The sequence below is a fragment of the Nipponia nippon genome, unplaced genomic scaffold (genome assembly GCF_047370975.1).
Source record: "Nipponia nippon isolate SJK-2023a ecotype South Korea unplaced genomic scaffold, ASM4737097v1 scaffold_6, whole genome shotgun sequence".
NCBI classification, from domain to species: Eukaryota; Metazoa; Chordata; class Aves; order Pelecaniformes; family Threskiornithidae; genus Nipponia; species Nipponia nippon.
The window spans coordinates 51853141-52280071 of NW_028262380.1; the positions used below are offsets into that span (position 1 = coordinate 51853141).

Sequence of the window (426931 nt, forward strand, 5' to 3'; positions counted from 1 at the left end):
CTACCCATTTTTTCCCATTTTCTGGACAGGATTTTTCCCTCCTGCTGAAGAAAAGATTTTTATCTCTGCTCTTCCGCTCTACTGTTGTGAGGTAACAGCCTCTCTACTGGAAAGGAATTGGTGCTCCTTGGTAGGTTCTTGATGTCTGGGCAAGTCCATTTTTTATTTTTTTTTGCTCTGCCTTTTTGCACAGCAAATGTTGGGAAGGCTGAGTAATCCTCATGGGTTGCTTGTCAACAGGTGATCTAGCAGCAGGTGCTAGGTGAGAAGGATAGTAATAATGATTACGCAGTTTACATTGGTTTTATATTAGAAAGATGTACTGCCGAGCTCTTGAACATGTGTAAGGGCCTTACTGATAGGAACCATAGGACACCAAAAATGCAGAACAGCAGCAACAGGGACAAGGAATAATAGGCTCTCATCTAGCTGTTTTCCTTCTAGGCTATTCAGTACCTCTTCTTAAGCCACAGTCCCTACAGTCGTAGTCACTGATCACAAAAAGTAAGCTTGAGTTTGTTTACCCTCCCGTGTGTACTTTTTTGAATTTTTCTATGTTAAGTTTAGCTCATGGTATTTCACATATTCTCCCTGTATCTGAACTCTGATTGTTCTGAATAGTAATTTCTCCAATTACCTGGGTTAAATTCAGATCAAGCTGATGTGACATACTGTAGGAAGAAGATTGTTTCTCTTTGACCTCCTGCTCTCAGTGCAATGAACAATACTTGCTTACAGGGCAAATTCCTGAACTGCATGCACATTGACACCAGGAGCAGACATACAATAAAATCTGACCTGACCTATACTACATTTGGCAAAAGTCCCAGGTCAATCAACTTTTTTATGTGATCTCCCCTCATCTCCCCTCCTCCCCCCAATATATATGTGAAAATTTTTGTATGCAGATTTCAACATCACTACCACTGCTGATTCTTTAATATTGCTTCTGGATTATTCTTAATGCAGCATTTATCTTAGACTCTAACCAGACTGCTTTTCTTCCTCCTTTTATTCTCTTCTTATCACAACTCCTAAGTTATTCAGGAAATTGTCGAGTATTATCCCTAATCCTTTTGTTTTTATTAGCTCAAACTTATTTTTTTTTTCCAACTGGGGCTATACAATTCAAAGTTCACCTTCCCCATCAGAATGCTGCAGGTATACATCTTTACACACACGCTCACTAATTCTTAAAACTTGGGGGGGGGGGGGGAAGTGCTTTGTCAATCTGTCCTATTCATGCAGAAAAATATCTCCCACCAGCAACACAGGAGGACTGGTACCTAGTGAAACCCTAGCATGTGTTTTGTCTTCAGAGATGACAATGGTAATATTATAAAGCAGAGATTTTTGTAACTGAAGTTCCTTGATGGTATTTTTCACTGGGGGATTCAGATACTAAGTGAAATCAGTTTATTCAAAACATAGTCCTGGAACATGAGAACAAAATATATCTGTTCCTTTTTACTGTAAACTCCTTTTCATTGTACTGTTAGGTCCTGGCCTAGATTAGTATTCTCTATCAGCAGTTAATTATGTCCTTAATATGAACTTCAGAATAAACCAGAATCTGTAGCTACTTAGCTCAATGAGGAAAAAGACCTAGTGACTTCAGTGAATATCATACCTGAGGCAGAATTTATTTTACACTTGTTATGAATTGTTTGATTCATGAGACAAATACAAAATAAATTTTAAAGTAGAAGACTGCTAAAAGGTAATCTACATGAAAAATAAGGGATGAAAGTTGGGAAGCTGTTATCAAATTCAAGTCTCAAATGCAGGAAATTCTACTGAAGATGGATATGCAGGATGTGTAGGGGAAGCTGCAGTTGATGAAAGTGAGAAAGGAAAAAAACAAAGGTATGCAATTTACCTTTCCAATTCTGTGTTTGGGTCACAGTTTTGTGGACCACTGAAGTCAGTGGCACTTCATAGTTGATTCTGAACTATTTGTAATTGTTATAGTTGTACTTTGAACTGCTTTTAGGTTATGGTTTTTATTTTTGCCTAGATTGGTTTTAATCTACATCGTTGCCTGATGCAATTTGCAGTTTGGTTGCACAAATATTTGGACCAAGGTGAGAGTGGAAGTGGACTGGAGGTGAGTGGAACAGTGTTTCTACATATGCCCTTTTGATCAGCGGTATTAGCTGAGATGTGAATCCCCTGCTGACATGAGTTATGCCAACTCTGGTCCCTGCAAAAATTGCAATTGCGCAAAACTAAAGGTTTGTCACTCTGATGTCAATTCCCCTCTGACATATGTACTTTCTGAAATCTCTCCCATGTGCGCTAATGTAGTGTCGTGGTTTAACCCCAGTTGGCAACTAAGCACCACAGAGCCACTCGCCCACTCTCCTTGCCCCACCCCGTAGTGGGATGGGGGATAGAATTGGGGGGAAAAAAAAAAGTAAAACCCATGCTTTGAGATATAGACAGTTTAATAGGACAGCAGAGGAAGAGAAAAAAATAATGATAAAAGAATATACAAAACAAGTGATGCACAGTGCAATTGCTCACCACCCACTGATCTATACCCAGCCCATCCCCGAGCAGCGATTGCTGCCCCCCGGCAAACTCCCCCCAGTTTATGTACTGAACATGATGTCATATGGTATGGAACAGCCCCTTGGCCAGTCTGGGGCAGCTGTCCTGACTGTGCCCCCTCCCAGCTTCTTGTGCACTGGGCAGAGCATGGGAAGCTGAAAAGTCCTTGTCTGGTGTAAGCCCTACTTAGCAACAAGTAAAACCTCAGTGTGTTATCAACATTATTCTCATCCTAAATCCAAAACACAGCACTATACCAGCTACTAGGAAGAAAATTAACTCTATGCCAGCTGAAACTGAGACACCTAGAGCTCCTTTGAGATACGTAACCTTCAAATAAGTGAATACAGATCTACTGAGATCCCAATGCTCTCATATTGTGTGTGAACACAATGGGTCTCTTCAGGTGCAATGTATCATCCTAATAACGTGCTTTAGTCTCTCTTCTTATGAGAATAAATTTTCGCAAGTCTGCTTGGCTTCTAATAAGCTACTGTTGTTATGCTGCTTCACCCATGTGCTTGTCCATAATAACAATGAAAAGCTAGCATTGTCTGTTCCATTAGTAGCAACAGTCTCACAGACAATAGGATATTTCACAATATAAATTTGGATAGCAACAAAATTACATTCAACAAGAAATAGTTAAATCCCCATTTGTAAATTGTAGAATAATTCTCTCTCAATTTCAAGTATAGAAAAGACATGATAGGCCTCATTAAATGATCCAACAACTGCAAAGTATGTTACTCGCAAACTATCCAGCTTACTGTCTTGATTCATTATAATAGCAGTTGCTGTTCACACTACTAAGACTGAGATTCATTTCTACTGTGGTAGCGTTACTGCTCTAAATCACATTGCTCAGAGGTTTATAGCTTAGTAACTTATAAATGGCCTTCAACCAAAAAATGTCTTATAGAGATTGTTTGCCTTTGTGTAGAGGTATAGACATAGGTTTATGTTTTCTGCTTTTTCAGTTATAGAGGGAAATGACAAGAGTATAGGTGTGTGTTCAGGAGCAGTGTAACAATAGCTCTACATAAGTGGCGTCAGCACTAAAATATCTGAGGCATTGTCGTTTGAGGAAAAACTTTACAATAAACTGTTGTGGGATTGGAGATTAAAATGGTCTTCAGTAGAGTATTCTTCATGTTGCCATTAGGAATGCGTTGTTTGATTCATTGTGCATCAGGGTTAACTAGGCCAACCTTCCTGCAGAAAATTAAAAATCACCACGTTGTTGTAGGTCAAGGGATGGATTCTTGGGAAAAGGGAAGAAGAGTAATTGACACTGAGGAGACGATGTGTAAAATGGACATTGAAAAGATTTTGTTTTATATGATTCTGAACCTGTTCAGTATTGACATGCTAAGAAAGCCTGGATCCTTCTTCCCTCTCTTGCTCAGTTTCTGAGTGTTCATTTCTGTTTATATGCTTGTCTTTTAATTATCCCTTTAAGGTGGAGCATATCTTTGCGGTGCGTCTAGGAAATATTGAATGCAATGAGGCTCTGTTCTCGCATTCAACTGGTGTTGATATGGTAATGTAGTTCTTGGGGAAAAAAAACCACACAACATCTGTGTTGCTCTAGTTGTGTTGCTTAGAACAGCAATATGCTGACAGCATGAAATAGAAACCATTAGCCATAAGCTCCTCAGAGATCCCCTTGTACATAGATGTTGCAGGTTGAGCCAGTTTTTGGGCAGGCAGGACAATGGGATTTCTTTCTTGGTTTTGTATCTTCATGTAGGTGATGAGCATGTGCTATGTATAATCTGAAGCATTTCACACTACTTGGCTATCTGACAGAATAGCATAGTTTATTGTCAGCAACCCACATTCACTAGTCAGGAGTAAGAGTTGGGGAGGAATTGTTCATGCCTGTAATATTCAACCAGGTTTCTGCTGTGTTTGTATACAAGTTTGTCAACAATCTGTCACATTGGATCCTAAATGACCAGTTTTGTTTGGAATTGTACATTCTATTTTAACTTCTTAATGGGCAAAGTAGGACTTTTCAAAAAGCACAATAGAAAACAGACAATATACTCCTTATTCTCAGGTGAATCAAACAGCTGGCTGGCATTTGTGCATTTGAAACCTCCCTTTATTCAAATGGTTTAACAAGCGGATGAGGGATTGGTTATATCCATATTTTGCCAAAGGTTATGTACAGAAAATATGATTATTTTTTTTTCCAGTCTACAAAAGGTGTCTCAGAACCACTCTGTAGAAGCCTACTAAATGATATTTTTTTTTCTGAAAGCCTTTTCTTTTCTAGCTGAATCCCAATATTACTATTAACCAGCTATTAAGTGCTGTGCGACATGAAATATAACTCATTGTAGACTATTTATGCCAGTATGATATAATACTCTGGTCAGCTCATGTTACAGTTTAATAAAAAAGCCACCTAGATATTTATATGGAACTGATTTTAATAAATATAGTATAGCGTAACACATATTTTACCTTATTAGTCTCAAGGTGAGCTGAAACTGTATTGGCAGTACAATTTAGCATTTATAATATGCTTTTATTAAGACACGCTCAGTAATGCAACTTTCTGAAATTAATCACTTTTATTTGTATGTTTTTAAACATCTTCGGGGGAGTTGATACCATTCATCACTGAAATACTGAAGCCTGTTACATGTTATTCTGCTGGATGCTATTCAACCATACTGTACATGGCATGCCTTTTATTATCTTCTGATCTTAAAGACAGAGGAGACTATATTATAATACAACCTTTCTCCAAATAAAGTTTTCCCATGACTTTTTGTTACTCTGGGACACAGAGTTGAAGTTATGACTGGGTGCATATGCAAATACCTGATATTGAAACTTCTATGGCTGAGTCAGCTATTTGCTGTGCTGTCACTGCCCAGGTCAGCAGAGCTTCCAAACTGAGCTTTCCTCCTGTCTTATGGAGAAAGAGATGCTGGCAGGATTATCTTTACCATCTGCAGTAGCGTGACTTTGTTCACCTTAGGTGTGTAGGCACAGGCCTTCCACTGGGATGCTAGCAGTGAGGTGTCCACTGGTGCTTGGGAGAAAGGTATCAGTGATATAATTCCTAGCAGGCGTGTCAAGGAAAAACATTGTGTTTTAATTTCATGATACAAGCTTGATTCACAACAAGCAGACCAAACTTGGGAGAATTCCGTTTGCAGGATCAGTGCAGCTTTCCCTCTCTAGTTTCCTGTCTTCTTATGTAGCACCAGAGAATTATAAGGGTTATATAATTACAGTAAGTAGGATGGTATCTCTTTAGTAGCTTTTGTCTTCTTTCAGAAGGCTACCACAGTAGTGACAGAGAAGATGGCTTTGCTTGTTTTCTGTCTAACAGAAATCACTCAGTCCAGCATGCCCAAATGATCTTTTCAAACAATCTGTGCTTAAGAGCAAAAAAGACAAAGTTACTTGTGATTCTACGGAAATGCGAAGTATGGACTGTTAGTGATACTGCTGCAGCTGAATGCAGGCTTCTGGCTTCATAAAACCAAACTGTTGCTATAAACATTCAAAAGCAAGCAACAATTTACGGCTAACAGGAAATAAGTAAGGGTTGGAATATAACAGCGTAGCAGGATTTTCCTGGATTTAAAGATCTTGGTTAAAATTTCCCGACTCAGCACCAAGGAGAGATGTATGCCCATTAAATACCAGGGTCTGCATGCCAGATTTGTCCTGTGTGCTCTGAAAAAAAGATGCATGTGGCAGCAGCAGTGCTGTACAGGAGGGTGAGGGTGGGAGCAATAATAATATTATTGTGCAAAAATTAGAAGTGAACTGAAACCGTAAGTGTCCAATGTGGGGGTCTGGCTTTGTCCCTGTTGAGCAAACAACTACCCATCCAGAAGACAGATGCTGCTTCCCCTGAAGTCAGAGTAGTACCAGTGAATTTACTAGCAAGAAAACCAAGAAAGAAAACACCAAAGCAAACTATTTACTAGTGTAAATTTGTGATTATAATGAGGTGGGTGAAAGATCTGTGCTTCAGTCTTGATCAAATTGTTTGTTATGTAATTAATGTAAGCATCAGATATTTTTTCTTTCCCCACAACTTTAGAATGAAGTTTTAACATACACACAAAAAGAAATTGTTCTGAGTGAAGTACTTTACTAACTGAAATTGTGAAACATGTCTGCAGGCAGTTCTCTCTGCTGTTCAGGCCTTGGCAGAAGATCAGTCATATTCAATTATATGGTGAGATTTTGGCATGCAATATAGGGGATTTTTAAAAAGTCAGAAATATTTTCACTCGAGACTTAAAAAGGCCAGACTTTTTCATTGTAAAGGGCAAATTAGAAAATCCTAGATATAGATGTCTAGGCATTCCAAATCTGCATAGGAAGATTTGATCACTGAGGCTAGAGGCTGAAGCAGTTGTGAGAAATCTTAGCTCTTTTGAAGTATCACAGACCTAACAGTTGGCATGGTAGACAGCGTATATTCAAAATCTGGAAGGCATCTGATGGCACATCACGTAAACTATAACAGCTAAACTGAGAATAAGTGATATTCACATAGTTTACAGTGTGCCCATGTAAAATAAGACTATACCATTCTGAGACTGTGAATAAGTCAGATATTTTTAAATATTAAGGCACCACTAACCAATACAACCGAACCGGATTTAAATGCAGTGTTGCTGGCTTTGCCTAAAAAGGTAGGCCAAAAAAGTGATGATAATGGCCATAGTAAAGATTGCATCCATGAGCTTACATCAAACTCTTGGCCTTTCAAGGAGCTATTCTTGCTTATACTTTGTTTTGATCTGGCTAGCATGAGTTAAAGACCTGTGACTTCAACTGTGAAATTTTTTCCTTACCTTTTTCCCTCTTAGAAGACTTGACAAAGTCTAGGCCTTCTTCCTTGACCCGTTTTATTATCTCAGGTATTAAAACAGTTATTCACAATTGCCATTTGTATCATGCAGATCTCTAAATGTGCTGGATACAATTCACCTATCACTTACCTGGGAAGTACATAAAGTGGAAAAAAGTTGTGGAAGAAAATTTGGCTTAAGCAGAATCTCTGCAAGGTTGCTTATTGCTCAGAGTCAGAGAAAACAGGAAAATATAATATACAGGGCTCATTAATCAGCATTTGGGGGTCAGGCTGAGGTAAGAATCCTGAAGTGCGATGTCATTTGTGCTAAAATCAACATTTTAACTATTGATGCTACTCCTTAGTAGGGGAAGAAGTTAAGAGGAGACAAAAGTTAGTGTGTTCCTTCTAACATTGGTAAAAAGAAAACTCTATAAGGAATTATATATAGAAAACTGTGATGTAGCTGCATTATTGATGATTCTTTGATCTATGAACAATTTTTATAGCATACTGTTGACCTGTACTACCCTATTTCGTGTTGCATGCAATAATTGAGAGCTACAGTATCTGAGAAAGCCTTACCCTTGGTTATTCTCTGCCCTTTCTTTTCTTATGCTGGACCTGTTCTCTTTGTTAGGTTTTTCTTAAAAGCTTGTTTTCTGTGTGGGAGTTCTGTACTGGTTATTTCTAATATTTTAAGTCAGATTATAAATGAATGATTAACACCAAAGGAGTACAAGTTTCAATTAGAGTAGAGCCAGGGAGCTCGGCAGCAGGACTTCTTTTTATTCAGTAGGTTGTGAAGGGAACAAAAAACCCCAAAAGTTGTATCGTATTCTCTTCCCTGCTATTTTTTTTTTTTTCTCCAGCCTCCCATTTAATGAAATGTATTAGCTTGAGCTTGAAAGAAAACAAAGAAAAGAAAAGGAGGGAGGAAGACAACAACTTAAATTTCTTTATATCCCCCTTAGTATTGGGGAGTGTAGAGGAAAAAGAATGCAACCTGCCTATCTTTCAGTGGTGTATGGTCTAGGGGCCGCATTTAGCCCTTTCTTCTATTTTAAAAGCAAAGTCTTTATCACCTTCCTTTGCGTCTTTCTCCAAATATGCATACAGGCTGAAATCTGAGGGCAAATTACATGTTCCCTAGGAAATAATACAATAGGAAGGTATTTGTTTCTGCAGCCCTAATAACTAAGGAAAAGGGTTGCCTGAATTAGAAATGCAAAAGTTGGAGAATTTGCAGATACGTTCTTATTAAGATTTTGGATGGATGAAACAAAAATTCTAAGCAGAAAATTGAAATGCTTATGATGGCATCTTTTCATAATTAAAGTCTTTTGCAGTGTGATATCTGGAAGTAGTCCTGGTATACATATATGAATCCAGAGAGAAATACATAAATGAGTTGTGATAATTTGAATTATTAGGCTGGCTTTTAGGCTGAGAAATGTAGCAGATGCTTATTCTTAATGGCTTGAACACAGAAGTGAATGGCTGATGCATGGATAAGTGGGGTACACCTGCATAAACTAGCAGCAGAGTGGGAAAACTGAAGATAATGCCTCTTTCCAAGTCTACTGTCTTTCATACTTACTTGTGCCACTTCAGTGAAGCTTCTCCTCAGAAAAGCCCAAATAAATCTCTGCTCCTCAGTTCAGTTAGGTATACATAAATATTTGTACGACTGAGTGCCTAAATTACAGGGAGAACTAAAGAAAGACCCACTTTTCTGGGAATGAGTGTTTTATCTTCCTGTTTCTCTCTGTTATGGTTTTTTTTTTTTTCATTTTGCACAAATGCAGCAACTGTTCAATAACTGAACATTAAGACGCTCTATTTCCCTCTTTAGTGGAAGGAAAGAGCTGCCCTATTTTGTAATGTAAATAAGCTGGAAATCATAATCCTGCCCTGCTCTCATAAGTGCAAATACACTCAAATATTCTTTTTCAATATCAAGTAGTATCAAGAAAAATGCCACATAATTTGTTTCATCACAATAATTAAGTTACTCTTTTTACTACCTGTATTTTATATTTTCTGAAATTGTATCTATTCCCCCCTTTTAAAAAAAAATACTCAAACCTGGATCTCAAAATGTGTAATTTGTCCAATATGTTCTCCACATACTGTTACTGCATTCATCATTGTTGTTATGTGCATTAAAAAGCCCTTGTAAACCCGCATTTCTATGCTTCCATCTTGGGCTGCATGTTGCACGTAGATAGAATAATTCCAGTAACTGCAAGCATAGCGACATTATTGGCAAACTGTGGTTTTGTCTTCCCTTTCAGGTGGTATTGCTCTTAAATGCTGCTTTTGATATCAGTGTTCTTCTTTATAGAGGAATGGGTTCCGCTAGCCTTTACTCATTCTTTCATTCAAAGGCAGACCAAGGCTTTGTAACACTCTGAGACAAATCTTAAATAAAACTTGACTATTTTTTAAATCTGCCATTTTAAAAAGCAGTAACTCTGCCAAGTTAAGAGGGCTGCAGAAGACTGTGAAACCACATGCCAGAGGTGAGAGCTCTTTAAAGACCATTGTTTCTAGGGTTGACTAATTCAAGAACAACAGAACAATAAAAGGACAAATGCAGATCTGTAATACTGCTGTGATCCTTGACTGTAACTGCATGTCTAATAACTCTTTGCAGTCACAAGATCTTCAGACAGTGATGCTAGGTGAAATAGTGTTGAAAACGTGCATAACATTTCAGCATCCAAAGTCCTCGGGTATCCTAAAAAATCTAAATACAAAACCACATTACTGATTTTCTCCATATGCATTGAGAATTGTATAAAGCATATTTTCCATGAGCTCTCAGGAGCAAATTTTAAAGATGAAAATTGATTAATGTTTATTTTACATACAGGCATGGTAAAAAGGGAGCAACATGCTTACTTCTCAGGTGAAAATATCGATTTTACTTTGTTTGCATTTAACCCTTGTTAATGCTTATTTCTTGTAATAAAAAGACTTCTCACTGTGCCTTGAGAATAGTGATCTCTCTTCTAAAGCTGGCTAGTCATTGTTCTATCACTTTCCAGATCTGACTAACTGCCAGGATATTTTCTTGTTTTTCTCCTTTCCCCCAGCTAGGATCTGTTATGTGCTGGTTATAGGGGAAAACAGAAAAATCGCTAGTATTTTTTCTATCTGGATATTTAACTAACCTGTATTGGGAAAATGATACTTCTGCTTTTGAGAGTTAGGAGGAAATGAAATTTAAACCTCACATCCGGTAACAGAAATTTGGGACCCTATTTATCATATTTGTGCTCAGGACAACAGCAGTGCAACACGACAGTTTGCAAGGAGACTAATAGACTGCATGGAAGTGTAGCCCTAGGCAAGAATGGATGGATAGGAGCTCATCTCCCGTGCAATTCTTTTTGCTGGTCTCATTAGTAAGCATCGTTATCTTCTATGGTTCTTCTGGGAAGACAGCAGAATTATCGATAATATGTTAACATAATTCCCCAAAGAATCATGGACTGGAGGGACAGAACTGCCCATCCATTGATTTGTTGTTATGCCTTGTGTTCACCTACAGTACAGATATTTAGGACATGTAAGTTCTAAAGATTTCATTCATATCCACACTTAACCTACAATCCTTTTGATTCATCAGTCACTTCTTAAAATGCTGTAAGCTGTGAATCTTTTGAATCTATTTATCCCACTATTTCTAACTTACTTCTCTCTTTAGCAGAAGATGCACTGTTCCCTGAAGTTCTGAAAAAAATAAATACTTTCCCGAAAGCTGCACCCCAAACACATTTTCCCTACTTCCTATAGAAATGAGGTTATAATAGTATAAAGCCTACACTTCAGCAGAGATCCCCTGGACTATGATGTTAGAAGCAGAAGCCACAATTTTTTCCAGCTCTTAATGCGTATGTGTATATATATACACACACACATATTTGTACACAGGTATATATAATATATATATTTATATGCACACCTCTCCATGCACTGTATCTCCCTGGCCCTTCAGCTGGAAAAGTTTGTTTCCTGTCAAAATACTTGAAAAGATTCATTATTTACTTTCTAAAGATTACTGCGATTTGACCTTGGCCTATCAGTTCTTAGACAGATTTGACTGCAATGCTCAGAAAATAAATGTCTCTGCCAAAAACACATTCTAAAATGTAACTGACAGCTGCTTTCTTTCCAAACCTTGTCTATTAAAGAACTCTTGAGAAAAACAAACAAATTTAAACCTAAAACATGAGAGAAATTAACTTATCTTGGCAGAAACTTGGAGATTATTAACAAACCGTAAAGTGAAGAGATTGACTCGACTCTGCAGGGACACCAGGAATAGTGATCTCTCTTGAAGAGCGTTACTAATAAAAGGGATTGATGGTTTGAAAAGTTTCGCTTAATTTTTTGCATACAAGGTGTTAATAACTAACTTTATTATCTCATCTGACTTCAGAGTAGTGGTCCAGCTGTGATGAGTCCTTGTCCTGGGAGAGGCAAGCTAGTTGTATTTGTCTAGTATGTCTAGCTGGTTTTGAATGGCAATATTTAAAAGGTTTTTTTGATCATATGGTATAGCTAAAAGTTGCATAACATGGGGGTTTTTTGCATTTCATTAAGGCAAGGTTTTTGTTTTTCCTTGGTTCAGAGCTTCTATACTGTCCTAAAGAAGTCTGCAAGTCTCGGGACTGTCTACGAAATGTCCCAAACTTTGTCTGGCAAAAAGAATAAATGGCCTGCATCACCTTCCCCACCCCCAACATCCGCACACTTTACATAAGAAGAATCAACTTTTTTTTCTTACTTGGACACTTTCAATTTTTTCTGGAGTCCTTCCCCATCCAGAACCAGGGATTACCATGTAGATAAGCATAAGAAAAATACCCAGAGCAGTGAGGGAAAATAGCCTTCTGGCATGACTGAGTGTAACTGCAGAAGCATGACCTTGTTTACTCCCACTCATTCTTGCTTTCCCTCCATTTTTTGAGAGAGCAATACCTTTACCCACCCATTACATGATTTTAGTTTATCTGGTACTTCATAATGGAGGTAGAGGCTCAGGAATTAAACTGATTTTAAAAATGAGATCAAAGACCTCATGAGATGATACGAGACCTCTCAATGAGACCATGAGATTGCTGAGTCTAGCACCAACCATGCTGCTTCTAGGTCTGAGAAGCAGTTTGGGCGCAGGGAAAGTGATTCCAGGACGTGATATTTTCTCCAGACACAGTATGACGGAGATATCTCCACAGTATCATGTGGATATAACAGCTGAGTAAGTGGAGAGGTAGAGGTCTTCAAACAGTAGTCCCTTGCACGGCACAGTAGAATAAAGCTACATGCTGTTTCGAAGTAGGACTTAAGTTCTCATTTTTATAGTTACTTTAGGTTAATATTATCTAGGGCTCAGTAACAAACTTTAGAATCAAAACTTGATGCAAACACTAATCTCTAAAAGTTTGGAAGACCTCTGAACCAAAACTTGGAAGCTAGAGTCAGTACATTTAAAGCACATCGCATATTTCAAACCCTTTAAAGCCAGAGATAAAAAAAATAATAAATCCTAAATTGCAACCCTACACATTTTCAAACAGCTCCAGCCTTACTCTTCTAATACTGTCATACTTTTTTATCTCAATTTTCCACAAGAACATAGAAGACTGCTTCTGTTCCTGCCTAAAAAGGCTTCAGTTTTGATAGGATTGAGTATTCTAGTTCACCCTTAAAAAGAGTCGCTATCCAGAAACAGGTTATTTTCTTCCCTTGCTGCTTTCTGCCTCGTGGATCTTAACACAGTAGTCATTACTAGAGGATACAGGCCATTTAAAAGAGAAAGAGGAATATTTCTCACTGCTTTCGCTGCTCATGCAATAGCCACGCTTAATGTCTTTGTACATGACTGTTAAGAGACCCCTTTCAGTTTTGTTCTCTACCTGAGGCAATTCTCATGCTCATGTTGGGTGGATTGTAGCTATTTTTATGTAAGATGTTTTCCATAATTTCTTTAATATTAAGAGAAAAGGGGAAAACTATGAATAGAAAAGCGGGACATTATGATATCATAGTCTCAGGCACGTCACTGGGCAGGAGAATCCTATCTTCCATTTACTACTCCAAGGCTTATTCAGAAATTTTACTCTAAAAAAATAATTTCACCCGCAACTCTCCTCTTGCACTAATTTGAGCTCTTTTCTCTTTTTCCCTCTAGCAATAAAGCATTTAATCACAAAATACATTATGTGAGATCTTCTTTCATACAGCCAAGGTAAGAGATTCATTATCATTACTACTTCCCTCTTTTTCTCTTCTCCTGCCCCTGTGCTTTTTTAACGGGCTTTTAGCCCCACTATAAAACATATGATATTGCTCTGTTTTGTGCTTATGACTTATGAATTTTCTTTTGATGCTTTTATCAGTGTTGCTAGCAAATTTTTTACTTATCTCCTTTAGTCCAACTTGAAATTAATGAGTGGTTCCAGAGCAAAAAAACATTTACTCTGTGCTGAAGCAGACTACCAATCTCAGGAAGAATTTCTCTGAGAAAACAAAACAGAGCTGTTTTCCTCCTCTGTCTGTAAAGGAACACCACTGGTGTATGTGTACTCAAATAAAGAGCAGTTCTTTCATCTCTTTCCAAGGACCAAATAGCATCACCCCCAGAGCAGCGTGCTTAGGGTTGTAGGTTTTGAGTTGTTTTTTTTTTTCCGCTTTTGGTTTATTTTTTAAGACCACCAGCAGGATTTAGATGGCTGTTCTAGTGCTTTTTGTAGTCCCATTTCTCACAAGAAGAAGCCCTAGCTGATTCAGGACCAACAGCAAAGGCTGAGAGGTAAGGTAATGCCCTGGGTCTGACAGCAGATGCAGCTGAGGCTGTGTGGTCAACTGGTCTCAGCTGTGCATCAAATGCTGCCACAACCCCGAAGTGAGGCCCAGTAACGTCTCTTTGGGCAATATTTACTGGGAAAGGAAAGCGCTTAATTTGTTACTTTATGTTTAAGGGAAAAGGACAGTTTGTATCATCTATGTAAACAACAGCATTTCTCCAAATACAGGGCTTTTATCAGTGATGTTTTCTGTGAATAGAAAGAATGTAAAGCACTTTTACACAGGCCAAGAAGGGTCAACAATATATCTGTAGGCTGACAAGGTAATTAGCTATTTTTAAAAAGAAAAACTGATTCATCTGCCAGAAGCTGTAAGAGACCAGCAGCATTTTAAAGGTAAGCAATGCAGGTTGGAAGGAAGATCTGAGATGAGGCATTTTGATAATGGGATACACTTTGCAGTTGGGTGTCCGCGGAAATTTGGAAATCTGTAGAATTGATCATAACTAAGTTTCCTTGCTTCTTGGATGTCCTTAACATATCAACTTCAATTATACAAATCTTTTAAAGGATATCACAGGAGGCAGAAAAGTTGCTTTTGCATTTCAGCCCCTGACTGTGTTTTCACAGAGGCCACCCCTGCTGCCCCATCCCCCAACCTTGCCATGTATAGACAATTCAGTGATTTTTGGTTTTGCTTGGTGCTTGAGTAACTCCTAATGGCCTTTTTTTGCAATAGCAATCACCAGGGGCATGAAGGAGAGGGGCAGATCAGAGACAGAGTGCTTTACTTGCAGGTACTGCTGGAAATTCAGGAGCATCCTGGGGCAGGCCTCAAGGGATGGTGGTAGGATGACATGCAGCCATGATCCGTTTTACCATATAGAAATGTGCTAGCATTTAAACATTTACGTTTGGGAGAAATCTACTTTGGGCAGTAGTAGTACTGATGTTCCTGCAGTAGTAATTGTCATTATCTCAAGAAAAAAGCTAAAAAGGAGATGAATTGGAGGGACAAAATATATTCAAATGTTATTGCCACTTCTCTGCACCTCTATACTGAGATGGGTTAAAGTAATGGAAAGGAAAGGTAATAATAAAAGTTGAGCCTTGCAAAGCTGAGATGAGATCCTTGAGTATGGTAACAGATATTTTTTTAGTCCTTGCTTCTTTACTGAGACTCAGGGTTAAACAGCATCTTAGCTATCCTAATGGTCTGGGAATATGGGGCAGGAAAATGGCTGTATTGTTTAAATATTGCACTGCTGAAAGAAATTTTTCTGGCTGCTTGTAGATACCTGCTACTGCAAAACAACGAGATGTCTCAAAGAGCCTGGGTGCCAAGACCACAACGCAGAGCGACGGTCGCTAGGACCCAGGACTGGACGGTACCTGGAGCGAGGGTGAGGGAGGGAGCCCTGTGGAGACAGGGGGGCCTGGCCTCAGCCCCATCCCCGTGCGGGCTGTGAAGCTTCTTATTCCCCCACACACCTACTGCCTGGGGGAGGGTCCTGGTATTGCTCCTCTTGGTTTGACTGGTCATGCCTCTTAATTCGACTGGTATCTCTACCACTCCTGAAACTGGGATGAGAGAAGGTTCCAGAAGTCCAGAGATGGAAATTATAAATAGGGACTCTCGCTTTCTCTCGAGGGCTCTCTCCACCAAATACCCCCGTTGGCAGGTCCAACGCTGGATCCAGGACTGCTGATTCTCCTCTTTTTCCCTCTTTCTTTCTCTCCCTCTCTCTTTTTCACTTCTCCTAAGGTAATTAAGTCATCAAAGTTGATAAATTTTGTAGTTAAGAGTACTGCATGGCCTACCTCGATTTTCCATAAAGCTGCATAGCCGGCGCGGATATAATCGTGAGAGGGTTGGCGGGTATCGAGTATTCGTACTCCACCTCTGTCTCTATAAAAGTTTTCTACTGAAGCTGATGTTTGTGTATGGACCTTGAGTGTTGGCCCACCTTAATCCACACTGAGAGGATTTGCGAACCTTAGTCACTCCTCCCCGCTCCTCCCCAGGTGGGACATGACGCTGCTTTTCCAGGCTGGCACAGGAGAGCTGATGGAGGAGGAGATCAAATTCCCAGTCTGGTAACTTTTAAGCATCTCCTTTCAGCTGAAAGGGCCTAAATACAAGATTGTCTTTCCCCCATGAACGTTGGGCCCTGCTCCTGCCGTTACTTGTTCCTTTCAGTGTTTATAATAATATTTAACAGTTGCTGCAATTTACCAACATCTGTTTAATGTTTTTATTCATGTTTGGGTGGTAAACAGATTCACAAGCCTATCTTGTGGATTAGTTAATTTCTAAACATCCCTGATGAACTCTCTTTAGAATTCCATTTAACAGAGCCATAATTACTCGGCTTCTGTGTGCACCTACAGCACCTCGCAGGCTGCTGAGGCCCTGACATAAGCCAAGGACACAGGAAGAGCTAGGAGGTTTAAATTCCTCTGAAAGTATTACTATACAGTTTTCCAATGAGGTAATTTCTGAGCAGAAAAAAATTTATTATAGTAGCCGTGGCTTACTGCTGTAAAAGAGGAATATGGTGGGTAGCTTAAACGAAGGCAAGGCCCCATCACTTGAATAGAAAATGAAATAAATGTTATACTCGCCTTGCTTTATTACTATTCTGTGGCAAAACTCACCAGTTTTCTCATTTGGAAGATGGAGATAGCAATACTTCCCTTCTTTAATGATGTTTTGAGAGCTATAGACAAGCAACCTGAATGTAGACTCTTTAGTTGGTAAGGTTTTCTTCTGAGCACATGCTTGTTTTGCTAAAGCTCTTGGTCACAACACATGAGAAAACGAGCTTCTAATTTATCACCACCAAACCCTCCAGAAGGGGAAGTCATAATCAGCTGGGACATTTTTATGTAGGATGCTATCTCTCTTAGGTTGGATATTAGGAAAATCTTCACTGAAAGAGTAGTCAGGCACTGGACCAGGCTGCCCAGGGAAGTGGTAGAGTTTCCATCCCTGGAGGTATTTAAAAGACAGGTAGACATGGTGCTTAGGGACATGATTTAGTGGTGGACTTGGCAGTGACAGGTTAACGGTTGGACTCGATGATCTTAAGGGTCTTTTCCAACCTTAACGATTCTATGATTCTGTGATTCTCTCCTTCAAGAATTTGAAGCTGTTAATAGAGCATAGTCATCCAGAATGCAAGTCAGGGCTTTTGCTGGTGGTGATACTAGATCTTGGGAAAGAAGTTGGCATTTCATGTGATTTCAATGGTCATGAGGCAAGCACATACTTTCAAAAACACACTCAAGCATCTAATTATATTTTAGACAATGAAATACTTAAAAAAACCCATATCAATAAATCCTACTTGAACCTGTACAGGTTAGATCATCACAATGTTTTAAAATGGAGGCGGTTGCTTTCATTGACTTTCTATCACTTGTAGAATTTACCGTTGAAAGTGTTTTAAATTTTCACATTTTATTTTCATTTTTACTTAGAGAAACCCAAGAAAACTACAAAAGTGCCCCTGAAAGGGCCACATAACCTGTTTTATTTCTTGTAATCAGTAACTATTCATGTATCTAAAAGAATGACCATAGAAAACCCCCAAGGAGTCAATTATAGCTCCCAAAATTTTAAATAGATCAACTACTGGCTCATTGACTTAATGGACCTGATTCACTTTTGCACTAATGTTACTTCAGAAAGCAGGAGTTGTGTGAAGTGGTCTTAGTGTAAATGGCAATCATATTTGAAAAGAGTCAGCACTTGGGTTTAGTCTTGTTTGTGGTAGTAGAAATTTAAAGCATCCTTGTGAAATTGAATATGCCTGATTCTCTGTTACATTAAGGCTATATCAGTGACATTTTATCAGTTTCTAAAGAAGTTTAATTGGGATTGGTCACTGTCAGAACTGATAGATTTCTAAAGAAGGTAATTGCAAACATAGGAAAGCACAGAATTCTTGTGTCTTCTGCTACATGATGACAAAATATTTTACTATCATTTTAAAAAATGGGATTATTAGAACCACCAACTACATTACGTTAAAAAACCAGATTAAAGCAAGGCACTATAAGAGCAGTACACTATAAGAGCATGTTTGCCATGCAAATATAAACAATAAGTCACTAATGTGTACATTTACACGGAAATCTTATAACTGGAAACCTGTCAAATATGACATCTGTATACAATTTGAAAAGAACCAGAAAAAGTATTTTTTCTTTGAAATGGTTACAAAAATTTTTCACTTCCAAAATTTCTTATTTTGAATATAATTTTTAATACAATGCATTTGAATATAATACGTGGTACATAATATATTATGTTTATAATTCTTTAGTTTATAATTCTTTGGAAAGAAGGCATTTGCCTTCTTTCCTTTGTGTATAAAAGGGAATGGAAAGGGAAGACAAGGATGCAGCAGAATTACTGTCTGGAGAGGAAAATGAAACACAAACCAAAAATCATTCTTTTTATTGTATATCATCTAATTCACAGCATCTTCACAGCAAGAAAAAGGTGGGGGGGACTTATTTCAAATAATTTTGACCAGCTCAAGCTCTTACAAAGCAACCCATAAACTATGCCTTTATGCACATGCTTTGTCATTACGTATTTTGTTATGAACATGTCATCATTCCTTTGCCAGACATGAAAAATAGAAAGCCAAAAAGGAAAGTGCACTTGTACCTTGAATTATAAAGTATTATCTTGATTCTCACTTCTACCTTTACAATAGGAATACAAACCTATGAGGAATCTTCATTTACACAAAAGATCTTGTGCGTATCTTAATGAATACATTTCTTGTGAACTATGGAGAGCTAGATCTTCCCCTTGAAAAACATACCCATACATATGACTGCATGTCAGAATAACAATTTGAAGGTGCGCTTCCATAATATCTCCTTAATTGGCAATATCTCAGTGGACAGTTTTGGTCCAGCTCAACAGCTTTCCCAAAACAGTAGGAGATCATTTTTCCTTTAAGTGTTAAAAGACTAAATGACATAAAATACTCCACTGTGTAAAGATGCAAGAATAAAAATGAGATTCAGTCTGTTTCATCTGTATTTGATCTTTGCTTCTTTAAATTTTTAGTCAGCAACTTCATTATTAATAGACTAGCTCAGAGTTTCACACCTAATTAATGCCTGGTTAAACACCATTTAAAATGTGATTCTTGTTTCCTTGAAAGGCAATTCTAAGGCCATAGTTTTGTGTACATTTAAATTGGCATAAACTACCCCTCTGTCTAAAAGAAGCAGTTTCTGTTTGGAGGTTAGGTCTGCATAAATAAATAAGTAAATAAATCTGACTGGTGTAGCTTTGAGCAAAGATTTTTTCTCTGCCCCATTTCATTGGGTAGGCACAGCAATATTCATGTCAGCATCCAGCAACGGATGGTGCAGAGGCAGGGCAGGGCTGCTTCTTTAGGAGGTAGTGTCATGGGCGACACCTCTCAGGGAAGTGGGGAAATTTTACTTGAACTATCACCTATTAACACAAATTTCTGATCACTGACCTGAATATTGGTGAAAAGGACACAAACTCTTAGACAAACCACTTGAGTGAAGACTTATCCTCCCCAGGCTCTTGCCATATTTTTGCCACAGAAATGTCAGAACTAGGATATTTTTTGCCTCCCACACATGTGTGTTGTCCTGCCCCAGGCTCCACATTGAGAAGCTCAATAAGCTGAGCGGACAAACAGAAAGTATTGTTGCCCTGCCACATTTTTTTTTGTTTGTTTGGATTTTCATAGGAATTGCAAAAGGCACATTTTTGACACCCAGACATTTCACATTCTAATTTCAAGCCTTCACTTCAAAGCACGTAAGCTTTCCAGCATAGAGTAAAGCAGTGTATTTTTGTCCCCTAAAAGCAGGCTGAACTATTTTAAATGAAACTTGAAGGAAAAAGAAATCAGTCCAAGGTAGACATGCAAGATAGAAAATTTCAGTCTGAGCAGCTTAATTTTGTCTGGTGTTGTTTCTGGGCTAATTTAGGCCACAAAGGATGCAAACTGTGTATGGAAAATTAATTTAGGAGGAAAACACCAGGCTCTTATAAACTCTATGTGTTCCTACATATCTCAAATTTAATTTACTGAACTGAAATTCTTATTGTGGGAAGTTTCAAGCAACATTAGCTAGGGGTGTTGCTCTAGGTAGATCCTATAATGATTACACAAAGTGTAATCTCAGTTTATAATGCACACAAACATGTGGCTTGATAGCTGGATGAGCCAGGGTTTGAAGTACTTAGCAGACACAGCTGAAGTCAAACTTTCAGCAAAACTCAACTCAGGTGCTGAAATGTTTCAAAAATCTGGTAGCAGTTATCAAAATACAGGTTCATAATACATTTGGAATTTTAAATTTCACATCTTATTTTAATTCCAATTTCCTATGTTTATGTAAGGACAGAAAACTTTTTTTTTTTACTATGAAAAGGTTTTATTCACCATCAGTGGTACAGCATTCACAACAATAGCTTCATTATGTGGAATTAGAAAGAAACATGACCTGTAAAAATACTATTCATTCCATATGAGTATATTAAAAAGTGCAAAACAATTATCAAAACTTCAGCCTCTTTCTTTGTACCACAAAATTTACAAAATCTAACTGAAAAAAGAACCATGGAAATGCTTTAGCCAAAGTAACAGAAGGAAATTTAGTGTTAAATATTCAGCATCAAATACTTAAAGGGACTACTTAACATTATCATACTGCACAATGTTTAATAAAAGTTATAGTTCCCAGGGCAATTTTAATTAACTTTTCTTGTACACTGGTAACATTTCTGAACTACTGTGCTTGTCATTGTTATGTCTTCATATGACCAAGCAAGGCAATATTGAAGACTACTTGAAAATCAGTGTGAAACAGAGGACTAAATGAGGGGCTGGAACTAGCATTATCTATTTATGCAATTATTACTATACATTTGGTAATACTAAATTGGCAGCTCCTGAAGTAACACGAGCCTATGATAATCTCATGTTTTTTCCCCATTACTTCTTTTTACATGGTATTGCATTTAATAAAGATATGGTATAGTATGAACTATACATTTTATAGATTTTATTTTTTTTTTTTTAGGATCTATGGAAATATTGAAAAAATAACCCAGCCCAAAAGACAAGCATTAATCAAAGGAGCAGTCAGAATCCTTATCCTCCTGTTTAATGAAAGACACTTTGATTCTTCTCGTTTTTCAACCATTTCAACCTGATATCTAGTTAAAGGAGAAGAAACTCATTAAAGTTCTGGGCCTCAAGGTTCTAAAGAAAGCTTGGAAGTTTGAACCTTAAAAGCTCATGAAACTGTAGATGCATGATAGGTAAGTAGTATATATATGTGGTTATATAAATATATATAGATAGATAATGAAAATTGTGAGCAAATACCTTTTCTAATATTTGAATGTTCATGGTACTGCAGAGTGATTAACAACGACTGGATTCTGCATAGTGCATAGCAGGTGTAGAAAATGAAAAATGAAAATAAGAACTAATATTCTCTTCATATTCCACTTCTCTGGTAATTGGCAATTCTATTCTCGCTGACTTCCTCATGATTTACTTCTTAACAGCTTAACTGTTTAATTTGAAATCAACAGTCTTTTAAAGACTATCTTAAATTTCATTCTGTGCACTATGTTCCTGAAAATGTGTTAAATAAAAATCATCTTCTGTGCGCAAGGCTCTGACTCTCTTTTTCACTTGGTGTTTTGTGGCCCTTCTCCCTACTAAATACAGCTTTTAAATTTATTTTTAAAGCATCAAGAAGGGCAGGTATTGAATATTTGCTAATTTCTTGCTACAGTCTTAGGGGAGGTGGACTTTTCTGAGGCATCACTGCAATATGTCGATGTTCCTAGTAGACCTGTTCAAAAAGAGTCTAACTTCAAAACGTTTTGATGGGAAACAGAGGAAAAGAATTCATGAGATCTCCCCCTGTCCTGATAAAAGGTTAATTCTACAGCAATTTTTTGGTTTTCCCAGTCTGCAGCTGACAGGATATGTGGATTATGGAGTTGGCCAATACCGAACATACTGCTTGTGGTTTATTAGTGTCCCTAAGGTCACAAAGGGATAAGCTGTCCCACTGAAGTTCTCTTTGGAAGGAAAGAGGAGCAGGAATTAACATGTTCAGGGTAGGTGATACTATTTCTACCTTTTTTCATGTTTGTTGTCAATGAATAGCTGGCAGCTATGTTGTGGTGGGTTTCTCCTGTCTGTACTTCTGAGGAAGAACCTTACCTTTATCTGATATTCACAGTAAGGCAAGCTGCAGTTATTCCATTGTAGATTGCTTTGGAAAGCTGCTAACTTTAACTGCTTATTTTCAGAGATAACACGAGAGGTTTCCTGTTCATTAAACTGTGGAAGAATTACTCAAGTTAATAGTTGTAGTTACCTATGCTGAAGTCATTATGTAAAATTCAGTGCCAGGGATGCAATTTACTGATTATGACAAACTGATATTGTCCTAGGGCTTGTTAAAAACTCTTATTTCTATTAAAAATACACTAAATCTGTAAGAGGCAATTTCCGGTTGCCTACTGGAATAACAATACTTGCAAATTGGTTTTATTGTAGCTTAACTGTGTATATTATTTAAAGAGCTAAATAGTTAGCTGCTGGTAAGGTGATGAAAATCTAAGCTGCAGAGCTAGGCAGAGTGCAGTTGACATGAGGTTAAGAGACCGAGATTTTCTGTTATAAATAATAATAAGGCTAACATCACAATATTAAGGTTTGCTCTCTATTGCTATTAGACTGGAGATAGATAGAGATCAGGGGATTAGTTTATCCTTATGGTATTTGGTTTGGACCTTAAAAGATTATTCTTCAGATGACATTAACTGGAGTGAAAGCTGAGCCCTCATCAGCAGGGGCTGTGCAGGAATCATCTAAAGCGGGAGTCAGTTCACCACTGCTGTGAATCTCCTGAATCAGGAGAAGAATTCAGTCCTTGGCTCATGCTTTGGTACCCCCTAAATGGTGTTTTGACTCCATTTATATCCTTTTCTGTTCCCATCCACAAACCTTTTCAGACCTACGCGATCACTAACCAGACACTGTCCATCTTTATCATCTCTTCAACATTACTTCTCATAGTCCATACACATCGAACTCTGTATCTCTTGGCTTGGAAAGAACAGAGCAGCTTCATAACCCCATGATGATGGGTGGCGGTTGTGGAAAACTGGAGAGAGTGACTTCTCAGCAGGACTGCCCAGTGGAACTTTTAGTTGGTGGTAGCTGAGATTTCAGTATGCTTTTAGGATCACAGCTTTTGCCCTGCAGTCAGCCTGAACACTGTGAGAGTGTCCAGTGGGGCTGTTGCTGGTTTTACTGCCAGTAAGCTCACTGTGGTGATGGAGAAGTGAACCAGATTTATGCTCAATGTCTTTTTTTTTTTAGGTGCCATGCTTATGTCTAAATTTCGGAAGTGCGTCCCCTCCCTCTCTTTGAATTTCTTTGCTTTTCCGCTTATCTCCAAATGTGTGCTACTGTTTGCATGCACCTCCTCTCCTCTATGTCTTTGATCCTTTTATATTTGCTCCATTAAAGTTATCTTTAGATTTGTTTGTTTGTCTTTGACTCAGACATCAGTCAGCAGCATTGCCTTTGATGGCTGGATCAGTCTGACATTTGTCTGTGAAAATACAGTAATATTTCCACCGGGAGGCACCAATCTTCTGATTTGCTTCTCTAAATTATACAGCCCCTTGCTGGGTGATGTTACAGAGGACATGCAGCAATCGCTGGCTGCAGCACTGGTTTCTGGGCTTATGAAAAACCAGAATCCACACTGGTTTAGAAACTCTGGACTTGATAGAAAAATGCATCCAAATTTTATTAGATGATTTTTTTTTTCCTTCTCTGATTTTCTTGAAAGGTGAAGTCTTCTTATGTTAGTAGCTAAGATGTAATGACTTCCGACAAATATTTCTTGCAGATTTATCATAACTATTCTCAGTGAATATTATTGCCTACTCCAAAGCAGTGAGTTAATTGAAGACTAAGCAAATAATTTGAATATTTTGTTATTCAAAATGGAGAGGAACCTACTTTCAAGTGTGCATGTATACCCACTTGCATAGGCATAACCCACAGATGTATCGAAAAGACGTATTAGGATTCGAAACAAAACCAACACAAAGCATTTCCTAGATGCTTTTTAAAAAATAATTGTATCTCAGCAACAGTCTTCGTATTCATGCTTCACTAACAGAGTAAGTGCTGTACACAATAATCTTACCTACTTAAAATCATAACAAGAACATTAGAAAGACTGTCCTATTGTAGTGTAACAACATCCCATGGCACTGCTCACTTTTAAAAAATCATCTGCATTTTTGTGATATGCAGATAAGTATTTTAAACAGCCAAAAAATTCTTCAATATCTTCTGCTATTTTAGCCTGCTCTTTAGGGTCCAGAAAAAAAAAGGGGGGGCCAGGGAAGGATACAATCAACTTTGGAGAATAAAATGATATCTTCTTGTTAGGTTTCAGGAACAGATAATTTCTCATTTACAAATCTATGCTTCAGGCAGAATTCAATAAAATATATAAAGCTTTTTTGGCCTTGTGAGATTCTGCAGTGCAGAAACTGGATATATTTTTATTGAACCTATCTTTTAGAAATTTATTGAGTAACAGCCATGAGGTTCTGTTTCAGCTTCAGAGCAGTGTTGCAGTTTTATTATAGTAACATCCAATTGTAATGCTCTGTTTAAAGCTGTTCAGACATTTGTGCTATATCCCCTCTTTTCAGAAGCTTTGTTACCAAGTCAAACGGAAGTCTGCAGTTTGTGATAAAATGGGCTTTAAAAAAAAAAAAATCTCTGATCATGAGCAAATGTTGATGTATTATGAAAATGACAGATTATCCATCTTTCTCCCCTCTCTTCTAATTTTAACATTTTAATTCATCCATCAATTTATATACACCTTGGTTTTGTGTCTTCATGCATTAGTCTATGTCATTTACTTTTCCTTCCCAACAGTTAATGCACCATTTTAAATTTTCTCCATCTTCTCAAGTATCTTCGATTTTTAGGGTTGTGGGTTTTGGGGTGGTTTTTTGCTATCCATACTGAGTTACCAGTGAATAGGCAGTAAGAGCTGTCAAGAGAGAGAGGACACAAGTAAGACCAGAAATTTTTAGGTTTCTGAAAAACATTCCTTAGGGGTCTGAAGTTGGAATTGTGGGCGACAGAACCACAGTTGCTTCTGCTGGCATTTCTTTTTGGAGATGGGAAATGAGGAAATGATTTGCTCCTGGAAATTCATGCCACTGATAATAACTGATTTCTTTCAATCAGATTTATTCTGAAGAATATATCCAAAATGTGTTGTCAGGTTGTTCTGGGGTTTTTTCTTCTGTAAAATCCTTTTTTCATTCTGGTACATAGAAAGCTTGGCATGTTATAAAAATGATGCAAAATACTTTTAGATAAGACCAATATTCCTTTGGGTATATTTACATCTTGGAAAAAAATGCACTATAAAAGCATTCGTAGCAAGTCTACTTGTAAGAAAATTATACTCCTGGAATATATTTGCAAGGGAAAAAAAAAAAAAAGCCAGAGATTTTGTTTTTAGTTTAGCAATACCATGCAGGAATGGATGCACCGGGATTTGAGAAGGAAATAAAATGAGAAGATAAGGCTATTCCTGTAGTTTTAACATAGGATAATTTTATAATATTTTGAATTCAAAATTTATTTGATTTTTTATTCATAGCAAATTATTTTTCTTAAGGCAAATACTATGCCAATATTAGTCCTAGGAACTCATTTAAAAATAACATCTCTTTCAGTTATAATTATGTTAATTTAATACACATTTAATGGACAACAGTAGGTTATTAAAAAGCCACATTTTAAGCTGTTGCTACTTGTCTCATACTTTATTAAAAGGCAACATTGCTATTGTTATTTCTCAAAATCTCCATGTAGTGAATGGTGTCTTAGGTACCTCAGTGCAAGCTGACATTTTACTGTTATGTTTAAGATTAGGTCTTCTTCCCAGAAGAACACTAAAACAGAAGAAATACAGTGAAAATTAATGGTTACATAAAGATATTCCATAAAACTGTGAAGAAAACCTGTCATATACCTGGCTAGTCTAATTGCATAGCTATTAAAAAATAACTAGTCTAAATCATGTACATTGGCCAGTTATCCTATCTAGAGGCAACCTTATACACAAAGCAGTTCCAGATGAATATAGCTATGATCTCTCTGCTGAAAACAAAATTCTTGAACCAGTTCTCTTGTCCAGCTGGACAGGAATGTGTAATTTGCCCACATAAGTAGGCACACATGTTGATTTTGAAAACCTGCCTCTAATTAGCAGGTGTTTAATATTCCAAATGTATTTGTTCAGGTATCCACAAGCAAGAAAGCTTCCACTGCTACTCTGTATGCAAGGAAATTCTCATCCATAGGTTAGTAATGGAAAGTGAATTGAGTTACAAACAGATGCTAAAAGAGCAGCTAATGTCCTGAAAAGAAATTCTTATGGCTATTCCGCAGTCCTATTAATTAAAGAAAAAAATGTAGTAAAGAATTAAAGATGCAGAATAAACTGGGTCTTCTCCTAGGACAGAGGAAAACATATCTAATTATAGCGGCAGTCCCTGATGGTATAACCTGAGGGCTACTCTTAGCTGTCCAGACTACAAGTGGAACAAAAGGAGAACAGTGAAACTATGGATCAGTATTACATAGGCTGAGGTATTACCGTGCCTCTTCCCATGGTGGCATAGTGTGTCATATCAAAGGCATTCTACATTTACTGTACTAGACAACCTGCCAGCAGTGGGGATGGGTATGCTTGCTCTTCATCTGTATTCCAGCGGAGGATTAATGCAAAGTATTTAAAAGAATATAATCTATGCTTTATGAACCACACTTCAGTAGCTAAAAGCCATGTTATATAGTTGCCAAAAAAAAAAAAAAAAAAAAAAAAAAAGAAAAAATGCACCCAAACGGCGGATGTATCATCATATGACTGTGGCACAGCATGTCGCTTCACTATTTCATTGTAATTCTCCAGTTTAGAGAGATCACTGCACCACTGTGCCAACCACTTGCGAAAAGAAGGAAGGAGGAGAACACAACCTTAAAGTGACACTATTTTGAGCACCAAAACAATAATTGTTAATCACTGTATTTGCATTAATACTTTGGTGGAAGAAAGTTACAATCCAGCCTTCGCGTATACTAATTATTTTAAATAACAAAGTCCTGCGAAAAATCTTAGAAAGGACTTTCAAATAAATTCGGTACAGGTAAGATCTTCTGGTTTTGGTGACTTGTTTGATGCTGCCTTATCTGAGTCTTCAGTGGCTCATTTAATTGGTTTTTTCTAGGCTTTTACCTGATATTACAGATCAATATGATTGATTAGACATGTTTAACATATATTACCAAAACCCACACTGAGCTTAGTTTTAATATTAGTTGTCCATACCATTTTCCTGGTTTTGGCTGGGATAGAGTTATTTTTCTTCCTACTAGCTGGTATAGTGTTGTGTTTTGGATTTAGTACGAGAATAATGTTGATAACACGCTGATGTTTCAGTTGTTGCTAAGTAGGGCTTACACCAGTCAAGGACTTTTCAGCTTCCCATGCTCTGCCTGGTGCACAAGAAGCTGGGAGGGGGCACAGCCAGGACAGCTGCCCCAGACCGGCCCAAGGGCTGTTCCATACCATGTGGCGTCGTGCTCAGCATATAAACTGGGGGGAATTTCTAGGACAACCTTTTAACAGGCATAACTTAATTATGGGCATAAATTAATGAAGAGAGGAGATTATTATAACAGATGAAAAGTCAGCAGTAAGCTACATAAGTCTGGAAAATAAGTGTTTGCTCCTATTTCTATGTCACAAATAAAAGATGTGTCTTCTGCACTCATGTTTGATCCAGTGTCCTTTTGCTGAGATAAGATCCTCTGCATCTTATGTGAAGGATCTGAAATTCAGGCCGTGTTAGTCATGTTAGTTGAGATTTGTTAAAAGTTTGAGTTTTGTGAGAAGTGGGCAAACTTCATACGTGAACTGCCACCACCAAGCAGAGGTTTCAACAGAAAAGGCTCCATTCATCTAGTTCCATTCCCAAATATCTCCTCAAGTAACTCTGTAATCTTTTCTTTAAATGGAAGTCAACCATGTGTAAAATCCTCCATAATATTGACACCTATGACTTACAACTAAATAAGTAAATGTAGTATTGTGCATCTTCTCCATGTTGCTAATGTACCAGAGATCTTCTGCAAAGTACAAAGAGCTTATTATCATGCAAACAATCTTCTTCTCATCTTGAAGCAGATGGATCCTGTCTTAGTAAAATTGCCACACTTTCTGCAAATGACAGAGCCCTCATGTTTCCACATGTTGGATTGCTCCCAAAGGAGGAAGGCAAACAGATTCTGTTGCTGCTGATGCTGGCACTATTTCTGCTCCCTTTTGCATGGAACATAACAACAGATATGTTGTACTCAAAAGTATCACGACCCTTCCCACATATCCCTCTTCTAAAATGATGTTGTGTTTAGAGGAGAGAAACAGGTTTCAAGTAATAACTATTAATTTAGATTTAGAAAGCTGAAGGTGCTGGGTTTGCCTTATTGATACAAGAAAGTATTGATAGGGAAACAGAAAATCTTCCAGACCATCAAAATCGTTATCAGGAATTTGTGTCATTTCTGCACATGGGATAAAATGTAGTAATCTTAATCTGTAGACAGAGGATTTAGGTAAGGAGGTAAATCCGGAGTTTTTAAGAACAGGCCATGCAAATATCTGCCTGGGATGTCCTAGGTATGCACTTCGTATTGCCCCAAAGGAGGAAGATGAATGAGGTAATCCCATTGGATGCCTTTCAACCCAGCACATCTTTGATTTTCACATCGATAGGTACTTTTGCTGTTTGAAAGAATTAGTGTGGTGAAACACAAACGAAGGTGTTACCCTTTAAATGCTAGATATGTTTGAAGGACAGCCTGATTCATTGGAAAAGATTTTGGGAGGCCTCCAGTTCTTTACTTTTGCCCATCACTGAACTGCTCTGCTAATTTGGACAAGTCGTTTTCAACGTAATTTTTTCCTAAGTGCCACATAAACAGAAACCCAGCTCTAATCTCAGTCAGATGTGTGGTTGCTACTGCAAAAAGAACAGTCTATTTCTCTATAGGCATTAGGTGACTGTTCAATACCGAATTGTCTCTTGGGATGGTCATACTGATAATTTTATTTTTTAAAATTCAGTGACTGTCTTCTTTCATAGACAAGTATTTTGGTTTGTTTAGGAAACTGCAGTTTTCATAAAAGTCAGCGGGAAATGGCCCTTTGATTTTAATCCTGTTGGGTAACATTTTTCAGTTTATTTTCTGTCTTCTGAAAGGAACTGGGCCTTAGCTCAGAAGAACTTTCTTGGCCATGACGTTGTAAGTCTATGATCTACTCATACAAGTTTGAAACAGTTAGAAAAGTAGCTTTGAATCTGATACTATTTTTTAAGTAAGGACAAAAAGAAGTCTCTATTTTACGAATCTTTAGGACAGCATCATTTTTCTTTCTATTAAAACAGTTTTTTCAATAATTCCACAGGTCTGACAACATTCAGAATGTCTGATATTTATTTCATTACATCATAACAAAGTGAGTATTTTCAGATAGTTAGCTCCAGCCTTTGTGTCAGAAGAAGATTGCAACTGTGCTGGGAAATAACCAGGCCCTTCATCATCTTTTAGTTTGACTTGGCTCATTTGGCATGAATCTTGCAAATTTTGATAAGATAATGGATTTTCTTTTAATTATTCTGTTGAAGAACTCATCTCTTCACCTAGGCCTCCTTTTATTTTTATTTTTTTTTAATTTTTAATTTCTTTCCCATTCCTAACGAAGATCTGCAGATGCTAGGTCCAATACACAGCAACTGGTATTGAAAAGTGTTGCTGTATTTCCAATTGTAAAAACTGATGTAGCATAATATGAAGAAAGTGTCTCAGGAGACTGCCTCTGTCCAAGCTCTGCTCAGCAGAAAAGCAGTGCTGAAGTTAAGTATTTTTAAGCCACCTGTATCTTTTCTAGATTTCAGGCCATTTGTAAGCAGCCTGTAAGGCATGATTTCAGCAAACACGGATTAGACTCTCCCAGCTGTCTTGCATCAGTGTGCAAGAGGAATGATAATACAAGAGATGATACAAAGGCCACCATAATTAGAATATTCAGGAGTAATCCTTGTCAGGCTTCTTAGCCAGGTTTATTGATGCTTATAGAGAAGAAATTAAAGCTTCACCAAAACCTTACAGAGTATGGCACAGTTCAGCAAGGGAAGAGTTCATGTGAGGTGATGAAAACAAGTTGTGGTACCTGGATTTCTTTCTTGAAACTTATCAGATGGTCAAGCTCAGCAATGAAACCTGAACTTCTTTACCTCCCCCATGGTTGCTCTTTTCATTTTTACAGCGCCCTTTTTGTGGCTGATACTTTGCAAACAAATAAGGGAACATAAGGGAACCGTCTCTTGCTGCAGAGGCAGTGTATATTAATAGTTAAAAGCCATACCAACATAGTGGGTTTCATTTCCACTTTCTGTGCAAAGGCAATGCATGTCCTGGTACATCACATCCTTGTATTCTCAAACTAAAACCATCCATGTTGTGTTATCTTTATCTATGTCTGTAATAATTATCTTTTGGGATTGTGACATGTATTGTGATATTCCATTCTTTCCCCACATTTTGGTAATTATTAAATTCCTAACAAACAGTTTTATCACTGAGCTGAGACTCCCAAAGGCATAATTTCTCCAGTGCTGTGACAAGAGCAAATAAAGCCAAAGGCTCAGTCTTATATTTATTTTTATTGTCTCGGAAATGGTGCTACTCTAGAATATGCAAGATTTAAACTGTTATTACTGAGGTGAAAGGTTGAACATAGTCTCTCTAACTGCTCATTGCTTTCTTTTTATGTATCTCACCATCTGCTTGCAATTGTTTATTTTTTCCCCTTCCCTGCATACTTAGTATTCTGTCTCTGAGAATCATTTGAAGATTGTACTCCTGTCTTCCTTCATTAACATGTCAGAGGGTGCAACTGCCAGGACTAAACAGGCATTCTGTATGGTTCAATGGAAACTGTAATTAATGAGAGCGTAAGCACCCTGTAGTCCTGACGTGCCTTTTGCAGACTGTCACTCTGGGTGCCATCTCGTGGCTGCACAGGCTTGTAATGGTTGCAGGTTTGACTCTACCTTGGCATGATGGGTAGCGTTGGACAAAATTTTTTCCTAGATCGATAATTTACACAGGAATGTGAAAGCCATGGATTTTGGAGAGCTTGTTACCCCTGTTCTTTGCATAATGTTCATGCACAAATGCTACTATGGTAATAATGATAATGCTTTCTCATTTCAGATGTTGATAACTTGCCAATGTTTTATCTAAAGCAAATATCGCTCTCACACCATGGCTTTTTGGTAATGACAGATAGATTATGACAATGAAAAGTTTCTTCCCTCCCCTTGTGCATTTTCTGTATTCCTAGTATTTCTCAATAGTAGTTTTTTTAGAAAGATAGTTGTTTTGAGCTTCTTTCTTAAACTTTTTTTTTTGTTACACTTTAGATTCATTTTCACCAGGTGCCAAGAAATAGCTAGGGTTGGTTAAGAACAGAAAATCTGGGTTGTGTTTTTGGGGCGGTTTTTTGGGTTTTGGGGTTTTTTTCCAAAAGCAAAAGAAACTTTGTAGTAAAATGGTCAGAATTCTAATGCTCTTTGTCTTAAACATGCTTTGTGACCCACTAACAATTTTTAGCTGCTTTGTTCCTTTGTTTTTATACTTCATCACCATTGTCATTTTATCTCTCTGTGAGGCTCCACTGACACTTTAAGCCTGAGTCATACTTGGTCTCCCTGACTTCTCTGTGTGCTCTGGAGCCCTGTTTGAGTCATACAGTAAAGACTTTGTTACACTAGTAACACAGCTCTAGCAATACAGAGTGTTGCCGGACTTCAGTTCCTTTGAGGAGAAAAGGCTTCTGCGGTTTTGCCCTTGGTTACCTCATAGTAAAAGCAAAGTTTGTATAAAACTACGTGCTTTGGCAGAAGTAATTTCCATTCTTTTCTTATCAGTCACAAATCTTTTGGAGATGTGAAATAAGTACATATATGGTTCAGGAGAAAATTGGCCTTAACAAAAATGCCTGCTGCATAGTCTAATGCCACCAAAGATCTTCCAGGCTATTAGATGACATACAATGTGAGGAATACAAGGTTGTGATATAATGCATGTTGTTTCAAATATCTTTTCAGAACCATTTATTGGTATGTGAAAACAGAATCCAAGAAGAACAGATGTTTTAGATGTTTATTTCGTACTGAGTTTTCCAGACTTCTTGAATATCCGAATTTGCAGATACTAGCCCATCCAGACACCTGAGGGAATATGAAGCTTAGTTTTGGTTTATTATATCTATCAAATACATATAATCTGGGATAACATGTCCAATTGTCATTCCATTTCTTACACATGGGGTGGCTAATTGTGGAAAAGACTTTATAGAAATGCATTTCAAGGAACATAATTTAAACTGCTGCCATGTATAGGTGTTTTCAGAAAAGAGATACTATTCAATGCTGTACATAGCTAGTATATGTCTCATTAAACTGCTAATACATTTGTAGCTTGGCTGTCTTTATTATTTTAAGATCACGTGAATGTAGCCTTATTTAGCTGAAAGAGTTTTCAGACCAGATCCATATTCCTATGGACATAAAGATGTACATTGAATTATCTTCTTATGTTGTCAAAAATTAGGTTTTGTTTGAAGTTACCAATTCTTTTGCCAGTTTACAAAATTAATTTACCAGCAGAATTCTTTTCAAGCTAAGACAGAAGTGTCATTCTTTTCTTCTGAGTAAGACTAAAAACAGATCTATAGTAATAGACATAGTTTAAAAAACTTTTTGGTTTTATAGTGTATAAGTATACTAACATGCAGAGGAGCCTCATTTTCTCAAATAAATTGTCATCAATGATTCAGAGGGATACATGAATAAATTATGCCTAATTAGCATCACATTTATGGTTATTAAGCATGTTTCTTAACATTAAACATTAGAACTAAGTAATTTTAAATAACCATCTGCTTTCTTCCATTAAATCACAGTATTCTTTCTGTAACTAATATTATTCTGTTAGTCTTCCAGGCAAGATAATAAAGCAAAAAAAAGATGTCTATATATGAATCCATCACCAAAGAAAAACAAAATGCTAACAAGTATCAAGGAAATAAGTAATTAATTAGTATTGTGAGTGAGCAATATGGTATTCAGCCTTTGAAAGGCTGAACAAACAAAAGAGTGAGAATATACAAACATTAACATAAGCTTGCTCCTGTTGGTATGTAACCTTCCATGTCTGAGTTATGCCAGATGTTTGCTATGTGGCATTTTAATAACGTATAAATGACATTCAGTTCCCAGTCAGGTTGTAAGTTATCCTGAATATGATATATCGTACCAGACTTCTAAATATCAGCTGTTGGTGCTGTATCTCAAAAGGGTCCATTTCATTGCCTGTGTGGTGCAATGTATCCAGCTGGGGACACGGCCACAAAACTTGTAGATCATTGACGTACTGAGCATGCCTGGTTTGCAGTTTGCAATACAAAAATCTTGTGGTGATTGGATTTGGCTCCATGGGAATACCTGAGTAATGTTGCTACCAGATGCTTCAGAGCTGCTCTCCCAGTTCTGAGAACAGATGGAATTGACGGTACTGAACAGGAATTTTTTCTTGTTAGGGGAATAATTTGTCCAACATGTAGATGGAGGGCTTTCTTCAAGGCTGCCAGTCCAGTTAAAAGACTTCAGTGTAATTTTTTATTAAAATGTCCATAGAAAGGTATTTGTCTTAGGTTACATCTTTAAGTAAATAATTTGAATGCATTTTGTATTTATGTATGACTTTAAGACCTTGCAGATCATTTCTTCCAACTTCAAACTTTGACTGCTACGTACCCCTTATATTAGTCTTTTGCTTATTCAGAATACAGTGGAATGGTCACTTCTGAGCTTGAATGTTTTGATCATGTTTGTCTTGTTTTTCTTTCTTTGCAGTCGTTAAGTAGTTTAACTTGATAAGTTTATAAACTTTTGAATAGGATAGGTTATATTTAAGATTGTCTCTTTAATCGAAATACCTATGGACAGTCTTTTGGTGCAGAGAACGCATTGGCAGTAGAAACCTAAACTGAAAAGATGTCGTTCCCCGCATGCCCACTCTTCCCTCAAAATCCAGCTCATTTCACCTCTCAGTACAACCAGTATTAAGTAACATGTAAAGGAAAACTTGCAATGTATATAAATAATCACTGCTTTTCTTATTAAAAGATGAGAAACATTTTTTCAGCATACATAGAACCTAATTGATGTTCCTCTCTATAAGGCAGTTCAGCTGAAGCTGTACTGAAGGGGCATACCTCACCTATAAAAGCATACAATAAAAAAAAAAAAAATCTCTTAAGATTTTTGAAAAGTAACACAAGACCTTTTGACATCATTGCTGGGAACTTATGGTTCTGTTGGAGGGAAGTCTAATTTCACAGTGGACTTCAGTGAGCAGAATTTTACCCTGTACATTTTCTTGCCCTAGTAAAAGAAGGAGGAGTTATTTTAGTCAGAAAAGAACAAATTTAGAATTGGAAACTGGTATAATGATTAGCTTAAACAGTTGCAACAGTGAAATACTTTTGTGACTCTAGCTTATCACACCTTGAAGACCAGTGATTTTTTTAAGGAGTCTGATATTCAGCAACATCCACAGGGTGGCAAGTTCATTGGGTTTCTCGCCATTCCCTACTGATACACCATAAGATAACAACGTAAAAGCTGAAAAGACATGTCAGCTCATGTCGTCCATCTCTCTGGTCATTCAACAGTCCTCCTTACTGTGCATTTTTAGCACTTTACAAAGGCCAGGTTTCACCATATGTCTCACCAAACCCTACTGAAAAAATATTGCAGAGTCTAATACATATAATCAGTTGTATGGCTGTGGAGCATAGCGACAAGGGTCTGATTCTGGCCTGTCTCTAGTTTTACAATGAATGACTTGTTTTGAATTATTTTTATGGATGTTCATGAGAGCAGAGCCAGAACAATTCAAATGCATCATATTTTTAAATAAGATTTAATTGTATTTAATTAAATAATACTGTTGTATTTATTCATTCCAAAAGTTGGTTTGAATGCAGCATTCTTAGGCAAATACTTCATAGTACAATTAACTCTTCTGTTTACTTCTTGTCTGTTGCTTTTTTGAGGAATATGGATTTAAAGAAAAAAAATCAGTTTCAATTTTATTGATTGTATACTAGAGGGATCCTGTGACGATTAACAGCTCATTTTTACTTATAAGTCAGGATTAAGGACATGTTTTTCCTCATTATTCTGAGTAGCTCAAATCAGCAAGCGTTGTCATCGTTGCCATCATTATCGTTATTATTTCACAGTAAAGATCATATTGAACAACATAAGAAAGGTCAACTACTTCGTTTCCTCTACACTGAGATTCCAAGTGCCTCCATAATTTTCCTTCAAAACAAAGTGGGCGTTAGTTTAAAACCTCCATGCTCTGCAGGTCATTCTGTATAAACATTAATCCTTAAGTCTCAGAAGAAAATACTGTTTATGTCTGTGATGCTTTGACGGCAAGTTTAAACGGATAAACATTGTAAAATGCCTTTACATTGCCTGTATCTTCAATAAAAAGTCAGATCTGATAGGAGACGACCCCACATGAATACACAGATGGTTAAAGAAACTGGCTTCATGAAAACAAAATAAGGCACTGGATTCTCTCCTGCTAGGATATTGAGTAAATAACAAGTTGAAATGTTTTTTTAAAAACTTAAAATACTTCCTGACTAGTCTGAGAGTAAAAGATGAGGTTAAATAAAGTTATTTTAGCAGAATTCTTCAGAGAAGTAAGATGCTCACAGAGCCAAGAAGATCCAGAAAGATTAAAGAAAAAAAAAAAAGTTTTCATACTGCCAGTCTGTCAGCCTTGAAATCTGCTTGAGACAGTTTGAGAGACTCAAGCAGCCTTTCTGCATTTGGATTTGGTTTAGCAGGGAAGCCAACAAGGAGGTGAGCTCTCCTTGCTCTGTCCACTGAGGGCCACTAGGGGATCCTACTGACAACAAATACTCTTGTGAGACATTTATTGCACGCCAAGTCTTGCCTCGGATGTTGCACTGGAAGTGGGATTGGTTATAGTTCAGCATGCTATTCTGCACACGTTGCTGCTTCGTCCTGATTCCTCTGTAACCTACTGTTTCCTCGTTGCTTTTTAATGTCAACAAAAAAACCCCACAAAATAAAACTCAATAATATCTGTTTATATATGTTTGTAGCAAAAGCAAGAGAGTCACACAATCTGCAATGCTGTGAATAATACAGCTAGCTGGGGAAATTACTGTCCTTGACACTCACTCATGCTCCATTTTTGAAGATGGGGTGTTTAAAAGGCCAACAGAAGAATTAAGATGCAGCAGGACTTTTTATTTCTATTTACTTTTTTTCCCTCTACATGCTATCCCTAGTAGGGCTGTAAAGGTCATACAGCTCATTTCACAGCAGGGTGAAGGAGAGAGAGTCTCTTTATTGAAGATATTTGGCCTAGTGTAGCACACAAAAGAAAATGAAGATGAATAGGGTATTTGTGGTGGGTGGTGGACGTCATAGATTGCTCTGGTTTTGACCTTATCATTACTTCACTGATAGCTTTAGTTAAATTCAGACAATAGTATGTCAAGCTATAGGCAAATATTAAACCAAAAGAGGTCTAGAAAATGATATTTGAGGTAAACAGTTACATAAAAGAAGAAGGGGTTTAATTACAAAGCAGGTGCTGTAATTGACGTTATTTTTTATTTCACAGTTTATAAATATCTTCATAAAACCCTCAAAGTCTCCAAAAGGTATAAGGAACATTTGCATTTATGATAAACTTCAGAACGTGTCAGAGTTTCAATACAAGTCAAGGACAGGACATTTATATTTCAAGTCAGTCCTTTTAGAGAATACTGAGCATAACCACCTTGCAGAGACAAGCCTTTGTTAAAGACCTGAGACTTTCCCATGCAACGTTTGCCCACCTTTTCAAAGCAAATTCTTCCAGAAGACTTGCACTTTATGGTGGCAAGTCAACAAGTCCTAATTTCAAGCTGTTTTGCTTTTACTTATTAAAATTCAGGCTTTTTGTGTAGTTTGGGTAATAAAAAAAATAACATAACCTATTATATACATAGGATTTCTCTCCTTGTTTTTTCTTCACAAATCCAGTTATTTGTTATAAAAGTTATTTGTTATACACAACCTGATATCCCTGAAAAAAATAATTTGAAATCCTCAGCTAGAGATAACTAAACAGATTTTTAACCTTGGAGTCCTTTTACAAGTCACAGGCTGTAAAATGAAAAAAAAAAAAAATAGGCCAGAACTTTAGTACAATCTTTCCCTTGTGTTTTTGATTTATACAAAAAGACCTATTTCTTTTGTTCTCTACTCCTCAAATTGTGTTTGTCCTGCACACGTGTTGCACAGACACAGTCATACACACAGTTTTAATGCTTAGATTGCAGTTTCCACATGTTGGTGTCTACATTTAGTACATGCCATTATGTACCCAGGGGCAAGACCCTCAGAGGTATTAAAAGTCAGTTTGAATTATACAGAAATGCATTTAAGGATCTGTGTCAAGGTGCCTTGAAATACCGAGACCTAAACACCATCTGGTTCTATCAAAAGCTAATGTGTTAGATGAGTCAAGCAGTTCTGAAAAATCAGGCCACTTAGAGCTTCAATATGTAACATGCTGAGCAACTCCTGCCCTTCAGGATCAAGGTGCTTTTTAAAAACTTAAGTTTGAAATGTTGGACATAATTAATTTTCTGCTACAATTAGTTTGAGGCCAAACAATAGAATACAGTTGCAGATCCAGGCTTCAACTGGATCCTAAGGACATCCTTGCTTTGAAATGTAATATGCCTGAAGAGAGAGTTAGTCCCACACTCTTTGTTCCTTATGAGAATTTAAATATTTAATGTGGGAGAATGTAGAATTACATTTTAAGTCTATGTACTGAATATAGCTAAGGCACTCTTATTACATATTTCTCTGTTAAATTTGTTCTTCAGAAATCCTTTTGATGATTTATTTCCCATGTCAACAGCCATTACAGGGAATATTACTGAAACATTTCATGTTATTGTTAATTTTTCATTAGGTTTTATTATTTTAAATTGGTACACTGTTGCTAAAAACCCCACACACTTTATTAACCAAAACTCCTACTGTAGTAAATCACACGGTATAATTTCTTCTGAGCTTTTTGTTTGTTTGTCAGTGTTTTGTTTATGTTTATCCTTATCCAAGGTCATAAATAATGAATCTTTCTCTCAGTAGGCCTTTGCAGCCTAGTCCTGAAATCCCTGAGGTTTGTGGTGAAAGACTGTTGAGATCCTAAACCTGATATCACCCAGCCTAGTGTTTCTTTTGAAAGATTTTGTTTATACTGTGTACATCTTCAGCATCACTGTTTGTGACTTTCACTGGGCTGCAAGACTTATGCCTGTATATACTGTCTAAAAGAAAGTAAGAGGGAAATGAAAAAGGTGCTTTGCTGGCAGACACCTATTCTTTCATCACACACATAATGTTTCTGCGTTACGCTCATTTTTGTTCCTCCTGGTCTCATCTACAAAAAGAGATTTCTTGATAGGAATCTAAACACAAAGAGGATGATGATTTTCAGCTGTGCTTAATACTGGTTTGTATTGCTTGGAAAACAGTTAGTGAGGTTATTCATAGCTTTGATAACACTTACCTGCTTGCCAGAAACGGCTGTTTCCCACAGCTTTGCTGGGGGCTGTGCAAATACCCCAGAAACTTTTCAAACCATAATTTATGAAAGCACTTCTAAAAGCTTAAAAAAGTAGGAGAAAGAAAAGAATGAAACCCCCACAGACACCACGACCACCACCACCGCCACCCCTTGTGTCTGCCAGGTTAGCCAAGAGCATAGATGTTTGCTGTTGGGGGTATTTCCCTGTTTATAGGCAAGCGTTCCTTACGCATAAAACTAATGAAACAGGTTCCCTTTGTCTGACCAGACAAGCTATGTGTGAAATGCTCAACACCTGCTCCAAACGCATTCATCCCTACCATGATCAGCCAGGCTGGAATAGCTGCAGAGATCAATTACTGTAATTTCTTACTGTTCAGGAAGAGTATTAACTCCAGCTAGCCTAGGTTCTGATACAGGAGTGCAGTAAGAACTGGCAACGAGTGACATTCATAATGGTCATCAACAGTGTTGTTATTAATGTGAGTACTAAATAGTAAAGACTTTCAAGGATTTAATTTACCTTTTTTGCCACTTGAGAGTTATTTGGGTTTGCATTTCACGTGAGTAAGATGATAACGTTGATACATGTAATTTTCTAATGCGCTCTTTCCTTGTAACACTTGGTTCAAAATTACCAGGAAAAAAATTGAATAGAAAGTAGAATTGAAGAGTGGACATGTTCTCTACTAGTTTCAAGTATATTACATGTCCTCTTGGTGTCTGAAACTGATGACATCATCTTAGTTACCAATGGCATGAAAAATCTAACTACTAAAATGTTTTAAAACTAATTGTTCCATCAGAGAGACATACTTGGTGAAGTACCATACCTTATGCATTAATATCATCCGCTCTAGCTGCCCGCAACAAAAAAAAAAAAAGGAAAGAGACCCTCCTCAAAATAAAAATAAGTTCCTGAAAAGTCTCCATTGGAAAAGCTAAGATTTCACCAGAAAGTTTGCAGTAGCTTCACAAGCTAGAACTTATAGCCTGGCTTTAGTTCTTCCTCTAAGATTTTTCTCCCATGCCTTCACTAGTTCAGCTGCAGTCTCATGCCATTGAGCGACACAACTACAAAGAAGCTATCCTGAGGACTGTGCCAGGATCCAGCATTCATTGTACAGCCTGGTACAACTGGAACTCATCACCATTAATTAATACTACCAGAGCAATAACCTGGCCCAATCTTCAGTGGTCAAACGAGCAGCACTCTCATCCTAGCAACAGCAGCTCAGCTCTGTGTCAGATGATGATGGTCAGGATGCATACAGCATAAGTAGGAAAAAAAAAAGTATTCAAATATGTTATAGCTGATAAGAGAAGCACCCCTTTTTCTTCAGTGTTGGCTTTGAAAATATCCACTTCCCAAACACTGAGATGCTTGAAAAATGTACTGATTATTAGAGTGGAATTTCTAATTACAACATAGTTGACTGAAACATGTTTCAGATTCCAGGAGTAGCAAGAAAATCTCCTAAAACACAAAATAACTGAAATAAGGAATGCCTTGGAATTGCTGCTCGGGCATACAGGTGAATAAACTCATCATTAGCTCTGGCACAGCACAGTTACACAGAAACACTGGCTGTTGCTGTGTACTGATCCCAAGTGGTATGTTGAAAGTGAAACACAGATGAAAAGGAGTGTGGGGTGGATGGAGAAGAAAAAGAGAGACAAATACCAAAGAACTTAGCTTGGAGGGACAGGACGGCTTGACTAGAATTTTTCTCTAGATGTCTTGTTTACTGAATGTAAATGCTTAAAGTTGTTCAAAGGAGCTAAGCAAACTTCCCTCCTTTTCAAAGGATTTTAATGTATCTCACATGGTGCTTTTAAAAAAAAATTTGAACATAGTTTGTTTTCTCTGTATGTTTTAGGAAGCGATTGATGCTGCTTACAGAACTTCATTAACCTCTTCCCAGTTTCTGCACCTGTTTTGTGTTTTCTTCAGTTTTGTTATAAATGTTTGGACTTTAAGCAACCTGCTCCAGGTTATTTTGAAATGTTGCTCCATGCCAACGGCACCTTCATTCTGTTGCCTCCTAGCAGGTTCATTAAAATCTCTGTGGAGTAGCATGCATTTTATTTGGCCTTAATTCTAGCACAGCTCCTGAAACAGCAGTTTCTGATTGATCTTGAAAGCTACTTTGGTTTTGGCTTTACTGCAAACCCCTCTGGTGCACCTTGTGCACAGTGTTCACTACAGCCAGCTTTTCAAACAGTTTAAACACTTGGAAAGCTATTGCTACTTTAAGCTTCAGTGAGAGTTCTTGTTTTTTTTTTTTTAAATCTGAGGGTAGCATGGTATAAAACACTAGTAAGCAGCTATTTTTCCTTCTGCTATTCACCTCTTTTCACCAGAACATCTTTCACATTCTTCTAGCTGTAATACCTTTTTCCTGCACATTGACATGATTTGGCATTCATTTAAGCTATGCCAGTTTGCACAACTTTTTTTACTTTCCATGTTAATGGCCAACACCTTACACAGTTGTAAATTAGGGGGGGAAAAAATCAGTTTACACTTTTTAAACCAAGTATAATTGCAGTTATTTTTATCTCCATCCCCTTCCCCAGCTTTGGAAATTTGTTAAAACAACTGCAAGTAATATCTCTAAATCTTGAGTATCTTCTTACATTTGCAGAGAAATGAGTGTTCGTATTTCTGTCTGGAATAAGTAAGTCTTAAATTATAACTATTTTCCAGCAATGAGATGCTTCATCTCTTTTACAGCCTGTCTCAAGGACTGTATTAGTATGTAAAGTACTGCATGGTTCTGTGTTCTTTCTACTGATAAAGTGGAAATTATTCAGAAAACCCAATTACTGCTTTGCTAATGTCTTCTCTGAGTGACATGGCTTTATTAGAGAACAGCTTCTTTATTCCGGCCACTTTCATTCTTACTATTAATTATGGCCATATCTAAAATCCTTACTCTGGGGTAGGACTAAATTGTACTAGGTTTGTAGAAGTATTTACAAAACAGGGAATTCCTGCCCAAATGGCTTCTGACCTAAACATTAAGTAGAGGACAACAGAGGAATATTTGCAGAGTCAGGCATACAGAGCCAGTATTGATTAGTTTGGCAGGAAAGAGGCCTCAGTACAATGGAACTTACAGAGCTTCAGCCTTCCAAAGATTTTAAAGCTTATAAAGGTGTTCTTAAAGTTTTTTGAAGAAGGATAACAAGAGGGCGAGAGGGTTTTTAAGATGGGAATTCAGTTCAGCCTGACCATCTTCCCCCTCCAGTAGGATAAGGCAGTGGCTGGAACTTTCAGACGGATAAAAATGTTAAACGAATTCCACAGCTATACTTTACCAGACCATCAGTCTGAAGCTACAAGGACTTTCCATGTGAATGTGTGTTTGTCTCCACATGGAAGGGCACCATAAGTTAGACTTCATTGCTTATTGCATGTGTTTGATATGATAGATTTTTATCTGTTAGGGAATCCACTGTATCTGCCTATGTTTTTCCACCTGGTGGATGTCCACTTTAAAGAACTCAGATGAAGACATTTTCTCTCTGCCCCATCTCAACGATTTCCACAGATGAATAAAAGTTGGTGGGAAATATTTTCTGCTGCCCAGGATTTTTCTGTGTTCAGTTTCACTTCATGACTTTTAATATAAGATAGCCTCAAACCAACCTTTGTAATAACATTACCCTCCTTTTTTTCCTTTGATGTCACACTAAGACATTCACCATGTTTTTGAGTAGAAATATGGCATAATATCAGGTTTTTTAAATGTTTGATGTTGCATTTGCAGTGCCTCCTTTTCTGCCGCTTTGGAATGGCACTCAGCTTTCAGCGACAAGGGAATTATTTCCCGTTTCTCAATTCCCAATGCCCGTCTTTAAATTCTTCAGACTGCCATGTGTGTCAGTGCTCTATTTCGCTTCTGAGTTTGCACTCTGTAAGTTTTTAAGCTGTGAAACACAATACTAATGTGATCAAAGATCATCTTAATGCTGTTCTCTTTCCCCTTTTCTCTTTCCTTTGCACCTTTCCATTTGATGACTATTCTGGGGCCTCTTTCTCTGAGTATGGACCTGGGCTCATACTGAAAACCATTCTGAGCCCCGAATAACCCCAGTGAAGTCACTAACAGTCTTGCAGAGCAGATTGCCAATCATGGTGTTCCAAGACCAGCTGAGCTCAGCTCCCGTTCTCCATGGCTATAAAGTAGTTATGTACTTCAATTTTACCAGGCGTCTGATTGCATTAAGGATTACTGATATTCTCTGAAACTATGTCCTCTGTTGACACCCTTTTCAGTTTTCTCCCCTTCTCCTTGCCTTAAGGCTCTTCCCTTTTCGATTTCCCTATGTGCTCCACTGTGAGCCGCACAGGGACGGCTATTTCCTGGTACCTCGCAGCCTGACTGAAGCCATCGCTCTACCTACATAGCACGTAAGTGAGAATAATGTCATAGCTTAAGCTTAAGCATGCTCATGCATGTGGAATAAGGGTTGCTTTACATTTCTTCCTTTCCTGATGATGTTTTCTCCCACATTAGGTCACTCTCCCTTGCTCTACTCCCATAGTTCTTTACTTTTCTGTGATGTTGCTTTTGGTATTAGACAAAAATAAAACTTTCAAAAGTCCTGAAAGAGTGGAAATATTACAACACTGAGGAAGCTATGATAGCGTAATTAATCCTTTAAAAAGTCTTATTTCCATAGTTAAATGATGAATGTTCAAAGGCTGCCCCTATAGTGCTGCATAATGTCATTTGTTTGTTATATTTTACTCTTTTATAACAGAAACTTAGGGCTTTACCTACTGTATATCTGCACATAAATACATATACTATACATAGTAATATAAACACATATCATGATATTTACGGAATGACACATCTATCAAAGGGTGAAAATCCAACCAAAGTATCCCTGCAGCTCAGAAAAAAAGAGATCAGATCCAAACTCTCTTTACAGGCTCTTCAAAGTGTAACAGAATTATAAGTGAAGAAACATCTTTTTTAATCAATAACTTGACAAAGACCAGCAATTGCAGCAGAAATGACAGAATAAATTCTCTTTCCTCCAATTGCTTGAATTGTTTCTAACGATAAAAAGCCAAACAACGCACATTCACTAAATTACCTTATTTAACGAGAAAACTATAACACATTCAGGCACAACATGGAGAATAAGGAAAATGGAATAAAGCCAAAGTAAAATTAAGAAACATTCATTTCTTTTTTTTTTTTTTTGTGGCAAAACATACCCCCTTTCTGAAAAAAAGAGCCTTATTCTGATGCCTTTACAGTGATACAGTAAAGAACTGCTCTATATCTAGCTGCAGAGGCTACAAGTGGTAGCAATGCGTTTTCTGAATGAGCGTAGCAATGGAAGGAAACTGGAAGGAAGGTGAAACTCCTCCTGGTTTGCTCTTGGTACAACATAGGCCCACTTGGCAAAATATCTGATAAACATGAACGAAAGCAAAATAGCATATAATCTTTTCAAATGTGTTTCATTGGCTACGATATGCATTCAGCTACAGTATCCATTTTTGAGCAGACATTTCAAAAAGCTCATTGCTGCTTCTGAATGTCAGCACATTTATATATTCTAATGTACATGTGCACTATGAAAACAGAGATGCAAAAGGTTATGGATTTTTATAGCATGCTATGACTTTTTGGCAGTAGCAAGACCATTTGCACATACTATTGAAATTAGAAAATTAGATTTTAACCTCTAATGTCTTTTTAAACATAGCTAGCACATAAGTAAACAGCTGTGCTTATTATAGATCCAGAATGTAACAATAATAAAAAAATAATCTAATTTGAAGCTCGCCCTTCCAAAGCATTCCTCTGAGATGAATTCTCTTGGCTCCCAGCAAAGGGAGTGGGAGCCAGAGCTTCTCATTTTCCCGAATCGGGCCCTATGAGAACAGTATGTTTGTTCTGTAATATTGTTCAGTAATATTTAATACCCGGAAAATGCAGATTGCCAGCTGTTACACATCATCTCACAGCAATAACACACTGTGATATTTAAATCTTATAGTTATTTTTGTATGAGCGATACTCAGGAAATTTGAAACTTGTCAGTAAATAAATATTTGAGTGTTCCGCTTAACTTGTTTATTGGTACATCTGCTTGGAAACTTGATAATACTAATCAATATTTCAGAAAATTAAGCTAGCAAAGGTGATTGGAAGGGTTTTTCTTGTATGTTTGTGCAAGTACATAAGCACGGTCTATTCTGTTCTGCTTGAGCTGTAATAGCAAATTAGGAGGAATCCTCAACTTGGGAAGCAAGTTGGTGGAGCAGGCTGAACCGGAGGGCTGGATGCTTCCCTGCGGTCCTGCCTGCACTGCGCCAGGCTGAACTGCGATGAATCGTTGGTTTGCCACTCCTGATTTTCTCTTTTTTTTTTTCCTCTTTGTGTAGTTTGCTTCTGTTTGTGTGTGTGCTTAGGGGTTTTTTTTCTGGTTTTGTCCTGAATGGAAATAAGGCGGCAAGAAAGACTATTCCAGCAGGCAGTGCACAGGCAAGAACCAGTGGAGCTTCTGTCGCTTTTTTTTTTCCCTCTCCACACCTGCCAGAGAGACAAAAAAAAAAAAATGGAGCAGTTACAAATGCAGTTGTCTATCCCCATAAATGCAATGAGCTTCTAGTGGGACAACTGCTGAATGGCTCAGGCGCAGGAACTGCCTGACAGCCGTGCTTTCCTCAGGCAGCACTCATGACTTCAGCGAGGCTGAATAAAGCACTCCACTTTGCAGACTCACAGGATGCCATTTGGAGACTACGTTTTCAACTGATGTTATTATACGGTATTTAAAGGGAAACAGTAAGACTCCCATGCAGGATGGGACTCCATCTGGACTATGAAAAGTGTATTGCTTAGCAACTAACATTTACGGTTCTTCTCAATTTTTTTTTTTTTTGTTGTTGCAAGTATATCTCCAAACAAGTCTGTCTGGATTTTTTTTTTTTACCCATTTAAAATACAAACAAAAGGGAAAGTCTCCAAAACCCAGAGCTGCCTTGTTATAGCATGCGTGGCAATTCCTATGGGTCCATGCCCAAAATCAAGACTACAACCTTGCATACACCACTATGCATTACCATATAAAAAGACAGACTTTTCTGTAAGGCCCGGCTATCCATGCCTAACTGAATATTCTCTCTTCTTATATTCATTCACTGGTTGTGATTTTACGTCTCTTAAAATAAGTGATTCAGCTCGTTCTCTTGTTGGATAACCAAGAATCAGCATACACAGGTGGTAGGGTGTCCACCAAAAGACTGAGCAACTTCTTAAAACCATATAGTAACTCAGGGTAACCCGCTTGTGACTCCTGACTTTGAAACAGTTCTTTTGCACCCTCAGAGCAGTTATTTTTGCAGAGCTGGCTTGTAGGAAACAGTTGGCTCTTATACTGTGACTAGGTTTTCTTGCTAGAAAGGCTATTATGGGGAGGTAAATTGATGTAAAATCATAATAGTACAAAAAAACTTTCAAGAAGCTGTAGGTTATTTTCTTCATTTTCAAAGAGTTTATAAATCATGTTTTCTTCATAATGGAAATGTTCACAGATTATTGGAAGCATTTTTCACTTCCTTTGATAGAGTACAGGGTGAGGATCCACTGTGCATGAAGCACCTGCTGCACACACTGCATTCTTCTGAAACAACCCTCATACTTGAGCCTTTATGAAAATATTTATTATCTTTAACACACATTTCAGAAGATGCCCTATTAATATTTGAACTGCCCTCGCTGGAACTGAACCTGGCTTTTCACTCAGTGTTTGCAGAGCATCAAGTGGAATAAGGGTTTGATTCCATGACCAATTCTGCTATTCATTAAAAAGAAAATAAAATCATTGTGATGTGAGGGGGGTTTTCTTTCTTTCTTTTTTTTTTTTTATATATATATATTATGTGTTCCTCATGTATTTGTGTGTTTTGGGAACCATTTATTTTCTGTATGCCTCAGGATACAGGGTGACACTAGTCGTGATTTGTCATTTGAAACAAAGTAAGATTTATTGGTGTGAAAAGATGCAGTATGCACACGAGACCCACAGTCAAGTTATTGTGGGTTAATGAGCTACTGTCTGTCAGCTGGGGTGCATTGAATGACCATAGTATCTGCTTAGCCTGCAGTAAATAGAAAGTAAAATATATTAACATAAGGCTCCGTGAAAAGAATCTAACTTTCTTAGACATGAATAAAAGAAGTATGAATGTTTATTTTATGTGCACCATGATTTTTCTTCTCATACTGTTTTTGACAATGCTGAATTATTTTTATTCTTAATATTTTTTCTTTATGAAATAGATTTCTGGGATATACATTCCTTTTTATTTGGATGGGCTTTTTGATTTTTGATTTTTTTTTTTTCTAGAATCTGAGGCTATGTGGTACTTCCCTTCTTACCATTGTAGTCTTTTTATTTTTAACATGCAAGACAGCTATTCCAGCACAGACATAAAATTAGTTTTGCTTAATGGATTTCTTGTCATGCATGTGCAAAAAGCTTCATTTGCCTCCAATTTAAATTTTTGTTTTCCTCTGGTGACTCATTTTGCTGCATCTGTGTTTATTCTATAACCTGTGGATAAGGCATGTTTTCCTAGCTGGGAGCTGGCTGGGCTTTTGCTGATGACTGCCATGTGTTGGTTTAGTCTTGCATGCAATTCTGTCTTGATTTCTGTAAAGCTCTCACTGTCAGCATTTCCCCAAGGTGCTCCACACAGTTCTTTTGGGAAGCCCTTCAGGTAGAGTTCCTCTTCAGGCTTATGGAAGACATCACAGATGCTTTGTCCTTTGTAACAAAGTTTTTTTCCCTCCACTAAATATGCATACTTCACTGGTCTCAGTGATAGATGATTTATTATTATAGTTCATCTGTTGCTTTATAGATGTTATTTTGGTCACAGTAACTTGATCTGTTTTGGTTTTTTTGTCTTTTACAGTTCCTACTTGGTATCATTTCATTCTGTACCTTTTCAATGAGCTTCAGCCTGCATCACTGCAGTTTCTGGCTGATAGGAAGAGGCTTATACACCAACAGGACTAATGACAACAAAGAAGTTGAGTGATCGTTTTCTAAAGTAAATTTCTAGACAGGCAACAGTGTGAGTTTGAGAACAGTTTTTTGTCTATGAAAGACTAAACTTTGTTCAAGTATGTCTGTATGTATTGATATTGTACTTCTACTTACACTGTAAACGTTGTCAATATATTTTATTTGTTCTTAACTTTCACTGTAGAAAGGGTAATGTAAGTTGCTTTAATATAGTTTAGGCTTTCTGTGGTATCCTCTTCTGCCTCTCCCTAAGTGTCCCCTTATCTATGCTAGTATTCAGGTACTTGCATAAAGAGCTATCAGATGTGCACAAGGCTTGCTGCTTTTCAGAAGGCATCCCGCTGGTGAAGCTTGTAGTGGCTTTATTTATAAAGGTACATAAAGGTTTACAACGTACATAAAATGCAGGAAAATCTTTTGAGGTTACTGAACAAGTGTAGTTTAGCTTCAGAACGGCAGCTGTGGCTACCTCTTTGTCAGAAAGATGGGAGACACCTGTGTGCCAGGGAAGCAGGTGGAGAGCATTATGTGGCAGGAACTCCCCCCAGAACGAAAGCAGGGGACTCTGAAGGGAGGGCGCTGTTGATATTAGGTTATGAGTATCTCCAGTGGATGAAACCTAATGCATGAAAAAGAAATACCTGAAAAGCAAGAGACGACTAGGTCAGATTCCTAAGATGGGTAAGTGTTGCTGTGCTCTGATTGGTGCACCCATGAATCAGATCTTGATGAAGCACAGCTGATCAGTGTTTGTCAGACCTTCTTAACCTATAAGTAAACAAGAAGAAGAATTTGTTACTTCTTTGGACCAGGAGCTGATGGTAGTAGGAGAACAGAGAAATCCTGCTGTTGGCTAAAGTGAGTTTGGTTTTAAGTGCTGTGATCTGTCCTTTTGCTCTGTTTTTTCCCTTGCCTTCACCCATCTTCCCTTCACTCTCATCTGTTTCTCAACAACTAATATCTGGAGTTGAGCTGTTTAAAAGAATTTCTCCTGTATGTCTTGTTAGTACTGAAGGCATTTATTTCTGGTTGTGACAATGCTGACTCCTTTTCTGTGTGTTTCCCTGGGCAAATAGTGGGCCTGACCTTTCCTGAGAAGGTGAAACCACCTAAGAAATTAATGGGAGCTTTACCTAAAGACTCTAAAGTTGACCCTATGTCTTGCATTGGGTTATATCAAGTTGTAAGTAAGTAGGTTGGGCTTGAGCTTGCTGATATCTAGACTTGTGGTTTTCAACGTTAGGTGGCTGTTGGGTGATGCTTAGCAGAGTGCAACCTGTGTTGTGTTGGGCAGTGTTGTATTTGTGGTGTTTAAGATAAAATGGTTCTTGTATCAAGCACCAAATGACTTGTGGGATGCAAAAATCTTCACCCTTTAACATTTGCTTAGCAGTAGTTAGTATGCTTCTGTCCTCTCAGAATACTGCAATGGCAGAATTATCCTGAAAATTATTTTAATGTAGTTTTGTTCATAAAAATAAATATAAACATTAGAGGAAATAGTCTTGTACTTTTTTCTTTTTGTTTTTTTTTTCCCTCCTTTATGTGGCTGTCTGTGTCATTCAGAGGCTGCTTTTGTGCAGCAGAACCTTCTTATTTAGGCTGAAAAAGCAGGTATTTTATTAACTTTTTGAGTCAAGATATTACAGGCTTAATGTCATGGTAGACTGGCTTATGTACCTCTTCTTACTTGGTACTTGCTACTTTATTAGAGGCTGCTTGTGGCTTTGTCTCCTCTGTTGTTACTAATGTGCTTCAGTGTGAAGTGTTTGTTGTGTGTAAAAAACAAGTCACTCCATGCTGTTATGACTCAATGGGATGATAGATTTCTTGTTGAAATGAAAAATTAGTTTTATTTACAATCTTCCCCCAAAGGTTCTGATGAAGATGCTTGAGTACGCAGCCATTCCTTCAGAATCTTTATGTTCCTCCATTTAAAACTGACTTGATAACTCTGTGTGCAAAAAGAACTTATGTCTGCTGCTGCAAATTTTTGGTTTAATGGGCTGTATGCATGCATGGACTCCATAAGCACACTCAGATCACTTAAGTTTGTGGAACAAGAGGAATACTCTGTATATCTTTTTCACTGCAGCGTACGTAAGAAAAATTATTTGGAAATCCAATACAGAAAGGCACAATGTAGTTTTGGCTCTCCATGCCTGCAGGAGACTAACTGTAAGCAACTGTGACCATGGATGCAATGCTGCCAGATAGTTCTCCGTGGGTTTATAAATGTGCATATCAGCCCTCTCACATGACTATGTGCACAGATCCTATTACTGCTGTATATTGGCTACCTCTAACAACGGAATGAGCTCTTAAATGATAGCAACTACTTTAAAATGCCTGCTGTTTAAAATGCCTCCTACCAAATTGCTTGTCAGTCACTGTAAAAAAGAGCAGTTATTTCAGCTACTACCAAACCCTTTCCACATACAAAGACTGCTGCTTCTCCTATTCTGCACATGCCTTTGCAGTGTACAGAACCAGTCAGGCAGGCTAATTCCAAAAATGAGAGTAAAAAGGCAATCCTGGTTACTCTTTTCTTTGGCATTTCCCATCCAGTCTTTCTTATAGGTTTTGAGGCTGGAAATATACAGGAATAAGTGGGTTCTACTGCATACAGCATCAACTCTGAGTGTTGTGGACAGGGATATATTCTAAAAAGGGAATCGGTCAGCTAGTACTGAGTAAAGGGTGCAAGAGTGAACCTTGTGGCTGGAGTGTACTCTCGTCAACTGCAGCTACTGAAGAGAAATATCTGTGTTGGAAGCAGGCATAGCATTTAAAAGAGATTTACCATGGAACTCCTTTATTTTTGTTATAAAAGCTTGAGGACACTGTTGAACTTTGCTACAGAGTAGGACATCTTCTGTTGGGCAAAAAGTCTAAGCAAGTGGTATGAAACACAGTTCTCTGAGTCTTCTTGTAGCTCTTTTTGCTGTCACTGCCACTTTACTGTCAATGAAAAATTTTTGTCAAAGACCTTGCCAAGTAACTGATCAGAAAAGATCATCTGCAGACCCAGAGTCTGTTCTTGAGGGTGGTAGAGAGGTGGAGTAAAACACAAAGTATTCATATGCTTGGCATCTAAATCCAAGTTGTGTTGACTGCCAAAGGTATAGCTACAGCTGCTGGCTTAGCTTGGTAAGCAGATACCACTCAAGGGTAAAGAAGAGATAGGTCAAGAACAAAAAAAAGAGCCAGTGCCAAATAGTTCTGTAACTCACAAAATAATTTGCTTTACAACAGTCTTAATATTCTAGCATTTTTACAGCAAGAGTATGAGAACCATTCTGAATAATCATATATTATAATATATCCCTGTCCAGGCACTTTCCAGCAGATGATATAACATTGGGTCAGATTGGTTTTATATACTGTATTTTCCCTATGAAGTAGGAAGAGTTGGGGAATAAAAAGAAACCCAAACCCATAAGCTTGAGCCCTAGTGAATTCTCATATTGCTGTCTACAGGTCATATCCCGGGCTTGTCATAATCCGTAACACAAAGCCTTTCAGAGCTGTACAGCTTGGCCACAGCAGGCAGTTCATAACCTGAAAGACAAGAATATTCCCAGTGAGAGCTGTGTAGCTGCACTGTGAAACTCTTGAGAGTTTATAGAGATGCACTTATGTGTTGCCATATTTAAAGTCTTAAATTTTGCTGCTGTTCCTGGGATAAATAGGATGATTTTGCAGAAACTGTGCATTAGGAGGTTATCTATTACTTGCAGGAAAAGCAAGCTATGTTCCTATATAGCAGAGTCCCCAAAGAATGCCCCAGAAAAGGCAATGTCAAATGCTGCTGGCATGAAAATTGAGGACTTGGAACATTTGGGAAGGGTAAACCTGCTGAGTTTTTTCTTCTCAGCGTTACCTGAAATATGAAGATCTGTTGAGAGACTCTTTTGCCTACTCAGACATGTGAAGATCCTACAGATGCTTGGAAATGGAGAAAATCTGACATCTGCAATATGACAGCACCCAGCAAAAGAAACTTTTAAATTTAAAGCTAGAGAGTGGAAAATACTTGTATGAAAAAGTGCCTTTTTTCAATATGAGAAATACTATGTGCAGTTGTGAATGGTTATGCAAACTCCATGAACTTGGAAAGCAGTTAATTCTCAGTGACTATTTTGGGCACAGGATTGCTTACCATAGTGAAAAAGGTTCAGGTGCACTTTCCTGCAGTTTTAAACAGCCTGAACAACCTATATAACTTTCAAAATTTGTCCTTTTTTTCTTTTTTTTTAGGCAGCTGTCTTCTGACTAGTAGTGTATGGAAAAAAAGTTAAGGCAAAACAAAAAAATTCCAAGTCTTTAATCAAGTTTTGTTGATATCATGGACTAATTCAGTGCCACAGATTTGCACTTTGCAACAGCTGGCTCTAAATAGCCTTGCCAGCAGCTGGAAATCATTATAACCTTGAATCCAGGACCAACATGCCCCCACCCCTATTAAAGTTACAGTATTGCTATATGGCTATAGGAACCCTTGCATTGAAGACACAATGGTCTAAACTTTAGTAAGGCAAAATGTCTAGGATCTGTAGGTATGGGAAATAGCACGCTTTGATAAATAAGCACTGACTGGGGACCTATCTAAGCTCTTTCATGGGGTTGCAAGCTCAACTCTGGAGCTGTAATTCTGAATCTCCTTTGCAAGTGAGTGCCTACACCCTCTTTCCGAACAGGGCGAACTCGAGGGGTGTGATGTATATCTTCAAAGTCCTCAGCTGTAAAGTTATGTTGCTGGAGTTGCTCCACAAGCTGCAGGACTTTCATAGAGACTTGCTCTGAAATAAGCAAGGTTGGATTTGGGTAAAGCTAAGCTAAATGTTGATCAGACTGCTGATAACTGCTCAAAGGGAGCATAAGGCACTGAGCAGCGGAAAAGGAGAATGGGATGGATTGTCTGTGTTCCCTTCACCTTTATTTTCTGTGCCTCGTGACTGTAAGCAGCCTTAACGTTATTGGGTGCATTTCATTAATTTTAACTTTGTTTTTAGAATGTCAAAGCTTTTTTTTCTCCCTTTCCTGATGAAAAGCCTTTCAAGGATCTCATAACTAGATGCTGAGTAATCAGGCCATAGGCATTTGTGTGTATGCCTAGAAAACAAATCGTGATGTTGAGGTGACTAGTGGAAATGTTGATACTTGGCAGGATTGGGGTATTTTTGAGCTGTTTGTCTCTAGCTGCTTAACTTCAAAAGGTTAGACTGAGTTAATTTTGGCTTTTTGCAGTGCTGCTGAGGAGAAAACAGTGGTCCCCACTGGGGTATTATACTGCTGTAAAGATTAGAATTCATAGTCTGTATTTTCTTGTCAGCCACTGATATCCTTACAGAGCTTTTTTTTTTTTTTTTTTTTGTAAGGTGCTATTTGTGTTGTTCTGACATTTTATATATGTATAAATAATAAAAAAAAAACAAACACCAAAACACTCAAAAACAACAACCCACAAAACCTCATGAAAGTAGGCAGGCAAGCTTTTGATGTTACTTTATGACTCAGATAAATTGAGGTATCAGTAGTTGATGATAATTATAAATGATACTTTACATAATATGATCTCCATGTACTATCAATAACACCTGAAACTTAGAGGAATAAGTTTTAGCAAGACACAGTGTAATTTTTCTAAACTTGATATCAAGAAAAAAGTTAGAGGAAAAAAAAAATAAACGCTGTAAAGTTTTCCTTTGCATTTAGGGTGTATAGCAAGCAGGTGCTAGTATAACAGTTTAAGGGCAATCCATAGTCCATACTGTAGAAGCCTTAGCACCACGTGGTCCTGGCTGAAAACTACTGGACACATTCCTATCATCAGGAATGATTAGTAAAAGGAGGGGGCTTTTCACAGTACAGTTTTTCTCTTTTAATTATGACTGCTTTATTGATTCAGGCTGTAAATATCATAAAATACAGTTTAACAGGACATGCTATGTGGTTTTGGTCACAATGTTACTTTTTTTAGTTTTGCTCATGTGATTTACAAGGCTTTTGCAGAAAGAAATGAGTATGCCAGTCTTAACACAAGAATTTGCATGCCAAATGTCTGTTCAGACACTTTTCCACAAATCTTTACTCATTTGAGAACTAGAAAGAGGATAAAGGTTTACAAAGAAACTGAAGACCTAAAAGTAACACTAAGAAGCTGCTTGGTGGCAGGTTTATTTCCCAGTGAGGTACATCTGTCTTACCTCTCTGATTTTCTTCCCTTCTGTGGCCCCTCTACAGTTTATGAATAAAATCAAGGTTAATGGTCCGCTGATAAAAGACATGCTAAAGGCTTATTAGAAAGCAGATGCCTGCATTTAAGTCTCCTTACTGTACAGTAACTCTTCTCTAAGTCTAAGAAACCAAAGTGCCCTTTAGCTGTTACGGTTCTTTCCAGGAGTGCAGATTTGTTTGTGGTGGCTCTGGCCATTCTGGCTGTGTATGTTTCTACTTTAGAAAGAATAAACTAGCTTCAAATCTTTAATAATTTACTTTTGCTGTAGCAATATTCTGCTTTTGTCAAAATCTTCAAACAGCATTTCAGCAAGGAAAAGATATTTATTGGAAATGGGGTTAATATTGTATTTGGATGCTGCAAAGTGAGGGGGTTTTTTCCTCATTTTAACCATTTGTCTGGTTAAAATCATTTTAAAAATCTGGTGACTTCTATTTATTATTTATTCTATCAATATGGAATATGATGAGGAAGCTTGAAGAAAAATGGTCTCCAGGTTATGTGCTGTCATGCAGTAGAGATGGGAATCATGGATTAGGCAATACTACTGCTCTATTTTTTAATTTGTCCTTTTTGTTTAAATTGAAGTAACTAAATGCAGCTATCTGATTTGACCAAATAACATGAAATAATGCTTTATCAGTATTTCCTAGTATGATGAACTGGTCTATTTTAATTAGCAGTTGCTGTTCTAGCTGGGATGAGACTTTAGCTCAAGCAGCTCTAAATCAAGCAGTGCCTGTGCTGATGATGGCCCCTGGCCTGTCTAAACTAGCACTCTCTCTGCTGCTGCATGTAGAAGTACTATGACAATATCAAATTGGGGAAAAGGCTTGCCATGGATTGCTAAGGAGCCTTGAATTGTTTTTTTTATCTAAAGCTTTGTATCTTTTAAAATCAGATTATTTAGTACATGGTGAAATAAATACTTGAGAGGGTTTATTATCCAGAATATCTATTATTATGAAACAGAATTTAAAATCAAGGAGGGGTGAGGGAATAATACCTTCCAAAAGTCTGAAGGCATAAGACAAAACAAAAAATGTGGAGCTTTTCTACCCAGTTCATTATAAAACAATGCGAGATCAGTATCGGGACAGAGCATCACATAATGTTTCTAAATGCAGAGGATAACAGAAGCATTACATTCAGAAATGAAGTTTATAAGAAGAAAATACTTTCCACTGCCCTCTGCTGACTGCAGGCTATGTAGTGATCTGGTTCTGCTTAGCTGCGTGCAGCTATGTGTGCTTTTCTCAAAGCCGTGCACTTGAGAAGTAGGTGCTAGCTGACTTATGAATGGAACTGTGAAGGTGAGTCATACTTTGAGGATAACTTTTTGCTGCAGGTGCTACTATAATATCTAAAAGCTTTTCTTTATGCTCACCTGCAATGAGCCATGATATATTGGCAGATGTAAAAGCTTTTTCAAGTCAACTTTGACTGCCAGGTTATACCTGGTACTTAATTTTGGTGTACTGTCTTTGTACCTCCACTGCTTGGAGCCATGTGAATTTTGGGCTCCTAGAAAAGTACAAAACACCGTTCTGGCCTATTTGTATTGCACAATGTCAGTTTTATCCCAGTCACTGAAGAAAAAAAGAAAACAAAACCAAAAAAAAACCCCTTAGAACAGAAGTTTGCCCTGCTTTTTCCAGAACAGCATTATGTAACTTTGGAGAGTAGAGGGCAAAGTAAGCTTTAGCATTACAGCATCTTCATGCCTTCTCAGCCCTAGGCTGTTTTGGGATCAAAACTGTCTTTAGGGCAGTTTAGTATGAAGGCGTTATAACTTTCCTTTACAGGCGATGCTATTGCTAACCAGGCTTAGGATGCAATGTGAGAGTAATGCAGCTCCTGCTTGCTGACTGTGCTGTGGATTGTTGGGGAGCCTTGATTTATCCACCTAAAGATTAAATCTTTCCCCTGTAACTGTTTGTAGTCTGGATCTAGTACCAGGTTAGGAGATACAGTGTTATTGAAGCAGAAGGTAGGGGCTGACTCCTGTACTATGAAACAGAGCAAGAAAAATGAGGTAATTGTCAGTATTATAAGAATTATAGCCCTATATATTATTTCTATACATTGATTATAATCTAACATTATTCTAGTATCTTTCTTCCCCAACTTCTGTAGTGTCTCTGTGCTTTAATTTAAACCAGAAATGTCAACATTCTGCACTAGTTTCTCTGAAGCAACTTATTTGGATGCTATGTGCAGATAGAGTGGTGTGGTCAAGCACCAGACACATTCCTCATTTTCTAAACATAAAAGCCGGCAGCACTTGAAAGCTAGGCTAATGTTACAGGCCAAGTAATGACTCTGGGTCAGTAGACATATTTCAGTAAATATCACTTGCTTAGGTCAGGTCCCAGAAGTAGATTAATCACAGGAAGATGCTTCCCAGGTTAGTCTTTTGTCCTGAGCTCTGTGCAATGTGGCTGAATGTTACCTTGTAGCTCAGGTTAGCTGCAGTCAAGCTATATAGATGAATTCACGGTATGTGGCTATGGTCGGGTCTGAGGATCATGTAGATGTTAGACATGCTTATTACCACAAGGAAAGCAAAATGCAAGGTAGTCTCAATTTTGTAATTAAGTATTTTCCTCAAGCTATTTTTCATGATTGCGCTGCCATTCAGAGTGCTTGCAGGCAGCAGCCTCCTTCTGTTTTGTGTTCGGTATCACAAGTGGTCTTCAGGGTTTCTTGGATGCTGCTGCAATGCAACCTGTCTCACTGGCAGCCAGAGCTGCTTCTGAATCCTGCATCTTCCTCTCCTGTAGATTTGAAGTACTCTTGGCACTTATGCATGAGCACGTGGGACCTGCTGTAAGAAAGCATGTGCCTCTCATCTGCCGAGTTCAGAGGCCTCTACATCAGAGAGACAATTTGGAAGGTTATATGACTACACAGTGTGAATGCACCTGAGGGTGAGGACGTGGGTGGATAATGTAGGTACCCAGCTTATCACACCTGTGGTGTCCAGTATGTTCAGTTTACTGGCTGCAGGCATAATTCTGTATGAAATGGTTGTCTAGCCTCTGCATCCTTAAATCAGGTCAATGATCACAGTTAAATGTAGCTTGGAGGAAGGCAGCATATGAAAGTCTGTCTTTTTCTCTAGTAAGAAACTTGGTAGCAAAAGCTGTGCCAAGAGTAAAGCCTGTACAGTTATGAATACTTCTATAGATGGAGCACTTGCAAAATTGCAATTATCACTAATTATAAAAGGTGACCTTGTAAAGGAAGGTAAACCCTAAGAATGGTCCTGCAGAATAATGTTTTGCTGGCCTATCCTAAAGGGAAAAAAAACCCTTTGTATGGTTATGTCTTGTGTGGTCAAAACGCTTCTGTTCAATCAGTTCCAGCATGTTTTCTAAATGAAATAAACTGTTGCTTTTTCTTGCAAGAAAAACACTTTAGAGGAAGGTTCATGGGATTTTACCAATTTGAACTTTGGCTTCTGCTTCGCTCTTCTGTGTGTTGCAGCCGTCTGATGCAAAATTTTTCAGAAATCTTGTGATCTACAGAATGAACCTCAAACCATGAGGCATGTTTGCTTATATATCATTGGCTGTTCCTTTATTTTGCTCTAACACCTTTAATTCCTCCTGGAATTGGGACTGTGCAGTACCTTTCAGGATCAATGGCTACAGAATTGCATTTTAAGGCTGTTTCATTCAGCACCTAAATATAGACAATGGTGACAAGGGGGAGTTTTATTCTGAAAGCAAACTTATAGTTAAAATATCATTGTCATTGGCTGCTTTGATAGAAAGATATCTATTCTAGAGGCATCTGTCTATTGACTGAGTTAATTAGCTATTAACTGACTTAAATAACTATCAACTATGTCTATTTCTATTAAATGAGTACAGTTAATTTAGAAATTATTCATCTTGCAAACTAACTGCCAGCTCTGTAAACAGTTATGGGGACAATTATGATTACGTCTTTCTAGCATCCATTTGATCAGTGGAAATGGAGCTCTGCAAGCCAATTTAAATCCACTTCACAATACATTTGCAAAGTGTAATTGATTAGTACTTAGTGACTGTTTTGTTCAGTCAGGTATAGAAATAGCATGCAGATCATTCAATGTATCCCAATCCTCCAAAGAGGTGTAAAATGTACCACCTTTTATTTGACCTGAAGTCAGATGATATGAGACTAGCTGCTTGTGAAGAGAGTTGAAAATTGTCATTTTCATATTGTCCTTTTTTCTGAAGAGGATTGCAAATTAACAGTTCCTTTTCAAAGGAGAATTCTTTTCCTATTAGACTGGTATAAAGTTTTTAAAAGATATTCTTAATCAAATTTGAACTATTAGTTTGGGTTTAGACTAAATACACTACTCTTCAATGGGAATTAATATATCTTCCTTCTAGTTCTGATATCAGGCCAAGGTTGTGTGTTGCCTTTGTAGACAGAGAACTCCACAAAGATCACTATTAGAAAAATCATATTTTGTCCAAGCACCACAAATTAATGTTTTCCATTTCTGAGTCACTAATATAATAGGATAAGAAATGTTTTTTAGTTTCCAGTTATCTTTTGTGAAAAATTACTACAGATATGAGTCTCCAAAGAATATTACTAGGAGCTTTCATACGACCTAGCCCCAAAGACTTGTTTTGAGAAGAGTATCTTCTCCCTCTCATGAAAGATTGATGAGGGATTGCCTTTAAATAGAATGGGTTTTCTCACTCTTCTGATAATCCTTTCTGTCTGTATAGCTGCAAGGTGCTTCTTCCATGCAATGACAGCTATGGCCTTTTGGTCAATCAGAGGTTTCCCCAGCCTTTTGACAGAACCTGTGAAAAGTATTTGAGGGGATCTGCAGTTATTTCAATGTGTCCCAATTAAATTTCCATGCAGAAGCGTGTAGGTCCTTGAAGCTGCATTTCACTATGTGTGTTTCTCCAGCCCTTCTCCTCAGTTCTGCAGGGCTCTAACTCTGCTCAGATTCAGTGGACAAGCTTCTTCAACTGAAGAGTCATGAAAAAAAAAAAAAAATTCAAAGGTTTAAGCCTTTAGAAAGTGATCTGTTGGATCCCAAGCACTTTTATTCAGAAAATCAGAGACTGTTGCAATTGTGCAGTTCTCCTACCTGAGAACTAAACCCCAAATCTTCTTTATAAAATAGCCTGAAATTGCTTATTTACTCTAGTGGACACTTTGAGGCTGTGCTTTTTCTTTGTTTGTTATAATTTTATTTCTCTTTTTACCTAGTTGTAAGGTAGCTACATGCTCCAAGTCCCTAGATATCGTTTGAGGCTCACTAACTAATGCACTCAGGCAGGACTAGGGAAGCTGCCGTTAATAGAAGTAAGAGCTAGTTACTCACTTTTATAATTTGATAATTGTTTTGGGAATCACAGAGTCACAGAATGGTTGGGGTTGGAAAGGACCTCTGGAGATCACCTAGTCCAACCCCCCTGCTAAAGCAGGTTCACCTAGAGCAGGTTGCACAGGATCGTGTCCAGGTGGGTTTTGAAAACCTCCAGAGGAGACTTCACAACCTCTCTGGGCAGCCTGTTCCAGTGCTCTGTCGCACTCAAGGTAAAGAAGTTTTTCCTCATATTCAGATGGGATTTCCTGTGTTTCAGTTTGCACCTGTTGCCCCTTATGCTGTTGCTGGGCACCACTGAAAATAGTCTGGCCCCATCCTCCTGACACCTGCTCTTAAGATATTTATAAGCATTGATAAGATCCCCTCTGTCTCCTCTTCTCCAGGCTAAACAGACCCAGCTCTCTCAGACTTTCCTTATAAGAGAGATGTTTCAGTCCCCTAATCATCTTCATAGCCCTCCACTGTACTCTCTCCAGTAGTTCCTTGTCTGTCTTGAACTGGGGAGTCCAGAACTGGACACAGTACTCCAGAGGTGGCTTCAACAGGGTAGAGTAGAGGGGGAGGATAACCTCTCTTGACTTGCTGGCCACACTTTTCCTAATGCACCATAGAATACCGTTGGCCTTCTTGGCTGCAAGGACACTTTGGTGGCTCATGGTTAACTTGTCCGCCACGACTCCTGGGTCCTTCTCAGCAGAGCTGCTTTCCAGCAAGTCAACCCCTAACCTGTACTGGTGCATGGCGTTATTCCTCCCTAGGTGCAGGACCCTACACTGGCCTTCGTTGAACTTCATTAGGTTCTTCTCCGCTCAGGTGTCTAGCCTGTCCAGGTCTTCCTGAAAGGCAGCACGGCCTTCTGGTGTATCAGCTGCACCTCCCAGTTTTGCATCATCAGCAAATTGCTGAGGGTACATTCTGTCCCTTCACCCAGGTCATTGATGAAGTTGAACAAGACTGGACCCAGTACTGACCCTTGGGGAACACCGCTAGCTGCAGGCATCCAATAAGACTCTGTGCTGCTGATCACAACCCTCTGAGCTCTGCCATTCAGCCAGTTCTCAATCCATCTAGCTGTCCACTCCTCTAACTCGCAATTCCTGAACTTACCTGTGAGGATGTTATGGGAGACAGTGTCAAAAGACTTGCTAAAGTCAAGGTCGACAACATCCACTGCTCTTCCCTCATCTACACAGCCAGTCATGCCATCATAGAAAGCTATCAGATTGGGCAAGTATGATTTCCCCTTGGTGAATCCACATGCTTAGAGATGACATCCAGAATGAGCTGTAGTGTCACCTTTCCAGGGATGGAGGTGAGGCTGACTGGCCTGTAGTTTCCTGGGTTCTCCTCCTTGCCCTTTTTGAAGATTGGAGTGATACTGGCTTTCCTCCAGTCCTCAGGCACCTCTTCTGTTCTCCATGACCTTTCAAAGATGATGGAGAGTGGCTTAGCAATAACATCTGCCAGCTCCCTCAGCACTTGTGGGTGCATCCCATTGGGGCCCATGGATTTGTGGGTGTCCAGTTTGCCTAAATGATCTCTAACTCAATCCTCCTCGATCAAGGGAAAGTCTGTCTTTCTCCAGACTTTCCTACCTCTGGGGTCTGGGATTCCTGAGGGCCAGCCTAGCTGACCAGTCCTTCTTTGTTTGTTAGTACAAGGTCCAGCAGCACACCACTCCTTGTTGGCTCCTCCACCACCTGCGTCAAAAAGTTATCATTAATGCTTTGTAGGAGCCTCCTGGACTGTGTGTGCCTACCTGTGTTGCCTTTCCAGCAGATATCAGGGTGGTTGAAGTCCCCCATGCTTACCAGGGCTTGTGATCGTGACAACTTTCAGCTGTCTGTAGAATGCCTCATCGACTTCCTCTTCCTGATCAGGTGGCCTGTAGTAAACACCCACAACGGTGTCACCCATGTTAGCCTGCCCTTAATTCTTACCCATAAGCTCTCAACTTACTCTTCATCCACCCCTAGGCAGAGCTTGATACATTCCAGTTGCTGTCTCACATAAAGAGCAACTCTGCCATCTCGCCTTGCTGGACTGTCTTTCCTAAAAAGTACGTGGCCATCCATGACAGCATTCCAGTCACGTGAGCCATCCTACCATGTCTCCATAATTGCAATGAGATCACGGCCCCGCAACTGCACGCAGATCTCGAATTATTCCTGCTTATTCCCATGCTGTGTGCATTGGTGTACAGGCATTTCAGAGAGGTAATCAAGCATGCATGTTTCCCAGGAGGGGTGCAAGAGGATCCACCACAGCCATACACACCCTTGGGGTGGCTGGCCTTCTGGTTTTCATCTTTGGAGGCAGCTAAGGAACATTTGTCACTGCTCTGCTTGGCCTGGCTTAGTCCCCAGTTAGATGCTATGTTGCGAGCATTGCCACTTTGGACCCTGCCCACTGAGTCCTTCAGTTTAAAACCTGCCTTACCAGGTTGGCCAGCCTGCTGCCAAAGGAACTTGCTGCCCCTTTCTATATTTACATATATTTCTACTTGCTGCCAAAGCTGCGTTGTTTTTCTAGTTTGTCATTATCATCAATGTCTTTACTACAGTCTACTTGCAGATATTTGGTATACAGAAAGACAGCAGCATGTATTGAAACAAAAATGTAGGGGCAAATTGCTGGTTTAGATCTCTTTCTTGGTAGTCAAAAAAGATATTGAGGGATAGTTAAGTAACAGAATTGGAAATGATGTCTTAATACTTATTAAGGAATGTATAATATTTCTCCTGGTGCTTACAGCACCCTCTGGAAGGTACAGTGATAGAGATCAGTAAGTGAAAAATACTTTGTTTGCTAGCCAGATACAAAAACATCTTAAATGCTTCCTGACAGGAAAAAGTTGTACAGCTAATACAGAACTGTACCATGTGCTATCTACTGCACAGCTGCATGCTAAGCCGTTCAGGAAGAAGCAATAAGGGGTGTGCAGGCTAGTGACAAAGGCACTCAGGTGGGAGGTGAGGAGCTCCGGACACTGCTCTGTAAACTGTTTTTACTCTTTACCAAACATTCAGTGTTGACAATACATATAGAGTGTGTGTGTGTGTATATGTATATATATAAAAGTATAAATACATGTGTGTAAATTGTACAAAGTATTTTGGAAAGAGAACAGAATGTTCCCCCTCCCTCAAGCTGAGCACACTATTTGGTATGGCAGAGCATCAATAGCATCGTGCTCTTTCTGGCTCTAGAAGAGAAACCGAACTTGGTCTCCAGTTTCCTGAATTGAGGGAACTAATAACTTGTCCTTAACATAATAAGAGAACCACTGTTGGCATTACCAGAACTGGCACCCAGTTAAGAGGCAAAATTGATTGGTCCTTGTGAAGACTTCTGCCTCTTGACTCCTGGGAAGGATTTGGGGCTGTAGCAGCTCAGAGGCAGGCACAGTGTGAGCTCAGTTCGGAGTTAAGTGGCCCAGGGAAAGGGAAGCAGTTCAGACATTGTTAGCATAGTATTGTACATTGACTAGTTTGAAGTCCTTGCCACATTTTGTACAGGTTTTTGTATGGGGAAGAGCTGAGCACCTCATAGCATATAAAACCTTGGCCCCTAATGCTGACTTTGATACCACTATAGAGGCCAGATCCCTTAAAAACTTAGGCATTTCTGTATCTAACTTGTACTAATGCAAGGCTCCTTACTTAACACTTTTGATAAACAAGAAGTTATTCAGCAGGTGCTATTCATTTTGTAAATCACTTTACCTTCAGCACTGTGTCAGGAAAATTAAAGCCAGATCCATTACATCAAACCATATTCCAACCTATTAGATCGTATCACCAGGCTTTTTTCCCTTGTGGGTAAATCATGACAATCTAGTGCTGTCCCTAGTGCAGGGTTGTAATTAAGGTCTTTCGTAGGCAGGTATACAGTTTATCTATTGTTTAGAGCCATGCTAATATGCTGTGGTGAATCTGCTCTCTGGCAGGAGTCCCAAATAGAGGGGTGTGACATTTATCAGAATGCTGATTAGTGAATGCTATTGTGTATGTAAAGAATATAGTAATACAGAGTGCAGATATCCTTATTTTTGTTCCAGTGCCCTGTTACAACTTCTAGCACTAAATCTGAAGTGTGGTGTCCTGGGGTCCCCCCCACCCCACCAGGATTTTCAGAGCTGTTGGTGTCTTCCCATTTCAGACTGAAATCTTCTGTGCTTCCTTCTTGTTTAAAAATGATTAGTTTTCTCTTCCTTCTCTTAAGAGACTGGATTACACTGGCTGTCATTTTACTTGACCACTATTAATGTGGCAGTAGGAATAAATTTTTTTTTGCCAGAAATTCTTTCAAGTTTTAAGCTTACATAGCAAATTTGAAAGACGACAATCTGTTTAGAAATTTGGCTTTATGATCAGCGCTTTGATTCCCATTAGCCTGTGAACACTTCCTATAGGATATCAACAGCAGATTTCAACACAAATGCCCAAACTATTCCAAGTTATTACTTGTATATTTAAGTATATGAATACCAACTTTGTAATTACCCAGTAAATACCTGGTTTTCATATTTTTCAGGTAAAATATGTAGTTTTCCCAAATATAAAAGTCATAATTTTGGAAAGAGCAATAAAATATTTTTAAAGTTAGAATCAGGACATTGAGACCTTTTTTCTCCTGAGCTGTTCTAACAACTGTTACAGGATGCTCAGTATCAAATATGTGTGCACTTCTACACAAAGATTTTTGTTCTGATTGACTCCTCCTGTTATAAAACTCAGAAGAACTTGGAAAGAAGGATCGCTCCATGGAAATCGGCTCTACTTTGTCATCATGTGAGAAGATGCAAGGTTCTTCTTCTCTTCAGTGGTAAAGCTATATAGCTATACAACCATTTCCTTGAGGTCTTCAGGAAGTCAGGGTTGTCTATGAAAAATAACCACTTCAGGTCTCGCAGTTCTTTCGGCCAGAATTTTTGGCAGCGGAACTCTGCTAGCATTGTTGTCACTATGTACAGGAGCCTTGGGAATGCCAGGCAAGGATGTGTATGTAGCATAGTGCCTTCTATAATTTTCTAATTTTTAAAAGAGAAAAAAAAAATGCAACCCACAAAACAACCCCACCCCTTTTTTTATGGAGCTCGCAGGTAAATGTGGATTCTTGGCATTATCCACACCTTGTTCGTGTCAGACTGCTGTGCACCAGCCCATGAGGTGGACTGTGGCATTCATTTCAGTGTAGTCCAAAATTAACACCTGAATTATTTATATGAATTATTTATATATAGTATTATTTAAAATGCAGATGAGCCCTTTTCTCTTTAAGGTCGTACATTGAAGCAGCATGTTAGTGTAAAATATTTTCCTTGTAAACTCACACCTGGAATTTATTATGATGTGTTTAAAAAGATCAACAGATTAACCACTGCTTGATTTCTTTAGGCTTATATATGTTTTTGAGGACTTTTTGTATTTGTAGCTACCATAATAAAGACAGCCTTCTGCAGATACACTGCTCTCGGAAAGCAAATGCTGTACCTAGATAAGTAACTTTTTCAGGCACTGCCTTTAGGGGGAGAAAAAAATCCAAACTTCTTAAAGGTCACTTTGTAAACCAATAGTTTGTGTTAAATGCTTCTGCAGCTCTGGACACTCTCTAGTGGTCACCTATAATTGAACATAGTAAGAAAATGTCATATCTTGTCTTTTTGTCACTTGTTCTTTATCTCTCTGAGGACCAACTTCCTTCCTCCCCCACTCCCCCACTAGCTTTTGCATTTAAGTAGTTCCATTTCAGTGTATCTCATTAAACGATGTTGCAGATGGCCCTATAGATATTTTTTTCCTCCACAGCAGAGAAATTTATCAAAATTATTTCTTTTCTTAAAGAAAATATTAGAAAATAATAGTTTTATGTTTCCATCTTCCATTTTTTTAAAGCAATGAAATGTGAAACTTGATTCTGAAAAATGTTTCTTTCTATGTTTGTCGATCCATCACATAAGAAGTGTGTCAAATTACCTGTGCATTTGTCCTCATTTCCCTGGTTTGTACCGCATTTAGCATAAAAAAAGGAAGTGCTTGGTTTATTTCAAGAAGAGTTTGAGATACATGGTTTTGTCTTGATCCCAGCAGAACACAGTTTGACTATAGAGACACCTTTGGTGATATTTTTCCCACTCTGTGCCAGCACCTTCCAGCCTTTCCACCTGCTTCTCTGGCAGCTGGATGGCATGCCCTGTCACCTTGTTCAGTACCGTTTTCCTTGCAGGTGATGCTAGACTGCAGGTGTTATTTCTGTCACCCTGGGTTTTGAGATGACTTCTACCATGCCAAACTGCAGAGGTACTCATGATGTGCAATTTGTTAGCTGGCTTAAGGAGTGCCCACAAACTTTAGTCATTATCTGGAGGACAGTGACAACTGGAAATACCTGCTGGGCAGCTGGTGGTTGGCAGAGCCCTGGAGTGGCCCATGCTGCTGCTCGAGGATCTCTGCCCCCATAAGGCTCTCTGCCAGCCTTGCTCTAGGCTGCAGATAGTGCGGGGTCTAAGACATTGGTGACTGCAGGGCGCATATGGAGACAGACAATCCTTCCACCTTCTTGCAGCACATGTGAAGGAGGAAATAGGAGAAGGGAAGGCAGACTGTTGTCACCAGATTAGAAATACAAAGTTGCTGAGATTAAAGTTGCCTGTAGCCATTCTTATTATATGAAATTTTGTTTGGATGTTCATCTTAAATGATTATTATTATGAGACAGTACTATTATCACTAGTGATAAGCTGGTCTGTCTGGAACTTCCTTTTCTGTGATATTTTAATATATAAAGTCAAGGGCTTAGTTTTGCTTTTATTAGCTGGCTGTGTGTAGCATATCTATGAGGAAATTCACAGATGTGGTTAAGCCAAAAGCTTTTAGTAAAGTTTTGGGAGAATATTAAATTACCTGTAGAAATTAATTTTATGAGAAGTCTGCTGTAACACTTGCTAAACAGCACATCTATACTTGCCTGAAGCCTATTAAGCTTTACAGGCACAACGCGCTCTGCAAATACTACACTTCACAGCATCCCAGAAATTTAAAATAAGTGTGTCCTTAAAGTCTTGTACTATGCAGATATAGTATATCCCATGGTAATGCACAAGATGTACTTATAAGATGCAAATTCTGTTATTGGAAATGTGCATATATGGTATCCATCACTGACTACCTCTCTTGCAGCTGGGCTGGTACTGCTAGTTGTGTTGATTTCCAGTTGGACAAATCAGTAAAGAACATAATCAGTGTGCAGGGTACTTGCCTTATGAAAACATCCACTTTTAGCTCTGCTAACAATAGGTAGCCAGTGAGAGTTATAAATAACATTTTGAGCCATTGCATCCAAACTGGGAGCTAGTGCCATCTTGCCTTCAGCCTTTCAAGTGCTCATCTCACTGCTTAGCATATAACTGTATTTTGTACTTGGCCCAACTGTCGTATGAGTGCAGCTTCATCATCTACAACAGCAGAAAATAAGTGGTGTCCTTGAAAGAATGATAGGCAAATGAATCTCATTGATGATAGCATCAATTAACGTAGTAATGTATTACTGTTGCTGTCAGTAAAGAATACAAGCCTCAGCAATCTTGAGGATCCTGGCCTTGCCAGTGCAGAACTGCTAAAGGATAAAAACAGCCAAATAATCCTTGCGGAACTAATGAGTAACACTTCAAGTGATACTGGTGGGTCCAGTTCAGCATGCCTGCTCCTCCCTCTCCTCATGCACGCATAGTTTGAGACCACCCTCCACCCGAGCATGGTCTACATACTCGTAATTGATCGGTAAAGAGCTTTCAGAATAACACTGCAAATGCACACCACCAGCAAGCTGGCGTTGGTGTTGCTGGAACCATGCTGGTTAATTAGGGCTCTGTGGACTTACAAAGCGGCCTGTAAGTACACCATGGCTTTGGTGTGCTGCTTCTATCCTTTGGTTCTCTGTTGCTTGCTTTAGCTGCAGAAAGATGGGGCAAGTGTGTTAAACAGGTCCTGGAGGCATTACTGTGGAGGCATAACTGGTCAGTCAAGGTCTGCAGAGAGGTATTGCAGGCAATGATGCTTGTTCCCCTACCTCTGTGAACCCCAGAATATGTACAGGGCAAGGTAGTAACCATGGTAGTTTACATTTTTGCTACAATGCATGTGACTGGCATGGTACCTGCATTTGCAAGACTTAGTTGCAACTTCATAGTGAAGTAACCCCCATGAAGAGCTAGTTTAGTTTTCACCCACCCAAAGATGCTCCAGTAAAAAGCCTTCTTTGGTAACTGTGTCCTTATACCAGTCTTTGGTTAGATAAAGGATTTCTTGAGGGAAGATGACTGTTTAAAGTTGATGTTATCAATTCTAAGCCCTTAAAGCGAGTCCTTGGTGGATTTCCTGGTTAAAAAGCTTAATGTCCTGAGTCATCTTCAAAATATGTATTGAAAGTCAAGTATTTAAAAGTAAGAAAATGCAAGAGTACTAACTGCAAGAACACTAACTATACATGTTGACTTTTTTCTCCCTGTTTCTGTGTGCATTCCAAAGGTAGGACAGCTTTTGTAAGAGAAAAAGAGGACGTGACTGACTCATGAGTGTCTGCATCATAATACCTACTTAAAAGGGGTAGGATTAAGATGGAATTTATTTTAGTGCTTGGTTTTCTAATTTAATGTCCTCTTGTTACAATTTTCATTGTTTCCGTTTCTTTTGGAAAGATGGTAGTAAAGATTAGCACTTTCTTCAACTCTTAAAATATAAATATATATATATATTTTGCATGTTGGTATTTTCAGTTTTTCCTTTTGCCTCCATTTTCTGAATGCAATGAGAACATGCAATGTGAGGGAATTATTTAATGTTGGTTTTTTTCCCCACCTTTTTAAAAAAACTTTTGTAAATGATAGCTTTCCTAGATTTAAAAATTTTAAAATTCTCATTGGTATAAGGAAAAACATATTTTTTCAGTTTTGTTTCTTGAGGGTGGCAAGGCACCTCCATTTTCTGAAGGTTTTTCTGTTTACTATTTAGTTACTTGCATAAAACTGGAGGATTTTAAACTTTTCCAGCATAATCAGAAAGAATTGTAGGCCTGCTGATAGTTATAAATTTATGGAACTTTAGATATGGATGATAACATATTTTGAAAATTGTAATTTGCAGTAAATAATGTACTTGCAAGCTATAAGTTCCTCTAATTATTGAAACTTTCTGTTTTGACATAGCTGACTACCCTTTTTTGATAATATTTTTTAATGATAATGACACATTTATGTTCACAAATTTGACTGTCTCAATTGCTATGAAAATGATGCATACTGTTCAACAGAAGTCTTAAGGATCATTGCAGGGCACTCAGCTAATGATACGAGATTTCATTATGCCCTTATCAAGGAATGTACTATGTAATGTGATTATAAGTGATTTTTTTCAATTAAGGTGTACTAGTTTCCAGTTATAACTGTCTTCCTAGTTAATAATATTTCTTCAGTCTCATTAAGGTATGTTATGGAAGTAACCATTAAGAACTATCATTTAGTTCTTCTGCAAGTAACAAAGGCAAAGAACTGAGGGAGGAGACCCAGCTAGTTTGACAATTCAACCTTACATAAACCAGAGCCTGAAAAATAAAGCATACAGTTTAAACTTTATTCAACCTCCTACATTGAACCTATTCCTGCTGCCCTTATTGCAGTGAAAATACTGTTTCACCTCTGGTGGTAACTTTACATCTAGGCTTACAGGACACAACTTCTCTTTTTAAGGACTTGGTCTTGTTGTGGGAAACAAATATCTGTAATTTCTCAGCAATAAAGGTTTAACAAATTCCATTGGAGCTCAGTGCAAATGTAACAATCCTGTGCATGTTGAATTGCTGCTAACAAAAGTATAAGGGATACTATTACCATTTTATTATTTTAGTATTCCTAATAGTAAGCACACTATATAACTTTCTTCTCTCCTTTAAAAAAAAAAAAAATTTGGATTTTATTAAAATTCAGATCTGAATTCTGCCATTCCTTCTGCTGTTGGCTAGTAATTTTCTCTGCAAATAGTAACTCAGGCTACTGGCAACACAAAATGTTGTTCAACAGGATTAAGGGTATTGGAATCACCTTAAATTGTTACTCTTGTTCAAATATTATTGTATTTGAAGCTCTTGCTTTCTGGAAATGGGGGAAATTGATCTCTTAAAGTGAGTTAGAAATGCAGTATTAATGAATTGAGATTTATGCATTGAAACACCTTCAATGTAATTTATTTTGTCCAGATTATAAAGTATAAGGGTCATTTTTTTCTCTGTATGTCAACAGGCATTCAGTAGTCTAACAGATGTGCAAAGGATGTAAATGAGTTTGAACTTCCCCTCCTATGATTTAATGTATTCACATATAGTAATCAAGGCACAGAAATTTTCCCTAAGTTACTACATTAAAACATAAGCAATAATACCACAGTTTAAAAACTTTATGGTTGGATTGTCAAGCAGAATATGTTTTTGTCTAGTTCTTATCAGGATGGTTAGCTGGAACATCCACAATGGGAGGGAATGAAGATTTGGGGTCTGCCACCACCACCACTTCCCCATTTCTTATAGTTCAGGGTGTGCATAATTAAATTCACGTGTTTGTTTAGGTGGAGTAGAAATCAGAGTTTGTATATGCATGGAAAATATGGGCTGACAGCAATTCCTGCCCTGGGCACCTCTAGATGTCTCAGTGATTTGGCGGTGAAGGTGATTACCTGCTCTTAGTTACAACAATGGGCTTCTGGGCATAACAAGTTGAACTAGACAAAAGGCTTAAAATGCCAGAGAATTAGCAATGACAGGACCCAGGTGGGTGAAAGAAAAGAGCAACTTTGCTGCTGAACTTAAAAGGTAATTCTCTTTCTCCTCTCCCACTTTAAACTTAGCGAAAAGAAAAAGAAAGCAATGGCGGAGCAGTGAGAGAGAGACAGTTTCAGACAGTCTATTCAAACTATGAGGAAAGATATTATAAGGCAAAATAGTAGTTTTTGTAACGCAGGTTAGGCATATATATATATATGGGGATAGTTTATCTGTGCACAGCAGTGCGCCAGTTTCAGGGTCACAACTACACCAGCTGATAAAGTTGCTCCTTCCTTGGGTTCCCATTCACTTCTGAGAGGATGCAGCGTTATCATGTAAATAGGCACTTCAGGGAAGCTAGTTAGTCGTGAAAACTTGCCTGATACTTTAAAGTTTTAAATGGACTTTCACCCTTTGACACGCCCATTAAGGCAATGAAGGTCCCTTGTAATTGCAGAGCAGAAGCATCACTTGTGTCATGTAAACAAGCTGTAACTACTTTAACGTGAAAAGAAAAGCATGATGTGATTATAACTAATATTAGGCATAGCATTGTAATCCTACACTAGCAGGATGTTTAATATTCCTTATATGTAGTTCCTTATACTGTGTTTAGATGCAAGTGGAGGCAGTGACAGGCTGCAGCTAAGGAACACGATGGAAGAGAATAGACGATAGTCTTAGACTTGCAAATATTTACTGAACAAAATATTAAGGCAATGCAACTCTAGAGCAGAAGGGCAACCCATAGAAGTGCATGCTGTCAAGGACAAGACAAAAGAAGAGACTGGCTAGAGGAGAAAACAATATAGTTATCAAATAAGATTCCTGCACTGAGGAACAAATAGAAGTAAAGGCTTGACAGAAGATCTCACAACGTAGAACTTAATACCAGAAAAACAAAGGACTTGAAGATGACTTAGACAAAGACTAAGGACAGTAGATGAAGAGAGAAGAGGAGTGAAAGGGTTGAGGAAAGACAAACAAAAATACATGTGAGAAGACAGGAGATTCACACCAGTATGAAGATGAGGTGTCATAAATAACTTCGAAGGATGAAGGGGTCTGTCACCAGAACACAATGAGGAGGAGTGCTGTCTGCTGAGAATGAGGACTGATACAAACATGAAAAATCCACTATCAGATAAGTAAGAATTTTAGAACGGCTGTCCAGTGTGTGTGGTAAAGGTCAAATTCTAGCTGATTTTGAAATTAATCTTGTTTAGTATCTGAAAATACGTTATTTGGCATGGCTGTCTGACCAAGACTGTTCCTTTTGCTCTTATACACATAAAAATTACTGGTACCTAAAAGGAATGGTTTTGACATGTATTCAGCACAACAGTGGGATTTCATGGTTGTTTTTTCTTATTAGATCATCTTTGAATTAGTTTACTTCATAAATGTCACAGAACCTCAATAGCGCGCACACACCTACAGGACAAGCAGTTGTTTATAGGGAATCCATTGCAGCTCATATGGTGTGATAGGAGATGAATGGAGGCTTCCTGACACTCAAATTAAGGGAACAAAATGGAAATAGAGCATGAAAAGTGCTTAACAGTGCAACAAAAGATAGGGTTGCTAAAGAAAATAAATCTATTTTGTTACAAAATTGTAGCTTAGAATTGTAAGGTTTAAAAATGGTCACAGCTCTCTAATTATATCCTATTGTCCCTAATGCGTGAATGAGAAGAATGAGTATAATGTTTTGCTCTGAAACAGTTGTTTTAAAGTAGTGTTCAGATGAAGAAATAAAAAATAACTGCATATTATAATTTCTTTAATCATTTTAATTTGTTATGTACATAGTTTATTATAAATTTATACAGTCTACAGAGTATATCAGTATAATTACATGATTTCTTTCTTAATCTAACGGCTGGTAATAAAAATAGAGTTCAAAAACACTAAGCAGGCTTTGCTGGGGAAAAAAACGTTAGTGTTTGTTTTGTATGTTGATTAGTTTTGCTATGCTGAGGGTTATCGGACATTTTGTTTCAAGCCACAGCAGTGATTTTTAAATTTTTCTTCTCTGAATTTTTGACTGAAACAAAGCCAAATTTTAAAGGAACTCAGTCAATACTATTTAATCTAGCTATATAGTACTACATTTTAAAATAAGAATTCTTCACGTTTATTGAAAATTTCATAAAGTTAAACAGATCAGAGCAAAAGGAGATGAAATAGAGAAAATGGACTGTGCAGCATTTGATCTTGCTCTCCTACACACACACACACATATATATATATATAAAATGTTTGACCTTCAATGATTTGTGTGATCTGTACTTACTTTTTCACTCTATCTTATTGTACTATTTTTCTGGACACACATGCACTACTAGAAACCTCTGTGGCTGATTCTTTAAGATGACAGACACTATCATATTCAGGTCAACAAATTGATATTCTTTTTTGTGGATAAGTGTTACTCTTTAGCAGAAGGTTTAAAATGCTTTCCAGAAGAATATTTTATTATTGGGGGCTGTACAGTACCAGCACATAGTGAAATCTTTTACTTATCCAAAATGGAACCTGCAGACTGAACTCCAGATGGATTAAAGCTCAAAATCTCAAGAAAAAAAAAAATGACAAAAGGACTTCTTATTTTCATGTGAACAGATTAAAAAAAAAAAAAAAAAGAGAAAACATGGCATTATCAAAAAGAGCAAAGTCCCCTCAGACTTCCAGTACTTATTCCTGCTTTACAGACAGCATGTAGCTTTTCCTATACACTATATTCAAAGCGATGTGAAGACAGATCAGTATGGGTAAGAGCATGACTTAGGATGCTTAGAAATACCTTTTAGGATGGGTGATCTGTTAAAGAGAAAACAAGTGAGAGGTGCTGGTAGCTTGATTTGAAGTGCTTTTATTTATACTGGAGATGCCAGTATCAATTAACCCTAGGACAGAGGGCTGCCATCGTAATAGTTTCTCCCTGAGTAGTTAGCATAACAGCTTCCCCTGCCTTCTGTTTTAAGTTTCTTAACCTAGGCCCCACAAATAATTACTTCTCCATTTTTATTCAGTATTATGTTAAGGATTCTGTTCCTGTACAGAGGTTAATGGGAGGGAACAGTGACTATCAGAAGCAAGACTATACATCTGGAAAACTTTGAGTTGCCTAAGTGATTAGGAACCACTTCTTTGATGGTTTTTTCTTTTTTTTTTTTTTTTTTTATGCTGCATATCTTTAAGTCACCATTCTGAAGCAAAAGAGAGAGAGAGATGAATCTTGAGTAGAAAAATCATGGGTGGGTGAGGATGAGATAACAGATGTGAATATAAGACGACATTTTCGGCTAAGCTGGTGAATTTCCTACATCAAAATATGACTAACTTACATGAGTACAATATGTGCACCGTGACTACCACAAAACTGAAAATCTGGGTAAAGCAGGTGTCACTTTCCTCCTGTTTTTCCCTTTATTTTTGAAGACACTTAACATGAGGAGGGAAAAAAAAAAAAAAAGAAAAAAGAATCCCAATACAGATGCCAAATCTTGAAAAGCACAGTGGATATAGCCCAAACATATTGAGAAGAGATTAATGTGTTATTCCTACAAGACAGATTGGAAGACTATTAGAAAACAGAGGGAGGGAAGGACTTAGAGGAGTCCTTCCATGCAGGGACCCTTAAGGATAAGGAGGAATATAATGATGATAATTAGAGTATGATCCTAGAGCAGAATGTAAAGGTTAGGTGTCATATACAGTATCTGCTAGTAAATTATTATGTTTCTCTTCTGTGATGGAAAGGCGCTGACATAAAATTGATTAGGTCCAGGTCAACTTTATCAGTTCTGAGAACGTAAGTGAATAGATTTCCTTTTGAACAGATACTGTTGACTCGCCTGACTTGGACTGATTATGTCAAGTAAAACTGTCCTATACCGCATGTGTTTTATCCCAGTTATTTCTGTGACCTAGAAATACTTTGCTCACATGGAACTTTGACTTTGAAGAATATAACTTATAATATGCGAGGAGGAAGTGCAATGTAGAGCAAGTCACAGATCCATTGAGACTGAAACCTCGATAACTGAGAGAAGAGAGAAAGTACTTTGATACTCATATGATGCCCTGTAATTGAAACATTGGCTTACTTGAGTTACTGCTTCTATAAATTCAGGTGCACAATAGGAAGTGACAATTTCTGCATGGGAAGGAGGCAAGACCTTGGCCCTTTAACAAGATATGCTCAAAATAATGAGGCGCTGTTCTATGCGTTAGCTTCAGAAATATTTGCAATTTAAGAGGTACCAATCAATAAATCACAAATGTCTTAATTTGCTGTTCTCAGTATGAGAAGCTACCTTGTTAAGTCAGACTGACATTAAAAGTAATAAATTGCATATAACAAGTTTATTTTTCATAATGGAGCAAAAAAGATAATTTTCAAGGCTGTAAAAATATAAGGGTTTGGATAGATAAGTTATCTTTCAGGAGAGTGGTGTGGAGTTTGTTCTTTTAAAAACTTGATGTGCAAAATGCAAGTGCTTTGCAGAATTTCCCTCATCTCTGACAATAAGCTCTAGTCCTGCACTATAAATGTTCCTTAGCTGTCCTTGCACACGTCAGCCTCTCCTTCAGCAACCTTAATCATAAATTGCTATGATCGTATATAATGTTCTGGGCTATACTATAAGCAATTGCGGAGTAAGGCCCTCACTAACTGGGACTTGCTGCTCCGTATTGTAGTGTTCTTACTCCAGTGAATGGAGTACTCTCTCCCTGCTCCCCCTCCAAAGGACATGTCTAAACATTAGAGAATAGAAAACAACTAGAAACTGTAGGAAAATTTATGTGTTAATGGCTGTTAAAATAATTAAATTATTGCAACAAAAATACTCTGCTGTTTTATATAATAGAGATTTTACCCTAATAATTTTCATGATATAGGAACCTTCCAGGTTAAACAAATTAAAACATGTGATTAAGCTCATGTGTGTGTTGTGAAGCTGAGAGGTTTATAATAATAACCTGGTCACTGTCTGCTGTAACAGAAATACGAGAGTCTTTTCAATGAAGCAGGCAGTTATTTACAAGCACTCCAGGCTACTCAGCATTGGAACTGTCTAGGAAAGAGAAATTAAAATTTTAATTACTGTTTTAAGTAACTTAATCTCAGAACTGGCAAATTTTTTTTTCTCAAGTATTCATGCGCAATTTTTTTTCATCAGCATGATCTCCATTACTGAATGCAAGAGCATTTTAAGCCATTGCAACTTAAGGCATTATAGGTTATAAGAACACACCATTTGGCTTTCTGTCCTGAACGGTAAGTAATGTCCTGCATGAAATTACTTCATATTACTATTTGTAATGCAGCAGCATGTAAGCATCTCAGCTACCACTGATGAGCTTGAGACTGCCCCTGTAAAATGATAATCTATATAGTCCACAATGGAGGAGGAAGCGGTGTTCTCCTGCCAGGTCTCGGACTGCCCTCAGTTATACGGGTGCTCTTAGACAAAGCTGCAGCTTGAACACTGTCAAAGGGCAGTAACCACACCAGTGCCCTTCTTCCAGGCAGCTGGAGTAACAGCAGTCAAAATTGTGGACGCTTGTAAAGTTCAGCCAATGCAACTCAAAACTGTAGGAATGAAAGTAGGTGTTAGTCTAGATAGTTAATTTACAACTTTAGAGGCATGCACTGGGATCCTAAAACTGGTCTTCTCTACCTGACTTCTCTGAAGTATTTAATAGTGCTGCAAAGGTAAATGTGATTTTTCAATGGTCTACTTTGTTATGTTTGGGCAACAGGCAGAAGGTGATTTTGTAACGATCAGCTGTAATGCCATTGTGTCTTCACTGTTCAGTTGATGAAAGTTGTGGCTTTTCTTGTTCTCTTTAATATACTACATAATATTAAAATGACTGGAATATATACTTTATTCACGTTATCTAAGGCTTTATCCACTGCTTCTCTTACCTTCTGTGTTTCTCATTCTTCTTTATGGCTACATAAGGGTTGTATTAATTCTCTAAAGCTAATTTTCCTCTGATAAAATAGTTGACAACAAAAAAGGGTTTTTTCCATCCATCATATAAATCAGCTTTGTGTTTTCCTCATCTTTGTATCCATCATGAGTTGTTTTCACAATATGTACTTCTGTTGAAATCTCAAAACCATGGACTTCTAAATGACTGCATTAGCACTCTAGTCTAAATTGAATCCATGTGTGCTATTAAAGCCCCATGATGCAAAAGAACTGCCAACAACCTGCAAACAGTTTGGTTTTATTAATGTAATATCACAAAAGTAGTCCAATGACTGCAATGGGAAAAATTATTTGAAAAATGAAAAATATTAGATTCAAAAAATTTTATAATTTTTCTGCAATGTTCACTTGTAACTTGCTGTCTATGTTAAGTGTGCTTCTTGGCAATCCACTATGCTAAAATATTCTTTCTACCACACCTCAAAATGTGAGAAGGGTATGATTATGATTGAATCGCTTGCATTTAACACATCAATTCCTCATTTAAAAGGTCTGGCTACCTTGCTGATGTTGCAAATAAAGAAAGAAAATTCTAGCTGTCTAACCCTTATGGTTTTATTAAAAAAAAAAAAAAAGGAACTGAATTACTTTTTTTAGCATTAATTTAGCTATGATTTGCACAGGTCACTTTCCTAGCAGGCAAAAGGGCTACAGAAAATCTACTCATCACTGGTTCTTCTTGGCTTTGCCTCAGTGTGACACTGAAAGCCAGCAATTGTTGCTAGGAGAAATTCTTCTTTCCAATTCTCTGCCCCCCGAAATCATGAGCACTTCCTTTTGTTTCATAACATGGATTTGTCTATGTGAATGGAAAAGTGTTTATTCTACACAAACTTGATTATAAAGCATCACCATGCAGAGGAGAATTGGGCGACTTTTGTCTTCTGAAGTGGAAAATAGAATATAAATATGTCTGTTTATATACTTTTTATATCTGGTTACTCACTTTTTCTTTCATAATGCATATTTCATTCTATTTGAAGTGACTTTGTGGTACCTTTCCTTCATGATAGCAGGAATGTAAGTCAATAAATCGGAGACTAATAAAGATGTACTATTCATTAGACATTACAGCATTGGAGGATCTTTCTATAAGCTGAAATCAAATACGCCAGTAGCGTCAATGCATTTTTACCAGGAAAAACTGCTATCCCAGATCACGGTTTCAAAGAAAATTATTGATTCATAATTAGGCAGTTGATATGTGGAGTTTTTAGATGTTGAACATGGTTCAAAGTTTGTGTTTCCAGCATGTTAAAATGCCTATGTACATACATATACCAGGGTACATGTGACAACAGGAGATAGATTACTAGAAAGATGGCTTTGTTTTAAGTGGTAATTTTCTCAGTATTCAGCGTGACAACCTTTTTTTAAGTATCTGGACATTTGTGCATTAGAATTTGCTGCAAGAATAAATCCCACAATAACCATTGACCCGCTACAGCAGTCATATGTGAGGCCTTTACCTGAATCATTGGGCTCAGAGCATTTAATGTGACCTCTGTACAACTGAGTATATGAAATTTTTGAGTGGATGGTATTGTCTCCTCACTTGCAGCTACAGTACTTGAGTTTTATTTAGTTTTCTGTATTTATAGCTTAGCATCATGGAAACTGTAGATAGTTATATAGGCTTCTTAGGCTTATCAACAAGAGATATCTGAAAGGTGATGGAATTAGATGGCCCAGGAAAGAGATTAGACCTTTCTGCAGAAAATAGCTGTAATATGTGGTGCAGACTAAAGAAAGCTTACTGTTTTTATTCACTGTAAATTTACAGAGCATGTTTTTGTCATCTTTCTTCAAAGATACATAAAGGCATGGGTCTGTGAGCAGAAAAAAGCGCTGTACTCTTAAAGAGTGGATTCAAACAGAAACCAAGTCCTGATTGGACTATGGAACTATTAGTGCAGGGCTGTGTCTTTTCCTGGTTTGTTGTTGTTGTTTTTTTTCTTTCCTCGCCCCCTCCCCCGCCCCCCCCCCATTAGGTACGAAGGAACAAACCCAGAACTCAGGCAGACTTAAAAAGTCAAAGGCAAAACATAAAATGGCCAAAATGGTGTAGAATGTGACATTTTAGTTAATGAAAACTAAGTAAAACCTATTTTTTTTTACTGCTCAGGTGTGTCGATTGACTTTAACGGAGAGATAGATCCTAAAGCCAGCTTACACTTCAATTTGAATAGTATCTTGGTCACTGTTTGCACATTTTTACCCTAAGTTTTAACCACATAAGGACAAGACTAATGCATTAATGCCAGGACCAATTATTAAGAGCTTGCTTAGTATAGCTAGTTGTTGCTAGAATGTGAAACTTCATGTGTGTATCAAACTTTGATTTGTGTTTTGCTCCTTCAAACATTGCTAAGCACCATTTAAATAGTGTATGTGTCTTAAAAGGAGTGAATTTGAAAGTCTTGAAGCTGAAAATTTGAACTGAAGTTGGAAAGAGGTGCCAAAGCTGAGATGGACTGAACATGTTAGTAAACATGTTCAAATAGTATTAAATATCTCATTTCTGTATCCATTTCAGCAAGAATTTGAAGATTAAATTGACTTTTGAAGTACATGTTAAGTGTAGCAACTGAACTACAGCAAGGAGTAAGACACCTCTGTACTACTTACTCTACTGAAAATGCTAATATAGTTGTTCTCCCGATGAGACAAAAGGACACATCAGGACAGCATAGATAAATCACATAAACAGAGCAAACCCTACAAAACATAGGGCTTGCCAGAAAAATGGAATAATGGATTCCATTTAAATAAAGTGTTTTATTTAACTATAAATAAAAGTCAGAGAGGAATAATTCCTAGGCATCATGACCGCAATAAAGTTAGGATTTAAGGTAAGATCAAAAAGGAGAGTTTTTCTGAATACATGTCTTCCATAGGAGTGTTTTCTCATGTACAGAAGACATACTGTGGAGGGAGGGGAAAGCCTGAAGGTGGTATTGCTATCAGGTTGTGGTCAATAGAAGTAAATTAAAAGACCCAATAGAAAGGACAGAGAACCACTGAAGGCAGTCAAAGCAAAACTGTCTATTCGGGTGCTGTGCAACGGTACTCTAGAGATGCTTTGTTCAGCTTCCTTGTTAGCAGCAGCCTTTTCCTCCTGGACAGAACTGCAGGTGTAACTTGACTTTCCTGTCATTAGTGAGAGTAATATTTCACTGAGGGCCTGATCCAGCTCCTGTTATTGATTGACATGAACCTCACTGAGAGCAAGAGTGAGCTATGCCAGAGTAGTGTTTCTTGGGAGTTTGTGGGAGTCTGGTAGACGTACTCTTTAGGTAGCATACTGTGAAAACCTGTCAGGCTCTCATATTCACAGATAAGTAGTCTCTAAGAAAATTCAGAAATGTAATTAAAATATACTAATCATTTGTAAAACGTCATTCAAGAAAGTACATTTCACTTGCAGATCAAAGTTGAGACAAGATTTAGTTGTTTTCATTTAAAGTGAGCAAGTGAAGGGGAATGCAGAAAGATTCATGAGCAAAATTCAGGTTAAAACGCTGGAAGTCAATGGTTTAGCTAAGGACAAAGGAAGGTAATATAATGAAATGGTTGTACTGGGATAGGTTGAACATTTATCTAGCCTGTTATCTTGTCTCTGATAGTGTCGGGGGGGGGGGGGGGGGAAATGCAAATGCTTGAGGGAGAGTATAAGACTGAGGCAAGCGTGTAGTAATACTTCATTACTTTTCCAGCCTCAAACCATTTAGAACTTGAGAAGTTACTGAGCTAGAAGGGCTTTCTGTGTATTTTTTAACCCTCAAAGGATTTCTTTTCCATGAAGTTACCAAGGCTCTCCTTGAACTTGTACTAACTTGCCGCATCCTGCAGTCAGGAATTCCACAGCCTTGTACAAGCTATGTGATGAATCACCTCCTTTTGGTTATTTTAAAATTGCCACCTAGTAATTTTAATTTAGGACACCCTAGCTCTTGTATCAGAAGAGGTGGTGATCATTCTATACCTTTTTCCTCCATGCCATTCATGATTTAGTAGACAGCTGGTGCATATCCTTCTCTTTATCCAGACTAATAAGCCTGTACCTGTTCATTCATAGAATAATTCAGGTTGGGAAGATTTCAGGAGGTCTTCAAGTCTAACCCCACTTCTTTGTACAGAATCCATCTAATCCTTTCGTCTTCCTTTTTTGAAGACTTTCCAGTTTTACTAGAGCCTGTGTAGACAGAGGATCGTTCTGCATAGTCCTTGAGATGCAAGTTCACTATGAGTTTGTAGAGTGTTATAATGGTGTTTTCTTCTTTGTTCTTTATTCCTTTCCTAGATATTTTATTTATCTGTCTGTTGTTTTGGTTTGTTGGGGTTTTGGATGTTTGTTTGTTTGTTTTTTTTAACTAGCCTCTTTAAACTGCAGGACATGTAAGAAAAGATTTTATACATTATATCTTGTTTGTGAAGACAAGTCATGTGTGCAAACTTCTTCCAGTTGAAGTACAAGCACTCGCTGAAAATCTGAACATACAAAATATGTTATGCTTCAGTTGAGAGCTCGTTATGTCAATGGAGTTTTATAAGAAAAGTAGTAACTGTCTTTCTACTATTAATATTCATAATAATGACATAAGATTAAAAGACCTTGTACTTAACATGGTATTAAAGATAGAAAATGATAGAGGAAATATATCACAGAAAAACTCTCCTTCAATTACTTTTAAAACTGGGGGAAAGAGTAAAATTACATCATTTTGCAATGAATAGCACAGCACATGTTTAAATTGTGGAATTCGTTATCCCCAGAAGACTTCTGTTGTATGTATTGTAAATAGCAAATCTATAATCAGGCTTTAGAAAAATCTGAAATTTTATCATAAAAACTGTAAATTTATCTTTAATGTAGATCTGTTACAGTGGAATTTTGATAACATTGCATTTCATTTGGATGTGCTTCTGTTGACATAGATCATACACTTTCATGGGTATGTCACTTTGGATCATATTGGTAGTAATATGAAGATGGCCCAGACATGGACAAGGACCCAAGTCTAACATTACTGAAGGGAATAAACTACATAAAGGTACATCCTTCATCAAAGAGTATGTAAAGCAAAGGTAGTATATCACACAAAGAGTAAGGTTGTATCAGGGTGAACTTTCCCCTTGCTTCGGGCAAATAAAGCTTTCATGCCAGGTGAGATGTGACAATAGCAGGTATAAAGCCTGTTACCCATTCATCCTTTCACATCTGCCATCACTTCTTCAACGAATGTAAAAAAAATACAGTTCTACAGACTGGTGAAAAGGTGTCTGAATGGAATTTTCATGTTGGTCATAGATATTGCTGAATGCTGTCTAACTCTTATATAAACCTTATTTACATATGTGCAACACGTTTGGGCTTATCTTTAATGTCATATACACAGCCCTCTGAGGAATAACATGGTATTATTGGTGATTGTGCTTAAAGGTAGGCAGACTATACAGATGCTGATCATCAGCAAAATGAGGAAACAACACTTGCCTTACTGCTTTATCAGTAGTGGTGAAACCTTAACTTAATTACCATTTATAAATTTTGCACCATGCTTCATGGAATTTGTGACTAAGGGAATAAAGTCTAGAAAATTTCACAGACAAAATGATATGAAGATTAGGAAACTAGGTTTGGAGAAGTCTTGAAGGCAATGGATTCTGGGATATGAAGAAGACAGGAGACAAGGTGACAATTTTCAAGCATATGAGAATTAGCTGCAGTGAGAGAATTAAGTATTTTTCCATATTCTCCTATGCATCAAACATGATATAATGTGCATAAAATACATTAAAGATGTTTTTTGTCATGTTAAGAGAAGTTTTGAAGCAGATGGAAGGAAGGCTTGAGGAATCTATATTGCTACAGGTTTTAGAAAGGGGTTGCAGAAACGATATGGGAGTGGTAGCTACTGCCTTGCTACCAGGAGATGGTCTTTTGCAGGTGTTTTCAGTATGTCTTTTGTGCAGCATAGAAGATCTGCAGTAAAGAAGTGATTTTTACCTCCATTATTCTGTAATAAAAGTAATGTTGAGGCTGATTCTGCTGCACTGCACATTCTGATGTTGGTATTTAATGGAACAACAACCTGAAGATAATGTGGAAAAGAGCCATAGAAAATGATGGACAGGCTTGAGAAAATGTACTAATGGGCTATTTTAATCTGATAGAAGAATCATAACAAGAACTAATGGCTAGAAGCAGAAGATGCATAAACTCAAATTAGAAATAAGACACAGATTTTTATGCTGAGAGTGATTAACTTTTGAAACAAACTGCCAAGAGGAAGTGTGGATTGTGTATTTCCTGAAGATTTCAAATTAATGCCAAATGTTCTTTCTGCCAGTTAGGCTCCAGTTAGGCTTGGTAACAGTCCACGAATAGTCTAGTCTTTATTACGAGTGGAATTGATGTTTGTTTTGGGTTGGGTTTTGGGGGTTGGTTTGTTTGTTTTGGTTTATTTTCATTATCAACAGCTATCCTGATCAATTTTGGCTTCTTCCACTCACCGTGCTACAACCACAACATCACCTACTGACCTTCCTTTTGGATTCTAGTTGGTATCAGCCCCTGGTTTAAGTAGAAGGTGTAACCAGTGGGTCACAGGAAGCAGTAGCGCTGGTTCAGAGTTTGGACATGGGAGGGCCAAAATAAGCATTAGATCATTATTTCTTTCTTGTTCTGTTGACTATAGTCAAATCTTGGTTATTGGCATGCTATAGGGAAAATGGACAAAATTTTAATTGGTGAAATACTGGAAATCAGACTAAATGATGTAATGATGTTTTAAAGACTATGAATGTATTAACTCATATCTAGCTACTACTAGGAGATGGCAATGGTGTGATTACATGTGTTTAGTAATTTGCACCTTGTCTGACTTAATGCTATTATAGGTCAATTTCTTAAGTAATAAAAGGTGATAAAACAAGTATTTTTTTTCTTTTATGATATCTTGATTTTGGTCTTTAAAGTTCACCTGTAAATTGCACTATAAATTTTATGTGCAGTGTCATTATTCAGTATTAAGTTCAATGTTCTGTGCAGTGCTAAATTCAGTGCTTTAACCACAACTGTAGTTTACAGAGCATTGTAATCAACCCAATGGGATTATACAACATTCATGTTGCCAGGCTTCTGTAAACTGTTTGACTGTCATTAAGACTGTAGCCATGATAACAAAGGTCTCTTTACGACTGTCCTATGTCTTTTTGCATGTATAAGAATATAGCAGCATTTTTGAAGTGTAAAAGTTTACTAGTAAGAAAACAAAAAAACTTGGGCAGGGAGGGAAATCTCTTTCCTTACTCGACGTTTTGTCAATAGGAGAACTCAGCAATAAATATTAGACTCGGGATTCTTTGCTTGCTTAGACCGCTTATTTACTTCCTAGTTAATATTTGTATATTCAGTAGTGCCTAACAGCACAATCAAAGCTTGTTCTGCATACAATAAAAGCTAGTCCCTGGCTCCAGAGTTATATAGTTTAAGTGTCAGCTTGTAATACTCTTGCTCATTTTGCAAAGATATATACTTTGCAAATAGTCATTTTGGATTAAGCAATGTACTACTCAGAAGGAAGAAAGGATGTGAAATGTGGCCCTAAGGATAAGATTTATCTCCCTTAAATTAGCTATTCAAAGTGCAGTTAGACATTTCCTACTTGATCTCTTTTAATATTGATTCAGCTCCCTGGCCCAGGCAGACATTTCCCTTGTATATCTAATGTACTGTACTTCGAACAGTTAGGAGCTTGACTTATGCAGTGCGCTTCTGGACTCCTACACTCCTGCTATGATTCTTAGAGCTCCCAGCCTTTCCCTGCATTGGTTTCTTCATAGATGTCCACTGTTTGCTGTACCTGTCCCACTTCCTTTTTATAGAATCATCGATTCATTTAGGTTGGAAAAGACCTTTAAAATCATCAGGTCCAACTGTTAACCTAACACTGCGAAGTCCACCATTAAACCATGTCCCTATGTGCCACATCTACATATCTTTTAAATACCTCCAGAGATGGTGACTCGACCACTTCCCTGGGCAGCTTGTTCCTTTCTGTTTTTTTGCAGAAAGACATTTGAGGTATTCTGTTTCCAATAACCTCATATAAGATGAGGCCCGGGGAGCAAGAGAGTTGCAGGGAAGACAGTAGCCAAGCTGAAAGCCATGACAGTGCTTATGTTTCCTGGTGGTGTGTATCAGGATCATCTGGATGCAATAGATTATTTCTCTCCTGCACACCTCATCATTTCAGACTTGGTACCTGAGGTAGAGGTTGCTTGCTACCTGGTGCAGAGTAGAGGCCTGAGGCAGCAGGGTAGCTATTCTGGATAATTGGAGGGTTTGATAGTGGGATGCCATCAGTAAGAATTGGTGGGAGCAACAGGAAAAGCTCTTTATCATGAAATGGCGTGTGGGGAAGGAGGGAAGGGAATGTGCCAGAGAAGACTGCTCCACAAAGACTCATGCTTCTCTGTCCTTTATGAGAAAACTCCTGGAGAAGGTGAACTTCAGAAACCATTTCAGAAGCCTTCAACAACATTTCAGAACACAAGTTGTGTGTCACTGTTCCCCCCCCCCCCCCCCCAACTCGCAGATGGGGAAAACCCCCAAATTTATGTAGATGTGCTCTACAAGCATCTAATAATTCAAAAGATGCTTACAGACATTTGATCTGATGAGCTAAGCATGGGTCTGATCGCTGCTCCTGCTCCCAACTCTGCATGAACCAGCTGTGTAATCTTGAACAGGTGTCTTTGCTTTCTCTCACTGCTGGTTTCCCTATGCATGATATGAAGACTGTAATACCTAGCCAATTAGCTTCTGAATTTCACTGCATGGATGTCACTAAATTTTGTCCACTGTACTAAAGAAGTAAAATTATCCAGAGGATATGCTAATCAGCACTGCTTACTAACACCCATCTACTTGTGAAGTGCTCAGGCTTTATGTCAACTGCTGTATGCTTGGATTCATTATGCTAGAGTGGGCCCACATCTATCTCTACAAAGATAGATTATGCAATGCTTAGGTTATTCTCTCTCTCTCTCAGACCTTGGCTAACAATCTGGTACTGTTAAAACTGGGATTGTTATAAATCTCTGTTGTAATATCTATTATACCAGACTGGGAATTGAGGTTTTTCTCTTGTGTGCTTATGGTAATGAATTGCAGGTTACCAAAATTACCACTTATTGTATCCACCAAATGCAAGCCACTAACTGACAAAATTACCAATTACTATAATGCAGGTAATTGTTTTCCTTGAGGTTTTAACTCTTCTTTTATGGGATTCTTAATTCCTTTAGATGTTGTTGGTCTCCATCTAGCCAGCAAAACAAATAGATCTGCTGCTGCTTCTTTACTTTTAATGATTTTTTTTAATAGGTGTTTCTTATTTATCTTGGGGTTTTATGTGTTTTCTGAGAAAGTTTAAATGGAGTTTTCTACCTTGGAATAAATGTACTTATAGAATAAGTATCTATTTTCCTGGAGGGTTTTCATTGAGCAGAGTGTGTATGCAGAAGAGCTTATGCAAAAAAAAAAAAAAAAAAAAAAGGGCAGTGGGAAGGATTAAAACAAGTAGTGTATAAATAGTTTATCAAAACATTAAGTATTATGTCTAGATATAACTTGATACTTCTGTCTGTCCTTGTAACTACACTCCTGCAGAAATGCTATTCTATGCTTCCCAGATAACTTTTAGCAAGCTATTTAAGTATTTAACTAAGGGTTTTTTTTGGTGTAGGGTGAATAACGTAGACAGAAATCTCTCCCTCACAGATAAGTGCTTAGGGATAATTAGCTGGAGAGCCTAATCTTGTGTTTCTTATCCATAGTATGAAAGTTTGGAAGGCAGATGTGCATGCCCAGTGAGACTGGTATTTGTATTTGAACCATTCATTTTGGAGAGAGCCAGCTCTGTTTACTAGTGAAGGAGGAGAGAAGGCACTCACTCTCTTCTTTAATTTGTCCCACCTTGGTTTCCATGTCCTTTGAGATACCCCCAAAGAATACAGTATGTTCAGGAAACTGGTAGAGAGACAAAGCTTTAGTTTTGCAAGTGGTGATAGGAAACTCTCTTGCAGAAACTCAATTTAAAGTTTGGAGAAGATTTCTTTTAAAACACTTCGCTTGACCCACAGTATCCCATCCCTCTGTTTAAATAGGCATTTTAGTGGTAAAGGCCTGGCATCTGTCCTGTGTGTGACTTGCAAGCTGAAGTTCTCCAAAGGTGCTACCGCCAATATTGCTAGCGGGATATTGGAGAGAAGCAATAATTTCTAGAGATCCATAATGCAAACTCTTAAATGTGTTTGTAAGGACTATAATGAAGTCCGATTATATTGTTTCTCAAGAGCTAAAAGCAATCTTTGTCTATATTGAATGAAATATTAAGTGTTTTCCCACTGAATGAAATGTTCTGTCTCATCTGTAAATGTCAGTTGGCAGATTTTATTTGCTTATCCTGTCTTTGAGGAATGTATAGACAAGTTGGTCTTTCTTGCAAAATCTGATAAAAAGCTTGTCTCTTCTTTTGCCCTAGAATTTTAATCAAATAAACTGCTCCCTACTTGTAATAGGGTTTACTAGGGAGAAGCCTGCTGCCATTCACTTGTGTGGTATGGACGCATAGTTAATCTCTTGGAATGAGACACACTTGAAGGATTATAGGGCAGTGAAATGGTCAGCAGGATCCCCTCCCTGTTCACTTCCAGATTTTCTTACTTTTATGTGATCTTTTTTTTTTTGTTGCGCAGGTAAAAATGGTTTTAAATTAGAAAGTGCTGCTGGTGCACTACAGTAGGTATATTCTCTCAAGCTTAAATTGTACTTAATAAAAACAAGTTCACAAACATTTAGACATAATATCTATGTCCTGACCATAGCAAGTAAAAAGATAAAAACCGAATCTCTTCCAATTCCTAACGGAAAGAAACTCTACTCGTTTTTAAGGTTCCACTATGTTTCTAACCTCTCTCTTCAAAAGAACACTTTCTCACACTCTATCACATATTGCCTTTTGTTCCCATCTTTTTCCAGCATATCCTAAATTCACAATTACATGAATCCATAATTGTCTGTTGCATTTCAGTTCAGGCTTACAAACCCTGTCTAGATACATTTCTTTACTAAATTAGACAAGGTAGCTGAATCTTTAGTCAAATGTGAAGGGTTAAATTCATGCTGTTGATTTGAATTTCTGTCACCTGCCTTCCAGCACTTACCTCTACACTATTTTATGTAGTTTCATAAAATGTTTAACAGGTGCTAGAAAAGAAAAGCTGGTTCAGAAAAAATAAAGGTCACTCAAAGACACAAAAATACCAAATGCAGCTAAAAAAGGCTCAACCATTTAAAAGGTCAGATTAAATAAGACACACTGTGGGCTAATTTGCCCCCCAGTTGCTTAACTTTTATGAAAGTTGATGAAAGCTCAAAGGTGAATGAGCTGTGTTTTTTAGAAACAGTTTCTGAAGCAAAATTTGATGAAGATAGATGTCCCTTCTGTAAGTTGTCCTTCAAAGATACCTATCCACTTAATAGGTGAATATCTTTGTGCAATGATCACAATACAGTTGTATCAGCTCTCAGGTCTCATAAAGCAAGTACTCTCAGTTAGAATTATAAAGGGACAAAGACGGAAGGAAGTTTAAGAGCTGTCTTGGTCTTTGGTGCATCTGCCCTTGAATTTTTATGTGATGCCTCTGAGTGCTGACAGATTGAAAGCTGGATTATGTGCTATATGTTTGCAACCGATAATTTTTTTATTAAATGTTTCAATTTTTTTCTGTATTCCCCTTTGAGAAAAGTAATGTATTGCTGTCATTTGTAGTGTATGTCAGTGAATGCTTTAAGAAGGTCACGTTGTCAAAGAGCTTTCCTGTGTGCTTGTGGTAAACTATCTGTTTTACATCCATCTTTTCCCTTTTACGTTATAGAGAAAGGTTCAATGATATGTATGCAGAGCAATTCTGTTTCAAGTATAATACTTATTACCTTAGCACAACTCTTTGGGAGAGGCTCAGAAACTGGTAGGTAACACTCTACTTGCAATGAAAAGAGGTCATATGTTTGTGTAAATACGTGCATCAGGTGCTATCTTATATGTGTTGATCATAAAGAGAATTAACTTATCGGTGAAAGGAAGGAGGAGGAGATAACACTGGTTATCAAAGATGTTTTTGTCTCAGAGTCTGGGAAAATTGGGCAAAACTTTGGGAAAATTGTTTTCTGTTGTAAGAAATTTCTTATATTTGGTTAGCTGGTGTTCTCCCTGGTTTTCTTCCCTGTTTCTGTAGAACAACTGGAAGGGTTAATGAGGAACTGTAGGTCACAGTAGGATAGTCACGTGCTTTATTTGAATTATCATTTAGTTATCACTGAGGAGCATCTTCTGCTGATGCTTTTGTATCTACAGTGATTGTTATTCACACAAAAAAGGGGGTTTGACGTGTGGTGTTTGGTTGTGCGTGTGTTTTGGGAGGGATTGTTTGTTTAATTTTTTTACTTTTCTAACTTTCATCCAACTTCCATCTGGAGAGTGCTGTTTCAGACCATATGTAAACCATGCTGGTAATCCTGAACCTGCACTGAGTAGGCATTGAACTACAAGCAGAATTCACTAGGAATTTACAGACCCTTAAATGGTATTGAATTTCCCTCTTTCAGAGGCTGTTTTTCTTGCAAAGCCATTGTGTCAATAGCGGAGTTGGTAAAGAACTGAGACTGCTGCCCCCTTCCTTTGAAGGCCAGGGAGCCTGGCCACATGCTCTCTCGTGCAGATAGTTCTCACAGTTCTCTCCTTGGTACAAGGAATTAATCTGCAGGGCACAAGAAAAAGCGTCTCTTCTGGTTTTGGGAATTATTGAAAACAGATAAATAGAAAATATTGTTCCCTGGTGTGAAGCTTGCGTCTCATAAGTGACTGAATTTTGAGGATTTTGTTTATTGGTCGTATTTTAAGCAGAGTGTCCGATTGCCTTTTATTCTGCACTAGTTTTATTGTATTATACATAAAGCAAGAGTACTGAGAGCTTAGCTCCACACCTTCTCCTGTGTCATGTTAACATGAAATAAGAGGTATATTTACTCACTTGGATAATATTGTCACCTGAAATATTTTTAGCAGTCTTTGCCTCTTTTTTGTTTTTAAATAGACCGTTAAGTTGAAATATTGTGGTTTTTCCACATTTCTGTCCCATATTTGTTCTTAGGGTTCCATTTGCTTCATCAGTTTTGACATTTAATCTTTGTTAAATATGCTTTCTGATTTTCTGGACAGAATAAATTGCTGCTACCCATTAAGTTTGATGCAACTACAAACTTAGTGTTAAATCGGGAACTGATGGTTGTCATAGCAGGAAGGAATGTCCCAGTTGAATTGCAATATGTATTTTATTACAGTACATGCTTTCTGACATAATCAAACACCCCACTTCTGAAGAAAATTCAGTGCAGGACTCTCTAGTACCTATGAAATTCACCAGTGTTGGGGGCCTATACTTGAAGGTTAAAGTATGTGTTAATTAATAGGACCTTTAGCATACATTTTAATGGGGACTGGTAAATCTCATCTCCCTTCCATGCTATTCAGAGTGCTCCTTTTAAAACAGCTTGAGACAAGAAGGGATACCTATAGGTACAGGCATTGGAACAGACTGCCCAGGGAAATGGTGCAATCACAGTCCCTGGAAAGTGTTCAAAAAACATGTGGATGTGGTGCTTAGGGATATGGTTTAGAGGTGGACCAGGCATTTAGGTTAATGGTTGGACTTGATGATCTCAGAGGTCCTTTCCAACCTTAATGATTCTATGATTCTATATGTTCATAAATATTCTATTTCTGTTTTTGTTTTAAAATTTACCTTTTTAGCTATAGGATATACTATGTTATACTGTACTTGGTGGCAATCTTGAAAAACATTTTTGTAAGCTTTTCAGCCTTCTCCAGAAAGCATAAACAATACCCAATGTATTGTTGGAGACCATGTAGCAGATATGTAGGTGTAGGAGACCATGTAATACAATCAATAAATACTTGAAGCAATAGCTCCAATAGTTTCTTTGTATACATGATTGCTTTATAGTTCCAAAAATAGATGGTTTTGTTCCTGTAACACTACACTAACACTTCACTACAGTAGCATTCCAGTTGTATTTACTTTAAGTGTTTTTCTTTGTCTCAGTCTAGTTGGGTATAGTTCTATGAATCATTTTGGTATTTTTAGAAGGCAATACACTGTGCACTTTTGTGCAAATCTAAAGTTCCTATACCTTGTCTGATAAAACTAAGCAAAGCAGAGTAGTTTAATGCTTGCATTAAAAAAAAAAAATAAATTACCACAACAAATCTGCGGCTAAAGGTGCATTTTTCTGACCATGTGCTATGGGATAAAATTCCCCAAATAATGTGCAGCTTTCTGAAACTGACTTTCTACTGAGAGGTAATCTTGAGGTATTTACTGCTTCTAAAAACAGAAGGAATCAAGAATTTTTCATCAAAATGGTCTAGTCATGGGAGATTTCGGATACCTTCCTTAGAATCTAACTGCTTACAACTTCTTTTGTGATTTCCGTTGGATGCGCTATTCATTATCACTACATCTCAATGGTAAATGTGCAGTATGCTGGGTGAGCAATTATACTTTCCCAGTGACTAAAGCCATTTCTGTACATGGCAGCATGTAAAATTCAGAATGAAAAATTGTCTAAAAGATAAACAACGTGAGTTATGACATTTCTGCTGAGCCATGCCAAATGAACTTCTGTGTTTTACATCCAGTAGTTAGTTGATTATGCAGATAAGAGAAGGTAGTAGATGCAGTAAGTGTGGATTTTGTTAGGGCATTTTTAAACTTTGCCAAAATAACATTTATTTGTTGTTTTGCTGTTTTGTTTTTTTAGCATGTATTGCTCATTGAAATGTATGCAGTGCTACACAATGGTTAGAGCATGTTACATTGTGTTACACTTGAATTCCATTGTGCGTGCCATAAGGTATGTCACTATGATACGGTACTATATTGTTACCCTGTAATGCTCTCATGGTCCAATCCAAACCCAACTCAGTTTTCAGTATCTACTGCTCCTGTTTTAAAGTAAAATCAGAAATAAACATATGCACAAGCCAGCTATTAGATTTTTTTTTTTTTTTTTGGCATGACCTACTAGGTTTTCAACAAACCCACGCTGTTTATCGGTTTTCACACGTTTACTCCCACATCTTCATATACTGTCTTCCTTATACATGCCTGATTACTCTTGCCAAAACATAGAGCTCTGTGTCCTGTTTCCATGTTTCGATCATCAATTAGCGCATCTTCTTTTTGCCAGTCCTGCATTATTTCTCCCGTTGCCCGATTTCCTGAAAACCATTTTTATGCCAGTGGGACTTGTTTGGGTTACTTGTTTAAGGAGCAGCCGGTCCCCCCCAGCTGAAGAGAGGCGCTCGTCTTGCAGACTTAGGCTGTGCAAACTCCTGATTCAGCACAGTGGAGGAGGCAGTGCTCAGAGGTGATGGGTTGAATGGGCTGACTGGAAGCCTGAGCAGGATGGGAAAAACTGGAACTGAAGATACTGATAACACAATAGCAACATGGTGTGTTTCAATTCGGAAGCTGCAATTAGGTTTTAGCTCTTGTATTACAGGCCACTTCCTCATTTTGCCCTGTTACAACTGCTTAACACTGAATATTTTTTTTTTTTTTTTTAATTTGAATCATACCTAACTTAGGCATCCAGTTTCATTCTGAAAAATCAAACACTCCTCTTTTTCCTTTTGTTGCACAGGAGTTGTGAATTCCTTTCAAACCTAAAAAACCTTCTATCTGATTTACAGCTTCACCCTGCTTAAGTCTAAAAACCACTGGGCACAATAATCCTGACTCAGCATTTTAAGTCACTAGTGACCAATACAAACTGAAATACAGCTGAAATAGTCTTAGTGGCTGTTTAAAAATTTGGATCAGGCCTTCAGCTGAATGAGCAGCACTGAACTGAATTTTTAGCTGGAATGTGAGAAATAGCAAAAGAAAAAACACCTTTATTTTTGGATGTTTGAATCGCTTCCAAATATTTTGCTTCCTGTCCATGCATTGTGGCCATTTGCTTTTAACTATAAGTGAGGATAAAGTTTTGCAAGGGAGACTGCTTCTAAAAGGTGAAAATTGAGGCTGTGGGTAGAATACCTTTAATGGTTAAGGACAGGCTATCTCTGCTCCTGTTCAGCGGTAAAGAACAGTATGAAAGAGTAGGCACTTGGCTTATCCCAGCCACCTCTGTGATTCCAGCCAAACTGTAGAAAGCCTCTTCTAATTTTCCAGTTTCCTGACTGAGAGTAAATAGGTTGAGGGGGGAACGGAAAGCAGAAGAACATCTGACTTCAGTCCCTGCTCACAGCAGGAGGTAGGTAGGTGTTTCCATGGATGAGAAGAAATTATTTCTGCTCTGTCCCTCTTGGGCACACATGGAGTTAGAGAAACTGAGGCATTCTAATATTTCTCTATTCACAGGGCAGTTTGCATTAAAACAGTAGTCCCAGCCCCTTGTGTGAAGTTACGTCAGCCTTTCGAAATACAGGAATAGTGTATGATTACGATGACACATCCAATACGTTAATAATAGATCCCAAATAGTTGGAGGGCAAAGGAATAAGTGAATAAATTACCAGTTCTTACTGATTAATGGAATGGAACTGTTATTTTTGTAGATTTTTTTTGTTTGTGTATTTGGAAATAATAAATCACTGTATACCATGGTCTTTTCGTAGCCTGTTTAGGTGTAGAAAATGTTAATTTCACTGCATAGAAGAAAAATTCATAGCAGCAATTAACTCCAGGGGTTACAAAAGCATATGTTAGTTTCTGAATCTTTAAGACACTTGCTCTTGTCAAAATACATTTTGAGAGGGAAAGCCCTAAACATAAATTAGAGATATACTTTGTAGAAAAGGATCTGCATAGATAAGTGAACATGATGAATGTATATGAAAGAAACTACTGACTATTTGGAAAGGTAATAGTAGAAAAAAAAAAAATGTTGCTAGATTAGGACAACATGCAGTACTGTTCTAGCCAAAGTGCAAAAGAAGAATTTTTTTGTCACTTCCAATGCAATGTATAATAAAAATATTCATATAAATATATGCTCTTTTCATGTACCAGAAAGTGAAAGATATTTATATTCCAAGTCCTAATGTTAAAAAGTTTTAGGATTGATCTCTGCTGGCAGATATAATTCTTATTTTTTAAGACTCTTGTCATTTATTATACCTGTCAAGCTAATGCTCCTGTTTGTTGTTTATTCCCTCTCTTTCTTTGTACTAATCATTGAAACAAGAGCCTACTTGTGATAATGGGTTTGTATGTGGATCGCTGGTGTCACCATGAAAGGGTGACATTGAAGTTAAAAGAAACTACTAAAGAAGGACTCAGGGGAAGTGAAGTTAATTAGTCAAGTTAAAAAGGGATAATTCATTGCAGCCTTTGTCTTAGAAATACATTTCAAAGTTTCATTTCCATTTCAAAGTTGCAGACTGTAACTTGCAGAATTATCATGATGTATGTAGCTGAAAAATAACAATCTGGTTCTTTCTGATTGGTAGCTGAACAATACTCTTAGTGGCATGTGAGTCCCATGTCATCATTATTTTAAAAAATTTAGAAGAGCTCATTTCAGGATGATCCCTCCCAGTTACTTTGAACATGCTTTCCTTCTTAGCTTTTTTTTCTTTTTCTTACAAAGCTTAAAAAATAATATGCACAGACATATAAAAATCTCTGCCTTTGAAAATCTTGGCAGTTGAAGTTCTGCACAGGATTGTCCAGCAGTAGGTTAGTTGTCTCTATATGTTACAGAATATAGAAGGTACGTGAGCAATCAAACTGTCTTCCAGTTATCTTTACCAAAGAGTGAGATGGTGAGGGCTGTGGCAATCAGAATAATTGAGGTTTTGTTTTAATTCCCTCTAATCGGAACTGAAAACTTTCTGAAGAGTTTCACTTTGGGTAGGTAACTTTTGGGTAGATCACCTCTTTCAAGCGAAGTTGCTTTAGAATACAAGGAAACTAATGAAATATTATTTCTCTACTTCAAAACAAAAGAAAATACTTTAAAACTTTTCCAGTAATTATAGCTCTGAAACAACATAATTTAAAATGAGCAGTAGTTTATAATCTGTGAAGTGAATGCCCCAGTGACCATACATTTAATTGCAATGTGTCAAAAAATCTTGTTTCCAAAACATAAACAATGCTAATTTTATGCCATTGTCTTAAGCTAAAAATTATATGTTGAAGGAAAGTATCTAGATGGCAGGGAATGATCAAGTTAATATTCCATGCTCCGCGTTAACTTTACCTATTGCCTGTGTATATCAGGACGTGTATGTTTTTTCAAATTATGTTTGTAGTACCGTGCAATTATTTCTAATATAGACACTCATCTTTTCCTGTGGTTAACTACAGTTTATGGCAACAGGGTATCTTCATATTGTTTATAGTATAAAAAGCCATTCCTATTCAACAAGCCAAAAGTTAGTTATAACAGTGTAAAGTAAGAGAGAGAAATGTCTGACATATGATACCTGAATCTGCAGTTGAGCTAGCTTCACAATTTAAAAGATATTTGGCAATACATATATTTTGAAAGCTGAAGAGAACAGGTATACCAATGATGGCTGACTAAATTGGAATATATCGTCTAGCCAGAAGATAGCTTACCACATTTGCCTATCCATAAAGGCCTACTGGAGAATTAGGAGGAAGCACCTAAAGCAGAAAAGAATGAAAATAATAGCTGAAATACTACAGAGGATGCTTAATCATGTAACTTAAGTATTATTATTACTGATAGAGAACAAAAGTAAAAATAAGATTTCTCCCCTTGCAAGCGTACTGAATAAAATAATTTCTCAAGAAAGGAAGCACTGAAAAATACAGTAAATAGAGTAACTTAATATAGAATATAATTTAATACCTGTAACCTACATAAACTAATTTACTAGTGTTTTGCATTAAATGACAATTTTAATACATAATGTAATTAAAATATTGTAGTATGAGGAGTAGACATGACCCTTGTGTTTAAAGACCTGATTACACAAATAGATAAGCAGCCACGAATCTCACTGGACTCAACATGTAGCCTTAAAACACAATGGATTTGAGTGTGTCTGATGCTTGCAATTCTAATTCTAAGTAATGTGGTCTGGAAAAAATCCTCCAAGGGAAGCAAATCCTATAGAAGGAAGATGTAGTACAATTTCCGTAGCAGTCAGGTATTCAGAAACTTGAAGAGGGTCTAGATGGAAATACAGATTCTGATTTGGCAGGTATAACTATTTCCTTAGTGAGGCTGCAGCAGTTAACAATGCAGGCCTTTGATATACAGAATTTTCTTGAAAACATGAATAATCTTTCAGTTTGTTCAGAGCTTTTTAATATCTTTCTTGGTGCTCTGTGACATATTGAAATAAACACAGAGCTATTTTTTATTCAAGTAGTATAGCAGGCCAGTATACTCAACAAACAATTACCTCCATTTCTTACTACTTTTTTTTAACAATACTGAGTGAGAGAAATCATTGGGAATAATTTTGTTTGTGAAACACTTAAACTGATAGCATCTGCCAACAACCTAGCCACAGAATACAACAGTAACAAATTTCCCTGTAGCATGTGGGGGTTGCTGTCCCCTCCCCTTTGCACTTTAGAGGAGCACTTACTCAATTTTCTTTACATAGATAGGTATATTACAAAGAGACCATGTTAGCTTAGGCTTTCTTCATTTTAAGTTTTTAGCATTTACACTGATGGGAGACAGGGTGGTTCTTGACCTTTTGAAGTCATTTTGCTTTGGCCATTACTCACTTGCAAGCTCATTTGAAAAGCACCTCAGTATCATCCTTAAGGCAAGAACTTCACTTATATAATTATTTCACTATACAAAGGGAAAAAAATCTCTACTTGGTAGTAGAGTCTGATAGTTTAGATGTTTTTTTTTTCTCCTCATTCCAGTGGAATCGTAATTATGTCAGCCAGCCTTTTATGTCAGCAGACAGTCTTTTTCTCAAAAGACTATTTATTCTATTATGTAAGTCTGTGAAGTAATCTTTGCTCCATTATGACCAACAAAACCCCGTGGCATTGTAACTTCATTTTTGTTTAACTCCCTTGTGAGAAAAATTCCCTCTACCGAAGTTCTGCAGAAAGCAGCTCTTAGCTTTTCTCACTGCCTGTGTAGAATTCCAGAGTAACCAGTGACGGAACAAATTTGTGTGGTGTATTTTGTCCTCCCTTCTTCTTTTTGTGTCTGGGTGTTTGTGTATGTGGTGTGTGTTTCTTGATTTTGTTGTTGTTTTTAAAATAGTGGAAGGCAGTATGTAACATGGTGTACCGTTGAGTGGGTAGCTAGTTGTGTCTTTTAAATTATGTCAATTCTCCATCTGAAATGCCTTTAAAATAAAGTGTTTGAACTGAAGCCTACTGTAGGCAAAAGCAAGATTCTCATTTACTTGCATGTGCAAGTCAAAGGGCTCAGACCTGCCAAAGGGTAAGCAGTACTCTCTCTGCCTGAATAAACAGTGCCATTCCTCCAGTTAATAGGACAGCGAACAGGAAAATTGAGATATAAGCTGTTGGTAAATGTTGTTTTCTAATAAAATGATAATTAAAAAAAAAATCTTTTAATACTAAAACTACTAATGTTCTTTCCACAGTTACCCAGGGTAATCACCATATTAACCTAAAATATCAATGGTAACTTCCTCTCCATCATTTACAAAAAGAATGAGCCACAGAGTGACTTTCTAAGAAAATTTATCAAACTGGAGAGAAATGTTTACCTTTTTTTTTTTTTTTGTGATAGGTCATTCAGCCCCATCAGCTGAGGGTGAAACTTCTAATTACCTAGGCCATCATCATAGTATGAGTAGATGTGAGTAGAGCTGTTTAAGACACTGTCATATATCAAACACAAGACCCTATTTTCCTATACAGTTGAAGATAAATTCAGATATTCCACTGTGTCAAGAAGCATAAGATGAAGCAGATCTTGGTTTCTTTTCTTTAAATGACAGAAAAATAAAGGAAGATTGAGATTAAAATATATTGGACTGCAAACTAAAAATGGAATCCCCATTGCACAAGGGTATGGTTACAAGTAGAGGCCACCTTTCTTCTGTGTGGAGATCACCTTACTTTCACATTGGCCTGTATCCGTTCTCATATGTAAAGCAGGACGTAAAGATTGCTTTTAATTTCAATGGGAGTAAAGAGAAATGTGTATTTCTCTGAAATAGAAACGCTGTGTCTCCATGGTCTGTTGTTCCAGTTCAGTAGAATATTTCATCTATGAATACTGATAAAATGAGGAATGTGTTTCTTAAGAAAAGGCAGGTCTCTAAGACTGCCTTCTACTGACACTTGCTTAAAGCCTAAGTAACACTTAAAATATATAGAAATAATAAGCCATTGGCCTAGTTTCAAGAGGCAGGTTGGAGCAGATGACCTCCAGAGGTCCTGTCCAACCTAAACTGTTCTTAGTTACTGCAAGAGACAAAACAAGCAACAGTGTAAGTACAATCTTTATACTGAAGTGCAACAGTATATTATCAAAAAACACCTTCCCCCCCCTCTCTATTTTAGGTTGAACTCTAACAAATCTTAACTGGATTTTCAGCTTACAGTTCTTCAGCTAAATTATTCAGATCATGACCTATTTAGGCTTCTAGCAAATTCTAGAAATCACCAGACTCTTCATAAATCATCTCTACAGAATAGCTGAAAACTACCTGTTCCAGAAGCATAAAGCATTTTCCTGCAGCTGTTGTAATTGCACAAGTCTGGGTGCTTTATCTGAGGACAGAAACACATTCTCTCTTGTGACTGCAGAACTGGGATATTAGCTGTATTTCTGGTTCTTCTGTTGGAAGAGTCATTGAACAACTGATTCTCATCCTTCCTCTCCCCTTTACTCAAGATTTCAGACTCCTAAATACCTAGTTTGGGCTTTTTTTGACAGCTGTTGAGTGCTGCCCTGTGCAAGACACAGGCTACTGTTCAGACCATCCCATGGCTTCCATGGAGCATGTTCGGTGGTGGGAATGGCTGATCCAGAGGTTTGAGGCTAGAAGAATACAGATTTGTTAATTTAAACCAGGTATCCCTGTGAAGCTTATGAAACATTTGTTCAGGGTGTAGAGCAAATTTTTGATCATTTATGCCACCTGTTTGAACATGGTGATTACACTCAGCTCCATCTTGAAACTGTCAGCTTGCTTATATTCTCCCGCTATTAATTTAATCATTATGAATGTGTTGAAATTTTTAGACTGGGTCAGTACTCTCCTACAAAGTAAGAGAACTATGCTTTGATAGGAATTTCTGCTTGGCTATTGTTACTATAAAGGCCGCTGGGGGCAGGGTGTGAAGAACACTACAGACTATCCCCCATCCCAAAATCACAGACAAAAATTTAATTGATCAAAATAGCAGTGACAGTCTCTGTTTTGTTGGGAGTCTTGCAAGGCTTACAGCACTGAGAGATCTCTCAGATGCAGAGCAAAAGAGCTATGTGACAAACAAGTCTGATCTGTGCACAGGAAGGTCACGTTGAGTGACATTCCCTTGTCTGAGGATCTGCTACATGTTAATATATGTATCATCTTTGTATTTGAGGGGCAAAAAAGGGTTGGGGGATTTTCAAGCCCAAGAACAGTCTTAGATATTCCAAGCACTGTTTCTTCCTTTTACATGATTAACATTATTATGGTGTTAAGGATGCCAGGAAGGTATTTGCTGGCTCTGCTTGTCTCATGGCTGTGCAGTTAACTTGGGGACAAGGATAAGGTGCCCCAGCTGAAGGCTGCTGTGCATGTCTGGGGAGTGTTTACAGAGGCGCAAGAGCCTAGGTGTTAAAAAAAGAAATTGATTGTTTGACTGTGATTATCTGTGAAAAGCCTAGCACCTATGTAGAAAAAAATGAATGTGAAAGCTGGATGTGCAGATGTGCTATGAACAGAACTGTAATGTAAACCAGCACCAGTGGTTCATGCTTGTGGTCTAAAATCCAGAAGAAGGGCAGGACTATATCTGTGATGTGGAATGTATGCAGGAAACCAGGATGTGTATCCCAAACTACATTTTTGCCATGGAGTTGTTACTGGATGCCCCTTGGGAAGAAGAGACAGGAGGGAAAACTGAATGAGAATGGGAGTTTAAAGGGGACACAACAGGTATTGTGGACTTTATTCAGTTGTTTATGGCCACAAAGTTTTGGGGCTACACTTTCCTGGCATATAATGCAAAAGCTATGATGGCTGCTTTTATAGAATCACAGAATACTTTGGGTTGGAAAGGACCTTTAAAGGTCACCTAGTCCAACCCCCCTGCAATGAGCAGGGACATCTTTGACTAGATCAGGTTGCTCAGAGCCCCCATGCTTTGTTGTTAGTCAGCTTCTGAAGGAAAAATTGGGTGTGCAAATAATCACAGAAGGTGGTGAATTCATGTGCATGGAAGTACCCAACCTGAGTATGTGTTTCGCAGACTCCTCAAAATTTTTACCTATGAAACTAAGCAGCTTCCTTCACGCTTTGGGCATTGAGGGCTGCAAAGGTTATTTCCCCCAATTCTTTCAGCACTGATGACTTGCAAAAAAACCCCTGAGTTACTATTGCCAACAAGATGTTAAAATTTTGAGGGAGGCCTCCAAATCATGCAGGTACGGGAGTATGGTGATAACCCAGCGCATATCCTGTGAGAAAGAGGGCGGTGGAATGGTGAAGGCTTATTGCTGTATAAATCCCTTTCAGGATACTACTCTGGCCTCTACTTGCATGTTCATGTACTTGTTTATGTTCCTTAAGCCTAACATGGTTGCACTCCTTTCCCTCCTCTAGATGGTTATCATCTGTTCAATGGTCTATATACATGGCCGAAAAGTAAAATATTGAAATCTGTCATGAGTTACAAAGTGATGAATATCAAGTAGAATGCTACTCCTTGCATGGCTATGCAGTCATTGATTGGATGCTAAAGCTTTTGAATTTAATGGATGTTTTTCCCATGGTGGTATTAAATGCTACCATGAAAATGACTGGAATCCTCTGGCAGGTGCCACCTTTGGATATTTGTTTTGCACAACACTACAAAAGGTGGGCCACCCCAGAGATGCACTTTTCAGCAGCAGGACAAATGCCATTGCTCTAATTGCAGGGATCCGATTTTGTATAAATACTTCTATTTTTATGGAGGCATAGGTTTTTGTCTCTGGCTTTGACACTTCAGCTGAATGCCTCAAATGCAAATAATCAAATAAGAAACACTGGAGGCAGTATCTGCTTAAAAATTTTGTAGGCCCCAATATTTTTCTGAGATATATACACAAGGAATAAAAGCCCCTGTGTTGATTTGGGAACACTGAGGTGTCCTTTTTCCAAGGTCTACCCTAACTGTCAGATGATGTCTCTCTTGATGTAGCTCTGTTTATGGGATTTTCTGCACAGCTGGGGAAAAATAGAGTAATGCCAAGAAGGGATTCGCTGCACAGGATTATTAGCAGATCTTGTAAGGCTGACACAAAATCAATCATGATAGCCACCAAGAAATTGAAGCCATGTGCTTTCTTGAGGTTTTGAAATTCAATACTGATGAATGCTGCATGCCTCATGGTAAGAGACTCTTTCAGCTTTGGAGTAAATGGGCTGATAGTCTGTTGCTTGACCACCTTTTTTGTTTGGTTGGTTTTAGTTTTGTTTGTTTGTTGTTGTTTTTTTTTTATACTTTGAGGCAGAGAATTCACCTGCAAGGCTCTTCACAGGATTTTTTTTTTTAATGTCGTGCTGATTTAGGAGCACAAATCCCAGTGAAAATCCCTGTCTCTGTTACCAATACAGAATGATGTATATGAAAATGCCAGTAGCTTGAATAAAGAGTAGAACCCAGATTTTTTTCACATGGTTTCCCACTAAGCTGATATTAAGCAGAATCTGTTACTGAAATGCACAGAGCAAAATAATCTTCAAATATCTCTTCACAAACCATGAAAATAAATAAAAGCCTTTGGACTTGGTGACCTGTCATTTTATTGTTGAAAGATACAACTGCTGGATGAACTTGCATAGTCTTCAGCTTACTGTAGATAAAATCCTACAGGCGTTTTAACGTTAGATTTATACAGTGAGGTCTTGCCAGAAGATGAGAAAGATATCAGAAGTATGTCTTTTTAAATTGTCACTCCAGGTAAAATACAGACTATTTGTATATTTTTTGGTAGGATTCTGTGTTCATTATATTTCACTTGTTTTGTTTATTCTCCCTGTTTAATGTATACTCATTTGTAACATAAAATTTGTCTTGCAGCCCTGCAAGCATAGCTTAGATTTAGCAGTCAGGCTGACTTCTTTCCTTTTCATGTATTGTCTGTAGTCAGAGAAAGCCCGCAGGCCTGTCGCTTCCCCTAACTTTTCCTGTGCAACCCAAATCTTTTTGGATTATTCCCCTGGGCTGCTGATCCAAACCCATTTAAGACTAATAGGTATGTACACGTGTAACTGAGTGAATGAGCTGAAGTCAGATAGGGTTTCACAGGTGTATGTCTGGGTCTGCAGTCCCTCTTTTACTTTGGTTAGTGTGGTCTATGAGAAGAAGCTGATAGAAAGGAGCATCTGATCCCAGGGAGTTCATAGTGCTAGTGTTTTTATAGATAATAAATATTTTCTAGAGAAGTCAGTGGAAAAACACTGCCTGTGGAATTCCCAGTATTGTTTCCACAAAGGCGTTTTCTTCAGAACCATACATAAGATCAGACACTGGTGCTATTCCTGGAAGATCTGTGACAAGTAGATTGGCGAGATCTGAAATTTTCTAATTTCCATGTAAATTGATGTTCCTGCCATAGGAAGTGAAACAAGAATAATTAAACACCACCCCACCCCCATTTTCTAGAATTTCTATGTCCCAGTGATTAGAGCAAAGCCTGACTGGATACTCTGGTGATTGAAACATTAGTGAAATAATTTCATACAGCATCAGTGGACCTAACTGTTCGTGGGTCCCATGAACATGGATCATACTGTCATCTATTTAGATAGAGCTAAGTACTAGGCTGAAATACTACTTTGTAACACAAAGTAAGTATACCAGAGAACTGAGATTCAAGGTACTAAGATGCACCTGTTTATAAATGCAAGTCTTACTGTTTTAATGTGAATTGCAGAACTGATTGTATCTGTATTGCCTTAAGCTAATTATGTAGTTAATCATTGTGGTAGAGGCTATCTGTCAGTGGGCGGTTCCTCTATGCCCTGGTCTAAAGTGGATAAACTGAAGCAAGTTCTTTGGAGTACTTATTTTTCCCATTTTTATGAATCTGGTCAGATTAGTTTCAGTGTTTGCTTCTTTCTTTCTTTCTTTTTCCCTGGAAAGTTTTATAGTTTCATAGGAACAGTGGTTTTGGTTGGGGATTTCTTGTTTGTTTGCTTCTAATGTGAAATAAATAAACACAGAGTGCTGAAAATATCTTGGTCACATTCTAACTTAGTTTGAATCTAGTTGATAAAGATGTAAGTGATATTTCCAAAACCATCAACCATGGGTAATGATCCCTTGAAAAGTGATATATATCTTGAACTGCTGGTAATGGTCACTGTTCACACTTAAAGTGCAACTGTGTGTGTGTATATATGCACACACAGTGTGGGGAAGGAGAAAAAATATTCATATTTTGGAGAGAAAAATAATTTGAAGACTGACTTTTTAAGAAAGGAAAATGTGTGGAATTTGCATATATTTATTACTTGTAAAATGTGCTTTCTTTGACATCATTGTCATGTGATGGGTGGAAGTAAAAAGTAGGGAAAAGTGTAGCTGATTAGAAGAGTTCTCAGCTTTCAGGTATATGTGAGAAGAGAGCATATAGTTCAGACTCCTACCCTGGTGTCATGGCAATCTGATATGTGACATGCTGCACAATTAGAAGTACTCAATCTTGCTCTGATACTAGATGACAAAAAATTGACTGTAGACAGAGACACAAATTGGAGAAATCGGTGGAGTTCATGAGAAACAAGCAACTGTCAGTACCTGGCCAAAGAAGTGAGAGCTGTAAAATTTGCTTGCAGTAAATTTTGACTAAGCAAAGCTCTCTATATAGAAAATTATTAAAAATTCAATATTTTTTTACATAATGGAGTGCAAATTACAAAGAGTAGCCAAATTTATTGCATAAAAGTTGGAAAAACTGCTAAACCCATGTTTTATTTAAAACTTTATTTTTGAACTGAGTAGTTGTACAGGGAGGTAAGGAAAGGCATAGGAAATCTCTCGACCTTAGATTTTTGGAGGTTCAGAGACAATCTTCTGAAAATATTAGTTGCCTCATTTCTTGTATTTTCTACTTCTTACACTATTTAAAGAAAGTGGACATATGCTTTTGGCCACAGTTAAGAGAGGTTAGTGGTTAGAAACCAGTCCTAACCAGTTTTACTTTACATTCTAATTTATAATGTGTGTCAAAAATGTGCTGATTTACCACGCTTTATACTGTTGTTTCCCATGTTGATTAACTGTATAGCATCAATGAAAGTGATATCTAGATCCATGACGTGCGCTCACTGCTGCAATAACAATGATAGTGCATAATATATGCATGAGCTCATTGGGTTGATCCTATGTTATTGGAGTTCGGAATCAGTAATTTTAACAGATCTTTCCCAGAAATCTCGTTAATCTTAGAATGGCCAACACAAACCATATTTTTGTAATGCATCTTCAAATAGGCTCTTCAAAGCCTTTTATGTAATATAAGAAATCGTATGTAGAAATTAGTTTCACACATTTAGTCTACAGTTTGCCCTAGGTAATAGAAGTCACATCTTCACGTATGCCAAAACCAGTATTCGCATGTAATTTTCAAAGCATTTAGAAATGTTTAAGTGTGTATGTGTAGTCAGAGACAGACACAAAAAAACAAGACCAAAAAAAGAAGTCATCTTTTTTTTTTTTTTCCTAAAAGAATAGTGGGGAACAATTAAAAAATTGATATAACCACATAGAAGAAGGGCCAATATGGGATATCTGAGGATTAGAGAAAGGAAACTATAACTGAGAGGATGAGGAAGCAGTAAGAGAAGCTGGTGAAGCTATCTGAGCTCTTGTGAATGCTGTTTGGCTTTCTGAACCATCAGTGGGACGTTTAGGAGAGACTCTGCAAAGACATTTCGGACAAAAATTAAGATGAGCTTGGGCCCTATGTACATAAACGAAAACTGCTTGGGATATCATAGAAGTACTGTCTCTTTAAAGCAAAACCCTGCTCTGCTTCCCTAGCAAGAGTTTCACAACCATCAGTTCTCCTGGAGAACATCATGAACCTACAATAAGTGACTCTGTATGTCAACACTTTAGATTATTCAGATCTGTCTAAAAAAATCAGGTATTTTCCAAACTCTGCAGGAATGAGGCAGTTAAGCGGGAAATTCATTTGCTGGCAAATCTATTGAAAATGTTGACTAACTGTGGCAACTTGAGAAGTTTTAATTAGGCATGGAATTAGTATTTGGAGAAAGCACAAAGTTTAGACATACCTTTCTGAGATGAAGTGAATGCCAGGTGAGAAGGAGTAAGTTTTCAAAGTATGCGTTTAAAAAATGGAAAGTAAAAATACATGATCCGATTACTAAAGAAATTTTATGCACTCAAGGAACACCACAAATTGACAGCTTTGAGTGAAATGAATACATCAGCTGAAAGAAAGTGGAATGTCTGAAAGCGAACAAATTATGTGGAAACAGTCTGATGTATCTAGATAAGTTATTAAAATGTCAGCGGAGTATTACATTAGCAAAATATGGATCCTCATAATTGTCAGGGTCCCACACCTACTTATAAGTATTCTTGGTGATCAAAGTAGCATTGCTAGACATAAAAGAAAAATCTAAAGAATATATAAAAATAAATTTGTTGGATCTCATTGAGCAGATTTTATTTATGATAAGGGATGATCAATACATACCCGTCATCATTAAATTTGCAAGGAAAAAATAAACTGATACATAACTATTTTTTTCATAAAATTAGCTTGTTCTTTTTCCCAACTGTCTCTCTTAAAAGTGATCTCAAAGATTTGTGGACCTATGATTCATCTATATTCTTGATGTTCATTTGCTGTTGACCAAAGTATATTTGTGTTTCAGCCAAAATTATAAATACTGAAGTAAGTATAAGATGAACTCAGCAGATTTTAATCTAATGAGAGCAAAAGCCTTCAGGAAAATTCCTGGGCTGAAAAAAAAAAAAAATACCAGGAGCAGAAGTCATACTTTTTCTAAATGCTGTTTGATTGATGTTGTACATTTATTATCTCCATGATCATTAACTTCCATGATATGGAAGAACAACTGAGATAAGACATTTCTCTTAGAGAAATGAACTACTTCAGGGGTATCCCCTTGCCTTGCAGTATATACTATACACCTTTCCAGAATACAGAGATGGAATTCTGGATTTTTAACTACTGCTGATTAATGAAAATAGTTGGTTGATGCTCTGAAGAGGAGTAGTTTAAGTCCACAGCTCAAATAAGAACCCTAACGTTTCTAGGAATTCATGAATGTTTAAAGTAAAACTTTGAATCTTGCCTTGCATGGCAGGTCACATTAAGACACGTTTCATACAGAGAAAACAAACCAGACTTCGATGATTATGTTTGGTTGCTGAAATATGTGTGCATATATATGTGTGTGTATATATATATTTTATATATTATATATATAAATATTTGCGTGTGTGTGTATATATATATATATCTAAAGTTAAAATTTAAAAATTGTTTATTGACTTGTGAAATATTAATGCTCCTAGCTTTATCTGAGATTTTTCTTTACTTTGTTCCTTTACTGTTTTGGGGGATATGTAAGACATGCAATAAAACTAATATTTACATGCCTTATTGAAAGTAAATGGAAATCATTGAAATGTTGAGAGGGAGGACTTTACTGCTGGTGTAACAGGCTGTGACTTTGTTCTTCTATTTTTTTGTAGCTGCTTCAGTTCAAAATAATATAAGCACATGTTTGGATTTTAGAAGTTTCGTTTGGGAGATTTTGATGGAGTCTCAAAAATATTGCATCTTTCAAGCAGCTTACAGGTTTTCCCCTATAAAGGCAACGGGCTTTGCTCGGTTCCCTAGCCAGAGAGTATAATATTTTGTCATGTAAAAATCCAAAGCATCAAGCATATAAAGAAAAGAAATATTAAAGGAACTTTTTAGCAAGAACTGAAAGCTACCTCAATGTAAACAGAACTACCCCAGGTAAATTCAAAGCCAGTAATAATTGTGTTTATATTATAGACGGTATATGAAAACAATGCAGGTAAAGTTGTCTTGACTTCAGAAGTTTTCTAAGGTTCAGTGTTAGTACTCTAAACTGGAAGAGTTTTATACTTTAGGAATAGGTTTTCTTTTTAAAGAAACCTCAGATCTACTCTCGAAAGTGCAGTATCAGTATATATGTAAATTTAAATTCAAAGTGCACATAAATACTAATTTGGAGGTAAATATATGCGGATATTTGCTTATCGACTGCAGGCAGTTTTTTGCCTTCGTTTTAACTCTGCTCCACAATCGAATTATGAAACACATGACATACTTGGAAAGCAAATTATCTGAACGTATGTGAACATTTGAAGTTTCCTAATCACACAGACAAAACCTAATGAAGTAACTTACCTTGTCTTTTACATCACTGTGTTGTCTGTTATGTAACATTATGATAAAAAGATGGCGTACCATGCTGAGCAGGCGCTGTTAAAATTAGCATGGAAACTTATTTGACACAGATAGTTTTCACATACAGTATATGTCAGTAGCTGTGAGATGATGTGGACTAGAACTGCCCATTAGAAATCATCAAGCAGTGTGTTTCCCTGAAAACTGGAGAGCTAAAAGTCTCTTGTGTGATAGTCTAAGTGGTATCATAAATGTCACTAACCAGATGAAATGTTTTGGAGGGTTTTTTTTGCCCCCCCTTCTTATTTGAGGCTAAGATGCATGTTTTGGAAATGTGTGTGGGGAGGTTCAGTTGCATGAGGATGCGTATACAAAAAACTATTTTGGTTAAAAATCGAACAACCAAAAGTTGCCTGACAGCTATTGTGTGTCATTAGCACTTAACCTTTATTATTGTATTGGGTTTGCGTGGCAAGGTTTTGGTAGCAGGGGGGCTACAGTGGTGGTTTCTGTAAGAAGCTGCTAGAAGCTTCCCCCATGTCCAATAGAGCCAATGCCAGCCGGCTCCAGGACGGACCTGCAGCTGGCCAAAGCTGAGCCCATCAGCAACAGTGGTTGCGCCTATGGGATAACATATTTAAGAAAGGGGGGGGGGGGGGCGAAACCTGTGCAACTGCAGCCAGAAAAGAGGAGTGAGAATATGTGAGAGGAACAACTCTGCAGACACCAAGGTCAGTGAAGAAGGAGGGGGAGGAGGTGCTCCAGGTGCCAGAGCAGAGATTCCCCTGCAGCCCCTGATGAAGACCATGGTGAGGCAGGCTGTCCCCCTGCAGCCCATGGAATTCCATGGTGGAGCGGATATCCACCTGCAGCCCATGGAAGACCCCACACCAGAGCAGGTGGATGCGCCTGAAGGAGGCCGCGATTCCATGGTAAGCCCGTGCTGGAGCAGGGTCCTGGCAGGACCTGTGGCCCTGGGGAGAGAGGAGCCCAGGCAGGAGCAGGTTTGCTGGCAGGACTTGTGACCCCATGGGGGACCCATGCTGGAGCAGACTGTTCCTGAAGGACTGCACCCTGTGGAAAGGACCCACACTGGAGCAGTTCATGAAGAACTGCAGCCGGTGGGAAGGACTCACGCTGGAGCAGTTTGTGGAGGACTGTCTGCTGTGGGAGGGACCCCACGCTGGAGCAGGGGAAGAGTGTGAGGAGCCCTCCCCCTGAGGAGGAAGGAGCGGCAGAAACAAATGTGGGATGAACTGACTGGAACCCCCATTCCCTGTCCCGCTGCGCTGCTGGTGGGGAGGAGGTAGAGAAATTGGGAGTAAAGTTAAGCCCGGGTAGAAGGGAGGGTTGGGGGGAAGGTGTTCTAAGATTTAGTTTTTATTTCTCACTCCACTACTATAATTGGTAATAAATTAAGCTGATTTCCCCAACTTGAGTCTGTTTTGCCCATGACAGTAATTGGTGAACGATCTCTCCCTGCCCTTATCTCAACCCATGAGCCTTTCATTATATTTTCTCTCCCCTGTCCAGCTGAGGAGGGGAGTGGTAGAGCAGCTTTGGTGGGCACCTGGCATCCAGCCAGGGTCAACCCACCACAATAGTTTTTAACAGCATAGCATTAGCTCTGCCTATGGCACTATTCTTTAGCTTTTTCTCTCTAAAGATTTTTCAGACTGACTTCTACCAAGGGGTGGAAATTGTACAAAAGGCCAAGAGCAATGGGGAGTGTTACCTGTTGCTGAACACTGACCCTGTTTCTCTGTCTCCCTGGCAATTTCTCTCTCATAAAGCGTTCTTGTCCCTCCTCTAGAGGTACTAAAAGGAGCTGAAACAAAGGGTAGCTACTTTGATATTAGGCTGGAGTTCAGGAATAAGTCTGTGTGTTATATATTGGCTTTCCTTTGAATGGTTATGACCTGCTGGGGATGTGTCAAGTTGGGGATGGGCTCTTCTACTTGTGCTCACTTTTACAGCAAACTCTTATAAAGACCAGGTGAAGATACCTTTGATGCTTTTATCTCATCTTCTTTCATTTCCTTTTTAATTATTTTTTTAAATGAAGATGGGTGCACATCTTTGTCTTTTCCCTCATGTCCCTCAGCACTTTTAAAGCCAAAGTTGAAAACACAAAATAGTTTCAGTGCCACTGGCTCACTCTGCTATGGCAACTTCAGTGTAACACCTTAAAATTGTGGATCCATTTATATTATACCATGGATTTGGTATGTAATACAAGCCATCTATTTCACAGATGTTTTCAAAGTTTTTAAATCTGTGTCCTTCCTGTAATTAATCTTAAATCTTACCAAGTGCATCCTCAACAAAAAAAGGAAGGAAAAAAAAAAAAGAAAAAACTCTCAGAATAACTGCTGCTTCTGTGGATAGGGCCATTCACTGCAAACGTAGAAGGTCCAAATTAAATCATATGCGAGAATAGCCATGTTTAGAGAGTCCATCTCCCTTAGCTAGAGCATTATGTCCTGGTTTCAGCTGGGATAGAGTTAATTTTCTTCTTAGTAGCTGGTAGAGTGCTGTATTTTGGATTTAGGATGAGAATAATGTTGATAACACACTGATGCTTTGGTTCTTGCTGAGCAGAGTTTACACTAGTCAAGGACTTTTCAGCTTCTCGTGCTCTGCCAGGTGCACAAGAAGCTGGGAGGGACAACAGCCAGGACAGCTGACCCAGAGTGGCCAAAGGGCTATTCCATACCATACGACATCATGCTCAGTATATAAGCTGGGGGAAGAAGGAGGGGGGGGGGGATGTTTGGAGTGATGGCGTTTGTCTTCCCAAGTAACCATTACGCGTGATGGAGCCCTGCTTTCCTGAGGATGGCTGAACACCTGCCTGCCAATGGGAAGGAGTGAATGAATTCCTTGCTTTGCTTTGCTTCAATGCATGGCTTTTGCTTTACCCATTAAACTGTCTTTATCTCAACCCATGAGTTTTCTCACTTTTACCCTTCCGATTCTCTCCCCCATCCCAACCAGGGGGGAGTGAGCGAGTGGCTGTGTGGTGCTTAGTTGCTGGCTGGGGTTAAACCATGACAATTATTTATAGAAAGCAGGACAGCTCTGTCAGGAGAAGCTCAGGTGCATTGTTTAAATTGCTGAGCTCCTAGCACTGCATTTTCACCCTTGCTGTGTCAGGCTCTGGTCCTAGGTGTGTACGAGAGCCTCTGTCCTGCCAGTGATTTGGTTATCTAGGGAAGGTAAATGTTTCTGTTCTGGTCAGGTCCCCTCCTATGGAACCATGACCTGAGAGCTGCAAGCACCATTCAGCCAGGCCTTATTTATAACCTAATAATTCAAGGACTCACCTGAAGTACACAGATTCAGGTTCCAACCACTGTGTTGCCTTAGAGCTTAATCTGTGATGATACTGCTGCCTCTGGGTTTTTTTGTTTGGAAGATTTTTTTGGATAGCAATGTATCATGTAAAGGTTTTGTTTCAACTTGCAGGTTTTGCATTATTTTTCTTTTTTTTAAAGGAAAATTAAATTGATGGCAAAACTCAACCATCTATTCAAATGTACACCATTCTTGGATGAGTCCCTTTGTATTGCTTTGTATACCACAGAAAAGTGAGATTGGGATTCAAAATTCACATCCATCAGTTGGTTTAGTGTTGTTTCCCATAGGGTTTATAAAAAGTCCCCTCCTGCTTCAGTCTTTATCTACAGCCTTGTGTTGTTTTATACACGGGTCTGGATAACAAAAGGTCATCCAGAAGAAGGAGGACATGTTGTGTGTGGGGTTTTTTTTGTTTGTGATTTTCCCTTCATCAAAAATGCTGGAAAAATATGATATTGCTACATATGAAACTAGTTTTTCTGCCTCTGGATGCTTTCATGATAAGTCCTTAGAGACTTCTTTTTCTTTTTTTCTGTAAAGGTGGCTTTCTAGCAAATAGGGGAGGTCATTCCCTTATTTCTGCTCCCCTGAGTAGACCCAAAAATTCAGTTCTCACTTAATTCTACTAAAGGTCTGATTTTTATATTGAAATAATTCTCATTTTATACCTTGCTTGATAGAAGACAGAGCTAATTAGTCTAAAGTGCTTAATTCATTACTTGATTTTTTTTTTTTTTTTTTTAAATTCAGTTTTGCCTTCTGGACTTCATCTGTGTAACCCTTTTAATGACTATATTCAAGTTCAAGTCCAAGTTTGATAGCCTTTTGCAAAATTGCTTTCCTTTGCAAACAAGCAGCTGCTTGCTTTCTATTCGTAGTGAGATTGAAATCGGATTTCTACTTTGTATTATGCCTGCTAGTTTCATCCAAAGTTGGGGGTAGAAGAATCTCTCTGACAATGTGTTTATTAAAATTTCTTATGCTCTATCATCTACTATTTTTTTTTTCTATTTAACTTGGACAGCCAAAAAGGAGACATGGCAGTTCCTACAGATTATTGATTTTTATGCTTCATTTTGTTAAGAGCAGTGGTAAAAAAAATGCTACGGAGAACTGATAGAGAAATCATATGCCATTAAACTCCAGTCCTTCAAACTTGTATTTGTGTGTTCAGCTTTCGGTACATGGGAAAAGCCTCTGATTTCACTGAAACTCTCTGAAGCAGAGAGTTGAGCAGCTGTGTTTAGCCTCGACCTAGTTTGAGACTTTAACTGATCCGAAAGGGAGTCAGATAATCAAGTCTTGATGCCAACACAAGTTTCTGGATATGTTCAGAGTTTTAAACCCCTGAGGTGATTTCCTGCTTTCCAGTTTGTGCCAAGATTCACCTGTCAAAAATGTTTTAAATGTGATTTAATGCAATTATTTTTCCCCCCTCACTGGGTACTTCCTGTGTCAGTATGAAAATCACTTTCCAAGAGCGGCAGTTTAAAATCTGGAACTGCAGCTCATCAATTAACTTGGACAAGCCAAAGGCCACAGTCTGATGTGCGTGCTGCTATCAGCTGTCCTTTGCTCCTTAAGCAATTCCGCTATGCTTCCCTGCAATTACTTGAGCAGTAATGTATATTAAAGGACCAAAATGCGATGTACTTGTGTAAACGTGTCACCGTGTCTGTATACATGAAAAAGAGCAAAAGTGGGAAATAATAACACAGTATTTATAGCAGACCTTCAGTGAAGCAGAACTTACTGAACCTGAATAACTTTTTTGATACCCAAGAGAAGTATGCAATCAGGCCACAGATATTCAGGCTAAATGGTTTACAGCTTTTGAAATAAGTAGCTCATGTGTCAGTAGAAATCCATTCAGATTTGTGCATGTAAGGAGGGTCATAAAACATGTAACTGCTTATATACAAGGATAATTTATATGCCTTTGCAGGGTTACACTACTTGGACAATTGTCTAATAAAGTAATTAGAAAGTGTTTTTTTTTTTTTAAAGGTGCATAAACTGCTCAGCTTTTTCTTTCAGACCTCGCTAAGCATTTAAAATATGCTGCTGTTATAGTGTAACATACACAAGCATTCTGTTTATTGAACACTTCCCCCTTTTTCCATAGCCAAATGACCAACAGAAGTACTGAATGTTATTGAGCCATTCACCACACTTTGACGACATTACTGTCAATATCTTCTTTTCTGAAGATTAAAATGAGGCTTTATGGAGTAACCTGGGGGGGGGCGGGGAGGGTGGTTATGTTCTTAATTACTGGGATGTAGAAAGTATTCAGTGCAAGTAATACTTAAAAGACCTAAATTGTTGTTAACACTTGCCTTTTCAGAATAGACCACAAACCTGAAAGGCAAAGGACAACAGAATGGGGCACTTTGTCATCATCCCTGGTGGTGAAATTGTTCTCAGCATTTCACCCAACAGGTAGGTGCTCAGAAGTATCTTATACTTCACTGGTCATCTAAATGTATACTGACCATCCACTTATTTTTTGTGACTTAAGCTGTTGAAAAAGAGACAGACCAGAAAAGTAAACGTTAAAGAGGAAAAGTGAAAAGAGATTAAAGAACATGAAGAACAGTAACTGTTGGAAAGCTTGTAATATAAATAGATAGCGTAGAATTTTTGTGTGTGTGTGTGACGGGTATGATGCAGGAACATTCAATATCTGGAGTCATCTAAAACACGTTTTATAGTCATGGTAATAGGAATTGTTTCAGTTTATCAGCATGACTTCACTAATATGAAGAAAATGTTTAACCTAGTCAAAATAGAAAATGCATCCTTTTCTTTTCAAAATTCACTTGTTAGTAATTCTAAGCAAATGAAGTAGACATCAACAAAAAGTAAGTCATAATAGGAAGATAATTTTACTTTGTGTTTCCTTCTTTCCATCCATTGTAGGGTTTTATTAGAATTGTATGTTTTCAAGAGGCTCTTTGAAATGAAATCTTTCTGACTGGCTTTCGTTAAAACAGTAGCGTTTCAGAGTTGTGTGGCCTTTCCAGTCCTATTGGGATGGTTATATAGGGTAAATATTATGTGAACAGTACTTGCAGAAGCCAGGTCCAACTAAGAAAAATAGGTTGTTTATTTTAATTTTAGGTACTGTACAGAAAAAATTGAATTATCTTAAAAATCACCACAAATAATTTATCATGTTAGTTAGGTACTTTCTTCCTTGCCATGTCATCAGATCTAATGGTTCTTTCTTAATTTATGACAGAAATACTGTGGAATAAGGTAAATGTCAACTATAATGATGCTGTTTGTTATGATGAAAACACAGAGAGAAGGAAATTATGTTTAATGCATCAAAGCAAGAAATTTCAAATAGGTTATTTCAGCTACCTTGATTTAATATTTCTTTTGGGGAGAAAGGAATGAAGGAAAGGTGAGGAATTATTACTGAAAATAACAGTGTGAAAACGTGCATCATAAAGAACGGTTAAAGACTCTAATATATGGAAACATATTTCTCTCATAGACGAAGGACAAATGAACTCTTTCAGAGACTACTAGACATACTAATATCCAACTGTGTAATGACCAATTAGCGCCTATTGGCATGGAGAATTATTTGACTCGTCACATAAAGACTAGTGATTTATGCAGTTCTCAAATTCAGCAGTCATCTTCCTCTACCTGGGTTTTCATTTGGTTCAGTTAATTTCTTGTTTGTTGGAAAAACCTTGCACCAATAATCGTATTGGACAGCAAATCTTAGGCAAGACATGAGATTTATTTTGTACTGAGAACTATTTTTTAAAAGCCAGCACGTAGAAAGTAGCACACACCATAGTTCAAATCTTGTGTTACGACAACTTATAAAATGTTTCTGGGATCCTGATACTAAAAACATGTGCAAGTTCACAGGTAAAAGTAATTTTTCTCATGTTGCTGCTTCTGCTTGAAAGAGACCAGATGGTGTTCAAATGCACCCAGGAAAGAGAGTGGATAGTTTTGGTGAGGAGTTTCCTGTACTGCAACTTGGGAGTCTGCTCAGATTTTATGACATATGACCTTGGAAATACGCTTGACTTTCTTGTTTCCCTTCCTGACTCTTGTTTTTCTTGTGTAATCAGTGTGTACTGTATTTGTGGTGAGGACTATTTTGCTATACATTTTGTCCTGTATCTGCCACAATGAAATCTTAGTCTTGCTAGAAGTCCCAATGTAACACTAATGATTACTACTAAACACAGATGCAGTAGAAAAATATGTACAGCTTTGCAGGTGCCAGCTTAACTACAGTATTAAAAAAACTAGCAATGCCTGCACTATTCATCTTTCACAAATAATTGAGTCATATTTTTGTTAAACCACCAAATTTAACAGGTTTCCTGCTAACTTTTCCAAATAGGTAAAAGAATCTAATGTGCTGGGTTTTCCCCTTCTTGAACCATGGGCTCGCAGAGCAACAATAATTCTGTTTTCCAATACTAAGCCTTTCTGACTATCTCTTCCACTGCCCGCAGTAGTGAAGAGTGAGCTGATTCTGGTGTTGCATGATATGAAGCAAACAGACAGCATGTGGCGTTTCTGGTTCAGTGATGACTTCTGACTGGCCTTTCTTTTACTGTCACAGTTGAAACTCCCTCCTCTTTTCTCAGCAGCAGTGAAGATACAGAATGAGATCAGTTAAAATGTTTTGCTCTTGGTTGGCTCTTTCACTCCATATACTACCTAGAATAGTCCGAGTCCTTCAGCTGTGTGACACTAAAAGCCTACATGAAGAGCTACTCAGATCTGAACTGTGACTTCACCGTGCTCTGCCATTGCTCTGCTGTCTGTCTTTCATCAAAGCTTTTCCACAGATTCCTCTCCACTATAACGCGTCATGTTCTCAGAGCTAGTTTTCCAGTGTTCCTGATGGCTTCTCCTCTCCTGTGCACACCTTCCCCAGTGACTGGTGTATTTAGCTTGGTGGCCTCTCCACAGAATATAAGCAGCCCTTGTTCTGGTTATATTATAGCCTGAACTTGGGGCTAGAATGAGCCAAGAGTCACTAATGTTGTCGGGAGAGGAGCTAGGGGTGAGATGGACAGACATCAGAAAGAAAACTAGTGTGTCTTTTACCAGTTGCTAAGAGTGCTGTCTCTACATTTGTCATTCATGCCCTACCCAAGCTCTTAGACCTGACTGAGCACTTGCTGAAGTGACTCCTCTCCTGCTTCCATTAGAAGGTCCACAGGTAGATACTGTAGCTGTAGGTGTCAGCATATCTCTTGCTTCCTCTACTGGCTTTCTCTACCATTTGTGACTTGCTTTTCACTGGCATAATTGTGAGGTGGCTTTGGCAGAAAGCACCTTGCATCTCTTTCACCCTTCTACAGCTCTTGAAGCGAAAGGAAAGAAGGGGTAAAGGGAAGATAGCAGCACGAGCCATGATTGTGAAATGTGGTGAATAATAGGAGGAGGAATATTAGAAAGATGCAAAGTGCCAGCGAGAGAGAACAGTGAAACTGTGTGTGTGTGTGTGTGTGTATATATATATACACACACACAGTGTTGAGGTATAGTAAAGAATCTTCAGGAGGAACCAGGAAAGTCCTGGAGGAGAAAACTCTGCAAAGTGGTGAATAAGAGGGAGTTTGAGAGAGGTTCTCAGAGATGAAGGTGGGTGAGTAGCTGGGTGCTTACAGAGACAGAGAAAGATTTGGCACTAGAAGAATTTGGCTTGCTATTTAGTACTCACTGGGCAGATGAAGCAAGAGAAGGGAAAATTTATTCTCTGGTTTCCTTTTAACCTAGGTAAGATTGAAAAGGTGTTACATATCTATATATCTCGGAGCATGGTATTCTCTTCTGTGCCAATGAAATGAATGACTTGACATCATTTTTCCTTCTGTTTTGGTTTCTCAGGTTTTTTTCTCTTCAGATCAAGAAGTCTTACTGCTATTAGGCACTGTGTCCTTCCTCCAGTAATGTAACAGCTTCTAAGTGAGGTACATAACAGGATGGCTCAGGCAACACAGGAGATCTATAGCATGAGTTTAAAGGGAGGCAAAATAAATCTACCTCAGTAGCAGTTCCCACTCTGATAACACTGGTTGCTCTAATGGTTGACTTTACTTCATAACCACATTCTGAGTTCTGTGTAGTGAGGCTAAAGGATAAGACACAAACTCTCTACTAAACTAAACAATGTAGTTCTAAAAAAGCAAAAAGCTTTGAAATCCTTGTTACGTACTGCACAATTTTTTTTTTTTTTATTTCTTCTGCCCAACAGAATAACTCTTGATTCTGGTTTGGTATTTGTTCCTTTGTGATAAGATATTCAAGGCCATAACATGCACTGTCTGTTGAAATGCAGTAAATATTTAATGTTCTGTTTATTTGCATAATGGCCAAATGAAATTACTTTCTATCTATTTATCTATCTGCATGTGCACATACACACACATTCTTGCAGATATACACGCATTCACGTTTAAGCTGTGCAGAAACAGAATGAAGGAAATTGGAAAAAAGATATAATACTTTGCATTTGAAAAAGCGAACTAATTTAGTCCTCAAACTATTCCATTAAGTAACGGCAAGATTGTCACCACTTCTGAATAATGGGGATAGAGGCCCAAGAGTGCATGTTTCACTCAAAGTGTGACAGGACAGATGGAGTCAATGTCTGGGCCACTACTTAGAATTCAAATGGTCCTATTAACCTGGACCTCTTTCATAATACCGAGAACAACCTTAAAGTCGGCAGTAGGCTAAAGCTTTCATTTAAAGGTTATTTGGCGGTCACTGAAGCAAGTCTATTTCCTAATGGACAGATGTCCTCTTAACTAAAGCCCTCCCAGATGACTTCTTCTTTGAAGCTATGCCAGGTAAAGCACAGACTGAGTAGACACGTCAACTGAAGTAACCTCTTGGAGCTAGCAGCTTTCCCTGAGAGTCTGGGTGCCAACTCAGTGGCAGAGGAACGTTTGCTTGTGGCACATGGTCTCTTGATAGGTCTGTCAGTCAGTTGCTTTATATCAGCACTTTAAGAATGCGTTTATTTTTTTTTAAATATTGCAATGCTAGGTGAGGGATATTTATCAGTTTGTGTTTTTAAAACAGGGGAAACTCAGTGTTTAGATTGAAATAGCATTGTCAAATAGAACAAGCTGCCCTATGTGAATTAGGGGTTGGAGGCCCATGGCTGGTTGCCTTACTATCATGAAATATTTATCTGGCCAGCCTTAAGTACACCAAGTTTTAAAGTTAGGCAGATCTCACAGCCTACATCATAATAATCATAAGTAACAAGAATTAATATTAACAATAACTTTTTTGCCTCATCAGATACAAATTAAGATATGATCTGGGAGTGGCATCCTTATGGGGATGCCCACTGAAATGGCTCTCTGCAGGGAGCTGCCTATGCTGATCTAGTTGCTGAATCTGCTTTTTATCTTTCGAGAGTTGTAGTACTGAGGGTAATACAGGGTCCTGCGTTTCATCTATAATGTTACTATTTGGTGACAAATCAGAACTTCCAAATATTATCTGAAGAGAGAAAAAAAGCACATGCTTCTGTATAGCCATCAAAGAAATATGGAGATTCACAGAATTACTGTTAATTTTCCCCTATCGGGAGCATTCATGTAAAAAATGACCCACAAAGACTGAAAGAAGCAGCTTCAGTGAAAATGAAAACAAACGATATTAAAAGTCCAGAAATAGCAGCCAATCTTAGAAATAGTAGGTGGGCCTTCCTGGCCTTTCTCCTATGTTCAGATGGCATCAATAACAGTTTGGTTATGACTTATGTATTTGTGATTGATGGTTCTCTCCTGTAACAGATGATCAGTTCTTTTTAATCCCACCCCTTAATGCAATAATATTGAACGATCTTATGAAAGAGAGGGGGAGTAAATTAGAACCAAGTAAAAGAAATGTTATATTTCACAGCCAGTTGGCACTGCTTGAATTCACTGTTACAGAAGGTCACAGAGTTTAATGCTGCTGTTTTGTTTTGGTGTTTTTTTTTCCCTTTTTTTATTTATTTTATTTTTAGGATAACTCTGTATCTGTTAACAAGACTTATAGCTATGCAAGCTAAGATGAAAAGGTTAATTGAATATCAAACTTCAACATAGGAGGCTTAGTAGGGGTCAGGAAGGACCCTACTCCCTTTCCCACTGTGCACAGCACAGAACAGTGGGATGGATGCATACTGGTTTTTTTCCTCTGAAGTAATGACTTACGGTCCTTCATGAAAAAGATGTTGGAGCAAATGGACCAGTGGACTAACCTAAGGTGTAATCCAATTTCATCTCATCTAAACTTTTTGTAAGTTTAAGCAATACACTTGAATATAAAATATTGAATCCTAATGTGCAAAAGGCGTGTTCAATGCTCATGTGTGGGAATGGTAAATACTTGCTATGTAATTTAGGACTGTCATTGTAAGGCGTAGCTATTCTGTTTACCTCTTAACACTGAAGGTTGTAAGTGAGCTTTATCACTATGTTAATTTCTTCAAATAGCTGAAGGATCTCCTGGGACTTAGAATTAAGCAAATCAAAAGTTGACCTCTGCATGGCCAGATCTGTTTGTATGGCCAACCAGATGGGAAAAGGGGCAAAACACTTTCAAAATTAAGGCTTTAGATGAGTGAAAAGCATGCGAGATTTCTGTATTTAGTTCTCTTTCATCTGTAGATAGAAGCTTAGGTCCCAAGCTGACTTGGTTAGGGTAGCAGAGTGTTATGTGTGGGTGTGAGGAAATAAATGTTAGATGGACACTTTTTTTCCCTCTGCTGCATCTGTTTTACAAGAACATCCTTTCGTTGCTGCTCCTCTAGGGGTTGCATTAATGTGCAACACTGTAGTAGCTGATCAGTGGAAACATAAGGTACATCAACAATTAACCACATTTTAGCTAGACTACTAGAAAGAAGACAGCTACTCCCCGTTGTTAGAAACATTGGTTGGTCGATGGTGGTGCTTCTCCCATGGATGCTAATGGTGGAGCTGAAGTGATGTTGATGTAACTGAGGACATTTTAGGAGGGAAATTGTAGTGAAGGAAGAGCAGCGTGGCTGAAACCTGTGGGAGTTAAGTTTCCAAAGTGCCTGAGGCAGCAATCACTGAAGTCCTGTAAATGGTGCTCATGGCTTATCAGAGGCCTACATTCATAGGGTTTTCACAGTATCAGTAGCTCCTGTTCTGGAACTCTGCTCCCCCCCCCCGGCCCCCCCAACCTGAACTTTTTGCAAATGCTTAGCATATATTGAATAAAAGAGACTTATCCTTTTCCAACATTTTTCTCTGAAACCTTCAGCTACCCACATAGCATAAGATTTTTTTTTTTTGGTCTATTTAAATGGATGACACCAGGTTTTGTTTTTAATTAATAAGAATTGAAGAAAGTGAAAGTGAGGAAGTACAAATGATTTTCTCTCTGTGGTGGATGCATATGAAGTCAATGTGCTTATTATTTAAAGTAAGTTTGTTTGAATTTACTTTTTATCTTTACTTCAGTCTCGTCCCTCTCAAATTTTCAGGTAGTGTTCTTTACCACTGGAATTGTTACTCAGAGATACACTCCAAAAGCATTTTTTTATTAGTTAGAGGGTATTTGTGAGCTACAAACTCTTGGCTGTGCCTCCTGTCCTGTTAAGTATGTCTACAGACTTAAGCAAAAATTTCCATTTAGTGTGGCCAAGTCAGGGTACTGGATGCTTTAAAGAGTCAGTAAGGATAGCTGGTTTCTAGATAAGGCCTCAGAATTCTTAGTATTATCTAAACGGAGGATTAAAAAGTTATAATTTTCCAAAGGTTTCAATTACATTTCCTATTCAGCCTACTGTGCATTGTGCATTATTAAAGAGTACTGCTCTGACATGCCCCCCAAAGAAGTGAATTAACATTTCTTGTGAACTCTCTTCTTTTGTGGAGAAGTAATAATGACTCAAGCAGCTCCAAAAGTTTCTCAGATGAATCAGAATTTATTACTTGTAAAATTAATGCCCATTACACTCATTGATACTGTGCATAAACTGTCATTTATAGGAAAAAAGCCTTTTTTACTGTTTGCTGTTATCGATAACAGATCTGTGACTTGCACAGAGGATATGGACAAATGCAGCACGTGCGTGCCATAATTTGTGAGACTTCTGCTTCACGCTGCTCATCATCTTTTGTTCTCTTTATGTACCTTTTCTTTTGTCTCTTAAAGTCAATTTTAGTTATGATTTGTTATGGCTCTTAGAAGAGAGAAAGCCTGTTCTAGCCAGTGAAAAGATGCCTTGTGCTTTGGATCTGGCTTGAAGCCTTTTGCGTGTTTACCATTTTTAGGGAAGTACTCACCTGCCAATGTGGACCTAAGCAAAATAGAAATTGCTGCTGGTATTTTTTTAATAGATTCGATTATCTTGCTCCTTAACACTGATTCAGTTTGTCTTTTCTTAAAAATCTTTTTTTTTTTCCTCTTGAACTAAATCCTTAAATTTTGTAGGTATACAAGTGTGCTTGCTAACTAGTCCCATGGCTGCAAGAAGACACATGCAAGTCAGGAGAAATATGCAAGTCAGATATGATGAACTTAATCTAAGTGCTGTAACTAAGGAGATGCCTTCAGAAAAGGTTCTTTCCAAAGAAAAGGGGTTGATCAACCTCTATTTAGACTTCTAAAAGGACTACCAGTCTTATCAATGGCTTATGTGAGTTTAGGATGTAACTAATTGCTATGTTGGAGCAATTCTTTGACATCTGCATCCTGTCTCTAGTGTGACTAGAAAAATCAAAGTCAGAAGAAAGTTGTAATAAGACATAAAGTGGGGATTTAGGCTAGTCTATAGGAACATACTTAACTTCTCTCTGCAATTCTCTGCCTGTGTGATGGGGATAATGTATTTAACTACAGCAAGAGAAGTCTGCAGATTAATCGGTTAATGAATTCATTGTACCCTGAGCAAGAAAAGTGTACTCTAAATGTTTTCCCATAGAAATTTCTCCACTACCTAAAGAGAGAGAAAGGAAAGAGCCAATTCATTGTTTTAAAGAATTGTGAGAATTCCATCAAGAACGCAGATAATTAAAGTCATATTAATAGATTTTTAGGTCTTTGTTTTCCCCTTGAGGCCAGGTGTCCCTGATTTTTTTCTTCTTTATTTTTTTTTCCTTTTCCCCTTCAAGCAATGTCCCTGACTCAGTTGTCAAAGACCGAGAAGCAAAAGTGCCCATCTAGCTTTGAACTTGATACCTGCGGTGGAGTTACAAGGTTAAATAAATGGGGTGCTTTTTTTTTTCTTAAGCTGAGCATAACACTTAAAAAAAAAAAAAACCCAAACCTCTTCCCCCCCCCCCCCCCTTTCCCTCCCCCAGTGTATTTTTAGTCTGTATGCGCTCCTGCCTATGCCTCTTCCTTAGTCCCAGCTGAAGATTTCAAGGGAGATGAGAGCTCTATTTTGTTTCTCCCTTGTATTGCAGATAGGGGGAGGAGGTGGTTATTAGAGAGAAGCGCTCTCGCTCGCTCGCTCTCTCTGTTTCTCCCTCTCTGGCTGATAGCACTTATCTCTCGCTCTCTCTCCTTCTCCTAGGTGATCCATTTCTAGGCAACGTGCTGGCTGGTGCTGGAGCTGCCAGCTCTTTCTGCATCCCACCAGCAAAGCAAGCTCCAAAAGCAACCTGCAGACCATCATCTGCTTTCCTCTGCCTTGCTCCGGGCACTCCTCCTCTCGCTCCTGCCCTGTCCAACCACTACCTTGCGCGACAGAGACAGCACGCCGGGCTTGATTTGCAGATTTCTTTTTTTTTTTTTTTTTCCTCCAGTTGTGGGAATCAATTTTTTTAAGCGAAGGGTGGGGGGAAATCTCTGCATTACTATCTGCATTACCTTGAAGTTCACTTTGTTTTTTGGCCTCCGGGGGGGCTTTTCCTGCAGGAATCTGGCTGCTGGAAGCGGGATCGCCTGCTCTGCCGGTTGCCCGCTCCTCCTCCCTCGCTGAAGGCGAGCTATTTGCTGCGGGCTCCTGGGGCTTCTCTGGCCAAGAGGGTTTGTGCGTGTGCTTGTGTGTGTGCGTGTCGGCGTGTGTGTATGTGAGCGTGTGCGTGGTGTGGGCTGGAAGTTGCTGTGCAGCAGCCGGGACCGAGCGATCCCTGGACCCGGCGGAAGGATGGGGATTGTCTGACCAGCAGAGGCGTCTGCTGCCCGCGGCGGCGCCCGGGCTGGATGGATTTGCTGCCGGCGCTCCCAGCAACTCTGGTGCTGCCCAGGAGCCCCCCGAAGTGACGCGGGGTTTCGCCGAGGGGAGAGGCGCTCGGAGCCCCGGGCTCGCCCCCTGCCCAGCCGCGGCTGTGCGCCAGCCACCGGGATTTACACGCTCCGCCGGTGGCACCTCAAACTCTTGGCTTTCCTGCGCCGCGCTGTCCTCCGCGGTGGCACCGTTTGGCGAAGAGATCTGTTGTTACAAAGCCTGGACCTCCGGAGGAGATGGAAGTTTTCTCCCTCATCCTGGTCGTGTCCGTCTGTTGGACTCGAACCTGGAAAGCGGCGATTGCAGATTCTATCATTCATATCGGTAAGGGGGTGCTGCGTCTGCTGGTGCTGCTGGACACTTTTCCAGCTCTCCTTTGCAACCTTCCCTCTCTTGGCAGGCTTCCTCCCCCCGCAGCCTCCGCTCTCTTTTAGCCCTTGCTCGCTTGCCTTTTTTTTTTTTTTTTTTATTCCCCTTTTATAATTGCTTTCCACCAGCATCTTGGGCGTCCTCTTTTCCCCCTACCGCTCTGTGTAAAGGTTCTTGCCGGCGGGGTATGTGCGTGCTTTAGACCTTGAGGTTTTGCGTGGCTGCTGATCTGGGGGGCCCGGGGCTCGGGCACTTCCCCGGTCCCTCCCCGCATCCCCTCAGCTCCAGCCTGCCTTCCTCCTGCCCTGGCTCGCCCTCGGGCGGGGGGGACCGTAAGCCTTCCCCTATTTCCCACACCACCATGACAGCCACGCAAAGCGCCCCCCTCCTTCCTGCCCGCATCCCCCCATCCCGCCTTCCTCTCCCGCGGCGGAACAGGTGGTTTGGCAACGTGAGCTGCCCCCGGGGCCGCGGCGCTGCCGACGGTAGCGGCCTCCCCCGCCGGCGGCGGGGGCAGGGGGGCAGCTGGCAGCGGCGGCGGGCCCCCCCTCCCGGCCGCGGCGGGGCAGCTCGGGTGATGCCCATGCACGGCGCTGCCCGCACTCCCAGCCCAGGGAGAGAGTGCCGGGGCTTCCCCCCCTGCCGCCCGTCCTCTCTCTCTCTCCCCGTTATCCGGAGCCATCCCCGGCCCGGCAGCCCTCCCTCCGGGAAGCGCCGAGCCCCGCTGCCGAGCGGCGTTTTGTTCCCGCGGCTGGCGAGAGCGGGTCGCCCCCCTGCGCCGGCCGGGGATGCGCGGGGAGAGGAGGGCGCTTCCCCCGCGGCCGCTCGCCCATCTGCAGGCACGGCACGCAGGGAGGCTGGAAACGCGGGGGCGGGCGGGCGGCCTGCGCCGCGCTGCCCCGGGGAAGGTGCATTTGGGGGCAGGGCCCCGCCGGGGTTTTGGGGAGGTCCCCGGGGTGGTGCCGGCCCCAGCCGTGGGGCAGCCGCCGCTCTCCGTGGGGTTGGCTTTATAAACATGTCTGCCGGTGCCTGTCGTGGGGATCAGTAGCGGGTTTCAGCGAAAGGGGAAGCGGGAAGAGCGTTTGGAAAGCCCGGCCGTCAAGAGCTTTCCTGCAGGACACCGATATTTGGGCAGCGATGCGCCAGCCCTTCGTGTAGCCCCCCCCACCCCGGAGTCCACGGGTACCGCTTGCCTTAGGTACCGCAACTTTACAGGGGTCAGTCCTTACAGCTCCGTGCGACTGGAGCATCCAGTATTGCACAGGGGAGGCAGCGCTTTATCCCCTCCTTTTAAAGGGAGAATGACTTTTTTTTTTTAAATTCTTCCCAGTTGTAGACTGTTAAAGCGACACCAGGAGACGGTTACGTCTTACGATTTCTTTTTCAGGAGCTTGTAACAAGCCGATCAAATCTTAGGATTTGGGGGGAAATTTTGACTGTGTAGCAGACGAGGAGTTTCTTTGCAATCCCTTGTCTCCCACCCTCCTGGCTGAGGGAGCGTTGCCGAGTGAGCTGTGTGCCTTTCCACTAGCATCAAGGGAGAGATGATAGCTTTTCTCTCTTCGTCTTAATGACAGTTGTGTTTGTTTCACTTGTTTATATCTGATGAATGCAAGACATTTTACCACTGATGTTTTTTATAATGCAGTTAGTGATTAGATGCATCAACACAGTAAATCCTCATTGAAAGCAAAGAAAAAAAATACCAAAGTAGTTGCTTCTCACACGATTAATTTGTCCTGAGAGACAATTAGTACAGTTGACAAAGGGATTACCTCTTTTTATAGACTGGTTTACGTTGCCATGAAAATGGCAAACTGATAATTGTTACACAGAGCTTTAAATCTATTAGAATGAATACACTGAAAATAAATGACCTGAAATTAGAACTAATTTAACACTAAATGGGTAGACAGCTAACTATTCCAACTTGGTACAGCTCACAGATGAAAATTTGGCCCCTAGTAACACCACTGTATTTTGTGACCTGGATGTTCTGACCCCCTTTTGTTTTCTTCCACTTGTACTGAGTAAACTTACGTATAAAATATTTAGACGTAAATAATAAAGTGTATTTATTTGTATGGGTTATGAAAAGCAGTAGCGGGGTACCCTGTGAACAAATTAACTACAGAAGAATTCATAAAGCCAAAGAAGAAAACAAAATGCTCAGTTCAGGGGAAAAGAAATACTACTAGAAGTAGTACTGATGCCTTAGGCAAGAAACAAAATAAATGCATTATCTTTTTCTCATTTTACAGTGTGAAGATATTCAAATGGAAAATATTTTCCCATGTTTGGGAGGGGCAGATGGTCATAAGAAATAATACGTTACCTGTTCATACCCTTTTTCTGATAGCACTTACTTTTTCAGTATAATGCACTGTCTTGCTTGCCTACGTATTATTTGATGTATTCCCTGTAAAGGGATGTTTTCTGTATTGAATTATGTTATCAGCCATTTCTTAGACAATGACAGAAAATGTTACAATTTAGCGGGTAGAGATTAATGACTTGGTGATGGCAGTGGGAGGGGTATGGTGACTGGTATTTGTGATAAGCTTTTTCATATTTCTGTCTTCTGAATGATTATAGCTGCTTTTTTTGATCATTAGAGCAGGTCTGTGTGTATGTAAATGCCCACATTTCAAAATAAACATTTCCCTATATCATATTTTAAATGTTGGTAGGGCTGCTTATAGTCTGTAAGTTTCTGCTGCCCTGCTATTATAAATAGGAACCGGCCGTTCAGAAAGACTACATTAAGCACTCTTGTGAAAATGTTGAAATGAATTGACTCCACTGTAATTTTCCTTACCCCTATATAAAAAAAAAAAGGGGGCAGGGTTACCATGTCAAAACTGTGCAATTCTGTATTATGCTGCTTCTCTCAGCCCATGCATTGATTGAGTAATTTCATCAGCCCCACATTACTTGATTGCTTAGAAGTTTCCTAATGATCTGTATGCTGTAGGAAGAATCAAAGTCGTGAGTAGAATGGCAATGATTTTGTGTTTTATGAGGCTATTCAAAAAGTCGCTCTGATTTATGTAGCTCGAAAGCTCCAAAGTCTTTGAGATTAGCCACGCTGCCTGGTATTTTCTTCATACATCAGTCGTCCCACACTTCTCACTCCCTAAACAGGAGTTTAGAACAGTGCTTTAATTAAGCAGGGATTAGGTGGCATTTCTTGTCAACTGCACAATTTGTGTATGCTTTGTATCTTCTGTAGTTGGTCTTATGCTTTTATATTTTGTACTTTGTGCTCTTTTTTTTCCCCTTGACATGTACATAGTAATACATTTGTATGTGCATGTGGATCTCCTATTGTGCCTATAGAAATATATATGCAAATATGCCTGTATTAGGTGCAGTAAAATCACCTAGGGCAGTGGTCACATAGTATGATACAGAAGTTTATACTGGAAAAATACACCAAAGTTATTTTTAAAGGCTAATTCATCACAGCAGTGTGCAGCAATAGTTCAGGCACCCCGATTACTGCAAGTTGGTTTTTTTTGTTTATTAGTGGCTTCGGTCATATGCAGTCAGTTGTGTACTGCCCTTAGCTTTTTTTATTTTCAATGGCAAGTTCAGAAATATATATATGTGCTTTTAACATATTTATATGTATACTTTTAAAAAATATTTTTTATGTATATTTTTTTCCTAAGAGAGAAAAGTAGACCTGCTCTTCCTTTACTCCTCTCAGCTTTTAGACTCTGCAGGCCAGAACTGCTGCATTCCCTGTGTTAGAGAAGTTCCCAGCATTGCTGGGTCCTGAGTTTTGGTTCATACTTTTAAGCTCTTCTGTACCACGGATAATAATATCAGGGCAATTCCAACATGGGGTCTGTTGCTTACTTCTGCTGTTGATATGGTAGTGCCCTTAAAATGTAAAATTTTTTTGTAAGGGAAAGGGAGTCATCTAGCTTCGTGGTATGCATGCCCATGTTTCATCTTGTAAGCTGTTGTACTACAACGTAGCTTGGCTTGTATTGTGTTGTGCATTGGTAATAGGAATTTAATTTGCTGTGCTATTGGTAAAGCCTCATTAGAAGGTATGTAGTGTATGTTAGTAACTGCTCATTACAGTATTCTCGCATACATTTTGTAAAGCGCAAGACAAGCAAGCAAAACAGATTTATTAAAAACAGATAAACCTCTGTGTGCCTATAGTGTCTACAGATGAGCGTTAAGGTCTCTGTTTTCCCGGCTCTAGAATGTGCCAAGGTTACTTGCTTATTTTAAACATACATACAGATGAAGATCTGGAATACAGTGTGCTGTGGCTTAGCAGCCAGGAGGTTTTATTAGTAACTATGTTCTACTTAAATGCACAGCATGCGTGACATAATCTGTGTTTCTGTGTGCACTATTTCTTAAACTCTCTCCCAGGTGCTTAGATTTGTGATAGTATTTCAGTCCCTGTAATGTGTTTTAGTGCTAGTTACTCTGCAGCTAAAGAGGGATAATTTTCCATGCCACAGATTATGGCTTGTTATCCTCCAAAGGCATGCTTGCCATTAGGTGTCACTGCTTTCTGGAGTGTTTCTTAGTGATCACCAGGGCCTGATCCAGAGTCTGTCATAATCCAGGTGAGTCGCTTAGTTGACCTCAGAAGATTTTAAACTGAGCCTGTGGATTGCTGACTACAGCAGGTGGCTCCTTTTCATGTTCTTAAATAATTGTTAGTGCTATTTCAAGTTCTTTGTCCTTGATAAAGACGGAGAAAAAAACCCAACCATCCATTTTCAAGTGGTGTCCTAACAAATGCCTGACATGGCAATCACTGCTGCTGCTGTGTGCTTTCGGATGACTACTTATGGATGCACAGAGTCTTTATTCTCACAATGCAATCTTTGAAAAAACACACTGGAGAAAAATCTTTTAAGACTGTGACTACATAAACCTACCAACTAAGGTTCATTTAACTTAATGAACAAAGGCATTAAGTATGGTTCTCTTCCACTCCCTGGCCCTGTAAAGCAAGTGGTATTGGCAGGAGATGACTTTTGTAAGCCATTAGGTTACTCCCTAGATATAGACTTGAACTGACATCATTTTCTTCCATTTGATATATAGCTATCTATAATTTGCCATGACAGTCTGTTTTTTGCTGAAATTTATTGGAGGCTTTTGCCTTTTGAGGTTTGTATTTTTACTCTTTGTCACTGCTACTCCATTGCTTGATTCCACACACACACACACCCACACACCCCCACCCACCCACCCACCCACCCCGCTAACAATGGTTTTAAAAACAGTTTATATGAAATAGTTGTTTTATTTGGCTATCAGTTACTGGTTAATTTCCCTAATTACCTGAAATACATATGACAGCATGGTAAAACTCTCTTCATCTACACGCTCTCCAAACATAGTTTGTGTTTTATATCTTGAGTGTTTAAAAACTTATTAGGCATAGACAATTACTGTTGCTGTTTGGAGTTACGAGGGACCAACAGGAAAAGGAACCAGTATTCATAAAATTATCTATATTTTGAGCAAATAGGAGAAAATAATCAAACTCTGAAAACATGTTATGTAAGTATATATTACGATATATGGTAGCTTGGTATGTGCAAAATGTTGACTTTAGATGATATGCTGGTAATGAGGCAAACTAGGATACCTTTCTGCATCTGCAAACTCAGATGTCACTTTTTGGGTGTGTGGTGTTTCTTTTAATTATATTTGGATTCCAGAAGGAATAAGTTCTTCCAATTTCACCAGCTTAGATAATAAAACTTTGATTTCAGAGGTGGGCTTGGCATGCCTGTTAAAACCTGGATGGCTCCACACCTGTGCATCCTATAGGCCTTACAGTCCAGTTCATGGCTCTGGTCATGCTGCCACTCATCTCTGAGAGCCCCAGACATACTCATTTGTTTGTGCTATCTAGAAGTGCCAGGAGGCAAGTATGAGAGTCACAGCCCAACAGTAAAGCATAACACACAGTTTGCCGGCAAACTGTCCTAGTGGCTGGGGAATGGGCATGAAAGCTCATGTTTCTCTGGGGCATTTTGTACCCTAGATTGACTGGCTGTCTAGCAACTAGCTTCCTACTGGGCTTCTTGGATACAGATGTCCTTTCTTTCCTTCTGTGATGTTATTTTATTCTCTCGCACTATCTACTATGTCTGTTAGCAAGTAGGACCTGACCTGTTGCTTGCAGTAGTTACAAAAATGAGCTGTATTGGCCTTTTTTAGAGTAATGTTGACCATGGCTTTGCTGCTTGTCTAGGCTAGTAGACTGTATTGGAGAAGGTGCAATACTGAGCTGGTGCAGTGTGATACTTGGTACGGAATATGTGCTAAATGCATGTTAAGTAAGTGCGGTGGAGCGGTAGTTAAACCATCCTCAACACCAGGTAAGGAAGGCCTGGACAAAACCTTCTGGGCACAGATTTTAGCTCGCTCATGCATTTGAAGCAACACAGGGAGAAGAGGAAGTGCTGTTGTCTCTCGCTACAAAGTCGAATTTAATTGTGTAGTCTTGCCATAGAAGTAGTAATCTAAATGTAGAGACTAAAATGGAAGTACCTAGTGGAAGAAATGGGTGAGGAAAAGGTGTATGTCTTGTCCTATCTTTCTGTACTTCAGTATCTTCCCATGAGCACCAGCAGGGCAGTTTCCTGTGCTATTCTTCATTACAGGAGTCAGGCTTTGTTTTCTCATTATTGTTGGCCAAACAGTTATATGGGAGATGATGGAGTAAGGGAAAGATTCTCTTCTGTCTGCAATGACTATAATTAATAATGGTTTATGTGACTTGGAGAGTTATAACTGATCTGTGTAACAGGGAGGACACAGGCTGAAATTGAAGGTTAGTAGATGAAATGTACTGGCGTTTGGATGACAGTTATGAAACTTGGCAAGGGAATGGGCTTGAAATTGTGCAATGCTGTAATTTTGTACGGTTCAAAATTTATATCCTAGTTTCAGTGATAATATACTTAACTCAGAGAAGGAGGTATTTTGTATTCTATATTGTACCACAGAGCGCACTTCAGCTTGGAGAGTCTTGTTCCTGCTTTGGTCTGGGGTAACCTCATCAGCTCAAGGAAGGAATATTCTGTGAGCTCTAAGTGTTGCATTAAAAAAAAAAAAAACAAAACCAAAAAACAAAACACCAAAAAAACCCAAACCCACATAAAAAGTGACACTTACTGTATTATCCTTTCTCATTAAGCAAGTACTGTATTCCTCTGTAGCATTAAAATTGTAATGGGAGAGGTGGTATAGAGACAAATACTGTAGTTTTAGTCAACTGTAAACTAGTGGATTTGTAAGTGCAGAATTAGATTTAAAGTAGGTTTCATTGCACATGTTAGTGCTGGAATGAGAGGGGAGTAGGGTGGGGTAAAAAAAGATGAAAGGGAAAAAGTTTCCTGAAAGTTATGCTGAGTTTATCTGATAAGCTATGCTCAAGAGGAAATTGAAGAAGAAAATGAGTAAAAATGCAAGGAGTGGAGGAAAATAAGATATCAAAGGCGAGGGCCACTAGTTCTCTATGTTTCTGTTTCTTTGGGAGCTGTATAATGTTCTTGTAAGTGCTATGCTAAATGGAAAAGTTCTGAACCAGAAAGGGGAAAATGTGAAGATACAGAATTTAAATGAAGAATTATATGTGTATTTTAACCTATTAGATAACACTCTGTGCTGAAATGCTAATTATTCCTAATTGTTATATTTGCTTTACCCATGAATAAAATATCACATATCTAATAAAATATGCAGTGAAAATCACTGTAAAATTCCTCTTGGAGTCTTTCATGCAGATTTAAAGGATTTAATCTCTTATTTCTTCATTGCTTTTTAAATCATTAACTTTCTATAATCAGTTGGATTGCTAAGGCCAATATCCACTGAACCTAACAATAATTGCTTGTTTTGCAGAACAATTTTTTGTTAGTCCAACCATATCTTTCTCAGAGGCTTAAATTGAGTTGGTGATTTCATTATAATAATTTACTTGTAATAAATCAAAACCAAATAGCACCGCTCTGGTGCTGTGGAAAGTAGCTCTGGATGAGAGCTCTGGAGAGAGTAGAGGATGGCGTAGCAGCAGACCTGAATGTCAGGCCTGGATTTGCTGTGCCTCATTTTAATGTATACAGATATAACAATGACCACTTTTGCAAATCCATTTTAAATAGAGAGATGAAAATGTGCACAGGGCAGGCTTCCTCAGTTGGAACTCCAACTCAAAACCTGTGTTCAGGACCCAGACCTGATGACAAGACAGTAACTTGATTTGTTTTTAAAGCATGCAGGAACTCAAGTCTGACTGACTGCCAGCCGAGCTTAGGCTCCTGAGCCATTGAGATGTTTTGAAGATGTCAGTTGTCTTCTCAGGAGACAAGAGACTACTGCAGAGTTACCTCACTGATTGCAACCAGTATTAAAAGTTTCTGGCAGTGTACCATGGGCTGAATGCACACAGCGGGGACATCTCTGGACCAAACACTGTTAAGCAAGGACATTTGTTGTTGTAGACCCATTGCCTTCTTGCAGTCTTTATAGTGTTCAGCTTAAAATATTTGAGAATGTTTTACAATCATTTTATGTACTGGAGAGTTGTTAAAGGGAAAAAGACAGTAGAAAAGATCCGGTTCTTTCAGTGAAGCCAGTGTAGAGTACTGGCAGTGTACAGCCAGTGTACAGTATGGGCTGTGTGTTAAGTGGCAAGTGAACAGTGATAGCTATTATTGGTTGTATTAAAATGCCTATACTTCTCCCTTTCACTATTTATTTCTTTCTCTCTTGTATTCCAAGTTCATGGCAAGCACTTATGATGGTTGCTACATTCTATGCTCTTAAATATGTTTTTTTCTGTCCAAGACGACCAAAGTTAAACATACTGTAACACAAATATCTGTTATTTGGACAGGTAAAGCTGCTTTTTAGTTCTCTGGAATTCCACTTATTTGCCCTCTTTTGAGACAAATATACTCCCAAAAGTTGATTATCCTACTTAAGGCTAGTCTTTCCGCAGCTTTCCCCTTTGTGAACATATAGACCCAAGCCAGTATTGCAGTATATCCACTAATATATTTGCTATAAATATCTTTTAAAATGTACTACTCGGGTACTACTTAAATTTCCAGCTCCATGATACAGGCTAATAACCAGCAATGGGGTATGTATTTATGTAAGCATGTACAATGTATAAACGCATACTTTTCCAGTAATCGGATGGATTATTCTTTTTGAAAATATTTGACTGGATTTTTCTTTAATTTGGGATGACATTAGTTTCTGCCTTAAGTAACAACACAAAGATATGGGAGCCTTTTTACTTGCAGGAAGTCATAACATAAATACAGATTGTGAAATGGCACCCCACTGTGCTAGAAGCTGCACAAATATGAAACAAAATGTTGGCTGTCAGATTTCAAGATGAAGTAAAAGAGAGGGCTTGGATCTTTCTGCGACTCAGAGTTTGTATACCAGGAGACAAAGTTGCAAATCTTTTGGCATCTTCTGAGATTCATTCATTCGTGTTCGTGAATGATCGCTCTGGGTAGAAAGGAATGAAAGCACATAGATATGTCTACAGGGATGTACTGACAGGGCAGATGCGTTGTGGCTCATGTCAATACTTCCCTGGTTTGGGGCACGTAATAACAAAAGTTACAGTGCTGTGAGGTAAGAGAGTTAATGGGAAATGAAGGCTAGCAATGTGTATATAATCATTACCTACAATGCTTTATTGCCAATAACATTGGTTAAATTGGCAAAATAAAAACAGTTATTATCTCATCAGCTGCCACCATATCACTTTCTGGCTTTACCTAGTACAGGAACGAATGCCTGGTTATGCACATGCATGCTCACTCTCTGTCTCTTTTGTTTGGACAAATATTTCATGGTACGTTTTTGGAAGATGTCTAGGTAGAAAGGAAAGAGCCCTTTCTGGGAAGGTGGAACAATCTATGTTGCAAAATACCCTAGTTTGTTTAAAAGAGATCTTTAAATATAACCAGTGATTCTAAAAGCATCTGTAGCCTTGTTAGCTAGCCTTGTGGAGTTTCTAGAATGTTACTGAAATATTATTGAAACAATCTAGAGAAATGATTTTCCAACTCCTTGGAGTAGCTCTCCTGTTATGGAATTGGACTGCCTCCTGGAGATACCTGAGGACCACCCATCTACTTGAAAAGGTTCTCTCATCCAGTGCTGCAAAGAGTGTAGGAACTACTTCAAATAAAATGGCTGTGGGGACCGGGCAGGAGAAAATCGTGTGCTGTATGTAATGTATATGCTAGACAGGGGATGATCAGCAGCGCTTGGTGTTGCCATCACGGAGGGTGATGTCTTAGGGACATCATCAATGCTGTGTCTAGCTGCAAGGAGAGGAGGAGTTTGCAGGTAAAGGACAGCATGAGTTGACATGAAACAAAGCGTTATTGGGGTTTTTCTGCAGCAGAGAGGCTCTGGGAGCAGGAGTACTGTGGGGAAGGTTCTGGTGGTACCTTCTACGTGGGAGTTTTGGAAGGGGGTGGAGGGTTGTGGTTAGCAGTGGTGGGAGGGAGTTGATTGGGTGGTGAAGGGGTGCAGGAAACATTTGGAGGGGGCTAGCCTGAGTGATGGGCCAGGCTAGTTTTGTAAGAGTACAGGATACTTCTACGGAATAGCAGGTAATGTTACACTTAAGTGGACTGGAGACTGGGCTTTAAACATCTGGGACAGGCCTTATAGAGGAGGTATATGTGTATGCATACGAGGGAAGTTGGAAAATCCAAAGGAGTGAGGCACTGGAATGGCCCAAATATTACTGAAAAGAATAATAATATAATGCAAACAATGCTTTGAGAACAATATATCTAGAAGATAATATTAAGTTTTAAAGAAACTAAATTATAGATTAGAAAATGGGATTGTTTCTCCCCATCCAACTTTCTATAGTTTTACTGTAAAGCATTTGATTTCTGTGGTACCTTATTTTTTTTTTTTTTTAGCTGATAATTGTACCTGGTTACTTTGCAGAAAATCGAGATCCATTTTATCTTTGTATCGCCTAGTACTATTGTACAGAGATACAAACAATGAGTACTGAAGTGTCATCTTCCACCCTTCTGCTCCCAGGATAACTCCGAGAGTATTGTACCTCCCTGTGCCTTAGCATTATCGCTCTGATTAAATAATCTTCCTTTGCTTCCTCTGTGCAGCAGTTTATCGCCGGTCTGTACCATGCCTCCATGTAAGCTCAGCTTCTGTGGCTCGTGAGTGGGAGGAAGGGGTGCACAAAGCCACAGCTTCTGCTCCATTGACTTCTGACCTAATTTAGGAAGGAAGGAAAGGGGAAATAATACAGCGTGCTTCTGGATTCAAAGCCTGTGGTGTCTTTTGTGGAATTGAGAGGGAGAGCTTGTAGCTTCCTCCTCCTCTCTTGAATAGCTGCAGAGCTTACATTAAAAGTTAGACCTCTCTTCAGTGAAGCTCCAGAGTGGTGAGTGAATCTGCTTTCATGCTTATCTTGTGGCCTATGTCCTCATTTGGGCTGTTCAGGCTAAAGTCTGGTTTTCTGTCAACATTAGCCTTGTCCAACCCCCATTCAGAGCAGCAAAGGGACAGCCACTGACTTGTATTTCCTCTAAATGAGACACAATAAGAGTTGGGGATAATAGGTTTTTAAATGTTTTTCTGTTTGAGATCAGTGATCTCTAATAACAGGGCTGAACGATGTATGGGAGGAGGAGGTAAATACTTCCTCAGGGAAAGGTAGATAATGATAACATTTGGAAACTGCTATTCCTGAAAATCATCTTCTGCATGATTTAGGAGTTAAAAAAAAAAAAAAAAAAGCAACAAAAACCCAACCTGTTCATTAAAATACCATAGGGTTTTTTTTTAGCTTTTTTTTTAAAGGGATGCATTTTTTTCCCCCACTTTTTGTAAGCCTGCCAAATGTCCCTGAGGCTAGAATTAATTGGCTCTTTGTGTTGTGTCAAGTAAGGAGTACAAATGTTTTCAGAAAATACTAGGTTTACAGACTCCCATCCAGGACATGAAAGGGAGAGAGAGGCTAACTTTATATAAACAAGGTCCTTGCATCGTTTTGTACCACTAGCTTGGAGTAACAAATAGAATATTGAAATTGTCGGTGCTTTGGAAGCTGTTAAAGTCATCCCTGTAACCCCCATCCCTTCCCTCTCACTGATCCTCCCTGTAGAACGAGCACGTGCCATTTTCTTTTTCTCTTGCCTCCAGGCACCTGCAATGAATAATCAAATGTCTGCTACTTAGGAATAACCAGTGTTTGGTTTTTGAGGCAGGTTCAGGAGTAAGTGCCATGGAGAGGTATTTTTTGTGAGGGGTGCTTTAGCAATACAGCAGAGGTTACCGGTTGCAGTTTGTTTCACAAACTCCCCCTGACCATTTTGGCTTCTCAGGTATTTTAGCATTTTTAATACTGCTGTTTCCAAGGCTACTTCTTATGATGGTAAGAAGTCAGTGGACAGCAGCAGATGTAGATGTAAGCTTTGAAATGGCTCTTTTATGGAGGGGTTTGAGGAGTATGTCTTGGAGCTGTTGCATTAAAATTCCAAAGTGTTAAGTGTAATAATGCTCTGACAAAGTGCTACTACCATCTGCTAGTGAGGATTAGTACTATTTAAATATCTCCATAATTCCCAGAAAGAGCAGAGGAGTCATGGTGTGAAGAAAGGTCTAACTCAAATTTAGTATTTTAGTTCAAGGAGTCGCAAACTCTTTGTCGGGACCACTGCCTACTAGAGATTTTGTCACATTCTCAGCTCGCATAAAGGAGTAAATATTTGTGGTATGTGACTAGTGATGCCTGTTTCTAACAGTTTCCAGCTTGGCCCCCAGTTTTGCAGCAGAATACTTTCTGTTTACAGCCGCTTCTCATTCATGTCACAGTAACAATTCAGTGGTAACTACAAATAGAGGTTGTATGGCAAAATAACAAGGGAATGTGCTCACCGTGGGTAATTAGAAAGCTTCATTCCTTATCATTTAGCTCTTGTGGACTGAGAAACAGTTCTTTGCGTGGTGTTTCTATGGGGTTTTGAACACCACCTAAACGCTTGGCCCATTCTGTACATGAAAGCTGGTCTACACTTAGAGGATGATCTGCTGCTGGAAATGTTCTCAGTAGCAGAACATGTCCATCCCCAGACTCCTCTCAGCTGAACATGCAGCAATAATGCAATGTCTAGTAAGAAGAGGGTCAGACCAGTTTCCAACCTATGCCAAAAGTCAGCGTAACTTACTGGTATCTGTTAGGAAATGCTTTCTGTGACAGTATTAAGGCTCCTGTACTCATATTAACGAACACCTATATCTTGCACAATATTTAAAGAAGGGAGCAAGAAGAAAAATCTAGTAATGACAGACTACATGTAGCTGTTGATCACCTAGATTAGGAAGGATTTTGGAGATCCATATTAAAAGATGCATTTTATAAAAATTCCAGTTGAGAAGAAAAGGGAAAACATGGCTAACCAGAAGCATTTTTGGTGTCTTCCTTTTCCCTCTCCTAAAAAGGATTCACTGAGTTTTATTTATTCAGTCTTGCACAGACTATAACTAATGCTCTTAACTAGCTCTCCAGAGAAGTAGATCATATCTCTCATATGCCTTTAGCCGAAATGATTTTTGTCAATATTTCTTGCTGAGGTACAGGTGGTGTGTATGTGTGTACATATGCCTGTTGGTACAATGGCTATGTGGTCCCTGTAGCTAAGACATACTAAGACCAGCTCTCCTGGAGGATATACCAGTTCTACTTTCTACTATACTTTTTTGTTATTTTTCCATGCTGTACAACAGGAACTGATTGTATGTTTGAAGAGTCAGATCTCTTTCACTTGTTACTTTTGGTGTAAGGATCTTCACCTTTTCCAAACTGCCCCTCAGGAACCCCTACATTCAAAGCATATAAGAGCAGAAACTGAACTTTATTAAGAGGCAACTTGTGATAGGGCTAGGGAGGGCAACTTCTCTCGCGTGAATCCCTTATTTTTTTGGATGGACTCACAGCTATTCCTAGCACCTACCTTTTCACTGACCCCTCTCATTCCCAGCATCTTGACAAAGAATGGGATGGATTTCACCAGGAGAAAGGGAAGGAAGTGCTTGTTCTAGTAGCACCAAAGAGGAAGGGACAGGGAAGGGAGGAGGTGGTTTTGTTGCAGGTCATCATGGAGTTCTTGCCTCCAGTTTAAAAACGATGAAATGCTGTACAGTGCACGTGTTCATTACCTGTTTCTTCCTTTAGAATTATGGGGTCTAAACTAAAACTGTACAGAAAGGTGCTTTGTGAAATTTAAAGAAAATTTTTTAGAAGTGCTCAGAAACAGTCTTTATGGTGACTCCTCCTCAGTACCTACCTCTATTTATAAGTAAGCAAATGTCTTTTAAAAAGCATGATTGCCAAAAGGTAGAGCCACCTGGCTGAAAGTGAGTAATGTCAGGGGCCTAAATGAGACAAAACTGAGAGTCAGTTAGCCCAGGAATATCCTGGTATAGTTTTGCTGAGGAGCCACTCATGGTTGCTAAGCCAGCTTATAGGTTTATATCAGGCTGGTTGTAATACGGGGCTGGTGTAATTTCACCCTCCTTTAGTTACCTTCTTACCAAATAACCTAGGACATGCTCCTGGCCACCCGACCCTCCTGCCTTATGTGTATGCCTACCTTTCTCATTCCCAGCAAGCTGCTTTTATCTCATCCCATCCCAAGTTTGCCCTTATCCTCCTACCACAGAAGCTACCTCCAGGAGAGAGTCAAGGTTTTACCTGCCTGCCAGCGGTTTCTTGCACTCATAAAATGTCAAGGGGTGAAGCCAAGCAAGTGGAGAGTTTTCTGCCAGTTGGCTGGTGCTTATTGCAAGCAGTTGTCTGTCTCTCTCACCATGTCTTGGGCCAGTCCCTCCAGACTGAATTTGATACCTGTAATGACATTTATCATCACAGTACCTATGTTGCAAACAATACCCTTGACTTCTTGGAGATCAGACCTTTTAAGATAATGCGACTGTATGTTTGTTGATTGGTGTGTAAGTATTTATGTTGGGATCTGGCATAATGGTAGGAAGGAAATGGAGAAGTTTCTGAGGCAACAGCTTTTCAGGCAACAGCTGTCACTGAAATTTGTAGCGAAATGGCAAGAAAAGTGTACCTTGTGTTCCCTGGTGCTGTTCATCTAATAGCATTGCTTAGTATCCATGTTGTGGTAATAGTACCTGAGATCATGGCCCTGTTTTACGTGCTGTCTGTGTACATAGTAAAAAGCAGTCCGTGGTGAAGTTTCTGTAATCTTGCTGTCTTGTTTTTTCTTGTCAGCTTCATTTACTTGGTCTCATGCCCCAGGACAATGCTCTTGTATTCACCTTACCAGAAAGGAAAGGGAAAGCTTCAATAATAGTTTTAGCCTGCAACTATGTGGGAAATGTTTTTCCTTCTATTACCACTTATTTTTCCCCGTCTGTGCTGACAGATTATATTTATTAGCACAACATAATTTTTGGAGCCAAAATACTCATTAAAATCCTCTTTAAATTGCTTATTTATCAGTCTGCTCCTTGTAAAATAGGATTTTTAGGTTATTGCTGGTGTCATTTCCATAGTATACTACAATACCTTTAAATGGCGTTGGTCTGGGTCCTAGGGCTAACTCACTTGGGCAAAGCACCAAACTCACTTTTCCTTGGTCTTCTATTCAATGTACAGTCTGTATTCAACTGCTTTTATACACAATCAAAACCAAAGAGCAGATAGAGAAATTGTATTTTTTTTTCTAACTGATAATCGTAAATTGTGCAGCCAAGAAGTTTACGTAGTGGCACAATAAAGGATTTTGCATGCATTTGTTTTTATGTCATGCAAAACAATATTTTTGCCTTCGGCTGTTGACCACTGAGGCCACTGACTGAATACAGCCTTGAAATATTCTCAGACTTTAAGTTTTTCCTATTCTGTAAAGATCTGAAAGAACTTGTCATCGTCTCATCTCACCTGCTGAGCAACCCAGACCATAGTGTGCATTTGAATGTGTTGCTGGATTTGGATGGAACTTTATTCCTGTATTTATTTATTTTCTAGGTAATAGCTCCTACTGGAATGGTCATCAGGATAAAGACTCCTAGCCATGCTCCTTTTTCTCATTTCTAACTGGAATGTGACAAAGGGCTAACAGCATTTTCAAAGTAGTCACTGACTGCCACTTTTTCAAGCAGGGCATGTAATTCATAGCTCATGTTATTTTCATAATCCCTGAGGGCTGTGGTTGTGTGGCCACTAACACAGTCTGATAGACATGAGTGTGTGTGGATAGTATCTTTTTTAGGAGATATGATGGGGAAAAAAAGAAAAGATTTCCCATATCACATGTTAGAAAAAGCTGCCAGAGCCATTTAAAAGGAAACAAAATGGGCTATAACTCTCTTCTTACAGATGATTATTTTAGAGTAAACATCACGTACTCTGTTTTAGAACATTTGGAGAAATAACGTATCTACCATTAGGCCTAAAATCTGTTCTCTGCCTTTTCACACTCCATCTTGCATGACTTCTGAAGTCAGTATGAATCATTCCATTGGCTTTATTGGACTTTAGATCACATATATGTCTACCCGATTCCTTCTTGTCCTTTTATCCTTCCCTTCTCCCTCCCATCAACTATTTTCTTGACTTTTTTTTTTTACTCAAAGTCATTAGTAGCTGCCAATACTCATAAGCAGCCTTTCAGTAATGCATGTGGAGTATTCATGCACGTGTGAACTGAGGGAGACCGATTAGGGAAATTGTCACATTTCCAGATTTAAACATAGGTGGAAATCTCACTGACATGTTATTCCTATTATTGTTATAATCTTCTGTATTGCTTTAAGTATTTTTGTCTCAAGGTGCAAAAACCTTATTCAGAAGCTAGTTAATTTACAGTGAGCTTAATGCCTTTCTGAAGCATTGATCACTGTCAGCTACTACAGGCAGGACAAGATGGACCATTGGTCTACAGTGATCTCTGTCTAGGGCAAGCCTCATATATCTCCTACTCCATGCTTTGTTCTTATTTCCACTAATAGGAAAGGAGAAAAAAAGCAGTTTTATACTTAAAGAATAAGTCTAAAATTTGTGAAAGGTGGATTAAATTTTGGACTCTTTTCTGACCTTGAGGAAGACGTACCATGATTGAAGCATATGAGCTGTCAAAATGAAACCATCAGGGCTCCTTAGGAGCTAGGGTTGCATAGGCTGGGTTGTACCCTGTTCAGCTGTTGTCTTGACTTGTTGAACCTCTGTTTTCCATGTGGATAGTTATATCCCCTTGCTGAACACCTTTTGTCTTGTCTGCGAAGTTTGCACTCTTCAGGTAGAGCTCTATCTCATGCTGTGTTGTATCTGTGTGGCAAATCACAGTGACACCGTTTCAGCTGAGAGCTTTGAAGTTTACAACTGTTAGTTGTGAAAATGTATTTTTTGCATCAGTGACTAGAACAAGCTATTCTGTTTCAGGAATGCAAAATTTGGATGCAAGCAATGAGCTTATTCTCTGATATGTTTCCAAGAAGATTGTTCGTGGGTCATGGAGCAGGACTGTTTGCTCAGTTATACTGGAGAGTGGAAATCCACATGCTGATGTGGATTGCTGTTGTTGTGGGCAGAAACTGGGACTTTAGGTGCAAGTTACAAATAGATATGTATATTTATGAAAGCAGTCAAGCTCTAGCTTGTGTAAAGGTAGCCATGACAGTGTCTCAAATGGCACTGTAAATGCATCTCCACAGGTATATGAAGCTACCTGTGTCCTTTTTTTACATATTCTTATCTGCTGTTGCAGAAAAACTTGCGTTACCTGAAGGATACGCTCTATTTGGTATTTGCTGCAATATTTTCAAAATATGCAGCTTGAAAACCTAAAACTGGAAATTGTAAGTGATTTTCTGAATTACCAGAGGGCTATGTTTGTTGGGTTTTTTTTCTCTGACATATAGTAAATTGTAAATCCATTGTATCGTATTACAAATCTGCCAAATAGTGGGCTAATTAAAACCCTGTCATATATTCTACAACACAAAGAAAGTATTAATGCAGAGAAGTGCGCGTCTGTTTTTGAACTTCTGGTTATATTTCAGCAGGTGGGCTTTACAAGCTTCTTTTGTTTCACACCTTTCTTTCTTCTTATCAAGGTGCTGAATTTAAATGCAAAAGTATTTTTGAGAACTACACGCCCATTGGAAATATTAAGAGAAGACACTGTAATAGCAGTTACCAGGAATAGCCTGCTGCAGACATTGTGTGTTTTTGAAAGAAGGGCACCACTAAATTGATGTGTGCCCAGCAAAATGTATACCATGTATAAAACGGTCCTAGTGATCAGCTGACTTTCAGAGTAATATACATCTAAAAATGGTCCACAAGCAGGCACTAAAAATCGTCTGTAGGGTCATTGCTTATGTTCATCTTTCAAATATATATATTTTTTTTGAATTAGTTCAAAGTTGGCATAGGTATCAAAAAAAGAGGTGAGCCATGTCACCTGAGCAAAGCAAAAATTATTTATTCTTCCACTGAACAGGGCACATTCAAGATAAATGTGTTTTCTCTGTGTCCTTACTTGTATGCTGATACATGATCAGCTTTACCTTTTTGGTGATTCAGATAATGTCCACTGTTATGTTCTGAATGATGTCCTACTGTCCTGTTTTGTGCCTGGAGTTTCTACAATTTGGGATTAATCCTCCTCATCTGGCTGTCCAAGCGTGCATGTGTCGGTCTCTCCAGTTGTGTCTCTTAAGGGCAGCTTTCTTTCCCTGTTCTGTCCGTACAGGTAGCCGAGGTGTAAAGCATATCGTAAACGTGTTCCTTTATTTGTTACCTCATGGGGATGTCTGTACACTGAAGTCCATGGGTTTGCAGCATTGTATACTTAAAATATTTGAAGGGATTAAGTTTGAATAAGCTTTCAAAAGTTCATGTACTTCACAGCTTATTTTAAAGTAGTTCAGAGTCTTCATCTGGAAGTCTCATCAAATTAATGAATATTTTTATGGTATTTCATGTCAGGCCAAGCATTGTAAAAGTAGGATTTCTTGAAGTTACCCAACAATTGTAAGTCTTAAATGTTAAGCATGAATTCACATTTTAGGAAGATTTGGATTGTTTATTATGCTGGCTGGATTAGTCAAATCCTATTTAAAATACTCATACGAAGAAATGTCAGCACTTGGTGTAGAACTTTAGCTTTAGTAATATCTTCTGAGCAAACAAGGTCAGATTAGTAGCACACTTCAGAAGTGAAGAATAGTGCCATGGTTAAAGCACTTGACTTGCACTTGGGAGATTCCAGTGTTTTTTTGACATTTCCACAAATTCTTGGGTGACATTGGGCACAGCAGTCATCCTGTTTTATTGTGTGAATAACTGAGCAGCACTGGCTCCGTCACTATCTTCAGAATATTATTTTGCAATTATTAGGATTTATAAGGGAACATGGAAAAGTTGTGGCAACCTGAACAGATAAGCAGTATCCAGAGCTTCAAAACAAACAAACAAACAAAAGCCCCTGCCTTGAGCTTTTCCATGTCACTTTGAGGCACACTCAGAATGTTCTGTTCCCTCTGAATGATATGATCTGTAATATCTAACTAACGTTGTATTGCCAGATTTTGACAAGGTGATGACAGCATATATATAAAATGTTTTAGTGTGGCAGTGGGAATACTTCCTAGACTGTTCATACACATATTTACTTATAGTCACATGCAACTGCATACTTTTACTATTTTGTTCCCCCAACAATACTCAGAGAGACAATTTACTTGCACCATTACCGAAAATGGAATATTGCTTCTATTTCAACAACGGATTGAAAATAGTTGTTTGAAGAATTTCCCCATTTCTGATTGAAGGTTTGTTACAGAACCATGGCTGACCCACTTACTAATATCAAAAGTGAGGGCAGTTATATGTATAGAAAAAAAATCCCATACCTTACTCTTTATTAAAGACAAAGAAATTACATTGGTGGGCATTGGTTATTTTTATAGCTTAATTAAAACTTCCTTGTAAGATTTTTTCTTTTTTTTAATGTTGTGCTGTTTAAAAATGATGCCTCAACTCAGAGTGAGACTTGGGTACTTTGGCAATATGGGTATCTGCTATCCAAATTGGTAATGTTAAGACTTGTTATTGTAGAGGGCAAACAATTCTTTCTGGTTACTAATGTTTATTTTTCGTGCATACCAAGTATTTTTCCTTCTGTTTCAATATGCATATGTAGCTTTTCTTCTATGGGTAGTTCTGCATTTGTTTGTATAATCCTACAGTGTTTTCTGATAGATTAAGGAATTAATTTGTCTTCTAATTTTTCTCTTCCTTATTCATCGTTTGTAACTATGTAGAACAATGATTACAACAAGAGGGAAGAAATGTAGTGTGTTGATTGTTCTTTAAACCCATAGCTGCCTATTAAAAGAGACAGTCAGCTATAAGCTCTGTTTAACTGATAAACAGAGTGTTTATTTTTGGAGGGGGGTGTGCGAGTGTGTATGCAATACTAGCAGGTAGGTGGTAGCATTAGCAGGTAACTTAGCCTTCCGTATGTAAATATTGCTATTTTTGTGTACCCTACTGGCTCTATTAAAGTTTCGCTGATATTCTTGAACTAGACCTAATGCAATATCCTGTTATGTAGGAAGCAAGTAATTTGGTTTCTGGACCACAACAGTTCTTAAAACTTCCTACAAGGCTCTGTGTCAACTTTGCCCATTGACTTTGCTCTGAATGGAGGAAAAAAAAAAAGTATTTTTTGCTACATAAAAAGGCAGGCATAAAAATACATTCCTTGAACTCTGAAGAGGAAGCAAATGAGTGTTCTAGATGAGATTAGCCTATATATTTTAACATTTTAAGCCATTCTGGAATTATACTGTGAGTTGTTAGATTAGCTGGTCAGAGTTGTGCTGGAGGATGATCCGTTTTAGCCATTAGCGCATTAGCAATGTGAAAAAGAGAAACGCACTTCTATTAACAGGGCTGATGGACCAGTCAAAGTAGCTGGAAACTCATTAGGTGATGTGTTCCCAGCATCGCATACGTCTGTACCGATTGAAAAACACTTAAGGAGCTGGAGACTTCAGATTATGATTCAGACACTTGCCTTCAGTAAGGCATTTGTTTTTGTGCTAGCTGTTGTACTTGGAAACATTTCTTAAAATGCTACAGAGAACTACTCTGCAGTTTCCTAATCCCCATACCGCTGTGCAGCTGATGTCTGCAAAAGAATTTAAGGTTATGAAGAGTAAAAAGACAAATACAATTTGCAAAATTGTTTGCTTGATTTGTGTATTTTACCACACATGAGATTGATGTGGAAAATGAACGATGAATACATGACAAGTAATACATTTATTTAATCTGTACTTTCAAAATATGAATGTAATTGCATTCTAGTACTTGTTTGCAGCAGCGTTTGCTGCCTGTGATAGCTTCTGGGCTGCTTGCAGTCAAATATGAGCAAAATCTGGCTTTCACAGCATCTAATTCAGACTCCATGGCCCCTTGACTTCCAACTGGTGGCTTGAACAACTTCTGCCCTTCTGCCCATCTGGGTTTTTTGTTTTCTAGTAGGAAAACTGGTTGTGTGTTTTTTGTGTGGGTGTTTTTGTTTGTTTGTTTTTTTTTTTTCCTTTTCTCTCCTGTCTGGCAAGTGACAGCCTTCAAAAGATTTCTCTGCAGCAGAAACAAAGAAAAGTCATACGGGCTCCAGTTGTTCTCTCCCTCCTATGTACAGCCCTCTGTAAAATATCTCATTCTTTTTAATCACAGGTGCCAGGCCACTGCTGCCTTTTCACTCTGTTGTGATGTTTTCCAAGGGGAATTGTTGCTCTTGGAGTAAATGGCAGCTGAGGACAGAGGGAGCAGGTTACCTCAGTGTGTTCCTGGACTAAAGAAAGTCTGCGGTTTCTGCAGAATCGTTTCTTGGCTCAGTTAGTTCCTCTGAGGACAACGGCTTTGCGGTAACTTGCTAGAAAATCAGTGGAATCTTGGACTTTTTGAAAATTAAGTTAAACTCTTCATGCATATTTCATGAATGCTTCTGTAAAGAAACCGCTTCAGTGTCCACAGCATGTGCCAAATTACAAAGTCTCTTTCTCTCTCTATGTATATGTACAAAGTCACTGAATAATTACTGGATTAGTCACTGAACAGTTATGGTGCTTTAGGATGAAGACACCTGGCTCAGCTGCGCAGCACAGTTTTATCCCATTAGCCTCCAAGTATCTGAGGTGAATCTGGGTTGCCTATCATCTTATTTCCTGTTGCTCCTGTTACTGTTAATCTTTATGCAAGAATTTGTGGTGGTATCACTGGCATATAGGGAAGGAATATGTGTTAATTCAGCTTGGATGACCAGCTAGCCCAGTCCCTCCGTTTAGCAGAGACAGAAGTGAATACAGCTCCAGTAAAATTAAGTGACAGGAAGTTAATTGAAATATAAGGAATGCTATTAACTTTATTGTTAAAAAAACCCAATAACTTTAGTAACCTAATATATTTACTAACCCAAGAAATACAGGGGAACCACACAGAAAAGGACTTTGCTTAAATTACCTGGTGGTGATGAACATTCTTGGTCAGGTTGGTCCTTTTCCACTGGTGTCTTATTGACTGAGCTGGTGTTGATCTAATGGCCTGGGAACTAAATTTAGTTTGTGGCAAGAAGGTTGGGGCTGATGCCTTGTGATCATTTCTGGCCTTGGAAAAGATTATTCAAGCTCTACCTTTCACAGTAATCGTGGAAAACAATCTGTAAGTGAGAATTTTTCCTGTGGTTCCAATAACAAAAAAACTGTAAGAAATGTCATTATTCACATAAAAGTAATTTGGGTTAATTAAAAGAGAATGAATATTTACTTTCAGTTATCAGAATTTTATTTGGGTTTGTTTCTGTTCTGCTGTAATTTTAATTGCAAGTATATATTTTACCTATAGCAGTCTTTGGATAAAAAGAAATACATGTCCATCCGGGGGGGGGGTGGGGGGGTGGAATCTCTTTATTCCACTTTCTCAAACCTCTCCTCCTAACAGTATTCTCTCATCATTACTGATGTTATTTAGAAAGGTCTCCTACCACTAATGTGGCTAAGTTAGACAAACAAAAGTCACTACAGCATAGGAAATATGCAGACTGTCCTGTGTTTGGCTTTAGACACTAGATTTTGTCAGAGGTTCTCAAAAAGGTTATGGATTATTTCTTCTTGAACAGTGCCTTTCTGTGTAATTTTCATTGGTTTAAAAAATATGGTCTCTTTTGTCTCTCAACTTAATGTTCAGCTGTATTGATTTTGGAACAGACTGGGGCATGCGTACCTACGCAAAATACTTTTCAGAGAACTTCAAAGATTTGTCAGCAAATTGAATTTAATGTGATTATAAATTTAAACACAAACCCAAATTAAATAACTTTTCTGTAATTGTGTACGTATTTTGTAAAAAACAACAAAAAAGGCGGCTTTATATGGGTTATGTTATTTTTTGTCTTTAAACTGCAGGCTCTAGTTCTAGGTGCATTGCTAGTGTAATGAATTGACCAACTGGTTGAGAAGAAAGCAAACAGATTCTGCTGAATTAAACAGGAAATTAAATGTACTATGTATAAAAAGCATACAGTATATGAAGATGATTGATTTTTTTTTTTTTTTTTTTTTTTTTTTTTAGGCGTCATGGCTGCGTTTTGCTTTGTTTCTGTACAGGGCTGTTTGCTTGCAGGTGGGAAATATACTCCACCTGAGAGGAGGAAAAGTATCATGCAGCTGTTTTATCTTTTTGTGCCACATTTGCTGATGTAGAGTAAAAACAAAATAATCTCAGCAGGCTAAAATTCCTGGCAGAGGAAAGTGTTAGATCTGGGGAAATGGTTTGGAAAAGACAGACAACTTTAAACTGCTTTTTCAGAATTTTGCTGGTCAAGGATTGCTTAAGAACTTCTCACATGTCTGAAGTGAATAAACCATGGTCTATGAATTTCAGTAAGCAGTTGGTGTAAATGAAGCTTCAGAGGAATGATGACGGTAATGTTTGCAGTTGCCACACTGGTAGCTTACCCCACAAATATGACCACTTTCCAGAGGATGGTCCCACACTATGGGTGAAACTAGCTCTCCAGAGAATTGAAACTGTCTGAACCCTACAAAGTTATTTAGAAAGTGTGCTGAATCTCACCAGTGCTGCTTAGTGTAAGAATGACAAGGCTCCGAGTGACTTGTTGTCATGCCCCCTTTAATGATTTGTGACTTGGGTTCCTGGATTCCCCAGTGAAAGATCTCTCACACACACGTGCTTGCTTGGGATTAACAATAACCTGTAATCAGCAAGTAAGAGCTGTTTCATACCAAGTAGTAACAAATTCCTGAGGTTCCAGTCTCAATCACCACCCTCTCAATGCTGCAGAAAGAAGTAGGTTTTTCCAGAAACAGGAGGTGACCCTGCCTGTTGGGGTAATGGGAGCCCCTCCGGCACAGCCACCAGCAGCCTCTTCCCAGCCTGAAGGGTTAGCAGCACAAGCTCATATTTATAGCTGGTTTCTTGGCAGGCAGTTCAGGGTCATACCATGAGCCGGTGTTCTTCGTCTAGCGAGTGGCAATTTCTTACAGGGTTTGGTGTTTCAGCTTGTCCTGTTTGAGGAGAGGAGCTTTCAGGGTTGCTGACTTCGGGCAGCGTTCAAGGCCAGGGGCACACGCTTGAGCTTTGATAAGACTCAAGGCCAGGGATGAATGCACGGTCACACTTGTACAATTTTGCCTTGTTATTTTATTGTATTGCATGTACTTCTCTGTGTGACAGCTTGAAGCAAGTGTGATTAAAGCTTAAATATTTCGTTAAGCATCCTGTCTCTTTATACAGGGTTTTGCTGTCCCCACTGGAACACCATAGTAAATTGCTACTTAGGATTCTCTGTGTGAACGAAGAGCTGGTGAAGGGCTGGTTACATGTAATCAATTGATAGCTAAGGAAATAAAATGCTATTATAACATTTATTTGATGCTGCTTAAAACAAGACTCTCTATAGATTAGGAAGTATAAAGCGTATAACTTTCCTGCATGCCATATTGATTTATATCAAACCAAAGTAATGCATATTGATTCGTATATGCAATTCTGTTGGTGCGTAACAGTCCCTTCAACAGCATCTCCTGGTTTGGTTGGATTTTGTTGTAATGATACTAAACGGCCCACAATAAATCCATCTTAACGGGTCTCCAAAGCCTAGCAGCGTTTCCCCAGGACTTGGCTACAGGGCAGTTTGCAAAACAACAGGGTAAAGATGTTTTACTGTTATGTTTTGCCCTCTGAGTTGGTGAGGGACTCAGGGTAAGCGCACAGTTGCAGATATTTCTAGTATTAGTAGCATTAGTATTAGGAATATTGAGAAATACTCATGTAAATATGCAGTTTTATTGTTTCTGTTGAACAGGAGTAGAATAGTCTACATGTGAACTTCAAATCAGGTGCCATGCGGGTTTGTGCAGAAATTATCATTTACCTGTTATGAGAGTCAGAATCCTCTGCTTTCTGGTGGGTACTCATGTAGTATCTGCTTAAAAACATATCATCCAGCTTTATTTTAGAGCTCTGAATTTAGCTTTAACTAGAGGTTACTTGCATGTCAGTGGACAATAAAATGGATAAAGTTGTCTTTACTAAAGGTATTTATAAGAACTAGCATGTTCTCTAGTTTCATCTTAACAAGCCTTTTCACTTATAAACCTTATATGCACACTATTCTGTTCTTTTCATCTAATTTGTTTATGTGGCTATCTTCCTTATGCCAAAATTCCCTCCTTTTGAACATCACACCTTTGACCTTTATATTGGAGTTTCAAAGACACATGCACAACTTAACAGAAATCTTAACTTCTATTCTTCTTTCTTTCTTGCTTGCATAGATGATCTCATGAAGGAAGAAACTTTTCCAACCATTTGGAAGAATATATTCAAAATAGTGATTGTGGGTGGGAACCTAGGGATAGGATGCAATCCAAACACCTTTTTTGAGCTTAAAGGAGTAGATGAAGATGAGCTTATGGGTCTGAATTGAAACCAAGGAGGCTGCTACCTTGAGAACAGTGTTGTCTAATGCCACCAGAGCTTTATAACCCTGTATAATTTTTCTGAGCCTTATTTCCCTGTGTTGTTAACTGTGGATGGTGCACATTCTAGCACTAAACTTGGCACGTCAAACCATCAGAAGGCGTCAGTGAGGCCTTCCCTGGTTATTCCCACAGTCTTGGAGACTGGCATGCCACAAGTCAGCCTGAGCAGACAACATGATGCATGGGGGTATGTTACAAGGCCTCAGCACCCTGGCTGAGCTATGCTTTCATTTCTGGGGTGAGTGGTAGTGGTGGTGATTTATTTTCTAAATGTGTTTCAACTCTCCTTTTTATGATGAAGCTGAATGGGATAGAGGGTTTTTTTTTTTTTTTTTTTTCTTCTTGAGATCCTTACTGGCTAAAAAACATTAGAGTCATTACTGATACAAGCCTCATATTTACAGAAGTTTATATTTGCAACACAAGACTAAATGATTTAGGAAAGCATATAACGTACTTGCTGTCAGTCTTGCTTATTTTTATTTTAAATTAGGCAAACTTTTAGCTTTCAGAGAACTTAATTACAAGTAAGAAACCTATGATGATTGTAGGAATGATAAAAGCTTTCAGACAGCTGTACAGAGGAGGACTACTCCAAAGATGGACCTTTCAAAGAAACAGATTTAGTGTGGTTTTTTAGTATTACATGTACATGTTTGTGTGAAATCTCAGACCTATTGCTGTCTTGACAGATGGATTTTGGGTTTTATGTTGAAATAGTTTTATGGATAGTCAAAGCCAGTCTTTGAAAAAGTTGAGCTTATTATCTGTACAGCAAAAGTTATTCACTGTATTTTTGGAAAGAAAAGAGATAGGATTATGAGAGGGTATCTGCCAGTTAAGAAGAAAATCAAGGAATATAAATCATGCATGAAAAAGAAAAAAGTTAAGAAGAAGAATTAAGAATATAAATCATAGATTTAAAGGAGGAAGATTATGGATTCTGTAATAAGAAAGAATGGGGGTCTAGCATAAACAAACACCCCTATGAATTGATAGAGTTTTAGGGATTTGAGGAGAAAAATCAGTGCACTGTGTTCATTAGCTACAAAGTCCTTCTTCAGTAATAATCTTCATCAATAGACATGTTTTGTCCTGTAAGATCTTACCTCTTCATTGAAAACTGAGGTAATGACTATTGATGTTTCCAGGGACTTCTGAAAGTGCGACTGCCTTTAATATGCTAGTGTGATCTTAGCTGTTGTTATTATTTTGCCTCTAATGAATATCTGGACGTACAATCTTTTTTTTAGTATTCTCAAATACTTCAAGTATTGTGCTTATGAGTGACTGTATGCCTTATGAAATACTCCAGCAAAAGTTATGGAGAGACAAAATTAGCATTTCTGTATGCTCACACTTTATAACATCATCTCCAGAATGCCCCTAGGCTTCTGAATTCAGAGAGCATGACCATGGCGCCTTAAGCCTATCCTAGTTAGTTGTTGTTCTTTTTGACTGGTATGTGTGACCTTCTCCTGCAGCAGTGGCTAGCTATTAAAGGACATTCAAGCAAGTACTTTGAACTAATTTGTACAAGCTGTAGTCACTGAAATTTAGGACAGTTGAGAGTTTTCAGCTAGTCTTACTAGTATCTCATCATGTTTTGTTCTGCTTTTGACAGATGTGGAGTGAGCTTAAAGTGACTTTCTATAGTTTATGCTACCACTGTGCTCACACTTAGATGAACAGTTTATTCTTAAATCGGGATACCCACGTGCAGACAGTGGAACCTAAACCATAGCTGAGTAGACTTGCATGGGACCCAGGCTTGGTCTGACAATATGGATATTGGGCTTGTTAGGTGTCTACTCAGTTTGCAACCTGGCTCATAGGAGGAGGAACGAGGCTAGGTATGACAGGCTTTCAGGAGCCAAAGTCTGGCTTATGCACGGGCAGGATGTTCAGGTCTCCATTCCAGCATTCAGAGCTCTCCTGCCTGGATGACCCAAGTCATGAGGAAATACTCTAGGAAATGAGAGGGCTCACCCTTGCCTTGGACTTGGCATAAGCCATGGATTTACAGCAACGTTTATGGTGCTGGCAAAAATGGAGTTGGGCTTGTTCTGGTTTGTAACCCAGACACATACATTCTCAGCACTAATAGTGCCTTATATACTCTCAGGAGGTTTCAAAGGTTTAATTTTGTTCTGACTGAAATTAGTAATTAAACTCTCCTTCAGTTGTAAGGTAGAGTGGGAAGCGAACTGGAGGATATACATTTTCATATTCGATTCTAAATGCTGTTTGGATGTTTCTGTTACCAGTAGCTTTACCATTCTTAGTTGCATGTTACAAATAAGAATAACATATTCACATTCTGTAGAATAGACCTCAAAATATTTGTTTCTTTCTAGTCACTAGTCGTCTTTGTCAAAGTCTCTGTGAGGTGATTATATTGTTCAGTGGAAACAGGAGAATTTTTAAAGCTTAATTTGAAAAGGTCATTTCTGCTGGCTTGTTTGAGGTGAATCTGGCTAGAAGCTAATCTACAAATGACTTGTTTTTCAGAGTAGCACAGACAACAGGATTTAACTATTGTATTTATATAGAGTATACCTGATTACTTACTCTTGTGATATTAGAAATCTGGACTAACTCTATAGAATGCTGTTAAACCAGTGAACAGTTGTAGGTACTGGAATTTGTAGTAGTACTGTAGCACTTAGACTCTGGTCTTTACCACGGATTCTACTGTGTTACTACTAAACTGATAAAGAACAAAGATAACTTGAAATTCTAAAGCGCCTACAGTATGAATACAAGATGAGACAACAGCTGGATGTAGGCAGTTACATCCAGACAGATACTGTGGGACTGGATTAGTCAGCTTTGTAGGCAGTCCCAGAAACATTACTGTAAGAAGCGAGAGGAGTCCAGACTTTGGGGGGGGGAGGAAATGTGGGTGTTTTTATTAGTTGAGCATCAATGAAGCATCAGAACTGACATTAGTTGCTAGTATCGCTTGAATTATTGGTAACAAAGGATGAGTAAGTAGGAAAGATTACACCAAAATGCTGTCTTCTAATCTGACAGAGAAAATGGAGGTATGCGTTTCATTGCAAATGACCTTATGACCCTTTATAATCAGCGATCATCAATATCAAGTAAGCGCCATTGATGTGGGCATTGCTTCTTCCTGCTGTTATCTGGGTTGTCAGAGGTGAAAGAAAGGCAATGTTGCAGTGTACCCTGAACTGACATTGGTGTGAACAGAGATGTTCACACATGGAGGACTGGACACTTGCTCTTTGAGAGATGCTGTTTTCCCAACAACTTATTTTTTTCCATTAAAACTCTCAAAAATAATTTTAAACCATATATCAGCGCTCCCCAAATGAAACTGAAGCAGTTTTATAATTGTGCTGACCCTCGACTCCTCTGAAATTCATTGCTGTGGAAGGTTATTGTGTTCTTTTGGTTTCGTCAGATATGCCCACCCACCCAGATCTCCCAAGCATGTGTACATGTGTGTGTGTTTGCCTTCTATTCTCAAGTAATGTTTTCCAGAATGTCAGTACCAAATAATAAAGAGATTATTTTGACAGAAGCTCGGGGATGCTGTGACTGGAAGGGGCATGTCCTTCACAGTCAAATCATGGAAACTTTACCTTCAAACTGATGTTCTCCTGGAGGCAGGCCAAGAAGAGTTGCAGTGCTTTACAAGCCAGTATGACAAAGGAATAAAGTAGTGGGGAAGAAGGGATTTAGGAAATAGAGGTTGTGTGACTATCTAGATGTGATTTTTTTTTTTTAATCTGATTTTGCTATTTTAGTTTCTAAACCATTTGCCAGCGAAAAGCTGGGAAGGTAACTACTGTTAACAGTGTTGTGTTTTGTTTTTTTTTTTTTTGTTTTAATTTGATAAACCTAGGTTGGCTGAGTGACTGATTTTAAGCAATTCTTTAAGCTTTGAGTCTGTTAGTTTACTGCATTACGTTCTGGGAAACAAAAAAAAGAATGCTAATACTGCAGCCTGTGTCAGTAACCTTCCTTTCCATACAGCTGCCGAGTTCAAATGAAACACCAACATGGAGAATGGAGGGTGGATTTAACACTGCATGATGATTTTTTCATGTAGAAAGAAGGAAGGGACAAGCATGGGAACTTCAGATGGTGGAGTAGCGTATTTTCTTCAGTGTTCATTAGTCTGACGGTCCTTGTGGAGTCTGTCAATATGTAGTACTGAAGCATTTATTTGGATATTTTGTCCTACTTCCCTTCACCAAAGTTGCCTACAAGTTCTGAGCAAAACAAAAAGCCATTATAGTAGAATCTTGGAGCACAATTGCTAATGTCCTGCAATCTGAAACACCTTTTCCTAATTAGATGCCGGTGACATTTCCACAGACATCTAGTCCTTTGCAGTGCCAAAATTTCTACCACTTGTCACGGGCAAATCTGCCTTGGCTTGCACAGTCCCCTGAGGCTGATGAGCCTTTCAAACCTACTCAGATGGAGACCCTGGAGTCTGTAAAGTTGAGTCCTCAAACTGAATTCTCCTTCCCAGTGGCATTTGGTATCATATTGGCTTTTCTTTATTATCAGTTAGTAACCTAACTCCACTCTACAAGGTAGGGTGAAGAAGTTACTGGCCTTGAAAGAGTTCAGAAGTTTAAAGATGAGCAAAGCTGTATTCATACCTGTTTTAAAGGTCTGGACTATGGTGCCTACTCAGCTCAGTGGACTTGGCAGGTGGGAATTCACGTTCTTACTTTTAGGTATATTCCTGCTGATATATATTATACGTGTTCTGGTGCTGCAGAATGATTTTTTTTTTTTTTTTTTCATGCCACCAATGAATTCCTGCACTGTTTGGATCTGTGATATGCAAGAAAGGTCTGAGTTCCTTTATTAAATTTTTCTCTTTTTTTTTTTTTTTTAATTAAAAATTCAGACCTTGATTGACTGTGGAACTCTGAGATACCAGTTTTGTTTTTGTACTTTAATTATACGCAGCTGTTATCTATAGTTTTATCCTTCATAAGCTTCGAGTAAAGGTCTTTGTTACATATTTGCACTGTAAGTAGTACAATTGGCTAACAAAGCACTGACATAAAGATTGTTATTCAAGCAACACTTGAATAACTGTGAAAGGAAACAAATTTTAATCTTTTGAAATTTTTGTTATTGTTTAATTAAAGCGTGAGAGTTGGGGAAAAACAAAAGACGCTGCCTCTGTTATGAATTCACTACTTTGTCTCCATTTGGAGGAATGAAACAGTGTTTTGGTCACATCTCTGAAATATCCAGCAAATTAAATAAAACCAAATCATAAAGATTTGTGTAATCAGGAAAATCTAAGTCTCTACGTAACCAAAACCATTTGCTGTTCGAGAATAAATCAGTGTCTCAGGCCACCTTTGCAGGCAGTGAAACAAAAACATTAAGTCATCGATCTGTTTCTTCCTCTTTGCTCTTAGCTATAATTTTCCTCTCTTCGTTCTAGTTGTCTTCCTCCTCACAAGCTGCTAATGCAGGTGCGGTCAGGTGATGATTTCTATTAGAAATGTTATTCAGCACTGCTCTGCTTCTTTTTGGAACAAACGAAAGGCTCCACTTGGTCTCAAATGTTTAACTCTGTGATCCTGTCATAGCAGTGTCCTCAACTGCTGCAGCGAGGTTGGCATCTAAAAGAAAATTTTACCAACTTCAAAGCAAACGATACCAAAGTACTTTCAATCAGAGCTGATGTAAGAGGTAGACACTGACACTAGAGAGTTCTGGCTTGAACACTGAAGCAACAAGAATTCCACGTAGCTCCCTAATTGAAAGAACTGTACAAGGAACAGAGGACACGCTATTCAGGTAGTTTTCTAGGCTCAGTGCTGATTTATTTTATCTAACTAAAACTTTCTAGTAGGAGTCTGAGTAAACTGGCTATCCAAATAGGATGACTAGACCTATGCCTGGGATTTTTTTCTGCCTGTGTCCTCTCATTTGCTCTAAAGGAAAATACTAACGGATAGTTATCAGGTTTTATAACCATGGGACTCTTCCTAGGGCTGCTTGGAAGAGACAGGATCCACCTGACAAAGCTGGGAAAAAGCATCTCTGCCAGAAGGCTGGCCAACCTGGTAAGGAGTGCCTTAAACTAGGGGCATGGTCCTGTGCAGCCAGCTCTAGGTGGCCATGCTTGAGCAGGGGGGTTGGACCAAACGATCTCCAGAGGTACCTTCCAACCTCAGTCATTCTGTGATCTTAATTAATCTATATATTCAAGTTGCTTCTATTAAAAATTAGCAACTTTAAAACAGTCATGTGTGAGGTGATTATGTCATGTAGATCAACAGAAAATAACTGTGGTAGTTGTGTGAGGTTTTAGGAGCGACTGGTGCGTACGCATACAAAGTATTTCTGTTCTGCAGGATATATATAATGGTCTGAACACTAGGGTTGTTAATCTAGGTGTGATTGCTGGTTCTGTGGACTGCTGCAGGTCTTCTAAACCATTCTCTTTGGAGTTTAGATTTTTTGGGGGGGTGTTGGTTTTTTGGTGTGTGTGGTTTTTTTTTTTTGGTGTATTTCTTTTTTCTTTCTGTCTCTTTTTTTTTTTTTTTTTTTCCTGCCCTGTGTGTAACTTGGGGGGTAACGCTTCAGTACTGGAAAGAAGCTGTGAGGAGATTAAGTAGATAACCTTAGAAAACCACTTTGGTTTTAGCAAATAGCTGTCCGTGAATACGATAAGCAAAACTTTCTGAGAGGGCATTTAAAGAAGGTATGGAAAACCTCTGTATTTTGGTGAATTCAAAATTTGCAAGAAAAGCAAAAGTGAGAGGAAGATACAGAGACTGACCAGACTGGTTTAGTGTGGGGGAGAAAACAAATAGGAAAACAGAGGTGTATAGGAAAGCAGGAAAGCATACAAAGAAATTTTCATCTCTACTGTACAAAGGACAGTCAATAGAGGGAGTAGATAAGAGCCATGGTCACATCAGCAGAATTAAGAAGATTGTATCTGTCGGTGCAGGAGTTTGTGTGGAGGCAAATGATTACACACAGAATAATCATGTTTTCTTCTTAATAAACAAAGTTAACAGGAACTTTCTAAAAGCAGCATGTAGAAAGTGGCTGACTTTTTTTCTTCTTTTAAACTTATCTGCATAACCTGTGCCATGAATCCCTTTTCCTTCAAGCAATAGGTCTGCCTTTCCTGAAGGAGCAGCAGGATTTGAAACTCAATCTGTCAAATGCAGATAGATGATTAGTAATTTATTTTGTGTGGTGACTCGCTAGGTGACCCAGTCTTACCTTTTCATGCTCATCTTGCACAATAAATTAAAACTGAGTCTGTTACCCAGAAGCAAAATGAGACTGAAAGCTATTGACAGGCTTTCCTTTCAATTAAGACTTAAAGTTTATCAGCTGACTTTAGTCCTGGCTTTCTGAAGGCAGATTTGAAGATGCAAATCTGGAATGTTTCTCCTTCTGATAGCTGCAAATCAGAGCTATAGTGAGCTTTCAGGTGTAAAAAAAACCAAACCAAAACACAAACAAACAAACAAACAAAAAACCCCCCAAAACCCAACAGAAAACCAAAAAAACCCAACCAAAAACCAACCAACCAAACAAAAAGAAGTTGTTGGTTTTTTTTTCATACCTGTTGAAATGCTTTGTAGTTCTGACATAGAAATGTTTTTGAATTACTGTGCACCACACTCCTAACAAACTTAATTAGAATAGCCGCAGTACTGGGATGTCTCTCTGAGGGTAACCTAATGATATGGAGATGCAATGGCTGCTGCTTGATCAGGGTGGAATTAGTCGATGTTCTGCTCAGTGGCACAGCAGCTCCCTGGTGCTGTGCTGCTAAATGTTGTTTAACCAGGTGATAAATAAGTGTGAAATTCTGAATCCTGATCTCTTTTAATGCAACAGATTAAAATGGGAAGTAAACAAATTGTGGTAAATCTTGTTGTTTTTAAATTTTAATTTATTTTAAGCTTTTTCTTGCCATTTAGTCAGGGCCTCCTTCCTCCACCAGGAGCAAAAATATATTTATTTTTAATTTTACAAATGTTTTCTATTCTGTCATAATCCTTTTGTGATTTGAGGGGTGACCTTAGACCTTTTCTTTTCAAGCATTTCTCCATTGTTTGCTTCCATTTTGAATTTCCAGTGGGGGCTTAAGAAAATCTTTGAGGACATGGTTAGCTATAACTTGAGAGAATGTGTTTCAGCTGTTCTTTCCAGCTCTCAACAGATAGGGTAAAACTGCAGGTAAGATGCAAATAACATGACACTGCTGTTTAGATCTGCTAAATATCTTCAGAACAGCGGCTCTTTTACCCACTTCATCCTGTCCGTTCTTATCTTGGTCTAAACAAGGTGAAAAACCCAATCAGCTTAGAGGATTGGACTAAAGTCTCAAAAATGAGAACATTTATGATGTATGTGTGTCACAGATGACAGGGAACTGATGGGCGAGTATATTGCTTGTGGCTGCCGAGGCTACTGATCTCTCTGTTGAGCTCTGTGTACATTTAAGACATGGATTGCTAGGAGACATTTCTGATAGATAAGTATATATTTTATTAAATGAAATTTAAAAGTTCTGAAGTAATATTGATGTCAATTTGGGTCCTGGCCCACATCAAGAGTCACTGGGCGCTACTGCAATGCGAACAGAAATGTTGTTGGGGAGAATCAGGAACCGTGGAAAAAACGGAATTTCCAAAAGCTTTCAGCTGGAGTTTCTTTCATATCTTGAACTTGCTCACACATCCAGAGTGAAAATTACTGCATAGAACATTTCCATGAGAGCCTTCATCTTTGTTGTACTTAAAGAAAAAAAACCCAAACAAACCATAAAGTATGGATGTAATGACTGCTTTGTTAGGGAACAGCACACTTTAAAGTTGTGAACAAAAGCTTTTATCTAGTAGCAGGAAATTTTGCTTCTTGGAAGTAGCAGGAAGACACTTGTCTTGTAGGTCTGTGTTTGCCCATACACAGATGCTACATAAGCATTTAGGAGAATTGCATTTGTTCAGTGTTGTTGATAATCACAGGAGTTCAAATTGTTTTCTAAGGTGTCCCCAGTATGTAAGTACAACATTCCAGTGCTGTACAAGTAGCATGGGACTTATTGCTTTTACAGGAATATTTGATGTAAGCAGTCTTGCCAAACAGATAAAAAAATTATCCAATAATGTGAAAAACTAATAGGCCTTGACTGTAGCTTGAAAAAATGCTGATCCTCATAAGGATCTAAATCATTCATGATTCAGTCAGATCAGCAGTGAATGATTCTGTGCATCTTTGGCTCCATTCCAAAACAAAGGGCTGGGTTTTTGAAAGTGAAGGAATTGGATTTACATGTGACTTACATTCCAGCTTATTTTGTATTTGAGCAATCAGATGGAGACTTTTCCTAACCTGGTAAATGTTTGTGTTGCCTAACTCAATACATCCTGCTTTTCAGGAGTGCTAACCATCTGCCTTCTGGGTTTGAATCATTAGTCCCTTCCAGAAATGTTGACTTTAATCTTTTACTTAGTTCTTAAGCCAGCTAGATTTTTATTTACTGGAAAACTGTCACGTAACAGTAATTGTACCAGGATTTGAAAACCAGAATGGCAAACTGACTGTAATACAGAAAGAAAATAAACATAGCAATGAAGAAGGTCAAAATTTAAACTGACGTGAGCCCCAGTCTAACAAATGAATAGAGGAGAAACTGTATGAATTTGAGCAGCCTCAGGAAGTGTGGGTATGATGCTGGCCTTGTTAGTTAGCCAAACTGAAAACAGTGAAAAGAGGAATCAGGTAGTACTAAGCAGAATAAAACCCCTCCAACACTGTTAAAACTATTACGTCATTATTTTAGGATGATATAATAATTGTTTACTTCATTTCTTTTAATGTGTATTAGGTTGTAGTGGGCCAATAAACACTCCTTTTTCAGGGTATTTACAAATTTGAGGAAAGCATTTTGTATTACTACTTTAAGTGGAACTAAGCATGGAATTGAAGTCACGTTGATGGAAGTCATCACCAAACCACCCATTGACTTTAGTGTGTATGACCCATACTACTAAGCCTGCAAGACAGGAACTGCGTTTTAGATATAGCTTGTATGTTGAGGTCATATCAGTTGCTTGTCAATGCAAGTGGAATATGTAGATAACATTCACACAAATAACACCAATCAGCTAATATAGCTTCAAAAATCAAGCATTCACAATGCTAGACAAATATTCTCCTTGTGTACCTACATCAATAGTCTTTATATTATATTTTATTTTTGTTCTACACAGCTTCTACCTCACAGTGCCCTGGATAGACTGAACAGATTCCCTCTGTGAGCAACTTTCATACTTTGCTTTTACCTTGATGTTCAATGTGTATCCCTAGATCTTATTTACTGCACTCCATTTAAATTCTTTCTAAAGTCAGAATTACTCATTTTCTTGTGAGCTTTTCCATGGCAGTCATTGCCATAGTATCTGAGCGCATCACAAACATTAATGAATTTATTTTCACAACAGTGACTTCCGTTGACTTCAGTCACAGTTGCAAGTGCTCAGCACTTCTGCAAATCAGACCCTAGGGTCTCTAGGCAGGCAACCAGAAAATGAGAGCACGCAATTGCTGACTATCTGTGAAAGCCCACTATATGTGGGTTTTTCTCAGATGGGATTCATAGATGCTTGCTGACAGCAGTGTTGGTGAGACTGGGGATTCTCTGGTTGCATTCCAGGCCCTGGTGTGGAATATACTCCATTTACTCCAAATTATCCCATGTCTGATTCCACTTTTCTCCTTTCCTTGTTCGAGGCTCTTTACTTACTGAGACCTTGTTTTCACTACTTAGGCTTCTTGCCAGTGAGTCTCTCTCCTCCTCCTGCCATTTTATGAGTCAGTCTTTTTCTTCTTTTTTTTTTTTTCCCCCACCTCTTCTTCTGATTCTCACTATGAGATTCCTGTTCCATTCTCCCTGTCCTCTGGATCCAAATCTAGACTTCATTGTTTCCTTCCTGTTCCATTGTCCCTTTCCATCACCACCCCAGCTCCCCGACAGTCCTAGCTTTAGGTTTAGTTCAGATCTTTGTTGTTTTCCTTTGTAGCAATTCCATTTCTTCTCCTTAGCTCTTCCTCCTCAGATTTCTTGCAAAGCAAATCCAGACTCCTGCTCTCCAAATTTTCTACATTTTCTTATATCCTACCGTTCATATTCCTGTTTGTCTCAATCCTTATCCAAAGTGTTATTTCATTCCTGCTTACTCTGCTTCTAATGAAGTCTCGGTTTCCCTTCAGGACCATTCTGGATGCCTTTCCTAAGCATGTTTTCCTTGAATTTTAGACACATCCCCCCTCCCCACCCCCCACCCCCCCCCTTATTTCCCTTCAACCTCCCACTGCCAGTTTCCTCCTTTAGTCACTTTTCTTACCTACCTATGACTGTCACTCACCTTCTCCCCCCCCTCCATTTTTCCCCTTATTCTCCCATACCCCTCCTGATGTCTTTCTTGTCCTCTTTTTGTATTCCTGTCATGAAGGTTCCTTTGCTGTGGTCTGTCTTCCTCTTCCGATAAATCTGGGAAAAGTACTGGAGAAACGAGCTGCCTGTTCTGCGCTCCAGTTCCTGGGACGATTTGACTGCAGTCTACTAGAGCTGCAGCGTCAGGGACAGTCTCAGTCAATCTTGCGCTGGAGCTCACCAGTGTGGAGTTGGTAGGGAATTCAGATCAGAAGAGACCTTGTGAATCAGGTGTCAGTGTACATTTGAACCCCCTTGTGTCAGTGGTCCATGAGGGCGGCTGCAGCATACCTTTGAAATGAAACCTGGGGGGACTGAGAAAGGAGGCTGAAATGGTAACATGAGGAGCACTCTCTCTTCTGCAACACCAGTTTAATTGCCTTTGTTTAAAAAAAAGATAAATTAGACTCAGATTCTAGAGGGGAAAAAAAGTGCTCAGGTGGTTATAACAGTGATAAGGAATTTATAATTGTCATATCAGAATACATTTGTCTGAGTGAAAAATTGGCACTGTTACTTACAGATTCCCCCTTGCCCCCCCCTTCTTTTTTTTTTTTTTTTTAACAGCCAAAGGCAGATGAGGCATATTTGCATCAGGTAATCAACTTTTAGATAAATGCTGTTGTGACACTGCACTTTGACTTAGCATGTCATCATTTTGTATATATGCAGCTACCCAACTTCTGTGTGCACAGAGAGCTATTCCATTTGTTGGCACAAATACAAGTGGAAGCATTTCCTAGGTTCTCAGTATATCAGTTGATATAAACAAGTGTAAGGAAACATGAAATGTTCATTGTTTTTTCCTTTTCTGTTGAATAGTCACAGCAATTTTATACTGGCTACTGGGAGAGGTGAGTTCTTTTAAATATACAGTGCTTACAGAGGACATTTTAGGGGAATCGTTTTAATTTTGATATGTTGTTACAGAGTATAAAGAGAAGTGGAAAACTAGGACTTCAATGGGCCTCAAGAGGTAATCCTTTTGCCCCGAGTCATTTTATGTGTGTTGTTCCAAGCAGATATCTGTCTTGCCGGTTGTAATTACAGTCTTTTCACATCCTCGCCAGGCAATTTGTCACAGTCTGTTACTCTTTTCACTGTTTGAAAGTTTCCATTATGTTTAATATGCATTGTTCTTGCTGCAAGTTGAATCCATTAATGAACATGGAAAACAGGCTATTCCCATCCTCTTTGTTAGAAGCCTTTTATGTACCTGTGGATTATCATCCTGCATCTCCTCTAGCTTATCTATAGCCTGTCCTCAATGCCACTGCGCATTATTTTGCTAATCGCTGAGATCTCAGATGAGAGAATTTTATCCTGGCTTCTTAAGTACTATTTGTTGGAGCTTATCTGAAATTCTGAAAAGGCAGATACTATATCCAGGCAGGCAGATGGGTAGATTTAAAGGGCTGAAGAAAGCCCTCCTTGTTTACCTGGAAGAAAATTTCACTACTACATTTCTTTCAGATCTGTGTGGACTATTTTCATACCTAACTTGTTGTCCTTAACAGACTTTTTATTGCTGCTGTGTGTTGTAGATTTTGCAGTGTTACTTTTTGTCTGCCTTAAATTCAGACTGTCAAGGTGCGCCTGCTCCTGTAACTGCATAATGAGTTCAATGCATTTTAGAAGAAACTGGGAACTAAGTTAAATGAAGAACTTTTTGTTTAGATAAAACACTTTTACATCTTTCTCCAAAAAACCAACAAGTTAAAGCAATTGTTAAGAAAATGTCTGTCTATATGTGTGAAATTTAGACAAATTTGTTATGGTTTGGCAAACAAACCACAGAGGATATAACCTGTTTAGCCCCTTTACCATTTTTCAAGCAATGTGAGGGAACACTAAGAACATAATTAAATTTTAACATGTGGCTTTGTTGTCTAAGCACAACTGTCTATTCAGTCCCTTTGCCCAGCAGCATGGACCTGCTGCACTTGTTTTCAGTGCCTCATCCTGTGAGCGGAGCGAAACCTTTTGTTGCCCTGTTTGCATGGCAAGAGGATTGTTCGGATTTGGTTTCTTTCTTCCTCATCTCCATTTTTCTCAGGTTCCCTGTCTTGGTTTTCAGTAGTTGGTAGCCTTGGACTTCACGCCCCTGGTGAAGCACACAGTAAAAAAGCATGAGCTTGGGTGTAAGCAGGTGTATGCAAGAGAGGAGGACAGGAATAAGCTTGGGGTGCAATGGGAGAGCAATTGAGCTTGTACGTATTACTCGCCAGAGCCTGCACTCGAACTCGTTCACAGTTGATGATTAGGATCAGTGAGACGTGATTGTAAGGTAGACATCTAATGTTCTTCTACAGACTGTCTACACAGAGGATCACAGTATGCTTATAACAGTTATTTTATAAGCTTATTGTATTAATCTAATTATACGATCACGTGTTTTTTAGGTTTTTTTTTTTAAGGCTGTATATTTACATGACAACCTGTGCTACGGGAATGAAGCAAAGTTGCATAGATTGTCCTTTGCTTTCTTTACTTGATGCAAGGCACATGGAAAAAGAGGCAGTGGAATAGAAAGCAAAATAGCCTGGAAAACTTTGCTATGGAGAACCAGCATCTGCTGAATACGCACCGAGTCATGCGAACTTTCATGTTTGTTCTTTCCTGGCTCCCCCACTTGATACACGTGATATTTCATTTGAGGAAGTTCTGAGTGGTTATAGTGTTAATCATATCACTGGAAATGTGTTTTAGAGAGATATATAGTGGGTTCTAAGATATTGTTTCCGAATTAGCCAGCTACAATTAATTGACTCATGGACAATTATACCTTTAATTGCTGCCCCTCTGTTCCTTGTGTATAATATGGACCACCTAGTTTTACAGGAGAGCTATGATGCTAGATTAATTATGTTTGTTTAAAAGAGGAGCACACTGAGATAATACAATAAGAAAACCATAGAAAGCCCATGAGGAAAGTAATTCTGTATTCAGCGCAGGCTTTGGATCGTGTCCAGTAAATACACTGTGGGATTATGCTCCAGGTAGTGAATGTGGAAACAAAAGGTGAATAACTATCAATTGAGTACTATCCATACCCTGCCTTGAACAAAATGTATGTCCTGTAGAAAGACAGCATTTGAATGTAAATAGAGAATATGCCATATGCATACAAGGATGTCGGGGAGAGTTTGTTTAGACACGCTTATTTCTGGAATCATCCAATATCTGAGGTATTGAATTTGCCACTGCTGTATTCTTTTAATGCTATAAAAAGCATACTGGGAATTTTCTGGAAGGAGAACAAGTACTAGGATAATAACAAGCTAATATATGAAAGAGTAGGTCATGCACATGGAGAAATAGTGCTATGGAGTGAATGAAATGCAAGGTTATATCAGATAAATTAACTATGTCAGGGAGTAATTAAGAATCCGTATTGCGTTTCCAGGCCTAAATTTAGTATAAGTAATAAGACTATGTTGGTAAGTGCTTGATCAGTGGAGACAATGAATGTGGCCTATCAGGAGAGGTCAGAGACACTTGTCAGGAAACACAAGAGAAATGTGTTATTTCAGCTCACCGTGATTGTTGCCTTCCCATGTGAATTGGGTAGTAGATGTCAAGTCATTTCAGACTAAACTTTTACACACCATAAATGACTTTTCATTGAGGAAGCTAATCAGAGAATCAATGGAGGGGCAGTTTATTGACACAATGTTATTATCAAAGTACGTTCTGTAACAACGTGCTTAAATTCAATATCCTTTCAGAAGCAACAGAAGTCAGAAGAACCAGTACAGCAGTACTTAATTCCACAAACGGGAGTTTTAGAAAAATGAGGATGTTTGTTAAAAAGAAACTATGAGAGGCAGTTAAAAAAAACCAACCAAACAAAACCAACCAAACAAAAAAAACCCCAAACAAACCAAACCAAAAAAACCCAAAACCAAACATCTTCACAGATGACATGGGTATTGTTTCAAGCCACTGTACTGGAAGCTAAAAAGAAATGCATTAAAGCATTTTAGAAAGACAAAATTCAAAAAGCATCATTGTTAAACACCAAGATTAGAGAGATTACTATATACGCAAATGTTCTTCACAAAATTGAATCCCCATTCCAATATGAAAAATAAAAAAGAATGTAAAATCTGTTATGTTAAATGTAAAAAATGCAGTAAGGCAGAGCAAACAAGACTGAGGAGGAACTTCCAAAGACTTTTTTGTAACTCGTCAGGCGTGGGTTGCCTGTCAGGTAGTGTGTAAGGCCAGTGGAGGATCAGAGTATAAGTTGAAGGACGGTGCGCGCGCACACGCACAAAGGATTTGTTGTAGTAACAGTAAATGCAAAATAAATTGGGCAGATTCCCCCATGGTGACATCTTTTTTTTTTGCAGGAGTTGATTAGAGAATGTAATTCAGTAGAAGAGGAAGCAGAGCAAACTGATAAAATAAGCAGTACCTATTGGTTAAAAATATCTGAACCTAGCGGCATTTGCCCAAGAGATCTAGAAGACCTTTAAGGGTGAAAGAGTTAAACGGAACTGTATTTCCTATGTTGTTGCCTCTTGCCTAACACTTCCTTGATACCAAAGAGTTGGAATAAGATTAATGTGATGTCAAGCTATAAAACGATTTCTTGAGAGTATCCAGGGAACTACTAACCAGTAAGCCTGCGTTCAATAAACTGATAGAAACTATAACAAGGAATAGTTATTGGACATATAAATAAGTATGATACGCTGGGGAAGGCTCAACATGGCTTATTTAGTCATTCCTCACTGTTAGAATTCACTTCAGGGGCTAGAGTAGTCCTGTTGATACAATCTGCTTAGGTTTCGGGAAAGTGTTTGAGAAGGTTTCTCACCAAAAAGACTATTGAAAAAACTAACTAGCTATGAGAGAAAATGAGAGGTACTCAACATGGATAAATATGCTAAAAAAACCCCAAACAAACAAAAAAACAAACACGTGCGTGCACACACACGCACCCCCCCAACCAAAACACCAGCGTGAGAAATAGTGTTTTCATAATGGAGAGGATGTCACAGGATTTTGTATAGGGGTCTGAATATTCTGGAGAAGTGGGTTTATAGTGACTAATGATGAAATTCTTGTGAGATTGCCAAACTAGTCAAGATAATGGAGAGAAGGAGCAAATTCTAAGAGCAGCAAAAAAGCAGATGAAATTCAGTCTAAGTAAATGTGAGAACATGCACATGGAGGTAAAAAAAAAAAAAAATCCCAGTTGCAATCATACACAGTGATGGGTAACCGATTAATTACTGCTTTTTAACAGTGAGATGTAGGTGCTGCAATGAATAATTCTAGGTAGATGTCCTCTCAGCTGTCTATGGCAATCAAAAAAAAAAAAAAGTGACAGTAGAAATTATTGGGAAAAGAGTGGAAAACCCTCAGAAACATTTTTTGTGGCTTTGTATAAATTCACAGTATGCCTATGTCTTGAAGACAATCTTAGAAGGGTGTGTTAGAACTTGCAAAGGTAAGAAGAATGACAAAGTTTAATAAAGAATTGCTTTCTCCTAAACAGCAATCGAATAATCAAGGACTCTTCAGTCTGGAAAGATATGACTAAAGGGTATATGACAAGAATCCAGAAATCATTGTTAGGCTGAGGGAAGATGAATGGAGAATTATTATTTACAGTTTCTTTCCCTACAAGAACAATAGGGCATCAAATGAAGCTGGCAGAAGGCAGTCTCAAAATGAGCAAGAGAAGATGCTCCTCAAAAGACATAATTAAGCTGTGCAAAACTGTGCTGTTGGGTGTTAGGAATGCTAAGTGGTTTTTATGGATTTAAAAAAGCAAGTGCACAAAAGCAGGGAAAGAGATTTCAGATGACTGTTAAATATAAATATACCACCACTGATTGAGAAAGCTCCTAAGCAGCAAATTGCTGGAGGTAAGGAGCTTTAGAATGATGGCACAAGTATGGGAAAGGAGAGACAAAGTGTGGATTTATGATGAGAGGAGGCAAATAATAACAGTGGTAGGAATGGGAAGGTGTGGATGTGCTATCTGAGAAAGGGTGGAGACAGAGAAGAAGAGCGAGCAGAGCTGGTAGAAACTGCAGGTGGTTGAAAGCAGCAATGGGAATTTGGCACCAAATGGTGCGTAGTACTGATGTAATTTAGAAAAGGAGTGGTATGAAAACCACAAGAGACTAGCAAAGGAAGGGAGTTGAAAGTGCATATATTTTGTGTGTATAACAATATTTCTTTCTTGGATTGAGTGTTAGAAAGCCTATTGATTCTGATCTAATAGTACACTGTAGGTTAGTTGATTTGAAATATTAGACTGACTGAATATTTTTAAAGTACAAGAATTATATATAAGATATGTTTGCAGGCTATTGTGTTTAAAGAAAGTAACATAAAGTTTAAGAATCAGAGCTGTGTTGAGGTGTAAATTCAAGTACAGTGAAAGTTTCCTAAGTATGTGTTTTCTCACAAGTATGATAATGAAACAGGGATCATCAGCTAGCTTAGTAGATTCATGGAGCTTACACTGTAATTTAATTCCTGGTCTTGTCATAGATCTCTCTTATATCAGTAGTATATGTATTATTTTGTTTTTATGTTGTTTTGTTCTCTTATTCATTAGTTCTTTATTTCATCAGAGCACAGTCAGTTTAGCTTGTTAGCATAGCAAGGACCAACAGAAACATCAAAATCTTCCAGGTATCCAAGCAAAAGAAAGTAGAAATGAATCTCTCTGAACTCCGCTGCTGCACATTCTTTAAAAAAAATTCCCCAGTGAATGAAATGATATTATAAGCTTCCCAAAGACTTGATTCCAGAGAGGCTCAGGAAAGGCCACTGAGTATGAGGTAAGGGGCTATGTTTTACATTAGGCTGAGACATAGATTGAAGGCTGATAAACACAGTGCTTTCAAAGGCATGCTGAAGTTGAGCTCAAAGTCATAGCTAATAAAAGAAGCAGGGAAGAGAATGTTTTGCTTACCGAGTAACTTCTTTGCCCAGATCACTGGTTAATCCTTAATATAGTTATTTCCAACATCTAGTTAATTCAGACATGCAAAATACTTCCCAAGTACATATTTCATACAAAACAGAAATTATCCAGTAGAACGTCAGTTCCAGGAACTCTGCTAAATCATGGTGATTGCTCTCTAACATCTGCTAGTGAAAGACAAAGATTTTGTGGGGTACAGGTTTGCTAGATTTGTCTCGTTCAGATTTACAAGAGGATTAGCTTCCCTTTGAAAGCCGATTCCTTTGATTACTAGCATGCATGGTTTCATTTCCAACCTAATATTCTATGTAGCATACATTGCACATGACTCCAAAGTAGTTCTGTTATTTATTTGTCCCGCTGCAGTGGGAGCTGGTTCAGAATGAAAATCCTGTATTATGTGTTGGACAGGTATTAAAGGCAAAGTGTGAAACCACAGAAACCACAAGGTTTACCTGATGATTGTTTTTTACTGCAATTAGCTTAGTCTCAATGTTGCTAATTGGATTATGTGTGAAAATGCAAATAACCCTGGGTTTTCAAGGTTTGAATGAGGAATAACCATTTTTCAACTGTTTTTCACACTAAAGGGAGATCTCTCTGAGGCTTAGGTCTTACCTGCCATTCAAATGGACTGTGATCCTGATTTCGGGCCAACTTGACAAAGTTGCCTGGTAGTTGGTAGTTATCTGCCTATATAAACGCCAGCAGCTATTCTGGGATCTGGGGAGGTTCAATGAGTTTGAGTTTTCCCTGAGAGATGCAAAAACATCTCTCTCTTCTCTTTCACTGGTTGTCCAAAGATTGTTTCGGAGCTGGCATGTGATACAGAGACAATCTGTCCCTTTTTTAGGGATGAGATTAGGAGAATCCTCCTATTGACTTTAAGGTGTTTCTGAGGTTGTCCATGAAAGCTGATGCCATGTCATTTGGTTTGCAGGCATCCAGTTTCTGTGTCATACAGAACCTTTCACAAGACCATTTGGTGACTGTTACTTCCTCAGATAGGCCTTCATAATAGTCCCAGTTTTTTAGGTCTGATTTTGTGGCCAAATTTGGTGAGTTATGTGATTTGACTCTGGTATATGTAGAGCTTAGGTCTTTGCCTGACTGAATTTTCTTACATTGTGTTTTCAAAGTAGAATGCTGTTTTTCTGCAGATGGAGCCTTTTCTGTCTGTCATATTTATTTGTATTTTTCACATTTTCTGTGTAAAGTGAAGGCAATTACTCTACCCCTCATTGTGTTTAGAGGTTTTTCACTGGGCTTTCAGTGTTACTTCTGTTATCATTCATTTCTAGAAACCTTTTGATTTGTAGTTCTATGAAATGCTCAAACTGGATATCTGCATCAGTTTTATCTGTCTGGCATAGTCTGTCTGTCTAGGAGTACTTATCAGTGGTGAAAGAACATTGCCTGTCTAGGAGCAGTTATCTGTGATAAAAGGACTTCTGCAGAAAAGAAAGGAAAGGGATATTTTACAATGAGTTGTAGAGATATTCAGGAGAATGTTTTGGATTTGCGATTCTGGGGTCCTGATGCAATTTTTATTGAAATAGTGACTTCAGATGGATAGTGTTTGGTTTCAGGCATAAAGGGTTTGTCAGGAAATAGCGAACTGAGTTGCATTTTAGGTAGGAATTGTAAGATTCCTTGGAGACTGATCTGCCATTTCTAGTACATGCTGGACTGCCATTTAAGTCACTCTGAGTCTGGGATGCCTGAAGAATAATCAGGTTGTTTTATCCACTTTACGTATTTTTTTTCTTTAAGCAATTTGTTGTAGTGAACTGTCACTGGGTAAAGGCAGAGGTATATTTTGGGTCCCCACACCTGTTTGCAGAATCTATACCAGTATTGCTGAGCATTGACTAATCTAGTGTTTTATTGCTCTGAATCACTGACTGGGAATGCTACTATACATGCTCACACCCTGTCATCCTTCATTTGATGAATACTAACAAAACATAAAAAAGTGCTGATATTATACAATGGAGAGAAATGTATAGACCTCTTGATTGACTGATAGTTTCACTTAAACAATATTGTGACAAAATAGTGTAAACCATATTTCTTAATCCTTTCAGTATGTAATTATACAGGGTGCCCCCCCCCCCCCCCGGCCCCGCCGATCTCAAATGCACTTGAGTCGTCAGGGGAAAGCTCAGTGAAGTCATCAGAACACAAATATTGGGAGGGGAATATTATTTTCCAGAATCATTTGAAATGATGTGGCTGGAGATGTTACTGTTAGCAGGTAACCTGAATATTTGAGTGCTTCAAGTGTGTTTTGAGCGACTTCACGGCAATCTTTGTTACCAGTACGATGAGACAAATGCACTTCAAGACACATTAAGACAAATGATACCCATGTGAATGGTACTATTCAAAATGACTCTACCAAAAGCTCTGGTAGTGCTCTTTTATACTGCCCAAAATTCTACTACTAGTAAGGCAACTTTTAACCAGGGGGGCCACAGTGAGAGCCTGGTGTGGTATTTACGTAGATATGTATTTTGCAAATTAATTCATTGGTGTTTTTTTCTATCTTTATAGGTCTTATGATTCTTTCTTTCAGCTGTAAATGACATGGAAATGATTTCTTTGACATCAATTAATGGATCTTTCTTCAACCGCTTCTGAAATGTAGAGGGTTTCACTTTCATTTCAGCCCATTTAATTTTTTTCCATTTCATAAACACAGTATACATACACACCCACACATTACAAAGGTTCTTGTGCATGCATGTTCTGGTGTCAAGTGACAGTTTCATGAAGACTTCCGTGAATGCTATTACACTAAAGATAAGTTCCTAAACATACCTATCTTTATAAATGTAAAATGTTAGACTAATCATAGATTTAGATATAGATATCTTTATTTACATAAGGTTTGTTATGGGATGTTAAAGTATGGCAAGTAACAATAAACACTTCACTGATATTTCCAGTGGAAATCTTAATTCCCTTTGAGATCTATAGACACCATGCTAAAAAAGACTGACGAGACCTCATTATACTTGCTTCATAGTTAAACTTTCAGCTGTGCACTGAATAATAAAATCATTTTTTCTGTATTTTATTCATCATCCCTTCTTACTGAAGACCTAAGTTTGAAAGATTCATTACTGTTTTCCATAATTATATGTGCTTTCAATAAAAATTTGGTTTTACTTGATATAATTACCATTTGCATGTAGTAATTGAAATAAATTTGCGTATGTAAATCAGAATACTTCTTAGCATATAAGCTACTTTTAATAGCCATGTAATTTTATGAAGTTCTTTATTCCTTTAAACCAGCTCTTGTTTTCTAATTTGCATATGCCTAACATGCAAATTAGTCATGTTTCCCATATCTCACTAATGTTTTACTTAGTTTTAATTGCTAAACTTCTTTTCAAGTACTTTGAATGGGAGAGTTACACTCTTTCACACTTCTGGCAAATAAGATTTTATTTTATGAGCCTCCACATAATAAAGAGACTTCCATTGAGTCATGATTTGAAAAGCAGATTAAATAGCAAACCCTGCGCTACTCCTCTTCTTTCCTGCCAGAGTACATGCAGTAGCAGAGACAACGAATTTAGGTGTATTCCACACGCCTGCTCCCTCCAGTGGTCCTTCAAATTACACCAAGGAAGATTTAAAAAAAAAAAAAAAATTAAAAAAAAGTTGCTTCTTTGTTTCCTATGTCTTCTACAGTCCCGTGGCTGTGTGTATGGCAGTGCACTAAAACTGATGCAGTCAACTGCTTGTTGCTTTTTCTTTTTACTTGCAAGTATCTAGTGCTACTAATATAGATACCCAGTGTAGTTGTTTGTAGATGGAATTTGTTGCTTACCGGTGCTGTAGGAAGTGAAACTGGGAGAAGACATTTGCTGAAGAGGAATTTTGAATATTTCATCATTACCACTGCCTTGCTAATTCTTTCTTGCTCAATTCTATTTTTTATGGTCTTGTTTGACGTTTTTGGCAGCTCTGTTAATTAAGCAGAAGTTATCCCTGATTAATGTACTGTAAGCTGCTTCTGAAGTGCTATAAATAATGTGGTGATTAATTGCTCTATCCAAACGCAGTCATCCCTTAGCATACTTCACAGATGGATTATTTTGGTGAAATGATGTCCCATTCTCATACATGTTAGAGACAATGATTGCAGAAAAACTTATCACTCAGTTTTTCTGTTTTCTTCCAAATAATTTATGTTTCTCGATCATTAGGACAATCGATATAGAGAAGCCATTTTGAAAATACAATTATAATATTCCTGTGGATTCAGTACAAAACCATGCATTGCAATTGAAAGAGAATAACACAAAATGTCTGAGCTCTGGAATTTTCAACTTTGTTCAGCTCTTAAAAGAAAGTTTTACAAACCATGCACAAAGAAAATACACACCTTGGAGGACAAGGAAAATATTTTAATCTGATCACAGCAAAACAACTGTGGTTTTCATGTTTTTTCTTGCAAGTAAGGCACAAAATATGCTGACAGAAGTGTGATTTTTTTTTTTTAAAGTTGGTAATGTCCAATTTATGTCAGAGAAAAGGCAGAGTATAATGAACCAAAAGTTTATATTAGTATTTCTGAATAAATCATCTTTATTTGAAATTCTGATTTTAAACATATTAACTGGAAGGAGACTAGTAGTACTAAAATCAGCAAAGCTTTTCAGAATTTGTCCCTTTCAGAAAAAGAATTCTCTGTACCACAACAGCTGAACTGTTCTACTTGCTTTTTAGATCTGCGTAACTATTTTGCTTCTACTAACATTGACAGAGAGCCAATTATCTTTTCCCACACCTGTGAATAGAGTATTTTAAATTGTGTGTGTATGCATGCACAAAGAAATCTGTGGGAAGGGGTGGCACTTGGCAATGTAGACAAAGCCTTGGCTTGAAGTCAAAGATCTAACAGGATAGTTGAACACTTTCACGCAGCTAGCCAATTAGAGTAACCTGCTACAATGACTTTTGTACAGGAGTGGACCCTTTATTGGTCATGGTTCTGTATTGGCCATGAAGGCCTGCCTATTTGCTTCACAGTCCACTGGATCAGATGCTGGCTGTGTTTCAAGGACTGCAGCGGTGAAACAATGTGGTTCAGAAATTCTGGACTGTTACTCTGTGTGAAAAATGGTGTTTGTCCAGATAGGATCTCACTGAAGGACAAGTCTATGGGTTTATTATAGAGGAGAGGGTAGGGATGACTGTTATTTATAGGAAATTTCTAGTCTCAAATGCTTTGAATATCACCTTGCAATTGATCTTACTTCCCACTTCTCAGGACTGAGTCATGAGCAGCTTGTATTAATATAATAGTAATATAATAAAATCAAACTTGCATTATGACCCCATGCAATAAATCTTTCATTTAGTTTGTTTAGTAATAATTTAGGGTTATTATATTAGTTTATTGTATAAACATTAGGATTATCCCATCGTTTTAGAGAAGACGTTTTTGAAAATTCTTCATCTCCTAACTGCAATTTCCTCAATTTTTCCAGAAACCGAGGTAGTAAAACTAAGTGCTACTTCTGTTAAGAGCCTTGCTTATTCGGCAAGAAATATCACCATCCCTGGGCCAGACTGGGCTTCTTTGTTTCTACATGGTCTTAATTGTGACAGTGGGATTCTTTGCCGATAGGAAGAAATGGCTGACAGTCTCAGCCCATTACCTTTAAGCAGGTGTTTAAGTAGTATGGTTTGTTTTTACCTGTTAATAAAGTTGTCTTGATTCTAACATAAAAACTGTATTGAACTCTTTCTCTCAAATAAAAACCCAACAAAAAAAGACCCAAAACAAAACCAAAAAAACCCAAAACAAACCCAAAAAAACCCAACCAAAAACCAAACCCCAAACCTGACGTCCCTTTATGACTCAATAGCAACAATCTTAAAGACGATTGTCTCTCAATTCGCAGACTGTCTTCACAGTCCAAACTTGTACCATAATCATCTTTTCCAGTAAGAGAGGAGAAATGTATTTCTGTAATTGGCCTGGGTAACTGAGAGAGCAGAGGAAAATGAACTGCTGACATGTCCTTTTTTATAAGTGGTGAGGTTTTTTCTCTTCTTTACTCTCTTGGTATTGTGTTTGTATTGATGTGCAAAATGCATTACTTGAATATGGAGAAGTTAAATCTTCTGGCATTTGCAAGCTCAAAAACCAGCAAGAAAAGGTAACATGGAAAGCTAGGGAATTCTCAATTTAATGATTTGTAGGAAAATGTAGGTGGTGTGGCATTTGAAATAGCGTCAATTGTTATTGATACTTCTAGTTGATCTATTCTTATCTTTTGGCTAATTATTAATTAAGTCTGTGTACTGATCTTAACTTTTCACTTCTTTCTGTGCATTTGAGAAGAAGGTATGCTAGCACTGCTTCAACAGTCGTCCGTCCCCCCCCCATTTGAATAGATTTTACAACAGATAGAGTAAATGCATAATTATATAGAGAATCAAGATGACAACAAAATATTCTATCAAGTATTTTCTGAATTTATGCCACCTATGTGTAGAGCTCTTTGTACATTTTAGAATCTGTCCTACGTTTGAAAGTACTCTCATACGATATTTATTGTAGATGCTTATAGCGGACTAATGTACTTCTGTTCATAAAGTGCAAACAGATAACGGTGAGAGTACTATGAACAAAATATTTAAGAAAAATAATGTGTATATTATAGCACATTTATTTATATGCCTTTTTTTTAAGCCAGGAATATTTTCCCATGTGTTTTACATGCACCATTTAGATCAGTAATTTATGAAAACATCAAGTATAGCATACATTCGAACTGCAAGCACAGCTGTTAATAAGAAGGGCAGTATATTTGCAAACAGGCATTGCGCTCTTCCTGTTTTCACAGATGCCCTGCTCCTTCTAATAGGAACTAAAAAACAGCTTAACTGGAGTTCAGCTGGCAGGTATTTTTCACCAGTTGTCTGTTGCTATTGACTGTTTTTCCAATTAGCGCTGCTCTTGTGACCATAGGACAAAATGCCATTGCTTTGTCAGCCTATATATAAGAAAGCAGAGAAAAATCCTAAATCTTAAGGAGAGCGCTTCTCTTCCCCTTCCCAAGAGAGATATATTGTCAGATACATCCTAGAAGTGAGCCATAGAAACTGAAGTCTAAAATCACTTCCATCATTTCACAAGCTCTGGTTCTCATAAGTAATGTCATGTGCTACCAAAAGTTTGAGAGAACTGAAATGTGAAAAACTTACTGAGAAGATGTCTTTCAGCTGAGGACAAAGCCATGAGAGCAATTACTAAACTAAGGGTATAAAGCATCACATTTAGTGGGTAGGGAGATAACAGATTAAGTATGAAGAATAACTTAGTGATCTGTAAGACTGTATCAAGGAGAAAAGGGCATGCAAGGGCTTGTGATACATTATATATAATTTTTGTACTGAAGTGTACAAAAAGAAATTATGTGAATGCAGCTGATAGCTGCTGACTGTGAAATAACATAGGTAAGGCTAGATGTCTGAGTAGAGAGAAACACTTCAGAGTGCAAATCTGGTGATCCTTGAAGAAAAGATGTTGGCCCATAATACAAGTACCAGTAAGAAATGAACAATATTACATTACTGCAGGAGGCAGGCTATACATGAAAACAACTTGTCTTGTGGTGACTTACGCCTTAGCAAGAGGTATTGTGTTTCACTGCACCTATATTGGACATTAAGTTTTTTGGGGTTGGTTGGTTGTTTTGTTTTTTAATCTAGTATTTGACCATTTTGGCTTTGCTACTCTATGTTGATGTGTACCTTATGCATTTCCTTGCAAAATCAGGGTTAAACTCCTCCTGTTGAAGGGATTCAAATCCTTCCCCTTATTGACAGAAGACAAACCAATTATTTTATACAATTATGCCATCTTGGAAAGTCAGATATGCAAGTCGTCTATTAAGCTTTTTAATTAACTCTTAAAAAAAATGTAGTTGTTTTAAGTGAACCGATGTAGTACACTCCAAACTATAGCATATACTTTCCTAAAAGCTAGGATGGAACATATCTTTCGTTGCCAAATGTCCTAATTTGTGGTCTAAAATGTGGTAGGTATACTGTCAAGTATCTATATATTTTTTAAAATGGTCATCCAGAAAGAAGTGTTATATACTCACCTTTCTGAAATTTAGAATTCAAGGTCAAATTACTTTTAAAATATAGTGTGGAAGTAAAGTTTTATTGAAACAGCTTTTATAAAGGTGACACCTTTTACAGTGGCCTTTTTAAATTGAAAGAATGTAAATTACGCATTTCTTAGGGCATAAAAGTTACAGCCAAACTGCATTTCCTGGAATAAGGACACTTAGTTTCTCTTGCAAATGGGAATTTATATTTTGCAGTACACTGTCAGGATTCGGTAGAACTCAGTTTCAAGTCATATTTAACACTCTCTCTTTCAGTTTTTTCTACGTAATGGGCAGGTTAGTAGAGGAAAACTAAAATCCAATGACAATTGGTAAGACACATGTAGAATCATTCTGTTGTGGTGGAAGACATTTACTTTCCATAGTCAGCAAAGAAAATAGACCTACAACTGGAATAGGATGTGTGCTTTTAAATACCTGGTTAAAACAGTTAAGTTCTGTATCTTATTTTTACTTTTGGGTAAACCACTCCCCAAATATTCTCCAGGTGTCTCTGTAAGAAATAAAGAATCAAATCATAATCATCTGCCTTACTTTAAATTTTGAGTAGCTAACTTGAATCATTGAGTTGTTCTTTTGAGGTAAGTGGGATTATGTGCTTAAAATTAATCGTGTTTATGTACTTTGTAATGGAGTGATCTTAATTTGCAAGAACACTGTGAAGTCTTCTGACTTTTAAAGGCAAAGTTCATAGCCATTATGTATGTCTGTTATATGAGTATGAAAAAATTTACCATAGCTGCAACGTTAGGTAACACTTTCAAATTTACACAGGAAATCTGTAGTCTGATATTGAGTTTTATGCGTATGGTGCTCACACTAGGCAGCGTATGAGGAGAAAAAAGTATCAGCAGTTGTGTGAGGAGAAATGTTCTAACTCAAGAGTATTGCTGTCAATGAGAATTTGTCTTTCTGTATCTGCAGCGTACAGCCTTCATGTTACTACACTGTCTGCGGTGGGTTGGCCAGCTGCCGGATGCCCACCCAGCTGCTGTCTCACTCCCCTGCCTCAACAGGACGGGGAGAAAACAAGATGAGAAAGCTCTCGGGTCAAGATGAAGTGAGGGACATTGCGTACCTATTACGTCATGGGCAAAACAGACATGACTTGGGGAAAATTAATTTAATGTTCTGCCAGTTAACAATACAGCAGGATGGTGAGAAACAAAAACAAAAATTAAAACACTTCCCCCTCTCCCCAGTTTCTTCCTTGGCTCAACTTCACTCCTTCATTCCTGGCTCCTTTATCTGCCTCTGCCTGTGTGGTGCATGGAGTGGGGGTTGCAGTTAGTCCATAACAGCTCCTCTCTTCTGTTCCTTCCTCCTCACACTGTTCCCCTGCTCCAGCGTGGGTCCCCCATGGGCCTCAGCATGGATATCTGCTCAGGTGCCTGGAGCACCTCCTCCATTTCCTCCTTCACTGACCTTGGTGTTTGCAGGGCTTTCTCACACGTTTTTTTGGTTTTTTTTTTTTTTTTTTTTTTTTTTCTAACTCTGCTCTACTAGCTGCTATGCAGCTTTTTTTTTTTTTTAATCTTTTCTTAAGCACACTTCCCCTGAGGCGCCGCCATCTTGGCTGAGGGGCTCAGCCCTGCCCTGCGGTGGGCGGGTTGGAACCGGCTGTGTCCAGCCTGGGGCAGCCCCGGCCTCCCCTCACAGAGACCGCCCTGTAGCTAGCCCATTGCCCGCGCCTGGGCCCTGCACCTGGTACAGCGTCCTGCACCTGGTACAGCGTCCAGCCCCTTCTGCCATCTGCTGGTAGCTAATTGTGTTTTGTAGGTTTTGTTATGGAGCTTTTCATGAAATGTTCCTCATTTTAAGCATCCATGTACAGTGGGAAACAAAATCAAATCTTTCTTTCAGAGCATGACTTGACAACAGCAAAAGGAAGCTGATAGTGTGTAAAAAAATAAATATACTCTGCATTTATTTGTTTTTGCATAATTGCATATTGACAAAGGTAGGGAGCATTTTTTTTGAGGTGTTTTGGACATCGGGAAGGCAACTAGAGAATATTTTTGAGAGAGGGTAGAAAGATTTTCCTCATTTTTGGAAGGGAAAGAACAGTATTAAATTGTGTCGTTTGGGTGTCACTGGCTTGTCAAAGTAATGGAAGCTATGGTACGGAAGAAAGCATCACCAGTGAATTGACGAAAGCAATAATAATCACGCATGTATATTTGAGGTAACTATTAAGATTTCCATATTCAACAAAGGAAATACTGTTGTGGAGCTCTACTTTTATCTTAGGGTGATGCAAAAAATTGTGAAGATTTCCTCCAAGTCTTTTTGCCTGTTCGGTGCTTTGCCCAGGAAAGACTGAGATGAGATATTATGTTGATATTTATTTACAGATAAAAATCAAGCCCACCACTACAACAACTGCTTTATGACTAGCAGATTAATAGCTGTAGACGGATATTGTCGATAGGACACAATCAAATTTTGAAGATGAATGCCTAAATGCCAGAGATCATGCTACTTCTGGGCCTCAGCAGGGCTGTGGCAATATTGTCTATTTCTCCAGAAGAAAAGGATATTGGGGGGTTTATGAGAGGGGGGAAAAAAAAAAACAACCAACCAACCAAAACCCCAAAACCCAACAAAAAAACCCAACCCAAAACAAAACACCTTTATATTTTGCAAATATTGACTACCTAGAGTTATGACTGCAGTGAATTATTGTTAGTTGTAGAAATGGACTTCCCCCACCCCCCAAAAGCACTGATAGCACTGACTGAAACACAGTAAACTTCAAAAAGTTTTACCTTAACATAATGGCAGTTATCAAAATATAACATTATTTCTAATATCCTAAATGCAATACAAAATTAAGAGTTATAGTCTGTCATTTCTTCTTTGAGTAGTCCTTAATATGGATTTATTATGGAAGGTAGCAAAATTTCTCTCCCCAGCTTTGGACAGTTGGACCTAGAATGGATAGAAGTTTCTGTGCTCAAATGTATAGCAAGGTACAGGTCAGGGCACTGCCTGATATCCCAGTCTTAGGTGGGAAGGGCTGAAGAATAACAGAAAACAAGACGATGCTTTTAGCCAGATGGACAGGGTGCAATGGAAAAGCATGTGCAAAAATGTGTTGGCATTCCAAAATGTGCGTGAAGTTGTTAACATTCTCCTATCTCCATCAGAGAGCTCTAGCATGTTTTTCTTCTAGACAGAAGACAAAATGGTTCTGTTTTAATTCTGAAATTCATAATTCTTCCATGTTATGTCTGAAGGCAAAAAATGAGAACTGAGCCCCGACCATGTTAATTTGTTTGTGAAATTGTGCAGTAGATTAATACCTCTGTTTACTATATTGGAATATTTAAGAAAATATTACTATGAAAAAGTAATCCTATATAACAAACCAGACTATCAGTAATCATTTTTCTCTCTGATATAAAGCAGACTATAAACAACATAAATTTTATGTGCATGTTTTTATGTGCACATTCTATATTAATCTTTATGCTGATCAGAACTCATCTGCATTACATGTTTCAAATTAATATGTACATTAAATGCACTTTAGTCATGCATTTCTAGATGTATTTGCATATAAGTTATAAATAACAGTAGGGGAGGTGACAATTTTGAGATTAAAAAGATATCTGGAGAAGTATGGTTATTTGCTTACTGTTATCAGAACATGTAATTAACATAAAGCATTGACATTTATGTTTCCCTTATTAACAGGAAAAAAAAAAAAGATTTCAAAACAATTTAAACAACATAGTTTTTTAAAATTTATGGGTAAATCACTAAAAGCATTTGGTGGTATGTCCATGATGTGAGGCTGCTTTCATGGTTAAGACTTTATCCAACATGTTGGAGGCTGTGTTAGAATTTTTTTTTTTCCTATTCAAATGAAGATATAAAATTGATGACTGAAACTTTGAATTCTTTCCATTAGTTATGGCTTTCTAGTGATGGCTTTCTACACTTTCTTTTTTTGAACTGGAAGCCCTTCCCCACAATATGGAGAGAAAAAATAGGTGAAACTCAACAGAGCAATTCTTGAAAAGTTTTTCATCTGTTGAGGCAAGAATTCAGCCAGAATTTCTAGCACTTGTGACACTACTGCCAAGTAGCATTGACTGATATGTATAGGGTCTACTTAAATGATTGAGGCTGTGGGATGTCTTTGGGTACGGGATCTTCTGTATCAGCAAAAAAATCTTGAAAAAGTGAATGTCTCCCAAATATAATATTTCTTTACCTGTGTTCAGTTGTAGCTTATCATTTGCATCACTCAAGATACAGCCACTGAATATATGCAATATCTATGTAAATATGTAATACTTATGTAATAAGTTGGATTACCCAACTTATTTTAACATTTTTTGTGTGTTTTGATACAGAACAGGAAATGCTTCTCTGTAGCTTTTGTCCTTAGCTTCCTCTCATTCAATTGATCTATTTCTGTATATTTCTGCATATGAACTGTTTTAAAAGGCATTGTTAGCATAATGAGGTAAATGTAATCCGTTGGTGGAAGAGCATTCTTCGAAATTCCCTCCTGCGCACTTCCACCCCACCCCCTTTGCCCAGTAGTAGCTTTAGGGAAAGTTGTGGGTTTCTCTTGTGTGGTTTTTTTGTTTGTTTGTTTGTTTTTCCTCACCTGGACCAACACAGCATCTCACTATGAGTTAAATCATACTTCAAAATGCCTAAAAAACGATTTCAGAGGCAAAATTACCTCAGATATTATTACCATATAATTTAATTCAGGAAACTGGTTATCTGGTTAGAAAAATATGTGATGACTTGGGAAGGACAGAATGTACTAAAGATGTTGAAATACTCATAAATAAGCTGTTTCTTTCATGATGCTAGTTTTATACTGAAGATAACAGAATGAGATCTGTGATGATCATATATTAATAATGAAGAGTAAACAGATGTTCTGCAAATGGATTTCATGTGAAGCGTTGGATTTGTTTAAGGAAAGAAAACAGGGTCAGATCCTTATCTGATATAAATTGTTATAGCTCCATGGAGAACAGTAATATAGATGCTGAAAAATAATTCTGTACCTGTGGAGGTATTTTTAGCATACAGCAGAATAGCAATAGCATTAAATGGTCAAAATCTAACATTGTTTAATACAACCAGACTTATTTTTACAAAATGAAATTGCGAAGTATTTAGTTATGTGCCTTATTATTATTTGCTGTGCAGTTGTCTTTACTTTTTAAGTCATTTATTTTGGCATGGGTGGAAAGAAGAGCAGGGAATTTAATTCTGAAGTCAAGACTATTTGTTACTTCTAAGTGATTGTTCAGCATTTGGTACGGTACTGGCTTGTTTTCACTTATTTATTCCCTTTTAGATATTTGCCTGATTAGTATATCTAAAGCTTACATGGTGTGACCCTTATATATTGTGCTGAGTGATCCTTTCCTTTCTGGCAGTAAGAGACAACTTGGAAGTCTTTGGTTTGGCCCTAGTTAATGAAAGGTTGAATTTTTTAATGGTACTTTTAGACTGGAAGTTTGTATTTCTGCCACTCTTAAGTGATTTTCTTACTTTTATCTGGAAATGTTTTTCAATAGTTTGGCATCATTGACACTGTATTGTCCTCTAGCTGTATGGGCTACTATTTATTAGTTGTTGGAAACAGATGTGATTCCTGTAATAACTGAATAAAGCAAGCCCTACAGCTACTTTCAGCCCATCTCAGTATAATAATTTTGGCTAAAACACAAGATAAATTAGTGCTGTTTGAATTTAATTATGACTGTCCAAGACCCAATCTGCAAGGGCAGAATGACTATGTAAGGAAGCATAGTACCTCTGCTGCTGTGGCTGGCTTTATGGGGATATTTTGTGTGGTGCATAAAGCTGCAAGTATATTTACATTAATGGAGCCGGGCATGACCTAAAATATGCTTTGATTTATTGTGTTAGATGGGAAAGAGCAAATTTTGGTCAAAGCGCCCAGTCAGTCAAAGCACTGCTTAATTGTTTGCCTGGTGGAATTCTACAGACCCAGAAAGTGATATTTTTGCTGTGTCCCCACTCTTCAACTGTTTTGGATATGCATGAAATAGATAGCATTTACCTGCTTAGAGTGTTAAGAAGATTGCTTCCTTTGTAGAACAAATGAAAAATACTGCTTTTTCTTGATAGTGTGTGATAAGTTCTGTGATGGGGAAGAGAAATGGTATCATTTCTACCCAAATGATTTCAGCACAGCTTATGAACTTATAGACTTTAAACACAGCCATTTAATCATGTTAGTATTACAGAGGATTTCGAATGTAGCCGCCTTAAACTTGGGGCTTGGGGAGCACATAATACATGTATTGGAGTGTACTGTGTATTCCTGTCTGCTCTTTTCACACACCCTTGAATTTAGGAGTGGGATGACATTATAGCATTATGTTTTAGTTAATTGTAAACATCCTAGGAGCAGAAGCCAAACAGCAGGTTGCTGTGGCTTTATTTTGAAGTGCAATATAATTTAAAACGTTATTTAAATAAAGATACTTTAGATTCAGTGTGTTGTCGCTGAAGTCCAGACACCCAGAGAGGCTACCTTCAGTACAAGCACAGACTTGGAACTGGAGGAGAGTTAAAGTAGGGGGGGTTGTGTGAGAGAAAGAAAGGGAGAGAGAAATCAACAGACATAACAATGAAAAAAAAATTCTCTGGAGAGATCTATGGTAACAGTTTTAAAAGTAGCCTTTATCTAGATGTGCTGCAGACCTGTATGGTTTTGGGAAGAATTCTCAGGCTAAACAGCTGAAGGGTATGGTGTGCCTCTGCTAGTCTTTCTTTTCTGCCTTTCTGTTTGTACCTCAGGTCAGGTAATGTATTTTCTGCTAACACACACAAATCTCTATCTTGCATCCACATGCAGTAGGTTCATTTTTAGCTTGCTTCTCTGTCACCTGCTCTGTATCTTAGCTAGTATGCATTAAACTTTCCACCCATATGTAACTGTAGATTAAATCAAACCTTACAACTCTTTATCTTATTTTAAAATTGGGGTCTTTGTCATGTTTTTGGTAAATAAAATTTAACCAATGTCTCAGTTCCTATCTGTACCAAAAAAACCAGTTGTTATGAAACATGCGTGGTAAATATGTGTACTTCTGCTAGGTGTATTCCTGTTAGACTGAGATCCATATATTCATGGTTGCTTGTTGTGATCAGGTCACAATTGTTTAGATCCCCAATGGTTGCAGGATTAGAGAATAAATTTAAATGCCAATTCAAATAAGCAGTTTTTCATTATCCATTAGTTTGTGTGTCGTCTTTTTCTTTTCTTTTGAAGGACAAAAGCAGTTTTGTATAAACAGGACATAAAAATATTGGTCAAAATATGACTTTAGATTCTGGTGGACCGAATCATTTAAAATGTAGAAATCAGCAGTAGGGCAGTGGCGACTTATGCCAGCTGAATGGTCTTGTCAGAGGAATCTGACTAGGCAAAGATTTAGCATATGCTAACTTGCAAGTAGATGCAAAAACTCTTTACAGAAGCTGTGTCTTCATAACTTCTCTCTGCTAATAATATTAGTTGTCTTCCTGAAGCACCAGAATAGTACTGATCTTATGGGATATATGACATGTTGAAGTAAAGAAGAAGGTTTGCATGGATTGAATTCTGTGATCAATCAGGCAAGATGATAGTTCCAGTTTTCTTGCTGTTGTTGCTCTCCTCCCCCCAAATAAATATGCACATTAGTTCAAATGAAAGAGATGGTCATTCACAGCCATTCCTAAAGTGCACAGAGGGAATATATTCCAAGTGATTCACCGTAATTTCAGGGCAAGGCTGCTCTCTATCAGCTCTGTGTTAAAAGGCAGTTGTGTCCAGTTCTGCTGTTCGTGACTCATGTGCCCCAGTGTATAAATTATGAGCCACTGCTAGTGAAGTGCACCCTCGCTCTCAGACCCGTAGTAATGTTCCCCCTTCCTGATGGCTGCTTGTGATCTGGCTCCCCATCCATAGAAAGCCGGCTGTAAGCATTCTCTCCCATTATACACACTTAACACCCAGTGTTAAAACCTTTGGCTCTTTAACAGAGAATGCCTATGTCTACACTCTCTTAGCAGAGTCAGTGCTAAATAAACCACACTGTCTTTATCTTCAAAATGTTATGAATTGCCCTGTATCACTAGTAACTGCATTGTGCATCCAAACATGTGTTGAGTTCTTTGAGGGTACTGTAATTGGATTAGCAAAATTCAGGCTTGATTAATTCGTGACTGTAATCAGGTTACAGAACAATTCACGATGCTCCTGATAACTTAACTCTGAGGGAGTGATAAATGGCTTTTTATGAAAGACTAAAGAATAGCTGACCCTGCTTTGGGCAGGAGGTTGGACCACATGACCTGCTGAGGTCCCTTTGAACCTGAATTATTCTGATTCTATGAAAAACTATTAGCATACATTTCCAAATGCCACGGGCAGATCTTCAGCTGGCATGATTCAGAAGACTTCCTTCAGAAACAATAAGCCCAGGTCACGTCACACTTACCCTGAATTTTTATGTCACTAATGAACTAGCAAATTTTAATTGTCATACTATGTTCTGATGAATATGCCTTTCACCTGGGGCCTTAAATTATGCTATAAATATTAGTTATGCCTCAGGTTTCTTTGTGATATTATAAAATACTATAGGCTCCAGTTGTAAAATAATCAGCGGCACAGCTAGAAAAAGAATCCAGGAGTCCTAAACCTTAATTTTCAGCTATAATCAGTTAACTGCACTGTCTCAACACCAACCATCATGCCGTTTTGCTGTGCATCAGGATATGTATGCTGCTCACAGCATTCCGTGTAAATAACGGAATAAATAATCTTTATTCAAAATTTGTATTAGATGTATACTGATTAAAATAAAAGAAGCCTTCATGCCACAGGCACAGCAACTTTTCCAAATGTGAAAGTTATATAACTCTGTCATGCACTATGACATTCAATATAGTACTTCATGACATGCAACACTGGCATCCGTGAAAGCTCTGGGAAAAATATGCAGGAGAAGGCAAAGGCATACTCCTTACATTCTGCTTGTGCTAGTTTTGTATTTTCTGTCTCAAAATTGTCATTGCAGGCCTAGAAAGAATCTTTGTTTTAAACACACAGTGTGTCACAAGAACAGCCTGAGGAAGGAGATGCAAAGGCAAAGGAAGAAGGATCGTTCTCTATTTGCCCTTTGCATTCATCAGCACCTGCCAGCAGAAGTTATGGGTAAAATAGTGTCAAGATGAAACAAAGCTTTTGTGAGTCCAACTGTCATCCAAAACCAGTATCACCTCCTGCAAATTACTGTGAGTTTTAGATAACCCAGTTATTGGAATACCTTGTTAGGAGCAGCTGAGTGATCCAGACAGCTTTTATGTTGCCTTATAACTACTCACATTTCAGCCTTAATTTCTGCCCCTTTGAGTCTGAAAAAGTTAAAGTTCACTAGCTGTGGGAAACGGAGTAGGGATTTTCTAGTCTGCTAGTAATTTGTTACCTTCGTTCTTAATGAAATGCACTTTCAGCTTTTACTGTCATCTTTGACTAAGTCCACATTATGGCTGACTCCCAAACCAGACACAAAGTTGCCTTTGTCCTCATTGGTCCTACAGTGAAGTGAACACTACAGAGTGCTTGTCCTTGGTAATCTCTACATCCCTTTATCATCATGATTATTTCTGGTCTTTTTTGGGTGGTTTTTTGTTTGGTTGGTTTTGGTACAGACTAACTGAAATAATGTGAAGCCTGTGTTGCAATCTGCTAAAGTTGTATTTTTGAAGGGAGAGAACAAGGGTAGGTGTTACGTGCCATGGGACTTGGTATAAGGAGGCATGGGAGCGTTTGAAGGCGCAGAGCCCACTCGGAAAGTGTTGGAAAAAATGTTCCAGGTGTGCATGGGGCGGGTCAAATGAAGTGTAATCTTGCCCATACTGCATATGAGAAATAGTATCCAGAGAAAAATCATCTTGGAGTGAGCTGGTTGACTTGCTTGTAAAGATGGTTTGTAACTGTGGAAAATTAGAGACCCAGGACTCGGGAGCTCTCAGTTCCATGATAACATAGTCATGATTGATAATGTAAGCTTGATAACAGACTGAAAAACTCAATGAGTTTTCCAAGCTCTGTTGAATGTGTCTTGAAAATTTAAATGGGGTAAATGTGTAGGATGGTGTGGTGCTTTAACCCCAGCCAGCAACTAAGCCCCACACAGCCACTCGCTCGCTTCCCCCCCAGTGGGATGGGGGAGAGAACCAGAAAAGTAAAAGTAAGAAAACTCATGGGTTCAGATAAAGACAGTTTAATAGGTAAAGCAAAAGCCACGCATGCCAGCAAAGCAAAACAAGGAATTCATTCACTCCTTCCCATCAGCAGGCAGGTGTTCAGCCACCTCCAGGAAAGCAGGGCTCTATCACGCATAATGGGTACTTGGGTGGACAGATGCCATCGCTCCAAACATCGTCCCCCTCCTTCTTCCCCCAGCTTTATATACTGAGCATGATGTCATATGGTATGGAATAGCCCTTTTGTCAGTTGGGGTCAGCTGTCCCGGCTGTGTCCCCTCCCACCTTCTTGTGCACCCCCAGCCTACTCGCTGGTGGGGTGGGGTGAGAAGCAGAAAAGGCCTTGACTCTGGGTAAGCACTGCTCAGCAATACCTAAAACATCCCTGCGTTATCAACACTGTTCTCGGCACAAATCCAAAACATAGCCCCATACTGGCTACTATGAAGAAAATGAACTCTATCCCAGCCAAAACCAGCACAGATGGAAATAGATGGCCTCTTCCACCCAATGTGGTGAGGCTCCTAAAAAGTCAGGCTCTTTTCTGAAGATGTTGGAGAAGAGAAAGAAATAGGAGCTTTTTTAAACTCTATTTGCCAATATGGTATATTATAGAGTAGGAGAAAAAGATTAGAGAAGGGGTAGAAAAACTGACAGTACATTTTTCTTCCTATATAAAGCATGAAGTATATTCTTCTGTCACACCTTTCTATATAGAAAGTTAAAACTGACCCTTTTTCCTGATTTGTCTTTAAAAAATATACACTTGCAAACAATGAGACTTGCTTCTTCTATAGGAAACTTAGCCCTTAATAGTTTACTTAAAACACTGTATTATTCTTCAAATGTTCATTTGCTGTTTAAAAGAAAATACTGTCACTAGTTTGCTAACAGCAAACATTGCCTTCTGTTTTTCTCACAGCAACTCTAAAAATACTGCTGCTTTAATTAATTCCATTTCCACTAACTTCTTTATGCTACATTGTTGGGTTTTGTTGCTTACAAATCTTGGACAAAACCAAAAAATAGTAAAAATAATGGATTTTAATGTTTTTCTCACCTAAAGCTAAAAGCCATGGGAGGATATGTGGTACACCTAGAAGATCCTGTTTCGTTGGTTTTCCTTTTCTGTTTTGTTCTGGTTTTTAGTAGTTCATAAAGACTAACTATTTAGTAGTAATAGAAATTGGTCTCACTTTAATGAAATATACTCTTTATTTCAACAATAGTTACAGACCTTTCCCTATAATAACGTTTTTCTTAGTTCTAAATATTGTTTCATACTTCATATGTGCTGTTGTTGAAGTCTTGGAAAGTTAACTTTTACGTTTATTTCCACTGTTAAAATGTTATAACTCTCACAGGTGTTTTCTGTTCTGTGAGGGGATGGGAAGGAAGAGGTAGAAATTTGAAAAACATCATTTGCATTGTTACACAGAAGTATGCATTTTTTAAAAAGTTGTTTATTTTTCCTTCCTAGGGAATTAATTGTGTCTGTTCCATTGAGAACACTCATCAACTTAAAGCTCTTAAAGTTTTACAGTCAAGTAATTAACAAGAGACTTGGAGACTGTCATCTATGTTAACAGATTCATGATGAATGTTACCTAGTGTAAAATTACCTTGCACCATTCCTATCTGCTTCGCTGCTGCAAGAATTTATCCACTTTACAAAGAAACTAAGCATGACTTGCTCCTTCTAGAACAGAACAGTATTTGTAATGTGCAAATTTTCAATAACTGTTAAAATCACAGCAGCTGAGCTTCATCTTCTACCCGATGGATGGCATGTGGTAGAAGGGCTTCTCTGAGGGTACTTCCCTGCTATAACTTATTTCCAACTCCTGTTCAGAAAGTAAGAGATCATCTAAAAAGTGGGTGTTGCTGCATGAAGAGAGAATGTCATAGATACCACTGGTCAAATGGTACACATCAGTTTTTCATTAAGTCCCTGTAAAGCAATTTCTGCTTTGTAGAAACAGTGGAGTAGGATCCTTTGGGATGAGGCTTAGGGGTTTTTTTGTGATGACTTCTCTGTGAGGACACAGTTTCTGCTGGTACTGAAGGGAGGAAGGTGTAATGTGAGTACATCTCTGAGTCAGCTCATTTATATGAGCGTTGTCACAACTTATGGTAAGTGAATTTCATTCCCAGATGCTATTTATTTCACTGTCTGAGAGATAAGTCCTTTGGTGATGGCTGCAGATGGAGGCAAGTCCTGGGGAAAAACAATCTGATATCTCGGAGCCCCAGTTCAGTATGTGAAATGCCCTTTTTTTCTAGTAAAAGACCTTTTACTGCCTATGTTGTGTACATATGAATAAAAATGAAAGTTAGCCCTGCCAAAAGTGCTAACAATTATGTTGGTATGTATCAAGCAGATGCTTGACTCTTGTACGTGTTTAGAGGTATTCAGGTCTGACTCCAGACTGTTTCTTGACATGAGCTTATTGATATCTATCTTACTGACCTCTTTGCTGCCGAACGTGAACTTAGTTATTATATAATTTCATCTCTAGTTGTAGCATTATTTGTGAAGGCAGAATAAGAGTTGGTGGGACAGTGGCTTTTGACTTTATGCCAAGGGCATGTACAGCACTCCAGCCATCACTCTGTAATCTGCATGACCAAAATACAGTATTGACTGAATTTGAGCATTTTGGTAAATGGCGCAACTGGTGTTTAAATTAATAGGAGTAGGGAGGCACTTTCACAAAAGATGTATTTGGCCTTGGCATGTTGGAATGGTTTGTAAGCCAAGTTTATTTGCTTTTTCCTGCTACTACTTCCCCTGTCTGTGCCAGAAACATTGTTCAGTTGCCAAATTTGCCATTTGTGCCCATCCTCTGACTGCTTTGCCTCAGCTGTATAATTAACATCACTACCTAGATTACAGTGGAATAAAGTTCTTACAGGAGTTTAAATCACTTACTCAAGGCTATTTTGGCTCAATTTTGTTCTTTGCCTTTTTTAAGTGACCTCAAAAAGAACCTCTCCTGTCTTCATCCAGGCATTCAAATTGGGTCTACACACTTTAACTGCATTTTTTTCAAGATTTTTTTTCTCAAGGCAAGAATGACTTCTCTGTTGCTTTTTTTATATAAGCCACAGTCACCCAACGAGTCCGTTTGGTACTGCTTTCAATCCCTGGGCCAAAGTTTCAAGTTTCTGAGTTAGTTGTCTTACCTGGACCTGGTCTTATATCTTGCATGGGCAGGCAGTGCAATGCTAGGAACATGCTTTGGAGTTCAAACCAACACCCTTTCTGCCTAGCTCTTCTGATTCGTCACATAGTGATTACAGTTCCCTAAAGACATGGAGAAGAAAACCTAGTCTCCTTCCAATGGTAGTTTTAAATAGTGTGATATAATGCTTCATTTTTTCTAAAGGGGATCTAAAAAACCAAGTAGATAGTGTTTGCTATCAAATACCTGTTCCTAGAGCTGTTCAGCTAGCATACTGCCCCAGCTTAATGAAACAGTTTTGTTAGGAGAAATGTTGGCCACAAATTCAATTCTGCTCTGCTACAACCTGTCCTCAGAAAATGCTTTGCTCAAACCTCTTCCTTCGCCTTCAGTTTTGTATATGAAATTTGAAAAAATAAAGAAATTTGCCAGCAGAGTTCCAGTTGGATTAAGGACAGAGTTAAACTAAATTAAATGAGATTTTATATACTGTCATTGTTGATCTTAATACAGTGAGGTTAGTTTTACTTGGTGGTACCTTGAACATAATGCCTACCATCTTCTGAGAATGAAAAATGTGTTCTGATCTGACTGGGACTTTCAAAAGCCACTTTCAGAACTAAATTGTAGTTTTGCCTATATTTGCTACAATATCTTGTTTTTCTCTTGTTACCAGATCTTCTTTGTCTTTTTTTTTTTTCACTGCTTTGTACAGAAGAAAAGTCATAATTAAGTGTGTATCAGGTTATTATTAGAATGATTTTTCTCTTTAATCGATACAATTTTGTTCTTGGAAGTAGTGCTGGGCTTTGGATTGCTTTTTGATGAAGCTTACTGGAAATCAGTTTTCTTCATTACTTGCCCAGCAGAAGCGTGGGAAATAAATACTGTGTAGGAAAAGGTGGCTCTCGTAGTTGCTGCAAGAGATCTGTGGGGAAACTTTCCTCTGAGTAACACCCCAGCCTAGAAAACAAGTGGGCCTAACTAATATATAACCAAGCATGTTGTCCTAGAGTGAACGTGAGACTTTTGTTCTCACTTTTCCTTCTTTTTGTGTCTAATTTGGCAGTATTTAAGCAACTATCTAATTTTAAGTGCATGAACAGCCCAATTGATTTCACATACTGAAATGCCTTAAACTTTAGGGCAATGCGCTTGGTGTTTTATTCCTTTTGAGAAAAGGAACATTGGTGTTTGTGGCAGCACAAGAATTATATTTTTCTTCTGAGGAATTGGAGGCATTCCTTCCATAATAATATTTGTAAGAATTACATTTATTGCCTAGAAGTGAGAGTTGTTATCAGCAAGTAGTTTTTGATGTTAGAAATAGTAATATTTTATGGAAGTAATTCAAGAATGATTGTTTATATCTTTCTTTTTTTTTTTTAATGTTCCTTTTCACCAAGCCAGCATGATGATATTGTGACATCTTTTAGTGACTGCACTTCAGTCTTCTTATAATGCAAGGGTTCTGCTGGGTAAATGCTGTCTTTTGATTTCTGATAGGAATAGTCTTCATCAAATGTCAGAGAAGATCGTTTTGGGTTTTAGTTGGGTTTTTTTTTTTTTTTTTCTGGGATGCGAAGCTACCTTGGATGATTCCTTGAAAAATGTGAGACTTTCAGGAAAATAGGAATAAGGAGGATATTTGAAGTCAATAGGACTATCAGAGCATATGAAATCAGTACATTTGTGTGTTTGTGGAGGGGCCTGTTCTGCGTTTTGCTGCGGGGAAGCCAGTGTCAGGACAAGGCATTCATTTATACTTCTGTGAACTGTGTTGTTTTGTTTTCAGTGACAAATTACTGGTTGCATATAGAATATTTTTTTCCTTTGTTTGTCATTGTGTGAATTAATGTATATCATATGTAACTAACCTTAAAGCACTGGAAAAAAAAAAAAAGTGATTTGGTACATTTCAGGAATAACTCATGTCAGTGCTGATTAAAGTTTGAGAACAACCTTAGTATTTGCATTTGAATAATGGGGGTGTATTATCTTCCTTCGGAATATCCGCATACATTCTCTGGGGAATTCAAACAATGATTTGTGCAGTATTGGAAGCAGTTCTAGAAAAATCACTGTTGTAGCAGTTGGAGCTAAATATTAGAAAGAGGTGAAAACCAGTTTTAGTTAAAATGAACATGTCAAAGTTCACTTCCTGTCTTTTCATTCTTATCTATTCCTTTCTGCATCCCACAAGAAAAAAAAAAAATATCCTAGTTTGGGGTGAAATAAAGAGTACATATTTTTTTTTCTTATTTAGTTTACTTATTGTTTTACTGGGCTTTCAAGTAAGGGGATGTATTTGTGTGTTAGACTGTTTATTTCCAGAGAGTGACCAAGCTACATAGCATGTGAGAGTTAGCAGGAAATTTAACCTGCTGCTTGTATTTGCTGGTCATTTAGATGTTTCTATTCTTCATACAACATTAATGATGCTTTTTGCTAAATTGCCTCTCCAAACTAAATAATGCTAGAGAAATGAGCAACTTTATTCTCCTATTTTGATGGTAGTGTAGTCAAATACATTAGTCCCTGAATCGGTTGTTCAGACATTTGAAAAGACAGCTTCATTAGCAGTACAAGGGTTATCTAAATAATCATGCAGAAAGGATTTTCTTGCTGTGCTTTCTAAGGAGCTTCTGTGTATCTCTTTGGTTTCATGATGTAGAATTACAAAATCACTCAGGTCAGAAGAGATCTCAAGACGTCCCTAGTCTAAGGTCCTGCTCAAAGCACAGTCAGCATTAAATTCAGACCATATTGTCCATGGCTGTAAAGTCTCTGAGGAGAGACCTTCCACAACCTCTCTGGGTTCTGATGCTTCATTATCCTCATGGTGAAACCCTTTTTTATCCCACTTTTATCCAGTTGGAACCACACGTTTCTAGTTGCTGTCTCTCAACCTTCCACTGTGCACCGCCATTAATAATCTGGCTCTGTTTTCTCAATAGCCTCCTTGTAGGTACTGGGGGTCTGCCTTTAAGCCCCCTGGAGCCTTTTCTCTTCAAGGCTGAACAAATCCTCTTTTCTCCAGCAGGAGAGAGAGATAAGCCTCAGGGCGACATGCCAGTGTTTGAGAGACAGTGTGCTAGTAAGGTCCTTCGGTCTGCCATCTCTGTGGAGGTAGGGGATGGAGATCCATGCGGCAGCAAAGACACAAGGGTTATTAATGTATTAGAAACCACAGAAGTGCCTGAGAATAGTCACATAGGAATTAGGGCTTCTCCCCCCCAAAAAGGTGGTGGGATCAATAGCCCAACTGAAGTGCATCTACACCAATGCACGTAGCATGGGCAACAAACAGGAGGAGCTGGAAGCCATTGTGCAGCAGGTAAACTATGACATAGTTGCCATCACGGAAGCACGGTGGGATGACTCGCACAATTGAAGTGCTGCAGTGGATGGTTAGAAACTCTTCAGAAAGGATAGGCAAGGAAGGGGGAGGCAGTGGGGTAGCCCTGCGTGTTAGGGAGTATTTTGGTTGTCTAGATGGCGGTGATAGGGTTGAGTGTTTATAGGTAAGACTCAGGGGGAAGGCCAACAAGGCAGATATCATGGTGGGAGTCTGTTATAGACCACCCAACCAGGATGAAGAGGCAGACAAAATATTCAATAAGCAGCTGGGAGAAGTCTTGCAATCGCTAGCCCTTGTTCTTGTGGGGGACGTCAACTTACCAAATGTCTGCTGGAAATAAAACACAGCAGAGAGGAAACAGTCTAGGAGGTTCCTGGCATGTGTGGAAGATAACTTCCTGACACAGCTGATGAGGGAGCCAGCTAGGGAAGGCTCCCTGCTGGACCTCTTGTTTGTGAACAGAGAAGGACTGGTGGGTGATGTGATGGTTGGAGGCTGTCTTGGGCACAGCGATCATGAAATGATAGAATTTTTGATTCTCAGAGAAGTAAGGAGGGGGGTCAGCAGAACTGCTGCTACCTTGGCCTTGCAGAGGGCAGACGTTGGCCTGTTTAGGGGCCTGGTTGACAGAGTCCCTTGGGAGGCAGGCCTGAAGGGCAAAGGAGTCCAGGAAGGCTGGACATGCTTCAAGAAGGAAATCTTAAAGGTGCAGGAGCAGGCTGTGCCCATGTGCTGAAAGATGAGCTGATGGGGAAGAAGGCCAGCCTGGCTGAACAGGGAGCTTTGGCTGGAACTCAGGAAAAAAAGGAGAGTTTACAACCTTTGGAAGAAGGGGTAGGCCACTCAGGAGGACTGCAAGGATGTCATGAGGGACACACAGGGAGAAAATTAGAAGGGTCAGAGCTCAGCTGGAAATTAATCTGGCTACTGCCCTAAAATACAATAAAAAAATGTTTCTATAAATCCATTAGCAACAAAAGGAGGGTCAAGGAGAATCTCCGTCCTTTATTGAGTGCGGGGGAAAAACATAGTGGCAAAGGATGAGGAAAAGGCTGAATGCCTTCTTTGCCTCAGTCTTTAGCAGTCAGACCAGCTGTTCTCGGGGTACCCAGCCCCCTGAGCTGGAAGACAGGGACGGGGAGCAGAATGAGGCACCCATAATCCAAGGGGAAATGGTCAGCAACCTGCTACACCATGTAGACACACACAAGTCTATGGGGCTGGATGGGATCCATCCAAGGGTACCGAGGGAGTTGGTGGAAGTGCTCACCAAGCCACCTCCCATCATCTGCCAGCACTCCTGGCTAACTGGGGAGGTCCCAGTTGACTGGAGGTTAGGAAATGTGATGTCCATCTACAGGAAGGGCTGGAAGGAGGACCCGGGGAACTCCAGGCCTGTCAGTCTGACCTCTGTGCTGGGGAAGGTTAGGAGGCAGATCATCTTGAGTGCTGTCACACAGCACGTACGGGACAACCAGGTGATCAGGCCCAGTCAGCGTGGGTTTATGAAAGGCAGGTCCTGCTTGACTAACGTGATCTCTTTCTAGGACAAGGTGACGTGCTTAGTGGATGAGGGAAAGGCTGTGGATGTTGTCTACTTGGGCTTTAGTAAGGCCTTTGACACAGTTTCCCACAGCATTCTCCTGGAGAAAGTGGCTGGGTAAAAAACTGGCTGGATGGCCAGGCCCAAGAGTTGTGAACGGAGTCAAAACCAGTTGGTGGCCGGTGACAAGTAGGGCTCAGTATTGGGGCCACTTCTGTTTAATACCTCTATCAATGATCTGGATGAGGGGATCGAGCGCACCCTCAGTAAGTTTGCAGATGACACCAAGTTGGGCGGGAGTGTTGATCTGCTGGAGGGTGGGAAGGCCCTACAGAGGGACCTGGACAGGCTGGATCGATGGGCTGAGGACAAATGTATGAGATTCAACAAGGCTCTGTGCCGGGTCCTGTGCTTGGCTCACAACAAGCCCATGCAACGCTACAGGCTTGGGGAAGAGTGGCTGGAGAGCTGCCTGGTGGAAAAGGACTTGGGGGTGTTGGTTGACAGCTGGCTGAACATGAGCCAGCAGTGTGCCCAGGTGGCCAAGAAGGCCAATGGTATCCTGGCTTGTATCAAGAATAGCGTGGCCAGCAGGACCAGGGAGGTGATATTGTGCCCTGTACTCTGTACTGGTGAGGCTGTACCGTGAATACTGTGTTCAGGTTTGGGCCCCTCACTACAAGAAAGACATCGAGGTTCTGGATTGTGTCCAAAGAAGGGCAACGAAGTTGGTGAAGGGTCTAGAGCACAAGCCTTATGAGGAGTGGCTCAGGGAACTGAGGTTGTTTAGCCTGGAGAGAAGGAGGCTGAGGGGAGACCTTATTGCTCTCTACAGCTACCTGAAAGGAGGTTGTAGCGAGGTGGAGGTCGGTCTCTTCTTGCAAGTAACAAGCAACAGGACATGAGGAAATGGCTTCGAGTTGTGCCAGGGAAGGTGTAGATTGGATATTTGGAAACATTTTTTTCACTGAAAGGGTTGTCAAGCATTGGACCAGGCTGCCCAGGGAAGTGGTCGAGTCTCCATCCCTGGAGGTATTTAAAAGATGGGTAGATGTGGTGCTTAGGGACATGGTTTAATGGTGGACTTGGGAGTGCTAGGTTAATGGTTGGACTTGATAGTCTTAAGGGTCTTTTCCAACCTGAATGATTCTATGATTCTGTGAATCTTGGTGGCCCTCCAGTGGATTTGCTTAAGTTTACCATAATCTATCTTGTTATAGCCCAATAGGCTATCGGCCTTCATTTATTCCAGAGTCCATTGCTGACTCATCTTTAGCCAAACATCCATAAGGACCTCTGGATCCTTCTCTGCAGAGCTCCGAACCAGGCACTTAGGCCCAGCAGTACCAGTGGAAAGGGTCAGTCCATCTTAGGTGCAGAACTTTGCCCCTGTTGAATTTCATGAGGTTTCTCATGCAATATGTATTTATATAACAATAATGTATTGTTTAATTAATTTGTACTTTGTTGTACAATGTGTCTTGCAACCGATTTTCACAAAAAAACATAAAGGGCAGACCAGGAAAAATTTCAGGAAGTTATCCAATTCGTTCTGTCTGCTTGGGGCAGGATTATGATGCTGTTGTACGATGATGCTGAGACATACCACACATGTATTTTTTTTTTTTTTAAATTTCATGTAGTATTATGCATTAACTGTGAAAGCATTTTTATTTTTTACAACACTGCATATTAAGTATTATCACTATGGGGGGAGAGAAACAATGGCTTAGTAGATAAGACATTCACTTGCAAATTGAGACTCCTACTTTGTCAATGACCTATTATCTACCTTTAACAAAGATTCTGCTTGTATTTCTTGCTCTTTTTTTTTTTTTAATCTAATTGTCAAGGCATGACATTCCTCCTGCCACCTCCAGTGAACAAGTAGCAGAACTATGGCATCTTCTTGCTTTAAAACTTTTGAGTATTGAACCTTGATTCTCAATGTAATGTTTATGTTCTTCAAGGGCTTACAAGTTGGGGTATGGGGTAACACAGAAAAATAAATAATGGCTTTAATTCAGATGAAAGAACACACCTTTAAGCAGATCATGGTTATATTGAAATTTAGAAAACCAACAGAAAAATCAGCAATTACTTTTTCTAGTTGGCACTATGGGACACTCTCTTAGGCAACATTTAGAGAAGATGGTTGCCACTGCAAATAAAAACTTAACTTCTTGTAGAGCCTGAGCTTTTAGGTCATTCATACTGAGTACCATTTTTAACCAGGTTCTACAAATGACACAGTTTTTCTCAATTTTCCACTTGACCTCAGCAGTCATTAGCATAATCAATTGTTTTTTGTTTGACTTTTTTTCCACTTCAAATAATGACAGAGGTGCTATATCATCCCTATAGGGATTAATATCCCTTGAAGTGCTAGATTTTTTACAGAAATATGTAAATAGGTTTCCTTGCACACTTGGAAATCTTAGTACTACTATGTATAACTACTCTTGTTTACCTTCTCTCTCTTTTGTTTTTATTGGAGACTGTACAGACGTGGTACAATGTACTTGTGACAGATTCGGTCCTATTGTAAGGCTTATTGTAACTGATCTGCCTTGCAAAACATCGTCAGTGAGTCTTAGTTGAGTCACCTTTTAGTTTATAGAGGTGGCAAAGGTTATAAGAATACCCTTCAGGAATAGGTTAGTTCATGCAGAACTTAGTCTGAGTGTTAGCCTTGCTTTAACTCCAGGTATGGCCTATTCATCCAGGAGTTCCTCTGATGGAGAGGAGGAGGATATTTTGAAAGGAAGATGTTCAGTTGCATATGTTTGCTGTCATTGAACAGGAGAGAGGTAAAAAGGGCAGGGGGTAAGCGAGGAAAACTGAACTGAGTGGATGTTTGGTAGGCAGAAGTCTTCCACAGAAGTGGCCATATCATCCTGAAGGCCCTGATGGTCACAGAACTACTCACTGGTAGCAGTGACTCTCTGAAAGTGGAACAGAGTCTCTTAGAAAATGAGTGCTACTCTTTTTGAAAGAGAAAATCCTACCTGTAATGGCTGTAGTGCTTGATTTTCTTACTGTGTCCTGATTTCTGATTATTTGTTCTTGATCTAAAGTTGTGGGGTTTTTTTTATCATTTTATAAGGCACTTTTAAACCCACTCAGGAGGAGGGGAGGTGCTTTCAAATGGACTCATAAAGGATTATGGTTTGAATCAATTCTGAGGTCAGGAGTTAATTCGGAAGCCTTAGACAGAGCTCACAGTAGCCATCACCTGTAAGCCAGTATGTCTAAATTGACTTTCTTTGGTTTACAGGGCAGTCTTTTTCTGAGATCTTTAAAATGATGAGAAAGTGAGGAGGATGTGTTATTCACTCTACCAATGCTGTATTGACTCAGCAGTATTGCCCTATTTACACAGTGGGCAATTTCAGTTCATTATTCATAACAAGCTTGTGTTTATGCTCTTCTTCCTGGTTAGATATTTTTGTACATATTGGCGTTTACAAATTAAAAGGTCTATTTTTGACAGATTGGAAAATGTGTGTAATTTCTTACCACTTTTGTCCCCCACTACTTCTCCTCTGACTCTGCATATTATTTTTTTTAAAAGGAGGTAGTCCTCTTTGTGTTGAAAAGGGAAACAAATAGCAATATGCATTACAGCAACTGATCACTAAAACAAAATATAATTCATTTCAGTATGTGGGAGCTCAGGAAGGGAGAAATGCTGTCTCTCTATTCCATTCCAGCAGGGGGGAATTGCAGTTCAGGGAGTGTAAAGCTAAAAATATCAATGCTGGGTACACTTTTTTCCCCATATACCACAATTCCCCTCCTACCCCTGCCCCCGTATTCCAGGGTTTGTCCTGGTTATGGGACGTTTAAATGATTGATTATATCCCTGTATACATGTATTTAATTAATCTTGTGCTTTGAACCAGTTTCTGGCTTGTAGAAGAATCAGCTGTTTTCTGAGACAAAACTGTCAGTGTCACTGTTGACAGTAAAAAAGGCCAACAGCCAAATGACTAAAAGCCAGGCTTGCCTTTTGAAGTCCAACAAAGTAATTTGTGTCAAAGGTAAAATGGGCTGATGTACTTTCTCCTGTTAGCACTTGCTGTTTCTCTTTTGATAGAAATAGGAGTGATTGATTAACATAATATATTTCCCTATTGAGGCAAGAAAGGAATGGCATCTTAGTTCTGTGAACATCGAGACCTTAAAATGGTGGTGTTTAGTACTTTAGATGCATGTGAGAGTATGGAGGAATATCACAAGGTATCCTAAGAAAATGAAGAGCATGCAAAAATCTGCAGGCAAGGTTTGTAGACTATTAATCCTGTAGGCTTTGATTTTTAAAATTACTCTTCTAATGCCTAGTCCAGAAATGTGACAATACAAGGTTGTAAAGAATAGTATCTGAAGTCCCTAAATTTTTTTTTTTTTATTGCTTTCAAAGTATCACATGCAGAGTCAAAGAATGGTTGGGGTTAGAGACTGGAGCTCATCCAGTCCAACCCCCTGCTCAGAGCAGGGTCAGCTAGAGCTGGTTGCTCAGGACCGTGTCCAGTTGGGTTTTGAATATCGCCAAGGATGGAGACTCTACTACCTCTCTGGACAACCTGTGCCCAGAGGTTTCAACCACCCTCACAGTGAATAAGTGTTTTCTTATGTTTAAATGAGGTTTCCTGTAGTTCAATTTGTTCGTGTTGCTTTTGGTCCTTTCTCTGGGTACCACTGAGAAGAGTTTGGCTCCATCCTTTTACTGCCCAGCATCAGGTATTTATACACATCCAGAAGATGCCTGTGAGCCTTCTCCTGAGGTTCTTCACTGGACTGTCTCCAGTATGTCCACATCTGTGTTGTACTCAGGAGTGCAGAACTGGACTGAACACTCCAGGTGTGGCTTCACCAGTGCTGAGCAGAGGGGAAAGCTCTGACTTCCCTTGTCCCTGCTGGCAATGTCCTACCTAATGCAGCCCAGGACTCTTTGCTGCAAGGACACATTGCTGGCTTGTGTTCATCTTTTTGTCCACCAGGACTCCCAAGTCTTTCTCCTTGGGTTCTTACACGTTTCATATGCTATTCTGGTACACTGCTCTTGCACAGCCACTTATTTCTGAATCAGGCAGAGAGCAGCATTGCAGTTAAGAGGCCTAAATCCAAACAGGAACTGAGGTTACTCAGCCCTGCAGGATGCACTTGACAATTAGCATGATTGGATCCTTAGAAATGGACTGGAATGCCAAACAAAAACGCCTCAATAGCCTACTGCTAGCAGTTACTGCCTGATTTTCTTTTTATGCTCTGCTCTGGATTCTTTGTTGAGGAATTTTTTCTGTTTGTGCTTACGGTATGCTAGAGGTTCTCCTTATGGCAGTAGAGAGGTTAAGGGCAGTGATTTTTTTTTTTTTTTTTTCCTTTCCTCTCCAAGCAGACTTTAACAGAGAAGTGATAATAGGAAAGAAGCTTCAATGTTTTTACCAGTGATGGCTTAATAAAAGCTTGGGTTGTTTCAGGAATTATCTAGCTGTTCAAGGTGTCCTTTTTACTTAATTCTTCCAAAGCATGAAAGTACTTTTTTGATTCTTTTTGAACTGGAAGATGATCAGCTTTAGGTTAATTGAATCTTTTAAGAATCTTCAAAATGTATTCCTGTCAAGTATGTATATGTAGTTCACAGAGCATTGTACTTGTATTTGACATGTAGTTCCACTTTGTCGTGGTTCTAAATTGGCTGCTGCTGTTATAAATAATGAGCTTGGGAAAAGCTAATACAGAGGTTCGCCCAATTTAGTACTATTTTACACTAATGTGAAAAGCTCTAATTTTATTTGCATGGGTCTTGATTTATAGATCTACTTAGTTTGCTACACAAAATGGGAAATTTCATTGTTTGACATCAATTGTGAAGTGAGAGGGCTTATGAAGGAAGACTCAGTGGGAAACCAAAATACTTTAGAACAAGAAAATCGATTAACATTGAAATGAAGAAATAATTATAGAACTTCCTGTCGTAGAAGTCACAATATTTTTCACTGGTCTTTATTCTACCATGGAAGTACCTCTTTTTGCTTGAGTATATATAATGTATACTTACCCCTACAGAAAAATATATTGTTTTTTCACTGGGAAGGAAAGTATAAGAAGGAAAATGTGGAACATGGTTACAACACTGGACAAAATTGTCTTCTGTTTTTCCCCGATTTTATTTAATCATTTTCATTTTTATAAAACTTTGTTTTAATGTTTGATTTTTAAACTTATTTTATTATTTTATCACATAATCATTGTTTCAATGCTGCATGTAACTTCCATAAATGTTTCTAAATTCCATCTACAAAATGTCTATAGACTTTATGTTAACAATAGGCCCTAAATATAGTAACCTGAAGATTTTACAGGAAGTGCAATAGGATAGTAAAGCTTTCAAGCACCAGTAAGAGTTTGGGGCAGTTGCTGTTTTGCAGAACAGTTTTTGTCATGATTAGGTCTTTGAAAGAATAATTAACCTAAGTGATTTCTTCGCTTTTCCTCTTTTCTCAAACTGTCTTATGCAGATATTTATCGAGTTAGCAATGAGACTTAGATATGCTTAATGTAATGTGAAGTTACAGTATTTTTTTACTCAAGCAAAATAAATTCTTTTTAAGTCAAGTTGGATTTTGCTCTGGGTTACTCAAGCACTTCATATTACAAGGTATTGGGGAGTACATCATGAAATTGTTGCATGTGTGTAAGCTATGCAGTTGTCCCCACTCTTCCCCCATGCAGAGGCGGTGTTGGGTTCTGCAAGGAAGACTGCCTATAAGATGACACTATTTTCTCGAAGTCTAATACTTTCTGTATTCAAGCTATATTTCATTTAGAAGTTTGTTTCTGTTTTAATCTGGAATCCTGGGGATAATGTGTTCGGTGTCTGTCCAGTAAAAAGGGAAGAAGTCTCCTTTTTTGCCTTACTGTAAATAAACCTTCCTTTGTCTCTTATTGGGTTAGTGTTATTTCCATGCAAGAGAATAACTTTGGCATTTAACCAACATTTTCTGTGGAGTTCAGTCATCTGACCTCTGTGCTTTTAGGACAGCTTACATATATTGAAACACAGTGATTGTAACTTCTGGAAGTTCAAAATTATTGGGAACCAGGTAATCAAATTGAATATTCTGAAACTGAAATTTGGATTAAGTTTCACGCCCTATGCTGCCTTACATTCTTTAGTGTTCTCTCATTGTAGCTGGCAAGAGGAAAGAAAGGAACATGATAAGTATGTTCTCATTCACATGGCATTAATTGAAATTCAAGCATATGGTGTCAAAAAGGTAACATCTTGCTGAAAGTTCAGGTTTACTTACTAATGTAAATGAAAATACTGGTATGAAAAGGGGCTGTAAAACTAGAACTTTATAAATGATCTCATTATACATAGTGTATCCAAAGAAATGGCACAGATAAAAGGTTGCTTCTGACATTATATTTTACAAGACTGTATTCTGAAGCTGGATTGTATATTTAAATTGCTTTGGTAAATTACATTTCCATTAATATAGTACTGATAACACTGGAAGTACATCTGACTATCTTAATCATAAATCAAGAAAACAGTATTATTAAATGCAGGTGCTTAAAAATTGCAATGGAACTATTTACTTATTGAATATTTTATGGTTCATATTTGACTGGCTATTAGGTTACATTACAGCAATTGGAGGATATCTTCTGTTTGCATAAATGTACAGCTTTCATTAAAGGAAGAAAATGGTTGTGTTTTTAATACAGAGCTACTGCTTTCTAGGGTTAGCCGTATGTTTGTTTTTTGGTGGTTTTTTTTTTTTTTAAATATCTGTGATTCTTTGCGTATTTCCACTTAAATTTTATCAGGTGTATGGCTATGATTGGATATCTAACATACTGAGATTGTGCAACTTGATGAATTTTTCCATTTCCCATCTCACTCCACATTTATGTTCCTATTCTCAGCCTCCATTATGGTAGTCTGACAAACCATTCTTCCTCCTAAACAGCCAGTATATAGCTTTAACTTGGGCTATAAATATATACATAGCTGTGCAGATTTTAGTCTAAGCCTTCATAAAGCACGTTCACCACTGCAGGAGGAGGTAAGAGTGGAAATATATAGATGAGGGTGGGGGAGTGAGAAAAGATATAGGTGAGATTGGAAAGAGGAACTGATGGGTGGAAAGTGGAGTATTCGGTGATTTAGCTACTTATCTCTTTTCTTTCTTTAATCTCTTGAAGGCATGGTGGCTATATAGTAAATCAAGACTTTTTGTATAGGAAGCAGGTTTTCTACTTAGATGTAATTTTATGACTTTATATAGCCCATGGATTTAACAGACTGTTAAGTCTGCAGATAAGCAAGACAGTGTAGGTAAACGAGACACAGGTACAAAATGAGATTGTCACAAATGTGCCAATGATCATAACTGTGAAAATAAAGGGAAGTCACCATGACTCAGTTAAATGACAAACATATTAAACCACATAATTTTCAATATTGCATGTTCATTTTTCGCTTGTATACATTGTTATGCATTTTAGTTTGCTGTGTTAGCTACAAGATATTCCTTGAAGAACTCCTTGTATAGGTCATGACAGACTGAAAGAGATGAATGTGACAGATGGAGAATGAAAGTTTGAGGTGACAATACAGCAATGAATGTAGATCTTAGCTCAGCATCATGTTAATGCAGATTTAGAAAACAAATAAGGCTTTAAAATAATTGCAGGTGATGCATTTTTGTAATATATGCTACTTGTCAAATGGTCTTTGAGCTATTTCAAAAGCATATTTTTTTCCATAATTCAATAAAGCATTAGGTAATGATTTTAAACCTCGCTGCCAAAATACGAAAGCAGCCTATCATAGTTTTAAGTTAAAAGAATCTTTTCCGTATTTGTTTAAATTTAATCTCATCTAATAACGTGAACAATAGAATATATGAAGCATCAGTTCTGCCTATATTATAGCATGCCTATATTATTATAGCATACCTGAATGTGAAGTTCTGGGTACTCAGTTGTAGCAGATTGTTTGAATGTATCATTAGATAGTAATAAAATCTGCAGCTTCTGAAGTGCAACTGATATGTTCATCCTGACTAACAGGCTAACAAACAGAGAGTGTAATGATTCATATAGGAAAGGATAAACCGACATTTTAATATGCAAAGAATTCTAATTTAGAAGAGCTTGCACAAGTTGTCAAAACCCCCACAATGAAGAGTTAACAGTTCCTACTCATCTGCAATGAAGTCTATTCTAAAGACTTCATTAAAGAAGGAAACTACAGATGGCAAATTATGGTAACTGTGAAATAAGTTTCCTCAGGGGCACTTGGAAAACTTGTAGTTTTCATTTTTTATCAGGGAAAGTGATGGTCAGTGTCAACAAAATGCAATTTGGTAGTTTTTGCCTTTCTCTACAATTGCCTAGGCTTGGTTGTGGGATTTTTTTTTAGGTGTGGAGTGGGTTGGGTTTTGTTTGGTTGTTTTTTTAACAGGTATGTCCTATAAAATTGGATCCTTTCCCCAATAAAATTATTATCTTTTTACAGCTGTTGATATTTCAAAGGAAAATGATTTTCCAAATTGTTTACTGAAGCTCATCAGGAGAGGAAAAAAGGGCGAAAGAAAAGAAAAAAGTTATGTACCAAAGCACTATATTTTTATTAGATGAGAAGGCAGATTTTTTTAATTTATTCTTTCTGGAATTTGAGTAGTTTATTTCCCAATAATTCCTTATATTAGTCTGTAATTTTACCTGTATGGAAATTGTGGTATGCCAAATCAGAAGTATTACTTCGTAGTGTAGTAGCTAGTCAACAGGATTGTGTATAAGAATAGGGTGTTCATTTTGATCTCTAAGATCTTTGTTGAGACATCAATATATGAATTACAGTCTCTGTATATGATGCCATAAGGCTTTTAAGCTGGATTATTACCAGTTTAACATGAAACTGGCTTGCAGACCTGCTACTCTGGAACAGGTTTATGTGCTGCTGTGGAGTGACCATCAGGGTGTGCACAGGCAGCTGTAGAAACTCATGGGATTTGTGTAGGGGTTCTGGTTGGGATGCCAGTGGGTCTTAGCTGCAGCCCTCCATATTCATAATTTAGAATACTTGACTGATTTTGTTATTCATACTGCTTTCCTAGTTTACCCAGTTCTCTCCACTCTGAGCCCTTTTGAGGGTATTATGCTACATACTGAAAGTATTTGAGAAGGGAGGAAAAGAGATCTGACTGATCCTTCTGCGCTTGATGAAGGATGGTACCTTTTCACCTGTTGCAGGGCCTGAAGGTGGCAGGACAATCTTGTTGTGTTCATGCTAAGTATTTCTCTTGGGGGGGGAAAGAAGAATTTTGAAATGAAATAATATTTTAAGATATTTTAATTAAGGCTGATTTTTTTCTTTTTAATTATCATTTGCTGCTGAAGTATTTCCTAATGTGGATTAGAAAAGGGAAACTTGCAGATTGTATTGGAAACTTGGATATATAGCAGGAAGCAGAGTAGAAGCAGGAAAACAAAAGTGGAGAACGCCAATGAACAGAGAGGAACTCTTGTATCTTGGGGGCGTGATGTGACGTGTGGTGACTAACATCGTACAAAGTCAGCAGGGCTGTGTTAGAAACACTGTGCTTAAATGAAGTCTTTTAACTTATAAAAGGCTGAACTCAGAATGTTGTATCAGCAATGAAGAGATGCTTTAGATCTCTTCATCTCGTGCGTTAAAGATGTGAGGCATTTACCCTGTTATTAATGCAGACAGGCAACTTGTAAGTATGTGGAGAATAATAACTTAAAAAAAAAGAGAAAAATTACCTTCAGATTATACTTTTATAGACCATTTTGTAATGGAGAAGAAATGAAATAACTGGAAGGAGTGAAATAAAATAGTACAAGTCCACATAAGTGAAACTGACAATTTAGAAAATTGTCTTCAGTACTCATTTGTCCTTAATTTAATACTTATTTGCAAGTATGCTGCCACGATATTTTTGTCACAGCTTACAACTGAAACAAGAAAAATTTGAAGAGAGACTGGAAGCTATTAGACACTTCAAAAATCTTTTGTCGAGTACTGTAATATTAGTTGTAATGGAAATGATAACTGAGAGATTGCTGTAGGTTGTTTGGATCTACAATCTGTTATTGTCTTAAGTCTTAAATTGTGGAAAATATCTATAAATTCCAGTTATAATTCATTAATTAGTAGCCATCTTATTTCAGTTTTTCCCTGGGAATAGATTAACTGTCTATAGGTTTTTCTTAAATCACTGCATGGTCATGACATCACTTTAAAATGCCCACAGTTTTCAGGCAGTGAGAAATTTAAAGTCAGGTGGAAAATTACTGAGAGGAGGATTCTTGTAGTTTTTCTAGATGGGCTGTCAGAAGAAAGGGCCAAATGTTATGTGGCACTGGCTCTTCATGCAATTCCCAGAGCAACCACAGAGTTTAAATTTAAAATCTGACGACCTTGTCCACCTGAGTTCTGTGAGGCATTTTCCATGGGTGAAACTAGGTTTTAAGATTTCAGTTTAGTTCACTAATACTAGTTAATGTTTGCACATTTAGCATTGTAGTATAAACTTACAAAAGAACAAGTCTCCAGTCTGAATGACACTGAAGTCTGAGTTGAGGCAACGCTTCCCTAAGAGTTGCTTTAAATTGACGTGTCTGGTACACTTCAGTATTTCAGCGATAAGCACTACAAGCATTGCCAAGAGTGAAAATTACTTTTATTTCCAAGTACAAGGTACACTTATACCTGATTTTGCTATTTTCTAACCTCTCTACTTTTCAAACAAAGCGCGTTATGACTACCTATTCATATAGAAAGCTTTCCATGTTTTGTTTATGTATAAATACAAATTTCGTATTTAAAAAAAAAAAGTGACTATATAGATATGTGTGCAAAATGTGCAAGTGCATGCAGTACTTGCAGGTATGTTAAAAGAAAATACCATACAAGGGAGTGCATATTGGTGGTGCATGGTACAAAGTTTCATTAATGAAACTCATCTGTTCATTCTTATTGTCACTTTGCAGATTTCTATTTAACAGCAAGTAAGCAATCATAGTAGTTCAGTCATGAAAATTATATAGGAGCCATTTGGGAGTTTAGTGATTCAGAGGAGTGACGTTGCTTCTTTCCATTGTTGTGTTTTTAGTGTTGTGGTGGGTTGATCCTGGCTAGACTCCAGGTGCCCATGAAAGCTGCTCTGTCACTCCCCTCCTCAGCTGGACAGGGGAGAGAAAATAAAATGAAAGGCTCGTGGGTTGAGATAAGAACAGGGAGAGATCACTCACCAATTACTGTCATGGGCAAAACAGACTTGACTTGGGGAAATTAGCTTAATTTATTACCAATTAAATCAGACTATGGTAATGAGAAAAACTAAATCTTAAAACACCTTCCTTCCCACCCCTCCCTTCTGCCCAGGCTTAACTTTACTCCTGAGTTCTCTACCTTCTCCCCCCTCTGGTGGCTCAGGGGGACCGGGAATGGGCGTTGTGGTCAGTTCATTACACGTCGTTTCTGCCGCTCCTTCCTCCTCAGGGGGAGGACTCCTCACACTCTTCCCCTGCTCCACTGTGGGGTCCCTCCCACAGGAGACAGTCCTCCACAAACTGCTCCAAGGTGGGCCTTTCCTAAGGCCTGCAGTTCTTCGTGAACTGCTCCAATGTGGGTCCTTACCACAGGGTGCAGTCCTTCAGGAACAGTCTACTCCAGTGTGGGTCCCCCATGGGGTCACAAGTCCTGCCAGCAAACCTGCTCCAGCCTGGGCTCTTCTCTCCACAAGTCCACAGGTCCTGCCAGGACCCTGCTCCAGCACGGGCTTCCCATGGAATCGCGGCCTCCTTCAGGCGCATCCACCTGCTCTGGTGTGGGGTCTTCCATGGGCTGCAGGTGGATATCCGCTCCACCATGGAATTCCATGGGCTGCAGGGGGACAGCCTGCCTCACCATGGTCTTCACCAGGGGCTGCAGGGGAATCTCTGCTCTGGCACCTGGAGCACCTCCTCCCCCTCCTTCTTCACTGACCTTGATGTCTGCAGAGTTGTTCCTCTCACATATTCTCACTCCTCTCTTCTGGCTGCAGTTGCGCAGGTTTCCCCGCCCCCCTTCTTAAATATGTTATCCCATAGGCACAACCACTGTTGCTGGTGGGCTTGGCCTCGGCTAGCGGTGGGTCCGTCTTGGAGCTGACTGGCATTGGCTCTATTGGACATGGGGGAAGCTTCTAGCAGCTTCTTACAGAAGCCACTGCTGTAGCCCCCCTGCTACCAAAACCTTGCCACGCAAACCCAATACAAATATGAATGTTATTGGCACAATAATAACAGTGATGGGTATTCTTTCCTAAAAGAGAGAATCTCTTAGCAGTGAGTATCTGAAGTCATTCTTACAAACCTCTTCAGCCATCTGTCTTTGGAGCTTAGCAAACAACTTGAGATGGTGTTGTTGACCCCGTGGTGGGAATTTGTCAGTGTTCACAGTTTGTTTTGGGTTTTTTTTGGTGTGTGATTTCTTTTGGGTTTTGTGGGTTTTGTGTTTTTGTTGTTGTTGTTGTTGTTTTTTTTAATAATAATTAAAAAAAAAAAAGCATTCTGATCAAGAACAAACAATGTTCTGTGATGTGGTTATTGTTGGGTGACTGCTTTTCCCATTCTGGTAGTAGAAAATCAAAGCAAGCTAATGGATTCATTTCTTAGCGTAGGTTAGCTCAACATAGTTACTTCATAGATCAGATCTCAGCATTACTGATGTTTATATAAAACTAGCATTTTACTGATACGTTAAATGTGTACAGAAACAGTAGCTTGTAGTAGTTTTCAGCTTATTCTTCAAGAAGTGGGGTGGAATAGAGGAAGTGAAAATTATTTGAAAGTTTTCACAGGCAATTTCATAAAGGTGGGCTTACTTTCAAATTGCAACTGAATGAGAATCTCAGTTATTTCCTCTTTTCACACTGAATATTTTTTAATAATAAATTAATTAAAAATATTATATTTTCAGTTATATCTAGCTGTCTTAGTCAAAATCTGTTTTTCCTCCCTTCAGGCTAAATGGCACTGAATAGAGACCTGATCACTTGTTAATGTTTTGAGTATATCAGAAAATTTTGCTTGTCTTTCAGCCAACAGCTCTCATACATATTTTTGCTTTGGTGGATCACCTTTGGGGTGGAGCATTGGAAATTTTTCTGAGGATGACTAATCCCAAAATTCCATTTAAAAACCTCCAAATAATCTTGCATTCTTTTGCTCTTAGGATGTTTGAACTTCTGCAGCTGTGAAAAATAATAAAACTAACTTGTAAAGGAAGCTGATTGCATGAACCAGAAGGGAACAATACAGGTGTCTTTCCACCTATTCTGTGTGTAGGCTGAGACTGGAGTTAAACATACAGTCCAATTTTACCAGTCTTTTCTGCTGCTTCTGTTCTGCCACCTCGTTATTTTGTGGTTGGGAGTTACAAATTAATACATCCTGTATGGAGGAAAAGATACTCTCTCCCAGTAACACAAAAAGATATTATATAGTTGAGACATGAATTTATGATCACAGCTTAAATACATGTCCTTCTTTCACTTTAAAGCCCAGCTTGCAAGGCCATTGGAATGATATTTGTTTCCCTGTCAGAAAATAAAAAGTTGCGTAGAATGTGAAGACTTTTTTTAATAAAATGCTTTAAATCCTTACTCTAAAAATGTGAATGCATCATACTTTAAATAAAGACGTTAAATAAGGGCAGTGTTCCTATCTGAAGAATCAGTATTCAATACATTTTTCTAAGTAATTTAAGGAAGTTTGAGATAGCTACAATACAGGTTTTTCAGGTATGTGTTTATTACCCTCTTCCTTTATGTTTTTTTTTCCCCTCTAGTTACTTTTGATCTGAACCTGTGCGCTCTTCGTCTGCTGGATTGCTTTTTCTTTCCGGTAAAGGCCATTGTTATGCTTGGAAATCTACAGGGTGATGCTGCTGTTCTAATCTTTGGCATTGGGTGGGTGTAGCAATGGCAGGGTAAAAGTTTCCATGGTTTTTTCATAGCAGGCACTTGACACCTAGAACTGATTCAGACTTTCAAACAGAATAGTTTATTTTCAGAGATACTTCATCTAAAAAATTGCATGATTTGTGTGAACGTAATTTTGACAATTTTCAATAGCAAAAAAAAATCCAAATTAATTGAGAAGCTGTATTGAGAGAAAAAGGTTAGTTTCCTTTGATAAAACATTTCATATTTTAATGCCAGTAAATGTAGAATATCCAGATTCAAATGAAATCATATTCTAGTAAAAATGTTAGAATGAAATGAATTGTAAATATACAGAAGGACAGCAGGTTTACTTACTGAAATATAACATTTTAATCTGAATTGAATGATTCAACAATACTAACTTTACATTCACATTTCAGTAGTCAAACAATACAAATATTTTCAAAATAAAATTTCATGGGAAATTTTTACTTTTGTTGGAGTCAAAACAAAAAAACAACTGAAATGGGATATTCTATGAAACGCAGCTTTCTAACAAAGCTACTGTTGGATTCTTGCTTTAGTCTTTCTACTGATGGGTCGGAATAGGATTTCGCTCTAAAATAAACAGAAGGGACTAGTCTCCCACTGTGATTATTGGCCTATCCCAATTTTAAAGGTTTTGCAAATGAATTTATGGTAACACCGATGATTTTCTGGATACATGTATGGCTGCAAAACTAACACACGCTGACTTTCCAAATGTACAGTCTGAATAATTGCTTTTTTAATTCATTGGTGGTTTTTTTTTTTTCTCCCCATCAGGATGGTCTCTGTGTTCATGTTTCTCTCAAATGTAAATTGCTGTATGTATGAGAAGCTTCCATAATGGCTTCCATTAACCTCCATCTTTTCCAAATTAAGAAATCATATAGAAAGCCCCCAGCTCTGGGGTTTAAAGAAATTAAACACCATCAATAAGAAACAGAATTACCTGTTATTGGCAAACTGAAAATATGGCAGCAGCATCCAGCTTCTAGTAGGCAGATATCTGCCTGCAGGAGGGAAGACCTGTTCATTTACACACATACTATCACAACTCTTGAAGAATGCTGGTCCTCTTAGCGAATCTAGATATACAGTCTGTTCCTTCTTTGAAACAGCCTTAAATTAATTAGTGCTTATACACCATCCAAGATACCTTTATGATGAGTTTTTAATGACATGACCTGTTTACCCATTCCCCCTTTGCATACAGTGGAAATGGGGTGATTCATTCCTTTTCAAAAAGACAAAGAAAATGAAAAATGCATTTACTTTCATTCTCTTCAGAGTATCAACACTATAAATCTATGTCGAGTTTATGTAAGGAAAATGTATCAAGGAAATTCCTGGAACAGTATATGGAACTTCTTATTCTTCTGCATTAGCAGAGTACTTTTTGGTCCAATGCCAAATCAGATTTTAAGTAACATCTCAAGGGTAAAGCTTCATTAAAATAGAAGGATTAAACCATCAAAAGTTCTTCCAAATTATGTAAGTCTCTATGACGCTTTGGTTAACTGGAGCAAATTCATGTCAGAGGCTAGCTTTCTGTCCTTCATTCTTTATATATATTAACATTACAGAGTCATATTATGGAAACAGCAGGACTGTGTCTCATTTCTAAATAACAGAAAGGATGAACATAACATGGAAAATTATTCTTCTTGGCTATAACCTTCATTTATTCAAGGCTTTGAAGTTGCGTTTGGACTGCAGGTTGGAGCAGGGTAATGAAAGAGTAAAGTTTATTATGAATGTATTTTTAAAAAGAAAGAAAAATCCAGGCCTTCAAGTTTTGATTATTTTTTTTTTTTTTTTAAATAAAAAAGTAACTTTAGTAAGGTTTGGTTGTTACTTATTGCTCAGTATTCTGTGGCTGCATTGAGACATCCAGCATTCCGGTGTGATGAGTTTATTGTAAAATGTTGTTAAACTAAATGGTGTATAAAGCTGGTATATCACTGCAGTATTTATTTACAAAATCATGAGGGGAGGGGGGAATCTCTTCTTTTAATTATGCACCTCTCAGTCTCACTGGGAGAAGTATAGGCTTGTATTTTGTTTCTTATGAAAATTATTTGAATGCTATGTGTACGTGATAATGAATTATTGAGTTGTTTTTGAAATACAATTCTGAATGTGAGAATACTGAGAGGTGGAGGTCTCTCTGTTTCTTCCTTTTTGATAATAAAATCCTTGATTTAGTTTTTACAAAAGTGTTTGACTTGCACTTTTTCACATCACAATTTTATAACTAGTTAAATGAAGCAAAATACTTTCTTACACAATATTTTTTATTGTGAAAACTTGAGTTATCTAAAATTAATATTATGTGAATGTGGAGAAAGCTGATGACCCCAAGCTGTGGTCTGTCCAACCACTTTTGAAGGTACTGCTAAAAAAAACCCCAAACATTGAAAAAGCAGCTGATGAAATAATGCATGAAAATTTAGAGTGCCAGAGTCTTGGCTTTGAATGCTGATGTTTGCTTCGTCACAGAATAAGGTAACATTAAGGGTGATGATGTGAACCAGCAGGCAGCATAAAGTGTAGTGCAGATCCTTGTGGTCTGCCTGCTGATTTCGGCATCATTTTTGCCAAGAGAAGCACAATACCACATTCTCCTGCATTGAAATGGAGCTTCTCACTCTGCTTCACTACTAATGTAGTCAGTGGAAGCTGCAGAACAAACTTTTCCAATCATAGGTCTCTGGTACCCGAGATAACTAGGAATGCATGTAATAGTATACATATTAGTAAAATATGTTAGCAATTTTGTAAATGCATTTTTCCAGCTGTGATTCCAGGGATACTGGCTTGTGTATGTGTGTGTGGTACAGCCTTTCATCTGAGGATATCAGTGATGTTTATCATTATACTTGCAGCACCAGTAAGAGACAGTTTTTGTGTTGTATATTATCTACATTTTTAAAAATGGCTAAAGTACCTAGAAGTGATATGATTCTCATTATCATTGCTGAAGATATATTCCAGGAAATACATATATATTTATAGTAAGGTTCAGTGACAAGTGCTATTCCTTTTTCTCAGTAGAAATAACAGTTTGGAAGACAACAGCACCAGTGTGATGGAAATCTGGTGGTTTGTCAAAATGGCAGTCCAGGATGGAAAAAGTAATTTAGAACTTGCATTCCATGGAGATATCTATGACATATATATAGGGATGTAAATAGATTATGGATGACTAGGCATCAGAATTTGGCAATATTGAGAAAGAAAAAGAGAGATTTGTAAAGAATTGACTTCCTCGGGATTGTTTCTTATATTATCTAATATCAGTTCAGGTTTGCAGCCTTTTGGGGTTTATAAGACCTTGATAGAATTGAAAGAAAGTGTGTGGGGAGGAGAGATAGCATGTTTTTTGTGGGATGAATTCTATATCTAAATGTATAAAAGAACTGGTATTTATGATCCTGTCTGTATTAGTAAGTGGGCCATAATAAAATGCTATTTTAAAAAGACTAATCTTATGAAAAGCTCTCAAATTGCATATTTAAGCTGTTGGCTCCTTCATTTATTTGTGGATAGAGAGAATTCCTCTTTCTTTAGCTGAAAGTAACAATGCCAAGACCCATTTTTTTCCTATCTTTCAAAGATTGTGGGTTTTTTTTGGTTTAAAGTTTTCACTTTGGTCAATAAAACCCGCATAAATACATTACTGGGAATGGCTTCTAAAATTATCTTTGTTTAACCTTGCAAGAGAGCAGTTTGCCTTTGCATACAAACCGTATTGCTCTTCTGTCTGCAATTCTTGCCTCTTTCATGACCCAAAATGAATACCAATGAAACTGTGGTGACTGACAACAGTTCCTAAGTGGAGGATGCAGTAGTTTTTTTGCTTTTAAATAGTAACTTAAATATAAACTTTTAAAGACTTCTGGGCTTTCTTACTCTCTGTTATTTCTCTATATTCTGTTATTTTTAAAAGTATGTCAAATTATAAACGTAACCAATGAAATAATGAATTGTAATCCGTATGAAATTAAAATACATTGTTGCTGTTGTATTAACTCAGCTGCACAGCAAAAAAATGTAGGGTTCTGTGAGAAAGTGTTGCAGCAAGGGATCTTTTCATGCATGAAGAATGTGATAGAGCCAGGTAGAGGATAAAAAGATAATACACCAAGATCTGAAATAAAAAAAGTGATAGTTTTAATGGAGTTTGGACAGAACTTGAAATCTGAAAAACGTGCTAATAGTTTGCAGTTGTGCAGAGATTATGGTGACTTAAAAAGCAAGACGAACTTGAATAAAATCAAAAGAAAAATCCTTGCAGAATACAAAGTGAACCACTGTGTTCTAAGGATTATGAAATTACTGTTGTTGTCTTGGTAAATGAAAAAATTCAGCCCGATACCAAATGTCACTTCAGAAAGAAACATCTATATGTATTAGATTAAAGGTATATCTTAGAAGTTATGGCTCTACTATGTTAAGGGAAAAGCAAGTGCATGGAGACATTTTTGCTCCAAAAGTGACAATGGGTGGGTCAATCACAATGTCTTTTTTTTTTCTCCAAGGAAACAGTACTGGGGCTACTTACAGAAAAATGCGTAAGTTAAATATTGAAGAGAAAAAACACAAGCGAGATACATGTAAATCATCAGGATTTTGGTAGTTATTTTTTAAAATCAATAGTAAAAAAAAAAAGGTTACTTTTGACTAGAGTTGAAACTAGGAGACGGAGAAACATTTTGAGGCAATAGTAAGTCTTATATTTTCTTCTGGAACTTTGAATTTTGGGTAAATCCCACAAGTGAGAACCTGAAAGTGAGACCCCTATGAAATGTTTGTATGCAGACGTGAGCAAACATTTCTCCCCCACTCTCAAATGTGCATGTATTTTCTTCCGTTCTTTTTTCTGAAAGATATTTAGACCCTAAACTCACCTAGGTAAAATTTACATATGGATAACAGGTGTGCATTCACATATGCACCTGCATGTACTCTGTGCCTGGTGAGATATCGATTGTAAATACATGGGCATGTGTGTGGATTTTTTTTTTTTCTTAAGCTCGATCTATTTGAGGAAGATTTAACACCTTCATTTGAAATATGGAAACCTCAGTGGAAACTGCAGCTGCTTCTAAAACCGCTCCCTATAACTCTGTGGGACCAGAGAAGGTGATGGACCAAATGGAGTTCAAAGTTCACACACTGCTGCACACTATACCACCAGAGCTGTGTTTGGTGACCTCTGTCCAAATCTCCTCTTTCCATTTTAGGGTCAGTTTTTGTAGTCTTGTCTCTGACAACTATACTTATGATGTCATTGGCTTTTTCACTAAAACTGTGTCCTGCTGTAAGGGGAAAAAAAGAAAAAGGGGATGCTTGATCATGCGTGGGTACAGGTCATTGTCTCTTAGGCTTGCATCAGTCTTGATAGCAATCCTCAGACTGAAATTATGAAAGTAGACTTAGCTGACGAGCCGATGGGGTAGTTCCTACCAGCTGAGTTTCCCGAGGTAACATTAACCTGTTTTTTGGATAATAGCTGTCCAGCAAAAATCATTTCATGCATCTGGTATGTTTTTTATATTACACAGTAAATCCTAAAACACATTGTCATGCCATCTGTCAGAAGCTCTTCACAATATTGGGCTGAAAGTATAAGCTTTTCCAGTAGATAACTGAAATTCAATTCTTCTAGAACTGGAAATATAACTGAACATAACTTGGAAAATAACTGGAAAATTCTGCTTCCAGTACCAGACATCATGGTTATACAAATTGAAGCTTTCATTATTTCACTGTGTTACAGTTCTGAGAGAAGGCAGCTGAACTTCTGGGGTGTCTGAAACAGTCTTAGAGTACAAAGGTGTCCTTTAATTACAAAGGACACCTTTAAGATGCTATTTTTTTACATGGAGAACAATGCCCCATCCTAGAACATAAGACTTTCCTATCTCCTCTGATTGCTTATTTCAGGTACCAAAGCAAGAATGAGGGGCCTCAGCATCAGTGCAATCTAACAAAGGGGAGATTGTGTCCCCTTACATGATTGTTTTCTATGTCCATTAAAAAAAAAAGAAAGCCTGATCCCATTATCTGTGGATTGTTTCAGTGAGGAGATATTGTTGATGAAAGCCGATATCTGATGCAATCCTAGTTAAGTACAAAGGATGTATTAGGTCCAATCTCTCCATGCATTACTGAAATCAAATAAGAGGGAGCTTCTTTGCTGACATCAGTCAGCATTTTTCAGGAAGGATTTGTCTTGAAATACCCCAACAGCCTCTTCCTAGACTTTTTCCTAGTTTTTTCTGTTACTACTTCATTTTGTTTTCTTTCTGCTGAGATCCCTTTCTCTCCCGCTCAATTTCACATATGCCTCATGCTTTAGGTCTCTGAGCAGTTTCACATTTGCCTTAGTTTGTGGTACCAATAGTTGTCTAGCTCTACATGGTCTTAGAGTTGTTAGAGTCTTAAGAGCTGTTAGAGCTCTACATAGTCTCAGGCATCTCCTTCCATAGTAAGTCTTACTGCTATTTTAAATGAGGTTGAAAATTAGTCTTCTGTCATGGTGCACAATATTATGCTTTTGGTTCTTTGAGCTTTTTTCAGTCCTTTATTTGTGCTGGACTTCCTGGTACACTGCTTGGGTTATGCCACAGTGCAAGTACAGCTTTATAACTTCAAGTAAGGAATTAGAAGTAGTTAAGATAATAGGGAACAGTATTTCTACTGTATGTTTTTTCCCCTCTTTTTTTAAATTTCTTTTAATCCTGCAGGTTTTATCCTGTTTATCCCATGATTCAGGGTCATTCGACTTGGTCTGTCCACAGTTCTGCTATGGGCTCTATGTTTAACCATAAATAATACAAATACATATATAGTCTGTCCAGGTCCCCTTATATAAATAGGATCAGTCCTAATCATTTCATACAAAATGGCTGTTTTGGACAGAAACAAACCTCAGAATAAAAATATAGGGCTTGATTTCAGTGTCTGACATCTAGGTAATGATCTCACAGAAATCTATTGAACTACTAGTGACAAATGTAGCGTCTTGCAGAAATACACTCTAAACAACAGAGCACTTTTGAGTTTTACAGAAACATCATCATTGATTTCTAGTAGTACCTAAAATGTGCTAGATTCAAATCTGTTTACACAAAAGACGAGTCTATAGCAGGAAGAATTCAAATCTTAAAGGAGGGGAACAAAAAAAAAAAAGGTACAGCACAATTGTGCTGTAAAGATAGATGACTTACTGATAGTGAGGCCTGGTAAGAATATAAAGGTTTTACTCTCACATGCTCCACAGTGCTACCCCTTGCATTATTAGTTTACCTGGGGTTTGTGGGTGGGTTGGGGTTTTTTTGAAGATAGAATGGATATTGTGATAAAGTTAACTGTTGTTGATGGGAATCCTTCCTGTGAAGGACAGGGAGTCATCATAAATAGCCACATGAATAGTCTTCCTCCTTTACCAGGGACCTGGATTGCTTATGGTTCACAGACTGGAATTCTAATCTAGTTGAAAAGATTAGAATGATCATACTTACCAAATGAAAAGAAAGAATGATGTTAACACACAAAGCTTGAATATCAATGGATTACTCCTTCTGTACAATGTGCACTTAAGTATGAATAGAAATGAATCATTCATACAAATACATAGTTGTTCCAATTAGGTGTCTGTGTATGGTTATGCTTGCCTGCTTGCATCCCTTAAATGATGGATTTCCTGAACAGAAAGGCGTTTTGTTAATTTGATGACTATACTTACAAACCAACTGTTGTCAGTTTTTTATTGAGCTGTTTTCGGTGAAGGATAAGGTATTGTGCTTAGTGGTTTGTCAAGTACTTAAAGAATAATGGCCGCATGCAGTGAGGTATGTAAAGGATGCACGTTAGCAGTAAAACAGAGTGAAGAGTTCCGTGTTTGTTCTTTCTACATACAGATTAATTCTGGAAGCGAACATCTACTCAGGATTCCCTGCAGCTGCAGTGCTCTCTGAGGAATAAATAAAAGCAGCATGTGAATAATTTTGTCTTTCTCCTCCCCACCTGGCTATTCCTATTCTGTGTGTTAGTTTTGCTGCAGAAACAATGATTGTCTATGACTTTCATTTTCTTTTTTTCTTAGAAAAGCCTAGCAGAGACTGAAATGGATTGGAATTTCAAAATTCTCAGCTTTGTCTAAGTTTGATTATGGTTTGGTTATCCTGTTTTTTGACCCTAGTCTGTGGCAGGAACTGTTACTGCTTACGTTAATACAGTTCACCCTTGATGTTAACTTGGTCAAAATGACACAAAAATAAATGTAAAGTCAGAATTCTGATCCCCCCCCTGCTACTAGCCACTTCTCTTGCAAAGAGATTAAATTTCTGTCCCGTGTCTTTTTTTTTTTTTTTTCCTTCTAGAGCGTTAACTGTTTATCCATTTAAGAATCCATACTTATCAATATTATTTTACAGAGATAACCACAGAACAATCCTATGGGAGGGGATCCTGATTTACTGAAGTGTCCTTATAAAATACACAACAGGATATGTACAGGATAGAATCTGACAATATATGATGGTACATGTTTTTGGATATAACTGAAAATAGAAGAGTAGCTATGATGTTGAAGCCTGTTTTGTTCATCTTCATTCATTTACAACTGGTCTGTGCCATGGAAATAAAAAGGAAAAAGAATGGGGGTAAGAATGAGCTGCAGCCAGTTGGGGGAGTACTTCAAAACAGATGTATCTGTTCTTAGAGAGGCTGCATCCCTTGCATTCCTCTTCCATTTGTTTCTTGTTCATCAGGATGTGGGCCCTGTGCAGTCAATTCTCTATTAGAGGACCTTCCTAAAAATAAAGAACTGGTTCTAAAAGCATTTTATGTGATGCTGTGTTGTTGTCAGCTACTACAGGTATGATAGTAAACTTTGTAAAAATGACCAATAATAATAAAAAATATTTTCCATTGGGAAAACAAATAATCAAGGATGTGAGAGTATTTTTATTCTCTGACAGGAAATCAGCTAATTTTTCATCCCAAACTGGTTATTTCATTGTGAGTTACAGACTCAGATTTCTGAGGCCTGCTGAGATCCTGTTGCATGAAGTTGCTGAATTTTTTTTTTTATATTACTTTGTATGTGCTGTAGGCTGCCTAAAATCACTTTGCTTTGATAAAGAAAATTAATTCTAATAGTGACTTCATCTGTCTTTCTGGTCCTGAATTTGGTCTTACTGTACTATTTTGTAGAATGCTTTCAGAAGGAGTTAAATTATTCTAAAAACTTTTTACCATTGTGGGTTGATCCAGACAACTTTATTGCCAAGGTAAAAATACTAAACACAATTTTTTAATCTGTGCCTTATGTAACTACTGGCTCCTCTTCGATACCTTTCATCAAAGCACAAAGATCTCAAAGCAGTTTTAAAGTCAGTGTAATTCCTCCAACACTCTCAACTTTATCACTGGTATCAACTGGCAGGGCCCATGGCCAAACTAGGAAAAGAACTTGCTAGCATCCCATCTGCTGGCAATTATTATAAGTAATGCAAACAGACAGGAAGGCAAGTTTACTAGACTTATTTTCATGCTGCTGGGCTCTTTAGTGATAGTAGCCATGTAGCATAAATGACACGTGGAAGTTCTGTTAAGAAGCTTAATTTTTGTACTTGGCTTCATACTTAAGACATGGAAGGAACTGAAAGGATAGGTCCCTATCATTTTACCTTAATGTTTCTCCTCTGATGGAAATGTTGCTGGTGGGATAATTCCTATATCATGCGTTGCTATTGGTATGCTTAGCTACTTACGGATGCTGGGCAAGGCCAATAGAAGTGCGTTACAGTGAAAGCTGAGATCTAGAGAAAGCAAGTACAAAAGCCCTTCGTAGTGAAAAAACTAGAAGCAGCTTGGTCTTGGAGACATGGCTAAGAAAGCCGTAGTGGTTCAGAAAGGACTTGGGCTGATTTTCTACCATGGCATATGTGTGCAAAGGGACTGCAGATCATTCAACGTGAGGACAGAGGACCTCACAAGCAGTGCAAAGTTAGATTCTGTATATTCAGCTCTCCCTGGAGTTATTTGGAATCTCAGAAAGGTATTGGTATACCTTTTGGTGTAAAATTGACTGTGTAATTATTATATTTGGTAATGGTAATTCCAAGTAGGAAGCTCTGATTGGATTTCCTTTGCATATCACCCACCTGGGAGAGGAACATTCATTATAAATGTGGTTAAGTAGGAGAGTTCTGGTAGCCAGCTGAAAGAGCAACTTGTGTGTTTAAGCCTAAGGGAACTTAAACCTCAGTCTTTCTGTTGATGATCTAGAAGAGCAACAGCAGCAAAACAGCTTGTCATCTTGGCAATGAGAGAACTTGACACATGAGTTGAGAAGCTCCTACTGTAAGAAGAACAGTTTAAAGGTTCTTAGACATCAATATTGTACTTGACTCAATGCTTTTGATTTTTTTTTTTTTAGTGGTAATTGGTTGTGTCATTTGCATGTAAAGGATTCCTAGTGTGGGAGTCAGTAGTTCTCTCAGAGCTTAGAACCAGAGGGAGGAGAAAGCTGGTTTTCCTTAAATCTTGGTATAGATAATTTACCATAAGTGTATCCAACAGTATGGTTTTAGTCACTTTAATTGAAGCCGTTTCCTAGAAGAAGTGGCCTGTTGTGTCCCAGGCCTTCTACTGGAAGTGAATGGAAGTGTTATAACTGCTTTCAGTCCTCGGGCCAGGCTCTACAGTCATGGTGGGATTCCAAATGGAAGTTGTCCGTCTAAGTGTGCAGATATGCTGCCATTGGCTCTCATCCCTTGGTTTGTCCATTCAGGTTTCTGAGGTGGAAGAACAATTGAAATATGTATTTCTAACGGGTGTCTTCCAAACGTGGCATGTGTTTGAACAGAGTTGCCTCTCTGATGTCAAAGCAGCTGGAAGAGGCAAGAAGGGAAGTAAAACAAAGTGAGTTAAAGACTGGCTGCCCAGGCACTTTTTAGTAAGAATAAAGTGCAGCTTTGTGCCACAGTTGGGGGGCAGCGTCAATACTGGAGAACTGCTAAATCTTACCAAACATTTTAGTGGTCTCCAGAGTTCCCAAAGCTGTGAAAGCGATCTGGTAAGGTAATGAAGAATGCTTTTTACTAGATATCCAGTACAATTTTCTTCTTATCAGGCTTCCACTGTGGGAAGTGTCAGCCTTTCTTAGTGTTGCATTTAGTCTTGTCGAGAACACAGTCACAAAACTGTAAAAATGAAGACGATCAATATTTTTATTAACCTATTTTGACTCCAGAGCCTCAAGATTGAGTTAAGTTTAGGTATCCAGTATAATAATGGATCCAGAAAGTTTCTCCTTACCTTAACCTCAGCACAGAAAAAAAAACAGTAAGCCATGTCATGCTTGGCAGTTTATTTTCAGTAATGGAGGTCCTGCCAGTTTGAAACAATCCGAGGCAGATGAGTTAAAGGCATTTGCCTGCCTGTAGAAATTGGAAAGAAGTGACCAAGTAGTTGATGCACATTAATTTAATATATGCTAATTCTACACAGGGCATGTAGAGATGGCTCTGCCTCATTGCACATGCCTAGCTTTTCTTTAGTGGCTGGCTTTTAGTTTACTTGCTAATCTAATTCTCTAATTCTCAAAAAAAAAAAAAAAAAGGAAGGGAAAAAACCTTACAAATTTCAAAGTAGATATTTTGGTGCAGTGCTTGTACCTGTCACCAAAGCTCTTACACAACTAGACTCATTCATTTTTTGTTATTGATGTGGGTTTTTCTCTTCTCATTAGATGAAACATAAGTGTTACACCTTGCTTAGATCTCATTAGTTTGCAGTGGAAATGTTCAAGAACATTGCCAAGAACAGCTTATGTCCTCAACCTATTATTTCCTTCTTATTTTTTAAAAAAGGAAAGTTAGATGGCAAATTGGTGGCGAATAGTTCCCTGAATGAGCACTGAAGACCTGTCAACATATCAAATATAATTGAGTCTGTGAATACAGATCCAACATAGGTACACTTCATAGCCTGTTTGTAGTAGTGTAGCAACGACTAAAAAGCAGAGACAACATCCTGGAAAAAAAAAAAATATATACTTGTTGCAGTGTAGGTCTGTGGTTCATTAATGCATGCTGCAGACTCCTAATTTCAGTGATCTCACAGCTGATTCTAGACATCTGCCTGAATCTAATTCTGTGTGGTGGTGTTTTTGTTGTTTGTTTTTTGTTTTTTTTTTTTTTTTCCCCCTTTCATGTCTCTGCTCTTAGGGTGTTTTTCTGTAATGTGAAAAAAACTTCTATGTTCTATGCTAGGAACACGTTAGGTTAAGTGTCAATGGAAATGGTGTGACTTTTTTTCCTGAGAATGAATTAAAAAAACCTAAGAGCAAAGTGAAGAGAGGACTTAATAAAAATGCATATTTAATTGTAGTTCTTGCTTTGCTTTCTAAGCACATTTTCTATTTCATGGCAAAAGGAATATGTGTATTTGAGCAAGTGCACCTCTGTGTGTGTGTATACATGTCTGTATAAGTCAAATATACGTATATATAATCCAAAACCTTTTTATTGATTGGTGTATGCCTTTAGCCAAGTCATACTGGCTAAGGGGTAGATAAAAATATAATCTGAATAGATGTCGTGTGCTACTCACAAGAGCTCAGAAGGGCTAAGTATATGTGCTGTGTAGGATACCTGTTTAGGAAATAATTAGTCCCTTTATCAGATAATATATTAGATTCTTATCTTTCACTTCAGCAAAGTGGGATAAAATTGTGCTTCATCGCTATTAATGCATTCTGGCATCTAGGCCCCAAATCCCAGGGAAGAACAGCGAGGCCAGTAATATCTATCTCAAATACAGCTATAGATAATTGATTAATTCAATTGATTGAAAAAAGAGTTAAAAGGTATTATTCCCACATTATTATTATTATTATTATTATTAAGAAAGTAGCAGGCAGTATAGCTAATGTCAAAGATTTAGGGGATTTTGGGCTATGTACATCTGAGGCACTTCTGAACAGTCTCATAAAACACAATGTCATTGCTATTCCTCTCACAATATTTGGATTCTCCTTTCAGTGTGCAGATCATTAGGAAACTGTGAAGCAATCAAGTAATGTAAGCCCAATGAAATGACTCATTCCATTCCTGGGCTTATAGGGTATAGTGGATGTGTGAAAGTTGGGCTGCTAAGTAGAGCCTGCACTGCATAGCAAGTAGTCTTCATGTGAAGACTACAAGGTACTGAAAACTAGACATGTGTCATCTGACCATGGAAAAACAAGTGCAACCTCATTTAGCTTTGCATTTTTTCATGCAAATGTAATCACAAAACAATCTGTAGCTTTAGGACTAGATGTCGCTGTGTGGAAAGAGGCCAAAATAGCAAAGAAATTTAGAAATGTAGTCATCCATAGTTAATAAGGCTGCCCTCTGCCTTCTTTCTTTTTTCTTAGAGCTGTGTCTACTCTTTCCTCCTCTACCTTGTAGGCCTTTCCAGTCTGCACCTGAATATTTAATTCAATATTAATCTGTGCATTGAGAATGCTATGCTCCATGCTGACAAGGAGAAAGGGATACTGAAAGAAGTGACTACTAACTTAGGTCTTGAGGTGAAAAGAGTGATTTTTGTACTGTGAATAGGAAGCAATGTTTCCAAGAATGACAGGGTTATGATGGAGGTGGATTGCTTTAGTTTAGGGGAGCAGAAGTGTTGTGCAGTTAGGGTTCCTGAGACCAGGAACTAATTTAAGCATAAGAGAAGGAAATTTATCTTTCTGATGTCTGTATAGGTGAGACTATGACAGCGGAGCTAAAAATGAAGTAGCCACCTCAAAGACTTGACTAAAAATGGGAATTCTGGAGGTTAGGCGTTGTCCAAGAGAAGGCAAGACTTTTACTATCTTATCTGTGATCAGCTCACCATGGAAGAGATAAAATGAAATAGATCATCTTTGAAAACAGATTTCTCCAGAACAACTTTTCTGGCATGATGAAGTTCCCAACAATTCTTTGAAACCATTTAATTTTTTTATTCCAAAGAAGGGACTAACAGTGGCAGTCATCAGCTTATTTTCTTTGATTGTATTGAATTTTGTATTTCTCTCTAAAGGATTAAAAATAAATCTGTGGAACATTAACAACTCCACCTAATTTTCCAAACAACCAGCCTAACCTCCCCTACAACTTTATAGTTATTAAAACCCAGCAAGTTATATGAAGGAGTTATAAAGTTATAAGGCAAATATAACCTTAGCATATATTTAGTTTAGCAGAAGGAGGCTAAGATTGTCAGAGGTGAGACACATGCCAGACAGTTTTAGCAACTACTCAATAGTTTCTTGTAACACTGGACACACTTTCAGCATCAGTCTGCTTATTGTTGAGGTAATTTTTGACTTACATTTACTGGAGTACTGAAGAGCTTTAGAAAATTATCACTGGAGCAGTGTCTCATGCTGATGCCTGTCCTTTTTTTCCTCATTCAAAGCATATTCTTTTTATTCTCTTGAGGATAGTACTACACACCAAAAGTCATATCTGGCTTTTTAATTCTAACTCTTGCACTTAAACAGGGCTGTATTTGCTTAACTCTATAAGTGGTCATTAAGTGTAACCACTTATCTTGAGGACTCTGTTTCACCATTTATCCTTCCTACAGTGGCTCCTTGCAGTTTTGACTAGTCGCCTTGGTGTCGTGGCCATCCACGGAGCTGTATCTTTGACGTGATTCTGAATTGCTAACAAGTTAATTTTTGTTCATGCGTAAGTGCTGAGCACTTAAATGGACAAGTCTCAAGATATGCATGAAAAACAATAATAGCAGCAGGGGAGAATTATTGCTATACTGACAACAGAAAATCATTGACATGAAGTTGGTTCCTAGGTGTTCAGTGGTGCTTGGATGGATGTCCTGTTTGTTTTAGACGAGTAGTGAGAGGCATTAAGATTCTGAGTGGAAGTTGCTAATCAAACAAATGTGTCTGCAGAGCAAGCAAGAAAACTGTGTCTTAGTATTTCTTGTGTAGGGGCTGCTATGGTCAGATTTTTCCTGAAATGTAGGTTATGTAAAATTGAAATAACACAATATTAAGCCAAGTACTGTACTGACTTCTTAGAGGCAAACAACCCCTACTACAGATTCCTATGCAGAATCACTGTTCAGCTTTTTAAAATACTTCCCCTAGAGTGTTTGAGATCCAGACGATACAGGAGTGTCCAGCTGCTTGAGAACCTGAAGATAAAATTAATGGATATATTGATCAATCTATTTTTATCATTCATGAACTTCAAAAAATTAAAGCAGAATGTGGAAAATCTGATTGATCTGATTTTCTGTTTTTGAAGCATTTTATAAATGCTTATTAATCTACCTATTGAATCATTTCTAGCCAAATGGAAGGGTGGTAGGAGGCAGTTTTGTAGGTTCATCTGGAAATAGTGGGCTTTAGGCTGGGGTCAAGTACAGGTTTGTAACTTCCTATGATATTTTATGCCTGGGTTAGTCACTCTCTGCACCTCCTCCCTATAAATTTTTTCAGTTGCAGCATATATTTTTAAAAAAATCTCACTTCCTCACTACTTGATACAACCAGCCTTTTATATGGGGAAAGCTAATGTGGGACTGGGGAATGGGCAAAGTCAGGGCTCAAAGCCATTTAAAAAAAGCCCCGTGGGTGGGTGAAATGTGATGTGTAGATATCACTGAAACATCAGAGGAGAGATTAAGGCACCCAGTTATTGAAGGTGGTGGCAGGGTGACTAAGGCTTTTCTGTAGTTTTGAAGACAGAAGAGGAAATTATAGAAGAGCCTAGTCTGTAAAAGAGGTTGTAGCAATTGCTTTGATTAAAAGAGGAGCTGGAGATTACTCTGTGCACAACTTTCATATAGTTAAATAGGATTTATACTATTCATCAATGATGGTGTTACAGTTAAACCACAAGGGTATTTTCTGTAGTTCTTTTCTCATCATTAGTAATTAGAATGATATTTGCCTGTCAATATAAGTCATCTCCTCACTAATTAGCACACTACTCCGGTGCAATTTGTTCACCGAAGCTAAAGAATAAGAACTGCGTCCATGACTCATCCAAAAATGCAACTTGGCTCAGAAAGCAGGAGGGCTACACCATAGTTCAATCTGTTAGCAGAAGAAGTAGGTTAGTTCAGAAAGAAAAAAGTTTTAGTGACTAAGACTCCAACAGTTCAGTCTAGTCTAATGGAAATCAGAGGCGAGGCTCTACTGATTTCAGTGTCACTGGGTAACCTTTGAAAATCAGTTGAGTGGTTAGAAAACTTAACTTCAAGCATTAGGATTTTTTTTTTCTTTTTTGCCAATAATTGACTATAGTAATGACTTCGCAGTTGGAGTATCTATTTTAAGTGTGCATTATGTTAATATGCGTATTCATATTCATGGGATATCATAGGCAGCAGAAAGGGGACTGGTCTATTTGCTCTTCTGGTTTGAAATTTCCTTGAGATACGGAAATTTCATTGTTGTATATTTTCAATTCAGTTTTATGACAAGCATATACTGTGTCCTCTAACAAAAACCATTTGTAACCCAATTCTTCCCATGCTTTGAATTTCCTTCAGCATAAACAATCTTCTTCACAGTGATGTGGAGTAAACTGTTTTTAAGAAATGAGGTTTTGTTCTGTCCTTTTTCTTCATATTTTAACTTTTCTTCTCCCTGGAAGGCTTCTTCTCTGAGAGTTGTGAGATGCACATTATTTGTTACACTGGTGCATATGCTGCTACGTTATATGTTGCTATGTTCTTCGGTGAAATGGCTGAGAGCACAGACTTGGTAATGAGCCCTGAAGATGGCAGGAGAAATGACAGTGGAGTTAAACAAATGTCAAAAATTGTACTTAAACTATAAATTTTTCAGCTTCTTAATTGTTGAGATCTTAGTCTCTTACCCTTTGGGAGCAAGTGCTTTCACTTGTTATCCTGTTGTCACAAAATCTTCTGGCTACTGATGTAGTGTCTGAGTGTGCAGCAAAGCCTGTGAGACCCAGGTGCCAGACTAAAAGAAAAAGCAAGGGAGGGAGCTAAGTCTTTTTGATTGTCTGATTGCGGGGTCTCATTTTTGTATCTCATACCATGATCTGTGCCTGTGGAAGACAAATGTGACTTAAAAATTTGGAAGGAATAAGTATTTCAAAACTAAAAGGCTTCTTAGCAGCAACAATTAGCTTTTTTTCTCTGAAAAATCTGGGGGAAGGGAGGGTGAGAGTAACCAGCAATGCCCATGTGCCTGTACCCATTTTGTGGGTGTGTTACCTTCAGTTTCTATCCCAATCTTTTTTTTTTTTTAATACCTCTAAATGAAATGAAATCTCAAGTTCTGCATGATTAGAAAAGCTCCGCGTTGGCCGTTGGGTCAGAAGGCTACTGACCAGAAAGGAAATGAGTAATTGATGTTATCTGTGGCATTAAGGAAGGCTCTGAAAAAAAAGAGGTTTAATGGGATGTTGGCTTGAACATAGTAAGAGTGACGAATTTCACTTGTCCTATAGAAATCTCTAACCCTTGTTTCTGTATTCCAATTAAAGCAAGAGGGGAGAATTTTTGTAATGCAAATAGAGGTAGTGTGGCATTTTTGGCAAAAAGGAGTATTTTCCTTGGACTGTGGCCAGATTGCTCAGTGTACTAATGGAACTGGGTAAAAAGTTAGTACAAAATTACTTGTGCTGCAAAAATGCCGATTTGGGGTTTTTTTTAAACAAACCAGAAAATCAATTCCTATTAAATTAATTCAGCAAATTGTTCACCCCAAATGCTTTGTTCCATTTTTGTATTGTTTATTTATGATATAGAGCTATGTAATTTCCAAATTCCATTATTTTATTTAACAAATCTTTTTACAATTTCTGAAAGCAAAACAAACCAGATTAACATAAACCAGTTGTTTTTGAGCTGTCAAAATGGTCATCTTTAGCCCAATGCTAAATGATTTCTATTTACTCAACTTTTCAAAATTGCTAATGAACTCCAAAATTATTAACCATGCACTTTTAACAGACCAATTGTGTTTGAAACCTAGAATTTCAAAATAAGGAATGTAAGAGATGTTGAAGTTGGTTAGTGATGAGGTTGTTTATGGTGTCTGTAGGAATTAAGTGTCATTTACTTGTCTTTGGAATTATTGTGTTGAACTTTGCCTTCTCTCATTAAAATATCTGGGGGGAGAAAGAAGAAATATATTCCAAGGATGGAGTAGGAAATGGAACAGTTAAAAATATAAGGTCCCGAGGTGTTTCTTTTGCTTTCTTAATTTTCCTCTTGAAGGTGGAAAGGGTAGGGAAGATTATAATACAAAAGTTAATATTCATAGAAAGATATCTAAAGCTAAAACAGAGGAATTTTATACAGTATGTGAAACAATATATCAGTTGCTAGTAGCAACTGCTGTAAAATACTTTCCCTTGTAACTCCCACTTTTCACATATCTATAGTTTTCCTTAATGTTCCCTCTCAAAAATAAAATTTTCTGAGTTTTTTTCCTTTCAATCATTACTCAATCAAAAGAAAAAGGTGAGAAATATTGTCTAGGTTATTTTTTCTACCAAGTTTTTTTAATAGAGACATGACAAAATTATTTACCATTTGAACTAGATGTATTACTAATTGAAGGTATTTGATTTTTCCAATATAAACCCTAGATGTGGTAATTGCAAGCTTTGAATGGTTGTATGAAAATTAAGATTAGTTATTTTCTTGCTTTGATATCTTTTCATGGTATTGAGACCATTATCGTATGACTATTGTGGAAGCTTTTTCATCTGTAATCAGATGAAATGTTAGTCTTAGATGTTTTAAGGATTTCTAAAGCTTTTGGATTGTGTGAATAAATTAATCTCTGACGGTTTTTCCCTGGGGGTGATTTCAGGGTAAGGGAGGCAGGCTATAAGGCATTCTGTTTCTGGAGTACTATGTGGTTATTGTCAGTCTTAGAGTCCTGGGCCATTCTGTCAATGCCCAGCAAATGACTGTTTCATGATCACTCTGTATCCTTGCCCCAAAGCAGATTTTGTTTTGTAAAATCATAATTAATAGGATTGGAAGGGACCTGAAGAGGTCAGACACTCATCCCTCCTGAATCTTCACACAAATGTTGTTACATTTTTACGTTGGCTAGTTAAAGCAAGTTGAAAATATAAAAATAAAAAATAGAATGAGGGGAATTCCATATGAATTTTCTTAAAACCCAATGAAAACCTCTTCCTGTTCTGTCTTCAGAAGTCAGGGAAGCCAGAATCGTTTTCCTTCACACATAATGGCCATTTTTGCTTCTCCAGGATTAATACTGTTGTTGGAGAATCTGGGTACTTCAAGTGCATAATAACACAAGTACAAATTAGGACAGGTCAGACAGAAGCTTTATTAGCTGTGGTCATAGTGAGAGAACATTGGGACGGTGTCTTCCCCTCTGAGCCCCTGTCCTCTGCCAAGTGATTGCGGAGACCCAACCTATAGACTGTTTCAGAAAAAAAGAAAGAGGTGAGGAAACCAACCATTTCAACTTTAACAAAGCCAGGTACCCATCCCTGGGAAGGATGGGCTCAAGTAGCTTGCTAACTGCCACAGTTCAAAGAAAGAATCAAACAGTAAATAAGGTGACAGTGTGGGGAGAGGGCTCTTGGTGGAGCCTATAGGAGTGGCACACCTGGTATTACCTTAGCTCAGAAGTGGGGAGTTGGAAACAATCACAGCTTCTTAGCTTTTAGTTAAAAGAAATGTTATTTTAGTAAAGATCACTTCTTAGCCAGACATCTCAAATATTAAATATTAATAATTTTACCACCACACTGTCTTTCCTTAGACCTTTCCTCACAGATCAGGTTTTCTAGGTTTCATTGTCATCACTGATGTCCTGGTTTTGTGTTGTGTTGGGTTTATTTTTGTTGTTGTTGTTGGTGGTGGTGTGTTTTTTTTGGAGGACCATCTTATGGTCCACCACCGGACTTATATTTTTCTTTAAGTAATGTGTGCAAAGTGGAATGCACTCCTGCAGCTTCCTTGAGAGCACTCTGCACAGAGTGAAAGAATTAACTGGTGTCTTCTATAGGCTAAACACCACTTTGTACATCTTGGTGCAATGTTTATCTTTCCCTGTAAAAACATAAGCATTTACTTATGTTCCTTGTGATCCATTATAATATGTAAATTGTGTTCTGCAAAAATATTGCCTAACTTGCCATTTTCCTCTTCTATTATAGAAAATAGGCTGCACCCAATGGGGCAATAGTCTTTTAAGAATTCATATGTTTATAATTGTGCTAAACAATTAAGAGCTCATATGACACTTCTGCTTTCAAGATTAGAGGCTTGCTTTCTGTGTGTTTCCCTCTTCTTTTATCATAGGAAATTATGTTGTGTTTCTGTAGTGGCTACTATCCCAGACCTCAACACATTTTACAAGCATTAACTAGGAAACCTCAGCACTGAATTTTTTGTAGATATTTTAGGTCCTTAGGAGAAATGATTTCTTTATTATGATTGCAAGCAGGTCAAATAATTGCCCGTATGTTGTCTAGCATTAGTCAGTGATCTATAAAGTTTAGCATCATTTTTATTCCCAGTGAAGCTAATGAGATTACTCACAGAAAACCATCTTTCTTAGCTGAAAGGATCATACCTCTATAAAGGCTTGTCTAGCAGTTGAAATCCAACTACAGAGGATTGTGTGATTATTATCTTGGTATTGTTAATCACATCAATCATTAGTAACATCTGGTTTTCAGAATCCACCTTCTGAACATCTTGGATTAGCAAAGAAAATATGGGATTAACAAATAAAAACCCCAACCCTCTCAAAAACTGTCTTGGGGGGTTGGTTGGTTTGGGTTTTTTTGACTGGTTGGGTGTTTTTTTTTGTTTGGGGTTTTTTTGAGAACTGCAGAGGGGTTTTTGTTTCTGCTGTATTTTTGGTTTTCTGTTTTGGTGGTTTTTTCCTAAAAGTTCTTTCAGTTTCAAAGCATGAAGGGCCACCATAATGTCACAGCTAATGTGCCAAATAACTTACATGGACTGGGCTTCATCTACAAAAACTAACACGTTGTTATTCTGTCAGAGATATAAAATTTCTTGTAATGTTTTTCCATCATTATTTACTATAATCTCTCCTTCTACCCCAAAAATGTTCTGGAATTTATAGCGGGTCTGTTGTGTCCTTATCTGGTATTTGTGTCATCAGACTTTCTTCACTAATGACAGAAGTTTCAACTGCTCGAGTACTGCAAAAGGCAATAAATACTGAACCTGCATTAAGTTTTACTTTTTTGTTGGCATTGTGCATTACTTCTAGCCAAAGAAGATGCAAAAGACTGGACGTGTTGCAAACTCTTCTGTAGACAGTTGAGAACAGTCTATTTGATACCGAGAGTGAAATCTCCTAGATGTCATCTTAGGAGTCATCACTGCATTTCTTCAAGTGCATTTTCTTATCAACGTAACAGGGCTTCATGCAATGAAAGGAATGTTGAATTGAAATAATAGATTACATTTTAATAATACTTGACCCAGAATGCACCAGAGATGTTTCTTGCTCAGTGAAGTATGGCACTCTGATTCTAGTCTTTTCCCTAATTTAGAAAGCTGTGGCACTGACATGGCAGGACTGTAATTTAAACACTTACAATGCAAGTTCTGGTGATATAAATCCAGCAGAATATAGGTGGTAGGAAAAGCATGCCTGTTCAGACTGCCATCTACTTACTTCTAATCAAGGTTTCCCATGAGGTGTATTTTAACTTTCTCAGTTTTCTTTATGTAATGTTTAATTCAGGCCTTAATCTTTGTTAATGTTGAATATTTATTTTTACTATTTTATGGCATAAATCCTGCATGCAGACTGTGTTTTTGTTACGCTAGCCCCGGTTCAAGTTGCTAGGGAAATGCTGCCCTGTGCTATTCACGGTCTAGGCAAATTTAGAAAAAAAAACATTCAAGACTTGGCTGGAAAGAATATAGTGTTACCTGGTGCCTCAGTCCATGAGTACAGCAAAATATCTCATAGTTGCTCATTATTATCCAGTTGCAAGGGGACTAATCTATTGTTTGCTCAAACATTATCAGTCAAGCAGTGAAATGCTTAGGAACATTTCAAAAAGTAAATATTATATATTTGAACTTTGAGAATGCACTCATACTTGCAGCTGATAATGCACAGATTAATTCTGAAAGATACCACTCTGTCTACAGTGTCATAGGAAAAAAAAAAAGTTTGTTTCTAGATAAATGCCTTTTTCATATACTACATGCTGTGACAAAATTACTCAAACAAGAAGTCATTTTAAATCCCGAATACCACGTATCAGAAACTTTCTTTCCTTGGGAATTCTTTGGGAAGTTGCCAAAAGAGTTTCCAAATATCAGGAGACGCTTCATTTTATTGGCCTTCAATGTAAGGCAGTGTTGAAGCAAGGTATAGCAAGGTGGGTTACCTTTGTGCAGTTACAATTGGGGCCTTACAGCATTTTTCAGCTAATACAAAAAAAAAAAAATACAAGAGCAGTAATACCATTTTTATACATTAGCTGAAGAGTTCCCATTTCCCCCTTAGGGATGATGCAAATTGTAATGATAAAGATATACTTCCTAGTTGAACACTTTATTTTTCCAGTATTCTGAAATACTTTTTTAATGCTATGCTTCTTAAAAATATGACCATTTTCTGTAATATATACAGAAGTTTGTGATTTTAAAAAAGCACTGAAGGAAGGATTAGATCAGAGACTTCATTGCAGATTCTTTGGTCGTCTTTAACTGTTATCTACATGTGCATCATTTCAACTTAAAAAAAAACCAACACAAAAAACAAACAACTGAGAGATTTTATGTAGCTGTGTATAGTAGTTATCAAATGTTTGGTTTTGCATTTTTATTTCAGTGAACATGTCACCTGATCTGCTACCTCCACTTGTTCTTACCTCCTCTTCCCCAATTAACTCTTCATGATATAAGAATCTTTCTTTTTTCAGTTCTAGGATAGGCTTTTTGAGATACTGTGATCACAGCTGCATGCAGTATTCATTAAGTGGCTACACCAAGGATTTGCAGAATATGAAAATAATTCCTGTTTTATTCCCTCTTCCTGTCTGAAGAATTTATTGAGATGATGTATTCATAGAACTTGCCACAATATTGTGTGCTGGGAGGTTTCACACAGTTTTCAGTAGAAAGTTATACAGCTTTCCCCCAAACATTTTTCTATGATTTCCATAAATACAAGGAATTTACTATCTCAATCTCTACCTGAAAGGCAGGAGCAGAAAAAATTAATTCATTGTGTAAACATATTTGCAGAAGTGTACTAAATACTGTGAAGGCAGAGTTTCACTCCAAAGCTGGCTCGACATCAAACAGTTTTAGAGATTGATTTTAAAACTGAAGATATATTGAAATAAGTGGAAACTTATCATAATAGATTTGTACATGGGAGGATAGTTGATGCGTAGAGCTGAGATCAAAGTACCTGATTTGCTAAAAGAATCAGTGTTTGCTAAAACATCTTGAAATAAATTTCATTTTCTCCGTATTTCCAGCAAACAAAGGTGACCTGCTAAGGTGGAGAAAATAACCAAGGGAGCAACTATTTCAGACTTGATTCTAACAAATAGCGAGGATAGAGCTCTGTCTGAAAGTAGAAGGCCATTAGGATGAAAGTGTTCTGAAAACACCTTAGAAACATAATACTTCAAAGGACCACTTGGATCACTGAGTACCATCTCTCCGACTATAAGAAAAAGAAGGAATGATAGTAGCAAATCAGCAGCAGTGTGCATTGAAAGGTAGACTTCAGCCAACTTATAAAATAATTACATAGAAGAAGTCATTTAAGGGATAAAGGTCTTGGGAAAGGTTCCTTAAAGAGGCAATATCAAAAGCACAACACAAAATGATTTTGATGTAGAACACAGATAGGAAGTATATTAAGAGAAAAATATAGTTTAATCAGAGCTTTCTAAGACCAGAACAAACTATATTGTAAGTGGTAATAGCACCATCTTGCTAATGGCACATATAAAAGGGTGACACACACGTAGGGAAAAAATTAAAAAGATGTAGAAAGTTCCAGTGACTAAAAGACATTAAAAAGCCATAAAAGTGTTCTATTTGCCATGTTAGTTGTTAAAAGAAAACAAAGGAAAACCATAAATCCATTGCTTAAGTGGGAGGAAGAAAAAATAATGGATAGCTCGAAGCTAAAATGCTCCGTTTTCTTCTGTTTCAGGCCTTTTAAAAAAAGTTACTTATAACATTTTAACATAATTAAAATCAACAGTAGGATGAGAGTATAGGCCAGAATAAGAAAAGCACAAGTCAAAGAATATTTATCCCAGCTTGGTGTATTTAAGTCAGCTAGGTCTGATGAGGTTTACATACAATCCCTCAGGAACTAACGGAATCAATGGCTCAGAAACCAGCGCTGTTTATCTTTGAGAGCTCATAGAGGATGGGTTGGCCCCAGAGGGCTGAAGAAGGGCAAACAGAGTAATTAATCTTTCAAAAGAGGAAAAGCATGACTGATCTAACAGTCTGTCTTTCCCAACTTTGAGAGTTGAAGAGAGTCTAGAGCAAATTAACAAACAACCAGTTCTTAAGAACCTAGAGAACAAGAATAAGCTAATATGATTTTACAAAGAAAAAATAATGTCAAACCAATGTGACTTCCTTCTGTGTAGGAAAGTTTGCCTAGCACGTGTGATACGGTGAGTTCTTTGGTAGTCTCACAAATGACTTTAAAGAAAAGAAAATTGTAAATAATGCAAATACAAGATGATTCTAAGATATTTATGCCTCATTGGTAACTGTGTTTATAGTAATCATTAGTTCTCTGTCATTTCATTAAGAAACAGGAATCACAGTCCCAAAGGATGTGAAATTATATTGTTATAAATTTTCAGAGATTATCCGAGATCAGTAAGGTGAAATCGAATAAGAGGAAATATGAAAGGTTTATTTATATTCCTACTTAGGAATAAATAAAAAAAAAAAAAAAGGATTCAAGACTGGAAAATGGAATAGCTGAGTTGAAATCAGTATGATAGAAAATCATCTGGGACCTGGTGTTGAAAAGGAAATAATGGAGCAGAAACTGCATGACAAGTCAACAGGGTAAGGAAAAAAAAAACCCCAAAACAAAAAGCAAGCAAACAAACAAAAATAAAGCAACCAAAAAAGGATTTAAGGACTCCAGTGTCAAATATAAGGCTGCAAACATTTATTTTACTCTTTTCATCAGCAGTGGAAAACGTCATGCAGAGTTCTCTGTTTCATTCTGGCCTCTGGACTTCAAGAAAAAGTTGGACAAAGTCTATAAGCAGTTGACAAAAGTAGGAATGCTAGAAAATGTGAGTTTTGTGGATTTTTGGAATATCTGCATTTGACGAGTTTGGAGTAAAAAATGTTGGGATTAGGTGTGATTGTCTTACTTGTAAAAACCTTTTATGGAAATAGAACTATTCAAATTTGTATTCGAGGAATCAGCTGCCTTAGCCAAAGTGAGATTTAGTTAAGGCATACAGAGGAAAACTTCTAGTTTGGAGAAACTGGACATAAAGAGGAGACTTTCTTGGTGCAAGAATGGCTAAGTACTGGACTAGGCTGTGAATTCTCTCTGCTAGGAGGGGGTGTTAAAACAGGTAAAACAAGCACAGGATTGTCTGACTTCTTTTGGTGAGGGAGGTAGGTGAAGTGAGTTATTTGAGGTATTTTCTAGCAGTATGTTTGTCTCTTGTTTCTAACTTAGAAAAAACAAGGTAGAAGGTACAATTTAGTAATATCTTATTCTAAGGGTAATGCATTTTTCTGAATTTTTAAATTTTTATTCCTACTCCCTGATGATGTGAGTTGATCCTTGAGTGCAGATCGTTGTAGCTGGAATTGGCATGGGGGCAGGAACATGCTGTTGCTGAGAGCTTTTGCCATGAGCAGTTTTCCAGGTAGATTTTTTTTTTTCTTTTAAACAGCTGATGGTCAGCACTCCCTATTTTAATATACCTGCTGAGTACATGTAGGCAGAGCTGATGGAGATCTTAACTTTGACCTGCTCTCTTCTGTAAAGGCACCTCCACAGCTTTCAACTGTGCTGTACCTCAGAAGGATCGCTATGAAGGTGCAGCAGAAGAAAACCATATGCAGTCTGCTTTAGGTTCAGTTAAAACATGGCTTTTTGTACTAAAATAACTTCCTGTTGTAACAACGATTCTGTTGACCCCTGCAGCAATCATGGAGGCAGAATCTGAAGGCCTTCCCAAGGAAGAGAAACCTGCTTTTTTCCTGTAATTTGTGGAAGAGCACATTTTTCTAACTGCAGCTTATATTTTAGTTTTCTCTGCGTTCTTGTTTTGGCATTATACTTCAATTTCTTTCTCTTAACAGAGTGGCAGTGGGAAGTAGCAAGGATCGTTGTATGTAAAGTTAGAAAGCAACATTTTGCTGATGGTTTTTGAGGACCTGCATAACTTCCCCCCTACACCAACAGCCAAGGCACTGGATCTGTGAGCAGGGAAGGAGCTAGAAAAAATGAATATTTATGGGATGTGATAAAAATGAAAGAGGAAAGATCTCTTCCAGAGATGCAAAAAATTTACTATAAACCACCAAATCAGGAAGCCAAAGTCTGACCGAGACCTGAATCTAGGCAGCCAGGCAAATAAGTCATCATCACTGCTACTTACAGTTCGGTTTAGATGCCACTGCTACTCACAGACCAGTTTAGATGCAGCCTCTCTGTTTTGGTTTTATGAAAGTGGATAATGGCATTTATCTCATCTCTGAGGGGAGGTGTAAAGATTAATATGCTAAAGGAGGTATTGTGGCTAAGAAGCTTCAGTAAAAGGAGTTTTTGCTAGATCATGGGAACCTGCCAGCACATCTTCATAAGCTGTCAAGTATATCTGGTCTAAAGAGTAAAATTAGGAAACACAAAACATGGAAATTACTTAGGTGTTTTTTCACACTACTTCAGAAATTTGTTTACTACAATCAAATATGTATGTGTATACACACACGCATGCACAGGTGCATGTATGTATACATACACGTTTATATATAGACACGTTTTTTGTGTGTATATATATCTACACACACACACAGAGGGTGAGAGAGAAAAAGAGAAAATACATATTTAATGGTGGTTCAACACCAGTTTCCTGTAGGTAACAATAAAGCATCCAGAAAGAGCTTAAGGCTTCAGTAAAGGACTCGATTAGAAAGGTAGAAAAGGTTACATGAAATTAAAATAAATCCAAGAAATGACAGAATAATTGCAAAGAAATATCAGAAACGTTGTTAGATTTAATGAGCAAAGTGTAATAGAAATATTTATGGACCACATGGATAACATATGGGTACTGAAGTTTCCTGAACTCCCCGCTCAGTGTTGGAAAGTAGGAGGTCAGGAAGCAACCAAGTTAGAATGCTACAAATTACAGCACAGGCTCTAGTCCCCCAAAATACCAAGACAGCAGAGTCATGATATTATTTTGATTAAAATTTGAAAGAGATGTATTAATGACTATGCTCCCTAAGTAAGTATCACTGAGGCAGAAGCAATGAAGAAGTTGGAATAATCCTTTACAATTATGCTTATCTACATGATTGGCACAGCAAGCAAACAAAAATAACAAATAACCGATTTGTATAAGGGGCCAGGGGAATATACATACTTTGACACTGCTGAAAAAGTACTGAGTCTAACCCAGAACATTGTAAATATGGAAAAGTGGGAAGAAAGTGCTTACTACTGTTGCCTTTCTCTGTTTGAGTTGAGACAAATGTCCTAATAGCAGAAGATATATTGCTGTAAGTCATTTGGATAGCTTTACATGCACCTTTATAAAAAGAAAAAAAAAATTCCTTATAGATTTTTCTTTTTTTTTTTATGTCAGTTCAGTGGTTTGTAAGGATCTAACTCTATAAATCAAATAAAACTACCATGGAGGCTTTTTGGAAAAGTTATGAAGAACAAGAAAGTTGTGTTGCCTTCTGGTAGCATTTAAGTACGAAACACATTTACGCTACAGAAATAACATATCCTTTGGTAAATTAATTTGTTTTAGTTTGGCAGTTGTCCCGCTAATCTGCTTCTGAAAGGGTTACTTGAAACATGGCAAACTCTGTTTTAACGACAACCTTCATTCACGTGGTCATTCAAGCACTCCTTTTCTCCTGTTCCCTCTCAAGGACTTATGTTTTGTTTTGCAATTAAATACTTCACCTTCTGGATACTTAAATACTTTTAGTAACCTTTGGCTGTGTTTAAGGCTGTGGTAACCTTTTGCTGTAGTTAGCCATAGACCAATGTTGGATAGTTGTGATATCATTCGTATAGTGGATGTCTATCTTTCTCTGTTACATTGTTTATATTTAAATTTTTTGCAGTAAAGATAACAGATTTTTTTTTGTTTTTTGTGCTGATGTTTATGAGTGTTACAAGACAAATATTTCCCCTTGGCAGAGCATTTCTCAAGCAGTGCCATAGGTTTGACAGTTACAAAGGAGATTGGTACTGAGATTGGCAGTCACTGTGCAAGGAAGACTGACCTCAGGAGGCTGAAAACCCAATAGCTATTTTTAAAATTTTCAGAAGCTCCTTTTGCACTAAGGAAAGTCTGCCTGAATGTTTGTTTAAATGGATTTTCAAGTAGGAATAAACGTTTAAAGCTTTCAAATGACTGTGAGGGCTTTCTCCTTTGGAAGACAGAATTCAAGATAGCTCTTGCTGGCAAACCCATTTTTAAGATTAGGATTTTTCATCTGAAAAGTCGAAATAAGGCTCTTACAATTAAATGACCACAGGGAATTTCCTCTTCCTACGCTTTTGCTCTCAGCCAAGATAGCACGCAGAAGAACTATTGTGTAAATGAGTAGGGGATCTAGATTATTAGTCAGTATTTCACATATGTGAGTAGCTGGGGTTTTTTATTTTATTTTGGGTTTTGCTTTAAGAACGATTGCTGGGTAACTCAATTCAATCAACATGGTTAAAAAAAAAAAAAGGAATATCAACTGTCTTCCTGCTCCTCTCCCATAGCTGGTAACTTTACCACCAATAACTCACTCACTAGAGGATGAGCAGGAATATGAGAAATATTGGGATCCTCTCTTCCTTGAAATTAAATACACCATCATTTCTTGTTTTATATCACTGCAACTTTTTAAAACAAAAGGAATCTCTAGAAAGTAGAGAAATAAATACAGGGATGCATTATTTATTTACAGGGCCTGATACTCTTACTGAGCTACCTTGAAGGATTCAAAAGTAGAAACTGATAACTTGAAAGACCAAGAAGGTATCGAGAGCAATAAAATATTAAAAGAATTAACACTGAAGTAACACTCACAGCCTGAATTAGAACTATTACTTCCTTCTTCGTAGCCTTTGGTTACCTTGGCCCTTGAATTCAAAGTGACACTGATGATGCCAGCTTGATGCTACTTGAGTTCTGCTTTGCTCTGTGGAAGAGGTATCTCCACCTACTGTATAAATTTAGCATGCTTCACTAAGATACAATCTGCCAGGCTTTACTTAATTTACTTTTGTTCTCCTTCAGAGAGTTCACATTCTTTGCATTTTAAGTTTCCTTAATAATAGGATGCTTCTGGCTTAAAGTTGCGTGGCACCTTTCCATATCATTTTCTGCCAGTGCAATTCTGTGTTCTTAGCTGCTCAGTCAAGATTGCAGCATCCTGATACTTCTGTCACAAAAAACCTGGACCAGAAAAGTTTTTTTCTTATATAATGCAAATGCTTTAAGGAATCAATCTTACCTGCACTTAATAATCATCTGCCATTGGGGATCATTTGAATTTAAATCTGCATTAGATTGCGGTATAGTTATTCTTTTTTTAGTTAACAAAGTGAACTACGTGTATATGTGTAGCATACTCTCAGTAGTAGGGACAAACTATGCTGGCTCTTGAAGAAAGCAAGTAATCAAGTACTCAAATTATGTATTTCTTTTTTTGTGCACCACACACTCCCTTGTGAACACGTACCCAGAAGGCACTGTTGACTCATGGTTTTAGAATGACATTGGAGCTCCTTAAATCTATTCCCTACTGAGCCACTTATATGTTTTATGACCTTTGGCAAATCACATAATTTTTCTCACTTTCTTCTTTTTTTAATTTATCTCCTCTGATGGAAAGAGAGGTTAGCAGGGATATCCAGGCAAGTGTAATGTTTTTCAACCTCAGGATTGTGCCATCTGATTTTTCTCAAGCCAATATTGCAGCTGATCAATTTCTGTTTGTTTTCTGGTGATTCTTTAAGTCACAACTGCATAGCATGCACATAAAATTAACTGATTTGTAATTTTAATGCATCAGGGACAGTGTACTCAACTCTATGCTGTCATGCTTAGGGCTAAGTCTGCGTTTTCAAGATACAAAACTAAAATGTCTGAGACAAGACCAACGTAAGGAAGGGGGGAAAAAAATCAAAAAATAACTGCTGATACGTAGTCTGTCATCCAAACCTAATGGATATTTTCAGTCTCGTGAATATATTCTTTGTAACTCTTAAATAGTACTAAATCAGTTATGAAGATTATAAATTATGAAAATGAAATGCAGTAATGTAGTGTTTTAAATTTTTCATACTAGTTTGAGTACTTGCGTGACCTTTACAAGATAAAATAAGCTTTCTAGGTTTAGTATGCACAATTCAACACACAGGTCAACTTCCAGGTCTAATGAGAGGGAGAGAAAGAGAAATCTATCAATCTGTTGAAGGCAGTTAACTGGTAACTTGGCACTTGTGTGCCACCTTATGCATTCAGATATTGATAGGTGAACTCTGTAGATGCATAGTCATGTCTACCACTGAGTTTCTAGTAGAACACCGTGGGGTTTTTTCTGCAGATAAAATGGTTATGGCTCAGAGGAGACTTTATAGGTAGAAGCTGTTTTGATATTACACTGAACTTTCCTGTACTCACTTGGTACAAAGGGAAAAAACTGTGTTTTTTAAATCAAGGGAGGTGACCTGTAGTTCACTTGATGAAGTTCTGCTGATGGAAAAGAGGTTTCAATTTTAACATGAATCAGGTGGTCTAGGTAACTAACCAATATCTGTGAATCATGCAAGTACTTAATACCTATGGTTAAATTTATGATCTCGCTGGGACTGTGGAAACTTCTAGAAACAGCAAAGTGACAGGTTAACAGTCATTGTAACTTTCACAAGAACAGTTTATCAACCTAATAGGACAGTGTCTGCAAAAAAGTCATAGTACTTACCCTTATGTATTGTGAGATGTTATTGGTTTTCATTACGTCTTTACTGTTTACATACTCTCAATTTTAGTTGTTTTTGTGACCTTCATTATCTTTTTGCATTGCATTAAGCCTCCTGATAATTAAAATTCTGTCAAGATTTTGTGATGGGTTTTCTTATGAACGGTCACACATGCAGTTCATTAATTGTTTCTGTTTCTCTTCTTAATTAAGATCATAACTAAATGATATATACATAAAGTTATAATGTCCAGTTTTTTTAGCTGTGCGCGCAGAAGCGATAGCCATGAGCCTCTCAATTTATCTGGCATGCATGCATTTATACAACTATGTTAGTCTGTATTGTCTTCACATTTTATGTCCTTTTACATGTTAGAATATACATGTGATTAAAAATCCAAACAACAGTGGACCTTCTTAGTATTGTGACAGAAAAATGTGGAGTACATCTTTGTTTTGTATCACCCAGAGTTACAAATTTAGATATGGACCAGCACAGATGTCACAGTATCATAGAAAGTTAAAATCTGGTGATGATGAATGCGGCCTGTTTTGCAGTATTATTGAACTCTTGAGAGAGTAAAGTGCTACTTAAGTATCTCTAATTGCCAAGACTTCTGGTTTGATGAAAAGTGCTGTGTGCTTTGAGGCATGGATAGCCTAATATTTGCCGTTCTGGATGATGTTTTGTGGAGAGGGCTCTAGCAATGCTGCATAACATCTCTCTCGCTGCTTAGGCACCATACACTCAGCTGTGTGTTTATCTCCTGCTTTTTCAGCTTCAGATTTTCAACCCTGGTAGATTTGGGGATTTTAAAACTGCATTTTATTAAAATGATGCACAGATGTAAATATCTTCCTGACTTTCTGCACAGAATAATATTCCTTTCCCAGTGCACTCTAAAAAGAGGAAGCAAGTCAAAATTTTGGCCCAAATTCTGCTTTAGTTGAGCAGTACAAGATGTTGTCAACAAACTTTGAGTCATTAAATTTACTTACCAGTTTCAGGACAGCACAAGGAGTAAATCTAAGGACTATAAATAATCTACAAATAGTTTACAGTAGTGTTTTCCCCATTCTTCTTAATGCTACAATCCCTCCAGAGCAAACATACTTTAGTATGTGAGTGAATTCCATTTAGTATTAATTGCTCAGAAGATGGTTGTCTTACTGGTAGTGTGCTTTGCCTTTTCTTCATTAACATCCCGAAAAGCTTCTGGTTACTAGATACTTGCCAAATAAACCCACATGTTAAATAATGTTGGGATTTTCTGGTGTTTTGTTGATTTTTTGGGGGGTGTATTTTTGGGGTGGTGGGCTTTTTTTAGCTAGTGAAGTAGCTGGCCTACAGAGCTTATAGGTTTCAATTAAGATTTTCTGATATGTTATATTCTGGCCCTGGAGTCAGCCAGGCACAAAGGGAAGGGAGCCTTGTATAGAGAAAAGAAACAGAAACTTTTGCAGACTGTTCTTTGAACAAGTATTGTAAAACTGTTAGGGGAACCATCTAATAGAGAAATTAAAATGTCAAAATTAAGATACAGCTTTATAGGAGAAGAATCTTGGCTTAAACTTGAGAGCTATTTTCAATCCCCAGGCAAATCGGCTTTTTTATTTTATTTTATTTTATTTTATTTTATTTTATTTTATTTTATTTTATTTTATTTTATTTTATTTTATTTTATTTTATTTTATTTTATTTTATTTTATTTTATTTTATTTTATTTTATTTTATATTTTAATGGTACCCCTTGGGTTGTATTTCTTAGTAGCACTTTATCTGCAGAAGTTGGTTTTTAATGCCACTGCAAATGCAATGATAAAAAATAGGATGAGGGTCTTTAGCAACAATATATAAGGTATATTATGTATTCTGATCTTTTTTTTTCATTCTCTATATAAGTTTTCTTTAGATATTGTTTCTCATTGCTCTCTAGGTGCTCTGAAGAGCCCAGAGGCCTGAGAAATACTATGTTTTGGACTAAAGTTGAAAAATGGTCCTAATTGTTGCAAAATTTTGTGCTAATTTCCTAACATTGGCAGAAATTACAATTGAAAGTATAAAAGTGAAACAAATTAGTAAGTATGGATTTTTATAAGGTCATCTTGAGAGAGAAACCAGAAATTAGAAAAGGCCCTTTCATGCAGTCACGTACTAAATCTGAGGAGCTAGGAGTAAGGAGCTAGTTCCATTTGGGCAAACCACACTGAAGGAAAAGCTCAGTATTTGTATGATTCCTGTATAGCGTAGCTCACAGTAAATGTTTTACTGTGCTTTTAAAATACTGAATAAAATGTACCTATTTAAAATCTACAGAGGAAATAATTGTAGCTAAGCTAATGATCAATGTTTATTGCTATACTGCTTATTAATGTTGAATTTATTCAAATTAAATTTTGCTGACAGTCTTCTCAGACGATTTCCCTGGAGTTTCATATGAAAGTATCTATAAGCTCTCAATACACTTTTATGGGAAGAAGTGCATATAAATATTAGTGTAAATTTGAGAAACTGTTGGGAAACTATTGTCTAAAGGAGTGAGATGTTGGGTCACAGACCTTTCTTGTTTCCCAGACACAGTTGCGTCCATTTCTTCCCTTAGAATTTTTTTTTCTCTTCTACCTATCAAAATCTCGTGTTCTCTATTTTCGCTCCTTGTTGACCAGGCATTAGGGATGGTTAGTTTCTCGTTTGTAGCATGAAGGATGACTTAGTGCTTGAAAAGTTTGTGTTGTCAACTCTGTTTCTCTGTCTCCAGCCTCATTCTCTGAAGTTGCTTCGGTCCCTTCAAATATCTGGGAACCGAACTAATTAATGGTGTATCACTTTTCCATAGGGTGACCACCAGGAGCTCAAGCATCTCAGATTATATGACATTACATAATCTGGTCCAAATTAACTGACATTAATGTCATTAATGTCATTTTCCTTCATAGCTGCTTTGGGCTGAGTATTGAGACAACAGAGAGATGTCTGAGCTAAAAGTGCAGAGGAAAGTCGTCTTGCTTCAGGGCCTTCAAGCATATCCAGACCTGAAACCTCAAAGCAAGTGCTGTGGCTTTTTGATCCTGTGATTATGTATATTGCATTATGGGCAAAACTTCTCAGTCAAGCCTGTTCCCTTGCTTAAAGTCTGTTGGAATAGTTGACTGATATGTTGCTTGGCTCTTTGTTTCCCTTCTCACATAACCAGCCTCCATCTCTGCACTCAGACACAGATTTTACTTATCGTTATATGAACATATATATGTATGTTGTGGTAATTACTGTTTATAGGAAGCAGTTCTTTAAATTTAAAAAATAACATGAGGGCTCATCTAGAACATGGGACGTTAGTCCAGTAATTAAGAAAAAAAAAAAAAACAACAGATAAATGAGTAAATGTTTCCTTTCTGCTTCTACCCTGTGCCATTATCCTTTCAGAACAGAAAAACAGACCAGGACAAAGATGAGCTTTTCAACATGGTAACATAGGCAACATGACATCTGGAATAGATTTCCAAAGCCCCCTTATGAAACATGCACTGGTCGCAGTTTCTCCTAGCTGCAAGTAGTTACTGCTCTGAGTTCTTTTCCCCTAATTTAAATAGAAGAAAGAAGAAATTACTGTAAGCAAAATACAGTGAGAAATATGGCATGCAGGAAAAAACGTTGAGAAAGAACCTGATGAGCTTGATCTATAACTTTCAAAGTTTCTCCAGAAAGAACTATTTTCTCAAGTATTAGTGGATTTGAGTCTCTCAAAGATATCTCTTGGTTTCCCTCAAGCAACCACATTGTAGCATGCTCTTTTAGTTTTGTTGTTGCCTATAGCCATCCTGTTTTAATGAACAGTTTGAATCTTGGGGATGAGTTGAACAGTTAGCTCTTAGAACCCTATCAAGTCTAGATCTCATCTGTCGAAGAGTTTTAAAGCCAGCTCTAGAAGGTGAAATATAACTGGGGGAGTGAACAGTTAAAAGCAGTTCCCTGCTGCTTTCTTACAGCTATTTGGAATTGGTTTTCATTATTTTTTTTTTTATTAATATAAGTAACTAAGAATTAAATTGAACAAGAGATAGTCAGGAGGTTTTGCTAAGTGTAATTCAACTAAGTTGCTGCAGCATTCTCTTCATGGTCTGAAATACAGCTGGGTTGAAGAGTTCAGGTTCACATTTACATACAGCGTGTTTGACTGTTGACTGAATTTAATTTCTGACAGCCCTAAATGCCTTAATGGAATACAGACGTAAGAGCAGAGACTATTTGCTTTTAACAGCTCATCCTATGAGGCACACAACCCTTGGGTGATGCATGTAGGAAAACACTCAAAGGCTGTGCCAGTTTTGTTTCCTGCCGTTCTTTTGAAGGGAAAGGAAAAGTGTGTTACCATGTACTACTGTGTCCGTAGGGCGGGCTGCACCATTCTGTGATGGTATTAAGCCTGATCTGAATCCAAAGACTGGTGAAAAAAATGGTAAAAAAAAAAAAAAATAAAAAAATAAAAAAAAAAATTAGATGGTCAGACTGAGAGAAAGAGCTGAAAATATCTTGAAACAAAAGGAGGGGAATGTAGATTTTCTGTGCTGTATTCTTGTTTTTATTATTATTATTCTGCTTCTTTATGAAGTAGGCCTAGAAGGTTTAGCTTCTTTTTTTTTTTTTTTTTTTTTTTTTTTTCTTACCAGTTTTACCAATTCTTTTGCTGGAGATCTTCCCAGTGCTCATAGCTCCTTTGGCCCTTAATCACAAGGATTTCCTTCCAACTGCTTTGCCAGATGTCTGAGTTAAATATGTGTTCACCAAAACAGAATATTTAAGAAATCTGAACAAAAGTCACTTTCTTGCTTATTATGTCAAATATCACTTCTTCATGGCTCTGAAGACACAATTCTTACAAGATTTCCAATGCATATTCATTTGAGGACAAGAAAATCCTACAGAATTTTTTTTTTTTTTTGCGAGGCCTTTCTGTGTCTTACCAGAGACAGTCACTATTGACTTACTTTAAAATACAGAAAGATATAAATCATCTACTACTTACTACTTCTGCATATCGCTCAGATATCCATGGAAAAAATTGGAGAGATCTTTGCCAAGGGATTTTCTCAGCTTGCAAGAACCATCAAGGTTAAACCTGCACTAAGCAGACATGGTCCCCAGAGTTCTTGAAGACAGGGTGGATAGAATCAGGCATTTAAATTCATTAAAAACTTTCTTATTTTAGTATTTCTTTTCAGTCCATGTTGGAAGAAAATCATAAATGAAAGGGAAAAGCATTTTGAGGTAACCAGTAGGGAAGAATATCATGTTCACTTGAAATTTGAAGGATCCAGCTCCAAATCAGGACTGAGTCTTTAACTCTGCCTCAACCAGAATTTTCATCCTGGGCTTCAGAAGCTTTCTTGACTGATCATTGTCCAAACAAGGGCATTAAATCTGAAGGACTGGGGAAAACATGTTCTTGAAAAACTTTGAGACACAGTGGGAGAGTACAATAGATACAACTAAGCTAATAAAAGCAGATGATAGTATTTGTATGTCGTTGCTTCTCATGTAAAGTATTAAATTGAGGGAATTGTTGCTTTCGGGTGCACTTAGATTAAATCTGGTTAGTGTTTCAAAGTATTTGTTGGATTTCCAGGTTAGAGTGCAGCCTGGGTCATTAAAAATCATCGAGCACTTGTATCTTCGCTTGCAGGAAGGCAGGGTGCTTTGCTGTCAGACTCTGAATGTTAATCCAGGTCCCTCCTGGCCTCTTGTCATGGAAGAGAGCATCTGGGCCATTGAGGTGGGCATATTGCTGGCATAAAATTTTGGCGGAAGCCAGGCTCCCGTCAGTAGTGTCTGTGAAGACAGCTAGAGGAGGTGTTAATGCTGTTCAGGTTTGGATCCAGACAAACTAAAGTTTGTCTCCTGGGTGTGGAAGCTGCAAGTGCCAGTTGTCCTGTATGCCCACCTTCTGCAGTGCTCTGCCAGCTGCAGAAGCTTCTCATCAGCACTGGGATGGTTATGGGCTTTCTAGTCTGATGCTCAGAAAGTTACCTGAACACCAGCTTTCTGAAGGTTTCAAATGTTTTTCGTGGTCTTCCAGAAAATTGTGTGTTTCCCTGTCCATTCTTACAAGTGAATAGCAGATCATCTCCCAGCTGTGCTGGGATCAGGAAGAAATGAGCTTCAAGACACAGCTCTATGAAGATACTGTTTTATTTATTCTGTTGGTATTTTTCGAAAGCTCTCAGAAATATTCTCACTGTTTTTCTCAACCTAAAATTTAGCCCATCAGTGTGGCTGTACTGAAAATGAATGGAAGAAAAAAAACCAAACACACCAAAACATAAGAGAACAAAAAAACCGTACAGTAGAAAGGCAATGATCATCAGTGTAGAAAACACAAGAGTCCTGTTTGTTTCACACTGACAGTTTGAACTACTCCTTGAAGAAAGGTTTAGCAACTGTCACTGTCATTTGAGTCAGTTTGCTGACATTTTGCTGGAGGAGCTAAGAAAATAGAACTCAGTTATAACTCTGACTTTTATTTCCTTCTGTGGTAGTAGAATCAGTATCATCAAGGTCTCTGGTATTTAAGGTTTCTGGCCCCCACCAGCAGCACCTTTTTTCCTGCTCGAAAGTTTGTATTTTTTATTTGTTGTTGTTGTAATATACTGGTGCCCAAGCATGCTAATGATTCTTCAGAAATAAGCAAGTCACCTCACCTGCAAAGTCCCGTGCACGATAAGATTTTTTTTTTTTTTCCCCAACAGTCTTCCTCATCCCCATGAAACACTGTTGACATCAGAAAGCCAGCTAAATAGAAAACGTACCTTTGGCTTTACAGTTCCAATTATGACAGGGGCAAGCATCATCTTGTTTGGATTAGGAAGCAAGTACAAGGGCCACTGCTTACCACTGAACAGTAGAGAAAAGCATTTTTCTATTCCTAGTCCCCATGGATGGCTTTGGTCTTTTAGCACTTTCATGCTATGCAGAGTTTCAGCTATCCTTTTATAACTCATGCTTTTGGCACAAGGTCATCCCACAGAAGACAGCCGCAGGGAAAGATTTCACAATATTAATGCAGAATTAATGCAGATCTATACAACAATTTCTATGTATAGGAGAGCCTTGTTCTAATTTTTCATTTTTATTTTGGGTCATTTATTTCTGGTTAGAAGGTAATGTTCAGGCACTGAGACCAAATTTTGCCTGCCGTTCAGGTGTCAGTTATTTGTCTTGCTGCCTAAGACTGTAAACTGTAGTTTTGAGCTTTGTGGGTGAGAATTCATTATAGTAATATTTACTATCAGTTAGACATGTTAATTGCAAAAACACGTATGTTTAGATAGGATACAGGTGTCTCTGCTTTATGCTGCATATCCTCACACCAAATGAGTTTTGATTTATTTTAATATCATTAATAAGATAGGAATTAAATACATGCAGACTATTGTTTCTATGTTGTTAAGTATTTGTGTTTGGTGTTACAGAATCTACTGTCATTTAAAGTCTATATTGCTCTTTCTTTTTTCTTTTCTTGTTTATCTTCATTTCAGGCTTCTCAGACAAAAATCATTAGCTAATTCTCAAACTGAGTTGCTCCAATTTCCCTCTATAATTTATGCATGCAAACCACCCTTTCAACAAATTTCTTCGTGACCCATTCAACCCAACTGACTGTTAACCTGAACAGATGTCCAAAATTTTACCTATTATAGCAGATGGCTATCATCCTTAATCACTTACTGGTGTCAACGATGAGCCATTTTTGTTGAGGAAGAGAGAAAAGGGACAAGAGATTTGTCTGCTGTTTGTTAGGCTGACCTTTAAGATGATCTTTATTATTGGAATTTTCCACCTTTTGAGTTGTTTGTTCAGACCATATGATCCGGTACCATTAGCTACAAGCTCGTAGAGCCAGTTGAAGATTGGGCTTTCCTAAAATAAGATTTCTGTTTCCACATGAAGACAGTTTTGAGAGACACGCATTCTTAACTTTAAGAAGGTATGTGCTAATATGTACTTACAATACAATGGTCTTCTCTCAATGCCGCATCTATTTTGTTAGTTGGCAAAAATGTAGAATCAGACAGAGATGGGTGGGTTAGGGTCAAGCTGACCATGGCTGTACATTACCTGAAGATGTACATGCCCCAGACATAAGTACTTTTATATTCAATGCAGTTGTAAGGGCTTCTGGTTCTAACACCCCATGGCAGGCAATTAGAAGAGAGAGCTGACAGCAGGACTGCTTGTGCACACAATGAAATAGCTCTTTTTGTTCTAAAAAAGGCACGTTTGCCCTTCAGGATCATCTTTAGAGGTCAGTGTTGTTGGCTAACAGCTGTAATATTACATGCAGTACCCATGCAGGGTTGCATTCTTGATCTGTTCTTGGACCAACTGAGTGACAAAAGCATTCAGGAGACATAGCACTGAGAAGAAACATTTTCTCAAACCATTAGCAGTCATGGCAGTGCTCAGGTAAGCTGAGAACCCAAGTTCTTTCTGGTTTGACTGACAGCTTTTTTTTTTTTTTTTTAATATGACAAGAAACCAAAATTGGCTTGCTAGTGAAGCGAATGTAGGAGTATTTCTAGGGAGAAGACTATTCATGATCTGAATAACCCAACCATAGCCATTCTTAAACTGTTTTTATATGTTATGGTGAGGAATTACACATTCATTAGGCTGTAGGGTGAGAGAAAATACATCCTTATGACATTTGGAACTGAATTCTAGAAACATTATTTTGTAAGGTTTTTCTATAAAACTCTTTTTTTATTAATATACACCCTTTGAAGAGCTAATTATATCTGAGTGACTCCTGCAGTTTTCCCCTCCTAGCGTTTGCACACATTCTGCAATGCAGAAAGGAATGTTAGCTGAGTTTTATGCTGGTTATTTTGTGTTTGGCAGGTAGCAGGTGTTTGCTTTACTCTTGTCTGAATTATATTTTAATGGGAAAGACACATGCCACAACAGCACAGTTAACTGGAAAATAAAGGCCTTTTTACTTCATTAATAAAGTTTATGAGAGAAAACTGAAGCACTGTGAATTTTTTCATGCTGGAAACTGTTGGCAAACCTCTTCTTTATCAGTGGGCAAACTACCCTGAAATGCTGTGAGTTGATTAACGTCTGAATGAGAAGTGCAGGTCTTCTGGCCGCACTTTCCCTTTTTGAGGGTTATTTTATTCTTTCAAATAGAAGCTGATATCCTATATGGTTAGATATCATAAATGGAGTGCTTAGTTTATTGTAAGTGAATGAAGATAACTTGATATTTTAGAAACATTCTGCAGGAGAAGGTAGCCATAAGTTTTGTGTGGTTGAAGAACAGAAAAATTGGATTGTATATTCTTTTCAGTTTATTATACAGAACCAGTATAAGCAACTGAATACAAAGGACAGATCTTTAGCTACTCTTCCCCGTTTGTGGTGGTAAAAAAAAAAAGCTACCAGGGCTTCATAAATCATGTTAAGTCCCTCAAAATTTGACCACGATCAGGCCTGAATAATTGACATCAATTTGTGTATTTCGTTTTTATTTGGATTAAAATAAACCATCAATAATATATCCCAGGTCGTTGCATGAGTTATAATTTAAGATCCTCAAGTATACAGACATCTAGATGGCTCAACAGTAGACTAATTATGTCTGACTATATTTTAATTTTTTTTTATACTGTTAAAACAGCAATGAAGGATTACATAATTTGGTAAAATTACCATCTCTGAAGGTTGTGAAAAACCACATTCTACGATGTGGCAAAGCTTCTCCTGTCTCGGACATAAATTATGCAGTTTGCTGGTCTAATGAAAGTAGCACTATGGAAGCATTCGCCATTTTTCTTTACTGGGGCTGGCTAACATTGAATATCTGATTACTTGTGCTCTGTTTTTTTTTTTTCTTTTACTTTTAGCTTTGATTCCCCTTTTAACCTTACCATGACATTAATTTACAATGTAATTCTTTCTTTGTGCCTTTGTAGCAGGTGTTTATAAGTGCTGGTGGAAAGCAGTACTTCAAAGGGATGCTGACAATTCAAAATCTTGTCATTTTCAAAAAGATCAATTTCACAGTGGTTTCAGAAACTGCATCTGATTCTGGGTCACCCTGCCAATTTTGTTGTGTTCTTATAAATGGAATTTCATGTGTTTTATCATCCTTGCTGTATTGTTTAAAATAGTAATATACCAATGAAAATGAAAGCTGACTTCCTGACTATAAAAAGAGGTGTGACAATTACTGTATAGGGAACTCCATGTAGTTCATAAAGTTTATGTAAGGAATAAAAGAATACCTGATTTTTTTTTTCCCCATCAGTATTTTTAGATACAGTTAATACGGTGTGTTTGTAACACCGCTAAAGTGGCACTCACCTGTTCAAATGAACATCAACCTTTTTTAACTGAAGAAAATTCATTCAATACAGTGTGTTTGTAAATCAGTAACTGTGACTAAATGTTAATACATCTTCAAACTGTAATCATGTTCCTTGGACTGGTCATCTGAAGAGAGAGAACTGTTGGCCCCTTTGTCTGGAAACATGAACCTTTATTTCTTGAGCTAGAAGGCAAGCCTGGTAATTTAGACGCTGCAGTTTCAGAATCATAAAACGTCTTTGGGGTTTACTGAATAGACAATGGTGTGCTGTGTCAGTTGAAGTTGTACTTGTTCACCTTAATGCAGAAGCCTTTCAAGTCTCAGTCTGGTTCTGTTCTGTACAAAGGGAAAATAGTTTTGCAGTGAGGGCAGAAAGATATTTCTAACCCGGAGCAATTCGCAGTTTGAGTCATTTGAGGCTTGGTAAACTACAGTCAGCATCAGGCTGGCTTTCACTTAGAGTAAACAAACAAACAAACAAAAAAGCAGCGTTAGTATTTTCTACAGAAACGAGCCAATTGCAAGGTGTTTCAGTTTTGAAAAGAAACTGGTGGTGATGAAAACCACATAGAAGCCAGACAGGGTTCCAACAGAAACATTCCTATTGGAGAGGAGTTACCATCAGAAACTTGGCTAGTTTCTTGCCAATTCTTTTTCTGCATGCTTGGCAACTGGCCTGAATGATTGCAGAGTTTATTCTTTGTCACCATCCAAATCTACTCCTGGCCAATCTCCTTCATGTATATGTTCCTCTAATCTATGAGCCCTTTTCTGGAACTAGTGGGTGTCTGCTTTTCATTGCCTTGACCCCTCATTCTTCTCAGTGGAGTAACCTTGCTTTCAGTTCCTTGAAACCTCTCCATGCCCTACTGATGCAGAGCACAGATCTTGCAATTGTTAGGCTGCTTCTCAGACACAATAAAAGTTCCCTGAAGGTGCCATAGCTCTCTAGTCTTTATGTTCAGTAACATTTTTACCCAAGGTCTTCCCATCTGAAGACCTACCAGTTTGTTTCAGACGTTCTGTGTTTCCTCTGTAAGACAAACTAAATCTTTAAGAAAGAGGTGCATGAGGTGGTCTTAGGACTGCCACACCTACTCTGGATAATGATGCAAGAAGGATAAAAATAGAAACCCAAAGGAATCTAGCACTGTGGAGGTATTCCCCAGAATCTGTCTTTGAAGACTTGACTTAGGGGAATCAAAGCAGCCGTGAGCTAGCTCTGCTGTGGAACAGAAATACATCTCTTGCAGCTACTCAGTCTTGGGTGGAAACAGAATTAAGGTGAATCAAAGCAAGAGGAGACTGAAAAATGAGCCTAAATCAAATGAAAGAGACTAAATTTCTGTGGTTCGGGCCTTACTGGAAGATAGCTGTGTAGAAGAAGAAAGTTTCTAAAAAGTATACTCTGCAATAAATCTTTCACAATAGAATTACTTATGTTGATCTTAACTTTCTTGAGTGTGCTAGCACAGAAGAGCCTTTGACAAAGAAACTGTTTAGCATGCAATATTGATCTGATGGTTAGAGGTGCTGAGTACCCAGAATCTCACACAGAAAAGGTGAATGGAGAGCATCTCAAATGCCATCTAAAAACACTGCTTGCATACAAGTGTATGCCTCACTTTAGAAATCAGAGCGATACTGATTTTACGAAGACCATTACATGAAGTTAAGTACATGTTATCCTTTCTTATTAGGAAATAAAATGCTGAGGCTGTGTTCACACCTGTCGGACACGGGGCAGAGCAAGGGAAGTGTTTCAGGTTCCAAGCATGAGGGATTTCAGAGAACAGCGACAAAAATGTTTGTAGATGAAGGTATTTTATAAGGAAAAATGCAGTGTGTCCAGACAGCATGGTGCAGTGCTCCAAAGATTATTGGGTATCTAAATGAGGTAATTTGAATACTAGAAGCCTTATACCTGTTTTAATATTTCACTTGGGTTAATCTGACTGGGGAAGTATATACTCTGAGTTAGTACCCTGTACTGATGCTATAGGCTGACTGTCTTGCAGTTAATTTCCATCTGTGTTAGTACATTATCAGTAGACCAGAAGACCCTAGGTTCTTGAATGCAAATGTTAATATTACTAGGCTTTCAATAAAGTTAGTAGTTATTGAGTTAGAGGGAAATCTAAAAGCTTGTCTTCAAAGCCAAGCTCACGTTTGTAAGGTTAATGGTACCTGGGTTTTCAACAAAATCATCTGTTCCTAAATGAGTGGAAGTGAAATTCATGCAATGCAGGGTGTCCAAGCTGATGACATAAATTCTATTAGAGCAGCATGCCCCCAGGAGGAAAGACAGACGTGAATTTTTAATCTGTTCTTTCTGCTGGAGGGGTGAGTTGGGAGGTGGTAGAGATCTATCCTGTTGTTAGCTTGATTTTGTAGACAGCAGCAAATGAAACTTTTCATAAGCTTGGGCTGAAAAATTCCCATTTGACATCAATGTTTGTAAAGCAGTGCCAGAATGCTGCCTCTTAGTAACCAGAAATAACAGTGCGTACTAATCTTTAATGGATTAAGAAAAGTCACTGAGTATGCTTCTAATGACAGCAATGGAATATTGTCTGGAGTCTGAAAGCTTTTTCAGAAGGTTATGAAATTGTGCCTGATGGGCAGGCTGCAGCAGTAGGTGAGTGCTTTGGGCAATTTTGTCATCAGCTGTGTGCTGTTCTTTCCCATGTTAACTTCATTAATGTCTGACACATCGAGGAGAATTACATTGACCGATCTGCAGTAACAGCCTGATTCAATGCCCAGTGAAGCTAATGGATGTCTTTACACAGGCATAAGTTGATTTTTAGATTCCAGATGCTCTTCATTGCATATTTTAATTAGCACCATTGTTCTCAGAAAAGAGAAATGACATCTCTGAAATTGGAAACAGCATATCGGCAAAATGATAGAAATTTTTGCTCTTGCATTGGGACTGATTGATTTCAGTCTTAATGTAGTATTTCTATTTAAATTAAATAAAGCCAGACTAAGTCTCATGATGTAAAATGTTATTTTGAAGTCCTTCTAGAATAAGTAAAAACATATACTCCACATTACTAAGCCTTTATATAAAAATCCTTACAATTTATTTCATTATTATTACCTAATATTGGAATCATTGAGCTAATCTGTAACATCAGATTAGCAATGCTGCAGGATGTCTTAACAGTGATTATTACAGGTAAAAATATTCTCCTGATAAAATGGCAAGTATGCAATCACTAGAAGTTCATATATGGGGGAAGTCTGGCCTAGTGCACTTCCGAAAAAGAAAACTGATAACTATGCTAAAGCTTTTCTGATTTTAGCTATTGGATGATAACAGCAAGGAAATTGTCCAGAGAGGAATCCAGACTAAGGTTTCCTGACTTCCTGAATTCTCACTTTGATGGATTCATTTGCATTCCCTTAGAATATGGACATTTACTGATTATCTTTGAGTCGCTAGAAAAATCTGAGGTAAAGACAAATTCCACCTGAGGGCTCCAATGGTGACGGATGATACTTAGCTGAAACTACTGTAGTATCAAAAGATTGCACAGTTCTTCATGTACTTATCTTAATAAAATTTTTGTAAGATTGGAAAGTGACTATTATCAGAAGCCTTTGGAAAAATGTTATTTTTCTTTCAAAAAATATGGCCAAAATATGAATGATGACCTATTCAGCTCTTATTTCCATTTGCAAACAGCCAATGATAATTTAATTATGTTGATTTAAATCTGATGTAGGCTTCTGAATTGAGTTGATTCATAAAAATGGAGATATTTTTCTCTTAACATTTGCGCTTCTTTCTTGTAATCTCCATTTACTTCTACTTATTTGTGTTTAGGTGCAAGAAAGCGGATGTAGGAGGAGTGCAGCAATTAGGGTTTGTCATGGGAAACAGATAGATATGTGATTCTAAGGTAATACTACAGCTGGAAACGAGGGAAATGGAAGTCACAATTTCTTTTAAATAGCTTTGTTTTGAAGAAGTCACTGTAAATGTCTAACTGAGAGTAGAAGTTTGGGATGGAAAATAGAAAACAGAGAGAAGTGATTAGACTTATTTTGTTACCTTTTCCTATTTCATTTTTAAGCATTGTGTTTATATTCTAAAGGCAGACTAGGATTTATAGGTGTGATTGAAAAACATGTTCCTGAAAGAGACGGCAAGGGAATAGAAAAGCTTAGCGGATGAAGTTAGGAATAGATGGGAGATAGTGTGGTGAATGGAGCAGAGAAAAAAAATTGGAGCTAAGGCTTGAAAGGGAAAGAGAGGAGGTGAGAAGAGAGAATGCAAAAAAGGATTCAGGTGTTAGTGAACAGAACACTGAAAACCAAGACTAAAGAAGAAATTAATGAGACTTTTTAAGAGGACCCTCGCTTGGTTGTGTCATAGGCTGAGGTCACTTAACATGTTTCTTTCAGGGACATTTCCCACAGGATGAAAATGGTATTATTTGGTAATCAATCCTATTACCCAGTTAGCAAGTTAAAGTTGAAGCATGTAGGTGTGGAAAAATTGCCATGGGGAATTTGTTCGTTTGTTTCCAAACTCTGCAGATGGTGCCTCCCAGAAATTTCAGGATATCTTGCTCAATAATCCCTTAAAAATACAGGGAGTTTTTGTTGTTATTTGCTTGTTGTTTTCTTTGTTTGTTTGTTTTTAAATCATTTGCAGTGGGTCATGATCAGTGCAGAACACACTGTCCAGTCTTTTAATGCCACTCAAAACATTTGTCAAAGAACTCAGCTTTGGCAAGCCATTTAATTTTTCCCTATTTCTTCATAAATTTATAGAGTTTGAAGTAAGGAGACTACTCTGTAATCTGGCAAATCTTTCGTGCTTCAATGGTGTCATCAGAAGCAGAAAAAGGTTGGGAAGCAGTAGTAAAGTTTAAAAATCTCTGTGTGTAACCTGCCGATCAGGGGTAGCCTGTTAAGTCCTGTAACCTTAAGTGAACATCTCCTTCCCTCACTCCTCCTAGGAGTAGCTATGCAGTTTATTCAACTTCTGGATGTCACTTTTAGGATATCTTGCAGCTTAGAAAATATTCTCCTTTTTTTGCAGGTGCCCAAACTTTCCTGAAACAGACTGATAGACCTCTGCTTTTTTTCATCCCACTCTCCCTAACATCATTCATTTCTCATTTTATTCCCTGCCATTGCAATGACCTAGGGGTCCTTAGAAGCCTGTCTTCCTTCCTGAAGCTTGAGGGTTAAAAAGAGTAATGCGATGCAGTCTGTGTGATTGATAAAGAATAGATATCGCAGTCTTTCCTATTTTGTCTAGCAGGGTGACTTTCTGCCATCCATTGCTTTGACAGCCTCTCCCTGTAGGTTGTAATTTTGGTCTTCCTTCAAATATGTGTAGGCCAGAACCCTGGCAACTTATCTTTTTATCATCTTTTGATATCATTCATAGTGGCTGTGGTATAAGCATCTCTTTAGGCAGTTCCTTTATTGGCCACAGGGAAGGCAAGAGATGGCATTCCCTACGCTGACAAACGTGTTGCTTTCCCTAAGGGGAAACCTGAAATGAACCAGTTTACAGTGTGCGTACATTTTGTTGTTGTTGTTCTTTAAGCTCAAGGCTAGTTGCCAGTTTAATCTGTTTTGAAAATGAAACAAAACTAAAACTGCCTTCTGGCTTGTCATTGACTTTTAAGGTCTTGCAAGTCACTGTCCTTGGTACAGAAGTTCTGAGCTTGAATCTGTGTTAGGCTTCGTGCTTTCTTGAGGGATAGTTCACTCACATGTTCGTTTACCAGTACAAAAAAACATCTGAATAAGGTCCAGACCTTACTGAAGTCCTGGACAGTGTTTTTTCAGGAAATGTGTCCGTTTGTGACACTACAAGTAAAATATTTTCCTAGAGAATAACACCTTTTATTTTTTCTTGCTTTCACCTCATCATTTATAAATCTCTTGAAAATTGTTTTGTAAAATTGTAATTAGCATTTACTAAGTTTCATTTCATTTTTTAACATTTTATTTTGGCTTAAAGAATTATTTCTTTACCTGCATGTGAAAAAAATGTAGAAAAGCTGCAGTTTTTCATTAAAAGTGGTAGAACAGCAATTGTCTCAAATACCTGTAGAGCATTCAGACTTGCCCACATTTGAATCCCAACTTGCATGTCCCATGTTGAGGTTTCTAATTCAATATGAGCTCTTTCTGCCCACAAGCGCAGAGCTGGCTTAGGCTGACTTAATGATCAAATGACTGGTCAGGCTGCCAGTCATGATTAAAAGCATGATTAAATTTTGGGAGACTGCTCCCTTCAGAACCTAGTCATTGTAAAGCAATAATAATAAATGCACACCTACATGTATACGTGTATATGTGTGTGTATGGCAGCACACATGCATGCACTGGAGAGGTGTGTCCCCCGAGCCAGCACCTTCTTTTGAATCTCTCTCAACTTTGTAGTGAGGAGGGAATGCAGTGAATTTCCCCAAGAGATTGGTTTCATTTCAAAAAAGGAAAAACACTTCCTGCTTCCTAAAGGGTTATTTTTGGAGTCCTTTTGAAAAAAAAATTAAATTAAACCTTCATGTGTTTCTTTAAAAGAGCAGCTCCGGCAGATGCAGCATCGTTCGCAGCATATTCTTCTTGAATCCAATGGGATGAGTGTAAGTTGCCAACAACAGCAACAAAAGATGGTGGTGGGGGGAGGCAGAGGGAGAAACAGAAAATGTGTTGACAGTGGATCTGACCAACACAGCCCAAAACAATAGGATGCATGTTTAGCATGACTGGCTCTATTCATTCTCCTGTCAGCACTTGGCGTGCCTGCCTCTCAAAGGCAGCAAAGCTGCAGGAAGTGTCTCTTCCTCACACAATATATAGAGAATTTTCCTTGACACTATATTCTTCAGCTGCTAACGGATGGTCCTGGTGGGTTTTTGGTTAACGAGCAGCTTTAAAAGATCTGGTAACTCAATAGTAATGATGCTAAAGAATAATATACATGCATGAGAAAGGCCTATTATATAAAGCAGCCTGGTGAATGTTGACTGGGTAAGCTTTTCTCTTGTGCTACACAGCACAGTATTTGAGCCTGCCGAAATGTGTAGGAAAAACACTGTCTGCACCCTATAAATGCTGTTTTTCTGGTTCAGATTACCTCAACTGCATTGAGTCCTAAGGTGGCACATGATCAGCTGCTCTGCAAGAATGTGTTTGCCTCGCAGCTGACAGGCAGCCCATGCCACATTTTCCTTTAAGTAGAACCTCAGGCCACTATTTAATCACCTACCAAGCCCTTTAATTTGGCAAGAGAGATGCTTGAAAATAACATCTAAAAAGTGAACCTCCAGTTACTCTATATTTGCAGTACTTCAGCACAGTACTTCACTTGCACAATAGCATTCTGTTGCAAAACAACTGTGGCCGCTTCAGATTGCCTGCATAATGCCTCCAACCCCACTGCAAATCCATGGGAAGTAATGCAAAGCTAGAAACTCTTTTTTAGTAACTTGCTTGCCATTTCTGTCTCTGTTTTTTTGATCTCATCTTAAGCTTCCGGAGCTGCTTTTTTTCACACTGACTCCTGTTTGTAGGATTTGCAATTAAAAAAGCAAATATATTCAGTATATATTTAAATATACATATAAAATATATATAATCAAATGTATTAAAATCATTTATAGTGTAACTTAAACTGATGGATGTATGAGGATTCCTGATGAAGGGCTTCAGTCTGTATCTTCTGGTGATTTGTTACTCCCTGGAGTAAGAGCTAAGCTTTTAGCATTGGTTTCCCATGGTTGATAAAAACCTTTGTCTGTTTAATTTCCATGCCCTACCAGCGTTGAGTCTCCGCTTGGTGAGAATCTGGTTTTGAATGGTTTTGTTTTAAAGATGATGATATGTGCTCGAGCAGTGCAGAGATGTTGAGCAGTCCTGCGTGCGCTGATAATCTATTGAAGAATGTAGGCTGAGTGTCAAGCTCTTCCTGAAACACACAGAGTTTTTCAGGTTTCTCAGGAAATGTGTCACAAACAATCTGTCTGAAAATTAGTTCTAGTTTCTCAAAGAAGCACTTGATTATAACCCTACCAAGACTGTTTCAGTACATGAACAGCGTAAGTAGGTGAAAGGCGGGTTAGCCTCTCTGCAGTGATTATCATGATTGCTTTCCTGCTTGCTGCTTAAAAAAAACCCCCTATTTTATAGGCTCTCTTTTTACTGAAATGGTAATAAATATTTTTTTAAAAATACAGATACTATTTCCAGTATATGAGGGTAACCTGGTACTTGTGTGCTTTGCAGTGGAGCCACCACACACTTGTTGAAACTTGGTTCTGCACCCCTTTACTTTCAGATGATACCAAGATTTTGGTATGGTTGATAAAAACTGAATATAGTGTTCAATAGTGAAAAAGCTGCAAAAAGCAGCCTAGGAGATACTGGAAGATATTTTCAAAAACAGATTTATTTATTAATTAAACAAGAGTAGAACTGCAGGTTGCAATTGATTCTTCAAATGTTTTTGGAAACACAGGCTACAAAATAAAGATACTGCCAATGACAGATGCATGGATAGCTATTTACTGCTGGATTCTTAGAAAAAATAATCTCATAATGGGAGTTTATTAGAAAATATTTTTCCTTTTGCATTTAAGAAGTGATTATGGCTGCTAAATCACTCTTAATCATTATTTGATGATCTTATTGTACATAACTTTTCCCATCTCAATATGAATTTCAGGTATTATTTTTGTTCCTGGAATTCTCTCTACCTCTTCTGCATATTTCTGAGAATAAAGTAACCTAAAATAAAAAGAAAAAGTGAAAAAAAGGCAGGTAATATGCAAATCTATATTTGTAGTATGGTAAACAGTCGTATGGAAGAGGAAGTTGGATGATGTTATTTATGGAAATTCAGGTGAAAATTATACGGTTTTATAATGACTCAGTAGCATAAGTATTTACTTAAAGGAAGAACAACTGACCCCACAAGCTTGCTTTTTTTTTTTCTTTCAGATTCACTGCTTTTTCACTTTTGGGTGAATGGTTATAACTTTGTCGTGGTTTAACCCCAGCCAGCAACTAAACCCCACACAGCCGCTTGCTCACTCCCCCCTGGTGGGATGGGGGAGAGAATCAGAAGGGTAAAAGTGAGAAAACTCCTGGGTTGAGATAAAGACAGTTTAATGGGTAAAGCAAAAGCCATGCATTGAAGCAAAGCAAAGCAAGGAATTCATTCACTCCTTCCCATCGGCAGGCAGGTGTTCAGCCATCCTCAGGAAAGCAGGGCTCCATCACGCGTAATGGTTACTTGGGAAGACAAACGCCATCACTCCAAACATCCCCCCCCCTCCTCCTTCTTCCCCCAGCTTATATACTGAGCATGATGTCGTATGGTATGGAATAGCCCTTTGGCCAGTCTGCGTCAGCTGTCCTAGCTGTTGTCCCTCCCAGCTTCTTGTGCACCTGGCAGAGCACGAGAAGCTGAAAAGTCCTTGACTAGTGTAAACTCTGCTCAGCAAGAACCAAAGCATCAGTGTGTTATCAACATTATTCTCATCCTAAATCCAAAATACAGCACTCTACCAGCTACTAAGAAGAAAACTAACTCTATCTCAGCTGAAACCAGGACAAACTTCTTTAGGGTTATAAACCCAACGTCTTTGGGCTTATAACCATCTCTGAAAAATGAAGCTTGAGACATGGACTCATATATGATGGACTATATATGCTAACACTGAAGAATTGTAATGGAATAATTAGTCTTTGTTAGCTTTGTTGTTCTTACATGGTCTAGGATAGCGCTTATAAATCCCAAATGACCTCTACTTGACCAATTTTTATTATACTTTTAGAAGGCTCTGCCTTCGCTTTGAAAATATGAAGTGCTATTTCTCTTTGAGGAAACATATTATTTTGCTTCTTCGCTCTCTTTAAGAGAGTGTGTATGCATGAGTATGCACAGATGATAATTCTAGATGGTATTCTCCTTCTGTGAGCTGGTACATGCATTTTCATTTTTTTAATCTAAGTTTCCATGAATTTCATATTACAGGCTGGCTTATTGCAGACTGTAAATATAACAATGTGACCTTTTAGAGTGATGTTTTTATTTATATACCCTGCATAGATAGGAAAGGGAACTTCCTTGCCACCTTACATAAAGAAATATTGAGGGATTTTCTAAAGTAATTGGAGAAGCAAAATATGGTAAGTCATTCATCTTCGACCCTGAGTAATAGTTTTCTTCCTGGTTTTCTGCACATATGTATTCAGACACAGAGAAATAAGATAAGCAGAAATAGAGACTAAAAGCTTCTGAGGATAACTAAGTATTCTAACGCCAGTCTATATGAGGTGGAATAGTCAGCTTTATGTGTTCAACAGGGTAAAAAGTTACCCAGGCATCAAACTTGTATCAGCTACTGGGCCTTAGATCAGAAACACTCACGGTCTGCATGTGTGTATTGTGGTTATGCTTGTTCTGAGATGACCAAAGAGGAAAGCTGAAGTTTCAGCCAGAATACCTCTTGGTTTCTGCAAGCATAGCTGATGACAAAGGTGTGCTTTCAAACCTGGCTCTTTCCTGAGTTGTGAGAAGCAGAGAAGTATAGTATGAAAGTCCTTTGGGATTTACAACGTTGAATCTTCTACAGGAGTCGGATGCATGAACTCGTTTGCCTATGAAACACAGTGGGATGTGGGAGAGTCCTGCAATTTCCTCATATCGAAGAACTCGTAAAAAGCGCTCAAGATCTCTCCTCATTTTTTTCTGTCTCAGGAGTTTAAGCTATGTCCCATGAAAATGTCCCAGCCACCATCACAGCGTCCTGGTACTCTGCAGCAGGCATATTTTCAGCACTGGTGAAGATGTTCTACTGTCCAGAAAATAATTGGAAGTTTATTAATGCAAAGCCCATGAAAGTGAAGGAGGGATGGGTACAGAAATGTGGGAAGATTCTATAGGGTAATGACTCATCTGGCAGGGCTCTGCGTTCTCGTTCCCTTCTTCAGTGCCTTGTGTAAATTTTACCTTATGCTTCAGGGACTTTTGTTCTGACATTCTATTTCTAAAACCCCGGAGGAAAATAAAGTTATCTCTGTGTGGAAAAAAAAAAAAAGGGCGGGGGGGAAGAGAAAAGGGGAAAAGCTTATGTATGAATGGTGTGTAAGATGTTTTGTGAGGCTTATTTTTCTTCAACCTGTTAATAGGAACCATCAGGAGATGTTTCACTAGGATGACTAGAGGCTGGAAGAGTAATACTGAAAGAAAATCTTCCACAATCTGAGAATCAGGGAAATACTTTTTGCTTGCCCTGTCAATCCAATGAATAATATTTTTTTCTGTAGAGTATTAGCTATTTTTGAGGTTTGATTCCCCGCCCCCCCCACCCCCCCCCACCCCAAGAGGAAGGAAGTGGAATTTTGCTCATGACACTGTGGATTGCAACCTACAATTTGATTTTAGAGCTGCATATCTGAATACAGGCTTTCATTGCATTGTATCTGGAACACAGGATATGGAAGAGGAGATCTGGATGTGAATACTTGCTGTAGTCCTATTTCTCCAGTAAATATTCCTCTTCATTAAGGGCCAGTTTAGTGTACATACTCTGTTGTTATGCAGCATGTACGTAGCTCTCAAATCCTGCGCAGTATAGTTTTCCTGTTCCTCAGGAATTTTCTCTTACAGTAAACTTTGCTTTGTTAACAGTAAATGTTTGTACAGTTATAATCTAGCATGGGAAACTGTGACTTCCGTAAAGAAATACCCACTTTTAAAAATAGGGGATTTGGAGTCATGTCGTCAAGCTGCAATCTAATTCCTAGAAATGCCTTTTCTGTTACTGTTAAATAAAGGATATTTAGATATCCTCTTTTTGCTTGGAAACAGGCCAACAAGAGAAATATGTTAAAAAAAAAATCTTCTAAGAAACTAGTTGTGTTTGGAACAGTCTGCTGGGGAATCCCTGTAGCAGTGCTTAATTTTGCAGAGTTTTTACTAACCTCTGGTAAGGAGATCAAGTACCAGGAGTTACGCGTGCACGAAGCATTTATGTTAGGTAGAATTCTGGTGTAGCCTTGTGGAGTCATTTGGCAAATTAATTCTCCATTCTCCCAGATAAAATGTGCCACAATATACTGAAGGTATTATGTATTAATTGCCAATAATAAAGTAATAATTAATAATGTGCAGTAATAATTAAGTGATACAGTAATAATGAGATTCAAAATCTGTAGACAAATTTTAAAGCTTTATGTCTAATCATGTGACAGGCCTGCAGGCAAAGTCAGTGTGAGCTAAGTATACTCATCTTTTCCCAAACCATAAAAGAACTTGATTAAGCCAGAAGTAACTGGAAAATGGAGCTAAATGTATCCGCTGACTTATTTAAGTGCAAAGGAGGGCAGAATTTGGATTCTAGGGTTGAACATAACATGTGTCCTTCTGCTTTGTAAAACAATTTCCTAATTTCCTTTAAAGTTCATATTTCCCATTTACAGTGATTACTGGGGTTGTTTTCTCAAAGTTGCAGAAGCAGTTTATAATAAATGTCTTTTCTTAAACTAGTGAGCTGGGAGAGTTGCTAATAATAAAAGTGACTACAAGAACAGTATGAAGGTTATGCTTCTCACATGGGTTTCCCTGTGCATTCATCACTTGGGGACTTATCAAATGTGACAGAAAATAAAATGCACATTTTTTACAGGTGCTTTTCTGCTGACTCGAAAACAAAACCTTGATCTGTTCCCAGGATGTTGGTCACGAGAACTATTTTAGGTTATATTAGTGTTTTGCTCAAAAGAAAATCTATTATTTTTTTTTATCCTAGTGGGGGTTTTGCTCGTTCTTTATTATCACTTCTGTAAATTAATAAGAAGATTTTCTCAAAATGATCTGTTGGCTACAACTGGCTGCTGCCAAAGTGCTTCTTTCTCACTTTAGTTGGCTCCTCACAAACTTGAATTGATCAGTAGAGTTCATGCAATAATAACAACAATTTTTATCCCTCCACACATATCACTTCCGGATTTTTTTTTTATTCGTTTTCCAGTTTCTACATTGCATCTTTAAATTGGAATATGGTTAATAACACAATATTTTTTCTTGTTTTTCCAGTATAAGTTTAACTTTTATTTTCTTTAGCTACCTTCTAGCTTGCAATTTTTTTTCCTAATTTCAATAAGATGTTAAAATTTAAAAAAGATCTTTACATAAGTTACTGGATATCAAGTCTATTCAAGTTAGAATGATTTTTCAAGACATTACACACAAGATTTTTGTCACTTTCAGTTTACAGTCACTTCACTTAAACAAACGAACCCCCCAAAAAACAAACCAAGAAAGCAAACTGAAACCAAAACCCACAGCCAAAACCTCTCAAAAAAAACCCACCCAAGCCCTTTTCCTATGAAATTTTCAGATAAGGTGGGATCTATAATAATAGTGTACTTACTGTCATTTTATTATCAGTGTTCCAAGATTATATGCGTTAAGTGATAGAAATAAAGACAGGTACCTTGAATAATCAGTTTTTATTAGGTTCCAGTTTTGACAGGCGACTACTGAGTGTCTGAGCAAGTCACTGTACATCTGCTTAAGATTCCTTAATCTCTAAAACGGGAATGTAATTATTCACTTTCATATGGCTTTTTATAAGTGGTTCTTGACAGGCGATAACTTAAAACAAATGTGTGGTTCTAGGTTTCATTAAAAAAAAATCAAAGGTCAGACTAGTTTCTCAAAAATATTTGTGAAGTTGGGGTGATTTGAGTTTATAGCAACTGTGGACCTGGAGCTGGAGGTTGAAACTATGCTTCATTTATTTCTTCCATGGTTATTTCTTGTTAGAGCAATAGGTTCTCAGCCTCAGGTTTGTAAGTAGCCTATTGCATAGCACTATCTTAGGAAGTCTTCTACAAATGTGGGAAAGAGGAAGGGAATATTTGCATTGAAAGAGGTGTCTGACACATCCATAGTTTATGGTAATAGCTTGGCTGCTGCCTCACTCTTACCTTTTAAGTTTGCCTTCTAAGAGCACAAAAATAATAGAAGCCAATGGAAGAAACAGCTGTTCTTCATTCCTCACGCAGTTTCTGTCTTAAAATCAGAAATTATGACTTGATTTAAAAAAACCCATTTTTTATAGACATATATTGCACCCTGGAAACTACTCTTTAGCAGAACTTGACTACATTTAATTGACTTGCAGTGAGGCTTTGGGAAATGTAAATTCACAGGCATTTCATAGGACAGCGTTATAATTTTAAAAGAGCTTTATATTGCTGAAGAACTGTAGGGTTATTAAAAACAAAGCATGAAGTCAAATTGCAGCAGAGAATTGAAGGAATTTAAAGCAGACGTTTTTGGTCATATTTGGTGTGTCTCATGTTAGAATGACATTAAGCTTTCCTTAGTCTCCACTTCTTCTTTTGCCCTTTCTGAAATAGAAGCATCATTACCAGAATTTATTGGGTGAAATTTCTGAAATAAAAAGTCTAACTCAGCTTATCTGCAAGTTATACTCCAAGAGTCTATTTTTTTATACACGTGTAAATTATGAGTTGTGAAAGTAGAAATTATTTTCTCTAACATGAGTAAGAACTACAAAGGTGATATGGCACTATCTTCTATAAAAAATGGCAGGGAATTTAAGTATTCAACATCCATGATTATGCCGTCAGTTTGAGCCCATAGGCCTGAATATTTGGAGAGCAAATTTTAGAGCAGCGTGCATTGTCCTTTTACCAACATGATAAAATACAAAGTTTACAATTAAGGGGAGTAACACTAGTTCAGCAAATTCTGTACTGAGAAGTAAATAAGACACACCTTAGTAGAAACAGGGTCATTTGTACTCTTTTTGGAAAATGGCTATTTCTTAGGGCATTTTTGTATGTATTTTTTGTGTTGAAATTGGAAACTGATTGCTTCCAGATTTGTTACCCTCTGTGATATAAGAATGAAAGAGGTTACATATGTTAATTTTCAGCTTGGAATGTAAATTGCATTCTACAGGACAGTCCACCCTTGGAACGAAAATCGGCTAGATGACCATGAGACTAATTTGTTTGGTTTCTTCCATTACCATTCGAAGAGTGTGTTTGTGTGTAGATTTGCTGAATGCATCTCCTCCAGCAGAATAAAAACCTGCTCTAAAGAATAGAAAAGAAAAGCTGTTTAAGAAAAGGATTAATTTCAGAGTCAGCCTTTGCATTTTTAGACAGCCACAAAGAAGTTTTTCACTGTTGCTTTCCTCCCTGTTGTTATTTAATTCTTGACTGTGGCATTCATAACACTACACCTGGGATCAGATAGATTTTTAAAAGTAATGTATTTAACAGGTATCTGTCTGTACTTCTCTGATACCCAGAGAAGGTGTGGATGCCCCATCACTGGAGGTGTTCAAGGTCAGGTTGGACGGGGCTTTGAGCAACCTGATCTAGTGAAAGATGTCTGTGCCCATGGCAGGGGGTTGGACTAGATGACCTTTAAAGGTCCCTTCCAACCCAAATGATTCTGTGAGTCTATGGTACACTCACTCAGCACCTCTCCGTCTTATTTTTTACAATGAATAGAAGGCTGGATTTATATACTGTGGTGCTCAAGAAATAACCTCTTATTCCTGTAATAAATACCCTCCCAACAGCAATCTTTAGTGTCAACACCCGTATTTCAGTGTTGTAAGCCAGGCTGCTCTACTGCATGAAATGGTTAAAGTATTTGGAGCAAAAGGCTTGTGTAAATTTTAAAGTGAATCAGGAAGGAAAAAGCAGAAAAATGCCCTCTAGAAAAATCTCACACTGTAATCTTGGCACTTTTACATCTGTGTGTGTGTATGCAGGCATATCTTTGTGTATTAACATCTCTAACATAATGGTAATCTCGTTCTCCACAAAGTTCAGCTGCTAGTGGAGTAAGGTGCTGCAGCTGCTCCATGTCATAAAGAAATGAATTGGCAGCAGTCTTCCCTCCATCTCTCCCTAGCAGTCTGCATCATTTGATGAATTAAAGCATTAGTTTGTCTTTCAAAAATTAGAAAGCAGAATTGCACATAGAGCCGGAGCAACAAGTACGAGAGCGGAAGACAGTAAGCAATGATAAACGCTTACAAAAAATTTAGGTTGTTTTTATGATGCAGTCATCCGTGTTGACATTGCTTTGTGAGGTGTTCTTGCATTGACAAGTAGGGGCTAATAAAAATGATGAAATAGTAGATCAAATCAGTGTTTGCTCTGGTTCTAAAACAACATAAAAGCAAGCTCTGAATGTACATTATAAGGTTTCTTTTTATTTTTTTTTTTTCAAGAATGCAGATACTATTCAGCAAATTTATGATCATCACACTAACTTTCTGTATGGAATATTAATAATGTGGCAATAATATCTACCAAACCAGATGCTTTTCACAGCTAGACCCCAACTTGATAGTTATGGATATGATAGAAAACATGAAAAGCTTCTCATTATTATCAGCTCATTTGTTGCATAATGAATGTGAAGCTATTATCACTGTAGTTAATCACCACATCAAGTTTATAGTGGAACAGTGCACAGAAGATATCTTAATTCTTATCCTGTGAAAGGTACATTGTGTATAAAATGTATTGTTTATATGATGATAATATTGTGCCCTGCTGCATCTACAGAAGTAGATAGCAGTCTCCAATGACACAACAGGCATTTGTGCAGTACTTTTCAATTTGCAGGAACAAATTCTTTGTGGCTCTTCAATTTGTGCAATCAGTTAGTTGGCTATAAAAAAATGCAAGATGTACGTCAATTGTTATTCCTTTGATATAGTAGTTTTTACACTCATTTTCTAATGAAGGATCACTTAAGTTAATGAGAATGTAGAGCAATTGAGAAGGGATTTCATTATTTACCAGGAGATTTTCTAGAATTGCCTTTCTAAGATGCCTTTGATTATGTGTTGCATACAAAAAAAATGCACCTGAATAAATGTGTTTTTCAGTAGGACCCTGATGTTTTGCCTTCCTCTCCCTCTGTCCTCTTCCTCTTTGTACTCTCTTTACAACAATAACCCTTTCCAAAAAGGGACTGGCAAATGAGAGGTGTTTTTATTAATGAGATTAACAAGACTCAGCAGGCAATTTTGACAAATTGTACTGTTTGTTGTATTAAATATAAGTGTAAAATGGTGGTTTAGAACTTGAGAACAATTAGAAATGCCTGTCAAGATGAGCTTAAAATAGCTCAACAGTGATTGGAAGTTGTTCGTGCTTGTGCGTACATGCCTGACGGACAGTGTAAATAAGGAGGATAAGATCTTAGATTCTGTTCTTTCCAAATGTGGACATAATTCCCAATGACACTGATGTGCATCCACAATGTTGCAATAGAATTAGGCAGAAAAAAAATCCAAGGTGCGTACTAGCACTGCAAACTGTGAGAGCAGTGATTCTCAAAATTTCCTAAGAGCGCCACAGATCTCCAGCACTTGTTGTGGCCAAATGAATTGACCCCAGACTATCTCTAACTGTATTAAAATTAAATTTTGTAAAGGTAACGCAAAGACAATTGATTCCATACCTTTAAGCTCGTGTTTCATCTTTCCTAGAAATTCTACATTGCTTTGTAATTAATAGGTTTGACATACAATACCTGAAGCATTGGCTCTTACTCTACGTAAATCTGTTCAGAAAAGCTCATAAAAAGCTGAGTCTTTGTTTTCTTTGTGAACCTGTCAAGCCACCCCAATACTTCCAAAACTGGGTAGTATATTCTAGAGAGAAAAAAAAAGAAAATTGAAAAAAAGAAAAGGTGTAATACAGTGGAATACCCTACCGTAGTCAAATCATTTAAAACAAATAACATCCTTCAGAAACAAGCAGAGCTATATTGGTTGTTTTACTGTGAGACTGGGACATTAAAAAACAACCGTGCTTCAGTAGAAGAATGGAGAGACTTTTCTGCGTTTAGACGATAACTGCACTTTTCTTACTTTCACTGTATTGGAAACAGACTTTGCCCCTAGCAGTTTGCCAAATTGAAAAACTTATAAAATTTCTCATTCACCTCTTTGTTTCAAATATTTAAAGTTAGAAAACAAAAAGCAACAAAGAGAAGGAATTGCTGCATTGTTTACATGATGTTCCAGCCATGTAGCTGCACTGAGAACAGGGGAAACTCAGGGAAACTGGCATTGCTTATGGCGTGGCCTGGAAAAATATCAACTGTTCCCTATCAGAAGTAGACCTTTACAAAAGTCCGTTGAAAAGAAAATGATAGTAGGTCTGATGCTTCTTTTGCTTGAGCATTCTTGCATCGGTGGTAATCCAGAAACTTCACTATGGATTCTCTGGTCTCACATGTGCCACTTAGTCACAAGTGGACCTTCCATACGTATGTGTATTTCCATATGATTTAGTGTTGGCAAATACATTCTGTTAAACTGATTATTTTAATTTTCTTTTACATGTCTGATGATAACTAGTGGAAGATATGTGATGATGTATTGTTCAATTTCTTGAGCCGTGCTTCTAAAAATATGAAATATATAAAGTAGACAGAGAAATCATGCCTTTACAGTTTGGCAGGCAGGGGGACATTACTTTCTCCACAGAAGCAGCTGGCACAGGTGCTCCTAGGGCTACCCTGCTGTCTCTTTCACCATCATCAGGGGAGCTGTGAAAGTCTTGAAAAATTAAAATGAACAAACAAGTAGTGTTTCAGCTTGGCCTAGATGCACTCTGGTGCTAAGATCCCTGTGGTGCAGAGCAGGGAGCCTCTGGGGAGAAAACGCATGGGGCTGATGATTTAAGATGCAAGGGACTGGCTCTGCCCTGAGCTAGAGCCCCAGGTTGGCCCCGTATGAGCCAGCCATGGTCCCCGAGGGCTTGGGGGCTTGATGGCCAAGCCCTGTGCCACACCTGGCATCTGCAGTGTGACATGCAAGGTAGCTGAGGACACATCTGCTGTAAACTCTGTCTTGATACAGAGGAGACAGAGGATTTCCACTCCCTTTGTGCTGCAATGACAAAATCAAGCTTACTGTGCCCTTTCTAAAGGGTTTCTAAAACTTAGTTCTAACTTAAAAGAGAAAGGCGAAGCATGCTGATGTTTTCCCTTCACTGACAAAATCAAGATGTGATTGCACGTACTCAACTGCCTATCAGTCAACAGAGAAATTTAACAGCAGCTCTAAATGTGTCACAAGTGAAATTTAGGGTCCAGCTGTATTAGTGCATGCTGAATATCATGATAATGGGAGCTGCATATGCAAGGGAAGGCCTCTGTATGTGACCTTCTAAATTCCTACATGAGCTCAGGCAGGCTCTCAAACGCATCAAGTCCCTCTTGTTCTTGTTGACAATAATTCCATTATAATATAATTGGCCTTCTAAAGCTCTATGTAATTTATTCATTCAATCAGACATTTACCATTATAGTTTAAAATGAATAGATTCTATAAAAGTTTTCCCAACCAGACACTCATATGGCCTAGAAATAACATGGGATTTTATTCTACAGTGTATCTCAGGATCTCAAATATCAGTGTCATTGATTTAAGCCCCAAGAAATTAATGTCTCCTAACCCAATTTCTTATGAGGGAGCTAGACCTGTGGTGATGCGCTCATAGCCCTGCAGGACATCTCAGATGAGGTTTGCCACGAGGACCCAAAACCCCTAGCTTCCAGTTCTGAGTGTTAACAGCATGGCCATCCTTCTCCCAGCAGCTGCATTAGGTTTCTCATTCATAATAATAATGTAATAGCAGCAGTTGAGAAAATACAGTGGAATTGGATTCAGATACTGGAACAGGCTGGCAATATCCATGGGACAACGAATTTTTATAGAATAGCAGCTGCTGAGAACATCAGATAGTCACCTAAAAAGTTACTGTGTTCTACATTTCCCCTTTTTATTCCTTTTCTCTCCAAACATTCCTGGACTTGTGAACAAGTAAATTATTGGGCAAAGTGTATATTGCTTCTGTTGGTGAGGTATGTGTGTGCAGCATTGTAAAGTGAAGATCAAACTTATGTGCTGAAATTGAACTGTGACCTCAATTCACCATGGCATTTAATCTATGTGCTCCCCCTCCTCTTTGAAACGAGGTACTTAATTTCCTGAGACTAATATGGGGCACCGAGGTCCAGAAATGTCATACTTTCATAGATAATAAAATTATAATACTTGAAAACACTGCAAGCAGTAGACTTTGTCCTTTCTTAGTCAATAGAAAGATGAACATTAGTTTAATTCTTTTTGCTTTTCATCCTTGCAGTCATGACACCTTTCTCTCCCATTTTTATGTTTTCTGGGCTGATTCCAGTAGACTGCGCAAATTACTGTAGAAATAGCTGATAATATCTAATTTGGATTATGTTTTTGTATGTATGGGTCAGTAGGACAAGTGATCTTTGAAAAGCCTTTCTAATGATGTCATTGGTATTTGGTGAACTTATTGAGCATTTGTATGATTTGATCTATATTCATTTAAATTGATAGATTTCTGGTGACATGGTAGAGTGTGAATGAGATAGTTAAACACAAAGAATTCTCTGCTAAGCTACAGGACATTATTGATGTGCTGAGGGTTTTTAAAAAGCCAGTAGAGAATTATATTTGTGCTGTCCTCATCCAGATTCTGAAATAAAGCTGAAAGTAATGACATGCTAATAAAACAGGAGGGGGAAACTGGTGCAAAGTAGTTGCTGTGTCAGCATGTCAGCTCCTGATGCAATCGTGGGAATACTCCTTGAGTATAGTTAGAAATGACATGTTTAGTGTGAGGCCTGTTTCAGCTGAGGTGAGCGGTGCAGGGTGGAAGAAAAACAATAGGATCTACTTTTGTATAATTTTGAAGACTTTTTCCCTTTGTAAATAGTTTTGTTGCATCATTTTGTAGAGAGCGAGTGTCTTACAGTATCTGCAGGAATAATTTGCTTTTTCTCCTCAGCTGTTCATTACTTTCTGTAACAACTTTTCCTATAGCCAAAAGGGTTCATTTTGGACACGTACTCCAAATAAGTTTGTGATCATTCCAGTTCTCTTATTTTGCAGCTCTACATGAGGAAATGAGAGAGTATGTAGCTCTCACTATAGAAGTAATTTTAAAGTGTGATACCCTTTATTTGTTCATTTGGATTTTTTGTTTGTTTGTTTGACTTGGTTAAAAGACTATGTTAGAAAGAATAAGCATCAAAACTTCGGTGTGATTTCAGGCCTCAGCAAGGAAAGAAAATCATACCGAATACAAAAGTAGTTAGGGCTGCATTTCAAGCTAGCTGTAAACATTTCGATAGACCTGTTTCACATCAGAAAATTCACTCCTGTCAACCAGAGGATGATTCCTGAAACCACAGGAAAAGGAAAATGTTCCAGCAATGTTAGCACAATCCAAAAAATGCCTTTTACCTTTTCATTGAAAAGGCTTTTCTTTGAGAAAACAAACAAAAGTAATAATAATCCCCTCACCTGTATAATGCAGAGACATATATAGACACATGGAATATAGTTGAAAGGGACCTAAAAATGTATATATGAGAGTAGGAACAATTTCAAAATGATTCAGGGTTTTTGTGTTGGTGGGGTTTTTTTTGTTTTAGTTTTCCAATTGTATTTGAGAACTGTAATTAAACTTTGAGAATCAATTATGAAATAAAAATGAAAAAACATTTCTCTTATTACTGTTTAAAGTGTAACGCATGTGCTGCTGTGCACTGCCATCTCCTGAAAGGAGTAGTGTCATCTTTATTATATCTTAAAAGGCTTTTTGTGGAGCTAAGTTAGATACTCTAATGAATAAGGCCTTAGTTTCCGAAGGAAGACAATCTAATTCCTGCTGGGATGCTCAGGCAGGAACTATGGTTACAACTTTTTTTGCAATTCACCTATATATTTATTTGTTTTACCTATGGAGATACTCACACTAGAGCATGGATAACGTCTCGTTTCTGTGAGGCAGCTTGTTTAAAATGTCAAATGTAGTATTGGTTAGAGGAGAAATTTTGAAACTTGTGTCTGATACATGGAGCTGTAAATGAAATAAGCGGCAGTCAGTCCAAAACTGGAGCAATTGTACTACAGTGAGAAAGAGCGTCATTTGTGAAGGCTGCATGGAGTTTCATCTAATCTGGTTCCTTATACGTCCGGATGCCGTCAGAGGTAGGATTTGTGTTAGGCTGAGAAATGGGAGAAAAAGCATAGGAGTTTACTAGGGATATCTGTGTGTGAAAGAAACAAGAAAGATTCTCAAGAAGGTTCATTTGTTGAGAAACTTGATGCTGGACTGGCGAATGCACTGCCTTGGGAGCAGTTCTCTGCTGCCTAGTGCAAGGGCTGTGGATTTTTGTGATGGCACATGCAAAAAAACCCACTAGATAACTTGGACTTTTCTGTATCCTCTACTCAATAAATGACCTGGATTATTTTGGGAACAAATCCAGTCTTAAGATGCTGTTTCCCAGCTGTAGAGTGAGAAGCTGTACTCCTCAGTGTTGGCTGGAAGGTCTTTGTTTTGCCATGCTGTTCTGCAACTCAGTCAACAGCTGCCCTGTGTGTGTGCATGAAACCTGTGCATGTTCACTTCCTTCCAGTGTGGCATTTGTTACAGAATTACTCTACGGGGATAGAATTTGACTAATTATTATCATTATTTTCCAACTTTTTTTTTCCTTCTTAATTTTAACCTTGTTACTTAGTAGCCATGTAAAATTGTTCCTTCAAATGTTTGTTAACAATGTTTGCTGGGCTATGTCATCATCATCAGTATAGGTGTATTCCCAAAATGAAGCATGTGTGGTTTTGAACTGTTCCGTGATGTTAGAAACAGACATATTTTAAGGGATATCATTGAGCAAAGTCCTTTGTACCCTTAAATGCTAGCTGGATACACGAATAGCCGTTTTTGTGGAGAAGACATGGTTTGCAGCATCTTGTATACCAAGCATGTTCTTGGCCATGTGCAGCTTTGCTTTATGGAGCTAAATAAAACAAGGGAAATAGAAATGAAGGCAAGGGAGAAAATGAATGTTTTTCAGCTGAGATTTGCACGGAGATGACAGGTGAATGAGGTGGAGAGGTAAAGAACAGCTGTTCCAGATGGCAGCAGCTTCAGGACGGAAAATGCTGGAGTCAAAACGGTCAGATTGTAGGGAGAGATGACGCTTATGTAGGATGAGTGGTGCTGGCAGGGACATGAGTGTTGGAGGTCAGCGGGAAAAACATGATAAACACTGTGTATGAGGTTTATTTCTCTTAAAGTAGCCATTTCCTGTAAATGAATCTTTTTCAGTTCTTTTCAGCACTGATTGCAGGTATTTACCTGAAATCATCAGTGATCAGTGCTTTCTATTATCTTTGGCTGCCTCACCACATACGCTGCCTTAGTTGAGTTTTGTATTGACAACAGACACTCAAGAATAAATAAACCTGAAAACTGAAGAAATTTCGTAATGATTAAATACGGTTTTCAACAGTCTGTTTTTGAAGCATCCCTTCTGTCTCTTTAATCTACTGCCTGGAAATGAAAACTTTAAAGGTGCTTGAAAATCTAACAGCCCTGATTTGAGGGTTTTAAACAATATAGCATTCTTTATAGGACTGTAACAGTGTAATTTGAGACATCTCTGCATAAATAGTTCATACAAGAAGCAAATAAAATAATAGGAAATTAGTGATGCTTAAAGTGACACTATAGTTTAAAGAAAGCAAAAAAAGCTAAAACCTCTGGGTTAGCCTTGGAGTTATTTTTCAATACACCTGAAGAATTGGCTGTGCGAGGGTTGGACAACCTCACTCTGCCAACTCCTACTGAGTTTAATGGTTTCCTGTTTATGATGCTCTGCTTGAATGTTTTGGGGAAAAAGGCAGAACAGTCACTTTCTGTCAGATTTATAAAGGGAGAAATTATTTTAATTAACCGCTTAAACTTAATTTACTCACTTCGAGATAGACAGTTAGCTGGAGTGGTTGTTTTACAAATCCAATAGGGATTAGACCTGAAATAGTTTATATCAGCTGCTGACCTGTCTATTGACCATGGTTGTCAATTCTAACTCATTTTCCCAGTGCTGCTACCATTTTAGGCTTATTCTCACTTCATGTGAACTTTATATTTTTTAATTGTCTCTAGACATGATATTAAATGCATATCCTAGCCCATTGCAGTCATTCAATGCATTAAATGGCACCTTTGGAAATGTAACTAGTTCTCATTTCTTAGCCATGTTCTTATACAGATAATTTGTTTTGTTCTTAATTAGATTTCCCCAATATTTCTAGCTGGAATTAATGCTTCTCTTCAATTTATGTCTTAAATTATGTCAAAGTGTAGCAATTCTGTATATTGTGAAGTAGCTTCTGGGCTCTGTGTTGAGAGAACGGCCCTTCAGGAGTGAGTGAAGGGATGATGTTATAGTGTAAAATGTCTTAAGTGCTTATGATTAATGCTTTGGGATACTGCAGGCGAGAGGTGCAACATGATTTTTGTTCTTTATTTTTTCCCCCAGGGGCGATTTTTGATGAATCTGCCAAAAAAGATGAGGAGGTTTTTCGAATGGCAGTTGCTGACCTCAACCAGAATGATGAAATCTTACAAACGGAGAAAATCACGTGTTCAGTGACATTTGTGGATGGCAACAATCCGTTTCAGGCGGTTCAAGAAGGTAGGACATCTAAATAGATTTCCTGCTGTTGTTACTGCAGAGACATGCAAAATACTAGCCTGATAGCTTCCTTGGTTTATGAGAAATTTGTAATTTGCAGGCTGTTTTGAAGTTATTGTCAAATCGATAGTACTTACTTTATGACTTTTTAATACTACTTTTTGGTTTAATTTCGTGCAACTAACAGCACTTAGTTGGAAAACATAGGCTGTTGTGTGGATAACCTTTTCAGCACATACACCTGAAAAAGTTACCTATTTTATAGGAGGGATTAGAGATAACGTGAAGACTCAGCCATCTGTGTCCAATATGATTTTGTACTCAGTCCATCCTTTGTCATTCCCCAGTTACTGGACAAGATATGAGGATGTTGCTTTGGGCTCCTGTGATAGCAATAGGATGATAACAGGACTCAATATTTGAAATCCCTCTGAGCTGGATTAGTAAACTGCTGGTGTGACTGAGCAGCTGTCTGGAAAGACAGCTGTATGAAGTCTTTAGAAATATGGATTCAAATTTGTTTCCTAAGCATTCGTTATTTCTTTGCCGTTCTGGCACACTAACTTTTGTCTGAGATGCAGAAGGTATTTATTGTAGGTGTATTGTTAAACTTTTCTTAACAAGAAAACAAAATTTTGATGGCTTTCTATATCCTTATTGGCTCTGTATTGATACTTGAGGTAGAACTTGAGGTTTAAGCAGCGAACTTGCAAAGAGTTGCTCCGATACTTGTGAAGTCAAAGATCAATACCTGTTTGGCTTCGATGGATGATTGACAAAACAATGTTAATGAAAAGGCCTTTAATGCTTGTATGATGATTTTTTATCAGTGACGTTCTTAATTTTTGAGAATTTAGAAATTTTTTTGTTTTGTTAAATTTTACAAGTGGATAGCCCTGTGTAATGGGAAGCATTACAGTCTGGGCTTGATAAGGCTGAGGCAGAAAAAGAAGTGGTTTTGAAAGTATTCCAATTGGAATCAATTCAATCTATTTTCATCTGAAAAGGCCAACATAAAAACCGAAGTTATCAGATACTTTTAGAATCCAGAGGGGGAAAATGGGTACATGAGGTCAATCTTTTTTTAGATACTTTCCGCACTGTTAGTGTTTAAACTTTTTTCCAATTTGTCCAGGATGGATAATGTTAGCTGATGCTCTGTGATTAACATTGATTAACGCTGAAACTTAGCAATTAATTTCCTTTATCGTTGTTAGAGCAGTTGCAAATTATTTCACAGAACGATGTTTTAATCAACTTATTTGTTTCTAACTTAAAGAAAATAGGAGTGTCTAGTAAAGTAGAACATTCCAAAGGAGTTAATGATCTGATATTTCAATATTCAATTACTTATTTTTTGCAAAAGTTACATTTGTCATTTTTGAAAATATCTTGGTATAGTCAGTATTTGAAATATGAATGGAGTAGATTTGACAAATTTTATTACGATGTGTTGGGGGGGAAAAGGTCTGTTGTGATACTGATGAGTTCAAGAAAGTATTTGCCAGTAATAACTATTTCTTGTAAATGAATGGTCAAATACAGCTACATGGCTAGCAAAGCCTCATGTGTACTATCTTTTAAGTGCCCTGTGCTTTTTGTGGCATAATTTGTGTGAATAACAAAGGTTGCATCTTTTGCATGTATATACCTGTGAAATTTTGCTTGTCAAACTATTTTTACCACAGTTAATGTGTTTTCTTTTAATTTGTTTTAACTGAATATGGGCATAAGCTGCATTGTAATGTTTCAGTTATTTTGCACCAGTTTTCTCCCTTTCTCCTTTCTTCCACATCTTTATATCACTTGCCCCCTGTTCTCAATTGGATATCTTACAAGCATTAGTAGCAGAGAAAGGGACCTTTGTAACTGTTGCCACATATATCATGGTTTATCCCTTGGAAAAACACTTAGCCAAAATGCACTACACTAAACACCAGAAAAAAAATCATTTAAACACTCAGGCTATTTCTGTATTCCATTGTAAAAGAAATACCAGAATGAGGCTAAATCTCATGTTTTGAAATGTGTATGGCATTTAGTATGCCCAAACTTGCTGTTTACATGCCAGCGTGACCCTTTCCTTGGAAGCATAACAACACTAACATGAGTCCGAAGCACCGTGGCCTCTCCTATCAGGTTTTTTTGCACATTTGCTCCTAATGTGCAAAAATTATATTTATTTATGATTATATTCTTCTATTTATTTATTTATTTTATTTTTATATAAACTGCTTAAAGTTTGCTTTGTTTTAACTCACAATATCTGGTTTTTTTTATGGTTTTGACTTTTTTCATCTTGTCTAAACTACAGAATAGCCTTGAAAGAAAAGCTTTTAATGTTTGGTAAAATGTTAATTTAAAGCATAAGAGCCATAATAATAACTTAAAATTGCTCTTAATTTGTCTAAAATATGTCCCTTTTAGTGAATAGAGGAAGTTCTTAAAAAGCTTGCCTAGGATTTTGAATTTCAAAAAACAAGAAGTCATGAGCAAAGATCTGATAAAACAAGTCCTTAGGTACAGAGGAGATATTTACAAATTTATTTTCATAATGATCTGCTAATGGACAGCATGTATTATTTCTACCTTTTATTTCATTTATTAGCAAAATTAGCAAGTAACTCCCAAACAATATAAACAGGAACACTCAGATAATATTGATTTGGCAATGTAAAGATAATTAATTTGAAAGGATGGGCTACTGTGCGGTACTTACTGTTCTTTCCTCTGAATCTGTTTTTATAAGTTATTATGGTGCCCTGAAATGTCTTCCATTTGTACCTTAGGGCATCTCATTAACAGTTCTGATTGGAGCGATGAGACTGTATTGCAAAGCTGAATGGTTTTATCCTAGAAGAGCTGTGAATGACATGCCCCATAATATCACTGGAAGTGCCCTCAGGGACAATTTATAGGCACGTTCTAGCGCACAGAAATAGGAGGTGAAATTGAGTTTCTTAAGTTGGGGAAATTTTTCTCCCCTTCAGTATATGCTCTGTCAGAGAGGGCCAACAGCAAGCGTGATGCATGCGGTTTACTGTGCGACGCGTGTTTGCATGTCAGCATCGTGGGGTGGCACAGGCACTCATCAGGATGGGATGAGGTTGAGGTTGCCCCACACGGGGGGGGAGGCAAGTCAAGGGCAAGCCTGGTTGGTAGGTCGGGGTGAGGGCCAGCGAGGTGCATGGCCAGGTGTGTGTAGCTACAGCCTGATGGGCACAGGGGAGAGTTTGCAGAAGAGGAGAGTTGCTGAGAGGTGTGACTGAGGCACGTAGATGGTGCATCCCAGGTCCTCATGGCAGCTGCAGCCCAGTCGCTGAGATGTGTCACGGTGACGCACGCCTATGGAAATGTCCAACAGGGCATGTTCCTTCCTCTCTTCCTTTCTTTCTTCAATACAAAGTACTTCACGATATTTATAATACTCTTTTATGTGATCTCTCAAAATATTTGTGTGCTTATGCGATTGAAAGAGGAAGAATATTGTGGCTGGCTTTTTTATGCTGTGCCCACGTCGAGTGCTACAAAGGGAAAGCAGGAATTTAAATTTTCTTTGTAGAGACAATGAAAGAAGTGGGGATACTCAGTTTTTGCATGATAGCAAGTCACTATTTTAGCACCATGAAACAAGGAATCATGATGCCAGAGCCATACTAGTGGCAATAATAATATATATTAGCGTGAACTTTACTTCCTTTCTTGTGAAACTTCAATTTACAGAATTTAAACAGGGGTGGGATAGGCCTTCAAAAGGTTTTGAGTTCTACAATATACTTAAACTGTAATTATTTCTGAAGAGAGTCATGTTTCTATATTTCTTTTTAACGGCCTGTTTTTTTTTTCCTCTCACTGGGAAATTTGGTTGAAATAAATACATCACTGCTTTCTTGTTTGTCAGAAAATCATTGTGTTCTCTTATTTTTCTCTTACTTTTATTATTCTTGTGCTTACTTCAATACACTAATAATTAAAGCCTAAATTTTGTGGTTCAAAGCCTGCTATTTCCTCTAACCCTTAATTTCTCATTAATAATGTGATCATATGGTTGCTGAATGGCTAATGTGAAATATGCAAGAGCCTGTGCGTTTTTGTGGGATTCTCTGCTGAGTTACCTTGGTAGACAAACTACGAAATGTCTGTTTCAATCCACTGGTAATGATTCTCTAAATCCTCCTTGTCTTCTAAACATTTTCCACAAAGTCGTATTCTTGCAATACTGTTTTAGTTACATTTGGGGAAAGGTGTTTTCCGTTGATGCGAGTGTTACTGTCTGCCGTAATTCCTATCCCAAGGCAAGTGGAAGGAGGGGGGGGCTTTGGTAGCTTGAACCAGAGGTAACACTTTGGCTTGTGCTGATCTGCCTCCTTGGGCAGCACAGTTTCTACAGCCCCCGTGCTGCCATTTCCACTTGAAGGCCAAGAGTTATGGAGCAAACTCTGCATGTGTTTGCAGTGCTTGAGGCGTCCGCAGCATCTTGGAGGGTTGTCAGAGCTCAGCAGGACCCACGTCCAAAGATGTGTAGGGTCCTCGGAGATCTATTGCCAATATTTTAAACCTCACAGCAAATATTTTCTTTTTACTTGGTGCTGAAATTTTTTTAATCCTGCTCCTTTCTCCTACCTCCTTTTTTGACAACATCATGTTTTACCTAAAATAATATCTCTATAGTAATCCAATGTTTTCTTCTATAGGCTACCTATAATGCATGACAAATAGATTTGACTGACGCTGTTCGAAATCAGCTTTGTTTGACAAGTTTTCCTGTTGCAATCATATAGATGTGGGTTTTCTTTTTCTTTCTTTTAAACCAACCTTTTTGTCATTCAGGTTAGTCACCAGAGTATGCTTACAGACACCAACTCAAGCCTTCGTAATGGCTTTTGAAAGCTTATTGTGATCAGTGAAGTAAATAAGGCAGTGAGTCATAACTAAATGGGATTCAGCTGTAGAGTAACAGAGGTTTGTAGGGCAGCATTACGTATGAAGGTCACATGCAGGATTTTATTCAAGCAAATTTTTATGGTCAGAAATTACGGCCTGATGGATACATCTGCTTTGGCCTTTGGGACTAGATGAATGTAACAAGATTGTCCTTTCCCATTTTTCTGTTTGCTGTGGAAACCTGTTTAAATCCACAGATTTCATAGACTGCTAAACTTTCTTTCACTTTGTATCACTTATTTCTTCAAATTTCTTAGCCTTTCTTGTGCTGTTTATTAACCAGTACATGTTCGGTTTGAGATTAAACCTTTACAGGGTTGCACTTCTTCACTGCCCTTCCATTTCATTCCAGAGTTGCTTTCTTATTTCCCAATAAAATGGATTTTGATATGAAATGATATTACTAATACTGAGGAGGAAAAAAAATAATTTTCAACTAGGATTTGAACTATAAAAAGTTAAGGGAGAAGAGGAGAAGCATGTCAATAGTGATATAAAACTCCATTGTAAAATCAGAAACTGTTGGAAATGTTTGCAATTGAAAATTTCTTGTATCATCACTACTTTCAGAAAATATGGCAAAAAAATCTTTTGAATTGCCTATCCTCTGTGCATCCACATAATGTACCAGCAGTGGTGGCACTGTGCCCTGTTCTCAAAGTGCTGGGTGAGAAGCCTGGTACTCTTGCACAGGCTTTGCTCTCATTTTAGTCCTGCTAACCCCACAAAATCAATCACATCTCCAATTTGCATAAATGCACCGCGGGAGTCCAAGTGTTGTCAGCTTAAGAAAGAAGATTTTACAACACTGGTGATAACATCATGACAGTTGGGAAGACAGTGGTTGCATGGGAGAAGATCAAGAAGGGAAGAGTGAGCATTGACTGAACTAGAAAAGGGATACGTAATAGAGGCTTAGTTTAGGAGGAGCAGGATGCATATTTAACACATTTTCAGCAACAATTTCAAAGCTATTAAGACCATCCTTTGCCTGGAAGTAATCTACCCAGAGCATACTGCAAACTGTAAAAGGGGCCCAGATTTATTTTGAATAAGGCCTCATTACAGCAGTTACAGTAATTGCAAGACTTCCACTGCTCTCCAGTCTTTGAATTTTGGGCTCCAATGTTTTCTAGTTCCTAATTGTTTCTGTAGTAATGTTTTCTCCAATTGCAAGACAAATTCCATTATCTTTGTTTCCAGTTTCAAAGCAAATTCTGGCAGCTGTAAGCTGCACTAGACTTTGAGATACTTGAAGATAAAAAAATAATTTATCTTCATCTCCAAAAAATCCCCTCAAATCCAAATAAATTTAAAAAAAAAAAAAAAAAGGAAATCAATCCACCAAGAATGGATTTTTCCAGGGTAGTTTAAGCAATATGAGAAATATGATTTGAGGAAAAGAGATGCAAACCTCAGCAGTCCTTAGTATTTGCAAATAGCAAATCTACAAAAGTTAAACTACACATATTAGTGCATTCGAAGAGTCTTTTCTGAAGTATGCTTTCCAAATTGCTGAGCCAAAAGGGGGAAAATGAAGCTTTCTACAGTGCAGGCTAGGGTAAGATCCTGCCATCTTTTAGTTGCTGTTATCCATGTTGTCTCACAGGGTACCTAAAACCCGCTGAAAATAGGGTTTATGACTGCTGCATGTCTTTGTTGTGGTTTAAGGAAAGAATATTAGTGTTTCTATGGAAACCACTTTTCTTCAGGTGACCAGGAAACCCAGTAGCATCCCACTGTTGCACTCGGCTGCATCACAGCATTCAGATGCAACTATACGACTGGAGGTATTTACGTAAGACCACACATCACACCAAGGACTAGTGTTTCAGAGTTTGCATTACCTACCCCACTACCTTTCTGTAGTCTTTTTTTCCTTCTGCTTTCTCATCACTTTAAAACAGGAGGAGTGATTTTCCTAACACTGATGCCATTTGCCGTTGCCAGTTGCCAAAGTTTCGCTCAACACTAACTTTTATGGCAGATTTTGACATTTCTATCAGAGCTTCCACTTTCAAATGACAGACAGGAATTTTAATAGGCTTGAAAGAATTTCATTCCCAGGCTTTTGCTTAAGAAGCATGTGATTGTGAGGCAGGCTATTAATCTCTTTACCATTTTTAAAAAGGTGAATCAAATAAATGAATAAATAACTGGACAAGTATGATGCCCTTTCATGGAGTGCAGAGTGAATTTTATCATATTACTATAGGAGTAGCTAGATAGACTGATATTCTGCAGTACTTACACTTTAAATCCAGATTGGATCATTTCTGATTTTGCAATATGCGTATTTCCACTTGCAGTTCACAAGCGCCCAATACACGTTTTCATACATTAAACTCAGTGCTTCAGTCTGCTGTGTTAATGTTCTCTGACACACTGCTAGTGGTTTACTTTTAAGAGAGCTATACAAATTGTGATGTGACTAAATAATATCAGTAGTACATTTAAATGTTTAAAGCCACTGTGCCTGAAGGCTTTTGGGGCATTTTAACAGAAGTATAGAGACAAAGCAAATGAGAGATGATTCATCTTCCTAGATGCTAATTATTTAGCTAGCACCCTAGGCTATCAGTCCCCCAAAGTAATGTCCTTAAAGAAGTAATGGACACCCTATCCGGATTTCCCCCCTGTCTTTTTGTGAAGCAATGTCCACTAAAATCACTACAGCAGTCAATCATCACTGTCCAACCAGAAATGTATATTCCCAGACAGGCCTCATGGCCTGCAAGCTTGCAGCAGGTTGTGGCAACTACTAAGCAATCAACTGCTGTGTTCAATTGTTTTCTGCTATATGGAGTCCTCCTGAGTCCTCTCGTAAAATAATGTTAATCTGGGATTTTGCTTTTGCTTTTCCTGGCTAAATTCTCTGAATTAAGCGAAAGTCACTAAGTCTTTGTTTGACCTGAGAGTTTAGGTACAAATATGTATCCAACTGCATAAAGATCCATGTTTGCTGTATGCTTCTAGATCTGTGTTTGTCTAAAAGTCAATGTAATTAATTAATTTTAATTTTAATTAATTAACTGCTTAATTTAATTCTCCCCTTTGAGCCTTCCTTGCTCTTCTTCTTTCCCTTCTCAAATATCTTTTGTTTCACTTACAAGCTTTTTTTGTTGTTGTTGTAATGTGTTAGCTCTTTGGGCACAGGCTGTATTCTTAGTAAGTACACTGATCTGTATTTCAGGCAATTGGGTATTTATGTGATGCAAGTAATTTTAGACATACTCCTCTCTATGTATATAATCAGAGATGAAGTGTACTTTATGGAGGACAGTAGTGTTTTAAAATCTAATTGTGATAATGAGGAAATGAGCCATGACACTCTGGAGGTGAAGCCTGAAGTGAATTATGAAGGTCATTCTCTTAGATGGAGAAATTAATTATATTTTAGCCTGGTTCCCTGTTACTTAGACCCTTTATATTGTACACTACCAAGTAATTTTGACTAAATATCAATTTATGAAAAATTATCTGAGCAAAAAAGAGCAGTTACAAGGACGGATTTTGAAACTATGCAGTGTTTTATTAAAGCACTAATCATATCAGAAAACCATAACCTTTCATGTTATCTTTTTGAAAGGATGTCTGCTCTGGGATTTTAATGCTCATTCTATTTGACTGTTAGTGTCCCTTTAGCTTCTGTGGTTACTGGCCCTTCTGAAACTTTCTTTTTCTCCTTAAAATCCAATCTTTTTCAGTTCTTTATTGTATAGTCTGAAAGAGTACTGAGGTGAGCCAAGCCACTCTGAAAGATGCAGCCGTTAAGCGGAGCACTCGCAAGGGAAGATGCAACAGATAACGTTGATGGTAATCAGAAAACATTTACTCTGAGGCTGGAATAGGCACGGGAGCCTTGCAGAGCCTCTCATGTGCTGTTGACACACAAGAGGGAGTTTGGCTTTGGGAACTTTATGTAAGGGTACAAAGCACTAACACATGGGACTTAACTTCATGTGGAAATTAAGCACCTGCTTAAAGGCTTTCCTGAGCAGGGTTATAATTAAGCAATCCCAAATCAGTCAATTTTCTTTGGCAGCTGGTATTCATTGTTTTGTTTATTTGAAGGGCATATTTTCTTCAGAAACACAGATCTTAGCAGCATTTTTCGCATCCTGCACCTCTGGTTGCGCAAATGACTGTGCCAGGTGGCTGTAGCTCCTGTGCTATTGCTGGAAGCAGAAATGTGGCTGCAGGTCATGGCCATGCCCTGTGATATCTGGAAAAAAGTTTGAAATAGCAATGAATCTTCCAGAGTGCCAGGCCACAAAACACAGTTAAATAAGTAAAAGTCTACAGAGGTTTTGCTTCTGACACTACGTTTTATGACAAGAGGGTTATGATGTACTGGGCTTGGTCAGCACAAAGTGCCAGAAAGCTGTACTCAGAAATTGCAGTTTCATGTTACAGGTAAACAATTTATGTTCATCCCATCCCTTTGTGACCTGGTGCAGGAAAAGAAGCCAGCAGGAAGCTACTTTCTTTTTCAAAAATGTTATGTCTCTTTAGTACCAAGTTGTGGCTCAGTGGCAAGCCTTGTGATAGCCAGCCCTTGCAAAGGGCAGAGGAAGGGAGCATGGTTCCACCTTCCAGGTGCAGCCAGATGTTGGACCAGCTTTGCTGTAATTTTGGGCACCAGAAGCTGAAAGCAATTGGTTGTTAATTGGTCAAATACAGAAGCCAGCTGCCCTAAGTGAAGAGACTTTTGCATTTCTGAGATGCCATTTCAGTGAAAAGGGGTGCCAAAACTTTGTTTCCTGAACAGAGAAGAAGAATGGAGAAGATTAAATCCATTCAGACTACCAGAAGGAGTTAAAAAAAAAAATCCCTAGGTTATAATAGCTAACGTGCTCTCTCATGGCTGCAATCTGAAGTGTGAGATGATGCAAAGAGACGGACTTGTCAAGACACTTCTAAAAAGGCTCGGTAGTTCTACTTGAAACATATGAAATTTGAGATTCTTCCTGAAGTCTTTGCCAATCCTAATCCTCTGATAGAAGAAAGGACAAGGGAGTAAATGGGTATAGATAAAGGAATAAGACAACTTCCACTTGGTTTTCTCGCCTTTCCAATGTTTCCTATCTTTTTTATATATTTTTCATTTCGTCTTAATTTGGCACTGATGGATAAAATGCTGAGCCAAAATCATACTCTTCTATGCGCTTGGCTCGTTGAGTTCCACTCATCATGGGCTAGAAATTATTTCCTCTGATGAGAGGGGAAGAGAGTCTAGGGATACCTGTGCGGCATAGGAGCAAGTATGTTGCACAACTCGGTTGTGTTAGACAAACACAGTGACCTTGATTTAGAGTAGTAGTAACTGAGTGTAAAACAAACCTCTGAAAACACTAACTTAAGAAAATGTTTTTAAGTAATTTTCTTTGCTGTGTTAGTTCACCTATGGCATTAAAAGATGTACTGTTCTACCTTATCTTTATATTGAAAAAAATATATAAGTATTCAGAAAAGCATTTTTCTGTATTCCAGAAAGCAAGACTTTTCTTTGTAGTCTTTACTAGTAACAACAACTTCCTTCCTAATAGGCAAATTGTATCTTTCAATACCAGATAACAGCATTATATTGATAGTTCACAGGAATTCTGTAGTTAGAACATTTTTTTCATTGACTTTGGTCATTTGGAGGATTAACCTTTTAAAAGAAGGTCCGCATCAAGGGAAGCCCTGTGCACAGTTATTGCTTGGCCCTATGAGTCACACTCAATTCACAATTATTTAAGCATAGAACATACTTCTTTTTCAGTATTTGTCAACTTCTTTTTTGGAGAGCCTTGGAGGGAATCAACATTTTGTTTTTTATATTGCGATACACCACAAAGAATTTCTGTAACACTGTTTTGTTTCTTTCTCTCTGCATAGGATCCCTTGACTCTCATCAGTTGATACCTGAAAATATATCATTAATTTTATTGTGAAGGGTTTTTTTTGTGTCGGAAGGGAGAATAAGCAGTCATAATTCATGTAAAGTGCTACTTAAACTTTCCGCCAGCTGAGCCTTTAGGTCAGTAAGGCTTGCTTGAGGTAGGTTCTGATTCTTTGCAGACAAAATGCCATCAAAAATAATTTGACAGGTTGCAATGTGTTACGGAGCATCAAAATTCTTTAGGAATTGATTTCCACATACAAAAAGCAGTTGTGGAGGTAACAAATGGGGCTAGGCATGGCTAGCCTCCATTCCTCCTTTCAGTAAACTTAGCAAGAAAGGCAGTGTGTTAAGATACTTGTTTTTATCAAGTGCTGTAATCCTAAGACTCCTTGGAATTTGAGCAGAACTAGTTCCAAAGCTCAAATCACTTCTTTTAAATGAAATATACCTGTTAAATGTATTTGACCATGCCAAGATCATATATCGGGAATTTCTAACTCTGACTTTTGTGTCAAGTCGCTAAACTAGGTTGATACATGTAATAGATTTGCCAGTTCACATACGTTTCTCCTTCCCCTTTGGGTGATTTTCTGCTCTTCAGACATCATTTCATGTGCAATCTAACTTTATGAGAAAGTTAGAAGCTGCTATAAATCAGCAGATGCTGTTTTCTTATCTGAAGCTGAAGAAGTAATTTATTTTACAACATAAAAAAAGTGAGTTCAAAACTGTCTGTGGATAAGTGATTTCACATTTGATTTGATAATGAAAAGCAGAATTTTGAGTAGTTTTTCTTCATGTGAATGCTTCTTGTCTTGCTAAACTCTATCTTCCTCCACAAACAAATTCTAGAGAACTGCTTGAGCTTTTCTTTAAGGGATGACCATAACATATCCACTCCTCTCCCCTTGCCCAGTTTATTCCTGTGGGTTATTTCTGTCTGGTCATTGGTTATTTCTGAGAGTGCTTGTTTTTATCTGGCCAGTTGTTATGACATGACTATACAAGAATCTAGAACAACTTTAGCCATCTTTAGCTGGCATTGTGAAAGAATAAAAATTCCAGACTCTAAATTACCTCTGAAAATCAGTATGGTTACTCATGCTTGGAAGCACCAGGCTCAGCAAATCTTTCTGGTAACTTCAGTGAGATCAGTTGTACAATAACAAGTTGGAAAAGATTACATGTAAAAAATCCATGGACTCAACAATGTGTCTGTTGTTGTGATTTTATTCAAAGTCAAGGCTGAAAATAATAGAAACAAAATGGAATCAACATAAGTTATTGGCTTACTGTAGTATTTTGTGTGTTTTGCAAAGTTTTCTCACTGCATGAGATCTTGGTGGGTGCCACTCTTCAGTAGAATTTATTTCAGAGTTCAACTCAGATTCTTCACAATGCAAAGGGGTGTTCAGTCTTAGTACAAGTAGCTGAAATATAGGAAATTTAAGAAAGGTCTGTCAAAAAGCAACAGAAGCAACGTAGCAAATGAGACAGACTGCCATCATATTTTTTCAGAGAAAAATTCTTTATCACAAATTGACAAGCTGAACTGTGCCACTGATTTGTAGGAAAAGAGTGAGGGATGGTACAAAGTAAAAAAATCTGAAAGTTACATTTAAAGATTTGTTAGTGCCTTTCCAAACATGCCTATCGTCATGCATGTTAGAATCCAGTGGTGTTAATGCTAGAGATTTTGTTAAACTATCCAAAGGGCAAACGCAACAAGTTCATGGTGACTTTTTTAATGCTTTCTAGAAGATACAGAACCGAAGTAAACAAAAATGTAGGCATTTATTGACAATAAAAATAGCTTGAAGTCTTCCTTCCCTGCAACCTCCTGAGATTTTGAGCATTGCTGGTGATATGGAGCTACTTGGGAAGCAGCGCAGGATTAATTGCAAGACTCATATTACTTGTATAAGAGGGCTTGTAAGTTTTTGAGAAACAAACATCCCAGCTGGAAGAAAGAGATTTTGAATGTAGTTTTTGGTGACATCTCTGCATCACAGGAGATCTGTACTTGCTACTCAGCTGCAGGATTACAGAGTGAATGAACGTTCTCTTAACGAGGAAATTATCACTTTCTCCAGCTTTTCAAATTGCTCTGTTTCTTGAGGTGAATTAGGCTGGCCATTTTGATTTCCAAAGATAAGTGTAAGTCTTCACACACATGCTACTATTCAGACTTTGCAGAGTTGGAGAGCTTTAGAAGTATTGGGGTGTCTGTTTGTGGCTACTGAAGGGGTTAACAGACTTTTCAATTAAGTCAGAGAGTTTAGTACTAAATAGTTCTTTCTCTTCTGTAGAGAGCTGTATTCTATAAAGACTACAGAAACGCTGGAGAAACATTCGTACATACAAAAAAATCTGTGCTATTTCTTTCTGTTTCTTTATGGAACCTGAAGAAAAAAGGATTGAAACCTCTGAGGGCCTCAGCTGTGACACACAGAAGAACTTATGCAAAATTAACCAAATTTGTTTTAACTGTAAATATTTATCAAGCAAGAGTAAATTATATCATGCCAAGGTCTAAAATGTATTTGTGTATCTGGTTTTTTTGTAACAGGAAATGAAAGAAACCCTTAGAAAAACATGAAATCCACCTACTTGTCATGAGTTAAATAATTTAGTCTAGTGTGGCTGACTAACCCAGGATACCTTTTTTTTCCCCCCTCGATTTCTACTGAGGACTCTCAAATTCTCTTACTAGAGTTGAAAAGCTATCTCCCATGGGGTTGGGTTATATCTTTTTTTAATTGGTGTATAGATCACAGAAATAGATATGAAGGGTTTAAGCCTAATTCTCTAGCTCTCACTTTCAAAACAGGAATTGAGTAGAAACCCATGCCTGTAACCTCTGTTGAACTCTGCATAAAGCCTGAACCGCGACATTGCAAGAAAGGAATGGGTTCGTAGTTTTCAGCTAATATAAGGAATCTGAGGATATTTCTTCAAATCAGCCATCTGTATAAATTCTTGGTATTTATACCTAGCAATGCATTAATGGAAAAGAAAGTACTGCAATTAGAAAAAAAACCCCAAAGAATAGTTTAGGATAGAGGTATGTGTGGGTACGTACAGGATATTAACTTGTGATAAAATTGCTATAGTTACCAAGGCTAGAAGAACATACATGATGTCATCTTAAAATGCATCAATAATCTTTTCTGTTAAACCTATCATTGTAGCAGCAACTTGAGCATTTGAAATAGACGTTTCCTAAAGCTTTACCTGGCATAAAAATTACCTGGTGGAAGTATCTGTCACACAGAGTTGTTACATCTGGCAGCTGGAATATATGTCTAGATAGAATGGATTGCAGTTTTGGAAATATCAGACTTCTGGAAAAGTAAAGTATGATTCCCAGGTTGTACGTTACACTTGGATGAAAGTGAACTTCGAAATGTTTACCTGCTTTTGATAGCTTGGCTGTCAAGTCTCCCAGAGTTCACTCAAATTCTGCAGTCTGATTATTTCTTAAATTGTTTCTTTATCTCCAGATTCATATAAGTTAAATTTAATAATAAGATTTCATATCTTGACTGTTGCTATAAAATTATATAAAGCGTAATTATATAAGCATAAACTTGTCTGTTTTATGAGGTTTACCTTTGCTGTTTCCAGGCTGCTTCTTCAAACAGTTGAACCAAGTTTTGTCTTTCCGTATACTTTGCTTTGGACTTTACGAAATTTGGAAGGAGTGCCGTGCTCCTTGGCTGGGTTCCCTGTGGCAGACCTCCTCGTTACAGATCTGCAGGGCTGTGGTCATAGGGACTAGTAACAACAAATCTACAGTGGGCCACAGTGGGATGAAGGTTACTTTGTACCCAGAGAAATTTATTTGTGTTAAGCTAGGATATGAATTAAAAGGGGAATAACTATTTCTAATTGAGTCTTTTTGTGGTCTCTTCTAGTCTGCAGAGACTACTGGCTATGAATGTCCACAAAGATATTTACTTAAGAATAGCTATTTTGGAAGAAATTTCTATGCAGGTAGAATCTAAGGTATTCAAATTTCAGATTACCTGAGACAAAGATTCACCGTAATGTGTAGGGGAAAACAAACAAACAAACAAACAAACAAATCCCTTACTGTTTAGGACACTTTCCTTTGCTTTTCTTGTTGCTTAATATTCTTGTGTGTAAACAACTTACCTGGTTTGGAGAAGATGGGAGGGAGCAGAAGAAAACTTGTAAGTGCTCCTGGAGGTGGAATTTTCCTATCTTGTTTTAGTGGTTTATTTGGCTATCTACCTATACAACATGAGGTTTTGGATAGCATTTAGTTTTCTGCAGAATATGTAACATATAAGATTTCATTACAGACAAACTGTCTTGTGATCTTACTAGGAGCTGCTCTAGGGACAGTTATTGTTTCATGCAGTTTTGCCTCTCCAGGCAAATAAGAGTTTATGCAAAGCCTAATTTGGGGATTTTCTAAAATATATTATAAAATATGTGTTTTCCCATGAGTGCACCTGCACTGTATCTCAGCCTTACACAGTTATCAGACTGATTGGCACCAATTATAACCTGTTCTCTAATTCTTTATCACCTCTACAATTTTTCATTATTTTATTTGTGGTGGTTGATACCACAGTGAGAGGCCTGTAGTTATTGGGTCACACCCCTTCAGTATTGCAATAGTAACATTCTTAGTGTTGCAGAAAATCTCCACTATTTCAGGTTTTATTTTAAAATTTAGTACCAGCATATTAGGAATTATTTCCTCAGCTAACTTTCAGGATTCTTGGATTATAGACATGTAGCTTTACCGATTTGAAAACATTTCTCCTTGATGGATGAGATTGTTTCCAGAAAATAATGTAAACAGATACTGAAAACGCGTCCTTTTATGAATGGTAGTGCTGTTTTTCCCCGCTGTCTCTCTTTGCAGCAGCCCACGGCCAGCAGCCCAGCCTTCCTATCTGATTACAGCATCAGCATTTGGGCTGTTCTGAAGGGCTGTCTGCATTGTGTGATGATGATCCGTCAGAAAAAGCAAGACTGTGATAATATAATGCAGATGTCCAAGTAGAAGAGAGAAATACTCCCTAGACTGAGCTAAAACCGCTTGCCATTCACAAGTTTTGGAGGCTCCCAGGAGTGGCATTTAGCATAATGCATGTTGTTGGAGGCTGAGAAATCCAGGGATGGGGTAGAGGAGATGTTTCAGAGGATGATAATTGCTATCACTTGAGCATCATGAATCTGTTCTATTCCCTTTACCCACTTCCTGTGCTATCATGTTCTGGTTGTTTTCAATAGTTGTACAAACAAATTAAATCTCCTTGTTCTAACCAGAACTCTGAATACAGGATAGACAAGCCCAAATTTATTGCCTGATTCACTTTTTGCTCCTTGCTCTGCATTATTGTAAGAGGGCAAAAAAGCTTCATGTTTTATTCAGTTAATATAATGTATATTTAATTTACGTTTTTAATGTTTTTGAGGGTGAAGGATAACAACTTCAGCAGCACTGAACATGGTAATTGAATTGGTTGTAAGGTAATCCTAAGATTCTCAGAAATGACTTCATTGGAAAATCTTGTAGAGCCTTAAACAAGCGTACCAGTCAAAAGCTCACCTGTATTAAACTGTCACCTTCACCTCAAGTAGCAGGGAGTTACAGCTGTGCAGCTGTCTTACTGTTGCCTGTTTCTTTCATTTCAAACGTTTGCAGGAGGAGAAACAAAATCTAAAGGGATGAATGGAGGCTGCCAAGACATGCTAAACACTGCTGAATGCTTCCTTTAATTTCTCCGTCACTGGAAATGGTTGAGGTTATAATTTTGAAGTTATTACTTGTGTACCTCCTGAGAAATGGAGGAAGGAAAAATGACCCATATTAAAAGGGAGTATATAAAGTTTGTGATAGTGAAATTTATGTCTCCTAATGCAGTGTCTGCCTGCAGGATCTGGGTTTCTAAGACAGCATTTTTTACCTGCGTGGCTTGTGTGTTATGAAAGATACCACAAATAAAATGAGACAAATGCACCCCGGGAATTCTGATGGCTAGTGTATGCCTTTTTCTACATTGTTGCTGACTTAGAGAGATGGGGATAGTTCTATCAAGCAAAAGCATCTGCATTCTCCAAATTAGATGCTGAGGTGATAATATTTTTAACCTGCTAATAAATGTTCTGAAGTGTGAACTCAGATAGAAAAATCTCTTTAATCAAATTAAAGTAATTAAAGTTGGTCCAAAGAGGCTATTTATCTATAGTGTGTAATTGTACTGCTTACGTTTTATCAAACAGTGATTACCAAAATAGAGATCACTTAAAAAAGAAATTAGGTACTGTTTTTACAGTGTGTCTTCAATATGGCTGAGTGACCGTTTTTTTGTGCTATTTATAATATTGGTGGTAGATGCAAGTCTCCGTTTGCTTAAAAAAATGTATGTCAGCAGAGCTGGTGTCCTAGTACTGAACTACATACATACAGAGGCACTATATATGCTTTCTTCTTTCAAGCCTGCTTCTACATCTTCATTCCAATTTATAGTTCTAGACTGGTGCATGATACACATCTTTCACTGTTTTCTTCTTTTCTCTAAAGCTTCAATTCTTTTGAAGCATTCCTGAAAATCAAGTTGTTGTTGTTGTTTTTTTTTTAGTGTGAAATTGATAGTTACAACATGGATATGAAAATAGCCAAAGTGTCCAAAACAAAATTTTTTTACCTGAATTGGGTGAATCTTCCCACGATTCCTCTCCTGCCTGTTCCTACAGTGATATAACTTGCTTATTATTTTTATCCTTCTGGTGTATTTTTTACCATTTGGAAAACAGAATTATGAATATACTCATTATTACTTATCTGAAGTTGAAAAGGTGTTCTGTACAATGTGCAGGAGGTTGGCATTTTGTTCATCAACTTTCTCTTCATTAGGCAGATTTTTTGGCTGCTTAACTTTGCAGTGTATTTGTCATAAGAATCGCCCAAAAAAGGTGGGTGTGTTGTGACTCACTGGATCAAATATCCTTGCACCTCCTACTGCCCCTTTAAAGCCAAAATATACATATAGAATGGGTCAGAGGATGATTTCATTGAAAACACTTATTTAAAATTAGGTCACAATAATTTCAGCAGTATCAAGCCATAGCGTTTGTAAGGCAGTTTAATTCTGTATGAATTATTGTTTAGATAAAGGTTATTAATTACCATCTGCTGTTCAGTTAATGGCAACATGCCAAGAAAGCACTCAGAGGCCTCTTTGTTCACCCATCTATCCATTGTAGTGAGTTGGAGTCAACTCGACTATTTGGCTTTAGAGCAGAAAACTTCAAAGAAATTTGGCTGTCAGGCCTTTAAATTCTTTCTATTAATAAAATGCAGATCTGCAGCATCATTTTTAATGTCCAGATTTAGGTAGAGAGGGAGAAGAGAAAATTGATTGGGAATTGTATTAGTACTGTTGTGTCATCCCACCTACTAGCAATTGTTAATATTATTATTACAGGTACATTAGTAATAAACTCCAGTCAAAGCTGTCTCCAGTTGTGGCTGTTTTCCTAAGTCACTGATCTCTTTTGAAAGTTACTTAATTTTTATTGCTTATTCAGTTATAATTTCTTCTATCCATCACTCTTTCCTTTTCTTTCCCCCAAGAATATTTATCTTTGCAAGACATGACCACACAGTGTAATATATTTTTATCTACTAACAAGTTACCAAGGCCCAGTGGAAATTGTATTATTACGGCATATACAGTGCAATAACCTATTCAAAAATATGAAGAGAAAATCAAGGGAGAGTAAATTTATTTTCATTACACTTATGCTATTTGACACTTGTAATTTTTTATGTAATGAACCTAGTGCTTTCAGATGAAGAACAGTCAGAGAGTGTGTAATTCATCTGTGTATACGGTAGTGCAGGGTTGTGAAAGAAAAGCAGGACGCTTCACCAAGTAACTCCACAACACAAGTGATAACTTCCTCCAGCCAACTCCTGCATAGCACTGGGAGACCTGGGAAGAGCATCCACTGGCTAAATGAGCACATAATCCCCAAAGAAGCAATTGTAGGAATTTGACTCCAGGGTTGACAGACACAGCGCTGCTTTAAATGTGCCTGTCTTTTATTTTTAGTTTAACTATACAACAAGAGGCCTGAAGGGAACCATGCAGAGATGGTTAAACACTTATACAAAGGGGTTTATGTATTTGTAGTGAAAGAACAATTCCGGATCTGAAGCATTGGTTTAAAAAATGGCATTAGTGAATGTCATGGTTATGTTTAAAACAAGCAGCAGAGTCCTACGTGGTATTTTGGCAAAAGGCAGCCAGTGTTAGGCTCTTTCATTCATGATACAGGTTTTTTCCCCTGAGATTACCCTGCTCAGTTATAACCAAAGAGCTCTCTGATAAATTGTCTAGGTGCAAATACGGTTTTACAGGAGATTTCATCATTTAGAAAAAGTTTTACAAGAAAATGATGTAAGGCCTCAAGCAGAAGCTCTTAAAGCAAGAAGCTTTAACTTTATGTATTATTAAAAAACTATAACATGTAGAAAGAGCCATGTAAAGAGTGGTTACTGAGAATTGTCCTTGAAGCTGTTCAAATAATCTTGGCACCAAATAATTTCTTGCCTTTTTGTTGCACGTTTTATTTCTGTGTTTTTGTTTAAGATATGAGCATGTATTTATACACCACGATGTATATAAATAAAATGCGAGACTGCAGGGAACAGGAGGCTTAGCAACCTTTTGTAATGCTTGGTACGTGTATTAAGATGTTACTTATCTGTCAAACATCAGTATCGTTTTAAACCATTTTTTCCAGCTAAGATTTTTACTTTGGCTATGTTAATAGGCTAAATCAGCAAATGAGAAAGCACAATGGGATAAGGAGGAGAGAAACCGGCATGTGGCTTGTTGGCTTTGGTGGAGAGTGTGACAATGGCTTGGCTCCAAGAGGAGGGAGACCAACTGTTCGTAGTCTTTTCTTCCTGTGGTGGTAGGTTTTGCCCCAGTGATGCTTGCAGATCACAACAGTGTGATTCAGCAGGCTGGGGTTTCATACCTGGAAAGTTATAGAAGTGCCCAACACTGTTATTTGCCTAGGTACCTTTGAAAATAATTTGTATGAGTTCAACATAGAGTAAGAGGAATTTATTTATTTCCACAAGGAATTGTAGGGTGAGATGAGAACTTCTCATCCAAAGAATAGTTCTGCCTGTGCTTTCACTGTAGATCCACATACCAAGTAAGCCCCACGCCCCTGGGAAAGAACCGAAACCAAAGCTTGAGCTGTGTAACAACTTTCTGTGAATGACTGACATTCAGGATATCATTAAATGTAACTGCAGGCAACTTTTGTTATCTCACACTTCCACTGCAACAGTTTTAGACTAGAGGAACATATTTTACGACACCTTCTCGCCTCATGGTACTCCTACACTGAAGGATCTGCCGTTTCCTTTCATCTCATCCCTTCATTCATTGCTCTACGCGGTTGTAGGAAGACTTTACATTCAACTTGGTACACATATACCTGGCAGCACAGGACAAGCATCTGAGGATACAAAGAGCTGCTGGAAAATGAAAAGGTCCCTAATATTCTCCCTATAGGGAGAGAGAAAGGGAGAAAATGCTATGATGTACGCATTTTTTCAGGCAAGTGGAAGGAATGGGGGAAGCGGTACCGGCAATCAAATGTCTTGATTCCAGCAATGGAAGGAAGAGGACGTATAAAATGGTGACTGATGAGGAACTGTTAAGAATACTTATTGTATTTCCACTTTCAAAATCTACAAGTAATGTCTTTCTTCCCTTCACTAAGGTACAAACGTCCAATGTCCTGACATAGGGACACACCATGCTGCTGAAATTGGCATTACTGGGAAGGAGGTGACTTTTTCCTGCCATCAAACCAACGTCGTGCTAAATCAAGAACTCCTTCCAAAGCTTTGTAGAGATAGATGCCTCGGCTCTACAGGCATCTCAGTAGCAGATGTGCATGCAGGAGAAATGCTGGGAAACACTTGTATTTGCTGCACATGGCTTCCTGTGCTTGCTTCCCAAGGTCCTCTTTGTGGTTGTTGAGCAGAGCTTTCAGTGGCAAGTCCCCACAAGCTGCTATCTTTCTCCATGTCTTTTTCCTCAAAACTCTAGTTCTTCTTGCCTGCTCTGGACTTTCCATGTTTGTTGACTCAGTTAACTCTTTTTGTTCACCTTTTCTGTCTGCCTATCACTCTCTCTCTGGAATTAAAGAGCAAAAGCCAAATTGGTTGAAGGGATAAACTGAGATCATCTTGTCTAACTCCATATGTGATTAACTAGAATAAGAATTATGCCTCCTGAATTCTGTAAAGCATTACTGTATATTATCAAATAATGTCTTTGTTTTCATCCACAGGTGGATGGATATTGAGTTAGACAAACGGATCCCTGAACAGTATTTTTTTTTGTACCATATGAGGTTTAGGTTGTATTTGAGATCCTGTTTGATGAGACAAGCTATGCAGAGGGAAGCAGATCATGTGGGCTTTACTAATGTGTAAAAACTGGTTTCTTCCTTTTCTGCTTGCAGTATAATAGTCAGAGGGGAATCTGTTAATGGTTCCAGGAGAATGATATTGCTGGGTTAGTAACAGGGATGTGAAGTAGAAAACGTTTTTTGGCTGACCAAATGGCCAACTTTCATGCTTGTTCCACTAATGTCCTGTTCCACTAATACCTATTGGGGAATTCAACACATATTTTATTAGGAGGATCATAAAATTCTACTCAGCCAGCCTACCCCATCAAACTTCTTTGATGTGATGTTAATGTGCATGTGCTTATTCTCATTGTCTGGTTTGTTGTTAAGATGATCATCCTCTCCTCTCATAATCATTACAAGTGGAAGCAATGAGTCTTTGCATCTGCACTGATAAGTTTTCATGGTGATTTTATAAGTCTAATTTAAGCAACCATCTATTTTGGAGTATAGGGATTTCTTAATTAAACACAGTTAGGCTTGAGCTTATGGTTTATATTTTTTGTCAGAGACAGCATCAAGCACTGTTACAGGCATGTAGAACAATTGAGGCTTAATTGTGGAATGAGATAAACACACATAAAATCCAATTTCTATTCTTATTGATCTCCCATATATTTCAGTGAGATAATTTATGCCTACGTACAGATGAGTAGGTCAGTTGGAGAGCAATTTATACCTTCTTCTGAGGCATCAGATCTTGCTGGAGGAGCTGACAGATTGCAGACATCAACCATTCCACCCTTTAGCATGGTAATAAGAAAACCTTTGTTAACGGACTTACTGGATTTGTTCTTTATTGGGTATTGCCATCAGTCTGGAAGCATGAATACAGATAATGCATGATGCCAGACTTCATTTAAGCAAGCTAACAGTAGTACTTAAAATAGAGTGGAAAGATTTATTCACTCCCAGTTTGGTGTGTGACTTGAAATCCCTTTGTGAAATATGTCTATTTTGTATACTTTTTTTTTTTTTTTTGTTAGTTTGTCTATTGAAGAATGGCTGTGTTTCTCAAATGTAATGAGCTCTCACAGCACTGCTTAAATAACATTCTGGTAGTGTTATATTTGGAGCAGAAAAACCTAGGGCACAGCGCTGTGATGGGTATGGATTTCACAGTTACGGGGATTCTGAAGGCAAGAGCTTTCATTTTTATTCTGCTCTTATACTTGGCAGCTTTTAGCGTTATGCCTATTAACTTTTATAGATGTCATACATTTTTATGTTAATGGTGCAGCTTTGAGTATAGTGAGAAGCTCAACTTCTGCTCGTCAAACTAGTGTACAAGCAAAATTATGATGCTTCTTCAAAATGGTTAAAAAGCTGCTTTTATTGTTTAATGTCAATTTATTGCTTGTGTGTTTTTATGGTAAAAAAGGATTTTTTGAGTGTATCAGGACTAGCAGAACTCAACACCTGTTTAGTAGAAGGATTTATACTTAATTTTATTTTTGTAGGTGTCAGCACTGGCAATTTCAATTTTGCTGAGGCTCGTGCCACATTTCACAGTGAGGTAGTGGAAAAGCACCTCTGTTTCTGTGGAGCTTCTTTTCGTCATGGATAATGAGTATTCTGGCAGTTGTGTGTGCCTTTGCAAAGTCCCACACCCAAAGAGTATAAAGCCTTGTTTTATTTCCTTCACTACAGCTAGAGGCAAGTTTCTGATTTCATACAAAATCTTGTGTGATTCTTGCAAGGGAAACACCATTTGTAGTGTAGGCTAATGTATCCCAGAAATAATTGAGAGCCAATCTGTAGTAGAAATCTTCCAGCAGCATGAAGTAGCCAGTGAACCATGCAGAGAAAGAAAAACGACTCCACCTCTGTTCTGCTGGAAGAGCTCCTGGCACAAGGGAAAATACACCAGCAGAAGGATGCTTCTGTAAGTCATTTGGCCTTTTGTACGTGCCTACCTTGGCAGAAGTTGCTTCCACTGACCTATACTGTTTCCTCACTTATCAGCTCTGTTTCTTCCATTGTTCTTCTGGTACAGAAAGGCTAGACACTGTGCTTTGGTTTTGGGTAAGTTTAGGGTTTGTTGGATTTTATTTATATTTTTTTTTCCAGAGAGAGAGAGGAGACAGGTGTAAATTTTTGTTATGGTTTCTTGACCTTTGTGAAGAGATGCTAAAAAGAAATTTTTTGTTTACTTCCCTTCTTTTGTTTGGTAAGTTCCACATCCAGACTCATTGCTAAGAAAACGTCCTTATTTATAAACACATGTCCATCAGATCCAGGAAAGTACAGAGTGGAATGCAGTGCATTTCAAAATTTGGCTGTAAAAGTATTGTAGTAGTATTTTGCTTTCAGTTTAATGTTTCGCAAGTACAAAGTTACACACACACACTCACAAAGTCAGTGTTCATTATGGGCTACTTTTTGCTTTACCTCGCCCATTTAAGTTCAGATAGAGGCAAAACAGGAAGGATGTAGTCCACCTCTATTGCTTGTGTGACCTTGATGAAATCACTAACGCAATTTCCTTGAGATAAAGAAAGTAAAATGGTGTCAGTAGAAATAGTTCCTTAGGTTTTACAGATTGTTGGTAATTGCTGAATATGGTGGTGTTAATAGTCAGAAGCTTCTTTTCCTCTTGAATTATACAGTGACTTAATCCATCAATAGACCTTAGCCAAATCACCATTTTTTTAATGTGTGTATGTGGAACTGGACTCACTATAAATTAAACTCATGAGAAAATTCACTATTATGTTGGCTTCTCATTTGATCACCTACTGTTCTTTTCTTGGAAGTCTGGTGTAAGATTTTTTTTTTTTAAAGCGTTTTCCTCTTAACCCACAAACCAGCGCAACAGTTGCTATTTCTCCATGGTCCTTTTCATCAGCTTGGATGTTTTTTGATTTACAAATCATAATTTACTGTTGTTCCATATGGACCTTTCATACCAATGTGTGATTTTTTTAATTATACAAATTCTAACCAAATATATGGTAAATAGCAGCATTGTCTGCATCCCAACTGGAGATGGCCCTACTCTAAGATAAGAGATTTTGTTCATTTGAGCAGCATGCAAGTTTGGAAGTTCAGATTTGTATAGCTGAGCTATATAACCCAAACCCCAACCAAAAATCTTATAAATGCCATTTAATGTACTCAACATTTGCTCTGTGATTGAAAAGAAATATGATGTCTGTGGCTTGTTTAGCCATTTATAGCCTTAACTTTACCATATGTATGGCCATGATTGTCCACTGACTTGCATTACCTATATGTGTCTCCACATAATAAAACAAGGGAATGTTAGAATTATTTACGTGAGATCTCTGAGGCATGCCAGATAAAAAAAAAAAACAACCAAAAAAAACCCAACAAAACCTCAATGCCTCTTTGAAACCTTTCAAAATTAATTATTTACAACATCTGGATGCAAAACATTACCAGATTAAAATGACACTATTTTTTGATCCAGTTGGCATAATTTGTGAAGGACCGTACACAGGTGCTAATTAGGAGAAAATCAGCCCCCGTCAGCCAAGGTGGAAATATCAAAGTTGAGCAGCAGATCCAGTGGAAAAATGTCTGGTATATCTGCCAAGTAGGATTTAATTTTTATCTGGTGTCATTTCTGTCTGTGACTTCCAAAAGGAGAGCAATGATATTGTTATGAACACTGATGGGGCATGAGAAAGGCAGGATGAGCACTGCTGAGCCCAATGGCTAGGTCAAAATAATTCAGTAAATTCAGTTTACCTCTGGCAATACATTCAATAAACTTATTAAGTGCAGTTAGAGCAAAAGCAAAACAGAAATTATATATAAAAATGACAACAGGAATGAGCACAGTGTTTGGCAGAGGTAGACATGACCCTGTACCATAGATATGAGAGGCCTGAGATTAAAAGATTCTCTTTTTTGAGAGTGTAACTACTCTGTATGGTGTGTATTAGTCAGTGAGTTTCTCTTAATTTTGAACCAGGGCCATGTAATTTATTCCTGGAATTACTGCAGTAATACTACTCTCGATTAGTACTAATCTCTCTCCTTTGGGATGTAATGCAAAAAGTGAAATTCTCAAGAGGGTACTTTTAAATGTTAATTTTTTTTTACATCGTCTTTGCTGCTTATTATGATTGTTTCTTTCTTGTCCATTTTCCTTAAGAAATATGAATTATAAAGGAAAAATATTCCTTTATTACTACAAACAGAAGAAGCCTTAACAGATCTCAGCCACATTAAGAAAAATAAAATGTGTAAAATCTGCATCACAATTCAGATAAGTTTGTTGTACTGTAGAATATGTCTATTGTACTATAACAAATGAGTGTTAGATATTTGCCAAGCATAATATAAAGGCTCAGATCTGGTAAGGTATTTAGCTTCCTAATTTCTGCTAATATTCTTTGAGGATATTGGAATGAGAGTTAAGCCTCTGAAAATCGGTGACATAACTTCTTATGAGATAGTTATGCATAAATTATATCTACTGTATATTGAGTAGATTCTTTTTAATGTGATATACAGACAGATTAAGAAGAGATAGTTCATGTACCATATAAAAAAGTGGAAAATTTCACAATTTCTTTTTTTTTTTTTTTTCCCCTGTGGTGTCTGTATCCCTTATTTTTATTATATCTCTTATTGCCTGAGTTGCTTAGGCTGGGAAAATAAGAAAGGTATTACATCCAAAAAAGTTTAATTTACAACAGCACAAATATTGTGTAGACTGTAAGATGTACTGATAACCAAGTTAACCACAGTGAAAGAAATTACTGAATGGGAAAAGCAAAGGCTCATTAAATCTAATTAAGTGGTGATTTTGCCTCCTTCCTTCTCACTCAAAAAAATCACAGTTTCTTCAAAAGGAAAAAAAGCAATCTGGTGTGAGAGCCAGCAAGGTAAAGTACTGTCTTTCTCTACTGTGTGTGTCATAGATTCTCATTAGCCAGCCCATTTGGCAGTCTGCACATAGACTTTAGATTAGTTTGCTATGCAACCAACAAAGCACCAAAGACAGGAGCCTTTTGCTATCAAATAAATTAGTAAAGTGGCTTATTTGTCTACCCTATCTATTAGGTAGGAATCAGAATACGTTTCTATCATTAGAAAGATGCAAGAAGCAATTAGAGGCTGCTGTAATAATATACATATCATATATATATATATGCGTGTGTAAATAAAACACATTTATTTTGGATTTTATATCCGCTCTACCTGAAGAAGTTTTCTGATGTGGACTGTCATAAGCAGCTGGGCAACTTGACCTGTCCAGAGTCATCCCCATCAAGTATAGGATGGGTGAAAATCTCAGTTCTAGATTTTCAGATCAGAAGACAACTGGCACTGACTCTTTCTTTCTTTTTTAATTTTGAGCTCCTGCAGCTGTACGTACAGTGAATCTAGTACTGAGGGGTAGATTTCTAGCAGGCTTTTCCTCCCAGCACCATGCAGCAAAATACCTTTGTTTATAAGTGAAAGAGAAAGAAATATATACCTTATAAATCTGTGCTTCTCATGGATATGTTTTTTGTACAGTGTAATGACTCTGCTGGTCCAAAGGTGCAGGATACTCTGTCCATGACTAGAACTGTAAAGGACAGAAAGGTACAACTTGAGGTTAGAGAGGAGCTAAGAAGTTTTGAATTTGGCTGCTGACAGAAATAATCAACATTAGTTCAGGGTTCCTTTATATATCCTTATGCTGAACACTTGAAAATCCTACAATACCTTTATTTTCTTGCAAAAGCAAACTTGGCAATCACAATCATCTGTAGGGAAAGCACTTCAAGTATTCCTTCCAGCTGGCAAGATTGGTGATGGAGTGGGGGTTTTTTTTCTTTGTTTGTTTTTTAAAACTGATTCTATATTCCAGTGATTGAAAACACTTTCCAAATCATTGGAAATGTTTGTGTTTTACTGCAGTGTTTAATATTCTGTTTATCTCCACATGCACAGACTTTCTGGCTTCTCTCACACTGCCCAGCCAAGTGTTCCTTGCGACATGAAAGCCCCATTAGGTCTAGCACGAATACCTATATGTTTGCAGAAGATTTGTAAATAATGTTAATATTTGCTACCTCTGGCATGAGGAGCAGGTGGTCAAGTGCGAGCTGGTATTTTTGCATTTGTAGGTATTGTGAAGTTCACCCAGGTTTTTGGACAGGGTACGATGCAGCTCTGGTGCACCCGGTGTTTCTGTTAGTGCTTTGCCCAGATTGCAATTTTGTGCACTCACACATGCCCTTTCCAGAGTGCAGGTTTTTTTCCACTGTCCTGGCACAGCAAGCTGCTTTACGTCCCGTCACTCCGTATCCATTGCACCCTTCAGGTGATGGGAGCTGTTGCATTTTTTTTCTCTTCTTTCCCCCAGTGAAAGTCTATTACCCCACTACTCACAGAACCTGCCGATACTGAAGATTGCCTGAGGATGAAGCTCAGCAGAACCTCTGAGAGCTGCCTGGTACAGAATTAATATTGTTCACTGAGCTCTGTGCCATCACAGTTATTTGGATTTGTTTTTTTAAAGCTAACTGTTCCATTGTAGGTGGATCTCAGAGGTTCACCTTCCTAATTCCTGCATGTCAGCATAAAGGCCTTTGACCAATATCTGATTAAGAAGACTTAAAATAGCTTATTTGATCAGATACATTCAGAATGAAGGGAGAAAAATGTAACCTTTGGAAAGACCTACAGACCTGCACTTCAAGCAGAGAGTAGCGTTGGGACATCTGTAGATAAGCTCTGCGATTATGGCTGAACATATGATGCTAAGTAACTTAAGTAAGCTATGAGGAGGCAGAGAAAATTCTCCCAGGTATCTTTCTGTAAGTTGTGCTAATATAAAGGAGATATCAGTCACTAGATTTAGAGCTTGGCAGAAATTTCCTATCTCAGGTCAGGTCAACAGGATACTTCAGAAATCATTTTAGAATGGAATCATCTTTCCCCTCCTCTGTTGCAATTTGTGCAGTTAGCTATCTCAGCATTAAGGAGGTAAACTGAGGTAGAAGTAATATTTCTACAAAATAGAATAGATTATGCCCCCATTCTTTCCAGTTCTGCATGATTTGTGTGTACTTTGTGGTGTCCAGTTGAAAAATGATCTACTCTTTGGGCAAATAGTGATTGCATGTCAGCAATACAGAAGTGGTGACAGGAGGAGAAATGATACAGATATATGTGCTCGTCAGGATGGCTACCCCAGCATCCAAGCAAGCTGGTGAGAAGGGTCTCTCAGCATACTTTTGTGTGTCAGGTCAGCTTTTGCTCCTAGATGAGTTAACCTCCTTCACTGCTTTTTGCATTTTTTCGCACTTGCATTAACATGTTGCTTAGGAAAGTGTTTATAATCACATATGGGACCCATGTTGAGATGAGAACAAGAAACAGGAACAGAACTGATAGGCCCATATTTATAAAATAATTTCACTACATCTGGGTTGCTACTGTGTTATCACTGGCAGGAAAGGGACAGGCTGTTGTTCATGCATTTTTAAGCAGGAGTGAAAGCGGTTAATGGTAGATAATCAATTTGAATGTCCTTTGATTTTCCAGCTCCCTTAAATATGCTATTCCTGGGACTGTTGTCCCAGCTCAGCTAATAATTTTATTTCAGGGATGTGAAGAATCAAAATTGTCTTGCTGTTTAGAAAAGAAAATATATTTTTAGTTGCTTTCTAGGTGGCCTCATGGAAAGCTCATGAAATCCAGTAGGTGACAAGGGGGCGGGATATAATCCAGATATTATGCCGTTATGTTGCCATGAGTTGTGTGAGTAATTCTGCTTTCAAAATTGGCTCTGCAGTGACAGGATTGTGTCAGGGAGACAGGCAAGTCACTTTTTGGAATATAGTCTGAAAATTATGAAAATTTCAGAGCAATTGCTTTCTAGATGTGATGTGCCTGAAAATTAAGATGGGCTGTTTTTATGAAAGCTTGAAGCAGGCACCTCCTTTTTATTGCAGTATCTTTTGTTTCTTCTAAGGTCATCTTGAGGCGATAGCTAACACTGTGTAAACAGGATTGTTGTCTTAGAAACTTTATTTTACTGTACTTTGTACCTAATGGCTAATTTCAGTGAACCGCAATTCTTAAAATAATTTGGGTAACAGAATCAACAGGAGTGTTTCATTTCAGTATCACAAATTATTTCTGGTGACAGATTTTAAGCAGTCCAAAAGAGGATGGAAGTAGGAATTGAGATTATGGTGAAAGAGGGGAGTAAATCTGTGCTCTGTCCCCTTCCCAAATCAAGGCCAGTCGATTAACACAGCAGTGCTGAAACCTTTTTGGACAAATGTCAGCAAATCAGGCTACAGGGCTTGTTCTGCCTGTAGTCTAAATGGGTAATAACTCCCAAGTGCCTTGAAGCCAGACAGCTTTTCAATCCCCAATCTGAATTACTGCTGCAATTTTAACCTGGTTACGTGAATAAATCATTCTAAAAAAATAAAAGTAAGAGGATATTGAACAGCGTAAGTATTTATAGCCTCTGGTTACACTGGTGCCGGACACAGGGCAAGAAAACCAATTTCCAGGGGTGGCCTACTTCATACATCACTAGTCAAGTATGCTAAAGTGCTGATGGCTAGGAACACCTAACTATGCATGATTAGACCACGGTGGCAGCACACTTTTTTTCCTTTTATGTTCCTTGGCTTGAAATTTAGAGGACACATCACTCTTCAGCTTAAAAGACCAGAGGTCAAGAAGTTTCAATCTCATCCTTCTCACATCACAACCTTCATTTCATTTTTCTGCCCAAAACACTGTTTAGATCCATGATTAGATGCCGTGGTGAGAGGCACTGAAATATCTATGTCTTTTGCCTGTCATCTGTTTGTCTCAACAAACTACATACAAACTACGAACTAAATGTGAGAAATAGCTACATAAGGCCAGGTCATTGCAAGTATGTCCCCTTTTTCTCTGTTGGATGTAAAGCAGACTAGGACTAAGTGAAATGACTCGGTAGACTATCCAGGTGTTTGCATTATCTTGCATAGGTGTGATGGTGGCACAGACCAGGAAGTCTTTGAAAAGTGAAAAATGTGAAAAAATTGCAAAGATGAATCTGTGTTCTAATCCGATGCTCTAACAGCATCCTCCCAGGCCTTTTGCTGATGGGAAGTTGCATCACTGGGCTTTAAGCAGATGAGGAAACTCCCTACAGAAAAAAGTTTTGCCAAGACTCGAGATGAGTTCTTTAATCATGGCGATTCTTTATTGACTCATAGGTAAGAATTTTAAAATATCTCAAACTGAGCAAAATGCTTATATTCGTTGATTGGAGTTGGATTTTTTTGTCCTCTTCCAGTGCCTGAGAAGGAATCAGTGACCGTTTGATTATCAGCCAAGTCACCTATATCAAGATCTCAGAGTTCCGTATTTCTAGTATTCAAGCTTTGCAGCTTTGTCATACAGTCCCTCAGTTGACTTGTTGAAAATATGTATTTAATATTCCCTACCAGAATGGACCAGAGCAGTGCATTACATGCTTGTACTATCATTAAAATTGTGAAGAAGGGATCTAAAATACCCCTAAACTTGGTGGCAGTCCTTTTGTGCAAGTGTGAGTGAATGCAGAAACTGCCAGGTAATAAATAAGCAGGTCTCGCGGTCTTCAGTCCTCAGATGTATTTGAGGAGGTGGTTATTACCTGAGAAAGTGGTTCTGTGTTATCTCCGTCTGGCCTGGGAGTGCTGGGACTTATTAATTTATTAATATTTAAATTTTAAATGGGGCTTATTAGTATTTAATTTTAAATTAACTCGTTAAATTATGACATTTAATGCGCATGTGAGGTTGCATGATCCAACAACTTCCTCCCTCCCTCCACTCCTGGCTGTGTGCTTTTTCTGCGTCCTTGAATGATCTCCATGGGTCACTTATTCCCTTGGGAAGTCAATCCAGTTTACCAATCTAGGAGAAAACAAACCCAGCCAAAAAGAAATGAGTCTCCTGTTCAATGGAAATACGACTGTGAATAGGAGGGCAGGAGACTGGGATTTGATAACTGCCCGTTTTCATAAACAGCAGCTTGTTGGATCAGCTGTCTTGTGAAACTTTGTTCTCAGAGCAGTTTCAGGAGTCACAGCTTCAGCACTCCCTGGCTAGGGTGCTCAGCAGAGGTGTTCCTTCTGGCAGTGAAGTGCAGTCCAGGCTTATATAAAAATAATTTTTATTAGCTCTTGCTTAGCTTTTAAAAATAATTTAAGAAAGTCTCCACGTTATGATGAGAGTTATGAAGCTCTGGATGTGACTGCAGTCCCGTGAAATGTTTCTGACACAGGGAATCATGTACATTAATTCAGTTGGTACGGGTCTGTACTTCTCGGAGTAGGAAATTAAGAGGTTTTCCTCACATGTGCATAGGGAAGATCTATGGCACTATTGATTCTTAAAACTGCCTTGGACTTTCAGTCTTCATACCTGAAAGAATTAATAGCCTCAACATGTATGAAGGCGTTTTCTATAACAGTATAATGGTGTACAATAGGATGTGTTACAGAGTTTTTGCTCTCTTCTGAACTATCTGTTAAAGGTCTGATGAAGACAGAAGCTGTCATCATCAATTTGGTACAGTCTCCTTTGTTCTCCTGTGCTTTGCAGCAATGAAGATAGGCAAAACAGGATCAACCTGTAATACAAGGACTTCTTTTTATGTTCAATAACATCTATAGTTCCTCATCCTAAGAACAAATAAGCAAAACCTGTTTTTCAAGATGTATAATATTACTAGAAGAAAACAACAGCTGTCTAAAGCAATTGGATAGGTGCTGCATGGTCAAGCTCCCTGAAGCCTCTGTCACTGGCTTACTGGCTTGATAGACCAATAGCCTGACGCAGTCTGGCAAATTCTGTGTTGTTAGACTTCAACAATGCAGTTTCTGTATGGTTTTTAAGATTCACTTAAGGAAAAACATATTTGAATGCATTTTTGTGTAATTGTAAATTATTCATTTTAGCAAATTTGTGATCTCCTTTTCTCTGCATGACAGTCACCTTTCTTTTCCCTTCATTCACACAGCTGAGTTCTCCTTTTCTTCTCCCTCATCTCTCTCCAGTTTTTATTACTGAAAATGTAGCAGGCGTATTGGTGCTTTGTCACTGCCCTCTGAGACCCAGAGTTGTATAATGGAAGACAAGGTCATGCCACAAATGTATGAATTCTATTTCAATTTGTTAATATATGCAAAAATAATACAAATTATTTGAAATTGGATCCCAAGTTCTTAAAAAGGAGAGTAGAACACAATTTGTACCAAGCAGAAGATGTGTCAAAATCCTAAAATTCTTTTTTCACTTTTTTCAGTAGTCCCAGACTAAATAGTGATGGAGAAGTACAGAAAGTTGGCCACATGTACCACTTGATTAACATTTTTGTTTTCGTTATTTCCACATATAAAGCTGAGCAAGGAATTCAGATATTTGTGGGGATAGATGAACCTTGCTGAACTTCTTCAAACAAACTCTCTATCCTCTTTTCCTTATTCGCTAGTTCTAGCATGCAACTTTGCTAGCATATTAGTATGTTTCTAATGACAGTAATGATGTGTGAAGAATGCAACTTTAAATTGCTATACTTAATTATAGCTATTTTTCCCTCTCTGCTCTCCTGCAAAATTGTTTCCTTTTTTATTTAATAGCCAGTGATCAAATGATTTAATGAAATGATCTGTGGAGGGTTTCTACTGAAAGCAGATTTGACACCTCTAATAATTCAAGAGGTTTTGGCTCATTTCTTAGGAGAAATGGCTTTAAAGAGTCTCCAGGGCTTCAATATTAGGTTCTGCCTATAATTTAACTTTTGGATACTGTTTTTAAGAATGCAGTCTCTTCAAAATTGCATTCTTTGCTATTTAAAGCCTAGTATTCAAATGATCTAATGAAATTACCTCTGGAGGTCCACAGTGGTCTAAAGCAATCTCTCGTGATAGATGTCAGCTACCTTTAGATTGAGCTATAAAATGTTACATTAGTTACTAGGTTTCAGGAAACGCTGTCTGCATCCAAGAGATCTTATTAAAATCTATGGACCCTTTTAGCACCTGGATTAGCTGCGAATGCTCTGAGTAAATATATTTGAAAGAAAAAGGAGGCCAATGTCTTTTCTCTAAATTCCTCTTGGTTATCATCTCAGGTGTCAGTAAATTGGATATAGAAATTTGAGGTAGAAATGTGCTTTTTCTCCTGCAAGTGAATGTTTCTTTTGCCTGTAGGGCACAATGTGAAGCCTACTGTCTTCTGCTCAGGGGACGTGTTGCATGATGACAACAGAAGGGGGGCATATTTGTATTCTTTTAAATTCTAACTTCAAAATGCTTTTAAATTTTAACTCCAGGCAAGGGTGGGAAGAGGTTTGGGGTGGGAAGGAGAGGCACATGGGATGGCAGGGGAATTGGAATTGCTATGAGTGGGTTAGAACGAAACAGCTGAAATGGAAGGAAAAATTGATATGCTAACTTATGCCTCCGGTGCCATGTTATAACAGAAATAAGTTATGCAGAAGATAGAAGTTTGTGCTGAAGTTATTGCAGCAGACAACAGCATCTTTCTAGTGCATATATGAGCTTGTGAACTAGAAGAATACTTCTTCGAGGGCAGAGATATTAGCAAAAGAAGAGTAGTGTAAAATGCTCTCTTTATCCTTTCCACTCCATTAGTGCAACAACGTAATGAAGTTTAAGTGAGATAGTTTGTTATGATGGAAGCTCTGTCTTGGTGCTAACCCATAGCGTAGAGGAGGTCATGCACTGCAGTGTCAAAGAAAATCAGTGCTAATGGAGTAACTTAATTAAAAATAATTGCATATGATTCTTTCTCTTAAATGTAAGATTGATGTAGGTTATTTTCAGCTGCTTAAGGTTAAACTCAGTTTGCTTAAGATATCCTATGTTCTTTCTTTTCTTCTCTTATTGACATACAAGTTGAAGTACATTGAAATGGTTCAAAGATTTGGAGAGTTCAGAGTTGGGAAAGAGACACCAGGCCATCAAAGTCTGTTCTTCTGCTAGGCCTCATTAGTATCTATTCATTCCCTCATTCCTCAGCATGTATATTAATTCATGTCACAATAAGGACTGTGTTTATGAGGGCAAAATAGAATTACATGTGACAGGACATGCTACCTGTTACATATCATCTGAACATAAAATCTGGCCTTTTCTTATTCAGTGACATTTTCAGCACTGCCTCAGCTTTGATATGGTAGCTGCAGACTATGACCTATAAAAGTGTATTTTCCATATCATTCCATGAAAATGGCAAATGTATCTTGATGGAAGATGAAAAACAGGTATCCTGTTAGTCTCTTGTAGAACACTAATTTAGGTGCTTACCTGCGTTTTGTATTGCCCTTGGGTAAAGCCTGCAGAACATGCATTTTCTTATGGCTGATGTGCTATTTATTTACTATTCTTGCATGTACCAGAAGGTAGCATTTAAAAGTATAAATATTTGTGGATGCAGAAGGAAAAAGGAAAGGCAACAAATGCAGTTGTGCATATTCTTGTTGTTGAAATTGGAATGTAGTGTTGATTCATGTTATCATCCCATTTTTGCTGTAATGCGTTCCAGGGAAGATCAAATTGCCTTTTTGTGTCACTGTCACCACAACTCTGGAACAGTACCTGTACGTACCACAGACTGTATAATCTTCCACAAAATATTATCTAATTTTACTGCATAGTTGACACTTTCTGAAGTAGAAAAATAAAAACCAAATGGCAAAATCATGGCAGCCCACAGTCCGTGTCTTGCTTATTGTTGTGCAAAGAACTTGTGCCTTGAAGAGCTGTAAATTAGGTTGCAGAAATTGTTTGGGTTGCAACTCAGGTCAAATGCCTTCAATTATTAAAAGGCATACCACTACAATCAAATGTGCATTGCCTCAGAGAAAAAGAACTAAAAAAAAAAAAAAACCCCTCAGATGCAAAACAGGCATGCTCAGTGTTGCTTCCCTCCAGAATTTAAGTAAACACTGGGACTCGAAAACTGAACTTGCACATATGTACTTTCCTGCTTCCCCCATTCTTTTAGCTGATTTCTAATATGATTATCATTTTTGTTGCTATTTTGAGACTACTGAGAGAATTGAGCGAGTTCTTAATTTTTGAGAGAGTTCAGTGATTAAAGCACCTGCTTTTCTTTGTGTCTGTGGACACACTGGTATGTACTGCGAACAAGCTTATTCTTCAGTATGGTATTTCCTTTGTAAGACAGAATACTTTGCTAGTGTTTTGCTAGTATGAGCTAGTGCTAATACATTTTTTTCTCAGACAACTGCTGTAAGCTGCTAGAGAGATCCCTCAGTTTTCTACTGAAAGACCAATGAATCATTAGTACCACAGGAGAGAGTTGTCATGAATTCTGATTAATCTGTAATACACCACCAATCCAACATTCTTTTTAATGGAATTTTTGATTAGATTAATATTTGAATTATAAGGGTTTTCATCAATTCCTTCTGTAAAAGCTGTACATGCAAGTGGCGTTACCATTTGGGAGTATTTCGTTGGCAGAAACTATAGAGGAGCAGTCCCATCTTGACATCTCAGTCCAAAGTCTGCAGGAATCTGTTCATTCTTGTAATGGTTTTCCTCAGCTTCTCTTACAAGCTAAATATAGTGACCAGTCACTACTGCCAAGATGTTTTCCCTACCTACTCTTTTCACAGACTGATGCCTGCATTTTATTCCTTTCTAGGCAGATATTTTCAGCAGACTGACTGAAAGAGAATTAGGTGGGCAGTGGGTATTTGGACTGGGTTTTGGTGTTGTAGTGCATAACCTACTGTGTCAGAGGCTGAATATGAACGTAAAGCAGTGTCTCTGGTGTACTCAGACAGTTTCCCTTGTAGGATTAGCTGTCCTGAACAGGTTTTATAGTCTGTGCCCTGTTTAAAATTTTGTATCTGAGTCATATTTCATCCAAATTTTCTTAGTCTTCAGTGAGGCAGAACCTCAAAGTGTTAGTTACTGTATCTCCACCTCTTGAACCACTGAGAAGACTGTGCTTCAAATCCTTGGATGATTTTTATGAAACCTAGAAAAATAAAAGTTCTTTTAGTTCTGCAGGAAACTATCAGAGAAGCTTCCATGAGAGCTTTTAGATGATGGTAGATAACCTTAATTTTTTGAAAGTTTTCAGGCTGCAGGAACTCTGTAAACATAACAGTGAGCCTCCTGGAAGGCAGGGAAAGTAGAAGGCCAAAGATTCCTCAAAAACTGCCATGGATCTGTCTGGAAAATGAATGGATTTGGGCAGTATTTAGATAATACACTAATACCTTTCTGGGAGATTATAAAATAGATCATGTATAAGGTAGTTCCACATTTGTATATACCTCTCCTCTCCTTTTATTGAAAAACACTTCAGTTATTTAGCAGAGAAAACTTGACTGTACTTACCAAACAACTAGTTGATATATTTTGTGCATTGGTATATTTACCAAATAGTGAAGAATATTTACCAAATAGGAGGGGGATAGTGTTTCAGACTGCATTTCTTGAAGTGCAAATAAACTTCTACAGAATACCTCAATATAAATGCATATAAATGTGAATTTCATCAAAGTGCTTGATAAACTAGATCAGTTTTTGAATTATGCAAAATAAGGCAGTACTACTGCTGAAATTATGAGAGTGATCAAGTGTTACCTGCAGGAAAGATCCAGGGAGTTCTACTTAATAACAATAAGTCATCAAGGAGACCGGCACTGAGCAGAATAGGGCAAGTGTCTTGGAAATTAAAACTTACTGTACACAAACCCATTTTTAGAAAGCTAGCTCTCCAATGAGCGTACATAATAGATTTTAAAAACATGACTGCAGTTCCTACATGCAAGAGTCATGAATTTTAGGAGGCTTCCTGTCAGAGTTGTGGTATCTGTGGGAGAGAGGGTGCAAGCAGAAGTGCAAGTTTGTGTGTGGGTAATCAAGCTTCTCGGTCTTCAGATGAGAGCTCACGAGTTCATATTTTGTGTGATAGAATAGTCTCACAAATATTTGGCTTTCTGTAGGTGTGATAAGACTGAGTCTACAGTCTACTGAAGCTACATCTTCTAGGTGGATTTGCCTAGACTCTTCTCTGTAGCAAGTGTCTCCAAAAGACAAAAATAGCTTTAAATCCAAAAGCCAGACATGCCTTGAGTCTAAATTATAGCAATTAATATTTTAAAGCAGAAAATACCCTCAAAATAGCCATGTAAACTGAAACTGGTATTAAAAGTTTACAAATTTTACTCTGCCTGACTTCTCTCCACTTGCGGTCTTCACATCCCTCTCCCTGGTACCACCACAGCCTTTCTGCTGGGATTGGTTTCACCCCAGCAATTCTGTGGCTAGAGACAGTGTTTATGTGTCTCCTCTGGGTCTCCAGATAAAGGCTTTTATCCATCACCTCCGAGGCCTGAACGTGTGTCTGCTTCTCACTCCTCTCAGCCGTTTCTGCTGTCCAGGCTCATGTCCCTTTGGTAAGCTCCCATTCTCAGTCCTCCTTCTTCCTCCCCTCTCTTCACTTACCTTGCATCTCAGCCCCAAGGAAATACTTGCTGTCCCCAGAAGCTTCATCATGACCCGACGTGCAGCAGCAGAACAAAGCAAATAACAGCTTTCTCCCTGATGTGCACCCCCAATGTGCTATGTTATAACATACCTTATACAGTATACATGTACATTATATAGTAAATGGCAAATTAAAAGTAAAACAGATAGTGGTCATCACAGCAGGGCATTGCACATTTGCAGGAGAATGTAAATACGTTAGAAAATCAGCAAAAGTTTAGAAGCGTTGGATGTGCTGTGAAGACAGAATAATATGCAGAGGATAAAAAGGGACACAGTTTTTATTCACTAACAGCCAATTCATGATAATACTAAGGTCAATGGCAAAGCTTTCCCTCATTTCATTAGAACTGGATTTGGCCTTACTTACTTTTACTTAAAACACCCTGAGGAATAAAAGGAATATTTAGAGTTGCAAAGAAAAGGATAGTGCAGCGGATACAAAAGAGAAAATATCAATGAAGTGGAAATGTCTTTAGCATTATGATATATGGTCTTGTTAACCTCAGACTTGAAATACTGTGCGTGGTTTTGGCTGTCTAATATAACCACCTGTTATATTAGCAAGTAGAAAAGCAAGACCATACATGAGCGGTGATCAGGTCAATGCAGATAACAAAAACATATTTTATGAAAAAACAGTGCAAAGATAAAATTTTAGATGAGGGATAAGAGACTGAGAGATGACCTCATTTTTTTTTTCTCTCTACACACATTAAGCATTATACACTGTAAAAGAATATGAAATATGACCTGTTCTTTTCTACTTGCAGGAAAGACCTGTAATTGTAATTCACAGTCACAGCTGGAGACAGTAGAAGTTTGGGCTAGGTACACGATGGGTTTTCTTTTCTCATAGTTCTTAAACTGCAGAACAGTTTGTCATATAATGCTCACTCATTCACGTGTGACTAGCAAAGAATGATTTTTAAGGAAGATGTCTTCCCTCAGTATTCTTGATAAAAGATACAAATAACAGTATTCTCACTTCCTTCTGCTGTATTTTACCTACCTTCATCTTCATATCAGAGCTGTTCTTTTTTATGACTGTAGTTTTTCTTGGCAGTCTTAAGTGTATTATGAGGTTTCAGAGCTGACATTTTGAGGGCTGAAACATGTTCAAACATAATTTAGCAATGCTAAAAGAAACCAAAACAATTTAGAGAATTAATTAAATACAACAACATGACTGTCCCATGGGGTCATTTGCTGGCAGTGGTAGTGGCAGGTCTTTAGGAAAAGAATAGAGAGGTACTTTGGTTCGTCTTCTCACATCCCTGCTACAGCTACTTCTTTGTGCTTTGCAGGCCTGGGTGAGTTTCCATGAATTGTGTTAATCTGTTCTTGAATGCACATGTGCTTGCATATATAGCCTGTAAAAACCACCCCAAAGTAAAAAAAACAAAGTATGTTTTTTTTTTATTGCATACTTAATGTCCAATAATTCCTTTCTCATCTCAGTTTCTCTGCAATGAATTTCCAAGACAGCAAAACTTACTGTCTCTTAGATGGAAGTACCAAACAACCTCTCTCTACCTAAAATATCATCCGCAAAAAATATGTGAGTGTACTTCATAGTTACGTGAAGCAAGAACTATCAGAAATTCAGCTGTAAGTTCTGTAGAGATCAATTTGAAAATCTATATGCATGTATTTTGTAGTTGAAAGTGAGGTCTTAGGACATATGTACTAATTATGGGCTAAGCAGACTGATGTTGTTCCAAAGACATGAATGTGCCAAGTGGATCTTTGGTCTTGTATAAACAATTTTATTTTCATTTTTCCTTATTTTCTCTGTCATAAAACACAATTATGAAAGTGGAGTGTTAGTGATACTGTAGATAGCTGTGCTCATTTTCAGTTAATTAAATGCAATTCTAGGATGCTGTCTGGCTTTAAGAAAAGCATAGTTCATGAAAGTCATTTCCTTTCATGTATTGTGATAATCCTTAATTTAGTCTGTTATAAGTTTACATGCTTTTAACTTTCAACTGCAGGTTTAGTTTGATCATTTAATCTTCTTACAGTAGCATGGGAAGGGCCGTTCATCTTCACACTACTTTATTAAAACAACAAAATAATGAAGCTTCTTGCATGGATAGCTTTGGCAAATCAGATCCAATAAGAAAAGCACAGAGAAGAACTAATGGCCAGGCTAGAAACATAATTGATTCTTTCCTCTGGACTTTTAATTAGAAATGTATACATTTCCAGTGGTTCAGTTTACTTCATAGAAATGAATCATTTCTCTTAAGTTCACTTTCATATGTTTTTTCTCCTCTAATGGGTTGTATCTTATTTATGTTCCATAATGCAGTTTAATCTTCAATATATTTTTTTCACACAGTACTGCATATGCAAGGCTGTTGTCCACATTTTATGTATTTTTGTTTGTTTGTTTGTTCCCAAAACCCTATACGGAACTTTTTCAAGTAGAAATACTTAGACATCAAGCCTTGGGCTATATGGATATAACTTCCCACTCACTACTTCGGTGCCGGTTACCACTGTTACCAAATGCTCAATCAACAGGGTGGAACGTTTCCTTTTTGCCAATTCAGGAGACTCCAGTTTCCAGGGCTTTGTCTCCTGACTAGTTTGCTCAGGAGAGAAATTGTGTTTTGCTGTTTGTTGTTTACAATGCAGATATATGCAATCATTTTACAAAAGCTGAAGACCTAGTCTGTTGCGATCATGGCAAATAGTTTCTGGATTTTGTCATTTAGCTGAGAGGGGACACTTTGGATGTGATGCTTGGACAATCACTAACAATCATGGACCTATGGCTATGTCTGACATGCAGAGACTGTGCTTTTTTTGGTGTTTTGCCTTCGGGTTGTGTATTGAGTATAGGTGTCTTGTAGGTTTGTTTTCTCCCCCTATCCTGTTGCAGAGGGGGAGTAAGAGAGCAGCTGGGTGGTCATCTGGCAGCCAGCTAAGGTAAAATCCACCACAGGTTGTAAAGTTATTTTAGAATGGTGCCGTTTACTCTTTGAGTGAGTAGAGAAGTACAAGGTGCTGGGAAAATACACAGGGATCATGGAGAAATGCACCTTCCCCATCCAACCTGGGGACCTGATCTTTGGGGACAGCAACAGATGTGTTGCAGACCTGCATGACAGATGTGGTAGGGTCTGAACTTGCTTTATGATAGAAAGGGATTCAGTGAACCTTCATTTTCTAATGAAGTAGTATGGAAACCCCAAACTGTTTCTCTGAATATCAGCTGCGTAAACTGTAATTACAGATATAATGAACTTCTAAAGTCTCTGCTTGCCTGAGAATAGAGTAACAAAACAAACTTCAGTAGAAAAGCTTCAGGGAACTACTTTTAATCTGTAGTCTCTTAAGAAGCAACTGTAGTTTGAGGGAGTTCAAGAACATCTGGATACAGATGAATCTGTATGGTAATATTGGGAATTGTTCTGTTCATCTGTTCTTAAATCCCTACAAGATTTTTCTTATTTTCCAAACCAACTGGAACGGGGTAGTGCTAGAGAGATATTGATACCAGTTGCTTTGCCAGTCATGCTTTTCTTCTAAATTAAAGAGGGAAGGGGCAGAGAGGAAAAACAGAAGTTCTCTGACAACTATATAGCTCCAGGTTTGTGCTTATTCCAGTTAGATCTTTTAGCAATTAATACTTAGTAAAAGCAGAACATTTCCTGTCCAGCACTACTGATATGCCTCACAGAGGAAGAAAAAAGTGTTAGTGAATGCATCAGGATTCTGATGCAAATATTCACACCCTGCCTCAACACTAATTTTGTGTCGTGTGTCCCCCCGCTTTTTTTTTTCCTGATTGTAGTGATCTGGGTTAAATCTTGTCTTCCAGCCTGTAGAAGTACACTTGAAATGGCTGTAGTTCTGTATGTTAAGTGTCTTTGATTTTATTTCTGGCTTGCTCAAGTGCTTGTCACAAATTAGAATACTACTCCTCCTCCTGTTTCTGTATTGCATTTCCTTTTCTTCGGCTTCTTTTTTAGAAATTAGGTTGCTCATGAAGGTGTGTTTTTCAAATACCTTTCTTCATTTTACTTTCTAATTACATGACAAAGATGGAGTTATTAATGCTATAATAAACTATCTGACTGAATTAGCTGGAGGGAATTCCATTTTTGCTTAACTTTCAACATTTATCAAACCCTAAACTGCTAAAAATTAAATTGGGGCCCTTAGAGATAACACTTCCTTGCCAGTGTTGTGTTGAATCTGACACCAACATCCAGGGGTTCTATTCAGTATTGCTTGATTGGCATAAGTAAAAATCAAACTGAAAATTACATCACATTTCTAAAACATGAGATTTTATCTTTGCTTATAGGCATTGCTTTCGCCTCTTATTATAAATTAAAATTACAGCTACATGCATCAGTATTCTGTACAAATGATGCCTAATATTATCAACTGTCAGGTCTAACAGATATCAAAGGCAATTCTTGGCCCATGTTGCCTTGACAACACATCTTGGTTTTGGCCGCCTTTGTCAATTCAAATTCTTGAGTTCATAGAATTTAATTAGGCTGACTTTTTTTTCCTGAATAGGAATCATTCAGGGATGCCACTGAATTGGAAATACATTCAAATAAAACAATTAAGAAGTGGATGCTATACAATTTGTTTATATCATCTGCTGGAAACTGAACACATCTTACCTTCTTATCATCTGCTCCGCTATGAGGTTTCAGTGTGCGGGACTGTCACCTAATGGAGACCCATTCACTGCAGTTATTTCTCCCACCGTACCCCCCAATCATTTCTCCGGATTCAGTGTTGGAGACCTTTCTTCGAGGAGCTGTCGCTGAACTATAGAACTGTGCTTTTTGGAAAGCACCGAGCTTAGTGTTTCTAATGCTGCAGAGCTGATGTCAACCCATGATAAGGTGCTTCAGTGGTTCGTTGCCTCCAATGTTAAAAATATCCTCCTTATTTTTAGGATGTATTAATCTTACTTCAGGTTTTGGCCATTCATTTGTGATTCTTCCATTATCAAATTTTTCTGCTTCATGTAGTTCTTAAACACTGTAATCAAGTCACTCCTTCATGTTCCTTTAGATCAGCGAAACAGATTACCACTCCTTTTTATGGCATGCTTTCGTCGTTCTTTAGGCTCCGGGCTTGAGGCTGCATTTTGAATCTTCTTCGGTCTTCAACGATTTTGCTTAAGTATGAACAGCCAGGCAGGACCCAGCAGTCCAGTAGTACTTCGATTCAGCGATAGATGCAGAGGTACCAGGACCCTCCTGAGCCTACTCAGTGTTTGCTTACCTATACACATCCAAGGTCATTTTTTGACCTACACCATTGCAGAGAGTTGCTCAGGTTCATCTGACAAGGTGCTGTGACCTGTAAATCTTCATATTCAGATGCTGTTCCCTAGGAGAATGTCACCATTCATTAAATCTAGTCTTTGCTGTTGACTCCTAGGAACATGAGAGTATAATAGTCTACATGGAAAAGTAAGAAAAATAAGGGGGGGGGGGGGGAAAGCAGATTATTTAGTTCAAAGCTGTCATTACAAAATTAAATAACATCCTAGTTTTGTAGACGGGGAAAAAAAAATTAGACTTTGGTATTTGTTTTGACTCCTACCCACACAGATTGTTTTCCTCTAATTTACTTGAAATTCTGGGTTTACTGTCACTCAAAGTCACTATCTATTTATTGGTGTGCTGCTCAGTAAAACGGTAGAAAAAGTGACAAATCATTGATCAAGCTGGAATATAAGTGATCTTTTAATATAGTTTTGTTTTCAAAATAAATAACTGCTGAACGACAAAGCCGATGACTTGCCTACACATCTTTTTGTCTTTTTCCAGCAATTTCTTTTCTACTGGAAATTCAAACCTTCACCTCTTTGATACAACTCAGTCCACTTGCTACTATTGTAGCACAAAGCTATATTTGTTACTGCATTTGTGCCTCTAAATTACTTACTTTAATAAATACCTGATAGACCATGTTCCAGTTTCTGGAGAACCTTTTAAAATTTAATTTTGTTATTTTCATAGATATACATTTCAGGTGAAGATTTTGTCAAGAAGGCATTTTGTATTGCATTTCTTCAGTTCTATTCAAAGAGCAAATGGACAAGTACTTTTGTGGTGGGATATTTAATTATTGCCATTTAGAATGGGAATACATGTTCATTTTTGGCTTCAAGAAGCTGAAATAACACAAAACCGTGGGGAAAAAAAAAAAAAAAGACACTTTGTTTACATACATTGGTCTATGTTTGAAGAAATACACCAGCTGTGTTATTCACACAACTCCAACAGCTTGTAGGTTTTCTGTAACCATTTTGATCTGGAAGGAGCCAAGTTTGGTGTGTTTTGTTTTGTTTGTTTTGTTTTGTTTTGTTTTCTTCTTTTATGCTTGTAGTGATTTATGGGTTTGTTTGCGATAGCACCAAAGGTCCCCAGTCAGAAATGAGCTATCATTATCTATTCTGTGCTTACCTGCCTTTGCCTATGAATGGGCCATCTAGTCTTTTAGTCCCGTTAAAAGGAAAACACAGTAATTGGGACTAAAAAACAAAAAGAGAAGGGAGGAATAATAAAGTTTAGCATAACAAAATATGACCATGATTTAAGATAGCTTTATAGTTTCAAAGTATTGCATTGCATGTGTCGATAAATAAATTGTAACAGTTTTCTGCAAGTGCCACTCAGTTTGGCCATTATTTCTTAACTAATAGCTTTTATGAATCACAGACAAGAATTAATCCTGAAGAGAGATTTATTGGAGAAAAAGGCAGAGTGCATAGAAGAGTAAGGTACCCAAATAATAAAAAAAAAAAACACCAACAAAAAACCTGAAACACAACTTGTGTATTACAAAACTGCCTTAGAAACAACTTCTCTTTTTTCCTCTCAGACTGCATCCTTTGCTTACTATGCCAGATTAATTTGGACTACAAGGGTGAGACATCTGCCAGTGTAAACTCTGTCTCAGCATAGGGAAAGCTGCCCTTGGCACAGCAGACCATGGAGATTCTGCAGGACAGGGGACAGCTTGTTGCATTCATGTACAAAGAAGTATCTGTATTCAAGGCTTCTTGTTTTACTCCCAAACTTCTCTCTTGCATTTTTAAAAAAACAAATATTTGCTTAAATGATAAATATCAATTTTAAAAAAAATGCACATATCTTTAAAAAACTATATGCTTATACTTTACAAATATAGCTGTTCCACAGAATTAAGCTTCTTCCTGACATATGTATGATTTTTATCCCTAGCTTGGAAAGTATTGTGACAGACTTGAAAGCATGTTTAAGATACATTTGTGGAGCACAGGTTGTGTCTGAACTCTGAAAGCTATGGAGCAATTTTTGGTTTGCAAGGAAGAGTTATAAGATGGCTCTATCAGAGAAATTGGAAAGTGGTTCAATTAGCCCAGTGTAGATTTAAAGCAGTGAGTTTGAGCTTTGAAACTATTACTGGTAATTCACTTTTCTGAACTGGGAGTCCAAGGAAGTCTTAAAATGATTGTAGATGTTACTCATTTTTGTACCTCAGAAAAATCTGTGCCTCAAGTGTATTAGCTCAAAAGGCCTGGGATAGACCCATGATTTATGAAGAGATTCCTGTTGGATTCAGTCAGAGCCTGTTTGAATATCGTGATATCTCAAGAGGTTTTAGGTTGAAAGAAGTGTTAATAAATTTTATCTCACTTTCTCCTCTCGTCCCTCTTTCCAAAGGTACTATTTGACTTTGCAGGAAAGGGCCCTAGTTAAGGTTATGGAGCTCAGCCCGTGGGTGATAACTTTTTGTTACCAGTGACGAAGGGCGATACCCAGGTGGCAAAGGGCTAGAGAAACCTTCCGAGGGTAGCTTCTCGGTGGTGATCCTCCTCTACCCCCCAGCAAGTGTTGCATGTTTGGTTTTTTTTTTTTGAGAATGCATTGGCCAAAGAATTCAAATTAATGGGGAAAAGTGGAAAGAGCGATAGTGGACCCAAGCTTTTTCCTTAAAATTAGGCTAAGCATGTTGTGCAGGTTTTTATAATATTTGTTTTTGTAGCTGTGAACATTTTTCTTTGGTACTTAGATACTGAAAGAACATTCTGTGTGTCAAAAAGGGTGGCCTTCAGTCTGCATAAAAGGGTGAAGGTCTGCACCCTGTTGCAAAATTGGGATTGTGCCAAAAGTAGGCCGAATATCCTGATGGGAGCTAACAAGAAACTGATAGCACCATCACGGAAAAATGCTAGGAGCAGTCAGAGTTACAGACTTTTAATCTGCAGTGAGTATTTCTGCACATGGTTCTGCATATGCCTTTTCACTGTGTGCAGCTCAAGTAATAAATATTCATATTTATGTAACTTTGCAAAGCATCGTATGAAAACTTTCAGGCAAGAAAGTACACAAAACAGAAGCAAAGAGGCAGTTTCGAACTGCTAGCATATAAAAAAGGAGCAGAATACATTTTAGCGTATGTTTGTAAAGAAATGCAGTGAGTGTTATGTGAGAAAGTAAAATGCTGTGACACTGCACTCTGTATTCACACATACTAAAGGCAAACTGTGCCTGGCCACACTGTTCTTCACCCGAGGGCCACTAGCTTTGCTCTAGTTCCGGAGTCAGCTTACAGCCACGTAACAGCTTGGAAAATCCTCAGGGATTCGAGTACAGGCTGATGAAATATAATACTGTACAGTGGCAATGCATATTTTTTTTTTTAGTGTCTTTTCTCTTTCTGCATAAGGCAACAACTTCCTTTTAGGGTTAGGTTTAGTGGAGAGCCCCATACTTTTTGGCCATTTATATAAGTTTGGTTACTACAGTATGAAAATAAACTCAGTCAATGGAAACGAATACTCTGGTTACCTACTAGTTAGGCAAACATGACAGACATTGTTCTTGTAGATGAAACAAGACGTCTTTCATTTTGACATTCCCACTAGGCAACTTGGCAAAAAATCACAAGTTATTGTTGTGTTGTGCAGCTTCAGCGTAAGACCTATTTTCCTAATTATTTTGTGCTATGTTGTAGAACATCTTGTAACACCAAAAACTCCTTCCATGTTTTCTGAGAACTAAATTTCTCTCCTAGTATTAAGAGAATAACCTTGCTCAGCAACTTTTTGGCACATCAGTGGTATGTTCTTTCTCTTGATTGGGACATGCATCAGATTGCTGTGTAAGATTTATCTAGCAGTTTCCCCCATACATACATTGTACAGACCGTATGTCCTGAAGATATTAGATTTTGCTGCAATTTTTTTAGCAGGGGAGCAATAACCTGCCAAAATCATGGATTTATATGAAGCAAAATTTTGAATAATAAGTTGCATAAACAGAGATGGAATAGATCTTTGATACCGTTCATGGGTCCTCTAGGAAACAATAGTGAATGTCCTGTCATGTTGCTTGATTATTTCTTTGAAATGTTCTGTATATTCTGTGCTGCCAATGTGGTATAATTTAGAAAGTTGCCATTTAAATCCACATATCTTACTGTGATATTAAGTGTATTTAAACCCCATAAAATGCCTTCTAATTTATTTTTCATTTAGTCCATTTAATAAAATAGCAATAATGTTCTTTCAAGTGAAGGTTATGGAAGGAAAATTGCTCCTACTTTTAAAATACACTCCTCAATTTGCTGTTCCATTTATTGTACTGCAGAAGTCATTTACCCTCTGGAACATTCACTTAGAATAAAATTATTGCTTAATTTCTTTAAAAAACACTGGAGATTGGTCATGTTCTTCCTAACTTTAAATGAAATTTTGTACATTGTTAATGCTTCACGGTTATGTCTAGCAATAAATTCAAATTTAATTTATCCTTGGTATTGTTTTTGATTTTGCTTTCTGGAAGCTTTGTCTTCTTCCACAGTCTTTGGACAGGTATTAAAGAATGACAAAAACTGTTATACTGATGATGCTTAAGTTATCTTAAAGTGTTTTATGATCCACTGCTGTTGCTCTCAGGTTTCTTCTTGTTACAGAAGAAACCAGTTTTAATATAGCCTATATTGGCTTTGAAGTTATATGAGAAAGGCAGATTTGGTTCACCAGCACTGCTGGGAGGACATGCATTTCTGATGTTCCCACATGCTTGGAAGACATCTAGGAAGAAATGTTAAATTAGCTTTAAGCCCTTTAAGTCCGGTCAAGGTCCAAGCACCGTTTCTGTGTTAGGAACCTTCTGTTCTCTTCTCTTGCATCCCTGCATGCAAGCTTTTCCTTTGATCAGTACTGTATTCAGAAGGTAAAAGTCCAAGACTGAGAAGTGGATCTGTAACCAAAACATTTTAGAATTTCATTTCTGTATTTCAGTGATTTTCATATAAAGTATTCTCAATGTGCAAGTAACAATATGTGTTTTCTAAACTGCCAGCCCTACATAGTACCTCTGGGAGCTGTAAATCAGGCTGCAACTTTAATGTTGTTGCTGTGCTTAAATGATATTTTTCATTGTATAATTGCTCTCCACTTATACCTGTGCAGTCCTGTTATTTTCAGTCAATATGAGTAGTTGTAACTCTTTGGAACCACTGTTTTGGTACAGAAGAGCAGAGCTAGTATCACTGCTTGCCTTTGTTGACCTGCAAACTATGGCCTTGGCTTATGCATCCTCATCGAGCAGTTGTGTTGCTGTCTAGTTGAGCATTACACTTGCCAGAGTATTTTATGGACGAAAAAACCAAACAGCCCTCCCCCCACCCTGGAAAAAGATGCTTCCAAGATCAGTGCAGTTTAGGGATGTGAGGGAACGTAAAAATTACCCCTTTTAGGTTTTAGCTTGGGTTTAAAATTTTAGTTTCAGGCCACTTGCCATTGTCTTTGATCAGTTCTTTTCTTGAATCTCTGAGATTTATGTCTTAGGCTCTTAATTCTTTCAGATATATCTGCTTAGTCCCAAAGACTTACATCTTGGTCGAAGAAGGTTCAGGAGTATGGAGCTTGAGTGACTTCTTCACTCTTAGTTAATTTGGGAATCTTACAGCTTTCATCGCAACTAAGAACTGTCTGCCTTCATTTCCAAAAGAGAGAATTAATCCATTTGTCACACTTTTTCCAATCTGAAACAAGGGTATTAAATGCCAGTGATAATAATCATAATTTCTATTTATTTACTTATGAGCACTGATGGTACTAAGTGAGTTTCACTTAGGAAAATTATTGGTCGTCTTTATGTTTGTCCTATTATTTGTTTATCTTGCATCTAAATTCTTTGCCATTCATTGAGTGGCTCCTAAATATCTTTTCTGAATATAATATCCTGTCAGACGTTAGAGGAAATAAAACTTGGAAGATACAGATAACTGGCCTAATAGTGAAAATCACAGTGGCCTTAACAAAGTAATGTGTTGAAATAGAAAGCTGTAAATAATCACACATGCTGTCTGGCATAAAGACGATGTGATTTTTCTTCTTTTGTACATAGCCAGGTGTGTTGGTGGAGGTCGTGTGGTTAGTGAGTACCTGAGAGAGGCTGGGCAGTCACATAGTAGTCAAATGTGATGGCAAAGAGCTTTTGGTCAACTTGGCTATACAAATAGATTGGATTACTTTGCTATGAAAGGTCCTTGTTAAGAAGGAGCAAATATGACATAAGAAATAGAAAAATACTGAATTGTGCATGAAGTGAAAACGAGGAAACATAGTAACTAGTAGCAAAAACATACACGTGGAGTAAATAAAACAGTCTAGGCTCTCATGCGGTGCTTGTGGTTGACCTTAAATCTCTACCTGGGTAATGAATATTTGAAATGCAAAGCCTTTCTTCCTATTCATATTCTGATGACATGTTTTATTAAAGAAATATTTTTTTTTTCAAAACCCACTTGTGATTTGCAAATTGTTTCCGAAAAGCTGAGCACATAGCGAAAGTCACTACTTTAGCCCCACGGTGTGAAAAGGCACCTTTGAAAATGTCTTGCAATGATGATGAAAAAGAGGAGGATCCTTTCTCTTTGTGTGGGAAGGTAACGCAGAAGTGTTGTAGCAAGTGTATTGATACCTCTGATGGTAAGACAAATGCCTAGATCCAAGTCTTTAGAATATCCTGGTGTGCTTATATCCAGACAGAAACACCTACAAATCTAGTTTCAGGATGGCAGCGTGGCTTGTGCTATCTTACGTTAGTTAAGAACATATTGCTTTAAATATTTCTTCCAGTTTCAAAATTAACATTCCTGCATTTTGGCAACACTTAAGACAGCTTGTTCTGTTGTTCCTAAATTATTCATGAACTTTCTGTAATACCTTTCACTTTGTTTGTGGTGCCATTACAAGCTCTGCAAATGGGCTCAGATTTAATTTAATGAGAATTTCCTGTATGTACAGAACAGTGTGGGTGTGTGTTTAGAGATGCACAAAATTGTGTGGGTTTAAAAGCATGATGATTTGTTCTTTTGGTGTTTGAAAATGAATGTTTAATTCCCAAGCTCTTAATGTTTTTTACTAAGCAAATACGAGCACTTTTGGTAGAATCTGCACGAACATGTGATTTTGTATGGCTTGGGAACAGAGGTTTCTTTTAAACTCTCATGAAGGGGAATTAGACATTATCTGGAGTCAGAACTGTAGACAGACAGATAAGACTAGACTGGTACTTGCTTACTTCCCCTTGTGAACATATTAATCTGACCTGTCTATCATTTGTCCACCTTACCCTCCCCCTTTTCAGTCCATTCTTACACACAGTGCAATCTCCACATATTTCCCAAAAGGAGAGTTTGGGTAAGCTAACATTTGCTTTACTAGACTGAAAGGCATCATAGGAAGTCTCTCCTTTTCTCCTGTTTTTTGGTTTTGTATTTTTTTTTTCTTTAGTGTTTCGTATAAATGAAGCCTAAGTACTTACAAAGTGTAAGAAAAACAGTCTGTGGAGGATGACATTTGTTTAATTTATTCAGCTCTTAAAATCTGTTATCTAGGTGCCTCAGGTCTCTTGGGTTTTATGAGGTATTTATGATTGTTTGTTTGACAAATTACATTCATGGTGTTCTCTTCTCAAGTTTACTTGGATTCCCAGAGTTAATGCTGTCTTTTCCTGAGGAGCGGAGTGGGGCAGTGCTTTTGGAGATCATGATCACAGTCCCTGAGAACAACTTCATATTGCGCAGAAGTAGCCAGGGCTCTTGAGTCTTTTCAAAGGATGATAAGGATGCTGCAGCCTGCCCTCTTCAGCTTGAGAAAGAGTTAGCTTAGAGATATGGTGGTGTTTTGAAAAACATGAAGGCAGTGTATCTGAGTTAAAGTAGGGGTGGATAGGAACTGCTTGGCACACCCCCGGTCCCCATAAAAAGTATTGCAAGAGGAAGCTCGCTCTCCTTCATCAGTAATGGTCCAGCTAGTGGTTGAGGTATCAGTAGCGTCTATAACAGCTTCTTTCTTTGAAAGATATTTTTGTGAGAAACAATTAGCACATTGATAGCAGTGTTGTTTCTTTCTTCATGTCCTTTTTAACAGTGGTGTTGTCTTCAGGAAATGTTTAATTTTCACCTGGCATTGGTTGCCATTTCAAAGGGGCTAAAGCAGAGCTCTTTATCTCCTCTCCATTAGCACAGGGTACAGCCTTCCCAGTCGCTGTGGGCAGTATCGTCTCTTTTCTGTTGTTTGGCCTATAACCTTGATCTAATTCTCAGTTTTGATTACCTTTTGTATTGCGGCGTCTGCTTTCTTCTTACATGATTTTCTTCTTACTTGACAGCTCTAACATACGGCTTTTGTTAGCTATGCGCAAATCTAAAAGTTGTAACATTTCATATCCCAGTAATGCAATATTCTGTTTTCTGGTCTTGGCAGATGCCATATTTTCTGATCCACATCTATTCAGAGCTGCTGCCAAAATATTTTACTTAACCTGTGACTTGGAGCATTTTGCCTGCTCTCAGCTAACCTCTCTCATGGCCCTCCCTTTCTCTATCCCAGTAGAATAAGATGCTTATTTTTTCTGTTGATGACACTGAAGGCCTTTCCCAGCCGATGTATTGTTTGTGTGATATCATGCTGTTGCATCCTGTTTTAGACAGCCTGTGATGTAAGGGTTTTGTCACCCACGTGTTAGCATGCTAGTATGCTTCCTCCTTTTAGCTTGGGAAGCACTTGCATCAGCACCCAAAAACATCCACCACCCTGTTTCTCCATTATATCTTTCCTTAATACACCCTTTGTCTCTAGAAAAAGCTCGACAACAGTCAGGCGACTGGTGTGGCTGTGGTGCTGACTACCAATATCTCGCTGTTTTCGTATTCTCCCTGGCTTCTCTCCATCAATTGTCTTGTGCCTTGTACCTGGACTGGCAGGTTCTTTAGGGCAGAGGCTGTGTTTGCAGTCTGACAGGGAATCAGGAAAGGCTCTAGTTAGTATGAGAGGATAAACAAATCCTAAAAATATAGGAATGTTGCATATTGGAAACAACCAATATACAAGTCGGTAGTTATATAATGGCTGCTTTTAATAGGCAAGCCATGCCTCTAAAGTCTGTTACTTTTGAGGAATGGATAATTTTCCTCTTTGTCTTTTCCCCTTTTCACACACTACAATTGCTTTGAAATTTTGTTATCTATATCTACTAAGAGGATGGTTTATTTGCCTTATTTAAATATATATCCAGAGGCTGAACTGTTTCTGCAGAAAAAGGAAAAGGAAGAATTAAAAAAACCCAACTGTTGGATAGATTTCTAAAATTTGAGGTGAACCCCAGGAAGTGAATTCTGAAAGTAAAGAAAAAGAAACTTGCAAAGCTTAAAAATTGCTATAAAGGAAGTTCCACATAATTTTGCCTTGAACTATGAAAATCTGTACTTATAGCTTTGTATCAAATATAACTTAAGACACCCAGGCATCTGTTGAAAACTTGTTTGATTACACACTTGGGAAATATTTGTGTAAAGCTCACTGTTCTGACTAATCTGATAAAATGTTTTACTTGTAATAATATCCACTTAGAATAGAAGAAAACAGGGTATAATTCGGGCAAATTAAATTTGTCTTTCAGACGTACATACCAATGCAACTAAGCTTTTTCAGCTTTGTACTTTCCAGCCTTTCTAAGTGAGACCTCTCCTTGGCATCCTGGAGCCTTAGGAGCCAGGCGCTGATGATACAGTTCCCCATCTTGTAGGGTTTACTGATGAGCATCATCTTTGAGCCTAAATCCCAAGACTATTTTTTTACCTCCCCGAGTCTTTCTTTTTTGCAGTGCCATCTTTTTCTTATCGTTCCACTTTTCCAAGTTCCAATAATTTGCTGCAGCATAGCTGCTCTCATTTCTTCTTCTAAACAGAACTACAGTGATATTTCCAACCTATTGAATATAATGTCACTTTTCAGCTTCTCCAGCTGGATTTTGGTTCCTGGTTTTTTGTTTGTTTTGTTTTGTTTTGTTTTTTTTAATGCTCTTTTTGCTCTTCATCACCACTGGAGCAGTTATGTGACTTGCTTTACGAGATAAAGCAACTGGCCTGTTGAGGCCGTGATGCCACTTGCATTAATGGCTCATGCTTGATGTGTCAGAGGTGTACAGGGCAGGAAAACGTACATTGTGTCTTGCTGAAGATCTAAAGCTATTTCTAGAGGAAGTATTCCTTTGTGATCTCTGTGGTGAAGTCCTAACACCCAAGAGCGTGACATTGCCTCTTCACTCCGGCTTTCTTGCTTTAAATGAAAAAAAAAAAAAAAAAATCTTTTTTTTTTGTTTTCTATTTTTATACATGCTACCAATTACAAACTCATAATATAAATATTTTCTGCAGAAAACAAATCAAAAGGGAAGTAAATCTTATCTCAGTGTACTTGTAAAATAAACTATTGTATTTTATATTAGTGATTTAGCTTTACATTTCTTATACTAGTGAAACAGCTTCAAGTTATTAAAATGATTATGCTACTGTGCTTGCAGTATTATTTTTGGTAGTATGAAGTTGCGTTTCTATTTCAGGCCTAGTTGTAGCAGTAGATCATATGAAAATCCAGCTGTTATATTTGTCATCATTGTAGTAAACAGGTATGGATTTGTAATTATACCCATGTATAGTACTTAAGCTTCTCTTCCACACATGCAGCAAAGAGCGTTCCAATATATAATATTTCCATTTGAGATATGGCAGGCAAAAACATGGGAAAATTATTTATCCCAATGTGTTACCTAAATTATTAAGCGTTTTCATCCCCATTTGTTCATTCCATTATAGTGATAATGATAATAGTTTAAAAATTGCTTTAATTAATAGGACTTGTTTGTGCTAATTGCTGACATCTATTCTTTAATGCAGCATGTCCATAGCCATGCTTCAGCTGAGGGGTGAGGGACTGCTGTATATTGAGAGCAAAACCATGCTCACCTTGTGCAACGTAGAGGCAGGTGGCCTGAGATTTTCTCTTTTTGCCCCCCCTAATACTGGGGCTGAAATGACCTGTGATTTCAGGCTGAGCAGCGGTATGGACTTCACTGTGTCAGCTGTGTTGGTGAGACCTAGTGCTGCCACATCACTCACATCTCCTTTTCCCATCTTCCTTCCATCTTTCTGAAATACTTCTTTAAGTCCATATTTTGCTCTTAGAACAGTAAAGCTGCATCTTAAATGGTATGAAAGATATGGCTTGTCATTTCTGAAATATTCTGAGCTCTGTATTAGTTAGCGAGGGCTCGTGGGTATGTGCATGAAACCCTCTTCGAAATTTACTTTTCTATATGTTACAGTGTTTAGTAGCTAAATTTGAAGCAGTGAATTTGGTTCAGACAATTTCAGAGTCCCTTGGGATGCATTTAAGAAATAGGAGATAAGTAATACCCAGGCTTTCCAGACCTTTTCAGATCGCAGAAATGAGGATTTGGTTCCAAGCAGTACTGAGAATCCCAGATCCTGAACTAGAAACAAAGATACACTCACATGTATTTACTGATTTGTCACATCAATAAAATTTCAGCCCTTTTTGCCAGCCAAAATACTGTTCCAAGTATTTCTGGAAAAGTCAGGCACTTCGGCCAAAGAGCGCTGGAAGAGACTAGGACATGATTCATTTAGGTGTATGACGTTTCGGGAAGCTTATTTGAATTTCTTGGGCATCTGTTGTCACAAAATATTCTTTTAGACAAGAATGCAGGAACTGTGCTGTTGGTCTTTGCAATTAAACACTTTAATCATGAACAGCCTTCACCTGTGAGATGCACTCCTCAGATTCTCAATTCTGGGGTGCCACTAGCATGGCTCATCCCTCCCCTTCTCTTTAATCACTGCTCGTCCTAGGCAACACATACTGTATTTACAGCACAAAAGCTTTCGTATATATTTGACTGGAACGGAATGGAGGGTTAAGCATGGGAGGTTGGATTTTCAGAAGCGTACAAGTAATCTGGAAGCAGTTTCTTGGAAAAATCAATGGGAGTTGTGCTCCTATGTCATGTAGGTATTTTTGAAAATCCCAGTGAAACACCGAAGGCTTTGTAAAAAGTAAACAGTCTTAGAGTCACTTAATGAACCTTAAGGAAGGTGGAAAAAGAGAGACTCTCTTGGAGTATGGATTTTGCTTTTTCCTGCATGCAAGCAATTAACTTCAATATACTTGTATGGCCAAATTCACCCATTGCTGAGCTCTTGCACTGTTTGATTCTATAATTCATGCTGCAGTAGTTAGTTTTATCAAAATAAAGGAATGATAAACACAGAATATTCTTGAGTCCTTAAGACTTGGTTCATGTTTTGGTGTTCTGCTGTGTTGTTAACTAGAAAGCAATCTATTTGTTATGAGAACCATATGCAAATGTTCCCTCACTATCACTGGAAAGTTCATTGGAAAGATCATAATTCTTCCCCACATAGAACTTTCTGGGGATGAAACAACAGTGAGGAGGAAGAAAAAAAAAAAGGAAAGATTTTAGACTGCTTTAAAATGTTGCTGTTAATGCATTAGTACTTATTTTCTTTGTATTTGAAAAGGGGTTCATTGCCTCTGCAAAATAACATACAGTTTCTTTTTTTTTTTTTTTTCCCTTTTTTTTCCTGTGCTTTTGGAGAGTTGGCAAGGGATGGAGAAAGCTGCATGATTTTTAAAAATTGCAATGCAATGCAAAACTTGACCCAAATTTTCCAGACAGTGTAAGGTTTGAGCAAAATCATGTTGAAGGAGAGACAGTGTGGATTTGAAAGAACAGTATTGATGGAAAGAGCAAGCATTGCTAGATTCAGTAGAGAAGAGAGAAGATGGTGGACTTCATTGCTTAAAAGAGAACTATTACACTGACAACCCCTCGATTCCCACCATATCCCCTGCTATCACTGCTCTCTCTGCTCCCTCCCCATGCACACACATCCTAAAACTCAGTTTGAAAGAGAACCCTGTATAAGTTGTCCTCTGTTTCTTTTCTTTCTTTCCATTCCTGTTTTCTTTCTGTGCCATTAGATTAAAAAACAACAACAAAAACAACAAAAAACCCCAGAGAGGGATTAGAGGGATGAATCATGAAGTTGGAAACTTATAAATTTAAGTGAAGCCCTGATAATGAATAATATAAGTGGAGTTGTGTAAGAGTAAGGAAATAATTTTCCTTTTAAATAACAATAAAAAATTATAAGGGTTTAATTTTACATTTCCTCCTGGATTTGACAGTGACTAAGAGTTTCCTTGTAGGACCAGTTCTGCTCCCATTCTCACTAGTTACTCTGCTTCTGAGAGGCTCCTACCATCAGTATTTGCTGTAGGTAGTGGAAACCAGCTGCCAAAATGAACTAGCACATGTAACAATCTCTCTGCAGTGTCCTAGCATCTAATTTGGGGATTTGTTAAATAAATTTAAAAAAAAAAAAAAAAAAGGAAAAAAGCGGGGGGGGATTTTTTATTTTTAAGAGCAATTAGTCCTACTGTAGAAATCTTGCTAGCAATTGTGAGAAACCAAATACTGTGGGGTTTACAGGTGGAAGTGGAACTAGATTTCTTATGGAAGGAATTCATTTATTTTCAAGACTAACAGATGTCAATTTCCATTTAATTGGAAATAATACCTCCAGTTCAAAGATCACCTCTGAGCTCTGGTTATAATATGTTAATGACATAATGACATAAAATCATCCAGACCTAAATCATTTTAGAGACTGCATTTTCTGAGCTGCGGTACGCTCTGCTAGTGTCGAGTAATAAAAACATAAATCAGCTGCAGTTTTTCCTCCTGCATGCACAGCACATCCAGTATTTTGACAGACAATAGCTAATGGATCAGAAAAGACCCCAAAAGACTTTTAAATCTCAACGGAAATCGGATTTGTGTTGCATTCATAGTTTACCATTATTTTGAATGAAATAAAATTAGGCTGTGTCATGAACGTCATATTCAAAGTAAAGATCAATACATACATTTGTTTTCTGACATGCTGATTTTGATTTGGGGAAAAATAGTTTTCTTTAGCTATTGCATGTCAAGTTTTAGCAACGTGTATGTGGGTTTGGTGTCTCACACCAAATAGCTGCGTATGCGCTCTAGAAAGAGGTGCAAAACAGCAGCATTGGTGAAGTGCAAAAAGTAATGGTTAATGAAGTCCTACTGTGTGATATGTCTTACAGGGTAAAATCTGGATAGAGCTGTCAGTTGACTGTTTTGCACCTTTTCCAAACAGAAAGCAGGAAGATGCTTATTCTCTTTAAGGGGTTCTGGGCACAAGAACTTCATCTTTTATTTGTTATGTATCCAGGATGGGCTTACGCACATCTCGCCTTCATCAGTTAGCAGGCTATCCTGAACAACCAGGCCAGATCCAACAGCTTCAGGCAGAATGTGATTATTCATTGTTTTTTGAATTTAGGACCTGTGTGTATTTCAAGGCTGGAGCTGACTGCAGCCATCAGCCCCAACCCAAACCACCTGTCTGTGTTCACATAAACAGCAGACATGCTAGGAGGATTATGAGCTTAATGTTTCTACCATGTGCTCTCTAGTTCTTTAGTATTTATTTAAAATGTGCTAAGCAGCGTTTGTTTTACAGTTGAACAGTTCTAGCAGTGCATTGGAAGTTGCATCTGTTGTTGGCTATTTAACCCCAACCATCATAGGCAGTAGAGTGTGTCATACCTGTCACAAAAGTACAACAGCAAACATGGGACCAAGCACCAAACCTTTTTTATTTTTATTGTTATTATCAGTATGCTCCGCAGAGTCAGTGTCAGAGGCCTTGATTAACACAGAGTGAGAGATAAGCTCTTGTGAATTGATGCTAGCAAAGTGCTGGGGAATTCAAAGTAGCACATTCTTTGGGTATTGCTTATTCCATTATACCTCACTGCTTGCCTATCGTGTTTTTACATTACCCACTTCCCAATGATTGATTTTTAAAGTGACAGAACGTATTCCTTTCATATTGTAAAGAGCTTAAATGTGTGTACAGAGATTATGCAATGAAAAGCAGCAGACTCTTGTACAAAATCAGCTGAATGCTGTAAATGTGTTTTTTTTTTTTCTTTGATTAGGAATCAGTTCTTAAGGAATCAGTTATATGCACTGTACAATTCAAAGACAGATCCTGTCTCTGCACAGGAAGGCTAATGTGAATCAGATGGGAGGACAAGTAGTGTTTTTTAAGATAAGATGGGTATTTATCAGCAAAAGCGATGGTTGTGAAATCTTTTCATTCTCAATTATTATTGAAAGTCTACATTATATCAATTTTAATGAAGAATGGGTAGTGAAGTGGGGAGGAAATGAACCAAGCTGTAGTTATTACATGGGAATATGCAGTTTCAATCTGGTCTTTCAAAAAAATAGTGAAAAACATGTATTAAAAAAAAAAAAAAAATCACAGAAATGTCCTGTTTTGTGCCGTTCGCACAAGAGCCATACCAGTGGCCTTCTGTGTACTAGGCTCGATGTGGTTTCCAAAACCTTAAATACAAAACCTTATGGTGGCACCATGTATGTGTTCTTTTGTCTTCATATTTTACTTTCCATTAGATACCAGGTCAATATTAGTGAGATTTAGTTGTCAGTTGCTGACCAAGCTGCTGTTCCTGTCAGTCAGGAGTACCCTCTCCTCCTGCTTATATTCTTCTCAAATCTTTTGCATTCTCCAGAAAGACGCCATTTCTCTGTTCTCTAGGCTAGACCTGCTTTATTGCCTGTGTTATCTGGGCATGGGACTTGCTTTGTATTCATTTGAGATTAGAGATCCTTCCCAGTTCAATTTGTCTTCTGTTTAAATGATTTAGGCATGCTGGTAGTTGTTTGTGTCAATCTGAAGTGTGTGTCTCCTTTTTGTCAGACAGCCCAGAAAGTATCTAATTCTTGCAGTTCAAATTCCCACCAACGTTTGGAATAAGTTGGGGAAAAGAAAAATTGTTGCTTCTGCTTCTAAGATCAGGCAGGTTTGTCAAACCAAAACTTTCTGCCGGAATAGTCCTGCCAGTTTTGGCAGTGTTAAGACTTCTCATCAAAAGTAAAGGCCCAAAAGTACAGATACAGAAAGCCAGGATGCAATTCCCATCCTGCCTGATTCAAACCCTGGTCTCAAATATGCCACATTCCTGCTTTGTGTTCTTTGAAATCCTCTCATTTGTAAGTGTGCCATGTTGTATTAGTAATTAACTGCTCATTAGATCTGGAGTTTGAGCCTTGCTGTCCTGTGCTGTAGGTGAGTGACGTTAAATAATGTTTAACTATTTGTAATAATGCCAGGTAGAGAAAAAGTCCATCCCTGCAGCAATGCAGCAGCTAGGACACTGTCCTCTGTCAACAGAGATGTAGGTTAAAGTGCAGCCTAAATTGTTCAGGGCCTTGGCCTGGGATCTCCCAGGTGAGTGTGGGATGATTGGCAGTTCTGCTTAGCAGTATGGCTTTGCTGGTTTTGCTTTATTTAAGAAAAAAAAAAAAAATCATGCATGCATGGGAACTTCCATAGCCTTTTAGCTTTTGTGCTGAGCAGTGGAGGTTCTCACGGCACAGCAGTAGTGGGGCTCAGCTCATCATTCCAAACTGCTAAATCTCATTTATCAGCAAAGAGGCTTTACACTGAAAAACTGCTAGTGTCAAAATAACTCCATACAAATAGTAATAGTCTCAAAGACTAAGATTTTTCCATCAAATAATTCCAAGGAACAAAAAGCCTATATGATATATTAGATATATAAATTGATTCATAGATACATATAACAGGGGTCTAAAGAAACAATTCAGAACACCTCTGAAGTTGAATAGAGAATAACACCCTGTGTAGCTTTCTTGAACCTTCCCACAGTGCTCAGTGGAAGGAATATAATTCCCTTTCAGACTTTGTAGGAAAGTTCAGCTGCATAGCAAGCTGAGGGATTATTTATGAAAATCTTTAATTATATGAACTGTTCCTTATAGCTCTCCTTTATCTCTCTAGTTCTGTTATTAGCAGAAATTGCAAAACTTAATTCTCTACTTCTAAAGGAAATAAACTTGAAATATTATGTACAATTTCTAGAAGGACAATGCTTGGAATCCTTCCTTTTGTAGAGATCAGATTTGCTAAAGGATGGGTGCTCCATTTCAGCGCCTTCTTCACTTTCACTGTGTATATGCCGTGTTAGCAATACTATTTAAAAAACCAGCCATCACTTGGATATGGCTAAATACTGCTAATAACTCTGGGAGTGCTAGTCTGGGTGACCATACTCAGAGGTATCCTGAATGGCACATCACCTACCTTGAGCAGGACTGCTACTAAAAATACTGGTAATAGTACTTGGTAGTTATTGAGATAATCTCAGCATTTTTTTTTTTTTTTATTTTCCTTTGTGTAGGCTGGGCTTTCTCCCTTGCATAAATTGCACAGGAGAATGTGTCACATCTGAAAGTGTCCCTGAGGTGAAATGTAAAGAAGAAACTGCTGTTTTGTATTCTCTGGGATGTCAAAAATCTGTCCGTCTCTCATTAAGCCATTTTGTATTTTGACCTTTGTATACTGAAACAAAAGATCTTTGGAAGTTTCTGAAATGAAAAATGTTCACTTCTCCTTGAGTGCCTCACTGAAGTACAAATATGTAGTTCAAACTGATTAGAGATCTTGGAAACAAGGGGAAGTAAGTATATGTCACAGCATATATTCGCAGAGAAAACAAACAAAACAGAGGAAAATAGGTAATGAAAATGAAGTGGAAGTGAGTGCTATTTTTGTAACATCAGTGGACTATGCATACGTGCCAGATTTTCTCCGACATTTCACTTTTCATAACTCACGTTGCTATATATTTCAAAAATATGTCATACTCACTTGCCATATTGAGAATGAAGACTCTCAGTGTGACTCAGTATAAAATGCTTATGTTGCTACAAAAGACTGAAATTAAGGGCCAGTGTGGTTTGATTTGGTTTGCACAAGGACATATTGGATCAGTGAAACTGAAGGACAAGTTTTTCATGTTTCACTCTTGCAGGAGAGAGTAAATAAATCACAGCCTGAATCCTGCCATTCATAAAGAGCGATTAGAAATCAAGGCGAGCTTGGATGTCAGTTAATTAAAATATAAAAGGGAAAGGAATTATGAAATATAAATAGCCTAACGAAGTAAAAATTGGAGGATGCATGGCTTTTCATAGAATCATAGAATCGTTAAGGTTGGAAAGGACCTCTGAGATCATCGAGTCCACCCTGTTAACCTAACTGCCTGGTCCACCTCTAAACCGTGTCCAAAATTTTGAGGATTATTCATTATGCACCATGTTAAGCTCTTAAATCATACGCATTTGACTTGCTTAGCTTTGCTCAAAGATGTACTAGTCCCAGTAAAAAATAACCTGCCTGATATTATTATATTTTAATACACTTCTATATCATTAGAAACCCTTTGCACGTGAGATTCCCCAGAAGTAAAATAAACAAGTTCAGTATTTGAATCACTAATTAAATGAAAGAGGATAAGCAGAATTTCTCTGAGCAACTTGGATTGAAAGAATCCTCTAGGCATACAATATAACATTAAGTCTTTGTGGCTATGGAATTTCAGTACTAAAAATATTATGCAACATTTTAAAATATGAAATATTTATAGTAAAGAAAAACTTTCATATTTAATGGAAAAAAATCTCATTGTAGTAGTTGTTCTTGCAGTTTTTAAAAACAGAGATAATTCTGTATAGCGTGACATGCCTGAAGACAAGGACTATCTTAAGGTCATAGTCTGTTGAATCAAGACATTTAGAAGTTCATGGTAGAAAAACAAAGGATGTGCATGATGGTTTGCTGATGTAGTCCTAGGTAATGAGTTCTTTTTATCTTGGCCTTCCTCCTTTCACACTCTGACCTGTGTGTTGCTCCTTTGTTTTGCTCAGTTCTTTATATGACACCTCTTGATCTGTGTCTGTGCTCGCACAGCTTTGTGCAGAGACGCGAGTTCTCCCAGTCTGTGCTCTGAGCTACCACCAGGCTGTGTGAATGTGGTAAGCACAGTCCTGAACCTGGGCTAGAATACCCCGTCTCAGATTATTTCCTTGGGCTCAGGCTTTGCTAATGGCAGTCTCGCTCGTTTGGTCAACTGTGAGTGCACAAGGGGCCAGCATGTGCCTACCAGAAAAACACTGTCTATTTTTTTGTGTGACTGTGTCACATACCTGGGGCCCTCTGAAGTTGCTCCCTTGTCTTTAGTTTTATATTGAGTGATTCTGGGTTCACTGACACTGAGTCTGCATGCACATGGTAAACACTTGCTTGAATTCTTTACAACCGGCATTAAGTATGTGTGTATGGTTGTTACAATGTATCTTTGTATTTGAAGACCTTTGCTATTCCTAACTCTTGTAATCCATTGGGTTTTTTTTTAATTTTTTCAACTGTATTGTTGAAAAATCATTTTATTCCTTGAGACATATTTCTAAGTGTTGCTAGAAGTTAAAATTTCATACTAGCAGAATACATTCGCAATATTATGAGGTATTTTAGCTCTAGTCTGAAAAATACTGTTAAAAGATCCCAGTTCTAACTGGCGTCTCTGTACAAGCTTATTTCTTCTTCTGCACTCTGTGTGTGTCTGGTATTTCGGTTATGCCTAATTTCAGTGATCTAACAAATTAGCATTGAGAAATACCTTCCATTGGTTATGATCTGCTTGCAGATAAGCTCAGTAGTCTTTTTAGCATTATTTTTTAACCATCATAAATAAACATTTCATTTTTCAATCAGCCATAAGAGCTACTGCCTGCATGTTCATCTGAATCTTACTGTTGGAAAGATTGCTTCAGTTTTAAAATGCCAAGTGAGCATATCATTGTGGTGATTTACAACAGAGTCATGGTGTAAATGTTTAAGATGGAACACAGTATTAAATTTTTTGTACATAGCATTAGACAATTTACCTAAGTGATCTAGAAAAAGTGTTTTTGCAATAAAGTTTTGAAACAAAATAGTAGCTGGGTGCAACCTTGGGTGCTAAGTAGTAATTCTGTAATGTCTTACATATCTATGATCATATACTGAAGAGGTTGTAGTAGCTGCAGGTCTTGAGGAATTGTGTGTGATGACAGTGGGGAAGTTTAAATGGTCAGGTGAACACTGGGCAATGTTCATCTTGCTATGTAAGTATCCTAATAGGGAATCAAACTGTTACAGTGAGCCAGTGAATATTTGTTGCCTGATAGCCTGATGACATTGTTAAAACACCTCTGAATCTGTGAAGATGAAGTCCCGGCTCACTGCTTGTGACTGCCTGCACTTTTCCTGTGGGTTTTAAAAGAAGACGACAGAAGGAAATCTTTATTCCAGATATTCTATTTCACCTATTCTTTCTGGAAAATGTAGATGGCGTAGGATCCTAAAAAAACCCCCATGGTCTTCTGAATTCACAATTAGAGGCCAAAATCAATGACCTGTGTTTCTAGTACTGGGGGGACGGCGGGGCCATCAAGCTGTCTATAACAGGAACCCTGAAGTGGTAAATCCTTTTGAACATCTGGACATTTATTCAGGTGATTGTTTGGAAATTTATAAGTGTGTTAGATCATTAACACTGAGATTATCAATATGATCTTTGCCACCCTAGTGTCTGGATGTCTCCCAGATGCTAATGAATGCATCCATGTAGCATGGTAGTAAAAAAAGAAAAAAAAAAAATTATCTCCCGTTTGCAGACAGAGAATAAATATTGAGTATTGCTACATTCCCAAATCTGTCAAAGACAGTAGAGAAATTATCTGTGATTTGCCTAAAGTGAAAGAAATAGAAAATATGTGACAAGGCTGGGAATTGAACCCACAACATTTGGGTTCTAGGGGGGACCTTAGCTCTGTCTTCCTCAATAAGTTTTGAAAATTATAAAAGCATCTTGTCATCCCACAGACGACTCAACACTTTTCATCTAGAGGTATCAGAGGGTATTTAACATTGCTAATGTGAATTCTAATTCATGTAAATTACTTCACAAGTGTGGCACGTTTCTACCCAAACAGTTTTTATTTCACTGAGTACTTAGCATTTAGTTCATCTGTGGAGGATGATGCATGCTAAAACATACCTGACATAATATGAAAACAGCGGTATTTTGTGGAAGTGATACAGGAATAATACGTAGATAATAGTGCTCTGATGACAGTGATATATAACAGCCACTTGCTTTTCTTCTGGTGAAGTGCATACAAGCTAAACGTTCATTTTAGGCTACTAAAAACTCAAAAGACCTCATAATTATTTTAGTCCTTCCTTTCTTCTTATTTTCCATATACTTCTGGTTGGTAAATGGTATGTTAACCTCTTTCAGAGGATTCCCCAGTTCCTATCCAAAAGAGGAAGCAAGGATTTAATCAGCCCTGTCCTCATTAAAATCTTTCTAATGTAATCTGTTGTTCTCAAAAAGCTTAGCCTCAAATCTACCAAACATATTTTAATTATGTTTTAGATGGATTGTGTCTGGAACCATGTGGTTGCTGAAGCAAATTAATCCATTACATCAGCCAGTTCAAATTCTTTGTCTGTATGAGACTGTTTACAAAAGATTCACAGACTAGCTAAAGACACTCAATACAGCTTTTGGAAGAGTGGTTTCTTATACTTCATCTTTTTGTCCCCTACTTATGCATGGAATCTGTTAAAAAAAGAAAAAAAGACAATGTATGCTTCAGTGAGGCGTATTTTTAGGTCACAGAAGTAGATATTAAGAATAATACTTACTATAGGTGCACTCAGCAGCGAAGCTGTATTAATTTATCTAATTCCATCTAAAATCTGTATAACCTGTAATAGAATTACTACAATTAGGAATTTACTACTGAAAGCATGCAATAAACAGTAAATGCAGTAGATGATGCTAAATAGAAAAATAAATTTTAGGTTAAAGTGTGCTATCCTGGAAAAGTTCGTTTTCCATGGCAAATGATTACTTCCTGTTTAATAAACAAACACTAAAGAACCGGGGAAGTCAGTGTGTTGATGGATTCATTAATCATTTTTTAAATCTTGCTAACTACAGTTTATTGTCTTCAAAGTACCACTAATGACTTCAATTAACTTTGAAGTGTATCCTTTCTCTCTCTGACTGTGCCTGTAATTTTGAACCCAAGAGGTCTTTCTAGTCTTCAGATATGTTCATTCCCCATTTCAAAATAAAATCCAGCCCTATGTCTCCTCTAACTGCCTGTGTCCATGAAAGAAATCTGGGACAATGTCACAACTTTTCCTTCTCCTCCCACCTGGACTCCTTGGGTGAATGGGTATCTGGAAACCTAGTGGACTTGTTGGTGTTTGGTCAATAAACTGGTATGGTTGTGGTCTTTATCCTGTGGGTATTTGTGAGGAATGACGGTAAGCACAGTTGGACTCAGATTGTAAAAGAAAAATATTTCAATAAATAGGCTGACATTGAAAAGAGTTGAACATTCAATAGCTCATAGGTTAAGTCACTCTATACTTGAAAGTCAGACCTATTCTTTTGGCAGCTAAGTATGTATTTGGGAGCTCGCCTACAGAGTATCTTACTTCTGGAAATCAGAACATGAGATTCCCAAGGAAGCTGAAATACCGATCCTCATTCCATTATCTGCTCTCCATCTATTATCATCTTCAAGTCTTGGAATATGAAGGTCATCTAATAAAATGCAAAGTAGAGGAAAAGAGGGTAAGAAGAAGAGTCACACTTGGACAAATGGTGAAAGGAGGAAATATTTCACACGCTTATTATCTTTGCTCGTGCTTTTCTATATCTTTCTCTTCTCATTCCTTCTTGTCGATTTATGGGAGGGGGATGTTTTCAGACAACAGGGATGCTGTAGGAATCCCAGCATGAAATAGCAGGACAGCTCAAGACACTGTTAAAATGCATCTCAGAGGAGCACCCACCTCACTCTGGGCATGCTCAAAGTAGACAGATTCCTTTTCCTTATTAGTTAGTCAGGGAGTGCTGATGGAAAAAAGCATTTTTGCTGGGTGCAGCTCAGTTAGGAGCCCTGGTCCCCTGGGGCCCTGCAAATGGGATTGAAAGCTCAGCAGAGTTTGGCATTTAAATGCACTTTGGCTTGCGCTCGGTGCAGTTTAGCGCGATGGCGTGGCACAGGCAGAAAACTCAGCTGCAGAAACGGCATCTTGCTGCTCTGCTTTTCGTTATGTCAGTGTTAAAGTGCCATCCAGGAGACTGTCTATATGGGCTCATGGCTGACTGATCGTTTGTTTTCTATAGCTTTCATATTCCTGTGGCTTGTATAGTTAGATCTTCATGTGCTAGCTCAGACCCTGCTCTTGGAGTCCGTGTTTGTGAGAGTTCCCAGTAATGTCATGTGAGGTGAAGGGTTTCTTGCAAAATTGCAGTCTTCAGCTGGCAATCTTAGCACTTAAACAAACATAGATCTCAATAAATTCCATATTGTCTGTTCTTTTTTTTTTTTTTTCCTTCATTGTTCATTTCCTTCCTGGTAAAGAAAAAACACGTACTTGTATAGGATAAATGACTCCACATCATTTTTGATCGGGGCTGGATTTTTCCTATCTGTAAAATAGTTGGGAGTCAAAAAAACCTGGTTATTTCCTTGATAATCTGTGGGTAAGATTTTTAAAGTGGGCGTAAGTCTACTAGAGAGACAGAAGTGGAAGTATCTCATAGCCGCATCTCCAAACATCTGCCCATGCCTGAAGTGATCTATAGTGGGGGCATTTCAGTTCTAGTTATCAACAATTTTTATGTTATGTTAAAAGCTTTGCTGTACTGTCATACTTAATGATAAAAATTACAGCTATGACTTGGAAGAAACAGCTTGAGATACATAAGCTCCATTGCAAGATAATTCTTATACTTCCAAATACTTGTATGGACGTATTTGCTTTAATCTTACCGTTGCTTTGCTATAGAGTGTGAAAAGGAATGAATACATAAATTATACCAGTTAATAAAATTGTATAGACTCTTACAAATGTTGCTCAAATTTAATCTAAGGTTAATATTTAAGTTGTATTCATTTATTGAATTGATTCTTTCAAACCAAGTCATCTTTGCGTTGATATTCACATTTGAAAAATGAACCCCATTTAAAACTGCAAAATCTTACATGATTTGGCATTAAAGACAAATGTTATTTCATATCAGTTATGTTGTGTACCACCTTTAGATTGCTAAATTAGGGAGGAGTTTGAAGTCTGTGATGAAAACATGTAATTAATGGTGTTTAAATTGTTAGTTCTTTCTTAGGTGCACCTTTCTCCACATTTGAAGTTTACAAGCTTTTTCTATGACATATATATATCTTTGCTAGGCATTTGTCTTTGCTCTGATTTAAAGGGAAAACATTTTTCTGATGAGCATTGGCATTGTCCTCAGCGAGGCTGTCTTACATTGCAAGACAGCAATTTATTGCAGTAAACTGAAATTAATTAGAAGTTAGTGAAATTGTTTGAGCATAAATTTTCCTTAGCATATCTAATATCCTTTCAGCCATCCAGTTCTCTGAAAAATGCTGGAGAAGGCTCATAGGGGACCATGTATAGTGCTTGTCTGTATATTATCAAACTTTATTTTTGTTTTATTCAAAATGTTTTGCCTGCAGGCTGCTGAATATGTTTGTTGACCTGTTTTCTCAGCTGATGGTTGCACTCTCAATCATAGGAAAATTGATCTAATATGTTCTCAAAACTGAGAAGATAAAAAACCAGAGTTAAATATTTTAGAATTCAGAAAAAAACATTCAGTATAGGCACCAAAGAAAGGTTTATTTATCTGCTCTGAAAACGTTTTTCTATGTCTTCAGACTGAACTGATATCTACCAGTTTAATAGGTACTTTTAACTGTAATCAAGCCGTGAATTTTTTTTTTTTCCTAAACAGTAATATGTTGTATTTTCATGAATATGTTTGAGAAAGTGAACCCTTCCATCCCCAGGTCAAGGAAGAGAAACCTACTGTGATTACAGCTTCTTTGAACCAGGCCTGACTAGCAATTTCCCTTCTAATGCTGCCAGTATTGAAACCAGTTACTGGTTTAATTCTTGGAATATGACGACAATTTGCTTGTCTTGTCTTTGATTACGGGGGAGAAAAAAATTAAATATATTACCTTTAAGGCCAAAACAATGTACAAAATGTTAGCCTTCCTGTTGACTTCAGAGACAAGTGCATTGCCTGTGATAGTTGTTGACTTCAATCAATACAGCTTCTGTGATGTCCTATGTTTTAAGTCCCTGACTTATTGGGAATTTTGTTCAGTCAACATATTCAGGAGCTGAGTAAAAGTTAGAGATATTGAATGATGAATATTAGTACGATTCTTTAACAGCACAGCGAAGGAGGAGGGTGCAGTATGGTGCAACTTACTTATTTTTCTTAATAAATGGATCAGGTATTTTTCCTAACTAATAGCTTTCAAAATGAGGTAGGTTATATTTTTTTTTCTCTTTAGTTTTTTTGCAAAGTTTTTGCCTGCTTTTCTAAAGCAAAGTGTGAGTGCTTTTGTTAAGTCTGGAAGGCAAAGAAAAAAAGAAAAGGGTGGTAGGCTGAAAGGCATTCAACCCTGTAAAACTTGCTGAAAAAGGAGCACCTTACAAAAGTGCTGTTTTAAAACTAATTTAACATTTTAGGGCACAAGGGTATGATACACTTAAAAAAACCCCATATGTAGACTTGTAGAGAAACCAATGCATAGTCTAAATTTGTTTTGAAGAAGGTAAAACAGTTCTGCAGTTAAATATTTTCATAACTGCTGACATAATTGGTGTATATATTTTCTGCAACACTTTCCTTTAAAAGAGTGCAGTGAATCACTTTTTTATTTCTGTCATTTTGGCATAAACACAGAACAAGTCCATTTTTTTTTCCTAACTGAGGTCAGTAACTAGGCATAAAGTTCGCTATGTAAAGAAAATTATTCCCAGCTAAACGGTCCCCAACTTTCTCAACTATGCATGATCCTCATCCTAAGAAATTTCTGTTCATTGGAAAAATTCCTTGGTGTGACCTAGATCAGAGCACTGATAAATCTCTGAGGATAAACTCATTTCAAATCTGGAGAAGTATTCTGTGGAATTCCCCTATATTGGAGAATGTTCTTGGGTTCTTCAAAATGTCTTATGCAAACAAACAAACAAACAAAAAAATAAAGTAATATAGTGTATTAATTGCACCCCAATTGCTCTGATGTGTGACCTGATTCTCATCCATGCAGATATGTTGTCTTGTGTCAAAGTTAAATGTAAGATAAATTACTAAAATACTGTGTGTGGCAATCTTTTTTGGGGGTAACTATTGGCATCAAAAACTATATTGGATGATGTGTGAATGCATGTGTTCTCTCTTCTGATCTTTCTTGATGTTGAAGCGCTAGCAATGCTATTTGCAAGATGTCTGTTTAATTTATTTTTTTTTAAGTTTACAAAGCTACATATAAGCATTGAAGGTTCTCAATGGAATTAAATATTAAAGCACCCTGAAGCTACTTTTAGTGCTGCAAAAGGAGAAAATGGAGATAAGAAAGTAAAAACATGCTCAGCATGTAAATTTGTTTCCAAGTAACAGGATTTGGCTTGGAACCAGTTCGGGGTTTTTTTGTTTTGTTTTGTTTGTTTATTTTGGTTTTTTTCCCTCGACTATAGTGTTTAAAGCAGTAAGAATGTGGCAAGGAGTATGAGATTTTTACAGTGGGGCTATACCACTGGAAACAGGAAAATCTCTAACTCAGCAGGCTATTGCTGGCTATTGTGTGCTAGATTTCTGGAGACTCGTTGAACAGGATTCACGTGGCTAACAGCAGTTAGTTAAACTGCATTTGTCATATGTTTGGAACAGACTGTATCTTCTGCATTCTCACTACTGTCCTCCAGTTATATGCATGGAGCCAAATTTAGTGGGAATTTTGGCCTGCTTTTCCTGTATAATCTGGACAAGGCATGTGTCATCTTCCTTTCTCTGGTCTCCTACTGAGTCCGGTTGTTGGACTCAAAAAGCATTTGATCACAAGCCCCGTGATCTCAAATAACATATCTGAATAACCATGAAAAAGAATTTCTTCTCAAGATGTCATGCTCTTGACTTTCCTCAAGCAATGTGAAAGAATTATATTCCCTCTTATTTTCTGATAGTGTTGAAGAGCTTCACTACTACTCTTCCTACATCTCTGCTTCCTATGAAAGTTTCAACACCTCAGGATCACGTGAAAACTCTGGACAGGTTTCGCCCAACCTCTGCCACGTTTGTACATTAATAACCATTGTAATCTGTAATCTGTATTCTTCTAGCTGCTTCTTCTGTTTGTGACTCATATTCTTGCTGTAATTTGGATGATAGATTTCAGAACAAAAATTGAGTTTTATTTTTAGATATTGTAACTCACTATGAAAAGTGCTGTGATTATACAACTGGGCAGTGTGGTAATGAGAATTCAGTGTCAATATTCAGTATCAGTATTACAAGTTGAATTTTCTGTTGGTTACATACAATTGTGAAACACATTTTTAAGAAGATAGTAATGTAAGAATAAATAATGGAAGGGAAGGAAATTTGGTGTTGTGTGGAACTGCTAATACAGTTTATATCTATGAATTCATTTTCAAAGAAGCTGGATAAATTCTGGACTCACTTATGCTTTAGTCATTCTAGACAATAATTTCTGAGACTGGTATCTGAGATAATTTTGAGTATAAAATTTTGTCTGCATGCTTCTAGATCTTACTTGTAGCTCTTCATTGCTTGTGCATTAGTTGTTGCCTTTGTTAACATTCTTAGAGATTGAAACAAAATCAAGATAAGTAAACTGGAAGATAAATATCCAACTGGATACAGCAACAAAGAACGCTGTTATAAATCTTAGTTACTGCTTTTCTTTTACATTTGTCTTCAAAATCAACAACTATTCAAACAGACAGAAATAGGACCAAGCAGTATTAACGCTGGTTTCTGTTGAGACTGAGTTAATTTTAGCAGTAGAACTACTCTTTTCCTATCCTTGATAAGACAGCTTTGTGTTTCTTCTTGACACGCATCATTTCATTGGACAGAATCTGAGCTAAGATCCTCAATTTTTCTGTCTTGTTCCAATGGGAGTGAGAATTGGATGCTTAATTTCTGAGTTCAGGAATACAATACCTATCCTAAAAGCACGAGTGTCTGGAGTTCTCTTATAGACTATCCAGGCAAAACCACTTCCCTTCCCTAACCTTTTTTTCTTGATCTTTGAAAAAAAGGTCTGCAAATATTTCGTGCGAGTCTTATCTAGAGTGTAGTGAGGAGTGGAAAATAAAGAGAGAATTCTGATTTCAGGCACATTGAGTGCACCTGTACCCCAAAATGCTGTTCTCTCTGCCTGAGTGTAAGTTTCAAACTTCACTGGCCGAGTGATAATGGGATTCAGTCTTTTGTAAGGGGTTTCAGGAAGGTAATTTTGTCTTTAATTTCTAGCAGTAACAAAAAGAGCAACAGGCATAATATAAGAAAACAGCTTTTATGGCAATACAATGTAAAAATACTCCGATGAAAGAGCTGGTCTGCATTTGTGCTTGGTGTTGCAAAGTCCAATGAATGTTATGCATTCATTTTAACACTGATAAATGTAAAAGTGATTATACAAAATATACCCTTCCTAATTAATTATTTTACAGGACCATAAATCTGTTTTGATATTATTACTCTGTGGTAAGATATAAGTGTATATTGACAAAAGAGTACAGCTGTTCTGCGTACCCGAATATAATTTATACCTCTAAATAATGACCTAACTTACAATTACATATTGGTTCTGTTTTATGCTTTTCCACTTATACTCTGTGATACTGCACCACCATAAGGAAATCGATCTTTCTAAGCAACAAAGAAATGGCAATTTTGCATAGGAGCTCTCAGAACTGTGTGCTCTAGTGTAGGTAATATGTGGACCTGCAAACCTGACCTGACATCTCTTTAACCACACAGCTATTAATGTTAAGCAGAAATTAACATCTCCCAATCCTTCAGCACTGTTGCGAAAGAGTGGAATGCACGTCGCTCAAAAGAGAAACAGCAATATGTTTTATTAAGGTAGAATAATAACTTTGACAGAGTTCACTGAATGCGATAGAATTTAACAAAGTTTAACAGTGGTTTACCAAGGTTCAATCAGTTTCATGGCAAGGTTCACTCTGTTAATTACTGCATGGAAGAAACATACAAAGGAAAATTGAGCTACACTTGAGTTGGAATGATTCACACAGAGACCAGGGATGCAAAAGGGTAAGGAGGACCTTCCTGTTGAGTCACGAGGTTCAGAGTAGACCCCCTTGCTTTCTAAACTCCCAATGGAGCTTAGGTCAGCTAGGTCCAATCTTAGTCTCAGACTTGGACAACAATTTCTCTCTAATCTATCAATTCAGCATGCGATCAAAGTTACCAAGACAAAATCAAAGTTACCATACTACAAGGCTGTGCATGATACTGTTCGCTTACCAAAGCTCTGCCATTGGTAAAAGGTCTCTCTGCCTTGAGGAGCAACCTTGAGAGGCATCCCAGCTGAAGGGGAGATCACCGCCATGCAGCCACGCTGCCTAGCAGGGAGAGCTCAGAGAAGGCTCACTTAGGCTGTCATATTTATAGGATAAAGTGGTTGGCTCGTAGTCAAATTACATGTAATAGGAAAGGTACATGAGGCTCCTTGTACCCACAACTTTCTTTGTTCCTTGATAAATTGCTTACCAATTACTGTCAGGGGAAAACAGACTCAACTTGGGGAAAATCGATTTAATTTATTGCCCATTAAAATAGATCTGGTTAGTGATAAACAAAAATTAAAACAATACCTCCCCCTCTTTCCCAGGTTCAAATTCAGTCCTTCATCCCTGACTCCTCTACCGCCTTCCCCACCCCGAGCAGTGCAGGGGGGTGAGGACTGGGGCAGTATCTTGCAGTACCTTGCTCTTTATTTAGTACAAAAAGGTATTTCCTTATGGAAAATATTTTGCTTCTGCAATGTCTTCTGCAGCCTATTAGGTCTTGGAAATCCCCTTCAAAACCTCGCATGACAGAGTGTGGAAGCTGTGATGAACTGTTGTGGTTTGACATTTGAAATTGAAATGGATGAGTTTGAGCATCATGTTGTTTAATGAAGCAAACCTTTTTTCAAAAGGTGTTTCTGATTTTCATTGTGCCTTGCCTGCGATTTCTGCCTTTGCCTTCTGAGTTCCCTCTTGAAGGAAATGCTTGTGGATTGATCAGAGTTCCCCCCCTTTCTCTGCCAGCTGTCCTTTTCTTTGATTCTGTCCTTTATCTCTAAGTCAGAATGGTATGAATTAGTTCATATAAAGTTAGCTTTGGAGTCTTGATTTAAAAAAAAAAAAAAGTCCCAAAGAAAGGCTGCCTAATTCTTTTCTGTTTTTTTTTTTTTTTTTTCTTCTTCTTGATTTGCTATTGCAATTCAAATAGTTGAAATGCTCAGGTAGCCTATTCATAGGATTTTTTTTCACTTTTGTCCAAGTAAAACAGTTTTTGACATAACTTGAATATTGTTTTCCACTAACATTTGCTACTCTCTTTCATTTTTTTTTAATTCATCTATTGCTAGTATTAAATTAGATGAGTATTTCATGAAGTAATAATTTGTAAGTTAGCATTAATCCAGAGCTCTGGATCTAAATTCAGAATTTCATGATAGTTCAATTTCAAAGCGATAATTAGATAATCCTTCTCTTGTATGTCTTTAGTCTAACATATTTTCTGCAAGTCAGTGTGTGAATAAAGCAAATGGTCATTTTGGCTTCAGTAGAAATATATGAATGTATACAATTTTTCATGATCCCAGTATAGGTTGTCAGGTTCTCATGGTGAGAAGATACCACAGTTTCCTTTGAGATCCTTCCACAAGCATCAGTTCAGAATTGTCATCCTTACCCTCTCTGTCTTAAGTGAGCAAGCTTTTATTTTTCCCATGCATCAAATGCAGTTTATACTGTCAACTGTAGACACTGTGTCAACGGCTTGGTTTGCTTTCTCCACAAGTTACCCATTGAGTTGTTTTTCATGTTGCCTCACAGACCTGAAATGGACTATATCATCTTATGGGCCATGTAAGCTTGTTTGACTTGAAATCTGTCTTACAATCTTGTTGGTTTTGATTGGCCTTCCAGCTCTGGTCTGTGCTTCTACGCCATTAGTACCCTCTGGCTTCTTAAACCGTTGAAGTTTCAGCATTATTGTTTAACAGCTGTGACCTCAGAATTGATTAAATTCAGTTGACTTCACCTTATTTTGTATGGGAGAAGATTTTAAGCTTGTATAAAAAACCAGGACCTGATTTTTCTTTTCTGTAACACTATTGTCATAAATAGGAATCGGTTCAATAAAAAGGAAAATCTAGATGTATTAAGAAAGAGACACATGTTGTTATTTTTCATTTAGTATGGCTAACACTTCATTTTGAAACAAAGCGCAAAGAGGAAAACCAGCCTGTTTGTTTTTCTGTAGAAGTAGTAGATAGCATGGAAGGTTGTATAGACCAATTGTTCCATTGTCCTCCCTACACAGCTAGTGCAACCTCCTGCCCTCCCTGAAACAAAACAAACAAGCAAACACTCCCCCCCCCTCCCCCAACCAAACATATTATAAAATGTGAAAAGCCAGTGTTGATTTATTCTGTATTCTAGGTAATTACTTACAGGGTCCCCTCAGTTGTGTGAGAGATATCAGTTGTTTGATGGTATTTTGAGAATCAGAGATTTGGCATTGTCATGCTGATAGAAATTTCCTTTCTTGCAGCTGCACCACTTCAAAGATCAGAAGTCTTGTGCTAGTATGGTAGAAAATTATTTTTATTTCACTCTATTTTCTTTTTTTCTCCTGCGTCCACGCAATACAAGACACATGCAGCCTTAGGACTGTCAGTATATAAAATAAAACAGTCTATACTGAGGTAACATACACACTTACCATATGCTGACATGTGCTGATCTGATTTTAATCTGTAATTTTCTCCAATATAAAAAATATGTGGAAGTGTGTTTTATTTTTGTTGAATTCTGAGAAAGATAAGAAACTATTTCTAGAGACCTTTAGAAATAAATGGGGTTAAAAGGGTTACTAAATTCTTTTGTCATTGCTCAAGAGAAATCTCCAAGAGGAAAGACAAAGCTTTCTATTGAAATATTTTCAAATAGCAACATTCAAATGGTTTAGAAATGCATATTATCTTTTTCTAAGCATCTATTGTGTGTGTTGTGTATGAGCACCCATTTCTGGCCCTATGTACATTTGCTTTTTTCCCTTAAAAAAAGAAAAAAAAAAAGATAATTGCTGTAAATCTCCACACGATATTAAAGCCCCACTTGGCTCACACTGATTAGTATAAATTAAATATAATGGTAATCAACCTCAGCGTTTAGCATGTGATATGGAAATCTGTGATTTCCATTGATTGCAATGAAATTATACGTATGCTATTTACGCAATATGTGAATAATGCAAAAATACTTTTTACCACTGGTATTAGTATATTTTGCAATTAGTCTGTATCTTTAATCCTAGGAGGGTACAGAACAGTTCACAAATTATGACTGTAGTATAGCAACAGCGATTAAATGCATGCTTAACTTGAAGCACTTAAATAGTTTCAGTGAAGTCAATGTAATTACAACTGAAAAATTGCACTGGATTTGGGTATGTCAGTACCAGTGGTATGCAGCCAGTGCTGGATATCTTGTGCGTACCAGTGATCTCATTGACACCCAGCTACCATCAGGGGAATTGTATGTGCTAGTACTTCTGGTTCTTTGCAAAACACTCAAAGACAACCTCCTTAAAAACTTCTGTCTCTGAGAATGAGGAGGTTTCAGCAATACTCTTCTTTGCTTTTTCATCAGTTGTGTTTCCTCTTGTTAAACCGAAGAATTGGCTTCATGGCTGGCTTCACCAAGATCTTACCCAATGCTTAATTGAGTAACACACTTACATTTACAAAGTATGTCTTTTGTTAAATGAATATGAAAAAGTGAGAGGAATATGTGTCTTTTCAGCTCTACTAAAATAATGAAGTATGTGGACTTTAGGTTGCTACAGTATTGCTCATTCCTAGAGGAATGACATTCCTTTACAGCAAGTTAAGTAATTGTGCCACATTGATGCTCTCATAAGTGTCATTTTTAAGTGACAGTTTAGTTGCAAAACGGTCACAGTAATTCAGATAAGTTATTTAATTGCTGATATAAAATCTTCTTCACTAATGCATGTTTTTCATTTCTTTCAAAATACATTTTCCCCTTACAGGTAATAATAACTGTTAACTCAGCAGGTAGACCACTCTAAAGTCTAAAAGAAGTGTATGTTTAAATAAGGCCAACAAAATTCTAAGAGCAACAAAGTGAGTGAAGCTGAGCATTAGCTGTAGGAGAACGTAAAGGAATGTCACACCCAGTTGCTGCAACCACTTAGAAAACACTTTAGACAGCTGAAGGATTAGGGAAGCGAGTACAAATTGGGGGAAAGCAGAAAAATAAGATATTAAAACCACAAAAGAACTCTTGTCCAGAATAAATTTTGCAGAATGTGATAACAACTTGAATATGCATAGCACCTTCCAGCCCCCCAGTTCTGAAGTGTTTTGCAAACTAATGACAACACTGTTAAAAAGACATCCGTTCATGAAAAGTGGCATCTTTCTAAGACACGGTTAGATAGAAGAGACAAATAGTTTTTGAACAAAACTGAAAATTGAGCAAAGTATCTGAGCCATTTCCCATATGTGAACTCCAGACAGTCCAAACAGTCTGAGTTTGGAGACAAACATACTGCTGAAGGATTTTTCTACTCAAATATTACTTCATCATAAAAGCATAAAGTGATTAAATATATCCTGTCTGTTTTGTACTATTGTGACATGTAAGCTTGAAACCATGTAAAAATGAAGTATTGCAATTTAATTGAATGTTGTTCTTCCTTGAATTAGTGTTAATTCATTTGACTTTGATACAAACTTCATTTCCAGTTTCGAATGCTAATGACACATAATAAAGAAGTTCAATACAGGCATGTACCTTGTAGAAAAAAAATCAGGAACAAAACAAAAGTCATTTAACTAATCAAAATTATGTGGAAATTTGGAGCAGATTTAATCCTGGTTTTATACTTTTCTTTTAACACTTTTCTTAGTGACATCTTCTTATGAAAGGACTCTTAGAAATCTCTTTGGAAGAGGAAAGATGGAGTCACCTTTTTCAGCTTTTTGCACATTGCACCTGTCACATATTTAAAAAATCAAGAGGACAGAGATATGCCCTTCTGCAAAGGACTGCTGTTTGTTTGGTTTTTGTTTTTGTTTTTGTTTTTGTTTTTGTTTTTTTATGCTTGTATTGGTGAAGTTATAGCTCATGAAACTATGCTTAAATCTAGGATTAGAATCTGAACTTGGGAATTCAGATACTGGACAGGTCTATTTATTGAAGAGTCTTGCAAACGTACTAGGATTAAAATGGTGGTTGGCATCTGAAAGGATGCTTTGGTTCACGTGTTCACATTCATCATTAGACCGTAATTAAAACAAAGGTTAGGGCTGGTTTGAGACAGGAGCTACTGATGAACTCCAGTTATTAGTTTTCTTAAGGCTTACAGAACTAAAATTATTTTTGATACCAGTTGGAACACTACTGATGAAATGGTTAGTTGTTCAATGTGTGCTTTTGTAAAGTTAAGATCCCTTCAGCTATGTTAAAAAAATTAGGGTTAGGACTGCAGTTAGGAGTAAGATTCCAGCAATCAGGGGTAGAAGCACTGTATTTCTTTTTGTGCTGTGCCAGTGCCCCGGATTTTGGATGAGTGCTGGTATGTGGAGGAGCAATAGCTGACTTCTGCTTTCACTATGTAAGAAAAGTATTGCATTGCTCTGGTTCAAATTTCCAGTTAAAGGAAGGGGTTTGGAAAGTAAGAACTTAAAGCTACTGTCAACTATGTAATAAAGGAAGACCTACCGGACTACCTGCTGCTAGTTGTGTTGACTGGTTAAAGATAGATGTCAGGTTAGATTTTGGGAATAAAGGTTTGAAAAACTCAGTTTATTGCAGGTTTTTGCAGAGTCTCAGGGAATAACACAAATGACAGAAGAAGCAACTCTCTTAATTTTGGTGGCGTTTTGGTTCATTGCCATTTTCTTAAGCTTGAATTAGGGCTATGGGAAGAAAAAACTTAAAATAGTCATGTAGTAGTCACGTAGGATGAAGATGGATATGAGAGCAGATTGCGTAACTTTATTTTGGTGCAGAAGTGTGGCCAATGGACTACAATTGAAGACAGAATTATGGTTAGTATCAGAGCACAGGAAATCAGCGACCGAAGTGTCCTCTTTACTGTAGGACTATTCAAAGTGTTAGGTCCTAGTCCTTGTATTGGAGGAACAAGCGTCTTATATGTCTGGATCAGGGTTGGAGATTGGGAAATTAAAAACCTAGGAGGTCAGTTTATTGAGCAAAGCCTCAGGAATGTAAGCACACTGTGGTGAAGATGTGGGCTGAAGAACTTTAGTTAAAGCCAAAGTTACAGCTAAGGCTCGAAATAGCAAGCATTTATGGACTCAGTGAGTATTTCAGGAAAGAGTAATGTTCAACTAAGCTAATGTGGAATAAAAAACGTGTCCTCGTTAACTTTTTCTTCTAGAAGCCAGCGTCTCCAGAAGGGGAGGTAAATCATTAAATTCTAATGATTATTCCATAGAAAGTGAAATAGTACCTAAAGACTGATTAAAAGCTAGATAACTGAATAGGTAGTTTAGTCCAGTGGTCGAACTGAAAATGTGTGATTCTACCCTAGGAGAAATATGATTATAAGCCTAGCACTTGGATACAGTCCTGAAAAAACTTAGAGGCAAGTGACTGTTTCAACTCATCCATGAACAACAATATTGTGCACGGACTCCAGATACACCTTAAAACGATGTACTTGATGTCTTGCAACTGTATCACTCTTTGACTGTATCATAGAATCATAGAATGCTTTGGGATGGAAGGGACCTTTAAAGGTCACCTAGTCCATCCCCCCTGCAATTGGCAGGGACATCTACAACTAGATCAGGTTGCTCAGAGCCCCATCCAGCCTGTCCTTGAGTGTTCCAAGGATGGGGCATCTACCACCTCTCTGGGCAACCCGTTCCAGTGTTTTACCACCCTCATTGTAAAAAATTTCTTTCTTACATCTAGTCTGAATCTACCCTCTATTAGTTTAAAACCATTACCCCTTGTCCTATCGCTACTGGCCCTGCTAAAAAGTCTGTCCCAATCTTTCTTATAAGCCCCCTTTAAGTACTGAAAGGCTGCAACAAGGTCTCCCCGCAGCCTCTACTTCTCCAGGCTGAACAACCCCAGCTCTTTCAGCCTTTCCTCATAGGAGAGGTGTTCCATCCCTCTGATCATTTTTGTGGCCCTCCTCTGGACCCGCTCCAACAGGTCCATTTCCTTCTTGTACTGAGGACCCCAGAGCTGGATGCAGTACTCCAGGTGGGATCTCACCAGAGCAGAGTACAGGGGCAGAATCACCTCCCTCGACCTGCTGGCCACGCTTCTTTTGATGCAACCCAGGATACGGTTGGCTTTCTGGGCTGCGAGAGCACATTGCCGGCTCATGTCCAGCTTTTCGTCTATCAGTACCCCAAGTCCTTCTTGGCAGGGCTGCTCTCAATCCCTTCATCCCCCAGCCTGTATTGATACCGGGGATTGCCCTGACCCAGGTGCAGGACCTTGCACTTGTCCTTGTTGAACCTCATGAGGTTCACACAGGCCCACCTCTCCAGCTTGTCCAGGTCCCTCTGGATGGCATCCCATCTCTCAGGCATGTCAACTGCACTACTCAGCTTGGTGCCATCTGCAAACTTCCTGAGGGTGACTGTACACAGGTTAGCATTCACCATCAAGTGGATGCAAGAAAAAAAACATGAGTGGGGGAAGGATTGACACTGCCTGTATATATAATTAGCAAAGATGACTGAAACAAAAGTGGAAGTGTGAGCTGAGAGTTTGTGCTTTTAGATCAGTACACTTGGAAGAAGGACCCCAATGTATGAAGTTGTTCTTTGCAGTGTCTTAGTATCAAATGTGGTGGGACTTTTTTTTCCATTCAAAAATGAAATATGTCGCTATAGTTGCCAGACCTTTGATCACTCTTCACTATGATCGTTTCTGGGCTCGCAGAGCTCCTACACAGATGGTAAAATACGCTGATGTAGTATGTCTCTCAAATGACAACATTTCTCATGCTAGAAAGAAGCACGGTGTGCCTCTGTGAGGGATATCTGTGTTGCTATCACTAGAGTTAGTTTACAGGTAATGATGTGGACCTCTTTTTTTCTTCTTTGGGAGTTGGTGTGCGCACAGGAAGGAAAAACAAATACCAGCATTACATGAAGGGATATGGTTTAAATAGAGACGTTGTAAGTTACAAACATGACATCTGCCTTTCTTGGCAAGAGAACTGAGAACCTGGCATCAAAATGTTTTGGAGCTATGGGGATTCATTTCAGAACAAGGTCAGAAACATAAAAGCAAATTACATGGGCCAGTCTGAACATTATTTTTCATTAAAAATCAGTGCCCAAGCTCACTGTTAGATGCATTATTATGACCATATGTTAGGACTAAAGAAAAACAAAACACATTTGGAAGATGCCATTGATCTTTAATGAGTGTGCTGTCTGTGAGTTAATGAAGCATACAGCTTGTCCAGTTCATGAAGTGGAAGGGATTTTCATTGGGGACATGTTGACATGGCAAATGCTTGGTACATTTTAGCCTTCACATTGTCATTTTTACAGTACGGTTTGCTGCAGCACTGAAGATGCTTCGACCTTCATAATGCAGCAAAACAACAACTGGAAGTTGAAAAGAATTTCCAGTGAAAGGAAAATATGGCAGCATTGCTGTTTTTGATAATTCATTTAAAACTGAATTTAATTCTTGTTATGTGAGAATGAGATGAGAGAATGAGGTATCATTGCTAATCTTGTGTGTAACAAAATGGTATCATCTCTTCATCGTAGAAGCTTTTTAAAAAACATTTATTTTAGAATGAGGGGTGCCAAAATCCACATGCAGTTTGGAAGTCAGTATTTCAGGTTTGTCAAGTTTCTGGAGGCTTATCAAATTTTTGAATAATTTAATTCCTTTGAATTCAGGAAATTCAATTTCCAGAATTTCTGGAATTCCAAAGTTCACACAGATTTCACTGTGAATGATCAAGCACATGGAACATGTCTAAAGGAGAAAAAACTGCAGTTGTTTACCCAACTGTTTACATTGCAAAATCAGTAGAGGATTGTCTCGGTGGCCAGCTTGGCAGCTCCTGTTCCTTGTCCCTCACAGACAAGGGTGACAGAAGTGTGATATGGTCGGGCCGACGGGAATGGACATCAGGGTAAGAAAGCACTTAAATAATGACAAAAAAATATAAAAGGTAGAATTTTGTACCTTGTGTTTTGGGGGTTCACCAGCCTGTCGCTGATGGCAGCTGAGGGGGTGGGTAGTGCTGGACTCTCTCTCTGCCCTACACAGGCATCACATGCCTGCCAAAGGGCCCCATGGGCATGGTGAAGCAGCGCCCCACTTGCTGAGTAAGCCCATCATCATTTTCATCTCAGTGACTCTTTGGGAGACTCAGGTGAAACGCTGTGCTTTGCAAAGGAGAAAAACCTATATGTTTTGTTAGCTGAAAATGCAAGAGGTTGATAGGGTCCACAAATACAGTTTTCTCACAGTATTAGCCACTTTTTATGGCATTACTTTTGCAAAAGCAATCAATTCTACATGTCATAATCAAGCAAAATGAGGTGTTGGCCACTACTGGTATATACTTTTGAGCTAGCATGCAGCTGAAATCCAGTTTGCTCCAAAATACTAGGGGGCATCACAAGAACTCATTGAGATAAAGAAATATTTAAATAAATGCTGCAGAATCTGGCCCTTCTTCCTTTGTCTATCATGCGAAATTTTTTTAACTCTCGAAGTGTAGAAAATGACTTGCATGATGTTTGCTCTTGATATCTCTAAATCTGATTTCCAAAAGCTAAGGGGTGTGCTGAAGGAGGTATCAGTTTCTGGTATCTTGCATCTTTGCACTTCACAGTCAGCAAACTCAGTAAATGGACTTTTGGCCGAAGCCATTACGGGTGTTCCTAAGTTTTTGCATTATCTTATGTATTTCATCTGTAAACATATAATCCACAATAAAAGTGAAAAGTGCCCTAGAGAACTGAAATTGCATTCAAGTACATATAATTGTTAGGCTTCTTTACTGGGCACAGAAGTGCCTGAGACATCCTAGATCTTTGCCAATATGATGTTTTCAACAGCTTAAGATTTTATATCTATCTATCTATCTATCTATCTATATATATCTATATATATGCATTTCTGTTTCCCCCCTACCTAATTTAACTCAATTATTGAATATTAAATTCTGGGACTTGTGTTTAATTTAATTGTCATATTAATCATGAACCTGAGTACACAGCCTCATCTGTCAAACAACCATCTGTCAAACAACCCCCAAGTTTTTCCTAACTGAATGTCCAGCCTGAAAATGATTAACAGAGATGACAAAAAAGTGGAACTCACTTTTAAGCAACATACAACTGTCATTGATTTTAGGTGTTATTTATTGCAGCGGGCAGTCCCTTTCCAAAGAGGTGCTGTATTAAGAATTCATTCCTTTACATTGGTAGATAAGAAAAATGAATAGAAGGTACTGCTCAACATACATTCAGTTAGTATAAAAAATTAAGCACTGAAATGGCAACCAAGGCTAAGTTCCATTTTCAAAGCCATGAAGTCCTACAGGTATGTAAGACAAACTTGAAAATGGAATTTAAACCCCTAAACCACTGAAAACTGTTCTTAGCCTTACAATAAACTCAAGCAAAGGGACTAGCCATGTGTGTCAAGTTAGGCATATGCATAATTCTTTTACAGAATCAAGGCCTAAATTTGTCACTTTAAATAGCACTGGCCTATTTTACATGCATAGATTAAACTGACTCTTTGTTCGAATCTCCTCACAGCAGGAGCTCTGCGCAGCTCCTTGCAGTCCAGGTGCATAAGTGGCCTCAAAGTAGTCTCCTCTGTAAAGCAGGAAAATAGAATTGATGAGGGAGGGGGAAGAAGAGAACTAGAAAAGGGAGTTAAAAAATTAAACAAGATGGCTGTGCTTGAAAAAACCCTTCTAGGTTTTAAAACATTATCAAATCTTTCAGAAACAAACAACAATAATTTGAAAATTAAAGGCTTGACTTTCAGTTGCAGACAATCTCCAGCTCCAATTGACGTCTGCATCTCTTCTCACTCCATTAAAAAGAAACCCATAGTCAAGTCCTTACGTGCTCTTGTAAATTGTGCACAAAGATATTAACATGAGTCCTTTTCATGTTTTTATTTTTGAAAGAAAGGAAAAATTAATTGTGTCCTATTTGTCTTGTTGCTTTAAACACTGGCACATCATGTTAATCTTCTGTTTGTTCAGCTGTCACCTGGATACCCAAGCTGCATTATCTCACTTCAGAATAACATCATACCTGACAATTTAAGGATCGAATGGCTAATCTGTGGGGATGTGCATTATGTGCCTTTAGCTATTAATCATATTCAGAAAAATTGTTTGTAGCCCAAGGAACCATTAATAATATTCAAGAATAATCGTTTTGGAGGAGGGCAAGACTGTAACACCATTCTGTTGGGGGAAGAGAACTGTGTTGAATATAGCTGGTGGACCTTGGCAAAACTCCCACTGGGGAGGCCAAGGGTTCTCCGCTGCCTTCTAGTATTTACATCAGAAGTTGTGGGGTACGGTGGCGAGGCTAGCTCAGTTTTATGACGTGGTTTTGGAGCACTCACCTTCAGAAGCTTTGAAGTAAACAGATCTGTAAGTCTGGCTATACTGGCTTAAAAATAGCTTGAATTTACTGCAGAACTCTTTTAGAAATACCTGCATAGAGGAAGCTTCCCTTTGCATATTGAATGCAGTGTGGCCAGTTCACTCCATTACCTTTTGTGTGGAGTGATCCAGGCACAAGGAGCCCCAATTTGCCTTGGTTTTGCCCATTTCTTACCAGGTGCAGTGTTGAGGGGGACTGCTTTTCTTTTTTGAAGAGTCTGGCAGAGTTTGAGGGAGCACAGGAAGAGGTTTCCTCCTGTAGAGGAGGGGCAGGCAAGTATTGCTGCGCTCTGTGCACATTGCCTGCATAGCTTCATAATGCATGAGTCATAATCCAACATTCACGTTAACTGTTGATGTGTTACACTGTCCTTACGTTACTGTGGATTCTCTAAGTTGATGAAAGCTGGAGAGAGGAACGCCAGGATTTGCTTGGATCCCTATTCTGTGTATATATGTGTACGTGCCTCTCTGTTGGTGGATTCCTTATGGTGATGGGCTATTTTCAGTCATATTCCATATATAGCTCTCATCCTTATATAAGCCAATGCTGACTCTTAGTTTCTGACTGGATGTTGCCCTGCTGTACTGAAAAGAACAGTGATGACATTTCAAAACTTACCGTTATTTTTAATACATTTTGAGATTGAAAAAGGAAAAGTGCTTGAGAGTAGCTAGTAATGTTTTGGCTGTGTGTAAGATTTTCGTATCATAAGTCATCTCACTGTTAAGAATTAAAAATATTTAAATTCACATAATATTTTGTAGAGGTATTGAAATAACTGTCAAGCAGAATCTAGGCATATCAAACTGCTCAGTGGTAATGTGTAATTTTGGTGGTGATCCTGGTTATCAGTAAACATTAGAAGTCACTTAAAGTTGCAGTTAGCAATTCTGCACAACTGTTCATCATTGCTCTTTTCCACTCCTGATCCTCTGACCAGAAATTTGCACATTGTCTTGTTTTTGTAGCATGATGAATAACTGAACATCATTTCATCCACTATCAAACAGCTACAGCTGTATTTTTTAATACATGTTGAACCTTTGGAATACTTGAAGCTTTGAAAATAAAACTCTGTACAAGACCACAGTTCTGACTTGCTCATCAGAACAGACCGTGATGAATAGATAATATTGTGTTTTATTACAGTAGTGTTATCACTGTGTGTAGGTTTTACACAAATAATAAGGTGAGTCCTGCTCCAAGGAGCTTGTGATCTTATTTATTAGCTGTACTAAATCTTAGTAACAGAGTGGTAGGAGGTCTATTTGGCAATTAAGAACTAACTCGAGAAATACAAATATAATGCATTAGCCAAACTTTATAGAGCCAGTCATGTAAAGAAAGTGAAATTATATATAATATAATTAATTACTCCACACAATATTTACCTTGAAGCTCTTTTTTCTTGTTACTGTTTTTTTAAGTCATACTGTGGCTTGAAGGATCACGATGTCAGCTAGGATAGCTTTCTGCAGAATAATTTAAGCAATTTAAATTTGATAAATGCAATTGTGAATTATGGGGCATTTAACACCTTTCTCCCCCTGTGTTGTACCTGGAACTGGATAATGCAATTCAAAAAGATGTTTTGACTTTATCAGTTTTGTTTCCACATTGAAAACTATTTTGATTGTCTTGCAGGGGAAAGAGAAAAGCTTGATAGTGTATGACACTTTTCATTCCTTAGAGAAAAACTCACCGAAACCAAATACAATAAATTATTGGGCAAACGTTGTCTGTCTTTGAATCATATGCAAACTGTCTTGCTATCTCCAGAAAAGAGCAAACCGAGAATTTTACAGTAAATACAGTGAAAGCTTTGCCAGTAAAGCTTATCACTGTTCTACAGTATGATGGAGACATTAGATTCCTGTCTCATCATAATGATACCAGAAAGTAACTATTTTAATCTGCCATATCATTCTGAGAATGAATTAGGATGATTTTTTTTAAAAACTGCATTGTGACTGTTTTGCCAAGAAGTACTGTTTTGTTTTATTTTAGATACAAGCCATTTGTCTCCTCTATGCTCTGAATTAATATCACGAATAGTCCACCTGAATTTTACTTACACAGTTAAAAAACCCCAAACCTTATACGTTTGTTTTGAAGAGAAGCCTGCAAAATTTCTCTCATTTTGGCCTATCTTTATCTCTCCTTGTTTAGGAAACAAAGCATTTATGATGCGCTTTTTGTGGTGCTGTTTATCTGTTGTTTATTCTTTCGGTTTTTCTCTTTCCTTTTTTTTTTTTCCTATATCTGCTGATCTTACACTTTTTTGTGTCACCACTATTCTTTGGCAGAGCCATTTTTAAATATTTTTATGCTCAGAAAAAATAAAACCATGCTTAAGGTTCTGTAAAAAATTTAATTACTCTTGCATGTAGTAGAAAAACATAGAATTACCATTTTAAACAAAAGTTAAATTTAGAAATAACTTTGCTGTTGGTTGGGCCAATGGAGCACGTATATGTCCAAGAAATCATACGCTCCATCCCCTCAGGGAAGTATTGAAAAAGGCAGCTGCTTCAAACATACTTGAGAATATTGTCCCTCCTGTCCCATGGACTGCTGCTAGCCAAATTGCTCTTTGAAGCTGGAGAATGGCAGTGGCCAAAACTGTTGCCGCCTCCTTGGTGATGAAATGACAGGAAATTTGGTACACTTCACATTAGAATCATATTAAAGAATTACTTAATAGCAGCTCACAGTGGTATAACAAAGCCCTCTAATCTACCAAAATGTCAACGTAAGATGCAGAACTAATTTTGTCCTGGGAACCAAAAGGCCATCCCCAATAAAACCTACTTAATCTCTGCGGTACTTGAAGCAGGTACAGAGAATTATTGCCATTGTGTGGGTGGAGAGTGTGAGGCAGGGGGGACCGTGTGTGATTTACCTGGCATCTCACAGCAGCCAGCACCTTGGCTGCAGGGATGCTGAGGAGTCATGCTTACTGCTTTCCCACACAGTAAACAGCAGCTGTGACTTTGAAAGAAATGGGAGGAGCCTAATATTGCCAAAAATGATGATCTTGGGGAAAATGCGAGTGGGAAATCTATGCTGCAGCACATGGCTTACTCAAGTTTAAAAGAAACATGATAGAAATCAAATAAGAAAAACTAGTCAAGCATATTCTCTTTCCCAGCATACGTTGTTAGTAAAGTGGGTTTGCAAGGTCACTGCTAAAGTTGCATCACTTCACAATCTAAAGAGAAAGTGCCCTCTGTCAGCTTTTATCAAAAGTTCACTTTAAGAAACTTCTGCACTTTAATGTCCTTAACAGATCATAATATAGTCAATGAAAATTGAGCTCTTCTCCCCTTTTTGGTAGCCAGAGGGTCACGTGTGGTTGTTCAACTAGAATGTGGCAAGTTAATCTGAGACCTAAGACAAACAAGCAAAAGAAAATGTCTGTATTGCTGGCAGCATCCCATAAAAGTGGTAGCCATGAGCATTTTAGCTATGGGTTTTTCCCATTATAAGTCATGCATAATGTACAGTAGCTCTCACTAAAGCCAATGAAAGCATGAAGAGACATTGCTGGAAAAGATTAAGTAATATGCTGCAAGGAATGGAGCTTCTCAGTAAGAAGCAAATATCTAGAGTAGGTAATGATAATCTATTTGCATTCTTTAGGATGCATTTTAATCTTCAAAGATTCGTTTATAACCTACAGTCTAGTCCACAATGACCCTTTCAGCTTTATTTTTCTATATCCCCTTTGCATTTTGAGCTGCTTTTTCATTTTTTTCTTGGAACTGCTAAGTTGGTAGAGATCAGTGTTGTTTACTACTTTCATTTTAAGCAGGGTATTTCCAAATGTCTGCAAGGGCTGCAACATCTTAAAGGCTGGGGAGGAAAAACATATTAAAGACTGTACGCTTCTCAGTTTCCTCATTCTCTATCCTTTTATATGGGAAATTACACAGCCTCTTCAAAAGCAGCCTATTCTCAGCACCAGATCAAATTAAAAGTGTCGACACAGTTTGGATGCTTTCAGTTTCTATTTTTGATCTGCCCAGCCTTGCATTGTAGGTTCATGGCTACAAGCCGACAAAATTCCAGCATTTCTTGCTGGATTTTTTTTCACTCTTTTTTTCCATGGAGTGAAATTCTTCTTCATAAAGAGGACCAGAGAAAAAGGCTTCCTACCATTTAAAAATGTAAGGGGAATTTTAGTGGTCCGCAGGTGGTTTTGCAATGTTCATAATTTTTGCAGATGCATCTTTACCTGAAATGTATAATAGCAGCTGGGTGAGACTGTTTCCCTTCATCAGCTGATATAAGGATTTTTATGTTAAATTCAGCGTGTCAGATAGTTGTCTAAGCCCTTCTAAAATAAATGGAAAGGTAGATACCTTCCAAGGGCAATTCATCCTCTTTTAAGATAGATGAACTCAAGAGCCCTTTGTAGCTTCGTCTTTCCTTCCTTTGACTAAAAAGAGTATCTGTCTGAGTGGCGTAGATCTGAACAACTAACTCTTAGGCATCTAAGGAAATTGTTTAAATCTGATTAAGATGTGTGCACCAAAGTGTGGCTTTGGTCCCCCCTCCTCCTTCTTAAAGGCTGCCTTTGACATGATGCCCCTGTCTTGAATGCCAGAGGCTGGCTAATGTAAATAGCATTTGTATTGCACCTGCGACCTCAGCCCTTTCAAGGAGACAAATGATATACAAGTGCAATTTTTGTGTGGTTTTATTCTTAATTGACTTTGGACTGTATAGCATTAAACTTCATTCTTTATTCCTCTCCTCTTAAAAAAAAAGCAACTTTTATATGTATAACAACAGTGCTTTTAGCACTTAATAAACATACCAAGGGATTTTTTTAATCTCAAATTTTATCCTTCTGAGACTTTTGATTCTTGGAAAAATGATCAGAAATCTCCAGGGAAAAAGCTTTCTGATAGGTCCTTAGAATCACAAATAGAGCAGAAAAATGTTGAGGTTTTTGATCGCGTTTGTAATTTTCTCTCTTCAAATTTTAATTCGCTTGGGAAAATCAGGCAAGGAAAAGAAAACTCTAAAGCTGAACTTTTTAAATGTCAGAAAAATGGGTAATTTAGGGTCTGTGATGTTCCTCATTTTAGCTGTACTGGTCTCTCCATCTCTTATATGCAATCACACCTCAAGTTTTGCATCTTCAACTTCTGCTACAGGTTCATTAAAAATCATAGAATTAATGCCTTTTCTTCTCTCATTCTTCATGTGGTGTTTTTAGAGTTAGAAACTAGTTATCTCTCTTTTTTAACATCATCACATCTGGTTTATCAGCTCAATTGCTGAATGTGTACACTGTTTAATCCAAGGCCAGCTAACAATTGTACTTAGTGTACAGACCTTTTAGTCCTCAAAGTAGGTTTATATTTAAAATCCTAGCAGTTTATGACCTTGATCAAAGGAATTACTATGGTTGTTCTCACCTGGTTGGTTATTTTACCTTCACAGGTATCAGAAAGTAAACAAGGATACTGTATTTTTGTATTTGGATTGTATTACTGTACAGTCCAAATGCCTGACAATTTAGCTAAGAGAGAGGTTATTGTTTAGCTAAAGAAAGAACACGGTTCTATTGATGTGTATATCTATAGTATCCATAAAATGTAGCGATAATGGGATATCACAGTTACTTCACTTATTTATTTTTATGCTTTTTTACTGATCTTCCCAGTCAACCTCGCATATCTGTACTGTCTTCACAAGTACTTGTAAATTGGTTTGATATGTAACATAGTTGTCAGATGATTTTTGTTGTTAAGCAAGTGTATGTTTCTGGGATATTTGCTTGAAAGAAAGAGAAGCTGGCAGACCTTCATACTATATATTTCAGAGCATTTCACAAATTATTTCATACCGATCAGAGCCTACATGTGCATCCAGCAGTGTCTGATTCCGCAATGTGCGCAAGCCCTCCCTTCCTACCTCGGTGCTGTTGCACACTGGTTGCTTTTCACAGAATGCCAAAGGGTGTAGCCCAAGCATCACTTTGCATGGATGCCATCCCAGGTGATCACAGATCCATGTCATGCATCATACGAGAATGCAAAAGCAGCCCAAGAGCCTATATAGGTGTTATCACCATCATGACTGGAGAACATCCTCCTGTGGTTTCTGAATTAGATGATAATGGTAATGCTAGAACATCTTTTCAATATTGACTAGTCCAGGTATTTTCACTGTGACCATATATATGGTCAGAAAGAGACATAGTTTTGCAGACTAAGTGCTCACTGGTGATCAGTTAATGGATTATGTTGTTTTAGACAATTTATAAACAATAAGCTTATTAACTTGAGCTCAACAAAGCATTATCAATGGGCATCTTTTATGCTGCAGGCTTAGCAGATGTTTTACTAGCAAAAGTGTGATAAGGCTAAGAAGAATAAGATTGCCATTCCTGCTCTGCTATATGTACTGCTATAAGCACAAAAAGAATGTGCTTTTTATGGGTTTTATTCTTTTTAAGAGGAAAGATTTAACATAAGAAATGTTTAACAAAAATACGTATTTGGTGCACTAACTTAGCTCAAAGGAATTAATCCTCAATCTCTCATTGTTCTGCCCACCCAAAATAATATTCCACTGATGTTCTCATTTATCTAGTACTATTTGATTACAGTAAAATAATTCCTAACTCTGAGAGTAGTAGTGATAGTATCTTAGAGTTGATGCTTCTTACACTCTTGCATGCTTATGACAGTTCTTTTTCAAAGGAGTAATAGTCTAATGCTGGGTGGATTTCCCCGTAGGACAGGTTTTATAGACATATAAATAAAATGAAGTTTGCACTAGAAAAACTGTATTCCATTCAGCAGACAGATTTGTCTTTCCCATAACTTCAGCCTGTCCTTGCTGAAGAATGTGTTAGGGAGATTTACTTTTCTTTTGGAACACATAAGATTTATGCACACAAATGTATGGCCATGCATCCTACAGACTAACGTGTACCTTTAAGAGTGGTGCAGAATGCTGATAGTCAGGGAAGTTTAGCAATCAGGGTATCTCACTTTCCCGGGTTCAGCCTTTTCATATACATGTGCAGTGACAAAATGCTCTGCTCTTAGGCTGCAGTGATCCATGATCCTCAGACAGTGAAGCTCACTGATGTCACTAGTAAATAGTTCAAATTAGACTTACTCATTGAGTTTCTTCAAGAATAATTCTTTACCTCAATTCTGAAAGAGCTTAAGGACAAAGCAAGAAATAAGGTCGTATTCAGAAGGGCATTCAGCCATCAGCTAACACATCCCAAAAATCTAAATATACAAAGATGGGGGAAAAGTTTAGGTAAACACTACCAGGAAGCCTGAGACTGGATTTTTTTGCAGTAACTGATTATCATAAGGTTTTATACATTCAGCGCATCTTCATTTAAATAGTGCCATGAAGTTTTTACTGTTTCTGCATCACTGCTTGAAGGTCAATAAAAAGATCAGATAGAAGATGACTTTTACTTACCTTTATCTTCAGTCAGATTATGTAAATCTGACATTAAGATGTGCCTTCTCATAGAATATCCAAATATTCAACTGTATTTCTTAATATTCTTTGTGTTGGAAGCTTTCTGCTTTCTTCAATTTCAGATTTCTTTTATATGGTGGTCAGTCCAACAGCAGACTGAAAAACAGAGGCATTTTTAAGGCAAAATGTTGTTCCTTCAGCAACAACAATGAAAAAACTCTGTTGAAAAGACTGTGCTAGCAAATCATATTAGAGAAAAATATTTAGCTGCAAGCTATGTATTATATATCAGGCTTTAGACAAAGAAATATTTCAGAAGACAAAGAGCAAAGTGTTGTAATTGAAAATCACTGAAATGAGAAATATACATGTGTATATAACAGACTGAGCAGCTAGCAAGGGAGAAATTGGTAGCTCTTTCACCCTTGCAAACTTACTAGAGTGAAATGAATTGATCCTATTAGAGGCAGAAAAGCATTTACTTTAACACCACTGGGACCAGAATCCTACTTGTGTGCAATTTCCCTGGACCTGTACTCCTCTCCACCCTTTCATCCCGTCAAGGTTTCACTCTGTGCCATGGTAGGTACTTTAAGGGATGTGATATAGGTATATGTAAGAGAAAATAAGTGTGTTCACAGATTATTAGTGGTGTTTGCATTTATTTCTTAGCAGGCACTTTCACTGGCAAAGCATAGGAACGCTGCTTTGGCTATTAGTGACACTAGGTTAACCTGTTTTGTACTCTTCAATTGACTATACCCAGTTAATGTATCTCAGCCAGATAGAACTTGACATGAATTGCACAGTTCTGAAAGACTTTCCTGCTTTTCTTTATAGCAATCTGAAGTAAAAATCCACTTAGATTTGTAAGTCAGTTTATTTTAAAAATCCTCTAATATAACTAATACTTTCTGGCTCCCACTTTCCCAGATGCTCCTGCTGCCCCTGGGTGCAGTCCAAGGATGCCTGTCACTTACTCAGGCAGTTTGTACCACATTTAACCCTTTCTTTTAAAATAAGGACTTCTCCTAAATTAGATAACTAAGGGCAAATTCTTATCTTAGTAAAACCAGTGTAAATACAGAGAGACAGATTCTATGCAAGTATTTTTTTTATTTCATAGTTCATTGTATATCGTAAAAACCAGTTAGCCAGTGCCTGTAGTGTTACTCATTTGTTTTTCTTGTTTGGCAGAAAGGTTTTAGAGCAGATATAGCACCTAAAACTATACTTTTAACTAATTTTAAGAATGACATGGGTTACCAGGTTTTTTTTTTTTTTTAGACTTACAAGGCCTTTATAAGCATTTATACCAAGTTTTGTATACATCCTATGTACAAAGCATTAAAGTATTGTATAAAATACTACAGATTCTGCACAAATGTCCTGCAGCTAACAGGAGGATACTTACCTTTTCTGCTATTCATTCATATTATTAGTCTTCCCCAGCGACACTGCACATCTGAAACTTAGATTTGATTGTCTTAGACCATCGATGCCAGTTTGACTTATCTGTAACAATTATGATGACTTCTGTCGGTCTATGTACATTCTTACCTTAGGATGCCTGAAGCAGACTGAATGTTGAATAGGGCCATATTTCCGTGTGCTTACTCTGGGTTACACTGATTGAAATTTTGATGGTGGAACGCACAAGGAAGCAGCCATAAGCATCTGCTATGTAGTGTATTACCTGTGTAATGCTGTGTAATGTGCATGTAGTTCATATTTCGCACAAATGTAACATATCCTCTGATGACAATACAAAAATACATTCTGAGAAATCATGTACAAATTGGAAAGGATGTGGCATTAAATATTTCTAGTCTCTAGATGAGCGAGCAGCTTGTACCAATGGAGAAAAGGAATCGCATGAAATGGAAGGCAGAGCACCAGAAAACAGATGGACATATGAGCTCAGGCATCTAATTGCAGTACGTACCATATTACTAAAAATGAGCTGTAGGGAGAGGCATCAGTGAGTAATACAGTGTGCGGTCAAAGTGAGATATGTTAGACACTACACCGAATCTACATGGAAAGCTGTTGGAATGATTTTTACTTGGAACATTTTTATCTCTTCATAACTGAATGGCTGTGTACTTATTCAACTTCTGAGAGCTGAAAAAGAAATTTTAAACAGCTCTCAAAAATATGGTGATAGTTATATGTCTGGAAAAACTTCTTGAAACAGTTTTTTTCATTCAGGCTCTATCTTGAATATTGGTAAATGGACAGATATTTGGGAAAAGAGCTATAATATTAGGAAATGATCTTGTTTTACTGATTTACTTTAAATAGCTCCAAAATAATAATACAAGAACACTGATGCATTAAGAAGCTCTCATCAAAGGTAACTAGTCAGGGATCTCCTTCATTTCTCAGAAGTTAGACATCATTGTCACTACTCCGGTAAAAACATCTGCTTAGGGTTGAGCAACCATAAAACATTAGGCTGCATTAAAAAAGGAATAGAGTCAAATGCTGAAAATATTATAAAGCTGTCACGTACATCACTGGTGCAGTATTTTGTGGAACCTGATGTCCACTTTTTCTGCACCACTTCAGACAAACCTATATCAGATAGGGTAAACATGGAAGGGACATGGATTATAGGTGGTGGAAATCTACTAAATGCTCTTATTTTTCTCTTAGCAAACATCACAGCTTATTAAAAGAGATTATTAAGGCTTTCTGCCCTTGACTCCAAACTCTGAGAGAGACTGAATGCATTAATATTTAGCATCAAAATCCCAATTTTCAAGGAGAAAGCCTTGCAATGAAATATCAATTGGATTATAGAAAATATGGACCTTATAAAATTGACAGAGTTCGTGCTGAACATGAACTACATAAACTCTTACTATAAGTTGATGTCATTCATTTCAGGTACCATATCACTTTCAAGTCAACTGAACACTTAAAAATGTGAATTTAGGCAGCGTTTTGCCCTGTCAGCATCATGTATTCTCCCTTAATTTTAGTATTATTAATGCTATTTTTTTATTTGTAAACTTAATTTTCTGTTAAGACATTTTAAGCATCACAATAAACACTAAGCAGCCGTGTTTCAGATTGTGCATTGTTAAATATATTAATTAGAGACTTGTTAGAGGCCATAGCAGTGATATATTTTTGGAGTAACAAGTGCTGTTGTCTTCTTCAAGAGAAACAAATACCCATTTCAAAAGTTTCAGAATTTTAAACCTGCAGTATGTCAGCCAGTGCAGGAAATCATAAACACAAAGACGGTCCTATATCATCTGTAAGTCCACCCTTGGGGCAAATTACCGTGACTTCCACACAGCTACCTTAGGAATTAATTTGACCTGTAATACTCAGAGCATTAAAAAGATTTAACCTCTTTTTACTATCTACTAGCTTTGGGAAATGTCCTGTGTTGTGAGATCCCACATTCCATTTAATTTTACCAGTACCTGAGGGAACTGGCTTTTTAATTACACTTCTGGCTAAGAGAACGTGGACAGGATGGAACTAGACGAATGATATTTCCTGGAAAATCAATGGGCTAATTATACAGAAAAAGCAAAGCTCCATTTCACTTTTGCTTGAAAGTCAAACATACTGCCCTTACAAGATATGACTCTTGCTTGTAGATGTGGTTCCTTCCTTCATTGATGAATGACATTAATCAAGATGCTATGAGACATAGCAATAGAATACAAAGGTCAGGGAAAGAAGACATCCTAGTTTTGATTTTGAAATCATCCATGGATTCAGTAATGGTTCTTATTTGAATCCTTTGTGTTTTCTGAATGAGTCACAGTTAACTGCTAGTTTTACAGAAGAATATTAGAATATTCAAAGAGGTAAATAATCTTTTATGCCACAGTGTAGAAAGCTTTACATTTTTTTTCCCATTTAAATCCATAAAAAAGAAAGTATGGATTCTTCCTTTTTTGTCAGTTGATTTCATTTTAGAAGAAATGTCTATCTGATTGTAGTCCTTCTTTGGATAAAGTCTCCCATTGCTGTGCGTTTCTTCTGACCAAGTGTGTTGTGGTTTAACCCCAGCCGGCAGCTAAGCACCACACAGCTGCTCGCTCACTCCTCCCACCCCAGTGGGATGGGGGAGAGAATTAGAATGGTGAAAGTCAGAAAACTCGTGGGTTAGATAAGAACAGTTCAATAATTGAAGTAAAATAAAATAGAATAGTAGTAATAATAATAGTAATAATAATAATGATAATACAATAATAATATACAAAGCAAGTGATATGCTGTAGAATTGCTCACCACCCGCCAACCGATGCCCAGCCCGTCCCCAAGCAGTGACCACTGCCCCTTGGCCAACTCCCCCCAGTTTATATGCTGAGCATGACATCACGTAGTATGGAACAGCCCTTTGGCCAGTCTGGGGAAGATGTCCTGGCTGTGCCCCCTCCCAGCTTCTTGTGCACCGGGCAGAGCATGGGAAGCTGAAAAGTCCTTGACTAGTATAAACACTACTTAGCAACAACTAAAACCTCAGTGTGTTATCAACATTATTCTCATACTAAATCCAAAACACAGCGCTATACCAGCTACTAGCAAGAAAATTAACTCTATCCCAGCTGAGACCAGGACAAAGTGTCAATAGTAATTATGTATAAAGTGAAGGTCATCCCCCTTTTAATTAGGTCTAGTTGATGTGATTTATGAGACTAGTGTCACTGAGTATTAAATGTATTATTATTTGAAGTTTCACGGTACAGTTCACAATGATTTCCGTAACTCTTCACCAGTTTGCATAGCTTCAATAGCTCTTCACTTTCCTGTTTGAAAACTTACCACTCAGTTAATCCAAAAAGTGTGTGCTAAATTGCTGCAACTTCTGTTTTTAAGGATTTTTTTTTTTTTTAGCTAAATTGATATAAAATAAACTAAAATAGAACATGGAGAAATTCCCAGATCAAATGCTTGGATGAAACATATTTGAACGTTTAGAAGCATCTTATTTCCGCTTCTAATTTTATCTGTAATGATAGGTTCTCAGCTTTCTAGACTGTTATGTGCCAGCCAAGCTGTTGTTCAGGTTGTTGTGACTATGCAGGTATGACTAAGTGTGAATTAGGTAGCAGAAGTTTCTATATTGAGCTCTGGCCTCATGTTCTCCATCCCTGGAAACCCTGACTGGCAGCCCTCAGGGTATGAAGCTCATACAACTCTCCTAATCAGAGAACATTACTTTTAATGCCTAATGTATCTTATACCTTTGTCAACTCTGTTGGTCAGTTGGGACCCTCTAACTCAAAATTTGTTCCGGCAGTATGTGCCTTTGGTTTGTAGTCTAGTCTTGCATAGCCTCCTTCTGTACGCCTATTACATTGCAAGACTACTGGTGCTTAGCAGAGTGTCTAGGAGGGAAGCAAGCAGTGAATTTGCAAAACAATGGAAAGTCCGAGGCATCAGCAGCTTAAATCAACACATTAAATTTTTTTTTTTTCTCTTTCAGGAGCTATGGACAGACCCTACCTTCTCTGGGTTTCATTTTTTCCATCTTTAAACTCATTATTGTAATCCTTTCCAGCAGGCAGAGGAACATTGTTAAGTTTAATCAAATTTAATGAACAGCTTTGTAATCCTCCTATGACATTCACTACAGGAATGTCTTGTATCATTATTTATTTTCCAAATGTTTTTACCTGGTTAATGGGGGAGAAGGTAAACAAATAATATGCACAGGAGAAAAAAAATGATGGTCAGTAGATGGGGGAAATTAAACAGAGAACAATGGTAAGGAAGAAGTAAACAAGAGAAAAAAATGGAAGTCAGGAGAATAGCTTGCAAAAAAAAAGCAAAGATTAGGAGAAAATCTCTATCTGAGTGTTCTTTTATGCAGCATATGCACTTTGTTTGGCAATATCTCTTAATATATGCCTGGTATACATATTCTGCTGTATTAGAAATACAGATTAATTATGAGCACAACTGCATTATATGTACATTATCTTTTATTTGCCATATCTGAAGCTCTTTAACAGTAAATGGAAAATTTTATCCTTTTTTTTTTTTTCCTCAAGGTTTACTTTCCTATTCCTGCTGCTCCTCCTTGTTTGGAATCACTTCCTTTGTTACTCATTTCAGAAACCCAGTAACATTTTTGCCATCCTTTGTATTTTGTGTTGATAACTTGCACAATTCATGCTTGAAATTCTTTGAGTGAATCTCACTCCCTGACAATTTTCTTTCTTTTTTTGTAAGCTTTGTATGATATGGTATAGTTTATAAATTGTAATTTTCAACTTCTTAAGAGCACAGATGTTAGGAATGATGACTTGCACTGTTTTTTATATAAATCTGTCTTCTAATGTCTTCTAAAAGACTTCTTCCATCTCTGTTGACTAAGGCTATAATTCTAACAATAAACAGTTTGGAAAGTCAGAAATTCACCACATACTTGTTTCCTAATCCAGTAAGAAGGTTAGTCATACCTCTGTATCTGAACGCTTTTTGAGAATGCGTTAATGAGTGTTCAGAGGTGTGAAGATCCACAGCGTGCGGTTATCCAAAGTGGTCATGTTACTGCTGTTGATTTTCAGGCCAGCGGATGGAGTAAGTTTTGAGTTTTTGCCCATGGGAACCAACTTGTTTGACTTTATACTTATGGAGGAAAATTCTCCACTGTTTTTGCAGCTGTTTATTTTCTGTCGATCCCACATTTTCTATTCTTGACAGATCTAAAGTACTTTACCCTTGAATTCTAGGTTTGGCTTGTAGACAGGAGAGGTCGTAAGAAATGTGATGAAAGTATGCATTTCTGAGTGAACATCTAGACTGAAGTTCTGCAATGTTTGGGATTTGTTGGTCATCCAGAAAGTATTACTTAAGTCCTTGTGTGGCAATGAGCGCAGACTGAATCGGTAAGGGTACTTCAGACTTTAAAACATGTTCAAAGAGCTCTTTCTAGTCATAAAAATGTCTTACATGTTGCTCAAGAGAACATGTGCACATTATTGTTTCCTTCTTCTATAAAAAAGAACTGAGAGATGGATGGAAACTCAAAATGGGTGCCCGAGTTGCCTGGGATGAATTAAGTATCGGACATGCTGCTCTGGTGATATTTCTCCATAAGGTGAGATGATGATCTGTGAAGGTCTGCAGAGCTGTACTGTTTAGAGTTTCTGGATTATTTCTATTAAATATTGAACTTCTGTTGTGATAAACCTCAAGCTAGGAATGAAAGTTGTTTTGAAGAGCGTTTTTCATATGGCTACCTTGATATTAACTGTGTTTTACTAGTTTAAAGAAGTTTCAGTGCACTGTGTTTCAGCTATTGTTACAAAGATTAGGTAATATGAGCATCACCAAGTTATTTACTCTTAGTTTAAGACAGAGCTGGTGAAATACATATACCACATTTCTCAAAAGCAAGACTTTACTCATATCTGCAATGCAGATAATTGACTTCAGGGTTAGATTTACAGTGTACATCCCAGCATGTTTTCGACATTAGAACTAAATACTTGAGTCTTTTAGCGCTTAAAAATGTCTAGTGAGTCAGATTTGGTCTATATGTCATCCTGAATGGAAGGGTGTTGTTTGTTTCTTAGACTTTTTATTTGGGAACAGGCTTAAAAGGGTGATTTTTCTGGTACATGCATCATTGCTGTTAGTGTTTTAAATGAATTCCATAGTGAGACTTTCCAGATGTCGTTTTTTGTTTTACTTCTTACTTCTAGAAAGGGGTTGTAAGATTTCAAAGTTAGGTAAGGTCCATCTTTTTGTATAGACCTTGTTTGGAAAAGCACTGAAACGTAACTGCATAACAAAACTTCTCAAAATTTGCTCATGTAGTGTATAACTCAAGGTTTCCCTGGAGCACCAGTATTTATAAAAGTTGCAAACGGGGATGAGAGCACTGAGATTATAATAACATATCATATACCTAGCCTAGATACTCTTATAGACAGATTTCTGTCTTCGATGAATTAAGAGGCTGCCAAAGGAGATACTTAGTCAGGAGTGGGAAAGCAATTGAGACAGTTGGTCCAGGCCTGTGCTTTGGGTTTTAAACTTGACCCAGATTAAGTGTGTCGCTAGCTCTTGAAGCTTTTTCCAGCATTTTCAGTTGCATCATGGAGATCACAAAGTATGTTTCAGACAGTAGCATGAATATTTCTTCTGCTTTCTGTAGCAGAGTGGAAAGGGCATTGTGGGGATGACAGCAGTAGAGAAAGCAAAAATTTAGCAGTGAAATGAGGGTAGAGTAGCAAAACCGAAGAGTTCTTGCTTCAGGAGTCAGGTCTGGGCTGTCAGAGTGATTGTGAGAGACTTGAGAGACTTATGTTTTTCGATTAGATACTAATTGAAGTACTGTTTTGTCAAAGGGAAAATAAGTTGACAGGAGAAAGCAGGAAGGTTCTTTGGAACCAAAAGCAATGTTAGTGGAGTATGAACCATGAAGCTGTACTTGCAAAGAGGACACGGCGTGTGGTATTAGCAGCTACTCTGAAATCTTGACTCTGACCATTTTAACTGGCATCAGGGGATGTTTAAAGAGTGTCTGCGGTTTGAAGGTCACACAGTCATGACAGGCATGTCAAAATATTTGAGAAATGGTGTATAACGTGATAAACAATTTTCCATAGTGGCTTTTTTCAGTGATCGTGGGGGAAAGAACAACTGTGGCATTAACTGTAGTTAGTAAAATTCATACTAATGCAATAGAGGGTGCATATACACCCATATAAATACGTACCATACAAATTGTTGGCAAGGTATCTGCACTTTTGGCACTTACGTGAAGAAAGGCCCTACTTTAATAGATGTGCAGTGAGACTTATGGTTGCCATGGGAACTGCTACTCTACATTTTGTGAGAATGTGCTTATTATTAATGTTGCACTCATATTGAGATTTTAACGCAGGCTTTTTTTATTCTAATTGGGCTGGTTGTGTGTATTGCTGCCCAGCTAAAAAGCAGCTCAGTGTTTTCATTATTAGATGTTTATCAGATCCAGAAACACAAAGAAAATTGCTTTCCGTCAAGGCAAGGGGAGAGAGGAGAGCCACTGAGCCTTTGTCTCATTAATTTTACAAGAAGGGAAGAGTAGGTAGCAGTTAGCACATGAAGATAACATCTGTTTACTTTGGTAAACCTTACTGGAAACTTGATAGGTTAAATTTTAATACAATGCTTCTGTAGGCTATCACGAGAACAAATGGAAGTACGATTTTATTAGAGAGCTCAGATAGCGTTTATTTTTCTGATCTTATTTTCAGAATCTTTTGGATAGACCTTAAACAGAAAAATCCATTTCAAGTAAACGGATTATAGTAGTGAATTTTCAGGAAAACCTTGGAGACTTAAGAGGAGAATGGTCAAGAGACTGGCAATTTTGTATTAGTGGGGTGATAATGACAGTTATCAATGGGTTGTTCCAAAGGGACAGTAATGTTTTCTAGAAACTGTGTTCTGGTAAGTGTCCAAAATGTAATTTGTTTGGCTTACTGGGAGCTCTCTAAAAATTAATCATTGTTGTCAGAATGCATTCCTTAAATTGATACAGTCAAGTTTTTAATAAAACTCTTATTGTTTATAAATAATGAAAATCTGTCCTCTGCTTTTGCAAAGGTGCATCTTTCTAACTATTTTATGTGTTTGTGTATTTTAAATTAATTTAGTTGTGCACAAATGCTTCAACCTTGTTAGCTGACACACAGGTTCTAGACCAGGACTGTTAATAACTTTGGATAGACAGACAGACATATACATATGTGTGTGTATATTTACAAGTAACTGAAACAATTTTGAAATTCACTGTGGATTTTTATCAGTATTTCTGAATGGCTAAGTAAGGACATTTTGGGGAACTTCTGTAGTACGTTTTCATGACACTTTGTTCATGTGGTACTTTCTTTTGGATTTCTTTTCTTTATCAGAGGTTTACACTCAAAGAAATAAATTCCTAATAGCAGAACTGGAGGCAATTAATTACTTAGAATGTAATGTTTTCCAGCACTGACTTGGTTCAGCTGTAGATCCAAACTTCCTGCAATAACTTGTTTCAATAGCACAGACCATCCTAACTGAGAACAAAGTAATAAAAGTAATGAGCTCTCAATGAATCTGTTAAAGGAGCTGAGATGAATGAGAGTCAGTCAGGCTTCTTGGAAAGCTGACTTTTGATAGTTTCTCTGACAGCATAGGGCAGTGACAAGTTACAGCTGTGCTTAGAAGTAGTCTGTTAGGCAGCTGTGGCTGAATGCCTTCTAATAATTTAATAAATGGGAGATAAGGTGTAATTTCCTTTCTGATAATGAGACCAAGAGAATTGGCCGCCTTGAAGTTGATTATGATAGATTTAGATCCTATTTATCTTGACTTCCTCCTCTGCTCTGTGCTGATTGCTCAGTAGCTTTGTAGTCGAGGTTTCCATTAGGAGATCTGGTAGGCATTACTACAAGAAATGTTTTGTGCCTTTTCAAAATAAAGTCCCACAGGGGTGGGACACTGCATGAATGAGTCCTGAGCTGGACTGCCCGAAGAGGGGAAAGGTAAAGCTGTAAGAGGATGTGGTGGTTCACTTTCCAAAATAAATTTGACATTTGTTTTCCATACCTGTTTAAGCTGCTACTTCAGGCTTAAAAAGCCTAGGAAACCTGTTATCAGTGGAAATTTTGCTGGACAGTGATTAAAATATAAAGGATATAGGGATCACAAACTAAAATGACACATGTAAGTTGTGAGACTAGCAAAATGAGATCATGATTATTTTCTGTGAGAGGTTATCTTATTTAGAAAAAGAAGTCTCTCTAATCTGAACCACAAACACACAAGATGTCAATAGAATTGCACACCTGGCTGAGCCCAGTGCACTTTGCCATTCCAAGGCTTAGTAAATTTTCTTTAAGAAATATTGGTGTGATATTATGAAGTGATAAAAAATCAATGAGGCAATCATTTCCCAGTCAGATGGAGTGCTTTGTTGTTAAATTGATTCTTTCACCTGGGGCTGCAAGGGCTAAAAAAAGTTGGAAAGCATTGCTGGGTGACTTGATGGAGATTTACTTGCTGTGTTATTCCAGAGAAGGCTAAAATGAATCTGCAAATGATGTTTTTGACTACAGTAGGGCACCTGCAATTATTCACTTCGCCACTCATGGAAGACATCGTTGATTAAATTCCAAAGCCTATGGACTGTAGTGGTGCAGCTGAACTTATTCTCATCTTGAGATTCTGCATTTACAGGGTGCACTTAAATTAAAATTGTTGTTTGTTTTCTTGTTTTTTTTTTTTTTTAAACGAAAAGTAGATATATGGAATGTGTTCACTATTAAGAGAGCTTACCTCTGAATTATTGGCATTTTGTTTCTGGCAAGATAAAATACGAGATGCAGGTTTAAGAACGAAAGTAAGAGGTAGGTCTATTTGCAATGAACGGTTCAAGTTATTTCCCGTACCTTCCGGTGAGATGGTTAAAACTGAGCTGAAAGATTGACAAGAATTTCTCAGTTTTCCATGTCATTTGTGTCATGTGCTACCAGTTATGACACTCATAAAATTATGAAAATATCATTGAAATGCTGTAGTGAAAGTTTCAGAACTGGAAGAATCTGAACGGCATTGGCTTTTACAAAATGAGAGAAAATTAACAGTATTAAGGGCTTTGTCATAAAAACAAATTGGAAGTCATGTAAAAATGAAGCATGTCAGTGTCATCCCAGAAACAAAGGAGGAACTGTTTAAGTCTGAGTGACTGTAAAATTACAAAGGAAAGTTATTTTGTTTTCAGTTATGTTATCAGTAGAAAACAGAGAAAATCTTTAAAATCCTGCTCCCCAGTAAGTAACTGCTGTGAAAGTCCGGTATGTCAACAATTTAATCTCAACAGAAAAATATCTTTGAGAAGGAAGTGGTCTCTTTAGATAAGTTAAAACAGGCATAGCCATCACACATGAATCTATATCGACAGACATTGAGCCATTTTCTGTGGATCTGTTTTGATCTCTGCCTGTATGTTGGCCATTACCTCTTCAATTTAACACACAAAAGCATACCCTGGAGTCACCTAAGTCTTTACCAGTCCTAGGTACGAGATGAGCATAGGTGATACTTACCTCCACAAATTCAAATTCCCTTCATTGGTCTAGCCTTGTGCTCTCAATGCACATCAGCATTTCCAGCTGTGTGAGCCTTGGGAATCTATAGAAGTGGAGTGATCAGTGTTTATTGAGATAAGCCTGTTAATGGGGAACAATAATTCTTTTTTGCTTCTGCTACTTTGTGCAAATAGGAAACGGTGACTTTGGGAAAAGTTAGAGGTTAACAGGGGGAAAAAAATCCCAGCAGAACTTTGAAAAAGTTATGTTTAAAAAAACGAAGGCACCTAAACTGTGTGATAATAGCTTTTCCTGTCTTTGTCAATGCTTGTGAATTACTGCACGAGGCTAAAAGACAGGAACAAATTATCTTCACAAATCTACCTGGTTTTGTCCGGTAAAAGTGACTGAGGTACAATATGCAAACTTTCTGTTTTAACCCAGTGTGGGATTAAATGTGTAATGAGATAGCAGAGTCTGCTTGCAGTAACACAGGTGAATTGTTTTCTGTTCAATTGGATCATCTGCTAGTGATGATGATGTTGGGTTAAGAACTGTAACGGTTTGTCAAAAAAACATTTTGGTAGTCATCACTTCTTTCTTAGGGGAATTTCAACTCCTTTGTGGTATGAGCGAGACCTCTTAGCCCAAAGCACTTTTCATGGTATTATGTTCTCAAACTTGAAAGTTATCAGCTGCATCTGTAAAATGCATAATTGTGAAAGCTTGTCTTGCAGTTGTTTTCATATTCTTGTAATTTAGAAATCATTGTTATCCTTTTCAGAAACGGAAGTCTTGCTATCAAAGAGCTTTTTTGATGAAAGAACAGCTAAACAAGTGTCACTTGCCAATAGTTCTTTAGTGCTGCTGACCCTTATGCAGAAGAAATGACCTAATAAGCCCAGTTTTAAAATACTTTATATTCTGTCTTACTATAAGACGCAAAGCCTGACCTTTGCTTATCAAAACGTGTAGGATAATAGCAATAGCAAGGGGAGCACTGAAGCGCTGCTGGCGAGGTTAACTGGCAGGTTTTGCTGCTTGGGAGGTTTTAGGTCACAACCTACACAACATTAAGTTAAACTTTGGTGTTTCTGAACTTCAAGGGCAACTAAAAATGAGACCATATACTCTCTCCTCCTTTTGCCGTGTCGTTTGGGGATCTTTGTTACAGAGTAATGGCCAGGGGAGCTGGAAATTTCCGTCTTTCTGTCGCTATGATAACAGATCTGAGTTCTGAAAAACCTCTCTAGACTATCTTAAAAATTGAAATACTAATTGTAGGTTTGCAAGTATAGCTGTGATGTATAATTTTAATTCACTCATGCAGTGGTCAGAAAGAGAATCAGAACAAAATCACAGGCATTTCAGGTAATAATTACAGATATTTTTAAAATGTTTGTTCTGAAAAGGCTGCTGATACGATAAAAAATGAAATCCCTCATGCTATTGAACAAGTAATATGACAGAGGTTAAAATAAATAAATTGCTGCTGAGATTTAGTAAAACTCATGAGCACATGTTGAACATAAAAAGAGCAATCTCATCGGTTATGTATTAAAGTGCACAGACAAGGTACCTTTCAAAAAGGTACGTTGCTATTCTGAATCTCTGAAGTGTTTCTGTCACTTTTGGCAATGTAACTTGTGTATGTGTCAATTAGTCTTATAGAAAAAATATTTCTCCTTGCTAAAGGCTTTTAAGCTCTGAAGTTCAAGTTGAAAATAAAGGGAAGGTATTAATTTCTGGCTGGAAAGCAGAATTTTTTGACTCTTGTTATATTTACATCCTTTCTTAACTGATTATTGATCCTGGAAGAATCCTGAGATGTATCTTGATATTTTCGACTGCATAAGAGCCTGAGGCTGAGTTGAAGAAACCATCATTTATTATAAAGTTTATTTCAGCTGATCACTCTTCTTTTGAAAGCCAGATACATAATGGGAAAAGAGATACTTGTAGGCAAATCTGTTAACTGTCTACAACATTTAAAGGGGTGGCTTTTCAGAGGAAAAGGCACATTTCAGTATCCATGTGGGTGTTGCTATGAAGAAACATGGCAGTTTGAGACCTCAGATATGGCCTGTCTTTGTAATTTCTTAGGACTGCCAGAAGTACATATGTACTTGGATTTCAGTTTGGCTGCCAGTGAAGAGATTACACATCTCAAGTTGTGTATTTTTAAGTGGGTAAACTGGTTTGACTTTGCATCAGAGTATCTGTATGTGCAATTAAGAAACTTAGAAGTTGTTCTCATGATGCAAAAAGTTATTCCCACTTTCTGCAAAAATTCCAAGAAGCTGATGAAGACCTGAGATATGCTAGTTCAAGAAGAAAATGTAATTTGTGTTTATTCAGATGGTAATATATTTATTTTCTAGCTTTGGACCTGTTTTGTGTATTTCAGTCTTTAGATCATTCAGACTTTCATTCCAGGAAATAAAGAAATGAGGTACTTCTACATGAAATACTTGAACAGTAACTTCCCAAATAGAAGGATATATTAATGCACAGAATTAGACTTGTTCTGTCTCAATAAGAGGAACCAAAGTATCCTGTGTACATATCAAGAAACAGGATTTATGGCACAGCACATGAGGGTAGCCCAAGAGCTTTGATGTGCAATGGTAAGTGGGTTTACAGACAGAAGGGCAATGGAATACTAAAGATTAAAGTAAAGATTAAATCACAAAAGAAGAGAAATATGATTTCAAACAAATCCAACCAGCTACTGTAAAGATTTAACCAATTTTCAAGAGAGGATGGGGTCATAAGGAAGGGCAAAAAATGCTCTTCTAAAGTCCTCGTGTTTAACTCTTTCACTAACACCTGGGTTTAGTAAGTTAACTGGTAGAAAATTTTTCTGAGATTACTTTTTCAGCAATAAGCAATCAGAGCAAGGTGACAAGCAACATTATAAGCTCGGATATTTTACTGAAACTGCTGAAAGGCAAAAGTCTTCCAGTGCTGGTAAGGAGAGCATCAGTCCTTTGTGGCAAGTTATTCTAGCAAGAAAGTTCCATAACTTAATAAATGCTGAAGTTTGAAGATTAAGTGTTGCAATACATATAAGCCTAGCCCATATTTAGATACTTCAACTGTTGGGGTCTTTTTGTTGGGTCCCCCCCCGGCAATGCAACACTCGAGGTATTTTTATATCTCGCTTAAGCTGGATCTAGACACTTGTGTCAAAATGAGAATTTTACACCTGTAGTATTGATTTCTCTGTACACTTTAACCCCCTCTCCCTGCATCTGCCCTGTAACTTCTTCCTGAACTACCCAGTTCAGGTGTGTCTCTTCCAGAGATCCAAGGTCTTACTCCAGTACAGCCCAGCTACATAACCTGGGCTCAGATGTCTGAGAAAATTGTGAAGTTATGAAAGAGAGCTGTGAGAAAGCCTGTCAGAAAAGTTTTAGAAAAGGTAAAATTACAGGCAGAGGCAGAACTGTAGGGACAAGGATTGTTAGTACCTCAAAGAATCGAAAGAAAAAGAGCTGAAGTGGAAAAGTATAAAAAACTAAAGTAAAGAAAATGGAGAGGATCGTTGGAGGTCAGCAGATGTAGCTGTGAGCCAGTCAGGTCCTTCGTGCCAGCAGAGGTGGTGCACGGTGGCAGCTTGGCTGCACGGGGAATCTGCTCCAGGGAGCTCCAGAGGCCAAGCCCTCTCCTCTGGGCTTGGGTCTGCCTGGCCAGCAAAATCCTATTGAGTCTTTTATCAGGGTAGTGAGTAGCCTAGCAACTTTTAAACTTGCTGTCTTGTGTGTGTGATCATCAATAAATAATTGCTTTATGTTTTTAAGCTGTGTACGTACTGCTGGTTCAGTCTCTTTGCACATGCCCTAATAAACTGACACAAAAGAGGGTTGGCAACACACCCACCCACCTACTTAATGAAAAGGTGATTCCTACAAGGTATCTAGGTATTCAAAGGAAAAAAAAAAACAACACAAAAAACACCAAAACCAAAACCAAAAATCCAAAACACTTTTTCAGCACAGCATATCCTGTGCTTCCTTTTCATTCCTTCCTCAGTGATGTACAGGTAGGACAACCTAAAAGGAAAAAGGTGATTCAGGGCTGTTGAAATCCAGTTGCATTCTCACTTCTTATTTATTTGCCTGTTAATTGATGTTAAGGATGTGGTTCCAAAGATGAAGCGTACCATTACTGATGATTCTCAAAGTACTTTTTGTTGTCTACAAATTCTCTTGCTGCTGTTTCAATGGCAATTGTAGATGGAGTACAATTAATGAATATTTCCCCAGCAATTCAGCATTGCATAAGGTGTGTGGGAGATGTATTTTGATATTTCAATTATATGTGTTTTGTATAATTTCTCAGTTTAAAATAATTTCAAGTTTTAATATCTGTTAATCCAACTTGATTTGTATCCTGACCTTCGATATCAAAAACTTAAATCCACTGTTTCAACAGCTGCTCAGGAGGAGAGTTGACATTGTCTCTCATTTAATTTTGATTTGCATTTTGATTTCATTTTTTCTTTGGCTGAAAATTCAGCTTAGTTAAGAAGAGACTTATAAAATATATATCACTGGAAATCATGTTTTCTGCTTCCAAATTTATATGCCTAGTATGTGAGTTCAATCCACCCTCATTATGTCTTCTGGATAATAGATTCTTTCATGTCCTCCTTCACCCAGCCCCTTCTTCTTTCTTTCTGTCTCTCTAATGTAATGTCCGCATTGAAATTAAACCCTATGCAGTAATAATCCTTTTCAAGACATCATTGCTAAAATGTACATGACATTTTAAAATATTAGATTTATTGAGAAGAATTAATACAGTAAAAACAGGGAGATAATGACATCTTTTTAAAGGTCACAGTCAATTTATATGGAAACCAATATTTTATTTACAACATGGTATGTTAAAATACTTGGTGAGCAACACAAGGTGAATGCTCTGGACCTGATTGTTATTTTAAAAGGCTGAAATCAGTTTACCCCATTGATTTAACTAATATAAAGAATGGAAACGGGCAGATGGTTGGACTACTTCTAAGACACTAACAGAGAAATATTTTGTTTGGTCTATAAATTCAAGATTTTCTTACAAGTACTGCTACTTGGTGCAGCTCAGAAAAAGAAAAAGCCAGGTGAAGACAGAAAGACATAGGATAAAGATTTCAAATAGATACTGACAAGTGATTGTGGCAGAGCTGTGGATGGAGAGAAGGGTACAGAACAAATGTGATAAATTCCAGAGGGCAGTGGTACTTTTTCTCTTAGGTCCTATATCAAAGCTTCTTGGACTTTTGTAATTTTAAGCTAGTGATGTGTTCATTGCAGGTGTAGGACATCTTTAAAGCAGGATTTATGCTTGTGTTAGCAGAATTAACTCAGTGGCTGGATGCAAATCTATTCTATTCTGGACTTTAAAATATGCAGCTTGTTAAAGGGGTTGCAGATGAGTACATAAAACTAGAAAGAACAATGAACAAAGAAAAATATCACATGCAAAGGTGTGAAGCAGAAAATGAAAGATGAAGGGCTTTTCGTTGAGTTAAAGGTGGTGGTGGTGGTGGGGAATCTGATGAAGAGGAAACACATGCAGAGTGAAGACAAGAAGTAAGCAACCTGATAAACCTAAGGATACACAACAAAAACCAAACAAACCCTGCTGGGAGGGTTAGACTTTCAAGTAACCCTACCTTGTTTTACACTTCTGCCAGAAGCCAAGCTTCATTTATGTACGGTGTAGAAGTTTTAAAGGTGAGGTTTTCAGTCAGGGGCCTGAAGAGTTAACGTTTAAGACCTACTTTTTCAGTAAGAAGTTATTGATCCTGTTTCACTTTTGTGCGTTATTTTTAATGAAGCAAATATATATGTCTTTAAGCCTTCTGCTTCTCTTTTAAAAACATGATCGTTTAGAAGTGGTCAGGCAGACTGGTCCATATATATTTCTCCTGCTTGCTTACTTCTTTCACGTAACAGCCATCTGGGAAGCTTCAAAGAGAGTCCTGATTACAGTATGCCTAGAGGAATAGGAAAATGCTTAGTAGATAATTGAGTCCTCAAGCTAGACCTGATAAGCAACTTGAAATAAAATGACTGCAAGAAATTCATATAAAGGTTTATGACTGTTTGCAGCGTACAAGTAACGCTTTATCTGTCTATGAAGTGTTCGTAACTATAAAAATACACAGCTTAAAATGGTCTCAGACAGATCTGATAGTTTGATAGACAAATTGGAGCAACATAAACCTTTGCGCTCCTGTGATTTAGGAGGACTAAGAAAAAAGGACCTTAGACAATTATGTTCTGAATTGTTCTACTTTCAACTTCTATTGGTCTCTACATTTTTATTCAACTGAGCAAGTGTCAGCTAAGCATTCTGTCAATGTGCTTACAACAGTGATTGATACAGTCTCCTTCACCAGATGGAAATAAGTGATTTTGAAAGATGAAGCAGTTAAAGTGATTTTTCCAGAGCACTGTAGTTAGTGTGTGTGTTGGTGTATTTATGTGCATATCTGGCTGGTTACAGCCAGACTTGATAGTGTGATAGAGGGCCTCCTAGGTAATTAAGTTGCTGCCGATTTCCTGTAAGTATACAAGCAGGCGATGAGAGATTCCCTCAAACATTTCTAAGAGGGTTTTATAAGTGAAGATAAGTGTGTGTGTGAAAGAGAGAGACTGAGGTTCTCAATGTTAATTTAGGGAAAATATAAAATTGAGATTTCCTGATTGCAACAACCATGGCTTCATTGGCTTAGACACACAGAGTAGGACAACATAGACACAGATGTTAAGGTTGTAGCTTTATTTTTACAATGTAATAGACATAACTGTTATTGAGCATAGGTTGCATTTAGTATATGCATGTAAGGTGACCACCCAAGATGATGAGGGTGTTAAAAAAAAAAAAAAAAAAAAATCCTTCAGGGGGAAAAAGCAAGGAGATGCATTCAGCTGAATTTGAAGTGGTTTTCTCCTTCTTTCCAAGGTCATGGTCTACCAGTTTAGGTTCTGTAATGGGTTTCCTTAGTCATGGTTCAAGAGCATCAAGTTGTTGTTTCTGGATCTGCTAATTTCAGGGGCTAATAACTAAGGCTCACCTGCTAGGTCTTTTGATAGTTTGCTAACTTTGAGACACAGCAGAGGAACACCTGCTCTGGGCAACTTCTGTTTTTTCCTGGTGCTGTGGAAGAGTATGTGGTTAGTCCTTGTCCATCAGGAAAGAACAGTCTTGCTGGTCTCTGCTGTGTTAGAGGACCATGTGCTTGTAACACAGATGAGTCTGCTTCTGTTATGGCCTGCTAAGGTTGAAAAAAGGAGCTGCTATCTACTTTTTGACAATTTGCTAGCTCAGGTGAGTTCAGACTTACGCATTCTTGTGTGCATAGCATGCAATCATCTTTCTTGTTGGGGCTCTGATGAGGGTGGCCATTAGTGAGTCATCTTCCTGCCTGGCCAAATCTTTCATTAATGTGAAATCTTCTTTTAAGAGTAAAAGTTTCCAGGCAGAATCTGGGCAGGGTCCTGAAACTGTTATTGTTACATGCAGCTATTTGAGACCAGGCACATAATTGCTGAGAACATCATGGAAAGTACCACTGCCACTGGGTGATCATTAACAGCAGAGTCTGGACTGAATTCAGCACTTCCCAGCTGGCCATAGTCAAGAAATGGAATTACTAGAGTAACTAACTTAAGCAAAAAAAAATCAGTATTTGTGTCTTTGCATTTTGTGTATATATAAACTACTTGTGTGAATACATTTGTTCATATATTCATAGAAATGCAAGCTTTATTCTTAACTACATAGTAGCTGAGCCTGTATTTCGTATTAAAAAGTAAAATAAGCATCAACAGGAAGCCCTATATTCATGATCAACAACAGATTTTTACTAGAATGTTTAACTGCATCCTCTGTGCCAGTATTTGAAATTATTTGAGTTTGGATTATAGCATAATATAAATTGACATGGTAGCTCTGTAGAAATTTTAAACTTGTAAATGCATATACATAAAAACCTGCTGAAGTGATTTTCTATTCACTGCAATGTGCTTTGGGTGATCAATCATTAATAACAGTAATAATAAAAAACCAAGAGGTTATGCCCTTCTTTAATTTTTGGGGGTTGCAATAGCACCTTTGGGATTTTATCATGCACCTCGGAAATGAGTAGCAAAACTGCTGTTGACTTTGGAGGCTGCCATGTTAGTATTTACAGCATGCTTGCTACTTCTGGGCTTCACAGATGGTACCTGCGTTGGGCCTGGAAAGATCCTCTTTGGCTTCCTTTGGAATTGGACAATGTCCCGTCTTTGAAACTGTTGGTTAATCCTGGTGGCTGGAGGTCACAAAAAGGGGAAAGATTTATACAGGCGAGTACAAGATGGATTTGAACTCTAGGCTCATGTCCCTGAAATTGCTTTGTAACAGAACCTGCGTGCATATATGGTGAACTTGAAAGCTACGCCAGACATGGAGGACCACCAGTTCTCCATTGATATAGCTATCACTTGCATTTGCAGTGCCTTCTAGTAGGTCAGTAAATCTTTGGCAGAGAACATCTGCACTTGTTTACACATTCCTGAGCTTTCAGATTCGCTGGTACATGCTCCTCCACCCTCAATGTTTTAAAGATACAAAGGCTTTGTATGACTCAGAATACAGTGCTGTAGAGCTCAGATTGTATTTCAATATATGCTATAGTCCCTACAGGATTGTTAGAGGCATTGGATGAAAAATCAGTCAAAATAAAGTTGAAGGAAAAGGAATTGGTGCTAATGAATATGGGAGGAAGAAAATTATACAAATTTATATTGTATAAACTTAATTGAGATTAAGTACTTGCAGCAATACTCATGTGTGCACCTTCTTTCTTGTATGGGAAGACATTCAATTTTCAATATGTTGCATGTGACGATTCATGGCAGGTATGTTATTTTGTACAGCAGGATAATATCATTCATCGAGCTATTTGCAAAGGACAGGATGAAATAATAATAGGAAATAATGGGTAATTAATTGTCAGCTCAAATTCAGCCTCACATCTTGATGTAATTTTCTGATTTGGATACATGGAAATTTTGAAACTTGCTCACTTTCCTAGGGTGATAAAAACAGCATTGCAACTGGGCCTTTTGCAGCTTTCTTCTTGTACTTTGCTGTAAGAAAAAATTTGACTACTTTCACTACTTCCACATTTGTAAGTTGGAACAGCTTGTTGTACAGATATTTTCCTTCCGATTAGGATTTAATCAAAGTCCTGGAAACTAATCCCCTCGGTGCAGTGTCAACTAAATTGACTGGTCACCGTTGTGTTTGCATGCAGCCACTTGTAACGTGGACATGTAATACAGGTTCCTTCCCCCAACAACCATCTCAGTTTACAGGTAATCTATGGCAAGTGGGAAGAGGGCAGGATTGCACATCTGGAGATTAACTTGAACAACTGCATGGAAACAGCTGTATTTACTGCAGTTATGCAGACACTTTCCCCCCCCACCCCTCCTTTTTTTTCAAGTGGGTGGCTATTGTTAAGATGTTCTATCATGGCTTGTAGCCTCTGTTACAAAACATAGTTTCTCTTCGGGTTTTGCTTTGTGAGGAACTGTAAGATCCGTAATGATTTCGAAATATAAGCCTGGAAAGAGCCAGAAGCTGTGAATGGCTCCTGTTGTAGTACGCAAGCTGGTGCAAAGGGGGGATGTCGCAGAGGCAATGTAACTTTAATTTGCAAATGGGCTGAGGAGGAAATGTAATATTGAGTATGATTAAATGAAATCAGTGTACAAAAGATCCTACAAGCAAAGACACCCCCCCAAAAAAAACCCCAACCAAACAAACCAAATAGCCCCCAAACCCGAACACCTTAGTTTGTCTATTTAGGGATATTTTAAGTGCATTACAGTGATGAAGCACTGAAGATGTATGTGATTTCATATCAGGACTGTACGGATAGGTACTACTGAACTTGATGGGAGAGTAGCAAATTTCTCATGGGAGGCCTGTTTGTCATCTTTACATCAGTACAGTGTAATGAAAACATCTAGACTTAGGATGCCTAAGTCCTAGGAGGCAATCTTAGCTTTTTGCTCACCTCTGGGAGAGCAGCGCTCTCTTCCCTGTGTGTTTGGCCTCATTCTGAAAATTTTGCATTGCTCAGTCTGATTCCCTGTCACCTTTCTGCTTTTCTCATCTTTCTCATCTTTCCTTGCCATTGCTTAGGTCCTGACATTTTTCTGAAGACCCAATTCCTGTTAAACTGAGAGCTTTTGAAGTAAGCTTATGTATATTTCGAATTTACTGATGCTTCTTTGAAGAACTGTTCTTGCATTCTTTGAATAGTTCTAATGAGTTTCCTTAGTTTGATTTAGAAACATAACACAGCTCAATGATATTGTAAAGACTCCAGGTGTCTTTCATAATACATCTTACGGAAATGTTTGATGCTGCAAAAGAGAAAGTCTGGTTTTGGGGGTTTTATTTTGTTAGTGAACTGGCAGACAAAGAACAAACTAAGAACAAAAACTGAAGCTACACCCTACCATTTGACGCGATAAATATTGTTTGTTTCTGATGCCAACCAGATGCACTGCAGATAATAGGCTTAGTATAGGACATCTTTTTTGATTTTACATGCAGATGACTCAGCACTTTATTAAAAAAAGGGCTCTATTGCTCAGTTAATGCAATGAATTAAATAAAATCACTTTTGGAAATTACCTTGGGGAGGGGCAATCTTGTCTCTGATGCTTTTTTTTTTTTCTTCTTAGATGTAACTGAAGGGCTTGGAATTGAGCACAAAGGCATGGACACAATAAAGAAAACCTAGCTATCTTTCATCTATAGTTCTTAGGGAAATGTGTTAGGAAATCTTTGGTGTGTTGTCCTTGCCTTCTGGTTCCACTGTGCTCCGGATAGAGTAAAAGTCCTTAAAACATGCCAGTGGCAACAAGGGCTACATCCCTGGAGGCATTTAAAAGACGTGTAGATGTAATGCTTAGGGACATGGTTTAGTGGTGGACTTGGCAGTGCTAGGTTAACGGTTGGACTTGATGATCTTAAAGGTCCAACCTAAATGATTCTATGATTCTGTGTCAGAATTGGGTAATGCGGTGCAAATCAAAAGGCATTCCGTTAACATCACTGGATTTATTCTGGAATTATGTTTAACGAGGAGTGTTTTCTCCTGGAAAAAGTAACCAAAGTGATGTACTTCTCAGATAATGCCTTTTAGGAACTTGACATCATTCAGTGAAGTCCCTAGCTTGGTGTTTCATGTGAATAGCTGTACTTAAGAAGTAATCTAAGAACTGGATGAGAAGAGAAAACTGACAGAGCTGTTGTTTAGTTCATCTCTAGGCAATTTGATTGCAAAACACAGTACCCAACACACTTTGAATGAGAGTATTTGTGCTTTCAGTATGGCCTTGGTTCTCCTGTTTTCGACAACCTCTTTTCCATCTTCATCTGAATACTGTATTAGCAGAAAATATTGACTCTAGTTACAGAAATACTTCTGACTGATAGTGATCATGAAAATATTAATCAGTTTTCTTCAAAATCACATGGAATGTCTGCTAAGTATCAGCTATGGTTTTTGGAAGTACCATGCCTGAAACTCTCCATAGTCTGAGAATTTGATTAAAACAATTTATTTTCCTTATATTCAGCCCGGTGACATTTTTTCTTTTGGAAACTGAAGTCTGGTAGCTTTTTCCTGTTATGTGGGATGGTGGGATTTAGATAAGTTTTGGTTCTTTTTTTTCCCCTCTCTCTAGCTGGGGAAGAATAATTACAGCCAGGCAAATTAGGGCTGAATGTTAGTTTGCTAGCTAGTCTGTGGTTGTGCTCAGTCTAGGTACTCTCATTTCTTTACTCCATTGCAGAGAGATACTTTCTAATGACTTTCTAAGATTCCTTAGAAGAAAACAGGCAGTTATGAGGAAATAGTGTGATACGCACCAATGTCCTTGCGTATTTATATGCAAACTTATCCTTATGTAGAGAAGCCCCAAAAGTATTACCTACAATATGCGTTCAGAGGTTTTTTTACCTGAGGAGTAATACATGAGAATCAAATAACTCACAATTTGTGTTATCAGTGATTTGTCCAGTCGTGTCTTAGTGTTTTATGCATTAATTTTGTGTCTTTGCTTGATTGTTAAACTTGTTTTGTTGTTCTGGAGAAATTATTCAGGGGGAGTATAAGATGTGTGGATGCCATCTGTTTAATATTGAATTTTTTCCTACAGAGGTAATGGATTGGGAGAACTAAAAATCATTTCAGAATGTAAGAAAATATATAATTGTAAATATCTCTTCCTCCAGGTGGATTTGGAGGCATTTGCCTTCATTACTTTCATTACTATGCTTACAGGAGACTTCCCTCCCCCTGCCCCAGAAGGGCTCAGCATCTGCAACTCAGAGGTGATGGGTGATGAGTACACTTATACGTTGAACCACAGGAGTTATCTGATAATGCTAGGATCTGACCCTTACAAGTTTTCTCTACTGAAAAAACATTCACCAGGAATTTGAGATCAGTCTCATAGTGCCTAAATAAGATATGTAACTCTGCATGGTTACCTCTATGCTTGTATGCATTCTCAGACATATTTGTGAGTAACAGTCATTGCGTTAAGGCAAGGAAAATGTTTTGTGCTCTGTGTGGTGGGAAAGACATTAAGTGTGTAAATGTGTTCCCAGTTAAGCATGCAATTGCCAGTTCTAGCTGGGAACTCAGGTGCATAACGTCTGGAAAATTGCTGTTCATTCAGTGTCTGTGTCAAATCATCAGTTATGCACCTGCAAAAATGTCTCGCTTCTAGCTTTGTTGAGTAAGTTTTCCTTAATCATTCCCAAAACCTGTACCAAAGTGGAGTTGCTTCTTTTCCTGAGGACAGGATCGTGGTAGTTTTTATCGCCTTTTAATTTTTTTTTATCTTTATTACATATTTAATGTGTTTTTCTAGTAAAAAAAAAGCAAAAAATTGCCTTGTGTTTTTAAGCCGGTTCAGTGTTCATGAAAGTAAGAAAAGCTCCCATTTGGGAGCAGGGATATTTAGGAATTGTCGATTTTGTTTTCTGTCTTAAAATTATTTGTTGAGTGATGGTGGAGGAAAAAAAGCCACACACACAAAAAAAAAGCCATTAAAGGGCAATTAAGACAGGGTTGCAGTAAAGCAAATAAAGCTGCTGAGTTTACAGTTACCAAATGCCATAGGGAGTAGCTGCTAGTGAACTGTACAATTTATTCATCTACAAATAATCTGATGGGGTTTGTCTTCACTGTTTTGTTCATCTGGAGAAATATGTTCCAAGAAAAAAGAACCCCCAAATTCAGAAACCTGCACTAGTGTCTGTGAGTTCACGTTTGCATATAGCTAACTTGCAAGCAAGAACAGAGATACATGCAAGTAAATGGTGTGTTTTATAGCGTAGGAGTTACTGAGGAAAAAAATCTGAAGAGTTAGGCATTAGCTAACACCTGGGAAATATTGCAAACCTAAACACATCACAGATTCAAAAAAGATTAATAATTTGCTTATGTTTTATCAGTGCAGTTGCTACTGCATCCTGCTGATGGCAGGAAATTTTGGCCGTTTAGATCCAGAGCGTGGCTGGCATGCCGACCTCAGGGTACCGTGCAGCAGGACCCAGCAGGCACTGTGTAAAGGGCAAATAGTCTTTTCACTTCCAGGCGGAGGATGTGCTGGGGGAGTGTTATCTACACAGCGTCGCTTGCCCATCAGAGAAAGGGCAAAACCTGCTCTGTTGGTATGGTGTCGATAGGGCTCTAAGCAGGCTTCATCACAGCAGGAGGAGGCCTGTCAGTGCTTTCTTCATATTATGGTTGGAGCAGATTGCCCTGAATTATTCCACCCTGATGATGTGCATCTCTCGTGTTCAGACACATCTCCAGGCCTGCAGCACTCCTCCCTGCCCCCATCCCCTTAGTATGTAAAACTAGGCTAGCAGCTCTCCAATGCAGATAGTCTTTATCTGTCAAATGTGGTCATGTCCCAGAGGCTCAGTCTTTCTGCTGCATGTTAGCATCCAAAGGATAGGAATTCTCTACTTTTGGTGTTTGATGGTCTACTTGGAAAAATTCAGATGTATGGAACCGTCTTGGAGTGCTCTCAGGGTAATAGACTCATCATTATTTCGGGTGTATAGAGCTTCTTTCCTGACTGCAACGAATTGCAATACAGTATTTTGGATACAATTCTTTACTGTTTTCTTCATTGCTGAGGTTCTGCCTTGCTATCGATAGAAACTGCGGTCAGCTTGACAGCAAACCATAGGCCAGCCTTTTTTCCTGGCATTGACACCAGTGAAGTTCTGTAGGACCTGAGCGTGGCTGCGTGTGCCAGGCTCTGTGAAACTGCATGTTATTCCTCTTCATATTGAATTACCATGTTACAGAATTCCTGCAAGGTGACGTGACTCCTCAGATGCTTTGACTGATGTTGGTACTCTTGGACAAAGAATTAATGAGAAGTGGAAATGGGAAAGTAGCAGTCATTAGTCATGCAGTGATAGTTTGGGAAATGTAACACCTGTGGGACTGGCCATCTCTAGATCTTTTCAACCATGAGCCTTTTCATTTGTGAACCAATTTGTAAGTCGGTATTTTAGATCCTGAAGCACTCACAGACATTTTGAAAGAGCTTTTCTGAAAGGGATAAAACATGTCTGCCCTGTCTGTCTTAGGCAAGTGAGCTTTTATCACATCGAAGACCAACCCCTGCCCACCACAGGTGGCGTACTAGTTCAGTTGACCTTCACTCTCTGAACAGAAAGCACTGTGATCAGACCTCTTGATTTGTGGCCAGGCACAAAATTTAACAAAAGATTGTATAGGAAATCACTTATGACCCTGCTTTTCTCAAACTGCCAGTGGAATAATTTCCCTGCCTTGCCTTTCTGGAATAGATGGCAACAATCCTAACCGAAACTTTTGTCAGGTTAACATCAATAAATCGAATTTCCCCTTTCTCCACCAAGACAGCAGCAATGCTCTACTTTCTGCAGAGTCATTAGACGGAAAGGGAATTTTCATCCTTCTCCTTTCTATGAAAAAGAGAGGTAGAGGAAACCCAGATGTTCTGCAGTAGCTGAAGAAGCTGGACACCAATTATATTTCTCTAAGTAATCAGCAGAGAACAAATTTATCCTTCTTAAATGGAGGCCCATATGCTCATTGACTGTAGCCATACTGTACAGGCTGCTGGTTTTCGTGCACTGTGTTGGGGCTAAAGAAGGCTGGAGGGAATAAATGTATTTGGCAATATTAAACCTTTTATTGTAGGAGCGGGAAAGCATTTGTGATCGCTGAAGCTGTCAGGGTTTACTGCAACAAACTGAAACATTCAGATAGAATGATCTGTGACCTAACGATTGTATGGATCTCTTATCAACGAATACAGATGCTCTTTGCAGGTTTAGGGTCAGCACATATTTAGACATTGCTGTATTAGGACGCTGCTGAGTCACATACAGGCATTATTTCCTTCCTTGTTAAACCTTCTACTGGGCAGTGATGGCTTGAAATTACATATGAAAGCTGAAGGACAAGGCTTAGATAAATACATACCCTGGAAATAGTATGAATGCTTCAAATATTTTTAATAATGTGAAAAATTTCTTTCCTATGTGGATTGGTGTACTGGTAAAAAAATATACTGTATCTTCACTTTGTAAAATGCTGCATGTTATTCAGAGATACTGGGTGTAGTTTGAGGAAACTAAGTACTTCTAGAAAAGCAAGGGTGTATGGATTTTGAGGAAAAGAGAAACTTTCAGGAAATACTTCTAGATGTAGAGGAACACGTGGTGGACTTGTGGCTCTAAGTGCTACTGAGAATTGCCTCTCATTAAAGCTGTTCACACGTGAGGATTACAGAAAGCTGAATAATATTAGGGAAATTTAAAATACTTTTTTGCAAAACAAGATTTCTGGAATGGCACAAATTATCTTGATGTTTACTTGCTCATTAGAATATCTGTCATAACAAATGTAACTGTTACTTGCCTGTATTTGTGGGAGCATGAAGATAATTTTGCAGTATGTTTTTAATCAATTGTGTTTCTATTCCATATGTCAATAACATCTGTATGTTCATAATTTATGCTAATTCAGGTGTTTCAGGACAAAGCTGATCTTTGTAGTTATAAACATCTTGGAATTTATTAACAGATATGACCGTCATAAAGCACTATTTGACTGGAATTTATTAAACTATTAACAAATGTTTAACACCTCAGAGGGGACTGTCAAAGGTGAATGCTATTATCTAACCATGTCTAGACTACTTGTCAGACTAGCAGAGGAATTGGCAAGTCTGCTATTTTTAGTTAGGATTAAAATAAGTAACTTGAACTAGAAAGTGAAGTTTGTGATATCCAAAAATATCAGGTAATCAGCACATGTTTTATCTTTGATTATGATCTCTTTTCATCATACTTAAAATGTATAGGAGTTGTATGAGTTTAATACTTGCAGTACTTTAATGAGAGATGCTGTGAGAATGATAGTGTATTACCACTGAGCAGTACTGAGTATTTCAACCATTTGTATGTATTTCTTGTTAGTTCTTTGAACCTATTCTTTATTTTAGATTTGAAAAAAACCTAAGAAAATAGTAAAATTTCTGAAATGTCCTTTTCTGAGTAACTATGATCAAGTCCCAAAATTTGTTGAAGTCATTATGAGTGTCTCCTTTGATCCCCGTGACCTTTGGATCAGGCTGTAAGCATTTCATGTTTTCCTGTAATTTCTCTCTTCTTTCTTTGACATAGTGACGTACTTGGGATGAGTCCTGAAGTGCTCTGGGAACTGAATTGTTTTGCTTCTGAAAAATTTATCTTTACTTTAGATGTCCTTGGACTCTGATTCTTTGCTTTCAAAAAGTATTTAAGCATCAGGGCATTACCCAGCTCCAAGAGACATGAGTTACTAAGGTAGTTGATCTCAGTGAGGTTTTTAGTGTAAACATTTGCTATCTATATGAAAACTATCATTTTTTCATTATATTGACCAAAAAGAAAAACAGTATTTTAAGCCATTAAAACCAGCTGATGATTTCTTACACTGAAGTAAATCACAGTGTTCAAAATTCAATTACTAGAAAGGAAAAAGCCCTGTTTCCCCAAATGCTTTCTTTGTGCAAACAGCAGTATTTTACCCATAATTAGTGTTCGCTCCAGGTTTACTACTTTGAATATCAGGAAGAGTTGAGTACATCTTTGTACCCAGCAAGGCATCATGTTTGCTGAAATTCTATGCTATTTAGCATACAACCTACAATAGAGAGATTGTGGGTTCGCTGCATATTTTTCTACCAGAAAGTATATTGCTCTCACAGTTGGGCCCAATTGAATTCTACTCTTTTATAGGACTTCAGCTGGGTGGAGTTGTTAGAATCGTGTTTCGTTTAGACCTCTCTTCTGTCTTTAGATCTCTACGTTGGGTTTCCACTGAGGTTTTTATGTGTCCACTGATAACAATAGAAAATGTCTACATGATACTACAGCTTCAAGAGGATTAGGATGTTGTTACCTAAGAGACTGCTTCTTTTCCATGGCCCTGTTTCCACAGCTAACAGCAAACTCACCCAAGGTGAGTTTGGTGCATGGGAAAGAGGAGTCAGGAATGCATCAGCTCCCTGCAGCTTCTGCCTTCCCACTTGGTTTGCAATACTAGCATTTGCTGGTGCCTGCCTTCTTACCATCTACGTATGTAACTCTCATACTTTCTTCTTGTGGCATCCAGATTTGGGATTGGCATCTGGAGTGCTGATCTAGTCTCTAATTAAAATAAGAACCAATACAAACTGCTAAGACAACCCTGCAGCCCATTTCTCCCTTCAGCTTTAAAGAATTTAGTATGGTTTTTGTTTTGGTATTTTTAATAAGAGTCACTGTTCTTCTGTGCATCCAAGGAGTAAGCTTCAAAAACTCTGGAGAAAAAGACACAGTTATTAAAATGTAAATAAGAAGATAGTATCTACCAAGTTTTGGTAGCATCTACCAAATTCTGCTTAGTATCCTTTAATACTTCGAGGCACATGTAAATACAAGTATTATTCATTGTCATTGGACACCTTTCTACTGGAGCAGTGATGAATTTGTCCACATGCATTTGCCTGCTGTGTTGATTGAATTCAGACACTGCATTCAAATATGAGGTGTGCTTAGGAGCTGCAAAACATAGGCTTTGGCTGCTTGTTTCCAACCGTGGCATCTGGGTGATTGGCTCTGTCCTCCTCTTCGGCCTCTTGTCCAGCTCCGCTGCTCAGAACTGTAGCAGCTGTGAAACTGTCCATAGGGGCTAGCGAAGGGTTAGACGGCTGCTGGGTAATTATGCAGATGCCACTGTCAGGAATTTAGTTCCCTGTTTGATGTCTGGGAACATACAGCAAAACAACACTGATTTTTTTTTTCACAGTCTCTGTGCAGACCATGCACTTGTAATGGTTTTAAAAGACTGCCTATAGGTATTTTCTTGGAATGTAAAAATAAGCTCTCATACTCTGGCCCCCGAGCCAGTATGTCCTAGTGCTGCTGTTACTTACATTTTATATTTGTGGGCTGGTGACATATGGGGGGGTTATACTTCAGAACTATTGGGTGCTTTTTTGTTAGTCCAAAAAAAAAAAAAAGCAAGCTTTGGTTTTCCTCCTGATAAAACTACTATATTTATTTTCTTATTCTTGGGACAGTGACAAATTAATCCAAGCCAGTAAGATGGTATTTCATATTATTAATAGAACTGGGTCTGCACCAAACCTCAGAGCATAGTAGTAGTCCATAGCCAGATGGGACTTTGCCTGTCTCTTTCTCTATCACTTTTATAGCAGGGTTTGCAATCCCTAACCAGCTGTCACCAGGGCCCACACATCAAGATTTGATTCCTTTCTGCTTTTTCTGCTCTGGTACTGGCGGGTGCCGAATGCTTGCCCTCTGCTGGGCCCTGTGGCTCATGCTCTTCTCCCACTGAGATCTGGAGGCTTCTGTGCAAGGAGAAGAGGTTTTCAAGATAAAACTTCTGCAGAGCTTATAGGTGCAGCACTGGCTGAAGTCCCTCAATGGTACAGTCCTTGCCATCTGGGATTTTAAGTCCAGAAACGTTAGGGGGTGAAATGAGGTGTTCCTTCATGAAATATTTGAGAAGCCTTGGGCAAAACTTGGGTCACATGATGGACTTGAGATCAGGATAACTTTGGTGGCGTGGTGTTTTATGATGACTGCTCTATCCAGTGCTAAAAGCCAGCTCTAGTAGTTACACCTCATGCCTCAGTGCCAATTTACTTTGGTGGCATGTGACATTAAAAAATGAGTATTACTTGTTGGTTGCATCCTTGTGTTGAGTTCCTTACAAATAACTTAAGCCAGCTATCAATACCCCTACAATGAGTTAGACCCACTGCTGTGTATTTATGTGGCAAATTACAGGGTGACGGCTGAGCTATTCGATCTGTCATAAAACCAGTTAGCTTGTACCAGTAGTAGCGTAGCTGTCTTGGCTCCAGAACCCGCTGCAGCCTGAAACGCTACTGAGTGTAGGAGTAGAGGTATCAAAATCCTGCTGTGCATGGCAGAGCCACTGCAGGAGGGAGCCCCAAGGAGAAGTTGCTCTGTATTTATTGTGACACGTGAATGTTCATAGGAGAAGTGGTGAGTGTGTTGCTCCTCATCAAAAAGTTTCTGTTTAAAAGTAAAACAGCAACAAAATTTGGCATGCTGTCAGAACCTGATTTTATGATGGCAATATTATAATAATGTTGACTTTTAATTAAATGAAGTTGACATATTTTAAGTCTGCAGATTAACCATCTGTTGCTGCGTTAATGAATATCCTTCATGGCATCAGATCAGGACCCATGTTTTGTTACGTTTTGCCTTTTTTTTTTTTTTTTTTTTAATTCCCCCAGGTAGCTTTCTGAAACATATATTTGTTGATTAAACCATGAAATATTGGCCAGAATCAATCTGGATTAGGCATTTACCCACTGCTGGGCAATGAACTTTGTGCACAGGATTGTATTTTCTGTATTTCTGCACTGCTCCTAGGTTAAAATGTTTCTGAGCAAGAATTTTTGGTAGTCTTCTGTACTACTTCTCTGTGCCAAATACCTTCCTTTGAACAACACCTTCTGATTTATGGTTTGTGAGAAATCTTTGTTAACATGCATATCTTTTGCATAGACAATTAAACTTGGAAGTTCTAGTTTTCTTTATGAAGGTGGGATGTTTCAAATGACTGTGTTAACTTAAGCAAAATATCTTGATGTATATGTCTTGTATATTGAATTTTTATCTTCAGCACCAGATGTATTGTGCATAAAACAAATATTGTTTTGTAAAAATTACTCCTGCAACCAGCAGCTAAACAATATGATTAGTTCCATAATGACAAAGAAAGTAGCTGTAAAGAAGACATTATGCCATAATTTGCACCTGCATCTTGCTTTGCTTTAGGTATTTATACTGCTCATTACTGATAGGAATTTTCTGTTTATAAAATGAATTAATTTTACTATAACTTAATCTAGATGAGCATTATTTTTCCTCTATTGCCCTTCTATAGGGAGTTGTTTGGATATTGTATGTGCTTCCTGACTTACTCTCAGAATGTAATTTTTTTTTTTGTAGATTCTTACTGTTTTCGTCTTCTACTTGGACCCTTTTGTGAACACCAATTAAGATGTCTTCCTTTCTTTGCATGCCGGAGGTCTAACTTACAGCTTTGTTTCTCTTGAGAGGGAGTTTAAAATAATGGCAATGGTCAAGCTGGTTTTCATGGAGCACTTTACTCTTACTGGTGACTGTGGAGAAGGGGAGGGACAAGTCTTCTGTGAACAGTAGGTGAAGCACAAGTGGCCTCTTATATCAGACTCCTAATGTTGGTCCCATGCAGAAAGCAGACCATGTTGAGCACAGCTGGAAAGAACAGGTCTGGTACTTGATTTTGCAGTGTATTTTTTCCAGCCCTGAGTTACAGATCTTAGTCCTTATGTTATCCTCAAAACAAATGGTTTGGCTAATGAGAGGGGTGGTTTTCCCTTTTTTTTTTTTTTTTTCCCCTCCTTACTTAAAGAAGTATGGTAGCTGACAGAAGCATGTGAATAGCTTGATACATATCATGAATTCTTTTTTTCACAGAGGGTGTGCAGGTTCTTTTGGGATCTCAATAAGAAAGGAACAGACACTCGAGGTTGATTAACGAGTTTATTGAGTAAAGAATGGAAGTAGTAGAAAAGGTGATAGCAATAATAGAAAAGGTTATAGCAATTTTATGTCCCTTCTGATGTTAAGAGAAGTAGTGGGAAAAGTGATAGCAAGCTTAAGTCCCTTCTGATGCTGGGAACCTTGGCTATCACAACATCAGACAAACCCCTTCAAGTTGATCACGCTACGCAGATCTCATCCATGATGAGGTTTGTCAGCATTGTGGTCTTTGGAGGTTTCATAGCATTTTCTTAAAAGTAAACAAATGTATTCATTGTTTCTGCTGTCGGGTAAAGGAATGTTATGTATAGGTATGCTGCTTTAATCTGAAGTTAAGACAAGGTATGTAGATTGTGTTGTGCTAGGACTAGGTGGGAACCACATACAGCCTTCTCCATTACAAATGCGACAGCTAAGTTTGTCCAGCAGCCACCAAGGTCTGCTGAGAGCAGCGCATTCCTATGTGTCTCCATAGGAACAGGATAACAGCTATCACGGTAGATGCTCATGTTACATAGTAATTACTCATGCTAACATTTGGGTCTCCACAAGCAAGGCCTGTGGTTATACTCTCCCTAGGTTCTGCCTGAAATCACTGTCTCCTCATTACAACATCTTCTGTAGTGGCCCGCTACAAATTCCTAGCTGGTTTCCGAAATGGCCAGATACAGCTAAGGTGCCCTGGAGCAGCCATTTGCATGGCATGGTGTTTGCCAATAAAAACCTCATGGTGTTGTCCAGTCATTCCCCTTGCTGCATGAAAAAACTGAGTGATGAGCAGCTTTGATAGATGTCCTGTTTTACTGAAGCTATCTTCTCTGCAACAAGGGTCATAGTCTAACTCCTAAGATGAGGAACAGAGAAAGGAAGAGATCTGTGCCTGAATTCCTTGGGGAGAACGCCTGACGTGCTGATAATTTAAGATCCTTAAAAGTCAGGTGCTGTCTGAGTCAAGATGGATATCTGGCAAAATGATGGGGAAGTAAAGGCAAACCTGTCTAGGGCTATAGAGTCCACAATGCCATTTTAGTGTTAATTTTCCATTTTAAAAAGCAGCCTTTGAAAACATCATCTTCTATATATCTACAGGGATATGGCATGGTATCTCCCATTAATTTGATTAATTCCACATTTAATAATGTTCTACTGCAAACAGAACTCACTAGTTAACTGCTAGATTTATTCTAACATTTGAAGAAAAAAAAACCTCTTGAGTGTATAAGAAAATTATTAGGGTTTTTTTTTTTTTTAAGAAGGGGAAAAAAAGCTTTGCACTTTTGTTAGCATAAATGTTAGGCTTTGATATACACATTTTTCATGCCTAATAACTGATTGATATCATTCATCAGTATAATTTGAATCATTGTTATCCTGAAGGGAATTGCCTGATTAAAAATATTTATCTCTCAAGAAGATGAAAGAATGCCAACGTATAAAAGATTAGCAAGTCAAATTTTCTAAATTCAATGTGAAACCAGAAAGTAAAAGGTTTTCTTTTCCTCTTGCAGCAGCAGAGCGTGTGGAGCTAGCCTCCCCCTCGCTGTATTTTCCTTGCATTGGAAGGAAGAAGCTTAAGCTACTTGGTGAGCACTTCTAGTTTTGAGATCTTCCCGGTAAACAAGCTGTCAATACTGATCAATCCAAATGCCAGTTCAGCTGTGAAAGGGCTTGTGCCTCAGCTACTATTAACGACTTGTGATAGAAATTAAGTTCATATTGGTCTTACATGTTTGCCTTCTCATTGTTACCACCTGCTCAGATGCATTACGGCAATTCCTCTGGAAGCCAAGACTTCACCCTGTGTCTGGCTGTCACTCTCTCAAACTCCCTCCCTTCAGCTGTTGAATATCAGTTCATCTAAATAGACTGCCAGCTGTACGAGAGAGCTGGCCTGTAGCTGTAGCTGCTGTCTCTTTGGAGGCAGCCTGGTGCTGTGTGGTTTGACAACCTGAAACTGTGGGAAAGATCTGTGAAAATTAATTGGGCTTCCACCAAGAAGGCAAGGTCAGGCTTCAGAGTCCTGGTCCTTTGGTGATGGGCTCTGCAGCCAGCTGAAGGTCAGCAGCTGTTGTGGGTAGTGGCACAAGCAAGCGCAGCTCTGTCCGAGCCGTACTGATCGCACTGTGTCGCAGGTGCCAAGGTGATGGTAGACTAAAGCAACCTGTGGAGGCAAAGCAATGGAGGTTGCCAGGGAAACCTGATTTTTTTAATCTGAATGAATATGGAACGTGAAATATCGACATAAACACTGTTATGCTTCATTTCCTCAGGATGCAAACTCAAAATAAATAATAAAAGTTGTCAAGCGTTATTGTTTCTATCTGCTCTGGAAATTCAGTTAATTTTAGCATGATGAGATCTTCTTGTCAACAGAGCTTATATTCAACTGTTGTATAGTTTCTGTGTGCAAACATGGGAGCCTAGAGAGCAGAGCACACAGGTTTATGGTTAAAATCACAGAATCGTTTAGGTTGGAAAAGACCCTGACGATCATCAAGTCCAACCGTTAACCTAACACTACCAAGTCCACCACTAAACCATGTCCTCGAGCACCACATCTACCTGTCTTTTAAACAGCTCCAGGGATGGGGACTCGACCACTTCCCTGGGCAGCCTGGTCCAATGCTTGACAACCCTTTCGGTGAAGAAATCTTTCCTAGTATCCAATCTAAACCTCCCCTGGTGCAACTTGAGGCCGTTTCCTCTCGTCCTGTCGCTTGTTACTTGGCAGAAGAGACCAACCCCCACCTCCCTACAGCCTCCTTTCAGGTAGCTGTAGAGAGCAATAAGGTCTCCCCTGAGTCTCCTTTTCTCCAGGCTAAACATTCCCAGTTCCCTCAGCTGCTCCTCATGAGACTTGTGCTCTAGACCCTTCATCTGCTTCCTTGCCCTTCTTTGGACACACTCCAGCACCTCAATGTCCTTCTTGTAGTGAGGGGCCCAAAACTGAACACAGTACTTGAGGTGCGGCCTCACCAGTGCCGAGTACAGGGGGATGATCACTTCCCTAGTCCTGCTGGCCACACTATTTGTGATACAAGCCAGGATGCTCTTGGCCTTCTTGGCCACCTGGGCATACTGCTGGCTCATATTCAGCCAGCAGTCGACCAGCACCCCCAGGTCCTTTTCTGCTGGGAAGCTTTGCAGCCACTCTTCCCCAAGCCTGTAGCATTGCATGGGGTTGTTGTGACCCAAGTGCAGGACCCGGCACTGAGCCTTGTTGAACCTCATACAGCTGGCCTCGGCCCATCGATCCAGCCTGTCCAGGTCCCTCTGTAGAGCCTTCCTACCCTCCAGCAGATCGACACTCCCACCCAAAAGTGTGTGAGATGTGAAGACTCCAAAATGACTATGTTAAGACTCCACATACGGCACATTTTTTGGTTACTTTCTTTTTAGCTTGTGCTGGTTAGTAGTGAGTTAGTGATTTATGGTTTGATGGAGAGAGCATATTGGAAGGTGACATTCTATAGTGAAAATTCACTGGCTGGAAATAATGTTTTGGTGAATAAATAGGACAATGAAAGATGATCCAGAAACATTACATTAAAATATGTCTAAGAAATATCTAGCACTATGGAAGCGTGATGGTTTGGCATTATATTGCATTTAAAGTATACAACACTGCTGCACCCTTATGAGCCTAAATAATTTGTTCTTGTATGCGACTTTACTTTTTTAAGTGTGGGGTTCTGTTTTGCTTTAAGAAAAAACTTCAAGATTGGACTGCAGATTTCTAGTCTTCTGGTCAGAAAGCAAAATATGTTGGGGGGAAATAATGTGAAGTGCTGCAGAATTTGGGGGACAGAGCTGGATGCAAACTCTGCTCATACGCTCATATTCTCTACTTGTCTGAGCTTGTTTTGCCCAGCAGCACCCTTTTCCAGTGACTGGAGCAAGAGAAAAAAGTGGTAGGATTGTACTAGCATGGTGTGAAGCCTCAGCAAATAACCTCTGCCCTGAGAAGAGCAGTTTTCATCTGGGAAAGAACTGTGACTTAAATAAGGGCTATAATACATGCAAAGACAATTATCATTTGATTGCGTGCATGTCTGGCCTCAATTTCTTGTATGCCCCTTTTATCTTCACAGGATGGAAGCTCAGCATAAAAGGAAATAATGTCATGGGAAGTTATTGCTGTAAGATTTTGACAGCCAGAAGGAATTTAGATAAATCCTTCATGCAGCCTGGCAGAAATACTTAAAGGTGATACAGAACTACATTTCTAAATGGGGAAAGCTATGAGGAAAGTTCAGGCTTTTATTTTAAAATGTGGGATTGGAATAAAATTTGAAATTCTAAGTAAATGAAGACAAGCTAGCACTAGAGGAGGTACAGCTGTACCAACACTCTACTACACTAAAGCTAATGTATGTGCATGTACTGACTCAGGTAGCTTTGTCCTGTTCTCATTGACGCAACATAGACATGCATGAAGTGGATCAAACTCTACTGTCACAAACATGAACATTAAGTTAAAACTAAGTATATTTAACCTTAAAAAAGAATAGAATTTACTCCAGGACTAAACTGTGGTAAATAAAGATCAGGCACTGTATTATGAAAGCTTATGGTACAGGCTAACAGGGTTGATAGATGAGCACAGCACTTCCACGTGTTTCTCTCTGTAAGGAGCGTAAACGAGAATTTGAAATGCTGCAGATGGAATTGTGAAGCTGGGGATCTGTTGCCGCTTTTGCTGTTAAGTGTGTGTAAATCTGAGGAGGACTTGTTGCCAGTACATCCATCATTCCATTTTCTTCCAGAGATAATTGTCTTAAAATAGCTGATACTACAGTACGGTCCTCTTTTTTTTTTTTTTTAATTATTATTATTATTCACTTTGGATGGGAAATGAATCAAAGTGTGCAGGTCTTGCCCTTTAATAAAAAAGGCTATCTCTAAAGCCAGCTTTCTTCTTCTACGTGGCTTTTGGACTCTAGGTGTGTAGAGAGTTAGACAAATATCAAATGCAAACTCAGAATGACATGCAGTACGTCTGATTTGCTTCTTACTGAAGTTTTTCTTTTCAGAGTGAAATTTATCTGTCTGCCTGATAGGTTTTTTTTCAGCATTGCCACTGGAAAACATGGATCTCCATGGCCAGAATGGCAATATATCAAAGTCTCGCTCAGTGCATGACTTCAGCTGAGCACAACTTGATCAAAAGGTAGAAGGGCGTAATGAGAAATACATCAAGCCACGGACAAGAAATCACATGGAAGTGATTTGGATTGAAGTTTAAATATGCATAAACCCTATCTTAATATCATTGCTCAGTGTTTCTTAGCTACATAGGTTTCCCTTTCACAGTGTATCAAAGCTACAAGTATTTCCCTTTCCACATGACATACCACGTGCTAAAACTTTTTTTCCCACTTCTAACTCAGAACTTCAAAAGCAATCCCCATTTGTGACAATGGCAGCTACTTGGTTAGTAGCTGAGCTTAACTGGAGCTGAGCTTGATTGATTGTCTTGTATTAAGTGTGTCAGAATCATGCTTTGGTTAATATAACTAATATTTATGAAATTTTGTTCCATTTTGCTGTAATTTATGGTTTATCATTCTAAATGCATCCTTCTAATGCAAAACTCAAATGAAAACTGACAGTTCTTCACAGTGCTTCTTCAGAAACTGTCACTTGATGAATACCATTATCAGCAGAAATTTAGGTTGTTGAGTTTTTAATAAAAGTTTCCTGATATTATTTAAAATAGCCTGCAAAAGTAATTATTTAGACATAAACAGCATGTAAATAACCATGGTTCTCCTTCCACGGAAAGAAAGCTCTTCACAGAAACGTTCAAATCATACCTTTCATGTAGGAACTTTTGATGGTATTTCTTGCTGCTGGTGACAGATTGACAACTGTTTAACCAACTCTTGCAAATCTGTGTTCATTATCTACTAATAATTATCCATTGACTTGTGTGCTCTAAGTCCCTAAAGTTTAGCCTGTTGCAGGCAAAGGTGGGGGGGAACACAAAACTCTCTTTCTCAACCTGAGAGCTATGGTTTTGAAAACATTAATCTGAAACATCCTGAAAACAACATGCAGAATGGGAATTTTGGCTTTCTTTAAAAAGATATCATGAGCTAGATCTTCTGTCTTCTTTCATGCTGCTTTGCGCTGTTCCGGCAGATAGGAGCAGCAGGGCAGCTGGCACAGTATACTGCCCAAGGAGTGTGCTGGAGGGAAGAAAATCCTTTGGTGGCATTGTGCCAGGAGAGCTGTCTTATGTCACTCCTCTTTGCAGCCTGCACTATGAAATACGTGTCAGAGGACACCTTGGGAGGAGGGGGAGGGGAAAAAAAAAATCAGCTAGAGTAAATCCCAGAGTCCGGAAGGGCTTTGTTTATCGCACTTGAGCGCAATTTAGAGCAGTCTTGAGGTGGCTCCAATTTGTGATTTGATGATAAAAGGAAAAGGATAAGGCCAAGGTATAGCCACCAGTCCGTCAACAGGATCAGGATAAGCGCTACCGTGAAACATTCATCTTGAATTTATTGAACGTTGATGTAGAAAGACAGCATGCAAAATGATAGAGCTCAGTTACAAAGTTTGAAAAATAGAGATAAAACTTCCATACCTGTTCCGCAGCGTGAAATGGGGGTACGGCTAATTTCAGAAATAATTCTTCAAGTGGACTAGATGAGAACAGGAAACCTGTGCGACTTCTACTATCAGCCAGCCTGATTTTTGAAGTGTACAACAACAATGGACAGAAATTGCTTATAATCTCTCAGGAACCCTATTGCTGCACTCTGTGGTATATTTTCAGAGCAAAAGGATATTGAGGAGTATTGAAAAGCTAAATTTCAATACAACTTCAGAAAGAAAGAGTCAAGATCACAGCCAGCTGATCTGTTTAAATTTAGTTGCCAAGGCAACAGTTGCAAACTTATGAAATTTGACAGAAATCTTTCTATAATGTATATGCATTCGTATAAGTACAAATTGTGTCAGAAAATATGAATGTTAGGATTGCAAAAATCAAATATCTGAAAGATAGGAGATACCAGAATTAAAATTGCCTGCAATCAGTAATCCATTACTTTTTTCTATATAGTTATATTGTAAAACAGTGTTTCCTGTGGGGTTACGCATTATTTTCTCTGAAGTCTTATATGGTGAGGAAATTGTCAGTGTGTGTACTTGTACTTTTAATCCTTCCCCCTCCCCCGCCCCCCGATGTATATCTGAATGTTGTATTCAGTGCACTTCATTGCAACTTCACACTAAATACTCTGCATCATCATTATCAGTGTTGTAGTGGGAATTTTGTATTAGAGGGCTGTGGTCTTGAAGAGCTGCATAAACTTAGATGAATTTATCTTAACCATACCCAAAGGGAAGTTATTGCCTTATCTCTATTTTACAAATACATGATTGACTCTTCAGGAGATTATAAGCAAAATTGTCAACCAGACATTTGTTTGAAGAGGCATGATCTGAATTTTTCAGAAGTATCAAGTTTTTACGGCAATGTTTCCATTCAGAAAACTGCTTCAGTCAAATACAGTTGCAGTTTGAATGCTTAGCTCTTGTGTAAATTTGGCCTCAGGTGTTGCCCACTGTGCATGCAGGAAATGAGAAAGACACAGTTAGTAGCCATCTGTGAAATGTTTGCCCAGCATCACACTGGAGCTCAATGGCAGAGATGGGGATGGAACCCAGTTCTCCAGAGTAGCATTCAATTGTCTTGACCATCAAACTCTCATTTCTCTTCTGTCTGTCTCCGGCTCCGTTTATTAACTCCTTGCAGCATTGGCAACAAATGAGGCATGGACAGCAATCTTCACTACTCAGCCCTGATTCACTCGTGTCGTACGGTCCCGCACCACACACTGGATGAAGCACTCATCCTGCGGGAGAGGAATAAAAAGTACCTTTGTGAAATTAAAAACTGATAGTGTATAGAGAACTGAATACAGACATTTTACCTAGGTTTTGAGTACTTGTCATTACATCCTTAATATTCTTTTAGTGCAAGTCTTTTGAGTTTGAAATATTTTATTTGTTATATATATATGTGTGTGCATTTTTGTGCTTGTGTATTTAAATAATTTCTGCAATAATGGCAACTGTTTCTAAAATGATATGCAACCTAGATGCACGTTCGAAATATGTTCTATAAGGCTTATAGTTGAGGAGTTTGGGAAGAAGTTGACATTATTATTAGTAGCAGTAGTATTTTAAGCTTTGACTTGAGAGTAGAAATGAACAGTTCCTAATCTGGAAAATGCAGACCAAAAAGAGAAAAGGAATCAATGTGCCTTGGGAGTTAATTCAAAACAGAATGTCAAAATGATAGTACCAAGGAAGAATGTTTCAAGAATAGAGCTGAATAGTGAATTCTTCTGCTAAATATCTGGAAGGTAACTTAAATATAGAAAGTCAGTAGTTTCATGTTGTTTACTGTATGAAGCATGTCTAAGTTTCACAGATTTACTCTTCTACATTGAGACAATTTGCTCTGTTGCAGTGACCATCAAGGAGCATTAAGGTCTGGAGATGAGAGAGAAAGATGTGGGGTTTTTGGTCTCCTTCAGGTTTCCCTGAGGACCTGATAATAATAGACTTTGTGTCAAGAAAATGTCCAGAACACAGCTTGAATCTCAGACACTCAGATCGCTGCTTAATCTAAATCAGTTTGCCAAATGCATTTTCATCAAGATTTAGAACTTGAAAACATCCCCATAGATTTTCCAGTGAATAGAATGTTCAGATCTATTAGACTGGCTATCGCTTAAGGCTTTCAGATAAGTTAACTGCTTAGATAAACTACAAAAACACCCCAAACCTAGCTGTTCGTGTGCGATGTGTTACCCACAGGTCATGGCTGGTGAGCTGTGTTGATGAGGCTTCAAGGGCAGCAGCAGTGGAGGTGGTGTGCAAGGAGTACAGCTGAGTTCAGAATATGGGGGTCAAGGCAGAGTCAGGGATGGATGGGTCAAAGAGCCGAGAGCTGGACATCAGCATCTCTGTGTACAAAAAAGCTCTCAAGGACTGTACTCTGCAGACTCTGCTTTCTGCCTTTAGGGCCCGTCTGCACTAAGGGTTTTCTGTCACTGAAACCAGTCAAAGCCAGCTCTTGGTGTTCTCCAGCATCTGTGTAACAGATCACTTGCTGATGCCTCGTGGGTCACTACACTTCTGGGGTGTTAAATGGTAGATTCCAAGTAAACACAAGCATGCTCCAGCTGGGTTTGCAGCTGAACCAAAGTCCTGTGACCACCCTGTCATCTGCTGAGACTTGCTATGTATTCTTCGTTGCCCTAACAAAGTCATGATATTTGGTTTTATTATTATTTTTAGTTATCCAGAGCCAAGGCAGTAGGAGTATATCATTGTCTAGGATATTTTCTGTAGATGTTTTTTATTAAATAGAGTCCAGCAAACAGACGCTTGCAACAACAGTTATTGTTGCTTATGGCTGCTTAATGCCACCACATAAATAGCAAAATGGTGACAGCACATGATTATCTGTGTTTTATTACTAATACAGGATAGAGCATTGGGACTGCACTATTATTTAAAAAAAAAAAAAAAAAAAAAGATTTGAATTAGTGATGGAAGTCACGATCCAAGTCAGAACTTGACACAACAGTTTTTGTTGCGCTCTTTCATATCTTTAATGTAGTGAACTGAAATGTACTTTTTTTACATGGAACTTTAATCACTGTGTATAATATTTCTTGGTTAATATAATATATGTCTGCATAGGAACTTTAGGCAAGGATACTGATTACAAGCCTGCGATGTTGATAAATATGTAGAAAATGCATGTGTGTATATGATTCATATGGATATATTGCATGTAAATGTTACTGTAGTCATCCTCAATCAAAATGAGAGCCAATTAAATGCTTCATAGCAGATAACACACTGTGTTATAATTAGGGATAAAATTCAGGAGACCTAACTCAAGACTTTTTGTTCTAACCACTGTTCCTGGAGTAACTTTCTTCCTGGAACAACATGGTCATTTATACAGGTGTTGAGTCTATAGACTATCTAATAGTGACAAAAGGCACCATTAGGAGAATCCATGGGTGACAGCATTGTTATATTTAGCTTGCACATCTTGGGATCAATAATGTTAAATGCCTTACGGTAAAGTTCTCCATACTGTAAATTTTATAGTTGGATTGTGAATATTTGAGCTTAAAAGAACAGTTTTGACTTACATATTTCATAGTCTGTATCCTGTGTTTTGCTGGAAAAAATGGGGGAGGAAAACCCCAGAGGTAAAAGACTTCATATGTGCTGAAGTATGAATTACTGTTCCATGTAATATGAATTGTCTATTGAACTGAAGTGACTTACTTTTTTTGTCTCATAATTCCTGAGGGTAATTGCCATCTCAGGTGGTAGACAAGTAGAGTAATAGTATAAAGCTCTCTGGGGAAAAAATAGTATTGATTTGCTCTTGTTTGCAATTCATATATTTTTTTTTTCCTCTTATGTTAAAGTCTGTAGTTAATTAATGAATTAAATTCTGTGTACATATCTGGACATTCAGTTGTTGGTGACCTCGAGACACCTGGGAGCTGGTACCAGAGAGTAAAAACGGCAAAAGAACTGCAGCTTGTATGTTAAATCCTTAATACCTCTTTAAACCTTAGGTAGAAAACATGTACAACCAGGAAAATGACCTGAAGTTTTGATGTTATTAAGCCTGAATTAATCTAACTAAATCAAAGTACTTCTGGGTAGTTTGGTATACAGAATAACTATATTTACTACTACTAATCTTTGTAGTGCTTCTGTGGGATTTCATAAGCTTAACAAGGTTTAGCCATGACTTCTGGTATTGACATAGGCACTGCTGGAAATAATGTGAGGTGTCCTCTTCCTTTTTATTATGTACTGTAATGGAGCTTAAAAGTACTATGGTATTTGTGCTGCTGTGCTTATGGTGAGAGGTCAAGCTAAAGAACTGAGCAGATCATTTTAAACATTGTGGTACTTTTGGAAGAAAAGGTATGTTAAATTTAATGTCTTCAACAAATTCCAGTATGAGTAATTTAAACCGTTTTCCTGAAATTCTGGTATGATGTGTACAACACACCTGTGTTGAGGGATTTCTTTTTAAGTTAATTTTAAATTAATCTAAGACTCTTGATGAGGTCATAAAACTATTTTGAGAAATCTCAAGAAAAACTGACCTGAATTAATGTTTTATTTTGGAGCCAAATAAAAGTGATTTCTCATATGTTGTGAGAGCTCAGATGTTTTTGAGCTTAGATGAATTAAAACTGATAAATCAGTCTCAATAAATCCACACAGTGCTTGGATAGGTCAGTTTCTTCTGTAGTTCCCATTACATACCGTGCTGTATGAACACAACTATTTTGTTACAGAAAGGAGCTTCCATAATTTATCACAGAAGTGATTAATTAATCATGTTAGACGATTTTTCAGTCTTGAAAGTGTGTCTACTTTGACTTCAGGTGTTCATATGTGTGTCTGTACTGCACTGACAGGCTTCCCCAGGGATCCAGTTTCCCTGGCTGGTGCCTAGCGGTGCCAGTAGAGTGTCCCATCTGATGCATGTGGGTGAAACCTCAGGAGCACCCACTGTCCAAAGTGGGTGCAGACAGTTTGGATGACTCGCACCTTACAGGGACACACTCAGAATGACCAAATTCTGCCAACATATCTCCCTAAAGGACACATGGCATGGCCCACACCATCCGTCTCCCACTGCTGCCGGGATGCTTCCACGCATGGCATGCTTCTTTGGAGAGTTGCTCTGCCCAAAGCTCAGGGAGAAGATCTATGCCTTCCTGTCAATATAGTGTGTACGTGCAAAAAACTTTTAACAGAGCTATCCACAAAGCCACGTGGAAGGTCAAGGAGGTCTATTCTGAAGTAATAACAACCGTTCATGGAGGTAATCCTCTTGCAGAGAAGATCCAGAAGGGCTTTGACAAAGCGGCTGAAGTCTGAAATGTGGAATAAGCACATCTTTGGGAGAAGAGAGAAAGAAGGAAAGCACACCAGACTTCATGAATGGAGGACTGTCTTGTAACAAAAGTGGTGAAACATCCTGCACATCTGCACAATTGCAAGTTTCTCTTAATCAGGTCCTTGGCCTTAGAAATATCATATGGCCGGTGGAAAGCCTCTTTCTGGGGAGAATATGCCTTAGTCTGTCTATGGGACCAGTAGCTGCCAAAATATCTTCACCAGCTCTTCTCTAGAGGTGTAAGGTAGCCAGGAGGAATCCAGAGTGAGCTACAAGGGTTCATCTTGAATACTGTGTTCAGTTTTGGGCCCCTCACTACAAGAAGGACATTGAGGTGCTGGAGTGTGTCCAAAGAAGGGCAAGGAAGCAGATGAAGGGTCTAGAGCACAAGTCTCATGAGGAGCAGCTGAGGGAACTGGGAATGTTTAGCCTGGAGAAAAGGAGACTCAGGGGAGACCTTATTGCTCTCTACAGCTACCTGAAAGGAGGCTGTAGGGAGGTGGGGGTTGGTCTCTTCTGCCAAGTAACAAGCGACAGGACGAGAGGAAACGGCCTCAAGTTGCACCAGGGGAGGTTTAGATTGGATACTAGGAAAGATTTCTTCACCGAAAGGGTTGTCAAGCATTGGACCAGGCTGCCCAGGGAAGTGGTCGAGTCCCCATCCCTGGAGCTGTTTAAAAGACAGGTAGATGTGGTGCTCGAGGACATGGTTTAGTGGTGGACTTGGTAGTGTTAGGTTAACGGTTGGACTTGATGATCGTCAGGGTCTTTTCCAACCTAAACGATTCTATGATTCTGTGATCTGGGCCATACCTTTTTTTCCCACCCTAAATGAAGAGGGAAGGCCTGCATCAATAGTCTCTGTTAGGGAACCCACACCAGCCCCTTAAGGAGTAGGAGCAGCATGTCAATGAATGTGTTTCTGGATCACCTTATATTATGAATGAGTTGAAACTAGGTGAGGGATCCTGAAAGAGGACTGCAGGATAGAGTTAAGAGGCAGTGACTATGCAAGGGTTATTATTATTATTACCCAAACCTCACATAAGTGCTCTTGTCTTCCAGACTGGCAGACTGGTTTAAAAAAGATAGAAATAAAAAAGCTAAGGAATACTGGTGACCTGTTTAAGGAGTGACAGCCTTTTTGATCTTTTTTCTTACCAAAATATTGCATTTTGAGAACAAGGGTTTATGCTGACCTTGTCATCTCTTTTCACTCTAGTGCAGGATGAGAATGCAGAAAAAGAAGTGTCTCCTTATCATGCGCTCCTTGTTTATTGTGACTCAGGGTGGACTTTAATCTGGAAATAAGAGGTGGAGAGCTACATCGTAGATTACAAATGCTTCAGAGTGTCTGTTGTGGTTTAACCCCAGCTAGCAACTAAGCCCCACACAGCCACTCGCTCACTCCCCCACCGGTGGGATGCGGGAGAGAATCAGAAGGGTAAAGGGGGAAAACTCATGGGTTGAGATAAGAACAGTTTAATAACTTAAGTAAAATAAAAATAGAACAGTAATAATAGTAATAATAATAATAATAATAAACCCAAATAATAATAATAATACAATAGTAATACAAAGCAAGTGATACAGTGTATAATTGCTCACCACTGGCCGACCGATGCCCAGCTCATCTCCCAAGCAGCGATCGTTGCCCCCCGCCCCAGCCACCTCCCCCAGTTTATATACTGAGCATGATGTCATGTGGTATGGAAGAGCCCTTTGGCCAAATCTGGGGCAGCTGTCCTGGCTGTGCCCCCTCCCAGCTTCTTGTGTACCTGGCAGAGCGTGGGAAGTTGAAAAGTCCTTGACCAGTGTGAGCACTACTTAGCAACTACTTAGCACTACTTAGCACTGCCTAGCAAGAACCAAAGCATCAGTGTGTTATCAACATTGTTCTCATCCTAAACCCAAAACACAGCTTGGTACCGGCTACCAAGAAGAAAATTAACACTATCCCAGCTGAAGCCAGGACAGTGTCTCAGACTGCCTAGGGCATAAAGGGAGGCAATAACATAGTACCAACAAGACTGTCATGCCCTTCTGGAATGGTAGCTGGAGGCTGAGATCCCTCAGCATCTAAACTGGCACTGGGACATAACAGCATGAGTCTCTGGTTGCCAGTGGTCAGGACTGGGACATCAGCCATCGCCTCTTCCATCACAACTGTACTTGCTCCCAGACTATATCCTGCACTCTCTGGACTGCTGAATCTGAGTTCAGCTGTGTGATCATGCCTTGTGATGCCACACACGTCTGAGCATGGATGAATAATCTGATAACAGATGTGTTCTGAGTGCATGGCTCATATTTTGTATTGTGATACGTAATGGCTCATAATTTTGATGCAAAGACTGAAAAAGACAAGAAGGGGAGCCTAGTAACTGCATTTTTGTTTGGCATGGTTGGATGGTCTTTCAGACTATCAGTCTTTCTGAGGAATGCTTTATTTTTCAACTTTCTATAAGGGTGAAGACAGACATGGTTTGTATTTCTGTTCCTTTTCTGAGTTATCTGCCCTTTCATGGAAATAGCCTCTAGTATAGAAGTAAACCTGAAAAGATCTTAAGGGATCTTTTTCTGTGGCTAAGTGCTCTCTTTTAGAATAGTACCAGTTAGTATTGGCCACAGTAAATAAATGTGGCCTGTATAAAAGTGTTTCATAGCTGTGCTTTGAATATTGTGTACTTGTCCAGTAAGAAGAATAAAAAATAATTTTATTTATGTAATCTGACTGTGCTCTGAGTAAAATATTCTACTGTCACTGCAAAGGGACATACCTTTTTATAAATGTTCTCTTTTGTATTTTTGTTTGTTTGTTTGTTCTCTCAGCAGATGGGTAAATCCAAGCAGTGCTGCTGAATGTAGAGCCTCTTTCAAGGTTAAGTAGTCCCTTTGCAAGGCCAGTACAGTTTGCTTGCACGTAACAAGATATTTTTTTATACTTGATAGCAAAATGTTTCTATGGTTTATAACGTTTTCTGGATTTGCTGCCCTGTATGCAAGTGTGGTTGTCCCCAATGGGACTTTGCAACTGCAGGAGCTTCCAGCAGGAATTTGCCCTGGTAGCCAGGGGGCTATAAAAGGTCTAAGACCAGGAGCTGCCAGCAGGATTTGTCTTGCCACATGCTAAGCTGAACCTGCAAAACATCATGGGCTTCAAGTACCCCAACTTTCCAAGTGCTTTTGGCCCAACAGCTGAACAGCCGGGATTGTGTGTTTGCATGTCTGTGAGTGTTTCCCCAGAATTCTGCACATCTCTGCTTGAGTGGTAGATCACCTGCTCTCAATAAAATTAAGCTGAATGTAGGTTGTATCTGACTAGTTACTACTTTGGGCAAAAGGAGCAGTGACAACAGAGATGGGGAACATGCAGGAGAGAAAATGAAGAATGAATGCTGGGGAGGGGCAATAGCATCTTGGTCCAGACTATGTGATGGCACCACGGGTAGGAAAATATTTGGGTAGCATATGGGTAACACTGTACACAGGCCCTGTGGTGAATGAGTATGTGGGCAGGCTGCTTGCTGTGCCCCTACTCTCCCATTCCTCCTCCAGCACCTTTGTTGTGGTCCTGGGCTGCCAACATGATGAGTAGGAGAAGGCTGGAGAAAGTGTGTGCATGAGGTGGGGACAACTTAGGAAATCCAACAAGGGAGGTCTTGCATTAGAAAAGAGTATTCATCCTGACACAGGCTCACATGGGCTAAGGCACTGTAGGGTGTTTTTAGGAGAAACTATTTTTGTTTGTGTGTTTGGAAGGATATAAGGGGGAAGGGTACAAGCAGGCCCTTTCTGTGTTGTAGACAGGTTAGAAACTATCTCAGAATAGAAGTGCTCTTCATCTGGTATATTTATGATGTACAAGAAGGAAGGATCTTTTAATAGATCAGGCAGAGAAGTCTAGCAAGGGCCGGTGGAGTCACAAAGTGCTGGGGGGTTTCTCAGTATCTGATGATGGACCGCTTAGGCACCTGGCAGGAAATGTGCTCTTGGCTAAGATTTCCTTGGGTACTTTGGCCATCAGGAAAGGCCTGAAAATAATGTGGCAGTAGGAATAGGTGCCCTGATGTACCTACCTACGTCCTGGTGTGTCCTGGGAGGAACACGTGAAGTTCTGAGGGATGACAGTGTTATGTAAATATTGTTGTGCAAGAATCCTCCTGTTAGCTGGGCAGGGTCTGAGGACCAAAATGGAGTGGAAGTGTCTTCTTTAATGGCCCTGGTCCACAGAGCATATTACCTTTACTGTGGTCCTAGAGAGAAACCTGGCCAATTTAATTTGCATATGAAATAGGAATTTGTTCCCAGCTGTTCTTTAACGCACAGCAAAAATGTGTTTTGATGAAGGTATTATGTTTTTGTAGTCTTGTGTTCCACACCTCCACAGGCTACTTTTCAAATCTACTTCTTTACAAAAAAATAAAAAATGCAAACCTACATCTGCTTCATTGTTTTGTGGCTCTAGCAAGTACATATAACATGTTTAATATTTGCTTAGATTGGAGATATTGGGTTCCAACTGTGGATATGTGGGATTCGGTGAAAACTTGCATCCTTTGATGGTCATATTTTTAACGGTATGTGTGGTACAGAATGCTTCCAGGATGTTGCAGCTGGGATAGTGTGTAAGACAGTCTAACCTATTGCCACTATAATACCTTCCCTATACAGCCAAAACTGATGTATTAATTTTTTCAAGACTTGTATAACTTCTCATGCCAATAGAGTTATTGAAAATTGAATTATAGATGGGGAAATAATACAGATTTATTTAGAAAGGGTAACTTTACACAGCATTTTTAAGTCTCAATTTTTAGGTTGCAGAATCATTAGCTATATAGCAATGTCTCTTCCCATTGCTTGCCTTTTAGCCTGAAGAAGGAAAAAACTAAAATACAACCCTCAAGCACTGGCAAGTGTTACATCTTGCTCCTCTGTTCTTATGTAGGGCGCTTTGGGATTGTAGAAGGGTTAGGAAAAGATTTGTGAACCATTGACCTGTTCTGTTGCAGACAGCAAGATATGTCAAATTGAGAGAACTTCTGCTGGCTATACAGTTTATTCATTTATCCTGGAAGAATCATTGTTTTATATACATGTGTGTGTGGATATGTTGAATGTGGGTGTCTCAGTGGCTCCGTTTTGTAGCAACTGTCTGAAAGAAAATATAAGCCCTCCCATTACTGAGTGTTGGAGACAAGGTAAAAGCTGTCCAGTAGAGACCGATGAGTTAGAGAGGAAGTTTTATGAAGTCTCTTTTCTATGTCAGCTCTATGCTTGATGGCCAAATGTGACAATCTTCCTGTAGTATCTCCCCTGCAACATGTTAGTTATGTTTCTCTTCCTGCATGTCCTGATCCTCCTGACTTGTTTTTGATTACACTTGCCAAAGTCTTTCTCTTGATCCAGAGTAAGTAGTAATTATTTTTAATTAACCATTCATTGGTATTATTTAAAACATACTGTAAATTTATGTACTTATATTTTTTAAATGTGGTGCACTTTCAGTCAGCTATGTTAGCTAAGAAACTATAAAATGAAACAAAGACTTCTGGGCTGTATTCTTAAGAGATGGAAGGATTTGTTTATCAGGCCTTTAAAAATATAGAACTGCATTTTTTATTATTATAGTATATAAGCAATGTAAGCTATAGCATATGAAGAAAGGCATGTAGAATCTCTCAGGAAGATTTACTTGAGCATTATTAGTGGACCAGTGAGTGGTCTGGAGTTCTGTCAGGTTAAGGGTTTTTTCTATTACTGTAAAAAGGGTTTATGCGGGGTGTCAGAAAGGGGTGGACTAACAAGTCACAGTCTTGAAATTGTGCTTTTTTACAGTTTGGGTTGTACAAGGAGAAATTGATGGACCTCTGATAATTTGCATCTCCGACTTGTAATGACATGGTGGTGTTTTATTTAGAATTTTTTAATCTTAGGCAGTTTCTCCCATGGAAGAGAAAGGACTACTTTGGGAATTCACTAGCATATACCATTATCTATCATTTTAATAGTACTTAAGCTGATGAATGGTATGGTTATTATCTTTACATTACTGATTTTGAAGTCTTTCTCAAATTATTGATTTTTCATAAGGGCAATAGAGTTGTTTTGTATATACAAAGTTGTAGGACATATCAATGCTGTGCATTAGAGCACAGGTTTGTGCTTCCAGATCAAGCAGAGACCTGAGTCAGTTAGTCTGTACCAGAAGAGTAAGTGCTAAAGTGAATACGCCTACTCGGGTCAAGAAGCACTAAAGCCTCATTAAGTAAGTAAACTGGCAGCCAGGAGATACTAGTTGTGTCCCACCACACTGCGAATGTAACTCTGCAGCTTCTGAATCTATGTGGGCTTATACCTTTGCCATGCAGTTGTGCTCCTTTGTGCTGCTGGTCTGTAAGTCCCTGGCTTTTAAAGATGATTGTTTTCCAGTTTCCCTCTTTCTCCATGAGAAGGCTTCTCTCTGTTCTTTGAGTGTCTAGCCAAGGTGTCTATGTTAGCTGGATCAAATGGACTGGAAACTTTTCTGCATATCCCCTAACATGCTCTTTTCTTTCTCTGTTTTACACATTTGAAGTTGATGTTACTTATGTTAGTTCTTTCTACTTTTTGTGGTTTCTTTTTACCCTTGATACCTCTTTCTACTTGCATCTGATTCTGTGCTTCAGACTTCTGGCTTGTACACCAGCTTCACGCTATTGTTTTATGCTTTAGTAATTGCAGTCTAGTTTCCGTTTTCTGATATGCTTCTTTCTCATGCTTAAAGTTAAAGAAAACTCCTGATGTAGCTAAGGTGGCCTCTATTGCTGTACCCCTAATTAATATCTCCTTTATCCCTCAGACTCTTGAGAAGATCAGTCTTTTGATCCTATGCTAAGTTAAAAGCTCTTTCTGCTTCAGGGCAAGCTGAATGCCTTACCCGTACTATGGTGTGTAAACCTTGCACTGTGATCTGTCCTGCTTACAGCTGTGACCAGTTTCTCTGCATCTGCCTCTTCAGCAACCCCAGCAACACCACTGCCCTGGGGGCAGCAAGGTGGTAGCGGGGTCCTGGCCATCCCCAGCAGCCTGCTGGGCACACACAGGTAGCAGCTCCTCACTGCAGTGGGGAGGGATGGGTCTCCCGAGGAGGTCCTGAGCATGGAGCCCATAGGAGGTGTGAGATGAGCCCACAGCTACTGGCCCTGGCAGAGTGCATCTCCTTGCTTACCTGGAGCTAAGCTGAGCACATTCAACTGGGAGGAGGAATGGAATTAGTATTCGTTCAGAAACAAGAAATCCATGGTAAGTTAGTGATTGTTACCTTTTTTCTTTTTGCCTTTTTTTTTTTTTTTTTTTTTATGGTGGGAAGGATATTCAGAAAATCATGTTTTTTTGAGAGATAACTGTGCTGTCTGGAATGGTCTTTTTTTTTTTTTTTTTTCTTTTGCACTCACCTTGATAGATTTTGATGTACTATAATAGCTTCCTGTACCCAAGATGGTATAAGTGCTTAGCAAGCTCATGACTTGCTATGCTAAAAGTGAGTGAGCAAACAGAAATCGTAATTATTGTGTTAGTCCCCTTCTTATACAGAACATCAAAACCAATCAGTTGGCTGATACAATTTGTAGTGTATTCGAAACGAGCTGTTGGCTCTCTTTTTAGTAATTTGCCATTTCTTCTTTGATAGACTCTATTTAACATTTGGGTAAAATAAGCTAGGAGAGAAAAGTTTTAAATAATGAGCAGATTTTTTCCGTATTATTCTACAGTGGATTCTGGTAGTAGTCATTATTGGTTTTATCAGTTGTTTTTAAAGGAATTTGGAAGAATTGTTAGAAACTTCTTGCTATTTATCCAAAGAAGTGGGTTGGACACATTGGTCTTATTCTACTTAACAGGCAAAAAAAAAAAAGGTCAAAATCACTGTTTGACTAATGCGGTAATGGAAGTTTTTTGTTTGTTTGTTTTCTACATATCCATTGCTGTGATATCAAACTAAAATGTTAATTAGTACACATATTTTAGACAATTAAAATTACTTTTTAATTGTATTAAAATGTTACAGCAGTGTGCTTTAAGTTTTAGAATCTGACAGATTAACAGCATTAAATTAATACCTGGTTACAGTAATTGGATATTGGTAACAGTGTTGTTAGCAGAGAGATCCTATTAACTTGTTTACGGGGCTGCCTTACATGGCTAATCCAATTTGGAGCTTAGCATTAATTATAGCAACTCAGAGATGAATGGATATTGGGTACAGCACCTTTCTGCAGGGAAGAGAGTTCTGGTGCGATGGCATTAGTTAAGTTGCACGGATAACTGAGAAACATCCGGGTTTGATAAGAGCGTACCCAGAGAAAGCTAATCTGTGCGATCATTGTGCCTGGAGATCAGGATTGTCTGTACTTCTGGAAAGGAGCAGGCTCCACAGGGGTGTCCTTGTTCCTTGCCATAAGGTGGAAAGGGTGGTGATTATAATTTGCGTCTATGAGAATGCATTGCAAACGTTTGTTTGCACACTTTCATTCTGTGTTTGCATATAGTGTGCTCTAGGTGTTTAGTTATCTATATGGGCAGAAGCGTGTGCTGGCTCACAAAAGCTCTTACCGTTGGGATGTGTGAATGTAATAGTTTGGCTGAATTTGAGGACAGAAGGAAGGAAACGAGCCCCTTAGCCTGTCCTACATGATACTTGCATACAAGATTTGGTTGACCTTGTGCTAAAGTTGCTAAACTGGTTGACATAAGTGAAATCAGGGCACAACTAGGTAACTCACTTTGCAGTCCACCTGAATGTAAATGATTTGTGTTGATGAATTTGTGGTTAGCTTGCTTTCCACTCTTGTATCCCCTCTTCTATATGAAGCTGCAGTCTGCCTGTTAATGAATAAAGCTATAAGAGTATTATTTTGCTTTCACCGCAGTCAAACCAAAATAGGTGGGAGACTCTGGTTCAAATACTGTAAAGTGAAAGAATGGCTTAAACTCTGGTGTTGCACATCTGGGTTGAGTACTTTGGTTTTTTGGATGAAAGTATGGTTGTGTTTCTTGCTTAGTGAGTTTTTGCTCATGTGGGTTTTTCTCTAAAGCTTCTTCCTAGGTGAAAATTTACAGCAGACTGATGTGTATTGAAAAAATTTGCTTATCACATTAAGTGAGGTAAAATGTCAAAAAACGTTATTGCAATATTGTTTTTCCTGAAAAGTATAGGATGAAGAGAAAGGTGGCAATAATTAAAACTGCTTTTCTATGTTCTGTGTGGCTTTCACTGATGAAAAGAATCTTAACCAAAATCCACATTTAAAGATTTTTATAGCAGAATTTACCAGCTTGTGAAATGGTATAGCTCTTCACATGCAGTATGCTTACAATGCATACATGAAGTTGATAGTCAAGTAAATTGCCAAAGTTACAGCCTTTCTATTTTTTCCCTTGTTTCTTTTGCAGACTCCCCAAACTTGGCCTCACTCAAGTCCTCCACACAGATCTGTTTCTGTCTAAACTAAATGCTCCATTTTCGTCCTATACTTTTTCCTGCAGCATACCCTTATACTTAGTATTTCAGAGCTGACAGAATTGGGTATTCATGGAAAACATATGCAAGATTCACCAGGCAAGGATTTTAAATGTCACAAGGTGAAATTATAACACTTTTGAAATCAGTGACAAAACTCTCTTCAGCTACAGCAGGACCTAGATTTTATCCTCAATTTTTAAGCCCAAATAAGCACTTCAGATGTGAGATTACCCACTTCGGAGTTTACGGTGAAAAAAACTGAAAAACAGAGAATTAATGGCTGTTCCAGAAAAAGAGTCAGCAATTAGATAACAATGAATTAAAAACTGTGTTGTGTATTCTTGCCAAGGTCATATTATGCTTTCAGCTTCTAGGCTGGTACTGACATATTACAGACCCATGCAATGGCATGTAACCTACTTTACACTGCAAAATGCAAAAAAAAAAAAGGGAAAAATGGTGTCCTCTCTATATAGTGCTAATGTGGAGTGACCAGGTTATTGGAATTAAAATCAGCTTCTGTCCTTTTATAATCAAATGAACAAGTTTAAAGATTTTATGTAAATGTTGAGTGAAGCAGAAATGCAGGTTTTAGTCAAAGTGACTTGGAGGACATGCTTTCTTTCTCCCCCCCACCGCCTCTTCTCCAAGACTGGTAAGCAAATGGAACAGACTATCAAGTAAGTACGCACATTTCAGCCACCCATGCCAAGCTCTCAAAGCGTGAAAGCACAGGCACAGTTTAATTAAATTTATCCAAGAAATCCCCAGACTAAAAAAATAAATAGATAAATATACAACACTAATCAGACTGTTCCTCTCTCCATTAGTATCTGTGGAAGTGTGTGTTTATGGACATAGGAAGGCACCCCTCTGCAACTGTATATAATGATCAGTTTGTATTCAGGACTCAAAACGAGTCAGTTTTATCTGACTCATGGCTTCAAGTGTTCTTTTTGGAGGCTGAAATATTTGTTGGAAGTCTTCAAAGTCTGAATGACTGATTTACAATACTCATAAAACTTTTGTTTATTAAATTGAACCCATCAATACTACTTAGTTCATGCTCTCCTGTTTTCCATTTTAAACGTTGCTGTTGAACAGGAGAAATAATGTGGTTTGAAATGAGATTGCAATGTATGATGTAGTGGTAATAGTTATCTCATTTCAACAGCGTGGGCGAGCTCCTTTCTATCCAGGACAGAGTGTTTCCCTGCAGGCTCCCTCTCGGGTAACTAGGGAAGCTTGTTTGATGCCAGACTTTCTGTGAAGTGCTAACCATGACTCAAAGCTGATGTCCTTTCATGCTGATGTCCTGCTCAGGTAGAGCTAAATGCCTGAAATCCGTTTCTGTGAGTTAGATGATACGCCTTCTCATGAGCTGTCACGGTGACCTACACAAGCACCATCAGCAACGATTCAAATGTCAATAAGATTAGGCACCAAAGGAGCTTCATCCCGGCCTTTTTGTTTGCTACTGCAGATTTCCATACATAACGCATCTGTATGGGATCACAGTACCTTGGCTCTCAGTCGCCTTGGCAAGCAGTCTTTGCAATGCGGTTGGCATGCATACAATATATGGGGAAAGACCACATCTGAGGTGCAACGTATGGGAAAACCCATGTTGCTTGAAGACATATTGCTTGAAGTAGACATATCTTCTGTAATCTGTGTCACACAGGTGGTGTTGCTCAAAACTGATGGAGTCAGCACCCAAATGGTGTCACAGGAACATTAATAAAGAAAAAACTAGAAAACTTTAAAGAAATAAAAGTCAATTTCAGGAACATCATTTTAGATGAAATTTATAAGAAATAAAGCCTGCTAGACCACCTATACAACCTTTCTTGAGATTGGGATGTACTGCTTAGGTAAGACGGAGTATAATAGGTCATCTGTCATAATTCCGCTTGAAAATCTATCACTACATGCTCACCAGGTCGTTGTGTTGGGTGTCATGTTGGTGCGCCTATGTGTTTACAACAGTCCTTCATCAAGGAAGGCTACAGCCCTTGTTCTCTTTTAAGGCATGCTGTGACTCACAAGTCTTTCACTGGTATGGATCCTACTTGCCTAGGTCTCGAAGATCAGTATTTCTCTTTCCTTCCCATTATATCCCAATTGCAAATTTTGTGAAAGTTCTGAAATCGAACATTCTTCATTTTAAATAGCGTAAGAAGTGCATACAGCTGATCAAAACAGTCATTTGAATACCTTCCTTCACTTTTTTCGGTACTCTGAGGTGCATTGGTGAAGACATATCGGCATTCTTTCAGAGACAGTGGCTGGTCCTACGATTAATGATTACAGTAATCCCATTTGCACAGAAAAGCCTGACAAAATTGAGTTGCCAGTTCAAACTTTTCAGCATGCCCCCTGTTGTGCCAGAGAAAAGATGCTTATCCTGTGTGTAGGTGAAATGAGAGACAGGGAAGAAGTGAATGCTTTTTTTATTTTTTTCTTTGCTTTAAAAAAAAAAATAAATTCAGGAAGTCAGTGGTGCAGAAATTTTATAATGAAAGGAATTTCTACTAGTACATGGATTCCCAAGTTCCCTTGCAATTCAGTTGTATTCCAGTTGACTTAAGGACTGCATTGTAGCTGCATTCTTATGCTGGACCTGCTGAGAGGAAAATGAGGTGGTTGACCATAAACTTGTCAATTGGTAATGCTTGTGAATAAACTGAATGCTTTTCCAAAGGAAGGCTTACAGGCTTCCAAAACACAAAATATGATCTTGTTGTCCTTTAGCTGGAAAAGGTTGAAAACAAATCTTCTCTAAGGCTCAGAAAAAATCTTTTTAAAAAAAACCTCAAAAACCAAAAACTCTCAAAACAAATCAAGATCTCTTTCATAAGAGGAAGAGATAGTATAATGTACCTTGTATCTGTAACGATAAATCTCTACTGTTTTAATGGAACAATTATTTCAAAATAGAACTTGAAGCAGAAATCCTGGATGTTTTTGAGAATTTCATTCTCCCTGAGTACAGGGAGGCAAAGAGCTTTCCATTTGCCTAATCCAGAGGCTGGCACAAACTTTCTGCCCCTCCCTCGTTTAGTCTGGGTGTTACGATGGAGCCTCTGTTATGCCAATGGGCTTCACTACATTAGGGGTCAGCCTCAAGTTATGTTAAAGGAGTTGCATGGACTTTGGCTACAGTTTCTCTTTAGTTTTGGTGATAATCACATAGATAAAACACAAGAGCAAATTTTACTATTACATTAAATTACATTTTAAACCTAATGGAGATAATGTGCTAAAGTCACAGTTACGACACGTTGTAAATGTGTTCAGTAATTATGGTCTGCAGAAGTAATTCCGCAGAAGGGCTGTTCAGCTTTCGATTTGAAAAATTTAGCAAAGGTTTGTCAAACAAATGTTGAGAGACACTGAGGAAAATATCTGGTATTGGAATGTATAATTTGGGTTTATATCTTGGTTTCAGTTTCTGGGAGAGGGAACAGGCACCTTCCCTTGTTGGTGTTTGAGTCAAATTGCATTCATCCTTTCAGGATTCAGGAGTTTAGAGGTTTTGCCTACAGGTGTGGTTAATAGGCTCTTTCTGTGCAGTGGAAGTTACGGTAAAATTTGTGCTGTTTTGGAAGGCTTCCTAAAGACCGTCCTCAACTACAAATACCTTTCTCTGTACTAGGAAGAGACATGAAAAGATGCAAATGATTATTTAAAAGGTGACAATAGAAAGGGAGTGTGGATATACCATTCTCATCTGTATTATGCCATTGGGGTTTTTTTGTTGTTTGGGGTTTTTTATAATTTCTGTCTATTTTTTTTTTAGATAGATATCTAAAAAATCTGTGTTTTTTGGGGGAAAGAGACAGTCTTTTTATTTTGCCAACACACACTGGTTTAGCATTGCTGTGGTCTTGCTCCAGAACTGCAGGTTTTGGGATAATAGTGGCAATAAATAATAACGATGCTGGGAGTTGGTCCAGATGTTTATCCTGAGGTTAAAATCATATCAACAATACAACCAGACATGATTTGCTTTGTCTTCTTCCTCCTAAAGAAACAACATATTATGACAAGTCAGGATGGTGAGCAAAAGATGTTCTTAGCCATTCTCTTGACCCATTCAGCAGCCCTTTTGCTCATCCCTATAGCTTCATCTTACAAACTGGGATCACACAAAAGAACTTTGGAAAGCCTTTATTTCATAAAGTGTTTCATGAATCTGAAAAGAAAGCCTTTTCTAGTAAGTCTTCATATCTGAATTCATCAGAAGTAGCAGGTTAATTTTTCTTTTTTCCTTAATGGCATTTGAGGTATTGGTAGCATTCATTAGGAATCCTGTTGCAGAGTTCTGTAGCTGACTTTATATAGAAATTTTTGGTTTTTAGAAGAAGAAAAAAAAAAAAGCCCCTCAAACCATCATTGCCCATTTACAAAACATGACTGAATTGAAATGTTTGTCCAGAGAGAACATGGCTGGCAGCTGCATAAGGCTTAATTACTTTTCCTGCAATTGACTGGCTGTTTCCATTTTGCAAAGAAAATGCTGTTCCTTTTTGCATAAACCATCAGGAGAGCAGAATGCAGTAGTAGTGTTGCTTTCCTTCTCCACCCCTCCCACTATCCCTGGGTGCTACACAGAAAATCATCATCTTCCCACTTGCATGAAGATCCCACTCCTTAAAGTTGCTGATGTCCTCCTGAATAGTGGTGAGTGGTAGCAACATCCACGTGACATCACTGAGGATTGCTGGCATGATGCAGTTCTTGAGAGGCACTTGATGTCATCTCCTGCAGGATAGGTCTAAGATGCATGAAGGATGACATCCTTTCTCACTGATTTTAGCGATGGCATTTTTTTTCTCATGTTTCTGTTTTGTAGGCTGTAGGTTATGAGAGTGAAAACAAGTGAGATGTTTAAAGGAGCACCTAGCTGTCAGAACACTATCTTCCCTACCAAAATATCCTTGGTTTACTCTCATATGTAAATGACAGATTTAATTAAAATTTACCCTTAAAATGAGGA

At 38.0% G+C, this 426931-nt stretch overlaps 1 protein-coding gene and 1 long non-coding RNA gene across 2 annotated transcripts; both read left to right on the forward strand.

Annotated features, from left to right (window-relative positions):
* Window positions 1-1321: 1321 nt before the first annotated feature.
* LOC148051470 (uncharacterized) lies at window positions 1322-22318 on the forward strand. The gene is made up of 6 exons (XR_015699701.1): window positions 1322-1330; window positions 2058-2107; window positions 13599-13655; window positions 15509-15617; window positions 21313-21553; window positions 22218-22318. It is a non-coding gene; the product is annotated as an uncharacterized LOC148051470 (long non-coding RNA).
* Window positions 22319-39256: 16938 nt separating this feature from the next.
* LOC148051471 (uncharacterized) lies at window positions 39257-275637 on the forward strand. Its single transcript, XM_087736674.1, has 5 exons — window positions 39257-39312; window positions 49002-49076; window positions 113082-113176; window positions 122630-123266; window positions 275488-275637. Exons 1-5 carry the CDS (start codon window positions 39257-39259, stop codon window positions 275498-275500), a joined length of 876 nt encoding a protein of 291 aa, XP_087592800.1. The 3' UTR covers window positions 275501-275637.
* Window positions 275638-426931: the final 151294 nt, after the last annotated feature.

Excerpts from the sequence above, each read along its gene's own strand:
- LOC148051471 (XM_087736674.1), top strand. The coding sequence starts at position 39,257 with ATGAAACCCCCACAGACACCACGACCACCACCACCGCCACCCCTTGTG. Across the intron at positions 49,077-113,081 it reads AAATCCTGCTGTTGGCTAAA|AATAGACCACAAACCTGAAA; the intron begins GTGAGTTTGGTT and ends TTGCCTTTTCAG. Across the intron at positions 113,177-122,629 it reads CTCAGCATTTCACCCAACAG|GAATCTGGCTGCTGGAAGCG; the intron begins GTAGGTGCTCAG and ends CTTTTCCTGCAG.